We start from the raw sequence: 576,716 nt of genomic DNA, 5'->3' as shown, positions 1-576,716 counted from the left end.
TCCAAGTATCAGTTTTTCCAGCAGTTTATACAGAGGTAAATCACCTCCCTGTTCCTATACCTCACTACTCCCAAGGACCGCATTAGCCCTTCTCGCCATCACATCCCTCTGGGAGCTGTTGCCTGACCCTTTTTTAAGGTTAATAATGATTTGATGAATGGCCAATTGATCTCATTGTAAGACGGTTCTTCCCTCACACGACGGCTTTCAATAACTTGTGGGGTATCTCGGGGTCAATGAAAAGGACACTGACGCTGAGGGCAAAGTAAAACCTTAGATACTTGTGTTCCAATCATGAATAGAGCTAGCAGACACCCAACCCGCATAAGATACAGATAACACAGGATCATGGTAACCTGTGGTCTCATTCTATGCATAAGCTTTAAGAATTGCATACTTACACCCTTAGTTGAGGACTTGGTGGTGGGAACCCTGCTTCTGGCATGCCACAGTGTTTGATGGTTCAGGTCCCCCAGCGACTTGAAGGGTCAAGTAGAAAAGAAGCAGACAGCAATGGACAAGGCCCAGGAAAGAAAAGCCTCCATCCACATGGTGACTGCCCTAGTATAGGGCCTGAACATCATCTGCTCATGCTCAGCCCTCCCTGCCCATATTGAGCCTTTTCACCAATGCAATACTGAGGTGTACTAATTCAGCAGGTTAATATATTGCTATGTGGAACTACCATTTCAGAGTACAATCATACCATCACCCCTTGCTTATGCAGATTTGTGGTTTTTACTTCCATGTTCCTTGCAGTAGCACTTACTGGAACATTCTAACTCCTACCACAGAGCAAGATCTTCTTAGTTCCCAAAATCTGATGGTAACCATTGATGTGTGCCAAGGGTTACAACCTATTTAATCACACTTGTGCTCCAGTGAATATCTTACAGGATACAGGCCTGTAGGTTTCTTGCATTACAGCTGAATATAATAGAAGGCAAGTCAGTAAATATCATGGGGACAAACATATGGGCTACGGAGCTCATGTTCAGTTGTTTGTCCCGTATGACCCCTAAATCCAGTTGCTTGGGCTCTGAGTAGCGTAGATATTTCACTGTGAAGCAGTGTGTCTCTGGCCCTTGCTCGAGACAATCAGACCTGCTCTGTCCGTGTGACGGACTGAATTAATGAATCCCCATGTTAGGATCACAGAGCAGCCACACTGCTGTTATTGCTCCTCCTCCTCCCTAACTTATTTTCTGTGATCTAGGAGCAGGGCCATCCCCAGGCACCAGCCGACCAAGCACATGCTTGTGGCGGTACCTTGTAAGGGGCAGCCAATCTTGGGGTGGTGGGGGGCACTCAGGTTTTTGGGGGGGAGTTGGTTCAGCGGAGCGGTGCTCGAGGTTTTTTTTGTTGTTGTTTTTGTTTCAGCAGCGCGGCGCTCAGGGGGGTGTTATGGCGGTGAGGCACTCGGGGGGTGTTACGGCGGCGCGGCGCTCGGGGGGGTGTTACGGCGGCGCAGCGCTAGGGGAGGTGTGTTTCTAGGGCAAGTCTTTCAAGTCCCTGTTTAAGAATTTTCTTTTAAAAAACAATTGAGGAACCAATCAGCTTCAGTGACCTTCACTCTACTGTCTCAGACATTGCTAGACAGCTGCAAATTAGGAGATGACGGCAAGAGGGAAAAAAAAAATTTTGTAGGGCTGTCTGTTAATTTTAGTTAACTCACGTGATTAACTCAAAAAAAATTAATGGTGATTAATTTTTTAAATCACAATTAATCTCTGTTTTAATTTCACTTTTAAACAATAGAATACCTATTGAAATTTATTACATATTTTTGGATATTTTAGTACATTTTCAAATATATTTATTTCAGTTACAACAGAATACAAAGTGTACAGACTCATAGACTCCAGGACTGGAAGGAACCTCGAGAGGTCATCGAGTCCAGTCCCCTGCCCTCATGGCAGGACCAAATACTGTCTAGACCATCCCTGATAGACATTTATCTAACCTACTCTTAAATATCTCCAGAGATGGAGATTCCACAACTTCCCTAGGCAATCTATTCCAGTGTTTAACTGCCCTGACAGTTAGGAACTTTTTCCTAATGTCCAACCTAAATCTCCCTTGCTGCAGTTTAAGCCCATTGCTTCTTGTTCTATCATTAGAGGCTAAGGTGAACAAGTTTTCTCCCTCCTCCTGATGACACCCTTTTAGATACCTGAAAACTGCTATCAGGTCCCCTCTCAGTCTTCTCTTTTCCAAACTAAACATACCCAATTCCTTCAGCCTTTCGTCATAGGTCATGTTCTCAAGATCTTTAATCATTCTTGTTGCTCTTCTCTGGACCCTCTCCAATTTCTCCACATCTTTCTTGAAATGCGGTGCCCAGAACTGGACACAATACTCCAGCTAAGGCCTGACCAGCGCAGAGTAAAGCGGAAGAATGACTTCTCGTGTCTTGTGTGTTTACAACACACCTGTTAATGCATCCCAGAATCACGTTTGCTTTTTTTGCAACAGTATCACACTGTTGACTCATATTAAGCTTGTGGTCTACCATGACCCCTAGGTCTCTTTCTGCCATACTCCTTCCTAGACAGTCTCTTCCCATTCTGTATGTGTGAAACTGATTGTTCCTTCCTAAGTGGAGCACTTTGCATTTATCTTTATTGAACTTCATCCTGTTTACCTCAGACCATTTCTCCAATTTGTACAGTGCTCACTTAATATTTTTTGTATCACAGATTTTGCACTGAAAAATGATAAAACAGTATTTTTCAATTCATCTCATACAAGTACTATAGTGCAGTCTCTTTATCATGAAAATGCAACTTACAAACAGATATTTTTGGTTACATAATTGCGCTCAAAAACAAAAGAATATAAAACTTTAGAGCCTAAAAGTCCACCCAGTCCTACTTCTTGTTCAGTCAATCGCTGAATAAGTTTGTTTACATTTATGGGAGATAATGCTGCCCTCTTCTTATTTACAGTGTCACCAGAAAGTGAGAACAGGTGTTCAGATGGCACTTTCGTAGCTGGAAATGGAAGGCATTTACATGCCAAATATGCTAAACATTTGTATGCCCCTTCATGATTCAGCCACCATTCCAAAGGACATGCTTCCTTGCTGATGATGATCATTAAAAAATGCGTTAACTGAATTTGTGACTCAACTCCTTGGGGGAGAATTTTGTCTCCTGCTGTTTTACCCACATTCTTCCATATATTTCGTGTTATAGCAGTCTCAGATGATGACCCAGAACGTGTTGTTTATTTTAAGAACACTTGCACTGCAGATTTGACAAAATGCAAAGAAGGTACTAATGTGAGATTTCTAAAGATAGCTACAGCACTTAACCCAAGGTTTAAGAATCTGAAGTGCAGTCCAAAATCTGAGATGGACGAGGTGTGGAGCATGCTTTCAGAACTCACTCCAATGCAGAATCTACAGTACCCGAACCACCAAAAAATAAAATTAATCTTCTGCTGGTGGCATCTGACTCAGATGATGAAAGTGAACATACATCAGTCCACACTGCTTTGGATCGTAATCGAGCAGAACCCATCATCAGCATGGACGCATGTCCCCTGGAAAGGTGGATGAAGCACGAAGGGACATATGAATCTATGGCGCACGTAAATATCTTGCAACACCAACTACAAAAGTGCCGTGCAAACGCCTGTTCTCACATTCAGGTGATACTGTAAACAAGAAGCAAGCAGCATTATCACCTGCAAACATAAATAAACTTGTTTGTCTGAGCGATTGGCTGAACAAGGACTGAGTGAACTCATAGGCTCTAAAGTTTTACATTGTTTTGGTTTGGTTTGGTTTTTATTTTACATAATTCTACATTTGTAAGTTCAATTGTCACAATAAAGAGATTGCACTACAGTACTTATATTAGATGAATTGAAAAATACTATTTTTATTTTTACAGTGCAAATATTTATAATAAAAATAAATATAAAGTGACCACTGTACATTGTATATTTGGTGTTGTAACTGAAGTCAATATATCTGGAAATGTAGAAAACAACCAAAAATATTGAAATAGATGGTATTCTATTATTGCTTAACAGCACGATTAATCGCAATTAATTTTTTTTATCTCGACAGCCCTAATATTTTGTTTCATGGAAGATGGAGGTTCCAGTGAGGATAACCCTTTGATCTTGATGTCTGATTAGTCCACAGGGTCAGGGTTTGAGCTACAGTGGCCTACTGGGATGCTTTTCCAGCCCGATTCTGTCCCTCTATTCATTGTCGGAAAGAGAAATCCCACCTCACAATGAAAGGGAAGAACAGCCTGCCAGGAAGCCATAGGCAAGTCCCTAGATTGCCCAGAAGAGGGTGCTGTGAGACTGGAGCAGTTTATAACCCCCTCATCTCCCCAGACAGGTTCAGCTCAGCTCACCAATTTCAGACGTTGGGAAGATGATTCCCCAGACGAGTGGTTGCGTCCGGGCCTTGCTGCTCACCGTGCTGCAAAGCTGCTTTTACCACCTGGAGTGAATGGACAGAATGTAAACATCAGTTTGTTTTGCTGCTGTATTATGAGTAAGCAGTCTCCAGCTAAAACACTGATTAGAACATTGTGCTTCCTGACTTTGCTTATTTGCCATTGCCAGAGGGTGTATTTTAATTTTAATACCATTGCGTTTGGATCACAACGATGTTACTTTTCCCAAGGCTCCAAAGGAAACTATAAATAATGGCTTGCTCTCCTTGGCCAACAAGAAGGCAATTGATTCTCACAATTGCTCCAAGATTGATCCCTCTCCTATTTCATGTAGGGCTACGTGAGGGTCTAGTGTAATGAGCAATAAAAACTATACTTTTCAAAGCTTTAATGTCAATTTCCTTCCCATGTGTTTCTCAAGACACTTTCCTCATTTTAGTTTGCCTATAATGAATTGTGACACGATTCCAAACATCTATTCTCATGACCCAATGTTACATATATCACTATAGAGTATCTTTTTTGGCTGCAAAATCTTCTTAGGGAATTGAAAATTTTCCTCCTCTGTGGTACAAACTATGCTGGGAAGCAGCCTGCAAAACAGATGCAAAGAGGAATAACCTGGGGTGAGTCATTTAAACCCATTTGTGTTGAAGTTGACATTTGCCCAGATGCCGGCTCAGATCACATTACGTGCAACAGGCCATGTTAATCTGGATTTCATTCAGGGCTTGGAGCTGAGGGATTGAGAGAAAAGCTGCCCCGGTTGCTTTGCTTTCACCTCTTTATAAATGCATTGTGTCAGATTGGGATGGGAGGGTGCTAACCGCAACCAGGTGAGACATGGAGACATTTGCTTCTCGCCTGTGTTCTGCTCTCCCAAGATCTGAGCTGCTTGGATTCCATTCAAACCCAGCAGAAGCCAAAAGTAATAGCAGTCAGCCTGGGAGAAGACAGGAAGGAAGCGTATCTGGTGTCCAAATTGCAGGGGAGGTGCATTCCAGGGAAGTGACATGAGAGTAATCCAAGGGACCAACCAATTGGACCTAGAAATGCAGAAACAGACGTTGAAAAATGTTTCAGCTACACTCCTACCGTGACGGCTGCCGTGGCGGTTCTGGGCCATGACGAATGCCAAATGCTGCCAATGACAGGGGGACTTTCTCTAGCTACTGCTTCCCTGCTCTGCTTCTACCTCAGCCTGTATTAGTCAGGAAACATTCTTTGCACTCAGCCATTACTCACCCCCACTCCCCCCCCCCCCACACACACACAGAAGGTCTTTTTCTTCCTCCCCTTCCACCACTCCGTTCTTTTTGTTTAGGGAAGGCGAGCGGGAATCTCTTCTGCAAGGCTGGCACTGTCAGCAGGCTGCAGGTCAGTCAGCAGCAGACGTTTGCCAATGGAAAAAGCAGGGTACACAACACCCTGCTCCTGGGAGTCAAGAGTGATGTTCCTGCCACGTGCCTGCCCACCAGCTGTCTAGGGAACTAGAGTTCTGAGACAACCAGGACAACAGACAATACCCCACTCAAAACTTGTGAAAGGGGGAGTCTACTTCTGTCCTTCTCTCTCTTATTCCGTCCTTGAATTTCTGTGGTCGCTGCATTACCCTTATTTGTCTATACGGTAGCCCCAGTCACAACTGTGCCCAGGGGAACGCCACACAATGCAGGTGCTCTCTCCTAGTTTTATGAATACTGTAAAACCACCCCCCCTCCTGGAAAAACACAATTATGGATTGTGCTGCAAAACCTCAGGGTTTGCCTGTCCTCAGAAAGTGTTCTGGCTACGCCGCAGCCCATGCTTGCAAACTTCAGGGGGTACTTTCCTCTGGGAAGCATCAGATGTTCTGCCAATGTTGCTCTTTAAAGAGAAAGTGGGAACAACAGTGCGTTGTCGACAGCATCAGGGCTTAGGCTGAGTACAACCAGAGGTGAAAGTAAGCCAGTACCCCCCGCTATGGTCTACTGGCAAGAGCTGGTATGCCGGGCCGGACCGGACCGGATTCCCCAGGAGGCAATTTAAAGGTCTTGGGGCTCCTAGCAGCGGCTTTTGCCCTGGCCCTTTAAATCACTGCCTGAGCCCTGGGGTCCATCAACAATTTAAAGGGCCCAGGGCTCTGCTGTGGTAGCGGTGGCTGGGAGCCCTCCTCTCTGCTGCTACCCCGGGGCTCCAGCAGCAGGGCTCAGGCGGCGATTTAAAAGGCCCTGGACTCTGCTGTGGTAGCGGCAGCCGGAGCCCCGGGCCCTTTAAATCGCCCCTGAGTCCCCAGCCGCCTCTGCAGCTGGTAGCTCCGGCAGTGATTTAAAGGGCCACAGGCTCCGAGCCGCCACTACTCTAGCCAGAGCCCAGGGCCTGTTAAATCTCGGTGTAAAGGGCCCGGGGCATCTAAAGGCCCCGCCCCCTGCTCAGGACTCCGACGTACCTGTAAGTCCTTTAAGTTACTTTCACCCTGAGTACAACTGTATATATGAATCAGCAGCATTACATGGGCGTCAATCATCTGACTTCAGAGGCAGCCCAAGGCACTGATTCACCTCGAAAGCCGTGACAACAAGGGATTAGGAAAGAAGCTGGGGCTGGGGGGGAACTTCACACATTGCAACTCCCAATTCTGAAAACTTCAACTTGGTCCCAAGCTTTTAGAGCAGGACGTCAGCTTAGGAGGTGTTTGGTTTTATTTGTACTGGTATGTTTAATGGGGCTTCTTACCCTCTTGGAGCTTCTGCTGGTCTGCTGGAGGCCACGCAAACACATAGGCCACACTGTCAAGCGACAGCGTGCCCACCACTCCAACCCTACGCTGTGGCTGAAAGATGGGTCTTTCCTGTTCAGCGAGCTTTCTTCACATGAAATCTCTGTGGCACACTCATGGTTTAATTCAAGCAGTGTCACAGGCATTCAAGTTAAACGTGGTCTGAGAGTTCCCCCAGCAATGATGGAACCCAAATGGCTATCATGGGCAGGAGCACACCCGTCACTCCTAGTAAAGACCCCTGGGTGACAGAAAAATCACATCTCCTGCTCTTCTCCAGTTTCAGTGTAGGCCAGGCTGGTGGCAAATCATTCTTATATAATAACCGTTCAATGGCCTTCGTGGGCAGGAGCAAGTCCAGTCCCTAGTGTCCATGTCACATTTGATACCTCCTCCTCCAGGGAGGCCCAGGGCTGAATAATAACTGCAGAGTGTTAGACCTCCCCACTTCCTTGCCAGGAGGGCTGATGTGGGGAAGCTTATGGAACAACCCCTCATGTGGGTCACCTGTGGGGAGAGACCCCAGGACTGCTGGGTCTAAAGGCATGAATCTCTACCGCTTGAACTAAAGGACTAGGTCCACCAGCCGGGAGGCAGAGGCAGTCCAGAGACCTCTATCTATGACAAAGGCCCAGGGTGGCACCCATGCTGGTTTCACCTGCCTCGTCGCTGCCCATGCTGTACCTGTTATTTGGAGTGAGAACTTCAGTCTCCAGAGCTGAAAATCCAGCACCTTTCCCAAGAACAGTGTTCAGCTAAAAGACTTTGAATACATGATATATTCAAAGCACCCACAGACAAATTGCCAGCTCAGAAGAGCTAAAATGGAGAGAATATCATAAATCAAGGCAATTCATGTCACTGAAGTGAGATACAACATATCCTTTATAAATCGATATGGCATCTTAGCCAAATAAGACACTTACCTTTTATCTACCTAGCTAAAGCAATACATTCTGTGTTTACTATATATTTCACAGATCTTAAAAGGTATCTATTTGGCTTTTAAATAATGTTCCGTGTGATACATCACATGGAGAGGAATACCCAAGGAGTTCTTTCTTCCACTTTATAAAACAGAATTTGCTCCTCACTACAATCTGAATTCTACATAACCCTTAGATGTGATGGGCTATAGAAGGGGTAGTCAATAGGCAGAGCGTGGACTGCCAGCCACTTCTGACCAGACCCCAAAATCTTCTTATTTAGTTATTATGATTATAGTTATTTTGTTTTTTTAGAAAAAAATATTTTTTCTGGTGTTTGGACCTTGACTATACCTTGACCAAAAAAATTGGACCTTGAAAAAAATAATTGACTACCCTGGGCTATAGTGAGCAGCATACTGCTATAGCAGGAGCCACTAGATAGCGCAGTTACAATAGCTTTACAAACTCTTTATCTTAGCTTGCAAGCAGTAAGTCTCTGAAGAAGTGCTGTATTGTTGTTAGTTTTGAGATGTGAAGTCTTTGGCAGGAGCTGTGACAAACAGCAAAAGGCTGCTTTCTGCCCATCTCTCTCCACTTGGAGTCCATTCTAGGAGCAGAATTGCTCCCTGAGAACCTGGTATTGTTTTTTTTGTTTTTTGCCTGGCATCCCTGAAAGAGGGAATGCCCTGTGTTCTGTTTGCGACCATCTCTGTCCAAGGACATGTGTTTTATTTACACAATATACAACTTACACTAAGAAGATATCCTAACTCTGTCTGCTCCTGTGGAAATCCAACCTGCAAGGCCCCACTATTGCTCAGTAGGAGAGGGACAGTACGTTGCCCTAGCATTGTAGCTGATTCGCCTAGAGACATTCAGTTCATTTATTCTGGAGACACATCAGTGCTGCGATCAGCAAGTTTGTATATTGTGCTGCATCTGTTAACTAACCTAAAATGACAGTAGGTTTGGGCAATGGAGATTTACATGTAACAAACCAAAATGGCTGTATGGAGTAACAGTAATACTTTGCATGGCTGTAGCACCATCTCAACACACTGAATTCATTCTCAGGGCTTGTCCACTTAAAACGCTGCGCCGCTCTAGTGCTTCAGCGTAGATGCTACCCACACCAAAGGGAGGGATTCTTCTGTCAGTGTAGGTAATCCACTGTCCTTTAGAGGTGGTAGCCTGCCAATAGAAAAATTCTGCCATCGACCTACCATTGTCTACCATTGAACAACATAGCTGAAGTTGAGGTATTTAGATCTACTCACCATGGTGTCTTCACTGCAGTAAGTCGACGGCTGACGCTCTCCCATCGACTCCGCCTGCACCTCTCATCATGGTGGAGTACCAGAATCGATGGGAAAGCATTCAGCGGTCGATTTATCATGTCTAGATTAGATGTGATAAATTGACCCCCGTCCATCAATCCAGCGACCAAGTCCTAGGACAGCTTAACTATGCTGCTCGGGGGGCAGCAGAGAGGTGGATTTTTCCCATTCCTGACTGATGTAGTTAAACCAAACTAATTTTCTAGTATAAACCAAGCCTTGGAAACTTCCAGTATGGAAGGGAACAAATGGTTCTTCTTTCACAAAAGGGAAAAGAGAAGTTAAATAACTTGGCCAATGTTGCACTGGAGTCTGTGGTAGAATTGCCTTCCCCTCACGTTTGCTTACAGAGATATAGGATTCATTCTCTGTGTGAGACTCCTATATTATATATATTTAATATAGGAGTCTTACAGAATTTTATATACATATGCTCTCCAACAGATGATTATTCCTTATGAAAATTTTAAACAAAATCAGCAGCATTTGGTACCTTTTTATTCTGGTCACTTTCAACCTGAGGAACTCACACTAGTAAAGCCAGGCTTAGAAGGGTTTTTACTTGAGTTTTACGTGTTAAATTTTATATTTGGCATAACAACAATAATGGAACATAGGTTTGTACCTGAGTGGCAGTCCTACTGCTTCTAGAACAAAGATTTCTGCCTCAATATTTTTCTGTCCTCTGATACTCTCTGCTGCTCACATACTCAGATATACCTTAAAATTAGCACTGAAATAAAAAAACCCACTCAGAAGCCACACTTCTACTCTGCATCTATCTTGTCTGTTGAGATTAGAAGCTCTTTGAGGCTCGCTATTTGTTTGTACAGCCCCTAGCACGATGGGGCTCCAATCATTGTTGGTTATCTTTAAGCACTGCCCTAGGATGGACAGACAAAATAAGAATTATAAACAACAACAGAGACATACAGACAAACATTTTTGTGGCTCACTGACTGAGAGTTACCAAAATATTTTACAATAAAAATAAGTTTGATTTCTTTTGTGTGCAAAACTAATAAAAGCAAGTTTGGCCTGGTTCTTGAAAGCCCAAGCAAAGGTTCCCAATCAGCTTTAACTACACAGAGCTGTTTTTCAACCAATCAAGATAGATTGGTGCATGCAGTACTTTGAGCCCAAAGCAGGAAAATATCTTAAGAATGCCAGTAAATGCTTCTCTCTTTGAACTGGTAAATTGTTCATTAAAATCAATGAGAGGTGATTGATTCCTACTTGAGAGAAAAGTTTCAAATCAAACTGATTTCTGGCTGGGTAAAAATGAGTCTCCAGTCTCACAAGTGGTCTTGAGAGAAGAGAGGAATTCAAAATGTTCAGCTTCCAAAGTCTTAAGTGGAAAACAGAATCCATGGGAGGTATTTAGAACTGCTTAAGTAATCTCCCTTCCTAGGTTTTGTAAAACAGAACAAGAAGTTACTATCAGAGATTGGTATGGGCAAGGAAACAGAGCTTTCCTGCTGAAAAGCTGCATTTGCTTACATGGCACAAACTATGTTTACAACTTTGGAGTTGCATTGTCGCAATAAACAATCGTTCGCTCTTGAGCGGACTCTCTCAGTGTCTCAAGTTCACGTCTGAGTTTACATCTGATTCTTAACATTTCCCTATTCTTATCTCATGTGCCAATATCCATTTAGGTTTATAAAACAGGCGTGCAACACATTCGGAAGAAAAATTGCACTTGTCAAATACTATACTCTATGAAATACCTGTGCAATTTCACTTTTCACCTAGTAAATATCCAATCATTTTCCAGAATAGCCCTTTCCAGTATTCAAATCTGTTTCCATTAATATTAGAAGTTAGGAGGGCTTGGGAGAAAAGGAAGGAATTGATTAAAAGCAGATGGTGTTCATTATCTTGCTAATCACACTTCTGCCATTTGTGTGTGCGTATTTCTTTAAGAAAATGCAACATCAGGCAAAAGTCCCACCAGGGCTTTTCAAATAAAACATTCGCTAATAACACTTCCAATGTTTTATTCCCCTCTCATGAGAAAATCAGCTTGTTTCACATCACCGTTCAGCGGGGCTGGGAAAATGTCTTCGTGATCCAGGCATCAGTTTCACACTTGGAGCTACGACTGCGAGCTTTTGTGGAATGTTTGAGAAAAAGGCAGAAAGGGCCAATGGCAGAATTGCTGCCTTTTCCCCACCTCAGGCCTCTCTGACATTCCTTGAGGGAACCTGGTTAATATTATTGTACCCCAAGTGCATTTCCAATGGGAAATCAAAAAGGGACACTTTAATGGTCCAAGCTGCGCCTAGCAGGGAAGTATGAGGACATGTTAAGTTCAAGCCTCCTGGTCACAGTTGACTTTGAATTTCTTTCTAGTTAGGATTTTCACTATTAGGGTCTGACCCAGCTCTCATTAGGGTCAATAGGAGTTTTGCTATTAATTGCCTGTGGAGAAGAAGAAGAAGAAGAAGGAGAAGGGGAAGCACTGTTACATTTCAGGCCTTGACACTTTTGGTGTTGTTCAGAGGACCAAAACTATTTGCAAATTCAGGTCAAACTCAGCAGAGTTTCAGCCCCTTCCCCCTCTCAAAAAAAGCCGAACATTGTTTTGACATTTCCAAACATTTTGTTTCGAATCATTGATTCGAATCAACATCAAAGCCTTTCGTTCAACCCCAAATCAGGGTGGTGGGGTTTTTTTTGTTTTTTTTTTGTTTTTCTCTTCATTTTGGCAAGAAAAACAAAAAAACCCTCAGTTTTGGTTTGAAACAATATTTTTTTTGGCTGATTTTTTGATTCAGCCACCAAATCCAAAAATGAATTATTCACTCAACTACTTGGCAAATGAAGACAGAGAGCAAGAGAAGATGGTTTATAAAAAGAAATTAATTAGGCCATATTTAAATTTCAGGAATGAAAATGCCCTTTTCATTTATGGTGTTGGAGGCTCTGTGGCTCTTTCTAATTTACAAAATCCAGAAGTCTTTGGTAAAATCCAAGACGTTTCATTGATGCTGCTGTGCTCTGTTAAACAACGGCCAACAGGCAGCTGCACTTCAGTGGTAGAGGAAGCGATTGCTACGATTTTATAGGTCCCAGTCCTGCATTCACATATAAGCAGGTGGACTTGTACCTGCAGGGAGCTCCACTGCAGGATAAAGGCCACCTTTTGTAAAATCAATTTAGAAAATACTTCAGAGCTATTTGAATAATAGGGCCCATAAAAATGTCAATTGTCATTAAAATTGATTTTAAATGAGTCAAATGTGGATACTTTTTCTTTTAAATGATTTAGGAAAAGGTTTTATGGAATGTGGTCGACATTTTCTGCAAGTAGATTCAGTTCAACACAAGTCAAACCCCCCCCAAACCATCGATAGAGTCCCCAAGCATTCACCAGCACGACACTGTGGTGCTTGGGGTCAGGTTTCTAAGCAGCTATTTATGAGATAAATGTTTTGACCACAGTGACTCAAGACTAGAAGATTCATTGTTAACTGTCCTTCTGTGCCAATTTACATGGCACTCAGATAGCTCAGAAGCCATTCAGTTCCTAATATGCCTTTACACCAGAGCTAGAAGAGGACTCTATAGAACCGTAATGATCTAGCAGGCCTCCAAATTTGACTCCTTTCAGGCAACCCCCTCTCGATCCTGGATCCCCCTTGATTTCCGTTTGGAGTCATATTGTAGGATTGGGGGGACCTAAGCAAGAAAGCACTTGGTTTTGGCGTGGGGTTAAGGGTGAGTGTAAGGGAAGCAGAGGAGGAAAGTGTGTTTGTACCTTGTCTATAGGGGGGAATTTAGGGAAAAAAATCCTATTGATTCAGTTGTATGCATGAATAACGCAGTCCCTGGGCTGTACCACACATGCCAGAGGGCTTCAGAAATATACCCAGTGCACCACACACTCAATTCTATTTTAACTTGCTGTTTTATGTGGGGGAACTGAACAGCTTAGGCAATCGCTAACAGACTCGAGCCAGCCCGAATCAGGAAGGATTGGACATTGGTACCATTGCAGTTGGTCCTGTCCCATCTCCACAGTTGGCACTGATTTTATCCAGAGCTTTCAGGATCCCAGCCACATGCTGAAAGAGAAGCCGAAACAAACCAGGAGGGTAATGATGAGAAGGCTGTTGGGAAGAAAATATGCTCTGACTATGCAGATGTAGTCATGGGCCAGCTGCATACACGGTAATAAAAAAGCCCTCTAAAGGCACCTATTGACTAGCTCTGTTTTCCTGGGTGTTGCCATGTCAACAGAGAGACACAAATTAGTTGGATTTCATGGTATGGACACATTCATCTGGCTCCAGAGTGTTTAACAGGCTGGTTGCAGCATGGGCCATGGATTATTTGGGTTGGAAGGGACCTCAGGAGGTCATCTTGTCCAATCCCCTGCTCAAAGGGGGGCTAATATCCAAATGGCCCCCTCAAGGATTGAACTCACAACCCTGGGTTTAGCAGGCCAATGGTCAAACCACTGAGCTATCCCTCCCCCCTGGATTCCCCAGCCCGTTGACCTGAATGAAAGCAGCATGCACTTTGGCGGCAACAGGCTCTGGCATCCATGCCACTGTACGTATCCCTGAGGTGTGTGGTTCTTGTATTTGCATCAGTGGGCAAGTAAAATTAGATTGTCCTGAATACACGGTTGCAGGTCATGCCCGCTCCTTCTGCAGGAGTGCTTGCAACTGTAGGCCAGTCACTGGGTTTCAGTTCCCAGCCCTCTCATTTTGTGCAAGAGGGAAAACAAAAGGCCATTAAGCACTGTTTTTCCTTTCAAAGATTCTAAAAAGGGGAGAGAGAACGTGGTTGTGTGTGCGTTAATTACAGTGAAGGAGGATACATGACAGTTTGGAGTCGTCTCAGGCTGTGAAAGATGTAATTAAATGAAGAGCAGAGACTAAAGCTATCCCTCCACGACATGCAGTTGTGGTGGATACCCAATGCTGAGCTCACACAGAGATTCAGCCAGCATTTTTTCCTAGTCGGCAACCGCTCAGAGAATCTGGCCTCCATCACCCAAAACTCTCAGCCAGAAGCCTCTTGACTACTTTTTGGTAAAAATACATCACAAGACATTTTCCATTTAGTCAACATCTCATGCAGCTATGGAAGAGCACGGTGAAACACGTGCTTGTGGCTAGGAAATAAACAGCACTGCTGTGCATTTACATTATTCCACAGCCCTGTGCGGTAACTCACTAGTCAGTGAACATGTTATATTGTGACTATGCAAAACCAACCTGTCACTTACCATTTGGTACTTTGGAGAGGAGTTGCAAACAGGTTAGACTCCAGATGAGTTGTCATAGTTTCTCAAATGCAGACAAATCTGTTGCCCTGTCTCTAAAACACACAAGCCAGCTGTGCTGATCTGTTCAGTATCCATGCATCAGCAGCAAGATGGCAGGGAGATTGAAAACCAGAGCCAATTATGGGATGGAACCGGAGGAACTGTGGGAAATTCACCACACAATGTTCCCAGAATAGTGCTGGTATCCCACAATGCACTGCAAAAACCCTCCTAGAAGGCAGTGAGTCGAGACTCCAGATGAGAAAGACCCTTCCCTGGATAAAGTGAGCATGTAAATTCCAGGGGAGGTTGAGTTCTCTCTGGGCAGAAATGTCTTAGGCTGGGGTGTTCAAAGGAATTAGGTGCTCAAACACCACAAATGTAATGGGAGATGGGTGCCTAATTCACTTAGTCTCCTTTGAAAACTGAAGCCTACATTTTTATTTATTTTTTTTTACAGCAGAAACAGCATTTTTCTTTCTCCTTCACATCACTCACAGGGTTAGATTCTCATTCAACCTTTTTAAAATGAGACCGAACATGGAAAAGTTCAGCCAAAAAAAGACAACTTTTCACAGGAAAAAGCTCCTTCTCTCTGAGGGGTGTAGGTGTTTTTGCGGAAAGAGGCAGGACTCCAGCTGTTATTAACAATAGACAGAGGTGGTGATATTTATTACAGCTAATGTAAACACAGTTCATAGTGGACCACAAGCTTAATATGAGTCAACAGTGTGATACTGTTGCAAAAAAAGCAAACGTGATTCTGGGATGCATTAACAGGTGTGTTGTAAACAAGACACGAGATGTCATTCTTCCGCTGCACTCTGCGCTGGTTAGGCCTCAACTGGAGTATTGTGTCCAGTTCTGGGCACCGCATTTCAAGAAAGATGTGGAGAAATTGGAGAGGGTCCAGAGAAGAGCAACGAGAATGATTAAAGGTCTTGAGAACATGACCTATGAAGGAAGGCTGAAGGAATTGGGTTTGTTTAGTTTGGAAAAGAGAAGACTGAGAGGGGACCTGATAGCAGTTTTCAGGTATCTAAAAGGGTGTCATCAGGAGGAGGGAGAAAACTTGTTCACCTTCGCCTCCAATGATAGAACAAGAAGCAATGGGCTTAAACTGCAGCAAGGGAGATTTAGGTTGGACATTAGGAAAAAGTTCCTAACTGTCAGGGTAGTTAAACACTGGAATAGATTGCCTAGGGAAGTTGTGGAATCTCCATCTCTGGAGATATTCAAGAGTAGATTAGATAAATGTCTATTAGGGATGGTCTAGACAGTATTTGGTCCTGCCATGAGGGCAGGGGACTGGACTCGATGACCTCTCGAGGTCCCTTCCAGTCCTAGAGTCTATGAGTCTAACATCTACATTATGAGAAACAAGAAGTAACTACAGTCATGCAAGAATTAATATTTACTTATCAGGCACAGCTGAGCCATATAAACTTAGCCGGGGATTGCTTCTTAGGCTGGGAAGAAAAGAGTAACCAAACAAATGATTAAAAATAATAAGGGAAAATAAGTTTAACTTTGTTTCTTTTTTTCACCTCAAGTCATTTGGGTGTGGTGGTTTTTTTCCTATCTGAATCTCCTGGTGAGTTCAACACTGGGTGTCCACCACTAAAGCATTCTGCAGAATCTAAACTATTCCCTGTCATTGGGAGGGGTGTGTTCTATATACACACACACATAAAATGTTGTGGTGGACCAGTCACTGCTCTCCAACCCTCCTGAACTTGGGGGGAATCAGATCATTGGAAACTGGGGCCAAACCACCAGATGAGGTTTTCCACATCAAAACGTATTAGAGATGTTTCAGCCTCTGACTGTATTAGAGATATGCCAAAATGGGAAATGTTCCTTATGGAAAAAGTCTTAAGGAATTTAATAAGGATGAAATAACAGCATTCTATGGAAATTACTCTAAAACCAATAGAATTCAATAGAAAATAAGATATTTTCAACAGAGCTTTTTTAAAAAACCTGTCCTTAAGAAGTCAGTAGCAGGGATCGAATTCTCTATTAAATTCTAAAGGAAGGCTACAATAAAAAAAAATAGAAAGCTTATTATTTTGTATTCAGTTCTATAGGGCTCTTTCCTATGGGCTTCATTTGAAAATTTCATCCCGAACATCACAATGTGGGAATTCAGCTATAATTTAACAGATCAAGATACATTAAATAGATTTCATACATACAAATGTAATCTCTCAAGCACATACTAAAAATATGCATGTGTATTACATACATTCTGGAAGCATTATTCACAATTCCCTAGTTTAAGGCTGAGATGAATTTTTCACTCAAAGCAGGAATTCAACCCCTTTGTTACATGTGAAGAATACAGTATATATCCTCCTCCTTACCACCATGCACACTTCCTGAGGACTGAGGCAGTTCCTGAAAATTTACAAACAGTTCAGTTAGTTGATGTATTAATATGGATTTTTTAGGGAAAGAATCCTTTAAGAAGATTTGCATTCAGGGTCGGACTATTTTTTGACCCGAATGTTATCAGTAATGGAATAACATAGACCCTTCAAACTTCCTAGAGAGTTACAGCCCACTAAAATCCTGTTCTTAGGCTACATTTGAGGAATGTTCTTTATTAGGATTAATTGTCTCTCTCTTCTCCCACTCCTCCACCACCATCATTCTTCATAACAGAGAGTTTACTCTTCAACCTCTGCTGAAGGAAAATTCCATAGAGCAGCGGTTCTCCAACTGGGCTCCACAAGTCATGTCCAGGGCCGCCAGCCCCGCTGATCAACTCCTCCCACTCCTTTGCAGTGCCTCCTGCATGCTATGGAACAGCTGTTCAGCGGCGTGCAGGAGGTGCTGGGAGGGAGGAGGAGGAGAGGCAGCAGGCCGCGCTCAGGGGAGAGGGTGGAAAGAGGCAGGGAAGAGGAGGGGCAGGGACAAAGTGGGGGTGGGAAGAGGTGGAGTGGGGTGAGGCCCTGTGGGCAGGGGTGGAGTGGGGGACAGGGCCTGAGGCTGAGTGGGGATTGAGCACCCCCGGGAAAATTAGAAGCTGGCTTGGAGGTTCATGAAAATTTTTAAATCGAAATAGGGGTCCTCGGATTGTGGAATTTGAGAACCGCTGCCATAGAGAACTGTCCTCTTTCAAAATGGCTGCCATAGTCCATCCCAACACTATGAGAAGACAAAAAAAAAAATCTAATGCATCTTGAAAAATCAGTTTAACTTGGGACCACAAACGCCAGAATGCTGTATCTTGGTTAGTGCAGAGTGGCCACAGGGAAGAGCTAATGTTGTTCGGTTGCCCTGTGCATTTCCAGACTTTAACAAGTTTAGATTTACAACATTCCTGTACACGTGTTTTCCCTACATTACTAATATGGACACTAAATTCAATTTTAATCTGGGGGAAAAATTTGTGTCTACACACCGCTATCTACAAAACATCCAAGCAAATGTGTTTTTCTGCAGTTTCAAAGAACCACTCCATACTCTCAGTTTAGAGTCTCTTAGTAACTAATGATTCATGTAAGATGAGGCTATAAAAAATACATTTGCTTTTTTCCGTTTCCACACAGCCCCGAGCAATTCAGCCCTGAGATAACCCTCGAGCTAGTGTATTGCATAGATATGCAAGTCTCCACCTCTGGCTATAGGACTCAGCTTCAACTGCTGAATTAATATTTATCCTTGTATGGTTGTAGTTGCCTCTTGTCTGTCACCATAGATAGTATATGCGATCCGTTAAATTTCATAAATGTCACAAAATGTGTTTGCCAAAGTAATTGCATCCAGGCCTGGAAAATCAAAAATGGAACATGTGGATAAATTTAGATTGTTCAAAGGCAGTATATGCTGATGTTGCATTAAGACACTGACAGCATTGTAATCAGAAGTGCATGCAATGCATTTACAAATCGCTTAGCAGAGATTAAAAAAAGTGTAATTAAAGTGCATTTCAGAATTTATAATCACAGTGCACACTATTGGTTAATTATTCAAATTCTAATCACTAGCTTGTGGGTGAACAGACACCCTGATTAGGGTCTGCTATACTCCAAAGGCAAATGCTCATCTTCAGCCTAGCGCTGCTCCCATTGAAGTCAGTAGGAAAACTCCCATTGATTTCAGCAGGAACAGATCTGGGCCAACACTATGTGCTTTGAAATTCCCATCCTGGATGGACAGGCATAACTGCTATTGACAACAACAATGGGGGGATTGCATTGTTAATGCAAGGCTTCCAGACCCGGTGAATCAGGTTACCTCTGAAGTTCATGGAAAAACTTCAATTGCTTAACTGTCCTGATAGTTAGGCAGTTTTTTCAATCTTCTCTCATAGGTCTTTTTTTTAAAACAACCTTTAATCATTTTTGTTGCTCTTCTCTGGACTCTCTCCAATTTGTCCACATCTTTCCAGTCCTGGGCATCACAATTCTGGACACTATACTCCAATTGAGGCCTAATCAGCACAGAGTAGAGTGGAAGAATTACTTCTTTTGTCTTGCTCACAACACTCCTGCTACTACATCCCAGAATGATGTTCACCTTTTTTTTTTTTTTTTGAAGTGTTAACATTGACGACTCATATTTAGCTTGTGATCCGCTATGACCCCCAGATCCCTTTCTGCAGTATTCCTTCTTAGGCAGCATTTTGTGTGTGTGTAACTGATTGTCCCTTCTTAAAATGGAACTCTTTGCATTTGTCCTTATTGAATTTCATCCTATTTACTTCAGACCATTTCTCCAGTTTGTCCAGATCATTTTGAATTCTCCAAAGCTCTTGCAACCCCTCCCAGCTCAGTATCACCTGAAAACTTGACAAATGTACTCTCTATGCTATTAGCTAAATCATTGATGAAGATATTCTTCCTCATACCATGATGCACGATGTTGAATAAGGGGCAGTTCCCAGAACAGGTTGCACTGTGGGGTGCAGAACATTCATCAGACTGACACACATTTTCATACACACCATTTTGAGATGGACCATGCTGGGTATGTTTGTAAATGAATAGATGTAGATCCATCCACTGTGTCTTTATCACTCATACTCTCCCCTAAACTTTTACACAACAAGGAGAAACTACTGCAAATTCTGGTGTTCATCCAGAAAATCCTGCTCCTACCCACACACTCATGTTCAGCTGCAATTTTTAAATTGCTAACATCTCCCAACCCTCTTCCCATCTTCAATGCCTGACACCAAACTCATAACCAAGACCCACCAAATCATAGGTCTCCTGCTGTAGAAGACGGGAAGCATTCCCTGAGACGTGGTTGAACACCAGCAGGTTTGGGGAAACATAAGAATGGTCATACTGAGTCAGACCAATGGTCCACCTAGCCCAGCATCCTGTCTTCTGACAGTGGCCAATGCCAGGTGCTTCAGAGGGAATGAACAGAACAGGGCAATTATTGAGTGATCCATCCCCTGTTGTTCAGTCCCAGCATCTGGCAATTGAAGGTTTAGGGACACCTGCAACGTGAGGTTGAATCCCCAACTATTTTGAGCAATAGCCCTTGATGGACCTATCCTCCATGGATTTATCTAATTCTTCTTTGAAAGCAGTTATATTTTTGCTCTTCACATCGACTGGCAATGAGTTCCTCAGGTTAACTGTGCATTGTCTGAAGAAGTACTGCCTTTTGTTTCTTTTGAACCTACCGCCTATGAATTTCATGGGGTGTTCCCTGGTTCTTGTGTTATGTGAACAGGTAAATAACACTTCCTTATTCTGGGTTTTATTATCATTATCTATCACAGCATCCCCCTCTCCCCGCCCCACTTGTTGTCTCTTTTCTAAGATGAACAGTCCCAGTCATTTTAATCTCTCCGCTGATAGAAGCTATTCTATACACCTATTCATTTTTGTTGCACTTTTCTCAATTCTAAGAGATCTTTATTAAGATGTGGTGACCAGAACTGCATTGTATTCAAGGTGTGGGCATACCAGGGATTTATGTAGTGGTGTTACATTTTTGTCTTATTATCTATTCCTTTCCTAATGGTTCCCAACATTCTGTTAGGGTTTTTGTTTGTTTGTTTGTTTTTTGACTGCTGCTGCACATACAGTGTATGTTTTCAGGGAACAGGAGCACTGAGGTCAATCTTACTCTTCTGTCTCCCTCCCTGTAGAAATGAATTAGTTTTCCTATCAAAGCATGGCTTAGCTGTATTATATTGTTGCCCCTTCTTCTGACACTTCGCAGGGCCCTGAAGATCGGCTCCCTGGAGGAGGAGAAATCAGTGATGCAGAGTCCAGGTATATTGTAAGTGTAACTTATTTTATTTACATATCCACCAGTCCTGGAACAAAGGTAGCCAAACAGCATGTGCAACAATCACTTCTTCTAGGAATCTCAGACTAGCACCAATGCCCAGTTTCCAAACAGCAATTCTGCTTCATAAATTGAATGTAATCACAGACAAAGGCAGAGAACAAATTTTCCTGTTGGCTGCACAGCTCCCTCTCCAGAAACCTTGCAGAACAAAATTACCACCACATTATGTCTTCCCAAGACTGAACACTTTCTCACAAAGTTAAGAAAAGACTGTGTGTCACAGCTCCACCTGGTGACAACTACTACCATGTTTTTTTAAACAGACTATTGGAAGTTTGCAAGTTTATGAGGATTGCACCAGTATGGGCCATAGCTATGGATTTATGTAAATTTGCCAATGAATGTACAAGTGCATGGAGCAGGATGTTCCTTTCTCTGATCTATGTAAAGTATAGAATAGAGTAAATGCTTCCAAATTAAAAACAAACACATTCCAAAGGCCATAAATGGATGGGGCGGGGATGTTTTTCCATAGACCTGGCATGAGTGTAAAAGCTATCATAACCTTCTCCAAAATAAAATTGTGCATGTGTATATTGCACACGCCTCTTGCTGAACAGATTCTCTCAGTATCAGGGATACTGGCACAGCCTACATGCTGTTATTTGTCTAGAACAATATCCAAACTATAAGCAACGTACATAAAACTGGAAATATGTGAAATACGGTGACCTCAAAATACAGATCATTTGTTGCTCCACTCATCTAGTAGAAATGAATGCATACCACACGTGAGACGCAACATTATTCTCTGCCCCACACCAACACGTGAACAGCAACTGTGAGAGAAAGCAATGGAGTGTCATGTCACATGATTCACGGAGGGAGGAAAGAAATCAGTGCCAGATGTGCTGGTCAGCACAGGATGCTAACAACAAGACATGCAAGTTTGTTGTATTCACATGAAACTTCTGTTTCAAACTTCCCACTAGTTTTCCTCAAAAAGCAATTACTGAAGATCTAAGTAAACGGTGCCATCTAGCTTATCTGTACTCCCTCGCCGTTTGCCTTTGCACGTCTTCTCCTGTGTGCTGTTGGAAGTGTTTTCACAAGCGAGGCCAGTGACCAACTCCTCCTCACACCTCATCAGTTACTTTCCTCTGGAGAATTGTTACTTATAGTGAAACTCTTTTTGCTAGAGGCTCAGGGGGCTAATCCAAAGCCCATTGAGACAGAATAGTTCACGGGATGACTCCCATTAACGTCAGTGAACGTGAACTACTTCAGATGGGGTCAACTGGGAGCAATTAACTGTGGGGCTATTTCTAACAAAGGCCGAAACCAGCGTGTGTTTGTTTTTAAATGACATGTGGACCATGCCCCAAATTCTGCTTGCTTTACTCACACGATCAGTCATGCTGACCTCACTGGAGTAAAGTGAGCAGGATTTGAGTCATCATCCATCAGACAGGATCATTCAACTGCTGGTCTTAGCTTGTAGCCAATATAGGAGCACCAGACTCATGACTGTATATTCCTGGCTTTTAAATTTTGTGTCTATCATAAACCACAATCCTATTATTCTAGCATGGAAGACATCTATTCAGTAATGAAACTGCAGTTTGTTTCATTACTTCTTATGAATGCAATCCAGGAAAAATGAAGCCAAGATTCATTAACCTTCTACTACAGCAGCTTGGAATGTTTGGAGGCTGGGAGACGCTAGGCACTAACAATACAAAAAACAATATTAATATTGATAACCAGTGGACCTTTTAGCAAGCACAAGATGTTGCTCCCCAAGTGCACCTCAAATCAGATTTACATTCCAGCCTGAGAAAGGAAGCTTGAATAAAGAATCTATTTGATCCAGATTTGTACCTAACATTCAGAATCCATCATTAAAACGACATAAAAGTTTGTCCTTCTCAAAACATGCAATATTTGCAGTGGAATGTCTAGCACTTGTTGCTGGCCAGCTCCATTATATTGCTCAGTTTTAACCAAATTTCATTTTTGAGAAGAACTCTCTAAGCAGTGGTAGAAATTACAACACATTGGTCAGACTGAAGCTTCCTGTTTTTTTCAAAAAGGCATGAAGATCTTAAGAGCTGAATTCTTGCTAAGTTTCCAATGTCAAGTGCCGAAATTTATAGAACCACACATATGTATTTAAGCTTCTAATTCTATTCATGACAGATGTTTGGATTTCTGATAAACATTCAAACATTTAGATGTTATTCAGCCTCTTGGATCTCTGAAATTGGGCTGACACTCAGAAGAACAGGCTCTCAGGGGAAATTTCACATGGGGTTCTGTGCTGTTGAACGACAAATCCCACCCAAGAAAAGCTTTTCCTTCCAGGATTTCAGCCTCTTGTTTCCCCACTACACAAATGGATCTGGGAGGCACAGGAGCATGAGAAAATGTCAACAGTTAATGGGATGATTTTGAAGTAACCAAGAGGCTCAGAATCCAAATGAATCCATCTATATTGATAAAAATATATTCCTAGATAGTCAGCCATCCACTGCAGTAGTTTCCTTATTTCTTCTGCGTTACAATCACAATGTATGTCCAGCTCATGCTTTTCCTAAACTTGTTTTTAAAACTTGCTTGGTGAACCCAAACAGACCATCCTCGCCCCACCACTTTGCACCATACCCTGGTGTCTGGTCATTGACTACCATGACATATGTGAGCACTAGGAGAAAGAGGTTGGTATAAATTTCTCTCATGTGGTCCGGGGGTGGAGGGAGAAGAGGAGGAGGAGAAGGAGAGAGAAAGGAAATGGCTTGGCCTGGGGCTCAAATCATGCCTCTACCATGGATTGCTTGTGTGACTGGCTGAGGCCCCTCCTCTCTGTGCCTCAGTTCCCAGCTCTTAAAATAGGGATAATAAATACTCTCTCCACACACACTCCCACTTTTGTCTGGCTTGTCTCAGTCTCTTGCTACGTCTTTGTGCTTACTTATTTGTAACTATTGCTTAATTTATCGATCTAGTCTATATAAGTAGCAGCTTGGGAATTCATGCACATCTGTGCTCTGCCAGCAAATCTGCACCATTGCAAACTGTGGTGCTTGCTGTGTTTAACACATCACTTGTCTTCAAATTCTCTCCAGTAACAGGTGGTTTTAAAAAAAAACGCAGAAACACTCAGTGTTTAGGACTCTGGCCCTCAGTAATTATCCTTTTTTTGATGCTTGTCAAAGGTTACTCAGGAAGATATTCCCAAAGAGGATGTCAGCATTTAAAGGCTCCAGCATTCAGCCTGTCACAAAGCAGTTAACTGCTTCTAGCTCCTGCTTTGGATCAAGCTTTTTGAGACAGCAGCAGTTTTCAGCTTCTGTTCAAGATCTGATCTGAGACAACAGTGTTTTCTCTTTAACTAAATTGGCAATGCCACCTAGTGCACATCTGGGGAAACAGCAGATTATTAAATGAGTGACGAGCCCGTAAGAAATCAAATGTGGAATGCCAGGGTGTTCACAACACCGGGGGGGGGGGGGGCTCCTACACCTAACATGTTCAAGACCCCGCCTCAGATTCCTGCAGAGTTGTTAATTTTCACAAGAAATTATGTTCCTAGCTCTTTCTGCCAGTGGAAATATCCTTCTGAGTGTGACCCAATTTGAGTCTGCAGCTGAAACACACACCCCAGCTTCCCCACTGCTGGAGGATTTGGTGAATAAGCCTGTTGCATGAAGACAGATGCTAGATTTATTTGAAGGGACACCTTCATTAAATATGCAATAAATGTTACATAGATTGGATGTTTGTTTTACCTCAACAGAGGACTTTTTTCCCCCCCCACAGCCCGTCCCTAACTCTACTCCTTGAGATAGCACATCCTGGGTTACCAGGAAAATCCTGGATTTCTTGGGAGGAAGGGGAATGCCTTGCTTTCCCAAATGAATCTTCTGAAATGTAGGTCAGTTTAATTGGCTAGTAGCCTTCCTCTGCTCTGAGCTCCTTGGCATCAGTCCCCGCAGTGTGACTAGAGAGGGTAAAAATTCTCTCTTCTAAATATTTTTCTAACAGAATTTATTTTCAACAAACTGGCAATTTTCACAAAAAATTCCTTTTTTCTACAAAAACTGGAAAAGTCCTTACGAAACTAAATTTTGCACATACATGTATATGACTGACTATCTTTTACTAAAACCTCAGCTTTTAGTAAGTGTGGGTTTTGCAATCAAACTATTTCAATAGTAATTTACATTTAAACTGACATTTTGATTTAAATATATTGATAAAAATATTACAATTTTGTTTTGCAAAAACAAAAAAAATGGGTTCATTTTGACCTCTGCAAAGTGGACGCAGCTTTAAAATATCTCGGCAAGTCATTTTCTGACCCGTTTTAAAAACAATTAACTTTTTGCTGATTGTTTAAAAAATGACATTATAATCAGAATAAAACCCAAAGCCATTTACACAAACTGTGCTCAGTTCTCCAGTATAGCTCAGACAGTAACCAGCACCTTTTAGCTATTTCATAACTATAGGAAGCTGAGGGAACATTTAATGTATCTAGACATTAGTCTCACTTTCCTACAGAAATGGGTTTTAATTCATGGGCCTGTATCTGAACTGTGTTATACCTTTCCCTGCCGAAATCAATGGGTGTAACAGAGTGGGAGTATTAGGGCTGAAATGGTCATTATAGCAGGATTTATTAATTTGGGGACGGAACAGAGGAGATATTTTACTTTGGCACCAATGTGTTCATTAAGGGTTAAATTCACCCCAGCATGAAGAAATCACACAAGAGCCACATTTAATCCCTGCACTGAAGCTGCATGAAATGGGCCATGGTAAAGCCTTAATTCAGCTGTCATTGAAATCAGTGGGCGTCATTCCATTTACTTTAATTGGAGTTGGATCAGTCCCCAAATAGGAACTGGATGAACCTAAACTGGCAGGATCAGGTCCTAAACTAACAGCTCCTGACATGGCGCAGAGTTTTAAAACATTTAAATAACTAATATTGTTCCAGGGCCTGTACTTTAAAATAAATTAAAACTAATACTTTTTAATAGACATTAATTCACACCAATGGAATCACTGCTTCAAAAGCTAAAGTTAATAAGCCCAGCTGAAGCACTACATATTCTGTACATTAAAAGATCCAAATACACTAAAATATTGACCACATTCCTTTGAAATTAAATCATATTTCCTTTGAATTACTCACTGATCTTGGCTGAGCAGCGCTTGACATCTGGTGCAGTTAAACTGCAACCTGGATGGCCAAAGTCTGCCACTAATTTTGAAAGAAGAAAACCAATTTAAAGTGATGTGTTCTCATAAACACACTCAGACGTGTTATGCAAATATTGCCTGGCTTGGTCGAGGACAGAAATGAAACGACTGCCACAAATTAGAGGCTTAACTAGAACCTTGTCCTCGCTCAATGGATGAGCGCACCATCAAGGTTACACCTTAACAGGAGAGCAACTGTTTGCAGTTATTTGCTTGGGGAGCTATTTAGTAGAGGTTTCTGCTATTCATGTCTACACTCACCTGAGGAAACCTGCATACAGCAGGAGCCCCGCTTCTTACTCTCATTATGAAGATCCCAAGATCCATCCTAGTGGTCTTAATTGCATTCACTTAACACGTCTACATGAGGCCAAGTCTGCAGGAAAAAGGCCTCCCCATGGCCTCTCCTGCATCAGTGCCTCCTCGGTGACCTCAGTGGTGTTACCCAATAGCCTGTGTCTTTAGTGGGATTTCCCAGGCTCCCAAAGCCTCTGGACTTCCTTTACTGCTGCAGCAAAAGTGACATTAAACACATCAAAAGGGAAGAAAGTCCACAGAAGAGCCTTAACATGGTCTGGAGTCAGTTAGAGCAGGGGTTTGGGTTGGGTCGTTTGGTTTGTCATGACTTTGAAAATATACGGAAATTTATTTCGTGTCAATATTTTTCCCCCAAAAAAGAAACCGAGTCAGGGAAAGGACTAGAAGAGAACAGGCGCGCCAAGAGGTCACCTAACTGAAGCCAAGTGTAGCCAAGCAGGGTAGCTGAAGATAGTGCTTGTCCCAAAGTGTTCTGCTGATTTTCTGTAGTCTGACTTTTGCAGCATGTTTTACAGACTCCAAGATTTCTAACCTGAGATAAAAGAACAAGGACCAGCAGAAATATTAAGATGAGCATATCAATGACACGGAGAAGAATGCTGGTCTTTGAATGATTAGATCTCTTGTTGTTAGTGAGCAGGGAATTCCCAATCATCGCCTGTCTGTTCTGGGCCCCAAAGAAGCAAGTGCTCCCACTCTCATTCATCCCTGGGGAAATAAATGCTTTTGGAGAAATCAGCAGGAAAGGAAAAAATTAACAAGGCCCACGTGCAGGTTTTCAGGTTTACTCAGCCAGAATACCCACGGAACACTATCCTAGCCATGCAAATAGGGTTCGTTGCCTTATGGCTAATGAAATATACATCTTCTTAAGAGCACCAGAAATTAATCCCACCACATCATTTTTAATTCATTCTTGGACAGCTGGGTTTGAAGGTACTTCAATCTTCATAGCGTTTAAGGCAAGAAGTCTTACTTCCTGCACAACACAGGCCATAGATTCTCAGCCAATGATTCCTGTGCCAGACCAAAGCATAGCTTTTTAGCTCCTATCGTTTAATGTTTGTTAATGATTTGAAGGGCGGGAAATAGACAGCATTCAAAATCTGTTAGAGTTAATCCCGGGGGCAACATTTGGGTGAACATTTGTTATGACAGGGTGCCTCAAACCCACTTCAGTTCCTTGTATACTCATCTGACGCAGCCGGAAACCTTTCATGGACACCCAGGTTTATACCCCTGTGGCGCAGACTCCTCCCCCCCCCCGGTTTATTCTTAAAATCCAAACTGTGATTCAATGGCTCTCCCATTTTGGAATGATGATTGTCAGACCAGCTCAGAATGGGCACACGTCAGTAATGTGCTTTAGAGAAACATGCCAAGAAAAAACACCCTTGAAACAAAAAGCATAGTCCAAAAAGGATTGTAGCTATAACATTTGTGCTATTTACAAGGTCAGCATCCAGTAGAGGAAACATGAAATAAAATGGATGATGAAAAAAGGGGCATTACTGCAAAACTCACTAGTAGATTGACAACGCTAGAAGAAAACCTGCTGCTGTAATTGAAAATAAATGAGCTCAGCAAAATTTGCCAACGTCCATTCACAGAACAGGGAGGCTTTGGTCCTTTAAAACCATGTGCCTCCAACACAGCATGCATAAGTGGGCTAGAGAGAACCGCTAACTTTGTTCTCTGCTTCCTTGCATCTCTCTTGCTGAGAAGTCAGGAGATACCGGTCAGGATTTCAGTTCTGGTTAATTTAAAATGACATTGTCTTTGGATCCATGCCATGGGTGGAGTGCAGCAAGGGAGGATGGTCACACAGTAAGATTAAAGACTTTGCACAAGGAACAGGAGTTGAACATTCTCAGTGTGTTTTCCCTTCCTGGTCCTTATTTTTTGGTTTACTTCAACCCTCAATGTATGAAAACTACAGCATGCAATTGTATCAACTTCCCTTAGCCCATATAAGGGTATCACCTATTGAGCCTTTCAGAAAGTTGACCTAGGAGCAACAGTGTTTACTGGAAAAGAATAGTATATTTTTTTCATGTACAGACCGCAGGTCGGTCCACCGGACTCTTGGCCAACAGCAGCTGATCACTCTGCAGATTGTTCAGCTGCATCAGGCTTCTGCGGCAAAGCAAGACGAAGCATTTATGGGCTCCGAAGGAGAGCAAGCCAGCCCATCTCAGCAGAGGAGTTTCTCACACCAAATAAATACCTGCATATTTATTTCAAGGTCTGTTTCCACTGAACGGACCGAGAAGGTGGTGGCGGTAGTGAAAGGCAGTGTGTTGTAGTACACAGGGCAAATGTATCCTTGGACAAGTCACTTCCTCTCGGCATCTCTTTTTCACTTCCAACCTGTCTCTTTAGATGGAAACCCTTGCAGGCGGGGAACGGTCTCTTACTAGGGTTTGCACAGTGCTTCGCTGAATGAGCCTCCCCGTCTCAGCTGGGACGAGGTGCTGCCGACCACTTACCCACGTGCACAGCTTTACACTCAGCCACCTGCCCCAGAAGACAAGCTACTAGAAGATGCAAGAGCAGCACAGGCTTAGAGAGGTGAGGAAAACAGTGGCTGCATTGTCTAGCCACCTACCATATTCTTACAGCTGTAATACCCACTGTCCAACGTTACCTTTTTGCATCAGATTTTAGGGTGAGGGGAAAACTCATGCTGAAGTGTTTCTCTCTATTTGTATTAAATGAAAGCAGCACCATTAAGGCCAGGAAGTCACCAGTCCTATTTGTAATGAAAGAGCCCTTTTATATCGCCATGCACACCGTTGAAGTGAACCGCAGTTCCGGACACAGCCCCTTTAGCTGTTGATACAAAATCGGATTATATATTTCACGCTTGCAAAATGCTGACAATCTATGAAAGCTAGGAGGAAAATACCCCCATGTTTGTAGCATGGGAATATTTTACACTTCTGGGAACACTTATTTGAAGAACACCAAGTACTTTAAAAAACCCACCCGGGTGAAATAATCCTAGCCCCAATTAAGTCAATGGCAAAATTCCCATTGACCTCAATGGAGCCAGGATTTCTTCCCAAGTCTCAATGCAGCACTGATGTCAGTACTGGTCTTATTTTACAAGCGGGTAAACTGAGGCACAGAGCAGTGGGCTTACTTTCCCTAGGTCTCACACAGGAAAACAGCAGCGGAGTCCGTGAAGAGAACCCAAGCATCCCAGCCTTCAGTCCCCAACTCCAACAGTCACTGGAGGCAATGTACTGAGGTTGTGCAGTCCTAAGGCAGTGAAGAAAATGGCCAGTTGTTTCCAGTAACGTATGTCCCTCCTTACACAAACACATTTTCACTTTTGCCTCAAAGTCGTCTGAGAGGCTGAATGAGCCTCTGTCTACCCAGGAGCATAGTGCAGCACAAACGAATGACACCGGCTATCTACTTAGCCTGGTGGGGTCAGAGTGATGGCTTGGCCACCATCCACAGTTTTATGGACTTGCTGCAAGGTCTTTGGTGCCCAAACAGTATGATCTATCATGTCAGCACAGGACTAATTGTACTCTTCTCACCAGATAGCTTCTGTTGCCTGACCTCTGTAGGGATCAAGCATAGTACTCCCTAATTCTTACATAGCTGTTGTCTTTTCCTGTTTGTATACATAAGGTCTTTGCGATTCTGCTGAAGGAAAACTCCCATTGTCTGTTCTGTCCTCGTTGGAGCACTTGTATCCTTCCATCTGCTGGAAACATGAAATCAGTCTGTCCAGGGGAAGTTTACTGTATCTTGGCATTTAAAGAAAAGGTATAGCTTGTGTGCTAACAGTATCGCCTTCAACAGGAAGTCTAGAGTCAGAGTTTTGCTGTATGTAACATCCAGGGCATTTAATGCATCACATTTTTTTAATGGTAAAAAAACCCTTTCAGCTAACTAGAGCAGTGATACTTAGACTGAGGCTCCGAAGCCACAAGTGGCTCTTCAATGGGTCTCCTTTGCAGCACAGGGTATTAAATCACGCAGTGTTTTAATTATTAACCAATCTAAGCTATTAACCAATCAGGATGCTTTTATTCTGTTATTAACCAATTGCAGTTGATAAAATAATACTTGAGCAGTCATTTTGCTGTGAGAATGAGAGAGAAAATTAAACAATGAATTCACACTACTTTTGGGTAATGCTGATTGCTAATTTGGCTCCTAAACCACTGAGGTCTGAGTATCACTGAACTGGAACACGTAAGGTTTATCCAAAGACAATGCATTTTTGTAATACTTTCTTATCGCCTTGGCCTCTGGCTTAATACAACACTCCACATACTGACTAACCCTATCAAGGTTACGCTTGCATATCAGAGAATATAATCCACAATCGTTCAGAATCACATGCAATTCAGTGTTGTATCACCCAGTGATGAACTATATTCTCATTGAGCACTGTAGTTTAGTTTCATATTTTTGAAGTCTGCCAATGGGCCAAAATAAAAAAATATGTTTTGATATCACAGAAATGTAGGCCTGGAAGGGACGTCAAGATGTTATTTTAGTCCATATCCCATTCTGAAGTATTTCCCCCAAAGGCGGACAATTTAGCCAAATTTGGGCGTTTTATCACAGGAACACAAAAGGCTCATTCCTGAACACAAAGGCATCCCTTCAGCCAAATTTGAAGCCCCTGCTCCAAAGTAAGGAGGCACTAGAGTGTCTCAAAGAAATGTTTGGAAGATTTTTTTTTCTCAACATGGGCTAAAGAATGTATTCTCTCCCTAGGGAGGAATTTGAAACAAGCAGGAAGTTACTGAATACCCTGCGCTCAACCAGCCCACACAACCTCCGTGTTTGTTTTTAATTCCACGATAGCTGTGGTATCCCCACCTCCTACTACATTCTGGTTTCAGTTGCATCCTTCCTTGGCCTTTGGAGCTCATCAGCTGGTTGCTCTCTGTCTTCATGGAGGGCTACTGGGCAGGACTTATATACTCCATCCCATCTCTTCAGAGAACGGGGAGCAGGGAAACAGGCCAGTGGCCCTACCTCTTTTCCTTTAAATGGCTCTTGCTACACTTTTGGATCAGTAAGTATAAAAAGGAGTCTTGATTGATTTAATCCTGTTCAGTCATTTAAGCACAGGTGACCAAATGCTAAAGCATGCCCATAAAGAGTGACATTTATCTTTGCAAGTTACACATCCTTCAACCATCTATGCCAGAGATATTAGTTCAATATGCGGCACTGAAATTGCAGCTTGGAAACAGAATGGTTCCCTGTGTAACAGCGATGAAGAACATCACCGAAATCAAACACAGACATGGCATGAAAATCATTGCTGCCATTGTCTTATATGTATGTAGTCCTCACTGATGTCATCTCAGAATGATTTACAAATGATACACAAAGATCGTTTCAAATCACTGAAGTGCAGCCACTGCTGGGGTAGGACATGGCAGAGGTTCAACAGTGCAGGGCAACACTAACACAACAGCTTAGGGCAGAAAGTGGAAGATACCACACAACATTGAAACAGTAAGAATGGTTTTTGAAGTGAGGAGAATTACTTGAGTTTGGGCAGAACTCGGGGAGATTTATGGATACAGCTGGTCAAAGCTGCCCATATTTTGATGGGGAGAAATGGACATTTTTTAAGAATTCTGTTTTTCATGGAGCCATGCTTACAAAGAACACTGTGACTCATTAATAACCACAAGTCTTTTACTCCCCTTGACAGCTGATGGGAACAACAGAATTGTCTCTCGCTCCTTTTCCTAGGGTGACTAGGATCCAGAGGACTGAACCCAGGGTTAGAAATCTGCTGATTCTGAACCCTAATCCTCTATTTCTGGGTGATTGCTTCTGTATCCTTGGGAAAGCAAATCATATCTCAAGCACTTCAATACTAGAGTGCTGATTAGGGTATAAGAATCAGTACAGAATGAAGGCGGTATAAGAACCTGCACAGAATAGAATTCTTGGTGACTGACCCAGGACTTTAAAACTGCCCTCTGAAAAGGTGCAGGGATCTCACCAACATTAGCACATATTGCAAGACTCACCTTTTTGACACAGCTTTCCTCCTAGGAAATTTTTGGACATCCCTCAGAGGCACCCAGGCAGAGAAGATCACCAGGGGTAAGTCCTTTTGTCTGCTGTGTACCTTGGTCAGACCATGAAATGAGCACAGTACAGCACCCTATATGATTACATGCAGACGGACAAGCAGTCAGAACATCTGTTACTGAAGGCTCCTACGGTATGTTGGGCTCCTGGCCAGGCTGGTGTGAGATGGGACTTTCTCCCCCTGCAGGGGCCGCTCCCAGCGCTGGGTCAGACCCACCTCCAGAAACCTCCCCCAGCTGCTGGAAGCTATGGGGCTGCTGGCTGGGAGCCATTTGCAGCAGTAGTGCCACAATAAGGGTGTCATTGTATGGTATTGCCACTTTTACTTCCGTGCTGCTGCTGGCTGCAGTGCTGCCTTCAGAGCTGGGCGCCCAACCAGCAGCTGCTGGTCTCCAGCCAGGTAAAAGTACACAAGAGCAGACTTCATGGGGAAACCAAATTTCATGGCCCACAATGTGTTTTTCATGGCCACGGATTTGGTAGGGCTCTGTTTATTAGGCCTCAGGGCTGCAACTACCAACCTCAGGGTATGCCACTGCAGTTAACTTTAACTCATTACCTCTTTACCTCCCACACAGACTGCACCTCACTCCAGGAGGACAGCATAAGGCTTTGTCTACACTGGCAACTGAATGACAAAATTGTTGTCTTTCAGGGGTGTTAAAAACACCCCCCACCCCCCAAAAGTTTTGCCGACGATGAGCGCTGGTGTGAACCTGCCGACAAAGCACGGAGCACTGTCCTGCCAATAACGCGAACACCATTCATGGGGGGTGGAAGTTTTTGTCGGCAGGAGAGCTCTCTCCTGATGACAAACAGTTCCGTTTAGTGGCACAGCCGTGTCGCTAAAAGCCACATAGTGTAGACAGCCTAATAAAAGCTAAAGATGACAAATTCACATTGGTAATGAAACAGCCTGCTTTTCACATTCCCTTACAGGTCAGTGCTCTCTGCGGCACCTGGACGCAAATTACGGCTGCTAGATCTTTCGATAACAGCAATGTGCCACTGACGCAGAGCAGAACTCCATGACTATTTCCTTTAGATTTAAAAATTCAGGATTTTCCTGAACTCTGAATATGAATAATACAACCAGGACAATAGTCCCTGTGTTGTTCATTTGGACAACATTTCGTTTATTTACATTGCCAGCACACTGAATTTTCCATCTGCCAGAGATATTTATTTATTTAATAGACAGTGCATGACCGTAGAAGTGGTCAAGCAGAAAGCAGACAGCTTTGGCAGCTGGGTAGTGGAGACGTGAGGCAGCTTGGGACATGTTATAAATATCCAACTGATTGCAAGGGTATTTTTGCACCTTGTTCTGAAAACATCTGGTAGTGGTCACTGTCAGGGTCTCTCAGTCAATTAATCACTGGTCTTATCCGGTATGGCAATTCCCATGTTCCTGCTAAAACAATCATTTCAGAAAATGCTGACATTAAATATGGCATCTTCAGGTTTCAGAGTTAACAACCTATCAAGACAACTAGGGGCAGTTCACACCTCTCAGAGGTATTGTTCCAGATCGTCTGCAAACTCGGAAGGGCACACGCTGTACTAGTTTGCACTCATGTTTACAATTTTCAGGCTCTCTTTGCAACCACGAAAGCTAGAATTTTCAGTTTTTAAAAGAGAGCTTTGATTCTGGAGCACCAGAAGAGGTGTAAATTGCAACAAACCTTGCGGTCACTTTATCAAAGAATAGAGGGGACTCTATTAGCAGCTTTTGCTGTTTGTCACTAAATGACAGACTGGTCATCACAATACAAAATGATAAACTGATTGTTCTCAAATTAGCCAGTGATTTTGTCTTTTTCCATATTACTTTAATAAATGTAAAGATGGGAGCTGCCTTAAAAAGCCGAGAGAAACAAAGAGGATTCTGAATGCATGTTTCATTCAAAAGGATGCCACTTCACAGTATCACTTTTCCATTTCTCAAACATCTAAAGGCCAGAAGGGACTATTACGATCATCTAGTCTAACCTCCCGCATAACACGTCATAGAACCTCACCCGCCAATTTCGGCATCAAGCCCATAATTTCTGTTTGAGCTAAAACAGACCTTTTAGAAAACTATAGAAACTTGAGCCAAAGACTTTGAGTGATTGAGACTCTACCATATATCTAGATAAGTTGTTCCAATGGTTAAAATTTGAAGTTGATTATTGTGGAGGTGAGAATTTATTCTTAAAAACTCAAATTATGTTTTAAAGTCCCTAATGTTTACATAAAAATAATTGGGACAAATGGAAAACAAGTGTCTTCGGTTGCTAGCGGTCTCTCCATTTGTATATCTATACATTAAGAGGCCTTCCAAATTTGTACCTAGGGCTGTAAACCGATTCCACATGCAACACAAAATCAAAGCAGAAACACAACTTTCTATCATTCTACAGTTACGTTTACTCTGGTTTCTGTGGCTCCAGATGACAATTTGTCCTTTTATATAGTGGAGGTTTGTTAACAAAATCAGTCACTAGACAAGTTTAAAACTCATGTCAGTTATTTGCATTGTTCGCTTTTACAAAACTAATGAATAATAATTAGTAAGCAATTAGTTGTAAAATGATAAATATCAATTCAGAAACATTTTTTCTTTGTTAGGTACATAGTGGGCAAACTGTTCAAAAGCAGGAGAATTTACAAGTAACTTTCTTACATATGAACACTTGTATGCCAAAAACTGAGATCTTGGAAAAGTCAGCTGTTCTGAATACAAAGGCTTTTGTTCCATCTCATTCTCTGAAAGAATTTAATTTTTTTCTTAGTTTAATTTTCTGATCTGCCAGCTGGGTATAAGCCAGAAGGTTTATCCAGTCAGACCTTACTGTGATAGATTTACAATGGTAGTGTATCTCAGGTTTGTTTATTTCATAATTAAAATTCAAATGGATACGATCATTTAAATAATTAAAGGGCAACAGAAAATATGCCATGAAACCAAACAAATCAGTAGAAGTCATGGAAACCATCAGCAATATTTAATTCAGAAATTCTCTTTGTTCGGGAACTTAGCTGAAAGAAAACAGCTGGCCTTCGTTCAGTGCTCTAAATTAAAAACAATCTAACAAGGTCTACGGGGATAACTCTTTTAGCTACATATTGGAGACCAGATTCATTTCTACCAAGTACATGTAATAGCACTCAAAGTTAGAAAGGAAATTCCTCAGAACTGAGGTAGTTTCTAAGTATCAGCACATTTTCCAATTCCTCACAAGGCAACTTAGCTATTTACAATCCATTTTTTCCCACACATAAATTTATAACCTTTTCAATTTTATGCTTCCGTGATTTGTTTTCTAAAGAAAAAATATAGCCAGAATGTGCATATTTTACTAACATCATGTTTTAATAAATAACTGGCTACTTCTAGTAAAATTAAGCCTCCAGGATTATTCATATCAGCCAAGAATATTCGATCTTTGCAGAAGATTTTGGTGTGAAAATAAAGTTGAATAAAATGCTGACCCTGAGCTAACAAGTAGTTAATGTTTCAATATAAAAATAGAAAATTATCCTTGCAACACAAGGCTGGAATATAACAAAACCTTCTCTCTGTAGATTATTCTCATGGCTAGAAGCATCCAGACAGATTCTAATGGCTGTCCAAAAGCAGGAAGAGATTTGCAGAATAATTTTTAGTCTTTCTGCAGACTTTTAGTAACTTTTAAAGTGATTTCATTCCTTTTAAAAATATATATTTCTTTTATTTATGAGTTGTCACTTACCACAAAACCGTTCCAGCTGGGAACGTGGAAAGGCGGGACTTCCTGCACAGCCAACCCTATGGTCACTTGGTGCCTTGGCCAGCAGAATTGTGTGATCTCTGCCAATCCTCTGAAGTGACTGTATGGGACTCTCCTATCAGGTGGAATCTGCCAGGCCCACCCATCCAATTCCATTCCTAAACTCAGGCCTGTCAGATGCAATGTGCTACTGCCACACTACTTTGCCAGTCTTAACCCTTGACCTTCTGATCAGAGGGAAACGAACTCTCACATAAACGCACCTTATATAAAAAAAGATCCCTAAACACTCTCAACGTCCAACTAAACACATTTGCAGACAGAACACATGTTGGCATTGGCATCAGCAACAACATGAGTTGCATCCAACTGAACACTACCCTACTGAAGAGTGTGTGCACGGGGTTTACAGCTAATCGCCAGGGCCGTGGGGAACAACTGACAGCTCTTCTTAGCTTATGTGAAACTGGAACTCCCCGTAGTCCCTTCCAATTTAACCAAACACCCTGTAAAGGAAGTATAACCTGCTCCTGGTATTAATGCTTTATGCAAATAGGGCATATGGTTTATAGACCAATTATGCCTTCACATTCTGTTCTATTGAATAAAGACAAATTACCTCCACTTCTCTCCAGATAAGGCAACTAACATAACATGAATAAATGGGAAGTTAATTACATGAAACGTATCTTTTGCTTGATGGGTTATTAATTTTCCCCCATAATATAACATGATAAATAAAACTTGCTTTTGTACAGTTATTTCATATTTCAGAAACACATACTTGTTACATGCCGAGATAGGACCCTGTTTTTCTTGTAAGAAATGTGGTAAAATAAAAACTTTTTAAAAGGCAAGTGATGATAACACAAATGCATAGCTAACTACAGGTCTGTATATACACTTTGTTAGCCACCGTTAACATGGATTCTCGTGAACAGGACAAACTAACAGTCCACGTCAGCGTTATTTCCAGAACAGCAAGTGGGAAAAAAAAAATCAATACTTTAAACCCAGTGGCCACATAGTAAAAACTGTACACTGTTGTCCATTAACTTAAAAAGCAAAGTCACTAGATGGTATAAAAGTGAAAACAGGTGCCTTTTAATTCTGATGATAAAGTCTTTTCCCCCCTAAGTTGCACAGTTATCTCCATTGTCTTTGCATGGCCAAGAATAAGATGCTGAAGAACAAGGCTGCTTGTGACAGACCAATACTGGCAGCAGCAGAAGTGTTTGTGTTTTTATCAATCTTGTTAGTTTTCCCAGTAACTTCGGTTACATTGAACTCAAACTCGGGAGAACATTGCTGAAATTCACAGCCACTTCCACTTCCTTCCCCGCTGCTTTCATCACCTATAAGAAACAAACAGATTTTGCTTGTATTCCTCTCCAAGGCCCTGAACCAGAACTCCAACCTCAGAGAGCAGAAAAACCAAGTCCAGTGACTCCTTCCCCCATGTGTTTAATTTTAGGCACTTGCTTCAACTCTGAAATGCTCTAGTGCCTACGGAACATAAGCATGGGACTCCAGCCACTGAAACAAACACTCCCCAAAAGTTAAGCCTGTGCTTAAGCGCTGTCCTGGAGAGGGATGGATTCTAAGTATTAGGGAAGTTCATATTAAACTAGTATTACACGGGCTTCATTCCCCACCCCCATACACTTATATTCTCAGTAGCGCATCTGAAATGTAATCTGCTCCCTCTGCGGAAACAACTCGGTTAAAACCCACACGTACTTATATCAAGGAAGTCAACATCATTTCCATTGTAAGCATTCTTCATTTTATTGGTCATCACCCGAAGGGCCATGATTTGCTGACGAATCACCATATCCGGTTTTGTAATGTCAACTTCTACCTCAGGATTATTCACCTGATTGGCTAACCCATTTCCGGTCACTGCAAAGACATACCTAAAAAGGAAAACTTTCCATTATAAAGATGCACATTGTGTTATAAAGTGTTTTAAGATGTTCAGAGCCTTCTCTTCTTACACCCTTTGAATATAGGCCTGCGTTCACTCAGGATTTTGGAGAAACAGGATTTTCCTTCCTGTATGAAAAGAGAAAAAGACCAGGCCCCTCTGCAGTAAAATGGCTTGTGAGGACAGAAAAGGATTTTCCATCATTTTGGGCAATGAAGAGTCTCTCCATGATCATCTTCATGGCTATATATGACACATATAGCAAAGTTTGAGCTCAGTGTCAGCCTGAATCAAAGGCAAACTGTTACTCTGCTTTGCACCGGTGTAACTGAGATCAGAATTTGCCTGCGTGAGTGTTATTTCTCAGGATATGAAAGCAAAGACTTCGGTTTCCTCAATAAACAAAGTATTAGTGATTTATAGGGGAGATCGACAGAGATGTAGTGACTGAAGGACCGAACATCCAACTTACTCAACTCTAGCAGAAAGATGACGCATGTAATCAGATTTATAAGATCAGATGTCATGAAACAATATTACTTATTCATTTTAAAGGGCGAGATTGGAGAAGAATTTATATTAGTCTTTTCCAAGAACTGGGGTGGCCAGAATCAGTCTAACAAGTGGCTAGAGGGAACGTGCTGGTTGGGAGCATGACGATGTACAACGGAGATGCACTATAGATCTTTTGTTTTTAAAAGTGCAGAATTAGCATCAATAAAATTAGAATTTATGATTTGCATGAGAATCCTCACCTGAAGAGAAGGACAACTGTATAGCTTATTTAGGAGTCTAGAGCCAATGCTAAGAGAGACTGGTTACTTTTAATCAAAACAAAAGTGAAGAATTTGAGAAAAGTAACTTTTTAAACCTAATTTGGTTGATGATTGTTCATTCATGTTTGTAAGTATCACAAGTTAGATCCTGATTCAGGAAAGCATCCTTATTCAGGCACTTGCTTGACTGCCACTGAAGTAAATGTTCCATTGCCTATAGACTGTGAACATGGGAGGCCAGTCAATTCGACTTAACCACATGCCTAAAATTAAGCGCTGTACTTAAGTGCTGTTCTAAATCGGAATGGATTTTAAGTGTATGCTTAAGCACTGTCCTGAATTTGGGCCTTGATGTTCAGTGTTTACTATCATTGTTGTGGTTAGATGTTCTGAAAAAATTTGGAGGGAGATTTAAGTGAGAGAGTTTATGGATCGTTCCATCCTTTCAGAGCAGTGTCGTATAGGAGGGTAGTGATACAGGATTTGAAACATCCACATACTAAGGGTACAGAATACAGGGAGTGCAAACGGGGGCGAGGGGGATCTTCTACTCTCCGTAACAGGGGCGAGCAGTGCTCCCCCAACATGCCCCCTCCTCCTCAGCTGATGCAGCAAAAAAGCCATCTCTTTCAGATGCTACACTGACCTACTCACCAGTGACAAGTCAGAACAGGGGTGGGCAAACTTTTTGGCCCTAGGGCCACATCTGGGTATGGAAATTGTAAGGTGGGCCTTTGCTCTCGAAATTGGGGATTGGAGTGTGGGAGGGGGTGCAGGCTCTGGAGTGGGGCTAGAAATGAGGAGTTCAGGGTGCGGGAGGTGGCTCTGGGCTGGGGCAGGGGAGGACTCTGGCTCGGGTTCAAACTCTAGGGTGGGGCTGGGGATGAGGGTGCAGAAGGATGCTCCAGGCTGGGACCAAGGGTTTTGGAGGGGGATGAGGGTTGGGGAAGGGGGCTAGGGTGCAGGAAGGGAAGGGGTCATGGATACAGGCCCTGAGTGGCGCTTACCTCAAGCAGCTCCCAGAAGCAGCAGCATGTCCTTCCTCCGGCTCTTATGCAGAGGTGTGGCCAGGTGGCTCTGCGCGTTCCCCTGTCCACAGGCATCACTCCTTCAGCTCCCACTGGCCATGGTTCCCAGCCAATGGGAGTTGCGGGGGCACTGAGCAGAGCCCCTTGGCTGCCCCTATACATAGGAGCCAGAGGAGGGAACATGCCACTGTTTCTGGGAGCCACACAGAGCGAGGCAAACCCTGGACCCCACTCCCCGTCTGGAGCATGACAAGCCCCGGACTACACTTCCCGTCAGCAGCTCAAGGGCCGAACTAAAATGTCTGGAGGGCCAGATGCAGCCCCTGGGCTGTAGTTTGCCTACCCCTGAGTTAGAAGGTTTCCCTGGTGAGTAGAGGATCGATGGCATCAAATGCCTGGGATAAGCTACCAGCAGAGACAGATACTGACGCTGTTTATTGAGAAGACAACCCAAAACGCAGGGAAGCAGAGTTTTAGAGGTCCATAAAATTTAAATTATGCATAAAGGGCCTGTTCCTGCTTTCATAGAAGTAGATCACAAAACTCCCATTGGTTGGGGAAAAGCCAAAACAAACCCCGATAACCATTCCACAAACATTTCCAAGCTGTTTTCATTTCACAGGGTTCAAAACTGGTCCTTTTCCCACAAAACTGTCAACAACTTTTTCCTCTGTTTTTAAAAAAAGTTCTTCTTTTGCTTGGGGTTTCATAAACAAAATGCTTTGATACAGGATTTCAAAAAAGTCAATTACAAAATTGGGGAAAGTTCTGAGGGAAAAGATAAAACATTTCTACCACACTGATAATTTCCCAAAAAATTCTCTTCTCAAAAAGAGAGGTCATTTTAAAAAAAGTGTATGAAAAATTTCAGCTGGTTCTTCTGCTAACCTCAGGAGTGTAAGGTCAGACCTAAAACACTGCTAGCGCCATCCAGATTCACTTGTCTCTCTTTCCTGCCCTCTGATTTCTGTTCCTACAATAACCCTCAACTCATGAAGGTTCCCAACCCTAGAGGAGACATGTCACTTAAGAAAAACATGCTGGGCATCATCACGGGTTTCTGGCAGGTTTGATTCTCAACAGCAATCCCACCTTGGCCTACCTGCCAGAAGTGTTCCATGATCCCTGGAACAGACCCAACACCCCCGAACCTGGATGAACAGCAGGAAACTAGAGGTCAGCCAGATGTGAATCAGGGTGGTCCTGTGAGTAGGGCATCACCCTAAGACTTGAGACACCTGGGTTCAATTGCCATCTCTGCCACAGACTTTGCATGACCCTGGTCAAGTCATTTAGGTACAAAAAAGTTTTTTAAAGCAACTAGGGTGCTTAAATCTTATTGACTTTCAGTGAAACTAAGTTGCTAAGGAAATTTTGAAAACATTTCCCTCAGAGAGACTGTGCCTCAGTTGCCAGCTATAAAATGGCACCATCCTACCTCACAGGAGGTTGTGAAGATAAATACATTCAAGAGCGAGAGGCGCTCCAATATTCTGGCAACAGGCACCACATAAGACCCTGAGCTAGATAAATAGCCAACCCACAACCAGACAGGCTCTGAAGGTCTGAATTACAATGTCAGACACAAAGGAAGTTAGCTCAGTTAAGCTTATCCAGACCTGCTCTTGGCACTTCCGTTCCAACACTCATCCTCAATGACACGCCCGGCAGCCATCTTCTCATCATTACAGATGTTGCCAGGGAGAGATGACCAAAACTTTTTGGCTTGCTTCAGTTTTTCCTTCACATCAGTAACCTATATTAAAAAGGGAACACAGTATAGAATATCAACGTGAACCAAATTTATTTCTCAAAAGTAAAGCTGAAAATGGATTTGTATCACAAGAGACAGGTTTAGGCCAGATCCCGAGCTGGTGCAAATCAATGGTGTTTCATCAGAATCAATGACCTCTGGGGAGTTCTTAAATGCAAAATTAAAAACAGATTTTCAAACACTGCATTATTCATATGTGAAACCACTAAGAGAGGCACGTACCTGAAATACAAGTGCTGAGCTAGCTCATGTCTAGCGTGGTAAGTAGATTACACCCTTTAAAGAAAGTTGCAAGTTTCCTCAACTACTTTTAAAAAGACTATCAGGTTACGGACTGGCAAAGATTCAGACTGGGGTGCATGCACACACGCCCCTACCCTCAATTTACTTGCACCGCTCACCTACACAATCTGCCTTTTAAGCTTGCCAAATCTAGCTGCGAGGGTGACAAAGCACAATATGTTTATTATGAACAGCCTTGTTCTGTATCAGTGAGACAGGTCAATAGGCACTCACCAGTCTATCCAAACTCGTGCCAGCAGCTGTAGTTGGCCGCTCCTCTGGGTTGTAGGGTCTAAAGCGAGCACTGAAGCCACTTTCAGAGACTGAGCGAGAGGCCCGGCCCTGCGTCAGCGTTTTAGGCTGTCCGCATCCTTGGAAAACCTAGGTGATTTGATTAAGTCGCTTTAGAGGACGGATTTCACACCAGACATTTATCACCCCTCAGTGTTCCTATCCAAATATTCCTTCCCCAGACAGAGATGATAAAACCGCACTAAAATACATATGAATTGCAGCTAAGGCCTGGTCTACACTACAGTTAGATTGATGTAAGGCAGCTTACATTGACCTAACTCTGTAAACGTCTACACCAAAATGTAGCTCCCCCGATGTAACTCACCCACTACCCTGACGTAATAACTCCACCTCCATGAGAGGTGTGGATCTTAGGTCGACGTAGTTAGGTTGAGGCAGTGCCAGTGTAGACACTGTGTTGTTTACATCGACTGTTGCTGCCTTTCAGAAGCTGTCCCACAATGCCCCATGCTGACAGTTAATTCGGTACTAGCACTCCTGGGGAGGCCACGCACCCGCCAACACATGGAGCATAGCGTGGATATGCAAAAGCGATTTAATGACTGCAGTGGCTGTGCGCCAACGTAACTCAGGTCAACTTAATTCTGCAGTGTAGGCTTGCCTCAGACAGTTATTTTAATAGGAGTAGATAAATATAAATAGTGGAAGAATTAAAAAGAAAAAAGCTAAAAAGAAAGTTTTGTTTTTTAGTGATGATGATATACCTTTTGAGACACTTGCACGCTGTTCTCCTGCATGTTCATGATTGCATCTGAAATTTTCACATCGATTGGGTCCATGACTGACTCAATGTTAAAAGGACCCTCTAGCCTCTCAGCCACCATCAACATAGAATCTAATACAGAAAAAGAGATGTTAAGTGTATTAACATCTTGGAGGGACTTCAAATATGGCACAACTGCACAGAGCAGACTAGGTTTACTCTGCTTTAAGCAGCCCACTTAAATCCTACTCCAAAGTGAAGGAAAATCTCATACACCTTTCTCAGGTATCTTTAGTTTAACACTCTTAATAAATCAACTGCTAGTTGCATTTTGAAACTTCAAATGAATGTTTTGCTCTCTGTCACGGGATCTTTTATAACAGGTATCACTTGACTCAGTTTGTCAGTTGCTGTCAAGGATTAGAGACCCATCTTGTCTGACAAAGCGGAAGGCCTAGGCAAGGACAACAGACCACGCCACATAAGTGCAAAAATTAGCCATTGAAATTCTACCGCTGCATGGTAGGCATCTTTTTTTTAAAGATGTTCTACTTCTGGGTTTTAGTTATTCCAGCTAGAAAAGGGACTGAGATAGAAGCTTGTTGGACCAGTTACAATAAACCTGTATATGGCAAAAACTATGTTTAATGAGGGAGAATAAACACCACAATTTCCTTGAATTCAATCTGCAAATAGCCATTAGAACTAATCTCCACTTATAGAGAGGATATTACAAGTACTTCTATTTTAAACAGGCCTCCATTGTATCTTTTTAAAATATCTCCACAGTTAAGACAAAGAAAAATATCAGCTTCATTATATTTACTATGAATGAAGAAAGCAAAAGGAGATGGTGATTAAAATCTACAGCACTAAAGTTTGTATATTTTTTATATTAAAGAGAACTTTTCACATCTGAAAAAAATCAAAAGGTTGCACTCAATAGCATTATGCAGTCAGCACAAGTTGAACAGTGAAACTGCATGAGACCATCACTAAAGGCTTTAGACTAAAAATTAACTTTGACATTTCACTTACGAGTGAGGAGATGGAAGAGATCTGTGACAACCATCAACTCAGTTTTCCTCCCACTCTAGAATCATTCCCTGCTGTACATTTACTAGTCAAATGTAGCACTAACTGCGCCAAGCTATGGGGCTTCCACCACTTCCTTTGGGAATATTATTAGCAAGAAACTTTTGTGATGTTCAGTTTGAATGTTCTCTTTACTTCCCCCTGTAATGGGTATGCCCTATTATATTATTCTTAATTACTAATCTCCCTTCTTAGTGTTTACTCCATTCAAATATTTGAAGGATGTTACCGAACAGTTATATCCTAGCCAAATTATAGTTAACTCCCTCCTCATTTTGTCAGGATACAGCAACAAACTTGTAATTTTTCATTTGTTTTTGGTTTTTAATTCTCATAATCCTAAGGCCTGGGTCATGCAGGAGGTCAGACTACATGATAATCATAATGGTCCCTTCGGACCGTAAAAATCTGTGAATGGGTTCCCTCTTAATTCTGATGATTTGCCTGCTCAGCTTCAGGAAGAGGAAATGGGCGTTTCTCATTCAAAGAACTCAAATCTGCTGAATTCAAGTATTCTGCGTGATACTCAGTCCCCCGTCAGAAGCGGAATATTCCTGTGGATTTATACATGTTTATAAAGAGACTCCATTTAACAGATTTATTTTTGGCTTTGCCCTGACGCTCAATTAATTTTCAACTAAATTAAAATGTACCAATAAAAATGCAAACTACAATTAAGCTACCTGTACATTTAAAAACACCAGTGTACCGTATGCAGCAGCAGCATACTGATCAGATCAACCCACTTATTAAAAATGCAAATCAGTATTTAAAAGTATTTTCGGTGGGCTGGCTGGCTGATCAGACATTAGCAATCACATCTCAAAAATTATCGAAAAAAGACTATAATACTTGAGCGCATAATTAATTTAGACCACAATTAACACCAACCTTGAGAATCACGGCATCATTGAGTATATGCTTTCTCTCAATTAAGCCAAGATGCCAACATTTAAGAACCAAAACCTGATGAAAGCTACAATCCATAGGAACCATACTAGCACAAACAGCAGCAGCATTAATGACAGAGCTGCTGCAACGGTGTGGCTGGAATTTAACCGTCAGGGACTACAAACAGGTCTCCACTAAACGCATATATATAGTAGTAACAAATGAAATAAAGAGTCTTAGACTGTATTGTGGTGGCCTCCAATAAGTGATGCTTCAAATCTCTGAATAATGACTGCTAGCATGAATATACCATTGTGCCAGAGGAGAGAAAAATGCTTTTGATGTGCTAGCAAATAAAGACTTTTGTAAACAAGTGGAGCACAACTTAAATGTGTTCATCATTGTCAAAGCTTTTGGGGGTTTTCACGCACATAAAGAACATCCCATCATAGTTTGGAGGAAGCCGCTCATTTCAAATAAAAATATTATGAATAGACAGATAATAAACACACAAAATGTATAGTTTTTAACAAGAAAAATCTTCCATTTTGTAACTACTTAATACGCCAAATGGCCAGGAAAGGCCCCAGATCAATAAGGTGTTTGTGAAAGACTGAATGGAAACATAAACCCTAATTCTTCTGGCTGTTTGGCGTCTTTGTAAACTTTGAGCTGGGCTGGCCATACACAAGAGCATGGGAATGTAGAGCGAATTGGGGTCTTTGTTACTCATGGTGCCATGGTGTTACATGTATCACAGCTAAGGAATGCAGTCTCTGCTTTGACTGCTGATATAGAAAATGCATTTGGCCTCCAGCAGAGCTGCCAAAGCTGGCTAGAAAAGATAAGGAAAGTAATAACTGGCCTTGGAGAATATATTCAACTGTAGCTCTTCAGCAGCAGTGACGGCTGCTGACAAGAAGCACTAAATGAAAATAAACTTTCATTAAAAAAAAAAAAAAAGAAAAAAGTGCATCTAGGCCACAGTTTTTATTTGGGGGATATCCGACTGGCTCCTGCCTCCTGCCAGGAACTGGCTGGTGTACCCACCAGCAATCATAACTTAACAGTAAAGTCCCTCTGGCAGCAACAGTTGACATAAATAAGGTTGGCCATGATTCAAGCGAATGTTAGCACTGCTACACGATGTGATGGGGAGCAAGCTGCACCTAAGCATAATTTATGGTCCTATTGCAACATGCCTCCTGAAAAAGTTTTCCCCCGAAGTTTCAGGTTCAAAATAATTGATATTTGTACAAATGACTGCAAGGTGGTTCAGAGCGCCTGATCTGTCTCACAAAAAGTTTGGCATAATGCAAAATTTACTCCAGCTCTATTCATTTGTTACGAACACACCGGGGACAACAAAGAACTCTGGGAAGACAGAAGTGGGTTTGAAAAATATATAGTTCCGTCCCTTGAAGAGCATTTTCCTCCTGCATACATTTGTCCTCGCGTCTGGCATTGAGACGATCCTCAGCAACAAAGCAACTTGATCTCACTAAGGAAAGCAATTCTTGTGCATTGTGCCACCAATAATCAGAAACTCACATCTTCAGCTTCAGGGTCTAACTCGAAGAACAAAAAGGCAGTTTTCAGACTTAACCCCAAGATTTGATTTAAGGGCAGGGAAACCTTGACCATTCATTAACAGCAATCATTTAAAAAAGGAACAAATTCCTTTCACACACAATAATAGAGAGATGTATATGGAGACTGAATTCTACAATCTTAGAGTAGATTAAACCCCTGTGAAAAAAATCATGAAAAGGCGCTGGAGATTAACATTGTTCATTCATAGGGGGGTGTTCCAATAGCTCATTTGAAACAAAGCATACCCTGTATAACTGTGTCAAGAACACATTTCAAAACTGGTGACATGATTTATAGTTAATTAGCAGCGGGGATGACAATTAAAACATTATTGAACATGTTACAACTTTTGCATGGTGCTTTACAGTCATAAGAGAGAAAAATTCTCTGCCTTGAAGAGTTTACAAATCTCAGGCCCCATCCTGCACAGACTTACATACATGCTAGACTTAAGTCACTTCATCTCCTCTTGCACTTGAAGGGAAGAATGTGGAGGTTTTTTGTTTTTTTTTAGAAACTTCGACAGAAAGCACATCTTAATGTTTTCAATTCCTATATTCCAGGCAAAAATAAGCAAACAATGTAAAAAAGTAACTAGCACCCAGTGTGGCCAGCAAATATATATTTCCAAGTGTAGCACTGAATACCTAAGTAACGAGTGGGCAGGTGACATTCTGGGGAGAAAACATTTAGAGAATTATGTCATCTTTCCTCCTGGGAAATATTTACTTATTTTGTCTTGTTTAATAATCTTCATTTTTGTATGCAATTACTGAACATCACTGTGTAGATGGCTTTCCCCAAGTTTCATTTTCACTTGCATACAACCCGCAGCAATTAGCTGCTTACTCTTTTGTCTGCTTTCTAGCATTATGCCTTCCCTTTCATGGGATTCCTCTTTCCTACTTGGACTAGACCTCTGCACGTCTTCCACTCTTCAAGCCATTTCAGCTACGACTGGGGCTGAAATACTTAATATTCACATCTGTGTGAGCGCGTGCGAAAGTCACTATTCTAGAGGATCTCTTGAAAGCCTAATTTAGTGCTGCACTTTCAAACAGTGTTAAAGTGGTAATTAGCTCCCTCCATGGAATGAGCAGGCAAAATTTTCATCTGAAAATATTATGCACACGCACTGTTAATGTAGACAAGTAACATGTGCGTGTGTGTATCAAACTCTAGCTTAAAATATGGTAATTATCAGCAATTCCTTTTTTTAAACATGTGAAATTTAAAGAGTGGAAAACCTTTACAAGCCAAATACTTTTAAAAAATATGCTATTACTGCATGCAAATGCACCACTGTCTTGTCAATGGCACTCAAGCACCATTTGTGCGCATCAGCACACATTGCATGGAGAGGGCTGCACCTGAAGGATCCTTTTACAGACACAACAAGACTCCTTTAAAACATATTCTTCATCTTATTCTTAAGTATCATCACTTACTGAGCACCCCAAAACATGCCAGACACCTCACAAAGAGAGAATTTGGCCCACTCCAGACAGAAAATTAAAATGTCAAACTCAAGTTTGGTATCACTACTAGCAAGGGTCGATAAACAAGAGGGAGAAGCAAGGAACAGGAGGGACTGTGTAACAGTAATAACTTTGCATAGTTACCAAGTAAGGCATATGCACATTTTAATGGAAGATGTGGGTCTACGGGCCTAGTGTGAAGCTCCTGTAGTTAACAGAGACTCTAACGAACACCTCACCTCCACCAACCCACTATTCCTATAGACTTCATGGCAAAACTAAAGCTTTAGAAGGGATAATGGCTTGATGAACTGGTTTGAGGATGGTACCCCAAGTTAAAGGGACAGCATGGAGAAAGGCATATGCACCTATGCAGAGAGGAGATCAAGGGGCACTGAGGGTGCTGGGAAAACAGACTAGGTCAAACACAAGAGAGGCTGCATGGGAAAGGGCGCTGGAGGGAAATCAAAGGGCCAGTTTATTAGTGTCACTCCACTGACATGGCTAGTGTTAGACCAATTTACACCAGCTGAGGATCTGGCCCAAGCTGTTTTACTGTGACACACAACGTGACCGACAGCCAGAAAAATGACTCAAAATCCGGGGGAGGAGGATGATGACAAGGCTGTGACAACAGGCCACAGAGACTATTGTACCAGCAGCAACCTGAATGAAATGGAGAGGAAGCAGGTTTGAGTCAAAGATATCAGAGATGGGGAGGTTGCACAAGCTGGCTTGAGTTAGTGTGCGAATGGCTGATTTAGCAGCAAGGACAGATAGGAAGTGAGACGGGGCTTGGGCACACCATGTACACGGATTGTAGGACAAAAGGATGGCAGTGGCTCCTGGAGAAAGGCGTGATTGCCAGTATCCCAGACAGCAGAAGGTCAAGGGAGACGAGGATGGAACCAAGGGCTTGAGTCTGAGCCAGGAAAAGATCACTTGAGACTGATAAAGAATGGTTTCCATACAGCAGAGAGGGTGGAAGCCAGTCTGGTGTGGATCCAGTGGTGGGTATGAATCTTTATCTCCTCAAGGTTTCAATGGCACCCTTTGCTCTCAGGTTCTCATAGATTGATAGATTCTAAGACTGGAAGGAACCTCGAGAGGTCATCGAGTCCAGTCCCCTGACCTCATGGCAGGACTAAATACTGTCTAGACCATCCCACATAGACATTTATCTAACCTATTCTTTAATATCTCCAGAGATGGCGATTCCGCAACCTCCCTCAGCAATTTATTCCAGTATTTAATCACCCTGACAGTTAGGAACTTTTTCCTAATGTCCAACCTGAACCTCCCTTGTGGCAGTTTAAGCCCATTGCTTCTTGTTCTATCATTAGAGGCTAAGATGAACAAGTTTTCTCCCTGCTCCTGATGACACCCTTTCAGATACCTGAAAACTGCTATCATGTCCCCTCTCAGTCCTCTTTTTTCCAAACTAAATAAACTGAATTTTTTCAGCCTTCCTTCATAGGACATGTTCTCTAGACCTTTAATCACTCTTGCTGCTCTTCTCTGGACCCTCTCCAATTTTCTCCACATCTTTCTTGAAATACAGTGCCCAGAACTGGACACAATACTCCAGTTGATGTTTTAAGCGCCCTGTATATGCCTGACTAACAAAATGTCGAAGGCCTGGTCTATACCTAAAACTAGCTATGTTGCTCAGTGGAATGAAAAAACAGCTGCTAGGCTGGCAGAAGATTTCTTCCATTGATCCAGCTACTAGTTCTTGAGGGGGCAGATTAACTACAGTGACTTCAGAAGCTGTGAGATATTGTAGGACTGGTACCTCCCTCCACTGATCTGAGAGCAAATTCAAAGCGATGATCACAGAGTTACATTCTGCACAGACCCTACAATTCCTAACCACTTCCAAAGTGAATTAAGGTTCTGCACTTCAGACACATGAACGATTTCCATGCTCTCTATCACATCTGCATCCACTAGTGTGCATCTGTGACTTGCTGGCAACGCATTTGGCTGTAATGTGGGGATTCCCATGGTTAGAAGCTAACTTTGTCCTCTTGTTAAAGCTTTTCTTCCTAGTATTTAAAGAGCTTTGGTATATTCTTACTGACCTTATAGTATTTTTAAAAAAATCTGTTGCCTTTATTGTGTATATTGAGAAAGGAAATGCAGGTACAAAACACGCTATTACATAGGATGTTTAATGCCAGTTCCTGTCTAACCTGGTCATTCATTTATCCCAACCTCTACATATGTTATAAAAGCACAAGTATTATATCATTTTCTTGTGCCAGAGATAATTTAGGAGACATTGGAAAGGAGAGGAATAAATGGTCAGTTTTCACAATGGAGAGATGTATACAGCAGGGTCCCCCAAGGATCTGTGTTGGGACCAGTGCTGTTCTACATATTCATAAATAATCTGAAAAAGGGGTTAAGCAGCAAAGTGGCAAAATTTGCAGATGACACAATTACCCAAGATAGTTAAATCCAAAGCTGGCTGACAAGAGTCACAAAGGGATCTCACCAAACTGGATGACTGACCAACAAAATGGCAGATTTAATTTTAAGGTTGATATGTGCAAAGTAATGCACGTTGGGAAAAAAATCCCAACTATATAACCAATATGATGGGGTCTAAATTAGCTGTTACTACTCAAGAAAGAGAACTTGAAGAATTTACTATGGGTGGTTCTCTGAAAACATCCACTCAATGTGCAGCAGCAGTCAAAAAAGCAAACAGAATGTTAGGAACCATTAGGAAAGGGACAGAAAATATCCTAATGCCACTACATGAATCTATGGGACGCCCACACCTTGAACACTGCATGTGGTTCTGATGACCCCATCCCAAAAAAAGATACATTAGAATTGGGAAATGTACAGAGAAGGGCAATAAAAATTATTAGGGGTGTGGAACAGCTTCCATATGAGAAAGAAGTAAAAAGACTGAGAGATGACTAAGGGGGAATATGATACAGATCTATAAAATCATGACTGGTGTGGAGAAAGTCAAGGAGGAAGTATTACTCACTCCTCCACATAACACAAGAACCAAGGGTCACCCAATCAAATTAATGGGTAGCAGGCTTAAAAAAACAAAAGGAAGTATTTCTTCACACACAGACAGAGCAAATCTGTGGAACTCATTGCCAGGGGACGTTGTGAAGACCAAAAGTATAACTGGGATACAACCCTATGCTCCAGGTGTCCTAAGCCTCCAACTGTCAGAAGCTGGGACAGGACAACAGTGGATGGATCACTCAAAGTGCCCTGTTTTGTTCATTCCCTCTGAAGGATAGTGGGCTAGATGGACCACTGTGGCTGTTCTTTTGTTAAATAGATGAAAGAGCTGCAAGGTTGTAATAGCAGAGCAATGTGTGATACCAGTGAATGGTCAGCAGCATAAGATGTATGCGTTTTGGGGCAGAGAGTCTTAAGAGGTATCAAACCTCTATCACAGACAATCCCCATTACTGCAGTGGAGAATTCTCTGAGGCCATTAGACACGACTTTCACTTTCTTGGATACTGTGTTGGGTTCAGGCTACCCACCTACAAAGCAAATAGAAGAATGGGTAGAATTGTGATGGCCCAGAGATGAAGTGCTAGCCAGATGAAACGTGTGTGCCATATGTGCACCCTTTTTTTACCTTCCATTTTGAAAAAGGTTGGCCTATTTCAGTAACCTTCAAGAGACATAAAAGACACAACACACACAGTTTTGCTCTAAGGAGGTTACTTGTATGCTGTAGGTCAAATTTATTCTGAAAATTGTAGGAACTGGAGAATGATTTTGATACGGACACATGGAGGGTCATGAGATAAAAGTTCCATGTTGGCACCTAGCAGACCCACTGAGAGGAATATAAAGATTTCTGCACTTAGATAAGAAGCAAGAAGCATCTTCAGTACCACACAAATGCAGTGCAAATGGAAACACGCCATGCCAGACACATACTTACACGCACAGTTATAATCCACATTGTCTCACCTATAAAGTTATTCCACTCTGTGTCCAGATCCCCTTGATTGGCTAAACAGCCTCTCATGACATTAAAGCAGTAGTTGTAACACGGCCTCACAGTAACCAGGCCTCGACAATATGGACAATACATCATCTTCAGCAGTGCTCGCTCACCTTGAGGTGTTGGGTTTACCTTTAAAGAGAAGAAAATTACATGTCAGTCACAAAAGAAAACACACACACCCTCACCCACCCACACACACCTACAACAGCGCGGGAAAGAACAGCGATGAAAAGGAGTAGAAATACCAGTCGGCTGTGGCTCGTAGCTGTAGTTCAGCTGTTCGGTAGTTCTACCTGGAACACAGCATGATGGCAGACAATCGATTTATTCTCTCTCTCTCATACAAGCACACGCACCCTTACCCACCATGTTGGGTGTGCATGGCTCTTTGCAGGACAAGACAGAGTGATGGGTTGCTTCCCTGCATACCTTAATCTAAACTGGATATCACATCTAAATATGTTATTTAGGTTGCAAAGACAAACACTCTGAAGTGAGGAAATGCCAGATTTACAGTTGCTCAGGCAACCTTAATTCCGTCCCCTTGTGCCTCTCTCCTGTGCACTGAAGGAGGCAGGAGTTCTGTGGGAAAGATAGCATGTGACCATGTAAGTAAGGACTATCATAATGAATATGCACATACCTAACTTCAGCTACAAACTGTAAACAATGCAACCTCTGCTGAAAATTATGTCAGAGCTTTTTGGCTGCAGGAGTCTTTCAAAAAAATGGAAAGTAGTAGGCAACTTAAGTAGAGCTCCATGTTTTTCACAGAGGTCACAGATTCCATGATTTTCTGTGACTTGTGCGGCTGGCCCAGGAGCCGTCTGAGCAGCTCGGGCAGCCCCTGGGTCAGTCACACTGGCTGCTGCTGGGGCAGTCTCGGGCCCCCTCACCTCCCAGCAGCAGGAGTTTGGGTGTGGTGGGGGATCAGGGCTCGGGGCCGCTGTTTACCGGGAGGAGGGACTTCTCTCCCTCAGCTCCACATGCTGCCTCTGCCAACAGCCAGGCACCACCCCTGCAGCTCCCATTGGCTTGGGACGGAGCGGAGGCAGCACATGGAGCTAGGGCCGCTGCTTCGCAGGAGCTGGGTAAGGAGCCTGCACCAGCCCCACCACCTGTGCCCCCATCCCCAGCACCTGCGGTGCCCCCAAATCCCCCCTACACCCCCCTCCCCCAGTTTTAGTCAAGGAGGGGTATTTTTAGTAAAAGTCATGGACAGGTTGCGGGCCCGTGAATTTTTGTTTATTGTCCACAACTTGTACTACAAATACCCGTGACTAAAACGTAGCCTTACCTAGGATTAACCAGCAAGAAACACCACTAACACTGGCAGAAGGTTAAATCTGCTCCTTCCCTCCAGCCGGTGCTGTTTTCATTTCTACTTGTCCGCGAGCACCACTGGGCTTGGCTCTCTCTGGTAGCCTCACCCTTTTACCTCACAGCCCAACCTTCGAACACAACAACTCTATGACAGATACCTCAGGTTAGTCTAGATCTAGTACCTATCTGTGTTAAATAATAGCCTCTCTCTCCTGGAGCCATCCCTATTTGAATTAGGTTTGCAGCTACATGTTTTTCAATAATGCACAGCAGAGATAAGAGGGAATGAATCTTCAAACTGACTCATCCCAGGTTTTTCACTTATGTTCATCCAAAAGGAGCTCTCTGAAGTAGGCGATGGTAATCCTAGATATCCTTTATAGTTCTGTTTTCAAAAATGGCTCATGATCATTCACATTTTAGTCACTCCTCTTTGGCAAAGTTTCAGATCATTACATGACACAATTTTCATATATAAAGCAAGTCTTAAAAGCCATGATCAAGAGGTACATTACCATGATGCATTTATGCCAATGGAGTTGTATGGTTAAGTGCTACACACCAAACCGAAAATATCTCTCTCTAAGAATAAATAAGCATTGATTAACCACGTGAATTATGTAGATGGGAAAACAAAGCAAGATCAGATTAATACATTTGCACTAAAGGATCCTTCACTGCCTGTACAAATAACACTGACTGAGTATTATCCAGGAAAAGATTGGATTATTACTTTTTTCACCCAGGAGTGAACATGACATACACTGGAAGAGGAGTGTAATGGTTAGAAGTAGCATAACCAGTATCAGCTACTGGAGGACTGGGGTGGGGGGAGAGGGGGGCTCAGAAAACAGAACAGAGAAGAAATTGTTTATTGTTGTTTATTTAACATTGGAAATGACCAGTCTAAATCTCTATGCCTGAAATAGATACTACAACATGTAGGAACTGGAAAATTTATCTGTGCCTTACCTGAAATTTTTCCTTTCTGGAGTAATGAGGTGAATAGATTGATGACACTAGATTTCTGCTCTATGAAGCAGTGGATACAGGAGGAGAGTTTTGACTCCATGTCTGATGATAGCCTAGGAAACCTCTAAATACTCCATATTCGTAAGGAAAATTAAGCCTTAAGACTAAACAGAGCAAATCTCCTGCTGAGCAAGGAATTTGATGAACAACCAAACTGTCAGTGCCAATTAATAATCCCATAGCTTTTCCCAATTAGCAGCCCATTCAGGGTAGGCTGGGTCTGTGGATCTCATGACTCCAAGAAAGAAAATTTTCAGATAAGGCAGAGATAAATTTTCCTACTCTTATTCATAAGGTCTACAGAGCCGTGACATTGGGATTTACATAGGGGAGGAACGGGGGAACCAAACACAGTTACATACCGATGCAAAAAGGAGTTATCCTTTCCTAATAATTACTGGAATCCTACAGTAAGGAGCACCCCCTCTGGAAATCAGAAGCAAATGCCTGGACGTCCAACTTGGAGAATATGGAGAACATATGAACAGATGACCAGGTGACTGTTCTACACATTTGCTCATATGACGCATATGATCTTTCTACCCATGAAGTTGCCACAGCTCAAGGAGCGCCCCTTATTTTGGAAGATGGAGTTACACTTTCTGACTTCTATGCTATGAGGTACACTAGCTTAGCCACCTGGAAAATGGAAATTGTTGAAGCTTTCTTTCCTTTTGACACTGGAATAGAAAACACGAACAATGCATGAACCTTTCTGAACTGAGCAGTGCGGAGGATATTCTTTTGAGAGCTCTGTGCATGTCCAAAGTATGCCACAGTTTCAATATGGGGAGCGTCAGAACTGGGCAGAATGATAGAATGACAATTTCCAAGTCATTTCCTGTGCCCTATGAAGCCTGGGATTAATCTTTGCTATGAACATGGTGTCTGTTCTGAGTACCCACTTGATCTTTAAGAAAGGTGCAATACTGATTGAAATTCCAGGAAAAACAGCTTCAAGTCAGACACTATGTATGCTGACAGAACTGCTATCGAAAGGGCCATTTTAATGGTTAGAAAGTAATGAAACATCTTTGGGAGTGGTTCAAATGGAGAGTCTGTAATCGCATTGGGAACCAGGCAGGCTAAGATCCCAGGAAAGAACTCTGTGCACTTCAGGAGGATGTAGCAGAGATGCTGCTGGCAAAAAAACCAGCCAACCAAAAAATGCTTGACATCTGCGCAAGAGGTAATGCACTACTTTCCCACTGCATTCAGAATGCTGGACACAGCAGCAACTTGGCCTTTAAGTGTCTGAATTGCCAGGCCCAGCCTGAGTCCAATGTGTAGAAATTCAAGAATCCATGATACTGATGTAGACATAGGGTGAGACCTTTGTCCCGATACCAATGGGCCTTTGAATATACTCTTAACAGATTTATTTCTGGAAGCTAAAAGCACGCATATTCCCTCTTCTGAACACTCTCTTTGGATTAAGATGCTCCGTTCCAGAGCAAGGCTCAAAAGGACTGGATTCCGATACATGACTCTTAATGGGTTAGAAGGAGAAGACTGATATGATGCTGGTCAGGACCTGACTGTCTGTAGGACCTGTATGTGATAAACATCTCCTCTGGTTAGAAACACTGAGTCCCTGACCACCTGGAAAAAGTAGCCAAATTTATCTGTGGCAGGGATAAATGGGGCACACTGAGGATCTTTCTGGTCTTATAAATGGAGGTTGGGGAGCGTGGGGAGGGTTAGAAAGAAAGGGTGCACCACAAGGCCTCTTCTTCCATTAGGCAAACAATAACTTGGACATTAGGACATGGTGACTGACAATGAGATCCCGATACTTTCCTTGTCTTTTCAGCATGGTGGAAAACATCTATCCCACCACTTACACCTTCCCAGGGTGCATGAGGAGGGATACACATTATCCACATGCATGCATATATAGCTTGGCTAGAGCACATGTAGTCCTCATAACCCGTAAGCATAGTTTACAATACTCTGAATACTCTTGCCTGAAAGAGTCTATTTTCTGGGTAGATCTTTTAGTATATCTTACTATATGAGTCTCTGAGCACTGACCTCCTTCCCTCCCCTAAGAAGGACATATTTCCTCTGTGGGGTAGGAGTGGGAGGTGGTGTACGCATACCTACAGGAATCTGCACAGGTCTATAGCCATGTCTTCCATGCTGCAATCCAGACAAATGAGCTGGGGAACTCTGCGCTGATTATTATCCCCCAGGCTGCACTCCATGAAGATGAGCAGAGGAACCAGGCCCTGAGGGTTACACCTGCACTCCACAGATGCACCTGTCTCGAGCTAAACAGATTTAATCCTTTCTGCTTCTCAGAGGAATCTCCTGAATCAGAGTCTTCATAAGACAAAAGTAAGGATCTGTCAGAGAGCACGACTCAATATTGGCAAGTGTTAGATGCACAGCACAAACAGAGTTCTTCAGACGCCTCTTCTGCACTTATGGACAACTGGTGGTCTCCAGGGGACTGACTTGTATACAGTCTTCACCCAGAAGACTTCCTCCCTCCACCCCTGCGAAACTCTGATAAAGGCCAAGCTTTCACAAGGTATTTGGGGGGTTCTGCACTCAGCAGTGCAATGCCTAACTGATTCAGGAGCCTAAGTCATTTTCAAAAAGGATTTAGGCACTTCACAATCAAAATCCCATTGACTGTCAGTATGATTTTGGCTTCCAACTGCCTAAATCCCTTCTGAAAATAAACTTAAGACATTGTAATGCTAATGCAGAAACCCCAAATACCTTATAAAATCTGGGTCTTAGTCTAATTTGGCAGAGCACAATGCGAAGAGAGGATGGCAGAAAAACAAAAACTCGGTTCTGATGCTTCAAAATACCTAGCTGTAAAGTTTTAGCATGAGAAGACTATCTTCCACAAGAAAGCTTCTCTTGGGCAAGCAGCAGTGCCTCTATATACTGGGAAGTGGTAGAGCAACAGAGAAGAACCAGATCAGATGATTTATGGTAAGAAAACTAACAACAGGCAACAGTAAAGGTGTCATCTGCTAGTTAGATGGTTTCTACTTCCATAAAAAGTTATTCTGGGGAGAACTGAACTTCCCAAACCCAGAGAAGGGGAATTTAAACATGACTAAGTTCAGTTTTTCGTTTCGCAAAAAATTCCTTGTTTCATTCCGTTCAGGGGTAAGCACCAGTGCCATCTCACTGCCTGTCAAAGATCAGTCACAAGATACCATTAAGCCTCAAACCACTTACAAACCTCTTTCCTTCAAGACTGCATTTCATCTGTTTCAGTACCTACGCCTGAGAGTTCTTGCACTTCCCAATCAACCACTCGAGCACCATGTGGCTGTGATATGAATTTGACTGCCGTTCTCACACACACTTCACTTGATCTCATTTCTCTCTTGATGTTTCATGTGTTTGGTAAATTTTTGCATACAGCTTTCCACGTTTCAGCAGAAGACTCAGTAGGATAGACGTCAACATGCTTTTGCATCCTTCCTTCCTATCTTTGCAAACAGTAGGTCTTACTAATATAGAAGGGAGGAGATCTGTTTAATTTGTGAAAACCAGCACAAAAACAGTGCTATATTTAAACCTCAACCTGTAGTGATCTCTTTGGAAGTCATGACAAAATAGTTACTCACCTTCTGGTAACTGTTGTTCTTCGAGATGTGTTGTTCATGTCCACTCCAACCAGGTGAGTGCGCGCCGTGTGCACGCCAGCTGGAAGATTTTGCCCTTAGCAGTGTCCGTAGGGTTGGCCTGGGCGCCCCCTAGAGTCGCACCTTCATGGTGCCCAATATTGCACCCTGTTGACCCCCACCCCTTCAGTTCCTTCTTGCTGGCTGCTCCGACAGAGGGGTAAGGAGGGCAGGTAGGTATTGGAATGGACATGAACAACAGATCTCAAAGAACAACAGTTACGAGAAGGTGAGTAACTCTTTTCTTCTTCCAGTGCTTGTTCATGTCCATTCCAATCAGGTGAACCACAAGCCAAAGTTCAGAAGGTGGGATCGGAGTCATCTACTGATTGGAGCACATCTCATCCGCATCGTCTCTGGCCTGTTGTGTGATGTCACAGTGCATCATGAAAGTGTGTATCGAGGACCGCATTGCCATTCTGCAGATTTCCTGTGTCCAAAGCGCTTGCAGCTAAGAGCGAGGGATGTTCCAGCTAGCCGTCACCAGTCGTGTGAAGGAACTGAAGGGGTGGGGAGTCGGTAGGGCACTATATTGGGCGCCATGAAGAAGTGACTCCAGGGGGCGCCCATGCTGATCCTCTGGATGCAGCTAAGGGAAAAATCTTCTGGCAGGCATGCACACAAACAAGCATTCGAAAAAGAAGGTATTACAGAACTATCAGAAGAGAGATTGCTTTTAGAGTTGCCACTACAGGGGTGTGGATGGGGGTAGAATCTGTCTATCCAAATTATGGCATTTTGTTACCTTTTGAAAGTGTAAAGAAACAAGCAGGGATAATTTATAAGAGACTATTAGGATACAGATTTTAAATAATTACACCTCACTGCCACAACAACAAATGCTTAAGTGCTGGGTAGCGCTGCAAAGAAAAGCTTATCAAACTGCTGGCAAAAGGCCAGTACCAAGTCCAGCCCAACAGTCCAGTCTACAGGATGTGCCAAATGCCGTCACGGCAATTCTTCACAAGCTTTTAATGCTCACTCGGCAATGCCAGGTGCAAGCCCCGAAAACACAATTGTATGTAACTGTAAACCCAGATATTCCGTGCTGAGTCTGTGTTTATCTTGGAAAGAAACTCCAGTTCATTCAAACTCTGCTCCAGAGTGACCCTCAAAACCAAATAATCTCCTATCTAATAAAACTGAGTCCCAAAGAAAGCTTTATTTGCTGAAGACGATTTCTTTAGCCGATCTGAACTCAGGTGGTACATTGTGCTGCATACACTTCGTAAAAGCTGACAATGGGAGTCACTCCACTCCAAGCCCTTTCTTTAATCCCGTGAAATTTATTTACTCTCTTATGCTGTTTCAGGCCACAACAGCAACCCGTCGCACTGTGGGTTCAGCATGTAAATTACAATTTGGCCTGTCTCTACACTTCAAACGTGAGGATTTAAAAAGTTAACAACAGATGTGTCTTGTCACCGATCTAAGCATTGGTCACAAGCTTGCTTCTTGCGAACTGATTCTCTCTCACTCACACACACACTTGACAAGTAAACAATTCAATTACTCAAAAACATTTAATCTATTCTGTGTATCAACACTAAGGTGGATAAATTAATGTTTGTTGGGGGGGTGTTTAAACCAATGTCTTTTTAAGACAATTAAAAAAATTAAAACACTTATTTATACATTGCTAGTTTCTTTCTTTCCACTTTATAGTCTTAAATTGCTAAAGCAGGTATTTTATATTTGCTTCTTTAATTTATTGCCTAATTATTAGTGACATTTCTGATTTTACATGGAAATTTCTTCTGCTAAGAAGCTTCACATTAAAATGCTCACCTAGGTTGGAAAGAGACAAGCATTAACACCCTTACTGTGAGAACACCACAACTCAAACACAAAGCTGATAGGCAAATAGCCCATGCTATATTTGCAACCACCACCACCTTCTGATAGATTAGGCATCCACAAGTCAAGAAAGCTACAATTCTTCAACCAGGCTATACTACTCCATCAGGGCTTGCAGTCTGAAGTCTTTGGGACTTGTGATTTATCACTTAAATGCTTTTGAAAAATCCCACCTTTAGATGGCTAAATATGGGGTTAGCAACCTAACTTGATTGCCTGTGTATTTTTTAAAAAGGGGCCCAATTTACATCACCTTGCATTCTTAACACTGAAACAATTGTCTTTTGTACTGACCTTCGTCACAATAAAGATCCAGTTTTAGTCCTGATGTTGTAAACACTTATGCACATGCATCACTTTAACCCAAGTAATCCCATTAGAGTCAATCACGTATGTTGCTTTACTCACATAATCTGATTAAGCGTTTGCAGGATCAAGACCTTATTTTTCAATATTTTGTTTTTACCTATAGCAGTTTTGTCAAATTCATAAGACACCCTACCCATAGTAGCATTTTAAAAAAACCAAATGGCATTTATAATTCAGTTCCTTATAAATTCTAATCTGAAATATTAATTGCACAAATTTTCATATTGGCTTTAGACCACTTCAATCTGATTTAAGTCAACAATTTACCATCACTCCACTCTGTCACACTGAATAGCACTTTACTCAGCAAGTAGTCGCAATGCAACTAACTTGCAGAGTAAGATACTATTCAATAGGGAGTAAGGGTGGAAGAATCTGACACTACACCAATCTGTAAGAAAGTTAAAAAGGACAGTGTAATATGAAGCAGATTTTTAACAAATTCTCTTATCTGTTACTGACACCTCGTTTTATAAAAGTGACAGGACTTAAAAAACCTTTCCACATTAATGCTGATTGTTTCTTTTTGGATTTCATTTAAACCTGTGCAAGGAGAATAGATTTGTCAAGTTTCATCTTCAGTTGCTTCTCACAGAGCTGCCATTCTGGGGGTAGATACCGCAGGAGAATATTTAAAATCAAACATTTTAAAATAAATCCAATGAAAATATTGCACTTAATCTTCAGGGTTCCTCAACCAGCTCTTTTACAAAAACTAAATTTGGCCTCCCATTAAATTATGATCTACTCTGAGAAAAGCTAGGAAAGTGAAACACCTTTCTCTATGAAACGAATAACTGTTTTGTTTAAAAAAAAATCATGAAATTAAGTCATATAAACTCCAAACCCATTTTGTTTAAAGTAGAATCCAAAAGTCATTATTTATACAAGCAGGCAAAAAATAAGATGTTCTTCATTTTGTAGAAAGGAATGTGGTTTCACTTTTACAATTTTTCCTTGTCCCAGTGCGAGTATAGAACCACTGTCCTGTCAAACATTGGTTCCAAAGTTAAGTACATTAACAAAAGAGAAGATTGAGATGTTTCCATTTAAAAAAAAACAAAAAACATTCCAGTAAAAGTATTTTGGAATTAAACCTTCCTTTGCAATATTTAACTAACACTACTGCCCCTGTTAGTATAGGTGTAGTTACGAAGGAAACTGACTTCATTGCAGGATTCAGACCCCTGGGGTCTAGTGCAGCTATAGAAGTTTAAGGAATTACTTTGCATCTCCTCATCATTTTTTGCCTGTGATAAGGTTTTGTGTAGTTTTTTGAGGTTATATTCACTAACATGGAAGTGACAGTTCAATACTGCACATCAGGCCCAATTCCCTACCTATAGGATTCCATTTTCTATGCAGGCAGATGTCAAACTGACAGAGAAATAGCAAAACTCTTGGGATTCAACACATTATTTGTTCTACCCACCTAGTTTAGTATTATTTCATCCTATGTAAAGCAGCATGCTATCTTAATAGACAGTTAGCTTGATATGCCTCCATCGTCTTAGCCTGCCTCACATAAAACTATTAAAGTCAAGGCAAGGTATTTTTTTGTCTAATGGTAATCATGTGATGTGAGCAAGTGAGGCTAGAAAATTTGATAGTGTGCATCCCCTCCTCTCCCCGCTTTCATTTCTGGCAACTACTGATGGAACCCGAGAATCCATGTGAAAGCATATCAGAGCTCATAACTCAGATTCAGAATACGAAGCAGATGGCATTTCAGCAAAGGCTTCTGACCGGCTAGAAAAGGGAATCTCTCCACAGAGATGAAGTTATTTCATTAATGCTTTTGCAAACCTATAAGGAAAGCCAAAGCCTACTTCTTGCACCACTAAAATAGAATGTCACTGTTCTGGATCATGTTTTCTTCAACAACAACAAAGCATTCTTTTAAAAAAAACTCCCCCACGTCTAAGTACAGTGACTAGACAATATTCCCTTTTAATTTTATCATGAACAATTAGTGCTTTAAAATAGAATTCTGCTTTAGAGACCAAGCTTAACATTTGCCTTCCTTTTGCCCATTGGAGAGAGAAAACTTGGGTCTTCAAAATATCTCAGTACAAACATAAAAACGCAAACCAAAGCAAGCCACGTACATGCAGACTCACATGTAGCCTAGTAAATCCGCAATGACTACTGCTACAACATACTTTGAAAGTTATGCCTCGTATGGTCCCTGAGATGGTCAATAGGGCTGGTACAAGAGGCACAGATGCGACCACATTCTTGGCAGGACCAGTCAGGGTCATCTTTGATGTGGAGTCCTGGCTTGGTATTGTTTTCTACATTGATGTCTGCCCTTGGCACACAAATACAATGCCTTGTGCACGGCTGCCCTCCATTTCGCGCTGTTGCTTGCAACTTGCTCCAAGGATGACATGGCAATGCCCTTGTGTTGAGACCCTGCCCTTCACAACATCGGCAGATTTCTTCCAGTCCCTTCAGCTGGGTTTTCTGGAGCTCAGTTGCCCACGAAGTATCAGCTTTTGCTAGTCTCTTCTAAAAGCAGCCAAGTGACAAGGCCAGATTATTTAATTTCAATTGTGATTTTCACGGCGAACGTTTGCTCAGAGATCTCAATGTCCAGTGTATGGTTCTGTCTGTCAAGCTATCTGGGGCGAATACGTTTTGGACATACTCTCCATAATCCACAGCAGAATCCCAACCAAAGTTACTGGGAGGTCTGCACAAAGGAAGGTACAACCATTCAGTAATCGAGCTCTCAGTTCCTGTTTACTCAGCACCTTTTGATCACATTCAGCATCATGATTGGGAAATATGGTTGCCTTTAGCAGCACTTTTATTTCTGCCTTTTCCCACCCTCCTTTCATGTGCAAATACCTGGTCCACCTTCAGCTGTCAGGAGGGAGAGGGGGAAGTACAGCCAGCAAAATGGTTCTTTTGAGCCCTATTCATTCCAAACCCTGTGTCTGGGGAGCTCCAAGGAGCAGCTGTCTTTCCAAGTGTAACACGTCACCTCATGATTCACGGATACCTCATTAAAGATGCTGCAGTTTGTGACAGAGGAGTTTGGAGAAAGAATCCAGCAGATTGTCTACAATGAAAATAGCTAGCACTTTAACAACTATTTTAGATGGATGTTTTAAAGAAAATTTACTCCATGCTCCCCTACACACTTCATCAGTTATTGTTGCAAGTTACAAACCCATTCCACCAACAAAGCATTGTGGGAGTTTCTTCTTCACTTGTAATTTCCTTGTATGTATTAGCTGATGTCACAAGGTAGGCATGTCATTTAAAGAAACACTGTGCCCATTCCATACATCTCACCTGGACTTCAAATTCTAATGCAATTTCTGATATAAGATTTTGACGTAAAGTTCTCCATCTACAAATTCTAACTGCGATGTTTTTAAAATAAAACAAACACGATTTCCTAAGAGTTGAATAAGCCTGTTTCAAGAAAAAAAACTGCTTTTATTGACATATAACTCTTGCTGCTCCAAGAGCATGTACATGTGCAGCTGAAACGTTATATGAGCATGTATTCCATTTTCATAATTCACCACAAGCATTGGAAAGGTCAAATACCATGGCGGCGGACAAATGCTGAAAAACTGACTTATCAATGAAAAATTTCAGAGGGTTGCAGTAGCACGGCTCAGAAAAACAGTTTACTGCATGTGAACATTAATATAAAAGATACTAATGTACAACATTTAATCAGCCATTTCTCTTGTAAAACAAAAACTGAAAATCCAAACTAGCAAATTACTAAATTGCTTCTATGATTACCAAGAAAGAAGAAAAACATTTTTTCCACAGGTACAATGCAAAGAAGAGACTATAAATCAAAAACCTGCCTCAGGATACCATGTCTTTATTGAAGCAACTTCCTAACTCATTTTGAATTCATTGTTAAAAAAAATAATGGAGAGAGAGAGCTTGGATGAAACGTATGCAAGAGCATCCCTCAAGTATCTTTTAAAAGAAATTGCGACATATCCAACGGATCAGTTCTTTTAAACTCTTCAGCGTTATTTGTTTAAAGTTTATATCATATTTCTGAACGAGACACAGCTGTTGTTTCCCTATTTGTGAGACAGAGCAACTTTAAAACCGCACACTGTAGCGCCATAGAGAATTCAGCTCTTCGGAGCTCTGCAAACAATGATTTTGCTACCAACCGCTCATTTAGCTTTAGCCTCAGGTCTCTAATACACCCTCATTTCTGACTCTCAGGGTATGTCTTCACTACTTGCTGGATTGGCGGGTAGCGATCAATCCAGTGAGTATTGATTTATCGCGTCTAGTCTAGACGTGATTAAATCGACTCCCGAGCGTTATCCCATTGACTCCTGTACTCCAGCACTGCCAGAGGGGCAGGCAGAGTCTACGGGGGAGAGGCAGCAGTCGACTCACCATGGTGAAGACACCACGGTGAGTCGATCTAAGTATGTTGACTTCAGCTATGTTATTCACATAGCTGAAGCTGCGTAACTTAGACTGATTCCCTCCCCCCACCAGTGTAGACCAGGGCTCAGTCTCAAAACCATTTTTTGTTTTTCAGTCTTCGGGTTAAACTGACCCCTCATCATGCCAGCATGAACTCAAAACACATACACTGAATTCTCTCTGGTTAACTCTCTGTTCATTTGCACAGTGCATGTAACCACTAGAGAAGTGTTAAAATCCCTCTGTGCACTTTGCCCTTGAAGGCAACGTTGCACAAGCAAACTGATAAATAAGCAAAGTATCATGAACCATGCCAAGAAGAGTGGGATAACAGAAAGACATTTAGTACAGCACTGAGAGAGTGAGTGACTGAGTGAGTGTGTGTCTCAGTCATATGTTATTAATTAAGGGAACATTTCTTAAGTTTACAAATTGCAAAATATCAAGTTCTAGTCCTCCTTAGTCACACACTGCTCTGGCTTATATTTTTTTTCCCCCCTCTTCCCTTAAATAAAAAAAAAGACCTCATGGTTATGGCAGGAAATGTCAGTATTTGGCAGCAATTTAACCCTGTTGATTTCAATGTTTGTCAAGGGCTCAATAATAGGCACGCAATTGCATGATGGCAAGATTTTCCTCCCTCAGCTGTTAAGGGGGATTGAGGATAGAGAAGCACATTCCAGTCTTCAAGAGATGATCAAAAGATCAGAAGCCTAATTTAATAATTGTTAATAGCCAAACTGGTAAAAGTCAACTGCAGAGTAAAACAGCTGCCTATGCCTAGAAATGTTTTTTTCCCTCAGCTAATATTCTTTCTTGCTATTGTTCAGAGCCTATTTAGGGAATTTTGTACTTTAGGCCCAAAGGATGAAATCCTTTGACTCTACAGGAAGTATCAGCAGCATTTCCTACGTACGGTTTGGAGATTATTTTAAAGTTCCTCTCTAAATTACACATATTACAAACAGGAATGAAACATGCTCCTGTGAAAATGGACACAGTCACTATCATAGCTATATTAGAACAGCAGCAGCATGTGGCTTTTCAATGCATTCGGTTCAGGAAAAATGTTTTCACTAATTGTCTTCATTTGCAGAATTTTAGCTTCAAAAATTAATGTATTTTGCCCCTTCCAGTGTTACCTCTCTTTTCCCCCACCCAAGACAATCACATTCCAAATTCATGTTTCTTCCTTAGAAAAGATGTGAGAATATATAGAGTATTTAAACAGTAATCCAGTCCACACTACAGTAAAGGTCTCTCTGCTCTTGTCTACAGCACTATGCGGAAGCGAAAACAGCTGGGCTTCACAACAGTGATTCTCTCTCATCTGGAGAATTCTCAACTAAGCATTTTTCCAATGTATTGGTTACACAAAAAGAGCATAAAGACTGTATTAATTTTCACTACTCTGGCCATTTTTGTTCAGCAAAAATAGGAGATTTAACCCTCAGGTATCAAGTTAATTCACATTATGAACAAATGCCTCATCTTCTCTTGAGTTAGTAAAACACTAGGCAAACAACAAAAGTTAATGGAGCAATTACACAGAGCTCAGTAATGTTGAATTAAGCTGTAAATAACGTGGAAAACAAAAAAAAAAAACCCACCAAATGTTGTGAAAATATTTCACAAAAATATTTTATTTCATAGACTTTTCTACCACATATTGCAGAAACAAGTTATGTTTCCACTGAAAAAAGATCAAAATATTATAGAAAGGTATTACACCTTGAATCACTGCAAGTAACTATACGACTTTGGAGTTAACTGTAAGGCATTCATCAGCATGCACTGCTATCATTGCTTATGAAAGGAAATCTGCTGTACAATTTGCAATGGGAAATTCTAAAATGTAACCCAACGGTGATTCTCTGGAGAGAACTATTTTTGCAGCTGAATATTTTCCTGCTTAACCTTGTAAACTTAAGCAATTAATTCTAGAATCCAGTGCAATTCTATACTCAAGGAGCTTCAAAGGCAAAAATTCATGATGCCACCTCGAGTTCATGAGTTTGATTCACAACAGATGCAGGAACTGTAGCCGTGGTTAGAGTGTTGAGTCACAAGACATTCCAATCAATTCTGATCAGATAGAATATAAAAGGTAAACAACATCTCTCACTCAGACACATTTACTGTCAATCAAGTCAGGTTGTGATCCTGAACTCCTTATCCAGATATACTACACTGGTTAGCTCATAGGTTAATTCCAGTGAGACGTCTAAGTATGCAATGCCAATAGTCTTCATTACAGAACACGGAAATTGCTCTCCATCATTTCCCGCATACCTAAATAATATTCACAGTGAATTTAGTGACACTGAAAGATGCCAGCATGAAAGCAATTGAAACTTAAGCCCTTGGCCAACAAAGCACGCTCAGCAGACTTTGCAAGCTTCCCCATCCTACCTGGTCAAGTTCCCTTAACCTTGACCTGGAGTAGAGAAAGAACCTCAGTCTCCCTCCTACCACCACCCCCCCCATTCAGTCCTTGGACTTTCCACTTGAAGTTATGGGAGACCTTGAACAGGCCTTGAATATCATCATCTGAAGTGTCTACATATTGTAGAGTTATGTACAGCAAAGTATCACTCCATGAAAGAAAAGTATAAGCCATGGGGAAATTTCTATATAGTATTAATCTTGTTGTAAAAACAGACAGACACTTTCAAGATGTCCAAATAAGTAAAACTGCTTGTAATTTATTTATATCCTTCCTCTGAAACTTGGAAAACAAGATGTTCCCTTATTAACATTTTTTTTCTCTCTCTCTCTCTCTCTCTCTCTCACACAGGTTTATCAAAGGGTGGAATATATTTAAGGGAGTTTTGGTTGTTTAGTTTTTGCTTAAGAAAAATGAGAGTCTAGAAGCAAATTTTAGGGTTGCTGTATCTTAATATTGTCCTTGTAAGTAAAAGCAATTGGAATGATTACTTCCCTTACAGAATACTATTTGTGTTGCTTCCAATATTATATTTGCAGTTTTAAGTACGTCTACAGGATATTTCAAGAGGCTTTTAAACACTTCTGTCACTTGTAGCATCATTCAAACTTGTCTACCTTGCTTTATAGCTTAACTAGCTTTCAGTATGGTTTAGCAGACACTTTGTAACCAGGTAGATGGGAAGAGAATTCCCCTATGTGATTAAGTGTTGATATTAGATTTTCCAGTCTCTGGGAAATACATTTACATTTAACTTGAAATCACTGGTATTTGTTACTATACACGATCGCCTTACAAGGTTCCTCTAACAAGTCAGATTCAATAAAAAAGCATCCTTAACCATTTCCAAGTGTTTTATGTAAGGCAATGGAAGTAATCATTGAACTGTTTTAGTCATTTAACATTTGAAAGTAATGCACAAATCTAATTTAAAAATTCTTATACAAGATAAGATATTCAAATAAGAGATTGTTGAAGAATTTCTTCAGAGACTATACTCGAGGAGTTCGAAGTAACAAATACATTGTTTGCACAGCATCTACCATGGTGGGGTCCTGGCCCACCACTGGGACTCTTATGTGCTATCACAATATAAATAGCTAGTAGTGAAAGTCCGACTTTCACACAGTGAAGTCACACGGGTAAAAATGCTTAAAATGGCTGAAAGTTAAACACTGAACTGGAAAAGACTGCAAAACCCAGTGACAACTGAACTGGAGGCTAACTACACAAAAAAGTTCTCAGCCATGCTGGTAGCTGGTTCCATCACTTCAGACTGACTCAACAGACATTTTAGACTTCAGAGTAATGCAAGGAGTGGTAATTCGGAAATCATCTTATACAAATAATTTTGTTTCAATTAATCATTTTAATTGCCACTTGTGCCTGTTAAATGGAACCTAAGTCAGGAGTTCAGAAGAAATACAAGAAGTTGACTGAACATCATCAGTTATTTGAATTTGAATTACCAGGCAACGGACACTCTACTGCCATGCAGCCAATATCCTTATAATATGATACCGTTCAACTCAGACTCATTCAACCTCCACCTTCCATTTTCAGACATGTAGGACCTGAGCCAGCAAAGTATTTAAGCACGGGCTTAACCTGAAGTTCGTGCCTAAGTGCTCTGCCGAACTGTGGCCGTTGTGAGCAATGTCACTCCAACACCTGCCAACCAGGCTCCCCTTGGTAGGAGAGTAAGTATCAAACTTAGCTCACCGCAGACACTTTGGTAACGACATCTCTTGCCACTGCCAGGCCTTGTGCAAAAGTGCGGGCAGCCACAAATGCACGTGTCACTTGTAGTTTTAGTTTCCGCGGTACGTCTCCAAATGGCTTCAACTGCTCTGTGTACTTGCTCACGCATTCGAGGTATTCGTCGGTGAAATGGTACTGTGGGTTCACTAATCGAAACATACGTTCCAGGAGACGCGCCCAGAAGTCATTGAGCATCTCTTCCAGGTTTACGTTTCCACCCACATAGTAGCGCTTCAGCTCTATGAAGAGATCCTTAAAAAGTTCAGAGTTCTGCATGTATAAACGACCATATGTCCGCAAAAACATGTCATTCAAGGATTTCTCTGCATTTTCAAGCAGTTCTTTGAAGAATTCTGGAAAAAAGATAAATGAAAATATAAAGTAAACAATCTCAGGTTACTCATTTTCACAGTTCTACAAGCTTTTCAAATATTTCCTTCAATAATTCAACAACAGTAACTGCAAATGAAATTGAAAGCCAAGAACTCTTACTGGAACACCACTTAAGTGCTGAAAGTTCTCCCTTAGAGATGTTCTTATTTTTCATTTCTGTTCATATCTGATAAATGAAAAGGACATCCTAAGACATGGATGACTGAAATTCCTTTCTATGCACAACTGAATAGCAAGAGAAAAAAAAACTGGAAAAAGACTGCAGTTTCCTTTTAAAAAGTTATTTTGAAACATGGATCATCATGAAGCGTGCGCACACACACACACTTAAAATGGGTGTCCATAATATCTGGTTCTTACATTTCAGTATTGCTAACCCCAAATGTTTAAAAAAAAGTCACAAGTTAGGCTGCAAAAATAATGAGATTCTTTAAGTAAGGCTCTCTTAAACTAAATATATTTGGGGCTCTTTCATTGCCAGTTGATTCTGAGGCTGTACGCTCTTTAAGGTCCTGATTTTGATTGTGGCTTTTACATGCTACCGAAATGCAAAAATAATGCATTTACACAAGTTGGAATTGGCATAAGAGTTAACGGCTACACCCTCGACATTTACAAAGAGTGCCAGGGGATTTTTAACCGCAACAAATGGATAGGATCTTTTGTTTCATCTCATCCAAAAGCCAGCCTCTCCCACAGTTCAGTGTCTCTAGGCAGTATATAGATCTACTTGGCTGGGGGAGGGATAGCTCAGTGGTTTGCGCATTGGCCTGCTAAACCCAGAGTTGTGAGTTCAATCCCTGAGGGGCCATTTAGGGAACTGGGGTAAAAATCTGCCTGGGGATTGGTCCCGCTTTGAACAGGGGGTTGGACTAGATGACTTTATGAGGTCCCTTCCAACCCTGACGTTCTATGATTCTATGAAAAGAGCATGTCATCTACTGAATCACAATAATCACTTCCTAGGTGTTCTATACAGGCCTCTCATTCAAGTCTTGTTCAGGCCAATGCTGCTTAGCATGTGAGACGTACTGGGATGCCTGTACTGCTGAAACCGTTATCTACTCTTTGGAGAGCTTCAATTCTCCTCTTTTTTTATACCAAGCTCCGCACCAGAGTATCCGAGAACCTGTAATTTGCTGTAAGCCTTACAGCGTGTGTGTTCTCTTCCCAACTCTAACTTGGATTGAGTGGAGGGGTGCCCCTCACACTTGGTGACACTAACCTCAGAATGCATGTAGAAGCCTTCATTTCACTTGATTAAGAGTTACATAAAAATATATACAAATTATATCGTATGGTATATGGCACATGGCCTAATTACAACATTTAGCTATTGCAATCACCCAAAAGAAAATCTGTTCCTGCATAAGTGGCGAGACAGTTTGAAGCAAAGGAAAACATGGTATTTATTAGGTCTGACATCACTGCAAACTGTTTGCCTCCAAGGTCTGAACAGGATATGTGTGTGGGGGGGTGAACATCTATTGGTTTTTGGCCATTATGGGACAATATTGCATTTTACACGGAGTCTGATAATGATAATTTGATAAGGGTCAAAAATTTACTTTTCCTCTCCTTACTACAAGGACTGAGCATAATGAAGACTCAGTGATATTTTACTCATCTGCCAAAAATAATTTTATTCGCCCCAAGCAAATGGGTGAAGGAGTTTGCAAAGCTGATTAAAAGAACCTCAAATTTCTACTAAAAATAGCAAAATATGGGACAATGAGTTTGAGTCCTAACTTCAAGATGGACTCTGGCTGCACTGACTTTTGCCCTAAACTCAAACAGTATCAAAGAGCATGTCTTCTCTAGCAACATTAAAGCACTGCCTAGTCGCGCACCACAGCTCTCCCAGTGCTATTAAAACCACACACACACACACACACAGCCTTCCATGAGGGGAGTGGCTACTAGCGCTGGTGTACTGTCTACAGTGCCACTTTATAGCACTGAACCTTGAAGCGCTGGGGGGGGGGGTTCCACACCCCCAAGTGAGAAAGTTGCAGCGCTATAAAGTGCCAGTGCAGACAATGCCTTAGGCACCTTTGGAACTCTTGGGTGTGGTTCAACCAGTCTCCCTTAACATTGTATGTAAAAAGCACAAAGAAACTTATTCTGTAACACATGACACTAGATATTTGCAATACTGACCTCTGCTTTTTGGTGACTCACATTCAATAAATAATTTTAATAAAAACACGCCTCTGCGTTTTAATCCCCAAAGGAGTCATGTTTAGAGCCAGAAGTTGTTAGAAGGAGAAAAAAAATCTTGGGCCAGTTTGAATTTAAACGCTGTTAAAATGTATCAAGTATGTAGAAGTTCAAATTTTAGTCTTCAAAGTGCTCCAATACAAACAAAGACTAACACACAGAGAACATTTTCTGGGAAAACTGAAACATTCTTTGAGTTCCTTATTAGCAAAGTCATGGGGCTTGGTGGTTGACATAACTGTATGTAATGTAGCCTCTTAGGAGTACAAGAGAAATGATCCAGCAAAGAGGAGATTGATTTCAAAAACCCGACATGTCCTCTGTCCAATATCAGCAGGACTCTCTACTTTAATTCTCATGACTGGCATTTCCTGTCTAGGAAGATTTTTCAGTTGAGTTTATACTATAGAGATTAGCTTGGTGGTTTATATTAATTTCTAATTCACTTAATCATTCTGAAAGCTCACTTCCTCCTTTCCTTCAGATTTTTTCAGAGCCTTTAAAAAAACACCAGATAGGTTGTATATTCAAATGCACTTGAACTGTGCACATAGCTAACATTGATCAAGAAATACTTCGGGAGGGATTTGATTCTGAAATGACACTTCTGTTAGAAACCATTAAATGTTTCCAATTGTCAATCAAATGAGCATGTAGAGGATTGTTTGAGCCAGAAAAAAAAAAATCCTAAGTGATGAATTCATACCAACTTGGCCTACTTATTCTCCTGCTCAAACTCATTTTATTTCTCACACTCCAAATTGACACCAGGTTTCTTTAGAATTTTTTCACGTCTTGTTTTATCAGGGCATATGGCAGTTCGGCTCCCTAGAAACAGGCAATGATTTCCACTTGGGGGAGAACCTGAGAGATTTTGTTTCCAGCTATATCCATTAGAATGAGAAACATCACCACAGTTAGCAGCAAATGTCTGCATATTTGCAATCTTCCAAACAGTAACAGGCGAAGGAAGGAAATGAGAGCATCCCAACACTAAAAGTAGTAAATTTCCAAATACCAATCAGTCCCATCGCTCAATGGCTGCCTGAGTCTCTAGCAGATAACACAGAGGTACCATGGTCTATAGCACAAGACCATGGCCACGTTACTTCACCTGCCGAAAAAGTCCTCACAATTATCATCTTGGGATATACTCAGTGACCTTAAAACAAGATGACAACTCTGGAAAAAAATGGCCTTGAAATTTCAACAGATACTTGGGATGCTAAGTTGCCCATGTAAAGTTAATGGAGTCCCTCACAATTAAAAGGCATTAACAAGAAAAAAGATCAAAGCAACAGATGTCATATATTAAGATATGTGAATCCCTGATTAAGTGGCTAGTCCTGAAAAACAAAGGGCTCTGCAGCCAAAAATAATAAATCCCAGGCATGCTGTAGTATCTGGTTACATATATATTTAGAGTGCTGGTTGCACATTAGAAATTTGGGCAGCATAAGCTGGTTTAAGGGCATTGGGGCTCATACAAGCAGCTTTGATGACACTGGACTAGTTAGATATTAATCCTGCCTCTTGTAGAAACAAGCTATTCACTGATTAACAAACTACAACATAACCTAGAGTTAACCTTGCAACCCTGAGAAAAGAAATGGCAGGTTCCTCTCTTCAATCTTGACTGTTTGCTCGGGAAAATAAATTACCACCTTTCGTTTGGGTTAGAAATTGACTTGTTCTCAAACAAAACCTACATACAAAGGATTACTCTCTCATTTTACAGCATTGTAAACGCATGTTTTACAGTTGTGGTGCAAGCAATCTGTACTCATTAAATTATCACATTGACAGACTTCCTGTGAAATGCTGTCAAATGCAAACATTTTTCATGGACAACAAATCATTCTTTGCTGTTCTCTCAGAAGGTCTGCTATTCAGTGAGATCTTGGTCTCTCTACCCCCCAAAGGATCTCTCTTTTTTTTGTAAATTAAATAAAAGAGTTTATCCCTCTCCACCTATAAATTGGCAAAAATGGAGAATACAATATTGGTGGGAATTTTAGAAGTGAAGCGGCAACGTCCCCTGTTTCTACCCAAGCTCACTGCTTCAAGGGGAGAGGAAGAGTAGAATTTTACATTGCTAACTCTTACATTACTCTAACAGTCTTTTTAAGGAATAAACCCACATCCTATCTCAGCAATCCAGGAGCTAGTTTGCCGTCTCCCTGTGCAATGCTTTGAGAGATGGCTGCATTTCACTCTCTTTTCAGTTAAGGGAGTTACCACTTCCAACCTGCTCTTTTTATTCTTTACCCACTTCACTACAGTTCCGCTTCTCCTCCCTCAAGTCCTGTTGCGTGCACAGCTTGGGCATAGATCCTCTCTGGAATAGGGTATTAGCCACTGGAGTAGCTCCACCAGCGCAAACATCTAATGTAGATGCACTGCACTAGTGTGAACTGCGTCTTACACATGTGCAGCTCAGAACAGAGGTGAGTTGTTCTAGTGAAAACAAGTTACATCAATGCAATGCATCTACACTAGGGCTTAGCACCTGCACAGCTGTATCAGTCGCTACAATCCTACTGGAGACAAGACATTACTTTGAAACAGTTCTTTAGACGCAATGCCACGACACACCGAGGTTAGCCCAGGCAAGCGAAGTCCAGCCCAACCCCAAATTCCCAGAAGCTACAAAAGACATTCTGCATGTTCTCTTTGATTTAAAGGATGTCTACAGATTTAAGGACACATGGTGATTTGATTTCAATGTTACAACTCACTCCCTCTGGTAGCGAAACACAGTGCCAGAAAGTTTGCAGAACGTAATGCTGCATGAGGCTCAAATCCTGGTATAGCTAATAGTGCCTCAAGACGCTGCCTTGTTACCATGGCAATTGACCACACTGAAGAGGCTGAGGGAACCCCTGCTCAGTGAGGCCACGGCAGGATTGCAGCAGTTAAGCCCAAGCTGCGGGTGGCAGGAATGGGGCCTGCACCCTGTGCCTTCCAGGCCCCCTCCCTTGCTTGCCAGGCCCCCTGGAGTGTGCATCGGTAGCCACTGACGAGACCCGGGCCCAATTCAGACTCTATCCCGTGCTGGCCTGGGCAGCAGCAGCAGCGCTGGCAGTAGGGTCTCTAGCTCAAAGTCTACCTGCTGCGACTTCATTAATAAGAAGGTAATAGCTTTTTAATTAAACATTGGGCAGGGGTGGAAATAACTATTCTGCAATTTGTGCCTCACCTGTCAAAAAGGTCATGAGCTGCCATTGTTGCAAACCTACTAAAATATGAATGAACAGCAGTCCTGGTCACTATACACATATTCACTATGGCTTTTAAAACACTCACCTATAGATTTATTTCAGGCTCAATTCTTCTAGCTGCACAATTTACCTAACAAATCAATTTAGTTGTTGCCTCCTGATGCAAATACTGCTTTAAAAATTAAATAAGATAAGATAAGATAAGATAAGATAGTGAAGCGAAAGGGTATTTGGTTTGAAGGAACTGTAGCATCACGGCCAAGCAGGCACTGATATAATGCTACCCGAACCATTGTCTGACATACCGCAGCTGTGCTGGAGGCGGCCAGCGGGGATTTGTTTGTGATGGGCAAAAGGCTGTCTTCTTTAAAAAATAAATAAATAAAATCCTTTTGCTTTTAAATAAACCATTAGAAAAGTAAGACATCAATCCTGGATAACTAGAGAAATGGTGACATCTCAAAAGTCAATAGACTAAAAGTTTAGAAAGAGAATGGATTTACAGATTGTTTAGAACTCTGGCTTCTGTTTATTTTTGTTAGTCACAGAAATTTAAATAGATGCTAATTTCAGTGACTAACGTTTGGGGAAAGTTCTCCGAGACATCCTGAAGCAGCAGGAAAGACAAGACTTAACATTTCTGAAGTAAAAAATAAATTGTGTTTTTAAACCAGCCTTTCAAATCTGCCTTTATACACCATAAGGAAAATGTATCCATGTATTTGAAAATGTCTTTCTTCAACGAATAAGGTCCACAGATCCATGACAATGGGTATGGCAGCCCACTTGCAACTTGGGGGCAGAACCAGACCTGGCAGAAGAAAATGCCCCATCTCCTGAAGTTCCCTCCAAATGAGAACTTTCACTGCCAGGGTATTTCAAATCTACTTTCCTGAATTACAGATTGTGTTAAATATACTTGGGGCAGTGGGAACGGAGAAAACAGGATCTCCCACTGTGAGCATGCTAAATTCTACCTAAGCAATCAACTCAACTCCTTTGATGTCGTCAATTTCCACATCTATTTTTGGATGACCCATTTGTCTCCAAGATGGGCAGTATCTGTGGATCTCATTACTGAAAGAAAGGAAGTTTTTAGGTAAGCATGGATACATATTCTTAGATCCGTTACTATGGGATGGGATTTTCATTGTGATGTGCCTCCAGGGTGAGAAACAGGATTATCCTTAAAATTGGGACGTCCAAAACAAGGTAGATTATATATAAATATTAGTGCCCAGAGGAAGATGGAAGACAGACATAGAGAAGACTTCTGCCAAGCCAAAGAAAGCAGCATTGGCTAAAACTGGATGACCAGTATGCAGAATCTAGAACTAAAGACCATTGAGCAGATGCTCAATGCAGGAGAAAAGCTTGCTCTGCCTTACTCTCATCAGTTCAAAGGAAGAATATTCCAGTACAATAAATTCTATTTGTTGATCTGTCTTTTGGGGTCCATGGAAGCAACAATGACTTCACCCAATCTAGTGAGGTGCACACTGGGCCGCTCTGGTTTCGGCCTCTGTTGCCGTCTCCAATCAGTCAGGAACCCTTCAGCTTGATGCAACACTAGTGTTCTTTATTTACAGCTGTTTTCCCGCCACCACTTTCCACCTATATACAGGTTTCGCAGCCAACTTTCCCAAGTGCAGGCCTGGCCAGCAACAGCCCAGAAGGCTCCCACCTCCCTCTGTGCCTGGCCTCTCCCTTACCCCCTTCCTCTGGCTAGCTCCCAGCCTTTATAGCCCTGGCTAATGAGGCTCGCAGGTGCTGCCCATGACCAGGAGGACACAGGGCTAACGAATCAGCCCCAATCCATTCCCCTTGATTGGGGCCGGAGTGGCAGAGGCTAATTAAGTGCTGGGGGCTTCAGCCCCGTGATGTGCCAGAGCTCCTGGGAGATAGAAAATATTTACCAGAGCTCCACTCCAGTGAGCTCCAGCTGGATTTAAGCCCTGTGGCCTTCCTCCCCTGAGGAGGACTAAGCAAACCTAGGGTACATCTACATCTACAGCACCACGTAGAGTACAGACCTATTTACCACTGTAAATGCCCCTCTCTGTGTGTTATGTGGGCCACATGCACAAAATATATATACTACCTGTATGACTCTGAGGATGTCGTATGGGCCACAGCTGTGCGGTGACTGGGCCGCAAGCAGACCAGGGGTTGAGAACCACTGGTACAGACACTGCATGCCCAGCTAGCAGGGGTATAAAGAGCAGTGGAGCATGGCTTAGGCGAGTGCCCTATGCAGCTGAACCTCCAGGGTGTATACTCTACACATCCAAGCAGTCCTTCCCGTTTTTAGCCATGAAGCGTCCTACTGCTGGAGCCTTTCATCACAGCACATAGCTACACACTGCAGGGACAAGCGTGAACACAGCCTGCCTTTCACTGCGGCACGTAGCTACCCGTGTAGCGCCTGTCCGATATGCATAGCCCTAGGGCAGTGGTCCCCAACCTTTTCTGGGTGGCGGGTGCCGGACAACGAGCCACTGAGGACCATGGCTGGCGGACGAGCATCCGCCGAAATGCCACCGAGAAGCGGCAACAACAAGAGGTGTCACCGAAGTAGCGTCATCAAGAGGCGTCACCACTAAAATGCCGCCGAAAATCAGCAGCATTTCAGCGACGGCGCCTCTTGGTGATGCCTCTTGATGACACTGCTTTTCGGCAGCATTTTGGGGGATGCGTGGCCGCCGGCCAGTACACAGGCGCACACAGATGCCCCGCTGGCACCGTGTTGGGGACCACTGCCCTAGGGGAATCAGCACATCTACAGCCTGGTCTGTTCTCCATAGATCTGCCATGCTACACCCAGGGCTGGCCAAGGGAGCCAGAAAAAAAACTGGTAGGAAACTTCAGAAGGAAGGGTATTCCCCACCTCTAATGACCGACAGCTCTGGATCTGCACCGAAGCTGTTAGCAGGCCAAATTACTCATCATAATAGATTTGTGGATCTTAATATAAAAAAGAAACCCCCCATCTTATGGAAAATCCTTTGCAGGTCATTGTTAATTAGAATACTCCAAATTCTGATCATCCACTGCTTTGGAGTAGTTATGACGTATAAAAGCAATATTTTATTTAAGCAGTGTGTTCTGGGTCCACCTGCTACACTGGAATATTTTTTTTTAAGTTAGGCTTGATTTAACCACTTACAAGGAAAAGATGATTCAGTGGGATCTACTATCTGTCTAAAGCCATGTGGGAAAAAGTTGTGCTCTCAATGATCTTTCGGGCTGACAAATTACCCCACACCACTCCTCTATGTGACCAAGGCAGAATCCAGACTAAACCTGCATCTGAAGACACTTCACATTGCAACACTTCTGGCATGGGAAGTCACATACTGCTCTGTGGTTCTGTGAAAGAGCTGCTGACAGGTAAAATATACATGTTAAGGACCAATCTTCTGCTATGAATACTTAGTGGTTGTCACTTTCAGCTACTGCTAACTTTTAAACATCCTTTCCTTTCCGAAGGCCTGTTAAAGCCTATTTCTGAATCCAAGCACCAAAAACACAAGCAGCTCAGTTTTACACATTTCCTCATGAGAGTAATCCCCTTGACACCAAGGGGACTAACTCAATAGATTTGCAGAATTGACCCAAAGGAGAGAGAAATAGTGCTCAGAAGGGCTCACTCAAATGGACTGGTATATGATACAACAGTAGAAGAAAAACAGAAGAATTAACATCCTTCCAGTGAGAGTTTAAATGGGACAGATCCAGTTCCCCAGAAGAGGATTTTCTTCTTCTTAAAAAGCCCCATTTATAGCCTAGGAACTTAAGAGTGCAATACAGAATCAAACGTTTTGCCTCCAACGTTCTAATCATCAGGAATAAATCTGTTACGGAAACCACCCTCTATTTCAGTTGCAGGAGCCTACCTCTGCATGGCAGAGAGTAGTTCTTGCGTTTGAACCACACTTTCCAGGCAAGGATTTCAAATCACTTTAAAATCCATTAATGAATTAGATTTCACCACACCTGAGGAAGGTCTTACCTCCATTTTATGTAGGGGAAATTGAGGCACCAAAAGTGAAGTGTCTTGCCCAAGGTCACAGAGGGACTGATAAGCATCTGTGGGGAGGGTGTGGGCAAGTTCATTCATTGGTTGTGTGCTTTGTTCAACTTGTGTTACTCCAAAGAAGGACAAAAAGCCAACACACTGCACTTTTATATTTGCAAAGACCTTTGAACATGCTGAGTTTTATATACACCAGATACTATGGACTGTGTGTTTTAGGGCCATGTTTTCAACTGGCCTTCTCTGCATGTTCAAGAAATACAAGCAAGACATGTAATTAACCAATGCACATTAAAAAAATAGGGCTTGAGCATGCAAAGTGGATACACTCCATTTTTATGGGCACAATTAATGAATGCTTTAGACAATTGGGCACCGAGTGTATTTTTAACATGCTATACCAAGTACCATGAATTAAGGATGTAATGTCATCTCTAAACCCTTAATTTTCTGGCTTTTATGGATGATTATATTTTCTACTGTGTATAGAATAGCATTGCCACATTTTTTTAATATATATAGACAACCTATGCTCTTATTTTGAGTGCGTGCATGTGTGTGTGTCTCTCTCTCTCTCTCTTTAAGATGAAGCATGGATTTTCAAATGCACTCTCTTAGCCTAACTGCTCCCATGAAAGTCACCCTTACGTTCTATTTTACTGCTAAAAGTTTTTATTATTTTATTTTTTAACCACACGATGTCTTTGTGCTGTTCTCAAAAGGTGCATTTGCGGGATCAGGCTCCACCCTGCAGCTGGTTCTACAATATGAAATAACGATGTGGAGTTTGAGCCGGACAGATAAAAGGAATTTGGAGAAAAGACACAAACCCTCCACAGCTCTGGTTTCATCTCTCACGCAAACAATCCACAGCTATGCAACATTCTCACCTTCCTCCAAAAAAAAAAAAAAAAAAAAAAAAAAAAAAAAAAAAAAAAAAAAAAAAGCCTCATTACTTCTAATATGCATTCACTTCCTTTATTGCATCTACCACATTTGTAATTTCCACCAGGGACAAAACAAACTGTAGTTTAATGACCTTTTGCCAAAAGTGTTGAGAATGTGATGAATACACAGTGTTAACACATGTACTGAATATGAAGTCAGGAAGGGAGGGCAAGGCAGAGAGCTGTTTCTCTGTCCCGTTTTCAAACATGTGTTAGCACTTACCAACAGGGGAAGAGCTCTTCCACAGAGTTCGAAGAAATTTAGGCTTAAATCATACAGTATCACAGCAACAACCCTCGTGATGTGAAAACCTCAAAGACCAGGGAGGCGGAGTTTAGAAAAGCACCCAGAAGTTCACTTCATTATCAAAAGGTCACAGGGCAATGAAAATTGTGCCAGAAACCTCGTAAGGAAAGGCCCTCATGAGATTTCTGGCACTTCCTGTTTCTGGTGGGTCCAGCGTTTGGGTACATCTGCCTCCAGCTGAAACCCAAGCGAGCACAGAAGAGCCGTTCACTTTTACAAGGGTCAAGCAAGACCCAGCTCGTTGAAGGTTTGGTGGAAAAGGAGGAGAAAGCACAGAGCTGAGTTACATGGGGCTGCTGTCTACGGCAACATTCTGATCTGAGGAGCAATTGTGACGCAGCAGTTGCTGGGATGAAAACATGATGGGATTAAACATTAGGCCTTAAAGTTATGAGACAAGTACCAGTGAAAGTGCTGCGGTGGGGGGAAGGAGGTTAACTCCACTCTAGATCTGTCTCCTTTTGTACAAACAACAATCTAAACCTGCCTCTCCAGTCAGCTTCAGGGCAACGCAGCTGAAACAGAGCTCTTAACACCCACTTCCCACCAACCATCCTCTCTTAATCACTGTGGGCAACATCAACCCTGAGCTTCTCGCTCAGGCCAGTAACCCGGGCCGCCTCTTCAATTCTGACCTCTCTTCTCTAGCTCCTCCCATCCCCGCTGTAGCTAAATCTTTCAGATTCTTTCCACACAATCTCTCTGGATATGGCCTTTTCTACCTAGTCACACAGCTAACATTCAGCCAAGTTCTCCTCTTGCAACTCCATCACTTCAACACCCTTTTCTCCAGCCTTGACAAATGCCAGCCTTTCCCACTCTCAGCCATTCAGAATGCTGCTGCAAAGATCCTTCTTCTGGCCCGTTGTCTGACTCCTCTCTTTTCCTCTCTCCATTGGCTCTATCACATCAAATGTAAGCTCCATGTCTGCACTTCTGCCACCCTTCAAAGCCTATCCCTCACCCTACTGATCATCTCTCATTCAGTATCGAGACGAGGACTCCGGCCTTCAATTGACCAGTGAGGCCAGCTTCCATCATCCACTTGTTATAGTTTCAAACAAGCCCCTTTGTACTTTCTCCCTGGATACCCCATACTTGGCAGGAACTCCCCGTACTCATCCACAAAGCGAACTCATTATCCACCTTCAAATCTGTCCTCAAAACTGTCCTTTGCTAGGACTCCTACAGAAAATTAGACAATGGTTAGGCAGCTGGTATGCAGGCACCATGCTGCCAGTCATGCTGACCAATATGGCTTCCTTATACTCCCCCACCAACTGGCAGTCTAGCCATCTTCCTGCCTCTTGTGTTGTACTTAGATCGTTAGCAATTTGGGCACAGATCTTCATTTAGTTGTGTTTACACAGTACCTTACACAATAGAGTCCTGGTTCCTGCCTGGGGCTTCCAGGAGTTAATAAGGGATGGATTATTAAACCATTGAGTTCACAAGCTCTATGTGGGATTTGTTCAACCAACATGCAGGGATGCTGATTCCAGTATAGACAACATACTTGTGTGCATAAATATTACCAAATTCTAGCCTTGTTTCTTCTGAGAAAAGGAGGGGTGGGGGGCAGCAGAGAGAAAGGAAAGTTAATTTTAAACAGACAAACAATGACTCATTGACTGGCTTGTATCAATCAGTAACTAAAAAACCTCACATTTCCCAGTGTGTGTAAGATTGCCGCCCACATGTTTCAAACAACAAAAATAGGTAACAGCTATGTGATGTGAAGAGCAGGTAATTCTATTACTTGGAGGGAAATAAAGGCAGTGTGAGATTGTTCAAAGCCCTACACGGAAGTTAGCTGTGGCTAAATCCCCAGCATGATATGAAATTCACAACCATATTTTTCTCCCTGTGGATAGGACATTCATTTTGCCCTTGGAGATGATACTGTGCAGCGACTATCTCAGTCCCTAACACCACAGAGTCAGGATCCCTTTTACTCTCAGAAAGGATTCACTCACCGCAGGGAATGATTTGGCACCAAACAAATTCAGAAAAGACCACAATGTGCCTCTAAAGCACAAATGTTTTGGTTCTTTTTAAATAACCTCAGATGGGGAGAAGATAGTGAGAAATGTATTGAGAATAAATATAAGCTCGACTTAGAAACAGGGAAAACAAAAAAGGAAAACAATTTTCATTCATGAAACATGTAAATGTAGGAGAAAAGCATCTCTCTCAGGTATGTAGGAACCTTAGCTAAGAGACGCTTTTGAAAAATTCCACTTAGTCTAAGCAATTTTGGAGTCCTATGAACTCCTATGTGACTGTGAAAATCCCACCCTAAATACGTACAGGTCCAAACTGAAGTCCTAAAGACAATTCCACAGTAGGAGACGGCTGCCTAGGTTAATGAAAGTCTGAGGGATCTAGGCCTTTTTCTATCCTGGTTGCTAGGGCATGAGATGCCACCTTCTTTTTAAAAGAGAAGAAAGATGGAAACCTGCCTTCATCAGGACAAAACAGAAGGCAGGGCTACATGTGTTCAGGGTTTGAAGAGAAACAAGCCACATACTTCATTTTCTAATGCTCTATTATTAGAACACTCACATACCCTTTCTATTCCCTTAGACATGTAACCGAGTGGTAAAAGTAGCACTCTCCCCAAAGAAACAATTACCGCAAAGACCTACAGTAGCCTGTTCTTATACACTGAGGACTAATGATCCATTTTTTTTTTCTACTTCTGGGATTTAGTGTTCTCTAGCTCCTGAGACTTGCTATAGAGAAAGGAGTCCAGTTAGACTTATCCTTATTTTGGGGGGGCCTGAGAAGCAACTTTTCTTTCCCTATCTCCTCCTAACTAAGAACAGTTTCTCATACAATGATGCACAGGGACAGACACAGGATTTCTAGGAGCTGATTGTTTTGGAAACCTTCTTAACTGGCATTAGTTAAAAAGCCAGTTGAGAGAGACTGGAACTAAAGCTAGCATACTGCTGCTAGTTTAGCAGATCCTGCACCTCTTGCTTGTGCCATTAGACCCACTGACACTTATGGGGGTCACACGTACAAGTATGGATTTGCAGGATTCAGCCTTGGATCTCTGATACTGCAGCCAGAGCTGTCGATCAAAGTTCAATTGTCTGATACGACATTCATGTCCCAAAAGGAGAATTACTTTGGCAAGGGAAAGAGGCCTGATTGGTATGCACACTCTCTGGTTACTCCTAGGAAGGGGGGCTGGAACATAGCTGGAATAGTGGCAAAGGAATCTGCCTCATTTTACTTTAGTGGACGGAGAGTTAATAATTAGGGGCTGCAGTCCCCAAAAGGAATTTTTACTTCTTGGTTCAGATTCTGCTCACGGAAGAGGTCCTATAAACTCCAGCTGATGATTAATGGGTTGTAGTTCTCCAGCCTGAAAGCAAGAGCTTAACAGCTTGCTCCTGAAACTCTCCATTTTGCAGAGATTTTCTCTCAGAAAATTTGCAATTTGAGAATCTCTGACAACAGAGGCATATGCTCCCCCTTCCTTTGGGGTCCTGTTTCCAGTTTACCCAGGAGAACTACCATGGAACCCCAGCCCTCGTTTGGCTTGTGTTTCTTTGCCTTCCCGGAGTAGCCTGAGGGTCAGGAATAACCCTCAGCATTCTCTGGCCTAATACGGAATGCACAACCGACATGGCCCACTCCTTCTATCTCCCAGTGGATAATGAGCTATGCCCTGTACTATCACTTATTATAGGTACTAGATCCTTAAAATTACCAAAGGAGCTGAAATAACTGTGCACCACCATAGAAACTCCCATCTTCTGCAGAAATCCTCAACTGACTCCCCTCAGATACTGCAATTCTGCCCTTGGCAGTGGGGTTCTCTCCCTTATGGCCAGTTTGGCTACCAGAGAACGCAGTCTGCAATTTTTCCAGGGGGCTTCAAGACAGAAAAATATGCCTCCAAGTCACTAAATAGCTTGAATGACCTTTAGCAAGAAGAAAAGAAATAATCCTCAGTAAAATAAATCTATCTAGCCAAGAGACTTGAAAAATAAGGCTGTAATGACTGTTAGATTGCTGGATCCCCCTGGCTCCCAGCTGGCGCTCTTCCCGCCAAGTCTTCGAACTTGAAAGGGGCGTGAGGCACCTGAGAATTCTCAGCTGCGAGCCGACATCTCCGCTTGCACTTTAGAGCTAGCGTTACTGTGACCACTGGGAGGAGTCCATTTGCTTGGCTTCACCCCTCAAAAGCTTTCGTTTTACTCTTTTCATATTTGTTTTATCTTAAATGTTAATGGAAAGCTTGGAGTGGGGGCGGCCGGAAGGAGAGCTTCTCAACATTTAATAGTTTTCCAGATGCCAGCTTGTGCTGGGCAGTTCTACAGAAATTATTTTATCTCTTGGGCACTGGACTCACCCAATCTACTGCCAGTCCAGCCTGTGAATGGATCATTTCATGTTTGCCCTGATGTACGTATTATCTGAATACAGCATCTGAAGCTCCGTAGAGATTTGAGTCTTGATTTCCCATTATATATCATGGCGAAGGCTAAGTCAAGAGGCAATCATTTAACGGCACTAAAAACACTTGTAAGGGAAATCATTAGCTGCCTAATTGAACTCACTATCTTTAATACGATTTACTTGTATTGTTGCAGCACCCAGACACCCCAAACATGATCAGGGCCCCATTGTGCTCAGCTAGATCTCTGCCCTGAGCATCTTACAAATGACAAACAGACCAAGAAATCTTTCTATCAGGACAGTTCAGAACTGGACTAGGCTTCCAAGGGAGGTTGTAGAATCCTCATCACGGGAGGTTTTTAAGAACAGGTTGGACAAACATTTGTCAGGGACGGTCTAAGTCTCCTCCAAGAAACGTATGTAGTAAAACAAGCCTCATCTAAGGAGCAACAGAACAGCAGAGGAAGAATAATTTACGTGAGCCCACCTTCCCATATAAGTATTTCCCACCCCATCCTCATTCTCACAAAAGACTGGACCATTTTTGCTCCAGTCCTGTCTTCATCCCCCTCAAATATTTATCTTTGAGAAGAGACCAAAACATGGAAAATTTCAGCCTGAAAGATGGAAACTTATGAAAGCTGTAAGCAACTGAAAACAAGGTTAAATGCTTTATGCAACCTCAAATCACAGCAATTACTGTTGCTGGTGCTATGATTCATAACTTTAAGGCCAGAAGGGACCACTAATCATCTAGTCTGACTTCCAGCATAACAGAATCTCACCCAATAATTTCTGGATCAAGCTGGTAAAGCTTGTCTGAGGTACAGCATATATTTTAGCAAGGCATCCAGTCTTGACTGTACAGACTTCCAAAGATAAGGAATCCATTGCCCCACTAGATTAAGTTGTTCCGGTGGTTAATTATCCCCACTTTTCAAAATATGTACCTTATTTCTATGTTTTATTACATGCAGAAGTGTTGTTAAAGTGATTTATATTACAAAAGAAATGGTCTGTGGGGAACATAGATAGTCACGCTGTCATGTTATACGAGCATGTTTAAATAGGAGATAAAGATATTCGGTTACAAGATCTCCATGTTCTTCCTCCCCCCGCCCCCCCCGTGAACATTCAGAATTTACACAGCTTGATCCCAATTTATAATGTAGATTACAAGGAGCTGAAGTAAGTTCTGGTTGGTCATTTACAGATATTAGACATCAGAAGTTTGTTTTGTTTTCCTGACTAAGAAAGATACAGATAGAGTATGAAACCACCCCCTGACGTGTGTCACTCTGGAGCCAGATCAATGCAATTCCGATGATCAGACTGTCATTCCAACCACGTATAGTATCAGAGTGTCAGTTTAACAGAAAAATTCCAACAGCCACCATACATTTCATCCTCCATCTCAAGGACAACGCTGCTTCTTGCTACTTACATTTCATTATGGCAACTGTTACAAAGGTCAAAAACACGGCAGTACTTTACATTCGTTGGTCTCTTTTTTCAAATTTGAATGTCAAGGCTAACAGATTAGCAGCTTGACCCACAATGGTTTTTCCAAAGACCCAAAAGGGTTTGAGTCAAGGACACAGGCAGCCGTTCAAAACAAGAAAGCTTCTGCTCATTACTACGAGCCCTTCGGCATGGCTGACTGGAAATGCTTGTTCCACAGATGTGACCTGGGAGCTAGTTTTGTTATGGGAATCTAGATTCTTTGCAGTAACCCATTTGCCTCCTCAGTCAACACAACTGTTGTTATCCGGAATATTTTACATTAGGCACAGAAAAATGCAAGGTTTGTTTTCTGTCAACCTTATTTTCATTTGAATTAGTTGACCTCTACCAATTTCTATGAGGCAGCCTAAAGGAATTCCTGCATAATCAAAATAAGAGCAAGGACCAATGGCAAGAAAACCAAACTTTGGCAAGGGAGACCCTGCTTTTCAAATCTTACCCTACACCACAGACAGTACATATCTTTGGGCCAGGATTTGTTCATTTTGTGTTCTGGGCCGATTACGTCACATCTGAGAACATGGGAATGCCAACCAAGTCTGAATGACAAGAAACGTTCAGTTTTCCTTTTTAAATGGACTTTATTGATTTTACTTATTTAGGCCAACATCTGTTAAAAAGGGCACTAAAGTTAAGCATTACAAGGTCATAATTCAGGCAAGTAAGTGGTTGCAAGATGCTGGCTGCTCAGCAAATTTTGAAAAATCAATCTATTCAGTTAGGCCAGGGGCGGGCAAACTTTTTCATCTGAGGGCTGCACTGGGTTTCCAAAATTGTATGGAGGGCTGGTTAATGGAGGCTGTATCTCCCCAAACAGCCAGGTGTGGCCCAGCCCCGCCACCTATCCGACCCCTCCTGCTTCTCGCCCCTTGACGGCCCCCCCGGGACTCCTGCCCCATCCAATCCCCCCCTGTTCCCTGACTGCCCCCCCACCTCATCCAACCCCTCCTCTCATTCCTGACTGCCCCCCAGGAACCCTGCCCACATTCAACCCCCTGTTCCCCACCCTCTGACTGCCCCAAACCCTATCCACATCCCCTGACCACCGCCCTGAACTCCCCTACTCTCTATCCAACCCCCCCTGCTCCTGCCCCATTACCGCGCTGCCTGGAGCACTGGTGGTGCTACAGCCACGCCGCCCAGAGCACCAGGACAGGCGGCCGGAGCCAGCCAGGCCACCGCGCCGCCCAGAGCACCGGGTCAGGCCACAGATCTGCAGCTGCGCCGCCCCAGGAGCTCACAGCCCCACCGCCCAGAGCATTGCGCCAGCACTGGGGCGATCTGAGGGTGTGGGGGAGGGGAGACAGCAGGGGAGGGGCTGGGGCGAGCCTCCCGGGGCAGGAGCTCAGGGACCAGCCAGGAGAGTCCCGTGGGCTGGATGTGGCCTGCAGGCCGTAGTTTGCCCACCTCTGAGTTAGGCCCTTAAGTATGGGCTATGGGGCTCCTCTTTAGTCAGCCAGGTTTGAGAGACTTGGCCTTAGGAAACTGTGCTAAAACCTATCATTTACTGTACAGCAAATGTTTCTTCATCCATCACTGAAAGAGTTAAGGATGATCTGTGTCTCCTACAACAGTTCTTCCCTTGCTTTATCATCAGCTCAAGTTCACATAGTTAAGGATGATTCTTCTTCTTAGACTCCTAATTATCCTGAAGGTTAAAACTTCAGTGGGCATAAAATAAGGACTCTTGTTTAAGCACATTCTCTTGTACTAAAGTTCGTACTTTGAAGATTCCAACTATATTAATTTTTTCCAAAGAGCACTGCAGCACCTCACATCATAAAAACAGGCAGATACACCTAACTGTGCTCATGACAATAGGTGTGCCTGCACCAGATTATATGATAAATTGAATATGCACATATGTTTTCAGCTACAACACTGTTTTACAAAAAGTCTCATCAGTCATCTGAGGTGAAGCTGATGCTATTCCTCTGGTCCCCTTTTAGGGGCTTATCTATGGATTGGATTCTGTTTCATGTCTGGTCCTGCATTTAGTAAGTCTAAGTCTAGACACTTCGGTTGAGTGTTTATCACTCCCTCTGTGCGGCATCAGGTAGACAGAGAAGACAGTGGAAACCTCAAATGAGGTTATATGAGGGAAATGTTTAGCTGGAGCCCGTTTGTGCAATTTTACTTCAACTTTCTGACAATTTTAACACCCCTTAACTTTTTTTAATCATCCAAGTTCTGGTGTATTTTGAAAGCAAGGTGCTCCTGCCTCTTTAGTGTTTTAGAAGTACACACAGTAACTCCCTTATATCTTTAATAAGTAGAAATATGTAAGTTAAAAAAAATTGTACCCATTCCAAGTTCTGAGCAGACATACAAGATATTCATAGAAAAATCCATGTACACTGGAACAGTGATTGAATGAAAGTTCTGAAAAAAAGTTCTGAGGAACTTCAAAATAAGTGGAATCAGCATTTAGGGATACCCTGCTCTAACGAATAAACAAAACCAGTGGAATAAAATTTGATATTATAAAACAAAAACACTCAACAGACCTCTGTCTAACCCATCAGAAGATTATTGTTTTCATGATTTGGGCTCCAGCTCGTGTGTCCAAAGCAGACATTTGAGATAAGTGTCGGAGCCAGAGGATCCCCCAGCTGCATTATCCAAATATCCTGGGAGAGGCCCAAGGGGCTTCTCCTGGGCTCCAACCAGAGTGGGGCTCACCAATGTAGAGCTCTCACAAGAAAGCTGGCTCCTAATGAGCCTGACAAGTAGAAAGCTCTTATATTACAAAACCGGTTCAGTAGATTAACTGGCACGGCAGCTAGCAGCAAATTCCACACATTTCAGGCTATTTGGACCTCTTCTGTGGATTGTTTAAATCAACAGAAGACAACGGAACAGCGACGCACCCAGGAACTCTATTGGTGAGCCTCAGTGAAGTGGGGCTGGGACAGGTGTACATTGATTTCTTTGATGTACAAGAGTTTTCTGGCTCTGGATGGTATTTCCTCCATTTGACACACAATACCTGAAGTGATGTCTTTCTTTTGTGTCCTGTGACTTTTATCTGCCCCTACTTAGATCAGTCGGAAGAGACACTACACCGCATTTCATGCGGTCTATAATACAAATGACATCTTCCACACAGGAACACTTATTATCGAGCACTTCCATTTAGTGTCAGTTTGGCAGCAATTTCAGTTCTTCCCCAGCTTCCTTATCAACTCAAGTTCACATAGCTAAGATGGGTAATTATTCTTAGATCCTTAATTATCCTGAAGGTTAAATGATCAGTGGGCACAAAATAAGGACCCAATTCATTTCACCTGTGACCCACCTCATACCTGAATCCAGGTCTCCATATGTAGGAGTAGTGTATTTTACTCACTGCTCTGCTTAGCCCTGATGACTAAGTTCAATGAATACAAATCCTTTTAGCTCTTACCACACTGGGCGAGTGCCAGCATTCACGTAGATCAATGCTGAGATATATGCATATTGCGATGATACATTTTGCAGAGAGACAGAAACAAAACTGGCTGTGGTCTACATTTATAGCACATTGGATTTTATAAAAATGAATCAGACAAAGATATATTGCTATGGGAAACTAACAGCCATAATCAGCAAATACTTCTATTACACTGGACTGCAAAACAAGCAATGTTCTAACCTCACCACCACCAGTCATGAGTCATGATCTTCCCAAGTCAATAGTGAAAGACACAATGCAAGCAGACTGCATATAAAGGAACATGGATATTATTTTAAGTTTCATCAATATGACAGCAAATTCCAAATTCCAGTACTTACCATCAAACTTTTTGTAACGGGAACTAAACGTTGTCTGTAAGTGATTGCTAAATTCTACAACAGCATTTCTGAAGTCGTGTTTACTCTGCTGACTGTACTTCTCTTCCATTTCTTGAGAACAACACGTGTAACCTTGTGGACATACTTTCAAATGGTCACCTGAAAAATTAAGAGTAAATAATTTAAAGTTACATAAAGAATATTTAAAAAAAAAACACACACGAAATTTGCTCTGTAACAGGTTATAATGTGCATGCCCTCCTCCCCACACACGCCCAGCCTAGACTCCTTATTCTGGCAATACCACTTAATTCTGGCAATACCACTTAAAACTAATGGGATTTTGAATCAATTAAGCACGCAGGATCAAGTCCTCACCCATGAAAACACACTTTGGAGAAACTCAGCAGTACCCATGTAAAGACTCTAATTTTGTCCATTGCTGAGAATGATACAAAGCCTGTCCTCAGTTTTTATTTATTCAGCACATAAATTGAGTTAATACGCAGAAATTCATTTTAGACAGAAATTTACACCAAAATGGCCTCCCTACACACACACACACACACACACACACACACACACACACACACTTACTTCTTGGTATGCACTTCAATTGCTACTTTCAGTTCATTCAGTTAAAAAAAAAAAAAGGTGTGGATGCAGCACTGACCACCAATGTCTTTTTTGTATACTGGAACCCCACATTCTCAGAATTAAGACTGCCCAGGGTTTTAAAATGCAGAGTAGTTTGATTACATGCTTTGGCCAACTCATTAAGTTTCCCACCCCTCTGATTTTACACAATTTGCTAGTATCATCATAGGTAAGGTCATGACAACACTGTGACTGAGTAAACTTCTAGCTGTGACTTCTGCCTTCAGAGCCATACAGCAACCTGTATCTCCCTTCAACTCTTTCTAAAATTTAAATAGCTTTTTCTTGTTTCATTTTGTTTGTTCAGAACTAATTCAATAATAGAAGGCAATTGATACCTCCCTCTCTCCAGCAACACAGTTTTGAAAGCCTATTGCAACCTTTGATATTCACCCCTGTGACCAGCTCATGTGTTTTTCCAGTAATTTAAATAGCCAGCTAACACTTTTTTTCAATTATTACAGGCACAAGATACTTAATACTTAAAACATTATTGCTTGCAGTAGGGAAGCTGTTTAAAAGGTCTGCAGAACTTCAGGGACAGACTAAGCTGGCCAGATGTTTTCCCATGTGATCAGCAAGTTGAGCGCCTGAAATGTCAACTAACAGCCAAATGTTGTTCTCAGTTAATTTCAGCCAAGTGACTCCAGTTTTTCAAGTGTATCTGAGCACTGAATCTGGCCCTGCATAATTAGCGGTTAACGATGACATCCTCACACTTCGCAAGATTTCATACAATTTTAGTGATTTTAGTAAATTGCTTCTTTTCTATAGTTTCATGGACCCAGGTACCAGCTTCATATTGTGCTCTGTCACTCCACCTTACTCAAATGATGAGTTTGAAGCAACCTCGGATGTGGCATCCAGGAATACTGAAGTGTGGGAATCTCTATAAAGGGTTGCAGAGGTGATCAGATGAACCCGTCACCATGGGAAATTCAGACATCTAAATCCATTAAGTCACCTTCTCTCTTTATTTGAGAATTCTGATTGCACACTGAAGAGCAGCGCTGTACCTCTCCTGTCCGGGTGCTGCAGGCGTGAACTAAAGGAAATTTTAGTTCGCAGCACTTTGGTGGACATTGCTATTCACACCCCATTAGTCTGAACATCAGGGCAGTGTAGACACAGCCTTAGGGTCGGTCTCCCCTGATTTTTGGCTTAAGGCATCATATGGAAAAGAAAGGAAGACAACTTTCTAGCATCAGACTGCAAGTCGGAACGTGGTACAGGCAGACAGCAACCTTAAATCAAGGATTATTAGAGAGGTTTATAAAGTTATCTTAATCATGGCTGTCATGTTTGCATGATTGTCTGTACGTGGCCTCTAAAATAGGCCTTGGATTATAAGCATTGCGTTTTCTGTGATCATAACCATTTACAGCGGGGAAAACGGCTCATCAGTTACAGCATTAAAAAATGTAAAAAAATAAGTTACGTATGTTCAACGCAAAATGGAGCTGGCACATCCTTGGCTGACACAAACTCTTCTTCATTTTATGTTCCTTCTGCCAGTGTCTGACAATGTTTATATACAATTTATCTAACTGTGGGCAATTTGGGTCATCTTTCCTGCCAGCCTAAGTGTGTTAACGTCTCTCTTTCAGACAGTTATAAAAGGCCTTTTTAAATAAATATCATCCTTAGGGATCTCTTTTCCAACATCTATTTTTCTTTTGCACTGCAGGGTTTGTTTGTTTGTTTTCTTTGGCATTATAGCAGTCCTTGGCCAACAGATAATTCTGCAGCAAATGATCTATTGCACAATGCTGCCTACCAAGCTTGAATTATGGAACGCTCAGGGTCTTGTTAGTACAGTACTCTTAGTTACTAAGAGTCAGTTTTCGGGAAACAAACATCACCAGCCTTATTCAGGAATATTTCCTCTACGTGCTGCAATATACAACTTTCACTGATTTGACACGGCCAAGGGTACCTTCCATGGTAAACATTCCATTAAAAAAGTAAATGGTGAATGCTGAACTACAGTGAAAGAAGAGTAGAGTATGAGCGAACAGTCTTTATTTACTTGCTCCCCCATTTGCAGCTCTCTCTCTCTCTCTCTCTCTCAACGTACAGGAACTGAATTTAAAGGCACTGCATGTCAGTTACTTTTCCAAAAATGGTGGATTTTCAGACTCCGGCCCCGCTCTTCCCCCCATGCCTCTTCATAATTTAGGAACATACTTAATTTCCAAACAAAGTATAATTCGCCGAAGCATTTCACAGTTAGACCGGTCTTGAAAAGTGCTGATATAGCTATATAAACAAATATCAGCTTGAGTGTTGCACTGTATTGAGGTGTTAAACTCCGGCTAACCATACAATATATTGGCACGAAAAACATTTAACAAGTTAAAACAGCAATACAGTGATGGGACAGAACATAATGCTAAAAGATGTGACTAGGAACTTCTAAATATATCTGTCTTATTAATATACAAAGAACAAAGTAATGATAGGGGTTGTGTTTTACAACAGACGCTGCTGTTATGGCACTTAAGAGCTAGTGAAAAAAATGAAAATCAGTTTTTGTGAGATGTTCTGCAATTTAAATGTTTCATTTCAAAGTGTTCAAAATAGTCCCATTTTTCATTTATTTTAATTTTTTATTATTTAAAAACAATTCAGAAGCAGTATTGAAAAAGTCTATCAACATTTTCCTTACTGAATTATAGTAAGCAAAAAATGTCAATACATTTCCAAGATATTTTCAACTTTAATTGGGGGAAAAAAGGAGCACCAATTTTTTCGTTTAAAAATTTTCATTTAAAAAAAAGCAATTTTACAAGTAAACTGGCAAATGCTGATCAGTTCTAATATTCACTCAGTGACGCAGTTTTGGATCCTTTTATGAAATTAGAAGTATTATAATGCTACTTTTTAAAATGTCCATTTCCATTATCTTATTCTATTTTGCATTTTAGAATATTTTATCAGAAATACTATTCTCTTCAGCACCAGGTATAATATGAAAATACTTTTCTGTGATCGCTTTTGTCTCAGACTTGCAAATGGTGTCACAACAGCACATGTGAAAATTTAAATAATAACAACTTCTTTGTTATGGTTCATAGAGTTTTGATTTATTACTTGGTTCATTGTTACCAAATCATGCTCCCAACCTAAACTCAGTCAAAAATGACCGACCAGCAATCTAATTATGGAAGATATTTCTCAGCCATGTCAGCACTATGCAATCTTGGCTTATGACCAGATATCAGGTCTGTCTGGAGCTTGGGAGATTCCAAAATTAAGTGTTAATGCAGGGGAGGATACAGCCTCTTACTCCATGGTATAGAAAAATACTTTAAGATTGGGTGCTGTTTTTCCAAATAAAAGTATTCTGTCAAAGGGAAAGTGAGACTCATTAAAACATTTTGAGCCATTGTTGTAATGTTGAAAGTCTATGCTTAGCGTCTCCATGTTCCAAATTCAAGTACATTTTCACATTCTTGCTTCCTGCTGTTTTAAGAAGGGCATCCAGATCTAAAGCATTCGGGAGGAATTTCATTCCAACACATTTTGGATAAATCAGCCATTAAAGCATGGGGCATGCCTTACTTCTGGAAACAAATGATTACAAATACAGTTTCTGTTAGGCATTCGCCTGTGATTTATGTTCACACAAATTAATTTCTGGGAAAAGAAACCAAGGGGGGGTGGAGACAAAATGCACACAAACAAAACATGGGAATACTACACCTCTACCTCAATATAACGTTGTCCTCGGGAGCAAAAAAAATCGTACTGCATTATAGGTGAAACCGCGTGATATTGAACTTGCTTTGATCCACTAGAGTGCGCTGCCCCGCCCCCACAGAGCGCTGCTTTATCGCGTTATATTCGAATTCGTGTTATATCGAGGTAGAGGTGTATACAGTTTTCCTAGGAGTCCATAAAATTTTTAGTTATACTTCTCACACCAATCAGGGCTAAAAAGCCATATTTATAGCTACTAAACAACTCTTTTGTAGATGGGACACTGAAAACAATGTATTGGTAAACAAAAGGTGTCACGTGGAACTGTATTAAAATTGTTGTTGCATGCAACGTAATTAAAATACGAAGCTCGGAAAAGCTATAGGCAGAGGTAATACATAATGTGGACGAGTCAGAGCTGTCTACAGGAGATTTAAGTACAGATCAGATGAGGGATCACTTGTGATATGGGAAATTAAAATGGTTACTTCATGAAAGTAAAATTAATGAACCATACCAGCTTTTCGATGCACTTATATCTAGAAAAAATGGACAAATTATGTACCTTGCCTGTTTAGACCCAAATTAATAAAGATGAGTAGTGATTTCATACATTATGGCTGAAGCACTTCTGCAGTAACCCCTTCTAAGTTAACACTCAGCAAACAAGACCTAGGTAAGAGAATACTTCATGTTGTATGTGGGTTTAAGTTAAACCTCTTTGCGTTTTTTATTATTATTATTTTTACTATCCTACAATACTTTCCCTGCAGTCACACAGTTCCGCAGTGGCTTCCATTCCATTCCATACCAAGCAATACAACAAAATGCATTACAATAACCACTTTGGTTAATTGCATTGCAAAATCAATTTAAGAAAAAAGTTACAACTATAGCTATTGTCACATGGAATTTTTATATATATTTTTTCCATTGGAATTGCTTGCATCCTATATATCTGTCTATATGATGGACTGGAATGGCTAACAAAGCCTTCCTTGGGGCTAATTAGCAACATCTCTCTTCAAAACATGTATTTTTATATTACTCAAGTTAAAGAAGTCAAGTGGCAGAGTTTAGAATATTGCCTATTCTTACACCCAAGAGAAAGCTCAGAAAATGAAAGTCAAATGAACTTAGGCTTTAAACAATTACAAGAGTACTACCTTTAGATAATGGTATAATGGTGCCACAAACTACACAGATTTTTGCCGTGTGTTGGAAAACTTGTTCCTTCAATTTAATTAACTTGCTACTGAAACCCAAAAAAGGGCCCAGTTATCCTAAAAACAGCTCCCTTCACCAAAATCTGGATTGACAGGCTAGCCTGCCATCCAAACTATCCTGCCTTTTACTTCCAGTCCGGTTTTTGTTTCTGATCAGTGGGAAAGTTGCTTTGGCACACTCAACTGAGACCATACTTTTCAGCAAAAGAACCAAAAAACTGCCAGGCTATCTAAGTTTTCAGGGTCTGGTTAATTAGGCTCTTCGACTGGACACAATTTCCATTTGAAATAGCTGTTCCACTGTAATAGGTTAGCTAAGTATCCAGGAGACAATATTGTTCCAGGACCAGGCAAGCAGAGCCAGTATTTCAGACCCATAATATTGTTCGTCTCTCTCCTCTAATACAGTGGTTTTCAAACATCTTGGGCTGCGTACCCCTTTCCAAATCACCTAATCTACTGCGTACCCCCAATTAGCAGAGGTGACGTGTGGGGGGCACGTGGGGTCACCTTCCCTCCCCAGATTTCTGTCAGGGTTTATCTGAGAGGTTCCCACACTATGGGGTGCGTTAAGGTTATCGGGGGACATGAGGACCTGATGAGTCCCCCCTGTATGGCAGGAAAAGCAGTCAGGGCTCAGCGCAGGTAGTCTCGGCTGCCAGGATCAGGCTCCCTGCCCGCCTTGCACCCCCACTGCTGCAGCTACAGTGCACCCTAACCAGCAGACACGCTCCTCCGTGGGGGATGTTGGCAGAGACTCTGTGAGCGGGGAATGGGGGCTACACCCCAGGAGTACTGACCCTGGCCCTTCAGCACAGCTCCAGGGCATGCAGCCCTGTCCACTTGCCATGCCAGACAGAGCCTGCACAGGGAACGCAGACAGGGCCACCCTCAAGGGCTGGAATCAGCAACAGGCCTTGTCCAGTACTCACTGGTGCATCTTTTCACTCCTCTCCCACCCCTGGCCCTTCAGCACCCACTCAGGGCCGGCCTTTGGGAAAATGGCACCCTGGGCAAACTTGTATTTTGGCACCCCCCAGGCTCCCGCTGCTTCCACGGGCTCCTTCCATCACCCCCAGGCCCTGCTGCCTCCCCAGGCGCCTCCGCCATCACCTCCGGGCCCCGTTACCTCCCCGCCGGTGCTTAAGTTCTAACGAAAGAGGTGCCAGGGCTCAAGGTATACACATACCAGGCCACCCTTACTTCTGTGTTGCTGCTGGTGGCGGCGCTGCCTTCAGAGCTGGGCGGCCAGCACCTCTAGGGTCCCAGCCAGCAGCCGCTGCTCTCCAGCCACCCTGGAACACAAATTTAAGCACTGCCTCCCCCTGCCCCCATTGCCCCAAGCTCCCTTTCGTGTCCTCACAACCCAGGCATCACACCTCTGCTTCTTACCTCTTGACTACAGCACCTTAGGCAGTCACCCATCTGCTCCACCCATAAGGCCAGCCCTGTATCCTCTTGTCCTGCCTGACAGAGCCAGCACTAGCATGGATCTTTCCACTCCCCTGCCAACCCTGGCCTGTCAGTCGTTAAAGGATTTTTCTCCCATACCCCATTGTGGAGAGTGGAGGTACCCCACAGGTACCCGTACCCTAGTATGAAAACCACAGCTCTACACAGAGCAGCTTGTATCACTGCTCAGAGTTTTATCACTTCCTCTAAAATCAACTATCAAAAGAATCCAGGACTGTCATACTGGATTCTAATCCAATTTCACACTAAGCTTGTATTCAAATTATCACCAAATATTAGGCTTCCACTCATCACAGATAATGGACATACTACAAATCTGAAGATGGCAAAACACATTAGAAAGACAATACCTTTCTTCTCTTTCTCACCCTACAATGACAGGAATGAGAGGAATCAAGAAAACCTGGGATCGTACAATACTTGCTCTGACACTGATCTGCTGAGAGACTTTGGACACATCACTAAAGCCAGACATGTTAGTGTCCCCTGAATTTTATCGATGCCAATTTTGGTGGACTGGCCTTGAAGGATTTGGGGTCTTTGAAGTGCCGAGCATCTTCCCTGGATTTGGAATACCATGTCTGATTTGACCCACAACCTCACTACCATGATAATTTGGATAGTTTAACCTAGTGAAACTTACCTGAAGCAGCATCTTCAATAGGCAACACCCCTTCCTCCCCTTGTCCCGAGAGGTCACATTTCAGACTGACCCCAAAGCTTCCAGTACAAGCTGTTCATCTGTTCAAGGACACCTTTACCAAGCCACTGATTTCTATCCATTGAATGATGACTGTCATTCATTTCTTCAACACAGATACATCATTCTCCCTTTCTTTATACAAAAAATATTTAGTTTTTAATAGTGCATATAAATCCAAACACAAAGGTGCCAAAAGATACACCTCAGCAGATACCTAAGCTGCTTATCCTTAGCTTTTCTGCTCTGTGAGGCCCCAAGTCAGCAAATTATTTATGCATGTGCGGAACCTTAAGCTACTGACTTTAATGGGACTAATTTCCATGGTTAAAAGTAGACCTCTGTTTAAAAACCTTGTTGCATCGGGGCTCAGTTCTCTGCTCTCCCTATGACTGTGCTCTTGTTCAGTTATTTGCACATGCCAACTGGCTTAGTAAGTACATACAAACAGTCAGCTTGCAAAGCTAAACCAGACCTGTTATTAGATCGGATTTGAAAAAGAGATGCAATCCCCACTTCTCTCAGGAACTCAGAAGAAGCAATTCCCAAGCAGTCCACACATGCTGAGGTCTAATTACGTTGGCATGATATGCTAATAAGCTCACTGACAGAAGGGCCACCACAAGCTTAAGAGGGCAGTCAGATTGTCCCCTCTTTGGGAGACAAATTAGCGACCTGACAAAGAAACAAACTGCTCTGATTATCTTCCTAGCCCCTTCTCGTTCTTCCTCTCTGTGAGCATCCCCTTTGTTCCCTCCCTCACCATCCCCCCCCCTTCTCTTAGCCATATTCCATGCTGTCCTTTAAGAGAAGAGTCCCCCTTTTGTGCATCAAATGATCACCACGTCATCAAATTCCTCTTTTGCACACAGGTCATTGGTGCTCCCCCACCCCGCGCGGAGGTGCATTGCTAACAGCATTGCTGGTATTTCAGTCCAACACCAACACGCTTTCCTCCCGCCCCCGTTCAGAATGCTTTGCGGCCACTTGAGAATGGCAAGAGACCACTTGCATGTAAGTGGCAGCTCACTGCTATTTCTTCCCTACCTGATCTCTTTCAATGCACCATTGTTACGCAGAGACTCCACAAGCATGTTCAACTGAAAGCTGTGCTGAATACACAGGGGATGCGGCTCCACTGCACAACATGACAGACCTCACTCAGAGCCAGATCCTCTGCTGCTATGAATCAGCTCCAATGAGGGTCAGTTCACACCAGCTGATAATCTAGCCCTTCAATTCCAGGGTTCTGTGATTTTACTGTGGGCTAATTCTTCTCTTCTCGCTTTCCTAGCTAACCAGTTGTTTTTAAGACAAAAGACATCCCATGCAATTCATTCAGGAAGTTTATCATTAGGGCTGTTCATCAAATCATTGGTTTACTCGGGCTTTCCCCCCAAACACACTTCTTTGTTTAAAAATAAATACATAAAACAAAATGCAGCCTATAAAGTGTCCCATTCAATTAGCATCGTCTGTGTATTTGTTTGTTTGCTTTATTAATGTGTAGGCTGCTGGTTTGTACCATTTTTTATTTTGGTTATTAATCAAAATACTTTTCATTTATTTTTGCCGATTACCCAGATGGCACATGACAATTCCCCAGACACATTAAAGCCAGTAATATTGCAATGACTTTCTGCAGACATGCCAAGCAGTTAAAAACATACCCTTTGATGCCAAAACCAAAGGCCTTTCTGCCTTGCTTAACAATGGTGACTATGGTCAGTCATGCTTTACTGCAACTGTTAACACAGCTGCTAATGTACCTTGCAGTCCTGGAGAACTGCAGTGCATACAATGCTCCAGTGACATATCTCCCTTCAACACAACAAGCAATCCTAATTATTTCCGTAGTGTGTACCTACAGCTACTAAAAATACCCTACACAACCAAGGTCTGTCTGGTTTTTATTTTTCTATTTTGCTTTGTCGACAGCTTTGGGTCCAGGAATTTACTGCCAGGAGGGTTAGAGAACAAGAGAGATTTATATCCATGTGTATGTTAAGCCAAATGCACATTAGGAACCTAAATTCTGTTCTGGGAAGAACAATTTAGGATGAAGAGAAAAATCCTTCCTGCTCACTCACTGAAGGCCAAAATCCCATGGCAAAGTTCATTTTATAGCCCCTTAGCCCTGCCAATGCAAACAGCATGTACCCATGCCAGCAGGCCCCATTAAAGTCAACGCTACCCACTTGAGCAGGGTGAAGTTATGTCTACAGATCAGGCCCTCGGTCAGAGACAAACCAGCAGGGAATTTACTCTAGTCTGCAGCCCAGCTCACCAGGTCACAAAAAACAAGGAAACATTGGCCTCTGCATCACCTCAGCTTTCATTAGCATCGACAATTAATACTGGACTGGCTTTCTCTGCTACAAATGTTCCATAGCAGGAACTATTCTAAAGCGGACTATAAGAACTACAGTTCTCAGCCTCACTTTGAGACTTACGCCAAAAGCTGCCCCAGGCAACCTGCATAAGGCACTACACGCAGCTTAAGCCCCAGCTACGCTAGGAATGTGAATTGGCAGCTAGCTAATGTAATACTGACTTTTTAAAAAGGCTCCAGAGGCCATTCTGGCAATTACAGGCCAGCAAATCTACCTTCAGTGCCAGGCAAATCAGTTGAAACTATAGTAAAGAATATAATTATCTGACACACAGAAGAACACAATTTGTTGGGGGAGAGTAAACACGTCTTTCGTAAAGGGAACTCGTGCCTCACCAATCTATTGGAATTCTTTGAGGGGGTCAACAATCATGTGAACAAGGGTGATCCAGGAGATACAGTGCCCTCGGAGTTTCAGAAAGCCTTTGACAAAGTCCCTCATCAAAGGCTCTTAAGCAAAAGTAGGCAATCGTGGGATAAGAGGGAAGGTTCTCTCACGGATCAGTAACTGGTTAAAAGATAGGAAACAAAAGGGTAGGAATAAATGGTCAGTTTTCAGAATGGAAAGAGGTAACGAGCAGGGTCCCCAAAAGATCTGTACTGGGACCAGGGCTGTTCAACAATCAAATGATCTGGGAAAACGGGTAAACAGCGAGGTGGCAAAATGTGCAAATGAAACAAAATTACTCAAGATCGCTGAGTCCAAACCAGACTGCAAAAAGTTACAAAATGGATCTCACAGAACTGGGTGGCTAGGCAACAAAATGGCAGATGAAATTCAGTGCTGATAAATGCAAAGTAATGCACACTGGAAAGCATGATCCCAACTATACATATAAAATGATGGGTCTAAATTAGCCGTTGCCACTCAAGAAAGAGCCATCGTGGATAGTTCTCTGAAAACACCTGCTTAATGTGCAGCACAGTCAAAAACTGTTAACAATTTTAGGAACCATTAGGAAAGGGACAGAAAATATCCTAATGCCACTATATAAATCCATGGTACACTCACACCTTGAATACCGCATGCGGCTCTGATCATCTCATCTCAAAAATGGTATATTAGAATTGGGACAAGTATAGAGAAGGGCAAGAAAAATGATCAGATTAGGGACCAGTTCCATATGAGGAGAGATTAAAAAATACTGGGGCTGTTCAGATTAGAAAAGAGACAGCTAAGGGGGGATAGGACAGAGGTCCATATTATCATGAATGTTACATAGAAAGCGGTAAATAAGTGTTACTTAACCCTTCACATAACACAAAAGCCGAGGTCACCTGATGAAATGAATAGGCAGTAGGTTTTAAACTAACATGAGAAAGTACTTTTTCACACAACACAGTAACCTGTGTTGCCAGGGGTGCTGTGATGGCCAAAAGTATAAGTGTGTGCAAAAAAGAATTAGATAACTTCAGGTGAGGATAGGTCCAACAATGGCTATTAGCTCAAATGGTCAGGGAGGCAACCTCATGCTCTGCATGTCCCTAAACCTCTGATTGCCAGATGCTGGAACTGGAGACTGAGGATGGATCATTCAATAAATTGCCCTGTTGTGTTCATTCCCAGGCATCTGGCACGGGTCACAGTCAGAGGCTAATGAACCATCAGTCTGACCCAGTATGGCCATTCCTATGTCCTAAACTTACACTGGTTAAAAGTATTAACACCTATGTTTGGGGGAAACTCAAATTAAAGAAATTACATCCATCTCCCTGCACTTTCAGCTGGAAACAACAATCTCCTCTACCCTCCTTTACTTAGAGGGCGTGAGGGTGGGTGTTATCCTGCTGCCCATCACTGGAGTCTCTGAGCACCTTCCAGGTAAAATAGCAATAGCAAAGAGTCTAGTGGATTTCATGCAGTCTCTGGCCATCCTCACTTTTTGGGGTGAAACTTCAGGGGGTATTTTGTTTGTTACAGGTTTTGTTAATTTATTTTTCTTTATCTAAGATGTCATGCAAGTATTCCACCAATACACCAAAAAGCAACAGGCAGAGACTTTCCCATTGACTTTAGTAGGGCCAGGATTTCACCCCAAAGCAAGGAAAGATTTTGGAAAGTTCCGACTGTGAAGTCAGGAAAGGGAGAATCGAAATGGTTTTGCAATCAGAGATTAAGATAAATGCCTTTTTTGGTTTGTTCTTACAAATCCAAACCATCGATCTGTCCCTACCGGACAATGTTCCACTGATCCCCCGGAGATATTCTTATAAGTAAAACTGCTGCTGAATGAAATTTGCCACTGACTTAGGGAGCCTTCCACAGAAGAGGTACAAACAGAAAGAAGACACATAATATCGAGGTTAATTTAGGTTCCTTTCCCAACACAACCAAGTTAGTGTTGGGTAGGAAAAACATAAGTGTTTAGTTTAACACATTAGTAATGACTGAGAAAAGTGGAAAAAATACTGAAAGCTGGTATTTAAAGATCTGTTTAAGCAAAGCTAAAGGAGAATTCAAGTAAAACTGTCACTGCAATCCAACACATTTAACCAAAGCGCTTGGACTGAGAAAATTACAGGCTAGTACTACCTTGGCTTTGCAGAACTCACCATCCATCATGGTCAAAACGAGTTAGCTTCGCACTTCCCTGTGAGAATAGATATGACTGGCTATATGGTTTGACAGTTTGAAATCAAAGACCCAATATGCTGTGCACTTTATTCTTCAACTCAGTAAGAACTTGCATCTCAAAGGTTGTTAGAGAGTATTAGTAAAAACAGAAACCTATTTTCAAAAGCCATATCTGATTTCAGATTCAAGTGTATATATTTCTATCTAATCTCCTGCATTTTATTTTTATACTTATTGTTCTGTTCCCATATGAAACTATAAATGAAAATCTAAGACGGGATAGAGAGCTCTCATTATCTTTTGCAAGTTTTTAAAAGATCTTGCATAGTTAAAAGCTACATTCCTGGGAAACATACTGTCAGTTTTGTATTTTCTCAGTACAACAATCATTTCTTTTGCAATGGGGGCAAAATCCTATAAGATCTTACACCCTTGATAAATATGTTACAATAAGGTGTTCTTTCATTTCAAGACAGATGATATTGACTCAGTTAGTGGAACACCAAATGTAAACCAGAGATGAGATTAAAGTAGTTCATTCCTGATAACATCAAGAGAGATAACCAGGACAAGAAGAAATGGACATACAAACAGAACAATAGAAGAGTGAATTCTAGGTGATTAGAACTTCTGAACATTCTCCATCTGTTACGGTAGCTGCGATACTAAACCAACGTTCTGCATTGTGTAACTAACAGCGCCTTCCTTATCCTAGTTATGGCTTGATCAGAATATTGCTAACTGCCCCTGAAACCCGCTAAGTAAAATCTGCACTGTCAAGTGAACACACACAGAAGGAAGGTTTTGTCCTTGTCACTGCTGAATTTGAAAGATATCCAAGAGCTTTCATAACATACCTCTGAATACATATCTAACCTGGCATGTGTTACGGAATGGATAATTCACATAAAAAAAATTGTATGTTGGATTTCACTCATCTCCCATGTACAGTGGATGGAGACAGACAGGGCTCACAACAAAAGTCACATACCCAGGATTATTTTGGGAGGCAGGAGTGTTTCCGTTCTTCTCCCATGAGCCACTCAGTGGCAGAAGTTCAGTGTGAAAATCGAAGACAAACTGTTGGTCAGTAAATCTGGCAACATGTGAAAGAATGTCTCCAAAATACCCAAGAGCATATATAATGGCATGTCCACACTTGGAGTTATTATAGAAACACTATTCTAGAAGAGCTGTTCCTGAGTAACTCCATATAGGGAAAAACGAGGAGTATGGCACCTTAGAGACTAACAAATTTATTTGGACATAAGCTTTTGTGGGCTAAAACACACTTTTCAGTCCACGAAAGCTTATGCCCAAATAAATGTGTTAGTCTCTACGGTGCCACAAGGACTCCTCGTTGTTTTTGCTCATACAGACTAACATGGCTACCGCTCTGAAACCTGTCTCCATATACAGGTTCCTGATTGGCTTAACCTTCTTTGAAAGTGGAGTAAGCTAAACAGAAACAAGGCGCTCATTCCATAATAAGCAGTGTCCACACAAGGAGTTATTGAGGAATAGCTATCACACTTTCATTTGATCTGAATTCATTTTCCAAGTGTAGACAAGGACTCTAAATCAGATAAAGATAGACTCTTTACAGGTGTGTGCTATCAGTGACCAGACATTCGAATTTTAAAAAGATAGTCTTTGCCCTGAGGTACTGTAAAGGGAGTCCAAGATAGCATGCAAATAGAGGAGTCAGTAGATGTTGATGGGGAGAGAGAAGACAGAATAATTCAAGTCACCATTTGAAAGACAGTTAGGAAATTAGAGCTGGTCAAAAAATTCCTCATTTTTTCAAAATTCCCCACAAAACAATAAAACTAGAACCTGAAATTTAATTACAAATTTTCTTTTTGTCCAAAAAAACCCCAGAAACACTGATCTACAAATGAAAGTTTGGCATGAAAATTTTCATTTTGATAAAAAACCCATTTTTCAATTAAAAAAAAAAGGATTGACCAATTCTATTTCCTCGGAACATAATTTCAGTCTCCTTATTTTTGTCATCTTTAAAATCCATCTACAATGAACATACCTGTAATTTTCTGAGATAAAGTGACAGATCAGAACACACACCACACGAAGTGTGGGCAGAAAAAACAGGAACTAGCTTGTCTAACTTTTTTACATGGCTGATTCTGAAGTACCTGGGTCCTAGTTGTTGGTTTGCTTTTAGACTGAATGGCCAGTAGCCAAGATCTTTATTTCATATTGAAAATAGGAATAACAGACGTCAAAGGATGGTGTAGAGAGCGTGTCTGCAGCAGCTAGGAGTGTACTCTCCTGTGCAAGCAGGTCAGTGGTTCTCAACCTATATACCACTGTGGGCTGCATATGCAGCTCTCTGTGAACTATGTGGGCCGCATCCACCCAATATATATATATTATATATATATACACATATATACACACACACACACACACCCTGTATGGCCCTGAGGCCGTCACACGAGCCGCAGCTGTGTGCTGATTGGGCCGCAAGTGGCCCACGGGCTGCAGGTTGAGAACCACTGGAGTAGACAGATACACACCAGCTCGAGCAGAACTAGTGTGCTAAAAACGGCAGCGTAGCTGCGGCCACCCAGGCTAGCCACTTGCGTACATAACCGGGTGCTTTGTAAGGATTCTATCTTTGTGACTAGCCCGATTTTTAGCACTATTTCTGGCAGAGCTGGTGCCGGTGCATCTACCTGGACCAGGAAGCCCCAACCCAGTGGCTGTGGAAACATACCCTCAGTCCATCTGACCTACTCCTCTCTTTTCTCAAGCAGTTCAGCTCTTGGCCTAACGCACCCTAACGCCGTGACATTCCCGGAAGAGGACAACAGTGACTGTAAAGGAGGTAAAGGAGCAAATGAAGAAGGCAAGACTGAACAGAGGAACAAATAAGCAGGGCCAAGCCTTCAAGGGTAAGAGGGACAAACCACAGAGGTGGAATCTGGGAGAAATCTGGAGCAGAAGTGGGCAGAGCAGATCAAGTAGAGTCACAGAATCCTGTATTTTGTTCTTAAAAACCATCCCCCTAGCTGTGGTGCACCCTATGCACTACCAACTATATAGAGACCCACATGAGCTCGGCCAGAAGGGTCAACATAGATTTCAATATTCACGTTGGTCAGTTTAGGAAAACGCACTCTGTTCCCCAAATAATTTTTGGTGCACAGCTACATGTTTTTCTATTACAGGGCTTAGTTTCTTCTGAAACACTGCTCCCATTCGACTCACACAGAGTCCACTGAATTCACTGGCCTGTGTCAGAAGACTAAAAGCTATCGACTGAACTAAAACTAAACACTCCTGCAGTGAAGAGAACGTCAAAGATTCACAGCCACTGCCAAAATCCGATTCCAGCCTACCACAGTCTCGGAGATCTGCTTCATGCTCACAGAATCCACAGATTTCATACAGATGTATGAATACAATGTATGGATACAAGTTTGCTTTTGCAGTTAATGCTTTTATAAAGACATTCTTTCTGGTGAATATTTTTCTAGTTTAGATCTCAACAGTTTCATTTATTTCAAGCACTCATAACGGAGTAACCAGTAAACTTCAGTAAAAGGACTGAAGAATTGAAAATACATACAAATCAAATGTCACCATATGCTACTCTGCCTACTTTCTGGATGTACAGCATTGAAGGCAAGTTAAGATGGAGCTTTTCTATTTGTAAAAGCAAAGTGGGCACAAGCTATTTCACCTAATGAAGCAAACGTTTCCTTGCATTAAAACCACAAAAATTTGATGGCTTTTAAGTTGGGAGTGATGACCCAAATGATGACAAAAAAATCCCAAAGATGTTTTGAATTCCTTAAATAGGAAACAAAGCACACAAAAATTAGCCACAATTTCCTGTTTTCAACTAAACATAATAAAATAATAATAATAATAAAAGATAATCTGGACTTTACACAAGAACCAAATCTATTCTATAAACTGGAATGCAAAAGAAATGAAAGAAGTTAATTAACTTTCACAGAGAATAATTCTCTGTTTAATAAAGCACATAAATGGCAAGCATAGAGCATGCTGGAAAACTAAGGAAATTGATTCACTGAAAAAATATATAGACTTATAGATTTTAAAGTCAGAAGGGACCATTATGATCATCTAGTCTGATCTCCTGCACAATGCAGGCCACAGAATCTCACCCACCCACTCCCGTAACAAACCCCTAACCTATGTCTGAGTTACTGAAGTCCTCAAATCGAGGTTTGAAGACCTCAAGCTGCAGAGAATCCTCTAGCAAGTGACCCGTGCCTCACGCTGCAGAGGAAGGTGAAAAACCTCCCAGGCCTCTGCCAATCTGCCCTGGAGTAAAATTCTTTCCCGACCCCAAATATGGTGATCAGTTAAACCCTGAGCATGTGGGCAAGACTCACCAACCAGCACCCAGGAAAGAATTCTCTGCAGTAACTCAGATCCCAACCCATCTAACATCCCATCACAGACCATTGGGCATATTTACCTGCTAATAATCAAAGATAAATTAATTGCCAAAATTAGGCTATCCCATCATACCATCCCCTCCATAAACTTATCAAGCTTAGTCTTGAAGCCAGATTTGTCTTTTGCCCCCACTACTCCCCTTGGAAGGCTGTTCCAGAACTTCATTCCTCTGATGGTTAGAAACTTTCACCTAATTTCAAGTCTAAACTTCCTAATGTCCAATATATATCCATTTGTTCTTGTGTCCACATTGGTACTAGGCTTAAATAATTCCTCTCCCTCCCTGATATTTATCCCTCTGATATATTTATAAAGAGCAATCATATCTCCCCTCAGCCTTCTTTTGGTTAGGCTAAACAAGTCAAGTTCTTTGAGTCTCCTTTCATAAGACAGGTTTTCCATTCCTCAGATCATCCTAGTAGCCCTTCTCTGTACCTGTTCCAGTTTGAATTCATCCTTCTTACACATGGGAGACCAGAATTGCACACAATATTCCAGATGAGGTCCCACCAGTGCCTTGTATAACGGTACTAAGACCTCCTTATCTTTACTGGAAATACCTCGCCTGCTGCATCCCAAAACCACATTAGCTTTTTTAACAGCCATATCACATTGGCAGCTCATAGTCATCATGTGATCAACCAGTACTCTGAGGTCCTTCTCCTCCTCTGTTACTTCCAACTGATGTGTCCCCAATTTATAACTAAAATTCTTGTTATTAATCCCTAAATGCATGACTGTGCACTTTTCACGATTAAATTTCATCCTATTACTATTACTCCTGTTTACAAGGTCATCCAGGTCTTCCTGTATGACATTCCAGTTCTTCTCTGTGTTAGCAATACCTCCCAGCTTTGCGTCATCCACAAACTTTATTAGCACATTCCCACTTTTTGTGCCAAGGTCAGTAATAAAAAGATTGGTCCCCAAAAACCGATCCCTGAGGAACTCCACTAGTAACCTCCTTCCAGCCTGACAGTTCACCTTCAGTATGACCCGTTGTAGTCTCCCCTTTAACCGGTTCCTTATCCACCTTTCAATTTTCATATTGATCCCCATCTTCTCCAATTTAACTAATAATTCCTCATGTGGAACCGTATCAAATGCCTTACTGAAATCGAGGTAAATTAGGTCCACTGTGTTTCCTTTGTCTAAAAAAAATCTGCTACCTTCTCAAAGAAGGAGATCAGGTTAGTTTGGAATGATCTACCTTTTGTAAAACCATGTTGTATTTTGTCCCAATTACCATTGACTTCAATGTCCTTGACTACCTTCTCCCTCAAAAATATTTTCCAAGACCTTACATACTACAGACGTCAAACTAACAGCCCTATAGTTACTCGGATCACTTTTTTTGCTTCTCTTAAAAATAGGAACTATGTTAGCAATTCTTCAGTCATACAGTACAACCCCTGAGTTTATATGCAACAAGCTATACTAAAAAATGTATAAGCACACAGGAACCAGGACATTTAAAAGGTGAATATTAATTCACCCACGCTGAACCTACATTTTTATTAGGCTTAAAATGGACTTGTAAATATAGACACATACCGGCGGTGAAAGGCATGCAAGTTAGCATTACTGAGACTCTTTGCTTCTTTCTTGACTTAGGTGTTTACATTTTCATATTAGATTAAAACAAGATTTTTGCATTTAATTTCTGTGTGGATTGTATTTATTTATTTATTTGGGGGTTCCTCAGAGAGAAACGTAGATTGCCTGTGTTAACATTAACTTGGTCCCAAGGAACAAGTCCCGGGCATTCCTTGCCTGACAGTTTTCATTTTGGAATGGAGACCATGCAAACTGAGGAGACAGTATGGCTCTTGCCACTGTATGGAAGCACTTTACAAATCCTAAGCATCCAAGAGTTTTCTGTCAATAGTTGCCTGGGCTGAGCCCTTCCATCTTTGATCAGATTTGTAAGCCCGGCTTCATGGAAAACAGATAATCACAATTAGCAGCATGATCCTACATAACCATCTTTAAGTCTAGAAGGCGCAGAGTGTAGATCTATGTTGATTTCTCCTGATCCAGCAGCTGTGGCTCGTATCCTGCCATTCTCAGGGGGCACACGGCTCAGGTCTCAGCACATTCAGAAGTCAGCGTTCAATACAACGGCCCCTAAATAAGGCAAAACATGCTTTCCACCTGGCTATTGTTCTGCATCTCATGGGCAGTTAATTCAGGAAACATTTAGGCTCTAGAACAGTGCACTGCTTCTCCCCAACACACCTATCCACACAACTCTGAGTGCACCACACAACATCTGTGACCCAACTGCACTTCATCACCAAGATCAATGCATTCCTAGAGGGTTGGGGGGGGTTGGTTTTGGTTTTTTAAAACAAAGTGCCAATCTGACAAACTGGGGAGATGAACTACTTCTGATCAGCACAAAAACTGTTCATTTTATTTAGGTTTGTTTAATAAGGAAAAGATTCTCTGCCATATTTAAGAGCATATACATATTATGCAAACCCCAGAGTGTCACCCTTAACAAAAAATCCAGTGATAATCTAAACAATCCACTCATCCCATCAGACTAATACTCGACTCCACCTCGAACCCTGCCTCTCCACACTCCCACCCCCTCTCCAAGGGCTCCAGATAAACAAGACAGACCTCGTAGCACATGATGTGACACATCAAAGGTGACAAGATTTGGGCTACTTTGGTGAAATCTAGAGGCCAGGGAAGAATTGATTCACTACTCCCAGAAATAGCCACAGGTTAGTCAGCAACACCTTCTAATCTCCAGTAGTGAAGACAGCAGACTGATCTCGTCAATGAATCACCTCAATTGCTAGAGGCTCACTGAACAAAGTGACGGGGAGTTTCTACATCATCACCAGGCCTGCAACCAGACTGATAAGGGTCAAGGAGAACTGAGGCGGCTAGAAATTCTCTAACCACAACTATGGCAATCCCCCACCTCCAAAAAACACAGAAGAGATTAGAAACCAACTATTAATTGGCCAGGTTGTCAATTTAAAGAGCTGATTTCTTGAGCAAAGGGTGCATGCAAACCTCTCTTAGGACCCATAGCATCTAACCCTCTCCAACAGACACAATGATCACCTCCACCTATAGAGACCTGCACCTTCCCATTGGACTCCACCAGCCAGAAGGAACATAAGCCTCAACATACTGGTTGTTGGCCAAGGATTACCCAGCACCATATGCCGAAACTTGAGTACAGAAGCCGCTGCCTTTGTCCCCTTAGGATATTGCTCCACTTCCACAGCTGCAGATATCAGTAGCTGGGGCAAGTTAAGTGCTGACCTTTAACTGGACACAATCATATACCGTTATTTTTGAGCCCTGATTTGGAAAAAAGATCAATTTCCACTCTGCTTTCAGACAGTCATTCACAAAATTCTGAGTTGCCTCCCATCCCGTTTTTGGAAGGCATCTTGACTGTACTAAGGAAATGCAAAGAAGATCCACATTCCTTCAGTTCAGTTCACTTAATGTCCCTCCCTTACATAGGAGGCAAATCTTGAAAGACAAGGTGGGTGAGGGAATACCTTCCATCTGACCAACTTCTGGAGGCGAAAGAGCTTTTGAGCTTACACAGAGCTCTTCTCTAGGTCAGGGGAAGAAGACTTCTGTTGGTGACAAAGACAAGCTTCTGAGCTTAAACAGAAGTTGGTCCAACAGAAGATATTACTTCACCCACTTTTCTCTCTAATATCCTGGGACCAACCTGGCTACAACACTGTAAACAAGCCTTGAAAGAACCCTCAAATCGAATAGTAAATTGGATTGTGGCATCTTAACATGTCTTACTCAGTTTTCACTAGCTGTATAACTGGAACTTATAGCCTTGGGGTGTCAAGCAAAGTGACTTAAACAAGAAGAATTCCATTTATCTTGACGTTTTGTTTTACTGTTGTTCCCAGAATCTCATTTTATTCATTAACCTAATGGATCATTGCCTTCAACAGCATCTTGTACATTCATTTCATAGGTATAGTTCCATTCATCCTTTTCCAGCTGCACCATTTTCTGCATGCATCCTGCAGACTTGTCTATAGCAAGCTCTACACAATAAATAAAGCCTAAATGTTTACAAGTAAACCAGTGATTCTAGGAACCTCAGTTCTGGCCAATTTGAGGCTCTTTACAAAGAGCCCCCATTTTCAGCAGGTGATTGGTCAGCCCTTTCTGGAAGCACTTGGAAGGATGTCATAGCTCAAATCTTTGTGTCTTTGGGGCAACAGAAAACAAGGCTATTTTACTGATTTTTGTGCAGCTGATCACCTCTTCTGCATTAGTGAAATTTGCTGTATAAGCGTTGCAAGTCCACAGAAGTCATTTAGACTGTAAGGACGAGATTTTCAAAAGGAACAAAGGGCAGGTAGGCACCTAACTTGTCTTTGTAATTCTAAGATGCTGACTTAGAGAGGGGCTTTGTTTTCCCACCCTGACATGGGAAGTGGGCCTCAGATGGATTAGTCTAATACATTCCTAAACTGATTTCTAGCTAAATTTTTTTTAAAGGAAAATAAAATATTGGATTTTTTAAAAGAGAAAAACAGCTCAACTACAGTGCACACTTGTAATTTGATTCAGAATCTTCACAGTTCAAATAAAATTTGCAGTCAAACAGAGAATTTGCTTAACAAGTTTCAAATCTGTAGATAAAATAATTCTTAAAGTATGGTTATTTGGCGATGAAATGCTACATTCCACATAACATAAAATCAGTCCCAAACTACATTATCCAATGTGAAAAGACTTAAATACTTTATTTGCCCTTTCACAAAGTGGAATAATTCCATACATATCCACATCCTGACATTTCTCCTCGAATCAGGGCAAACAATTAGCCTTAATCCTTGTTAGTGCTGTATGTTTCCTTTAAATCCTGTTACCACATTCCTTCATGCAATCAACTGCCTTTTAAAAAACCAGTATCGGTTAAGTCTGCCTCTTCCAAGAAAGGTCATGACCTCCCTTTGCCCCCAGGCTCCTGACCTCTAGTTCCTGTCTGTGCTGTATCATTCTGTAAAGTTACAACTCTCACAAACTAATCTATTTCAGCTGATAATTAATTCATCCGAAAGTCAGATGTGAACTCAAAGTCTGTCCCAACACATGGGAAAAAAGAAGAGGAAAAAGCAAAACAAATATTACCCTCTTCTGCTTTAGGAAATATCTATGAACATTTTGTCCAGAGCACAGAAAGTTTCAAATTGAGCTACTTGAATATTTATAATATTTGAGCCACTCCAGAAAATCTTTTTAAAAAAAACAGAGTTGAACTGATGCATTCATTTATTTTGGAAGTTTACCCAAGTCTTTGGCTGGAGATAAACAATCCCTTTTGAACGCAATATGAACATTCAAACCGGGATGCTTGAGCAGTTGGAAACTCCCAGAGGCCTTTGATGTCAATAACTGGCTAGATAATATCAGCAACATGCACAGTATGCGCTGTTTATTCCAAAACGGGAGAGGAAAAACCTTGAGGAATTCAAGTTTTCCCTTAAGAGATGTTCTTGCAACATGTGAATGTTACACAAAATATTTGGATTAGAAATTCCAGAATACAGTCAGCATGTTAAAGCCCAAATAAATTAGAGGGAGACAGACAGTTGTCAGTTATAGCTGAAATTCTGGCCCCGTAAAAATCCAGGCCGGTTTTGGCATTGACTCTAAAGGGATTCGAAAGGGTCTGTCTTTCACCCAACCTTGGGGAACATATTGATGTTTTATTGTGAGGGGGGAAACTCCATGTAAAATCATCTCTGAGTTTGCAATACCTTCAAGACATTCCCAGACCTCAATATAAAAAAAGATTTTGTTTTAAGCACCTGTAAGATCTCTGGATGTACTTAATGGAACCAAAAAATATATGTATTGAAACATATTTCAAGTCCATCTCCAAGAGAGGATCGTGGAAGAAACATTTCAACAGCAGCAAAACTCGATGGCTCTCTTGGAGCACTCTATTCCTGTTAAAATTCAGCAAAAGCAGCAACATCACTAGGTGCATAGTCTTTCAGAGACCAGTACATGCAATTGGAGAATGCAAATCCAGCCTTGCAGGGCGTCCTTTACCATGCTCTTCTGAGTTGGCGGCATGGGGGTGGGGGGGACAGAAACCAAATACTCTTACAATATTCTTTTGGTTACTGATTATCTAGAATAGTCACAAACAATTAACACATCACCAAAACTGAGAAACACCAAATCACATGGCTCTGTTGGTTTCTGGTAGCCTATTTTAAACAAAATTGAGCTGATCGATCTGGAAAATCTGATCCATGCTTCTCATTGTTGCTGCTTTTATGTTTGCTTTCAATTTTCTAGCCCCTCCTCACTCTGTCACCTCTAAATCCAAGCTGCCATGTTTAACAGGAAGAAAATTACTTAACGATGCCCAACAGTCACACTATTAGCAGATTACATTCTAAAGACTGCCTGTGGTAAACACAAGTCAAATGCCTTTCCCAGTGTTCAGCCACTTAACTAAGGCTATATCTGCACTGGCAATTAAATGACAAAACTTGTGTCTTCTAGACACCCCCGCTGCCCCGAACGACAAATGTTTTGCCAGCGACAAGCGCAGGGGTGAACAGCGCTTTGTCGGCAGGAGCACTCCCCTCCAATAAGGGTTGGGGGTGAAACTTTTTTGTTGGCAGGTGAGCCGACAAAGAGCAGCTATACTGCCTGACTTTTAGCGGCACGGCTGTAGAAAGACAGCCACGTTGCTAAAAGCTATGTAGTGTAGACACCGCCTGGGGCTGTAAGCTTGTTTATTTACGGTCCAACGCGACAATGTCTGGTTTTGTCCACTAATCAGAAATAGTCATCTTAGTCTTCAATATGCATTAGATGCTCATTTGTGAGCAGAGTGCTTGATTTCTCTAGGCCCTTGATCAAATACTGTACTGGCTAACCCCCACTGAACTCAGCGCAGTTCAGAATCCAGCACCTCGCTCCTCAGAAAGGGAATTATTTGTCCATTTCACAGCACACCGGGATGTAGCAAGCAAAGTTTACCAGACGTGGTTTTAATCTCCTCAACTTGAACTACTATTTATTTTATAGGAACCCTTTTCTTTTAAAAAAAGGTTATCAGATCCCAGTGATTACAAGAGCTTCACTTACATGCCCAAGAGTCCCTATAAAACCTCGCATTCAGGGCTTATTAAATCTAAATGTTTTTCAACTTAGAGAAACAAGTGGCAGATGTAACTAATTTTCCCTGTAAAGCTCTGACTGACCACTTACCTGGTAAACTCATTTTGGAACTCTCTCTGCATTTTGAACCAAGTTCCACAAACCCACTGACCAAAAGATATTCTTTTAAGAACAGTTCATTTGGGGAAGGGGGGGAGGGAGGAACTTGCAGCAAAAAGGAAGTTTCAATTACTTTGCGAAGTGAAGCAGAACGATTAAGATCCAAGCAAACGTTATTAGCTATGACATGCATGCTGATGCTTTTGTTTCCTGTGTGCAAAAATCTTTTATAGGATTTTTTCACCCCAACAAAATATTTTCCCTTTGTACAAAACCCTGTACTCCACTTGGTTTTACTAAAGAAGTTTATATAAGTATCAACAAATTTACTCAAAACTCCCTCACATTTTGTCTTTTACACAAGAACTAGGAATAATTTAATATAAGAACGGCCATATTGGTTCAGACCAAAGGTCCATCTGGCCCAGTATCCTGTCTGCCAACAGTGGCCAATGCCAGGTGTCCCAGAGGGAATGAACCTAACAGGTAATGATCAAGTGATCTCTCTCCTGCCATCCATCTCCACCCGCTGACAAACAGAGGCTAGAGAAACGATTCCTTACCCATCCTGGCTAACAGCCATTAATGGACTTAACCTCCATGAATTTATCTAGTTCTCTTTTAAACCGTGGTATAGTCCTAGCCTTCACAACCTCAATTTACGTTCAGTTACTGCTTGCTGTTCTACCAATATCCACAGATAATATTATTAGTATACACTAATTCTACTGTATTTGTTTATGAGAAAAAAATTAAACCATGAGCTGCCTTCATAGCTTGTGATGGAGGAAGCTACAGCAAGTCAAGAAATACCAGCAACAAGCATATACAAAGTGCTAGATTTTCAGAAATGTTTAACACACACAACTAGGGGACAGATTTTCAAAAAGGCCTGCTCCCATTGGGCACCGAGATAAAGTAACCTAATTTTCAAAAGTTCTCATCACACTACAGTTTCATTAAAAAAAATCTTTCCCTACATGCCTTGCCTCATTGTAATGTAGTGACCTCCAAAGAATCCAATGAGACAACTTCAGAACAGAGTTAACAATCTACAAGTACATTGAGTAGCTGTTTGCTTATAAAACAAATTACAGTTTAAATAAGAGTTCTGTCCTCAAGCAGGGGAGGGTAAGAAATAGACACAGGATTACAAGAAAGTAGATAACTTTCTACAAAACATTTTTGTAGCAATAAGGAACAATGTAAGCATTAATGAGAAGAATGTAGTGATCAGTGTCTCTTTCACAGCTGTAGCTCCCCAGTTGTTTCACCTATGTACCAGGCTAAGTTTAGCTCAATAGAAGAGCCGTTTCAACCTTGAGATTGGCAAAAGCCCTCTCAAAAGGAAGCAAGTTCCTCTTTTTAGTCTGAGTTTAGACTTGGTGTCTGTGGCCAGGGTGATAATGCGATGTTTTCTGTTGCAGATGGGGGTAACGTTTTCAAAAGTACCTAACTGGTGGTGTATTAATTTAGACAGAATAAATTTGCCGAAGGTGTTAACGTCACCCGTTTAACACTGTTTAATGTCGGACATTGACATTTGGATTTGGCATACAGAGACCTCAGTGGCAAAAGACACTATTAATCCTTTTATTAAAGGAAAACCAGTTAAAGCATTAACATATTAAATGAGGATTTCATTTTAACCACATCCCTTGTTGGCTGGAGAGCGTTTTTAGAAGGAAAAAACCCATCTAATAGTCTCTGAGATGGTATCAAAGATGATGATTTTCCTTTTTGGTGAAGTTAGTTAAATGGGCTGGAGCTGTCAGTGATGCGGAAGCCTGATCTCACTTCATCTTAGATGCATTTGGAATTCAGCTGTAGCTAACAAAGTTGGCGATGGCGTCTGAGTGCCTTTCTCTGTGCCCACTGGGTCAGGACAGCTCCCAGGATTAGTACAAATAAGGCCCGAGATTGCAGGAGATGGCGGAAGGGGAACCATGATTGTGAAGCTCACTCCAGCCGCCTCCAGCTGTTCTTCCCTATTTCCCCCTCCAAAGTCTCTCTTTTCAAAGGAACCAAAAAAGGAGTGAGGGGTGGAACAGCCTTTCCCCTCATTATTTTGTGACTCAATTAGGCCTCGTTTCCAAAACACCAATTTTGGTTCACTGATTTCCAGACCCCCATTCTCTTATTTACCAAGCAGGAGCTAGACCTGGAGGCCTTTTCGTTAGACTAATGCAATCTGTCTCCTTTTAGTACCTTTTCCCCATTAACAAATGTTATTGCAGATTACTGTGACATCTTCTGAACTTCCATGTACTTTTTCCAACTGAGCTCACAATTAGAGTAAATGTGTAGGCCTGATTATCACAAGTGACATAGGAATCCATAGGAATCCACTGTCACTAGCATTTACCCCAGAAAGGGACAGAATTACAACTCTTGCACTTCTAGGGTCTGCCACTGGAGCGTCTAGAGGATATTTTGTCGTCTTCTTCAATACGTATCTGATCTCTTCAGCACCTAATGCCCCAATTCAGCAAAACTTTTAAGCACAGGAATAACTTTAAGCATGAGTGGCGCCATTCAAAGAGACTTTTCACATCCTTAAATTCTTTCCTGGTTTACCAGCAAACTAAGTCAGCCAGCCTTAAGTTAGTGGCACACTTGATTTTCCATGCTGTACTCTCAGGCTTTATGGGCTGAATAAAGTAACACAATCAACTTGTTATTTTTGTTTAAAATACAAGTCCATTAGCAGTAACTGACTCTCCACAGAGCCCACCTAGTTTGCTGACTTCTTAACCTGAGACATTACTTGGTAGCATTTTGCATCCACAGATGATGCCATTTCTTCCAGAACTCTTCCAGCGGAACTTCTGGACTCCATGGGGCAAGGCATAGTGCTCAGAGCTCACCGGCAAGCTTGAAGGCATTGCCACTGGAGCTGGAACACTTTTTACAGTAGGGGGGTGCTGAAAGCCAGTTGTCTCCAACACTTTTTACTTCACACCCCCCTTACCCCTCTCTAGGTCCCCTTTCCCCAGAGCTGGGGCCAGGATCAGGCTGTGGCTTCAGGAGGGTGGGGGGACACAGACAGAGGTAAGGGGGCTGAGGCTGGGACCACAACTGGGGCAGTCGCAGAGCCCCAGGGCCAATGGCAGCTGGGACCCTGAGCACAGGGCCAGGAGAGGAGCTCCGAGAGCACTGGGACCCTGGGCATGGAGTCGGCAGCTGGGACTCCCCACAAAACCCTGGGGGTGCTACAACACCATACGCACCCCTAGTTCCCACACTGCTGGGCTTTGCTGCTGCATCTGTTTTTACCAACCTTAAAATATGTCAAACCGCTAATGTTTGATCCTAGAATTTGGCAAACCTCACACAGTGGGAGGAGACTAGCAAGACAGTGAATGTCTAAATCTATTTGAAAGAGGATATTAATCCAAAAGAATATGGTTTCCGTGAGCAACCAGCAGCCCCATCAGATACTCAGCTACGCTATGTTGGGAGGACCCACACCCCAAATTAGTTCAATTACACACAACTACCTGCTAGGAAGTCTCACATATACTGTTAATTCCAGAAGGAAACAGAGGATCATATGCAGTTTTCTTCCTGTCCATCTTAGGAACGATGGAATAAATCAGCAAACTGACCTTTTGACTTCCTAGCTTTCCCGAAAAACAACTTAAACCACCAACAGAATTCTTTATACGAGTTCCCTCAACGTCTAACCTCAGAACCACAACTACACTGCCCCTTTGCAAACACAGTTTGCCACAACCATTGAGAGAAATGGGATAGGCAATCTGTGTTCTGTAATGTTCTGAGGAAACGCATATGCCTCTTTTCAAATCATAACACCATAATTTAAAATCGCTTTCCAATTTCAAAGCTATGAACTCATGCAAATTATTACTGCAAGACGGGGGGGAAGGGGCGGGGAGGGAGCAGATTGTTTTCCTTTTGCAAAAATCGGCAACAAAAAATGTTGAAATACATAAGATATGAATCTAACCGGGGTCATCATAAATTTGCCCCAAAGCCATTGTTTATAAATAAAGGCAGGCAACTTTATATACAAAGCTTGTAGGTTAATGGTGACTAATTTTTCTGGAGGAAAAAGTGTTCTTTTAAGCTGAGCTTTCTGAGACTGTTAGTGTAAATATGACAACCCTTTGAGAAGGCGTATGTCTGAACCTGAAATTTCAGACGGGAAAAGGCAAATAAGCAGTGGAATAAGAGACATGGGAAAGAGGGGAACAAAAATTAAGCTGCTACATTCCCAGGACCTTTGAAACACTGGCCTGAAATTGAGTCATTTCACATAACTAGAGGTAGAAGGAAAGGAATTGCCAGCTTCATCCTCGGTCGCAACAAACAAAATTATGCCCAGCCAGAGTAACACAACACAACTTCTTCATTCATACTAGTACCTGTGAGACCCCTAGCAAACTACCGAGTTTTGCATGTTCCTGAGTAAGGGAATAACCACCAAAGAACCACTGAGCAGGCATCACAAACTGCAGTTTGATTCTCAAGTGCAGTTCAGTGCTTTATAAAATAGACTTGCAATGAATATCTCTTGCAAGAATTATTAATATTACAACAATGCATAGAGCCCCCAGCTGAAGTCAAGGCCTCGTGGTGTAATAGCCTGGACAAATGCAGAGCAAGATCCAGTCCCTGCCCTGACAGTCTTAACAGACAAGACAAAGGAAGAATTTGTCCACTGTACAGATGCGGACCTAAGGCACAGAGATATTAAGATACTGTTCCAGCAAAGCACGTAAAAGCTTGTGCTTGACTCTAAGGATGTGACTATATCTATTGTATCTCAGATCACATTCGTTAAGAGCCATTTGAGCGTTCTGTATACCACCATGTCAAGATGTATAGAGCACCCGGAACAGCAGTAGCTTGGGGAGTCCAAAGTAACACACAGTCGCCTTTATTCTCCTCTCATTTCTTAAAAGGAGCCTTAAAGTTCCGGCTGGCAACAAATTAACCAAGCAAGTCTCGAGGGGGCGTTCGCCTCTGCCCACTGCCTGTTTCTTTGGAGGATCACATTGTGCTGCGCAGTGAGCTGGCTCCTTCCCAAGTGTCCAGCATGGAACCAGACAGCAGATGTCTCCACAAATAGGCCTCTGCTGTTTTGTGTCGTCTTTTTCTTGCTGTTAGCGTCTGCCCTGATGACCTCCGGGTTCCTCACAGTTTTTTTTTTTTTTTTTTTTTAAAAGGGCAGTTAGCATCCAAGACCACACTGGGACTCTCAGAATCCGCTGTGGAGGTCCCCCGCTGCGTAACTTCCTTACCAAGGCCAGCACTCAAAACTGACTAAAATGCAGGCCAAGCTGTACTTCCAAGGCCTCCCTTCAGCCCAGATCCATCCATAAAATCTACAGGAGTAGGCTCAGGAGGCAGCCGATTCCCCTCTACATTTTCTGACCAGGATCAAGGTCCACACACGCACACTAAATTAGGGGGGTTAAACATCAGTGTGAAACATTCTAGCTTTGTCTACACACAGAGTTGCTCACTTAAAAACCATTTTAAAGGCCAATTTAGTGAAAGGACTGCAAGCCCCTGCGTGGACACACTTATATTTATTTCATAGAATCATAAACTTTAAGGTCAGAAGGGACCATTATGATCATCTAGTCTGACCTCCTGCACAATGCAGGCCACAGAATCTCACCCACCCTCTCCGTAACAAACCTATGTCTGAGCCATTGAAGTCCTCAAATCACAGTTTAAAGACTTCAAGGTGCAGAGAATCTTCCAGCAAGTGACCCATGCCCCACGCTGCAGAGGAAGGCGAAAAACCTCCAGGACCTCTGCTAATCTGCCCTGGAGGAAAATTCCTTCCGGACGCCAAATACGGAGATCACTTAGACCCTGAGCATGTGGGCAAGACTCACCAGCCAGCACCCAGGAAAGAATTCTCTGTAGTAACTCAGATCCCACCCCATCTAACATCCCATCATAGACCATTGGGCATATTTACCTGCTAAAAATCAAAGATCTATTAATTGCCAAAACTAGGCTATCCCATCATACCATCCCCTCCATTAACTTATCAAGCTTAGTCTTCAAGCCAGATATGTCTTTTGCCCCCACTACTGCCCTTGGGAGGCTGTTCCAGAACTTCACTCCTCTGTCTTAAACGTCATTGAGTAAGGACTAGACAAGGCACTTGTAGCCACATGCTCAGCAGCTCTGAGGCATTCCAGCACATTGTCCTCACCCATGCGAGGCAAGAGACACCCAACTCCAGTTCACACGCACCACCACCATGCACAGTTGCCAACTTTCACGCGGTAAATAAGCACCCTGACTTTCACAATAAGCCAATCATCAGGCTAATCCCATTGCAAAACAAGCCAATCCCTAAGAACCCCAACAATCTATGCGACTAGATCCCCTCAGTGTGCAGTCCAGGACTGTGGTGGGCCCGCTGTGTACCTGACTCTCCCCCCTCCTTGCCCCTGCTTGCCCCCACCCTTTCCGGGAGCCGATCAAAAAGGAACAAGCTACAAGCCAAACAAGCAACAAGCCAAAAACTAGCCAACAAACAACTCACAAGCCATTAAGCCAAAAACAAGCCCAATTTCTGCATTTGTTCATGGGTTTTGCATGTCTGCCACCAAGTGTCCTCAGCATACCAGCACATAAACTGCACCATAGCTAAACCTCAACATCTACTGGGAGAAAGGGAATATTTGCGGGTTGTTTCACTTTTTTCGTTTCTAGAGAACTACAATGTTCTCTTAAGGCCTTTCCCCACAGGTAATAGCCTGTGCAGCTAGAGTTAAAGGTTTTTTACCTAGGAAATGTGCTCAAATTCCTGCCAGTTACTCCCAGCAGGCATTGCTTCTCTAACTGCCGGGGCATCAATTATATAAGCAATCCAACTTTTACACAAGTAGTTTACTGTACTTACCAGGATAACGTAACCTATGTCAGAAAAACCAACTTTCCTTTGGGACAGGCCTGTAATATTCTCTGCTGCTAATCTAAAAGGATTACAGTATTTCTAGTCAAACATAAGGCAGTGTTGCTTAATCTAATTTAGGGAAGAGGGAAAAAAAGAAAAAACTGACTAAAATATTGTAAAATTAACCTTTCTGCTGAGTCTAAGCAGTCTGTGCCTTACCCTCAAGAGCTCTATCAGGCATTCTATTACTGCACTGCCTCTTGCTCCAGGCTGGAGCTGTCTGTTAGGTTAGCATGCACCATGAATATTCCTTGTCATATCAGCACACAAATTGTGGCAGAGAAATCTCAACATCTTTACAACAATTAAGAAGTCATTTCTCAGCCCCAAAATTTGCTTTAAAAGTTTTCCCAAGGGCAGACACTGCAGTGCTCAAGCAAAGCATTTGACTGTATATGGATAGTTCTTCCCTTCACATAAACTAAAACTGACCAGCCCTACAGAGCGGACTAAGAGTGTGAGTCCAAGGTTCAGTCCTCACCTCAAAGCTGGTAGGCACTGGTGCTCTTCAGAACCAGAATGGAAGTCATTTTTGCCTCACCCCACTCATCTGACTTGGGAGTGCCACTGACAGGCCAAACAAAAAGAACAGATCAGGCAAATAGGGAGGAGAAGAATACTGAAAATCAGTCTGATTGCATCTGCTGCAGGTATAGAGGACGAGATGGCATTTTCCCCACCATTGCTCCCATTATTAATTAAAAGCAGATTTGTTATATGAAGGATAGCAGCAGGGCAGCTCGGAGGGCGCGCACACGCTTTCTGATCAGTCACTATTCAACATGGGACAATCACCGCAACATCTTTTGGCCCACATAGGAACAGCTGTGGAGTATCTGTTTAAGATAAAGAGTCTTCTCATCTCTTCTCCCACCTCCCTCCCAAATGTGTGTTACTGCACACTTACCGAATGAAAAGCCTAGGGTTTAATTTTTGGGGGGAGAGAAGAGAAAATCACAGCTGTTGCTCTGCGACTACCCAGAAGAGGAAATATTTCTTCTTGGCAACCACAGTTCAAGGTGGCTTTATAGCGTTCACATGCTAAGTGGATCACGCAACAAACCCCAAGCCTCACAGGCCCATACAGTTGCAGGACAGCATGAAAACACTTCCCCTTACTATGAGAAACAGAGAGTCAAAGATTACATCTGCCTTTCAACCACAGAAAAGCCACAAACCCTGTAGTCCTGGAACTCCATCTTCTTGGCAACCTTTGAAAGAATAAACCTGGGAGAGCCTAATACAAGAAGGTAGCTTTCAAAAAGCAGGCACACAGATGGGGCAGTATTCATGACTGCTTCCTACACATCTGCAAACCCATACTTTGGCCTTGTCTACACTTAAAACAGTGCCTCTAAGTATGCCTGCATAGTTAAAGCAGTAAACCTACATGACAGTAGGTGCAGTAAGACACCATGCTCTTGCAAAGAGCACTAAATGCCCAGTACAAAGGTTAACAGCCTTTGCTGCACTGCAGCCCACCTTTGCAGGGTTGAACGCTTCAGTACGTCTATTTCTACCCCAGAAAGGTGGAGCTACAATTGGACAATGCTGCCTTCCCAGCAATAAAAGGGGACTGGGATTCTAACCTGCCTGTTACATGGCACTGTGGGAACAGTATATGAATTTATTATGACTCAGACCTTTACCACTAATTCGCTTAATCTCACCCTAGTCCTGAATCACACATGGATCCACTGAGCTGCCACAAGGAGTAAACCCAAACACCCACAGCCAGTCTGAATTACAAAAAAATCGTTTGGTTTTTTTTAGGCCGAGTCTACACTGGGGGATGGGCGGTGTCGGGGGGGGTGTCGATGTAAGATACGCAACTTCAGCTATGGGAATAGTGTAGATAAAGTCGCTCTACCTTATTTTGACTTACCTCCCATCCTCATGGAGCGGGATTGACGGCCGCGGCTCCCCCATCGACTCCACTACCGCCACTCGCCCTGGTGGAGCTCTGGAGTCGACGGGGGCATGTTCGGGGATCGATATATCGCATCTAGACGAGACGCGATATATCGATCCCCGATAGGTTGATCGCAACCGGCCGATCTGGCGGGTAGTCTGGACGTACCCTTAGTCTCAAGTTAAAGGAAACACAGTAAGAATGAGCTCATCTCTACGTCTTTCAGGACACAAATGCTCGAAGATCAGTTACACAAGAGGTCTATGCACTCCAAGGCCTCCCACTGCACCAGAACAGAATTCAACGGGGCTCCATGCCAGTCCAACAGTAAAATCCTTCAGACAGGGTCACATCTTCCTATACATCTATACAGCACCTAGCCATCATCCTGATCTGAGCACATGGGAACGGCCACAATACAAACTAATCGCAAACAATGCTGAAAGGCACCTGAGGACACGGAGAAATAGGACACCCAAAAAAGAAAGTCACTGATCATCTTCTGGGTTTTTGTTTTTTTAAACTGCGAGTTGAGCCTCACCCCACTTCTACCCCCAAAACACAAGCCCTTTTCCTTTTCCTAATCCGTGACCTGCTCAACATACAGTCTGTCTCGGGATCAGCCCTGAATTTCAGTTTCCAAGGCCTTGCTACTCAGCTGGAGTTGGAAACTCAGGAAGGAGGCAAAAAATGTGTGCGCGCGCGCAGGGGGTGGGGGAGTCTGCTCCTTTCACAGGGCACTGTGAAGGGGAGGCTGTCTAAAAGGTCAATTGCTGGTAGCACTTACAGTACTGTATTTATCGCTAGTCCTGGCCAATAGGCAGAGGAGGACCACCCAGCATGCTAGTATCTGTGCTCCTACACACTAGTGCTTTTGTAATGTTGCCAGTGCTACCATTCCAATTGCCACCGAGGAGGGTGACCCTAATCACTTTCATGGTGCTGGTGGGGTTCCATTGAACGCAGGGTCGGAGGAGATCTGCAGGACTGACCAGCTTGAATGACTGACCGTAAGCACCATATTTTCGACTTTTACAACATGTTTCCATTTAGAAGGGGGGGGGGAAGGTTTATATACAATATAGTCTCTCCAAATCACTTTGCTCTCCCTACAATGCCTCTGCCCACTTGGGAAGACACAGATTATCATCACACAAAAGTGGGCTCCTCATTAACACAAGAACTCTATCTGGGCAGTGCTGGGTCTAACCATGGTAAATACTGATAGTTAATGGGAGCGTGTTTACTTAAATGAGGCAGAGAGTATGACAGTCCAGCTACACAGTTCCTGTGAAACAGTTATACACCTGCTAAAATCAATTTTTTCCACTTATTAAGTAAAGCCAATGCCAAGTTTCAGCCCAGTGAGTTTTTATAGCAGAGTTATAAACCCTGGACAACAGAGGCTTATAATGGAAATTCTACTGCTGTGGCATTACCAGTCACTGCAACAACTTTTCCTTCTTTTGTCTGAATGACAGAAGTTGTTCTTGCCATTTGCTGTTGCAGTCAAAAGCCTGAAACAGTTACTACTTCTTAATTATCTTACAGTGTCACTGGAGCAAGCCAAACAATTGGGAGGAGAGGGGGGCAAGGAGCTCTCAATTTCATTTCATGTGAATCCAAATGCTGACCACTAGTACATTTGGGGAGGGATAAAACATGAAATTGCTGTGAGAAGTGAACAGAAAATTCATTTTTATCAGTTTCTCCATTCCCCTACCCAGCAGGGGGAAGAGTATGATTTCTTGGCCCTGACACTTTATGACAAGAAGCGTGTATATTTGCAGTAAGAATACAGAAGAGTTGAAGCACAGATAAGAACTGACCCGGACCCTTCAGGTAAGCAATTTAAGCTCATTCCTGCTACTAGTACATAACAGGAGACCCAAAGTTGTTCCACACTGTTTTCACACCTCAATATTTTCCAGCACACAAAGCATCATCCAATTCCTAAACAGACATACTTTAAAAAAAGAAAAAGAAAAGAAAAAAGGTGCAGTTCTCCTCAGTCAGTCATGAAGCATAATAACCAAAATAACCACCAGCACAAGACAACACAGTCACTTACACCACTATTTATGGGCTCCTTAAAAGGAGAGACTAGAACCTCTCCATTGCCTCAAGTTCTGGATTACTACAGAGCAAAATTTGCACGTCCAGTAACAGTTACTCAGTGAGAATTTTGGAAATTCACTGAAGCTACAGAGTTCACCCTTGAACATTACCAGCTTGAGGGTAAGTGATACTTAGCTTGATTTGGGTCTACCAGACCTATCTCCTTCAATTCACTGATCCATAACAGTGAATCTATTTCTCTATTTAACTTTAAAAAGAAAGGTTCTCATGTTTCATCTGTTTTTCTATATGTGACTAGCTCACAATATCAGAACAGAATCTCAATTTAAAAAAAAAAAGTACAGCAGAGCTTAGCATGTGTTTTCTGTGATTAAACTGTTCTGCATTAGACAGTATAAGATGCTCCAATTATTTAAAAGAAATCCAGTTGTTTCTAGGTACTACTAAAAGCAAAAAAACAGGCCTATGTCAAAATGTAACTGAAGTCAATAAACCATTCTGCTCGGGTGGGGGGGGAGAGGGAAGGGGAGGGAGTAATGAATGTGAATCAAAGCGCAGGGAAGTTGATTTCATACCACAAAACTCCTATTTTAAACTGCCCAGCAGCCTCCCTAACCACCAGTCCAAAGGCAACATGCAGCAAAATTTACATTGTGTGGCTGTACACCCAGACATCTGGAGCAAATACTTGCTCTTTAAAATATAAACCCTTAAAATGGTTCTGGAAGGGACACACACACACACCCCACACACACGCCAAACCACTGTCTGAGGCAGAACAGCTGAATCACAGAAAACACATTAAACTCTGCTGTACAGGCCTATTAACAGTATTTGCGGACAGCACGAAGGGTTGTTGCATGCATATATAGCTAGAGAATGAAGGGCCTATATAAAAAGAATCAGAATGAGGAATTTTGTCAGGTTTTGCCCCTGATAAATCTGCATTCCAGTCTGTCAGCTATCTTGTTATCCCCAGAGCTGCTGAAGTGTCTCTGGCTGTAACTAAGCATGACTCCTACTTTGGGTAATGGAAATAAAATGTGTGTACTGAGCCTATTCAGTGTTCCTGGTCTCAGACTTAAAAACCACAGTAGAAAAATATCCCAGGGTAGCACAAGGGAGCTCATACAATACAAGGCAGAAGCCAGCTCCATGTATTTCACTCAGGTAGTTAACGATTCATGGCAAAGTACAGGAAAGGATAACTTGGAGCAGTCGACAAAAGGCTGTCCAGTGCAAAGTGTTGGACACTAAAAACTGCTGTTAGGCTACACAAAATAATGTCTCGAATTCACAGGCCCAATTTACTTGACAGCCCCTCACCAGCACACATTTTGAAGCGGCGTTATAAAATTAAACAAAGCTATCATTCACAAGAAACACGGCCTCCAGTACAAATTATAGTGTTATTACGTTTATCTGGCAATGCCTGGCTTTTAAGTGCTGTATAATTATTTCTAAATCTTTCAGGAAATAATGTGAATATTTTAAAGTTATAACTCACTAACAAGGAGGAAATCTCATTTAGCCTTTGGTGCATATTTTGTTCTTCAGAAATTAAACTTTACTCATCAGAACTATTTTTTTCAGTTTCCTGTTAGGTTTTCACTCTTGCAAAAACACTATAAAGACAAGGAATTAATGATCATACTCACGTCTAAAATGCTTTGAACACTGGACACTCAGTTTCTAGTCACACAAGACAGCCTGAGCTACTTACATACTGCATTATAGGAACTGATCCGAGAATAGATAAAGTATAAAAGCAGTTCCACCTCCTCTGAGGTATTACTGGCAGCTCTTCTGGTAGCTACCTTGAGTTTCAGACCTCTGAAAAGGCTGGCTGTTCTCATAAGCCAGGATGTGTGTGTGATGACGTCTGCCTTATAATGGAAAAGGAGCCTTTAAAGAAGTAGAGGAATGAGTTCAACTAATTTTATTAGCTATATCCCTGCAAGATCACTGCATGTATCCATTCAGTCGGGCTCTGTGACAAAGCATTAGGACTTCAGTGGGGGCTCCCTCATGGGAAACAGCCTGCAGGATCAGGGCCTGTATTAGGAGGGAATATTCTCCTTGTTTGGCAGCTTCAAGTCCTGTGCAGGGTTCTCACCACCCACCCCATGAAGGATTTCACAAATCACTCCTAATATTCACCAATAAGCTTGTTTTAGGCTCAGGGTATGAGCGACCAAAGAGACAATTACTGCTCTCCATTACCCTGTTTATATGCAGAGTCACTGGACTGGAGTGACTCCGGATGCGCCCAGTGGGGAGGCTTGCAATTTCCCCTGGGGCAACAAAGCAGATTTTGGGCCAAAGATTCTATATAACTGTTAAATTCTCCTTCCCTGCCAGTGGATTTCTGCCGTCCCTTATGTTTGCAGTTCCTTTCCTTATTGATCAGCATTTTCAAGAATGGGCAGATGGCCAGTCAGCAGCAGAACAAGACACCACACCATACTCCATAGGATCTCGGTGCTTCTCAGATTTCAACTGTCATTATTAGATTGTTCGGAACCAAATGGGGCTCTGCTTAAAGTAATCAACCCAGAGAGAAAAATGGAACATGCATGTGAGGCCCCAAACTTGCACTGTGCTCTGTAGAAGCAGGGTTTTTTTGCGGGCTTGGGACCTGGGTTACTAATTTTTTATTAAACATTAACAGAACTGTGGACAGTAAGTTACTTACATAAGTAAGAAGAGAGACTGTGGCAGACACAAGAGATAAGACAAGAGAGTAGAGTTGAAGCAACAGATGAGGTACATTATAGATATACAAAGTGTTCAAAAGAAAAAAAAAAAGCCCCATTCATCCCAGTTGGCCCATCTTCCCTTTAGTAGTTGAGCTGTTAATCTGCCATGGGCAGCAAGTTGTTCCAAATATATTTATAAAAGATAATTTGATGCCAAAGGGAGGAAGATGCATGGCTGCTGTGATTCAGGCCAGCAATAATTTAAAAACTGACATTTAAGTACTTCCAGTATTGCATCTGCTTTTCCAACAACATGCATTATGTTAGCAGCCTTCACCACCCCACAAGTGATTCATGCCACCCCAAGGCACAGTACAGAGCACCTTGATAAGACTCCCACTCATTGATACTAGTTTACTGGCATTTTGAGAACCTTGCAAGAGAAAGAAATAAAACTGGAGTTAAAAATCTCATTTTCCCAACCCCCTGCAACTCTGCACTTCTATTAGCTTCACATCATAAAGGCCTTTTATGATTTAAACCAGTAGGTAGGGGGGAAAAGCCAGTGTTTGAACGGTTTTCACTTACCATCATTTTGTTGCTGTTCTTAGGTTTCTTCATACCGAATGTTTAGAGGCTATCTTTCCACAGTATCACTCCAGATACCGGAAAGTGAGTGAGTTATTAGATAAAATAATAAATGAGCTATTTTAGGTTTTTACCCAAACCCTGTCTGTCTAAGTGCTATTATTGTTTACACTTACTGGCTGCAGGTCACCAATCGTAACCTATAGTGTAATACCTCCACCATTCAGAATTCTTCAGATACAGCAAGCATCCAAGTATTAGATCAAGGCCAAGCTGTAAAAGCTAATCCAGCAGTCATGCTGTACTGTCAAAGATTAGTGTTTCTGGAATTGTGGATCTCAGAGATAATGTTACCAGACTATCCTCCTACGTGCTGATGAAATTTGTCAGTGGATTTCCTCTCGACTGACAGGAGCTAAAACCAAGTTTATTATAAAGGGATTAGAACTGTACTGAAAAATTACGCAAACTGGATTTAACACTAAACTCACTATTATTCTCTGCAATTATAGAAATTGCTTAAAGTTGTGCTTCCCGACCTTTCCAGCCTACTGTAACCCTTTCAGCAGTCTAAGGCCCAAGCCCTGCCACCCAGGGCTGAAGCATGCAATTTAGTTTTATGGGGCACCCTTGCTTGCCACCGTCGAATGCCAGCCCTGCACTTGCAACCCCCCTAAACCCATCCCATTACCCCCAGGTTGAAAAACACTGATCTAGATGAGGTGACCTATCCTCTGGAAGACCTCTGCATACCCCAGGGTTCGCATACCACTGGTGGAGAACCACTGGCTTAAAACAATATCAAACTCATTTCCTCTCCTGCAGTTAAAAGTTTTGAGCTTTTAGCCAGGGTCTTTTGGAAGTTAGGGAGGGAGGTTAAGACTCAAAAGCACTTACAGATTGTCTGACCAGCAAGCAAAAAGTAACGTCCTTTCACTTGAGACACCAAAGTTTCAGAGCAGAGAGGCGATGGGAGTATGCAGAACTGAATCAACAAATGACTGTGCTAAGGGAAAGTGATCTTATTATGAGAGCTACTGTAAGTAAACCAGAATTGTAATGTAAATAGAACTGAATCTGGAACTGGATCAGTACTGAAAACGCTGCCGGAGCATTTCTTTTTCCACTGGGCAAAAAAAGAAGAAAAATGTAGGGTCTTACGGTGCCAACAATTTTATATTGGAACCACACACTAAACAGTGGGGAGTTTAGATTAAAGAAAAATAAATAAATAAAAATCAGTGGCATACAGCACTTACTCCTCACGTGTACGCTGGTTTCTGCCCGTTTCATACACCATGTGTTTCTTCTCTCTTCCCTTCCTAACATGGATCCCCCCTTAGGATTCCACTGTTGGACCCCTACTGTAGTTTAACAGCTTTTAGTTGGTTGAGGTGAACTTGAAGTGGTGCCCAGGGTTCACGCCCAACTAACCCTACAATTCGCCCTGTCTCCAATAGGATTTTAAAACCCAACAGCCACTACATTTTAAAAGCACACCTTTCACCCGAGTGTGGACAGGTCCTTGGCTGCTCTAGCCCTGCCCCATTCAATCATTACCTTCTTTCAGGCAAACAGCTATGAAACAAGTAATAAATTAAGGACAGTCATCTCCCACAAAATAAACCCAAAGGGAGAAAACCCTTGGAGATCTGTAATGGTGGCTCCAGTTACCCAACCCCCTGGATTAAGTTGCTGGATAGGAAGAAGCCCAGAGTAGGACTGTGGAGACCTTGGTTGCTGGTTACAGGATCCCTGGGCTTGAACTCAAAGATACAGCTGTTTCCTCTCCTGCAGTTATAAATGCAAATGCAGTTATAAATGGAGTTATAAATGCAGGAGGCTTTATGCCACTTTGCCACCCGGACCCTCCCTCTACACTAGAGGGAGGGTCCGGGTGGCAAAGTGGCATAAAGCCTCCTGATCAAAGGGGACAAGGACATGCCAAGAGGGTGCCTAGATCATGGGTCCCAGAGTTGATGCTAAAGACCTGTTGTAAGGGCATTAGATTATTTGTCAAACTTTGTTACCCCAACAGGGGAAGACAAATACTGCAACCTGGCCAGAGGGCCGAGTTATGGGAGAGAGACCTGGCCACAACAAGACGCTGTCACAGTGAATAAACCCCTTTTTACACAAGTTTTTTCTGATCTCACAGTCTCTCCCCTGCAATGAACTTCCCATAGCTGTCTTGCACAGTGACAATTCCCCTAAAGATGGCCTGAGTTTGTAGACTGGAACAATTGGCTTAAAACAAATTCAGTGTTCTTCTTGTATGAAGTTTAGGCTTAACCTCATACAGACCTTTCGAGGAGCGAGGGGGGAGCGCAAATCTCTGTGGTAGCCGAAATACACACTAAGACAAAAGGCACTGTTGTTGTAACCACTTGACTGTACAATTTAGTGTGTGTTTGCACAGTTTATGAAGAGTCCAACTTATACTTTCGTAAAGTTAGATTCCTCTGCTAGCATATCCCTTGAACTCCTAGGGTACATGGAGCTGGGGGGATTGCTGCCTTTCTAGGAGAACATTAAATCAATTCCATTCAAACACACACACTAAAGACAAGTAATTGACATTTGAAACTAGGAGAAGTAGAGCGGTGCCTTTAGCTGTCTTTGGACCTTTGCTTTAGATGCCTTTTTGGTTTTGGCTCCATAAAAAATCCTGTCTTCTTATCCCCCTTCTAAAACGCTGCCATCAATTCAAGTTCTCACCCACACTAAATGTGTGTGCACGATGTTCTACAGCAGCTAGTCGAGTTCCATTCCAGAAGGGAAGAAGCGTAGGTAGTCACTACAGTGAGCTCTCACAAGCAAAGTATCTGGGGGCGTCAGTTACGTGGAGGACAAGCAGCACTACTCTTCTCTACTGTTCATATTTAATCATCACTCACCTCCGTTCTTGTTCTTCCAAGAGTGGAACAATAACCCACCCTTGGGCGTGCCTACCTTCAGAACACCTCCAGCATATGTCAGGTCCTTAAGGTGTACTCAGTGGGACACCACTAATTCTCCCACACAAAAAACACGCAGATATCATATTTTGGAGGCTTAAAGAAAACCAGACATACCACTGTTCCTACAGAACCAGACACACAGAGACGTCACAGAACTGTGCGAAGACAATACTGGCAGGGCACAAAGGTGTTTTGATGGGGTAAGTCAGCGTAGTGGAACAAGTAGACATTTGATTTCACCTCCATTCAAAAGAATTGGTAAAGCCTTTATGGACCAACTTTTCATGAGTAGGTGCATCAATTTTTGAGGGCACAGACACACCAGGAAGAGCCTGGTTTTTATAAAATGTGACTCAGTGCTTTCTGCAAAATCAGGTCCCTTTCAGGTTCATTCGTCACTTTTGAAAATTTAGGCCAACATTTCTGGAAGAGCAATACAAACTATGAGGAGTTAAATACAGTACTTAATATATTCACTAACCCAACAGTGACCTTTAGAAGAAAATAGCTATTGGTTACTGTGGTTCTTTACAAATTCAATTTCCTATGAATATGCGAAAAACCAACAGCATTAAAATGAACACGCAATGTTGACAATGTGGAAGTCTCACAGAATTTTTGCTTTCTGAATACTTCAGGATATTCTCTATAAAAAGAACCCTTAGTCCCACAAACTGCTAGAAAACATTTTACACATTTTGTCATTGTTTGCACCCATCTGCATTTGCTTAAAAAAAACAGACAATTCTCATTTTCTAAACTGGTCAATGTGAAGAGAAATACTTGCTCAAAATGTTTCATTCTGGAGCAACTTCTTTTGTCTGAATGCATTCCCTTATCTAAAGTGACAAAGCGCACATTCAAGAAAGTCAAAGTCAGTTATTATGAACACAAATACGATTTATTCTTTCTGGTTTGCAAATTCAACAGTAGATAAAATTTCTATCAAGGTTGAAGGGACATATTTTGCACACCTTAACCAAAAAAAAAAAGCCAAAGTATTTCATTTCCTACAACCTTCCTGAGTCCAGAAAAAATTGATTTTACTTTGAAAAGTTAGTTAGGTACCAAAATATTGTTTTTATAGTAAAATCAGTATTGGGGAATCCTAAAAAAATACATTACATACACGCTCACAATATATATTTAAAGAGATGCATGCATGCTGCCATCTCCACAATTACACAGTACTGGGACAGTGCATTCCTTCTCACTTCTTTTAAACGTAGAGATGGAGAAGTCCTTTGAGGGCATCTGGTCCATTCCAAAGCCAGTGCAGGATTGTTCCCTAATTTACTCTCATACTTTGCTTTTTCCAGTCTGGCTTTAAGATTCTCAGGACCTGGAATTTTCCCATTTCTCTTTGCTGACTCCATTTGCATAGATCTCACTGTGCAGCCTTGCTAGTTAGCCTAATTTCACCCCTCCCTCCTTGTTATACTCCATCCTGCTTGGGGTCTTTTGTGGCCAGTGCTTATGCTGCCATGCAGGCACAACCCCCCCTCCCACCCAGCTGTGCAAAGGCTGCTCACAATACAAACATACACACGTCGATTACAGTGAACTGCACATTGTCGTCTCCCAGGCAATGGGCTGAACGCCGCAAGGGAACCTGGCAAAGTACAATGGATATTTTAGGGATTTGGGTAAGAAAAAAAAAAAAAAAACAGTTACCTTCATAATCCCAAGAGAAAAGCACAAAGAATGTGAAAAATGTTGAGAGAGATTACTGACTAACATTAACAAAATCAAAGTCCTCATAAAAGAAGTTCTCTACCCAACTGTACCTAGTTGAGTTCTTTTCTCTGCACCCAAGGAAGTAGGACCCATTAACATAGCTGTCATCCTTTTTGCTCAAGCAAATGTCATTGCTTGTGAAAGGTGCTGGGTTAACAAATGTTAGACAGAGAAGTTATGTATTAAAAAAAGTCACAGAAGTTGTTAGATGTTAAGGTTCAAGGCCCTTGTGATGATCTAGATGGACTTCCTGCGTAACACAAGTCAGAGAACGTCACCCTGAGATTCCTGCCTCCAACCCAACAACTTGCAACTGAACTAGTGTCTCTCTTTTAGAAAGCCATCCAAGCTCTATCTGAAGACATCAAGTGATGGAGAATGTAACGCATCCCTCCATAATCCGTTCCACTGGTCAGTTACCTGACTGTGCAAAGGGTGTACTTAGTTTCCATTTGCACTGTATTGGGAACAGGCTTCCCTAAGTTACTCTGCCCTCAAGGAATGAGAAGGCAGCTTAGCCGCACATCTCTTCAAACCTGGCTTCTCTACCCATCCTACTGCTGACCAAGATATCAACTGTTAAAGGCCGTTTTTCCCTGCATGTGAACTCCAGTGTGCTATGGAAACCAACAACTCACTTTACATGAACTGGGTTCCAGAAAATTTACCAAACACCTGCTAGCCACAGGTGGAGATGTACATCCAACCAGAGCTCTATTAGGGCAATGCCAGGTGCACTCAATATTGCTGGGAAGGAGAAAGGCCCTGGGATTCCTACCAGGCTGTGCATCTGGGCTCTGCTATGGGATGCTCTTTTTTGTATTAGTCTCTTGTTCAGATGTGACTGATAACCTTGAAGCCCCTTCCCAGATCTAGCTGCAGGAAGGGAGGAGAACCTCTCACCTACCATTCTGAACCCTAAAACCTACTGGCCGCTGTGACTGGTACAGTAGAAGGAAATGGGTCTCCCACGACTAACACTTGGCTGCTGTGTCGGATGGAGGTCTCTGCTATTCTTCCACCCACCCCCAGCCTCTTTTGGTGAGAAAGAGAGGGTGCTTCTCCCAAAGGTATTTCCAGCACTGCCATCGGCTGCTGCTCATGCACTGACAGTCTTGTGTTGACTTCATTTCCCTCTTCAGTTATAACGGATAAGCCACCAAAAATGCAAAACCGTTTCACGTGCAGCCACCGTGGGTCTGAAATTTCAATGGAAAGCACTACTTCTGTCCTCCACTGCCCAAGAAGTACCCCTTCCTTCCACTGGCGCATGCAAGTGGAATCCCAAGGCTGCGTGCAAACCTGCTTCTGCAGTAATATGCCCAGTGCTTAGCCACTGCCCTGGTCTTGTTGTAGTTCACTTTCACTGGAAAATAAAAAAGCCTCTCGACATATGAAAGCCACAGAAAGTCTCCCGGAAATTACAAGACAATATTAAAACACACTGTTTGTGTAGATGAGGCCTCATGCACACGGTCATTCAGTCTTAATCAAGGTTACATACCTAAGGACACATCTGATCATTTCAGGCACTTTTAACAATAGATAATAATTTGACTATAAATTGCATGGAATGTAATAACTGCTTATTCTGGCACAAGAAACAGTACTTTCTACAAAGTGCCTGCCAAGGAAAATGATACTCCCACTCAGACCGGACCATTGCAAGCAGTCCCTGTGAACCACATGCTTAACACTGCAGTTTGCGAAGGCACACACTGCTGCAGTCTAACAAAACACTGCTCCAAAAACTTGAATTGGAGAAAGTACAGTTCAGTGCAAACAACAGTCAGAGAAATTAGTCGTGTTATATCAGTGACTTCCTAAAATTAAAAAGATTAAGGGCAGAAAAGTTTTACATCCTGACCTGACAACTCGGGGCAGAGTGAATAGAACTCTTATAACAAAAAACAAAAACAAAAAAAAAAAAAGTAATTTTCCATCACAGTCACTAACACGCATCTTGGGACAAGTCTTATCACCCCTATCCCAACCCCGAGCAGTGACTCACTCTGGGAGCAAGAAGAACCTCTCCTTACTCTAAAGCGATGCCATGCTAACCAGTTTAAAGTAGCAATGGCATCATCTTGAAGGTAGGGGTCTGGGCAGAGACAGATGCATCGTGGAGGTGAATGCCTGGCTGCGAAGATGGTGTCGCCAGGAGGGATTTGGCTTCCTCGACCACAGGATGCTATTCGAGGAAGGACTGCTAGGAACAGATGGCGTTCACCTTTCGAAGAGAGGAAAGGCCTTATTTGCGCACAGACTGGCTAACCTAGTAAGGAGGGCTTTAAACTAGGTTCGACGGGGACAGGTGAGCAAAGCCCACAGGTAAGTGGGGAACAAGACCTGGGAGATGGGTTGGAAACAGGAGGGAGCACGGGCTATAATGGCAGAGAGGAAGGAGGGTCAGGGCGAAGCTGGGAGGCAAGATCAAACCAGTATCTTAGATGCCTATATACAAATGCAAGAAGTATGGGTAATAAGCAGGAAGAACTGGAAGTGCTAATAAATAAATACAACTATGACATTATTGGCATTACTGAAACTTGGTGGGATAATACACACGACTGGAATGTTGGTGTGGATGGGTATAGTTTGCTCAGGAAGGATAGACAGGGGAAAAAGGGAGGAGGTGTTGCCTTATATATTAAAAATGTACACACTTGGACTGAGGTGGAGATGGACATAGGAGATGGAAGTGTGGAGAGTCTCTGGGTTAGGCTAAAAGGGGTAAAAAAACACAGGTGATGTCGTGCTGGGAGTCTACTACAGGCCACCTAATCAGGCGGAAGAGGTGGATGAGGCTTTTTTCAAACAACTAACAAAATCATCCAAAGCCCAAGATTTGGTGGTGATGGGGGACTTCAACTATCCAGATATATGTTGGGAAAATAACACCGCGGGGCACAGACTATCCAATAAGTTCCTGGACTGCATTGCAGACAACTTTTTATTTCAGAAAGTTGAAAAAGCTACTAGGGGGGAAGCTGTTCTAGACTTGATTTTAACAAATAGGGAGGAACTTGTTGAGAATTTGAAAGCAGAAGGAAGCTTGGGTGAAAGTGATCATGAAATCATAGAATTTGCAATTCTAAGGAAGGGTAGAAGGGAGTACAGCAGAATAGAGACAATGGATTTCAGGAAGGCGGATTTTGGTAAGCTCAGAGAGCTGATAGGTAAGGTCCCATGGGAATCAAGACTGAGGGGAAAAACAACTGAGGAAAGTTGGCAGGTTTTCAAAGGGACGCTATTAAGGGCCCAAAAGCAAGTTATTCCGATGGTTAGGAAAGATAGAAAATGTGGCAAAAGACCACCTTGGCTTACCCTTGAGATCTTGCGTGACCTACAAAATAAAAAGGCGTCATATAAAAAATGGAAATTAGGTCAGATCACGAAGGATGAATATAGGCAAATAACACAGGAATGCAGAGACAAGATTAGAAAAGCAAAGGCACAAAATGAACTCAAACTAGCTATGGGAATAAAGGGAAACAAGAAGACTTTTTATCAATACATTAGAAGCAAGAGGAAGACTAAGGACAGGGTAGGCCCACTGCTCAATGAGGAGGGGGTAACAGTAACGGGAGACTTGGAAATGGCAGAGATGCTTAATGACTTCTTTGTTTCGGTCTTCACTGAGAAGTCTGAAGGAATGTCTAACATAGTGAATGCTTACGGGAAGAGGGTAGGTTTAGAAGAGAAAATAAGAAAAGAGCAAGTAAAAAATCACTTAGAAAAGTTGGATGCCTGCAAGTCACCAGGGCCTGATGAAATGCATCCTAGAATACTCAAGGAGTTAATAGAAGAGGTATCTAAGGGCTTGTCTACATCAGAAAGTTGCAGCGCTGGTGAGGGGGTTACAGCGCTGCAACTTAGGAGGTGTACACATCTGCAGGGCATCACCAGCGCTGCAACTCCCTGTTTGCAGCGCTGGCCGTACTCCCGTTTTGTCTCGGGTGTAGAGGATCCAGCGCTGGTGATCCAGCGCTGGTAATCCAATGTAAACACTTACCAGCGCTTTTCTTGACCTCCGTGGAAGGAGGAAGCCTCTGGTAATCAAGCTGGTCTCCTTCCCCAGCTTGCTCTCGCGTTCCCGGAACCCCGAGCAAGCAGGTCTCCTTCCCTGCGGTTTGCAGGGGGGTTCGGGAACGCGAGAGCAAACCGGGAAAGGAGACCAGCTTCGCTGCGGTTTGCTCTCGCGTTCCCCGAGCAAGCAGGTCTCCTTCCCTGCGGTTTGCAGGGGGGTTCGGGAACGCGAGAGCAAACTGGGAAAGGAGACCAGCTTCGCTGCGGTTTGCTCTCGCGTTCCCCGAGCAAGCAGGTCTCCTTCCCTGCGGTTTGCAGGGGGGTTCGGGAACGCGAGAGCAAACCGCGGCGAAGCTGGTCTCCTTCCCCGGTTTGCTCTCGCGTTCCCCGAACCCTGAGCAAGCAGGTCTCCTTCCCTGCGGTTTGCAGAGGGGTTCGGGGAACGCGAGAGCAAACCGCGGCGAAGCTGGTCTCCTTTCCCGGTTTGCTCTCGCGTTCCCCGAACCCCCCCTTGAAGCCCCCCAACAGCGCTGCAGTGTGGCCACATCTAACACCACTTGCAGCGCTGGTTGCTGTAAGTGTGGCCACTCTGCAGCGCTGGCCCTATACAGCTGTACTAATACAGCTGTAACAACCAGCGCTGCAAAATTTTAGATGTAGACATGGCCTGAGCCTCTAGCTATTATCTTTGGGAAATCATGGGAGCGGGGGAGATTCCAGAAGACTGGAAGGGGGCAAATATAGTGCCCATCTATAAAAAGGGAAATAAAAACAACCCAGGAAACTACAGACCAATTAGTTTAACTTCTGTGCCAGGGAAGATAATGGAGCAGGTAATAAAAGAAATCATCTGCAAACACTTGGAAGGTGGTAAGGTGATAGGGAATAGCCAGCATGGATTTGTAAAGAACAAATCGTGTCAAACTAATCTGATAGCGTTCTTTGATAGGATAATGAGCCTTGTGGATAAGGGAGAAGCGGTGGATGTGGTATACCTAGACTTTAGTAAGGCATTTGATACAGTCTCGCATGATATTCTTATAGATAAACTAGGAAAGTACAATTTAAATGCGGCTACTATAAGGTGGGTGCATAACTGGCTGGATAACCGTACTCAGAGAGTAGTTGTTAATGGCTCCCAATCCTGCTGGAAAGGTATAACAAGTGGGGTTCCGCAGGGGTCTGTTTTGGGACCGGTTCTGTTCAATATCTTCATCAACGATTTAGATGTTGGCATAGAAAGTACGCTTATTAAGTTTGCGGACGATACCAAACTGGGAGGGATTGCAACTGCTTTGGAGGACAGGGTCAAAATTCAAAATGATCTGGACCAATTGGAGAAATGGTCTGAGGTAAACAGGATGAAGTTCAATAAAGATAAATGCAAAGTGCTCCACTTAGGAAGGAACAATCAGTTTCACACATACAGAATGGGAGGAGACTGTCTAGGAAGGAGTATGGCAGAAAGAGATCTAGGGGTCATAGTAGACCACAAGCTTAATATGAGTCAACAGTGTGATACTGTTGCAAAAAAAAGCAAACATGATTCTGGGATGCATTAACAGGTGTGTTGTAAACAAGACACGAGAAGTCATTCTTCCGCTTTACTCTGCGCTGGTTAGGCCTCAACTGGAGTATTGTGTCCAGTTCTGGGCACCGCATTTCAAGAAAGATGTGGAGAAATTGGAGAGGGTCCAGAGAAGAGTAACAAGAATGATTAAAGGTCTTGAGAACATGACCTATGAAGGAAGGCTGAAGGAATTGGGTTTGTTTAGTTTGGAAAAGAGAAGACTGAGAGGGGACCTGATAGCAGTTTTCAGGTATCTAAAAGGGTGTCATCAGGAGGAGGGAGAAAACTTGTTCACCTTAGCCTCTAATGATAGAACAAGAAGCAATGGGCTTAAACTGCAGCAAGGGAGATTTAGGCTGGACATTAGGAAAAAGTTCCTAACTGTCAGGGTAGTTAAACACTGGAATAGATTGCCTAGGGAGGTTGTGGAATCTCCATCTCTGGAGATATTTAAGAGTAGGTTAGATAAATGTCTATTAGGGATGGTCTAGACAGTATTTGGTCCTGCCATGAGGGCAGGGGACTGGACTCGATGACCTCTCGAGGTCCCTTCCAGTCCTAGAGTCTATGAGTCTATAATCTAGAACCACACGGATTCAATACTGAATGATACTTTCAGTGTCTGAACTTGGAGATTTGCAACGTGCTATGGGAACAGAATCGTTACAAAGTATCCTTTCTTAAGGAAACAAAGAAAAATATATATCATCATTTGGTCAAATAGAAAAAAAAAGACATCGTACTTCAACAGCATTTTATGAGCCATGTACAGGAAAGGTGGCATCCCTGCCAGAGTCGATTTAGTAATAATCACAGGAGGTAAAAACTACAACCAGAAGCTGGAAAATCCCACTCGTGGATTCACAGACTGCTTCTGAGAGAGGAGAAGGTCTTTAGAGCACGAGACTCAGAACCCGTCCCAGGGACATGTTACAAGAATTCTATCCCTGACAACCTTCAGGCCATGGCTTTACATTTTCAGAAATGGATCATTGTCGGACTGCACCGCCAACAAAATACAAGCCAGAACTGATTTGTGCAGAGTGTCCCTAGACCTGACATCGCCATAAGCCTCAAAACATGCATCCATCATTCCTGTTTCTCACACTGAACATTACATAATGAACCACCTTCAGCAGTTTCTCTGTGAACCAGAAAATACAGTGGTGGCCATTAGTAGCAGTATAAAAAGGAAAAGGCAAAGCTAAGAATATGTATGGGAATTTTAGGGTTTTTGGTTTGTTTAATATATGAAAAGGTACATATTATAAACACATGCCCGCAGGCTGTGCACTGGGCTGCATTGGCTCTCAGGGCGCCCCATCGACTCCCAATATACTCGAACTGCACTCTTGTGATATGTGCATCAGTAGAGCCACGAGTGAATTACAGCCTGTGTTCTCTCCCAGCCACCTATTATTTTATATGTAAAGAACAAGTCTGTCAGTTTCTGAATCTGTCAGTATCAAAGGGAGACTCCTAATCCCACAATTCCTGGGATGTCCAGTAACAGACTAGATGCGTTACATATTACTCCTATCATAAGCTTCAAGACAGCAACAACATTGTTGGGGCTACAGGTGGGATCTGGAATAGGGTGTATCTCATTAATACAATTCCACAGAGCAAAGCCATCTGCAGAGGGAATTATAGAATGCCTCCATACATATTTGTATGTCGCATTTTGTTACATCTGAAGGAGGCACTTAGCATAAAAAGAAAAGTTTCATATATTCTACTCTACAAGTAAATGTATCAGACAACTTTTACTGATCACTAAGCAAATATGAATTGGTCAGCAGCACAGCTGTTCTAAGTAATACTTCATATTACCTACTGAAAGGAAATGACCATTTACATTAGCAAGAAAGATTACAGCATGTTCATAGATAATAACCTGCCATTTATGGATACTGTAATTAGGTTCTAAACTTGGTCTAAACCAATTTTAGATCTGACTCCTAGGTGACTATGAACAGGCAATCCGCAGTGAATATTAATATTGTGGAGAATAAAATACTGCGAATATTTTTTTAAAATTGTCTGGTAGAATTTGACTGTTTTAGTTAGAAGAAGTGAAGAAAAAGAAGAGTTATGCATACCTAGTTCTCCTATGGGAAATAAATATGGTAATAATATATACATCAGGTATGGAGATATACCTGTCTCACAGAGCTGGAAGGGACCCTGAAAGGTCATTGAGTCCAGCCCCCTGCCTTTACTAGACTAGCAGGACCAAGTACTGATTTTTGCCTCAGATCCCTAAGTGGCCCCCTCAGGGATTGAACTCACAACCCTGGGTTTAGCAGGCCAATGCTCAAACCACTGAGCTATGCCCCCCACTAAGTTAGAGAGTCATTTTATATGCACTTCTATTAAGAATGTGAGTTTCATGTGCTTAATTAGACAGAATTATATTAATTTAATAACTGCTAACTGTTCATCCTTAATTTTAACAATTGCTGAAAGTGCAAATTAGGTGCTCAGCCAGATGAGCTGAGAAGAATATCAAACCACCAAAACAAACTTAGACAAGCTTCATAATCCAATCTCTGTTTCCTTCCTCCAAGGCACCCATCTACCTAAGGCAGTGGTGGGCAACCTGCAGCCCATCAGGTTAATCTGATGGCGGGCCAGGAGACATTTTGCTGACATTGACCGCCTGCAGGCACAGCCCCCCACAGCTCCCAGTGGTGGCAGTTCACTGTTGTGACTGTAGAGATGGCACGACCGGGGGGGGGACCCCACAACCAACACACACGCCACAACTTTCAGGAAACACTTCAGAGGCTTAGTCTATACTACTACAGCAAGAAGTTTACAAGCGACTGAAGAATCAAGCAAAATCTGATTGTCAAACTGGCAAAAATAACCTAACTGATTTCAATAATAAAAATTCAGTGTGGCAATAAACTGCCCTATTTCCACCACAACATTACAATTGCCCCCTGAAGCATCCCCTTTTAAATCCCTTCCTCCATGTACATGTTTTAGTGAGTTGTTAAATTCAGGCAGACAACACTCTTAGTAGTTTGCATAAATGCCCCAATGGGATACAGGTTAAAAGATTTATATATAAAAATTACCGTGTTGCTGAAACTTGGTTCTTGCCACGCAGCCAAGATTTTGCATATGGTGTTTTCAATTCCCTTTGCTTACTACACTTATGAGTGGACGAAAATATGACCTTGCACATTCTAAAGCAAGCAAATTAATATCAGGGGCTTGGCAAAGTGACTTACTCTTAAAGAGTTACAAAAAACTAAAACAACTTGCCCCCATCTGAAAACGTAACAAGTAGTATCTAAGATTACTGCAACCTCTATTTTTATCCACTGTATTCATATGAGAACGCTTTGCGTCACATTCACTATTTTCCATGTAATTATCACCTGGGGCCAATCCTACATCAGATCCACGCAGACAGATGCTTAACCAGCATGGAGACCCAGTGACGACGATAGTGGATAGAGCTCCAAGGGGTCATATAAAGATATGTTTGTGTGGCTCTGACTGCAAGATCGGGACCTCAGTTTCCCCTGTTCATGTGGGATGCTGAAACAGCAACAGGGGAGACAAAATTGGTGAGGGGGGTTAAATACGAAGATTAGGCAAGTGTAGTATCTAAAACTAGTTTTAACTTTAAAACTAACTGGATTTTAACATGAACTTTCCCTTTAAGGCAATACAGTATTCACAGACCACTCAATTTTTTTATTTTTATTTTTTTTAAAGATTCTTGGTTGCCTCTTCTAAATAGGCTTAAACCATAGATGTCATCTTAATGCTAAGTTTCCAAGACTTGTCACTTTGCGAATAAGGCCTGATGCCACGATTTCATTTATCCCTGGGGAGACAAGGACATAACCTAATTAACACTTTCGATGAGCAAGTTGAACAAGGGAACCCTCTTTTTGTTAAATAATCTCTTGCGATTATCACATTTCTCTGACGTCTTATTTCAAAAGCACAGGGTCAAGCTGACAGCCCCGTTAGGACCTCAAATGGAAGTCCTGTCAGCATGATGTACTCCTGACACCCTCCAAAGCACATCAAATCATCTTAATGATGATACAGAAATGAAGACGAGGTCAAATCCTCAAGATATAGTGGCTTCTGGGAAGCCTGCGCAAACCCTTAGAGTTACACTGACCCAAGTGCTGATCTTAAATCAACACAACCATTTTAAAAAGCACAGGGGGTGGGGCGGTAGCAGAGTATTTTAGCTCAAAGCATTCGGGTGTTTCTCATTAAAACATTTCTTGAAGAAGCAAAAAGACCCATGCTTTGATTCCAACAGCTGTATGCTAAATGCATCTCATGACAACATAAAAGTACAACTGACTGAAATCATTTCAGTTTGTGTCAGTGAAGGGGATAATATATGCATATTTGGAGGGCACAGCAATGGTAAAGATTACCCCTGCTTCTCTATTAGCAGTCTAAAGGTATTTACTTGGGTCTGTCTGTGTTGTGACAGTGTCCTAGACGCAGATGAATGCCTCTAACACTCCACATTTTTGAGCCATTCAGTCATGCATTTTTGTTATTGTTGAAAGTAGTGCCAAATTGCAGAGCATGAGCTGGAGTCTTTGGTGGTCTCCCAAGGATTCCAGCTAAAAAAGCACTTCCTTTGTTCCTCAGGAGAATGCAGTCCAGTAGGTCATTCAAAAGGGGAAATAAAAGCAGCAGCCCTGGGAGGGAGATGAAGGATGAAACAAAAAGAATAAAATGTTTTGGGTGTGAGCACATTAACTACCATTTCCTACTGCTGGCTACTAATAACACTCCTGTCCCTTCAATGGGCAAATATTTGTGGACCAATGTGCAAAATTGTTTCTCGAGACGTCATTTTGCCAAAAAAAGGGCAGTTTGATTTCATATGATGTCACTGAAATCTTAGTCTATATAGTCAAAAGAGCCATTTCTTGCATATTGATTTGTTTTAAGGACTCCTGCCTAGACAAAACACCACAGATAGATTCACCACCAGCAGCTGAGCAACAATTCACATTTTTCTCATGAATAACAGTCAAGGATTCAAAACCCACTCTGCTGACATCAAGCAACTCTAACAGAATCGCCTCTTTGAAGTATGACAATGAGACACAAACTTAAAGACAATACTGTTCATAAATGCATCAAGGGTAAAAATGCATTCCCTATTTTCCAGGGTGAATCTTGGCTAACTCCATTTTTGCCAGGGGAGGGCTGAAAACGGCCTTCAGGACTACGTAATTTTTTCACATCTTAGTACTAAATTGTTGCAACATCAGCATCTATCTGAGATTGCTAAAAGAAAGACAGCTTAAGGGCAAACAGTGCCTAATCGGTTATGTACAAATCATTTGGTAACTGCAAAGGTAGAGCAAAGTGACATAATTTGGGGAAAAGAGGCCTGGGTCACTCACATTTTAAAAAGTCATCCTGTTGTCTAATAAATAGACAGCTAGCTCAGTGGTTTGCACATTGGCCTGCTAAACCCAGGGTTGTGAGTTAAATCCTTGAGGGGGGGCCACTTAGGGATCTGGGGCAAAAATCTGTCAGGGATGATACTTAGTCCTGGGACTGGACTCAATTCAATAAATAGACAGCTAGTCCAAGTCACCAAAGAACTTCATTAAGTAGAGGAAACTGTGACTGCTAAGTAAAAATGGTGGAATTTAGCATTCTGAAGGCACAAAATTCCCCTCCATTATTTGCTTTCTGAAACCACTCCAGGAACTCTTCATTTCTTTTCTCTCCTCCGTCCTCCCCACTTTAACCAGGAAAGGCTCTTACTAACTGTAAGGAAGGGTAGTTCTCAAAACTCCTGAGATGTTTCTTAAACCTGTTACTCTGTCAGAACCAAGATTAAGGATTTTCTGGAGCTCCTCAGAGTCAAGAACCCAAACCCAGTGGGGAGTGGACACGGTTTTATGACATCAGTTATCGCGGATTCCATCCTAAATTCATTCTCACAGTTTGCTTTAGATCATGCAGTAAGCTGGGAGGAGATTTGGGAATTCCTCACAAAATATCCCTGTGCAAAAAAAGTCATCGCAAATACCCACCAGCAAAAAGGTTCTCTCTAAACACCTCAAGTGCAAAAACGTGAGCAGGACTAGCCTTTCCTCATTTGCATGACCATCTCCAAACAAAACTTATGTCTACATCTACAATTTTGCTGCGCTGGTTGTTACAGCTGTATTAGTACAGTTGTATAGGGCCAGCGCTGCAGAGTGGCCACACTTACAGCAACCAGCGCTGCAAGTGGTATTAGATGTGGCCACGCTGCAGCGCTGTTGCACACCGCAGGGAAGGAGACCTGCTTGGAGGGGGGGGTCGGGGAACGCCAGAGCACACCGCGGGGAAGGAGACCTGCTTGGAGGGGGGGTCGGGGAACGCCAGAGCACACCGCGGGGCTGGATACCTGCTTGGAGGGGGGGTCGGGGAACGCCAGAGCACACCGCGGGGAAGGAGACCTGCTTGGAGGGGGGGGTCGGGGAACGCCAGAGCACACCGCGGGGAAGGAGACCTGCTGGGAGGGGGGGTCGGGGAACGCCAGAGCACACCGCGGGGAAGGAGACCTGCTTGGAGGGGGGGTCGGGGAACGCCAGAGCACACCGCGGGGAAGGAGACCTGCTTGGAGGGGGGGTCGGGGAACGCCAGAGCACACCGCGGGGAAGGAGACCTGCTTGGAGGGCAGTGGAGTTTGCTTAATTACCAGAGAGGCTTCCTCAGGTATGCTGGGATACCTGCTTATTCCACGGAGGTCAACAAAAACGCTGGTGAGTGTCTACACCTGATGACCAGCGCTGGATCCTCTACACCCAAGGCACAACCGGGTGTACGGCCAGCGCTGCAAACAGGGAGTTGCAGCGCTGGTAATGCCCTGCAGGTGCGTACACATCCTAAGTTGCAGCGCTGTAACCCCCTCACCAGCGCTGCAACTTTGTAGTGTAGACAAGGCCATAGATTAAGATTTCCTGCAATCCGTCTTTTCAAATGCCCGTAATTGCATGTGCAATTAACCCGAAGGTCAGGAGAAAAATCTTTCAAAATACCTTCCTGAATTCTGTCCACATTCTTCAAGCTTTTTCCACTGGCTGGTTTTGACTCAGCTTTCAAACCACTCTGCAGGCAGAGAAGCCCCCCCGCTTTTTTTCCCCTCCCCTGGCGTGGGTGTCCCTGCCTTTGCAGAGGGGAATTATAACCACACATTTTAGAGCTACAAACTCATTTGCCACCGCCGAGTATTCCCTGAATGCAAAGAGCTGGCGCCTGATTACGCCCCTTGGACAAAAACACACCCCGCCACTTAAGAACATGGTAAAACTTAAAAGGGAAGGGGGATGGGGGGGCCTACATTCCCAAGGAACTTTCTTCCTGCCCGGCTCTCCTGGAGGAGCAGGGTGCGGGGGGAGGCAACGTCTGCCCGGGAGCCTCCCCCCGTCGCTCGGCGGCTGGCTGGGATCGCTCCTGAGCCAGGGCAGAGGAATCCCAAGCCCAAAGGATCCCAGCCCGGACTGACAAAGGGAAGGAGCCCGGAGCCACGGAAACGCCACCCGCCCGGACCCCTGCCCCAGCCTGCGGGTCCCACAACGCGTATCGCCCTGCGCCCTCCTGCAAACCCCCCCGCCGCAAACCAGCCCTGCGCCCCCCTGCAAACCCCCCCGCCGCAAACCAGCCCTGCGCCCCCCTGCAAACCCCCGTCCCATGCAACCCCCTCCCGCAAACCCGTCCTGAGCCCCCCTGCCGCAAACCAGCCCTGCGCCCCCCTGCAAACCCCCGTCCCGTGCAACCCCCTCCCGCAAACCCGTCCTGAGCCCCCCTGCCGCAAACCCGTCCTGAGCCTCCATGCAACCCCCCCGCAAACCAGCTCTGCGCCCCCTGCAAACCCCCCCGCCGCAAATCAGCCCTGCGCCCTCCTGCAAACCCCCGTCCCATGCAACCCCCCTGCAAACCAGCCCCGCGCCACCCTGCAAACCCCCGTCCCGTGCAACCCCCTCCCGCAAACCCGTCCTGAGCCCCCATGTAACCCCCCTGCCGCAAACCAGCCCTGCGCCCCCCCGCAACCAGCCCCGCGCCCCCACGCGCCCCGCGCCTCACCGCTGATCTCGTGGCTGGGCGCATCGCCCTGGCTGAAGCCCTTGGCGACGTAGAGCCGCCGGACTTCGGAGCAGTTCTGGGGCGCGGGCTCGGCGGCCAGCAGCAGCGGCAGGCTGCAGGCGGCTAAAGTGCACAGCAGCGGGGGCAGGCAGGCGCTCCGCCGGGGCATGGTGGCGCGGGGGCGGCAGCGGGGCGCGCTCGGGGCTCTCTGAGCGGCGCCGCGGGCTGGGCGCACTTGGGGCCGGGCGGGCGGCAGGCGGGTGGGGAGAGGGGAGGGCGCGCAGGGCCGGGACCGGCCCCCAGGAAAATCAGGAGCCGGGATCGCCCGCCTCGCAGGGCGGAGCGGGAGCCGGAGCCGGAGCCGGCCCCTCCCACTGCCCGGGGAAGGCGGCTCCCTGCGGGAGAGGAGCCCGCCCGCGGCGTGACTCCGGAGTAGCCCGGGGGGCAGAGAAGGGGCCGCTAAGGGGGTGGGCGCCCCCCGGGACGTGGGCAGCTGGCCCTGCTCTGCACGGGGCTCCCTCCTGAGGCGGGGGCAGGACCAGACCCAAAGCAAAATCCCTTATTGCTGGAGGAGGGGCAGATCCACAGGGGAACCTGCAGCTGGGCCCAGCCCCCGGCAGCTCTGGCTCTGGATCAGACTTTCTCAGCTCTCACCTGGCTCTAGGCAAGATGGAGTTAGCCCAGCCCCCTGGCTCCAAGCTCCCTCAAGCTTGCGGGAGGTTCACACCCCGCTGGGAACTCCCTGCTCATCCTAAAACAAAGCAAAGTCACAAGGTTTAAGGTGGAAAATGCTGGTTTTCTACCTCCAACTATAAATTGGCTCAGCCCTGCTTCTAGGCTGGACCAGGAGCACTGCCAGATGGTGAGCCTCAGTACGCCCAGTTGCATGCTTGCACTGAAATTTTTTTGTTCAGGACTGATCAAAACTGACTTTATTTATAGGGACCCTCCTCTGTTTGGGAGGTGGAAGTGGGCTCTGAACATTGACACCCCTCTGCTTTGATACTCCCCAGCTCCCCTCCTAACCACTGGCAGTTTATATCCATGTATTTGCTGCTTGCTTTGATTTACTAAAAGAAACATAAATCACGTCATGCTACTGCAAAGATCATGTGAAGTATAAGGGTCTCAACCTAAAAAAAGCATTTACACGCTGGTGTTATTCAAAAGGTAATGCTCTGGTTAGAGCAAAGGCTAAAATAGTCTAGTAACGAAGAGAAATCCTAACAGGACCAAAAAACCAATTATCTTACAATAATACCCAGCCTCATAGAAATTTTGCATTCCTCTGGTGAAAGGTACAATATATGCAAAACATTTCCACCAACATGATATTTATGACAATACATACAGACAAGGGGGTACAAGGCCATAGGCTTGTGCTGGGTCCAGTTCACAGCTCTGCCAGGGTCTTTCTGTGTGACCTTGGGCAAGTCACTTAGTCTTTGAACTCCTCAATGTCTCATCTGTAAAATGGCAATAAGGTGCCTTCCTTCCTCCCACCCTTTATTTGTCTTATCTAGATGGCAGGTGCTTCAGGGCAGTGCCTGTTCCTTACTATAAGTCTGTACAATGCCTAGCACATCCAGGCTTTGCTCACTGAACCTATCAACCCAGGCTAGGAGGCTGGTTACTGCAGGCTGTGTAAATACAGCCTTAGTGCTACAGCATTACATAATAATAGATTGGCATACAGGCAAGTAACACCTTTCTTCACCCCACCGTACAGTTGGAAGCTGCGTATTTCAGTATGACCAGGAGTGAATTTCCTGCCCCATTAAGATGCAATGGCTCACGGGTGTCATTTGTTAAACAAGTGTAGTGTTTTGTACAACATACATAACAGTATGGCTCTAACTCACATACATCAGGGATTTCCTTTTCTTCTCCCTGCCTCTTTTTCTCTGTCCTTCTCACTCTAACATCTTTTTACACTGGAAACCGCGCACAGGCTGAAAAACAACAGAAAAAAAAAAAAGTTCTCTTTTGTTAGGTGAAATGTAATGCCCGTGAAAGGTTAAGAGACTGTCAGAATTGGAAGATGAAGTCCTCTATTCATTTCCCTGCCTGGGGCCACTCGTACAGTAAAGGCACTGCCTTTTTGCCCTATCAGTGACCCCCTAATGGGAACAAGATACTTGTTCAGCTCCAAGCTTTTCATGCGCGCAGAGTGCACATCCCACAAACGTATGTGGGGCACGGTGTGTAACGCGGACTATTGTAAACTAGGAATTAAAGCCAAAGCAGCAGAAAGCCCTTCTACCCCCACCAGCTTCTACTGGGATAACAGGGGTAAGGAGACCCCTTCTTTTGTCATCCAAGGCCTGGCATTCTGTTTGGAATGGACCAGGTATGCTGAGCTGCCCCCAACCTGCTGCACTGTTCGCATAGTAAAGAATAAAGATTCTTCAGCTGGCTAGCGTGTGTTAATGGCCTGAGCAACTCCGCCCCAGCCCTCCAGGGACGCGATGCTTTATTTTTAGTGCGGATGAAGTTTCTTCAAACATTTGGGGCAAATCCTCCAGTCCTCACAGTCACCAAGGCCTTCAGGTTGCCATGAGCAGTTCAAGGGATCTCATTGGAGGCCCAGGCCCCAAGTCCTCACTCAGCCCAGGCTTCCCTTTCAATCAGTTGAAATCTGCATTGCAGGTGGATGGCATCTCACCCTTATTTGCATGGAAGTTGCTCTCTCACATGTGGGCTGACAAACTGGGCCACAAATTCTCCTGAAGTTAGTCTTGTAAGAGTATAATCCTCTAGCATCTGCTCCTTGCAAAGTATGAGCAAGTTCTGTTTTTCATAGCTTTACCTCATCACCATTCCAGCCTTCCTTTGGAGAGACAATGCAAGTTTTAAAGAGAACTCAAAAGGGAGCTGTGTACTTTTTATCCCAAAGTGAGAGAGAAAATGAGGGTGAGAGTCTGCAGGATCCGAGCCAGTTTGCCATTTGCTGCTTCCTAAATCTGGGAGAGAGGGGCACAGTATTACAAGAAACTGCCTGAAAAACAGGGGAGTGAAACAAGTTCCTATGTCAAAGGTAGAAGTGAAACAATAAAGCTGAACAACATTTTTTATTCAAAACTGTTTTTTTCTGAAATTTGTCTTTTTTTTCCCAAAAAAATTTTCTGATTTCTTAAAAAAAACACTCCCCAAACTCCCAAAATGTCCACCTTTCTGTTCTGGGTTTTCCTTGATCCCCAACCCAATCCTCCCTTTTTCAGTGTCAAAAGGGCAGAGGACACAAAAATTGGGGTTTGGGTTTTAAAAAAATAATAATAATTGGAGATGTATGAATCTCCTAGAATATTGGAAGGGACCTTGCAAGGTCATTGAGTCCAGCCCCCTGCCTTCACTAGCAGGACCAAGTACTGATTTTGTCCCAGATCCCTAAGTGGCCCCCTCAAGGATTGAACTCACAACCCTGGGTTTAAGCAGGCCAATGCTCAAACCACTGAGCTATCCCTCCCCCACCACTGAATAACAATGGCTTTTTTTTTCAGCTTGAAATTTTCTGATTTTAATATGGGGAAAGCTCCTCAACATTTGTCCACAAGCCAGACCTTCCCACTGCTCAACCAGCTCTATGAAACATATCCTGGACATGGAGGGCCTGAGTGTCAGAGATTCTGAGTACCAACAGTTCCCAATGATTTCAGTTAGTTGTGGATGCTCTGCACATTAAAAAAAATAAGTGATTAGCGATTACTAATGCTCCTGTCATGAGGAGGACTGGACTAGATGACCTCTTGAGGTCCCTTCCAGTCCTATGATTAGAGGATGATACCCCAGACCAATACACACTTGGACCTTTTGAAAGTTTGGATACAGCTCCAGATCTGCTGGCTCAAGCCTATCTTTAGTTATGGTGCCAGAAAGTGTAGACAAGGTGACATCATTCACATGGCACCTACAAGGAACCTCTTCCAGCAGATGCCATGCACTTTGCACAACCTGGCATTTCAAATGTCCATTGTCTGAGTGGGCTGATTCTGCAATTTTTCCTTTCTTCCTACTGAAATGCTGGTGAAAAGATGAGAAGCAAGGTTCCCCACCACTCTTTTTATTCATGTTTTCCCATCCTGGCTTGCATCCCAACGACCTGCTTTCTTCTCACTCATCCGCTTATGTCTTCTCCTCTCCTCTCCCTCCCCTGCATTTAATGATTCCACTGGATTTAAAAAGCCTAATCACTGCTGCCACCAGTAAGCCAATGGTCCCTACTGTTCTGTAACAAAGACCTTGTCTATATTAGAAAGTTGCAACAGTTTAGTTAAAAAATAATCTAGATGAACTGGTGCACACCCCTCATGTAGATCCTCCTAAATTGGTGGAAATCTTGTTGATACCAATTTAGTTTGCATGGGAAATGCATCAGATTAAGCTGAAATTGATAACAGATTTGTGTGTCTATATGAGACATTTGCATGGGGAAACCGCAGCAATTTTCTAATATAGACAGTGTGTTTACAGCAGGGACCAAACCAACAGAAGAGCAACAGTACCAGTTGGGCCAAGTACATACTTAGGCATCCATCCCACACACCCCTTCTACCAGGTGTTTTGCTGGGCTCAACCTCAAATTTCAAAGTTCTTTCTTGCTCTGATTTCAGAGCACAGCCTGCCAGGATTCCCCCTGGCTCAAGCCTCCCCATAGTTCTGGCTCCAAGCCTCCTAGGCATCTCTCAGCCTTTAGCCCAAGACAGGAAGTTCTTATCTACCTTCCTCCTCCTACTGCTCTGTGCTCCTTTCTTTATGAAGCTCCAGCTCCTCCACAGTTGGGTTTGATCATCAGCTAGCCCTAACATCCCTCCAGGTGCCAGTCAGGAGCCTAATTTGCTCAGGCTCCTGCTTAACCCACAGTTAACCGGTGTGGGGTTTGTATGTCCCATCGCTAGCCCCAGTGTTTGGGGGTGAGAAGATCTGGAGGTGTTGAACTAATTAATTTCTATTGCAGTACTGAGTGTTAGATTGTGAATCCTTTAGCCCCACGGTGAGCAGAAGCATCATGCAAGTAACTACTCCTCACTCGGGTAAGGGGTGTACTATCCGGCCCTTATTCATTATTTGCTTTGAACACCCACCTGCTCATAATTGAAGCCCCACTGCGCTAGGTGCTGTACAAACACATAGGAAGGCAGAGCCCCTTTCCCAAAAAAGTTTTGCCATCTAAAATGAGACAAGATGCAACAAGCGAGGAGGACAAACCAGAGCAGGAGAGAGCAAGGCTGGGTGAGGCTTGTAATAATAAGATTACACGGTTATGTTGGTTACACCCAGCTTGCTGGGCCCAAATTATCTTTTATTTTACGTTAATGAATGAGGGTAACTTGGTTTGCTGCCATGGATGCAGACTCCCTCTGTCCATTTTAGGAAATGCTCTGACTCGTCTCCCCACCAAGTTGCATTAGTCTGCAGACCCAATGCAGCAGAGACCCAGGGATGTACTTCTTTTTAGCAGGTACAAAAATGTATTCATTTTCCCAAATTTCCATTCCTGTGCTCACCAGCTCTCACAAAATGATGGTGGCAGATGGTTTTGACAGGCGTTGTGCTTACACCCAGCAGACAGGAAGCTGATTGAACAGATCCTCTGCCAGCTAATGTCAGCCAGTGCAACTTCATAACCAACTGCTTCTCTCCCTGCTCCCCTACCCAGCCAGCTTTCTGAGGGCTGCTGGCAAAAACAACAGATGAAACCCCCAAGAATCCCTGTTCCCCAGAGTGCTCCTCCCCAGCGTTAGCAGCACACCTCACTAGTTCTAAGAGGATGGCTGCGCCCCCCTCTGATGGGGTTCAGAGAACGTGCAGCGGGAAATAACGCTGACTCAGTCAGCAGGAACCTCCATGGCCACTTACAGCACCATTTTGTCAGGGGATTATGCCACGCACAGCAGCTGCTCAAGGGCCTCCTCCCCATTCTGGGTGGCCTTGTGTCTCTTGGCTGTATGATCTTCCCGACGCATCCAGCTGATGCACAGGAGGCCAGGTGGGCTGCATGCTGCATGTGCCCTGGAAAGCCCACCCAGGCCTTTCTCTATAGGAATTACAGCTGGGAATGTTGATTCTCCATCCAAATTCATAGAAGAGCACAAGGTGTGTGGGGGGAACGGTTTATACGGCATGAGTTAAGATTTGTTGCATAGCTCAGGGACGACTGGGAAAAGCAGACCCACAAGTCATTTCTGCATTTTCCTCCCTTCAATTGCAATTCTTTGTTTAAGCCTCCCCCTTGTTTTCTGTGGTTTATTTATAGCAGGTGCCACCACCTTTTCCTTCTTAAGTGAACGCTTGCACTGCTTTCCTAGCTGCAGAAAGCAAAGTTCTGCAGTCAGAACAGGCACAGCACAAGGAGAGCAGGGCAAGTTTCCCCTCATGCCGCCACCTGCCCTTTGGAAGGACCTTTGTGTTGGGTAAAAGGCACTTTGGACTCCATGGTGCATTCCAGCTTTGGACTCTGGACTACAAATGCCAGCTTAGTACCAGCTATTAATTTATGGGGTGTTTGTCTTATATATAATATTTTAATGCACACAGAATAAACAGAAGCCTGGAGAAGAGCACGAAAGTTGGAAATAGTAGCCAAATCCCTGTCAGAGGAATCCATGCAAATGCAAACTCCAGAGAAGAGCTGGTGTACAGCTGTTAGCTCATCATGCTAGGGGTGAGGAGCATCAACCTTGCAGAAGGCCAACCCTTAGCATGGCTGGGACTAGCCCAATAATAGGGCCATCAAAGCTCCACATTTTCTTAGTTTGTTTCTTCTCTAAAATGCAGGATTTCTTCCGTAAAAGCCGAGTGAGACCCGTCATCGTTTGCTCATGAACATGTCAGGCAAGCAGCATACCTCTCTAGTGCTAGACAAGGCCTCACTTCAGCCTGAAAGAAGGAGGAGAATGGATGACTGGGTTGTATGCAGCCATGGGGATGGAATACAGAAGATGTCGTCGGGGGTACGTGTTCCTTTTCAGAGATGTAGACATGGGTGTCCAATGTGAGACCATCACAATATATTTCAAGTGAACCCCAATAACTAAACCGTAATGACTTTTAATCACTGCTGAGCTAGGCTGTACAAGAACTTACCACTTGGAAGTGAAAAATTCCATACAACAGCGGTGAGCGGTAGATAAGAAACTGCTGAGGTGGCTAGACAGATTAGATACATTAATATGCAGGACGAGAGATAGATTAAATAGATATGTATGGTGATAGCAAAATGGATTGGGTAAGGTAAGACCTCCTTGTTAATCACTGATCTCCCCCATGCCATAATGTAGAGAGCCACTCTGCAGAGGCTGGGAATAAAGTCGGAAGATTGTGGCTCTGCAGACACAGCCAGCAGTTGCTAGAATGACAATCTCAAGGAAGCAGTTGGGGAAATCAGGGGTCTCTTAGGCACAACCTCCCGGTCATCACTTACACAGATTGATGCAGTCACCCTGTTGTCACATTTCAATGGCACTTTTCTTCCTTCTTGCTGGAACGTGCCAATTCTAAAGGGGTGGATGCAGTTTGTAAAGCTGCCATTTTGATTTATTATCCACACCAGATGAAACCGTTTGAAATTGATTCTGGTTTTCCTTGCCCAGCGATGGAGCGACATTCAGAAGAGAAGTAGAAATTTGTTTATGACCTGAAAAATCAATAAAATGAAAAGTACTGAGACTCTAGTTACCTCAGACGCTTATATAATCTCCCTTCAAAGTGTTTTACAAGCTCAGACCCCAATGCAGCAATAAGAACCTCATATATGGACCCCTGGAACTTGTGGGTGCATAGAACTGTCTTGAGGTTTTCTCTGCAGTTGGGGAAACTGAGGCAGAAGGCTAAACAACTTAGTCAAGGTCACAGAGGGAATTTCTGGCAGAGAATATAGAAGTTACTGGTACTCAGTTCTGTGCATTACGTTTGAAAAAATCTCTTAAGCATGAATAGTCTGCTCAGCACTTTCCTCACACTTGGTATGATGATTCTTTCAGACAATATCCTCGGACTGATTGGTTTAAAGGTTATTTCAAAGGAATTTGTAACCATCAAGTGAAAAGTCCTAGTGCCAGTAAAGCTGTCAGAAAAAAAATCCACATAAAATGGTGACCATTTTAAGCATCACATATTTTCAATGCCATGCACCTATTGTGAGTCACCTCAGGCTGCTTGGGTTTGTGGAAAGAGCTCAGAGAAAGCACAAGTATGGGCCTTTTTGTGATTTTTGCCGTATTCTCTCTCTCTACTGTGAGCTCATTTGGAATATTTTAAGAGCTAGATCTAGCCTGATGCCATGATACTCCGGGGGTGCAGGGATATTGCAGAAAGACTGCAAGAGGCAGATGCTGTCATCAGCTGTCAAGAGCAGCACTGAAAGATGTGGAACACAGAGAGTGTTTATCTTAGCTAAACTCTTGTGTACACTGAGGTTTTTTGCACCCTGTACCCGCACAAACCACTAAGGTGCAGGCGATGCTCTGGGACCTGGCACTGATCCATCTCATCTCAGTTTCAAAGCGAGGTTAGCTGCATGTGTGGAAGTTGTATTTTACCCCAGGGCAGCACAACTATGTGACACTCTCTGAGGCACCTCACCACTACCTGCCCTCAGCATGAAGGAGTCTTGCCTGTGCCTGCTGAGGATCAACTCTCTGAAACTGCCAGCCCCAGGCTGCACTAGCCCTGCCTTCCAGGCTCTCATAGGCCTCACTCTCCCTGGACAGGTAGTGACAGGCACACACCCACTCCCCCTAGCCCTCAGAGGGTTCCCTGCAGTGTCCACCCCTCCTGACTGCATTGAGAATTACCAGCCCTGCTGTTCCCAAAGGAGAAGGATGCCAGCTTGCAAGAGTCAACTCCAGACCAGCATTCAGCTTAGCACCACAGCACTGAGATACATTTATAGTGAAAAACAGAATAAGTTTATTCTTAAACAACAGAGATTCAAATGACAGTGAATAAGGGTATTGGAAACAAATGGCTACATGTAAAACAAAACCATAACTCATTTTCTCAAGACTAAAAATAACTAACGGGTTAACCTTTGGCGTAAAGAAGCTTCTCACCCAAAGATCTTGCCAGTGTTTTCTGCCAAGCCTGGCTGAGACCCCTGCTTTCATGAAGCAAAACTGCTGTCCTATTACATCCTCAGTGAAGGGTGCCAGGGCATGTGCGTGCATACACACGCACACACACTCGTACACGCGCACATGCAGACACACACATATGCACGCACACAGTTTTTCCTTTCCTGTTAGTTTATTTCTGAAGTCCCATAATCCTTCATTTGCATTCAGTTCAGACTGGGCGTGGGAGACCCACAGTGAATGAGACAATACTCAGTTTACATGTAAATAGATACACATTTCCTGAAGATAGGAAACCTGCTTTTCACCTTTCCTAGTGACCTAGACACAGACTTTAAGAAGTGTCAGTATACACACACTGAAATTCCTTACACAGTATCTGTACAGATATTTCACAAGGATATTGATGATCAGAGCGGCACAGGTGTTTATTCAAGACCTCATGTGACACACTTTGTGGGAGCTAAAATGTAAATCCCAGAATCAGAATAAGGAGGGATATTTCCCAGGGAATCCCTTACTGCTAAACGATGGACTAGCACTTGGCTGAGCACTCAAGGGTTAACACATTGTTGTTAATGTAGCCTCACACTCTACAAGGCAGCACGAATGGAGGGAGGGGAGACAGCATGGCAGTCAGAGACAGAGACACACACCCCGTGTATGTGTGTGTGAGAGAGAGAGAGAGAGAGAGACGTGCATTGCCCCTTTAAGTATGCTGACCCCACTCTAAGTACATTGCCTTTTTAAGTAGATCAGCAAGTTGAGAGAGCAGCTGCTGCCAGCAAGCTCCCTCCGTCCTGAGCCCTGTCACGTCCCCCCTCCCCTGCTCTGTGGAGATGGGGTACAGGAGTGAGGAGCATGAGCTGGGGGAGGGGTCACCCTGACATTAGCACCTCTCTTCCCTTGCACAGCAAGCAGGAGGCTCCCGGGAGCAGCTCCAAGGCAGAAGACAGGAGCAGCGCACGGCAGTGGTGGGAGGGACACCTGAACTGCCTGGCAATTGATAGCCTGCTGGGTAGCTGCCGCACAGGGAACTTAGGGGTGTGGGGAGCCGGTAGGGGGGCTTCCAGCCCACCCTGGTTCCAAGCCCCCACCAGCTAGCTCCAATGGGCTGCTCTTCCTGCAAGCAGTGGACAAAGCAGGCGGCTGCCAAACAACTTTATAAGGGAGCATTGCGCAACTTTAAACAAGCATGTTCCCTAATTGATCAGCAACGTAACACCAAAACAATGTTAACCGGGACAACGTTAAGTGAGGAGTTACTGCAATTTATTTATGTAGGGTTGTTTTTTTCCAGACTCAATAACAAAGATAATGCTGTGAAAAGTGATATTTGTATGTTTAATATCACTTTTCTCAGCACACTTGTTAGCTAGCTGTGATAAGTGATATTAACAAACATACATCATTTACAGCAGACTTACTAGCTAGTTGGGAGGCTGTGATGAATAATGATACTTGCAAGTTTGTTAATATCACTTTTCTCAGCAAGCGGGTTGGAGTGGGAGGTAGCAGGGGCCAGGGGTGAGGGAGCGGTGGCAGTGAGCCCCAGTGCCGTGCGTTTGGACTCAGGGGTCAGTGCCTGGTGCCGTGTGGTCAGGGCCAGCTCCTGCCAGCTGAAGTTGGCACCCACTGCTGCGCAGCTAGGACTGAGCGTTTGTACCCGGGGCTGCAGCCCTGGACCAAAGTGGCTGGAGCTGGGGGCCAGAGCCTGAATCCCTGCAGCTGGATGCCAGAGCCACATGGTCAGAGCTGGGGTCAGCACCCACTGCCATGCAGCTGGAGTCAGGAGTTGGTGCCCGAAGCCCCGTGGCCAGGCTCCTGAAGTCCTGCTGCTGTAGTCTGCCCCCTGCAACCACCTCTGGGCTCAAGTCCAAGCCCCACTGCTCCTCTCCTCCCCCCCACAAGGTGGGTCGAGAGCTCATTTTGCTGCTGCAGCGTTGTGCCCCAGCTGTCTGCAGAGGTGGTGCAGAGCAGCTCATCCAGGAGAAACAGGGAGGGAGGGGGCAGGACCTACCTTGAAAACCTGTAGCACTTGAACCTGCATCAAAATGTTTCTCGGGTGGTTTATTATTTTCATACACCCATGGGCTTCCCCCGGGCCACTGCCCTGGAGCCTCACACAGGATGGGGGTTCACCATACGGCAGTGTGATGCGGTGCTCTACTCACTGCAGGTAGAGCGCCTCCTCCTGGCCATTCTGGGGAATAGCTCACCAGGTCAACACCTCTCCCTGTGCTTGTCTCTTTGTCTGCAGCCTCTCTCATGCTCCAGGAGCTGCTGCAGCCTCTTCATGACTCAGCCCTCGGGCTAGGTCATTATCCCCCCTTTGAGGGGAGAGGAAAGTGTCTCCTCCCAAACAGACTCAGGCAGTCTGCCTATGCACTGCCCTGCCAGTGCCACTTCCCTGGTGGCTGGTTGGGGAACCTGGACATGGGCACTGACTCCGTGGGTGCTCCAGGGCTAGAGCACCCCTGGGGAAAAATTGGTGGGTGCTCAGCACCCAAGCTCTCCGCCCCAGCTCACCTCACCTCCGCCTCCTTCTCACTTCTCCTCCCAGCGCTTGCAGCTGCAAAATAGCTATTTTGCATCGTAACAAGCTGTGGGAGGGAGGGGGGAGTAGGGGAATGTGGCGTGCTCAGGGGAGGAGGCAGGGAAGAGGCAGGGATTTGGGGGAAGGAATCCAATAGGGGCAGGGAGGGGGCAGAGTTGGGACAGGATCTTTGGGGAAGGGGTTGGAATGGGGGCAGGATGGGTGGACTCAGGGTGGGGGGGTGGAGCCTACGAACCTGGGCTCACTCTCTCCTCTGGGTTCTGGCTCGGGGACAATCTAGTCAACAGCCAAGACCCTTTCCCTCCCAGACCTTGATTCAGTTCCCTGAATCCTGTCCCAGCCTTCTGGCTCTCCCTCCCTTCTCTGCACTCCTCCATCTTTCCAAGGAGGGACTGCAGCCTTTCCCAGCAGCCCCTTCAGTTGCCAGTTTCCTGGCCTATATAGGCTCCACCTGTTCCGCAGAGGTGAGCTTCCTCTAATTAAGGCTTCTCTCTGTTTTAATTCCTCCCAGCTTGCCGCCTAATAGGTTAATTGGCCCCACTGGCCTGCCTTAAGCCCTTCAGGGCAAGTGTGGGGAAGACACCCCCTCGCAAGCAGCCACATTCCTGGCACTGTGTTACACTATGTTGCCCTGAGTGGGTTTGGGGATGAGAAGAGGCACAGATTCCCTTCCCAACCTCGCCTGGACCAGCCCTTCCAGAAACCCCCTGGAGCTCCGGGGAATCTCTGCAGTGTGAGGGAAAGTGGGTGGAGAAGTGTACCCCTGTCTCCAGCCCCCCAGAGTGAAGGGGTGCTGGATCGGACTCCCCAGCCCAGGGGCAGAAGCAGAGGGGACTCCACAGCTTACAGAATTCAACAGCAATTGTACTGTCGCTACAAATCTTTTTTTGTTGTTTTTAACCTTGTTTTCATTTCTCCCAGTGGTTTCAAGGTTTTCAGAGAAAAGTCTGCAAGTCTTGACTTGTGGGTAACCAGTTAGGGCTTGTAGGGAAAGCAAGAGGGGAGGAGAGGAAGAGAGAGATCTGCTAGACGTGCCAACAATTGCTTTTATCCCTTCCAGATGAAGGGGAAGATCATGTTATTTGTACAGCACAAAGTTCCAGATTTTCAGGAATGAAATCTGAGAGCAACATGTCGACATACTGCTTGAACTGTCTTGAAATCTACAGTAGACGTTGTTCTTTGTGCCAGGAAACATTCGAGAGGCCAGTACACTCAGCTAAGAAAAAGGCCTCATTCGCACACTCCCAAGTGCTGGCATTAGATATCCCGCCGATAATAGGCTCCATGGCTGCCCCGAATTCTCTTTCCCACAGACTGCCCCAGGGTGCACGACTCTGATGTGCTCACTCACTTGTTCTTTATTTTCACGGATAATGCTTTTTACCCAATATTCTGGTTTGGGCAGAGCGGAAGGGAGGAAGAGGGAGAAAACAAAACAGCCATTTACGGCAACTGATGATGAAAAAAGTCAGTGGCTTGTTACCCAGTGGCTTCCGAGGCTGCAGAAGTCACAGGAAATACCCCAGTCCTGGGAATTATTTGTGAGTGCTAAACATCTGCAGGCTGAACATTGTAGAAATGGTGAAGTCTGTATCATTAGTGGTGTTGCAGAAGCTCCTACAGGGCACAACAGAGATCAGGGCTCTGGTGTGCTAGGTACTGTACATACATTGTAGTACCAGATAGTCCCTGCTCTGAAAAGTTTACAATCCAATGTGAGGAACCAGAGGCACATGCCCACAGTCAGCCAATGGCAGGGCTCAGATTGGACCTTGGTCTCTGTAGTCCTAGCCCACTAAACCACACCTTAGCAGCCCTCTCCAAGAGAGGACATGCCGGGGCCTAGCAGATGTGCCTCTCAGTGCAGGTTTCACCAGATGTGGAAAGGAGCAAGCCAGAGAACCAAACAAACGAAGCTGGCAGGCGCTTGAAGAAGGCGCCTGCCGGTCTTCACAGCCACAGCCTGGAATCTGCTTCGGTGCTTCTGAAATCCATGCCAGGTGTAAGAGAAACCAACCCCTCCAAAAACATCCAGGAGAGGAGGGAACCCCCTCCCCTAATCGCCTCCTTCAGCTTTGCAGGCAGAGCCCCACTGAAGAGAGTGCACCTGGGAATAGCCCTCAGCAGCCCATGCACCTCGGCAGGGAGCATTTGCCCAAGTTCCCTTTTGTTCCATCTCTGCCCAGCCTGCAGCTGCGGAAGGAGAAGGAAAAAGTCTCTCAGACACTGGCCACATAGACCCCGTAGGGATGGAGTCAATGCTGGGAGGAGGGTGGGTGAGGGAAAGAAGATGCCCCTATGCCAAGCTGGGCAGAGGCCTCTCCGGCTGCTCTGCCACCACATGGTTACGAGTGCTTTCAGGACTATGGCAGTCTGGACAAGCAAGACTTCAACTGTCTCTGTGAAACACAGAACAAAATCCCTCACTGGGTGGGGGAAGAGATTGAATCCTCAAATCGGCAACAAGCGACTAAGAGGAGTTCTTTCAGCTCGACCACGAGGAGTTCTGTCAGCCCCTCCAAGTCTCGTTCGGTAGGATCAACAGCTGATGTTCATCTTCGAGGGATCGTCCTCCGGATTCTATTGGGGAGGCCCCACACCCCTGAAGCGTATTCACAAGCCTCAAAGTCGTCTTTGGCGCACGTGGAATATATCAGCATCTGTCGCAATGAGAGGGCAGCTTGACCCATGTCGCAGGATGAGAACAATCAAGTTTGCCCCTTATTCAGAATGTGGAAGCTCTAGGAGCAACTCCCTCAGTTTGAATTAGCATCCAGGCAGATTCCAAAGTGTCTCGTTATTCTTCCTTGCTGTTTTCTTGAGCTGTTGCAATTTTCATTCCTCATTGTTTTGGAATATGGCCCATTAAAACCATCACAGCTTGACAGCCTTTCTCCACCCAACAGCCGCACACAGTTTTGTTGGATATTGTTCACACAGAGTTTCTTGGACATCATTCATCTGCTGTTGAATGTTGAGTGTGAAAGTACCAGAAAGAAAATTCTTATCCAATAGCTTTTAGTCTGAACAATTGGGTAAAGGTTATCGATGGATATTTTTTTTAGTGACACACCAACATGTTTATTTGTTGAAATGCACCCAGCACTGGTAAAGCATCATATCCTTCTTCTATACATCTTGCTTTCTCATGACAGAGGTCTAAAAGTTGCAGTCATTGTTGCCAACTCTCACAATTTTATTACAAGCCTCCTGATATTTAATGTTTTCCTTGAAGTCCCAGCTCATAAAGTTACACGAGAATCTCAGCTATTCCTGATTGCAGAGAAAAGCTTGAGAACATGAACCCTAAAGGTGAAAAAAACCAAAAAGCAAAAGTGAAATTGCCCAGTGAATGAGTTTTGAAAATGTCATGATTGTTATCCTAGTCTCATGATGTGTTGGGGCCTAACTCATGCTTTGAGAATGTGCCGGGGTGACAACACTGAGACATTTATTTGCAACACCGAGTGCAATAAGTACTTAGGAGCATGAATTCCAGTGACTTGCAGTGTGCTTCTAAGTCACTCCATGAGCTTTTGCAAATGCCAGTTTTGATTACAGATAGGAAAGCCCTTTCATTTTAACCCTTTTTCCTGTGGTTTGTAATTTCCTCATATGCTCCTGTTGGGCTGAAAGAAACACAGCAGAATTCACACTTCACTGAATCCTCATTTCTCTTTGCAGACTTGCGTTCCTCCAGCCTCTCAGGGAAGATGCAATAGCAGATGCTGCCATGAGGCCCCCCGTTACCTAACAGTTATTCTGTTCCCCAAATAGACTGCAGTTGAATGACTATAATTCTATGAACCGTGACCATAGGTAAACTAAGCCAGCGTTTCTCAATGATCAGTCCATGGACCAGCGCCAGTCCTGGAGATCTCTCTGACCCAGTTTAGGAAGGCAGCAAGCCAGTCCCTGCTATCAAAAAGGTTGAGAAAAATGGAACTAAGCTACAATTAAAATGTACAAACAAAGTACATTTTGTGATCCTCACTTTATTGCTTTGCACTCACTTGTTTGCCAATTTGCACCATTTGGTGATTCACACAGGTCCCTCGCTCACTGGTGGGATGCAGAGATGATCCTGCATTACTGAAGTCACTGGGAGCTTTGCCATTGACTTGAATAGGTGCAGAATTGATCCCTGAGTAGGTTCTGCTCCTTGGCTAGCAAATTCTCTCTGCATTGTTGTGCACTTTCTGATGGTCTATGAGCTTTTGAACATAAGAAACACGGAGGTAAGAAAGTGAGGTTTTAATAAGCCTCTTTATACATACAAAAATGCAAGGATAGGACAGCCAGTGTTGCCAATGCTTGCAATTTTACTGTGAGCCTTGCACTACTTAATGCTTTTCTTAAAACTCCATCTCCCAGAGTCCTGCAATCACATGACAATCTCGGCTTTCTTTAAAAAAAAAAATTCCTACCTCTCATGGTTGCAGAGAAAAGGTTGAAAACATGGCCAGATTTTGGCTCAGAAACCAAAAGGCAAATAAAAAGCTCCCCCCCCCTTATTTTTTAAAACACTGCAGGATTTTTAAATCAATCTCATGATATTTCGAGGCCTGACTCATGATTTTTGAGCACTTGGGTTTGAAATTCATCCCTGTGCACCTTGACTGATACAGGATCCTTCACAAGAGAAAAGCTGGGTTTTGGCTGGTACTTTTGAGCATTATTCTTTGTGAAAGTTGTAATCAAGTCTTTCTAGCTATGTTACTCGATACCCACATTGTGCTGAACCATCAGCTCCCGCCCGGTTCGCCTGAATCTTCCTCTTTACTAGCTTTTGCCAATTATTGAGTCTTGTAAGGGTTTCTTCTTCCGATCCCTAATGAAGCTGATATTGAGCTCTGCAGCACAGCTGTTTAAACTGAGCAGGAGCGGATGGAACTCTCTGCAAAGTCAATCAGTGCCACTTCTTCATCAGTTGGGGATTCACTCCTTGTTGCATAAGAATGTAAGGCTCTAACATGGCTGCTGCTAGGCTGGGGGATAAGAAAATTGGATTGAAAGTAAGTCATCTACACAGCTGCAGAGCACAATTAAGCCATAAGGAATAGACTAGGAGTTCAGTCATAGAGCTGAGTGCTAGCGACTCCTGAGATCTGATATTGATGCCCACTGTGGCGTTGGTCACACCACCTTTACCTCTCTGCCTCAGTGTCTTTATCTGTTAAAAGTACTAAGCTGTTCAACAGATTATTTTCTTGCTGCAGCAATAATTCCCCAGACATGGGAGTATTTGCTCGATCCCCAAAACATACGAAAACATTTTAAAAAGAGAAGCATCCGGGATATTTGTGTTGATCTCCAACTAAACCTTTCAAAAGATGCTCTAGAAAATGTAAAAACCAAAGTTCAAATTAGCTTGGAAAAAAGTCCTGGTACATATTTGCACTGGGTTAATCCATCCCCATGGAAGGACAGAACATTGATTACCAAGCAAGAACTGAAAAACAACAGGGGGAGAGGAGAGAAACCTTTGCAATTCCTGCAAAGGCTTAGAACCGCAGAGCTAATTGCACCCAGGGATGCTTAACAAATTAACTTTTGATTAGCACTTAGTATAATTAAAATACATAGCAGAAATGGAAAAGGAATGCTGCTTATCATACAGATCCTTTTGCTAAACATCACATTTATCTGAGTAACCTTTGCTTCATTTATCAAGGTAATTAGCACCCTGGGCTCTGGTGAGCAGAACGAAGAGGCCCTGGCAGGAGTGATTGTTCGACTGCTGTGCTGGACTAGCAGAGATATAAGGAAGTAGCTCTCATGTAAACACACAACACCGGTTGAAAAAGCTCAGGGCCTCATTTCTCTCTCCCTTACACTGGAAGGCATTGCAGTCCATGCAGTTATAACAGTGCAAAGAGCAGAAGAAGTGAGGTCAAAAGCAACCTGTAAATATTTACCCTAGATTTCCTGATCTACCTTGAAAACCTGTAGCACCTGAACCTGCATCAAAATGTTTCTCGAGTGGTTTATTATTTTGTGTAGTATATTTAGGCCTGAAGTGATTCGCTCACAGCAGAAGATTTTTAAGTAACTTCTCACTGTCAATGATTTTTTTTCCCAACTAGAATCAATCAATTTCTTAGCTCTCAGAAAAAAAAAATACCCAACAACAACAGGGCTTAGGGAAGAGTTTTCCAACCCAGCTATGATGGGCTTCTTTAACTACAATGGAGTTGTGCCAGTTTGTACCAGCTGAGGATCTGGCCCCCAGGTTTCATGATACTATTAAGAAGCAGCTTTAGAGAGATTTTTTAACAGAAGCAAACCTCTTCCTAATGGACTGTACCCAGGTGTGATTGCCAGGCAATTTTGCCAGCCCTAGAAAACATGGTAGCTACGTTTTTATCTCACACTATCAAAATAAGGTCAAGACCAAACTGCAAAAAGTTCAACAAAATATCAAGCGAAACAATGTAAAAGACCTCATTAAAATGCACTCAGATCCATTTGAACAGAGTCTGGGGAATGTACCTATCTCTCACAATCAGACACTAGAGTCACAGAAAGGCGTTAAATTGGATTAGTAGATTGAAATCACAATAAGCAGATGCTTCTATCAAATATTTGCCAACTGTTAATTCTGGTAGCCCATCCTGCCATATGCCGTTAGGGTAAATCACAGTCTCTATAAGACACTCGCCATTTAAAAAAAAATTTAAATGATCATTTTTAAAGTTTTGGAGGAGCGTCAGCAAACAAGAACATTTCAGTCTGGCAGCTGTGGGGGCTGCATTTGCCAGATCATGCAGAGGATATGAGAGATGGTATATACAATAGTACATAGTCGTATTATAATGCCACGTATGTTTCTCATCAGAAGTGCCCCTCACCCCAATCTTCAAGGCTGGAACATGGATTTGGCTGGATGACAACATGATACGTTTCACAAATGGCCCTCATGGGGGGAAAAATCCTGCCCTTCTTCAGAGTTGTAGCCAGGGACACTGGAGAGGCCAAACTGCTGGCACTGGAGGAGTCAGAACTCCAAGGGCTCATAATTCAGATGAGACCTGTTTGCACTGACTTCAATAGGAGCTGAATCAGGTCCCAAGTGAACATGCAGGGCTAGAGTTGAGGTTAACCCCCTACAAATGGCACAGGCTCAAAAAGCCCTACTTGCAGGTAGGGAGTATACAGAGACCTAACTGTCCCATTTAGAGCCGCTTGTCTCCATGCAACCACAGGGTTAAATCCTGCCTGGGCTGACTCAGCCTTCGGAGGTAGAAACACTGAGAAGCACTGAGATGTAGCATCACCTCCCCCGGAAGCATCTGCCAAAAATCTCTGTCCTGTACAGAAGAGACATTGTGTTCGGGACCCAATCCTGCCGTTTGCTGGTCCTCAGCCATTGGGAGTAGAAGGTGCTTAGTTATTCTTCAGCTTTGGGGCCCTTCCTTTCTTTCCAGGAATTCAATCACAAACCACACGTTGTGGTGCCTGGCGGCCATTGGTGCTACTGGTTGTTGGCCTACACAGATCGTTAGCATACAAACCTCAGCCTCATGATTCAGCAACAGTGATAGAGGAAGTGAGCCTTAGACAATAGCTTCCCCTTGGCCATCACCGCGGATGCTGGGGCAGGTGAACTGCTGGCTAGAGGAAGTCCCTGCTTTAGTTCCTTCCTTTGCAGTCAGGCGTTTGTTGTTTGCCGGGCAACTTCAGTAAAGGTGCCACAGCTTATATAACACTAAACAGCACAGCGAGCCAATGCCAGACCACACTTCACCGTTCTGCGGCGTGTGAGGTTTCACAGGTGACACATCTTGTGCTCACGTTTATTTCTTTGACGACCGCAATGTGGTTGCTTCAACTTCAGCTGCCAGCTGAACCCATAACCCAGGCTGAGTTATTTTCCCAATCGATCCTTCTGTAGGTCTACGGGAAAAGTCTAGGATGCTCGTGCATTTTTTTCCCTTTGATCGGATCCTTTCATGGTGGGCCACTTAAAGTAACTGGTGAGAGCACAAACCCTTTTATATTCAAATGGAAATGACCAGTGCTCCGGCAAGATCCAGCTAAGCATGTGGTCAAGGTTCTCAAGCTGGCTGCATCCCCAGTCTAGGTATTTGCCTTTCACTGGTTCATTATAAAGCTTAAATCGAAAAGGGGAAGGTGGGAGGCAACGTTCAGTTATCCCTCTGCTCGGCACTAGAACTGATCAAAGGCCTGGCAGCCTTTTCTCTGCAGCCACATAGCAGATGGCTCCATTGGTAACGTGGGATATAACATGCAAGAAGGCACCATTGTTAAGGTGACATCCACAGAACTGGTTGTAAGACCTTAGGTCTGACTCTGTGCTTTACGCCTCCCCCTCAGATTCTGGGCTGCTCTAAAACAGCCCCTGGTGTAAGTTAGAGGAGTGCTTCTGGCAGCACATGCTACAGGCCAGGCCCATCCCACCACAGTCGGATCTGACATACACCGTACCATGGCGGTGCTTGCAGGGAGAGGCAGAAAAGGGCCACTTGCAGTGGTTCTAGGCTCAGAGTTCATGGCCAGAAAGAACCACCAGATCATCTAGCCTGGCCTCCTGTGTATCACAGGCCACCGACACCATGCAGCCCCCCTCTCCCCCCCACACTAAACCCAACTACCAAAATCAGACCATAGTATCACAGCTCACAGGAGACCAGCCAGTCAGGGCCACAGGCAGAGCCCTGGGGGGACCAAGGTGCACCTGCACCCAAGGCCCCAGCAATAGAAGCGAAACGATTAAGTGAGACACACCCAGAGAATCCTGGCAAGTGACCCGCACCCACATGCTGCAAAGGAAGGTGAAACCCCCACCAAAGCTTTACCCCGTGCCCGCCCCACAGGCGTTCTCCCCTGGCTTGTCGTGGTGCGCTAATGGCCCCTTACTCTGCCAGCTAGGAGAATCCCCAGTTGGCATAAGAGCAGCACAGTGGCTCCCAGGAGCACCACCCCCGGGCACAGGAGGCAATGCCAGCATCTGGCTGCTCTCCATCTGCTGGAGCCAGCCCCAGGGCACACAGGCAGCTAGGGACTGGACAGATTCCTGGGTGGCCCCGGGAACTGGGAGGGCATACAGGTGACTGACAGCCGCTTTTGTCCATCACCTCTCAAAGGGCTCTGCCAAGCCCAGCTCTCGACGCTTTGAAGTGCACAAAATTGATTTATTTTAGACTGCAGACAATATAGTTAACCAAGGAGGGGCACTCTGATGGGTCACACAAATCAAGGCTGGTTCAGAACCACAGCTTTGCTCGCACATCCAAGAGCCTGCATGTTAAAAATGCACCTGGCTTGGTTTTAGATCTAGACGCTAGGTATGAGCCATATGCCTCCTAGCTGAGCGTTACGCCGCACGGACAACCTGATCCACTGCTACTAAGGATACTACAGAGGAAAAAGCTCACACCCCACACCAATCCCATCACGCTGCTTAACGTGGAGATTAGGCACAGTCTCTGTGGCGGCCGCAGAATGTGCTCCTAGTGCTGAAATCGAGAGCTGGTCTGTAACAAAGGCAGCTGTCAACTTAAGTATTCTGGAGGCACAAGTTGCTACATTTTACATTGCCCTAAATCACTCAGTGGCTGGTCTCTGCCTTTAGACAGTGGATGCAGGGAAGTTATAAATTAATCTGTACTCCCCCCTCAACTCCCACGTTTGACCTTAAAGAATGATTCCCGTCTTGTTTTTAACGGGATGGCAAATTTGCTTCATCCTCTTTCTGATGGTTCCCTCAGGATTCCTGCAGCTCAATAGTCTGAAATAATGAATCCCAGCCATGCTCCTAGTGCAGTCATGACACACAGCGTTGACATTTACATGTTGTGCTGAAGATGTTTCCACAAACCGGAGGACTCCAAGAGAGAGCATCCGTACACTGCTCCATGAACAGCATATCTCACGATCTTCGGCCCGGAGCGGTAAGGTTATTTAGTTGGTGCTCTGCTCAGTCTTGCAAAGCCTCAAAGGTATTTAAGCACTTGAATACCTCTGAGGCTTGGGTCCCAAGTGACTAAGGAACCTATGCTTAGGAACCTATATTCCATAGACTCTTAGTGAGACATGGGTACTTAAGTGCCCTTTGGAATTAAGACCTTGGTCTTGCAGCATTAAATGAATCAATGCTTAAATACTGTAACAGATCCAGACCAGTGGCGTACAGGGGTCTGGTAGAGGGCAAATATACTGGTCACTGGATGAGTAGCTTTCTGTTCCCTGAGTGACCAGAGCAGGGGCTGCACTAGAGTAATCAGGAACCTGCTAGAACCCATTAAGACAGGCTGGATAATTAAGACACCTGGAGCCAATTAAGAAACTGCTAGAATCAGTTAGGACAGGCTAGCTAATCAGGGCGCCTAAGTTTAAAAAGGACCTCACTTCAGTTTGTGGTGTGCATGCGAGGAGCTGGGAGCAAGAGGCACGAGGAGCTGAGAGTGAGAAGACATATTGCTGGAAGACTGAGGAGTACAAGCGTTATCAGGCACCAGGAGAAAGGTCTGGTGGTGAGGACAAAAAAGGTGTTGGGAGGAGGCCACGGGGAAGTAACCCAGGAAGTTGTAGCTGTCGCACGGCTGTACCAGGAGGCACTCTAGACAGCTGCAGTTCACAGGGCCCAGGGCGGGCCAGGTTCCCCCCAAACCTCTCAACTCCTGATCAGACACAGGAGGAATTGACCTGGACTGTGGGTTCCACCAGAGGGGAAGGTCTCTGGGCTGTTTCCCAACCCACATGGTGAATCTGTGAGGCGAGCAAATCCAATAAGTGCAGGACCCACCAAGGAGGAGGAACTTTGTCACAATACATGTAAAATCTGGGCCTTGGTCTCTGAGGACTGGGGTCTGTCAGGGATCTGCCAATACAGCGCCTAGGGGAACAGGTCGGAAAATTTCTGTCAAAACAAAATTTTGGCAAAAAAAAAAAAAGAAAAAAAATCATGATTATTTTAGCCAAAGCTGCTTTCTGTGCTCCCACAAGCTCTAGTCCCTGCACGTGTGACAGCACCATGCAGTGTAGACTAGCATAGTGGGCTCTAGCCAGTCTCCAAAGCGTCACCTGAGACACCTGGACGTGACACGTTGGTGGCAGTGCAAGGAGCTGCTTTGCATTCATAGCTGAGTGTCCCCAGACTTCCAGCTTTGACACAGTTTCTGAAGCTGCGGCACCCTCCCTTCCGGAGCTTTGCGAGTAGTGGCCCTGGTTTTCAATGTCAAAACACTTTTTATGGCAACAAGGCCACAAGATACTGATGCACTTTGCATCCCAACTCCTTTCCTCGATCTGGAGCAGCAGAACAGAGAGCTCTGCCTCCGGTCCCCTCTTCCTCCCCTCCTCTGGTGACCAAATCTACCCACCCCAATGGCTGTGTGCTGACTAGGCCAGCAATCAGACTCATACTGAGCTGCTGTCTCCCGCCACATGAGGACAAGCTTTCGCCTTAAACAAGGACTGGCTACTTGGTGAGCATGAAACAGGGGCATTCAAAACATTTCATCCCGGAACAGCAATACGTGTGGAACATCATGTCGTTATAACACCCCAGCATTCTGACTGTTGACACAAAAAGTGGGGTCATTCTAGGCATCCTGAGGACTTAAAAGCTAGTGCATTGATGACCAGACCCACCCCTCTGAAGTGCTCTGTCACAAGGCCTACCACCAAATCAACACAGGTACATACCAGATGGAGAAGCCGATGATAAGCCTGCCAAAACTCAGTGTACTTCTTCCAGCGCAATAACTTGATAACTACCAACAATCAGGGGAAGTGCGGCATGCTCTTTGCCATCATCTGCGAGGAAATTAGCCTTCATAAATGGCTTCTGGCCAGCCCTTTAAATATGTTGTGCAGGTACAGTAGCGTGATTGCTCAGCAGTGAGCTACTTCCTTTCTGATCCTCTGTGCCACGCTGAAGCTGGGTCTTAGCACAACGAACATCAGCTGGAAACTACTGCCCAAGGTTAGGCAGGGCTTCCGGTTTGGTGTTCAGACACATGCTAAATCTGCCTGTGCCCATCTTCTTCTTTTGCATACTGTGAGTTATAAGGGATTGGATCTCCGTTGGCGGGAAGCATATCCTGATAGCGCTGGAGTCCCCTCTCGAACGGTCACTGTCATGCTTCATAACAAAGGCGATTAACGGCTGCTGATAGCCATGCAGCGACCCACTGGAGGGCACGATATTCAGCACAGTGGTTAAAGCAAGGGGATCTTTACAAGGATTAGAATGAAGTGAGAAGTCCCAAGCTTCGATGCACTAGACACGCCGTCCGTCTCAGTATTATGCAGCCTTGGTAGCTGTTATGTGCTAGGGCTGGTCCTGTGGCTCTGTGTGAGAGCAGCGTAGATCTCGACAGCGCTTGCAGCTCTCAGGGCCCCGTGGCTGCTCGCCCTGGCGCTGCTCGCCCGCGCCTGGGGAAAACGGCATCGAGAGCCAATTGGCAGTGATGAAACGGTACCATGGAGGCTGCTCGGGGGGGGAGGGCACATCCTACTGTCCTATTGCAGTCTTGTAGGCAATAGGTTCCTGATCCAAAGCCCACTAAAGTCCATAGCAGCCTCAGGGATGTGCTGGTAGCAACCCCAAGACCATTATGCCAGCCCAGGGTAAAGGGGCTGCAGCAGCCTCAGGCATACACATTCCCAGACGCCCCCTGCACCAGGGGAGGGGAGCCCTGCTAGGGCAGTTCCATAGCCCCTATGTACTGCTGCAGCAGAGCCGAGCAATGGCCCCCACCTGGCGTTTCATGCAATGCCAGCAGAAAGCACATGAAGCGGGACGGGCCTGAGTCAAAGCCCATTATCATTCATTGACTCCAGTGGGCCTTGGTCAGGCACTATACCACTGCATAGTCACAGAGCTGAAGGCCAGAAGGGGCCAACAGAGCATCTGGCCCGACCTCCTGTATAGAACAGGCCACCAACACCCCCCAGTGCCCGCACACTAACCCAGCCACCAAAGCTAGACCTAAGTCTCAGCTCTCAGGAGACTAGCCTGCTCCGTGCCACAGGCAGAGCACTGGAGCGGCCGAGGGCCCCCAGTGCCTGAGGCCTCTTGCAGTGGCAGGAAATCATGAAGTGAGATGTACCCAGAGAATCTTGGCAAGTGACCCCCTCCCCCCGCTGCAGAGCACAGCAGAAATCCAGCGAGGTCCTGCCAGTCTGACCTGGGGGAAAAACTCCTCCTCAGCCCCACACAGGGCCATCAGTTAGACCCTGAGCAAGAACCAGCCCGAAGCAGCACCTGAGAGAGAGAATGCTCAGTACCACCTCAGAGCCCTGGCCCTCCCCATCCAATGGCCCAGCACTGTCCTTTAGCTTAACTACCTCTTCATCCTTCTGGTGTTTACCTCCGGAGCAATCAGCCCCTCTTAACCCATTTTTTGATTAGGGCTACACAAGCCAAGATCTTCCAGTCTCATCTCATAAGGTAGGCCTTCCATTCCCCTGATCATCCCAGTAACTCTTCTCTGCACCTGTTCCAGTTTGAATTCGCCTTTCTTGACCATGGGTGACCAGAATTGAACACACTGTTCCAGCTGAGGTCTTATCAGAGCTTTGCACAATGGCATGAATACTTCTCTCTCTCTCCTGGAAATGCTCGGCTTGATACAGCCTAGGATCGCATTTGCCTTTTTTGCAGCCACATCACAGTAGAGGCTCATCACCCTCTGTGATCAACCCACACACAATGCTTGTAATCACCCTCATCTGCTGCAATTTAACTAATTATTTCCCATGTGGTATCATGTCAAATGCTTTACTGAAGTCCAAGACTATTAGATCTGCTGCATTTCCTTTATCTAACAAAATCAGTTATTTTCTCAAAGAAGAAAATTGGGTTGGTTGGGAACAATCTATTTTTGGCAAACCCCTGTTGCATTATGTCCCCTTTTCCACTTACCTCCATTATTTTAATTATTCTTCCTTCATAATTTGTTCTAAAGCCTTGCATACTACTCCGGTCAGACAAATAGGTTTGTAATTGTTTGGATCACGTTTTTTCCCTTGCTTACATACAAGTCTGACATTAGCTATTCTCCAGTACTATCCCCACATAGATTGACTAAAAGTCCTTGCTACTCAACTAACAATCTCTCTCATGTGCCCCTTCTTTCAGTGTTCTGGGATGGAAATTATCCAGTTCCCCGATTTGAATGCATTAAGATCTTAAATTTGTCTTCCATCGGATGTGGTAATTTCCATTTCTGTACAGTCATTTCCATCATGCCCATGTTCCATATTATCATCCATACTGAAAACTGACACAAAGCTTTCATTTAGTTTTGGGGCCAGACCTGGATTATCTTTAAGCTCCTTCCCATCCATACTGCATAGCAGCTCAACCACATCCTTTCTTATTTCTTCCTTATTTATATATATCTAAAAAAATCTCTTTCAAGTTCCTTGACATGAGCTAATTCAACTTGACTTTTAGCAATTTTCACTTTATTCCTACATTTTCTAAACACCAAGATGTAGCTTATCCATCCCTTTCCCCATTCACTTTGGCTTTGCTTACTCCTAAGAATAGAGAAGCTGGGTCTGGAGACTTTCTCTTCAAGCTTTTTGCTTGGGATGCAAATTGCAGGTAGTAGTTTTTGTGTAGATGAGTTAAAGAAATTCAAGTCTCCTCCACATTTAAGTCTTTGAGCTCTCCAGTCCAGCTGACTTCTTTAACTAATTCCCTTCATTTCCCACTCTCAGCCCTTTTGAAATCAAAATCACAGTTGATGACCTGGTTTTAATGATTCAGTTTAAATTAAATGGAAGAATCAGTTTGTGATCACTCGATCCACGGTTATTTCCCGCAACCAGCTTTTCTGTGATGGACTCACTACGTTCCAAAGCCACATCTAAAATTGCATTTCCCCTTGTTGGTTCAGTGATGATTTGACAAAGAAACTATCCAGGAATAACTTGGCCTTCCTAATATCCGTAGCATTTATTCTCCGATCTATAGCTGGGAAGTTAAAGGCTCCCATTACGACACAATTCCCAATAGTATTCCTCTCACTAATAGTATAAAAGAGACCTCTATTCATAGCCAAGTCCAAGGGGAGGGAGGTTCTGTAGCAAACCCTTAACACTACTCCAGTAGAACCTCACTTACCATCCCCCCCAAAAGTGGTTTTGGCCCAAACATTCAGTTTTGCCCATACTGCTCCATCTTATTTCTTTCAGGTTAGAGCATCACTGATCTACAAGGCTACCCCACCACCTCTCTCCTAACCAGCACATCCACTCCAGCGTCTGTATTCCAGCACTGAGTGCTATTCCCTCATGGCTCTGGGATCCCTATAACAGCCAGTTTGACCTCCTGTACCCATAGCTCCTGCACTATGTTTTTGGCTTCACTCAACCTTATTTGAAACCCAAGGGCAGCCTGGAGAGTTTCTGCACACCAAGAAAAACAGCAATTTGTGAGCCAGGTGGTTAGCAGCAATCAGTCAATGATCATATCAAGAGGAGCAGCATTGTCTACGGATAGAGCACTGGTTTGGGAGTCAAAGACCTGAGTGAGTTACGTTCCCAGCTCTGCCACTGACATAGGATGGCCTGGGGCACGTCCTTGCCCTGCTCCCTGCCTCAGTTTCCCCTCCACCTATATATGACTCTTCATTTTCATTTGGAGCCTTGAGGACCTATTATACTAATGCAGATTAATAATGACATGTCAGATCTACATACATGTGACATGTCTACACATCTGTCTCTGCTCTAGCTACAGTGGCAATTAGCTACTTGTCGTAAAAGCCCTGACACGTCTGGTATTGCACTACAAAAAAAATAATAAATCAACATTCTGAGTCATTTATGCTGCTCCTTTCATTTTTTTCCAGCTGTCCTTCCCACTGGAACAAACACCCCAAATGGTGAGAACTACAGGCCAGGAATGGCAAGTTTATCAGATAAAGTCCAGATGAGGCTTGCTCAGAAAACAGCCTCGGCCATTAAGATTTAGCTTCCACAGACATCATCCAATATTAAACATAAACATTGGAGGCAACAAAATGTCTGGCAGATCTTGACCTGACATGGCTGTCTGCACCGCACAACAAACTCGTTTCACAGCGAGTGAAAGGTCACGGCTTTAATCCACTTCCTTGTGGAATGTACACAGATGTCACTCTGCTTAACATATGTAATTAAACAGCCCCTCTGTTTGGTATTCATTCCATGTTTATTTTCCCATTTGGTAACAAAGTGGATTTTAATATAATATGACACTGAAAGAATACAGGCTGCTGCCGACAGTCTAGATGTTTCAGTAATTCACAAAACCTGTGGCCTATAAGGCTGCGGACTCTAAGTCTGTCGTGGTTCAGTTCAAATCCATCAATTCTTTCTTTCTAGGGGGTGACAAAGAGAGGAGAGGTGGGGTGCGGTGGCGTGAGGGGTCTTAAATACCCAAATAACTGGGAAATGACCTTGGAAAACGCAAACCAGTCCCAGAGTTATTAAATGTGTTGGAGATACTATGAAAATAATCAGTCCCCGAGGCCCCTATTGTAATGGTAATTGCCACAAACCTGAAGGTCTGTGGGAGATTTGGATCAGTACTTCTGCTACAAAAGGCTCTGTTTCTGGGCGCTGCGAATGCAGTGCAGTGTAAAGGCCGGATAGTCCTTCTGGCTTCTAACGGAGCTACTGTAACTCTGAGAGAGCAAGAAGCTGGTGGGCAAACGTGTTGAAAAGATAGCAGCTATTCAACAGTGAAAGAAACGCAGCTGCAGACAGGGCTCCGCTTGAAGAAAGACAGAGGGTACAGATAGGGGCTGGTCAAAAAAGCCTCTTGAAACTGAAAGGCCTGTGGTTTTAGGCTGACAGGAAACATCAGTGCGTGAAGTCTGACAGAGCCTTCACCACTGCCACAGAAGCCACTCTGCAAGCGGCAGTCTGAAAATCTCTGCTCCAAAATGACACTGAAGTTATCTGAGGCACTAAGCTGATTGTGTTCCTCAGACATTTGTTTTCATTAACATTAAAACTGGTTTATAATTTGACCATGACCTCTAAATAACCCAGTTTCCCATCACATTCTGCCATATCTTATTTCTCTTTGACTCATAAAATGCTCACAAGCCAAGAATCGCTTAAAGGAGTCCTCTCAGCTTAAAACAAAACCCAAAAGCTAAAAGGATTTTCTGATAATGCACCTGCCAATAGTTGTGATTTCACAGTCACGTCCTCCAATTTTCACATTTTCCCTCACTTGTTGTGTAAAACAGAGAAGAAAGTGACTGGCTGACCATACAGAAGAAACTGGAAATTGACACTACACGAAGTGTACAAAGGGAACAAACCGAAAAAGACAATGGAAAATGTTTTTTAACTCTGATCTCTTTAAGTTACAGCCATCTTAGGAGTTACTTGTAAGAAACATAGATAACAATCTTTCAAAGAGAATGTCAAGTATTTTTAAAGGTGAGAACAACACACATTTTTTCAAGGGATGTTTTTAAAATTGTAATGAACAATGTGTGACATGGCACCTGGCGGCCTAAAACGCATAACTGTGTCCCTAGGGCTCCAGCAAACATAGAGCAAAACAACATCAAGAGGTTTATTTTCAAAGGGACCCAATGTTTAACAAAATAAACCACGTTTGATTCACACAGACTATTTTATTTAAACATAGTAAAATCACTAGCTATATAAACACACCACGAGCTTTTCGTCTGCTAAGAGCAAAATCTCAATGACCTCATCTTTGGGGAATGTCCTCATTGTCACAGGCTGGTCAGAATTTGCTTATTGAGTCAATTTTTGCTTTTACTTATTAATCATTTTTGCCACAATGAAGAATAAGTCTCAGTCTTCAGTGTAAAATAAGGATCATGGAGCCAACATACTAACCGTACAAAACCAACTATCCCTCCTAAACCATAGAGCCTGAATATTTTGTTAGGTGCCATATTTGCTTTATGCCAGTTGGCTTCCTAATAGTCTAATGTTTGTGAACAAAAAAACCAAAGCAGACCAAAAAACCCAGTGTCCTTCCTTGGACTTTATGGTTCAAAATTTCTAATGGCTTCAGTCCAGCTTCTGATTTTGCCCCATGAAAAATCCTTGCATTGGTGTTTTTGCCAATGCACTGGCACAAGAGTCAGTACGTTTGTGCAAAATGGATACACACACCAGACTTCACCCCTTGCACTTGCCATTTTATGAGCAAAATGGGAGTTTACAGTTGAAGATTTGGACCAAATTTTCTACGCTGCCAGTGCTTTTCTCCCTCCTCTTTGAACAACTATGCTTGAAATTTCTGCTTCTTTCTCTCAGTTTTATTTCTTGTTCTTTCAGGAATCTATCCCACAAATACAGAGAGATTTTGTGTCCCTAAACATTCCAGGCAACCTCATCCACTCATCCCAACCGCACCCCACCCACAGGAGAACGGCTCAGGCCTGTTATTACTAGCTAAAACAACAAACAAAACACAAGTATGATTTTTACTTACATTGGCAGTGCACATAGATACTTTAAGGATCGATCACAGCTTGCATTACAAAGCACCGGTTTTCAGGCTTACAATTTGGTACTTGACCATTCCGCACATATTAGGCTGCAATTTGGTAACACTTTTGTCAATCACTAAGCTGCAGTTTAACGCTAAGGCCAAAGAAATGGTTTTCTGTAAATGGAGGTACTTTGGGAACAAACTTTTATGTTTAAAAAAATAACTTAGCCTAGATGTTAAGCTCCTTGAAGCGCGGATTGTGCATTGTGTCCTGCGCATAATATGAATTAATCACCGAACTGGAAGTGGCAGAGGAAAGACTGAGAAAACGACATTACTCTAAGGAAAAGGCTGATGCAGCCCACACAGTTTGAGAACAGCTGAGCAAGGCAGGGGTTATTCATAGGTTCATAGACTCTAGGACTGGAAGGGACCTTGAGAGGTCATCGAGTCCATTCCCCTGCCCTCATGGCAGGACCAAATACTGTCTAGACCATCCCTGATAGACATTTATCTAACCTACTCTTAAATATCTCCAGAGATGGAGATTCCACAACCTCCCTAGGCAATTTATTGATGCAACAGACCCTTTTGTACTAGAATGGAACGGGAGGAGACCAGGAGGAGCTTAGTTGAGGATGTTACTCTGCAACCCTGAAGAATTGACTAGGGGATGAGTAGAATTGTCTATTCAGTGCTCTTGGCAGGTGCAAAAATCATCTTGCCAGTCTGTTCTGGGGGTCTTTTCTGTAAGGGTAGGTGCGTTAGTTTATTTCAGCACATGTTGGGCTGGACTGGAGTCAATGAGAGCAAACCTGGCCCCTTAGTGCTAGTGTCCAGTCGAATGGAGCAAGAGGAAGAAGAATGGGCTTGCTGAACACAGGCTCTGGCAAGCAGGGAGGATGGGCTTTGGCGAGGTTCGAAATGGGCACAAGGCACAGTGGGGGCAAACACTGACTATTCCCCCTCTTGGAGCAAATGACAATTACACTGGAAAGAAATCAGCTCCTTCCATTGTGCAGCAGTTTTAAATTGCATGAAAAACAACCCACCTGCGACGGAGTGGCCGACTCTGCGCCCCTAGCTGGGCAATGCAGGACTCCCTCGCCGAACAGTCTGTCAGGACGCAGGGTAATTATACCACATCAGAGTGGAATGAGCATCTTTTTAACTCCAATCAGGTTACACGAAGGGCTGTCACAGCCTCTCTGTAGGCAGAGGTGGTTTAGAAGGGGATCAGGCAAGCCTGTGGCAACAGTCGAGCTGAGGGCTGTTTTGCTGAGTTAGCCATAAAGCCCAGCAAGGGGTAAGGTGGGGAATATGTAGGGCAGGATTTTCAGAAGCACTTACACCCAGAGCCACAAAGAACATAAGTGTCTAACTCCAAGAGAGGTGGGGCGTAGGCCACACCCCCTCATTGGCATCTGCTATTGACTCACTTAAGCAGCTCCACCCCCTCCCACCCCCCAGCGTGCTGGTTTTTGTGAATCCCATTCATAGGAGCCTAGGCACCTAACTCAGAGCCTATGGATTTCACCTGGGTGGCACTGCAACGCTGCAGTCCCTTGGCAGATCTGGGCCTTAGCGTTGGGCCAGTACTGAGTGCTTCTGAAAATCCTAGGTCCTGTTCAGAGCAGGCCTCCGCCTGCCTCCATTGCTCCATTAGGCAACGAACAGCAACTCTGGTCGTGTTCCTCTCCCTGGGCCCTGAGCCCCTGGGCCATCTCGTGGTTGGTCACAGTGGTGATGTGGCTGCTTTGTTTGTAACATTTGAACAGGATCTCTGAATTTCTCACATTGGGCATGTTGGCAGCATTACTCTGGGGACAGGCTTTAAAGGACGTACCTGACCCAAGGCAGTAAGAAAGCCCATTGGTCTATTTGAAGCAAGTCTGGTACTGTAAAGTTTCGTCTGTGTGCGCGTTGGGAACTGGTGACAGCCCGTGTTCACTCGCCATCCTCTTCTCTCCCAAATGTCATTCTGCCTTCTCCAGGCTGCCCTATCTGCATGGAACAGTCCTTCCAAACTCTGTGGGGCCGGCCAGCTGCACCTGCTGAAACATTCCTCAGATCTCATGGTGTTTGCACACTTTTTTCTTTCCCCTCCTTTTCTTCAAAGCAAGAAAGAAACCAAGTCAGTCTCCCGGGGTGTGGGCCTAAACTGAGTACCCAGAGTCAGGCAGGGCTGCCCGGAGGATTCAGGGGACCTGGGGCAAAGCGGGGGAGCTGCGGCACTTGTACTCACCTGACGGTGATCCAGGTCTTCAGCGGCATTTTGGCGGCAGGGGGCCCTTCGGTTGCTCCATGTCTTCGGCAGCACTGAAGGGCCCCCCGCCGCCAAAATGCTGCCGAAGATCCGGATCACCGCTGAGCCAGGGCTTGCAGGGCCTCTGCAGGGCCCAGGCCCTGGGGCAAATTGCCTCACTTGCCCCTCTCCCCCCGCCCGGGCAGTCCTGGAGTCAGGTCTGCACCTGGTCACCTTCCCATAGGTTGGGACATTCGCTCACATCTGGCAAGTCCATCACTAAAGACCCCATCCTACAAACATCTCAGCACATGCCTCGTGGCCGTATGAGGAGTCCTATTGAGCAGTATAACAGAGCAGGATTTGGCCTGTAATTTCACTTTATCCTTAGATTTAATGAGGCCATCGGCTATAATGTGATTGCTGTTTCTAATCAGATTTCAAAGACAGTTACTTTCAGCAATTTGAAAAATGCCTGTCGGATCAAAAGGAAACAGAACAACTAACACTGGCTTGTATTGTGCAGGATAATAATGACCATTTCTGGGCTTAAAATCGACAAATGCCTTCTGTATACCTCTTCTGCTCTGGCTACTCTGGGCCACTCCAGCGACACAAAGCAGCCGTGCCACGTTACACCACTGCAGTGGTGCAAACCAACTAGTGCACACTAGTGAATTTAGCTTTACATGTCATCGCCCTTTTAAACCTACTAAGACACTGGATGCTGCTTGATTTGGTCCTTTCAGCGTGTGAAGCCCTTAGCAAGGCACAATAAACACAACTTTTGAAAAACAGAACAGAAGCATTGAGATTTTAAATCTCAAAAACAAGAGCTGTATGCACCAGCTGTTTCAAGCAGCTGTTAAATTTGTTAGATTAGGAAGTCTCTAGCATTAGAAAATTAGCCAATTGATTAATGGACTAGGATTTCCCTTCCAACAAAAATGTTTTGTTTTTAAATTCTAATTGATGCCTGCTAGTACATAGACAGCTTGCACCTTTGGTTCAAATAACGACCATCAGGTGGAAAAGATGCTGGATCCTTCAACTTTTTTTAAGGAAGCTTGCAAACCTGCGTGGAGAAATGATGCATGTGCATAGGGTGCTTTGCTATTTATTTATGGCCCTTTACATCAAATGCAGATATTGGGCCAGATGCTCAGCTGGTGTACACTGACGTAGCTCCATTGGCTGCCATTAAACTGCTACACCCATTTACCTCAGCCAAGGTTCTGGCTCACTGTAGTTTAACAAGAACTAAACAGGGCACCATCATTTAAATAGACAACGAAGCCATGCTGGGTGGCTCTGGGATGCTGCAATATGGAATAGAGCCCTTTTCAGCAAGGTCAGCAGTTCAATAACCAGATGTTAGATCGAATGCCAGTTCTGCAGCATGTCCCCTTAGATAAGGACCAATCAGAAAGCAGGAAATGGGATGTGACTAACTGGTGGAGGCTCTGGAAATGGAGAATTAAGAGGTAAGAATCAACTCTGCTTTTTTGCAGGAGATGAGAACATTGACATTAGCTTTCATTCTAGATCTGGCACTTATTTAAGGTAAAATGTTCAAAAAGCACCTAAGTCCCATTGACTTCCATTGAGACTGAGGCTCGTAGGTGACTTAGGCACTTTTAAAAACAGGATTTAGGCTGCTAGCCACCTGGGTGCTTTGAAAATTTTACACAATCTTTAAGAAATAGGGTCCAAACTTATCCCAAACACAACCCCACTCCAGAGAATCTCTGTTGCATGCCGTTGTGGATGAATTTGGCACCTGGAGTCCGTTCATCAGTGGGAGCACAGAAGATATTTGTACCTCAACCCCAGTGACATTAGAAAGAGTTGAAAGAATAATTCCTGCGAACTAATAGGAGAGTGGGGCCCTATATACACACAAGCAGGCAAAGATGTAACACAGTTCAGATGGGAAGGAATACACTTTAAAGAGTGAGGGGAGTTAACTATTGGAACAACCTACCAAAGGTCCTGGTGGCTTCTCCATCACTGACTGTTTTAAAATCAGGATTGGATGCTTTTCTACAAGCTCTGCTCTGGGAATTATTTTGAGAAAGGTCTCTGGCCTGTGCTGTACAGAAGTTCAGACTAGATGATCACAACAGTCCCTTCTGGCCTTGGAATCTATGAATGTTTCTTAGAGGCCAGGCTTTTTGGGGCAGTTGGCTGTTACTCAGTGATCTGTAGCTGGGACGTTATTTGGATGTATTCTCCAAGGAAGCCCTGCTTCACTTACTCCCATCTACTTGATTTTATCTCCCTGTAGATTTGTGTGTCTGCTGTAATAACGCAGTTGCTGCTCAGTGAAAGGAGAGGGGTGGTTACTTAGAAAAACAATTTTCTTCCTTCTTACCGTAGCTTTTGCAGAAGCTGTAATTGTAACGCCTAGGAACTGGGTTATACATGAGTTCATAACTTTTAAAGAAAGAAAAACAAACCCAACAGAGATTATCTTCTGCTTACTAAATTTGTGAGCTCTGGGGCAGGGAATGGGTCTTTGTGTTTACGTGTGTGTGAGACAAATACCAGCACAATGGGGCCCAGATCCAGCGTGGTGCCTGTGTGCTCTATTGTTAAAGACGTAACAATAATCAGCGAATTCCAACCAGGTTGCTAGTAACCAAACATGACCCACTGCTGGCTATTCAATAGCTTTATTGCACTATTATTTATATTACACGGTGCTGGGTGCTGATGAAATCTTGGTGGTCTCAAGGCAGTTCTTACTGGATAAAAAGTACTATCATAAACCATCCCATTTGCACCTTTCTTGGGAATCTTTAGCAACAAGAGCAAAGACTGAAAGGGCACGACAATTATGCTCAACGTTAGAGTTTGCCCATTCAAAGTCAGGATAGCAACACATTCACAGGGCAGAAGGGAGAGACTGCGTAACTCAGCCCAATATGGCCCCTGCCACCAGCACGACATTCACTGCAAAAATGTAACAAAATCAAAAAAGCCCCAACGCGTCTGTTTTCTGACTTCCTCTCAATGGCTAGGCATTGCAAAGAGCCAATGGAGCAGGAAGGGGGTTGTACTGCAGAGTCGGTGAGCGGGAAGTTTAGAGGGTAATATGAAGGAGTGTTATAATGGTTCCAGAGACTATTTTTGACAATAGCAAGAAGTTTTTGTCAAAAAGAAAAATCCACGAGAAACATTCCAAAATCACTGTTAACAGACACACACACAAACACCACAGGGGAGAATTCAACAGGCTTTCTAAGGTTATAATGTGTTGTTTTAGAACCTTGGCAGATACAGGATTCAAGGACTGGGTTTTGTGATCTATTATCATAACAAGGTTTCAGAAAAGATGGCTTTGCTTAACAGCATGTCCGTACAAAGGGAAAACAGGATCAGCATGCTACAGAAGAGACTGTCAACAAGTATTACTATCACATTGCAGCTTGGGATGACTAGCCAGGTGTTACGGAATACAGAGAAAGGTACAGTAGGTATCATTTTATCAAGTGATATATTACATTAGAGTCTCATCAGTGAAAAGCTGACATCACACACCATACTGCCTCACTACTTAGCTACAGAACATTTCAGTCAGGACAGAAAAGCCCGGGACAATCCCCTGCTTTGGTACACACCATCATTATTCGGCAGCCGGCAGGTTCCAACACACAGTGTCCAACCCAAGAGAATGGTCCATTTCCAGGCTCCAAACCCCCAAAGCCAAAAGGAGCGCTCGGAGACGGACGAACAGAGGGAGAATTGGATTGCCCACTGGTAGCCTGAAGGCTCTGGCAGCCAACCCCCTTGAGAGAGGCAGGGCTGTGCGCCACAAGGCACGCCCTTCGCACGGGGTCTGTTTCGGTGTCAGTTCCAGGTGAGAAAGAGCAGGGGGCAGCAAGAGGGTTAGAAAAAAATCTGTTTAAAAATATGGCTGAACATGGCTGGTTCCCTCCCGGCCCCACCTCCTGCCACTGCTGAAGCCAACGGGAGCTCTGCTGAAAAGTGGACTAGATTGTGGTTTGCCCTTATGTGGCTTTGTGCCTAGGGTGTGGGAAGGGAATAAGAACTCCCCTCCCATCACCCCCATTGCAAAGCTCAAGTAAGGGCCGGACAGAACCGCAGGCCCTGCTACCCAACCGCTCCCCCCTGGGATCAGCTCAGCAGAAGGGGGGCAGGGAAAAGGGAGGGGTAGTTGCTGCACTCTTTACAAAGGCCATAGCAAATTAACCCCTCATGCAACCACGGAGCTCTGGCTGTCACTGGCCCTGAGACACACCCTGGCTCCCAGTGCTCTCCCTGTGGCAAGGGCCGTTGTGTGGCCCTTCCTACAGGCTGTGCTTAGCAACACAGCTGAGTCCAGCATTGGTGCTTAGCTCTGCTCCTGCACGTCAAAACCCAGGGCTGGGGCTCCTCAGCCCTCACAATGCTCCGCTGACCTGGGCGGGCTCTTGCTGCCACTGGGGCCTGTCCATGCAGAGTGACATGCAGGGTTGGGGCCTTTATAAGAGCGGCCTTGGAAACCGGGGAAGAAATTTGCGCTCTGGAGTGAGCCTTAGGGGTATGGTTTAAAAAACAAGCAAGCAGGAGGAGGCTGACTGGAAAAGGCAATCCTCTTTCTTGTGCCTAGAACTATCTGCGCTTCTTAAACAGCTGTGAGAAATAAAGACCAACCAGTATTTGATGTGTGTTTAAGGCAGAGTCCGGCATCCTTGCTTCCTCCCCAGGCCAGTTAATCTGAATAGGAACCCAAGACCACCAGTAAAATGAGATGAGAAAGAAGCTTCAGGGTCAGAAAATGAGTCAGAACACTGCTGTTGGAAGGGTTATCTCTGGATTGTTTGATATTATGGAATTTGTCTTCCACCTGGAAGATGTAAATACTGAGGGATAGATGCTGTCATCCACTCTCACACTGAGCAGCTGAGTCCTATTGATTTGGATGTTTAAGAAGAGTAGGGGGTGGCAGCATCAGACCCTCACTCATAAGACATTGCTTGCACCACAAAACCTCAGTTTTGAAAGTCCTTAACGTTCTGGAGGTGAACCGCAAAGATGTTGCTGATAATTAAAAGCTTTGTAAAAATTAAAAGCTGCTTTGTAATAGTTCCAAAATGGGGGAGGACAGACTGGGACCAAGAGAATGATTTGAAAAGGTCACCTTTAAACAAATGTTTATGTGCAATGAATTTCTGTGCAAGCATCCCCAAAGTTCACTTGAGCATGCTAAGGGGAATTTTTTGGGAAAGTTCTGCAGGAGGGAACCTGCCAGTTCAGGACAGAATGGATCTTCTATAGCACAAACACCATAACCATGGGCTGACACACCCAGGCAGAGAAACCATGAGATTGATGCTAACAACCTGATGCTCCTATCCCCCTGGTACAAATATGGAATAATTCCATTGCAGTCAGTGAGTTTTAGTCAGGCCCATCAGTTTAAAATAACAGCTGGATATTTTTCACCTTTTGAAGTTATCCTTTTAAAAAACCTTTGCAGTTCACTTTTCAGACAGATATTTACTTAGTAGCTTTTTAAAGCATTTAAGCTCTGAGACACAAAGTATTTAAAGCACACATACAATACAGCGCTAGGGCTACCAACACCTTCAGCTGAAATATACAGCTGTTTTGGCCAGGAACCAAGACAAACTTTCCTTGCCCCAACCCAAAAATGACATTAGGTTCTAGTCCAAAAGCATATGCTGTCCACTGTGCTCTGAAGACCACCAGTCTGTGTTGCTGATGGCCTTCTCCAAGGCAGTCAGTTTCAGTTTCCAATTTAAAACTTTCCTATGCTTTAAATGTGTGAAAGAGGGATTTTGATATGTTGTCCACCAAGAAAATCATTATTTTAACAAAAATAACATACACGAGAATGTTCAAATAAACGTCTTATTGTGCTGTGTGTGTGTCTCCTGCCAATCCTTGCTTTTAACCTATGCACTGGATTGGAGGCATGTTATTCAGCCCTGCAAAAGTATGGCACAGCATCACCCTCTGTCCTTTGTCAGGAGCTGTGCATGCACATTTCTTAAGGAAGAAGAGGGTCTGTTCCTGCAGTGTGCCAAGACACACGCACCAGGTCCAGCTGACCCACAATTCGGAGACAGACTGGCTGACTGCCTCAGAAGGGGCTTCCCAGGAACTGTTCGGATTCATGGGAAGTGAGCAGCAGAACTGCCTGAAACACAATGTGCTGATGTTGTGCCCTCTAATGCCAGAAGTACTGCTCTCCTCATGTACTGCCATTGCCAATACATCCTCCTTGGAGACAGGACAGTGGCACGTTCTGAGTGTTCCCATGCTACCATGAGAATAATCAAAGAGACCATGTCCCAGAACAAACTGCTGTCAGCAGGGCTGCTTTGATTTAGCCATTTTTTATTCCAGGGTAATTTCGTCTTTAGGCTCAGCCCAGGAATAGCTTAAGCCCAGGATTAGCCCCAGGAGGCAATGTGCCACCTCTCAGACACAGCTCTGCCTGGCGCCACCAGTCGCTGTCTTCCTGTTTTCCCTGTGCTCCCTGGTATGTTAGTTCCATTTCCTGCCCACCTGCTCTGGTGGGTGGGAGATAAATAAGCACCTACTCTGAGCCCCCAGACTCAAGATACAGTAGTCTTGCAAGACGGAAGGTTGGTTCTTACTCCCTTGTGTAAGTGCGTAGTCATAGTCTAGCCCTAAATGTTTAGGGTGCACCCTTGCTCCCTATGAAGTCAATGGGAGTTTTCCTACTGACTTCACAGGTAGCAGAATCTGGATCAGGGAGAGGAGAATTTCTGAAATTTGATCATTTGGGCCAGTGGTTCCCTTCTCTTCCTTGATCTCCTTCCCCATTTTGGACTTGCCCTCTGTTTCTCATGCCACTCCATGGTCTCACCATTATGTGCCTGGCAAGTTTCCCAGGGATGAGTATTAAATTTGGAGTTGGTGCCAATGCTATTTAAACTATAGATAAAACCTGGGTTAAGTCAGACAAGAATGCGGGGGGGGGGGTCTGATCTTTGATGATAATATTCACTAAACCTTAGATGCTACTCTAGTCCATGCATGGTAAATGAACTCAAGACAAAATATGGATTTCTGTTTAACAGGAATGAAAATTCAGCCTTAGTAAACTGACATGAACATAACGTAGTATCACCCTTCCGAATTATTTTTAAAAGCACTACATGGATTTACTAACACTAAAATACACCATGAACCAGCCCCTGGTGGTACAGATACCGTTTTATTTTACAAAACAAATGTAAGTCATTCACTTAATCTTTGGAAGTGTGCCTATATTGCAGGAGGAGCGCGGTTCAGAATGTTTTCTTCAGAAAGAAATAAGGAGAGAAATTGATCCCCAGGGAAATCTGGTGTGGCTACTGTACAGCGTCAATGGGCCCACAGAAGGAAGACTGCCATGAAAATAGCAGTGACGGGAACATGCTTCCATGTGGTATTTCCTGATCCCATGTTGTGAACCGCGGTATCACCTTTGCTTTGCTGATTCAAAAGTTGTTTGTTTGAGGGAACGTCATCCATATCCAAATCATAAGCCAGCTCTGAAAAGGAGAAAGAGAGAGATCGTTACTGAGCACAGTGTACCAACATCTGGCCTGACTCTCTGTATGGATTCTATATTATTATGGGACGGCCTAGGGTCCTCACTGGGACTGAGGCCCCATTGTGCTGGTGCTGTACAAATACCCAGTGAAAGAAAACATATTAACTCCATTTTTCAGATAAGTAAGAAGTGCAGAGAGATTAAGTGATGTGCCCAAGGTCATGCAGAAATTGAACACACATGTGCTGAGCCCTATGCCAGTTTGCCAACCACAAAGCCATCCTTCCCCTATGGAAAACTCCCTGTCATTAGGGATACCACCGGATGCTCCCAATGGGTGAAATCCACCTCTGTGCACAAGGCCAACACAGATTTATGCTCTGCTCAAGTCTCAAGACCAGGCGTAAGGGAGATCTAAGTGGCAGCTAGGCCCTGAACTAGTTCTCAGCTCGATGGCAGAGGTGACCCATTGAAAACCTGCATAATAGATGTAAATCTCATACCGGGCCCAGCCTAGCAGAGTTTTGGCAGCATATTTGGTAACATTAACATAACATCTGCCACAGCGGCAGGGACTCAGCGGGTGGGGTCTACAAAACCACTCAGCGCTGGCTTCGTTTTGTTCCCATTGGATTTTTTCTCAGCAGGGTGGGAGGAAGGCTACCACAGATATGAATGGGGGAAGAGCTGGGCCAATGCTGGGCACACTTGAAAATACCACCCAATGTGAGCTTCTCACATACGAGAGCGTTAATATCCTTGGTTCTTCCCACCACGGGGCGTTAGAAGCATTGATCCCTCCATGTTTGCCCAGTGCTTCCTGAACGTCTGTCCCTGTGGGAGTCGGGGGCTGCAGAGGGGGAGGGGTGTCACTGGAGAGCTATTGCCAAAGAAAATCAGCTGGGCTTTGTTTAAAACAAAAATTGTGTCTGCTTCCACACCGCCCAAGTTTGCAGCAGCAGTGAAGAAATCCCTGTCACACTAGTTCAAAGCAAACATCCAGCATACGGCCGATGCACCACTTACGTCCTATTAGGAGAGTTTAGGCAGGATGGAAGTGGTGCACTGCTCAGGCCTTGCCTAGGGGTGAATTTCACCCCCTTTTTCTTTTTTAGCTTTAAAATACGCGCTCTCTGACACCTGTTACATTGTCTGTGCACATTTTCAAACTGCAGGGCAGTTAGAGCAAGGATACTGTCACCGACCAGATGCAAAGCAGGACCTAGTGTTGTAATACAGGAACCTCCAGACTAACAGCCTCCCGCTCAAAGGATGGGGAAGAATTCTTCTCAAGCCAATGTCCCATGTAAAAGAAAACCCTCTTCAAATCTCGGAGACACCTGCGCAGCTCCAGCTGCTGCCTGGTAAAAGCGCCTGTCCCCTGACAATAGTTGCAAAGTCCCATCGAACAGTAAATCCTAGATGCCAGAAGGGACAGAGGGAAAGAACAACAACAAAGCCAGACAGAACAACCTGAACGGGGACCATTTCCCAATATTTGGCTGGAGAAGAAAAAGCAAAGGCAGCCTTTGGCCAGCATCGACAAAAGCCTCCCAGACCTAGAGCCGATTTGCAGCAGTGGAGAATCAGGCCCTCAGTGTGAAGGGGATGTGGAGTTTTCTATGCTATGCGGATGGGAGGGAGTGCAAAGTTTCCCCAGTTTGTTTTTCTTTCTGCTTTGCATTTTTGTTCTTGCTTTTTCCCTCCATCTCTGCACTTGGGGCCAAGCCTCCCACGATCTACTGTCCACTGCGAGCCAATTAACCCATTGCTAGGGAACACTGATTTGCATTGTCCTATTTCATGTCACTAGAGGCGGAGTCCCGCTGATTTACACTGGCTGAGACTCTCGCCCTCAATCCATTCAGTGGCTTGGCTCAGTCCCCTAAGACAGAGTCAGTCTGGATCCCCACTTGGGCAGACCTAGGCACTTACTGGCTAGTGTCAAAACACTCACCCACCCTTGAGAGAGAATCCAAGAGAATCCAAGAGACTAAAGCAAAAAACCCAACCCCATAAGCCTAATAAACATCACTGCCAAAGCAAAGACACAGACAATATGTCTTAACCAACGTACCCACACACACAGCAAAGCAAAGCAGAAAGACATTAGCACGGCAAGAGAGTCAGTCATCAAAGGAAATAATAATTGACAATTATTGAAAGGACACACACGTGCGCACACACACAAATGCCAAGTGTCAGTCTCTCTAACTCATCCAAGAGATTCCCACTGATTGCCCCCAAATTGTCTTCTCCCACAGTCCTCTTTTGTATACGTTCTCTTGCTCCAGAGAGCTGAGTGCAGATCCAGCAGCGTGTGAGGCAAGCAGAGTTGTGATCCTGAAACTGGTATGCAGATATAGCTCATCTGTGCCCTGCAAGAATAAAACTTCCATCGGCCTTGCAGCTTTAAGGATTCAGGCCCTCGGGAGACAGAGAAATGGGAGATAGCATCTTTCACCTTTAACAGCTCAAATTTATCCCAGGTCAGTAGTGACCAAAAATTGTTACTATAGCATGACTCTTTGGTGACCTGTATTGAACGAAATGGTCTCAGTTCAGATCTCAGTGGAAAGGGATCTGCATGATAAAATCCAGAAGAACACTGGCAGTCTCAGCAGACAGGCCAAATATATTTATTTGTACTGTCACAGTGCCTAGGAGCCTTGCTCATGGACCCGGTCCCCACTGTGCGGGTGCTGTACGAACACAGAGCAAGAAGATACTCTCTGCTCCAAACGACTTATGATCTACGTATAATGCAAGAGGCAACTGCTGTAAAGGCAGACGGACTGATGGGGGAGTACGAGTACGGTCTCAGTGAGAGACAGGAACCTCAACACACGAGCGGCCTAACTTGTCCAGTTTTTTGTAGGCTTCAGGCAAAGGAGAATTTTAAGGAGGAATTTGAAGGAGGACAAGGAGGTAGCTTGGTGGATGTTTATGGGAATCACCTCCCTGTCAGGAGCAGCAGCAGGGGAGAAAGCATAAAGGGGCTTGTTTGAAGCTCTAACAAGTTGGCGATGGAAGCCAGCATCGTGGGTCGACGGGAGGCGGCACTGACATCTCAGTACTGAAGGAGAGACGATAGGTAGAGTGGGGATTGACCATGAAGGCCTTTGAAAGTGAAGAAAAGTAGCTTATTGCCCTTGGACACCAAGAGGTGGTCCCGTCAGTCAGGTTTGAGTCACAACAGTAAGATAGCACAACTGCTGCCTCTGCCATACCTAATCTGCGGAGAAATAAGCATTTTAGGCTCCAGAACTGACCATTTGGTACCTTTCACATGGACCCTGGCCTGAGAGAACAATGAGAGATCCTGTTCCTCATGGCAAATTCCTCCTTGGGATCCATGACTGAAGCAGTTCTAGAATCATATGGAAATACAGACTTCCTACCCAGAATGTTATGCGCAGGCACAAGTGTGAGTGAGGTTAGGATGATTTCATGAGCTCTGCTCATGGGTAAGGCTAAGATCGTGTCACGGATATTTTTAGTAAAAGTGAGGGACAGGTCACAGGCAATAATGAAAAATTCACGGAAGCCGTGACCTGTCCCTCACTTTTACTAAAAATATCCATGATAAAATGAGAAGGCTGGGCAGCTGCGGGTGTTCTGGGAGCTCCAGGTCCCCCTCTGCTGGGGGCTCTGAACTCGGGAGCTCTGGGGGTCCAGCGGACAGCTGCGGTGCTTTCCGGGCCACCTGGAGCTGCAAGGAGTGGCGGAGGCCCATGGCAGCAGGGAGCTCAGGGAATGTTCTTGCCGCCCATGGCAGCGAGGAGTGTTAGGGATCTCCCCGCTGCCCGCGGTGACTGGGAGTGGCAGGAGGTCTGCCTGACACTGGTGGCAGCAGGGGACCCTGCAGCTCCCAGCCAGGGCTGGCTGAAGTCATGGGGGTCGTTGGAAGTCATGGACTCCGTGACCTCCGTGACTAAATCGCAGCTTTACACGTGAGCCACTCTTCTAAGACAGGGCCCCTCAAGCAGTTTGCAGGAGGGCAGAGGATACTCAGGTAGCTGTCCAGGAGGACTGCCAAAAACAGAAGGGGGAAATGAGCTGGAAAGCAGGGGGTTCTCCAGGAAGACCTCACTTGGGTAAAGGAGGTGTCTGGGGGTGAGTCAGGAGGGAGGTCTGTGAGGTCCTGCTGGGAAGGCAGCGAGGATGCAGGCTCAGGCTGTAGGGGAAAGGTTTACTGTTGCACAAGAGGATGGTGAATGCTGGGAAGGGGCAGTATAGATTGCAGCATCCTGGTGAGACTGGGAGGAGAAGAAACACTAGCTTGTCCCTGTTACAGAAATAGCTGAGGAAGCAAAACGTTAAGCTAGCAAACAAGACAAAAATCTCTGAAAGCTGTGCCTGTAAATTTGGTAAAGGGATATCTCACCATGAATGATGATCTCTGTCACATCAGCGGCAACGGTTATGGTCGGCTTTCAGTCATGAAATACCACTCTGGCATAAACAATCATCATATTTCAATGCAGTTTAATAGACATATGGCTGAATCTGCTTAAACACCAGCAACTTACATCTTCACTTGCAACCTATTTTCAGAGGAATGATTACATGGTTTGATTTAATAAATTGGCAATTAGACTACTTTGCAGTTAGCCTTTTATGGAATAATCAAATGACACCACTGCTGGTACATTATTCCACTAGAGTAATGAAAATCTAGCTAAGAAGAACGGAAAATATTTACCAGTAATTGCTGTTTTCTGAAGATTGTTCTCATGTACACCCATACTCCCACCACTGGTGCTTCTGTATATATAAATATTCCATTGCACAGTTTTCTAAAAAACATTGAAGTGCCTCTCCAGACGGTGGTGCATGCCTCTCTACTGCTGTGGCAGAGTCCTTACTAGAGCCAGTCAACATTTTTTCCAGTGGAATGTTTTTCTGTCAGAATTGAAAGTGTCCACATACGTGTGTTGATTTTGACAGAATTTCATTCAATTTTTTTTAAAAAAGATTTAATAAAGTCCTTCTCGGAGCAAAACATGTTGATTTTTTGTTTGAAATGATTGTTTTTAAATTGATTTTTCACATTATAATTAATATAAAAAGTTAAAGGTCCAAATCAAAACATTTTGATTAACCTTAAAAATGTATTAAAATTTTATTTCATGGGAAATTTTGAAATTTGATAGTTTTGTTCCAATTTGGACAGAATCAATTTTGAATTGGTGGAATTTCCTGCAAAATGGAAATTCTGCTTGCTGCATAGCGGTTGTCTTTACCAAATGTCATGGCTCCTCTTTGGCCAAATTAAAAGGAAAAAACAGACTTTAAAAAAGCACAGTAAGAAATTCAGAGAACTGGTAGGTAAGGTGCCATGGGAAGAAATCTAAGGAAAATGGAGATCAGGTGAGCAGGCAGTTTCTCAAAGAGATAATATTAAACACACAACAGCAAACTATCCTGATGCTAAGAAAAGATAGGAAGAATTGTAAGATGCCAATCTGGCTCAGTCAGGAACTCTTTAATGCCTAAAAATCAAAAACAAATTCTACAAAAAGTGGAAACATGAACAAATTGCTAAGGATGCACAGAAAAGTATGTAGGAACAAAATCAGAAAGGCTAAAGCACAAAACCATTTACTTCTAGCAAGGGACATAAAAGACAATAAAAAGAGGTGCTATAAATATATTAGGAACAAGAAAAAGACGAAAGAAAATGGAGGTCCACTACTTAGTGGGGAAGGAATGACATCAAGAAGGCTGAGGTGTTTAATGTCTATTTTGCCTCAGTCTTCACTAAAAAGGTTAATTGTGGCCAGATGCTTGACACAATTAATATTAACAACAAAGGAGGAGGAACAAAAGTCAGAATAGGAAAGAACAGGTTAAAAATATTTAGATACGTTAGATATATTCAAGTCAGCAGGGCATGATGAAATTCACCTGCGGGTACTTAAGGAATGAAGCAATCTCAAAACCATTAGCGATTATCTTCAGGATCTCATGGAGGATGGCAGTACAACTGTGTGAAGCGGCTTGTGTAGCAAATTTCTACCACTGCCCAGCTACCTTTGAACTTCTGTGTCTGGGTAGAGCTTTGTTTTAAAAAGACTCTGTGTTGCTTCCTTCTCTAGGTATATTTATGGCTGATTGAGTGTTTTTAGGCAGATTGATTTTGTTGTTGACTTTTGTCCCTATTTTATTGCCCGATTTTCATGACACAGGACATTATAGCTAATTTTTGTACGAATAAATAGTATTTTTGTAAATGTATATCTGCTGTTCTGAGTCCATTCTGCTTAACTTCCAATAAGCACATGGTGTTATAAAATCTACTTCGCTACCCTAGTCAAACAATCAGGAGGGTGTCCCTGGGGTTACCAGATAACCTATTTCGGGCATAACTCTGTTAAAAAGAAGCTTAACAAATGAAATCAAAGTTCTAAAACACAGAACCCAGAGTAACTATTTTCCCAAATCAGATCAATTCCTGAAATGGCCCCCGAGAGAGGCAAAAAAAAGGATATTGTATTGATCAGAATTGTTGCCCTTATATTAGTACAGACATATACAGTGCCACCTATGGTATATTATCCTAAGCAAACCTGTGACAGAGACTTACAGTATCTAAAAAATGTCTCCTCCAAGGAAAGAGGGGCGCGGGGAACCAACTACATACTTGAAATAATTTTAAGAATAATCCGTCTGTGTTCACTACAGTAAAATAACCAAATAGGCTTCTTATTCACTTTCCTACTTTTACATCTGCACTTTCTAGCTATCCCCATCTTCACACTTGTAAACTGTCGGAGTTGTTATGCACCCTGTAAAATGCAACAGTTTCTGCTACAAAGCAGCCTTTTGGTTTTGCAAAAGAGATTTTTTCGTTTATACTCCAAAAATCTCTGTCTGCTTATAATCAGTCCAACGCTGTCCAGAGGGTATTTCCAACAATCTGTACTAATTACACACTCAGTCTTCATTTGTTTTTTGCCCTTCTTGTCCTCTGTGCTGCAGATTAGATAATCTGCTTAAAATAATAGTCAATCATTAGCACTGCTGGTGTTTCTGAGGGAGGCTTGGGGGGTTTTTTTACATGCAAACAGGGCATACTATGCAGAGTCATCTACAGTCCTTACCTAGTTTATGAAACTTCGCCAGCTGAGCACAAATGACTCCCCGTATCTTTTGCAACAAAAGCTACTTCTAACACAGAGCTGCTGTGTGTTTGCTCCTAGCACATCAAAAGCTGCAATCATCATTCTTGCTGCAACATGCAGTATGGATGACACCCAGGAACGACGTAAACTTTAAAATATGGGCTTTCCAGGTCTATCGAATGAGGCGTGACATTCTGCCACGGATTAGTATTAGAATTATGTGTGTTATCTCTGCATGAGTTTATCAGGTACCAATCATTATAACACCCTCCTTCCTGAACAGCAGTAATTTTGGAAGCATCTTCAAAGTCAGTTAAAGCAGAGTAGATGGTTTTCGAGTTGGCATAATAAGTTCCATTGCAGCTGGCATAAAAAAGCCAGGAGGATAAGTATTGGCATGTAGGCAGCATTATAGCAGGCATGCACACTCATGAAGAAACCATATTTATGCCTGGTGAAACACCATAAATGGGTAATGTATTTTTAAGCAAATAACTGGAAGCAAATGCCTTGCAAGCAAAGGAAAATGACATCAAAGAGGACAATGCGTTGCTACAGCAGGCTCCCCGAGACCGATAGCCAGATCGCCTAGCAAAGCTGGGAAAGAAGAGCGATCTCTAGATGCCAAAGCTAGAGAATGTCATTCCACAGCCAAGCATCTGGGCCTTTGGCTGCCAAGTTTGCACCAGCAGATGGCTTCAATGTTGGACCTAATATAGTAACATCCAATAACTGATGTCCAGGCATGAAAACTGCTCAAAGTGAGGCACTTAATAAATCTATCAGTGCTCTGTCACTGTGCTGGGTGTAGCGTGAGCTCTCTCTGCTGAAACAAAATTATTTTTGTCTAACACCCTGGCTCCTAGAATGCGGTCTGTGGAGCACTAGTGTGGAGCACGAAGCGCTTGCTGGGGACACGGTGTCAGCTCTCTTTGCAGATGAGAGAAACTCAGCCGACACCAGGGCAAGAGGGAATGGAGAGCAACAGTGTGGCGAAATGTTCTCAGAGAGGACACAACGTGTATGACATCAACAGTAGCCAGAAATAGCGAGAGGGTCAGCCCGGAAAAGTCGGCCCCATGCACTCTGCCACCATTACTGCTCCACATAAACACTTGCTGTCATTGTCAGATGGATGTTATGAGATTTTGGCATGGAGGGGCTGGAGCTTCCCAGGTGACCCCAACCAAGATAGGATGGCCTACAAGATACTTTCTCTATTCATAGAATCAGAAGACTGGAAGGGACCTCAAGAGTCCCCTGTACTCAAGCCAGGACTAAGTATTATCTAGACCATCCCTGACAGGTGTTTGTCCAACTTGCTCTTAAAAATCTCCAATGATGGAGATTCCACAACGTCCATAGGCAAGATTAAGATGTGGTCTGCACTTAGGAAAAGTTTGGTAAAGACTGGAGCACAAATGTTCAAGTCCTATTAAAGATGAGCACATATTCTAGTACCATAACAAAAAAATATGATAAGTGATGGACAGGGTAGTAAGTACCTATGGCCTGACAGTCGAGTGGTGGAACAAATGAATAGGTTCCCTTACTCAGGGAATCTAATTACATTGGATAGAAGATGTGACAAAGAAATTCAGAGAAGAATGCAGTTTGCAAAAACTGTATTCAGCAACTTCCAAAGACTTCTATGTTGTCGAAAGTTAAAACTGCATATCCACACTAGACTGCTTAAGTGCTACACAGGGTCAACTCTCCCGTACAGTTTTGAGAGCTGGACACATAAAAAGGACACTGAGAGACGACTCAGAACATTCGAGTTTTGGTGTTATAGAAGAATGCTAAAAATTAGCTGGATAACCAAAACTACAAAGTGATGACAAGAAGGATGAATTTAATAAGAGCACAATTACTTGACACCTCTCAGTAAAAGAATAACATCTTTTTGTTGACATGTAGCTCACCAATCGTACAGTGCTTTGCTTCCATATTCATACTATCCAGTAAGATTGCAGGCAGACCAGGAAGAGGAAGAAGAGAGTCAGAAACATCGGAAATATGGTCAGATGAACTGGTATCCAAAGGAGAGTGGACGTTTTACAACTCTGTTGAGACTGTGAAAGATTGAAGATGGTGGCCGACAACCTCCACAGTGAAGAAGAAGAAAGAAAAGTCAAACCACTGTAGATAACTGCATTCATGCCAATAGCTCTGCCCTTATCTCCTCCTACACCCCTGCAGTCCTATCTGGGCCCTTCGTTTCCTTTGTACCTCTATCCACAGCATTACTTGGATCTAGAACATCAGCCCAAAGAATGTATGTAATGCTTTCCCCACTCTGCTCCTTCAAGGAGCTGAAATACCACCTGTTTCTTAAGGCACTAACGTTACACTGACCATCAGCCAGTTGTTTTGGTGATTGTATGGATCTGCATTTTACCAGTTTGTGGTCTTACATGACTAGTCTTTGGGAGCAGGGAACCTGTTACCCGTCACAGCTCTCTATCTGGACACTATGCAGTACCCTGAGTCTCCTTACAGGAAGAGACCTAAAGAGCTCATTGTGTTGACCAAAAAGAAGATCAAGAGATGGCTGGATTACAGTGTACAGGTATCTTCCTGGGGGTGGAAATACTGACACTATATGGCTTTTTACCCTAGCAGAGAAAGGCAGAACAAGGACCAAGGGTTGTTAGCAGAAGCCAGACGAATTCAAATTAGAAAAAAGGCACACATTTTTAACAGCATGGGAACAAACTACTCAGGGAAGTGGTGAATTCTCCATCTCAGGATGTCTCCAAATGAAGACTGTGCCTTTTGGGAAGACATGCTTTAGCCAAATACAAGTTACTGGGTTCAATACAGGGTGAAATTTAATGGCCCATGAGATGCAGGAGGTCAGACTAGATGACCATCTGGCCTGAAGACGTAGGATTCTATATGACCCTATTTGCTGGAAGGTATCAGTGTATGTACATCTCACGTACATGCACACATCCACAATTTATAAAGATAGACAATTTCATTAAACTCCACTTCTTACATTAAACAGATGTAAGTACTGTTGAGAACATCAACATTTCTGCTCACTCCTACCCCAAAATTACAACACCGTGGCTTTCCAGTACAAACAGATACTTAAGCAGGAGTATGTATTTGCATGTTTGGCTTATAAAACTGATGTCAAGTAGGCTCCTTGTGCATTCTTTACACACACACACACAATTATCCAGAGGTGCTGTACCATGATACAGTAGGATACCACTGCACATCTGCTCCTCCAGGAGACCCTGAATGTTCGTAAATAGACAAGAATGATTGTATTTTACCGGGGAGAGTTTACCCCGCAGGCTGTCAGTTATAATGCACTAACTAGGGCATGGCATATGCTGTGCCAGTCCTGATTCTTGTGCATGTCTAGTCATATTTTGAATGAGCATCCAGATTGTCACAGAGCATCTATGTGGTTTTGTGGTTGTGTCTCTCCACCTCCTCAGCACCAATTTATGGGGCGTTCCTCTTGGTTAATGGTGAAAAAATAAAAATTCATCTAGCCACTACAGGAGGAGAGGGAATGAAGAAACCAACAAAGAACTCCACGAGCTAAACACCACTCATCCATCATCTGTGATCTGGCCAGAGAAACTCCTGCTCAGAGGTGAGGTGAGAAATAAAACTGCCTTCCTGGTAAGAAACCCATGTGAACTGGTCTCAGATTGACTGATCTGAAAACCAAAAGCCCCTTCTGACATGTACAGCTCATGAGTTTCTGATTGGTCCATGGCATGTGCAAACTGCCCATCAGAACATGCTTTTACGGACTACCCAAAGGACACATGTATTATTCCAAGGACACGACTGATTCTGGGTGAAGATCACCAAGGACAAATACAATGCCATAGCAACACCTCTGCCCTACGTTGCAGTTGCACAAGACAGCTACAGGTGGAGACACCACACAGTGGGTCTCCACCTCGCTCATGTGCCATGGAACAGGTATCCACCCAGCCCCTCGAGCCAGCTCTGGGGTGGGGGAGGGATGGCACCCATGGGCCCAAGATTCCATGATTCAAGTGGGGCAGAAGGCCTGCAGCTGTTACGCCGTAAGTGCTACATATAAGTATTATTACTGCTCCCCCTCCCCATCAAGTAAAGGCTGTTGGGGAGGGGATGCCATACTGCAGTCCTGTCCTGACCAGGGGTGGGGGGGGGCATATGCATTTTACCTACATAAAGCTTTACTATTCTGACCTTACGCAGGTTAAGTGCATTTCACCCTAAGCGACCAACCAATTATTTAAGCAATGTCCGTGCATTCTTTGGTTGGACCTCCATTATATATGCATCACACAGCGACCTCCATTCCTTCCGATATCACACTATCCCATTTTCCAAAACCACTCTGGTCTCCAGAGCATCCATTATGAGCCGCTCCCTTGTTTACTTTGCAAGGAGCACTCGTTACATTGTTTTTCAGACCTCAGTGTTTTTCTGGGTTTACCCTAAAGATAATCTGGCACCTGCATTTGCATTAATGATTTTTCTCTGGCAGTGAGTGAAAGAGCTCCTGAGTTGCTCCACAGAGTGGATTAAGGAAAACAGGTTTAGCAAAAGGAGTTGGTGTAATCTATTAAAAATTAACACATGCCATTTGCATTAACTGGAAGCTCTGGAGTCCTTGTTTTGTAACAACATAGGCCAGCAGTCTACAGGTGCACTGTCGGTGCAAGTGCTGCTTCCTGATCTGCACATGTTAAAGATTAAAGGGGGAGGAGAGAAGCAGAAGAGGGAGGCACATGGGCAAGAGCAAAAACTAAGAAGTAGGGGAGAGAGAACACAATAGTACACACGGAAAGCAGAAGACAAAGGAGGGGAGAGGGGAAGAGAGATTAAGAGAAAGGGCAGGAAAAGGTAAGATAAATGACAGGAAAACAAGATGGAGATGTGACGACCACACCACCTTACTGTGCATGGAAGAGATGGGGAGCATGCAGGGGGTGGATCAGTCCCAAGATCCATCTAGCCCAGTATCCTGTCTCCCGACAGCGGCCAGCACCAGATGTACCAGAGAAGGCTGTAAGAATCCTGCTGTACCAGCTGTGGAGTAATCTGCCCCTGACATTCAACCTCGTCCTGATCTCTAACAGAGAGCAGCTTATGTCCTGAAGCTGATCTCTTCATATCTCTTCGAATAATGCTGTTATTCATTATGATCACTCTGGCTATTCTTGTTATCCATATAAATGTCTATTTTGAGTCTTACTGAGTTCTTGGCCTCAATGTCATCCTGTGGCAATGAGTTCCACAGTCTAATTGCATATCATGTGAAAAACTATTTCCTTTCATCCGTTCTGAAATGAACATATGTGCTAAACTTCCAGCGGAATGAATCCTAATTGGAAGAGTCTTACGGAGAGCCAGGTGTCATCCCTTGAGACCACCCGCTCCAAGCAAAGGAAAGTTTTTCAGCTCCTGGTCAAGAAACTCACTATGGTTCCACTGAACCTATGAACATTTGACATTTTTCTTTGTGACTCGTTATACATGGAAACTAGACTTGAGCCTTGTCCAGGAGTTGGCAATTTTGGTTCTTAGAGCTATTATGTATAACATATGGGTACCAGAACCACGTCCTTTTGATGAGAGAAGGCCCGTTTTAATAATTGGGCCTACATATTTACCCTAATTGTGCACTCAACTGTGAAAAATAACGGAAAGTTCATAAAATGTCACAATAACTTAGAACAACAAACACTGATGGGAAAGGGTGCAAAAAGAGACAGTGAGAGACTGAATTCCTCCACACCAAAAGGCCTATTGATCTAGTTCAAGGATTGTGTCAAGGTCGTGCCTGCTAAACAAGAACAGCGTAAGAATGAAAAGCAATGAGCCAAATGGGGTATGTCGGAAATTAGGCCTCATCGTTGGACAGAATGGTGAGAAGATGGGCCATTCCCCACCCATCACTGCCTTTTCAAGTCCTTAAGAAAGGGGGAAAAGCCGGCTTCTGTGGCAGGGGTTGACTGAAAGACAAGAGAAGAGGAAAGAGCAAGATTCACCATCACGGCTTCCACCCCGACCATCTACTGGGACCCTGGACCTTCTTCATCTTAATCCTGAGAGATGTCCTGAATAGACCTGGCCAGAGAGAGGGAGTCATGTGAAATCGCCTTGTCCACTGGCTCTGACTAAAGCCCGAACACGGCCCGGAAGATGAGATTCTGTCATGCGCACACACAACCTGTGCATCCTTTCCCCACCCCACCCTATTTCCTTTCTTTCCTAGCCCTCTTCTTTTCCCTTTTGTTTAACCAGAGTCTGGTTTACTTGGCCAAGACTGTATATTCTGCAACACTGATGTAAGCTCACGACCAGAAAGACGGCTAAATGCAATGCCTTTCCCAGTTCGAGGCGGGTGCAAGGTTCCCAGATATCAGAGTGACTGATAAGACCGTGGGCTGGGCCTACATTTTTCCAGCAGTGAGGCTGCAAGTGAGAGGCAACACCAGAGGCAGAAGCTGCATTTTCTAGCTGTTCTTTTCACTCCCCTTCCTCTTACATTTGTGTGCATCTTGTTTTATCTCAAAGCAAGCAGGATCAGACTTGAACTACAGCTCCAGCCCATCTCAACTAACTTCTTCTCTGTTCTCCCAAAGGACAGTTGTTATCATCTTTCCCATCAAACAAGGGGGGGGATTCTTTCCAAAGGCACTCTCCAGAGAAAAGGATAGGGAACAGGGATGTGGTTAAAAGGAAAGCTTTATCTAATACCTCACATTTCAATGCTTTAACCTTCTCTCCAGCCTTCTTTCCTGTGCTTTTAATAAACAGTCCAAAAGATTTTTAATGGTGTGTTTGCTGTGGTACTAAGCAGGCTCAGGTGTCTGTATATCAAACCTTGATTAAAACTGTTTAACGTTAGACAGTCACCGGGCCATGTCAACACCTTTTGGGCCCTGTATTCCATCCTAATTAATACAACAGGACCCAAGACTTTATGCAATGTATTGATTTCATCAGAAACCCATAAACACCCATCATCCCCGTATACTTGCAAGGTAAAAAACCTATAAGTGCTGCCTTTTCATAGCTACATGTTGGAACATGCACGTAAATCAACTTCCTAAAATGCATAATTAGCATTGGCAATCTGTCAGTCAGATTCCAAGGGGCAAGAATGCTCAATGCCAAGGAAAATATCTATGTTAAGTATTCGGACTATGACCCAGGTATGTAGGATGGTAAACAATCAGCTGGGTAAGGACATACCTGCTCAGCCCACGTACCCTGCCGGCAGGTAACCTCATGCATAGCGGTATGCAAACATCTGCTAAAGGCGTTAGCTTTGTCTCAGCTATTGAAACATTCCAGGAGTTCTTGGTATTCTTAACCCCACCGGATCAACTGAGTGGATGAAGATAAAGCTGGTTCCTATTCACTTTTGGAAAGCCAGGCTAACCAGGAGGTATGTTTTCAAAGCTCTGTGCAGGGTAGAAGCAGCAGGTGGCCCATTAAAGGCAGTGGGAGTTGCAAGGCTAAAATAATGTACAACTTTTTAAACAGTATTAAGCTATTAAAAATCCCCACCCTGTATTCAAAGAATGTTAAAGCAGCTGACTTCAATCTATAAACACACAGAAATGCCGAATGCAGCATAAAACCCTTTCTTTACCTGACTTCCCTTTATTATATAGAAGAGGAGGGTTCAGAGAAATCTTCCCTTTAAAAATAAATGGTACCAAATGGTGTAAAGTAAGAGCTATGTGGAACTCAGCAAACTCTGTAGGCTGCTCACTGGAACCTTTCCCCAGTTTCAATTTGCAGACTTTGTCTGGGGTTTGAAAGAAATCCATGGGAATGGACCCCCAGCTGAGGCCTGGTTTCAGAGCAGAACCAGGTAGCTTTGCATGGTTTCAGTGACAGACAGACCCAAGTTAAAACCACGTGCTCCTCAGAGTCTTGGAAAGTTCTGACCCAGAACCAGAGCTGAGCTTTGCAGGGGCTTTCAACTTTTGCAACAGGCTGAGCTAAAACCCTGGTTCTGAACCTCCCTTCACCTCCGAGCGATGGAAGTGTTGCAACCCAGAACTGAACTCTGTGGCTGGGGCCCATTCCTATTTCTAGTTTTGACCAGAGACTGTCACTCACAGCAGGTTAACAAAACTGCTCTGGCTGAGAGGCAGTAAATGAACCCAAGATGGGCTGAGTTTCACCTGGCTTTGCAGAGCTCAGCCTGCTGCGCCAGTGTGCAGTGCCCATGCTGTCTATGACCCACTAAACATTCAAAACTTCTCAATGGGTGACCCATGGGCCTGTTTTATTTTGTGGCAGATGCTTCATCTTAGACGCCCAGTCCCACTCTGTGTGTCCATGTGTGCAGCTATTTTCTAGTGTAACCCACACTCCTCCTGGGTGTGGTGCTCTGTCCCATCTAGTGGCACCAAGACCACTTAGCGAGAGATTAACGAGTCTGCTCTACAGCCTTAGCTAAAGGCTGTGCGGCTTTTGGCTCCTGCAGTAGAGGCTCCTGCATTAAGCTCCAGAGGTCCCAGGTTCGATCCCGCCCATGGATGACCCAGGTCTGTCAGTGTGACATTAGCACATCTTGATCCCATGCCTGACCACAAGAACATTACTATACTCACACGCTGCCTCGGATGCCTGTGGGCAGGCTAGCCAGTCACCAGTTGAAGGCAGAAGTGCTGCTAGTTTGTCTCAGGGGTGCGGTACCCTGGAATTAGGGGACACTGGATGCCAACAAAGCTTAGGAACTGCCAGGTGCTGGGGAGGCTCCTTTTCGTTTGGTGGGTGTTTGTTTTAAAAGTGCCCTTGCTTTTCCTATACAGAACAGCTGCTTGCAAGATTCTTTCTTCCTCTGTATCCCCCACTCACACCTCTCTCGTTTCCTTCAGCCTCCTCTGTGCTAGAGCTGCTAGAATAATGGCTATTTCAATTTCTTCTGGTTAATTATTTAATTGAGGCTTCAGTGGCTCATTTCCACCAGCCCCCCTGCCCCGGCAAATACCAGACACTCTTCTGCTTTTTGGGTCTGTCCTCTTTTACTCACCTTCTATGCTCCCATCTCAACTTCCTGGGCTGACCCTGTAGCTTCTCCTCTCTGCATTACTGGGGTCAGGGCGAATGGGCTGCTCTGTCGGTCTTTTTTCTTCCTGGCAACCCTGCAGCATTGAGACTACGCTCTCCCTCTTTTCTCAGCTTCAGAGTCAGCGCAAGGGATAGTTCCTCTAAAACTTCTCCTCCCCTCCCTATTTAAGCACCTGACTGCTAGGAAGGCCAGACAGGAGCAATCTGATGGAGAAGGGAGCTAACCCAGTGCAGGTTGGGCTCAGTCTCTGCTTCCAAGCAGCCCCAAAGTGCCTGTATTTTCAGTTCCCAAAAGAAACCAAAAAGAGAACAGAAGAAGCGGAACAAAGAGAGAGAATCAGTCAGCTCCCAAACTCTATGGGTCTGATCCAGTGCCTATTGAAGTCAATGGGAATATTTTAATGGACTCCACTGAGCACGGGATCAAACTCTATATTTCTATACATCTGGGGATAAACTGGGAAGGGGGTTATCGGATTCTGAAATGAACAAATTGGGGAGTTCTAAAGAGCCTGACAGTGTCCCATCTGTGACCAGCTTGTGAACAATATCTTCTCTAAAAATCCTGGCACAAAACAATATGAACTTTTGATTGTTCTTATGAAAATAATGTGGTATCAGGAATTCTGAAAAGCCACAAAGGCTCTTTACTCAAAGTTCTTACACTCAAAAATGGAGAAAGATGAAAGAAAGAGGTGACAGCAGAGCAGTGAGAATTTGCAAAGCAATGTGCTTACAATATTGATTGGTTGAAAGGTGCGAATAAAATAAATGAACCACGCTCTCCAGCTCATGTCCATAATGATGCTCCGGGGTCAGTCTTTGGCATGCAGAGATAGGTGAAGTTCCACAATCTCAGTGGAAAATCAAAATAAAGAATCTGTGTAAACTAGTTTGTAAATCCTTTACAACAGTCTAAAATCCTTTATAAAATGGATTACAGAGATTAAAGATAAAGTTTCCTCAAAAGCAAGCCCGTGCCCAAGATCTCACTGCAGCGTAAGCATTGCAGCTAGCCAGCGCATTCTGTTCCTGGTGGACGGTCACCTTCTAGCATCCCTACCATGGAGACAGAGCAGTCTGGAATGCTGGGCCAGAGTAAGGCTCTGGACAGCTGACTTCTTCCAGGATGAGGATTCAGAGCCCCTTCCCAGCTAACAACAGATACTCTGTTTATTGTTTGGAATTAGCACAGCTTTTCCCTTGCTGTTTTCTCCTGGTAACTGATCTAACTGCAGGAACTGCCTCTATTAGAATATTCACGTAGAAAGGACTACTTCATACTGACGTGCCCTTTGGCTTTTCCACTTGGATTTTACTGTAGGGTTCCCCCAAGTGAACTGAGCTCTGAGCACAGAGGAGGACATTATCTGGAATGCTTCCTTTGTTTGAGCCTTTGAACAGATTGCATTTGGTTCGTACTCAAGTCTCCTTACACTTGGAAGAGCTCTTTAATGCCTGCCAGTTTTCTAAACTTACTCTGGCATGTTTTTGGTGCTGCCTTCCTCGTATCTAAACGTTTAACCCCATTTCAAGTGAAGGAGCAATGAGGCACTTTTGTTTTGTGAACACAGAGATAGTGCATGCTAACAGAGCTGGTCAAAACATGTTCAATCAGTTTTCCATTAAAAAAAGCTATTGCAATAAAACTGAAACAGTTCACAGGAGCATGCTGATTTCAACAAAATTTTGAGCTAGAAAAAGTGAACATGTTTCATTTCAGCTTTAGATTCATATTAAATATTAATTTTATTAATATCATTATAATATAAAAGTTAAACAAAATGTCTCGATGGTTCAGAATAAATTTTGGGGTGGAATTTTCATTTCACAGGATATTTCAACTTTTCATTCCATTTGGAATCAAAATTTGTTGAAGTGTCAGAATTTCCCATGCAATGGAAACTCTAGTAACAGTAATTATGCAGCCATCTATGTGTGTTCTATGGAGGGGTTAGATTACCTTGCGTACTGCTCCCAGAATAAGAATTATAATACTCAGATGTAGATTCAAATGGATATTTTTATGAATCTTTCAGCTGGAGTTATGTTTGATACAAAATCCTAATTCCTAAATTACCTAGTCTACTATTCTAATAAAATTAATACCCTTTCAAATAAAGTATATAACTTTCCTATCGGTTGATAAAAGTTGTGTGAACACCTCCCATATGTTGTTGAAAATTTACTCTGCAGATTCCTCCAACATGCCGTGAATTTCCAGCCCTATAAAACACTCCTTTTTCTTTTTCTTGGGCTTTGCACTGCTTTTCATTGTCACACCACCAGCTCTTCCACTAATTTATCCATCAAAGAATGTTTCTTGCCCATGAAAAAGCCCCCAAAATCATTACCTAAAAGTGCACAATTAAAAAGTGAACCCAAAAAACACCAACAAAAGCAGAATCAATGTCCTGCTGAAAGAATAAATATGACCAAAAAAACCCAAGACAGTGAAAAATTTTGTCTCGTGTTCTAGCACCTACATGTTACAGGAAAAATGAATTAGCAGCCTGCTATAGGAAATGTCTTATTGATGTAGTACAGCCATGTAACTGCTCTGTAGAGATACTAATCTCAAAAGGCAGAACAGAGAGTGTATTTTTTCATTTTTTTTTTTGTATCAACTCACCTTAGCTGAAAAGCACATTCAGATTGTAATTATGTGAATGTCTCATCTGGTAGATTTGTAAACTCAGCTATCAGCTTGAATTACTGAAATTAGCAAGGCTAATTTAATGTCACTATTCAAAATTGTACAGATTTGGAATTTCTTAATGGCCGTAGGAAAAGGAGTCTTTATGCATACTGCAATCTAGGCTTCATTCTTACCCTAAATTCCTTCTCATAGATTTGGTGAATGCCCTGTTTTGTAGCCAACACAAACTCTGTCCAGTAAAATAATGTAAGGACTCAGAATGAAAAGAGATTAGCTGTTCCCTGCGCCTGTTATTTTAAAGCAGAAATAACTTTGGCTTCTACTGATTCATAGACAAAGCTTGAAATGCAAAGCATGCTCAACTCTAGATTCAGCATGAAAAGGGCCTTAAAATATTCCCGAGTGCAAGTAATGGACTTATTAAAGGGATGAAAAGAGGCACTTTTCACAGAATCCCAAGCTCTTTAGTCCCGTCATATCAATAATCTTGCTTAAGAATTTCATTCTATTTACATTTCTTCCCCTTCAAAATATCCTCACTGACTCATGTGGAATAAAACATTTATACTTGTAAAACATTAATTTATTTCTGTTACTGCTCCGTGGCAAGCATTGCCAAATGTTCGTGGATCACACCAAAGTGACAAAATGTGTAGCTTGTATAACGATCTGTATATTGTGTGTCATATAAAGATTCTGTCTAACATTTAATTTTAAACCTCAGAACTTATGAACAAGAGACCACATGTAAAAGGCTTTGTTAAAAGTATCACCTTTACATAATGTCAGTTGATTGCATTAGAACTTTAAGTACATGCAATCTGTTGTCTTCTCCTCGATGTTTAACACCCACAAAAATGATTATCTTTATGAAGTCTAGCAAAGGGAAAGCTGTACAGACAACTGAAAAAAATCAGACAATAAATTCTTTCTGGCTGCACTTAAACCTATCAGTAAAATCTCAGAGTGTACAATATTTTTTCCAGTTTACTTAACCTTTGAGGAACAATATACTATCAGGCCAGTGCAGAAGGGCTATTGGTAATTATGTACCTTTGTTTGAATGGATGGATGCAAAATAAATACATTTGGGGACCACATTACAAAATGCTGCAGAGAAATAACTGGAAAGCAGATGGAGTTGTTCCCTACTCACTCCTTCCTGGGCAGCAAGGGAGATTGCTCTGGACTAGGCTCAAAGTCCCAACTACAATTTGCCAGGCTAGCCACCAGAATGGTAATAATGGTTGCAAGGGATAACTAGACCAGGCCCTCACTGGACAAATAATATATGGGGAGTCCTTACGAAGGGGGAGAAATGACAGACTCAAAGAGAGGCTCCTAGAGAAGTTGTCTACAGCCTTGCCGACCCTCTAGTAGATATTCTGAAGACCATGGTGCAGTACAGACCCACTCGCCATGACAAACTTCACTGTTCCAGCAGACAGGCTAGGGACCTTAGGGAGAACGGTTAGAATTTGTCATCAAGGGATGCCTTGCGCATTTCTCCTCTCTGGGGATAGGGTGGGGGGACATCTGCAGTGGCTGTGTTTGGAAGCACCTTGCCAGCACAGCACCTCAGGAGGTCGCCAGGGAGCACGCTGAGCGTGAATTCCTCCACGCACCCTGCGTTGCCCAGTGGAGGAGGATGTGGCCCCAGAGATGGCAGGCCCCCTGTCTGTGTGTGGGAGCAGCGGTGGGGAGCCACATCGAGGGGGTTCCCTCCACGCAGGGATCTTGGAGCACACGTGCGCATAGTTAACTGCCTCTCTCTATGACACTCACCAGCTCCTTTGTTCAGACCCCCATCTCAGTATAGGCTAGGGAATACTTGCAGCCACTGAACTCAATGGACAAAACTCCCAGGCACAGGATCGGCCCAGTTGTGTCTTAAGCCTGCTCAGGTGAAACTTGGGCCCTGATCCTGCAAGCTGGTCCGTACAGGGAATCCCTGGGCCAGTGTGGAGCAGCCTGCCGGATTGGGAGAGCGGAGGGGTGACAGGAAGAATCTTCAAGTGATGGGCACAGAGACAGCCAGGGAAGCTGCAGGGAGCACTTTCCTGTGGTGAGGAAGCAGAGTCTGACTTGCTGCGTTATACCAAGCTTCTATTCGGAAATGCCACATGGCAGCTTTTGAAACATAAAACATCTGGGCCCAATCCTGCGCCCAGCATTTTACTATTGACTTCCATGCCCACAGGATCGGGCCCTCTCTTTGCAGCCCTATTACAAGGCGTGGCAGAAAGAAGAAAACCAAGGAAAGGAAGGTTTTTGCAGGAGCCAGGTCTCTGTAATGTGGCGGCAGCCCCATTTACTTAGCAATGCAGCGTTGTTCGTGCACGGGGTCCCCTGAGTTTTACTCCAGTAGCCGTTCACACTCAGACCCATGCGTCAATGAGCACTTATTCCAGCAGACTCAACGCCTTTACACTACTCCAAGATCTACTGACAGACACGCCACCGCCGGGTTATCCTGCTTCCAGGTCATACAGCTGCTGGACACCAGGCAGCCCAAATGGGAGAAGATTCTGAAATAACTGGCCTAAACCCTACCATGGTCTAGTGCTTTTCATCAACAGATTCCTAAGAGCCTTATAAAGGGAAGAATCCTCATCACCATTTTACAGATGGGAAACTGAGGCACGGAGGGATGTAATTTGCTCAGGTTTACACAGAGATTAAGGTGGGAGTAGATTCCAGGCCTCCTGACTCCCAGGCCAGCATTCTAGCTACTGGACAATACTGCCGCTTTATGCCCGTATCCCCTAAAAAGCATGATTACTTCCAGTGTGAGGGGTACAGCGCTTGGCTTACAATTCATTCCAGGCCGGAATAAGGCAGGTTGATTTTGCATGTCACTTGTGTCTTCTTATATCCTTCATCTGTCTTCAAAGTGCTTTGCTGTTTTATTTCATCCTTTACCCTCAATATTTATCTGAGTTCTTTTACAAATAAATACAATGCTCCTTCCTTAATTGTACCTTCGGCACTTGTGGTAAACTTTGACCTTTGATACGTGCTACAACAAACTGCACCACACCGTATTACAGGCATGGCCAGTGTGCACTGGTTGTGCAGACTGTTCTCCGAGATGCAGCTGTCACCCAATTATAACGATTTTCATAGACAACTATCTACATTGTGGCTTTGAAACATAATAATAATATTGCTTTGCCTTTACAATACTGCCTTTCAGCCGACCATCTCAAAGCCCTCTGCAAACATTAAGTAACGGCCCTTCACAAAAAAGAACAGTGGATGGGGTCCTTTGGCTAGTCACATCCCTCTCTGTGCCTGTTTCCTTAATGACACTAACCTCCAATGTGAAGACTTTGAGATCTATGGATGAAAAGTGCTGGATAAGAGGTAGGTGCCATCCACTGCTCTCCAGCTACAACTGGTTTAAAGGGAGGCAGGAAGAGATTGCAATAAGTGATTTGCCCATAGCAGAACTGGGAATAGTACGCAGGAGTCCTGCGAATTGTTTTCCAAAGGAGGCATCTCTTCCTTGATTTCTTTCAACTCCTTTGCACAAGCCTGTGTAGCCATGTGTCTGAAAAGCCTGTTTACCCAACATTTTGTGCAAAAAAGTCCTCCTGAAAACAAAGGAAAAACCAACACACACAAGGGAATGACTCAGAAGCATAATTCCCACTTCCCAGATTCCTCTTTCTTGGCCGGCGCACTTCATCCTCTGCACCAGCACTTACACAGACCAACCCAAAAAGCTGCTGACAACGTATGGGAGAGTTTAGGGGATCATCACGGTGAACATTAAAGGGCTGATTAAAAAACCTGCTTCCGTGTTGGCCAAGGGTGGCACCAGGAGGCCCACAGAAGCCCTTCAAATCAGCCTCTGTCTTCCCTACTCCTCAATGCACTGGGTCCTGACAGCCACATTGTGGCTGGTGACTGTTTCTTTGTTCATGCCAGAAAAGCCACAGGCCAAGAGAAAGGAACAGGCAGAGGTTTTCTGCCCCATTTCAGGATCTGTTCCAAATCCATAGAGGTCACTCCACAGGACTCCAGAACAGGCACCACGGAGAAGCATCCTGAGGTGGGAGGCAGGTCTCAAATCATGCACATACACCTGGCAGTGCCACCTCTCTCCTGCAGATTAACCCTGTCCTGGGCTGTCACAATCTGCATGGAGGGGAATCCGCACAGCTGCATGTGGCCAAGCCCGTGTGCTTCTGCAATGGCAGTGGTCTCCGAGGGCACGTCCCACATGGAATTTAATCCTGAAGTGGGATGGAGAACCAGTGGCTGAGATATTCAGCACCAAGGCTGTTTTGTTACCGAAGATCAGCAAACAAGGGTTAAGTGCGTGGTGGCAGCTCCCATTCGAGTCAGCTCAGGATAGCCAGCCTCCTGCCTGAGCCCCCTCTCCCCGTAATGCTCATTTATGGGTTGTTGGCTGCCCACCCTTATTTCCACCTGTTTGGATGACTTTGGGTCTTCTCCGAGCCACGTGCCTGCAGCACAGGTGCAAAGCAATGATGGATTTAGATGGGCAGCCTGCTCGATTCTACAAATAACTGGCTCCTCAGCTGACAAGAGATTAGGTTCACACGTGTGTGCCCCAATTAATACCCGTGCAATGGAGAAACGGAAGGCCAGGGGCTTGCTAGCTTTTGTGGCTACCAAAACCACTACTCGTACGGCAGCTGTAGCCTGGGAAACCTGGAAAGGCCAACGAGGGTGTCAAGATGTATGTAACATGAATGTCGAGCTTGCAGGCACTGGGTGTAAACAGACACTGGAAGCAGGGCATAAGGTGGACCCAAATGCCATGGATATGACGAGGCTTCTAAACCCAGTGGCGCACTTGGTCTCGAGCTGTGAGGAGAAAAGGTGAATGGGCATCACCACAGAACAAGGCAGGGGAAATACAAAGGTGAGGCAGGCTGGCTGAATGCCCATACCAGGGCTGGGGACCAGGTCACGGGAAAGGCAGAATGAGACGGACGGAGGAATGGTCTCATAGTCCCAGTTATGCGATGGCTAAAAGCAGATTCGCGTGGGGGAGGGATCACAGCTGTTCTGAGGAATGCCCTGCACATGTCTGCTCGCACTGTGCAGGTCACTCTCTGAGCTAGGTCTGCTGGCTTCACTTTAAGAGTGAACTGCCCCAGCAGTGAGTGCGGTCTCCCAGGGAGATCCCCCCTTCTATCTGCGATGGGGAAGAACATGGGAAGGACTGGGGGAGCTGATGCTATGCACTGTGGGGAAAGAGAGGAATTGCATGTGCTGTGGAGGCTACTTTAGCTCTGAGACTGGAGAGGCAGCGATGAATTCCTCCCTCAGGAGACCCTCAGCACACATGTGGGATGTGCCCCCGGGGAGAGGAAATGGGGCTAAATGCCAAACCCATCAGATTAACAGAACAGCTAAACCCAAGGTCACAAGGATGATACCTAGACCCCTCACACACAAGTCTCAACTTATTTACCAAGCCCGAATGAATCACCATACACCGCATGCCAGCCCGTGGAGGCAGGGAAGTCCTGCTGTCCCTGTTTCACAGACCGGGAAGCTGAGACACAGAGAGATGAACCAAAATGCCTGCGGCACAACTAGGATTGGAATCTAGCTCTCCTCACTCCCTGGTCTTGTGACATAGAGGGGAGCATTCCATCATCTAAAAAATAATATATGGAGATATACCTATCTCACAGAACTGGAAGGGACCCCGAAAGGTCATTGAGTCCAGCCCTCTGCCTTTACTAGCAGGACCAAGTGCTGATTTTGCCCAGATCCCCAGGTGGCCCCCTCAAGGACTGAATTCACAACCCTGGGTTTAGCAGGCCAACGCTCAAACCACTGAGCTATCCCACCCCCGTACTCTGACCACTAGGCAGTTTAGCCACCAGACTCGCCTCCCCCCAGTATATCAGTGTAATGCCAAAGGCCTTCTGGAATGCAAAGGGTTGTAACCCGGCTTTATAAAAAGCTAATGGGGAATCTCAGGTCCAAAGGAAGGCCCACTCCATTCCTTCTGCCCCCAAGACACCCCCAGGCTCCAAGCAGCCCGCGCAGGGTGGGGCTGGGTACAAGGAGCAAGGTGCCCAGGAAGGAATCTCAGTTGATTACCCCTACTGGCTGTTTAAATGCATGGGCAATGAAACTCTCCAGGGTTCATTTTCATGTAAGATCAGTTTGAGATAGTACAGCGGGGCCCAGATGCGGGCTGCCATTAGCCACAACTGAATTGGTAAGGGGCCTGAAATCATGTGGAAATTCAATAGAGTAAATTAAACGTTTTAGAAACCGGGGGTAGAATTCTCAAAAGTGTGTAAGTGACTTCGAAAATCCCACGCTGCCTTTCTGTGATTGCCCTGAAAAACAGAAGCTGGTTCAGCATTTTTACATTAAGATTTGGGCTACTGAATGCGTATAATTTGTGGGTATTTGCCTTATGTTTATTCACACTTGCAGGATAGTTGTCTTTAAATAGGCTTCCATAAATCATTCTCAAACCACTTATTCTCTCTCAGCGTTCCTCAAAGTGCTGGAGCTATTTTCACCCAACATGTGGAAATGCATTCTCGGGATGTATTTTATTTTTAGATTTTTTTAATTTTCTTTTTTTTTTGGTATGCAGAACCCCCACCCACCTCCCATTTTCTAATAAGTTTTGGCAGCAGGAAGTTGTTTGTAAATTACACAAATATTTGTTTTACTGGAAACATCTGCTTTAACACATTTGTCTCAAAATAACATTTTAAAACAAAGGTACTAAGCTGTAATGTAAATTGGGCACATCTGCTATGAGTCAGAGCCCAGGCAACCACATTCCCCCTTAGTGCATCAGATCCCACGGCTCTCAGGGGGTCTGATCCAGCAGAAATTGGGCACCTTTCATGCTCTCTCTGCTCTCTTTTCTGGTACTACTTTTCCTAGAATATTGCTGACAGATTTAATAAATTCAGGCCACTAAATAACCTATTTAGCATCTGCTAACAGCGTTATAACTTTGGCTCCAGTTCAGCAAGGTATTTAAGCATGTGCTAAACTTCATAAGCACCTCAATATTGTCCTTCAGTGGGACTGCTCATGTTTTAAGGAAGGAATGCTAGGCCCATATATATGTTGCTGAATCAGGACCGTTATTCAGCCTCCAATGCCTTTGTTCTGCAGCCGCTTATATCCTACCTGGTCTGTCTGTTAAGTATTTAGAAAGAAAACCAGAAGGTAAGTTATGATCCCCACCATCCAGATCTATCCATCTCTAGACAATGTGTGTTCTGTGGGACTGGGCCAGCATTTTAATTTTATTGTTTAGTTACAAGGCACTCAGCAAAGCACTTGTTTCTGCACAGCTTGAAGGCAAACAGACCGGTACGTATCTTCAAATATATCAGATTGATTATTTTGCATTGTACAACGCACTCTTAGGCAATCCATTCAAGTCAGTACCATTCATCAAGAGCGAGATTAGTATGATTAATGACAGACCCCAGGCATTGCCATCACTGGGAGCAACACATTTCAATTAAATACTAGGCCTACGGTGCCTTGGGTACACATTGTATCCTAAAACGCTTTAGAAAGTTAAATAAAGTGATACCATGTCACGGCAGAGGGAAAGGGAATTCAGAGGCGAGGGCAAAGGAGAAAATGCTACTTTCAGCCAAGATTGGAAACGTGATGGAGAAAGACAGGATACGGGAAGGCTGTTCCAGATAGCAGGTAGGTTTCCCCGGTCCAGACATCCTGCATTCCCCTCTGCTTGTGCACACACAAATAACATCAGCATAAAAGGACTTGGTTACTGCTGATGGGTACCAGCCAAGGAAACATGGCAGCTCCCTCCTCCTTCATTCCATCAGTCAGATCTCAGGCTAAACAAACTTGATGCCTCAGAGTTAACCAGGTGCCCACCGTAGTTTTCATCAGCTCAAGGCCAATGACAAACATTAGCAGATGGACGAACAAGGTGACTTCATACGTCTTTTCCAGCCCTAATTTCTACAAGTCTAATTCAAAAAAACCCAGTGTGATGCCCAGAGCTGTGGCTGTCTCAAATACAGGTAACCAAATGACAGCACACCCAGCTGTACCAGGGTGACACACTGTCACTCTCCCCACAAACAGCCTGTACGTTGCCAGCTACATCCTCAGTCAGTTCATGTTCCCAGGCACTAGAAGCTGAGGACTTCAACTACACAGGCACACAAGATACAAAGCAGAATGTGAGGGGGTGAACACCAGCCCTGAAGGGGTTAAGTTGCGCAGGTAGCGGATAGTCTGGCTTGACTGACATGGAGAACAGGAAAATATTTGGTAGGGATGCACGTCATTTGATTCTGTACAATGATTGCTGTAATGCAAGATTTATGAGGGCAACTAAACATGAAGAGATATCTCAGAATGCAACCTAGAGCAGCTAAAACCATGAGCTCAAAAATGGCTCTTTTTTTAAAATAAATTATTTTGATTGGCATTGTCAATAAAGAACAGAGCAATGCAATTATTGCACCAAATTAGCATCACAGAAAAAGGAGGTATCAATGGAGGCAAAGGATATTACTCAAAGCATGATGATAGTCAGTAGTTCCCACCTGACAACTACAGCCCATATAAAGACCCAAAGTTCAAAAACATGCTGCAAGCAACAGATGTGTGAGAGGCTGCGTCCCAGGGCAGGAAATATCTCCGGGATCCAGGGGACACAGTCCTTTCAAAAATAGCTTCAACTCCAGCAACAGTATACAGGCCTCAAAATACATTTGACCTAAAACAGGAGGAAGGAGGGGGGAAAAAAAGATGTGTATCATGTTGCAGTTGCAATTTACATTTTATGAGTCCTGCTGGGACTCCCTGACTGGACAAAAGATGATGACATTTGCCCTTTCAGTCCGGCTACCTGCCAAGCCAGCTACAACTCAGATGAAATGAGTTCCCAAAGCAGCAATGTGTAACCGTCGTTCCATGGGGTGTGCACCAATGAGTAACCTGAACACCAAACAATAGTGTAAGATGCACATGCACGCAAGAGGACTGGCTAATGAGCACAGCAGCTTCCCAGGCAACCAGCAAAGTGAGGATTTTTCTACTGCACAGTGAACAGGTAGGTCACTGTTAGCTGAAAGAAAAACACACAACCTCTTCCCCATTGGACTTGTTCTGTTCCCTTCTTCAGCCTAGAATTCTGGGCCCGTCCCTGACTGTGCTGAGGACATAGGAGATTTTGATCCACACGAAGGAGCCTTTGCGAAAAAAAAATTCTGGGAAAGGAAATGCACGGCTGCCAATCGGCTTCCTTTGGCTGGGTTTGTATTTCAGGTTTCAGCAGGGTCCAGGCCCAGGACCAGCTCCTTCCTGTGGGTGCAATTAGGGCATGAAAAATTCACACCCACAAAAAGCAACAGCTCTTCATTATCTTGAGGATCCAAAGAGACAGCCAGGGTAGAGTTCTGATGGGCAGGAAGGGCCTTCTCTCGGTGCAGCCCATGCATTGCTCCTTATGGACCATGGACAGATAATCAAGTGATCCATCCCCTGTCGTCCATTCCCAGCTTCTGGTCAAAAACTTAAAGGGTAGCTTGGTGATTTCTGCCTAGTGATCGGGAAGCACAGTCACTACATTTTACCTCCATGTTTCCCCTGACCTATTTCCCCTTCCACATTCCCCCTGCTGCATTAGTAGTGACCACATCGTGAACTGAAGCCAATGGACAGTGCAAGCTTTCATCTCAGAGCCGAGCTTCAGCTCCACTTCAGCTTCAGCTCTCTTCCAATGAGACCATGTTAGAGGAAGCAAAAAGCAACACGTTGCTCTGGCCTTTGGCAAAACTCATCAAACTGCCTCAAGAACAAAAATAATAATAATAATACAAAACAATGGAAGAGGCAAAATATTTCTGACAGTTCTAACTGCCAAGGCAATGACAGCTAATGAAAACTTGGAATTTCTGTTGTGTGAGAAATTCAGAGGTTTTAAAATGTGTTTTTGTTCTGAATTGGAACAGAACCAAACATATTTAGAATTTCCTGAAAAAGGAAATTTTAGATCTTTTTTCAGGTCAACGGAAATGTTCCGTTTCCATAAAATCTGAATCTTTCAGTCTGATTTTGACTTTTTTCAGTGCTATATCTGTAATATAATAAAAACAAAACATTTCTCAACAAAGCCATTTTGAAATGCAAAATTGAAACATCTCATTCCAATAAGGCTGCAGTGGAATGTTTCAACCTTATCACAATGCCCCCACGTGAGACATGCCAAACGCCTAAAAGTTCCAGCAGGGCCTTGTAAATTTGACTCCTGCAGTTCATTAGTACTTGACTGTACGCGATTTATTTATCCAGGTGAAACCTTGCTGGTGCCCTCCTCTGTGGGCTCCAAAAGCCCTGATAACAGAGGAAGCTGTGCAGCTCGGATGTGGGAGGCTGGAGCACTCAGGGTGTCCAACACCTGCACACCCCTCATGTGAAGAGCTGCATCTCCCCACAGCTCACAGCCCACTTGTCTGGGCCAGGTGAGGGGTCGAGGATTGGCTCCTTGTGGTGGAGATTCCTAGGGGAATTATCTGAGCCAGCATTTGGGCTTCACCTGGTTCAGTTCACATTACTACTGGTGTTAGCTTCAGCAAGGGTGACAGATGTTTGTGCAGCAGGTCACAGCTAATTCAGAACAGTTGAGGAGAGCTTCTTCCTGACAAATGATGAATTCCCCAGTTTCTGAAGCACGTTGAAAGTGAACAGAAAGATGTTGACTCAGTAACTGATCGTGTCCAGGACCGATGAGTGATTTGTAGAGCATACCCCAAGATGTATTATTTTTTAATCACACCTACAGTTTATCCAGGAAGCTGACAGAGAAATCTGGATCCAAAACTACGTTCCCAGAGATTTCGTTGCTGGAACGTTTCTCTTCCTCTCACCTGTAGTTTTGACAATGGCTGGAAAGGAAGGGTTCCCTCAGCAGAAGTCTGCCGGTGGCTGTGGTGGAGCCCAGTGATCACAAGAGAGTGAGCTTTAAATGTCAATCTAATATACGACATACAGGTTAATATACTATCTAAGAGGAGGGTCTCTTCACGGAGCCTACTCCAAAGCCCACTGAAATCAACGAGAGTCTTTCCAGTCAGGAACGGAATCAATCTCATGGACTAAGCCCCACCCGCTACTCAGGAGTCAGAAACCTTCAGCACACGGCCCAGGAGACTGTTTCTTTATGTTGCCCATCTGCAGGCATGACCTCCCGGCAGCAACCAGTGGCTGTGGTTCACCGTTCCCGGCCAATGGGGGCTGTGGAAGCGGCGGCCAGCACATCTCTACAGCCCGCATCACTTCCTGCAGCTCCCATTGGCCTAGGGAGGTTGTGGAATCTCCATCACTGGGGATTTTTAAGAGCAGGTTAGTCAAACACCTGTCAGGGATGATCTAGATAATTAGTCCTGCCATGAGTGCAGGGAGCTGCATTAGATGACCTCTCTAGGTCCCTTCCAGTCCTACGATTCAATGTTTGGCAACCAGCACTCACTCATTCATCTCTGTACAGTAACAGAGCTGCAGATGATGCAGTGAGGTGCAGCAAATCCTGCATCTTGGCAGGGGTTTAGATGAGGTGACCCTTGCGGTCCTGTCTCACCCTATGATTCTATACACAGTCCCGCCCAGGAGGGAAGGAAGTTGGCAGGATTAGCTTCTGCTACCTGGCCAAGGAGCACCAACTCCGACTCCTTGAGAGAACCAAGCCCTCTCGGCTGAAGAGGGAACTCCTAGAGAGCGAGAAGCAGGTTTTAGCTGCAGAGAGACCCCTGGGAAGCATTCTGCCACTAACAGAGAAGTGCTGCTACCTCTGACACCAAACCCTGCTTCCTTATTCCACATGCAGGAGGCATTGCCTATTTTCGGATTCAGGGAAAGGCTGCCCAATCCCAGATAGCGTCACCCCCTGAGAGGTGAGCATAAGGTCAGGAGAGCCCCTGACTGATCCTGCCCCCGGGGAGTCAGGGGGAGCATTACCATTGACTTTAGTTGGTGCAGGATGGAGCCCTGGGACTGGACAAGCAAGAGTCTAGCAATGGCAAGCAGAGCTATAGCAAGTAAACTCCCTTGCAATTCAAAGTGCCACGGACACAGAAAGGTTTCTCGCTGGGGCTCTCGGCACTAGGAAATCGCTGGACTGTTTTTCAGCAGTGGTGCAGTGGTACAGACACTGCCAGTGGTGCCAACTCGAGTGCTGACCAGGCAAGGCCGTTCCCCAGGGGGCAAGGTGCACACAAATGCCTGTGTGCACTACACTTGTGCTTACACTGATGGCACTAGCAGTGCAGCTGCATCATTGCCTAAAAGTAGGGTGACCAGACAGCAAGTGTGAAACATCAGGATGGGGGTAGGGGGTAATAGGAGCCTATATAAGAAAAAGACCCCAAAATTGGGACTGTCCCTATAAAATCGGACCATCTGGTCACCCTATTTAAAAGTGGGTTCAAAACTCTGCTTCATGCAGGCAGGACCTGTGTGTGCCACAACCCCTTTTGTTAAACTCCTTCAATCGCTCCTATCCGTCAGTTTACCTGCAAGACGGCATTAGTAAAAGGCAAGTTATGCATGAAAGGGAGGCCCTATCCAGTATGCATGGAGTCAATCAGTGGGCTGTATTGTTATCAAGCTCGCATACAGACTCCTCTTTGTACCTCAGCCTGAAACAAGCACAATGCACCAAGCTATCTATGTCAGGTTGTCTTGTCAGCCCACTAGCAAGCAGCACCTGGCTCGCATCTGTTCGGAATGCTCCTTTAGCATTGTCTTAACCAAAAGACTGTTCCATTCGTTTGTCCTCCAAAAGAAAATGGCCTGAAGTAAAATGCCGGGGTTCCAGCTGAGCTTGGGAGAAAACTGACTAGTGTGAGGAGGTTTGGTTATTTTCAGCCAGAGAACAAGATATTTGCGATTCCTTCAAAATGCAGGTGGACTTCAAATGTTGCAACTATGTGGACATCTGCAAAACAGAGGGACATTTTTGAAATTGTTTTGAAACCTTCCGTCATGCAAAACACTCTGTTCTGATAACAAGTTAGAGAGACACATCAGACCCAAAATTTCACCGTTGAAAAGCATCTCTGAAAACATGTGGGTAATATACAGGCTATTACTAAAGTTAACAAGCTGTGTTCAAACAGAAAGGAAGGTGAAGTGTTTCGCAGCAGCAAAGTGGTATTACAAACATTTATACATCTCGGGTGGATGAGCCATTTCAGGGAGCCGTTTTCAAAGCCTTCATGGGACATCAAAACTCTTCCTTTTGTGTCATAGGCTACGTCTACACTACAGGATAAATTTGAATTAGCTTAAACCGATTTTATAAAACAGATATTATAAAGTCGATTGTGTGCTTCCACACTAGGCACATTAATTCGGTGGTATGCGTCCAAGGCCAGCGTCGATTTCTGGAGTGGTGCACTGTGGGTAGCTACTGTAAAATAATGAGGCTAATAATGTTGATTTGCATCCACACTAACCCTAATCCGATATAGTAATATCGATTTTAGCGTTACTCCTCTCATTTTGTAGGAGTACAGAAATCGATTTAAAGAGCCCTTTAAATCGATATAAAGACCAGTGTAGTGTGGACGGGTGCAGCGTTAAATCGATTTAACGCTGTTAAAATCGGTTTAACAGCGTAGTGTGGACCAGGCCATAGTTTCACTGAGTTTAAGGGCAGAAGAGACCTTTAGATCATGTAGTCTGACCTCCTTTATATTATAGGCAGCGTTTCTTAAACTGGGGTCCAGGGCATTGAAGGGGTTTTTAAAAATGACCAACAGAAACAAAAAGAACATAAAATTGAACCGAATAGCAGATTTGCTTGTTAATATAACTGATGCTTCTGTGTAAATATGACTTTCTCTGTCTAATCTGCAAGAGTATTATAACAGACGCCTCACCTGTCCAGTTTGGTGAATTATGGATTCAACGTTTTTCTAAAGAGTCTGGCAACGTAGGAGTTACAACAAACCTGTCAAACACGTTACACTTAGTGTATGGGCCTGATAGTATTATTGCACTGAACACGCTTCACTGAAGTGGAAGCTAATAGCGACCCTGTCTCTGAAAGCCACTGCTAATTGTATCAATCTGTCAATAAATGGATTCTTTTTTGCTGACAGCACTAAAATTCATTGTTATGTGTCTTATATCCTTCAATTAAAAAAGCAAAACAAAAGTGAATTCATGAATTTGCCATTCGATACAATTAGGAATTCAATAAATTACATGCGACTCCTCCTCCATCTTCCATAATGACACAAAATTCTTGACTTCCAACCAAATCCTCATTCAGAGGAAAACAGAAATCCCAGCAAACACAAACACTTGCATTAGAACAGTGGTAATAGTGCCACTGCTCTGTGTAACTGGCCTGGATTCAGGTCTCATGTCAGAATAATCTAGCTGGCATTTGGACCATTTTTTCCCTCACTAGGACAGAATTAATGTCTTGTAGAACAGCATATCTGTATTATTATGGCTTCACTCAAATATTAAGCCATTCATAGACAAAAAACAATTAATTTACAATTAAAATTGCAGCTAGGTAGATTATGGTTAACCCGCCCCCCCAAAGTAGTCAATAGTGTGGAAAGGGAGAAAAAAGAGAATGTAGATACTCCAATCTGAACAGTTCATCTGCTTTGGTAATACATGTATACCTATAAAATGTCACATTGCATCTCCAGATACCGGTCAGTTACATAGTATTGGAAAGGCTCTTCCTAAGCAAACATCCAAGGGATTTATTTTTTTTAAACAGAAGATCTGGATTCATTCCCAAATCAAGCAGAAATGGCTCTTTAAAAGTCTTCAGGTATAAATATCTCAGAACACAAAAGATATGGCCAAGCAGGGAGGCAGTCACAGAAGAACAATCAAAATTATAAAGCACCTGACAAGATTATCTTATAAAAATTAAGAAGAGTGTAGGCCCTTCTTCCAGCGTAACAACCCCCAGTCTAAAACCCTCCGCTGAACAGAACGAGGTGTCTACGGCCTTACAAGCCGGCTTTCCAGTGGAGAAGAGATTGGTGACATGGAATCTGGGTACATTCTATGTGAAACTTGTTTCACTGGTGCACATATCAGTCTTGGAGCAGAGAGGGCCGAACAGCATGCAGAGCAATCACTGCTTTCAGGGAATTTCAGCTTAGTGCCAATGCCCAATTTCCAGGGGCAACTCTGCCTCAGAAATTGGCTCCAATCACAGACACAGGCAGAGAGCACACTGCCCTGCTTCTCACACAGTTTCCCATTCAAGAGCCACTGCCTCCACACACAACCATGAACAACAAAAACTAACACCACCGCAGCATGACTTCCCAAGCCGGAAAATCCTCTCATGTGCTCAGAAAAAGAAGTTAGAAGACCACATGTGCCATCTACTGGCCCCTGCTGCAACAGTGAATATAGAGAGCTTGGATCAATGACACCTAAGGGAGACATTTAGGGGTTGAGGATTTAATGAGATGAAAGTAACCAAAGGAAAAATCTGTGCTGAGTATCACGAATGAAGTCTTAACAGTCTCATGGAAGACCCATCATTAGAGACATTTAGAAGTGAACTGGGAAAATAATTATGCATAATCTATTTAAGTTTTGAAGAAGCTTTTAAAAAGAAGATGCCTAGAGGAAGAATAGCTCAGGTGTGTTTGTTTACTTCTGCCATGATACAAGACAAAGCATATGCCCTATCATTGAGCACAAGTACTGGCTTGTTGGCTGGGAATCTAACAAGACACAGCTGCTTTTATTATTTAACACATCTCATTGGATGTAACATTCAATCTGCAGTCCTGTTTCAGGGATTCCTCAAATAAACAGCTTTAATACGTGACCATACTCGGCAAGTGCAATAGGGTAATTTTTAAGCCTGCAGCCTTGAAAGTGTCCCTCTAAGCATTCCCATCCAAGGGCTAAGCCATTGGCAGAGCAAGTAGTAGGAATTACAGAGATGAGGCATGGGCGGGCTTGGCACAATTCAAGTTTTATTTGTTTTATCATTTTGATGGATTATATCAATGCTTATTTTTAAGCATTTTTTTATTTTTATCAGTTGAAATGTTCACAGTTGCAGAACATTATGGGGGTTTTATGATTTTTCCTTGATCTTTATCAATTTCAGTTTTCGCAGTGGAAGGGAATTATGGCGAGAGCAGACAACTATTTAATGACAGTAGATGCTGAGTTTCAAAAAGTTACAGCTTTATAACCTTTAAAACATGAATTGTCAACGTCACGTCAAAATATACAGAAAGTGTCCTTAAGTCAAACTCTGATAATTCTCAAGTAGCATTTTTCTTGCTTTGCCTATCCGTAAATTTAAATTAATACTGATAGAAGTGGTTTTTTGTCAGTTTGGGTGGCTTACTGTGAAGTCAACATTTACCGATAAAATGCTGATCAACCCAAGCCCTGTTATGGGCCACTCTGGTACAAACAAGGGAGGCTCCATAGACGTCTCTAGGCTTGGGTACCAAGTGCATCTCTAGTAAATAACAAAAACACAAGATAGGCCCAGACAAGGTGGCTGGGCGTTGCCTGGTGCTCAGGATCCTCTCAGAGCCAGTTCTGCTCCCCTCCCACCATAAGCACTGATTTATCCCTCTGTAGGGGGCTGAATGTGCAAGAGGGGGCACATATCTCCAACCCAAGCCAAGGGAACTGTGCCACCGGCTACACTGCTCCTTTGATAATGCAGGGAGACTTATGGCTGGCAGCTCAGCAGAGCTTGCTGGAGCAGAAGAATCCATGGTGCAGCAGTGAAGAGGTGGATGGACACTTCGGACCCTCAGCTGTGGATTCTTTTTCCCTACCAGGAACAACCAAGGGGCAGGGAGCATGATCAAAGGGGATTAATTAGCTCCATGGTGCAGCAGGAGCAGCCAGCAGGTGGTGCTGTTATACACAGGCTGCATATACCTTTATCACACACATCTATGTCAATATCTGTTCACACCCACCCCTACTGCTGTCTGAACTGCAGATGGGATGCAGCAGATTTCCATGCCCAGGACAGGCTTCACTTCTACTCCATATTGCTCAGCTTCTCCCTTCCAGGGACAACTTATGCTACCTCTGAACCTTCCCTTCCCCCATCCCCCTTGGAATCCGCCAGATTGCTCCAAATGGCAGGTATTTTCCTAAGTGTCCCCAGGAGATGGGTCCTAAAAGGGATTTATTTATCCCTCTTGGGGGCTATTGCTATTTTGGGGGTGCTGCGACATTGTTGTCCAGGCAGCCTGCAATTGCCAAGTCACCCCTGGGCAAGCGAAGTGTGCTAGGCCGCCATCCTCAGTAAACACAGCAAAAGGCGATCTTCACACTCCACTTACGTCAAAGCCACTCGCCGTAGCGTGTCGTCTCCAGTGCTCGCTGTTTTATTTTCAGGCTTCCTGGCAGCAGGCTGGCTGGTTATAAGTAGCATCTTGACAGAGAATTCCAGAGGTGAGTTAATTAGTGGGTGACTATTTGGAATGTCAGCAATTTGCCAGCTAGCAATTAGCCTGCCTGCTTTGGGTACAAGTGCAGAATGATTGATTTCAGAAGTGGATGAATACACGACTCTGGAACACATTTGCGGTACCCACAATTTGCAGGGGAATACTATAATTTATTCATAGACATAATTTGCCATTGATGTGGAGTAAGTGTGTGTGTGTGTGTGTGTGTGTGTGTCTGTACAGATCTATTTTAGGGTTTACGTAGACATGGTGCAGATTCCAGGGCTTTCCCATTGAAAAACAGGAAGTGCTGCTCATTGATCTAGAAGCTTTTCAATCCTTCTCCTATTGTAAACATTATCTGCCTTCAAAATCTTGAATGTGTTGCAGATGTGACAAAGGATAAAAGGTCCATCATAAAACCCCTCTATCTCGGTGCTTTTTCCAGTGGGGCAACATAATAATGAATTTATTAGCATATAGAGCCTGCCAACATATGCTTAAAGTCACTCACAAACTTTTGACTTGACAGTTTACAAGTATGTTTAAATCATTAAGGTTTCAGTTGACAATGCCGCTATTATAGGGTCATTATAAATAAGAAACAAAGGTTGCACTTTAGAGAACAGGAGATAAATCAAAACTAGTATATTGGAAATAATATGTGTTTTTCTCTGTTTGTTTTTATTTCTCCTGATTTTCAAAACGATTCAGGGTGACAGCTGGTAGGGAAAGGGGTGGCTAGCAGCTGTTAGTAGTTAAACTGGTAGAACCAGAGGTACCCCTCATATGAGTAACAGGTGAGCAGGAAGAGGTTTAGATCACCAATATCTACATACGATCAAACCAAGCTCCTTGAAAGGTCTTTCAGGGAGCGTCTCCTAGCTGGCAAACTTTGATCATATTTTGTGTTAACTTCTGATCAGGATTCTGCCTTTTATCACCAGCCACTGTGTCTTCCCAGGCTTTTAACCATCTACTGCCACAATGGGACGCTGGTGCCTCATCTCTCCTTTTGCAATTTAATTAATTAGGGAGAAGCCACCATGCTATTTAAGGTCCTTATGCTTCTTGGGAGCATTGTGACTTTCTGCATGTTGACCCTACAGCAAATTAGACGTCAGGGTCAAGGAAAGAGAATATCCACTGAACTGAACATGGCCTTGGAGAACAATTTAAAAAAGGAAGAAAAACAACTCGACAAACTGTCACTTGCTGATTTTGAACCAGAAAAGGGTCAAACAAGACCTCAAAAATCCACTTTAAGCTATTTGACTTGTTTGATCACTAACCTAACAATACTCCACAATGCAAAGGAATAATGGCACGCTCCGCCACCCAAAAGCTTCCCCTGTCTTCAACAATATAAAAGTGTCCAGTAATTAGAAAAGGGGAGCCATCAATAATTTGAGAAAGCAACTCTCCTTGTGCCTCTTTACCCTCCTCGGTAGGCAGGGAGATAAACCCACACAAGCCTGCAGGCCTGGCTGTATGCACATATTTGCAGAGCTGTGCCGAGGATGGAAGAGTTTGAGATTTCCGAATCTGGCTCTGTTTCAACAGTTCAAAATTCATATCGGAAAGTTCGGAAAACATTTCAACGAGGGTCAATCAAAAGGTTTGGTTTCAATTTTGACTTTTTAAATTTCCTACTAGATTATAATGTGTAATAAATATCACATAATACCAAATAAAAAATTCAAAAGTCATTAAAAATAATCTAAATGTTTAATTCTGAAAATGTCAAAACGAGATGTCAAAACATTTTTTTCTGGTTTTCAGCCCAAATCACAAAGCATTTCACATCTTTCCACAGAAATTTCTCCAACCAGTCTGCATGAATGCTCTAAAGTTATATTACATCCAAAAAGCTACATTAAAAGAACATTAAAGTTGCAAAGTCAAGAACTCAAAAGTTAGGAAATGCCAGAACAGCCCTATTCATTTCAATGGGACTGCTCGTGTGCTCAACTGCTTTGCTGGATCCTGTGTTGCAGGGTGAAGCCTGAAGAGATCATAATGCCAAGAACATCTCGCTCAGACTTCACTCTTTACCAGAGATATTTTGCTATTGCGGGGAAGGAAGCTGCAATGTTCCTGGCATACAGAGAAGTTAGATAAAAACATTAAATATTCTTGCTGTAAGGTTGCAACATAACACTCATTTATTTTTGTTAAAAGCAGCAAAGAATCCTGTGGCACCTTATAGACTAACAGACGTTTTGAAGCATGAGCTTTCGTGGGTGAATACCCACTTTGACGGATCCAGAACCGTAACATACAAGAACCAAAAACAGAGAGAGACAATGCAGGCTGCTCCCTAAGGCAGAGGGGCCCAACTCACCTCCATCTTGCTCTAGGCTGGCTCTTTGCAGATTTACTCAGTTTGCATGCCTCCCTACAGAGCCCCCTATCCTGCACACAAGACCAGAAAACCCTTTACAAATTAAAGCGATAGCTTGTCATCGTAACAGTTTTCCATACACCACAGAAGTAAGCAACAAATACCCCTTCCACCAGATAAAATGAGAGGGGGAATCCTTCTGTTCCTTTTTTCATTTAATGTGTTCACATACCAGGGTGACAAGAAAGATATAAACACCAAGACAGATAGGGTATCTGGGAGATCAATACAGTGATTAGACCAGCCTAGAGAGACAGAAAAAGGTAGCGAAGGATTATGCATGTCTTCCGAGATCAGTGATACTATTAGGCTAAAGGAAATTTAAAATGCACTGAAATAACATGAAGCTGTGACACAAAGATTTAATATAGGATGAAACCTGCATCTCCAGGCTTAGCTTGATACAACGGGGCATAGCTGGATCAACTGTATTTCCCTTACATATGTCTTGATGTTTAAGTATTTGATGAAAGAAAGTGCATTTCATCCTTATCTGAATTAGATTTTTATTTCGTTGTCTAACATCAATTAGGGTTGGACTAGAGGACTTAAAAGGTCTTTTCTGTCTCAACTGATATTTGAATATAAATATTTTATTTACACATTTATGTAAAAAACACAATCTTAGATCGGAGGCTGCTATTAAATCTCTCAGTCCTCACTCCGTAAGGGATATTTTAATTGTCCCAGATCAGTGGAAGGGAATTTATAAACATCTGGGCTTAGTTTAAGCGTCTAAATTTGCCTCTTAAACTTCAAAGCCGCAGGGCTGATTTTATCCAGGTTCAGTTGTCTGGTCTTCAGGAAGAGACGCGTACAGCCCTCAAAACGGAATTAAATTGGCGTAAGCCGGTGTAGCTCCACCAAAGGTCAATTTTCATTGGCCACAGATCAGGCCTAGGTGGATATTCTGGTCTGAGTATATCAGGGAAGTGGCTGGAGTTCCTGCTTTCAGTGGAGCTGTACCAGTCTGGGTTGAAATAGAAACGGTCTGGTTTGCTTTAGAGCGGTGGTTCTCAAACTTCTTTGCATCGTGACCCCCTTCTGAGAACAAAAATTACTACACGGGCCCTGGAGGGGGAACCGAAGGCTAAGCTCCGCCGCCCCGGGTGGTGGGCGGGGGGGAAGGGGAGCAAAGCTGAAGTCCAAAGGCCACTGCCCTGGGCAGAGGGCATGTAACCTTAGCCCTGAGCAGTGGGGCTTGGGCTTCAGACTTACTGGGACCCAGGGCCAACATCAGCTTCAGCAACCCCATAAAAATGGAGTCGCAACCCACTCTGGGGTCCTCCTCCTTTTCAATACTTTTACCAGACAGAAAACAGACTCCCCAGAGTCCCGCGCTCCACAGGGTGTTGGGAGCACAAGGGGTTAGGGGTAGGGTAGAGAACTGGATTTTGGTCACCACCTGTGCATAACAACATTTAAAATCTCCCGCTGAACCTGACTCATACACACGGGCCTTGAAAAAGGAGGCGCACCACTTCAAGGCACTGGCCTCTTTCCCCATTTACACTGAGGCCATCCTACACCTCCCAGGCTGTGTAAATGGCCTTGGGGGAGCAGTAGGGGGACAAAGTACATAATACTGACATCTACTTGGTCCCTTTACACTGTCAGAGCAGTGTACACGGGCCTTAGTGCGAATGAGAATTAGCCCCAAGCCCGCTTTCCCTTCACTAAGTGGCTATGGCACCTTTCCATGCTGTGGAACACACCACACACCTGCAGGGCAATGAAATCAGCTACGCGTGGGTGTAATGGAGCCCCTCAGAGGGGCCATGCAAACCACCTCCCAGTTACAGACAGCTGAGGGGCAGCCAACTTCCCCACAAAGCTTGGCGTATAAGAAAGCACACAGCTCCCGTCCTCTCCTCTCAAATCGCTGGCGAGTTATTCTAGCCACCCTCACTAGCGTCAGTGAGGCTAACTTACAAAATCTGCCATGTGAAGAAAAGACTCACGGGGGCTGATTCATCCCTAGCATCATTCCATTAATTCAGCGTTAATGGACCCTTGTGCCCAAGTACTAGGTAACGTTCAGAGCGGGCATGAAAACTCAAGTCATTATTCTCGTCACCTGCTAAGAACCGGAGCTGATTCTTAACCCTTAGTTCCCCATTTCCGGAGCCGCCGCTGCAGTCATCTTCATCATCGCAGTCTCCGCTTTCTGACCCATCCTCATCTGTGGTTTTGTCTGGAGCTTTTCGCCGGGATATTGACATTCCTTTCAACAGCTGAAAGACACAACGTGGCACAGAACAATGGGAAAGCTCCCATTTCACAGGGCTTCCCCCATCTCAGGTGTTGATTCATTCTTAACAGCAGAAATCAGACTTTAATAATCTCAACTCCTTCCAGACCCTTTGCTTGAGACATGCATGATGGAGGAATGGGCCAGGCAGGAGGGAAAGTTAATTACTCATCAAGCCCAAGTGTCACCTCGTTAAAGAGCTCGGGGATGTTCCTGTACACAATTGAGATGAGACAAATGGCAAAAAAAGTTGCATTGAAGAATTTTGCCCTGAGGTTGCCCCCAACATGCCCCCTACACAGAGGAATTGGCCTAAGCCTGGCTATGTGCCACAAAGAGCATTCCCACACAGGCTTTCTAAACGAGCTACATATGGCCCCTTTGCTTTGTCAGAATGGGGCTCAGGATGCAGCCCTCAGAGTGGGATTTCCTGAAGAGCATCCAGTACTGGTCCAATTCCTACCGAAATCAGTCAGACTCCCACTGACTTCAGTGGCAGCAGAGCTAGTGGGTTGGAACCCCAAGTTAACACCTGAAGAAGTCGATGGAGGTTGTGCATGCAAAGCCTTGCGAGACTGGACTCTCAGTCTTCTCAATCTAACAAAAATCTCTATGAAAATGACAAAATGCTGCTTGGAGAGAGAACTGCCCCACTTGAAGTATCAAGTATGAAAAGAAAGGATAGATCTTGCAGGATTTTTATCCTTGTGTATCACCAGGCTGGAGACACATGGTGCCCCCCATATGCTATACCAGGGGTTGGCAACCTCTGGCATGCAGCTTGCCAGGGTAAACACCCTGGCAGGCTGGGCTAGTTTGTTTACCTGCCACATCGGCAGGTTCAGCCGATCGCAGCTCCCACTGGCCACGGTTCACCATCCCAGGCCAATGGGGGCGGCAGAAAGCCATGGCCAGCACATCCCTCGGCCCACACCGCTTCCCACCACCCCCATTGACCTGGGACAGTGAACCGTGGCCAGTGGGAACCGCGGTCGGCTGAACCTGCCAATGCGGCAGGTAAAAAACTGGCCAGGCCCGCCATGGTGCTTACTCTGGCAAGCTGCATGCCAGAGGCTGCCAATCCCTGTGCTATATAAATAAGCAAAAATAATAGCCCAGATTTGCAAAAGTGCTGAGAAGTCCAATCAAAGTCCAGGGGATCAGCCCTTCAGAAAATCTGGCCCAGCAACAGTACTGTTATAGCTAGGGAGAACTGTTTTAAGGATAACCTGGATGTCAGAATTCAACTGTCCAATAGAAGGCAGCCATCCTACTTTAGAACCAAATCTCATTTTCAAACAGGTCAGCAACAAAAGTCCTATCACCCCAGGGTCAGAGTCATGCAAAGTTCACAGTGTGCACTGCTCCTGGCGTGCAGTACAGGCGACATGGGCCAGAGAAGGAACACAGCAAATCAGCAGGCCGGATGGGCAAATCAGCCAGCTCTTTGCAAGGAAAAGGGGGCTGGAGCTTTAGGCTGGCTGTTCTGGTCATTCAGTGCACCCAGCATTGTTAAGGGCAAGTGAGAAGCTTTTGGCCCTGCATAATTTCACTTGTCCAGAGTGGGGTTTTGGCTATCCTGGGATACTAGAAAACAGCAATGACTTTAGCCTGGTTAAATGGCAGATCCTAGCACATACAGGTGAGATTTTCAGAGGCACGCAGCTTTGTGCTAAATCCCATCAAGAGAGCACGTTTTGTAAAAGTGACTGATCAAGACAGAACCTGACATATATGGTAGAAATAATGCAGCAAAAGAACTTTTAATTCATCCAAAGTAACTGAAAGCATCTTCAAGCAGTAAAATTGCCTAGATATCTTTGTGTAAAGCCTTAACCAGTGCTTAATTTGTAATGAAAGAGGTGCCAGGGCTCAAGCTATTTTTTTTACATTCATAATTAATGTAGCAAACCCAGAGGAGCCAGTACTATGAACTGACAAGCCCAGAGGGGCTGGGGCTTGGCCCTGACAAGCCCTGGTGCAAATTAAGCACTGGCCTTAGCTAATCAGGATACGCGCCACAGCTAAAAACTCTGAGTAAAATCAAATGTCTCCAATGAATGTAAGACTAAGATCACTATCAAAAACACTCTTGGAAATTCTTGACCCTGCCACGTTAGTTAGGGTGGAAGGAAACGGGCACATTTTGGGTTACTGGTTTCCTGCTGCTGATCTTTCCCATTTACTGTTTCTAAAATAACCAGACAATTCCATCATAAACAGATTTGTTTTGAAAAGTTTGAGTCGGCCCGTTCATATATGCTGAAAAATTCCATCTCTATCACTACATAGCTAAAAGCTTGAATTTAAACTCCTGACATTAAAAAAAAAGAAAGAAAGAAAAGTAACAGAAAAGATATTGCAAAATAGAAACTTTTTGCATTCTTTAGTGGTTTCGTTCGTTTCATCTGTTGCAGTGATGTGCATACTTTTCAAGGCATTTTTAATATCTGGAATCCGGGTTATACTTTTAAACTATTAAACTGGCGCTGGAAAACAGCTCCCAAAATATTTAGTTGCTGGAGTTTATACAATCTTAGAGGAATGTTTTCAGCGTCTGGCTTCACATGTCCACAGTAATGTAAACACATATGTTACTGTTTCTATTAGACTTGCATAACCTAATAAAAAGCAAATGGTTTGGACTCAAATCCACTTCATTTTTGCATTTCATGCCACCATATTTACATGTTGCACACATTTAATAACCACCAATATAAAACATGTTTGCTTCAGATATTTATAAATATAATGTATGGAAAATAGCTGTGAAATATTTTAGATATGTAGGAGCTGGAACAAAAAATTAAGGTGGACATTTTTGAACAATTAAATAGGCTGTTTTGCTGGGGGCGTTGAGACTGCATTCTGAATGCCTAATAGAAAAAGCACCTACAGATGGAATCCTGTGAAGTTCATAAACCTATTTGCATTTATAGAAAGACGATCACCTGTCACAGCTGATGTCTGCGTGGCTCTCTATTAAAATACCAGCTATCTGCGTACACTCCCATATGGTAACACCACAGAGAACTCCCACATCACAGATATACTTCCATCTGCTCCTTGGTTTCACACCATTGCTCTTCTTTCACAACAAACTCTCCTTCTCTTTTCACTTTTTTTCCTTTCTAATTTATACAGCTTTCAAAAGACTTCTACAAAAAGAACTCAAAGTGAATTAATAAATTATTGTGGAAAACGGAGAAGCCTGAGTTGTCGGAATGGTATGACTTCATACACCCTTTCAACAGCACCTACAGATCATCTTGTCACATACTTGGAGCCTGATTCAAAACACACTGAAGTCAAGGGGAGTGGGGAGAGGGGGTTGTTTCCATTCACTTTAACAGACTTTGACTTGGGCCTTCTATGGGCGTTCCTGAAGAACTTATTTTTCAGACGTTTGAACTCTTTCCCCAGAAAACTGCACGACCACTAAAATAATAGCCGTTGTGGCTGTGGGCATAGCAGAGGGAAGATTTCACACAGGAGAGTACACTGTGCTCATTTAAGGCCCTTACACCTTTATTTTGATTAATAGATTTTCCCCTCCAAACCAAGTCAAAAATGGTCATGGAAACGACTTAGAAGAAATCACGTTAAAAAGTAAACCATGTAATAGCTCCTAATATTGGTCTCATCGGTATATCACTGACCTAGAGTATTCTCAGAGTGGCATGTTAATTTGTTGTGTACAGTCCATTCTCGGATGTGGGTGAAATAAGTTCATTTTGCAAGAGCAGAATTAGTATATTTATTATCAGGAGTTGGTGGGTGAGGTTCTGGGGCCTGCAATATGCAGGAGGTCAGACCAGATGATCATGATGGTCCCTTCTGGCCTTAAAGTCTATGTGTCTGTGTAGGGGGGGGGGGGGCATGGCCTCCCTCCGAGACTGAGAAGAAAAATCTGGCTCCACCCCTTGGTGGGTGGAGCCAGCAAGCCAAACCCCTTCCAGAAGCAGAGGAGCAGGACAAGCCCTCAACCCGAGACGGAGCTCTGCTGTGCCGAGGACCCAAAGGAGGTGCCAGGACTTCCGACCAACCAGTATCCGGAGGAGCTACTGGGATTGCCACTGGCAGTGTACCCCAGGGAGATGGAGACACACTCAGATGGGGTCACAGAAAGTAGCCCAGGGATACTAGATATTATTCTGGCTGTGTTGCCAGAGTCTAGGTCAGCATGTTTCAGTGGGATCCCCATTGTTGGGGCCCTGGGCTGGGGCCCGCGGAGTAGGGTGCACTCAGGTCCTCTTACCCCCTGCTGCCAGCCCCACCCTGGGGCTGGCAGCCAGACGGCCCACCTCAGAGCCTTGAGACTGCTTATTGCTCTATCCCCCCCGAGGATCAGAGCCTTTACACCGCCTATTGCTCTGCCCTGCCCAGAGGACCAGAATCCCTAGTCTGCTAATTCCAGTGTTGAGCATTGCATCCATAGGCACAACACAGTGAGGGGGTGTGGCCTCTGCCCAAGACTGATGGAGAGGAATGGCCACGGACCACTACACTATTGGGTTAAAAACCCGCGGCACCAAGTCTGAGAGCCTGGGTCAGCTGGCTTTTGGGTTTGTGGAGTTAAAAATAGCAGTGTAGGTGTTTGAGCTCACAATGGAGCCTGAGGTTTGAGACCCCCACCCCTCTTGTGGGTCAGAACCAGAACTCCAGCATGAGCCCAAACATCTACAATGCTATTCACAGTCCCACAGAACAAGCCCTGCAAGTCCAAGTCAGCTGACCCAGGCCAGACGCTGTGCCGTGGGTCTTCGACTGCAGTGTAAACATACCTTATGAGTCTAAGAGCTAGAAATTGGTGCAATGAGTAGCAACCATGAAGACACACACCCAGTGCATCCCACAACCTCACAGATGATTAAATGAAATTAAGGAGGTAACTTTATAGCCAAATTCTGCAGCTGATATTTGGAGGGAGGGGAAACTACACAAAACGCAAACCATGTGACGTAATCTCACCTCTCCATGGGCAAGAGAGTTCTCACCCCATAAATCCAGCAGACCATGGAAGTTCGGCTGAGCAGGGAAGGAGCTCAGGCTGCAGAGAGGCTGCACCGGGGGAATCTTTGCACCCCCTGAAGCAGATTTCCCCCAGTGCAGCATGGTTGGAGGCTTAGGCGGAGTATGGCCATGTGGTCCAAGACAATTTCGATCAACTACACTCCATGGAGAGGGCGCACAGGCCAGCAAATCCTACTGAGGGCACAGAGCAACACTGCTGGTGCTCCATTCTGGGGCAGGGAGGACGACTCCATCCTTCCTGACCTCCCCAGAGAACCTGTGAGCAAAGCTTGTTCCCTCATCCGTGCACAGGAGCCAGAAGTCTGTCCCCGCGGAAGGACGGCAGGATCAGGCCCATGACGCAGTCACTAATGGGCCCGTACTCTCAAAACAGGGTACTATGGGGGGGTGTCTTTCATTTGCGACACATAATGCTGCAAGGACGAAGTGAGGTACTCATCCTGCAGCTGCTCCAGACACCTATGCAACCACTCAGCTCCACTCACATGGAGCAGCCTGCAGAGTCAGAGCCTAGATGGAGTTTGCCATGGCCCACTCCCAGGTAAAATGTTCTCCACGGGCACTCCTTTAGACTGGAGAAATACCAAAGCCTGGAGGGTAACACCAGAGACATTTCTTTCATTACTGACTTGAAACGGTAAACGTCTGGGAAACTTTAAGGCAGAGAATTAAGCCCTTGGAGATGTTCAGTGTTAATAAGCTGTCCTAGAGAAGGAATGTAAAGATGAGACGGTCTCCAGTGTGTGTTTTCAAATATTAAATTATGGAGGACTTCCTAAATAGCTGTCTTTTGCGGAGGGAGGAGGAAGTCTGCAGGAAACTAATAGCTTAATCTCTCTGGATTTACAGAGATAACGTAACAGGAACTTTGCCAGAAATGCTGAGAGAGTCCTGATTTTGAATGCTGACATTCAAGAGGCCGTAAGTGTAGGCACTCGGGGCTCCAAATAATGAGGACGTATATCTCGTCTGCTCTTTGCACAATGTGGAGTCTGAAGGGGTGACAGGGTGGAGGGGAAAGAATGTGAAATGTGAGCACAGTACTGGATTCCTAGCAAGGTGGATGAAATCAGAGCCCTAGCCTAGAGAAAGGGTTTGGGGTTACCATTTGCAAGGCTCACCTTAAATGCTGTCAGTTAACTCGGCTTAGCCATTCTTGCCTGAGAGGAACAAGTAGAGGATGCATTACAGTTTAACCACGAGGATGTAAAGATCTTAGTGCACCCAACCAGTGCTAATTTGTACGCTTGATGGGCTAGATCCTGATGTGAGGCCGTCAAATGGACACAGCATGGGCACGATCCTGCCGAGTTCAGGCAAAACTTCTATTTCACTTCATGGGAATAATTCAAGAGCAAGCCCTCTGAGATGCAGCTATGCTGATGGAAGTTCCCACGGTAGACCAGCCCTTAGTCTGCAGCAAACTGGGGCATAAATCTATCTTGTGCTAGCCTGCCGCACGCCGAAGGCCCGGGTGGGCCTCATTGCCACTCACTGGAAGTTCCCTGGTGCACTTTAATCACCTCTTGTTACCAAGCAGGGTAGATCAAAGCACGCTCCGGGACATATAGCATGCAGCACCAGGCTCCTCGGGGACACAGCACACGGCAGCCTAGCACCTCTTTGACACAAACTGTTTGTGGAGACACGCTCTTAGGCAGCACTTGATTTAGTGGTTTTCAATTCAAGCTACGTTTTATTACATAGGAGCCAGGGTCACAGACCAGACCCTGGGCTGCCGGGTGCTGTAAGGCACAGAACAAAAAGTGCTCCCTGGTAGACGTCATGCCATTGAAGAGTATGGGTGGGGCTTGCACAAGCATTCAGTGTTCACCTACCTCTGCTCACACTGAAGTCAGTGGTAAAACACAAACCGACTTCTCTAGGAGCAGTGTGAGGCCAGCACTGAAAATCCCTTTGATAACGTACCGCTCCCATGTCAATACTGTTAGGTGCTCTGACTTCTCCAAAAGTAACATCCACAAGTCATTAAGTAACAATTACTACAGTCTATATGCCTTGTGAAGTTATATCTGGTGGACTGAACATAGTTTCTTCCTCTTTAAATAGCAACTAAACCTAAATGTTACCCGGCCATTAAAGCTAGTTCACATCTTGTGGTTTCAAGTCTACGGTAAGAGGCAGAAAAATATACAGTGTAATGATCAGAAAAATGGTATGTAACATTGAGCAAGTTTCAACTTAAGCACAATTTATCCAGCTGTAAGAGTTTACAGCCATGTCTGATCGCCTCTCTGCCAAACCATAATGACAAAAATACACCACAGCCCTATAATGCACCCAGTCCAAAATACAGAATAATTTGTGTGTGTGTCTGTGTCTGTGTGTGTGTGTGTGAGGTATTTTTAAGGCACTTATCCCTTTGGTATTTAAACACTGAATATATATAATATCACAGAATCATAGAAATGTAGGGTTCAAAGGGACATCTAAAAGTCACGTCCAGAGCCCTGCACTGAGGCAGGAAGAAGTAAACCTAGACCAGCCCTGACAGGTGTTTGCTCAACCTGTTCTTAAAAACCTCTAGTGATGGGGATTCCTTAGGGTATGTCTACACTACCCGCTAGATTGGCAGGTAGCGATCCATCTATTGGGGATCGATTTATTGCGTGTAGTGTAGACACAATAAATCGATCCCCGATCGCTCTCCCATCGACTGCTGAACTCCAGTTCGATGAGAGGTGGAAGCAAAGTTGATGGGGGAGCAGCGGCAGCCGTCAATCCCGCGCCGCGAGGACGCAAAGTAAGTGATTCTAAGTCGATCTAAGATACGTCAACTTCAGCTACACTATTTCTCGTAGCCAAAGTTGCGTGTCTTAGATCGATCCCCCCCTTCCCTCAGTGTAGACCAGAGTCAGAACGTTTTTCCTAACATCTAACCTGAATCTCCCTTGCTGCAGATTAAGCCCATTGTTTCTTGTCTTGTCTTCAGTGGGAATAGAGAACAATTGATTCCTGAGCCCTTTATAACAGCCCCTAATATATGTGAAGGCTGTTATCAGATCCCCCTCAGTCTCCTTTTCTCAAGCGTAGCCGTGCCCAGTTATTTTAACCTTCCCTCACAGGTCAGGTTTTCTAAACCTTTTATCATTTTTGTTGCTGTCGTCTAGACTCTCTCCAATTTGTCCACATCTTTCCTCAAGTGTGGTATCCAGAATTGGACACTCCAGCTGAGGCCTCATCTGTGCTGAGCAGCATGGGACAATTACCTCCTGTGTCCTATACAACGCTCCTGTTAATGCACCCCAGAATGATACTGCATTAGCCTTTTTCACAACTACATTGCCCTGTTGACGCCTATTTAATTTGTGATCCACTATAGGCTCTGGATCCATTTCAGCAGTACTACTGCCTCGCCAGTTATTCTCCATTTTGTAGTTATGCATTTGATTTTTCCTTCCTATGTGTAGTACTTTGCACTTCTCTTCACTGAATTTCATTGTGTCGATTTCAGACCAATTCTCCAATTTGTCAAGGTCATTTTGAATATTAATCCTGTCCTCCAAAGTGCGTGCCACCCTTGGAGTTTGCTGTCATTGACAAATTATATAAGCATACTATACTCTCTCACACACACACACACACACACACACACACACACACACACACACACACACACACACACACACACACACACACACACACAGAGTAACTAACAAATGGGACACATCCTCACCTGGTGAAAATCAACACAGCTCCATTACATTCAAAGGACCAATGCCAGTTTGCGCTCAGCTGAGAACATGTCCCACTTGTACCTTTCTCAGGAGGGGATAGGACACACATGAAGAAAATAATCCAGTAGCTTTAAAGTTTGAACCTCTAAGGTCGACATGGCTGAGAATGTTGGCCCACCTCAATTTGGATGCCATCCCAAAGAGGAGATTTAAATATAAACAACCCTGTTTATGGCAATGTTCATAATGTGGCTTGTTTTGTGGCTCTGATGGAGGTTTAAAAAACTCAAGCCAATTCTGAACCGTTGATACGGTAACTTACTGTAAGGAAAGCTGTCTAAGGCAGTGGTTCTCAGACTTCACTGCATTGCAACCCCCTTCTAACAACAAAAACTACACGACTCCAGGAGGGGGGACAAAAGACTGAGCCCACCTAACCCCCACCACCCTGGATGTAGGGAGCAAAGCTGAAGCTCAAGGGCTTCAGTCTCAGATAGGGGGTCTATAACCTGAGCCCTGCTGCCCTGGGCGCAGGGGCTTGGGATTCAGCCCCAGGCAGAGGGACTCCAGCTTCAGTCCCAGGCCACAGCAAGTGTAACGCCAACCCTGGCGACCCCATTAAAACAGGGTCACGACAGTTTGAGAAGTGTTGTTCTAAGGCATTCCCATTTGTTGTACATTATATACAGGTTTAATTGACAGATAATTCATAACTGCATCGTGACCAGGTTTACAGACAAAAACAGAAGGTGCAAATACGCAACCAGAGTTATGACCCAGCTGGATTTGAACTGGCCACTGGTGAAAAGGTTCTATTGCTCAGCCTTCTTAATGCGTGCTTTGTACAGAACCTTCCACCCTACTAACCACCTACCCAAGACACCCTGCCCTGGCTGTTTTCTCTTCTAAATATAAGCACAGTAACAGTCACGACACATTTTTAATCATATCTTTATAGCCCTTAAACAGAAATCTGCATTTCACTCCTTAAACTGTAGCCTAATTTTGCATTCTTATCTTAAACTGGAAATTCGCAGCACTGCACACCACCCACTTCAGTTTACGATAACAAACACTGAAATCATGCCCACAAACCCAGATGACAAACCAAAACTGAGCCAGAATTACCCTGCCCTTTTAAGCCAAAAATATTCATTGCAATATAATTTTACAAAATAAAATATAAAACAAACTCAGCAGTGAAATGAATTGTTTATTAGAATACAGATGATTTCTTTCAAACAAACAATTCCCTAAGGAGCCGAGGGAAGTTTGAATTCATATTTTTAGTCTTCTGGCGAACATATCTGTCCTTTAATTTAGTTTGCATGACTGCAAGAATTTAATAAAAATGTTCCAAGAGTTTTGCTGAAATTCTTAGCATATCTGTAGTAAGCCTTTGGAATATGATCAAACGCATACTGGAAAAGACAAAGACTGAGCTTGCAGCTAAAATAATATTCAGAATTCTCATGGAAATTTAATAACCAAATCTACACAAATACAGGAAAATGTAATGCAGAAACTGTCCTCGTTTTGGATGCTCACTTCTGCTTCTGATGCTGTCGCTGTGTCTCAAGGAAGGGCATACTAAGGATAAGTCACAGCATTGGGGTTCAGGAGATATAAGCACCCAAATGGTCAGTAGCATCCACTAATTTTGGGTGGCTTCTTCTAGGCGACTCAAGGGTACTTTAAATTGATGAAACTAGGATTCCTTTTGCACCTCTCACAAACAAGCCTACACCCACTCACTACTGGAGATATAATGCAATTGGCGGAATTCAGAAAACACTCCTGAAATGCTAAGTTTGGGTATTTAAGAGAAAAACCCCAGCTTCTGAAAACATTACTTTGATCTAAAAAAAAAAAATTTAAAAAAAAATCATGAGTAGAATCCTGACCTTTAAACCTGCAAGATTTAACAATTTATGGGGCTATTTAAATCATGGCTGAATCATGGGAAAGTTGCCGATTTTAATGTGATGCTTTCCCCTTTTACAGGCTCAGTCTATCATCCAGGAGTATATATGAAACACAGCTGTGGCTGTTCTGCTTACAGAGATCATTATCTGGTCACAAGACTGGAGAGAAGTGACCCATTTCAAAAGGTGCAGTTGTTTTTCAAACTCATGTGTTTTGAGCATTGTGGCCTGATCATATACAAGCATGTAACAAAAAGAACCAATCCTTCCACCCCCACCCCCACACCTACTAGTCCTAGAAATAGCAAGAACCATATTTAGTTCTTTTATTCACAAGTACCAGTTAGCATTATATAGTCCACCAGCTCCAGCCAGAGGAGTGAGGGATATCCTTCACTCCATTCCTTTCCCATTCACTGGCTCCACTCAGATCATCCCCCCTGCAGATGGAGGCCCCAGTCCTGCAAGTGACGGCACATGGGGAGAATTCTGCACCCATGCGAGGCCCCATCGATGGCATTTTTGTGCTGATGTGGCGCAATGTATGTAATGCAGCAGGACTTATTAAACCAGAGACATTGCTCAGTCTTGATGGCAGTAAATTATCGATTCTGTTAAACTCAACGTCCATTGCCAGCATGCGCTAAACAAAAAAGCAGGGGGTGGGTCATTATAAAGAAAACAACAAGGAGCTCATTTTTGTTGGGAGAGGTCTGAATTGTGCTTGACTTGGGAGAGTCTGACTTTGCTGTACCTTGGCAGTATATAAGAGGCAGAGAAGAAACCTGCTCTTAGTTGTACTCCTAGTTCAAACTCAGCACAGTAAGGAGTAATTGCTAATCAAATGTTAATAAAATGGATACAGACAATGGGTCTGGAAAAGTCATTTTCAGCAGTTAGGAAAACAACCAGGAATGTCAGCTGTTTTTTCACCTGCTCTAAAAGGAAATACTTGGCTGTTACCCACGACACCCGCATTTAGCCCACTGTACAGAAATCTGCTAGCAATCTCCAGGTTTGAATTATACACAGACAGTTAAAGCATCTTTCTGCTAAGCTAGAGATCACTGTTTCACTTGCCACTTATTTCTCAAAATTCAAGATTTATCTCCCTGCATGCCCAAAGGGTATCATGAAATGGCATATCACACAAATGGAAATTTTTCCCTGAAGGAATTTCACATTTCAATAGACTCCAGTCACAATAACAAGATTCCCCTATAAATACCCTCCACAAAGGATTATACTCTGCCCAGTAGCAGTTTAGTATTTACGTTGTGTTCCTAGACAAAAGTAATTGTAAGGGTAATTTTAGCTGCCCTCATCCCAAAAGAAAAACATTGCCTAACGAGGCCTTCACTAATGAACCAGCAGAAGTTTTTATTCAGGGTTTGGTGGTCTCTTCCACAATACCAGTTTGTTCTTTGACGAATGCTTAGCAATGAGTCTCTGTATACGATTTCACTGGTTAACAGAATACCCTTTTTTAATGTTTGCATTCTCCAATGAAAAACAGACTCTCGGTGAATCATGACCTGTAGCATCTTTGCCATCCACTTGTGTTCCTTGGAGTAGGAATGTGACACCTGCCAGGCTGGCACCAAGCAGTGACACATTTCATCCAGTACCTGGTCTCATACCAGATGTTTCAGAGTAAGGTGCAAGAAACCTCACACTGGACTATTACAGAATAACCTGCCCCTACCCAGAGTTTCTTTTTAACACCTTCAATCAGAGGTTGGCTTATACCCTGAAGCACAAAGGTTTATAGCCCATATAACAGTGGCTGTTCCCATTACATGTATTGATGGAGAATCCCTTCTCAAATCTGACTGACTGCTTGGCCTCAGCGCTATCCAGTGGCAATGAGTTCCATGGGGTACTGATGTGTTTGGAGGGGAGGGATAGCTCATTGGTTTGAGCATTGGTCTGCCAAACCCAAAGTTGTGAGCTCAATCCTTGAGGGGGCCATATAGGGATCGGGGGAAGTGTCAGGGATAGTACTTGGTCCTGCTGGGAAGGCAGGGGACTGGACTCGATGACATTTCAAGGTCCCTTCCAGCTCTATGAGATAGGTATAGCTCCATATTAAATGTGTTCTGTAAAAACAAGTATTTTCTCATGTCAGTTTTAAATTTATCTTTCAGCTTCTTTGACTGACCCATTGTTCTTCTATTATAAAACAGAGTAAACAGAAGTGGCCAATTTAGCCTTTTTACACCCTGCGTTATTTCACCCCCTCCTAAACATCCCATTCTTCCAACGCAAGCTCACCCCTGTACATCCAGCGCCTGTCTCTCAAACTCCCTTTATTTGAGAGAAGGTCACTGGTCCAATTCCATACACCCCACACACCAGCATGGGCTCTGCTCTCTGCTGCTAGCCCAGCAGGAGAGGCATGCGAGGGTGAGGTGCTACTGTCATAATGCTTCTATTTCTTTGCCATCTCGCCAAGCCGTGGGGCAGGGTAACCACCGACCACTGATAAACTGATTTTTCTGGCTCTCCTGATAGCATGAAGATGCCGATAATAGTGTTGATTTATGGGCCAAATGGACACATGGTTTTTATGAGTCCTTGGCTTAATTTGAGCTTAGCTCTTGAAACTGACAACATCCCCCCAGGTCAAGGAAAATGGATACAGATCCCTAACCACATACTAATTAAATCCGGTCCGTATTGGTTGTTTAAATCGATCTCAGCAGGAGGAGTAGCTGACAAGCCATTCTCAATTCCTCCTCGATGAAATCCAGTGTCTCTCACCGGCAAGTGATGGAGGGGACTGGACATGATTACTGCTCTCCGAGGAAGCGATGGTTAGTTAACTTTTACTGGCACCTTTACAAACAGGATGATTTAATCCTGGCTGCCCTTGCACTCAGATAGGGAAGGTGTTACTTCCCCAGCACATACACACAGTGATACATCATGGGACACATGAGAAAAATAGATTACCTGGGATTTACGACCAGCTCATTTGCTTTCTCTTGGCCATTATTCCGAATCAGCAGTCCCTTGCCATCTCTCTTCCCACGTCTGTGAATAAGGTCTATTTATGGTTTGTTTTGGGGTTAAGATAGGAAGGAAGAGGAGAACATTAAGGGTAAGCAAAGAGGCCATATGGCCCGAGCAGGCCTGCTACAAAACCAGGAAGTAAAAATCTATTCATGACTCATCATCTGGACCTCAGCTCTAGTCCAAGGTGTTAGCTGCAGCAGTAACCTCTCTCCCTATGAACAGTTCAATGCTCTCGCTCCCTCTCTCATTTATTTCTCCCACAGTATTTGATTTTAATGCTCCACTTGGCATTTTGTTCCATCTCATGTCTGCCTTATTTATGTATGTGTCTCCTCCTCCTTACCTGGAGCCTGACCCTGATTCAAAGCCCACAGAACTCAATGGCAAGACCATTAATGGGCTTTGGATCAGGCCCTACGTGCATTTTTCCTCTTCAAATGAGCTACTAATGCAAGCCGCTTATCAGAATCACACTGGCGCCTTAATATAGTCCAGTCCCTTGCATACAAGGCAGAACTAAGTCATCTCTTTAAGGCATGGACTTGTCATTTGTTACTTACTTGGACAGTTCCCAGCACAATGGGGCTCAGCCTGGTTGTGGCCTGCTGGTATTATCGCAATATAAGTGTTAACTAATAATAGCTACTACTAACAGATCCATGCACTCCTTACCCGATCAGGTTTGTACCAGCGATCCTAAACTTCTGCTCTCTCCTATGCTCCCCAGTCTCACCACTAGGAACGCCACAACCCAATCTCCCTTCTGTTCCACTGGTAATTCTCTTCCCCAAAAGAAGGGCTTCCATTCTAAGCCTTCTATCTTTCATGCACCTCACTGCCCTGGCCGACAGCCATGCCTCTCTTCTCCAGGATTATGTGAGCGGCACTATCCCAGGGCAAGGTTAGCTTTAAAAGTAGCTCTTCAACTAGTACAGTAGCTGGGTTGCAGGAAGGGGATAAAAAGATTGTATATTATATATCTGTAACGGGGGTCGGCAACCTACGGCACGCGTGCCAAAGGTGATATACGTGCTGATTTTTGATGGCACGTGGGGCGGGCTGAGCCACTCCAGGGTTCCCGCTGCTAGCCCCTTGCCAGCTGAGGTCCCCCCTGCCGCAGCCCCACTCGGCACCCGCTGCTGGCCTAGGGGAAGGAACCACAGGCTGGCAGGAGGCTGAGACCCCAGCTGGCAGGAACCAGTGGTGGAAACCCCAGAGCAGTGGCGGGCTGAGCCACTCAGCCTGCCGCCGCTCTGGGGTTCCCGCTGAGGGCCCCTTGCCACCTGGGGTCCCTGCCTCAGCCTCACTCATGTTGCACGGGCCCCCTTCCAGACAGAGTCCAAGCCTCCGGCCCTACTCAGCCCTACCAGCTCTACTCACCTCAGCTGCCAATCTGGGGTTCCAGCCGCTGACCTCCTGCCAGCCAGAGTCTGGATCTCCAGCCTTGCTCAGCCTGCCTTCTGGCCAGGAGTCCCTGCAGGCCACTCTGGGCTCTGCTCCTGGCCTTGGATCACTGCTCTGCAGCCTCCCTGCTGTGGCGCGCTGTCCCCAGCCTGGGACAGTGAGGGTTGCACACCAGGCAAGAGGGGGTGCAGCTCAGCATCCCCATCTTAAAATTGCTTATCTCAGACCACACTGCATTTGACCTTGTGCCTGCCTTCTATCGCCATTTTTTTCCCCACTGAAAGTTGAAGGGAACATTTGACAAAATGGCAGCTCCTAAGAAAGCGAAGCTAGATGTCCGATCATTTCAGCCTGCTTGGACAGACGCATTTGGATTTATTGAAAAGAAGGACAGTGCTATTTGAGCTTTCTGTTATGAAAGTGTTGTTTGTCGCACATCAAGTGTTCGACAACATTTTGAAACGAAGCATGAGAAAACCTTTCTTGACAAAACAGACAAGACTGAATCAATCAAAAAGGCAGTAGCAGCCTATGAGAAGCAAAGCAGTGTTTTTAAAAGCTTAAGTGTAAGTAAAAATCAAGCTACAGAAGGAAGTTACAGGATTGCACAGTGCATTGCAAAAAACAGAAAGCCATTTACAGATGGGGAATATATAAAAAGAGTTTTTCTCAGCAGTTCAGAGATTTTGTTCAATGATTTGCCAAATAAAGATACAATCATATCTAGAATAAAAGAACTGCCCATCTCTGCCTGAACAGTTCAGAGATGCATAAGTGAAATGGCAGAGAACATTAAGGAAAAGCAGATGACTGCATTGAAAGACACAGCAATGTTTAGTGTTGCAGCTGATGAGAGCATGGATATAAACAACGTTCCACGTTTGGCAGTTGTTGCAAGATATTGTGCTTCCGATGAAATCCAAGAGGAACTTTGTTGCCTAAAACCCCTGCATGACACAACAAAGGGGGAAGATATACTGGAAAGTTTTGTAAACCATTTTGAAGTACAAGGAGTTGACATCAGAAAAATATTTTGTGTGACAACAGATGGTGCTCCTGCCATGGTCGGAAAACAGAAGAGATTTGTGAAGTTACTTGAAGATCAAATTGGCCGTCCGACAGTCAAATTTCACTGTATCATCCATCAAGAAAACCTGTGTGCTAAAATTTCTAATTCAGAGCTTAATAATGTGATGAATACAGTGGTGTGAATTGTGAATTTCCTTGTTGCTCGATCTGCTTTGACTCACAGACAATTTCAAGCACTGCTAGAAGAGATGGACAGTGCTTATAACGACATCCCACTTCACAGCAACATTCGGTGGCTAAGTCGTGGCAAGGTTTTGGTGTGCTTTGTAAACTGTTTTGATGCAGTCAAGGCCTTTTTGTCGGAAAAAGAACAAAACTACCCCGAACTGGATGGCGACAGATGGCTGTGTAAGCTCATGTTTCTAACTGATATCACTGCTCATCTAAACTAACTCAACCTCTGTCTCCAGGGTGCAGCGCAAACAGTTCTGGATCTTTGGGTTTGTACAGTTGCACAGCGCTGGGAGTTACAGCTGTCTTCGTACAGCTGTGTAGGGAAAGCGCTGCAGTGTGGCCACATTTGCAGCATTTGCAGCGCTGTTGGGAGTGGTGCATTGTGGGCAGCTATCCCAGCGTGCAAGTGGCTGCAACATGCTTTTCAAAAGAGGGGCATGAGGGGGAACGTGGGGGAGAGAGAGAGAGAGTGGATTTTTGGAGCTGTCAGCTCCCTGCCTTGCAAGTTCTAAGGACTGGAACATACACATCACCAACCTGCAATCAATTTAAAAGTTTTGAGTCCTTCCCCCACCCCTCTCTTATTCACTGAATGCAAATTATGCACTCCTAAATAGCCTTCAGACCACATAAGCAGCTGCTCAACACAGACCCCCCCCCCGCCGTGCGACTTCTCTCCTCAAGCAAACAGCTGTGAACATTCCAAAGCAATTCCCCTGCCTGCCTCCGCTCGCTCACTCGAGCAAACAGGAGCTGTGTTTGGTTTTTAGATAAGCAGCTTGGGGGAGCTCGGAGTTCAGCCATTCTTCCGGTTTGTTATGAACAGGCATTCTGGGATACCTCCTAATACCCTGGAGGCCAATTACAGCGCTTTTGGTGGCCACACTTGATGAGCAGCGCTGCATCACCAGCGCTGCAATCGTTACACCCCAAGCAGACCAGGTGTACAGCCAGCACTGCAGCCAGGGAGTTGCAGCGCTGGATGTGCCTTGCAGGTGTGGACAGTTACTACGTTGCAGCGCTGTAAACCCACCACCAGCGCTGCAACTCTCCAGTGTAGCCAAGCCCTTTATGAAGCCTGAAAAGCATTTGTTGTGAAACTAGCAGTTTTTTCCAGGGATATTCAAACTTCTACTTTCTGCTATTTCCAACTCATAAAAGAGATATGGACACGTTGCACTGTCAATGTCGATGAGATTGGAAAGTACATGCAAGAACTGGAATCAGAATTTTCTGAGAGATTTCAAGATTTCCAGCAATTTGGCCCAATACTTTCTTTTCTAATTAAACCTGAAAAGTTCAGTGAAAGCGACTTGGATTTGTCTGTATTTCAGTGGATGGGTGTTGAAGATTTCGAAATGCAGCTCATTCAGTTAAAAATCTCAAAATTGTGGACATCAAAGTTTGTGGATCTGCGGAGTGCACTTGAAGCTACCGAGGGAGATCTTGGGGCCTCTATTCTGACCTGCTGGACGTCCCTGCCAGTGAAATTTAACTGTTTGAAGAAAATTGCATTTGCAATGCTTTCAGCATTTGGATCCACATACCTGTGTGAACAGGTATTTTCACACATGAAATCTGTCCTCTGTCCCTCTTGGAGCCAGTTAACAACTGATCACTCAGAAGCCTGTGTGCAGCTTAAAGTATCCAAATACATGCCAGATATTGGAAAACTCAGCAAGGAAAAGCAAGGGCAAGGATCACACTAAACTGACAAGATTTGCATTTTAATTTAATTTTGAAAAAAGCTTCTGAACGTATTGAAAACCTTGTTTACTTCACATACAATAGTAGTTTGGTTATATATTATAGACTTATAGAGAAATGTTAAAACATATTAGCGACATGCGAAGCCTTAAATTAGAGTGAAGACTTGGCACACCACTGCCGAAAGGTTGCCGACCCCTGATCTATAAACAGATCTAGAATTCAGTGAGTGGGTAAAATGTATCCATTTATCTTTCTGATCTGAACTGTTAAGAGGGCTGATGTATAAGCTTGTCTGTTTAGTGGACCGGATCACTCAGTCTTCTTTCACAGCCTAGGGGACTGTTTTTTATAAACAGTTTGTCTCTTTATAGACGCAGCATCTCAGGTGCAAATGCTAGCACCAGGCTACCTGGATGGATCCACAAATCAATGCACTAACAAAGGCACTTAAAGAGCAACGCCCTGTACCCAGCCCTAGAGAATTAATCTGCTGATGCACAAGGTTAGTAAAACCTCCTGGGCGCACACAGGAGCTGGCCAAGAAGAAATTTATATGAAAAAGTTCCTGCTAATCATCAGATCTCTTGGCTACTTTAAGGAGCATCTTCTATAATCCCCCGGGGCAATTTTATCCCACAGACAGAGAGATCTCTGTGTTTCACACACAACCTTTTTATACATGTTCTCAGAAAGAACAACCAATAAAAACACAATTAGTCATTTAAATATTGTACAATAACAATAATCCTCAAGGCATGGGCGTTGTCATAAACAGATAAGTAAGAGTTAATAGAACAGAAGTGCTTCATATCTCTTTTGCCTGGAAAGGGTTAACAAGATCTGTGAGCCTGGCTGTCACCTGACCAGAGGAGCAATCAGAGGACAGGATACTTTCAAATCTTGAGGCAGGGAAGTTTTTGTGTGTGCTGTTAGATTTTGGTGGTTGTTCACTTTCTTTCCAATCTCTCTGATACAGGCTCTTATAAGTTTAGAATAGTGAGTACTAGGTAGATAAAGCGAGTTAAGCTTATGTTTGGGTTTTTTTATTTGCAAATGTGGATTTGGCTGGGAGGAGTTTAAATGTGTATTTGGTTGGAAGGAGTTCAAATTTATACTTTGCTGAAAGGATTTAAATTTGTACTTGTATCCTTAGGCTGGGAGGGTATTCCCAGTGTCTATAGCTGAAAGACCCTGTACATATTCCATTTTAAATTTACAAAGATAATTTTTATTGCTTTTTCTTTCTTTAATTAAAAGCTTTTCCTGTTTAAGAACCTGATTGTTTTTTTTATTCTGGTGAGACCCCAGGGGACGGGGTCTGGATTCACCAGAGAATTGGTGGGGAGAAAGGAGGGACGGGGGAGAGAAAGGTTAATTTCTCTCTGTGTTAGGATTACTTTCTCTCTCAGGGAGAGTCTGGGAGGGGGAGAGAAAAGGAGGGGGGAAGGTGAATTTTCCTCTCTGTTTAAGATTCAAGGAGTTTGAATCACAGTGATCTTCCAGGGTAACCCAGGGAGGGGAAGCCTGGGAGAGGCAATGGTGAGGGAAGGGGTTTTCTTTCCTTCTGTTAAGATCCAGAGGGTCTGGGTCTTGGGATTCCCTGGGCAAGGTTTTGGGGGGACCAGAGTGTACCAGGCACTGGAATTCCTGGTTGGTGGCAGCGCTACAGGTCCTAAGCTGGTAATCAAGCTTAGAGGAATTCATGCTGGTACCCCATCTCTTGGACGCTAAGGTTCAGAGTGGGGAATTAGACCATGACAGGCGTATACAGGCAATAAGTGCTCTTGCAGTTTAAACTCCTTAGCTTGGTCTCAACATTTAATCAACTGCAAAAGCCATTTACTGCTACATACATCACAAAACCGTGGGCACTGGAGCATCACAAATGGCTTTTGCACTTGGTTAAAAGTTGAAACCAAGCTGAAGAGTTTAAAATGCAAAAATTGTTATGGGTAGTATACACCAATGCCTTAAAAAGAGAGAGAGAGAGAGAGAGAGAGAGAGAGAGAGAGAGTGTGTGTGTGTGTGTGTGTGTGTGTGTGTGTGTGTGTGTGTGTGTGTGTGTGTGTGTGTGAGAGAGAGAGATACACATGCACACAAGGAAAATGTGTAATATATAAATACTAAAGCCCAAAGTTACAGTGGACTTACTGAGTAGCCAGTGTGTCAGTTATGATTCAAAACACCTGCTTTAATGTAAATACCTAGGATTTCTGCAGGTGTCACAGTAAGAACATGAACACTGTCAATCATTACTAGACACTGAAAAAGCTTCCATCCATTCTCTGGTACAATATGGATTGGCTGGAAACTTAAGTGGCTGATGTCATTCCACCTCAAGCTGTGATCTGATCAGGTCTGGTCTCACAAACTAACCAGAGTCAGGTCTGATCAGTATGTAGAGATGATACCTAAAAGAGAAACCTCCATGCTATAGAAAGTGGCCTCCGTTCTTTAATGGGTGTCACACTTTCTTCAACACTCAGCATCAGGCTAAGGAGCAGAAGGTTTTTGGATGAGATGCTAAACTGAGTTCTCGACCACGTATGGTCATTAAAGAGACCATGACACCTTTTGCAAGAGCGCAGTTGTTGAGTCCTGGCCTCCCTACAATTTCCTGGAAGCTTAAAGTAGATTCATAGATTCTATGGCCAGAGGGGACCATTGTGATCATCTAGACTGACCTCCTGCACAGCACAGGCCATAGGACTTCCCCAGAATAATTCCTATTTGAACTACAGCAGATCTTTTAGAAAAACGTCCAATCCTGATTTACCCTATTCTTCATTTCATCTCCTAAACTGTGCGTAGCCCTACCATGCATGGTTTAAACCCTAAAGATGGCTGGATTTCTTTAAAGTGAAGTGAATACTGCAAACATACATTGCTAGTAAAGCACTTTCAGATCATTCAAGATGAAAGGCGCCATATAAATGTAAATAATAAATAGCTACAACAAATTAATACCAGGTTGTGTTATTAGACAGAATCCAGAAGGTGGATTCATCTCTTTGACATTCCCTACTAGCATCTGGAAAGGACATGTGAATATGTACCAAACAAGGATACATACTAATGTTTCTGGGACAGGAAAGACATGAATTTGCCTCATTCTTTTCCCCAGCTGACCAGAGAATAAATCAGAGGAATGGACACATCACATTCATGAGATTTACAGCTCAATCATTCAAGATTTGTGAATGAACCCTCTAGAGGAGGGAACAGGTCTGGCCTATTCTAGTGTTTCAGTTTGGGATTGTCACACCAGCCACTAGAACAGAAACTATAAATGCTGGAACCTGCCAGATCTAGTGGAAGGTGTAGCAGAAGGCTCTTTTGAAGCAGGAGCTCACTGGTTTTACCCCCAAGGCCACAAGTATGAACCTAGCTGACAGCTGGGCTGTGTGTGTTTGGGGGCGGGGGGTAGACAGGGTTTACAGATCATTATGTACACTCTCCCTCTCAGATTTGCCAGAAAACCAACCACATTTAAAAATGAAAACATACAGCTCCGTCCTCTAACCCATTCTGTGTTTTAAGCAGCTATTAGCATCAATCTTCCTGTCTCAATGCACAATTAGGGTTCCCTCCCAACCCCAGAACTTAAGCTATCGCTCGTCTTCGGGGGCTAGCTTTGCAATGTGACCCTCCTAGTTTTGGGTTGTTGTTCCCCAGATCCATTCCCCATGGTGGTTCCTCGGTTATGCCAGAAGCTGGGAATGGGCGATGGGGATGGATCACTTGGTGGTTACCTGTTCTGTTCATTCCTCCTGGGGCACCTGGCATTGGCCACTGTGGGAAGACGGGATACTGGGCTAGATGGCCATTGATCTGACCCAGTCTGGCAGTTTTTATGTTCTTAAATGTGGCAGTCTCCCAGTGAAAGACTCAGAGGCAGCAATAGCAAGGATTAAGAAACTTTGCTGGTGAATCCTGGCCAGCCTGCTGAGAAGAGAGCCGACATCCCTGCTTTTTTCCTCACTCTGCCTACTGCAGCTGTCGTGAGGCTAGTTGTTAGAGTAACAGATTGCAATAACTGGCTAATATGCAATCAACTTCATTTAAAAAATATTACTCCTCTTACTGGTTCCTTTTCTTTAAAACGTAAGAAATCAGATTGACCTTCAGGTCAGACAGCAACACAGGCCCACGCTGGGCCATGGGCAATAACACACAGCCATGCAGTCACACTCTACACAGAAATATTACGTCGCCAGAGATGATCAACACTTACACATTTTTACACAATTTAAATTTGGAAAATTTTCAGCAAATCTCCATTTTTAACCAACTCTAGAACTAGCTGAAATTTTGATAATTTTGATTACATTTTCATGTTCACAAAAAGTGGTTAAAACATTTCCACAACATTTGTTTGTGACAGTTTTCCCCAGCCATCTCTAGCCGATACCATTTCTACTGGAAAGTCAAAATTAACCGAAGCAACAGCCTGTTTAGGGACAAAAATACAATGAAACCCCCATGCTCAAGGCAGCACCAAATATGGCTGCTTATTGGATCTGGTTTTTCAAGTAAGTATTTATCATTTGAGAGGCTATCTATCGCACGAACGATCTTCTACAGTATCAATAAGAACTTTCTTCTAAATTATGAGGACTAGACACAGAGCAAGAAGCTATTCGATATGATGAATTGGGCCCCCAGTAACTAATGTAGTCTCTTAATTGGACATCTATGCATCCAGTTGTTGGTGGAATTTGTGATTTAACAACAATTCCAAGTTTATTTCCTTCATAACAGGATAAAGTCCAGCTACATTTACAGGATATCTGGTGTTTGTTTTCCAGCGCCATTGTGCATCAGCTGCATGTTTTGATGCAAAGAAAATTAATCCAGTTTAAAAGGTGTTTTTTCAAATGATTTCCACTGTATTGTTTCAAGCACACAGTCTGCAGGACACACCTGACCCTCTTTGTATGAGCAGCAATTAAGCACTACAGCTGATATTAGAATTGAAAACACAAAAATGGAGTTCTGCACCTTTTCTCATGCTATTATCTAGTTACAGAGCAATATAGATTAGAGGCCATTGTAAGGTGAAATGGCTTAACTAGTAATATGTTAACACGTCAAACTTAACAACATGGGGTGAAATCCTGGTCCCATGGAAGTCAATGGCAAAACACTGACTGACTTCCATGAGGCCTGGATTTCTCCCCTGGTGTCTACAGCCTGAAACCCTACAAACGCTAGTTTTATTATATCCCAAAACCCAGCCCTTGTTGATTCCCGCTGAGCACACCTCCTTAGTAAAATATTGGTTTTGCCATGAAAAAGAAATAAGATTGACTGATTTGTCGTCCACTAAGAAGTCATTGATCCAAATGTTTGATTTGATCCTAGGCTACAGGCAAATAATCCTCACTGAATCAAATGATCCGTGGAAGGGAATGAGTGATTAGCAAGAAGAGGTGTGATGGAGCATCCACCTCACACAAAGTCTGTTAACCTCCTAGGCTGCACCTGAAGGAAAGCCATGGACTGATGAGGCCTAAATGGCTGAAGAAGCCCAGCTGGGGGAGGAGTTGAGCTAGAGGTATAAAGACAGGAAGTTGGTGGTAAGACAAGGCTGCGAGGAGGAATGCTGCTGTCACTCCCTAGAGAGGAGGGGAGTTGGTTAGGTGCAAAGAGGAGATCTGGGGGGGAATGAGTAAGTCCTGGGGCCCTGCCTTGGACTACAGACTCTGGCAAGAACCCAAGAGGGGGTGAGGAAGCTCCAGTGGTAACTTTGGGATGAGCCAGAAGATAGGGAAGACTGGTAGGAAAGAGCCAAGAGAAACAGCGACACAACTGGCACTTGAGCAGACTGTGGTTGCTAGGCACAGGGTCTCTGGGTTGGAACCCGTAGTAGTGAGTGGGCCCGGATTCTCCTGCTGGGCACTGAGAAAGTGGCACAGAGTGGGAAGAGGATTGGAAGACTGTCTGAGACTGCAGAGAGATCGTTTGGGTGGTGGGCTTGGAAGGAGAGGACTATAGTGACCTGGCCAGCGGGCTGAGTCACGAAGGGGGAGCAGCCGGAGTCCAGAGAGATAGAAGTGAAAGGCTGAACTACCCAAGGAGGGGAGAGTCAGACCAGCTGAGAGCTAATCCACAGATAAGCCACAAGGAGACACCCCAACAGTGAGCGGTTAACCCCGTGACAAGGCGAGATTGAAAATTTGGGGGGAAAATTTGAGATTTTTCTTTTTTTCCCTTTAGTTTTTTTTAAACACAGGATTGTCCCTTTTCTGGTCCTCTCCCATCCCTATCTGAAGTTCATTCTGAGGGGAAGTATCAGGGGGTAGCTGTGTTAGTCTGAATCTACAAAAACAATAAGGAGTCCGGTAGCACCTTAAAGACTCACAGATTTATTTGGACATAAGGTTTCATGGATAAAAAACGTCACTTCTTCAGATGTGCTCTCGGTAGATGCAACCAAAGAGGATACTTCCTTCACCTATTAAAAACCACCTCTCCATTCTCATTATGTAAAAAACTCTGGGTGTGACAAAGGCTCAAAGTGCTTTGGGGTTTTATGGTATAATCCAACATGTTTATGTCTTTCCAAAACCCATGACCAATCTGTGTAGGAAATAAACTATCCATGGCCGGATCCTATTCTTAGTGAAGTCGATGGGTGTTTTGCTGTAGATTTTAATGATAGCAGGAGTGGTTTCTTCTACCTCTCACTATCATAGGGTTAATTTCACATGTGTATAGAGGGCCAGTGTGAGGAATACGCACCACTAAAATCCTGTTTTGTGTGCTAAATAGGATTTACATGGTGCATAGGACCTAGACCAGTCCTCTGCACGGGGTGAATTTCACCCTTAGTGAACAATGTTAGACTGTTCGCTGCACCACGGCATAGTATTACGTTTACCATGGCATTTGTACTGTCCCGTAGACTTAAAATGGGAAATACCTCAAATTCCAGAGACCATTTAACTGCTGCAGCTCTCTATGATTCTATATGTGTAAGGGAAGATTGTCAGTACAACAGTCAAGAAACCTAAGTTTCAGTAAATTGACTAGAAAGTCAGATAGAGGCAGATTATTCCTTAGCCAATAATAGTTTAAAAATCAATTCAATTAACTCAAGGCTGATTTAGAAAAAAAAAACCCACTCTGGGTGACCTATTCTTAGACTGTTCTCACACTAAACCCAGTAAAGCGGGATGTTTGTAGACGGAGTCCTGACATGCGGCAATAGTTTGTAAAAGCCAGGGTTATGAAAACGTCCAAGGAAAGAACATTATTTTTGGAATTAAAATGAGATCTAGTCAAACCTAATTGTGTTTTAATTCACGCATGTCACATTGTCCCCTAATTTAACTGGCCTAGCAGATCTCTTGTAATTGATGCTTGCACATGCAGTCAGACTCGGTGAGCGAATATTTACAATGGTGCCTTAATGAGAGCCAATGAATGGCTGCTGGGTCACAAAAGGACAATGTAGTTAGCCTTTAAAGACCAGACCTAGACTTGATGGAGCTATAGATTATTTCATTTAGTAGAAAAAGGAATTAGCTGATACATCCCAAAACACATTTATCATTTAAAAAAATCTTCTGTCATTTTATTAGTCTTAAATATAAATAATTGTGAAGTCTGGTTGCTTTCAACTGCATGTGGTTTTAATATTTTAATTGCTACAAACACTTCCATAATGCTGCCCAAAAAGGCATACCCAAGTAATTATTTTGTTTATTACATTTCTTGTGAGGATTTGATCAATTATATTCTGTATATGCAGCAATTTGAGTAATGTAGTACTAATACATTCATTTCAAAACTGGAAAATTAGCCAGCCAGGACTCATTTTGTTATACGCTGTTAAATACTGTATGATCACTGATAAATATTGGGTATTATTTTATTTTAAAATCAGGCAATTTACACATTTTGCTAATTATTATGCTATCATATGGTTACCAGATTAAAATGCAATGTTAGCGGGAGATATGGCAATGTCTAATACAATGCATCAGGAGGGGATTTCATCAAATCTGTCTCTAGCTTTCCAAAGTGGAAAACACATTTCTGAAAGACTTGTGAAATCCTCAGGGTCTCCCATAACACATTTAGATGCCCACTTGAAACCATCTCCTGATATTATCCAGGAAAGTCGTTTTTACAATACCCACACTGCTCCCTTTTGAATATCACCATCGGCGTGTACACTGCCACAAGTAACATCAGGCACCTGGCACCAACACTGATCATTGCCAGAATGCTGTGATGACTTTACATGGAAGAGCTACAGTTACTGCAGGAAACGATAGTCTCCCTAAGTCCACCTCACCCTTTCCCCTGAGTAGCATCATGGCACCTGCCAGCCCTTGTAAGGAGAGCAGCAATCTCAACACCGTTTGGGCATCATACTGGCTTTCTATCTGTTAAAGGTGAGGCAGACAGACTGACTTCCTTTGCCTGCAGATGTGCCAATTGCTCAGCAAATGCGCCAATTGCTCAGCAAATGCATGGCTGTCATTACTCTGCGTCCACAGTATATGCCAGGGATGTATTCCCAGCCACTACGTCAGGATGGTCATGCTTTACCGAGGGCGGGATTGGAGGGAAGCTAACAACCCCACCTTGGTAGGTCCCTTGAGACTCAGGCATTCCAGCAGGGGATAGAAGGACACTTGGGCATAAGAGTGTGATAGTTTCCAGGCCTGTTTTGTTTCTATTAGATTCCGTAACATCCTAGTCTTTTGCCCACTTTCCAGATGACTCCGTGCGAGCACGGCCTCCATCGTGACCGCTCTCAGCAAGTACTGAATACATAATGTTTGTCAATCCAACTACCTTTAAACACGCCTGTTGAAGCTTTGATTCCCATTCTGCAAACCCTCTGTGTGTGTTGTGCCGCTGGGCGGCCTTTCATCTTTACGGGCCTACTTGTCCCCTTCTAAAATGCTGAGTTTCACTGCCTCTTGCACTTCCAAATTTTGACTCTGATCCTACCTTGAGACTCAGGCAGGGAGCTCCCCCTGCAGAACCCCAGAAGCAGAGGTGAAAGTAAACCGGTCCGGTCCAGTATGGCATACCAGCAAGAGCCAGTATCCTGTACTGGACCACACCGGCTTCCACAGCAGAGATTGAAAGGGCTCAGAGCTCCCCATGGCTGCGGGCAGCCCAGAGCCCTTTGAATCCCGGCCACGGCTCCGGCAGCCGGGCTGGGGTTGGGATTTATAGGGCTCAGAGCTCCCCACCGCTGCGGGCAGCCCAGAGCCCTTTGAATCCCAGCCTTGGTTCTGGCGGCTGGGCTGGGGCCAGGATTTAAAGGGCTCGGGGCTCCCCTCAGCGGCAGGAGCTCTGGGCCCTTTAAATCCCTACCCCAGCCCCTCAAAGCTTGAGATTCCCCCTATGGCCAGAGCCCCGGGCCCTTGAATTTGCCCCTGAGCCCCAGGGGGCTCCCAGCCACCTCTTCAGCTGGAAACCTTTACTTGATTTAAAGGCTCTGGGTCTCCCAGCCACAGCTGGTGCCCCAGGGCCTTTAAATCTTGACAGGCCACACCTCTTCCATATGAGGCCACGCCCCCCTCAGGACTCCAGCAGTACCGGTAAGTACTGTAAGTTACTTTCACTCCCGTCCAGAAGGCCCAATACCTGGACCTGACTGGAGAATCAGGGCCTTAAACTGGACATGAGAAAAAAGACACGAAGGTTTCACCCTGTAAAAGAAGCATATCCTAGAAATCACACAGTCTCTTTATATCATAGGGAATCAATCAAAGTTAATTTCCCAGGGTTTGTGAAAGCCTATTGCCTGGACTGTGATTCCCAAATGGGTTTTTTCAAGAGCTTAGATGGCTGTTATATTTCTGGCTAAAGAATATGCAATATGATAAAAACACAGTCCCTACACAGTGTAATAAATTACAGATCGTTTGATGTGCAAACCAAAGATCTGTCAACCTACAATATATTTTAAATATTTTAAATGAGTCCTGCACTCCAGTGTCTGGAAATTTAAAATATGTTTCGAGGCCTCTCAATTTTCTAAAGACAGATCTTGCCTACTTATTTTCCTTTTGGAGGTTTTGTTCCAATTTTCACCAAGTATTGGTTCAAAATAATGCTCCTCTTCCTGGAGATAGTCCCACCAGAAAGGGGGCTTATGACTGGTCCAGTGGTTAAGACGCTAACCTAGGACTTGGGATGCCTGCATTCAAGTTCCTATTCTGCCAGAGACTCTCTGAGGGTCCCAGCCTCTCTATGCTGCTGTTCCCCAACTGCAAAATGGGAACAGTAGCAGTGCTCCACTTCAGAGGGGTGCTCTGAGAAATAAATATTGAGATCAATTAAAACTCACTTCCGTAAAAGAGATCCCTGACTTCCTAAATGTGATAACGCTAATGTTTATGTATGAGCCATCCATGCTTCTGGGCACAGAATGAAAGCAACTCAAATCACAAGTAGTCTAAAGGCAAAGGAATCTAAAAAATCCCAGTACCAACATGATGATGATAGGATACCAGCTCGCCCACCAACCCACAATACACAGAGCCACCCACAAATCACACATTAAAAAGAAACATAAAACAGCTTGGCGTGTCAATCTTATTATCAGGAATCATGCTGCAGAAAATGCACTCACTCCAAAAAGATCTGACCTGAGACATTAAACTTACGCAGACTCTGTGTGTTTTATTTTTTAAAGACCATTAAACCAAACCTAGTAAATTCAGACAGAGCTTTTCATTTCCCCTTCTGTATGGTTTTATATAGTTTCCCCTTCTGCTGCTTTCCTTCCAACCTCTGGGTATTCCATTTTAGCGTACGAATGAAGTCCACATGATTGCTTGAAAAGCATGCAAGTTCTACAACTCGGAACACAACCTAGGGGTAGGGGAGAGGTGCTTTATTGGCTATGAATGCATGTATTTAGATTCAGATGAAGACTGATTGGTTAATGAGTGACAAAACTATACAATTTATTCACCAAACCTGAACAAGCTCCAGAGAATTCTGAAACTTTGTCATGCTTTTGGAAAAGTATGCATTTTTATAGCATGAACAGCCTATAATAAATACAGGCTAAAACATCATAAAACATAAATTACATCTATTAGCAACATCCAAGAGTTAAAGAAAATGTTTTGGAACTCAACTAACTGGAAACAGAATGTACATATGTCTCTGGGCTCAGAGCTGCATCTCCTCTGATCAAACCAATAGACTGGGAGCCATTTGATAGATGCTGTTGCTATCTACTGGATCCCTACAGAGAATGCATTTCAGAAACCTCAGCGTGAAGAGCTGATAGCTGAAAAGTAGTTCTCATTGCCCCTCTTCTCCAACAGACACTGAAAGCCTGAAGAAACCTCCTTTAAAAGATGCTCTCCAGATGAGCTACTTTTTGTCTCTCTTCCAGTTTGGGAGTCCACACTGCATTCTACAACATGACTGTTGACTCAACCAGAATTGCTGCTTTTCACATCTCCTCTTTGGAAACCCATTGTCAGGACAGGCATGAACGAGATAGAGAAACTTTCCTGGGCCAAGGAACTAAGCACAATGGTGAGATTCAATCCCCAAAATCTCAAGTCTAGAAAGATCCAAATTTCCTTTACCAGGATCCACGCCATTTACCTTGGCGTAATGTATTTGGCATGAATAGCTAGTTCATAAGCAGCTCTCAGGTATTATCTTCTGCCTTCAAAATGTTTTCTTCTGAACTCTTTTCCAGTGACAAATGGCCTTTCCCAAAAAGTAAACGTTTTCACAAAGGCCTTTGATTGTTCAAAATGTTCCCACTCTGTGTATTTACATGTGTTAAAAAAAAGCAGTTGAACTGAAGTGGATAGTGGTAAAGCTGCAGACTTTGGTTGCCATCTACTGGCCTGGTTTTAGCACTGATAAGTGGCTGCCCTGTGGTCTTTCCACAACCTTTTTCTCAATTTCTTTTTTTCAGTTTCAAAACTGAAACATTTGGGAGTTATTTTATTTGGTTTGGGTCTTTTAAACTATCTATATTGTGGCTTTACCATGACACTGTTCAGTTCAACTGACTAATTGACCCTTTGTCTCCTAGTCCATGAATCTTAGCCTCCCTGCAACCTGAACTGACCAGCAAAAGACCTGACTTGACTCAATCTGGCAGCCAGCATTTCCCAACCATTTTATGTCAGACGTTTCAAGTACGCTAATGAGCATGTTTTGTTCAGTGTGGCTTTCTCACTGTGAATAGCGAAATACCACCACCAGCAGCAGCAGGCTGAAACCTGCCTTCTTCCTTCCAAGTTTAATAGGGAGCTGATTATGCCTTTTTCTCCTTTTAATAAGCCAGACCTGTTACCCTGTATTGTAAAGTACTGCAAGCTGGCATGCATGAATGTAAAGGAAAGCTGGGTCTGTGCCCCAACAGGAGTTCTGCTACTCTGTGTCATGGTGCATATGGCTCGCCTTCACATGAGCACAGAAAGAGTTAATTCCTATGCAAAACTGCCTGCTACTTACACCCACACAGGAGGTAACAGAGGTGTGTCTCGGGGACATAAAGCCTCAAGCCAGGGAATGCTAGGAACACAGTTCCCTGGTGTTCACTGGAGCAGAAAAGAAGAGGTCATCAACAAACCAACTCAGCAAGGACCTTCCGACAGAGGAAGGCCAGCCTTGAAAGTGTGGTTTTGTTTTAGCCTCACTGAGCCTTTTATAAACCTGTTTGTGTTTGAAAGCTTATGAAGAAAGCTCACAAGAAAGCTCTCCCTGTGTAGACTCTGCTCACAGGCTAATTTGGGAACAGCCATATTACAGGGCCCATTATTATTACTTGGATAGTTCAACCCACAAGGCCCAAAAACACTCGGTGCCCAGAAATGGCAAAGGCTTAAGCCCCCAAGGGCTGCATTTAAAAGCACCCACATGTCGCTCCACACTAGTGTCACAGGAATGAGAGCAGAGTTCATGGGTGGACAGGAGCTCTGCTGGTCTGGGGAAGGCAAGAAGCCAAGAAACCACACCACCAGGAAAGAGAACCCAGGGAAGTTAAGTGGTCATTTTAAAGAAAGCCAGCCTAGGTTCTAATCCTGAGCTGCTGGGCCAGGGACTTGTGGTGGTGGTGCTCAGGCTGCGTGTTTCTCATCCCGCTAACTCAGTGTTTCTCAAACTGGGGTTGTCGCTTGTGTAGGGAAAGCCCCTGCCGGGCCGGGCTGGTTTGTTTACCTGCCCATCCCCAGGTCCAGCCGATCGCAGCTGCCAGTGGCCATGGATCATTGCTCCGGGCCAATGGGAGCTGCTGGAAGCGGCACGGGCTGAGGGACTTAGTGGCCGCCCTTCCGACAGCCCCCATTGACCCAGAGCAGCGAACCGCGGCCAGTAGGAGCCGCAATCGGCTGGACCTGCAGACGGGGCAGGTAAACAAACCGGCCTGGCCTGCCAGGCGCTTTCCCTACACAAGCAGCGACCCATTTGAGAAACACCTGCACTAACCTCAAGGCAGAGCAAATGGAAGCAAGGGGGAAGACAATCATATTTCTTCTATCAGTGCAATCCTGATTTAAATAGTCACATGAAGAATATCTAGATTGGAAACATCAGCTCAGACTGGGGCCCGTCATGACTGGTAAACTGCCTCCATCAAGGCCAATACCCAACATTCCAGGTGCACATGAAAACTTCCCATAATGCACCAGGAAAATTGGGCAAGGCAAGAAAATTTCTTTCTGGCCCTTGCAGTAATCAGTCTGTGACATGAAGCTTGAGATCTGATGACTGTTTTGCTACTCCAGTCTTAGAATGGTCCTTATGTTGATGTGTCAATCATCACATCAACATCAGAGATGCAGCTGCAGTGTTTGACAGCATGCTTCTATGCAGGAACAGATTCTGCAGACTGGCTCCCCTGGACAAACGATAACAATCATCTTCACAAGCCTCATCCGTACAACACAGAACAGCTGCCAAATGTGCGGAGCATGGCGGGGTTTGCTCCAGAGAACTGACACCAGCCTAGTAGGAGAAACAGAGACATAGGGCCAGATCCACGGGGGGCATTCTGGTCCCTGCATGTCCCCACTGAGGAGCGGGAGCTAGACGGCTATGAGTTTCACCCAGCATGGGGTCGCTCTCAGCTGATGTCAGCTCCTGTGCCGTTTTCTCTGTCAGACCCAGCATATGAGGCGGGAAGGGGCATAGCCCGAGTACGCTGTACACCGGCTATGCCCAGTTGGTGGCCACTGCCTGCTGGTAAAGGTGAGTGCAGCCCAGGCTACTGTACCTTACGTGGGAGCCAGCACAGACCTGTCCCGAGAGGGGTGATGGATGCAGCCTCCCCATTCAATGGGCACACACCACTGCTATCTGCCTCATCCTTGCCCTGCTGAGGGGGCACCAACCACCCTCCGTCCAGCACCCCAATCTTTATCCCAGCCCACCATGTCATCACGGAAGGGTGGCCGGGTCAACCCCGAGCAGCGCTGCAACTCCATGTGCCAGGCCCGGAGCAGGGAGCTGGGCCCAGCCCTATGGCACAGGAAATGGGGGCAGCTCGCTCCCAAACCCCACCCCTCACCTGGCCCTCCCTCTCCACTGGGCTTGGATTAGGGTTGTGGTGCTGCTGTGGGTGGTCAGTGTCCCCAGGTTGCAGTGCCTGGCGCGGGGAGCTGGGCCGAGTCCCCTGGGACAAGAGACAGTGCTCAGGGGTCTCTGTGGGTGCACCCCTCCTCGAGACTGCACCGAATTCCAGTCAGGACCATAAGGGGTACTGGTGGAACTGGGCACACACCTGTGTCATGGCCCTGGGTCCCATACTCACCACTGACATCATGGGACTCCTTCGCTGTCATTTGACTGAAACATGACAATAAAATCCAAGGAATGTATCTAACTGAGCAAAGCAGGGCGGATTTGGGAACCCCCCTTCGGAGCAATTCCCACTCCTGCCCTCACACCCACCTGGTTGATGTGTTTCAGTTTGTCGATGAGCTGGCTGATCACTGGCTCTGGACCCTTAGTTTTCATCTCGTGGGTGCCAGCTTGAGCTTTCCCCCCGTTCCTCGCTGCCTGGTGACTGTACCTGCGCGAGTGAACACAGAAGACAGCATGGGGCAATGGACTGGACTCAGCAATCAGAATTATTTATTGCTTAGACCACAGCATGCTAGCGGCCTTCCCGTCACAGAGGAAGACACGGTCCCTGCTCTGAGAAGCACAGGATGTTATTATTTCTCCAACACAGCACCTACGACCACAGTCTGGACCCCACGGCGCCAGGTGCTACATAAACACAGAACAAAAAGGTGAGGAAAAACAGCCCAAGGTGGGGGAAGATACGACACACAAGGCAGGCGAGCTGCATGACAACCGCTAGGTGTCTAATGTAAGTCCAAGTCTGCTATGGTGCTGGGCTAAGTTAAACGTGAAAAAGATTCCCACTCTACAATTCATCCCCTTGTGGCCCATCTGCTCCCAGAGTCCACCCCAGTGACCCAGCCCCCTCCCTCCACAGCAATGGTTCCCTGGCTAACAGGTTCCCAGGGGCAAATGGAGGAGTCAGCTCACGTCTCGTAGACTTTGCAGTGGAAGTGGGTACTTCAGGGGGATTTAAAGGAGGCTAGGTGGGGCCAGGGTGTAAGAAAGCCAGGAGACAGCTGCAGGAGAAGCAAACACCCACTCCCAGGAGGCTGGCAGCCCTGGCAGGGCACAGCGGGTGGGAAGGGGATGTGAGGCCAGCCCGGGGCAGAGAAGGGTGGCATTCGGTAGGACCTGCAAGGCAATCACAAGAAGCTCAGATGCAGTGGAGAGGGGGAGCCAGGCAGTGGAGAATTCATAGCAGGGGTGGCAGCAGGTGCAGGGTGGTGGTCAGAGCAGCTGCATGCTATGCAGGTTGCAGAGGGCAATGTGGGTGTCGGGAGCCCAGGGAGAAGGATGCTGCAGCAGTCAGGATGGGAGGCGGGGAAGGCCTGGGAAGTTCAGCTGTGTGGATGGAGAGGAAAGGTCAGGGGTTGGGAATAGTATGGAGGAAGTAGCAGCAAGATTTGGACACCAGCCCAATGTGAAGGGAATGGCATCCAAGATGTCACCAGGTTCACAGGCCTTCATGACAGGGAGCGTGTGGGATGTTCAGCAGTGAGTGACAGGAGGAAGAGGGGAGGCGGCTTCAGAAAATGGACCCGGAATTTGGGTTTGGCCAAGTTAACAGCATGACATCCACAATCTGTGCTCAGTTCTCCCCAGGGCCGCTGGCGTTCCTGCAGATTTACACCAGTGCACTAGGAAACGGGCCCCAAAGCCTGAAATATTAGCAGCTTTTCAAATACAACCGGGGCCAGGTTTCAGGGCAAGTGCTGTTCAGAACTGCCTGCGTTTGATTTACATGAGATCTGTTACACCGTAGTGTTACGTGACAGTCCCCAGCTGAGATCAGGGCCCCACGATGGCAGCGGTTGTGCAGAGACATAGCGAGAGTCAGTCAGCGGATGTCTACACTGCAGCAGGCAGTGTTTCTTCATGCCGGGCAGACAGGCACGCTCTAGCTCTACTTGAGCTAAAAACAGAAGTGCGGAGGTTGTGGCACAGGCTGGCTGCTGCCCACCCAGCCCCGCAGGGGGCACAGCCACACTGCTATTTCTAAGCACATTAGCTGGAGCAGAGCCAGTGCGTGTCTGGATACCCGGGCTGGGAGGCTCGCCCCCAGCTGCAGTGTCGACGTACCCCGAAGCGCTGTCACGCCGAACAGCTCAGAGCCTAAACAGACAAGGCAGAAAAAGGCCAGGCAAACAAGACAACTGTTTCCATTTTACAGATGGGGAACAGAGGCAGAGAGAGCAAGGTCACAATTCAAGAACGTACTTCCACCCTATTTTAAAATCGATCACCATTCTGGAAATCACTTAATCACCGCTTGCCTTGAAGCTCGTGCTAACAGCGAAGCACGTTGTTAAGTGGCCTTCAATCAGGCCCTATGTAACTTGGCCAAAGGCATCTGTAAAGAGCCAGAGCAGATCTCCTGAGTCGCAGTCGAGTGCCTTCACCTCAAGGCTACCCTGCCTACACATTTAATCTCTCTTGCAGCACTCCGAATTGCCACATTTGTACCGGGGTGTTACCCAAAGTACAATTAAAACATCGTGCGTCTTTCTTGAACAGCTTTTATTCAAAAATTAACTTGTGCATGATTCATGTGGGAATCAACATTTAACGTTAAACATACAAACCTCCATTTATATTTTGAAAAATCTTGTAGTAGGATAATGACCATGAGCTTTGGTGGAAAGTACCAAACACAGATACTTACACAAAATAATAGGCACTGCTGCAGCGCAGCACAGCACTTAAGCACATGATCAGGGGCTACTTGCCTGCTGAAAGTTAAGCATGTGCTGAAATGCTTTGTTGGACTGAGCTCATGATTTCCACTGAGGTTGAAATAACCAACGTTTCTAAATAATTAGCTGGCTTTCAACAAACACACACTACATCAGAATCAATATTCTCAGAGCACCATCCTGTGGAAAGACACATTACTACATGCATAAAACCATTTAATTATTACACTCAAACATTTGTTTCTGCAAGATCTACACCTAACTTTACACACATGCATAAATGTCTGCAGGACTGAGGTGCCAGAACTGTTATTTTTTCACACAATCACAGAACACAACTCAACCAAGCCAACACTTCTATAAAACTATCGACTACGTTAGCAACATGAACATGTAAAGGCCGGACTTTCTAGATGCCTACGAAATTGCCACCTTTGCTATCATTATGTTAAGCTAATTTTAAAATGCAGAGACAGAACATCAAAATACGTTGCTGAAAAGTGTTGTGGAGTTTCAGTGAGATTTAACTCCTGGGTTCTTAGACTTCAACAAGAGCAGAACTGAGCCCCCGTTTGGAGCATACCTAAATCAAAGGAACCCATGCAAATAAACAGCTCTTGTAATCCCTGAGCAGGCAAAACTCACGCTGAAGTCAATGGGAGTTTTGTCTGGGCAAGGACTGGAAGACCAGAATCTCTGCACTCTAGTACATCATAGATGACGGAGAACTGTAGATGTGGTAGGGCCAGGGGACATAATGTCCAGTGGCGAATGTTCAGTGAATGGGGAGAACATGGAAGGCACAGTGAGTGGCCCTGGTTAACTCCATCAGAGACAGGGTTGGAGTCAAAGGCTACCAGTGAGACAGAGACTATGTCTTCACTGCACACTAAGGATTGAGCCCAAGCACCCCTTCCATCCACACACAAATCAGTCTGACGTGGGTCAGTGAGCGCTCAGGATCCAGGTCCTAGGACCCTGCTGAAGGGGAAAGTCATAGCCCGAGTCGCACGGAGACTCAGATCCAAGCCCTATATTTTGCAGTGTGGACCCAGCTCAAACCGCAGACCCAAGTCAGATGGTCTGCGCAGTATCCCACAGAATGGACGTTAGCACAGTTGTGGGTCCCACAATTGTAAAACCTGAGTTTTGCAATGCAGTGAGGATGCTCAAACATGGGCTTGGGAACACAGAGTCCACAAGCCAAGGTCCCACAGACCCAGGTTTACAATGCAATGTAGACAAACCCTAATGGCCACGCTACCCTCCCGCACAGGAAAACCCATGAGAGAGGACCTGAATGTTGGGTGGAAACTCCGGGAGGTTCCCCTTTGGGGGTTCTCCCTAGAACTGTCTTGCTATCTGGGCTGTACCCAGATGCACAAGGCTTTCAATCCATGGGTAGGCAATGCAGCCCTTCCTTCTCCCAAGCAATGAATTCACGGGCACAGAACTAAACCTAAAGAGAGCTGGTTTGCTCACGAGCATACAGACCTGCCCTGCTATTGCACTCCAGCTCACGAGACTTCAGCCTGTGAAAAGGGAACACACCTTGTCAGGGGACAAACGCCCAGCTTTTATGCAAAAGGACGTGGCGACAGGAAAGCAAAGGAGGAAAGGCAGAAGGACAGAGGCTGAGTCACCTCTTCACTCACAATTATTGGGCTCAATACAGAGGCCGGTGGAGACAGGAGGTCAGAGTAGATAATCGAATGGTCCCTTCTGACCTTAACCTATGAATCCAGGAATCATTTATAAAGCCCACGTATCCCATCGGATGCAAGGCCTGATTTTCAGGGAGCCCAATCTCTGCCTTTGGAGCTGACGGGAATTGTGGTCTCTGACAATCAGAGCTGTGAGGCTCAAAGTGCATCTCCTGCTATTCTGAAGCTGACAGTATCATTAACACAAAGAAACAGACATCCCAAATGCATTTCCTTGGCCTAGGGATGGAGTCAGGTCCCTCAGGCAGACACTGACACAGATGCTGTAAGAGCATTTAAGCATGTTTCACTCCATCCCTATTCAGCAAAGCACTTAAATGCATGCTTAACTTTAAGCACCTCTGGGAAAATTTCCAAAAGTCCCACTGACTTTCAGTGATCCTCAGGGAGAGATTTTCAAAGGCACAAATGGTGGTTAAGTGCCAAACTCCTATGTCACTTTTGAAAATGACAGTTTGGTTCTTAACTCACTCGGTGCTTTTGAAAATCTTACCCAGGATGATTACCATGCTTTGCTGAACAGGGCTGGATTGCGGAGCTAGGGCTTTCAATCTCTCAGTTCAGCTGGAGGGAAGGTCAATGGCAGAGCCCCATCAGTGTCACAGCATAGGGGTCATGGCTTTCCGGAAGCCCGGCTGCACCTAAGGAGTGGCAGGACTGTATGAAGGGAGCCTGGGCATCTTTTCTGAGCACACTCAAAGATCGTGTGTGAGCTGAAAGAGTTTGAAACTTAGCTTCAGTAAGGGAAGGAGGAAAAAACAGTTTCTGAAATCCCTGCTTGCCTGGAAAGGGCAGCGGGCACCATTCCTGCAGCCTGGTCTCCCAAGATTGACAGCCATCAACTGCTAGAGGGCTTACTGGGTCCTAAAGCCAGCCCCACACCCATACTCACTGAAAACAAAAGTATAGGCAAACCAACAGCAAACACACCCTACTTTTCCCAGTGTTCTGGGACTTAGGAGAATCCTGCCAGTAACTTCCTTTTTTGTCTTTCCATTCAACTCAGCAAGTGAGTGTATTGAGCGTTAATTAGCATGACAGTGGCCATGGTACTGCACAAGCAGGGACTGCATGACCTCACCTTATAGATTTACAGCAAATTTACTGTCTAAGAATAAAGTGTTTTGCGGAGCAGGGACAGCATTTGGCATGTGCTTAGGTGCCTTTCCGAACTAGGGCCAAAGAGGGCCAGGTTGTTCCTGCACTGCCTGGAGTGAGAGCAATGGGAAGTCTCCAGGCCAAACTGACCAATGGATGAAGGCAAGACAGACGCAGAAAGGCACCTAGTGACGGATGCAAAACATTTCCAAATTAGCTTTGCAGAGTGTAGGCATCGTCACTGAACCTGAGCTGTTTTGCAGATACGTCTGTTCCATACACGAGCACTAACAATCCCTGATTCAGATCCTGTGCTCTAAGAACGCTGTCGGCACAGACTATCATACTGCTATCTGGCATAAATTATTAAAGTCCTCCGAGCTCCGACTGGGGCCCTGCCTTTTGAGGCACCGATGCTATAACAGAAGCATGTGCTCAGCCTCCACTTCATAGGCAGCACAAAACCAAAGATCCCTCCTTTTTTGATCTGGTACCCTGTAGTAGGATGTCATTCAGCAAAGTAACCCGGGTTTCCCTCCCATAGTTCCCAGGTAGGAGCTACTGTTTGTCATGAAATAATCTCAAAAGGAGAAATGTCATATTGTTGTAAAGCGTGTTGATACATGGCTGTCACTAAAGATAATTAAAGATAATCACGTGATGAAAACATTACCAAGCTAAAGCCTTGCAAGGGTTACATATCGAGCTTTCATTCATAAGTCATAAATATTTGGTGTTAAACTCAAATAAGGGTTCGCCCCAACCCCCGCATCCACCCAAACTCTCACCTTTGAAAACGCTTTCCCACTCCAGCTCCATTAGCTTTAACCAGTGGGGTCCCAGCAAGTTTTACCTCCAGGTTTTCATTTCATGGGAGTCCAGACAACAAAATGTTTTTTAAACGTATGACAATAATGTAGTGGCATGTTTTTTCTTCCCCACCGAATCTGCTTTAGCATTGAAATGCAGAGAGATAGCTGGAGCCAACTCGGCTGTGCTCAGTGTGGAGCTAAATTACTGAAGTGCAATGTATGATTTACAGAAAATAATCCTGCAAGTCAAACGTAAAGTATTATATATGAAAGAGGAAAGAAACGGTTTCATTCAAACACCAATTAATTTATGCCTGCCTCCTGGCTACAAAGTATTTATTCTAATGCAGCCACACATTTTAAGCTGGCTAGAAGGGAGCAGAATGTCCTGTCTGGTATATTTGATTTCTTCACTTTGATGCTCCTCAATGAACCTTCGTTTCTTGGTAGTGCCGGGGGACACCAAATGCAACAGAATCCGACTGCCCCACGTGTAGGCAAGGCTTTTAAGGAAAGAGGACCCAAAGGAATGGATCCTGAGACATCAGTTCTGCAATATCAAAAGGTGCTCTGCATTGCAGGACCTCTTCTAGCCAATGGAACGCTGTCGATTTATACCAGCTGGGGGCCTGGCCCGGAATCTTTGAAGTGTTCACCTTCTCCTGTGGGATACAGTATTGCCAGACCTCAAGCAAAACTGGAAGGGGGGTCGTTTCTATTTTGCTTGGTAACATTAACTGCCCTGAGTCCCAATCAGCCACACCAACAGCATCTTGCAGGGACCTGGGCCACCGAACGAACGCCCTCCTTTCAGACGTACAGCCCCATTGACTGACTGTGGCAACAGGACAACCAAGGGGTGTGCATCGCCCCTGCCAGGCACTGCCATTCAATCATGTCGGGCTGGTAAGCACTCCTGACACTGTTTTAAATAGGAGCTGAGATTCTCAGGTAATAGCCTGACTCCAGGCACGGGGGCCTTAAACAAAACACTCCCACCAAATACGGCAAGAGTCACAATAAAATCATGAGAGTTGGCAACATTGGGGATGGTACAAACTCCTTATCACTTCATTTAATTTTAGTTCAACAACGTTAGAGACAAACTAATGATGGAAGTTTTGGTCGGCCTTTGGATCAACAGGTATGTTTAGTGTATCTAGAGAGAGACCTATGATCTCCATTCTGGGAACAACCACTGAACAACCCACTACATTTGCCTAATTAAAGCTTACATATGCTAGGAAACTTTGTTTTATGTATCTAAAAAGTTATAAAATCCCCTTCCTTTATGGGACTCCACTGTGCCTGATATTCTGTAACATTGCCAGAAATAACTGTCCTTTTCATGAGTTGAAGGTTCATTACTGGCATGGAGTCATCCTTGTTACAATACACATGTTTTCTCTCTGGCATCCTGCTGTGCTTTTATTGTTTATTATTTGTACAATTAAAAAACCCTGAATATACTGGTAATACAAAGGAAATCTGAAACTTTTCCCTGCAGGAAGTGAAATCAGGATAGTTTAGCGGGGTGCTAGGAATATGTTAATATGGATATGGTATAAAAGGAGTGAGGATTAAGAGACACATAGATAACTTAGGTTAATGTAGAATTTGTCTTGTACATCTTTGAAATGATAATACTTGCATAATTTGCTTAAAAGTTTTGCAAAGGATAAATGTGTCTGACATGCTATTCAGAGGAGCTTTAAAGGAATATATATACCAGTATAAGCATATTATTAAACTTTAAGAATCTGAACTTTTAATAGGCTTTAAAAATTAAATGCTGTGAAATCTCGACACTCTGTATAAAAACCTTAAATTAGAAAGTTATTCTATAAAACACAGCAACACTTCTCACAGGCTGGCAAGTGTGCAGTGAAAGGGCTTTTTCTGCAAAGGTTGTGCTTCCCATCAGTGTCTAAGACATTTTAATATACCTTAAAGGAGTGTTTTGTTCCACATTTCTTTTTTGTTAATACTTTCAGCATATTTTCCCCTACTGTGTAGCAACTGTACAGTTGAAGACACTCATGCCCAGGGCATCTGATTAGAAAATCAACTTCTTTCGAAGACTGCACATCTTTGCAACATGCATGTACTTCCTGATAGCGCTGCATCAGCTGACGTTACTAAAATAAGACAAGGAAAGGGGCCATCAGGATGACAACCCGCTAATCAAATTCATATGATACCAAGTTAGAAAGGAGAACAAATTATTTTCGGATCTGGACAGTACGATCTTGATAAATAAGAGAAATAGACTGAAGTCTATAAAATCAGATTCAATAAAGGGAAATACAAAGTGGGTCACAATGGAAAGAATAATCCAATATGCAAAATGGGATGAGTCAGTCAATAGGAACACTAAATTCTCATCATCAACAACGCTTGTCATCTACACAGCAATTTATTAATCCTAAAAGCATTCCTGTGAGTAGGTAAACGTTGGGTCAGCTCCTCGGCTGATGTAAATAAGCACAGCAACTTTGACTTCAGTAGTCGTATGACTTACAGCAGAGATGAGTTTTCATCCACTGTATTTATTATCTCATTTTAGGCAATAGCCAGTAGAGCTAGTGTGCGAGCCGGGGTTAGAACTCAGGGGTTCCTGGCTCCCCATCCTGCAATCATCCCTCTCTCTGCCATTCCCAGGGATCTACGGTAGCAATGAATATGGAGTCAACCACGTGATGTACTTGTGAAAAGCACAAAAGTGATGTCACATTGCACTAATGGGAGCACCAGAGGGAAAAGCAAGACAAACAGTCCACCCTGCTAAGCCATAATTAGGCCAAAAAGGGAGTGTCGTGTTCAATCAAACTGGAGGAAGTTAAGAGGAGAGAAATGGAAAATTTGATAAATGATTTGGGAAATGAGAGCCATTGGGAAGAATAAAAGGCACTGGGCACATGTAGCCTGTGAAAAGAGGGACATGACAGTGGTCTGCAAATACATAAAGCAATATTATAAATAGGACAGAGCTAGTACTAACCAAGAGGACAAGAAGTGAAGAGGTTTAAGGAGCAGAAGGGCCAGTTTAGGTTAGATTGTAGGATAAATGTTATCCTCAGGAGCAAGGCACTTGAACAAGCTCACATGCTGTTCGTTGCTGGACTAGATACACTTACATTAAAATGGGTTAAGAATAATCAATACATCCTGCCACAATGCAGAGGGTTACACTGGACAAACGCCTAGAGGCCCCTTCTGCTAAGATACCCTGTTAGAGGCGTGGCTACTACAGCAGCCTCAAATCCTATAGAAATTATCTATAACCACAGACAAATGTGCTCACACATACCAAATACATGGATGTGATAAATAAACGCATCACACCCCAGGAACTGAATCACCTGCCCACAGCTCCCCAGCACTCCGCAATCCCCTTGGCGGCTTTGAACGGCCACCTTTTTAAATACCACATTGATTAGAACAGCTTTGAGCAGCTTTAACTGGCATGGAATTAAAAACGTGCCCAGGCAGAGAAACTTTATCTATATAAAGTGTTGCATCCAGTGTTAGCAACAGGGGTCAGCACCATGGCCCTGGGAAAGATTTTGAGGTCCACGATAATTTTTTCAAAAAATAGAATGACTGAATGACATAATCCCCCAACAATATCCGTCACTAAGTATGGTAATTCTGTCAAGCGTCCATCACACAACATGCTGGTGCCAACCCCTGGTTAGCAAGGGTAGGACTCTTGTAACGGATCGTCCCTAACGTGGATAAGGCTCAAGTAATCGGAAAATCTGAACCCAGACAATTTTCTCCATAGTATCAGGACTCTTTTAGCTATGTAGCAGTTATGAATGTCTCTCTGCTGGCTCCAGTCCAACTCTGGTACATGGAGCAGGTTAACTACAAGGAAGAAGGAAAGTCTATTCTTGTCCAGCCTGCTGTACACTTCACTCATGAGTATCTGAGCAGGCAAACATTGCATCTAGGTTGCAGCATCAAAGAGCCAGGAAAACAGAGAGAAATATAAATCTGAGGTGACAGAATTTTTGCATTCTAAGTACGTGGACACTCCAGGTCAGGACTTTCTTTTCTCAGCTCTCCCAGTAGTTAGCTGCTTAGGATGGCTACTAGCTGATAAATGACTAATATCTGGAAGATGACTCCAAGGTTCAGTATTTCTTGTAAAAAGCTGAAAGCCAGGTTTGGGGGAAAATTACAAACGAGTATCAGCCTAGCACACCGACAAGTGAAGTTATGCCAGAAGAATTAGCGTGTACAGCTGATGTTTTTTAGGTTTCACCCCATTTGGGGAAAATAAAGTCCAAGACTGTTTAAAGTGACTAGTGATTCTGGGAGCCCAACTAGACACACCTTGAAGGGGCCTCATTTTCAGACAGGGCTGAGCACTCATGTTCTGAAAACAGGGCCCTTTAAGGGATCCCAATTTGGGTACCCCCAAAATTGAGGCAGCAAAAAAAAAATCACTAGTCACCCCAGTAATTAACCAATCAGATCATTCTTATTTCAATTTAAAACTCATTCTGTAAAAGGGAATGAGGAGAGAAGAGTCATTTATTTTCATCAGTGTGACTTTATTCAGATTAGTTTCTATTTCTAATTCCAATAAGGGAAACACCTTTGTGTACTGCTCACACTCCCAACCCAAGGAGAAGTCAGACAGTCATTCCGAGACATGTTCGGGTTGTATAGGCTTAAAACATGAGGCGGGAAGAAGGTAAATCAATCTAAGACACAGCGTTGATGACCTATTTTCTGATTGTGTATGTGAGTCCCATGAAACCTTGGTCCTTTCTGAGGTTTTCTGCAGCTCGGTACTGCCCCTCCAGCAGGACAGATGCAAAGCAGCCCCTGAGCAAGCAGCCATCTACACCAATTCCTGACTAGTTAGCAAGTGGTTTGCTACACAGAGCAGCTGGTCTTTCCTCCAGAGGACACCACTGACATCTCTGCCAGGGGATCCAATTTTTCACACTCGTCTGCCATTGCTCCCACTTGGCTTGGAGTGAAATATTTAAACTTGGGCTCTCAAGAGGATAGTTGTTAATATTTCAGATCAGCTGGCAGAGGAGGTGATGTGTGTTTGACAAGAGAGAGTGGGAGGAAGAAGCCGACAGAGAGCAGCGTGTTCACTTGAGGAGGGGCAGTGCAGGAGATAACTTTCCTCATGGCACTGCAAAGTTGTTCATTTCATCATTAATTCAGTGGCAGGCAAGTGGGAAGAGAAACTTCTGGTTTTCTGCTTAACTCTGTTCACATTACTGTTACCTCCATCCTTCCAACCCCTCTCCCCATCCTGTCTGTCCTTTTCAGCCACCTGTCATGTCCCACACCAAAACTGTAAGCTCTCTGGGGCACAAATGGGCTTTTTTGTATTTTGTCTATACAACACCTAACACAATGGAGCCCTGATCCTTGATTGGGGTTCCCAGGTACTGCCATAATAGAATTTTCTTACAGGTTCCAAAGTCAAGCATTCAAGCAAATGTCAGAATTAAGGTTGCCTTTTCACCCTTAATTTGGCCCCTTTGTCCATACCCATATGATACAGCTGTACCCAACATCACATCACAAATCTGTGGCAGAGCCTGGAATAGTCAGCACTAGAACCCAGCTCTTCTCTTGGCAGGCTGACGCCTTACCCACAAAATGCACCCCTTTTCCTCTTGCAACCCTCCGTCTCATTCATTGTTCATCCTGTGCCCTGACTAAGGCAGGTGTCTTGTAGAACAAACACTATGTGAGCCTGTACTTGAAGACTGCATCATGATGCATATGCACAAGGAGGCCAAATTAGGATTGCACAGGCAACCTTCGTTCAGGGATTTCCTAACTTCTAAGTGAGTGACTCTGCAGCTTGGGTGACCTTTTAACATTATTTTTTTTAAATGTACATGTCTGGGTATTTTAAGCTGAAAAAGAAATTCCATCATAAGGAGCCATATTGATTCTGCCAACATGGGTAATCATCTGAGTCTGAAACCAGGACCCACACTGATAGCACAGTCCTCCACCACGGGCTTCACTGGGACTCTGTGTGGTCTAAGTTAGGACAGTAGAACCAAGAATATAGAATTTCTTTCTTGATCTGCAAAGACCTCATCATACTTAAACATTTCACATTCTCCAGGCTACAGTGTTTAACAGCATGATTTCATGTGCTTTTTAATTAAGAAGCAGAGAAATATTTTTTTTCAAATCCTTTTTGAATTGTTCTTTTCATTAGGCATGGAGACGAAAGTTTTTCCAAAAGAAGGTACAGACAGAGGGCACATTTTTCCTGGGGCAAAGTGACTTCATATTATTAAATGCATAATCGGCAATGCTTGAGTAATCTTTTAAAAAATAGTTTGATGTCATTTTCTGGTCCCTTCAGTGTTCTGGGTCAGTACTGCAAGTACAAGTTAATTATTTCCTGAGGTTGCCAACCAAGAAGAAGCCACACTTTACACTGCATTATTTTTGCCATGTCTTGATATTATTTCTATTATTTTCCTTATGTAAACTACTTTAATAGTAAAGGACATTTTGCAAAGTAGGGTTATTAGAAGAGCAGTCTGGTGATATTATTTGTAATTATAATAAGCATTACTATGCTGAGTTCATACATTCTTGAACATTTCTCGGGATCAGTGTTTTGCAAAAAAGGTTTTTTCATTATCACAGCATTTTCCTTTCTAATATTAGCCCTGCATTTGTCATTCACCATCAGTCTCACAGATAGTTGTCACAACACCCAGGGAAGCAATGAATGTACTTAATATATTACATATGGAAGCAGGAGGAAACAGAATGGGGAAGAACCACTCTGCTGACATCCCAGAGACACCAAGGGTGAATTTGGCCCAGTGCTTAAGACTTTTTATTTAAAGAACCATCAGCAGAAACCTCCTACTGGTCACAGTGCAAGTAGATCATGCAAAGGAAAACAACTGCACGCTTTGGACCGAATTCCACACACACATATGCATGTATGCAGTTCACACTGAAGTGCACCTGAGGACAGAATTGAGTGTTTTTCAGATACTACCACGTCCACAGGGAACCTACTTAGCATTTGTCTATTTCCTAATGTTAATGGTTCATTCTAGAATGAAGGTCAGATGTTCAAGCTGAAAGAAAGTCAGCACAAACCCAGAAGATGTATTACCAAATCTCAGTAGCTCAGATAACCATCAGTGTGAAACCACACCAAAGGTAAAAAGGTAACTGCAACCTCATTGATACCTAACTTGTCACTGAATTAAGCCCTTTCCAAAGAGAGTGTTGCTTAGTAAAGCAGTTGTTCCTCATCCTTGTTCCTGACTGGTCAATACCCACCTACCCTATTCTCCACTGGGTCACAGCAGCATGTGTTTCACACCAAGTGGCTTCCACAGCTCAATAATGCATGAAGAGTAACGTTCTGCTCCTCCCACACGTAGTTTTGGGCCCCTCTCTGCTCCATCGCTCTGCTAAACATCACGCAGAAGACTCAGCTTCTGGCCTGATCGTTTTTAAGTTTTGTATAAATAACGAAGATTGCCAGCGAAGCTATTTGAGAAACCTCAGACATCAGTGAATTCAGTAAGCCCCAGTCCGACAAACACTTACATGCTCATTTAACTGCTTATGAGAAGCACTGAGGAGAAAAAAAAGAATTGTTCACCTCTCCACAATTTCTTGTCCATTCCAGCAAAGGGTGTCATTCTGAACAGCAGAACCATGGCTGCAGATGTACTCCGGCAAGCTGCTATAAAAACTGCTGTGAGATTTTAGTTTCATAATGAGCTCCCTGAAAAGAAAGCAAAAAGGTATAAGTTAAAGAGGAACAGATGATCATCAGTTCAGCATGTTTTACCTGCAGGCCTCACACGGCTCTTATAGCAACCATCAGCCTTGTTTATGGAGACTTCTGCCACTCTGCATCACACTCTCTCTGTCATTTAGTCATTTCATGTCAGCTACTCTCAGACGGTAGATCCAAGCAGTCCTTAGTCAGGCAAAATTCCTCCTGGTTTCAAAGGCTGCAAGAAGCAGTCGGCTCGATGGCCCTGATCCTGCAAACACTTAGGTGACAGTCATCCCCTTGGCTGGACTACATCAGGGACCTCCAGAGCTAAAAGCATGAGCTGCTACAGTCTGAGCTGAAGAGCTACGGCTCAGTAGCTGGGACCTGTAACACACTCACCGGTAGATTACATTTACACACGTGCTTCACTTTACACACAAGTAGCCTCACAAGTCAATGGGACTACTCACCTGTGTAAAGTTAAGCGCTTGTGTCTGCAAGGTGACGGCCCGAATTTGTAACTACTGTAGTACAACACGGCCAAGTTGATAACACAGGCAGTTACTGTCCATGCACAGTGCATGCTACATAATATGTAACAATGAGCCAAATTCAGTACTGGACACATTTCCCAAAGCAGGGTGTATTCAGTTCTGGGGCTTTATATGAGCCCATTCTTGCTCTCGCCCTATAGATTGCTCCGGCAGATTTAAGAATCCAAATGAGCTGCTTTACAGGAGAACATCAAGATTAAAGGCCCAAATTTCCATCAAGACAGATGACTCCAGACTCAGGGCAGCTGGCCAGCCTCGCTCTGCTGCTGCACACAGGGTAACAAGACATACAGCTACATGATTTTGCAAAAGCCTGTTGGCCTCTGCACGTGTATGACTGTGAGGGATTTGCAGACACAGGTCTGAATCCCATCTGCTTCCTGCAGTCGAAGAGGCCAGCAGCATATACATTTTTCTCCAGGAGGGAAGAGGGAGACCAGCTGTCGCCAGAGATGCAGAAGTGGGGTGGACGTGAACTGGGCAGAGCCCCTGTTCATGCCCCTGGCTCTAGCACAAAGGATCATCAGGTCACTTGATCCAGGCAGCTAGCCTACAATAGAGCAACGTGGAGCAGGAGCCCCAGCACCACCACTCCTCGAGAAGGGGCCTGAACCCCAGAAGACTCTGGCAGCTGCTGGACATGCAGCCAAGGCAGACCGAACAGGATGTTCAGCTGTTCTCAGCTTAGGGATGTCTCCTTTATGGGGAAAAAATAGGGACACCAAGCAGCTGTCGTGCAAAACTCTTCTGTGCTTTAATCAACGAGAGCTGCGACGGGCACAAGAATATTACTTGGACTCAAGGCCTCTTGGCTCCCAGAGCAGCGCACCTTCCCTTAGGCTCTGGGGTACTTTGTGACCATCTCTGTCGCCTCCCTCCTCCCCCAGAACTGAGACTCCTCCTCCATTTAAGTCCTGCGGTGGTAATAAGCTCTCCCGCTTGCTCCCTAGGGCATCATCCACAAAGTGCACCTTCGACTCTGCACTGAAGGCTGGGACCGAGGGGTCGTCACCGGGTGGGGGGAGAACAGGGGTCGAGCAGTGAGTGTGTTTAACTCAGGGCCGGGGGGGAGGGGGAAACCAAATGGAAAATAACGAAAATAAATCAAGGCAAAATGCATGAAAGGAACCAGAGTGTAGCCTATAAAGCAATGGGGTTTGGGGCTGCAGGAGCACTTTGTTAATGGGTCGGGGGAGGGGGTGGAGATCTAAGCTCCATAAGGAAGGGGGGATGCTGGGATTTGCTCGATACCTGACATCGATATTGTTGAACCACAGGCTGTGTGCATCAGACCAGATGGTGCCTTTCCTCCCACCCTTTCCCTCCTCCCTAGTATTTTGGCCGTCTCCTGATCTGTAAGCATGTCGTCGACCTGGGACCAGGGACTATCTTCTTGTGCGTGTCTGTACGGCACCTAGCGCCTCTGAACCCGCCTGGAGCCTGTGGGCACTCGTGCAATGTCAATCATCCCTGGACTGGTAGAGTCTGCCTTTGGGCACGTACCACTCCTTATTTTGAAAGCAGTGAATCCACTTCAGACTGAAGTAAGCTGTTACAGAGATTAGCTGTGAGCTACAAACCACCCAGCTGGGGGCAGACAAAACAAAGAGAAAGATGTCTGGATGCTATCAAAAAGAGCCTTCATTTTTTATTTCTTTATTTTTAATAAGGCATACAGCTTTTCACCCATAATCAGATTCACACAGCCTCTATTGCTAACAGAGAGAGAGCGAAAGACGATTCCTTTTCTTCCCCTACAGTATTGATGAGGAGTAACATAATGCAGCTTTTCTGGCTATTGAAAGATGTCAGTGCTGCTATTTATCTCCTCATCTCCACCAATATACAAGCTTTAGTTAAAGAGAAAAGCCTTGCTAATGTCATTAAAAACACATCACACAGCCTGAGCATCTTCCCCTGCAAAAATACACAGGATGATTTATGTCTTCACTTTTGGCAGGCACTAGAATATTTTGTGGTCGCCATTTAGGGTGACCAGATGCTAAGGGGAAAATATCGGGACTGCTGCCGGGGGGGGGGGGGGGGGTGTTTTGGTTTTTTTACACTCACTTGTCCGGGAGTTCGGCAGCAATTCAGCGGACAGCCCTTCAGTTGCGGATGGTCTTTGTTGGTATTTCGGCAGTGGGTAACAAACCTTGCCGCCAAAGGCAGAAGCACCTGCCACTGAAATACCGCTGAAGACCGTCCGCGACTGAAGGACTCTCCGCCGAATTGCCGCCGAAGACCTGGAAACAAAATATTGGGACAAATGGCGTCCTGACTGTACTCTGGTCAGGATGCAGGACAAACTCCTCAAAATTGGGACAGTCTTGATTTTATTGGGATGTCTGGTCACCCTATTGCCATTTGTTAATATATAGAGAGAGAGATATACCTGTCTCATAGAACTGGAAGGGACCTTGAAAGGTCATTGAGTCCAATCCCCTGCCTTCACTAGCAGAACCAAGTACTGTCTCTGATAGATTTTTGCCCCAGATCCCTAAACAGCCCCCTCAAGGACTGAACTTACAACCCTGAGTTTAGTGGGCCAATGCTCAAACCACCAAACTATCCCACCCCCCAGGCATTTCTTAATGCATTTCTTGGAGGGCTTTATTTCTTCATGGGGCCATCCGGGAGGCCGAAATAAGTCAAGATTCTTCTCATGGCATTTCTGTGCTGAATTGCTACTCCTTAAGAAGAACAGCCCTCACCTTACATTGCACTTACATGGCTCCCTATGGCATGACTAATGCGGAGCTCTCACCTTCTGAATACAAGACCCATTTAAGGTGCATGAAGGTGGGAACCCAAAAAATTGAGGGACTCAGATCACTACTCACTTTGGAAACCTTCGACCAAGGTCCATGGCACGGTGCAGGGCACTCCAGTGCATCTAACCCCCATGCCAACCCAGCCTCCCCATTGATTCTACTCGACCCCCCCCAATTTTCATTTTGTTCCTTTCTCCTCCCCATCCCCAATTTTTCTAACTCTGGTCAGGTGGTTTAGTCTCTGTTACATCCCTAGCTCTAGACTTACCCTTCTGGAGACAGAGACGGACCAAAGACTTGCACCATTTCCAGCAGGATGGATTTTCTTACCTACTTGGGTTTCCCTCAATCTTTTCTCCTTTTCTGTCTCCCCTTTCTTTTCACTTCTTTCCCCCACTATTCAGTTCCACAGAACCATAGAAATGTAGGGCTGGAAGGGACCTAAAAATTTCATCTAGTCCAGCCCCTTGTGCTGAGACAGGACCAAGTAAACCTAGACCATCCCCGACACCCTTGGAAGCCTATTCCAGAATCTATCCCTTATAGCCAGAAAGCTTTTCCCTCAATATCTATTCTATATCTCCCTTCCTGCAGATTAAGCAAGGGATACCAGAACAGGGGGCCCCGTGACTCCATCACATTTTACCTGCCTTAAGGGTGAACAATGAGGGAGGGGTGAAGAAGAGCGAGAGGGGGGTGGGGTTCGAGGGGAAGGAGTGGAACAGGGGGCAGGGACACAATTTAGGCATCAGTGGCCCCCCCACTTCTAGGGAGCTTCCAGCGCTCCTGGATTAAACCCATAATTCTCATACTACCTTCAGTGGATATGGAGAACAATTGATCACCCTCCTCTTTATGAGGGCTGTTAGCATGTTTGAAGACACTTCTCACATTTCTTCTCGGTTTTATTTTCTCAAAATTAAACATGCCTCACAGGTCAGGTTTGCTAAAACTTTTATCAGGTTTGTTGCTCTTCTTTGGTACATAATAGTCTAATGTCCTGGGGGCTGGAATACTTTGTTTTATGATGGCTGTTACACAGAAGGTCTAACGAGATCATCTGGTGGTCCTTTCTGGCCTTAAATTATATGACTCTCACTAATTTGTCCACATCTTTCATAAATCATGGCACCAGAACAGGATGCAGTATCCCAGCCAAGGCCTCACCAGTACTGAGCAGGATGGGATAATTACATCCCATGTCTTACATATGATGTTCCTTTTAATACACCTCAGAATGATATTAGCCTTCTTCAGAATTGCCTCATATTGTTGTCTTATATTCAATTTGAAATCCACTATAATCCTCAGTTCCTTTTCTGTAATACTACTGCTCAGCCACTTACTCCACATTTTGTAGTTGTTCATTTGATTTTTCCATCCTAAGTGAAGTACATTAAACTAGTCTTTATTGAATTTCATCTTGTTGATTTCAGACCAATTCTCCAATTTGTCAAGGTTGTCTTGAATTCTTATCTTGTCCTCCAAAGTGTTTACAATCCCTCCCAGCTTGGTGTAATCTGGAAATTTTATAAGCATACTCTCCACTCCATTATCTAAGTCATTATTTAAAATATTGAGTAGTACTGGACCAAAGAGAGATCCCTGCAGGACCCCACTACTTACATCCTTCCAGTTTGACAGCGAACCATTGATAATTATTCTTTGAGTATGGTTTTCAACCAGTTGTGCACTGACCTTATAATAATTTAATCTAGACCTCATTTCCCTAGGTTGCCTGTGAGCCTGTCTCATGGGATTCTGTCAAAAGCCTTACTAAAATCAAGATATCTCACATCTACTGTTTCCTCCAACCCACTAGGCCAGTAATCCTGTCAAAGAAGGAATTAGGTTGGTCTGACATGATTTGTTCTGACAGATCCATGTTGGCTACTCCTTATCACCTGGTTATCCTCTAGGTGCTTATAGACTGAGTTTGTGACTTGTTCCAGAATCTTTCATCCCTCCTTCCTTTTCATTTCCCCTCTTGTGCAATCAGGACAATTTCTCGTCTTGTAGCCGTCAATATCCTACCAGGTCCCGTCCTGAAAGCAGCTCCCACCGTGTTACTGTAAACTGAGGGAGCGTTAGGTATCAGATCCAGCAGGAAGAGTACTGGAAGGAATGACGTTTTATGTCGGCTGAAGCTGCAAGTGATCCTCTCCTCACAGCAGGAGGATGGGAAACATCAGTGGAAAGTGGAGGAGAGAAACACTTCCAATGTCAGTATGTACAGGCTCTCTTAAATCCCTAAGTACGTTGCAGTGGGTTTCACCAAATCCCATACTCTTCAAATGACAATAATGTATCACTTCCAGAGCCTGTGTAGTCTGCTGACACGGGAACAGAGATGCTTATAACACACTTACAAGCAGTCTCCTCTCAGTCCACCCTGGTGAGGCCCGACTGAAAGCACAATGAGAATTAGGCCCCATAAATATTGACAGGTGACTTTGTCCATGTCACCTTTGAGCGTTTCCATGTTTACAAAAAAATCAAATTTTCTCATTTCATTTCTGCAGCTGTTCTTTTATTTAAATAAGTAAGTGCGCAGGCACGCTCCTAGTCTGCTTTAAAAAGCAATGAGAGAGAAAACAGTTTTTCCCCTTCATACCAGTATGATCCCACTAAATTACAGCTTCTATTTACCGAGTTAAACCTCGCTGGAATAACTGCTGGGTGCCATGCTATGAACACAGACGCCTGCTCCAATTTTCAAACGCTTAGAAACTGCTGTGAACATTCCTAGATGTTTTAAAGGTGTTAGATAAAAAAAATCCTTCCATACAACAAGGTTGGAAACTTTGTGTGCCGTGCTTCAGGCTAAGGTTAACATCTGCCTTGGCAACCTTTAAAAACAGCGTTTCATACAGCCCCCTGGAATATCAAAGACGGGAATCAGGAGACAATTTTATGCTTAAAAGAAAAACACATTGACATTTATAGAATTGCCGTGAAAACATGTAACCCTCACCCACATGGGTATATTTCAGAGTTTTAAGTCAGAGTAGTTTCCTGACTCATAAACACAGCAGCCATGTATACTCAGAGTCAAAACAGTCTCACCTTCTCCGGCTGGACAGGGTTTCCTCCTGTCCTGTGTAAGCCACCTTCCGTACTTTCTTGTCAATGAAAAGGTCTTCAGGGTCATAAGCTGATCTATACTGTCTCTGGTGAGAATGGCCACAGAATTTGCTAATCTGAAAAAGCAACACAAAAGCATGATGGACTAATGTGCAGCATGCAACACGCTAAAACCAAAAGGCTAAGAGATGGACTTTCCACCACACAGATACTTTTTTGAAAAATAGCATAATAAAGATACAGGGTAAAATTTTCAATAGTACCTTAGTGACTTGGGAGCCAAATTCACATTTACAAAGTGACTTGGGAGTCAATAAGGAGTTAAGTGCCTAAATACCTTTAAAAATCTGGGCCTGTCTCACACTTCTGAAAATCAGATGTAGGCTCCCAAGTCACGTGTTTTTGAAATTTTCACCTATTGCATCACCCCAGAGGAATTTGTGGGGGCAACCTGGACAGCAAAAGAACTTGGAGCAGAATAACTCAAATATGTCAACCAATTTCTTCCACTGGGGAGGCTGGACTCAACCTATTTCTGGTTCTCACACAGTATCAAAGGCTTTTTCTCAAACGATGAATGAGCTTGAAGGGAAAAGTCGAAGGATTGTGTGTTTTGTGCGTCTCTACAGAAGTTCCTGGTCAGAAATATAAAGCTCTGTCTTCCAAGAGCAAGGTGTTTTACTGACCTTTCCTGGCCAGATCCTCAGCCGGTATAACTCAGTATTAAAGCCAACAGAGGTATGCTGAGGAGTGAGGGCTAGTTTTTTTTAAACTAGTTCATCTGGACAGTGCTCCAATCTGGCAAATATGTTTTGCTCCAAGACTGAAACAAGCTCATAAAAGAGAATTGTGAAGATCACAGAGTGCTCTTGTAAGGATACCAGCCTTGTGGGATCGAAGGCAACGCACAGAGAGCAATCACCTGACAAAACCCTGAGCTGTAAGCTTTTTCTGGCAGAATTCCACACTGACAGGTTAAATATTCTCTGTGTTATCAGCCGTGGTGCTTCAGAAGTTCCTCTGCACTTTCTTTTTTGAAAGTCAGAGCAAAAAAAGATATAGATATCAGGGTAGAGTTAAAGAAGAATTAAATATTTCTGGTTGTCAACCCCTTTAAAAAGAAGATCATTTTGTTTTCCTGTCACAATCGGTAGCCACGTATGTTCCCTTTGATCACTTCACCTCTTTGTGGAAGGACTGTGCTTCCCTGAAAGCTTACTTATGCCCTCAAAGCAGAGTTTGAGTGGGATCTGAGAGGGAAAGGGTGGATGCTCTGGAGAGCCCTGGCCAGATGAGGGCATGTATGAGCCAACGGGCTTGTTACCAGAGCTGAGGGAACATGGCAGTTTCCCCACAAACATTCACTCCACTTGAAGAAATGGATTCATTGTGGCTGTGCTCGCTTGTTACTCACATGAACACCCCTGGAAAGCACACTTACAGCTTGTGCTCTTAGGCATTTACACCAGAAATCCTCTGTTTTATATGGGATCAGTGCAGCAGAGGGGGAAGGGCCCCCGGCATCCACCCTGGCTCACGCAATGGACGTTACAGTATTGTCAATCTGAAGCACTCAACAATCACAAGTCAGGCTCCAAATAAGACATGAGATTGGCTTAAAAAACCTGAGATTAAAAAAATACTTTTCAGCTTCTGTTTACTAGTCTTCTGGTTTGAGAGCCTTTAGGATTCATGCTTTTAAGCAATCCCCTTCAGAAATTAGGGACAGAAACTTTCATTTATTAACAAATAAAAAATAAGCAGAAATTGGCATGTAATCACTAGACTCCGGGAGGTGGGACTTTTAAGTACAGCACCAAATAGTGCAAGACTCATGACAAACCAATGAGTTATCTGACTCATTTAGTCACAGTGTTGTTAATAATCTGCCTGCAGCTTTTGCAAGTAGTACAGATTTCACGCTAACTTTGCGGGGATGCGACAATGGAAAGTTTTAACTTAAAACTATTCTACAGCCAACCAGTGAATCTGAGGAACCACAGAGCCACAATGCCTAATTTTAGCCTATTGCTGCCTATGGGACAGAATTATGTATGGAAGATGTGACCAGAGATAACTAGAGATGAAAACCACAGAACAGCATTTGCTGCTCTTTGACTGCTTGGTTTCCAGGCGGCCATAAGCTTGACTTGTTTGATAATGAAGACCTGTCCACCAATGCAAGAAGACACTAGCTAAAGACAATAAATCTGAAGAGATAATGGGTTTCACGTGTGACAGATTGACTGCAGCAGTTTGGACTGGGTTGAATACTTTAAAAAATATTTCGTAAAAGATAAAGAGAGAGACAAGCAAATTACATAGACTAGAAGAGTTTATGACAGGTACATGTGCTGGTTCTTTGAATTTGTCAGCCTCTGGTGATAGAAATTTCTGTAGCATGATCAGCAGTAAAACTCTACAGTACCACCGCAGACTAAAAGGTGAGGCATCTCCACTTCCCTGATGTAACTGCTGTGGCAAAGTACCTGTCTCTCCTCTCCTAGCTCAGTCCTCCTCAGCCTTGGAGACACAGGCTTGGGCAAAGTAAAAGCCCTTCACAGTCACGCAGGGTCTGGCTGATCCCTTCTCAGTCAGGCCCTTGTTCTGTTTTCCTCTCCTTCTGGGGAGAGTGCAACCTGCCTTGCCAGGAAAGTTTTTAGAGTTCAGCTGCCTCTACTCGCTGGCAGCTACTCTACTTCTCTTCTCCCCCACTGCTTTCCTGCAAGGGAGGGTTTAAAAAGGTCTCCAGCCATTGGGGCCAGCTGAAACTAATTACCTCCCTGGTAACCCCTGTTCCAGCTGAACCTTATTCCTCCAGGGTTAAGCCTTCTGGGACTAATTACTACCCCACGCTTGGTAGCTAAGTGTCCTGAGTTTGCCACACTGCATATACATCAACTTCCCAGTGTCTGAAGTAGCCACTGAGTGAGGGTTTTCCTCACATCAACATACAACCTGAAGCCCTGATTCTGCAACCTGATTCCCCTGCACCTCTGCAGAGCCACACCAGATTCCATGGAACAGGGGTCTGAGATCAGAGCTCAGTTTGTATCTCATATGCTGACCAATATAAAGAGTTGGTATCATAAATACATTAAACAATGCAGCTGCAGCCATATAATACCGCATAAACTTTTATGTTAACATCACAAATCAGCTCATCAGACACTGATTTGGTAACTGAGCAAGTAGCAAGAAAAGAAAGTCAGGTGCCTCACATGGTCTCAAGTAGAGCTGGGAGGGCATGATTTTCCCATCCCACGAAAGGTTGAGATTTTGAATTTTTTTTTCCCCCAATCGGACCCAGGATGAAAAGTTGAAATCTCAAAGATTTACATGAACTGATCATTCGGAAAAAAATTCCAATCAGGTTGATTAAAACGTCTTTTCAACATTTTGCTTCCATTTTGATTTTTTACCTTTTTTAGTATAAATTAATTAAATTTCAAAATGAAAAGTCATTTAAAATTGAAAAATGAACTTTGGTTTGAAAACGTCTATACAGGATGTTTGGACAATTAGAAACTTTTTCCCCCACCCCAAACATTTTTCTAATCAGGAGATGACTCGAAACTGACCCTTTCTTAGGAACCATTTCGGTTTCCACAAATCAACAACCCTCCCCAGTTCTGCCCTCAAGCAAGCAGCTACTCTCGTTGCTCAGTAAGCACAGAACAAGCTGCCAGGCAACTATGTGCATTCTGCGGTATAGATCCTCCCGTCAGAGCACAGACTGCTGTAAAACAGCACCTACGGAGATCTGTTCCTCATCCCTCTGTGGGAGAATGACAGGACAGTAATAGATTGCTTTCCTATTCCAACTTCATTTAGCCCTGACCCTGTGTTTTCCTTCTTTACATCAGCGGACTTGCCTCTCAATCATAACGTGTTATTTATTGTGCAAGAGTTCCCCAGGTTCATTCATGGAGACAACATGCTGACTTCATTGATTTTGTGACCCCCGTTCTCCAGGCCTTCCCTAGCCAGCAGCTCCGGAGAGGGTGACACTGGGTGAATGTCACTCAAGTTCAGATTGTGTTAGCACTTAAACTATTAGCAAATCCAGTTTCCTAGGGCAGCTGGGGGCCTGCAGTTAGGCTCTTATATCTATAGTCTTAGGACTGCCTAATTTATCTTCACACTGCAGTGAACTAAGCAAGCCTGCGAAACTACCAGTTAGCAACAAGCTTCAGGCTAAAAGCACACCCACTGCCTGGTGCTCCTGCCATCTGATGAGTAAGGTGGAGAAGAGATTAATTCCATCCTATTACATCCTACTTTTCCTTTGGTAAATAAATTAGTAACGTCACCTCTTTCATTATCAAGAGCAGCACAGTTTGTTTGCCCAGGCTGCAGTACAATAACGAGCAAGAGATAAACCGCCTAGGAACCGTCATGAGCCTGGATTCTTAACTGTTGGTTTAAGAAATACTGGGATGACATGCTGCCGCAGGTGCCTTTTTTGCAGCTCTTGCTCCCATTTCTGATGTCGTTCTTTCCACAGCTGCTGTTGCTTTTGGGGCATTGCTTCTTCGGTCCTTAACTTTTTCCTGTTTTCACTTCATTGCTCTCCAAGCTACTTCCTTTCCAGCCTTGCAAAGTCCCACGTGCTCAAAAATAATGTGTCAGCCCCCCAGGAAATCATGAGACTGGCTTAAAAAGCATGGTGGGTTTTTTTTTAAGTAATGCATTTGGGGCCTTTTTATTTGTCTTCTGGATTTTGAGCCTTTTGGGTTCACATTTTCAAGTTTTTCTCTACAAGCATGAAGGCTAAAAACAATTTTTAAAAAGCTGAGATTGTAACAATCACATGACACCAGGAGATGGGGCTTTATGAAAGCAATCGAATATTAGAAGACTTACAATAAAATAGCAAGTTAGCCATTCTGGCAGCACTCCCTCTCGTCTCTTTTATGCGCTGTGTATATTTCCCTGCAAATCCACATGCAGAACAAGCATTTAAAAAAAACAGTTATTTTGCTCAACAGCAGCAAGCAGAAAAGTGGAAGAATGGGACAACACGGATATACCGTCATACCAGTGCCCATGTAATGCACTGTGGTACATAATTTAACAAAATACGGAAGATCCCTGCATCAACAGTAAGGGATTTAAAGCAAAGAGGAGGAGCAGGTAAAGGTCAGGTATTTTAAGCAGTCATTTGTGAGGACTTAACTTTGATTTTTTCACTGACACTGTGCAATTCCCTCTCCTTTTGCAGCTCTGTTCTTTAAGTCTGTGAACATTGTTGATCCTGACATGAGTAAGGCTGGATCAAGGACTTGATAAAAACACGCTGAAGCATAATGAAGGGGGGTGGTGCCAATGGCATCATCCAGGAAGGCACTTCAAAGAAAGAAGGGCCAGGCACCTGCAGGTCTCTTAGGCTTTATCTACATTGGGGTTTTTCGGCATGATAACTGCACTGCGGCAAACCTCTAGTGTACATGTGCTGCACTGGGGTGAAACCTATTATGGGGCAGCTTGTGCATAGGAGTACTAGTGCAAACCCTAGCTAGAAAGTGAGGTAAACTACATCAGTGCAGTGGGTTTACAGTAGAGGTTTGCACAGCAGCAGATACATCAGAGCACGGGGATAGTGGGGAATCAAATCCTAAACCCCAGTGTAGACAAAGCCTGAGTACAGCTGCATTCCTTCTTAGGGCTTCTCTACCCAGAAACACTGAGCATGTGAACCTATAGCTCATTAGCTTGCCACGTGCTAACCAGCCGGGTGGACCCTGCTACCACACACTAAAAGTTCCCTAGTGCACTTTGGACTTTGACATACTGCTGTCTGGCACTTTCAGCGTATAGAAGCAGGATCCACACGGCCAGTAAAAGTGTAGCAGGTTAGTGCACTATAGATTCACTCCCCAGTTTGCTATGCACTAACCTGGGGAAGAGCCAACATGGCTTTTGTAAAGGGAAATCATGCCTCACCAATCTGTTGGAGGGTGTCAGTAAGCATGTGGACAAGGGTGATCCAGTTGATTTAGTGTACTTGGACTTTCAGATAAGGTTCCATACCAAAGGCTCTTGGGCAAATTGGGATAAGAGGGAAGGTTCTCTCATGGATCGGTTACTCATTAAGAGACAAAACAGAAAAGGGTAGTGTCACGGAGTCCCTGGGCAATTGTCATAGTATAATTCCCAAATCTGGACCTTAGCATCCAAAATATGGGTACTAGCATGAATGATCTGGAAAAGGGAGTAAACAGTGAGATGGCAGAGTTTGAAGACGAAAAAAATTACTCAAGATAGTTAAATCTGAAGCTGACTGTGAAGATTTACAAAGGGGTCTCACTAAACTGCGTAACTGGGCAACAAAATGGCAGATTAAATTTAGTGTTGATACATATCAGGTAAGACATGCTGGGAAAAAATATCCCAACTCTATATACAAAATGATGAGGTCTAAATGAGCTGATACTACTCAAGAAAGAGATCCTGGAGTCACTGTGGATAGTTCTCTGAAAACATCCACATCTACATAAATCCGTGGTATGCCCACATCTTGAATACTGCATGCAGTTCTGGTCACCTCATCTCAAAAAGATGTATTAGAATTGGAAAACATACTGGGAAGGTCACCAAAAATGATCACAGGTTTGGAACAGCTTCCACATGAGGAGAGATTATAAACACAGGGCCTGTTCACTTAGAAAAGAGACAGACTCGGGGACGGAAGTCTATAAAATTGTGAGTGATGGGGAGAAAGTAAATAGGGAAGTGTTATTTACCCCTTCACATAACACAAGAACCAGGGGCCGTGCAATGAAATTAATAGGCAGCAGGTTTAAAATAAACATATGGAAGTATTTCTTCATATAACACACAGTCAACCTGTGCAACTCATTGCCAGGGGATGCTGTGAAGGCCAAAAGCATAAGTGAGTTCAAAAAAGAATTAGATAAGTTCATGGAGGATAAGGTCATCAATGGCTATTAGCTAAGATGGTCAGAAACACAACCCCACGCTCAAGGTCTCCTTAAGCCCCTGACTGCCAGGAGCCAAGACTGAATCACTCAATAATTGCGCTGTTCTGTTCATTCCCTCGGAAGGGTCTGGCACTGGCCACTGTCAGAAAACAGAATACTTGGCTACATGGACCATTGGTCTGGCACCAAACATCCGTTCTTATGTTCTCAAGTATCCCTGTAGACAAGCTCTACGAACAAGTGGCAGAGCAAGCTGAATGTGAATGTTCTGTTCCTCTCCTGTCGACATTAAGGAAAATGCAAACTAGTACAGCAGAAAACTTCTTTACAAATATTTGCAGAGAGAGGGGCCACTTTTTGTGAAACCTGAGTAAAGGAGGATGGTGCCAGTCATGGCTGCATACGAATAGGGTTTTTTTTGGAAAACTAGCTCTACCATGGACTGTGAACCTCACTGGATCTGGTCACTTCCCAAACATTCTCGTCCCTTGTCTTCACTGCTGTGCAGTATGCTGGGTACCCATCAGCTACTACAGGGGTCGGCAACCTTTCAGAAGTGGTGCGTGGGCAGTGTGAGTGCCACTGAAAATCAGCTCGCGTGCTGCCTGCGGCTCCTGTACCATAAGTTGCCTACCCCCAAGCTACTGACTTCCCCCTCTGAGGAAACCCTGCACTTCCCTGGCTGCAATGCTTTGGGGTTCATCTCAGAACAGCAAGCGGTTGTGTCGCCATGCACCCTGAGAGCCACTGTGCTATGCAGCTTTGGCGGAGAGCCTGACGCCAACAGCCTGCTTCACAGCACCCTGGCTTCACCCTGGCTTCCACCAGCCTGGTTACACTTTGCAGGGTAACACCAGCATCCTCCGAGTCCTGAGTTCTTCCCCAAAACGTGTTTCTCTGCAGTGGTCAAGCCCCTCTTACCATAGTACTCACAAAAACTTACCAAGTTTGCTGTTCCTTTCAATAGACATTACACAGCAGTTTATTAACTCAACTGAGATGAAACAACCCTGACCTTCAATCAAAGCAATGAGCTGGTTTGTGGTAAAATTAAAACACATTTATTAACAAAGGGATACAGGTATTCATGATACCAAGTAAAAGGAATATGGACAGAAATGATTACAAACAAACAAAAGTAAAAACACTCCTCTAAAGGCTGATCTACAATGAAAATTTACCTCAGCATTGCTACGTCTCACAGGGGTGTGAAAAATCCACCTAGCCACACTGTTGGCAGCACTAGGTTGATGGAAGATTTTCCACAGACCAAGCTATTGCCTCTCAGGGAGAGAGATTAACTACAGTGATGGAACAACCTCTCCCATTGGTGTGGTGAGTGTCCACACTGACACTGTGTGGCTCTATAGCTTTTCCAGCGCAGACGTAGCCTCAGACTCAAACTCAACTTACCAAACTACATTCTTTTGTTCAGAGACGTTTCTCTCACCTGTATTCAGTTTCCAGAGACTTTCAACCCTCTTTGTTGAAAGGTTCCAGATTTCTCAGATGTACAAGAGCTCTGCTGGCCTCTTGTATCTGCCCAGAAATGCATTGTGTTCTGGATCCAGGCATCATCAATGGATTGTTGACTAACTTCCAGGGGCAGAATCTTTGTTTCTGCTGATAGGGCTTGATCCAAAGTACACTGAATTCAGTGGAAAGACTCCCATTGACTTCAATCAGCTCTGGATTGGTCCCATAGTGCATGACCACAGAGAACCCAGCTTGACTTTCAGATCACAGGACATGTCAAGAGCTGGTAGTTTAGGGAGGCGAAGGGGGGAGTCTTCTTATTCATAAACCAAGCACATTTTATAAGGAAATCATTGCAAAACAATGCACGTGTAACTCCTAAAGCCATTGAGAGATTCGCTTTAGAGACTATAAGTGCATTTTAAAAGTAATTTTCTAGAAGCTATTTTTAAAAAAAATTATCAACTTTCCCCTGGAATTGAAATGAGTGGATTGTTAGATGTTTTACCTTTTTATTCAGACCACGAGTTTCACTTTGCTCTAAAGAATAACTTGCAACATTTGACCTTTGCTTAAACTTTACATGGAGTTTCCATTTGTCTTCTGTATGAATTTCTGTTGCTTATAAATTCTTTTCCATGAAGGTACAGGGTTTTATTCCTCAAGGGAATGGCCTCATTTTTAAAGATTACCTCTTGCAATCTTCTCTGTTCTCAAGTTCACATATGTCATTTTATACCTATTTCTGAGTTTCTTCTGGGAGAAACTGCATATTAAAATGAAAAGCAATTAATCATTGTAACTGATCTGAATACAGTATCTTGAAGGATGATTTGATAGAGAATTCTGCTACACGCATAACTGGCTAGCACAAACCTCAAGAAAAACGTGCTGTATTTATAGAACTGGATTCATTGCCCTCAGACTACTGTTTATTTTCTTGCTGTTAGAAATCCAATTTTGTCAGAAGTCCAAAGGATTTCAATAAAACAAGAGCTCTTCCCTTGCCTCCCCCCAGTTTTAGCGATCAACTTTATTAAGTGTTAGATGTATTATTAGCATTATAAACACAAAACAAGTATGTTCCTTGTGTTTAAAGTTACCATCAAAGTGAACCTGAAGTCTGTTACTCAAATGCTGCTATAGAAATCAGATTAATTAAACTCCAAATGTCTTAAAACAAAATATAACATTGAAATTACGTGGCATAGAACATAAACTTTTTAATAGTAGCAACCAACCACATTTAACATTTCTACAGGTATAATAAAAATGCTAATATATGTTAATGTTTAGTCTGTGGTTAATGTTTTGTCTTGTTAATTTCCCCAGAGCTTTTATTACTGATTTAAATCTACCATACTACTCGAGTGATTGCAGTGCTCTCCACAAACTGCATGGCACGCTCTCAAACGAATACTGATTAACAGAAGTGAATAAACACTAGGGCTAACGTTCATATTATATGCTTGTAATCATTATATATATTTTGTCATGAAGATGAGGTAGGCAGATGTTCCCCCGTCTTCCCCCCTTGACAGACAATATGATTGTGGGTATAAAAATGAAAGTATAATACTTTATTTTAAGAAGCACATCATTATTAACTAATCATTGCTCTTCTCGCACTGAGCACTAGAGGAGAAGGAACAAACTGAGGGGGATAATCCAAATGTCGTCTTCTACAAAAGCATCACTGGAATTCCCCATTAATTGACTCTCAAATGTTACTAACAAACTTCAGTGCACTGCAATTGCAGCGATTCAGACGTCACTGCACAGATTACATAAGAGACAGTAGCCTAAACACTGGACACAGAATCAGGAATCAGAGGAAGTGACCTTGTCTTCACGCCTAGGAATAAATATTCAATAATACATTGGGCTTAATAATGCAACACTAACCATGTCAAATGCATGGAAACACAAATGCTTAGAATAACACAGCTTTTGTCACCCCACCTCACAGAGTGACTCCTCATACATGCTACCAACCGTGCTACAGCAAGTCAGTGGCGATCACAGAGATGGGACTAGATTACCCTGTAGATCATCAACACAGCTTTAAAACCTCCTACACACTGAAGTGGGACTAGACGGGTACTTAATGGGAGGAAATATTACCATGCAATTCATGTGTATATAGCACCCTTCATGCAAAGTAGACACTTTGCAGCCAGCCAGAGAAAAGGGGAGGGGGGAATAGAAAGCAAAGAGGTTTTAAGAGAGGAGGGACTCAGCAGGAGAAGAAAATATGTTCTTCCCAAATGGAGCAGCTTGAAGGCAATCATATTTTTATTGCATTTATTAAGGTAGTGCCTAGGGACCCCCAACAAAGAACAGAGCCCCACTGTACCACATACTGTACAAAAAAAGGCCTCTTCTGATGGTACATCTTTTCCCTGGCAAAGTCGGACTATCCTGCAAACAGCATGGGAAGCTTTCGGATTTACCCTTCTCCTTCTAGAGGAGATCTCATAGGCAGCTCCAGGGAAGCAGTTCAGGGAGTTTCTAGGTTAGTTTTCCCCTTCTACCACAGGCTATGCTACAAAAATGTGACCCTTCTCCTTTGAAGCTATTTTATTAGTGATTTCAGTGGGTGCCGGATCAGTCCCTGAGCATGCAGTATCTAGTCCAGGGGTGGGCAAACTTTTGGCCTGAGGGCCACATCGGGTTTCTGAAATTCTATAGACAGTCAGTTAGGGGAGGCTGTGCCTCCCCAAACAGCCAGGTAAGGCCTGACCCCCCATCCTACACCCCCCTACTTCTTGCTCCATGATAGCCCCCCCCAGACTCCTGCCCCTCCACACACACCCCGCTCCACGCACACACACCCCTGCACTCTGTCTCCTGACCACCCCCGGACCTCCTGCCCTTGACTGCCTCCCTTGCCCCATCCAACCCTTCCTCTCATTCCTGACTATTGCCCCCCCCCGGACCCCTGCCTCCATTCAATCCTCCTGTTCCCCACCCTCTGACTGCCCCGACCCCATCCACACCTCTGCCCCCTGACCACCACCCTGAACTCCCCTGTCCTCTATCCAAGCCCCCCTGCCCCCTTACCGTGCTGCCTGGAACACCGGTGGCTAACAGCACTACAGCCTCGCTGCCCAGAGCACCAGGACAGGCGGCTGCACCGCCCGGCTGGAACCAGCCATGCCCCCCACAGCACAGAGCACCAGGACAGGCAGCTGCACCGCCCGGCTGGAACCAGCCATGCCACCCACAGCACAGAGCACCAGGACAGGCAGCTGCACCGCCCGGCTGGAACCAGCCATGCCACCCACAGCACAGAGCACCGGGTCAGGCAGCTGCACCGCCCGGCTGGAACCAGCCATGCCACCCACAGCACAGAGCACCAGGACAGGCGGCTGCACCGCCCGGCTGGAACCAGCCATGCCCCCCACAGCACAGAGCACCGGGACAGGCGGCTGCACCGCCCGGCTGGAACCAGCCATGCCACGCACAGCACAGAGCACCAGGACAGGCAGCTGCACCGCCCGGCTGGAACCAGCCATGCCCCCCACAGCACAGAGCACCAGGACAGGCAGCTGCACCGCCCGGCTGGAACCAGCCATGACCCCCACAGCACAGAGCACCAGGACAGGCAGCTGCACCGCCCGGCTGGAACCAGCCATGCCACCCACAGCACAGAGCACCAGGACAGGCAGCTGCACCGCCCGGCTGGAACCAGCCATGCCACCCGCAGCACAGAGCACCAGGACAGGCAGCTGCACCGCCCGGCTGGAACCAGCCATGCCACCCACAGCACAGAGCACCAGGACAGGCAGCTGCACCGCCCGGCTGGAACCAGCCATGCCCCCCACAGCACAGAGCACCAGGACAGGCAGCTGCACCACCCGGCTGGAACCAGCCATGCCACCCACAGCACAGAGCACCAGGACAGGCGGCTGCACCGCCCGGCTGGAACCAGCCATGCCCCCCACAGCACAGAGCACCAGACAGGCAGCTGCACCGCCCGGCTGGAACCAGCCATGCCACCCACAGCACAGAGCACCAGGACAGCAGCTGCACCGCCCGGCTGGAACCAGCCATGCCACCCACAGCACAGAGCACCAGGACAGGCAGCTGCACCGCCCGGCTGGAACCAGCCATGCCACCCACAGCACAGAGCACCACGACAGGCGGCTGCACCGCCCGGCTGGAACCAGCCATGCCCCCCACAGCACAGAGCACCAGGACAGGCGGCTGCACCGCCCGGCTGGAACCAGCCATGCCACCCACAGCACAGAGCACCAGGACAGGCAGCTGCACCGCCCGGCTGGAACCAGCCATGCCACCCACAGCACAGAGCACCAGGACAGGCGGCCGCACCGCCCGGCTGGAACCAGCCATGCCCCCCACAGCACAGAGCACCAGGACAGCAGCTGCACCGCCCGGCTGGAACCAGCCATGCCACCCACAGCACAGAGCACCAGGACAGCAGCTGCACCGCCCGGCTGGAACCAGCCATGCCCCCCACAGCACAGAGCACCACGACAGGCGGCTGCACCGCCCGGCTGGAACCAGCCATGCCACCCACAGCACAGAGCACCAGGACAGGCAGCTGCACCGCCCGGCTGGAACCAGCCATGCCCCCCACAGCACAGAGCACCACGACAGGCGGCTGCACCGCCCGGCTGGAACCAGCCATGCCCCCCACAGCACAGAGCACCAGGACAGGCGGCTGCACCTCCCGGCTGGAACCAGCCATGCCACCCACAGCACAGAGCACCAGGACAGGCGGCTGCACCGCCCGGCTGGAACCAGCCATGCCACGCACAGCACAGAGCACCAGGACAGGCAGCTGCACCGCCCGGCTGGAACCAGCCATGCCCCCCACAGCACAGAGCACCAGGACAGCAGCTGCACCGCCCGGCTGGAACCAGCCATGCCACCCACAGCACAGAGCACCAGGACAGGCAGCAGCACCGCCCGGCTGGAACCAGCCATGCCCCCCACAGCACAGAGCACCAGGACAGGCGGCTGCACCGCCCGGCTGGAAACAGCCATGCCACCCACAGCACAGAGCACCAGACAGGCAGCTGCACTGCCCGGCTGGAACCAGCCATGCCACCCACAGCACAGAGCACCGGGTCAGGCCAGGCTCTGCAGCTGGGCTGCCCAGCAAGAGCTTGCAGCCCCACCGCCCAGAGCATTGCGCTGGCGGCGCAGTGAGCTAAGGCTAGGGGGAGGGGGAACAGAAGAGGAGGGCCCGGGGGCGAGTCTCCTGGGCCAGGAGCTCAGTGGCCGGGCAGAAGGGTCCCACAGGCGGATGTGGGGCCAGATACACTGTTATGAGCCTGCACTCTCTTACTTCATCGTGGATGTCATGGCACAGGCAGTGGCACGGACTAGCCAGTAAATACAAACCTGCCCAGTCTACTGAGGCCCTACTTGGGTGGCTAGCCCGCAGCATCGCTCATGCCACAATGTCCCCATGGCTATTTTCAGCACGCTAGCTCAAGCAGAGGCACACTCCCAGCTGCAGTGTTGACATACCCTAGTTTCAGAGCGGGAGCCGTGTTAGTCTGCAACAGCAAAAACGAGGCGCTCCAACGTGAAGCTGCAGAACTGGAATTAACTTTCAAACTGGACACCATCAGATTAGGCCTGAATAAAGACTTGCAGCAAGGAGTGGTTGGGTCATTACAAAACCTAAACTTAATTTCCCCTATACTAATTTCTCCCTGCTGTTACTCACACCTTCTTGTCAACTGTCTGTAATGGGTCACTCTCTATCACTTCAAAGGTTATCTTTCCTCCCTTGGTATCCTGCTGTTAATTGATTTATCTCGTTAGACTGATCTCACACTTGGTAAGGCAACTCCCATCCTTTCATGTATTTATACCTACTCCTGTATTTTCCACTTCATGCATCTGATGAAGTGGGTTCTAGCCCACAAACACTTATGCCAAAATAAATAAGTTTGTTGGTCTCTAAGGAGCCACAAGGACACCTCAGAGTCTTCTCTGGCTCCCTTACATTGGACTGTATGCTCAGGGGTGGCAAGTTATATGGGCTTGTGGTGCCTGTGCTCCAGCAATATTCAGGGCCCGGCTCCACCAACGTCTCTCCCCCAGGCCACACGTCTCCCGAGAGCGTCTCTGCCTGGGCAGTGGGCAGTTGCGCTGCCACTCTGCGCTGCGCTCCCTCACCAGCCGCTGCTGGCTACAAAAGGGAGTGGCTGAGGGTTTGGGTGGAGGTTCAGCGTGTGAGTGACTGACTGCAGCAGCTCCAGGAGCCCCAGGTGGCTGCTCAGCCTGCTTCGGACTTTTTCTTCTGCCCTCTTCTTTTGCTAGTTTCTGTCCTTTGTGGCTGTAGCCAGGGCATTCCACCCCCATGCCCCTGCTTTCTCCTCCCCATCTCCACTTTGGGGGGAGAACTCAGGCTGTTTTCCTGTCTCCTTGCTGCAAACAACTTCACCACTTCTCCTCCGCACACCCGGCACACACACATTGAGCCAGCTTCTCTCCCCTCCGTCTCCGTTGGTGCAATGTAGCCTCCTGCTGCCCCATGGTCAGCCCAGCAGGACTGCTCGCTGCACTGCCTGCATGTGGGCAGCTCCTTTCAGGGCTTCTCCCGGGGGGCAGCGTGAAGTCTCTCTCCCCCATTTCACACCCACCAATAATCTCTCTCTAAAGTTGAGGGTGGTGAAAAGTTTGTTGATTGCGGGTTTTCCCTCTGAGCTCTTGTCACCCTTGTTTTTGAATGAGGATTTCTTGCTCTGGGGAAGTGTAACCCCCGGACCTGAGAGGGTCCCTAGGAGCACATGCAGTGACAGTGGTGCGGGGTGAGTGTGCTGCCAGTGGGGAGAGGGCTGGGGGGAGTCCTCTCTGGTCCCACCCCAGAGAGGCAGCCTGGCCCCAGGACAGCCTGTCTGCACCCCAAACGCCTTATCCCTGGCCTCACCCCAGAGCCCACACCCCCAACCAGAGCCCTCACCTCCCGTCACCTCAACCCTCTGCCCCAGCCCTGACCCCACCCCCAAACTCCTCCTCTCTGGCCCCACCCCACATCCAACCCTCTGCCCTAGCCCTGAGCCCCAGCCAAGCCCTTCATCCCTGGCCCCACTCCAGAGCCTTTGTGCCCCCAGCCAGAGCCCTCATCCTCCCTGCACTCCAACCCTCTGCCCCAGCACTGAGCCCCCTCCTGAACCCCTCATCCCCACACCCCAACCCTCTGCCCTAGCCCTGAGCCCCCTCCCACACCCCAAACCCCTCATCCCCAGCCCCACCTCGCAGCCCTCACCCCTCCCCCACATTGTGCAATATAGAGAATCTGTTAATCACTTACTGTTTCCAGTCCATTTTTACATCATATATATATATATAATCGGCTTACAAGGGGGGGAGGGAGGGAGACTTGGACCCTGTTCTAGGCACCACCAAACATTATACAAACCTGTCACCCCTGTGTACGCGGTTAGCAGAGCAAGCAAGGGCACGGGTTGGGTAACACTCAGTCCCTGTTAATTTGACAGCTAATGAGAAAGGCTTTAGTTCCTCAAGCGTAAGAAATGGGCCGCTCTGCACTTATCCTGCCACGCTGCCCAGATTCGACTGCTCATTAAGGCTACTGCATATATTTGCATGACAATAGCACTGACATCAGAGAAAGAAATAAAAGGTTAACTGCATTAAGCATATGACAGAATCACTCTATTCCGCTGCCTATTTAAGGAAGCAAATTCAGTGAGTCAAAAAAGCAGCGGAGCACACAAGGGACTTCTTAGGGGTTTGAAAACCTGTGCTAGCCTGTTGAAGCCAGATGTCTTTGCTTCCACTGAATCAGGTCTTGAATAACTACGGTAGGTGTATAAAGAGATTCCCCTTCCATCTCCACTCCTGCTGGAGTTGTGCTTCTCCTTAAGAGAAACTACAGCTCCCCTGAGAGATTCTCAAATCCTTACTTTCAGCTCTGCCACCCCATCAAGACTGAAACCCCTAAACTCCCCTTGATTTCTGTGACCCATGTCTACACCGAGCTTAGATTCTAACGGACTCCTAGACTGACCTGATTCTCCTACTGCAGTCAGAGGATGGACTATTGTTCCCAAGGACTGTGACCTCATTTTGAGTCAAACTTTTTTTTTTTTAAATGTCTTTGATGGAAACAAGATTCTTCTTCTTTTTCATGTCTGCAGCATTCAGGGTTTAATGAAGGGAGAAAGCTACTGTGTGTTTTAAGAAAAGGCCAGCTGAGACTTCTGCTTATTATGCTAAACTCTGCTTATTTAATTGCTGTCTTCTCTTCCCAACCACTTCCCAAGAAGGTGCGACCTAGGGCAGGGGTCTCAACCTTTTACTCTCTGAGGTCCCCCCGATGGGCTATAAAAACTCCAGGGCCAAGCAGGGGTGGGGGCTCAGGGCAGGGGCCTTGGACACAGATGTAATTTGACTTCTATTGGGGGGCAGTCCCTGTGGTCCAGGGAGGGAGCATCACCTCCAGCCCCTGACTCACTTCAGCAGGCCACCCACCTGCCTGCACCCAAAAATTATAACTCAAAGGTTAGGTGAGAATTTCAAAAAGTTTGAAGACAGCTTAGGGCACAGGGCCGGAGTAACTAGGCGCTGTGTGCAGGGAGGGGGTAGCTTAGGGTTCAGGGAAGGGATAGCTGGGGCTGTGGGTGGGCAGGGGGTGGCTGTGGGTGCAAGGGGGTGGCTAGGGGCTGTGTGTGGGCAGGGGGTAGCTCAGGGTGCAGGGAGCAGGGTAGCTGGGGCTTTGTGCAGACAGGGGGTTGCTCAGGGTGCAGGGAGGGCATTGCTCAGGATGTACGGAGAGAGGTATGAGGGGCTGTGTGCTGGGAGGGCCCCCCTGCGGTCCCTGTTCCGGAGGGGTCTGCCAGGCTTGGAGCCAGGTCTACCCACCCGGGCGGCTCTTACCAGCTGCCTCTGTGGGAGCAAAAAGGGGCTAGGACTCGGGAACTAAGTACTACAATGACACAAATACATAATAATAACGGTGAAGAGCAACTCAGAGTGTGAACGAGATCTCACCATTTCTCCAGGGCTCCATGTCGCTGCTGGCCTGATTACAAGGAGAGCTTGCCTCTAAGAGACTTTTAATTCCTGGGGTTTTCTTGTCCTGTGGAGTTTACATATTTAAGCAACAGCTGGTCAGGACAGAAGGCAGTGAGAGATTGCCTCCCTCTCTATTATATCTTTGTAAGTCTTTTCCTTTGGGGGTGGGGGGAAGAGAGGCACCTTTTCAGTGTTTTAGATCCATTATGGATGCTCCTACACCGTTTTATGGTTGAATTCTATGTAGAGAGACTATGATACAACTGAAGTGGTTGATGGGCTTGAAGATACCTCACCCCTAGCCAGCTCTTACAATGGCATTGCTAGCCTTACCATAGCTGATGTTTAAAACCCCAGCTCCTGGAGTCAGGTTATGTGAGAATTTCTGCTTTCACATAAAAAATAAATAAATTCCTAGTCTTCCTGGTAGCAGAGAAAGGCATAAAACCAAGATCCAAGTGCACCCTGAAGGCTCAACAAGCAGCAGGCAAAGAATAAGAGTCAACTTTATTCTAATTTTTTTTTTAAATCTTATTTTAAGCCAATCTCATAGTTTTTGGGAGCCTGACTCCTCGTTTTTGAGCATTTGGAGCTAGGAAACCTGGTGCCTATCCAGATGACTCCTGTTTGCCTAATAAATCATCCTCCTACTTAGTACTATACAGCATTTTCCATCTGTGGATCTCATACAACTTTACAAAGGGAGAGGAGCAGCTTGGTTCTTATTTTACAGTTGAGGAAACAGACACAGAAGCAGAATGATTTGTTCATGGTCATTCAATAACTGCCAGTTTAATTTCCTGCCGTCTATTCCACGTTTTGTCCACGTACTCAGGCACACTAGTTTAAATTTATGCTCATTGCCTCTCCTCTGCTAATATGATAAAAAAATTCTTCACAATAAGTAATTTCATTCCAGTCCAGTCTGTTTTTTCCTGTTATGTAGGTTGAAAAATAATATTTCCACTATCGCATCATAGTTTATTGCAGGACAAATCCATGCATTTCATCTTGGCCTGACAAACCAGTTGTTCAGAGGAGATCTGCTTGCAGGAACAAAAGTTCACAGCACTGATAATCATTGCAAACAATATATTATGCTGTAAATGCAATTAAAAGTGAGACATTTGAAGTCACGGTCTATTTCCTATAGTGCTTTTACATTTTGTCACTGCCCGCTTTAATATCAAAATGTTGATATTTCATTTCTCATGGCTGGGAGCACTCGACAAATTATGCAGCCAGTGACCCACCTGGTTATTCCTGTATTTATCACAGGCAGCTCCTGAAATTAGTATTTTAGGCCTGCATTCAGGACAGGACTTGAGTATGTGCGTAACTTTAAGCACGTGCTTAAATATCCTTTTGAAATAGGAACATTTTTCTGAACGGGGTCTCCTTATTACAATATTCCCATTTTACCATTTTATTGTACACTGACCGTATACAAGATTTAAGCCAATCAAAATGATGATATTTTGTGTCTTACCTTTTTTCACTTTTGCCTGACAGATTGAAACAGAATGAAGACAAGATGTGGGATTATGAGGCAGATGTGGAAAAAGAAGAACATGGGGATTTACTGTAACTGGGTGGAAAGATGGCAGATTTATATTTACACAGATTTCAAAGATGGGTAGGGGGTGTAGTCAGGTGTCTAAAGCTGCAAAACCCCTAGTTTTGAACATCTCAGCCTATGTTCTTAAAATTATCAGTAAAATAATCCACTTGTTCTGAAATGTGGACATGGAGTAATGAAATCAATCTCCTGCGGGGACGTTAAAATGTTTTAGATAGGTGTACTGCTAGTTACAGTAAGAAAAGCACCCCTTTGGAAGAAGGTATACCTTCCCCTATCTCAACAGACAGAGAAGCATAGCAGGAAATTCACCTAAGAGATTACTGGAGAAGTATCCCAAAATAACCTTCTGCTTTTCCACTTGCTGCTGGTACTAAATTAGAGCATACAAAGCAAACACGACCAGACAATTATCCCTTTGCCCATGGTAATTCAGCACATGTTGCAAGTACAGCCCCGTTAGACATGGCTGTGGAGCAACATATTTCAGACATCAGAGGGACAGAACACTAGGTCTCCAAACCTTTCAGCCCAGGTCCACTAAAGTATTTAGGCTCCTCATTTCCATTTAAATCAATGGAATTTAAGGACTTCAAAACCTTTGAGGATCTGGGCCTTCTTGACTTCTGTCTCACAGCAGGAAAAAGAAAGGCGAAGAAGCTTGTCACAGTAGCTGAGGGCAGACCACCTCCATGCAGAGAAGATAGCTAGGGTGGGAGGCAAAGAGGTAGGATGAGAAGGCTGCAGTCTCACATAGGGGCAGGGGTGTCTCGCAGTGGTTCTGAGGACTTCGGAGCAGGAGGGTCTGCTCCTCCTGGTGGGAGAAAGAACAAGGAAAGAGACACAGGTGGGTGAGTTTGTTACCAGTGATGGTTTCCTTTGCACATCTTTTGTGCATTTCTAGTATTGTATCATCTAGGTGCCGAAGGCATTACGGGAGCAGTTTATAAATTAAATCAGCTGTATTTCCGCACTAAAGACGAGTATATTCCTAGCAGTTTAAATTAAAGAGGAAAAGAAGATCTCTGTCATCTCATTCCATTCTGAAAGGGGAGCCAGACATCTGGAAATGGGGTATGAGTGGTCATTAAACAGCAGTGTCAACACAGTCACACAATCTGCTCTAGCCGGTCTGTGTTCATTAGCTCCAACACTTCCTCTCTGCTCCTCCATACAACGAGTATGGGAGATTTAATGATTCCAGAAGAAATACACTTTTAAACAACTAAATTACTTCATGGCTTTTTTCTTTTAAAACCAGATGCATGAGGCCACTCTAACAACGTAGCTAACAGTTATCTTTTGCACACTCTTTATTATTGAATATAATTTTCAGGTAGAAGGGAAATATTCTTGGAATCACAGCATTAACTTGTTCACCAAAGACTTTAATAAGGCTCTTTTCAAATTACTGCTCATAAAACCACAGTGAAAGAAAGCTACTGATGATACCTCATCTTCTTAATTAGTTCTCTCTCTTTCTGTCAATTATCAACTTAATAGCAAGTGTACATATTTATATAAAACAGCTCAAGTGTGGCTTACCAGCTAAACTCTATCATAGCTGGCCATTTCATTACAGGCAAGTAAAAAGAGATCTCAGTTTTATATTGTGTATCTGCACCCTCAGATGTATGTATGAGAAGAGATGGGGTCCACCTGATCAAGGGGAAGAACTTCTTTGCGCACCAAGAGGGGAGGTTCCATGGGGGCAGGTGACAAAACCCCACAGGTAAGCATAAAAAAAGGTGACCTTAACAAAGGGTTAGGTGTGGGGGAGGGGGAACCTGGAAAATTGCAGTTGAGTCAAGGAATGTTGTAAGCAAGACATGAGTAGTAATTCTTCAGCTGTAGTCTGCGCTGATAAGCTCTCATCTGGAGTATTGTGTCCAGTTCTGAGCACCACATTTCAGGAAGGATGTGGACAAATTAGTGAAAGTCCAGTGAAGAGCAAAAAAAGTGATTAAAGGTCTAAAAAAGATGCCCTCGGTGGAAAGATTGAAAAAATTGGGTTTGTTTAGTCTGAAGAAGAAAAGACTGAGGGGGGACAAGATAAGAGTTTTCAAATACATAAAAGGTTGTTACAAGGAGGAGGGTGAAAATTGTTCTCATTAATCACTAAGGATAGGACAAGAAGCAATGGGCTTAAATTACAGCAAGGGAGGTTTAGGTTGAACATTAGGAAAATCTTCCTACTGTCCGGGTAATTAAGCACTAGAACAAATTGCCTACAGAGGTTGTGGAATCGCCACCATTGGAGGTTTTTAAGACCAGGTTAGGCAAACACCTGTCAGGAATGGTCTAGTTATTACGTTGTCCTGCCTTGTGTGCAGGGGACTGAACTAGATGACCGTTTGAAGACCTTATCAGTCCTACACTTCTCTGAAAAGCAAACTGTGAAAGTGATCATGAAATGAAAGATTTCATGATTCTAAGGAAAGGAAGAAGTGAGAGCAGCAGAATAAGGATAATGGACTTCGAAAAAGCAGACTTCAACAAACTCAGAGAACTGAAAGGTAAGTCCCCTGGGAAGAAAATCTAAGGGGAAAAGAAGTTCAGGAGAAATGGTAGTTCCTCGAGGAGACAAAATTAAAGGCACATACTGCAAACTATTCCAATGCAAAGGAAAGATGGGAAAAATAGTAAGAAGCCAATATGGTTCCATCAGGAGTGCTTTAATGACCTGAAAATCCAAAAGGAATCCGACAAACAGTGGAAACATGGTCAAATTGATGAGAAGTACAAAAGAACAGCACAAGTACGTAGGAAAAAAATCAGAAGGACTAAGACATAAAACGAATTACACCTGGCAAGGGATATAAAAGGCAATAAAAAGAGGTTCTTTAAATACTTTAGGAGCAAGAGGCAGATGAAGGAAAGTGTAGAACCCCTTCTTACCAGGGAAGAGAGCTTATAAGTGATGACATCAAGTAAGATGAGGTGTTTACTTCCTATTTTGCTTCAGTCTTCACTAAAAGGTTAATGACCCCCAGTTACTCAATACAATTATTCTTAACAATTGGGGGAAGGAATACAAGTTAAAATAGGGAAAGAACAGGTTAAGGCAGTGTTTCTCAAACGGGCCCCACTGATCAACTCCTCCCCCTCCCTCCCAGTGCCTCCTGCACACCACTGTTTCCCAGCGTGCCGGAGGTGCTGGGAGGAGGAAGAGGAGCGGGGATGGGGCAGCTTGGGAGATGGGAGCAGAAAGAGGTGGGGAAGAGAAGGGGCAGGGGTGGAGCAAGGGCAGGAAGAGGTGGGGCAGGATGGGGCCTTGGGGAAAGGGTGGAATGGGGGTGTGGCCTAGGGCTGAGCGGGGGGCTTAAGGCTTAAATTAACAGTTAAAGAGTACCTAGATAAATTAGATGTATTCAAGGCAGCAGGGCCTGATTAAATTCATCCCAGAGTACTTAAAAACAGGCTGAAGCAATCACAGAGCCCTTAGCAATTATCTCTGAGAGCTCCCGGAGGATGGGAGAGGTCCGAGAACGCAGGAGAAGGGCAAACATAATATCTATCTTTATAAAGGAGAGCAAGGAGGACCTAGGAAGTTATAGACCAGTCAGCCTAACCTCAATTACTTGAAAAGATATTGGGGCAAATTATTAACCAATCACTTTGTAAGCACCTGGAGGATAACAGGCTATAAGGAATAGTCAACATGGATTTGTCAAGAACAAATCATGTCAAAGCAGCTTCATTTCCTTCTTTGACAGGGTTATTGATCTAGTCGATATGGGGAAACAATGGATGTGATGTACTTTGATTTTAGTAAAGCTTCTGACACAGTTACGCATGGTATTTTCATAAGCAAATTATGGAAATGTGGTCTAGATGAAATTACTATAAGGTGGATGCAAACTGGTTGAAAGACCATACTCAAAGAGAAATGATCAATTATTTCTGTCAAACTGGAAGGGCATATGTATCTAGCGGGATCCCACAAGGGTCAGTCCTGGGTCCTGTACTGTTCAATATTTTCATTAATGACTTGAATAATGGACTGGAGAGTATGCTTATAAAATTTACAGACAACACCAAGCTAGGAGGGGTTGCAAGCACTTTGGAGGACAGGATTAGAATTCAAAATGACCTTGACAAATTGGAGAATTTGTGTGAATTCAGTAAGTGAAATTCAATAAAGAGAAGTGCAAAGTATTTCACTTAGGAAGGAAAAATTAATTGCAAAACTTCAAAACTGGGAATAACTGCCAAGGTGACAGAACTGCAGAAAAGGATCTAGGGGTTATAGTGGACCACAAAAAAGACTAATATGATTCCGGGATATGTTAACAGGTGTAAGACACAGTAGGTGCTGACTGGAGCCGCCAGGATCCCTTTTCAATCGGGTGTTCCAGTTGAAAACCGGACACTTAGTCACCCTATTTGGGGTGCTGGTTCCCCTCATTATATTGAGGTATGCTTCCCAAATAAAGCCTAAAATAGAAGTGTCACAATTGTGAATAATGCAAAATAATAAAAATCTCTGTACTGAGATTAGCTGCTGGTAAAATTAATCCATTCAGGGCCAAGGAAGGTCTTATCAAAGCCCTACATTCAACAGAAAAAAAAGAAAGAACCTATGGAAAAAGATTTCTCTTATGTTTGAAGCTACCAGATCTATATAAAAATGTTTTTTCTTAAAATTGGTTCCAGTCTAATCCAATTAAAGGTCAGTACAGAGATAATGTACTGAAAATGTGGCACGCAAGGTACAAAAGACTCATTAGATTTTTCACGATAAAGGGATTAATTCTTTTTTCAAAGACAAATCCAGTTTATTGAAAATGTAAATAATTATTTTATACAAATGTTTCTCTCTTAGGGACTTTTTCCAGACTTTGTTGTCACACACTTGTTTTCATGTGTAGCGTAGTTAGTACAACTGAATTACAGAATGACATACAACATCAGATTAGGTTCTGCTTGATTGAACATATCTTTAAAGTGGAAAGCTGTGCACACTTTTAACCTTGTTATGGTGCTGTCTTGCATAGGAGATTAAGACATAAAAAGTGACTCACACCTACCAGCACGCTATTTGCATGCAACTGTTTTGGAAGATGGATTTGACTTTCTTACAGCACCTTTATTAACTTTGTCAACCTGTAAGTAATAAACCCGATTGGCAACAGTGAATTCCAGTAAATCAGTATTAGTGACATGATTCAGGATTGAGAGGAAAGACCTCAGTGATCAACTGAACATTTTAAACCTGTGTGTATCTTTTTAGCTACTTAGTTCACACGTTGCCCATGACATTTCTCACTTGTAAATTATTGAGGAAAATTTATTGCAGATTTGTTTGGATTGAAAACATGCACACTTATTTTCTACAGCTGCCACGCCAGCAAGCCACTTTTATGGAGGGCTTTCCCCCCACCCATCTCTTTCAGGGTGATTGGCAGGCTGACCAGCTGGAAAATAGCCCTGTGCACAGATAGCACTTTCCATCTGAAGCTATCCAAGGGCTTTACATTCCTGAATTAATTAAAGCTACACAACCTACCTCTGGCCATTCTGGCCTTTTTGAGGAGTGACCTAATACCACACATAGCAGTCATTGCTTAGGCAGCCTGCCACCCCAGGGGCACTGACAGAGGGCAGAGAGCCAGCAGAGCAATGGCTCCACTCCCTCCATGCGGGCCAGCAGTGCTGAGGGGATGATGACGCAGGGTTCTGGGCCATGCTCCCCTTCCCAGACACCAGGGGAATTCTAGGCAGCGTTGTGTCTCTCTGAGGGAGAAGGCCTCCCGCGCTCTCCCTAGCGTGGGGCAGCTCTGCAGGCTAGGCCACAGCAGACAGATACTGAATGGGTTCATATTGAGGTTACTAATCAGAGCTGCCACAGCCTCCTCTATTATAACTCCAGGTGGGATTCTAGACTCCTGTCCAGCAACAACGGGCTGGGTGGAGGAGGGGAAATCCAGCCTAGAGACAGGGCACCAGCACAAGCTAGTGCTGCCACTCACCAGTGTATCACCACAGCTCACAGACCCGCTGGCCAGAGACTGCTGCTCCCCCTTCTTGTAGAGAACACCAACCATGGAGCTCTTCAGAGGGAGGGATAGCTCAGTGGTTTGAGCATTGGCCTGCTAAACCCAGGGTTGTGAGTTCAAGCCTTGAGGGGGCCATTTAGGGATCTGGGGCAAAAATTGGTCTGGGTATTGGTCCTGGTTTAAGCAGGGGGTTAGACTAGATGACCTCCTGAGGTCCCTTCCAACCCTGATATTCTATGATTCACCGAGGGCTGAGTTCCCCTGCACGACTTACCCCACTTCCCTGTGGAACAGAGCCACTTACACTGCATTTTGACCCCACTCAAGCTGCAGTGGGACCTGGACCATCAGGCCTTTCAAACTTGACTCATCTTGACAAAGCTTCTTGTTAGGTATGGGCCAGTTTCTGCCACGAATGCAGGTGTCTGGCTTCCACTGACCTCCATGGGCCCTTGTGACAATTCCACTTTGTCCCCATGCATCTGTCCTTGAGCATCCCCTTGTGGTGGGCGCAATACATGCAAGAACCTGGTCTCTGGGTCAATTTTCCCACAACCATCTTCGGCCTGCTCCAGCCACAGGGGTGACTGGGCACTCCGGTCAGGTCATTTTAACGCATTCAACTCGACCCAGGGTAACAGAGGATACAGCTACACTGTTAAAAAAAAAAAACATGACAGCTAATCTCAGAGCCTGGGTCAACTGACTTGGGATTGCGCTAGAGAGCTAAAAATAGCAGCATAGGAATGCCTGCGCAGACTGGAGCCTGGGCTCCGAAAACCAGCCAGGGGGCGAGGGAGGTGGGTCTCACAGCACAGGTTCCAGCCCAAGCTACTCTTAAACCCATAGCGTGAGGCTAAGTCAATCGGCCAGGGCTCTGAGACTCGCTGCTGTGGGGTTTTGTAGCAATGTAGACAGACCCTAAGTCACTTGGTTCAAATCCCAAAAACACACTAAACCAAAGTCCAGCCGGGCTCAGCGTGAGCCCCTTTCATGCAGGCGAACACTCTGCTCCAGTAGCTTGTCTTGCAATTCGGTGACCGGCTCCCATGGCTCTTCTCCAGCTAAATAGTCTGGGCCAGCCCAACCTGCTCCCGAGGGTAACAATCCGCCCATAGCTCCTGGTCTGAGCCAGGACCCGTATCCCACACAAACACAGCCTGTCTGCTTTCCTTCACCAACAGCCCTCGTCTGCTGGGTTCCTCCTCTTATGTCAAACACACAGCACGGCTATAGCAGGGCCTAGCTAAATGAGCCCAGGGCTGCTCTTTAACCCCCTTCCTAGCAAGTGCAGGGATTGTCTATCCCTTCACAGAGCTCCGGTCACAGCAGCTGAGCTCAAGGTGCACATTCACCATCAAGATTTGCTCCTTCACTGTTAAAACAGAACAAGAATCAAATGAGACCTTAGCCATGCCTGTGCCATGCCACTGATTTACATAGGGCTGAGCAGCACTACAGGGGGAACACAGTATGGCTCAACCTGCTTCAAGGGAGATGTGTTGAGCTAAATACTAAACCCAGCTTGTAACCTTATAAACAGGTTTTTTCTTTTCATACAGGATCACACGAGTGACACAGAAGCACCCAGTCAAGGGCTGTTATTGTCTTTACATAAGGAACATTAGGTCAGGTTCATCCCTGCTGTGACTCCCCTGATTGCAACGGATACAATGATATTACCATCTCGAACATCAGTTTTTTATGCTATGCTGGTTATTTCTACCCCAGAGATTCCTGAATTATTTCTGCCTACGCTGGGTTGAAAAGCTCAAATAAGATGGGACACAGCCTTTTCAGGGGCTTGGCACTGGGCCAGACTAGTGCTTGATTATTTTATTTTAGCCAGAGTTTCTCTTTCGTTCTGAAAGGCATAAGAAAGCTATTGCAATTGGACACCTTCGCATGCGGTTGCTTAGAACCTCAGTAGTGTTTAGCTTTGACAGCCAAACTAAACAGGCACCGTTTTCCCCTTGCTATCTCATATAAAAACCAGAAAGTGGTGGGATGTAATATGAGAATAGCAAACTAGCAATCCATAGCCACCATCAGAAAAAGCTGCTGAAGAATTCAGGGCCAGATCCTATAAGATGTTCCATCACCACTGCAAGATAATAGCAGTGGAGGACACCCAGCACCTCACAGGATTAGGCAGACCCCTTAAAGCCTACCATAGCCTACTGGTAAGTTAGTTACGAAAGAAAAACAAAGGCATCACTTTCACAGAGCATTCAATTTTCAGATCAATATCTCACCAACATGCAGTCAGAGTAAACAAACTCAACAAAGAAGTAATGCCAAAAATTTAAATTATGCCTTGCATTACTGTCCCTAACCACAAGGCTCTGGGCTCACGCATTGCACACTACCTCTCCAGGTCAGTGCTTAAAAAGCATTATTTCTACTAGGGAAGCTAGAGTGCTAGAGAAATAGGAATGAAAACTGATTAGGTTAGAAGGATGCACCTGCACAAATAATTGCTGAATTCAGCGGCTGCTCTTTTTAAAATGGAAATAGCTCTGCCAAAATAGCTGTAGGCTATAGACCCAGCTTCCTGAAGTCACGTCTCAACCAAATGATCCCGTCAAAGAATAATGCAGTTAGAGGCAAACTTTGCCCTCCTGCACACATCTGAGGGGAGACTTTGCACCCCTGGGGGTTTATTAGTGGGCAAAAACAGGTTAGAGATGAAAAATGGCACCAAAGAAACTCAGAGCTCATTTAGCACTAGTCAAGAGAGATTATTCTGGAGTTCTGTTAGCAGTGAATCTGTGCACTCACTGCTGTGGATAACTGGAAAGTCAACCTTTATCATCTTCCCATCGTTTATTTCAATTTATTTGTATGTAGTGTCTTTTGTGCACAGTTTCTTGAACCACTTTACAATCAGAGTGGAAAGTGAGAGAACATTTTACAGTGCTGAACGCAAGCCACTCCTACAGATAATTTTAATTTAATGGAAAATTCATTGCTACCCAGAACTTCATTTTCTAGAGACTAAAAAAGAAAAAATAACTGTACCACTCAGAGTATATGCTTTTTGCATTGCTGAGGGCCACTTTTACATTTCTGTTTTATTTTCAGCACATTTGGCAGCATTGCTAATGGAAGAGTTAGTTATATTTTAAGATAGCAGCACTCCTGGGGATTACTGTAATTGGAAGTAAACTCAGAGCAGCTAACACGAGAGAAGCCCTGTGATTGACCTCAGACAGAGTTCTTAGTGGAAATTACAGTCATAGATAATGAGGCCAAAAGAGGTTTTAGTGTAAAAAGCATAAATAGATGGATATTCATGAACATGAGTCTAGCTTTCCAAAGCAGCAGATCTTAGCATGGATAAAATCTTCACAAAAGGGAAGTAGAATTTTTTTTAATTATTATTATATTTTTAATAGGCAATGTGCATTAATAGAGGTTTGCGGAGGTCACTGCTATTAGGATGAGAGCCATAAAAATGTTGTTTGGACAGCTATATTAGCATTTTCTACATCCTTTTTTGAAAAAAGTATATGTGGGCAATTAAGAAACATAAGCCAGCATAGTCCCACCAGTCCCAGGAGAAAGGATAAAAAGTTGACCGACTGCATTCATTGTAACACACAGCTAGGGTTTGTTTCGAGCTCCAAGCTGTGCAGCTGGTGCGAAAGGGAAGGGATGGGCACCACACAATGCTGCCTCAAGAATCCCTGGCTCTAAACTTACTTCCTCCCTTCAAGCCCCCCGAACCCAAATTGGTCAACTGAGACCACAGGTGAGCACTTGGGGGTAGGGTGGCCAAGGGTGCTTGTTCATGTGTAGGGCAACTGAGTGGGAGAAGCTGAGGAGTTGGTTATTCAGGATCGCCCCTAGGATCAAATACAGGACCTGATTAGCTGATCTTGACAGCTCCTCTTGGCTTCAGTGAGGTTGTGCATGCTCAACACCCTTGAAAATCAGACTAGGTACTTAAGTGTCTCACTATGGCCTCATGGGCCTAATATTAGACATCCAAAGCTGAACATTTTGACCCTTTCCCACTGCGGTCCTCCACTCCCCTGCAGAGTCTGATTCACAGCCCTAATCGTTTTTTTCTCCAGTTGTTTAACTCTACTTTTCCCCGATCTCTTTCTGCTGCTTCTTTCTCCCAAAAGAAGAATGAAAAAGTCTCTTTGACTTGCTTTCATGTTCCCTGAATTAATCAGCTGGTATCCAAAGCTCACGATGTCTTAGAGCAACTGTGACTGTTCTGGTCCCATACAGTGAATGGGGTGGATTCCCAAAATGTTGGCGTTGATTTGACAACATAACTGAATCTTTCAAAATGATAAAGCTTCTCAAATGCTGCAGAAGTATTGAAACAAGCCGTTAAATATGTCATTCTAGTCAACCCTGGGGGTTACTAGTCCAGTACTACAGGAGACTTCAGTTCAGGGAAGTCCCTGGGACAGAACGGTACCAGGTAAGTCACTGGAGTCCTGTGCCAGGGCTACAGGAGCCCTTCCTCCGTGGGATCATTGAGTGGGAACGGAGGAATGCCTGTCCCACCTGGGCAATAGGAGGAATGCACAAGTTACATCACATTATAAGAGGGAGGGAGATTGGGGTGGTAAAACCAAAATTGTCTCCATCTATAAAATACAACTATGAGACGCGGGGGGGGGAGGGGGAATTGTTTATGTGGTGAAAGCAGTTGGCGAGCGTACAAAAAGTTATGCAATAAAACCACATTCATTTCTGATATTTTTATTTGCTTTATATCACAGTCACCTTCTCTAGCACGTGCTACAGCTGTGCAAGCTAACATCATATCACGAAGTGGGAGCACGTTAGAACAAAAGAGCTTCTGAAATGCTCAGGATCTCAGCATAAAGCAGCGGTGGCAATATACTCTGACTCTCCTCTGCCACTGGAAAGGGCACGACCTCACAGATGCAAAACACAGGCATTAACTAAAGTGGATCCATAGGCTCCTTCTGACATTGGCTGGGAATGTTTGCAAGGCATCCTGCTGCTTATAACTTACATGCACCTTGCACTTACTGCCCATAATGCCTGCTTTACAAAGTGAAATCAAACCGTAAGATACACTCTCCCTTAAAATACAGTAGCCTCTGGAAGCTCTTTTTACTCTTACAGCATAAACTGGCAGAGAGCTGCACATCATCGAGGACCTGATCCAACTCCTCCTGAAGTTAATGGAAAGATTGCTATTGGCTTCAATGGTTATTGGATTGGGCACCAGCTGAGTTCAACAAAGGAACTTTTATGCACTGGCCATGATGTGTGTTCAAGACACTTCTAAAAGCTACTGATAAAAAAAGAAATAAACTTTTTTTTTTTTAAAGTGGCTGCCACTGCCAACTCCATTCAAGCGGAACAAGGTCTCAGAGGACAGAACTCTTCTATTCAAAAGGATAGGGACATTTACAATTCTAGTATATGAAGCAAAAAAATTAAGATGGAAATTTACAAATAACATCTGTCATCAGCGAACTCAATCCATTTGTTTTTATGCTGACAGGTTTAATCATCATTTAGCAGTGGTATCCCGCAAAAACAATTTAACATTCTATTGTACAATGCACAACCCAAACAAAGGAGTCATAAACACAGCTTGACTCCTCTCTTTTTTCTTCCCAACTATGTTAGCACTAACAGGAACAAAAGATAAGTCAAGTCCAATCGGACCCACAGGAAATTCAGATGCACTGCACCATCTCTGCAGCTCAGTTCCAAAGAGCCAGACACTTTTAGTGTTCTCTAAATGGTGAGGGTATAACAAGGATAATTTGAATTGAGTGTATTTTGTCAGGAACCAGGAAAGAGGTAATGGGAGGGGGTATTTGAATGATGGTGTTATCAGAGCTTTTGGACAGGGGATCCTAGAATTAACCACAACTAACACTCACGTGTTAAAAGGAGTTAACTTTGTGTACACTTGGGACAAAGTCATGGTTGATGGACAACGGTGGATGAACAATGACCTCTTTCCTCAGTCAAGACATGAGGTAAAGCCAGGGCCGGTGCAACCATTTAGGCGACCTAGGCGGTCACCTAAGGCATTAGGATTTGGGGGGCGCCATTTTCTTCAGCAGCGACCACAGCGGCCGGATCTTCAACCACCCCAGTAGCCACTGGCATTTAGGCGGAGGGAGCTGGGGCAGGAGAGCGTGGGGAGTACCGCCTGCAGCAAGTAAGGGGGTGGGAGGTAGCATGCAGGGGAACTCCCTGCCCCAGCTCACTCCTGCCCCACCTCCTCCCCGAGCACACCGTGGCCACTTCACTTCTCCGGCTTCCCAGGCTTGCGGTGCCTAAGCTGATTGGCACCACAAGCCTGGGAGGTGGTAGAAGTGAAGCGGCCACGGCGTGCTTGGGGAGGAGGCGGAGCAGGGGTGAGCTGCTTCACATCTCCCACCTCCCAGGCTTGCAGCGCCAATCAGCTTAGGCACTGCAAGCCTGGGAGATGGGAGAAGTGAAGCGGCCATGGCGTGCTCGGGATGGAGGCGGGGCAGGGGTGAGCTGGGGCGGGGGGAGTGCCTCAAGGCAGAGAGTGGGGGGTGGCAGCTGCCACGGGGGGGCACCTCAGGGCGGAGGGGGGCAGCTGCCGTGGGGGGGGCGCCTCAGGGCGGAGGGGGGCAGCTGCTGCAGGGGGGGCGCCTCAGGGCGCAGGTGCTCAGGGGGCAAAGGCGCAAGGTAGAAATTTCGCCTAGGGCGCGAAACATACTTGCACCGGCCCTGGGTAAAGCTTTCAAGAGCATATAAGTGACTTAGGAGCCCAAGTCCCAATTTTGAAGGTGACTTAGGAGCTAATGATGTTTAAGATAGATCCCATTTTCAAAAGTGACATATGCACTGCTGTTCCTAAGTCACCGAGAGGCTTTTAAAATTTTTATTCAAGATTTAAGTGCCAAAAAGGTTATACCAACATGCTGGATTGCACAAAAGTATTCATGAATAATTTTCCACTCATTATTCTCTCAGCTCCAGCCAGGGCCCAAACAAAGCAGGAATGTATAGGTTGAAATGCCTATACAGTTCAATATGTTTGCAAGGTGCCATCATACTTATTTAAGAAAATCATTAAGATCAAAACTTCTTTAACTAAATAATTTTAACACTTCCAAGATATTTTTGAAGCAACAGGAATTTTACTGAGATGGTCTTTGAAGACCAGGTTTCTTTTTCATGTTGCAGAGTTGACAGACATTGCTTTAATATCTTACCTGTTACATCAGTCATGTTACAATATATACCACAAAGTGACCAACAAACCCAGCCATGAAAAACCCACCTGGGAATTGCAGTGAATGCGTGCTGGTATACTGAACACTGAAACTTCCCACATTTTTCTAATGTATTTGCAGTGAACAGAACTAGATGCCTGAATTAATAACAGAGCAGTTTGAAGATTAAACCTTTCCGATAATGAAACGGAAAATATTGCAGCAGTATGGCCAACTGACAATTCCGAGAGCTAATGTAACACAAAGAAACCTGCACTAGCAATGGTACATAGAAACTGATTTTAGAAGCCCTAATGGAAAAAAGACTACTTGAACGATGCCATAATTTCAAAGCAGTTACTGGAGCTTTCCTTAGACATTTCTCACAAAGTCCAGTGTAGAAAAATCTCACTATTAGCAGAGAGGGAAACTCGTAAGAGCCCCTGCTGTGTCGCTGATCACACCTAGCACTGTGATCCTACTCCTAGAAGAGATGCAACTTCTAGCAGGTCACCAGGAGAGCCATGTCAAAAGGAAGATTAGTCAAACAGAAGTTTAAAAAGGCGCAATCAGCATCTAACGAATGCTGGTAAAAATTACATCACTACCATTGTGTGAACAGTAGGCCTCCAAAAATACCTTTGAATCACCATATGCGATGACAGAAGACATTTTCATCCTTTTCTGCAGAAGTCCGTTTAATTTAGTATTTCTGAAGTTAGTTTTCATGCAACATTCCCAACCAACTGAGGCCAGCTTTAAGCACGTTTCAGTGGTGTCATTGACACCAAAACAGTAACTCTCATTTCTGCACTTTCATGAGCTTCCCATCAGGATTCTAAGGAAACCGCCTCCCACGCCGAGTAATTGCAGCTCGGTCGATTAAATTCTGAGTACCTGAAATTCCCCCCCTGCAGTTCCATTTGATTAAGGCCATATATAGGCTTGTACCAAATCTTTCAGCTTGCACCCACCAACACTAACACTTCCAAATCTGTATCCAAACTTTGCCCCATCTGCAATTCAGGTTGGCTTCATTTCCTATCCTAAACTGCGGCGTAGCATTGCCACACGCTGTTGCATTTTACCCCACAAGTGGCTGCTTTTTTACATGGTGGCTGAGGTGGTGCAGATGATTTGGAATCTATCAATCAAAAAAGCTCCTAAAATTGATAAGCATATTTAGGAGAAAAAGTTGATATTTCCATGTGGACTCTGTATACCTTTTCTAGAGTATATGCTTGCTTCGCTTCCTGATGGTATCTGCAATAGACATAACAGATTCTGCTATATTTATCCATCTGGATTTTTGTTTACCTTGATGTTCCAGCAATTCATCCATGAGTTAATCCCAGTGCAGAACAAGTCTCCTGCTCTTTTTTGTTCTAGATGATGCTTCGCAATTAGAGAGCTATTGTAAGGCACGAGTATTCATCACACTTTATCCCTGCTCCAAAGTATATTATATTTACAATGTGAATGGAAATGCCCACACATTCTCACCCCACATTTAAGCAGCACATCCTTGTTGCAAGGCCCTGCACAACTTAGCTCCACCTCCTTCTTCATCTCTTTTCATTTCCTCCTTGCACTTTTCAGTCTGCCCAAAGAGACCAAGATTTGGCCCTCAAGGATCATCACAAATCTATTCCTGGATGAGATGGACACGATGGTGGCATTGCCAACTCTTCAATTTCATCATGAAACTTTGCTATTTTACAAGAAGTACCAGCTCCTGGAGTCATGTTATTTACATGAGAATCTCAGCTTTCCTTTTCAAAAATTAACTTTCTGGGTTTCCTGGCTAAGAAGAAAAGTTTGAAAATGTGAACCCCATAGACTCAAAAATCATCAGGCAAATAAAAAGAACCTCACATTATGATTGTTTTGAAGTCACCTAGCTTGTAGGAGAGCTGACTCAGGATTTGTGAATGCTTAGATTTGGCAGTATTGACTAGCCAAATATGGCTGTCTAAGGGCACCAGAATGAGTGGCCTAATTTTCAAAGATGCTGACCACCTTCAGCTCCCAGCATCTGCCACAGACTTCAACAGGAGCTGCCTAGTTCTCAACATCTCTGAAAAAATCAGGCCATTGATATAGGTCCCAAAAATGAAGATTTAGGTGCCTAACTTAAGGCACACACGTATCACAGTTGTGGATGAACTGAAGTTTCCTTCATGCATCTGCAGGGTTTGGTTGATTGGTTGTTGGGGTTTTGGTTTGTTTTGTTTTAGAATATTCTGTTTGATTTATTAGTACTGTAATCAGAAATATCCTATGTTTCTTTATAGTCTGCTACCATCCCTTGATTTCATCAAATTAGTGAATGTGTCAAGCCACTGGTATTATTTATTATTAATATGATACTAGCAACTACAGGCTCCAATCGAGATCAGGACCCTATCATGGCAGGCACCATACATAGACATAGGAGTCATTCCCTGCTTACAAAAATCCAGATAGACAATAGGGTGGGCGAAAGTGTTATACCCATTTCAAAGATGGGTAACCGAGGCTCAGAGAGATGAAGTGACTTGTCCAAGGTCATATGATGAGTATGTGGCAGAGTCAGGAATTGATACCATTCCTCCTAAGCCCCAGTCCTGTATTTTAACCACAAAACCATCTTCTTAACAGCGGTATAGAATCATAGAAGATTAGGGTTGGAAGAAACCTCAGGAGGTCACCTAGTCCAACCCCCTGCTCAAAGCAGGACCAACCCCAACTAAATCATTCCAGCCAGGCCTTTGTCAAGCTGAGCTTTAAAAACTTCTATGGATGGAGATTCCACCACCTCCCTAGGTAACTCATCCAGTGCTTCACCACCCTCCTAGTGAAACAGTGTTTCCTAATATCCAACCTAGACCACCTGCACTGCAACTTGAGACCATTGCTCCTTGTTCTGTCATCTGCCACCACCGAGAACAGCTGAGCTCCATCCTCTCTGGAACCCCCGTTCAGGTAGTTGAAGGCTGCTATCAAATTCTCCCTCACTCTTCTTTTCTGCAGACTAAATAAGCCCAGTTCCCTCAGCCTCTCCCCACAAATCATGTGCCCCAGCCCCTAATCATTTTTGTTGCCCTCCACTGGACTCCCTCAAATTTGTCCACTTCCTTTCTGTAGTGGGGGGGCCCAAAAAACTGGATGCAATACTCCAGATGTGGCCTCACTAGTGCCGAATAGCGGAGAATAATCACTTCCCTTGATCTGCTGGCAACACTCCTACTAATGCAGCCCAAAATGCCGTTAGCCTTCTTGGCAACAAGGGCATACTGCTGACTCATATCCAGCTTCTCATCCACTGTAGGCCCCAGGCCCTTTTCTGCAGAACTGCCGCTTAGCCAGTCAGCCTCCAAGCCTGTACTTCCTTCCTAAGTACAGGACTCTGCACTTATCCTTGTTGAACCTCACCAGATTTCTTTTGGCCCAATCCTCCAATTTGTCTAGGTCACTCTGGACTCTATCCCTACCCTCCAGCGTATCTACCTCTCCCCCCAGCTTAGTGTCATCTGCGAACTTGCTGAGGGTGCAGTTCATCCCATCATCCAGAACATTAATGAAGATGTTGAACAAAACTGGCCTCAGGGCCGACCCCCGGGGCACTCCACTTGGTACCGACTGCCAACTAGACATGGAGCCGTTGATCACTACCTGCTGAGCCCAATGATCTAGCCAGCTTTCTATCCACCTTATAGTCCATTCAGCTTTTTCCCTGTTTCTAGGTCCCAAGACATTAATCCCCTATGATTACACTGCACGTTTTGTGATTTGTTTGTTGCTTTCTGTTCTCCTGGGGTGGTTTTGAAAATTTAGAGAGTTAAGAAAAATTACAAAATAGATATTTAGGTTGACTAATTAACTTTTATCAAATCAACCTTTTCCCCTCCAACTAGACTTCATCTGCTTTAATGCTAAAAATAACTTACAGTGCAAGTAAGGTAGGAAATCACAGAGAAGACCAACTATTAGCTGTATAAGAATACCCAGACCTATTTCCTCTTTTGTGCTTTCAACAGCAGATAGTACATAAACTTTAAGCAGTGTTTGGGCTGCATATTTATAGGTTTATTTGTACTGAAAATCTTTGATGGTCTTTATTTGCGGCAGGAAATCCAGACATACACTGATTATGATCATCCTTTCCTATATTCATGAACAAAATTAACGATCTGCAAGGGGCAGAAACACTTTTAACCAGGAAAAGGCAATAAATAGGAGAAAAATATATGTACATACATACACACACACACACACACACACACACACACACACATAATGACAATGTGTTTTCCTGACAAAGCAACAATAAATAATTTTTTAAGAGCATATTAGAGGGGTGACATTTTTAGGCTCAAATTCTGGCAAAAATTAAAAAAGCGAACACTAATATTATTGGAAAACCATCAACCATTTAAGTAAGGACATCAAAGCACTCAAAGTAAGCTAGTACGGCAACTGCACAGTATTCAGCACTCAACTTCCCTGTAAAAATCACCTTTCTGCCACTAAAGCAAATGTATGATTAGTTATGGCAATTTATATGCTTGCCTCATTGTGGCCCCGATTAAGGATGGTAATTAAGCACAGGCTTAACTTTAAGCATGTGCTTAGGAAAGCAACATTTGCAACTGCTCCTAAGTCACTTAGGAGCCTAAAATCCATTTTCAAAAGCAGCTAAGTCCCTTAGAAAGTCATTCTGGCTTGGCCTCCTAAGTGACTGAAGATTAAATTTTCAAAGCTCCTAACTGACCTTGGTGGGACTGAAGCATGTGCTTCACTTCCTGAACGTGCAATTCCTGAATCATTCTCGAATCGGGGCCTGAGTGTTGTCAAGGAGAGTTCTAGAATCTTCTATCACAGTTCTAGTGCAGATGAGATAGCAAGAAGGGGGAAAAGCAGCGAAGAAGATGGCAATTCTGAGCACTGCTCTATAAGGAGTTCAAGAAGCAAGAGGCAGAAAAAAGCTAGGGGAAGAAGAGAGAATGTGGGAGAGCTGTTATTCAGGGTAAGTTCTGTGGCCTGGATTCTGAAAGGTATTTAGCCACTGTGGCACTGAGTTTTGCAATGCTTAACGTTCAGTTGCCTAGAAAAATCCCAGGACAACTTTGCAATCCATAAAGCCTGAGTTAAGCACTGAGGTTCAATATGTAATGCATGGGGACAGAGAGGCACCTGAGAATGGGAGTCACAAAAGCCAGCATGCTAGGCAGGGAGCTGATGAGAGGAAGGGGGTTTTAAGCCCAACCCCCTCACAGAGATAGGCTCCTAAATCCAGACTGCAGGGAAGTGCTTACCACCACTAGCTATGCACAAACGGGAACCAATCTCCTGGAATCTGGCAGCTTAGGCGCCTGGGGCGTTTCTTGTGATGATCACAATGGCCAGAGGAGGGGATAGTGGTGGTGCCAGGTGATTAGAACATTTACCTGGGATGTGCTTCAGGGGGAGAAAGGATCTGAACAGGGATCTGCCCCCTCTGAGGCAGGTGCTCCAAGGACTGAGTTCTGGGAGATGCTGACGGGGACTGGCCCTGGGTCCCCCCTACTCACCTCTCTCTCCTGCCCAGTGCCTCTGAATGTTTATACGCAGTGGACAGCTTCAAATACCTAGAGTGTTGGGGCCAGAGAGGGAGCTCTTTAAGCACCTCTGTGAGTCCAGGCCTATGTGCATGGGAGATGAAATTAGCTGAAATCATGGAGAACTCAATGACAATTAAATAAAAACTGCTGTCATTATCCTCAGTAACCTCAACAATGGCTACAAAAATATTTATGGCCACAGCGAATAATGAAGGATACCAAGATGAACAATCAGCATTTAAACAGAGCCCCGCACTTTCAGGGAGTACCCCTGTGGCATTATATAATTCGATATGACAACAGTGTCTAAAAACCAATCAGACGTATAGGATATGGTAAATATTACTGCTTGCTTCTAGGTATATTCTTTGAAATTCAATGTGTGCTGATAAATGTAACAGAGAAACTTTCATTTAAACATTGTTAAATCACTTAAGGGCAAGAGATATTTATCTCAGATGCAGATAGAGTATCAAAGCTGAGCAATTTGCAATGGTACAGTTAAGATTTGGCAGCACTTCCATTATAAACCTGTTGAACAGCGGATACCTCTATTTGCGAATGTTTGCTCTGGGCTCCGGTTTGACAGAAAAAAGTCTTAGCTGAGCAGCAGCAACATTTTCTAAATAAACTTGAAAAAAAAAACCAACCTTCACTAGCCATTCTCTTTTCAGTGACAATTGCAAGGCAATGGGCTTGCAGGATTTGATTATTTCTTTTGTGTTCCTATCATTCAAACATCTTCACTGAATAAAAAAATCACTCAAGTATTAAGAAAAATAGCATTTCACAGAAGTGCCCAACTACGTATGGAGCTGAAGAATTGGCATGCTATTCACTGGCGAGTGGAGGGCGGGTTGTAATACTCCATGGTTTTTAATTTAGAAAAGGAAATTTTGGCCCTAAACCTTCAATTGATAGTGCACAAAAGGACTATCATACTGCTGCCCTCATCCACCAGTGACTTCAGTGGGACCAGGGGCGGCTCTACACATTTCGTCGCCCCAAGCATGGCGTCATGCTGCGTGGGGCGCTCTGCCACTCGCTGGTCCCGCAGCTCCGGTGGACCTCCGGCAGGCGTGCTTCGGTGGAGCCGCGGGACCAGCGGACCCTCTGCAGGCATGCCTGCGAGAGGTCCACCGAAGCTGCGGGACCAGCAGACCTTCCGCAGGCATGCCACCGAAGGCACCCTGCCTGCTGCCCTCCCAGAGACCGGCAGAGCACCCTCCGCGGCATGCCGCCCCAAGCACACGCTTGGCGTGCTGGGGCCTGGAGCCGCCCCGGAGTGGGACTCTGCACTCACGCAGTCACCCAAGCAGGCACGTGCTATCAGTCGAAGGACAAGATCCAAATATTTAACAGTATTACTGGGAGCCATGTTCTGCCACTGGATATGCATATTCTGCGGCAGAACTGGATACGTCATGGAATTAATTCACAGAAGCCCTCAGACCTGTGTTAGGCAGGGAATCAGACTAGATGAGCCCAGTCATCCCTTCTGGCCTTAAAATTTATAGATCTCTGCTGTGGCAAAAAAAACAACCAAAATTAGGAGGCAAAACCCCAGATCATTAGGTGCTTAAGTTATCAAGGCCACGAATTTCCACACACATTGCTCATGCTTGAAAACCCCAGCTGGCCTTCACACAGGGAGAGCTGTTCTGATAGTTTCCCGTGAGCACATCCTGGTTTGCAGGTCAAAGGGTGTGCAATGCTCTTAAAGGAACACATGTGCCCCCAGCTGAAATTCTGGTCTTTAAGAATGTGCTCCCACTATGACAGGGTCGGCAACCTTCGGCACGAGGCCCATCAGAGCAATCCACTGGCGGGCCATGAGACATTTGGTTTACATTGACCATCCACAGGTACATCCTCCCACAGCTCCCAGTGGCCACGGTTCACCGTTCCTGGCCAATGAGAGCTGCGGGACACGGCAGCCAGCACATCCCTGCGGCAGTCGACCCCTGCACTATGAAAAACCGACTTGTGGGGTTCTATGGTTTTGTCTCCATTATTTCCAGGTCAAATGAGCTCAGTTTACAAGGACAAATAAGTTTTTCCTCTAACTTCAAGCCATGAAAACTCAAACTGGGCTCCAAGAGGAAAGATGGAGTCTTTCCTTGTGTATCACCACCTATAATAAAGGTTCTGCGCATCTCACATGCCTTCAAGCGTGGAAAAATTAGGTCACTCCAGGGTGTGAAAAAGCCACACCCCTGAACAATACAGTAAAACTGACCTAACCCCCCTGGTGCAGACAGCACTAGGTCAATGGGAGAATTCTCCCACTCGCCTAGCTACTGCCTCTTGGGGAGCTGGACTATCTTCGCTGACAGAAGCCTGGCCTTTGGCGTAGGTAGCATCTTCACTGAAGCGCTACAGCGACACAACTACAGCGGTGCCACCGTGCCCCTGCAGTGGTTTATGTGTGGACAAGCCCTTAGCAATCGCATGGCTTTCAGAGGGGCTGCAAAGATTAAAACTCATTGGTACTTAGTTAAAATTCTGTTTATGGTGAAGAAAGAGGAACCAAATTTTGCAGAAGAAAGAGGCACTGAAGAATCAAGGCCAACACTTTTGAATTTGATTTATACAGTTGTTTCTTCTAGCCAAACACTAGCGATTAAGAACCTAAGTATCCAGCCTAACTCGGAATTTCAGGCTTTGGCAGGTTAGATTTACTGTCATTTAACGAAGCTGTTCGGCAGGGTGTTATTTACATTTGCGGTACAGTAGTAGGATTTCCCATTTTATCGTCAGTAATAAGGCACTGACCCAAGGCAAGGACATGCCTAGCCCAAATCTGCTGTTATATACAACACACTGTAGCACAGTTGGGGGGCACATGAGAGTTCTTCCGGCTGTCAGGAGTGAGGTCCTTGGGCACAATAGAGCAGTGACAATTACAACAAACTTTAAACAAGATACACTGAACATTGTTCCCGGGACATCGCGGGGGGAGGCAGGTGCCATCGGCCCTAGAACCACTGGTAATAGCAGCTTCTACCTTCCTCATCAAACTTGTCACACATCCACATGTAAGCACGTTCTAGAGCACAGTTAGTACCAAGAGACTTCACCATACCACTGTGCTACTAAGAAAGACTAATCCTATACTGGTTTCTATGGGCTTTAGGTCAGACCCTTGCATCTTGGCTGAGAAAGGGAAAGAGCCCATACCTTATTTGCGCCAACTACCAAAGGGGGCAGGGTTGGCACGGTCCTACCACGCAGTTTCACAAACAGAATTAGCACCGTGTCATGTTTCGTGCTTGGGGGAATTTGATAAGGGCTCGGCCATTATTGAGCAAACGTGGCACATAACGCAGCTTAAATGAGTAAAAATGGCACAATGCCAAGCACAGCTCAAAATCCATTTTCATGGCCCCAAAACAGACAAGAATTACTTCCAGTGAGAGCACTACAACGACCTATATAAATACAGCTCTTTTGTAAACAGCAGTCAAAAATGACAGGAACAAGCAGCTAACAGCAGCCTTCTTATAACCGGCTTTAAGCAAACGATACGATTCTCACAATCTTCTCACATGCTCTACAATACCTGTGCTGAGCAATTCAGTCTTGTCTTTACAACTTTCCTTTGCAAAACAAGTCTCATATTACTGTGTTCCATTTGTCCCGGGAGTTTAAAAAAAGCCATGGTATTTTCTGAACAAGAAAGCCTCACAGTTTCCAGAGAGGTTCAGAAATTCACACAGTATAATTTAAGAGTCAGGACACGCCTAATAAATAATACCACACTCCCACATCTGAGCCCTGGTCTACACTACGAGTTTATGTCAAATTTGGTAGTGTTAGATTGATTTAACCCGGCACCCGTCCACACAACGAAGCCATTTTTGTCGACTTAAAGGGCTCTTAAAATCGATTTCTGTACTCCTCCCTGACGAGGGGTTTAGTGCCGAAATCGACCCTGCTGGGTCAAATTTAGGGTAGCATGGACTCAATTAGATGGTATTGGCCTCCAGGAGCTATCCCAGAGTGCTCCATTGTGACTGCTCTGGACAGCACTCTCAACTCAGATGCACTGGCCAGGTAGACAGGAAAAGCCCCGTGAACTTTTGAATTTCATTTCCTGTTTGGCCAGTGTAGCGAGCTGATCAGCACAGATGACCATGCGGAGCTCATCAGCACAAGTGACCATGGAGTCCTAGAATCGCAAAAGAGCTCCAGCATGGACCGAACGGGAGGTACTGGATCTGATTGCTGTATGGGGAGATAAATCCGTGCTATCCGAACTCTGTTCTAAAAGACAAAATGCCGGAATATTTGAAAAAATCTCCAAGGGCATAAAGGACAGAGGTTATAACAGGGACCCGCAGCAGTGCCACGTGAAGCCTACCAAAGAACCAGAGATGCAAACGGCCGCTCCAGGTCAGAGCCCCAGACATACCGTTTCTATGATGAGCTGCATGCCATTCTAGAGGGTGCCCCTACAACTACCCCAACCCTGTGCTTCCCTCCTCCCCCACCCCTCCCAGGCTACCTTAGCAGTTATCCCCCCATTTGTGTGACGAATTAATAATGAATGCATTAATTTGAAACAACAATTACTTTATTGCCTTTGCAAGCGGAGATCAAAGGGGGAAGAGGAGGGTAGTTGGCTTACAGGGAAGTAGAGTGAACCAAGGGGGTGAGTTTTAATCAAGAAGAAACACATAGAACTTTCACACTGTAGCCTGGCCAGTCAAGAAACTGGTTTTCAAAGCTTCTCTGATGCACAGCATGCCCTGCTGTGCTCTTCTAACCACCCTGGTGTCTCGCTGCATGTAATCAGTGGCCAGGCAATTTGCCTCAAATTCCCACCCTGACATAAACATCTACCCCTTACTCTCACAGATATTGTAGAGCACACAGCAGGCAGTAATAACGATGGGAATACTGGTTTCGCTGAGGTCTAACCAAGTCAGTAAGCTGCGCCAGCGAGCTTTTAAATGTCCAAAGGCACATTCTACCACCATTCTGCACTTGCTCAGCCTATAGTTGAACTGCTCCTTACTACTGTCCAGTCTTCATGAGCCATGGTAGCAAGGGGTAGGCTGGGGTAGGTGCAACCGCGCTGTACTGCCGACTAGGAGAGCAGCCTGAGGCAGAAGCCTCCAGCTGGCATGATATTCCAGGCAGGACTGAATTTCCATTAGACAAAACTTAAAGAATAGAATGACCTGGAGTCACTCCCATTTATGTCCAGGTGCCCCTGACTGACCTCACTAAGGTCGGCCAGGAGCACCCATGTCTGCCCAGACGCCCCGACCGACGTCAGCCAGGAGCACCCAGGAGACGACGACGACGGCTAGCAGTCCTACTGCACCATCTGCTGCCGCAAAGGCACGGAGCTGCTGCTGTGTAGCAGTGCAGTACCGCATCTGCCAGCAGCACCCAGGAGATGTATAGTGACAGTGAGCTGAGCGGGCTCCATGCTTGCCATGGTATGTCATCTGCATGGGTAACCCAGGAAAAAAGGCGAGAAACAATTGTTTGCCATTGCTTTCAGGGAGAGAAGGAAGAAGGGAGGGAAGAAGAGGGTCCTGATGACATGTTTGCAAAACCACCCACAACAATGTTTTTGCCCCATCAGGCATTGGGAGCTCAACCCAGAATTCCAATGGGGGGTGGAGACTGTGGGAACTGTGGGATAGCTACCACAGTGCAATACTCCGAAATTCGACATTAGCCTCGGTACTGTGGACGCACACCGCTGACTTAATGCGCTTGGTGGAGACACATACAATCGACTGTATCAAATCCATTTCTAAAAAAATCGACTTCTATTAAATCAACCTAATTTCATAGTGTAGACATACCCTGAGATATGTAACCAAGACTGAGAATGCGTTAGCAGGAGAGAGGACCCCTTACCTACTGTAGTAATGCAGAACACAGAGTGGATTGATTTAAATCTTCTATTGTAATCCACTTTTCTATTTGTAATTCAGTTATTTTCTACTTAGAGGTGCATTCTCATTGGTTGATATAACCATTAAAACATGTTGACTTACAATTAAGTAGATCTTTTACACTAGATTGGGTACTTTGCGGGGGGACTACCTCGCAGGGTGCACTATAACTATATATATTTATGAAGCAATTATATAGCTTAATATGTTCAGATTCTTATTGATTGTACATATTTAGTATGCTAGGAAATGGTGAATGATTTATTGCTTCTTTACTAAATCATTGGTTCCCAAACTGGGGGGTGCACCCCCCTTGGGGGGCATGAAGAAATTCCAAGGGGAAGCGTGAGGCTGCCCGGCCCTTGAGCTCCTGACCCGGGAGGCTACCCCCGGCCCCTCCCCTCCTGTCCCTCCCTCCCCCGCAGCCACGCAGCTTGCGCCCGCCCACCTCCCAGGCTTTCCAATAAGCGCCCTGGGCAGGGGGCAGGGAGAGGGGAGGGGAGGTTGGAAAAGGAGCAGGAGGTCCTGGGGGACAGTCAGGGTTCAGCGGTGTAACTTGCTTTAAAACAGCATCAGCAAACGTGTCCTGCCCGAATGGTCCCCTCCCATCCTGAAAGCTGTTATGGCTGGCACAAGCGGCTGGTGATTATTAGATGCCCAGGTCTTAGCAGCATCTTCTTCAGCAGCTCAGCATCTACCCTGGTACTTTGCTTGATCCAGCCGCCTCTTTCCTGCCAGCACCTCTCTTTTGTCAAGGTCCCTCGAAGTCCTTTCCAAATTTCAGCAGCATCGGCAACCTAGCAGCAATCTTCCTGCCATTTGTGGAAGGCTCTGGAAGCAGGTTTCGGCGTATTCAGCCCATCTTCTATATTGCTCTCCAGTCCAGTGCTGAGTACTTTGGCTGTGGTAGTTCCATCTGTTTGGTCACAATTTTCTTCACAACCTGTCATCAGAATAGGCCAGTTCTGAACACATAGTTCAGAACAGTCAACCACTGAATTCCACTGTACATCCTGGGGGAGAATTCATCTGGCTTCGCCTCCTCTCTTCAGTGAGGCTGAAGCAGAGTGGTTGTCATGAAAGTATTCTGCAATGTCAGCACAAGACACTAGCTAAAAGATGCATCAAATGAGCACTGCACCCATGCGTTACAAGTTTCAGGTTCCCTTTGTTACCTTCTTCTCGATTTCTTCTCATCTTTGCTACATTTGCTGCAGTGCCTGTGACAAAGCTACACAACTGACACTTGAATTTCTGTTCAGTCTGTGACAGCTTTCATTGCTACTTCTTTTAAGTACTCTGCGGTATGGGCATTTCCTGAGGTATCAGTTGTTTCTGTAAGACAGACACTCCACTTTCTGTTGTCACACCAGCATGTATTGCTGGATCATTGTGTACATTGCTCCACCCATCAAGACTCAGGCCAGGTCTACACTACAAACTTACATCAATATAACTACACCGCTCACCACACCCCAGAGCGAAGTGGTTATACCGACCTATCTCCTGGTGTAAACAGCACAATGTCAACAGGAGAGCTTCTTCCATTGAAATAGCTACTGCCTCTCAGGGAGGTGGATTAACTACGCCAACGGGAGAAGCTCTCCTGTCAGCATTATAGTATCTTCACTGAAGTGCTTCACTGCACCGGTGCAGTTGCTATGCTGCAGTATATTACGTGTAGGCCTGCCTTCAGCTTAACGAAGTTCCTGTCGATGTTTTTTGCACACTGTTCAGTTTCCCTTTCATACCCTGTATCCAGCAACCTTCCTGTAATGTCTGCTCTGCCGGGTGGAGTGTAGCTGGTCATAATGATTCAACCACGTCAATGAAAAGTTGGTTCTGAACAAGAGGAAAAGGAGAATTTATTGCATAAATGAACCCAGCCATCTTTTCATCTAAGAGGTCTGCCTGGAATTTGATGGTCCTGGTTACGAACTTACTGGATGATGAAGAAAGTATTTTTTTTCGATCCAGGTAATTTACTGTTTGACACCTGTTTAGTTGCAGCAGATGATTCTGAACTTGCAGACGTTGCAGATGATGGACGTTCACAACCTCTTATATCTAAGCTGGGCACTGAAACAAAATCATAAAAACGGGTCACTCTCACTCACTGAGCATTACTCTGCACTGCTTTAAAAAATGGGACTGTAAATGGAGGATTCCTCCTACTGCAACTGTTAGTACCACTGTTTAAATGATTTAATTTATTCTAAACCTCGTTAATAAATCATAAGGATTTTCAAAATCTATTTAAACCCTTATCTGTAGCAACCTACCAAACAACTTGGAAATTTTTTTTCAAAAGATTTAAATTCATAAACGCCTAATAAAACTTTATGTTTAAACAGGTTATCTTCACCTAAGATGTTTGATTATACTGAGCAACAAAAAATCATGTCAGAAGTCCAGCAGTAATAGTTCAAATGGTAAATACTCCCATAACAAAATAACATACCAATTCTATTCTGAACACTAACATTTTGAAATTCAGAAATAATCAAACAATCCACTCAAAACACTAACTTATGACCATAATCTAAGTTATCATCATAGCACAGTAAGGATGTGGTAGGCAGGCCATAAGAATGGTATAAAAGTAAGTTTACTAACCAGTTCATCCAGGTTGTTCAGATACATCCACATCATCATCTTCGAAGTCACTGCCATCTGAGGAGCATTTTCCATAATGGTGTTTCATTCCGACAGCCAGGCCTTGTCGCACCATTTAAATTTTACATTACGCCTGTTCATTTTTCACCCAGAACTACAGGAATTTCTTGAATATGTTTCCAGAGAAGGTCTCTTTATTACCTGCAGCCATGACAGATTTTTTCTCCAGTTCCCAGGTGTTGCAATCAATCCCAGAGGCTGCGCCCTGAAGAATATTGTCCCTTCTTCCCACAGCTTTCACATCAGTGTTGCTCCTTTCCAGTTGCACGCTCTGCCCCCTCTCCCTTGTTCCGTAACTCCCGCACCCCCCAGGAAAACAAAAGAAATAACAACAATCCAAGACTTTTGCTCACGTAGCCCATAAGCCTTTTGCGCTGCAGTTTTGTGTGTGTTTAGAGACAGAGAGGGAGGTGTTCAGAAATCAATGGATTTCTGATTGCATCTCTCTTCGTGTACACATGCAAGGAGATAGAGCAAGGCCACTTACCTGACGTGCCCAGAACCATCTACCCTAGTCATTTATGGGCAGCTCGGTGTTTTCCCATGGACTACAGAGGAAGTTTCCATGGTGGGTGCAGTCATAAATATTCATAATTTGAGAACTGAGCCAATCAAAGCTCAGGTAGGGAGAAGCTATAGAATAGGAGTATGAGACCACCCAGGTGGGCTCAGTGGAGGACGCCAATGAGAGACATGATGGTGTCTCCTGGGGTCAGAGGCCAGGTTTCAATGCCTGCGTGGACTTTGCCAGTCTTCTGTACCGAATAGCACGGACCCTGGGGCCCTCAGAGGATCAATTCCTTAGTACAATATATGACTTACTCTGACATATTTATCAAGCTAGATGTTCCCCCTACCCCTGCACCCTCTCTTTCTGTAGAAGAGCAACCTTACACTCAAAGGTTTTGACAGAGGCTCATGGATTCAGCATATTTATTTTTATGTAAATGTTGTAAAATATTATAAGTAGTTTAGGCTTTGACATATTTTGTATTGAATTCAGATTTCATTTTAAACAGGGTTAGTTTTTAAAAGAAAAATTTTTATAATTTAAACACGAGCATCAAAAAATCCAATTTAAATAAAAGAAATTTTAAATTTTAAAAAAATCATGGATTTTTACCTGCCCTGGACTGTACAATACAGGATGCACTGCTCTCGCTGTTTGGAGCAACCATACACCAGACAGCTAATGTTAAACTAGGAAGGAATGTGGTCCCTCCTCCACCATCTGCAGTGCTTCACACCCCAGCTGAAATCCTGTGGATCCCCCACTGATTTCACAACTCATACTGACACAGACGGAATGAGGCTCCTTTGTCTTCGTGTCTCCTATAACCCCTGAAATCAGCTGGTTGGATCGCTCAGCAGCAGTTTCTAAGAGAAACTCAGTCACCACTGCACATTCCCAGCGCCTGACAACCTAGACTGCAGGTCCAAGAGCCTGAGCTGGGAATTAACCCCCGTTCTGCAATACGGCAGTTTCAGGTAAGTCAGAGAAGTCAGAATGAATCGGGGGAGGGAGCCGGGGGGAAAGAGTTGTTTGTTTTAATGGAAGTTTTTCTAAAATACGCGAGGCTCCCATGTTCAATGGATAGCCTGATCACATGGAAAAAGACAGCTGTAAGAACCAGTACATAGAAATATTTAAAAGAACTCACTGTGGCAGACAGCTTCCCTCCATTCTTCTGAGCATACATGACCGAGTCTCGTATCAACAAGAAGAGACTGAGCAGGACATGCTCCATGTCATAGATTCCATACATGCCTTTGGTCAGCCCTTCCAGGGACCAAATATATTCTCTCCAGTAGTTATCTATCTCCACAACGCTGGCCAGGCACCCTTGCATGACAACACTGCAGTATCCGGCACAAGGCTTCGCCATTAGTAGCCCTTGGCAATGAGAACAGTACCACATCCTCAGCAGCGCACGTCCACATTCCTTGCTGAATTTTAAGTGGTCGGTAGTATTTATTACTTCAATCCCCAGGTTGAGTGCTTGTAGGAAGGCTCGCGTGGCCTGTAATGACTTTGACACCTGGGTCATCATAATTTTGGGGTAGTTACCAAACACCCTGTGGTCTCGTCTTGCTGCCCGCAGGCATTCTATCATTTCTCCGGAGGGGTCAGGGAAGCCTGGGTTCATCAAGTGTGAGTAGACTAAAGGGAACAAGCTGTCAAAAAATTCATTTACCATGTCATTCACATTGATGTCAGAGCCCAGTATGTACAGCGAGATATCTGTAAAAAGTTCTCCGACAAACTTAAGAGCTCTGGACCCCATGTTCTGGTAGTGGTTCCTAAACATGGTGTTGGTGTAGTTTCTTGCATGCCGTATTACAATTTCGAAGGCTTCTGAAAATAAAAACAAAACAAAACAAAGAATTAAAAGAAACTCTGAGATGGGACAACAAGTACTATAATATGTTTGTCACTAAGACTGAGGTCCTATTCACACTGCTGTTCATTCATTGACATATCCACATCTGTAGCTGTCACTGCTAGAACTATATCATATCAGAGGCAGTGTATAAGATCTGAGGAGTTTATAAACTCTTTAAACACAAGTGACATTTCAAACAACAAAAGCTATGATCTAGTTGAATTTCAACTTTTAAAGAAAATATTGATTACAAAAATGAGCTAGTATTGCAAGACCTCTCTCTCTCTCTCTCTCTCTCTCTCATATATTGATTTGAAATTAACCGGAATTCTATATCAAGTCTCTTAATTTAAGATGGATACAAACTTGACACCAAACTGTATAGGATGTCAAATCAGGAAATATTAAACTCTGACATTCTACCATGGAAAGGAAAATATTTATAGGTTCATAGAGGTTATCGGGATTTAGCTTTCTGCACTGATTCTTCTTTTGACATTTTTTTTAGTCACTTTAATTCTTGTGAAAGGTATTGGAGACTAGGTTCTCTGCTAGAGTACATTGGCACAACTCCATTAACTTCACTGGATTCATACCATTTAAGTATCCAGTTCCACCTCCTCCCCATTGGAAAATGAGTTTATCCATGGAAGAGCCCAAAGAAGGAGCATTTCTAAAAAGAAGGCAGCTAAGTATCCATCGCTGATCCCTCCACGGAAACAACCAGCAACGGTGCCAAACATGAGGGTGAATTTTTGTGAGGCTCACCATTAGGTTCTGGACGGAGACCACCGATTAGTTCAGACAGACCAGAAAAGGCTACCCAATACCACTGAATTTCACTGTAGCTCCCTAAACCACATTAATGTCACATTAAGCAGAAGTAAATATTAAACAAAATTCCATATGCTCATGAAAACATAAGAATGGCCAGACCAATCATCCATCTAGCCCAGTATCCTCTCTAGGATTTTGAGTGATCCGCCCCCTGTTGTCCAGCCCCAGCTTCTGCAATTGGAGGTTTAGGGTCACCCTCACCAATCAGTGAAGTGTTGCTGAGACTATAACAGGGGGCTGGCCTCAAAAAAAACCTTTCCATGTGAGAAATCCTCTGGGGAAAATACTCTTCCTTCCCTTCCTCTTGAAATCCACTCCACGCCTTGCCCACCTCACCCCTAGCCAGCTGCCCAGGTTTTGGTGGCTCCACACATGACATTTCTCAACTGAGAGAAAATCTGTGATTCTTCTGCTCCCATGGTCCCCTCAGCAGCGGAACAGGCATGGAGGAGGTGTTGGGAGCCAGTCCCTTCTGCAAGCCCCAGAAAGACGTGGTGAGAGACAATGCCTGTGCACAAACACCCTGCATCTCTAGGGATGGCGGGGGGGCAGCTGGAGGCTGCTGCAGTGGTAGTGGAAAGTACCAGGGCTTAGTTGCAGGCTGGGTGGGAAGGACAGGAGTTACCTGGCAGATCTGGGTGTGAGGGGGAATTGCCAAGGGCAGCTAGCTGAGGGGTGGGGGTTATGAGAGAGGAATCTGGGGAGTTGGCAGTCTGGCTGGGCAACTTGGAGGTCACTGAGTGGGGAATGGGCAGAATAGGGGAGGGGATGGGGTAGTGGAAAGGGCCCCTGGTGTCAGTGGGGCCAGTGGTTTTTCCCAGGCCATGGTGGTGCAAATTCTGCCTCCTCCCCGTTCTCAGTGCTACTCATGTGGCCAGGCACCCGCGGGATGAGGGCAGAGGTCAGCCAGAGGGAAGGTAGAGAGGTTACCTGACAGTCTGGAGAGCAAGTACGACAGCTGCCCCAACTGCAGCACAATCCCCAGGTGGTCTCTCAGCAGGGAGGGGAGATAGGGCTGCCCCAGGTACACCCCCACCTGCTGGCAGCCCTGTCTCAGCACCTCACAAAGATAGCACGAGGGTGACCCCGAGGCCTTTGCCTGCTGGGTGATTGGTTGGGTGGGGAGCAGGTTACGCTAGCCGGTCAGTTGTGATGGCTGTTGCTGTGGGAGGGGGACAAGTCTCGGGAAGGCAGCATCACCCCCTAGCGATTGAGGGGTGGGGTTCAGGGAACCCTGCCTGGTGCATGTGGAAGGGGTGGAGGGAGAACTACTTGCAGAATGAGGCTTCACTCAGCATAAAGAATCTAGAATCTCCCATGCTTTCCCTGCACTCTGGATTTTACCTGCTTTCCACCAGGCAAGTTCCTTAGGAACCTTCCAGCCCCAGGCAGACACCTACGGCCAGGTGAAGTGTGAAACCCCAGCCCTTGTGAATGAAGGCAACAGACTGAGCCCTCAGGAATTATGTTGCAAAATGGGATGTCCGTCTCGAATGCCTGGCAATATTAAAGCAACAAGGGCGTATGACAAGAGGAGCTCACCGAAATATTAATGTTTCTTTGCTTGAAAAGACAAGCTCCCTCTCCCCGCTTTTGTTCCTTTCAAGTTTTTCCATGTGGTTTTATCGTTCAGATGAAGTTATCTGGAGAGGATTCAATATAGTACTTAGACATCTGTATTCAGGGCCAAACTACCTTCAGATATACACACACACACACACACAACTCCCATTGACTTCATGAAGGCTGCATATGTATTTCTGGAGTCAGAATTTCACATTTTCCCAATCCTCTCTCCAGGACCCAGGGGCATTCTGCATGTATCTCCTTCACACCATGAACAGGACTAATTAAAAGCACCCCCAGCGATGGGCTCACTTAGCAGTTGTGGCCTAATTGTATACCGATCAGTATTTTCCTGCGCAAATGGTATCAAGCTGATATACCCCCAGTTCCTCTCTCTAGATATGCACGTGAACAAGTTAAAGAGCAGCAGATATCCCAGCAGACAGAAATGCAAGTCTTTTTTATGCTAAACAGCTACACTGTTCTAGATCCCTCATCCTCCAGGGTACTACTAATAAAATGATAAAAATAACGAACAGCCTCTTGGTTCACAGGTTGCTGACACTTCGCAGCATAACAGCTTTGATCTGTGTCTGTCTGGAAACACGAATCCAGGCTCGATTTGCATGACAATTATTCATGTTTAATAATTGAAGGAAATGTTTAATTTTTAATCCATAGTGTTCTTTTCCCATTTGTTACGTCTGTACTGGAGCAGAATGGAAACCGATGAGCATCGGCTCTCGATACCAGCGGGATCACAAGTTACGTCACTTTTCCACAAGATGGCTGCCGTCAGCAGGGCCGGCTCTACTGTTTTCGCCACCCCAAGCAGCGCGCCAAACTGCCGCCGCTGACGGCGGGGGCAGTCCGTGTGCCATTAGGGCGGCATACGCATTTCCGTGGCGGCGGCAATTCGGCAGCAGCTTCTATCTTCAGCCGGAAGACAGAAGCTACGCCACCACGGACAGCTGAACATAGAAGCTGCCGCCGAATTGCCGCCGCCATGGGAACGCGCGTGCCACCCTAATGGCATATGGACTGCCCCTGCCATCCACAGTGGCAATTCGGCATGCTGCTTGGGGCAAAAACACTGGGATTGCCACCCCTTGCAGACTGCCACCCCAAACACCTGCTTGGAATGTTGGTGCCTGGAGCCAGCCCTGGCCATCAGCTAGATCAGCGACCAGCCCTCTGCCAGGAGATGGGCCCACCTGGGGAAGGGGCACTAGCCTATATTACAGAGATCGTTTCTTAGACTGTAAGGGCCTCAGGGCACGGATTGTGTCTTGATCTGTGTACGCACAACACTTAGCATGCTCGGGTCCTCATCTTGATTGGGATCTGTAGACGCGACTATGATATAAATCTTCAATTCTATGCAAAAAGCTACATTATGAGAATGTTAAAGCTGAAAATTCAGGTACCCCAAAGGTTGAGAAATGCCCAAGTTAGGACTGCGTATGCAACTTCAACCCAACCCCACATTAATCCATTGTAATAGTTCTACCCAGCCTCATGGAAGATGTCCGCAGCACAGCCAGGAAGAGAACCTGCTCTGCTTGGTGTCCCTCTCGTTACGCAACCTGTGGCAGGGGCCCTACGGAGCCCATAGCACGTGTATTATAATGTTTCTGCACAAGGAGGACAAGTTAAGCTTGTGCCAGCAGAAACCCCTGAAAACAAGAGTTTCTTTAAATAGGGCACGGCAATGAAGAAACTTTTCTTCTTTATTCTCAAGAGCACGGCGAACAGCTTCTGCCTTGACACAAACTACAAGTACCTTTTGGGCCAATGTGTTTGAGCGCCTTGTATAACCTGTAGCAGGTTCTTCATGCTGTCTCACCCCGTTCACTTTTAACCTCTTCTCAGTTGGTTGCCTCAGAAACTTCATCCTTTTTCCGTTTTCCCATACCTCTGTGCCTTGCAAGCTAGCATCAGAGCTAGGGGAATCTTCACTGATTAGAAAATATTCCAAACTCCTATGCAAACGGCCTACAGCTAGGGATGCTTCAGAGAGGACTCAGGGGCAGTGGTGTAACAGAAGAGCAAGCACTCAGAGTCCCGTTGCTTTAAGGGTCAAAAGACTTACTTAATGTTTTTCAGAACAACTGGCAAAGAGTCTCTGTTTTTTGTTTCTTGGAACCTTTGTCTTCACCCCTTTGAGAATGTAATAGGGAAGCAGAGGACACATGTCAGTGCCTTGATTGGCATCCTGCTGCCACGGTAGGAAATTTTAAAAGTTACCCAGTGAAGGCTCACAGATCCAAATTATCCTTCCCCAGCTCCTCACTAAAAAAAACACCACCACATTTTTGGTTTTAAAATATTCCTCCAAAGCCACAGATAGTTTTAAAACTGATGCCAGCAAGTGACCCACAGTCAAATTCCAAGTACTTCAAAGAGGAGAAAACTTTTGAGCTTCAATCCCCTGCAAGTTCACAAGAATGGATCGGTAGGGAGAGTGGAAGGGAGATGTAATGCTGCAGATCCCCGGACTTCTCATTCCCAGCAAATTCAGTGGCCTGGGTTTGCTGATGGTAAAAGTAGTCCTGCCTAGGACATGGGGTGGTTGAAACTCTTGCAACTTTAGTTGGAGGAAGGTAGCTTTAGAAAGTTAAATAAAACTGCTTGAAAGACATTTTCTAAGAGGCCAACTCAGGGTGACTTGCAGGTCTAGCTACAGCACAATGTTCTGTAAACAGAACAGTGACAAAAATCCCTGACATCTGACAGCAGTGACACAAATTCTGTGTTTGGAGATGCACTCAGAACTTCCAATGGACGTGGGTATCAAAGGACAAACTATGGCCCACCAACTCTTTAAGGGGGAAGTTCTATTTCAGGTATCACCATAAATTCCGAAAGGCACAGACAATACACCTTGATCATGCTGTGCAATTTTTAATCGCCTTTTAAGCTATTTCTCTTACAAGAAATAACTGTATCAAACACCAGGCATTAAATATGGCCATGGATCCATCTTTCTGGTGTCAGCGGATCACAGTTATAACCTAATGACCAGACCATAGGCTACGATTGAGGAACGTAACCCTATTCAGGGCAGTAGTTATGTATATGCTTAATGTAAAAGTATCCAAAAGTGCTTTAAAAATAGATATGCAAATTTTACACTGAGGTCACTTTCATCCAGCACTTCATCCAGCTCTGGGGTCAAACATGGGCGTTGTTTAACAATGAAGTGAAGAACACTGCTGTACCCAATTGGAATATGGAGGGAATTCAGACAGAATGTTAGCAGCTGTGTTATCAGCTGAGGACCAAGCCCTCAGCATCACATTTGATGCACTTATGCTGTATGATCCTTTGACTATGGTAATACTAATATAAAGGGCAATTTATTATGGATGGCAGAGTACATGCTTATAAAAATGGCTGACCCCTTACTCTAGAGTGCAGGGAGCTGGCACTGAATGGATATACTAGTTATGCAATCACACTTCCATCCAGCAATTTTAGGAGAGTTACGACAAGGTTCAGGTAGACTGTGAGGCATGACGCCAAAGTCTGAATGACTTCAGCTACTTAAGTGCAATAACTCCCCAGATCTGCAGTGCACTGAGTGTCCTATTGCCATTACGAAATGGAAATGATAAAAAAGAAAATAAGTAAAAAAGGTCATAACAGTCCATTGAGTGGGGAGTATTGACATAAGCATGAAATCACTCTGCTCTCAGCTCAGCTCATAAAAATATGTTGCTTAATTGAAAAGCCAGCTTTTCTGAAAAGGGTAGGTGCTCCCTTGAGCTGCAGCTACTGAAAACGGCTGCGGCAGGAGGTAGAATGGCTCAGGATTAAACTGGCAGGATCTTGACAGCTTCTACAGGCTGCAGGCTCAAGCAGAGTTCAGAAGCACACACAGGCTGAAATCTTGTTGAGGATATAGGGCATGGGATGGAGGAAGAGAGACAGGAGAAACTGGCCTTCCCTAGTCAAGGGTTTGGAAGTAGAGTAGGTCCCAAAATGGGATTCACCAAGAAAGGCTCAGAAGCAAAAGACAGGACCTGTCAATCTTTCTACAGCTGACTGAGAACAGTATGGCTGCTGGGAATGCTGAAGAGTTGCCAAGGAATGATGATACATTTGTTAAAATCAGAGAGACAATAAATCGCATCCAGAATTATACTGTTCCCAATTTTCAATATCCTCACCTCAGATCATTATTTCCGCCACTTTATAGTCTCAGCACAGAATCCATTGAAGTTTCCCTGTATAAACCTTAAACCTGCACAAGAAAGCATTAAGGTGACACAGCTAATTGCGCAAAAGTCAAGAAATGCCAAAGTTAAAGGTGCACTTGTAACTTTAATCCTGCCGCTTGTGCAGATTTATTACAATGCTCTTGATTATATGGTCCAAGATAATGTCTCCACTACCTTAGATTCACATGTACAGCACTTCCTACCCGGTATATACCAAACAGAATCCACTGAAGCTGTTTATTTACAAGGTGCACAGACAATGAGGAAACAACTCTAGCAGACCCTGCTGCACGAGCAATCCACCAAACATGGTGCATCTTGCAAATCTGCAGAAAAAAATTGCATGCAAGTGTGCAATCATGCAGAGATGGAGACTATTCTAGTGTATGAACACAAAGGGACAGAGTGAAGGCTGCATGTGCAACCTCCAAGTGGCACTGAGACCACTTAGAGAGGGATTAATGAGTTTGCTCTGCAGCCTTAGCTCATGCAGTTAGCACCAAGGGTCTGTCAGTGTCACTCACACAACTGTAACTATAGCTCTCACTATTATGCCTGCTGCGCAAACACAACTAAACCCTTAGGCTGTCAGATTCCATCAGCCTTTTAAGTAAAGCGACTCCAAATCAGCTAGATCTCTGTCCATGGTTTTCACATGGTTAACTTGCTTTGCACCCTGTTTAGTCAGAATGCTTTTCAGAAATGTATTAACCCCTGGTAAAAGACCAATCCTGCAGTCCTTATTTAGACCAAATTTTCTCTGAAGTCACTCCTCGAGACCTGGTCCTCTGAACACACAGATAAGTAACTTTACTGACATAAGTAAAGTTACTTACGTGTATAAACATTTCAATAAATGGGGCATTCATGAGCAGCTTTCGGTTAGGCATTGCAAGAACAAACAGATTTTGTGTTTTTCTTTACAAGTGTATTTACTTTCCTGGCTCTGATGCATAAAATGTTACTAAACACAAAACAGATTTTGGATGCCTTATCGGTGACATTGCCCCCACACAACAACGTATCATGAATATATATCGCATGTTAACAACAGGAAACATTTCCCAGCGTATGACATTTTTTCATTTAGCTTTGGTTATAATGTGCAATTTAACTTCTAAGGAATTATTTTTGCTTCACAACAGCATTTTTGCCTCTGACTTCTATCCTCTTTTTGAAGCATGAAAATAAATACAATAAATACATACATAAATACAGGCCAAAGGATGGCTAATTTACACACACTGGTTCGAGAGTACCCAGCAGCCTCACTAGAATTAGGGCATCCTCCTTCCACGGGTTTCTGTCTTGGCTGTTTCAGACTGCATCAGAAACTCAAGCTGGGATTTTCCAAGGAGACTATAAGAGTTAGAAGCCAAACTCTTTTGCCTTTTTGAAAAACCTGGCCCCAGTGAATAAGTAATAAAACCAGTGGCAAATTTTAACATTTTTAGGACCTTTCTGCTTTACCTTACGCACCCTCATTAGTAGCTTTCACTGCTGATCCCCACTCTGTCACCTCGACATGTACGTTTACACTCATTTTGATCACCCAGGGAATGCCAAATCAATTCACATTTCTCTACCCTGTCACTGACGCTGCAGTTTCCGTCATCACAGAACCAGGCCCTGGGAATTTCTTAGCCCATGGAAGAGACCATTCATGACAACTAGAGATTTTGCTTCAGGGTTAGAAAGTTGGAGAAAAATTCACCAGTGAAATTAATTTACTCCTAACACAGCACTTAGACCCCGGCCCCGTGCTTTCCGCAGCCATGTTTCTGAAACCTTTCAAGGCCACATATACTTTTTCTAGTGAATTTTCAGTTGAAGCAAAATTTATTCACCAGGGGAAACTTGACTATTCATCATGAAAATGCCCAAACGTTATGCTTTCTGTCAATTTGCCAAAAAATATAACTTCTGGACTGGGAATATTTTTGCACTGTTCTAGTCTAGAGCATGTAACCAAAGCAAAAATCATCTGGGACGAGTGACAAAGCAGGAAATACTTCTTCAATATATCTGATGAACTAGACAACTTCAGACTTATTGCTCAGGATTGTATTACAGAAGCACACGGACAAAATCCTACTGAGAGAGCAACAATGGTTGGCAAGAAAAGCCAGGCTGTTAGAGGAACAATTTGTATGATCCAGTGCTAGTCATTTTTCAAACTGCTCAAAATATTTTGTTACAAACTTGGAAAAGGTTTGCAATATATTGAGCAGAAAGGAAATAAAGCCCAAGAATGTTTCCCTTGGCAGTAATAAAAGAAAATTCAACAGACTTGTTCCATTCTGATTTACACTCTACTGCAAGTTTTTAAAAAGGACACCAACCAGATAGACAAGGCTAAAGTTATGCCTCTCACACGTGGCATAAGTCACCAGATGGTACTATTGCATATCGTCATTTCAATTTAGTTTCTCTTAATGCACTGGGTGATAGATCTTAGAAAAATGCTTTTTGTCAGCTGTGGTGCAGTTCTTTTTCCATTACTGACAATCCCAAAGATTTTTTTTTTTTTGAGTCAGGTCCCAAAAAATCATGAGATTGGCTAACAATCATGAGAAATTAAAAAGCAACAACTTTTGGGTTGTTTGATTTGCTTTCTGGTGTCTGAGCAGATACATGATTGTAGTGCTTTTCTCTACAGTTCTCAAGATAATTCTGATGGATGGATAGTAGTAGAGTGGTTGCCATTAAAAAGTTAATCCAGCTACCGTACAGCAATACTGCCTGCGTTTCCCTATGGCTAGAAGCGGGAACCGGTTGTGTAGTAACTGCGGTAAATACAGACTTTTTTCAGTGGCAACTGCTATATATTAAAATGTACAAGAATCCCGTTTCTTGTTCTCAGAATAGCCTCACAGTGAACAAAGGATCGACCTGGTGCCCACTTGCTATGACAGAAGAACGCACTATTTGCATGCATGTTAATTCCCATGATTAAAGACAGATGCTCCCAGTCAGGATTCCCTTTTCTCACATGTGTCATCACACAGGTTGTAATTATCTGGTTTCACATGTATGGCAAAAACAGTTTTTAAATCACTGTTGAATTCCTTGGATCAGTTTTATTTCATTAATGGACACAAATACAGAAAGTTTAAAAAGATACATTCTTGTGGCATAAAACTTTAGGTAGCTTTTCTCTGGTCTAATTAACATCCAGTGTTACAATGAACAGAAAAAGTCCTAATTAATTTTTACAGTTTTCTGTAGGAGGAAATTTCTTGTCATAATTTAGCACATTAACATGGAAGGAAACAAACGGAGTCATGTCGCCAGTCAGTTCTTAAAAGGCTGAAAAACAAGTTAGCAAAACTGAAAACCTAATTAAAACTAGTTAAGAGCTCCAGCAGCTTTCACTGCTCTGTTAAAAAACTAAGGCCTCAGTTTAGCAAATATATAAACTTTAGACTCCGACTTTAAGGTGATTATCTAGTCTGACGTCCTGCACATCGCAGGCCACAGAACCTCACTCACCCACCCCTGTAACAGAGCCCTAGCCTCTGAGTTACTGACGCCCTCAAATCACGGTTTAAAGATTTCAAGTTACAGAGAATCCACCATTTATACTAGTTTAAACCGCAAGTGATCCATGCCCTATGCTGCAGAGGGGGGCGAAAAAATCCCAGAGTCTCTGGCCATCTGATCTGGGGGAAAATTCCTTCCTGACCCCAAATTTGGTGATCAGTTAGAGACTGAGCACATGGGCAAGACCCACCAGCAATGCACTTGGGAAAGAATTCTCTGTAGTAACTCAGAGCCCACCCCATCTAGCCTTCCATCACCAGGTGACTGGGATATTTGCTGCTAGCAGTCGCAGATCGGCTTCATGCCATTGTAGGCAGTCGCATCCTACCATCCCCTCCATAAACTTATCAAGCTCAATTTTAAAGCCAGTTAGGTTTTTTGCTCCCATTGCTCCCCTTGGAAGGCTGCTCCAGAACTTCACTCCTCTGATGGTTACAAACCTTTGGCTAATCTCAAGCCTAAACTTATTGATGGCCAGTTTATATCCATTTGTTCTTGTGTTAACATTGGTGCTTAATTTAAATAACTCCTGTCCCTCCCTGGTATTTAACCCTCTATTGTATGCTCTGAGAGCAATCAGATCTCCCTTAAGGTTTCATTAAACAAACCAAGCTCTTTGAGCCTCCTCTCATAAGGCAGGTTTTCCATTTCTCTGATCATCCTAGTAGCCCTTCTCTGTACCTGTTCCAGTTTGAATTCATCTTTCTTCAACATGGGAGACCAGAACTGCACACAGTATTCTAGATGAGGTCTCACCAGTGCCTTGTACAATGGTATCAAGTATCAGGAGGTAGCCATGTTAGTCTGTATCTACGAAAACAACAAGGAGTCTGGTGGCACCTTAAAAATTAACAGATTTATTTGGGCATAAGCTTTCATGTGTAAAAAACCTCACTTCTTGCATCTGAAGAAGTGGATTTTTTACCCATGAAAGCTTATGCCCAAATAAATCTGTCAGTCTTTAAGGTGCCACCAGACTTCTTCTTGTTTTTTCATAATGGTCCTAACACTTCCCTGTCTCTACAGAAAATATACAGCTTTAATCACATTAGTAGGTCTAGCCCCATTTACTTCAATGGCACTAATCCAGCCCTAAAGTTACACATGTGCTTAGGCACCTTGCCGAATCAGGGCTGAACTGAAAGCTTGCAAGACCGAAACCTACTCCAACATACGCAAAAATGTGTATTGGGAATTCATGGTTGCTCTTGTTCCTTCAGATCTAAAAGCTGTAATCCCTGCATTTTCTGAGCATAATATGGTGTAATCCAAAACAAGATCTAATCTCTACCAGTGTTTTAAAAGCAGCACTGGATAATTCTAAGAATTTTAGTTTGTGACAGATCACTCCATCCACTATTAATCCTGAAATGCTGCTTCACTTAGTGTTTACAATTTGTATGCAGTTTTCTGCTGCCTTGCTGATGTTTATAAGAGTCTTCTCTGCAGGGTAGAATGGGCAGATGGGCACCAGACGTGCCCTGACTCATTCCTTCTCCCCACTCCTCCTGTATGTGGCCTCTTCAGCAGTTGTACACAGGAAAGATACTTATTAAACTTCTCCCTGACCAGAGACGTGGGCTGTGAAGAACACCTGCCCTCCCCAGACTCCCACTTGGTCCATGCAGGAATCTGGAAAGGGAGGAATGGGGCTCCCCCTGGAATTGTTCCTTCACCAGTTACAGTCGTTCCCTGGCCCCATGCAAGAGCCCACAGAGCTGAGAAGCTCCCCACCTGCTCCCCCACCTTCCCCAGTTCCCAATAATCCCCAGACCATTGCAAGGGAATAGCAAAGAAGGAGTTCCTACAGCTGCTCCCAAGCTCACCCCATAACTCCTGTTGCATCCCAGCTCAACACAGGGGCTCTGGCAAAGGGACACATTTTCTAGCAAGCTGCCGAACTCATGTATCCGGGTATTTGTGCACTTCTTTGAGAAGGCATGTTACAGGGAGGAACAGGAATAGGTATAAAAGATAGAGCTTATGGTGGAAACGTACTGAAGGGGATAAAGAGGACAGAGAAGATGGAGGCCAAGAGGTATGAGAGAGGGGTATCAGCAGAGATGGAAGACGACAAGCCTGTGAAGCCAGAGCAAAGCCTATACTCACCAAGGTGAAAGTCACCACGTATAGAGGTACTGCACAAGGCCTACACACCTGTGTGGCTGGCGAGGCTTAGGACAGGAAAGACACGCCTGAAGGGGTCTCCTACAGGGCTCCCTTCTCGCCCAAGCCATGGCTCCCTGCCTATCCTGCTATCTTCAGTCTCCCGCTGCCAGAGTATTTCACTGATACATGTAGCTACCCGCCACAGCATGGACGCAGCCTGCTTTTCACTGTGGTGTATAGCTACACACACCCTACACGCCATCGACACTGGCGCATTGTGCAGACGTAGCTATTGGGTTCCAAGTAGCTGAAACAGAAGGCAGGGTGAGTACAATATGTTGGTTGTTCTTGCTTCACTTTTGCAAAAGTGTGGCCAGTCCCTCCCTGACGTCCCTCCTAGTGACACCCAGACACTACCAGGCTGGTCTACAACCATGAACCTCCAAGAGCCCTCAGCCTAAGTTCTGTCTGCTCCCCATGCCGGTGCACGAGGTAGGGAGAAGGGCTCTCTGTATCTTCTCCTCACTAGCTCATCGGCACTGGAGCAGCCATGCTCTGGTTCAACATCTTTTCACTAAGAGCTACGCAAAAAGTTTTAAAGCAAGTAAGTGCCTCTTACAGCTGCAGCCAACTTTTGCTCTGATCATTATTATTCTCCTGTCAGAAATGTTCTTCCCCTAATTATTCTGCCCAACTGCACGGCAGGCTCAGAATCCATTTATTTTTAATTGTTCAGTTCGTACGGTGCCCCACATTTTGAAATACAGTCCCTGAAATTTCTAATAAAAAGACTGTGTGTTAACATCTCATTAGGCCCACTCCGAACACTGAAAATGTGTTTCCATTATAGTCCAGGCAACCGACTGACTGCTAGGCAATTAACCCCACTGTAGTTCATCCATTTATTATTGATATCCCACGCACAGAAACTTTGTTACATTGAGTTAAGGTCACTAAACTTCTCCAGCCCATAACACAAGTTAGTAAGAGCCAGGAAGTAAGCAGCTGAGGGCTTGTCTACATCAGAAAGTTGCAGCGCTGGTGAGGGAGTTACAGCGCTGCAACTTTGAAGGTGTACACATCTGCAGGGCACCACCAGCGCTGCAACTCCCTGTTTGCAGCGCTGGCCGTACTCCCGTTTTGTCTCGGGTGTAGAGGATCCAGCGCTGGTGATCCAGCGCTGGTAATCCAATGTAGACAGTTACCAGCGCTTTTCTTGACCTCCGTGGAAGGAGGAAGCCTCTGGTAATCAAGCTGGTTTCCTTTCCCGGTTTGCTCTCTCGGTCCCGGAGCCAGCCAGCAAACAGCAGGGAAGGAGACCTGCTTGCTCGGGGTTCCGGGACCGAGAGAGCAAACCGGGAACGCCGCGGTTTGCTCTCTCGGTCCTGGAGCCACCCAGCAAACCGCAGGGAAGGAGACCTGCTTGCTCGGGGTTCCGGGACCGAGAGAGCAAACCGGGAAAGGAAACCAGCTTCGCCGCGGTTTGCTCTCTCGGTACCGGAACCCCGAGCAAGCAGGTCTACTTCCCAGCGGTTTGGTGGCTGGCTCCGGGACCGAGAGAGCAAACCGCGGCGTTCCCGGTTTGCTCTCTCGGTCCCGGAACCCCGAGCAAGCAGGTCTCCTTCCCTGCGGTTTGCTGGCTGGCTCCGGGACCGAGAGAGCAAACCGCGGCGTTCCCGGTTTGCTCTCTCGGTCCCGGAACCCCGAGCAAGCAGGTCTCCTTCCCTGCGGTTTGCTGGCTGGCTCCGGGACCGAGAGAGCAAACCGCGGCGTTCCCGGTTTGCTCTCTCGGTCCCGGAACCCCGAGCAAGCAGGTCTCCTTCCCTGCGGTTTGCTGGCTGGCTCCGGGACCGAGAGAGCAAACCGCGGCGTTCCCGGTTTGCTCTCTCGGTCCCGGAACCCCGAGCAAGCAGGTCTCCTTCCCTGCGGTTTGCTGGCTGGCTCCGGGACCGAGAGAGCAAACCGCGGGGAAGCTGGTTTCCTTTCCCGGTTTGCTCTCTCCTCCCGGAACCCCCCTTGAAGCCGCCCAACAGCGCTGCAGTGTGGCCACATCTAACACCACTTGCAGCGCTGGTTGCTGTAAGTGTGGCCACTCTGCAGCGCTGGCCCTATACAGCTGTACTAATACAGCTGTAACAACCAGCGCTGCAAAATTTTAGATGTAGACATGGCCTGAGTCAGCTTCCTAACATTCCCATCTCAAACTCTGCAAACTCCCCTTCCACCAACGACAGCCTATGTGTCTCTGACCTCACCTGGAGCAGCCAGTGGGGAACCTTAGCTTCAGCCATGTTTATTGCTATGGGCCACATTCTGCGCTGGTATAAATCAGTGTACTTCCACCCCTGGAGACAGGGAGTCTTATTATTCCTGTTTTACGGGTGGCGAACAAACACAGAACATGGTGAAGTAGCTTCCTCAAGGTCAGATAGGAAGCCAGTAGGAATGCTGGGAACTGACCCAGATCTCCTCAGCCCCAGTCCACTGTTTTAACCACAAGAGCATCCCACCATCAACACTCACATAATTTCCAAGGCATCCAAATTTCACTCTCAACACACTACGGTTAAACCAGAGCAGGTACACTGATTTCACTCTGGATTCACCTCAGTACAACCGGGAGCAGATTTTGGCCCAGTGGATGCTGGACGGTACAGGAGCCGCCAAGGGCAGCTTCTGGCCTTTGGTTGTTGGTTAAGTAAAATCAGTATCAGCTACGTCAACACCGCCACTGAGATCAGCCAGCCGCCGGTTTTCAGCTGCGTTCATCTCCTCGAAAGGACGCTGCCTGGGCAGAAGCTGCGTCACTGTGGCTGAGTGCTCTCACAGAGCCGAGCTTTCAGGAGTTATCAGAGGTTATTTTAGTCAACACAAGCACTTAAGGGAAAGGATTTAACTCTTTCTATGAACCAACTGTCACATGCACAGAGAAGCTGGCTGCTGAGATCACAGAGAGGGGGGAATAAAATCTCCTCCCTGGAGAACACGACTTAGGCTCAGCACATATTATCTGCAGACACTCTAAATAAAGCCAAATGCCAGGAAAGTAAACAGGGCGCTATCAATAATAACAGCAGCAACCCGCCTTTCTCCGAGCCTTTCCGTGCGGGGATCTCAGAGCACTTCGCAAACATTAATTAGGCCTCAGCTTGTCTTGTCTGTATTTGCCTTATACAAGGGAACCTATGGTGCACCAGCTGGATCTGCGGCTTTACACCTAAATCCTGGGCACATGTTTAACACTAGAGGGCCTGATTCTGCAATCCTGACTCAAGCGTGCAGTCTCACTACAGTTAATGGGACTATTCCCATGAGTAAGGGTTGCATGGCTGGGCCTCTCCCGTTACGTTCTCTTTTACAGGTGATTACACTGCTTCTTCTTATGCCTGGGACTGTGAAGGTTTGAGGAAGCTGACAGGACACCAGCAAATTCCTGTTCCAGCCCTCCCACTAACTAGGAAAGCAATAACGCTCTTGCTGGCACACTGTGACGTGTTTTGTCACAGTGGTGGTCGGACACAGACTGCCCACTGGTGGGAAGGGGCATTTCCTCCTAGGATCCTGAGACATAGCAGCCCCAGCCTCCTCTCATCCTTACATCCACTGTCTCTTCACGTGGCCTACGAGAGGGGCACCAAGCACGAGGAACGTATGCTAGGCTTATCTCATTTTTCAGTTTCTTACTATTTTGGAGACACACCACTTAGAGACCAGTTTTCAGCAGTGCTGCACCCTAGCAGCTCCCACGGACATCAGCTGGAACTGTGGGTGCTCTCAGCAATTCCACAACCAGAATAGCTTATGCACACGATGAAGGGGGAAACAGCTGGAGAAGGACACATTTCAGTTTTAAGCTTCTGAAAGACTAGAAAGTGATTTTAAAATTGTTAACAAAAGTCTTGATAGTAACAGGCTTTACAATACTGGCACAGCCCCATGGTCTGCCTCGTCTAGCATCCTGTCTGTGCCAGCAGCTAGCTCCAGATGTTTTCGTTTAGAGTAAGGTACAAGCAAACCTTCGAGGTCAGTTATGGAATAACCTGCCCATGAGAGAATTTTCTTCCTGGCCTCATCAGTAAAAGCTAGATTTGTGCCGTAACATCGGAGGGTTTATATCCTATCTAATATATATGTTCTCAATTTCCATCCAACATCTAATCCTCTTTCGACTCCTGTGAGCATAATTTTTGGCAGTGAATTCTTGTGACACACCGTACCTCAAAATAACACTCTGTATCCACACATTCACCACTGTTCTAGGATGATATGTTTTGTACAATGCATGCCTTGTGAGGTATCATTTGAAAAGTCATGATCTGTTGAGCATTGCTGTCCTGTTGCATTGTATGTATTACCGTTGTATGTGAAGTTATGAAGTTTTGCTGTGTGTGGTGCTGAAAAATGGGGTGAGTTTGGAAAACACCCACAGCTAGCCTGTCCTTGGCAACAAAGAAGCAACTGAGACCCACAAGACAAATTTACATCAGGACTAGCCAGCCATGTGTTGATGGCCCATTAAGGACAATCTACTCTCCGAGTGGGCCCCTCCCAAAGACTCCTCCATGAGCACCTAAGCAGTGGAGGCCCAGTGACTCAGCAGGGTACACACAACATGTGACTCTGACTTCATGTTTGAGACAATATCTTTCCATGCACATGGATTGGAGGAATCAATTGAAGATGGTGCCATCAACCCAGGGCCTCTCTCCTCCCCAGCTCAACACCTAAAAGTAAGAATAGTGGGAAAACAAAGGGATGCCTCCTTGAAGTGGGGAGAAGGGATGGTGCTAACTAGGCATTCAAGTTAGTATGAACTGTGAAATGAATTCTGCCTGCAAGATCCAGCAGGGTGAGAAAAACTGCTTGATTCAAATTTTGCTTAGTCTGATAAAGTTTCAGATTTAGACTGCGTCTTTGTGTTTTATTTCTTATGCAACCAACTCTGACTTCTATGCCTAGCACTTATAATCACTTCAAATCCATCTTTCTGTAGTTAAAGATAAAACATTAAAATAAGGTTAACAGTTAGTCTAAAGTGGGGAATCTGCTCAGATTACAGAGCTAGGGCATGTCCACTACCCTATGAAGGAGTGGCAAACTAATTAATGAATTTACACTGATCAAGAAGGTTTTGAGCAGTGCAAGGCTGGGGCTGGGGGGATTTGCTGGTGTCTGCCTGTGTATAGTTCCTGAGTGGCTGTGAAAGCCTGCATACACTTTGGGTGCGTGAGCGTGAAGCCTGAAGGGGCTCATGGTCACTAGCAGAGCAGTGTCAGAGGTACCCTGGTCCAGAGTGTTCCCACAGTCCAGCTTGTATCCCGGAGGGTGTCACAATTCCACAGATTAATTACACATGGAGTAGTTAAAAAAAAACAACCTCGTTTTGAATGTGTCACTTTTTAATGTCATTGAGTGTCCCCTTATTCTTTTATTACGAGACCTGTTAAAAAAGGAGGCACCTAAGTGACTTCTCTAGAGCATTCACTAACATTTAGGTGCTTTCCCCAGGCCCCATCTCTAAACGAAGTTGGCCCAATCTTTTCTCTCTCCTCTTGTACAGCAGTCTCTCCATGGCGCTAATTATTCTTGTAGGCTCCTTTTTTTTTTTTAATTCACTCTCTCTCTTGAGACAAAGCGACAACCCATATTCCAGATGAGGGCAGAGTATTGATGATTTCTTGCTTGGAAAAAGGGGATGTATTTGATATCCCCTTCTCAGATGTTCCTGAGTAAAACTTTTAATATTCTAACACCACAACAGTTACAGTCAAAAGCTTTCTGATGAAAGGCTCCAATACCAAACATATTTTCTGTGGTTTTATTCCTCAATATTTGGCCATTTTGAATGACTGTGGGTTCCGACATGCATCCGACAAAGTGGGTATTCACCCACGAAAGCTCATGCTCCAAAACGTCTATTAGTCTATAAGGTGCCACAGGACTCTTTGCTGCTCTGTGGGTTATGTGTCTCTTGTGGAACCTGTTCTTTCTAATGACAAACAATATTCTGCTCTGTATCTGACAGATGGGGGGATGCTTAAGAGAGTGTTGAAAATGTAATAAATGGTAAGTTAAAAATGCAAGGAGTCAGTGCTGGAGTAAATGGCAAAAGAACACAAGTCTCTTGAAAAAAATCACGGGGACAGGGGTGAATGATTGCACCAAAAAGAGAGGTGTCCAGGACCCAGTGTTACCCCGGGGTGCCTGAGATACTACAAGGGAAATGACACACACATACCAGGAGAGATGGAGGCATGCGTAGCTCTCCTGCAGCTACCAGGGAGCTCTACGTTACACGCATGGTGAATTAACAGTGAGACGTTAGTTACCACTCTCAGGTAGAGTGGCCAACTTTCTAATCACACAAAACCGAACACCCCTGCCCCGAGCTCCACCGCCCACTCACTCCGTCTCCCTCCCTCTGGAATGGGGCCAGAAATGAGGGGTTCAGGGTGTAGGAGGGGGCTCAGGGCTGGGAGAGGGGATTGGGTGTGGAGGGGGGTGAGGATTCCAGCTAGGGGTGCAGGCTCTGAGGTGGGGCCAGGGATGAGGGGTTCAGGGTGTAGGAGGGGGCTCAGGGCTGGGAGAGGGGATTGGGTGTGGGGGGATGAGGATTCCGGCTGGGGGTGCAGGCTCTGAGATGGGGCCAGGGATGAGGGGTTCAGGGTGTAGGAGGGGGCTCAGGGCTGGGAGAGGGGATTGGGTGTGGAGGGGGGTGAGGATTCCGGCTGGGGGTGCAGGCTCTGAGATGGGGCCAGGGATGAGGGGCTCAGGGTGTAGGAGGGGGCTCAGGGCTGGGAGAGGGGATTGGGTGTGGAGGGGGGTGAGGATTCCAGCTAGGGGTGCAGGCTCTGAGGTGGGGCTGGGGATGAGGGGTTCAGGGTGTAGGAGGGGGCTCTGGGCTAGAAGAGGGGATTGGGTGTGGGGGGATGAGGATTCTGGCTGGGGGTGCAGGCTCTGAGGTGGGGCCAAGGATGAGGGGTTCAGGGTGTAGGAGGGGGCTCCACTGAGGCTAAGGGGTTTGGAATGTGGGAGAGGGTTTGGGCTCCAGGAAGAAGTTTGGGTGTGGGAGTGGGCTCAGGGCTGGGGCAGGGGTGCGAGCTTGAGGGAGTTTGGGTATGGGAGGGGACTCAGACAGTTGGGTTATGCGGGGGGTGGGTGGCATGTGCAGTTCCCAGCCAATGGGAGCTGTGGAGCTGGTGCTCAGGTGGGGGCACCATGCAGAGCCCTTCCCCCCCGGCCATCCCTGTGCCTTGGACCCAGAGGGACATGTTGCTGCTTCTCGGCAGCCACACGGAGCCAGGCAGGGAGCCTGCCAGCCCTGCGCCAACTGGACTTTTAACAGCCTGGTCAGTGGCACTAACAGGAGCCGCCAGGGTCCCTTTCCAAGCAAGCGTTCTGGTTGAAAATCGGACACCTGGCAACCCTACGCTCAGGCACTGTGTAACACGCCACTTGCAGAATGTAACCACAAGCCAGAGTGGCCAGCAAACTGCTTAAATAAGGAAGGAAGGAGGCAAGAGCTGCTGCTCCCCAGAGAACAAGGGATGAAATCTTGGCCCCGCTGAAGTCAATGGCAAAACTTCACAATAGCCAGGACTCCACCTGGGAAGCGAGCTGAGAGAGCAGCTAAGCCAACATGAAGGGAACCTACAAATTCATGCGCATATTCAACATTGTGTCCAGTAGAGGACAGTGGCGTACATACACAGTCTGGGATGGGTCTGCAGGGGAAATGCACAGAATATGATACACCTCCCCCACAATGGTGTAAAGACAGATTTATCCCTGAGGCCCTCAGGGTGACTCTCACTTCCTGTGTCCCAAGTTAAGTGGGGCCTTTGTCTCAACTGCCTGGGGGAAGAGCCTTGTCCTCCGCTCACTCATGTGACTGCGAATCTCATTCCCATGAGGATGGAGGAAGAATCTGTTATTTTACCTTCTCTCTCTAATGCGCAATTAGGGAACTAAGTGATGGAGCCTGGCCCAGCCAGCCAGCGATTTGCAATAAAGAGCATTTCTGAGAGATATTTCTGAAGGATTTTGAATAGTTTTTCTACCTGAGTAAACCTGTTCCAGCAATGCCATGGCCTCAGTCCTGGTACCAAAGCCTAAAATGAGGATCTAAGAGTAGTTTTAAAACTCTGCGTTGCTATAACATGCTATGGTGACATGCTGCCCAATTTGTCCACATGATTTGGCTTTGCTAGACAGTAATCCAGGTAAGCAACAAGGAGCACAACAGCTGGAAAGAGAAGCAGACAGAGCTTGTGAGAATACATTAGTGTGTGTCTGTGGGGGCGCGAAGACGCTGTTAGTGGTCTGCCTCATGCAACAGCACAAGACATGTGGAAACACAGCTTGGTTTAGGAAAATGGTTTTTGTCCATGTCATCCCAACAACCCAGACCCAGCTGACATGGAATATACCGGATTTATGGAGCAAGGATTCATTCCAAATGCAAAAGCTTTTAATCCTTGTTCAAGGCTCCTGGGATCCTCAGGAATTTGTACAACAGAAAGTAGGAGGAAGGCTGCTGATCTCCACACAAAGGAGTCTGGGTTCAAAGTGACCTACCTGAAGCAGACCCCACGAGAAAACCCGAATGGTTAAACGGCAGCACAGAATGGTGTGCAGGCAACGCCGAATCAACAGAACAAGATTTCACTTTTGGAGACTCACATGCAAAAAAAAAACCAACCTAATGTTTCCTCTTTCCCTCTGAGAAAAATTAGTTAAAACAACTCAGCAGGATAGAAAATAAATAGCAGTCAATGGCACCAAAGAGTTTCCATTCTCTCATAATTATTTCAATAGCATTCTCAGAAAGAATGGTAGCTCATCAGGGAACTTTTGCCTTCATACTGTTTTATTCCAGGTATTTACTTGATTCCTTTCAGATCTCTCCCTGATTCACTGGCAAAGATTTCACAGTATTTACAACACGCTAAGGTTTTATTTCCTTTGCACACTTGAGGCCAGATCCTCAGTGAGGGCAAAAGGAATGGTTGGAGTTCACCATGCCACAGCAATCACAGAAACGTAGGACTGGAAGGGACCTTAATAGGTCATCTAGTCCAGTCCCCTGCACCAGGGCAGGACTAAGGCCTGGTCTACATTACGCGTTTAAACCAAATTTAGCAGCGTTAAACCAATTTAACCGTGCACCTGTCCACACAACGAGGCCCTTAATATCAATATAAAGGGCTCTTTAAACCAGTTTCTGTACTCCTCCCCGACAAGAGGAGTAGCGCTGAAATCGGTATTGCCATGTCGGTTTAGGGTTAGTGTGGCTGCAAATCGATGGTATTGGCCTCCGGGCAGTATCCCACAGTGCACCATTGTGACCGCTCTGGACAGCTATCTGAACTCAGATGCACTGGCCAGGTAGACAGGAAAAGCCCCGCAAACTTGAATTTCATTTCCTGTTTGGCCAGCGTGGAGAGCTCACCAGAACAGGTGACCACGCAGAGCTCATCAGCACAGGTAACAATGCAGTCTCCTGAGAATAGAAAAAGAGCTCCAGCATGGACCGCACGGGAGGTACTGGATGTGATCGCTATATGGGGAGAGGATTCTGTGCTAATAGAATTCCATTCCAAAAGATGAAATGAAAAAACTTTTGAAAAAATTTCCAAGGCCATGATGGGAAAAGGCCACACCAGGGCCTCAGTGCAGTGCAGAGTGAAAGTGAAGGAGCTCAGACAAGCCTACCAGAAAACCAAAGAGGCAAACGGAAGGTCTGGGGCAGGGCTGAAAACATGCCGCTTCTATGCTGAGCTGCATGCAATTTTAGGGGGGTCCACCACCACTACCCCCACTCCCCGTCCGTGGATTCCGAGGTGGGGGCTGTAATCTCAGCCATGCCTGAGCATTCTGCGGACAGGGAAGATTAGGAAGAGGAAGAGAAGGATGAGCTTGCAGAGAGCACACAGCACACCATTCTCCCCAACAGCCAGGAGCTTTTTCTCACCCAGATGGAATTACTCTCCCAGCCCTCCCAAGCCACTAGCCCAGACAGTGAAGCCATGGAAACGACCTCTGGTGAGTGTACCTTTGTAAATACAAAACATGGTTTAAAAGCAAGCGTTTTTTAATGATTGATTTGCCCTGAGGACTTGGGATGCATTCGTGGCCAGAACAGTTATTGGAAAAGTTTGTTAACATGTCTGGGGATGGAGTGGAAATCCTCCAGGGACATCTCCATGAAGCGCTCCTGGAGGTACTCTAAAAGCCTTTGCAGAAGGTTTCTGGGCAGGGCAACCTTATTCCCTCCTCCATGGTAGGACACTTGACCATGCCATGCATGTAGCAAGTAATCTGGCATCATTGCATGACAAAGCCTAGCTGCATATGGTCCCAGTGATTGCTGGCATCCAAGTAACATCCGTTCTTTATCTCGCTGTGTTATCCTTAGGAGAGTGATATTGTTCATGGTAACCTGGTTGAAATTCAGGAATTTAATTAAGAGGACAGAGATGGCCATTCCTACTGGCCTGTGTGCCTGTTGCTTAAAAGAAATCCTTCCTTGCAGGTAGCCAAGCAGGGGGAGGGGAGTAGGGGGGAATAGCGCTCAGCTTTTTCACGTTTGGCTAGCAGGGATCTTCCCTGCTACCAGCCACGCAGTGGGGCGGAAAGGGGGGTGATTAGCAGTGATCTTCCATGATACCAGCCACGCAGTGGGGGGAGGGGTAAAGCGATCATCCCAGAGAATTGGATGGGGAGGTGGTTTCTGCTGCTGCATGTTAATAGGAAAGAAGCAGCACTGAACGGGCTTTGCTTGGTATTTGGGAAAGGAGGGCACTGTGTATACGAAGGCTGCAGAAGCCAAAAGACAATGGCTTACCATGGCTGCATGCAAGCTGAATTCTGCTGCCCGGACCTGCGCCTGTGAGATCTGTAACACCAGAGCCGCAGGCACTCAATATTAAGATGCAAAATGTGACCTTGCAGTGAAATGACATGTGCTATGTAAGGTGAATAGTGTTGTTCACCATGAAAGAGTATAACCATTGTTCTGTAAAATGTATCTTTTTAAATAAATACTTCTCTCCCTTTTTTCCCTCCTTCATGCAGCTGCACATTTTTCAAGCCTCCCTACTCCATCCCGAAGGCTAGCTCAGATAAGGCGGCGGAAAAAAAAGACATGAGACAAAATGTTCTCAGAAATCATGGAAGTGACCCGCAATGAAAGAGCTCATCTGAATGAGTGGAAGGACGTGGTATCAAATTACAGGAAAGATGGCAGTGAACGTGAGGACAGGAGGGATCAACGTGAGGATAGGAGAGATGCTCGAGATGAGAGGTGGCGGCAGGAAGATCAGAGGTGCAGGCAGGAAGATCAGCGGTGGCGGGATGCAAGGCTGGGCTGCTGCGTGATCAAACTGATATCCTCCGACATCTGGTGGAGCTTCAGGAACAGCAGCAGGGTCACAGAGTGCCGCTGCAGCCCCTGTGTAACCACCCTCACCCCTCACCATGTTCCATACCTTCCTCACCCAGACGTGTAAGAACGCGTGGGGGGAGGCTCCGTGCGCCCGTCCACTCCATCACCGTGGACAGCCCAACCAAAAGGCTGTCATTACTTTGAAATTTTTTTAGTGGCTTTTTCCTTCCCTCCTATCCTCCTCCCAAACCACACCCAGCCTACCATGTCAGTTCTCTCCCTCTTTTTATAATGATTTAATAAAGAATACATGATTTTTAAACAATAGCGACTATTTCCTAAAGCAAGCTGTAATTGAAGGGGCAGGGTGGGTTGCTTACAGGGAATCAGTCAATCAAGGGGGGGTGCATCAAGGGGAAACAAACACAGCAGTCACACCGTACCCTGGCCCATGATGAAACTCATTTTCAAAGCTTCTCTGATGTGCACTGCTTCCTGGTGTGCTCTTCTAATCGCCCTGGTGTCTGGCTGTGCTAAATCAGCGGCCAGGTGATTTGCCTCAGCCTCCCACCCCGCCAGAAAGGTCTCCCCCTTACTCTCACACAGATTGTGGAGCACACAGCAAGCAGCAATAACAAAGGGGACATTGGTTTGGCTGAGGTCTGAGCGAGTCAGTAATGTGCGCCAGCATCCCTTTAAACGGCCAAATGCACATTCTACCACCATTCTGCACTTGCTCAGCCTGTAGTTGAACAGCTCCTGACGACTGTCCAAGCTGCCTGTGTATGGCTTCATGAGCCATGGCATCAAGGGGTAGACTGGGTCACCCAGGATAATAACAGGCATTTCAACATCCCCAACTGTTATTTTCTGGTCTGGGAAGTAATTCCCTTGCTGCAACCGTTTAAACAGAGTAGTGTTCCTGAAGACACAAACATCATGAACCCTTCCCGGCCAACCCACGTGGATATTGGTGAAACGTCCCTTGCAGCACCATTGAAAAGTACCCCTTGCGGTTTACGTACTGGGTGCCCTGGTGCTCCAGTGCCAAGATAGGGATATGGGGTCCATCTATTGCCCCCCCCCCCCCCCCCCAGTTAGGGAATCCCACTGCAGCAAAGCCATCCACTATGACCTGCACATTTCCCAGAGTCACAACCTTTCGTAGCAGCAGCTTAATGATTGCTTTGGCTACTTGCATCACAGCAGCCCCCACAGTAGATTTACCCACTCCAAATTGATTCCCGACTGACCGGTAGCTGTCTGGCGTTGCAAGCTTCCACAGGGCTATTGCTACTCGCTTCTCAACTGTGAGGGCTGCTCTCATCTTGGTATTCTGGCGTTTCAGGGCAGGGGAAAGCAAGTCACAAAGTTCCATGAAAGTGCCCTTACACGTGCGAAAGTTTCGCAGCCACTGGGAATCGTACCACGCTTGCAAAACTATGCGGTCCCACCAGTCTGTGCTTGTTTCCCAGGCCCAAAATCGGCGTGCAATGGCTAGAACCTGCCCCATTACCAGCAGGATCTCCAAAGTGCCGGGGCCCGTGGTTTGAGAGAATTCTGTGTCCATGTCCTCATCACTCTCGTTGCCGCGCTGCCGTAGCCGCCTCCTCCTCGTCTGGCTTTGCAGGTCCTGGTTCAGCACAGACTGCACGAGAATGCACGAGGTGTTTACAACGTCCACGATTGTGGTCTTGATCTGACCAGGGTCCATGCTTGCTGTGCTATGGCGTCTGCACAGTTCACCCAGAGAAAAAGGTGCAAAACAGTTGTCTGCTGCTTTCACAGAGGGAGGGGTGAGGCTGTACCCAGAACCACCCGTGACAATGTTTTTTGCCCCATCAGGCACTGGGATCTCAACCCATAATTCCAAGGGGCGGGGGAGACTACAAGAACTATGGGATAGCTACGGGATAGCTACCCACAGTGCAACGCTCCAGAAATCGACGCTAGCTTCAGTACATGGACGCACACCGCCGAATTAATGTGCTTTGCGTGGCCGCGTGCACTCGACTTTATACAATCTGTTTTACAAAACGGGTTTATGTAAAATCGGAATAATCCTGTAGTGTAGACATACCCTAAGTATTATCTAGACCACGCCTGACAGGTGTTTGTCTAACCTGTTCATAAAAACCTCCCTAGGTAATTTGTTCCAATGCTTAACTACCCTTACAGTTAGGAAGTTTTTCCTAATGTTCAACCTAAATCTCCCTTGCTGCAATTTAAGCCCATTGTTTCTTGTCCTATCCTCAGTGAATAAGGAGAACAATTTACCTCTCTCTGCTTTAGAGCAACCTTTTATGTTCTTGAAGATTGTTATCAGGTCCCCCTCAGTCTCTTCTTCAGACTAAACAAACCCAGTGCTTTCAGTCTTCCCTCACAGGTCATGTTTTCTAGACCTTTAATCATTTTTGTTGCTCTTCTCTGGACCTTCTCCAATTTGTTCACATCTTTCCCCAAAGCATGGTGTCTAGAACTGGCCGCAGTGCTCCAGCTGAGGCCTTATCAGTGCTGAGTAGAGTGGGACAATTACTTCTCGTACCTTGCTTACAACACTCCTGCTAATAATACAGCTAAAAACGAGGATCACTTTTTTTTTGCAACACTATTACTTTGTTGACTCTTATTTAGTGTGTGAGCCACTTTGACCCCTAGATACTTTTCTGCAGTTCTCCTTCCTATGCAGTCATTTCCCATTTTGTATTTGTGCAATTGATTATTCTTTCCTTAGTACTCTGCATTTGTCCTTACTGAATTTCACTCCATTTATTTCAGACCATTTTTCCAGTTTGTCCAGATCATTTCAAATTCTAATCCTGTCCTCCAAAGCACTTGCAACCCCTCCCTAGTCAGTACCATCTGCAAACTTTGTAAGTGCACTCTCTATGCCATTACCCAAATCATTTATGAAGATCCTCACAAGCATAATGGCCTTCCATTCCTTCTAGCAGGAATAACTTATAAAATAGCTGAAAGTTTAACCTGCTTTTGCCCAGCACAGCCAGAGCACTCTGGGCCTGTTTGTCTCATCACTTAGTATCCACTGTATCTGTATTTTGCAAGCATGATGTGTTTCTGAACTGAAAAGAGAGCATGCACAAAAGCCATGGAAACCAGCAGCAGCACCAGCCTCGTTGTGCCAATTAATTATATCTGTAAGGTCAAATCCTGTAGCAATATTTTAGTCATTGGAAATGGCAATATCCACAGTTCTTCCACATAATAGCGTTATAAAGATAATATTGAGAAAGAAAACTGTCTCTTAAATGATGAACTAATTTTCAGCAATTGGAAGGAAAGCGATTCCTTACATACCCTTCCCAAATGTACGGCAAGCGTGATTTAGCATTCCTAAATAGACAAGCATTTTTAAAAAGTTAGGCATATCCATTTGTATAGCTTTTTAATTTATTTTGAGGTAAAATTTATTAGCACTTTCTGAAAAATGCATGTGCAGCAAATTGCTTTGCTCATCAAGATAAATCAAGTCACTTAGTCAAGTTTAGCTTATATTCAAAATCTTTTGTTCTAAGAAAACCACTGGCCTCAATAAAGCTGGGCACGGACGTGAAACTGGCTTTTCAAGCCTCACTTTCATTTAAGTACGGAGTCCTCTTTCAAGCTGTTAAGTGTGATACAATGGAGAGAAGCAGATTCTTCTCTCTTATCTCTCCAGGCCAAATTCTCTTTTAAAGTTAGCTCATAACAGTCCAATGAACAGCAAAGAGCAGCAGTTCAAATTCTTGACCCCAGCAGTAATATGAAGGAGACACTCTAATATTAACAGCACCTATTGACCGTTTTTAAGTGTCCTTGGTCGAGGGCCCATAATTTCTGAATTCCAGCTTCTTTCCTTCTCGCTCATCTGAAATTGACATCAAGTGAGATGACTTCCTCTCGTGCTTACCAGTTTTGCTAACAGTAATTATGCCCTTCCACCCCTAGCAGGCCCCTCCCCAACTGTTTGTTAAGGTTTCGCTCATTCCGGTTCGATACAGGAGTTATTCTTTGCAGAATCTTAAAGGAAAACATGTTTTTTTACTGACTCTTCCCCTCCACTGCCCACTGACCGGATGCAGCTTTTACACATTACATTGAGCCTAACATTACATTTCACTTTTAAAATTAAGGCGCACTCACGCACCTGCCCAGAAGGTGCTTTGATGTAAGTAAGCCCTGATTCAGCGAGGCTCTTAAGCACATGCCTAATTTTAAAAGTATAAATATTCCCCTTGAAATTAATGGTGTTACTCATGCGCTTAAAGTTATACACAGGCTTAAGTCCCTTACTGCATTGGGAGTTTGCATGTTCAGCCAAGTTCTTAGTAAATTAAAATTTAGCTGAGTCTTTCTCTAAAGAAAAGTGCAGTGTATATCAATCGATATATTTTACCGGGATTATATGGCTGCCAGCTTTCCCAGTAATACAGCAATTGCTGTTCATGCATGGTTGAATGTATAATCTCCAGATCAATACAACTTTTGATTTATAAATAATTCTGACCAAAAGACCAAGGACAAAAAAGGGTGGGAAAAGTAAATGCCTTCTCCAAAAGGCTACTTTAAAATGTAATCCTGTCAACATAAAGAATGCATATTTCATAAAGTAGGTTTGTGGAAACCAACAGAATATATTATTGAACAGAGTTAAATATTCATCTCCATCATTAAGACGTTCAGACTCAGGTATTTTGCTACTGTGGAGACAAAATGGTTGATATATGCACAGCAACCCAAACAAATATTATTTACTGACTGACAACACAGATATTTTAAACAGAGAGAGACACTCAGAGACTGAGACACAGACACGTATGATGAGTTATGGGGGGTTTACTGGTATGAGTTTGGATGACCGTAGGTGGAGAAGTGAAAGATACAGAATAAATTCCGTTTCTCTCTTGAATAATCACCATCCCACATGTGATACATACACACAGTACTGGAACCCAGCTTGGCTTCAGAAGCTGGAGGGTTGGAAAAAGTTGGCATGGAAGTCTCCCTCCACGTGGAGAAGTGCCTCTGAGCATTCCGCAGAAAAGGGCTTGGATTCCATCGAGTTACAACACTTTTAAGAACAGCCTATTGCAATCATTTTCCTCTGAGCTTGTACAGTGCTGAGCATGCTGGCCCTGATCCAGCAAAGCTCTTAAGCACCTGCTTAACTTTAAGCCCCTTAAACACACAGAGATAATGCAATGGGACCTCATACATGCTTAAAAATAAGCATGTGCTTAAACATTTTGCTGGGTCAGGGCAAGAGTGCTCAGCACCTTGCAGGACTGAGCCCAGAAAGAGCATCTAACAAAGCCAGACTTAGTTCTATTCCTTTCTCGGTATCTTTCTTTCCTTCTAACTACATCACCCCCTTCTTTCTCTCTTTCCGTTCTCTTGTCACACCCCCTCCAGTGATCTACAGCCGCTTTCTGTCTCCTCACATCTCCAGTGCTGTTCCCCCACCTAAGCTTCCCATTGCTCTCCAGTTCTTAGAGAGAAGAGAACTCAGAGTTATACTAGCTGACTGTGACAGTGAAACTGAAACATAAAAGAGCCCAGGTGCTTCATGTTTGTATCTGAAGCTGTAGTAAATGATCACACAGCTCTTCCCAGTTGAGAAACGGCTGGCAGGGATGCAATCGAGGACTATACCATCACAAACACGGTCAGAGTTAAGGGGTCAGAGTTAAGGTTGCACTTCCTGATTTTTGAGAACATCACGATTCATCCTTGACATCCCGTCACCATTGTTTTGCACGTATTACAGTCCACTGCTGGGATGTTTTCTTCACTGCACACTACAGCTGTCTCATTGCACTGCACATTTTACTCAGTCATCACTATCCACCTCAAATCACTTACAAATTGTCTCTTCCACTGACTAAAACTGTTCCAGGATTGCAGTCTCTCTCTTTTCAGTGGGGGCTGCTATTTAGAAGCACCACTGCACTGAATACTTTGATATTATGCATTCCCTTATTCTGAAAATATGCTCATTATTAAAGCTTTTCCTCAGCTCGGCATAAAAAATACACAATTTTTTCAATTACTGTGCACTTTAAAATGATGCTACTACAAACAGATTGCAAGGGAGCTGCTGAAAAAAGTATTAACTTACTGTAGATCTATTTATGTTGGAAATTCACACTCTGCAGAATTTTCCTGTGAATTCTAAGAATTATTTTATTGCTGGGCAGAACTGGCACGCCAGTCCATGAGGGTCCTTTCAAAGACATGGCTGCACAGTAGCTGAAACACCCCAGGTAAAAGAAGGCCCTGATTCAGGAAAACACGTAAATGCGTGTTTAACTTCATGCTTAAGTCTCAGTGATTTCAATGGAACTTCGGTATGTGCTTTCGACTTTTCGGAATAGGGATGTTCTCCTGAACTGGGGCTGTAATGAGCAAGGGGCTTCTTCGCATTTTCACTCTCTCTTTCAACATTGTTTTCATCCCTCTTCTCACCCTCCAAAGGTCTCAGGAACACTCCCTCCAGCAGGGAAGACTTGGGTAACAAGGCAGGCAAGTCTCAGAAGGGTAAGTGCACACATGCAAGTATTGGAAAACACAGATCAGGGGATGCAACAGTGGATTTTTAAGTCCAAAGAAATGGAGAGAAGCAATGGGGAGAAGACACAAACTTGGGTTTAAATCCTCTGTGTCTCGGAGACCTGGACAGGGCAACTGAGCTAGAAACAGCCAGAAGAAGGGTGTTGCAATTACCAGACAAGCCGTTTTGTGAAGCTGTTTAGAAAGTTTCCATTAAAGGCAAGCAGTCCTGCAGGCCCCAGGCATATTTACAGTCTGAGAGTTGAGCGAATCAGAGCTCACTGCAGAGGAGTCAAGGCAGCCTCAGCAGCTGATTGAAACAGGACCAAATGATGTGTTGTTCTCAGGCTTGGGCTCCAGTTAGAGCTAGATTTGTACCTAGGTTTCCCAGCCATCAGACTGTCAAGTCAGTCTCTCTCTCCAACAGAGATTGAGAGGAAGTCCGGTGTTTGGGACACTCAGCTGGGATGTGGGAGACTCAGGTTTAAGTCCCCACGCCAAATGAGTGCAGTAATAGCGCCAACTCCGTGGGTGCTCCCGGGCTGGAGTACCTTCAGGGAAAAATTAGTGGGTGCTCTACACCCACCAGCAGCCAAGCTCCCCCCGAGCATGCAGTGTCCCCGTTCCTTCGCCTACCTCCCAGCGCTTCCTGCCTAGCCGCCACCAAACAGCTGTTTGGCAGCATTAGCACACTCTGCTGGGGGGGGAGGAGAGGGAACATGGCACACTCTGGGGAGGAGGCGGGGCCGGGGGTGGGGATTTGGGGAAGTAGTCGGAATAGGGAGAGGGAGGGGTCGGAGTTGGGGCAGGGACTTTGGGGAAGGGGTTGGGACAGGGGCGGGATGGGGTGGGGCAGGGGCAGGGCCTCATGGAAGGAGTGGAGTCGGGGTGGGGCTGGGGGCAGAGGGGGCATCAAGCACCTACCAGGGGAAGCAGAAGTCGGTGCCTATGAGTCCAGTAATCACTGGGCCATTGGCAATTCTGGGATCTCTCCACCACATACAGACCCCAACTCTTTTTTTGTGAAATCTTTTAAAGGTCTTGGCTTATCCCACTGAGGAACAGGAAAGATTATAAATCTCAAATTTCATGGGATTGGAAAACCACTTCCCCGCCAAATCCTTTGCAGTATCTGTGCCGCTTTGGACATAGGTTCCCTGTCACACCAGACACTGAGGAGACCAGACAACTGTTCACCCCAGGGCTAGAGTGCCGCACAGGGATGCCAAGATTTTTATTTACTGACAAGACTCCTGGAGGAGGTGCTGGGAAACAGAACAGAGATGCTTTCGTTCTTCTCAAGCCTCAAAGAGAATCCAGATGACACGCACTCCAGTTTGAGGCCCCCCTTACAGAAACTGAGATCCCCTCTCTGAACAAAGCTGAGAGAGGAACGTGAGCGTGTGTGTTTGTGTGTGCACACTGAAGTGTAAATATGACACTGAAACCGTACCGTGTAATACCTGCAACAGCAGCAGGGTGGAGGAAGTCTAAGGGATGTCAGTGAATTTATTACTTAACAGTTCATGTTTAAAAGCTTTTCAGAAGTATTCCAAATACTGTTGTTTACAGGGTCTGTGTGTGTACTGAATGCTTCTGTCATAGGCACTTATATGGCCCCCATGACTTCAGTATCATCAACTTGAACGTACTTATCCTCACACCGCCCCCGTGTGGGAGGGCAGTGCAGTTATCCCCATTATACAGTTGGGGAGCCAAGGCACAGAAAGTGACTTGCCCAGGGCACAAAAAAAAACTGTGGCAGAGAAGGGAATTGCACTTAGCACTCTCCTAAGTCCCAGGTTAGTGCCCTAACTGTTGCACTCTCTCTTTGATCCTGACTGGGAGCAGTTATTAAAACCTCCATTCAGCATTTTGCACACAACAGCCCTGAGGTTTACCTCCAAGGAATGCTCCCTGAAAAGGCCGAACTCTGGGCTGTGGCTCAGCACAGATACACTCCCCTTTCCTGCACCTCGGTGTAGCAGAGTCCGACATGATATTACCTTCAGCAGCACCAGTTGCACATGCACACTTAGACACATGTGCTCTTGAAAGTCTGGCCCAGATAATTTGCCCAAGGCAGGCCCATATCAGCTCAGTATGAGAACCAAGAGTGGGAAGTAGAGGTCAGCGCTCTCACCTCTCCACCTTCTGTTTGCGTTTCAGACCTCAAGCACAGTCTTGCTCCTGCAAGGATGTTTTAAAGCTCCGTTTCCTAGGAACCCGCAAAGCTGTTCTTTGTCGACTCGCTGTCAAGAATTTAAAATTTCATATCCACTGAGAGGTCTGAGCTTAATGGACTAGCTCCGGCAAGCCGGAGATGGCTTTTTCCTGGTAACAGCGATGAGAGATTTTACAGCCTTTGGAGGTAAAAAGAAGAACTGGCCCATTTTGCGCTACTTGAGCTGATCATTCTCTCTCTGTCTCCTAATAGTGCTGGCAAAAGGAAACTTGTGTATCACTGTCAGCATCAGTCACCCAGGAGATGCTACTGAGTGTCTGACCCAAAGCGTATGAAGAAGAAAAGCGAAAATGAAAGCAATTAACAAGCAGAGATCAGAAGTTATCTGGACATTCCTACCAAGACTTTGAGAATCTGTGCAAGACTTCATTATTTCAGCCTGACTTATGGGATTGTAGAAAGTGAAGCACCTTAATTCGGATCCCCAGAGCCTGGAGCTGTAGCAAAGTCTGTTCAGCTGAGAAGACAGAGTCAATAAGACAGCCCAGTCGAAGGTTTTAGGGTTATTTTAGAAAGGACAAATGATTGTAGATAGGGAGGTTTGCAGCCAAAATAGTATCAATGCAAACCATCCCAGTCTATGACCACATTCCCGTCACGCAGTTGCACTCCTTACAACTCCAAAACAAACCATAAACGCTAAAGGAAATTAAGAGGGCTGCTCTCCCATTTCTAAATGGCCCTATGCAACAGTGACAGGAATTAACAATTCACTTTTCACAAATAAATGGGAAAACATAGAATCACAGGACTGGAAGGGACCTCGAAAGGTCATCTAGTCCAGTCCCCTGCACTCATGGCAGGACTAAGCATTATCAGACCATCCCTGACAGGTGTTTGTCTAACCTGCCCTTAAAAATATCCAGAGATGGAGATTCCACAACATTCCTAGGCAATTTATTCCAGTGCTTAACCACTCTGACAGTTGGGAAGTCTTTCCTACTGTCCAACCTAAACCTCCCTTGCTGCAGTTTAAGCCCATTGCTTCTTGTCCTGTCCCCAGAGGTTAAGAACAACAATTTTTCTTCCTCCTCCTTGTAGCAACCTTTTAGGTACCTGAAGACTGTTATCATGGCCCCTCTCAGTCGTCTCTCTTCCAGACTAAACAAACCCAGTTTTTTCAATCTTCCCTCACAAGTCATGTTTTCTAGACCTTGAATCATTTTTGTCGCTCTTCTCGGGACGTGCTCCAATTTGTCCACATCCTTCCTAAAATGCGATACCCAGAACTGGACACCATACTCCAGTTGATACCTAATCAGCGTGGAGTAGAGCAGAAGAATACCCAGTGCTGGGACTGGTATCTGCTCTCAGTAACTGTTGTGCTTGTCATACTGATTTGCAAAGCAGAATGGTTCTTAATTAACATCCCAAACATCCACTGGTGTTTAAAGAGACTCAGGGTATGTCTACATCTACAATTTTGCAGCGCTGGTTGTTACAGCTGTATTAGTACAGCTGTATAGGGCCAGCGCTGCAGAGTGGCCACACTTACAGCAACCAGTGCTGCAAGTGGTGTTAGATGTGGCCACACTGCAGCGCTGTTGGGCGGCTTCAAGGGGGGTTCGGGGAACGCGAGAGCAAACCGGGGAAGGAGACCAGCTTCGCCGCGGTTTGCTCTCGCGTTCCCCGAACCCCCCTGCAAACCGCAGGGAAGGAGACCTGCTTGCACGGGGGTTCGGGGAACGCGAGAGCAAACCGCAGGGAAGGAGACCTGCTTGCTCGGGGATTCGGGGAACGCGAGAGCAAACCGCAGGGAAGGAGACCTGCTTGCTCGGGGATTCGGGGAACGCGAGAGCAAACTGGGGAAGGAGACCAGCTTCGCCGCGGTTTGCTCTCGCGTTCCCCGAACCCCCCTGCAAACCGCAGGGAAGGAGACCTGCTTGCACGGGGGTTCGGGGAACGCGAGAGCAAACCGGGGAAGGAGACCAGCTTCGCCGCGGTTTGCTCTCGCGTTCCCCGAACCCCCCTGCAAACCGCAGGGAAGGAGACCTGCTTGCACGGGGGTTCGGGGAACGCGAGAGCAAACCGGGGAAGGAGACCAGCTTCGCCGCAGTTTGCTCTCGCGTTCCCCGAACCCCCCTGCAAACCGCAGGGAAGGAGACCTGCTTGCTCCGGGATTCGGGGAACGCCAGAGCAAACCGGGGAAGGAGACCTGCTTGATTACCAGAGGCTTCCTCAGGTATGCTGGGATACCTGCTTATTCCACGGAGGTCAAGAAAAGCGCTGGTAAGTGTCTACACTTGATTACCAGCGCTGGATCCCCAGCGCTGGATCCTCTACACCCGAGACAAAACGGGAGTACGGCCAGCGCTGCAAACAGGGAGTTGCAGCGCTGGTGATGCCCTGCAGATGTGTACACCTCCTAAGTTGCAGCGCTGTAACCCCCTCACCAGCGCTGCAACTTTGTGATGTAGACAAGCCCTCAGAAGCAAGAGAGGAAAGGAAACCAAATTATGCAAAACCTAGTGAATAAAAAAGTGTTTTCCTCAAAATCCTTTATATTATTAGTTATTGCTCTTAAGGTAGTACCTAAAAGATCCCAACCACAGGGCCTTACAATCCAAAAGTGTCAAGACAAAGTGTGAGAGTGTGGGACAGAGGCACAGAGAAGTGATGCGACGGGTTCAAGGTCACACAACAGGTCTGTGGCAGAATTGAATCTCAGTCTTTTCCATTGGATCACACTGCCCTTCAAATAATTCTGTGCAAAAATAGCCATGCTGTGTAATGTTATTTACTTCAAATATAAATGTTATGCACCATTTTCAGAGAATGGCCATTTTCACAGCAAAAATTTAAATTTTTTGCATTTTGATACTAAAACCCATCTTCCTTAAAGGGTCCTGGCTTTGCTTCAAAGTTTAACATTTAAAAGCTGTTAATTCCTTTTTCAATTTTCCTCCAAATAAGGTCTCTCTTAATTTGTAAGGAAATGGGAAAAAGTTCGATTTTGATGTAATTTTGCATTACACTGAGGATTCATCATATGCAATATGTAGGGCCTTTCATTTTCAGTTTTTATTTTATTTAATTTTTCTCATGAAAATTATCAGTGTTTATTACCACCACAACAAAAACAATTGAAAATCAGTGCAAAAAACTATTAATTTTTCTGGGTAAATATCAGGGTTGATTTTGGTGGATGGAAAGACAGTGGGCGGGGGGGGTTGCGGAGTATTCGGTAGATTAATGTTTTGAATTCCGTTCAGCAATGTCGTTTGCCCCAGAACTAAAACAATACTCAAGGCCATCTCTGACTTTAAGAAAACACGATGTCTCTAGCCCCTAAATAGAACTTTTTATTTGAATAAGCAGTTACTGGTGTAGACTTAGAACTATTAGCCTATAAATATTTACAGTTAGTAATTGGGCCACACCATTGGCAGCGTGTACACAACTTCATCCTTTTCTCCTGTTTTTCTTTTTTAAAAAACACTTTCAAATACTTCTGTGTGTTCTGGAATGTATTCTGAGACAGATTTTCGTTTTCTTCCCATTTTTGTGTCTCAGATCTTTAAACCGTTATCTGCCAACAGTTTGAAGTGTGTATATGGTGGGCTGGACAGAAGATTCATCAGTACATTCAGAGGAACATGCACTCCAGAGCTTGCGCGTGGGCCTGTTCGTTTATTGTGTACGTCTTCTAGACTAACATGTAACCTTACTTCAACAGGCAGCTTTGCATATACACACAGACTAATGTATTATCGTACTACCTCTCTCTCATGCAATGTGTTGTATTTTCCTAATATAACAAGTTAATTTTTAATATATTTTAATGATACAAAAGAAGGGTGAAAATCAGAAAAAAATGAATAATACTTTTTGCAAAACCCAAGAATTTGTCAGTAAAAATCAGTTTAAACTGAAAACAAAGGGGCTTAGAAATGTGTCATACTAGACAATTCTGTAATGTAAACACCCTTTAGCGTATACCCCATCAATCCCGGAGGGCTGGCTGGGCACATCTGAAAGCTGACAAGGAAACCAGACAGTGAAACACACAGATAAATGCATATTCAGAACCACAGCTGCTAAAGATCACACTGTAACTGACCCAAAAACAGAGCAAGCGATGCCTCTCCTCTACCCAAAGAAGCTAGTGCTGACATTCTATTCAACTTCAGCCCATATGCCGCATCGTTTGTAGGTACTTTTCAAAACCATGTACATTAGTTTATCCAGAGGTAAGTATATAGTACATAGCTACATGGGAATACTGCCACCGACAATGATTTACCCAATCCCTATAGTCAGGGACAACGAAGACAGATAATGGTCACTAAAGTCCACTGGAGTCGAAAGAAAAGCTTGACTTCAGTGGACTTTGGATCAGGCCCTTTGTGGATTGCAAGGGTCCATCGTCTTTGTGAAAATGAATCCTCTCCCTCTAAATACAACCAAATGGTGACTTTCAGCGCCTGTTTGTGTTGTGTATATTTTGCCCTGGTTTGCCATCGTTATGTTTATTATTTGTGTATACCTTTCTTCCTTTGCTGCTGCTGATTTAACGGCACTTTATATGCTTCAGCAATATAAACTACAATAAAAAGCACAACGACCACACATACAAAAGAACTACAGAAAAAGCTTTTTTTTTTTTTGCCTATGTGGAGAGTTTGTTTAAAATCCCACTGCAGTGAGTGTCATTAAAGTCAGTAAACATGCAACGCTGTGATAAATCCAAATACCAGCCAGATCCCACAGTCCTTGTTCCGATAAGGAGCCCATGGACGTTAGGATTGCAGGATCTGCTCATAAAAGCTTTCAGTTTAAGTGATTTTAATTGAGAAGATCAAGGCCAGTAAAAGGGCACAACATGTATTAGTGGCTATCTGTTAAACAGAACACTCAGAGACACACTGGTTAAAGCTGTAAAAATGCTCTGTACCTCAGGCACACAGATGAACCTTGCTAATAGGTCTCCTAAGCTTTGTATTTTATGTGCTGTCTCCATGCAGTCTGCATTCTTCGTTTAATTGTGTATGAATGAATTAACCATCAAGGTAAAGAGAGGGTGCAACTGAGAAAAAAAAGCAGCAGCAATTTAAAATAAAAAAAGAAGTGCTGACATCTACATCTCTGTTGTCCAAAGCAACTGTTGCCTCTATCATGAACTTCACTTTAATTGTCTCCTGGTTTGTGCATCCATTGGGCAGATTCTCTGTTTCCCCACTGCAGGCTCAAACACAAATAGAGGTGAAATATATCGTTAATGAGCAAACTTCTTCTTTGTATCTTAAAATGCTTTTAGTGCTGTTTTACTGTGAGAAATGCCCTACTTAAAGCGGGCTAGAATTAAAACCAGAAGTATGAATTGCTCCATCTCGTCCTTACTCCAGTCACAGCAGCAGATACATAGAAGTTTCACTGCTGGTAAAACAGTGTTGCCAACTCTCACAATTTTGTGATGAGTTCTGTGATATTTGTTCTTTCTGAAAGCCCCACCTCCTGGAATCAGGTGATTACATTAAAATCTCAGTGGACTATTAAAAAGATTTAAAATGTGACCTCTAATGCTTGAGAAGCACGAGGTCAAATAAAAAGAACCCACAATATATTATTTTTCAAGTGCTATGACTTAAGCCAATTTCATAGTTTTTTGGGCCTGAAATCATGACTTTTGATCCTTGGGGTTGTCAATAACGAAACCCACGTTCTTAGAGTTTAACAAGATAGCACAACATTTTGCAGGTTCACCTTTAATTTTAAGATTGGTTTTCGCCATGATCTCTGCCCCATTAGGACAAAAATCTGCACAAGTCCCACAATTAAATCGACAAACTTGAGCTAGAGAAAACATGGGGAAAAAATCCCACAGAGGCCCTTCCCTTTCTGGAGCCTTTTGGGTTGAAGGGGCATCCTACTGCTTTGAATGGTTCAGCCCTATTTTGTATAATGCCACACCACAGATCAGAGCAGTGCGATTACCCACTCTGCTTTTCATGACAGATTTTTTGTAGGGCTGTTGATTAATCGCAGTTAACTCAAAAAATTAAATCGCAATTAAAACAATTATTTGCAGCTTTAATCGCACTATTAAACAATACCAACTGAAATTTATTAAATATTTCAGATGTTTTCTACATTTTCAAATATACTGATTTGAATTACAACGCGGAATACGAGGTGTACAGTGCTCACATATTTTTATTACAAATATTTGCACAGTAAAAACGATTTTTTCAGTTCACCTCATACAAATACTGTACTGCAATCTCTGTTGTGAAAGTGCAACTTACAAATGTAGATTTTTTTTTGCTAAATAACCGCGCTCAAAACAATGTAAAACTTCAGAGCCTACAAGTCCACTTAGTCCTACTTCTTGTGCAGCCAATTGCTAAGACAAACAAGCACATTTACATTTACAGGAGATAATGCATTTATTTAAAATATCATCTGAAAGTGAGAACAGACATTCGCATGGCACTTTTGTAGCTGGCATTGCAAGGTATTACGTGCCAGATATGCTAAACATTCAGATGCCCCTTCACGCTTTGGCCACCATTCCAGAGGACATGCTTCCATGCTGATGACGCTCATTAAAAAAATAATGTGTTAATTAAATTTGTGACTGAACTCCTTGGGGCAGAGTTGTATGTCTCCTGCTCTGTGTTTTACCCACATTCTGCCATATATTTCATGTTATAGCAGTCTCGGATGATGACCCAGCACGTGTTTGTTTTAAGAACACTTTCACTGCAGATCTGACAAAACGCAAAGAAGGTACCAATGTGAGATTTCTAAAGAGAGCTACAGCACTCAACCCAAGGTTTAAGAATCTGAAGTGCCTTCCAAAATCTGAGAGGGACAAGGTGTGGAGCATGCTTTCAGAAGTCTTAAAAGAGCAACACTCCGAGGCGGAAATTACAGAACCCGAACCACCAAAAGAGAAAATCAACTTTCGGCTGGTGGCATCTGACTCAGGTGATCAAAATGAACATGAGTCGGTCTGCACTGCTTTGGATCGTTATTGAGCAGAACCCATCATCAGCATGGACGCATGTCCCCTGGAATAGTGGTTGAAGCATGAAGGGACATATGAATCATTAGGACATCTGGCACATAAATACCTTGCAACACCAGCTACAACAGTACCATGTGAACGCCTGTTCTCACTTTCAGGTGACATTGTAAACAAAAAGCGGGCAGAATTATCGCCTGCAAATGTAAACAAGCTTGCTTGACTGAGCAATTGGCTGAACAAGAAATAGGACGGAGTAGATTTGTAGGCTCTAAAGTTTTACATTATTAAAAATAAAACACAGTTATTTTTTGTACATAATTCTACATTTGTAAGTTCAACCTTCATGATAAAGAGATTGCACTACAGTACTTGCATTAAGTGAATTGAAAAATATTTTTATTTTTACAGGGCAAATATTTAGAATAAAAAATATAAAGTGACCACTGTACACTATGTATTCTGTGTTGTAACTGAAAATCAATATATTTGAAAATGTAGAAAACATCCAAAATATTTATATAAATGGTGTTCTATTATTGTCTAACTGTGCAATTAATCACATAATTAATCATGATTAATTTTTTTAATTGCTTGACAGATCTAATTTTTGGGGTTCTGAATTTGTATGTTACTTTCTAAATTGGTTTGTTTTTAAAAATTTACTTTTCTCTGCTTCCCAGGCTGAAATGTCATTGCTAACACACATCTCACTAGTGACATTCAAGCACAACGAAGCCATTCATTATAATATATGGCCATCAATAAAAGGCCCGATCCTGCCAACACTGCCTACAGGATGTAGCACTTCTTACTGTGAGTAATTTCAGGAGTGCAAGGTTCATACATGTTTTCATCAAGTGCTGATCAAAGCAAGAATCCAAGGATACATGGTTCTAAAAAGTGTATGTGCAGGAAGTTTGCTAATTTTGCACAGATTTAAGAATTTCGCATTTGCTGAAACAGACAAATTTCAACACTCACATACAAATCTGTAAAGAGAAAAATCAAGTGGAAACGCTAATTCTCCTTACTCCCAAGTGAATTACTATCTACAACTACTTTCCCTCCCAAAACATTTCTGATCACCCAAGCGATGTTAAGACAATACAAACCAGACAGAAAAAGAGAAAGGGTTAGCAAATGACAGAAACAATGGAAGGTCTGTGTTTAGTCATGCCAGTACATTACAAGGATTGTCTTCGGGTTTGCTGCCACACAAAAGTTGTACCACTTTAATTACAGCCAGTACCAACACCCTAACGCGGATGCAGTTATGCTGGTAAAAAGGTGCTTGTACAGAACTAGCCTAGCCTATTCCCAAAAGGCAGCTTTATACTAGTATAACTTCAGCAACAGTAGCGCTTGTACCAATATAACAAATTCACACTCCTACCCAAAATAGTTACACCAGAACAAAATCCATGTGCAGACCAGGTCTTTTGAAAATACAGTTCAGAGCATTTACGCATCAAAATCCTCTCTCCCAAGAATGATAGGGGGATTTATGTAGAGATTTACCTTAAATAAGCCTCCGAAATGGCACCCAAGTCACTCAGCTGGAGCCCACCTACAAGCGGATGAGCTCCCTCAACTCCCAGGACTTGACAGCATTAAAGCTGAACGACAACAGACTTTTTAAAGATTGTGCTTGCTCTGCGAGTTTCTTTCTTTGTGCTGGATAAAATGCATGCGCGGTTGGGGGGAGGATGCTTTGGGAGTATTTGTAATTTTTACTCATGTATTTATTTGGGGGGGCGGGGCTGTGGTAGGGGTCAGTCTAAACAATGCCTCCTTGTGGCCTGCTGTGGCACTGCTCACCAAGTCTCAGGTCTCCCTCCCCACTCCAGGAAACTCCTCCGGCTCTACTCTCTCCACACCAGCCAGTTAGATGCTGGTAACGAACTAGACAACAGCCCCAAGTGCAACATAAACTAGAGGGTCTTCCCCCCAACCCCGAGATTCAGCTCTCAGAGCTTTCCTGCTCTCCTCCAGAGCGTTGACTCTTAGGGCTTTTCCCCTCTGGAACTCTCCCTTCTACCAGGGCTGGTCACAGGAGCCAGCCTCCTTCGTCCTCTTCTGGGCTATGTGCTTGTTTATAGACAAAAATTGCACTGGATTTTCTTACATCACTACAAATGCCTCAGGTGGACGCACTTGACATCAGTTGAAGAATACTTAATCGGTTTAGGGTTAATTTAAATTGGTGTAGCTGGTGTGTGTAGATACGGCCCAATGTAAAACAAAACACAAAAATCTTCCCTGCCCCAGTTTGTTTTGGCCGCCTGCTGCACCCTGTCTGTCATGTAGACTGGGAGTCTCTGAGGCAGGGACTGTCTTTGTTCTATGTCTGTGCAGGACCAGGCACAATGGGGTTCTGCTCTATGATTGGCCTTTCTAGGCACTACTATAATATAAATAAAATCAGGGCAGGCTTACTTTACGCAGCATAAAGCAGTAAAAATAAAATAAAAGAAAATAAATAAGGGCAGGTCACTTCTAATGGTGCACCACATTTCCTAAGGCATCTCCAGCACTTTGCTTGATTAGATCTTCAAAATTTGACCATCAGGAACTCTAGTGTATGAACCACTGGCACCAGACAAGAAACAGGGTGAAAGCACCTCTCCCTTTAGCCGTAGCAAGAACTTAGGAGCTGGACTAACCTAACATGGTTTGTGGTTCTCAAGAGATTGTCTTTCCCCCAGTGCATTTTCTCCAGCCCTTGCCCTATCTTTCAGAACCGTTTCTCCTACCCACAAAAGAAAACCTCCTGGACTGGTACAGCTTTGCGCGCTGATATTACATCAATAACAATAGCAAGAGAGGAAGGAAGGATGGGAGGCACGAGTGAGCATTAAAGAAAAGTAAACAGCAGGATGCCATGCACCCCGCTGAGAGCTACACTCCGGGAATGAGAGAGGCCTGTTAGCAATGCTGCACACACATCTCATAGGGAACTGGGGGCTGTTTATTCAGAAGGCTAGAGGCCGTCTGTAATTTTCTTCCTCTGCCTCATCTGCCCAGTAGAGCAGCCTGACGTCACACCCAGAGCTCTCCCCTCCACTGCGCAAAGCTCAATGAGTGTGAGGGATAAATAGCGCTGAGGCGCTGCGGTACCAGAGTGCTGTAATTTAGCCTGGTGAGCTATCCTGTGCTCGCAGTTACGCAAACCCACTTGTGTCAGTGTTACCGTGCCTTTCCTCCCCCAGCTCCTGGAGCTTGCACTTCACCAAGACTGTAAGCTCCTTGGGGGAGGAACCAACTTTTTACTGCGTTTATGTCCAGCAGAAAAGGAGAAAGAGTCTGCACATGTTCCAGGTAGAGATTTCTGCAAGCACGAGGGAAGATATTACTTCACTACTTCAGGCTCAACAGCCTGCATAGAGCTAACGAACAAAAGACTAAGGGACTCAGGTGAATCAACCTAAGCTTTTGGAACTGCTGAGTCACTTCTTATTGTGTGACCTGTTTAGATTTAATTTGTTCCTTTTGTTTATGTATAACTGTGAAGATAACGTATGTGGCTTAAGAAGTAGCTTTGTTACGTAGTAGAAATTAAGCTATTATTGGTATAGATCTATCTATCTATCTATCATTCAGTTCATTCCTTCTGTTCCCTTTGGACTTGATTGGGGGGAGGCTGACCCTGTAATCCTTGCTGAAAATCCTCAGTGACTGAATTCTGGGTCTCCAGGTGCTCTTCTGAAGGAGTTGTGTTGAAGGACTAGGAGAAAGGCAGGGTAGTAATCTCTTGCCCATCCAAGCGTTACACAGATACACAAGGGGGCCTCAATCCCCAGTTGTGGTTTTCTAGGAGCTAATGTACACGAATAATACAAGTGAATAAAGCTGCTGCAGCATTTAAGGTAGGTAATGACAAACAAGGTGAATAGTTTATGGGAAAGGTCTGTTGAACCATGTGTCAACACAGTACACTGGGGTATCTGGGTCTGCTGTACCTTGGTGCAGTATAAAAATAACTGGTATAGCTTGTCGATGGATGGGTCAGGTCAACAAGTGTAAGTGAAACGTTAAACTAAATTTTCTATTAATACAAGTTGTTGCTTTTGGGCAATATGGGTTGGTGTGTTTTAAATGAAAACTCCTTATGGTAGAGGTCTCTGACCCAACAAGAAAACTGGCATTAATGGGTGAATTCTTACATATTAAATAAACCAGCTCAGATTGTGCTGATACCGCAGAACAGACCATCCACTGACGATTCCTCTATCCTGGGTCTTGCCACAGAAATTCTTCACTCCTCTTCCTGTTGCAACAACGGTATCTTGCTGTAATTGTCTCCCTCCCCATCATGTTCTCTTCCCAAGCAATCATGCTGTCTACGACAGCTCTCCCTTCTCTTCCTCATGGCACATAATGTGTCAATACTCCCCTACATTAGGTCTTCATCCTATGTACTAAATCAGTGATTCTCAATCAGGGGTATGTGTACTCCTGAGGATACACAGGGCTCTTCCAGGGGTACCTCAACTCAGCTAGGTATCTGTCCAGTTTTACAACAGGCTACACAAAAGCACTAGCCGAGTCAGTACAAACTAAAATTCCATAGAGAATGATTTGTTTATACTGCTCTGTGTACTATGCACTGAAATGTATGTACAATATTTATATGACAATTGATTTATTTTATAATGATATGGTAAAAATGAGAAAATCAGCAATTTTTCAGTAATAGTGTGCTGTGACCCTTGTGTATGTTTATGTCTGATTTTCTAAGTGGGTTGAAATTTGGGGTTCACAAGGCAAATCGGATTCTTAAGAGGGGTACAGTCATCTGGAAAGGTTGAGAGCCGCTGTACTAGATGAAAAGAACAGCAATGGTGCAGACCAGCCCTGCTCATGTGCTGCACCAACAGGGTGTACCCCCCACCCCCACCAGATAGGTATGGCTCTGACATCACATCTTGAAATTAAGAATAAGATCAAGCTCCAAAAATGAGAATCCAGGCTTTGGTATGGGCCAATCTCCAACCATCTATATAGTGTCTGAACATCTCACAGTGTTTAATGTATTTATCCTCACAAACACACCAGTAAGGGAGGGAAGTGCTATTATCCCCATTGTACAGATGGGGGACTGAGAGGCTCAGTGACTTGCCCAGCAACACACAGAAAATCCGTGGCAGAGCAGGGATTTAAATCCAGATCTCCTAAGTCCAAGCCCTAACCACTGGACTATGTCTCCTCTCGGATGGGACAGCGTTTGCAATGCGTGTGAGAATTAACAGCACTTATTAAATGATTGGCCTGTTATGCATGCAAACATACCACACACTTGGAGATGCAGAACATATTGTCAGTGGTTAGTATCAAGGATACACTGGAGTGTCACAGTGTGGAGATGCTGTATATATAAATTCTGGGGTTTTAATCAGTCACACAGACATATAGGCTAATAGTTTCCTAGTTTCCTTTTGTAAGAGCTACATATCGTTATCCACATTTTAATGATTGGGAAAACCCAGTGCATAATTTGTACCAGGGCCTGGCAGTTCAGAGTCCCGGCACCTCTGGGCCTGACAGTTCAGAGCCCCGGCACCGCTGAGCCTGGCAGTTCAGAGCCCCGGCATCGCTGGGCTTGCTGCATCAGTTATAAAGATAAAAAACTTGCTTGACCCCCAGCACCCAATTGCTTGAGCCGTGGTACCTCTTTCATTACCAATTAAGCACTGGGAAAACCCCGGCACCGAGAGGGGGTTCTTGCCCAAGTTATACTTCGGCAGTGACCCAAGAGTATGCATTCTTACATTTGAAGCATTTTGATTGTCCTGATTACAGAAAATGATCTTAAAAATAAAACATTAAGAATATTTTCTTCCAGGAGCTGCAGAAAGAGAGGGTCCGGTCCTGCACACGCTCAGGTGGCTTCAAGGGGACAAAGATAGTATGTGTGAAAGCATTTGCAGTATCCAATCAGCAGTTTATAGGATCCCCTTAAAACCTCAACCTCACTATATTCCGCCATATGTTCAGCATAAAAAACATGAGACTGAGTCCAAGGACTTCACAAACTATAAGCATCTCTGCCTCACCAGGAGTGCAGTTCTGAAGCTTGGAAATTTACATTTTCTGGCTTTTGCTGTGCATTTCAATATGCTTGGCGAGGCCCAGATTCCACCAGTGCTCTGTTGCGTCACATTTCACTGATGAGCTGTCAGAGCGGCCTACCTACCATTTTTGTTGCTTCCGCCCTTGATTTTTCCCCACGTCCAGGAGAGACACAGGTCCTATACAAAGTATTAGAGCTAGATCCTCAGCTGGTGCAAGTCAGCATACGTCCACTGAAGTCACATTACACTAGCTACGGATCTGCCCCAAGCTGACTTCAGAACACAGAGCTCAACTCTTGTTTGCCATAAACAAGAGCATTTCCCAGCCCAGACAACAATTCATGGCAGAATCTGATCTCATTTTCCCTGAGACAGTAAATGAAACTAGAATCAGGCTCTTTTTAGCAAGTGTTTCCTTTAAATCCCACACATTCCTGTAATGCCCACTTTGTGAACGAACAGTAAAACTGAACCTTGGGCCTCTCCTACAGCGTAGTAGCAATTGTATTAGCCCCTACCAGATTCCCAGAGAAAGCCATCTGCATCTCATGGACTCTGAACAATTATACTTGAAAACAAATTATAATGCAAGGTTTTCTTTTCCTTCGCTCTCTCTCCAGCTCCAAGAGTGTCCAAATATTTTTGCTTTGGAAATTATAACACAGCAGCCTGGCTTATTGGTTTACTTTGTATCAAACTTAGTGGGGGCTTCCAGGCATTTACACTGTCAACTCTCCTTCCCTTACTGTAAAATCTTTCTTTATTGACAATTCAATCATGTCAGGTCTGCAACAGTAGAAGCCCTGATTTGATCAGCTATCATTGGATTTACAATATATAAATGACAGCACCATATCTAGCCTGCATCTGAAGCAGATGCCTTTAATCGATTTATATTCCACTAGCAGGGAAGAAAAATTGCAGCACAATGTAGTGGGATAGTCTAAGATCAATACCAATTTTTTTCTTAATGATGTGAAGGCCAAGATAAGGACAGCATAAGTCAAAGCTAGACAGATCAAATTTACCCAATATCCCTTTCAATTACCGAAGTACATATACAGGGATGTGTAACATTAAAGCTATGGGGAACACTACCAAAATGGTTTAAAATTACAACAGACATTGGCAAGGTTGCCTTGTGTCCTCACTGGCATACTTAGCATTGTAATGGACTGACAAATAGCCAGGATCTGGACTGGAAAAAACCTTGGGATTCCTGCGCCTAACCAACCAATGTACTGGTTGGGAATTGCCGACATTTCAGCGTAAATAGTGGATACTGGCCATCTGAGAGCCCTCACAGAACAGATTTGCAGACACCAGAACTCTGCCCTCAGAAGTCTACGGTTTTGCTCTTGATCCTAATGATGTCAGTGGCAGTTTAATTATTGTTAATAACAACATTTGCATGACGGTAGCCTAATCATGGATCAAGACCCTACTGTGTTAGGCACTGTCCGAACATGGAAGCAAAAGGTGATTCCTACATGAGGCGCTTTCAATGTACCTTTGCCACTGACTTCAGTCAGAGCAGGATTGGGCTCTAAAGCAGCAAAACAAAAACTGAACGGAACAATGTGAGGGTTAAAAATGCTCAGGACTGAGCCACTCCTAATTCCTATTTCTCCTCAAGAAAAATATTACTTTGTCTACTGACAGACGGTGGAAATCTGAGGCTGCAAACTCTCTCTGAAAGCTGGACAAACACAAACAGATGATACCATCTCTGCCTGTTCCCTTGCCAACCCCCATCACTTCTGCCTTACTGGTTTGAGTCACACAACCGCCTTCTTTAATCCAGATCCCTGTCATAGACAGGTACTGGCAGACAAATGAGAGAGGAGAATCTGAGTTTAACGAAACAGACACGGAGTCGCTGATTGCTGCAAGCCAAACCATTTCATGAGCTCCTTTCCAGCATTAACCGGGAAATTAGACAAATCAGAACCCTACAGACCCCAACAAGTGAGGGTTTTAGCACAGCCCCACCATCCAGAGTCTCACCAAATAAACCACTGAAAGACAACTCTCTCCACACACATCTCCCTGCCCTGAAAAATTTACCGTCCAGCCTGGAAGAAGATGCAACAAACAATACCAGGAAAGGAGGAAGAGAAAGACAACACAGCAGTAATAGGTAGCGCCTGCCAGTGGTGGTACATGGAGGAATCACCACGTAAGATGATGAGTGTGCACATAAATGGGTCTGTACGTACACAGGAAAGCAGTGGATGCTAGAATAGAATGTCACCTGTTACAGCATCTGTGACATTGCGGTTCTGGCGGGACCCAACTGAGAGTGCCAATTCAGGACCAATTGCTCAAACAGGGCAGTCACAGCCCAAGGCTGGGGTTTTTCCACCTCTAAGGTAAACCAAACCAGCCAGACAAAAAGGACTTCGGTTTTACCCCACTGGCTAACCACAAGTCACACAAGCAATTTCCTTAGACACACCAGTCTCCCAGTATCACCACCAGTGCCACCCGTCCTGGGATGAATGGTTATGAAAACCAAACACCCCAGTAAAAGAAAAAGGTTCTCTCGATCCCAAAGGACCAAGCCCCAGACCCAGGTCAATATACACATTAGATCTTACCCACAAATCACGCTGTTGCCAATCCTTTAGAATCTAAAATCTAAAGGTTTATTCATAAAGGGAAAAAGGTAGAGATGAGAGCTAGAATTGGTTAAATGGAATCAATTACATACAGTAATGGCAAAGTTCTTAGTTCAGGCTTGTAGCAGTGATGGAGTAAACTGCAGGTTCAAATCAAGTCTCTGGAGAACATCCCCCGCTGGGATGGGTCATTCAGTCCTTTGTGCAGAGCTTCTCTTTGTAGCAAAGTCCCTCCAGAGGTAAGAAGCAGGATTGAAGACAAAATGGAGATGAGGCCTCCGCCTTATATAGGCTTTCCAAGTGTAAGAACACTCTTTTGTTCCTGCTGTGGAAAGTTACAGCAAAATGGAGTTTGCAGTCACATGGGCCAGTTTCTGCACACCCTGCTGAGTCACAGGGCGTAACTGCCTTCTCTCGATGGGACAATTGTGTAGGTGATGGTCCTTAATGGGCCATCAAGCAGGCTAAACAGAGCTGACACCAACTTGTCTGGGGTCTTTTCCAGTAACACAGCACAAGTTTGAAATATAGACAGCATACTGCCAATATTCATAACTTCAACTACCAAAATGATACAGACATACAGACAGCATAATCATAACCAGTAACTCATAACTTGGTCTTAGACACCTTATATGACCCCCTTTACCTAGGATTTGGTGCCACTACAGGACCTTGGTTGCAACCCATGTTCTATATGGTCCCAGTTTATATCAATAACGTCACAGCATCTTATACAGACCTTCGGTGCTAAAGGAGATCTTTCCGCCAATATCTGAAATTGCCCACAAGTCGGCATTCAACTAGGCCCCAGTTCAGCAAGTCTTTTAATCAAGAGTTCCTAACCCAATGCTCAATTGAGCTTGCAGCAAAAGGTATCCTGCTACTCGGTATTTTTCGTTTTTAAGTTCTACCTTACATTCACCATAAATGGCACGATACCCCTCCAGTATACATGAAATTGATGGGTCAAATCCTGAAGGCCTTACTCAGGCAAAACAAAAATATTGTGACAGTCCCACAGAAATAATGCATTGGGCCAGTTCTCTCTTTTAAGTTTTCACTCAGCAACAACAAACAGGCAAACCTAATTTTTTAGATTAGATTAATTGGAGATATACCTATTTCCTAGAACTGGAAGGGACCTTGAAAGGCCATTGAGTCCAGCCCCCTGCCTTCACTAGCAGGACCAAGTACTGATTTTGTCCCAGATCCCTAAGTGGCCCCCTCAAGGACTGAACTCACAACTCTGGGTTTAGCAGGCCAATGCTCAAACCACTGAGCTATCCCTCCTCCATTATTCCAGTAATGCCAAGGTTTCACAGATCCAGTGATGGCCTAACAAGAATTGATGAGCAAACCGTCTCTTCATTAATAGCATTTCTGTGACACTTATTAACTGAAATTTTCTAGACAAAACCCTGAACACTGAGACAGCTTAAATTCACATACTTAATTAGTTGCTAAAAACCAGAACAAGTCATGATTTATACATCATCCATTTTCTAAGTACTGATAATGACAAGTTCTGTGTGGTTCATGATTAATCTATTTGTACTGTATGAAATACAAATCCAGACACATTTGGAAGTGAAAACTCACATGCTAGCTCAAAACAGAGGCAACACGACAGTGAAATACAAAGTACAGAGTAAACACTGCAGCAAAAACAGTTGGGGTAGAAAGCTAGTTCTGGAGACTTATCTGCATTTTGTTTGAAGTTTTTTCTGGAGGCAGTTAGAGGAAAGGCACTCAGAAAATTATTAATTTATATGACCTTCATTTTTGCATGCTCACTGGGTCTCCTTAACACTTGGAACAGCTAGTGAAAAAGCAGTTGGGCTAAAACATTTAACGAAAGTGAAAAATATATATATATTTAAAGGGGAAAACGGAAAGAAAGTCTAATGACTTGTGTTGATTATTCCTGTAAAAATAAATTACCCATCACTATTAATTGGGGCTTCGTGTACAACGCTGACCAGGGCAGCAAAGTGAAATTTTAACCAAAGGTTGGCTTTGGAACATTAATACAAACAGGATTATGTAACTCCAGCTGGCTTGCACCATCTTTGAATGTACTGTGTGTTTAAGAAGCCTGCTCGCTTTGTAATGCAAGGAGGAAGATTCAGGCCCAATCCTGTTTATGCAAGTGCTTAACTTTTTACACATGAATAGTTGCACTGAATTCACAGGGCTTGCATGTGTAAATAGGTGCAAGGGTTGGGCCTAAGTTTAGGAATTTACATTTGGGCTGGTCCTGATTTTAAATTAAAAGGTAAGCAAAGCTGACAGTTATTTTCTTCTCTCTCAGATACTGCAGTGATGGGGCTCCATAAGTATCTAAACGTCTCACAACCTTAGAACAGTAGGGCTGGAAGGGACTTCGAGAGGTCATCTAGTCCAGTTCCCTGCACTCCTCACAGGACTAATTATCTAGACCACTGGCCGCGGTTCGCTGCTCCAGGCCAATGGGGGCTGTGGGAAGCAGTGCAGGCCGAGGGATGTGCTGGCCGCACTTCCCGCAGCCCCCATTGGCCTGGACTGGCAAACCGTGGCCAGTGGGAGCCGTGATCGGCCGAACCTGCGGACACGGCAGGTAAACAAACCAGCCCGGCCCGCCAGGGGCTTTCCCTGAACAAGTGGCAGCCCAAGTTTGAGAACCACTGATCTAGACTATTCCTGACAGGTGTTTGTCTAACCTGCTCTTAAAAATCCCCAATGATGGAGATCCTACAACCTCCCTAGGCAATTTATTCCAGTGCTTAACCACTCCGACAGTTAAGAAGTTTTTTCTAATGTCCAACCTAAATTGCTCTTGCTGCAATTTAAGCCCATTGCTTCTTGTCCTATCCTCAGAGGTTAAGAAAAACAATTTTTCTTCCTCCTCTGTGTAACAACCTTTTGCATACTTGAAAACTGTTATGTCCCCTCTCAGTTGTCTCTCTTCTAGACTAAACAAACCCAATTTTTTTCAATCTTCCCTCATAGGTCATGTTTTCTAGACCTTGAATCATTTTGATTCTCTCCAATTTGTCCACATCCTTCCTGAAATGTGGCACCCAGACCTAGACAATACTTCAGCTGAGGCCTAATCAGTACGGCATAGAGCAAAAGAATTACTTCTTGGGTCTTGTTTACAACACTCCTGCTAATATATCTGAGAATGATGTTCACTTTTTTTGCAACAGCATTTCACTGTTGACTCATACTTAGTTTATGGTCCACTATGACCCCCCCCCCCCCGATCCCTTTCTGCTGTTCTCCTTCTAGGCCAGGGGTCGGCAACCTTTCAGAAGTGCTGTGCCGAGTCTTCATTTATTCACTCTAATTTAAGGTTTTGCGTGCCAGTAATACATTTTAACGTTTTTATAAGGTCTCTTTCTATAAGTCTATAATATATAACTAAACTATTGTTGTATGTAAAGTAAATAAGGTTTTTAAAATGTTTAAGAAGCTTCATTTAAAATTAAATTAAAAGACAGAGCCCCCCGGACCGGTGGCCAGGACCGGGGCAGTGTGAGTGCCACTGAAAATCAGCTCGTGTGCCAACTTCAGCATACATGCCATAGGTTGCCTACCCGTTCAAGGCAGTCATTTCCCATTTTGTATTTGTGCAACTGATTGTTCCTTCCTAAGGGGAGTACTTTGCATTTGTCCTTACTGAATTTAATCCTATTTACTTCAGACCATTTTTCCAGTTTGTCCAAATCATTTTGAATTTCAATTCTATCCTCCAAAGCATTTGCAACCCCTCCCAGCTTGGTATCGTCTGCAAACTTTGTAAGAGTACTTTGTATGCCTTTATCTAAATCGTTGATTAAGTTATTGAACAGAACCGGACTCAGAACTGATCCCTGCTGGATCCCACTCGTTATGCCCTTCCAGAAGGACTGTGAACCACTGATGATTACTCTCTGGGAACAGTTTTCCAACCCATTATGCACCCACCTTATAGTAGCTCCATTTAGGTTGCATTTCCCTAGTTTGCATTTCTTTACTGTATTCGTCTTCACCCTACCTCTGTTATCATCTGTACTGTACGGATAGGAAACTGAGGCAGAGAGAAAGAGTTGCCCAAGGACACACAGGGAGTCTGTGGGAGAGCAGGGAATTGAACCCAGGTTGCCCAAGCCCCAAATTAATGCCTTAACCAGTGGACCATTCTTCCCATCTTATACCAATAGGGTGTGTCAAAAACACAGATTCACCTGGGGGTCACAGCCAGCCCAAGCCCCTTTGCCCCATTTACACTCCAGGGTAGTGATTGGTGGGAGGTACAGGAATGCCAGGTGGAACAGTAAAGCAGGATCCTGCTGGTTAGTAGGGGTATCCATGACAATCCCATATAAGCCAATGGCAAGGCTCACCATGGGCAGGGGCGGCTCCAGGCCCCAGCACACCAAGCGTGTACTTGGGGCAGCATGCCGCGGGGGGCACTCTGCTGGTCGCCGGGAGGGTGGTAGGCAGGGTGCCTTAGGCGGCATGCCCGCGGAGGGTCCACTGGTCCCGCGGCTTCAGTGGACCTCCCACAGGCGTGCCTGTAGAGGCTCCGTTGGTCCATGCCTGCGGGAGGTCCACCAGAACTGTGGGACCGGCGAGTGACAGTGCGCCCCCCGCGGCATGACACCATGCTTAGGGCAGCGAAATGTCTAGAGCCGCCCCTGACCATGGGGAGGGACAATGGCTTCGAATCGACCCACACATGGATCCAGTGTCCCTAACAACACCCCCCCATACAAACTGCGGGGAAGGGGCTGCAGACATCATGCCTGCCCTTCAAGGATGAAGTAGCTGCTGCGGGGGGGGGGGGGGGCTGTGTGGCCGTCCCACACCTTGTCCCTGGGTTGGGGGCTTTATCCCTTTCTCTTCACCTGCACTAATTCCAACTGTTTGAGCATTAGGCAGATGTAATGAATTTCATGCTAGCAGAAACTCAGAGGAGTGGAGGCGACATGGAGAGAGGGAGTCACAGTTCACAGTCTGGGATTTTCAGAGGCCACATCTACACTTGAAAATGATGTTGACCTAACTTACGTCAGTACAGCCACCGCAGTTATTAAATCACTTGTGTATATGCCTACTCGCTCCTTGTGTCAGCGCTGTGTGTCCTCACCAGAGTGCTTGTATCAACTGTGCTGTCAGAGTGGGGCATTCTGGGACAGCTCCTGAAAGCCAATAACAGTCGACATACGCAATGCAGTGTCAACACTGACACAGGGTCAACCTAATTACATTGACCATGGCTCTACGCTGCTCAGAGAGGTGGCGTTACTGAGCCGATGTAGAGAGGCACTTACATCAGCCGGAGCCAAATTTAAATGAAGACGCTCCCAGAGCCAGGTTGATGCAAGGCAGCTTACATCAACCTAACCCTGTAGTGCAGACGGGGCCAGAATTACCATCAGGGGGCTGATTTTCCAAAGAAGCCCCCAGAGGTAGGAGAGCAATGGCTCTGCAGCAGGCTCCCTCCAGACACAGAAAAGGCCCTTCAGCTCCATTTTCAGGCTGTATCTGTTCTTGGGGTAAGACCCCTCCAGGGCTGTCAGCCTGGTGCTGTCATAAAACCCCACCAAAGTGAAATGATACAGAGGTTTGGACTTAGGAAGGACACGATACTCAAGAGTCAGGCTCCCCATGCACCCTGCACCCTTAACTCGCTGTTCTCCACAGGTGTTCCGGGCAAGCGAGGAAAGTGAGCAGCAGCATGTGGGAGGAGTGGGGAGGCCGAGCAGTGTGCAGCTCTGCTTATGCCAGCTGAAATCAGCCTGGAGCATTCAGCAGGGTTGAGAGAGCACCTACGTGCACGCAGCCCATTGCAGATGGTACAGGTCCCTGCTCCAAGGAGCTGACAATCCAACACACAGACAGCACAGGAGACGTCAGGGAGAACAACCCAGACACACAGAATCGCAGCCGGCCGGGGAGGTGGGATGGCAGAGCGGCTGAATGGCGATGGCTTGTGTGTTATTCAGGGAAGGTGAAGAAGACTGCAAAAGGAACAGAGGGCGGAGACAAAATGAGCAGGGCAGGGAGGAAAATGAGAGCACAGAGGGGCAGAAACTCAACTGTGCAGAGCTCGGAAAGAACAGAGAGGGAGCAGAAACTTAAAGAAGAAAAAGCACAAGCCACAGAGACACTTAGAGGGAGCTGCTGTGGTCAGGAGAGGCAATCGAGCTCGGACAGATGGAGAGAGGAGCCAGGAGGCTGGAGCGGTATCATGGTTTCCCTCTCCTATTTCGACTTAAAGAGGGAACAAGAAGAAAGGCCAAGAACAGTTTAGGAAAGAAGCGGTTATTTCAAGAGAGGTTTTGGGTTTCCTCTCAAAACAGCTCAGCATCACTGCCTGCAAAAGTCCCCTCATGGTAGCTGCAAGCATGCCAGGCAAATTGCCAGGGGCACCAAGTCTGCCACAAACAAGAGTCAAACCCCAGCACTCCAGCCTCCATTCACTGCAGCGTTAAGCTACAGAGCACCATAGCAGAGTCACTACAGATGGAGGACTGGAATCAGCCCTGGTGCAACTCCTGTGACTTCAGCAGGGCTACACCAACAGTGACTGTGACCCCCATGGGCCAAATCAGCCTCAACTTTAAATCTACTTGTTCTTGTCTTTGGGTTTGAGCCTTCTCCCGCACATGTTAATGGTTACCACCGATTTCAAGGACCCTTTGTCAGAACTGGAATAGCTTTCCAATTTATTTTTTTTTAAATGGGAAATTCAGCAATAGAAAACAAAGCACTACAGACAGAGCATGTAGTGCTGCCCACACTTAATGTTGGCTGCCATTTCCCATTGTAAGACCCTGTTTTCAGCTGCTTGTCATTTTGGCCAAACTTGCATTTTCCATGATGAAATTTTTAGGGGGAGAGGGGTGTCTTCCCAAGTCTGAATGGTTCTGGAAAATTTCAGGAAAAAGGGCTCAGCTGTTCCTGAGAAGATGACTAAGGAAACATACATTATTTGCTCATGTTAAAAAAAAAAATCTTACAATTACTTTGTTGAGAAGCTCTTGCACCTCCATGCTGTGGAGCAGAGACTTGAAACGTGGCAGACCATGTCCAGACTGTCTCTTTTGCTGTTCCCATGAAAGACTGCCTAACTTTGATCAAGTCATAACCCTCTGAAAACAACCTTATTTCAGGCATGCACAGTAGAGACTTTTTCAAGTTCAGCAGATAAATTCTCTGAAGATTCCATCTGCACTGAGCATGCTCCATCCTGACACTGCACAGGACTCGCTTGCAATTACTCCTGCCATTTCCTGGAGGCTACTGTAGCACTAAGCTATTGATGCTTCCCCTGCTGGTGCCCAGATGGCACAGAATAAGAACTAGATGCTAACGGACTTGAATGCAGAGGAGATGAGGTCTGGACTCTGTGGGAGAGAAAGGCAGGGGGATTGGGACAGAGTTGGCCAGCATGGAATGGGGGACGGGAACTGTGACAGGACTGGCTGGGGGGAGAGGGGAAAGAGAGGGAAGTGTGAGATCATGCAACTAAAAAGACTACCACAATGCATACCCCCCAAGAAGGATGAACTGAGCAACCTTAATTCTACCAAATGCTAACTTGTGTGTGCTTGAGTTTGTAACCCTGATGTTCTTCAATGCCGTTTTAGTTTAAGGCTGAAATTTAAGGAAGTTAGGTGTCCACCTCCCAAAGAATTTCAATGACTAATTCCTTCAGCCTTCTTTGAACATCACAGCCAGAAGTAGGGGTGGGAGGACCCAAACTTTCAGATAAGATTCATCCTCTAAATCTGACCATTTACAGAGAACACTCCCACCCAACCAATGTTATTATAATAAACTATCCCCATTACAGATCATTGGATCCCTGATTCCAAATTTTCTTTTCAGGGAAAAGAGAATCATAAATCCATTGTTGGGGCCTTAGGGGAGGTTTTCCCCCCTTTTTGCTTCAAGCTCGCTATGTCACAGCGTGTCCTTTTAGTGCCATTACACTGAAGAAATACAATGCGCCATTTCAACTTCTTATTGGGCAATGGCCTTGTTCCAAAACACGTTACTTCCACTCTGAAAAACAAACAAATTTTAAATTGCCTAAAAGTCAGAGATAATTTTATTTAAAATCTGTTGGTAGATTGTTTCTTTGGTATTAAAGTTTTACAAATAGCCACACCACACTTTTCTGAGTTTCTTTTTAAAATACGCATGTCTTTCTATGGGATATGTGTTCCCCATCATAAAAAATGCAAGCTGCATTTCTCATTCATGAAGGTCTCATTTTTAATCTGCTGTCTCAGAGTTCTTGGTTTGTATTTGGGGAGATAACAGGAAAATAAAACTCTTTCTTTTCAAAAGAAAATGATTTTAAAAAGAAAAAAAAACGCCAGGCTCCCGCTGCCTTTGCCCGAAAGGATCCCAAATGTACTTGTGAAAGCAGATGTAATGTGATGCTCACACTGGGTCCTTGAATCTCATTACTCCCACAGCACGTTAACTTGACATTTAGAAACATTGTTTTTGAAAGCTATTATAACACTTAAAAGTTCCTGACAATTTCTGATCTGCAGGGCATCAATGGAAACAATGGTGTGTAATTAGTTTTCACAAAAAAACCCTCAAACCCTACTCCACACTTCTGCTAGAAGATGGCAAAAGCAAGCACTCCCGGCAGCTACAGAGATATACTGACTCTTTATCCATCACGCCAAGCTGTCTGGCGTGAGTGCTGGGGAAAAAAGCTCTTTTCCCTGCCCTGCTTTTCCAGTGCTCTTATTGAATGTACATTGGGGCAGCAGAGAAACGGGTCCGTGGCTCACACCCACCACACCACAATAAGGAGTGCAATGGGAGTTCTGCACATCAGACCCAATTCTCAGTTACATTAAGGCCCACTTACATCACTCAGCCAGCATAAAGGAACTGGAAAGCAGGCAGAAACAGCACTCTGAGAATATGTCCAGCACATACCTTCCTGCATGGTGGAGAGTTTCCTACAGCAATTAAACCACCACAGCTGGCCAAGACCAGCTGACTTGGGCTTGCAAGGGTTTTCGGTTTTGTGCTAGTGGAAAGCTGGCAACCCTAGGCTGCAGGGGCAAAGGGAAGCAGAGCATAAAATTAGAGCAGCTACGAGGCTGCTGCAACTTACACCAGAGGCCAGATAGGACCCTGCAAGGCCCCCGAATGTGGCATGTGCAAAAGTTAGTTGAAGCAACCTTCACCCCCACGCATCAAGTCAGGAAATGGACAGAGAATCAGGACCCTCATGTGCTCTGGAACAAGCCTGCCCTACTGCTTTCCTGGAGAAGGGCCTTTTCACCCCTTCTCCTACTTCAAGCCCAAAACAGAATACAGCCTTTGCTACTACCCCAGGCAATGCACGACTCCACATGCAACAGACAAAATTGAACCTTTATACTAATAGCATTAAAAATTTCACATTCCAACTTGTAGATGGATAAAGACGAAATCATGCGCTGGAAAAATTATGTATCTGTATTTAAAATATATCCCAGGACACATATCTGTGGTATTTATTTATCAAAGTGAACTTTCTGCAGCTGGAGGACTAAGACTATCCCCATACTGTATGGGTAGAAAAAGTCCATACTGTGTTTTCTGTCCACTTTTCCTGCGTTCTTTCACCTGTGCCAGACAGGTTTGCTTTATTATCATCCACTCATGAATGTGTTACATTAAAACCTGGCCTGGATTAAGACGAGTACAATAATGCACCTTGCTTTCCAAAAATCACCTTCTTTCAGCAGAGATTCAGATAACCGAGTCCTCTGTTTGCTTCACGTTGCTCTTCCATCTCCCAGCATGTGGAACGGAGTTCTGGTCTTTCCCTATTTTTTTAAACAGCAGTTCATCCATCCGAAACAAACAACACATGCTGTATTACATTTGTGCGTGAGTTACAGATAATGGATTCTTTCTGCACTGTTTCTACACTTGAGACTTGAGATCACATTTTAAAACCAAGACTTCAGAACAAAAGCAGAGACTTTACTCTCAACATTCCTTCTGTGTGTTCCATTATCAGATTCAGACATGCTCCCCCCCTAACTGGGCTTAATGACTGACAGGCTTATATCTGCCTCTCTTTACCTAAAACAACCAACACCCAGATCACATTCCAAAGGAACATCCCAGGATCTTTGCTTCAAACCAAAGAGAATGTGAAACTAAAATACTACTTAAAATCCTGGTTGTTTAGGGGAGGAGGAATGACAACCAGCCAGCTATGTAAACGCATAAAACTTATCAAGATGAAATGGTGTAATTGCAAACGATACCACATAGGGGCATTTCACTGCAGTTGGCCATCTGCAGTAGAGTAATTTTTTCTCTCTCATCAAAATGGTAATTTATAATCTCTTCCTCCAAGTTTGGTCTTCTACACCTATTTATAACACTTGAAAAGGAGCTGATTCCTGCTTTTATTCAAAGGCTTTCTTCTTATAATTTACATTATTCAAGTAAAGTGCTTCTAAAAGGAGATTCTTGACCAGCTAGAAACAAAACTGCATTTAGCACACAACAAAAAGAAGACAGGATATGGGAAGGATGAGGAGAATCACAAACCAAAAGAAAAGGAAAAAAAAAAAAAAAGGAAAAGTTTTGGGCAGGGGATTTTAAAATGAGGAGAAATGGGCTAAGTTCTGCACTGAGCTGAACTGTGGTAAATCTAGAGAAATTCCCTTGATCTCAGTGGTGTGGCTTCAGATTTATAAAAAAAGCAGTAGGTTTATGTATACTTAAGAGCAGAATTTGACCCAATATGTTAGAGTAGTTGTCCTTTGTTCTGACACTGAAGATGTTAGTTTAAATATAAATTCCAGGTTACGGGCCAAATTCTGCCCGACATAACTGATTGAAATTGACATAACTGATCTTTCGGGGTGTAATTTGACACAAATTTGACACAAATTTTCCATCGGTTCTTCTACTCAATAAAATAACCTTTAAACTTGAGTTTGGAAAGCATCAGTCTTCTCTAGTATCAGAAGGGTAGCCGTGTTAGTCTGGATCTGTAAAAGCAGCAAAGAATCCTGTGGCACCTTATAGACTAACAGACGTTTTGGAGCATGAGCTTTCGTGGGTGAATACCCACTTCCTCAGATGCATGTCATCAGACATGCATCTGAGGAAGTGGGTATTCACCCACGAAAGCTCATGCTCCAAAACGTCTGTTAGTCTATAAGGTGCCACAGGATTCTTTGCTGCTTTTAGTCTTCTCTGTGGTTCCAACACTAGTAACCATTTAAAGGCTGAGAGACTCCAAACGAATGTACAGAATTCCTTATGCCTTTATACAGGAGAGACCTACTCATCTGTTAGTGTTACTGCAGTGAGCTTTTTGGTGCACTAGACACACCCAACTCCATATCCTGTAGCCACAAATGTCAAATGCAGACTTGAGGGGGGAAAAGTTTCAATGATGCTCTATTCTAGGGAAGCATGACTTTAAAAACCCCTATTTATTGCTTAAGGAACTAGTAACAGGTTTACAAATCCTTGCCATATAAGTATCGGAACCAAAATAATTATTACAAGTGAGCTTTGCATAAAAAGACATTATACAGAAATATAGTTATCAGCTCACTCTGCTTAAGGGGATGTTACCACATTACTGAGCATGCATCACCTCTGACATGTTTCAGGTGATTTTATGAAATTGTGTGACATCTCATTATACATATTTAACAGACCCGGCACAGCTTTCATATGTTAATATATTTTTTAATGGACAGGTGTGATGAGGTGGTTTTTTGGTTTTTTTTTTTTTTTGCAGGCAAGTGTACCTTGTCTGAGTACTAAATAAAAGGTAACCAAATCTCTATTTTCCTCTGCCTATTTTGCTGGCTATATAATTGATGTGTTAATTTTTCCCATCGCAACAACCTCCCATATTTTTTGAACCGTTTCTCTGCGGTTCCGCTATTTCTCTTTCCAGTGAGGAGTTACCAGGAGCTGAGCAGCTAGTAGCAGATGAGAGATAAATTCTTCATTTCTTTTTCTATGACCATTTCCGCTAGAAAGCCGCAGGAAGATTGCCAAAGGATCACTAGGTAACAAATATCCAACTATGTGTGGTATTTGGGTACAGATGGGAAGCGTGACTTTTCCAGAAGCAGCACTTTAGGGAGAGTGCCTCTGAGCATTGCTAAATTTTAGTGACAGAATGGACCTAAATGAAGGATGAAGTTCAGGAATGGTGGCTGATGTCCTTAACGTGGATTTTTTCTCCTTACACCAGTACTCTGTTACCTTGGCAGGCTGTGATATTGTTCATATTTGTTTTGGGGTTTTTTTACTCCAGTTGAGCATTCTCAATAGAAGTAACCGCAATGAATCTTCCTAGTGCTTGAAGTGCAGCATCTGTCAAAGTGACAACAGTAGCTGTGCAACTCCCTTTGGTCTTAATAAACCAAATGATGTTACTGTGCCTCCAGTGCATCTAGGATTACTGTCCACTTTCAACCAGTACATGAAGAGCCAGAGCTGACAGAGGGTGGTGCTGGGGTTCACTTTTGAAAGAGGAAGTCAAGGGGTGCATACACAACATGTAGTAAATTCCACTCCTAGAAAGATTTCACAGCATCTCTCCACTGGCATTCGCTTACGTTGTAGCATTACTCTTACAAGTATAATTTTCAGAGGTACCTCGACCTGTAATTTTAAAAACATAGATGTAGCAGTATGTGATGGGGTGTCCACCCCACACAGGAGTGGAAGGGGTTAATGGAAGCCAGATGGGCCAATTAACCTAGTAGACTGAATGCTGAGAGGAAAGCCCTGGTTAGGGGAACAGGCTCACCTAGGCAGGACCAAGTGGGGCCTGTGTAAAGCCAGGTAGCTGGCTACAAACATGGGGGCTGCTGCTGGGAAAGGGAAGTAGGCTGCAGTCACTCCCTGAGTGGAAGGAGTTGATGGCTGGCAAACCCAGAGAGGTGGGGAAGCCAGAGAGGTAGGAAGAAACCAAGGAAAGAGCAGCAAGAGGCAGGACATTACAGAGACCTTGGCTGCTTGTTATAGGGTTCCCCTACCAGCCACTGGGAAGTAGCCAGGGCCTTGCAGACACCAGCCCGACAGCAGGTCTGGAAAGACCAAAATTCCCAGGAAGAGGGAGACTTCAGTGAAGCTGGGAGCTGGGGCTTGCAGGCACACGTGAAATATCGTGAGATATGTGATAAAAGCAGAGCATGGTCAGCACTGTTTACATCTGCACTGTTCAAACTGAATTACAGTTCTCTCCAATGGCCCGATTCTGCCTTTATTCACACTTGCAGGACTGAGCTCTAGGAGTGGCCCCACTGATCTGCAGAGTAAAAGTCTACTCCGTTTTTACAGCTAGGAGAAAGTTTTAAGGTTATTAGGTCAACTTGAATTACTTTTGCAACTTGTATTTCAAATGACAGAATTCAGGAACCCTAACACGTTTCCCTCTAACTTATAACCAACCAGACTGCACAGGATGGATTAATCTCAATGTCATGTATCGTTCCCCAACAAATGTACTGTTCTACTGGATCCAGATAGTTGACCATGTTTGCCAGTAGAGCATGGCTGAGATTCTCTCTCTTACTGAACCAACTTCTGTCGATGGAAGAGACAGAGGCAAGTTCCAAGCTCAGTCTGGCATGTGGAGTAGTTTGCTGTGTGACCAAGTCAACATACACGTAAAATTTAGTAATAATATAAAAACTAATATAGAGATATAGGTATAAACATATATAAAAACAAACCTTCAAGCCAGATCCCGTCACACTGCCACAGTACATCCCCAGTGCGGTACAAACAATAGGACCTACCAGAAATGTTAAGTCTTATTGTTACTCTTCGTAAGCCTTGCGCAGTTTTCTGCCAAGTCCCCCAAAGAGACTCATTGCATCTTAGACACAACATTTTTTACACTTGCCCAAATTCACACGTTTTTGCTAAAACCTCTGGATTCCTGGTGGGAAAAAATGGAAAGTGAAAACTTCCCAATTCTGTACAAGCCCAAGGTATTTACAAGGAGAAGGAGGAGCTCTATCTCTGCATGTCAGATTGCTACAGAACATGAAGTGCACAAATCTAGTACTATGATGGTCAGTACTGTCTTCTTGCACCTCGCTGTAATTTAGAACAGCTGCCTCATTCAGACACAAAATGATTTACACAGAGACCCAAGAAATGCTGATGCTGCTGTAATAGCTGGAAGAGAAGCTACATCAAACAATGGTAACCATGACAGAAATTGCCACATAGTGGAAATCTGTTTTGGGGGTCTACCACTTACTCCAGCCAACACCAAGTGATCAGATATACAGGTGTTTAAAAACAGAGATACTTTTGGGGTCCATCTTGTCCAGTCCATGGCCACTTAGCAGCAAAACCTTACTTTTGAGCAGCTACGGAACTATCCATGGTATTGAGCACCATGCCTGCTACTGTTTGTTGGATGCAGTGCAAACCTTCATTCTAGGGCCATGTCTACATCTAAAATTTTGCAGCGCTGGTTGTTACAGCTGTATTAGTACAGCTGTATAGGGCCAGCGCTGCAGAGTGGCCACACTTACAGCAACCAGCGCTGCAAGTGGTGTTAGATGTGGCCACACTGCAGCGCTGTTGGGCGGCTTCAAGGGGGGTTCCGGGAACGCGAGAGCAAACCGGGGAAGGAGACCAGCTTCGCCGCGGTTTGCTCTCGCGTTCCCCGAACCCCCCTGCAAACCGCAGGGAAGGAGACCTGCTTGCTCGGGGTTCCAGGAACGAGAGAGCAAACCGCGGCGAAGCTGGTCTCCTTTCCCGGTTTGCTCTCGCGTTCCCGGAACCGCCGAGCAAGCGGTTCTCCTTCCCTGCGGTTTGCAGGGTGGCTCCGGGAACGAGAGAGCAAACCGGGAAAGGAGACCAGCTTCGCCGCGGTTTGCTCTCGCGTTCCCGGAGCCACCCTGCAAACCGCAGGGAAGGAGAACCGCTTGCTCGGCGGTTCGGGGAACAAGAGAGCAAACCGGGAAAGGAGACCAGCTTCGCCGCGGTTTGCTCTCGCGTTCCCGGAGCCACCCAGCAAACAGCAGGGAAGGAGACCTGCTTGCTCGGGGTTCGGGGAACGCGAGAGCAAACCGCGGCGAAGCTGGTCTCCTTTCCCGGTTTGCTCTCTCGTTCCCCGAACCGCCGAGCAAGCGGTTCTCCTTCCCTGCGGTTTGCAGGGTGGCTCCGGGAACGAGAGAGCAAACCGGGAAAGGAGACCAGCTTCGCCGCGGTTTGCTCTCGCGTTCCCGGAGCCACCCTGCAAACCGCAGGGAAGGAGAACCGCTTGCTCGGCGGTTCGGGGAACAAGAGAGCAAACCGGGAAAGGAGACCAGCTTCGCCGTGGTTTGCTCTCGCGTTCCCGGAGCCACCCAGCAAACAGCAGGGAAGGAGACCTGCTTGCTCGGGGTTCCGGGAACGCGAGAGCAAACCGCGGCGAAGCTGGTCTCCTTTCCCGGTTTGCTCTCTCGTTCCCCGAACCGCCGAGCAAGCGGTTCTCCTTCCCTGCGGTTTGCAGGGTGGCTCCGGGAACAAGAGAGCAAACCGGGAAAGGAGACCAGCTTCGCCGCGGTTTGCTCTCGCGTTCCCGGAGCCACCCTGCAAACCGCAGGGAAGGAGACCTGCTTGCTCGGGGTTCCGGGAACGAGAGAGCAAACCGGGAAAGGAGACCAGCTTGATTACCAGAGGCTTCCTCCTTCCACGGAGGTCAAGAAAAGCGCTGGTAAGTGTCTACATTGGATTACCAGCGCTGGATCACCAGCGCTGGATCCTCTACACCCGAGACAAAACGGGAGTACGGCCAGCGCTGCAAACAGGGAGTTGCAGCGCTGGTGATGCCCTGCAGATGTGTACACCTTCAAAGTTGCAGCGCTGTAACTCCCTCACCAGCGCTGCAACTTTCTGATGTAGACAAGCCCCTAGGACTGATACCGGACACCACCTGGGTGCACAAAGGGAGATATATTTGAAGACATTCTGTTAGATATTCCTTGTTAAACAATTGTTTGAGTGATCCAAGTTTAGCTATTAAGTAACATTAGTTTGCCATTTTCCCGTTACAGAACAAAATTCAAACCTTTCCAAGAAAGAACGCAGTCAAGCTATTAGCACTGGGTTACAGCCAGACTGCGAGTGATTATCTGGTTCCAGTTGACTTGGTCACTGAATGCAGATAAAGATCAAGCAATTTCTTTTTTTCTAGTATTACTTACAAGTTTCTTCATCTTGGGAAGTAATAAAAATCACTTATGAATTTTGTGCTGATATGAATATTATTATAATATTTGGCTAATAAATTAAGTAGAAAAGAAAAAAATCCTGGTCAGGAAGGGATGCTGCAGGAAAGTAAATAATGAGGAGGGTAGCCAGAAAGAAAAAGAGTTAGATTAAATAAAGGTTTACAGATTAAACAGAAGTTGAGCACAGATAAATATATCGTAATGATGACTTTGATGAGTCTTTATCACACACACCTCTGTGCATCACCAATGAAGGATGAGAAACAGAAGGGATGGAGTGAAAACAAATCTCAGTGCATGGAATGAGAATGGGAGACTTCAAAGAGATTTTATGTTTGGAGATCTCTATGTAGGGGGAGTGGGGAGAGCAGTCCTGAGAAAGAAAGTGTTATCAGACACAGAGGTGAGCTAGAGCCGGTTCCCACAGGTTCCCAAGAACCGGTGGCTAAAATTAGACCTCCATGGAGAACCGGTTGTTAAAGGGCCAGGGGGTGGGCAAAACTCCGGTACGCAGGCCGGACCATCTTGTTGCTCCCAGAGGTCCCAGCTGAGGAGACTGAGGCTCTCCCGGCCCTTCCCCAGCTTCCCCCCAGTTGCAGCGTGGCCAGCCGCCGGCACCAGCTGCGCTGCTTAGCTGAGCTCGAGAGTCATCCTGCAAGAAGGGGGGGAGGGTCCTGCTGCAAGCTCCAGGGCTGGCCAGAGGGGAGGGGGCAAGTGGGGCAATTGGCCCGGGCCCTGCAGAGGCCCCTGGCCCCATGAAGATGTCTCCCCCAAGCTCTCCCCAGCTTCCCCCACCTTGCAGAACTGCAGCATGGCCAGCAGCTGGGCAGCTCAGCTGAGCTCTGGACCGCCGGCAAGCTAAAGGGGCTGCAAGCTCCAGGGCCACAGGGGAGCAAGTGGGGCAATTTTCCCCAGACCCCTGGCTCCACAAGGATGTCTCCCTCCAGGCCCCCATGCAGAGCTGCAGCATGGCCAGCACCTGGGCAGGTCAGCTGAGCTCCTGAGTCGTCCTGCTGCTTTGAGCTGCCAGCAAGGTACGAGGGAAGGGGGCTGCAAGCTCTAGGGTTGCCGTTGGGGGCAAGTGGGGCAATTTTCCCCAGGCTCTGCAGGGGCCCCCGGCCCCACAGGTATGTCTCCTCCCTGCCCCTCCCCCAGTCCCCCCCCTTTTTATAGGGAACCGGTTGTTAAGATTTTGGCAGCTCATCACTGCGGCCATTCCATCCAAAATCTTCAGGTTTCCCCCCAAAGTCCTTTACAAAATTGCCCTAGCAACGCCATGTGTGCTTAAGGCATTGCTCACTGGAATCAGGGATTAGATCAGTTGAAGCTTAAAACCAGCTCCAAACAAACCTCTGCTTAGCTTCAGACAGACTAGTTTAAACTGAAACAAGGGAGTGTCCACAACACCCTTGGCTTTAGTTTAACTGCAAGTGTGATTTTAAATTGGAGCAACTTTGCCCTGTTCAGAAGCCCTGACTTTTCAGCCACGGGCTAATGGTGTTTACTGCACAGTCACATCTTCCCAGTCTTTTATCATTTGTACAAAAGCTGTATGAACATGGGGTCCAATACCACGGGGGCTCAACTTCCTTAGCCCACACTGACCTCAAGGAAGGTAGATTCTCCCCATCTTCCCATGTGATCAGATCACCCATCCAACAGAGCTTAAATTTCAAATATCAACGCTCACCACAAACTACTAGCAAATTATCTATGGGCTCGGAATTGTTCGAAATCATTCAAATAATTTAAACAAATATATTTGAGGGACACCACAATCTGATCCATGTCAGTTCCCAAAGAGACAAAATTCACCAAATAAACTACTGGATATGAATTATTTCCCTTCTCTAGTCATTTCCTTTTGGAAAAGCAGCAGGTGAGTGATTACATGTGCTTCTGCCCTCAGCTAGATGGCACCAGAACTATTCAACTGACTTCCATGCCTGGCATTCTCCTTTAAGGGAAGAGGTGGGGCATCTGCTTTTGGAGTTTGTGAAGCAGGGTTCTACCCCTTCTGTTGCCAAGAAGTTTCAAGAGGCCATGGTGCACAGCACCGTGAAATGACTAGAGGACCTTGGATATTACAATACGTCATCCTTAATATGGAGCACCACCTCTAAAATCAATAGTCTCTATTCTTATGTAAATCATGCACCCTTCCTCCTCACCTATAACAAAATGAAATTAGGGACTAAAAGCTACAGAGGGTCACAAAGCCTGCAAGGGAGAGGATTATTAACATGGATTCTTTTTTGTGGTCACTTTTTTTTTTCCCTATTTCCGTAAAAAGCAAGCAAACAAGATGGCAGTTGCAGAGACAGCATCCAAAAGTCTAGCTAAGATGGTTACAATATTAAAGTAACTCTCACACACCACACAATTAGGAGTATTATGCAATTTATTTCCCGGCATCAACCACCTCCCTTCATCCCACTCTCTAACACAAGTAGGAGGTTAGGCATGACGCGCCTCATTGGTTTTACTACCTTTCTAGTGGAAAATGTTGTTACATGAATGTCTGGAGGAGGTTTTTAGAGCAATATAAGTAGTTCTCTAAAGTAATTGTTACTTGTCATGCAAATTTTAGCTAAGCAATAGCAGACTGGAGTGTGTGTGTGTCTCACACACACAATATAATAGGCTGTCACCTATGAAGAAATAACTATCTGGGCTACTTATCCACACTTATATGCAAATGTTTACACCTTTGTTAAGTGTGACGAATAAAGAGGAGAAAGCAGCTATCTAAACTGGACAAACTAAAAAAAATAGAATGACCTCATGTTACATAAATTTATCTATTTCATACATAGCAAATGCAACTGTCGGTGTGTCCGCATGCAGATTTTAAATATAAAACAGAGTCCTCATTAGTGCACAATCTGGCATTAGTTATCTATTTTAATGACGAGGTTTTCAGTAAATTGCACATTTAAATCTCACTGTTATGGGAAGCGGTCTCCTTTAGCTCTTCAAACTGTTACCTACTGCTGCTATTAATGACCACTAGCAATGCAGTGACCCTTAGAATGTGTGATTTCACAGTGAATATTTAATTTCGGAAGGTGAAAAGTGAGATGCTCCCCTGTAACACCTGTCTTTATGGCTCTCTTAATTCTTTAAAATTTACAGTCTCCACTAAAAGTACACAACATAATTGAAATAGATTTTCCAAGATATATTTCTGGATTATTATAACCTACAGATTTTTAGCCATTCATATTTTACACTAACACAGAAAACAATATTTTCAAACAGCTGAACTAAGGGCATTTTTTAAAATTCTCTAGATAATCTTAAATGAGTTTTTTGTTGGCTTTTGCAGAGGTGGTTTCAGAAATCAGGACATCCAAAAACAAAACATTTGGAGCTAACTCTACACGGATTGAAAGAGTACATCAGCGACCACAGTATCATACTTCTCTCCAGCCTGCAAAAAAGACTGATTTTGACTTGGACTAGCTTGTCCTGAATTTCATGTTTATCAAAGGCTGAGCTAGAGTAGCACTGATCTATTCCAATTTTTCCATCTTTGAAACATGTCCTTCGTGACGTCTCCTCATGTCTTAAGTATCCACAGATATCTAAAGGCAGGGTTGCACCTCTGAACTATAGTGGATTAAAAGTGCCACAAGATGCGTTAGACAAAACCTTCTACTCCTAAGTGTTTGTCACTGTTCCCTCAGAACATAATCGCTTCAGTCAATTATGATGTCTTATGGGCTACTGTCTACTCACAGAGAGAAGCGTGTGACCCAAAGTGTGCAGTCAGGGCCCTGATTCCAAGCTCTTCACACAAGGTGCAGGGAGAATTTGACTTCCTCAATTGCAATCAGGCTTCATGGTAATCGCTGTGAAGTTTGGCATTTTCACTGACGAGAGATGCATGTTGTCAGTGTTTTTTAATCCAAATACGAGGCTATTGGACTTTGGTAGCAGAAACTCATGGGTCTCCAACTTAAAAAGTTACTGACAGTGTGAAGCAATGCCTGAAGCCTCAGGCTGAAGGCCTCATTACTCACTGGAGGTCACTAACCCAGAGACATAATTGTTCTCTCTCTCTAAACTAAAATTCCCAGTCTGTCTCTCCGGTGATGTTCGCCAAGTCATCCAGCACAATTCTATCCAGGTACAGTCTACTTACAGCAGGTCAAATGCATTCCTGGTGTAACGCCGCAGGACTCAATGTAGTACGGCCAGAGAGAATGCTGGCCCATTATTTGCTTTTAAAAATGCTCTGACCTTATTTGTATTCCAGTTTCATATAGCTTGTGTTGAGGCATCTGGTTTTTGTTCATAGTGTCATGTGACTCAGCAAAGCTCCAGTTGTCGGAGAAGAAGTCATCTTGCCTTCACGTAAGACAATTTCTGTCTCTTCCAGAGATTTTTTTTTTTTTACATAGTAAGAGTATTTTAAAGTAATATTATGTTCGTAGTGATTCACATTATCGCTGCTTCATCTTCCCCCCATGACTGGTTTTCTGCAGAGTTGAGGGGAAACCTAGCACAGCAGGAGGAGGAAATGCATCCCCAAAAATAGTACTAAGTGCCAATTTCATATAATACCAGGACTGACCAGTCACAGCACTGACCAACATGTCTTGTAGCCCCAATACACCCATCATTGATGGAACATTTTCTCAGCCAATGCATAACCACTCAAGACTTTTAATGTCAAAAACAGAGGATGGATTGAGGCAGTTTGTGGCAATAGACCAAACTGGCATTCTCTTAATGGCCCCACAAAAATTAAACTTTTAAAAATTAAACTTTTACATTGCTTTTAAAGTGAAAGTTTCTAGCCATTACACAGCAAGATGACTTTTCAGATGTGAATACGTGCAGTGTGGAATCTGCAACTTGAGAGATTATATTAGTCCAGCTTTCCAAGCGGGATCAACGGTCTCCATTCATCTCAATGGGTCATCAACTCTGAACCCTAATGATGGCAATGGAACAAATCAGCGGTGTTTACTATTTTTGCTGTGTATTTCAACAGAAATACCCAGATATTCTGGAATGTTGAGTAGAGTTTCACCATTCTTTTCACCCTCCGAACACTTGTCAAAAGATGTTGCCTAAATAGGTCACCACTGCAAAAAACTTATTTTGCATCACATGATCCTTTTCAGCCCACTGGATTAAAAAAAAAAAAGAACCAAAACCATTTTGAAAAATGAATGCTTTCTGTGACAGAGAGCTGAGAGAACCCGCAAATATTGTTAGCTTTATGTCATTGCATTTTCCCACAAGCTAAAATTCCAAATAATTCATTTTGGGTCCACAGAACTGTTTCATTTTGAGAAAAACATTGTTTTGATTCTGACTTTTAAAAAAAATATATTTTATCATGTAAAATTTGCAAAATTGAAACAAAGTCAGTTCTAAAGGGCAAATCTCACTGCAGCAATAGCAACATATGGGAACTCAACAAGAGCTCAGGTCTGATTTATGTCTTATCTTTAGTTTAACTGAGTCACGCAAGAAAACTCTGTTTTCATTATTGAGAAAGAGACCTCCCATCATGTACCAATTGCACAAACCAAATCAAACGCTCAAAATCTACCTCATTTAGCAATGACACTTCTGGAATGAACAATGGCTTTATGTATAAATTTGTTTGTTTGGCTGCCAAAAGGTATAAATAGAATTGTCAGAACATTTTAGAATAAAAAAAATGACATGACAACGTAAATCTATAGTCGAGCTAATCAAAACGCCATCTTTTAAGCACCAAAGATGTTTACACGATGGATTTAAAAGAAGAGCATTTATTAGCAAGCATGTAAATTGACAGCAAATATATGATACAACTAGAATGCTGGCAAAACAGGAATCTAGGTAAATATAAGAAATAATTTCTCTGAGCCCATTTATCAGGGCGGGAGAGATCTCTCTAATTCATGATAGCGTAAGCAACACACACAAAAACCCACCTAAAACAATGCTTGTTTAACATATTAGACTGCTTATAAAATTCTGGTATCAGTCACTATCACTATCGTATATTGGAATAATATTACTATAATTTTCTTTGAAGTGGAGGAGCTTTTCCCCAGCTTTTCATTAAGTTTTACTAGGGTACTGGTGTTCAATCTGCAGAGCACACATTTGTATCATTAGGAACAAAACTGAAGTTTGCAGCACATTCCGATTTATGCTCTTTCAACAGACTGGAGTTCTGATTTTCTGAGGGTAGTGTGTTCCTGCTACAAAAGCAGCAAGTAAAATTGTATTTCTTCTAGATTATAAATATAACAATAAAGAAGTGGTCTAGAGGGAAAATATACAGGGCACCTAATGAGCATTCGTTTACCTTCATCAGGTAGCACCGGGGCTGAGAGCCAGAAGAGCAGTGTTTGATGTTTGTAACATGCCTAGATCAGCATTGTTTACCTGCTAGAGGTGAATCTCTAGCCATGATCTAAGGCTAAATGCTCACAAAATACAGAAATACTCAATGAAATACGAATAAAAACGTATTCAGATATATGTATCAGTAAACCAGAGAAGGCTCATTCCAGTACATTAAACTCTCCAGTGGAGTCGCTCTGGATTTTCCATGCTCCAGACACAGGTTAAATGGGCTGCCACAGTTCAGTTCCACAGACACAAAGCCTGGTCAAGGAATCGTATTCCTGTATCTAGGTCAAGGGGTCTCGAACTGGGGGTCAGGACCCCACAGGGGATTGCGAGGTTATTACATGGGGGGCCGCAAGCCGTCAGCCTCCACCCCAAACCCTGCTTTGCCTCCAGCATTTATAATGGTGTTAAATATATTAAAAAGTGTGTTTAATTTATAAGGGGGGGTCGCACTCAGAGGCTTGCTGTGTGAAAGGGGGCACCAGTACAAAAGTTTGAGACCTCCTGGGTTCCCCTGATCTGCATTTCCCCCTGTGCACAGCTGGAAGACACACAGCATGCATCAAGATAACAGCGGGGATGAAGGTGGGGGCAGGGTGGTGCAACAATACTGACCACAGCAGCCCCCTCCATGATGAGATTTGTTCCTGGTTAGCTGCTGGTTAAAAACCAAACGTGCAGCAGGAATGAATGTCGGTGCCCAGCACCAGCACGCTGACCAGGCTAGAATACTTCGGTGCCATGAAGGGTCCCTGGTCAGCAGCAGCTCTGCACAACAGGAGCAACACTGAGCCAGAAGCAAGGCACTTGCAGAAGCTGGTCAGGGAGACTTGTAGCCTGTGCTCTAGCCAATGCTATTCCTCACCCTCATCCAAGGGCACCAGAAACCTAAGCAAGGAAGCGTGACATCCTTGTATAGGGTGAGCAGACGGGCCTTGATGGGCTGAATCAAATGCAGCGACGTTGCCAATGAACAGCTATGCCAACAGGCATTTTCAGGGTACAGAAACCCCTGCATTGCCTGACTGGGACTCTTCCCCACCATAAAGAGAGGAGCCCATCCAGTACCATTAGGAACAAAGCACCCGTTCCGACTCTGCCCACATGAAAGGACGTCAACTGCCAGCCAGGGAGTGGGAGGTAACAGCGACACTGGGTAACTACAGCTCTACCCACTTTGGCTCAGATACGGATTTCAATTTGAATGCAAGGGGCATTCGGGAAAAGTTGATTCTTCGTTTTTAAAGAGGATAGTGTCTCCTTAACTGCACGTGGGTGGTCCCTGAGGCCACTGTCTGACCAAGCACGGAACATGTGTAGGTGTAACAAACATTTCATCACTCCAGATAAGCTTAAAAGTTTTCCAAGGCTCCTGAGGGAACACAACCCATCGATATTTCTGGGGCTAGGACTCCCAAAACTCGTGTCTTTCCTTCTCCTACTCTTCCAGTTTCCCAAGCTGGTATTTAAGTGTCAAGGCGTAGACATGATAAACTACTGCCACAGAGCAGACGCCTCTTGCTGATCAGAACCCAGAATTGGGAAAGCTACATCCACCTTTAAGCAAAGGCCCGGAATAACCAAGTCCTATGCCAAAGACTTATGGAACTTCAATGGGATCTGCACAAATCAACCGACTTTTACACCCACAGAGACACTCACTGGGGTACATGGAAGTCAGCCTGGGAAGAGAGAGTCCAGCCTCCAGGACCTTACCGCAGTATCAGAGCCCTAGCGAAACTGGCTGACAGTCTCAGACAGCTGGTTAGTGTGTCAGTTATTGCAGTGAGCTTGTCAATTCGGTCCCAGCTCCAAGCCTCTGCTCTCAATCAAGCTGCACTTGGTAACGCTGTTCATCTTGCTTGGTTTGATTTAAGATTTCACACATTTCTCTCCTACTTGCTTTGCTTCCTTCGCTTTCCAAATAGTTTTGCGCCTATTTCTACCTGCTTTTGCCTTTCTGTTGTTTCCCCCAGCTTTTCTGTTCTTCGCTACTGCCATGCACTTTAACTCAGCTTTGCTCATCTACATCTGTCACTAGTTAATCTTCTGGTCCTTGCACTCGGTTCCTTTTTCCGTTTACTTGTTTCTTATATTCTCCTGTTCTCTTCCACCCTTGTCTTGTCATAGTCACTGCTGCTCTGCACAGCTCACTCCCCCCTGCCACCTCCTCTAGTTTATGTCATCGATCAGGCATTTTAGCATCCTCCAGTTACTGCTTTAATGGAAAAGTTTCACAGGATGTTTCTCAGCCCATTCATTTGTTCCCCTCTCACTACAGGACTTCTGCTGTTTTCAGTCAGGTTCCTCTCCCTCCCTGCAAACATCCGCTGTTGGGGTTTGCCTCTCTCTGGGGCGGCTGCGAGCCGGGCCACCTCACTACACGAGTCCAGTGCACCGGCGAATTAGCCTGGTGGGGTAGGGAACAGCCAGGAGCTCAGGCCCTCAGGCAGGGGCTGAGCAAACAGTTCAGTATATTAAGCCAAGGCTCCTGGGCCTGAGCGTCGGGGCGAGGGGGAGACTGCCACCCGTGAGTGGGGTGACAGGGGGGACACAGGCCCTCCCACTCCTCTGCGTCCCAGCCTGGGGCCCTAACAGCGGCAGGCAGCCTGCTGCTGTGTCAGTGGGGATCCTGGCCACATCACACTGACATTGGCTCTGGGTGTGCTGCAGCCAGACTAGGGTCGGCTGCCCCCAGGCTACTTCCGACCTCCCCCTCTACCAGTACCTGCGTCTCTGCGGCGTCTTCCGCAGCGTCCCACCCCATGGGCTCCTCGGGATACTGAGCCAGGGGTAAACTGGGCAGCTCCTCGGGGTCCCTTTGTACCGGCCGGCCTAGGGGCTCTTCCACCGCCTGGTCGGCGTTCAGGCTCCGCAGGTACGGCCAGTCCTTGGGTTGGTCGCAGGCAGCAGGAGTCTCCCCAGTAGGAGCTAGGGCACCAGCGTCTGGCCTCTCTGGCGGCCAGGCGGCTTCTGAGCCCTGGGGCTGGGCTTTTATACTTCCTGTCCTGTGCCTTGACCTCTGGGGGGCGGGCACAGGCTCCTGTGGCTCCGCCCACTTTGGTCCCGTAGGGACTCGTCGGTCTCTGGGCTGGCTGGGAGCCAGGTTGCCTCACTACACTCCCCCATCTCAGTTTTCATTGGTCTCAAGTCTCCTCTCGCTGTCTCTGCAAGTCCTTGGAGGGAAGAGTAAAATCCCACTCTGCTCTGCTGTCTGGCCCTACTTCCCTTCCCTCCTCTAGACTGTTACAGAGTTACCACATAAAAACAGAGAGACCAGAGAATTCAGTTTAACACAGACCTCACTGGAAAAGGGAGTGGCAAACATCTTGTAACTGTACCAGGAAAATAAAACACGTGCCAGTAACTGAGGGTTTGTATAAACAGGGATCTGCGGGGCACTGCTGCCCAGCAGATACACACACTTTGTAAGACAACGGTTTCAGAATTTAGAAGCTCCAGATAAGGAAACAGTTTGCCTGCAGAGGTTATAAACTCTTCAGGCTTAAGTCTCTAGAGTCTCCAGCACAGTTTTCTACTTAAAAGAGTGAACAGTGTGCACTCAAATCCAGCTGTGGGCTATCAAGACACAATACATGGTGGGCTACCTGTGTGGTGAGCAAACTTTCTGCTACCTGAAGTTTGAATATTTGAGGGTCCAGAGGACCTCCATTCTATTGATATTTGTCACTGCATCTAGGACAGAGTTCAACTGAACATGTCTGTCTGTATGATAAACAGATACATATATATGTGCATATTAGGGTGACCAGATAGCAAGTGTAAAAAATCAGGACGGGGTGGAGGATAGTAGTCACCCATATAAAACAAAGCCCCAGATATCGGGACTGACCCTATAAATTGGGACATCTGGTCACGCTAGTGTACATGTTGTGAGAAAGTTCCGCCTCTATCTTGGTGGGTCCTGCGCTTATTGGTGGATTTGCTCGCCTCACAGATTCACCCTCTGGGTCGAGAAACAGCCCAGAGACCTTCCCCTCTGGTAGAAGCCACAGTCCAGGTCAATTCCTCCTGTGTCTGATCAGGAGTTGGGAGGTTTTGGAGGAACCTGGGCCCACCCTCTACTCCAAGTTCCAGCCCAGGGCCCTGTGGACTGCAGCTGTCTAGAGTGCCTCCTGGTACAGTTGTGCGACAGCTACAACTCCCTGGGCTACTTCCCTATGGCCTCCTTCCAACACCTTCTTTGTCCTTACCACCAGACCTTCTTCCTGATATCTGATAACGCTTGTACTACTCAGGCCTCCAGCAGTATGTCCTCACTCTCAGTTTCCTGCACACCTCTTGCTCCCAGCTCCTCACATGCACTTCCTCTCCTCTGGCTCCCCCTGACCTAGCTGGAGTGAGCCCTTTTCTAGCATCAGAGGGGCCTTAATTAGAATCAGGTGCTTAACAGCCTCACCTGACTCTTGGAAGGTTAATTGGAGTCAGGTGTTCTCATTAGCTTGGAGCAGCCGCTGCTCTGGTCACTCAAGGAACAGAAAACTGCTTATCCAGTGGCCAGTATATCTCCCTTCTCCTACCCTGCTGTTCCCAACTGGCCTGGGTCTATCACAATACACACACCCACTCCTCAAAATATAGATTCATAGATTCATAGACTCTAGGACTGGAAGGAACCTCGAGAGGTCATCGAATCCAGTCCCCTGCCCTCATGGCAGGACCAAATATTGTCTAGACCATCCCTAATAGACATTTATCTAACCTACTCTTAAATATCTCCAGAGATGGAGATTCCACAACTTCCCTAGGCAATCTATTCCAGTGTTTAACTACCCTGACAGTTAGGAACTTTTTCCTAATGTCCAACCTAAATCTCCCTTGCTGCAGTTTAAGCCCATTGCTTCTTGTTCTATCATTGGAGGCTAAGGTGAACAAGTTTTCTCCCTCCTCCTGATGACACCCTTTTAGATACCTGAAAACTGCTATCAGGTCCCCTCTCAGTCTTCTCTTTTCCAAACTAAACAACCCAATTCCTTCAGCCTTCCTTCATAGGTCATGTTCTCAAGACCTTTAATCATTCTTGTTGCTCTTCTCTGGACCCTCTCCAATTTCTCCACATCTTTCTTGAAATGCGGTGCCCAGAACTGGACACAATACTCCAGCTGAGGCCTGACCAGCGCAGAGTAAAACGGAAGAATGACTTCTCGTGTCTTGTTTACAACACACCTGTTAATGCATCCCAGAATCATGTTTGCTTTTTTTGCAACAGTATCACACTGTTGACTCATATTAAGCTTGTGGTCTACTATGACCCCTAGATCTCTTTCTGCCATACTCCTTCCTAGACAGTCTCTTCCCATTCTGTATGTGTGAAACTGATTGTTCCTTCCTAAGTGGAGCACTTTGCATTTATCTTTATTGAACTTCATCTGGTTTACCTCAGACCATTTCTCCAATTTGTCCAGATCATTTTGAATTTTGACCCTGTCCTCCAAAGCAGTTGCAATCCCTCCCAGTTTGGTATCGTCCGCAAACTTAATAAGCGTACTTTCTATGCCAACATCTAAATCGTTGATGAAGATATTGAACAGAACCGGTCCCAAAACAGACCCCTGCGGAACCCCACGTGTTATACCTTTCCAGCAGGATTGGGAGCCATTAACAACTACTTTCTGAGTATGGTTATCCAGCCAGTTATGCACCCACCTTATAGTAGCCCCATCTAAATTGTACTTTCCTAGTTTATCTATAAGAATATCATGCGAGACTGTATCAAATGCCTTACTAAGTCTAGGTATATCACATCCACTGCTTCTCCCTTATCCACAAGGCTCGTTATCCTATCAAAGAACGCTATCAGATTAGTTTGACACGATTAGTTCGTTACAAATCCATGCTGGCTATTCCCTATCACCTTACCACCTTCCAAGTGTTTGCAGATGATTTCTTTAATTACCTGCTCCATTATCTTCTCTGGCACAGAAGTTAAACTAACTGGTCTGTAGTTTCCTGGGTTGTTTTTATTTCCCCTTTTTATAGATGGGCACTATATTTGCCCCCTTCCAGTCTTCTGGAATATCCCCCGTCTCCCATGATTTCCCAAAGATAATAGTTAGAGGCTCAGATACCTCTTCTATTAACTCCTTGAGTATTCTAGGATGCATTTCATCAGCATTAGAAATGCCAGCGTTCAAGTCCTTCGTTGGGCAGACCAATTGGCATTGCTAAAATAGATTTTTAAAGTGTTATGTTTACCTTGCACAATGATGATTTAAAAAACCGGCACTATTGCATTGCTATGGCTATGCTATAGTGTCAGTTTGATTAGGATATGCTAGCGGCAGTTACTTGCTAGATACTCATCATTAGCAAACTTGTCATTCAGTGAACTGGAAAACCCAATAGTTCCAAATGACTGGATACTTTTCACTCTCCACATAGAACAGCTGAAAATAACATTAGTCACTTTCCGGGCTTTGCCTTAAGGATAGCTTCAGGATAACAATTTGTTACTTCTTAAAATCTTGTATTGCAGCTATCAGGCAAAGATATTGTCAAAAAGAGTTTAATCAGCAAAAAGCAAGACAATAAATCAGGGGCTTAACCACTGTTTCACACACAGAGGCAAAAAAAATGGCTGGACTGCAGAGATAACACATTCATGTTCTTAAACCATATGGAATTCTTCCAGATGAGCATTTCAGATCGCTCTGTTCATCATTAACCTACACATTCCAGTCCTGCAGACAGCTTTAAGGGTTAATTTGGTAATGAAAAGGAAAGTCTGAGCATAGCTCACATCACCCACTGCAGATCCTCTGCTGATGTCAATCAACACAATGTCCTTTCTCTTTTAACTATCAGCTGAGGATCATACCCCCAGAGGACACTGCCCCAGCGGAAGAATGGTGCATGCCATTTAACACAATACATACAAAGCAACTTTTTAATATGAAGACCCCTTCTCCCCCTCCATCCACTGCCACGCCAGCATCAGATTAGAAGTAAAGAAACGAAATGGAAATGAAGAGGGAAGAGAAAGAACATGGAGATGCAGCTCAACTGCCCCATTCCGGGCCAGCATTTTGCTCTTTCACTCCTCTCATCCCAGGTTATGCCACTTCTTTTGTGGCACAACAGATCCAGAAGAGTTACAGAACTTAGGCCCACCAGAGACCCTTGTGATCACTTAGTCTGATTGCCTGAACAACTGGCAGTGAATCGTCACCCAACAATTCCTCTATGAAGCCCGTGTCACACTGAACGAGAGCATCTCTTTTAGAAAGACACCCAATCTTGATTGAAAGTTCGACTTTTATAAGCTCCATATGGAATGCACAGTCCATTCCTTTGGGGCTGTTTCTTTAGTAAGCGCCCAGCAGGGCAGGGCGAGAGGGACAGCCACCCAGGGCTCAGAGCTGGCAGGGAGACAAAAATGGGGCAGTGGTAGCCGCTGGGGCTCCTCCATTAAATCAGCCATCTCCCCATCCCCTGCAGCACTTGGCAGCCCACCTCCAGTGGGTTCCCTGCCACAGGTACCCCCTCCAGCACCTCCCAAATACTCCCTCCAACACTCCCCAAAATACCCCTGCCAGCTCCTCCTTCTCTAGTGTTGCCAACCCTCCAGGATTGTCCTAGAGTCTCCAGGAATTAAAGATTAATCTTTGACTAAAGATAATGTTGTGTGATGAAACCTCCAGGAATTTATCCAACCAAGCTTGGCAACCCTATCCCTCTCCTCCCCCAAGCTGTGTCCTCTATTTTGGAACTCAACCCTAAAAGGTGTCGTTGGGTCTGGAGGACGTATGGCTAGTATTCAAACTAGACAACATCGAAAAGTTGTACTCATGAGATTTTGGCCCTTAAGATGGTAGAAATTCCATGAGATCCGCTGTCCTTGTGAAGTTCTGATCACATCTAAATTAAAATCCCAAAAGGGCCCTCTTCTCATCTGGGAGCCAGACAAGCACCCAGAGATCCACCAGGCAGGTTCTGGGTTGTGCCCATTTCTTTGTGCCACATAGCTCAGGCTCTGACATCAAATCAACGGGAGTTAGACCCACAACCATGGATCTCCCATTCACAACTCTCTCCCTTTCCCCTCCCTCAGCACCTCCACCCAGTTCTCAAGTGTTCCACTCAGTACACCTTCACCTGGAACACCGTGGCAGTTGCACGGGTGCTCAGATAGGTGGTAAAAGCTGATCTGGGTAGCAGTTAGATCAGTGGTTCTCAAACTTTTGGACTGGTGCCCCCTTTTACATAGCAAGCCTCTGAGAGCAACCCCCCCTTATAAATTAAAAACATTTTTTAGTATATTTAACACCATTATAAGTGCTGGAGGCAAAGCAGGGTTTGGGGTGGAGGCTGACGGCTCGTGACCCCAAAGGGTCCCGACCTCCAGTTTGAGAACTCCTGAGTTAGACTGATTCCTATTCCTGCTTTCATGGGAAACTATATTTTCAAAAATAAAACGTAGTTTTCAACTAGAGAGAGAAAATCTGTGTCTTTCATGACTGACATTAAACTGCTTCATCATTTGCATTAGATATACTGCATAAGTGGCTCCGTTCTCAAATAAGTCCCCACTGCAGCTCTGATCCTTCTGTATAAAACGAATATTGGTGATTCTACTCAATGATCTTGACACGGTTTTGTATTACTATATGCTATGCCAATTGATTTTTGAATTTTGAACCAGCATTTTGTAAAAGCAGTTAAATAATCAATGCTTTCATTATAATAAAACCACTTTACAGCTAAACTGTTGTCACTTACGTTCAATTGTTTGGATTTTTGGTTTTTTGATGAAAAATTGTCATCTCCTAAAACAATGCGATTCTGCCACATTTGGAAACATTAGGCTATTTACATCTTTATTACTAAAACCACTGAGATGTACAGTCTACAGAAAAGGCTGTTCAATCAACAAGGAGCAAGTGAAGTGAAAAAGCATTAATGTTACATTTCAGGCAATTATTGAAAAATGATCAAAATTCCTATGCATCTTAAATTCTTTGCAAACAACACAGAATTTATATTACATAGATCCCAGTTTCATTAAGATAATACGATTTGTAATAATACGGGGAAAGTGAAATGGAATCCAGTCTCCTAGGCACTGCTCTCCCTAAAGGCGTATCGGTGCACAAACTGGAGTTTCCAGCACAGCACTTGTAATCTCAGAAGCCACTGCACCTATTAAACACTTAGCAGGGCTCCAGGAGTAAGACAACACCAGAGACAACACAGTCCCCAGCGAGATAAAAATCAGATCCCTGCTTTCAGGATTTGAACGCTGTTTTAGTTCCATTGAATGTTTTATCTCTCTGGAAATCCAAACAGGCAAGAATGTGTTATCAAACCGATCCTCTAAGGAACAGAGCAGTGAGTCTCTGTACTAAGCTTGATACACAGGCAGTCTGGAATTTGTGATTGGTCTGGCATAAGGAAAACTGATAGCCTGGTGCCACTTATGCTGCTAAATGTCTTGGCGAGAAAGTTGTTGCATCCCGTACATGTTCACAGAGGATGTATCCAAACTGAAAAAGGTGGCTTGAGCTGAGAAGCAGAACTTAACTTTAAGGGCGCCATCAAATTCACTTGCCAGAAGAGTGGACTGGAGAGTTGTTTGTTTAACAAGAAAACAAATGAAAAGCTTTAAATCAAGTGGACTGCTGTAAATGGAAAAATCTATTTGGCTGTTAATTGTTGCTTAAATGAGAGATGTGCTCTTATCTAAATGCAGGAAACCTTTGTTATCCTCCCAATGGAATACCAGCTAAAGTACTGATGAAGATTTAAAAACACATCATTTAACCAATCAGTTGCAAAACTTCTGACACAAAAGAAAAGTCCTTTTAAAAATGTATTAGATTTTCAACTGCAAAAAATGCAGTGGACCACAAACCTGATGAAAGTTGCACAAAGCAGACTGCAGAAACAGAAAACCATGGTGCTAATTTTAAACCTTTTTTTAAACTCGTATTCATATTTAAGGGGCCTTTACAAAAATCTAAAATTTTCCCATTATGTTCAAATCATTAATTAAAAAGTATAATAAAACAGGAAATAAATATATGTATATGAGCTGATTAGAATTAAAAAACTACATTAGGAAGAAAAACAATGGGAACTGCAGAGTAATATTCAAAGATGATACAAAAATGGTGATAGACAGTCACAGCTTTTCTGCTGATTTCTGTGTACGTGTTTTCCCCTCAGTCATTCATCTCCATTTTGTTTTCCCACCTCTTTCGTAAGAGGTCCATCTATCTCACCGCCTGTTACTAGCTATCAAGCAAGTAGCAATAGGCTATGATTCAGGAGGGCCCTTAAGCACATGTTTATCTTTAAGGATGGCCCTACCCGAATTGAGGCCTGGAGGAATTAATAAAGTGCCTCCGGAATGGATTATTTATGGAGCAGTGGCTGGGAGGGCTATATTGCGCACACCCACAAGGCGTAAGACAACACTGTCCCGTCTCCCTTCCCCAAGGAACTTGCAAACTAAACAACTGACCCTGCAAGTTCTCCAAGAAGAGCAGCCATTGACTTCAATGAGAGTCTGATATATGGAGAGCTTTATGGATTAGGCCCTAATTTGGGCCATACCAATATATGCAACACCCCAGACCACACCTCCAATTGGCAAGGGAGCAGATATCATAGAGAGGGTTTACGTCTCCATCATACACCTTACAAAGCTGTCTAGTTAGACCGACTACAAAAAGAGGATCCCCTCTGCTGCAAACAGTTCTCCTTGGGAGTCAAAGTAAAGGCATAGAGGATCTGCCTGATGTCCCTCCCCTAATGCCCCAGGTGAAAGCCTGTACTTAATTTTATTAACAACATACATTTAATATTAAGGGCATGAATTCCATTTACACTGCTCCTGATGTGTAAAAGTGCCTCCAAGTGGGTACCAATGTAAATGGTCCCCAAATTAAGACCCCTTTCACACTACCAGAACAAAGAGGACTTAAAGTAAATAAGAATCAGGCCATATATTTTCATGTTGGCTTTTTTGTTCAAATGTAACTAGTTCTCCAGGAATTTGGATGAATTATCTGGACTGAATCACTGCAAAAGAACACAACAATGTTGAGTTTTGATCAGCAGGGTAAAGACTGAAACATGCATACAGCATGTATGGTTTCCAGTAATGCAAGGGGCCAAATCTTTCCATCCTTGCTCTGGGAATTGAGAGAAGACTGCAGGATTTTGTCCATCACTTGCAAGTTAAAATGTTTCCTTTAGAAAAAAGAGTGTTTAAAACAACAAACAAACAAACAAACAACAAAAGCCAAAGGTTTGCATTTCTGACTCGTTTCACTGTCTTGGCTTCATTTCCATTTGTTAGCTGTAATGTCAAGGAAAATTATATTATATGATGATGTAATCCCCAGTAGTAACACATACACCTAACCCTTCCCGGACATGGTGGTAATGATACACACTGGCATTTAGTAAGGCATAAATGCCCCAGGGAACCTTGGGGGAGCATATTGAGCAGAGCCATTGTCACACATCTACAAGTCTGGGAGCAGGTTCTCCACACCATGCTAGCTGGGGGCTAGCACTCCCTCTCCGAACATGGTCCTTTAGGTGCAGCATGCAGACCCACCTTTACATTCAGGTAGCACAACTGACTTTGTCCTGTGCACACGAATCGGGTGCTGCCTCTCTGGCTTCACATGTAGACAGAGCTGTGATTCTACCCTAAAATCTTATTCATCTCGAACACTCCAGTTGGGTCTCCCGTTTCAGGTCTCAGAGAACAGCATTAAAGGACCATTTTATTACAAAAAAATAGATTAAAAAAAACCACTTTCATTTTGCATTCGTCTCAAAGCGGCTTTGTCTCACATACAATCTTCTGAAGTAAAACATACTGAAAACACATTTAGCTGCCATGTCCAATTAACCATGTGTAATCAGATCACAAGCCTGTAGGCCTGCCAGTTTCTTGCTGAGCTTCCCCACAACTCGAGAGGTTCTGGTCTCCCTTGATGTGCACGCATAATTCTCTTTAGCCTTAAACAGGCGCTACCGAGACAACCAGGGGAGGAGGGAAGACGAAAGAGAGGAAAGGGAGAGAATTAAAAAGTTATTTCTGGGCTAATAGAGCTAGCAGAGGAAATCTGCAACAAGACTTCTGGGTGTTCTACACACACGTAGCCACAGGAATATTGTCGTCTGTGGAATAGACGCGTAGAGGTGAGAAGAACTAACTGGAGTTCCTGAGCCCACCAAAAAATTACCACACACACTAGCCCCCTCTCCAGTGGACATTTATTCAGGCTGGAATTTGCCAAGATTTTTACGGAAGCCACCCCACTCCCACAGAATTTCAATGGGGGTTGAGCACTCAACTCCCTTACGCTCTTTGGAAAATCCCCAATTTATTTAAATAGATTCATAAAACACGCTCTCTCCCCTCCTTCCCCCTCCCCCACGTCCCATGCTCTGGGCGGATTGAACATAATTTATGTCCACAATAATAACTGGTAACAACTGTTAAAAAAACAGAAGAAAAATAACTAAAAACTTGAGAGAAAAAGCTATAAAAAATATGAGGTACGGCAAGCCCCATGGCTCAACTAGCAGACACGGCGATGCTCTAGCTCAGGCTGCAGGTATTTGAGAAGGAACTGCTACTGTGCTATTCTTAGCACATTAGCCTGATCAGAGCTAACACAGGTATGTCCCCTCGAGCTGGAAGTTACACCTTCAATTCCAGTGTAGAGACACCCTAAAACAGTTGCCTGACCCTTTCTATACGAGACCTTATACAATCACTTCACACAATGACTGGATTACAGGCTAGGGAAAAAGACACACCCACATACACACCCACAATGGGCCAATCCTCCAAGTGCTTCATATATAGGAAGTCAGTGTCTAATACTGAGCATTTACAAGATTGGGCCCAACATGGCATTTTCACTTATGAATACAAGTGGCTTGATATTTTAGTTCAATAGCACCAAATAACTAGAGCTGAGCAGCTTTGTCCTCATCCTGCATTGACAAGAAGGGCCTGCTACCTGTGGTTTAGCGCTCAATGGGTTGCATCTCACTCTCAAGCCAGTGTGGGCGATCCAGCAACAGGATCTTTCAACACACAACACCGCTGGGCATTAGCACTAGAGTTGGTAACGTTATTTTCCCAGTATTCCAGGGTTAAACAGAGGGTCAGATCTTCAACATGACTATAACTTTATTTATAAAGAGATGGTGAACACCTGACTTGAGCTCAGACCCTCCAGCCAGCCCCTTTCACAGTGTTCTAACCACCTCTCCTGACCCGTGCCCCATGGTTCTGATTTGCTTTACTAAGTTTTGGCCCAATCCTCATTCAATATGATACTTGTCATGCTACAAGACACCAGTTTCTGGGCAGTTCTTGCTCCTGTTTCCCTGGTCTCTTATCCAAATGAACAGCCCCCTTCGTTTCACATTGTCAGTCAATTTCACATCTGAACACTTGGCTGCATCCTCCAGATCACTGATGTACAACATAAGCGTACTGCTCCCCTTGGCCCTCCATCTCTCTCCCACCAGGTGCCTAGCGATCACTTCCTGGCTTCTATTACTAAGCTAGTCTCTTAATCCAATTGAATACTTCATCAATACTGCACTTCCTAACTCCCCTACATCTACTACATTGTGGTACTTGTTAAATTGCCATTAAGTGATTAAAACAAGACTCTCTGGGCAGTATGTCAAAGAGATGTTAAATTGCCTTTTTTAAATGTTAATTATTTAGCTCCTGCAATCATATTACACAACCCTGATCGTAATCATTCATTAACCTGTAGTTTTAAATGGTGATTAGCAGGACTTTACAATGCTAATAATGTTCCTTCCAGTCACATTTTAAAAGTTTATTAAATAGTACAAAGCAAATCAAATATGCACACCCAATCCCAGGATATCCAACCAGCAACGAGAACAGGAAGGGGAGGATTTTAACTCACGGGGGAGGTGTACATTTTGCTATCAGGCTTTTACAGGAGGTGTCCGTCACAATAAATTGGCTGCAAAACAGTCAAGTATCAGTTGAACAGAAACACTTCTTCCCCAGTGTGGCATCAGATCTGTAGCACATAGAGGACCCCCTACTTCTAATTAGCTGTATTCCCTTGCATGCAAGTCAACCCACAAGTTTCTCTAGAGGCAACTCTTTTTGCCGGTGTTCTCTGACAAGGACTGCATTAGTCATCTTATGCTCCAAATAAACTGTGCAAACTGATCCACACTAGAGAAACTATGCTGCTTATATTACTTGTAAAACATTTAGTGTTCACACACAAAGGCCTGAAATCCTCTATATCTGGTTAGCACAGACAAACATTTAGTAATTATAGTTAAATCCTAACCAAGTCAATCTGGACCAGCATGGACAGAGACAAAAATGAAACAGTTCAGCTAGCTTTCCATTCCCGTTCTACATCATGAACCTGGGGCTTGTCACATCCAGAGCACAATGCTGGGGAGGCCCTGTGCAGGGAATTGTGGGATACGTACCCAGAGGACATAGCAACTGCAAGAGTTCGGAACAGGTCTTACGTGGACCTGGGGCGAACTTGCAACAGTGCTGAAGTAGATTCCATGTGGCTAGAGAGGAGGCTTAAATTGGTTTAGTTCACTTCTCGAATGTAAACAAAGCTAAGGTTGTCTCAATATATCTACCTGTGGGCACCTTCTCCCATGAAAGTTCCTCCCACAACTGGTGGGCAGTTAGGGATGCTGCTATGAACCAGCTCTGGGGGATTAGTGCTTAAAAGACTCCACCCATATCGAAGCAGCAGAAGAAAGTTAATAGGCTGAGGGCCAAACAAACCCACTAAATTCAGAAAACAAACTGCTACTTTGATCTGAACTCATCCTGTTATTCTGTATAATGGCTCATACTTCTTCAAGGTTACTTCTCAACAGGGGACCATTTTAAAAATATGTAGAATATATAGGATAATATCTAATTGTATACTTTGTGTGCATGTTTGTATTCTAAAACTACAGTCCTCAAGAGGACAAGTAATACCTAACCCCTGCATTTGAACAAGAGCCTACCTTATTATTTTGGTACTTAGTGTTCATATAAACCTAAAAATAGTTATAATGGGCTGACACCCTCTGGTGAAGTTTTTCTTTTTAAGGAAAGACAACTGAGCATAAAAAAGGGTCAAAATGGATCACCAGAGCACTCCTATATTTCTACCTCTACTTGAATTTTTTACTAAATTAGATCTCTGGAGACTTTAAAACAGCTGCTTTTCCATCACTATCACTCAAAATAGTAAGTCAAGCATGCCCAAAAGGAGTAATACATGCTTCCATACGGCCATGTACACTTGATGGGTAAAGAGGCCAGGAAGAATATAGAAAGATATCACTGGAGAATACGAGAACTATACCCTGTTAACTGGAATTAGAGAAAAGACTAGTTTATGATCCAAATGAAACTCTAGGATATAAATTTGCTCAATACGATAATTGCAAGGAATGCAACCCTTTCCAAAAGTGTTTACATTATGCAGCACCATGCTGATAATCAATGCTTAATTAGATCCTTTTACCCTGATGCAGACCTTTTTAATGTTACTGTCATCCTGTTACCATCTAATCTTTTTCCCTCTCTTGAATGGTTTTGTCCTCTTACAAAAACCCATCATGAGGAGGCAAGTGCCAAGATAATTAATTTTTCAGTAAAAGCCAAGTTGTTGTTTTCTCTGAACATCTAACACTTCAGGAAATGTCAGAAATGTCAGAACATATGAGTGGAAATAAATTCAGTGTTCTGCTTTCCTATTAATACTGCATGACCTCTTCAACTGCTTCACTTAGTGAAAGAAAACTGGACACTCCCACGGAGAGAGGGGGTGAGGAAGGGACAACCACTGGAAGAGGGGGAAGAAAGGAAAGCATGGCAAGATGAATTGACTACTCCCTACCAAAATATTGGCCACAGGCTGGTTTTAAAAGCAACTCATTTGCAAAAACTTAAAATCAAGAGGGTCAAATCAAATATTTACACTTAGCAAACTAAAAACGGTGTGCAAAAAAATTGCTTTGTCTTTAAATATTATCACCAATTATTTATATTACAGCAGCACCCCAGAGAGATCCAGACCCCACTGCGCTAGGTGCTGTACATACATATAGTGTAAGGTACACCCCCGGCCCTTAGAAATTAAAGTCTTAACTGACAACTGTGGGAGAAAGGAAGTGCTATTACTATCCTCATTTACAGAGGGAAACTGAGGCATGGAAAGGGTAAGACCCCAGTTCAGCACTTAAGCACAAAATAAAGTCTATCCCTTTTCAGCACACCACTTCAGTGCTCTGCTGAAACCAGGGCCAAGATCACACAGGGGGTCTGTGGCTGACTTGGGAACTGAGCCAGGATCTCCTGCATCATAGCCCTCAGCTTTTACCTTCCTCTCTGACTCCTGGTATATTGAGCTGCAGCAACAGGAAATAATATTGGTATATAAAGAACATAAGAGCTGCCATACTGAGTCAGACCAATGGTCCATCTTGCCCAGTATCCTGCCTCTGAATTGGCATGAAGTGCCACTGGCTGGCACCACACCCACCATTTCCAGATCGCCCCCATTTTTAGGAAGTGCCTCAGAATGTACCGTTAGGGATGAACAGCTCCTTTTCAGGGTGGCATGGGACCAGACACACCTAGCCAAAAAGCACACAGAACCCGTGTTGAGGTTTTGCTCCCTCCCCAGAATGCTTCAAAGTGACACAGTCCCTTTTCAATGACGAGTTTCACCTTGGCCAAATCTCTTAGCTGCTGGATGGCATGAAGCTTCCTATTACAAACAACATGCAGAAGCTTAGACTAGAACTCAGCGCTAGCTCCCCACAAAGAGGAACAGCCTCTGAAAACTATTAGTGAATTAAATCAATGTGACTAGTCTGCTGTCCAAAAGACACACACACACACACACACACACACACACACACACACACACACACACAAGAAAGAAAAAGGCACTTAGCTCTGTTCACTTAGACCTCTGCTCACCGTTTCAGCACATAACTAAATCAGTCCGATGATAGGGAGCACAGTGTTTATGTGAGGAACCTATAGATATATGAAACCATCATTTGGAGTTTTCCAGCTCCTGGAGTGCCAGATAGAGCCTCTAGAGGGGCCAACCCTATAGACTACAACAGTAATGGCTACCAGCACCCTCTGACAATTTCCTAGCATGCATGGAATCCCTAGGGGGGACAGAACGGACAAGGTGGGAACAGAACCAAAGAGGGAGGCTTCTCTATGGGGTGATCAGGACAAGTAGTTTTCTGGAACAATGCTGAGCCCAGGTGGCTCTGCCCTATGTGGGAGGGGCAGCCTGACTCAGAGACAAAGAGATGAGTTTAGTGTCAGTGTGGGGCTGTTTGGGTTTGGAGCCGAGCAAGAATCAGAACAGCTCAGGGAGTCTCAGATTAATCTCCCTCCCGCACCCATCAAAGGGAGACACTGAACTATAGAGAGATTTAGTGCAGGGTCAGGCAGTTCCAGCTCCGGATAGATCAGCATCCAGAGAGGCAGAAATCCCAGTGCCAGCTATCAAGAGCCAGCCGAGACTCACGCAGGACTCCAGGCCAGGGAGCCAGAAGAGGACCCTGCTGCACCCAATGGTGAAGACACCATAAGAGAAACTCTTTGTTTAAGCTAGCCAACGTTCACAGCACTGCTGCACTTGTCTCTGAAGTCATCCTCAGTACAGTACCTTCCTGGGCAGGTGCCAGGGAAGGAACTGGGGGATTGGGAAGAGTCTGAGTGTTGGGAAGTGGAGAACTTGTTGCATTGTTAATGTTTAGTACTTATTAGTGAATCCTACCCTTTCCAGCCCAAATCCTATTTTCCTGCAAGTCCACCAATGTTATATGGATTTTGGTGTGTCATTTCTCCACTGGGGTTTGTGTTGATGTGTTTTGCTGTTTCCTGTGTACTGGGTTTTATACTCCCAGCCCGCCGTGTTACCATTATTCATTTTCCCAAGGGACAGCATTTCTGCGTGTCTCTGGCACAGCGAGGAGTCACACTGGGGGGAAGCACCAGGCATCACAGAAAAGAAACCCAGGATGCAATTCATGTAAGGAGAGGGGAGAAGTCATGCCAAGTAGCAAGAACCACAGTGGAGCCTCCAACCCGGGGGAACATGCAGGTTTACAGCTGCGACACATACACATAACATCAGAGGTAACACCACTGGCTCGGAACGTAGCACTCCAACTAGTGCAGAGAGTAACCACTGCCGTTAGCAATCAGTAACAGAATTAGGGTTGTTACCTTTGGTGATTCTGCCTCCATGGGGCAGCGATACACAGTGTAGATGACAGAGACGGTGGCATTTCCAACCAGAACTCAGGACTCCTAAATGTATTTGCATACTGCTTTATACTAATCTCAGCTCTAGCATGGGCACAGTCATTCCTGCTCTGTGCCTCAAAATGAATCATAATGAATTATACACATTTTCAGGCTGCAATGAAAACGTTGGTTTGCAAGGAAGAGAGGATATATTCATACAGGCACACAAAAAGCTAAGCTGCAGAGCAACTGGCACGGATTACTCATCGGTCTCCACAAGAGATCATCAGTCCCATTTTTACAGGGAACAAGGACACTTTTTGGCACTGGAGAACAGAGCGTTCATTCCACTGCTTGGGTTCTTATTGGGTGCAGCTAATCGTTGGTTTTATGACCAAAAGCCTGTGTTACTGCTACTAAAATGGCAGATGAGCTCAAGTCTATTCACTGTTCTCCCCACTCCCAACCAACAGCAAACTTCGTGAAATGTGGTTCCTTGTTTTCAATGCATCTCACAGATTTGCTCCAACTTGCCTGACAGCCATTCCGTTCTTTTTGGGCCCAGTTCTGCAATCCTTACTCACCCTGAATAGTATCTGACTCCACGAACAGAACTTCTACTCACGCTGTCAAGCACTGCTCCACAATGACAAGGGCGGCAGCTAGGACTTCAGCCCATTTAGCCTACCATACATCTTCGTCACTGCTTGCAGAAGAGCTTCTCGAACACCTCCTGCTATTGGAAACAGGCATGGCTACCTCTGCCCTTTTCTTCTGACAACACACTCAGTTTCTCTCCTTACTCCACTTTGTTTCTCTCTTAAAAAATATATTGTAAATGCATTATTTCACTCAAAGCATTTTGAGTTACAATATGTCGATTTTATGGTCTAATCCTATAACTCCCAACATAAGTAATCTTTCCTTGACTTTGAAGTGACTTCTCACATAGGTTTTCTCCCTTCAGTATGACAGTGCAGCACTGGACTCTAGGGCCAGTGCCCTGCAAAAAAAAGTACATATATACTTAACTTTACTCAGGTTGATTAGACTGGCTCTACTCCTGTGAGTGAAAAAATGCATGCTTAAGTGTTCGCAGGATCAAAGCCGACATTTGAATTGAATCTGCTTCTGGTGTAGCTGAATAATTGAAAGGAGATTAAAATTTCGTAATCTAAATCCAGTCCATTGCACAGGACAGTTACAGGGAGAAAAGCAACAAAATAAATAACCTGAAAAGATTTGTGATGCACAGCAATACTGTTTTAACTAAGTCTAGTTGTTATGAAATAATGTGCTATTAATATTCCATATACTAAGGATAAAAATCCACCTAGGATTTGCAAAGAATCTCAGTTTAACAACCACATGCATGTCTCTGAGACAAACCTCAAAATGAATAATCATGTTTGTGGCTCAATACCATGATTGTACTGCAACGGCTAATAGAACAGCTTTCTACAACGGATGTTTAGATTGAATTTTAGAATAACAATAATTATTATTTTAGGTGGAGCTGGCAGCAGCATCTGCCTAATGTTTGTGATCATAAGACCCTGTTTTCAACTGCTCGTAAGTTTGACAAAACTTTAGCCATTTGTGTTTAAATTTTACATGCCAGGTATCTGCCTCAGGCAGTTTATTAGTTTATTTTTGTGAGCTCCGTGACCACTCTCACTGGGCAGCATGGAGCAGGAAGCCATCTGATTTGAATGCAGAAAGGACAAGAGTTGGATGGAGGGAGGGCAAGTAGCAGATTGGCACAAGGAGTCTGGTGAGTTTGGGACTGGAGGCACAGGGGGAGGGGGTGTAAGAGAAACTGGGCCTGGAACTAGGGTTGCCAATTTTGGTTGGATGTACTCCTGGAGATTTCATCACATGACAATCTTTAATTCAAGATTAATCTTTAATTCCTGGGGACTCCAGGCCAATCCTGGATAGTTGGCAACTCGACAGGGAGCTCGAGGGAAACAGGAGATGGATGAGGCAGGGGTGACACTGAGCTCAAAGGAAGAGCTGGGAGAAGGGGACTCAGACTGGGGCTGTGGAAGACACAAGGTGGAGAGTAGGGGCTGAGTAAGGATGCTGAGATTGCACAAGGAGCTGTGGGAGACGGCCGGGCTGGACAAGGAGACTGGGACTAGGAACCAGGGAGAGGGGAGACTGTTGCAGGAGGAGCCCAGAGGTGGAGACAAGGACTGGGATGAGAAGCCTGAGGAACGCAGACCGGGACGGCAAGGAGGATGGGGCTTGAACAAGAAGCCAGAGGTAGGGCAGAGAAAGGATCTGTCTCTGTCCCAGTCAAGAGCCAGGTTGCAGGGGACAGGGCAGAAGAGGTCAAAGGGAAATACATAAGAGTCTGTGCCCACTAGAACCTGGAAAGGAACGCAAGATTCTTGAGTCTCACCATTCCTCTGCTGTGAGCAACCACCTGTGAAACCTACTGGTGAAGTGTGTGTCACATTCTCTGCTAGTCCACATAGAGGACGACAACCTACTACTGCTACCACCTACTCCAATAGCTCAAGTAGCAAGGGTCAGTGCAGTGGATCTACAGGTTCCAACCCTGCTGACGAACAAAGGGGGAGTCAAATATGACCTCACGTGATGGAATTTGTTTTTACAATTTGCTTTTCTAAAACCTAGGGAATTACACACCAAACACTGCACTAAAGGAACACGATTGAAGGTTACAAATTCAACCACTCAGAAAGGTAGGAGATGGCCTGGTTAAAGGTTGCCTGTGCAACATTATTTTGGCCTCCTTGTGTGTGTGTGTGTGTATAGAGTACGATATAGCATTTAATTACTTGTTTGTTCCACAACATCCCTGCCTGACTCACTGCACACAACAAACCTGCCTTGGAAATGAATCAGGATTGTGTTGTGAAGGATGCCGTTGGCTGTAGAAACAGTGCTTCACTTTTGGCAAAAGTTGGAAGGTGGCAGGGGATGGCAGGAAGAGAAAGGACTAACTCATAGTGAGGGCAGTTGAATGCTGCCCTGGAGAGCTGGATTCTAGCTCTGTTCCTATGTGATGCTTGGCAAGTCACTTCAACCAAAAACTTTTCACACAGGGGTCACGAATTGTGCGTCCTCATTTTCTGGGTGACAACTTGATACCCTGGGCTCTGATTTGCAGAAGTGTTGAGCACACGCGGCTGCCATGAAGTTAATGGGAGCTGAGCTGGAACATACAAAGTGCTATATAATGCTAACACTCCGAAAACTCAGGTCTAAGCTTCTCAGAATAGGTACTGAAAATTAGTGGATACTTTTGACCTTATTCTCTCTACACCTCTGCTCCCCACCTGTAAAATGGTGTAGTACCACCCCTGCACCTCACAGCGGTGTTGTGAAGTTAAATTTGTTAAAGTTTGTGAAGCACTGGGATGCTGTAATGATGAGCGCCATAGAAAAGCCAATGAAGAGTCTAATAATTCTGCCTTCAGAGCAGGATTTGATTAGTGTGCAGTAGGGCCCCACTTTGAACAATGAGGAGAAAACAAAATATTGAATAGCTGCTCATTCTGTGAGCTACCTCCATTCTGTGCACTGAATGAGGCAGGGAAAAAATAGTATGTGATGGTGTAATTAAGGACTGTATCACAACGCATGCACACAAGGTGGCAAACTAAGATTGCACAAGCAATCTTAATCATGGCGTTTCCTAGCTTCCAAATGGCTGACTTCTCATCCTTCATAATGTTCTTCTAACATAGCGTTATATGTAAACTCAGGGCTTGTCTACATTACCCACTGGATCGAGAGGTAGCTATCGATCCAGCAGAGGTCGATTTATCGTGTCTAATCAACTGCCGAGTGCTCTCCAGTTGACTCGGGTACTACAGCAGAGCGAGAGGCGCAGGCAGAGTCAACAGGGGAGTATCAGCTGTCGACTCACTGCAGTGAAGACACCACAGTGAGTATATCTAAGTACGTCAACTTCAGCTACGTTATTCACGTAGCTGAAGTTGCATAACTTAGATCGATCCCCTCCCCGGCAGTGTAGACTGGACCTCAGAATCAGGTCATTTCTACAGAATTTTGCAGTGTAACAGAATTCAAAGAGAACCATCATGTGTCTGGACATATTAACTTCTTCCAGGTCCGATTCTTCATCAAGATCAATTTCAAGATCCATATTTACTTCATAGCCTCAGTTAATTTTTTGTTGGCAAACTTATGTCACAGATAATCACCACAAGGTGAAAAATATAAGTGGATTTCAGTTTCTCGCCGGTTCAAAAACTTCATTGCCATTAGATGTTAAACATCTGCTTTTACTTAATCCTAGTCATGCACAGCACTTCATATTGTGTCTTTAAAATAAAAAATTGCATGTAACCTAGCAGAAAAAATTGGTTATACTGCCCATCAGTTCAAGTCTCTCAGTCTGAGCGGTGTCTCTTTTTTGGGGGGGTCGGGGGGAGGCGAAGGGGCAGGGGAGAAGTTACCTGAGAATGTCAATTAACTACTTACTCTTTGCTTGCGGCAGAATTTGATCTACATAGTCACAAATATAATTTCCAGATAGATTATTTAGATAATCTAGAAAATAGAAAAAGAAAAGCCTGTCACCTCCAACTTTAAAGCTGCTGCACATTGAAAAGCACAGTAGGGGCTGTCTCTCAACAAAATATGTCAGCCCTTCACATCTACAGCACATGCTGCTTTTTAGACGATGTTAAAAACTATTCAAGAAATAACCTTTTTTTAAAGCCAGCTCAGAAGTGACAGCCAACATTGAAACAGGTCTTTGAACTAGGCAGAGAACACGTGAAGCTGCATCACAAACGAGCAGCAGATGTTCCCCCACTTTGGCAATCCATTTAAATGCACGTGCTGTCCGTTTTTCTTACTATATTGCTTCTTACAAGTAAAGCAACTGGCTTTCAGTGGGAAGTGTTTGACCCACTAGTCAACGTGTTCTGTGCCCAACTTGTAAAGGAGTGTGTCCCAGCCCCTACAAAGGATGAGGTTTGTACAGATCTTCACTTGAGTCTGGCTCTTAAGCGAATGATCAGAGATTCCTAAAAAGCATCTGTAACAGACTTGCATCCCTAGCCTCTGTTTGCCAGAAGCTGGGAATGGGCAACAGGGGAAGGATCACTTGGTGATTCCTTGTTCTGTTCATTCCCTCTGCAGCACCTGCCATTGGCCACTGTGGGAATACAGGATACTGGGCTAGATGGACCTTTGGTCTGACCCAGTATGACCGTGCTTATGTTCACTATGGATCAGACTCAGAGGGAGATGCAAAACACTCACTGCCCAGGGAATTACACGTGTGTGTGCGCGCATGTACAGACATACCCCCATCCTTCCTTTCCCAGTCCTACATGCTGACCCCAATTTTCAAACATGGCACTTCCCAACTGCCCCTCCCCACATCTTAAATGGGCATTTTACCAGCCTAGGTGCCCATTCAAGGGCTAGATTCGTTCCTGTGTCAAGCTATGTTTGGTGCTGGAAAGTGGAGGCGCCCGTCGGAGCTCCCTGGTCCTCAAGCTGTGCCAATGCCAGCTAGAGCAGCCTAGAGACTGCTCTACTTTCAAACAGTTCACTATGATCCCTAGGGCACCATACAACAAGTGGAAATTAACACAGGAGAGTGGGGAACGGTGCTGTGCCCTCACTGTAGATATGGTGGAGGTCTGAGCAGGAACCAGCTGTGGTTAGATGTTCGGCTCCATGTGTGTTCTCTCTGTTCTCCCTGTGCGCTGCCCCAGCTCTGCGCAGACAGACAGCACAACAGATATCAAGCAAACCACCCAATGATCACAAGATCCATCAAGGTACGAAGGCACCAGGCCAGATTTATTGTTAACGAAGCACGGTACTAGTATCCCGCAGACTCTACCTGACCGCTAATAATGGACCGGCTCAGTGAACGGAGGGACTTTCCGTTCCTCCCTAGGCTAGACAAAAGACACTCCCTCTGAGATACATCTTTATACCCCGATACAAACAAGTTACATACTGCCCCTCTGACATAGCTTCTCACTGCCCCCAATGTGGCTAATCATCACCCATCACCTTGTACATGTTGGCTCGATTAAAACATCTCTATCACGTACTGGCATCCTGACCTTATGTTCTAGGAGGGGGTCAGTGTGTTCCTTTATCCTTAGGGAACGTTTTTGTACCATCCTGGATATCAGGATGTTCTGGTACCACTTGATATCAGGATGTGCTTGCGTGAGCACTCTGTGCCTAGCAGTTCTTAGGAATGCGTACTTCTGCAATATCAGCCCTGTTCTTGCCAGATTCTGCATGGGTTTAGTAAGCAATTTAATTTCCTTTCCCTAAAAAGGAAAATCATTTTTCACTATAAGAAGATGAAGAAGTTGACTGACTACAGCAGTACAAATATGCTGCATTATTATAATCAGTTACTTACCAATTTCCTTTAAAATGGGTATCCAATCTATGAGCTGAGGTCCTACCTGCTGCTTTACTGCTCTCCACCACTTTTAAATTACTTCTTTATGACACTTAGTCATAGATTTTCTGACTTGGGAGATGATACATTTTGGAAGGACTAATCAGCAGCAGCACCATTTTACAATGGATCAATGTTTTCCTTCTATAGCTGTATTTTGCCTTTTTAAAATCCTTGCTTTTTGGGCATTAGATTAATAGAGTTTTTCAGGCATATTCAGACACCTTAAGATTACAAAAATGCCTAACAACTTTAAATAAAAATCTTACACATTAATACTTACTGCTGCCTACATTTCAGCAATAGCTATCATAAAAGATTAATTTGATGTGCGTGTCTATTAGATATCTACATTTTGCACAGATCTAAAATCATTTGCTATGTAATTACAGTAAAGATTTTGAGAAGCAGCTAGTGCTTCTGGGTGTCCCCGTTTTGGAGTGCCCCACTGATGACTTAATGGGGTCTGATTTTCCAGGGTTGATTAATCAACACTTTCTGAAAAATCAGGCTCCTTAAGAGTAAACAGTTTTTCACCCAAAAACAGATGCACCCAGAATTACTCGTAGGGATGAAGTGGGGGAGGGTCTATGGCAGAGTGGGGAGCTAAGCATCCCCTGGCAAATCACGAAGTAGGTGCTTCTGCTACACCACTTCTGCTGTCACACACAGTCCCTTCAAACACACAACTGACCCACCGACCAAGTTACAGACGAGGCCCTAAACTTCTTGCATTAGAAAGTGTCCTGCAAAGACAGAGCCCTGAGTGCAGGCAGGATGATCAGATGTCCCGATTTTTGGGTCTTTTTCTTATATAGGCTCCTATTACCCTCCATCCCTGTCCCGATTTTTCACACTTGCTGTGTGGTCATCCTAAGTGCAAGTAAAAGTGAGCATGACATTCAAACCAACCATTGCTGTGGCTAGTGCAGAACAGTAGTTACCCTTTTATGACCATAGACAAGGAATATTTTCCTGTCAACATTTGAAATTTAAGATTTGGCCCAACCAAAATGTTACAGTCCAGCTAACATCACTTCTGAGCACTATAGCATGGCGGGGGAGGAGGAGGAGATGCTTACACTTTGGCACACAAGTAACTCGTCTCCATTTTGTAGCAGTTGTGAATTGATTTGCAATGCAAAACTAAGAAGAAGATATTCTCAAGCGAGCCTTTAATTCACTGTAGGCTGATTGGAATTGATTTCAAGGCCTCCGCCCATGCCACATCATTAGCACACAACACACATAAGACCCGGGATAGGCTGTACTATCCTTGAAACTCATCAGGATTTTGTACCCAGAAGTTTTGTGATGGGGAAGGGAGTACCAGAAGCCCATCTTGTATAATTGGCTAAGAAAACATAATAATCAGAACCAGAGAATGAATTTCACTATTGCTGTTTGTAGCTTGGAACTCTATGACCAATCCCAAGCATTCAAAAATGAGTCAGGCCTGCAAACCATGAGGTTGTTTGGTTTGGTTTTAATAAATAGTTGGGGATCTTTACATTGACCTTCAGGGTACTCCTGTGTCACATTTTTTTCTCTGCAGCCACGAGAACTAGGAACTTGCAATTTTCAATTAAAGATGTAACTGATGTTCTCTCTTTTCGCCAGCAGCTGGAACTCTAAGACGACACTAAACATGGAGAGACTCGCTATACTATGGCAAGAGATGGCAACACCGTACTGGCGGGGAAACTGGGAGAGATCTGAGGATGCTACAGATGAAACATCTGTAGTGCGTTGGGACTAAGTATTCACAGCAGGAAACATTCACCTTTGTACAGAGAGCTAGCACAGGCCTATGCATCCCTATACCCACACTGGCACCTTCCTTCCCAAAAGCTGGAGTGAAACAAGTGGGCCTTGCAGCACAGCTCAGACTCCCCACTGAACAGCATGTCCCACATTCCCGCAGGGCATTCTTCCTATCGGAGGCCTTCTGGGTCCCTTGAGCTACAGCACTGATGTAATCACTGGATGTACACAAAAGGCTTCCTTTTCCCCAGGGGCGGTTCTAGGCACCAGCAAAGCAAGCAGGTGCTTGGGCCAGCCCATTTGCAGGGGCGGCAGCTGGCAGGGATCCAGCCTGGGAGATGAGATCCAACAGGAGGCCCTGAGAGCTGTAGTTCCTTGGTTAGCTCCCTGCCTATAAAGCCAGCCGTGGAGCAAGGAAAGAACTACATTTCTCAGCATTCCCTTGGCTGCTATCAACAGGAAAGCGGGGGGAGTGTGGTTGCTGAAACCCCATGCTGCAGCTTGCTGTGAATGAAGCACTCACTGCTAGAGCAGGGTGGCACTGGGACTGGGGAACAAGTGTGTCCAAGGAGTAGAAGGCTTTGGCCCAGATATCCCCTTCAGAAGACTTCCCCAGAATGCATTAGGGATACGGGTGTGACCTCACCTTGCAGCCCCCAAAGAAGGAATTGAGTGGACAAAATGGATAGAACCTCTCTCTGTTTGAAGCCTCGCAAGGGAGGTACGTGGATCCCACTAGAATTTAAAATGAAAAGTAAGGGAGGGGAGGTTCTGGACTTGGGCAGCTTTAGATACAATACCAGGCACGTAGGAGGATTTCCACTTCTGAGCCACGGAAGCAGAAATTGACTTTTCCTTTCCAGATGTAGCTAATATTCAGAAAGGGAATCTAGCACCTGCCTTCCAGATCTGAACACCTCAAAATTCAGGAGTGCTCAGGCTCAATTTGAGCAGCTGTTACTTCATTTCTCCCAAATCAAATATACTGATCCACTGTAACTTGCTGTAGAAAAAGTAGGATAAAACTGAGCAAGAAATGCTTCCCAGTGGTTTTTAGGACTGGAATTGCTATTTTCAACAGCCATTGCCTTTTTTTTTTTAAGTTGTATTTGTTTAAAAGGAAGACAGTAATATTGCATTGGCAAATTCCCCATAGAAACAAAGAGTGGAACAAAAGAATAATAAAGGCACCTCAACTTCTCCTCATTTCTGGAGGACAGTCTTATAATATGCATCCAGATATCCTCCAATCACACAAGCTGAAAATTGTTCCACTTTACTGCAGTTCTGTAACCATATGGGAGCCAATCCTGTCTGTGTTCCGTGCACATCCAAAATTCCTGCTGAATGACCCGCCCTGGGAGCAAGTTACCAGTGACCAGGGCTGGGGCGGAAGGAGGGTGCAGGTGTGGGGGGGAGAGCCCAGGGTTGGAACAACAGGGGGCATGGGTGGAGGGGGCAGAGCCCAGGGGTGGTGCGGCAGGGGGTGCAGGGCGGGGGGGAGGCCCAGAGCTGGGGCAGCAGAAGGTGCGGGGGGGTTCTGGGGGGCAGGGGGACAGCCAAAAATTTTTTTGCTTGGGGCGGCAAAAAACCTAGAGCCGGCCCTGCTTTTCCGTCAGGATACAGCAGATTTGCTCTGATGAAGCAGACCCATTCAAACCACTACATACGTTAAAAGCCAGGCTGGGGAGAATCTTTCAATGACTCCTACAGGCCTAACAACTTTACAAGGCGCTAGCAGAACTCAGGGTTGCCCTGCTAGGGTTATCGCCTCGATATCCTGCTAACACAGAGCTCTAACTACAACAATGTTGGCACTTAACATGGCCCTCCTTCCATCGCTGTAGAATTCCTGAAACCTGCAAGTAGGCCCTAAAAGGGAGGCCCAGACACGATGCAGATCATATTCCCAAGTCAGTCTACAGAACCACAGGTCTCCCTCTCAGGAAAGGCTACTTCTCTGTCTGGCATCTCTAAGTGACTCCACAGACGATAAACAGGGCCTCAAGTTCCCTTAGGGCACACGTGTTCATTTTCAGGGAATCCATAAAGCTGTCAAAGCTTGTCATTTATTCATGGAGCAGCAAATGTCATGGGGGCCGGGGTAGAGAAGGAGCTTCAGAAAAACAGCATCGTTTCCAAAGTTCTCTCCCAACACGTATTACCAAAACACAATAGAAAACCAGAAAAGTGGCCGTTATGGTGCCCAAGGTAGGAATTAAGAGGTGTTTCTCCAAGTCAGACAAATGGCCCAGATGCCCACACTTCACTGGACAAGTCGTCAACTTATTCAAAATGATGGTGCTGCACAGGGGCGCCAGAACAGGAGGGACCGGGGGGCCATGGCCCTTCCACTTTTTACAGGCTGTAAGGGCAAGTGATGGGGGAAGGGGACGGAGAGCAGCAAGCGGGGAGCAGGGGCTCAGGGGAAGAGGCAGGGCGAGGGTGGGACCTCAGGAAAGGGGCAGGACCTCTGTACAGTAGGACTGCCAATTTTGCTTGGACATATTCCTGGATGTTTCATCATATGACATAATCTTTAATGAAAAATTAATCTTTAATTCCTGGAGACTTCAGGACAATCCTGGAGACTTGGAAACCCTAGGCCTCAGGGAGAATAGGCAGGGCGGTGGCAGGACCATGACTGGGCCACCAGTGACCCACACAAACTTTTAAGGACCTTGCTCTTTTTAAAGTATTTAGGTGTTGCTGCACTCAACATTGCAAACCCTAACTGATTTAGGAGTCTACGGGTATGTGTCTATACTAAAAATGCTACAGCGGTGCGGCTGCAGTGTAGACACTTGCTACAGCAATGGGAAGGGGGTGTTCCATCGCAGTAATAAATCCACCCCCTTGAGAACCGGCTGTTTCCATCAACCTAGCAGTATGTACAATGGAGGTAGGTCAACCTAACTATATCACACAGGTGCACATTTTTTCACAGCCCTGAGCAACCTAGGTTAGGTAAACCCAAGTTTTAAGCATAGACCAGGCCTATGTCTCATTTTCAAAAGGGACTTAACCACTTCAGAGCCTAAACCCCATTGACTATCGATGGGATTAAAGCTCCTAAATGCTTAAATTCCTTTTAAAAATGAGATTTAGGCTCCTAAATCAGTTAATTGTTGCCACACAGCGTAGCAAAGCCTAAATACCTTTACAAATCTGGGCCACAGCATCCGGATGCTGCATCCAGAAACAACAAACATGGAGCCAAAAACCCCACTCCATCAGTACTGCTCTAATGCTAATGATACACAGATCTGGTGAGAGCAGGTTTCTCTCCTATAGCCCTAACAAGCTTTGCGTATTGAGAATCTGTCATATATGTTTCTTTATTCCTCTTCAATACAAGAGAAAAGGTGCTTGTTAGGGGTGGAATGAGTAATTTTAAAAGCTTAAAATTAGCTTTAAATGACAGATCAGAGTAAAATGCTTCTATTATTAAATAGTTATTAAGGACCCGGTTTAAACCTACCAAAGAGTAAAGATTCAGCTCTAAAATTTAATTCCACCATGGCCCCTTCCACTGTGCCTAAGAATTACGGTGACCTACAAAGATTGGCTAATTGCATCACTTTTATGCTACAGACCGCAATGCCTCAGCACGCCACAGTGGGAGGGGGTCCCATCTGCCCATGTTTTATTTCAATGTCTCTTTTTACAAATTAATCTACTTTCATAATGAAATGTAAGATTATAAATTGCTAAATTGATTTTGCATCAGCGGTAAAAGTCACGTAAGTGAGTAACAGACCTGTGGCGACCCAGTTTGTTAGAAAGAATCTGAAACCATAGCATATTGACAGTTTAATTGGCTCGGCAAGAGTTCATATCACTTGGATGAAATGCATCATTGGCCTTTTTATTGCTACATCTTATTGCAGCTTGAAAAGTGAAGTAGATGACAATGTAGTGGGATGTTTCCTTTCCACATGCTGCCTCCTGTCCTTGACTTTATTGCTGGGTCTAGGGGTTTTTTCCTCCTCTTTCTCCCCCGCTGCTTCCAAAGCAATGTTTACACACTGGCTCCTCTTTGCATTTTGAATACTTAGTGCAGTGGGAGAATTTATCTCCTTCCTTAATCCTTTCAGGCCAGGCAATGAAGAACTCTTGCACATCCATTTTTGTATTGGGAATACCAAAAATTACAGCCCCGTGGATTTCCATAAATACCATGCTGGATGGTAGCATGACATTTACAGCTGCCTAGTGCAAACTGGAAGACATAATTTGACTATTTTATAGCATTATGGGGGGGAATTAGATGTGTTAATACTTGAACTATGGACGATAACTCCTGACTCAAGACGTAATTACAGAAAACAAGACAGTTCACTGAGTTTGTAAATGCTCCAAAAGCAGAAAGCTCAAACGAATGTACAATGCTCCCTCTCTCTGGTTATATTGCAATCACCACCCAGCAATTCGTTTTCTGATGGAGGAGCATGTCCAGAAGGCATTTTGCCAGAAAACTGCTTGACGCAGCACATTATCCAGGGAGTGATATGCCTGCCTCACACCCCAACAGAACACAAGAGAAGTGGAGATGTAGAAGGCAGGGGCTCTGTCTAGGAGATTTGAATTACACCTCTACCCTGCTATAACGCGACCCGATATAACACGGGTTCGCGCATAGCGTCGTAGCAGTGGGGCTCCAGCGGTACTTTAAAGGGTCCAGGGCTCTGATTGCTGCGGGGACCCCCGGGCCCTTTAAATCCCGCTGGAGCCCTGCCACTGTTACCCTGGGGCTGCAGCAGCGGGGCTCACCAGCAATTTAAAGGACCTGGGCTCCCTGCATCGGCTGGAGCCCAGAGCACTTTAAATCACTGCCAGAGCCCTGCCGCCCCTACTCCAATATAACGGGGTTTCAGCTATAACACAGTAGGGATTTTTGGCTCCCCATAACTGCATTATAGTGGGGTAGAGGTGTACTGCCCTCAGCCAGCATTATGCTCCCTTCCATTGCTGACTGTCCCACAGAACACGAAAACCTTCTCATAGAAAAACACTCAAAGTTTTTGGCAAATTTGTTTCACATGATTTCACTCCCTTCCAAATTCAGGCTGCCCCCAGTGCTGGGAATTATTTGCAGCAATGCATGCAAAATAAATGCTCACAGCAGCATTTTCACAGGAAACACTTCATTTATGAAGTCTGCAAGTGCCACCCAGGGCTTGTCTGCACTATGGAGACCACACCAGCCTAGCTTCCTCGACATAACTGTGGTGACCTAACCCCCTAGTGTAGACGCAGCCTACAGTGACAGAAGTGGCTTTTCTGTCACTGTAAGAAAACGGCCGTCCTGAGCAAAAATACCTCCCTCAATGGAAGCACCTTCCACCACCTAGCCTACAGTGAGGGTTAGTTTGTAGGGTTGCCAACCCTCCGGGTTTGGCCTGGAGTCTCCCAGAACTGGCATTGATCTCCCTGTGACTACTGAAAGCAATCCATGAGATTTTAAGAGGATATTTTAAGAAAATTACATTACATCGTGTTGGGCGGGGGGAACTCCTGGACTAGCTTCAGTCAGAGTTGGCAACCTAAATAGCTGTCACTCCAGGGGGTGGATTTTTCACACCCCTGAGCACGGCAGCTATGTCAAGCAAACCTTTAAGTATAGGCCATGCCTTAGCCAAGAGGATTAAGTCCAGGGATGGGAGCCAGGCCTGTCTCCACCTCAACCACTGATAGGCCTCAATGCCAAACTCCGGCTAGGTCTTGCCATGTCCCTCTGGATTCTCTCTCTTTAACTCTAGTCCTTTCTTAGCTAAGTTCTTCCTTTAACTGCTGTATTATTTCACCACTGGAATCTTTATTTCTTTGCTCTAATTCTAGGGACAGCTTTTGAGCCTCCCAGGAAGAGGCTATAGCTAAGGTGAAGGCAGATGCTTGGTGAGATCTTTGAGATGATCTGGTAAACACTCAACAAGAGACCACAGGTCACTAGGACTGAACTCTTGCTATGATTTCATCCATTCGTATACTTCTGCCTCCTTACCATGCAGGCCTTGGTGCAGCAGGCTAAGGACCTGTCTTTCTTGGCAGGGAGGCTCATTTTCTTGCAATCCATGGAAGACAAGGTTTCCCAGCAAGGAAAGCAGCAGCACACGAGAGACAGCGGACATGCTCAAGGTGGCAGCAAGTCAGCGACAGAAACATGAGCAGAACCCAGGCGCTTGTTTAGTCCACTCTCTGTCCAGCCAAGTAGGTGAACCTCAAAGTCTCAGTCTCTCCAGCTGTGAAATGGAGTCAGCGATATTTAACCTCAGGGGAAATCCAGAGATGCAGAAGATTTAAAGGGGCAGTACTCTGCCATTAGTCTATGCAGGACTCCACTGTGACTGCAACAGAGAGTTGAGCTGTACATGTTATCCCTTGTCTGAGAAGCCAGGCTCATTTTGTCCTTCTCCCTGCGTTGCCTTGGGACCCCTCCAATATCAGGGGTAACCTCTTAAGCTAATTTTTCACCCTCTGGATATTCATATTCCCTTTTCCAATATCCCTACCCTCCTCCTCCAGGACTGGCCTTTAGAGGCCACAAAACCCATGGCAAGAGGCCCCTGGGGGGAGCATTGGAGAGTGTCCCAGACTGATTTGGGTCAGTGGGGGCAGAGCATTCTAATCTGTTTGTGATTAGCAGGGAATCTGTAGGAGCCCAGCCCAGTCAGCTATCTCCCCTGCTAAGCACCCAGTGCGGCCTCCAGTCACAGGAGTCATGTCTACAAGGGAAACGTAAAGAGCTAAACACATTCGGTTCCCCTCCCCACAGAAGAGAACAGCAGCAGCAGAGGACGACGTGTTGGAAGCTATGGAAAGTGGGAGCCTTTCCACCCTATCTGCAGAGTACCAAAGAGGAAACCCCTCCAAAACAATGACATTAGGGCCCTGACTTTTCGGCCCTCATGGATCTTACCATATCCAGTTTTGCAGAAAGACTCCCAGGACATGCGTCAGTCGTGTTCGACTGCCCATACCTTTGCTATCTGTGCAGCAATGGAGAGCTGCAATTTAAACTCCAGGCAGAGAAAATGCTAAACAAATACCTTTAAAATCTACTTTGCTAGTAGTGAACATTGTCATGCAATACATCCAATATTAAGTTTTATGTGACTCAGGAGGGCAATTACACAGCCTTAACTCCTCAATGATGGATTTTACAATTTGTTAAAGAAGCTCATCAGTTCTCAGCAGTCATTTCTTAAAACCCAAGGCTTCAACAAAGTTCTGCATTTTGCTGAGCCCCAAAATTTCAAATCATTTGACACTGCTGTTACAATTCCGGCTCTGCTTCTAAAGCAAAGCATTAGGGTGCTTTTCAGACTCTACTAGACTTGTAAAAAACAGGTTACCTTTGATTTATGAACAAAGAGTTCCGGTTACTGGAAGGAATGGTGACATTTCCCCCCAATGAATCTTATAACTAGAGTTATATATATTTATACAAACAAATCTACACCTATACATATATATCTTTTTAAACACAATCATCAATCTGTGGAACCCATCACCATAGTTAACCACTACCAAGTTTCTTGCACCTTTTCCTGAAGCATCTGGAACAAGACATTGTCAGAATACTGGCCTGGATGGCCCAATGATCTGATCAAATCTAGCCATTCCTATGCTTTTATATGCACATCACACATCCCCCAAACAGAAGGGTTTCAGAGACGTACATCAAAACTGATGAGATGAGGAGATACTGAGGCATCGAGAGTTTAAATTCCTTTCTAAACTAATAAGAGGGGCTACGGCAAAGGTATACAAATCAGTGGATGACCTAGAGGATGAAATCACAATGCTTATATATTTGTATGCACAAGTTTGAGACTTAAAACACTCATCTAAAAAAAATAAACTTCCTTCGGTTTCTCCCCTCTCCACCTGAAGATGACCTGAATCACTATTTGACTGTACATAAGTGAGAATTTGCTATTTTCTACAGAAGCCGGACATGCTCTGTAAAGACTCAAGAGGGATAGCGGTTAGACAGCCCTCTCACCATTCACAACACAGCTGTGTTTCTGACCCCTACAGACCCACCCCTGCTATTGTTTGACTATAACGAAGAGCTTTTTTTTTTTTTTAGGTTAGTGCTTATCCTTTAACAATCCCCTACTCTTCTGACTACAGACCTTATATTATATTTACATAGCAGCCAGGTCTGCTAATCAATTACAACCTTCTCAGTCTTCTCAGGGGTAACAAAGTTTTGCAACATTTGTGTTAGGTATTGATGTTCTCTTGCCCTGGGCAGAGGCAATGCCGTGGTGAGATCCAGGTGGAAAAGGAAATAGCATTTGACGGTAACTGTTTCCATTCTATGACCAATTCTTTCCCTTGTTCACCATTGTTAAAATCAGAACCACCATCCTCTTCGCTGAGAATGAAATTCAGCCCTCCCTACACACTGGAAACCAACGTGGAGGAGACCAGAGAGTGAGACAGGGGCATAATCCACACCCAACAGCAGCCATTGCATGGGGTTGCATAGCCTCTCCCTGGCTGATGTTCCAGCAGAGACTGGAGCAACGGCCCCAGGCCCACCACAACCCAGGACTGTTGATTACGATACTATATATGTACAGCATATAGCACAGAGGGACCGCAACTTCAGTTGGGGCCACTAGGTGCTGCTGTAATACAAATAATCAATTCCCACCGACTCCTCCTCCTCAGCTCTGTATCCACATGGCTGGAGAAGCCAACAGGTTCTCAAAGCATTTGTAGACGAAGCATCTTGAGCACAGCTTTCCCAAATGGCTTCAAACAGCAGTGCGGCCAGGTGAAATATTTCAGCGGAAAAACTCTTTTAGAGAAAAAAAATGCAGAGATGGCAACACTATAAGGTTTGTGCATTTGTACTGGTTTCATCACATTGTTCATTGGGGGAGGGGAGGGAGAAAAAAGACCCCTAAAAAAGTTAGGTATTTCAATTTCAACTTTTTGAAAACCAAATGTTTCTTTCATTGTTGTCTGAAGTGTCTTTTTGTTTCAAATTTTTAAAAATTCATACACATTTCAAAGTGGTCAAAGCTGAAACAAAGCCCCAGACTGATTCTATTGCTGCAAAATGTTTCCTTTGACCTGAAATTATTTACATATTTGACTTTTCAGAAGTGCCAACCAATCAAAAATTCTGTGGGATGCTCAACTCCAGCTGTCAGCATCTCACAAACCGCTCAAGAGACAGGGATCTCCTAAGCACAAAGGTCCCGTCTACACCACAGGACACTCCCTTGCAGCATGGTAAATGCAGTCACTTTGTAACATCAGCTCAGGATTAAACAAAGACTGTGAATGGCTAGCCAACTGCAAAAGCAGTTTTGCCTCCCTTGGTGTTCACACCTCAACTGCTAGAAGAGGGCCTCACCCTCCCTGATTGAACTAACCTCGTTATCTCCAGACTGATTCTTGCCTGCATATTTATATCTGCGTCTGGAAATGTCCACTACATGCATCTGACGAAGTGGGTATTCACCCACGAAAGCTTATGCTCCAATACATCTGTTAGGCTATAAGGTGCCATAGGTCTCTTTGTCGCTTTTTACAGATCCAGGCTAATGGCTACCCCTCTAACATAGGTTAGTTTTGCATGGCTATCAGAGTTTGGTCCCAATCGTAAAAGAACCAGACTACAACCTTGATCTTCCTAGTTCAGGACTAATTCAGATTCCTGGTCTTTCACATTCTCTGGGATTGTCACCTCTGTTATGTTTCACTTTAAATTCTTCTTCTCTTGTTCCATGTTTTCAGGCAATGCCTCCCCCCACCACACTTTCCCCTTTCAACCTCAACAATCTTGAAAAGTTTCAACATTTAAGTATAGTAAATATGGTGCTAAAGCACACACGAGTCTTCCTACTGCCAAAACCTGAAACACCCTCCTGTATTGTCAAACTTAATTGGTTTTAAAGTGTTGGAGTATTAAATTATACCAAATCATGAGCTGTGACTTCTACATAGCAGCCCTGATACCAATGATTTCATTCTGCAGTGATTGACTAGAGTACTTAAAACAACTCCCTAAAGCACATCCAGCCTGATCGCTTCTTACCTAATTGATGCTGCAGATATCTTAGATTTACCAGTAAAAGGCATAATTAGTAAAGATAAGAGTTTTTCGTATAGTTAATGTGTTTTTTTTTAATTCTAGAGGCTTAACTCTCTCACCTTGACTTTAAAGTAGCAACAGCAGCTTGTGACAAATTAAATGCCTTGGAGGAGACAGAAGAAGAATCTTGGAGAGACAATCACTGATCTTTTATCTTCCAGACTTCAGGCAGAATCAACTTCTTCAAAGAAAACCCAATAAAGCCCAGACATTTTCATCATAACAAAATAAATAATTCAGTCATACTTGAGAGGGCTCCGACAATAGGATTGGCTATTTGATATGTGTGTGTGTCTTAGGCGCTGCTAAACCGATAAAAGATAACCTGATAGAAGCTCGCAATGTCAAAGCTGCTTTCAGCCCTGACAGATACGAATGGTTATAGCGTAAATAACTATAAGTAACCAAAATATCTGCATTTATGTCTAATGGAAGATTTACAGCCCTCCGGGCCGCCTGATAGGGCTAAGAATTACAGCTCTCTGATATCCTACTGCAGTGCAAAGAGGTATAAGTCTGATCCCTCTTTACATCAGCTGTTCAGCCACAATCTAGAGAGATTACAGGTCTGGGAGTGAGAAAATATTCTTCTTCCTTTATTATAAATCCTGGATTATCTGGGTTGAGTCAGTTGTCGTTTTAAAGAGAGACTAGAGACCCAAGTACACTCAAACATCCCCAAAGCCTGCAGTCCTTACTCAGGCAAAATCCCCTTTGAAATCAGTTGGAGGGGGGTCTGAGTCTAGGCCAGCAGTTCTGTTACGACTAAGGATAGTGAGGTTATTGCTGCTGACTTTAATGGGAGCCGGGCGAGGCCGCACGTCAAGACTGACGGATTTGGCCTAAAAGAAGTTAACTGCAGCACCCTGGCCAGGTTCCAATTCAGATAATTGCGTTCTGCATCCCTGTGCCTCCGCTGCCGTTCCAGTTGAATGCCACATTCGATACTCGCTGTCCTCTCAGCCGTGCGGTGTTGCGACGTGTGACTGAACAGCTGCCACATCTCACCATCGGGCGGTTGTATTTCGGGAGCGGGTTGAAGGGAAGCAGAGCTGTATATCAGTTTACATTTGTAAAGTGGTTTCAGCTTCTGCAAGATAAAGGGAGCTGAGGAAACACAAGCTAACCTTGCTTGTTAATCTTTCTGCGTGGAAGTCTGTGCTCTGGAAGACAAATTCCTCCCCTGCTCTGGGCCTGAATTTTCAGAAGCCAGCTCTTGCAAGAAACTGCAGTATCCACGCACAGCCAGGTCCACCACATTGCAGGGAGCCAGACAGGGCCTGGGTGGCGACCACCAGCTAATAATCCCCACCCACCCAGACACAGAGCACACAGAAAAACACAAGAAATGCACTGGTGCTTGGATGGGCATGGCCAACCCCTGACACAGACAGCGGTTGCTCCAAGAACTTGTCAATGTCCCAGCCGAGAGGCCAGCCCTTCAGCCACACCCCAGCCTTCTACCCTGGGAGCACCCAGCACCCAAACCTCTTAGGGACCTGGATATGACTGACCATTTGCTCAGAAAATTCTCTCAACATCCAAACACACTCCATACGTGGTCCACCAGAGCTCAATGGAGCAGGCCACTCATGCCAGCGTGGGAAACATTCTGGTCCAAGCATTTACAGAAAGATAGACCGCATAATGTTTTTACCATGGATACAGAGATCCCAATCCATGTGGACCTCTCTAGAGCCAAACGTACAAGCCCATCAGGAAGCTAATATCTGGTGCATGAGAATGTGCAGAAATGGAACCGTTTGCCATGCCCAGGTGTTCAAAAGCCACAACCCAGCTTTCCCAAAAATCATGAGATGGTCTTAAAAATTGTGTGACTTTTTTGAATAACAAATGTTGGGTTCTTTGTCATTGACTTCAGGTTTATGAGCCCTTTGGGTGCATTCAGGTCACATTTTCAAACTTTTCTTGGCAACCATGATGGCTAGGAACTCTCTTTTAAAAACAAATAAAAGCACACTAAGAGTCTCATGTAATCACATGATTCCAGGAGCTGGAGCTTTAAGGAAGATATCAAATATCCCAAGAGTAGACAATATGGCAAGAAGAAGCGTCTAGGACAGTATTATCATTACTGCCTCTCGCATCCAGATTTGGATTCCCACCTTGGCTGCCTGGCTGGATTGGCTGGCATTCCACACAGGCTGCACGGCGGTCTCTTCCCCACACATTTGGCAAGATGCCTACTGGATTGAAGATTTTCTGTTTCTTTGGCTGGAGCATGATAGGGAGATAAGAGTTTCCATAGCAGGATGGGACCCTTCATGTTGGTTACTAGGCTACTGATGTAAGAACTCTAGAGCACAGGATGAGGCGCCTTGTCATAAACAGATCGTTAAGGGTTAATGTCTTTTCTACCTGTAAAGGGTTAACAAGCTCAGGGAACCTCGCTGACACCTGACCAAAGGACCAATCGGCGGACAAGATACTTTTAAATCCTGGTGGAGGGAAGTCTTTCTTTGTGCTGTTGTTTGTTCGCTCCTGGCGGTAAGAGGGACCAGACGTGCAACCAGCTTTCTCCAATCTTTCTGAAACAGTCTCTCATGTTCAAAATAGTAAGTACTAGCTAGAAGGTGGATTAGTCTTTTGTTTGTTTTCTTTATTTATTTTGCTGGAAGGATATTTTACCTCTGTTTGCTGTAACTTGTAACTTAGGCTATGGGGGAGGGAGTCCCTCTAGTCTATGTATAGCTGAAGATCCTGTAAATGTTTTCCATCTTGATTTTACAGAGATAGCTTTTAATTAAAGAAAGAAAAAGTAAAAATTCTCTTTTTTAAGAACCTGATTGATGTTTTTCCTTGTTTAAGACCCAAGGGGACTGGGTCTGAACCCACCAGGGGATTGGTGGGGGGAAAGGAGGTGGGGGGAAGGTTAATTCCTCTCAGTTTTCGGATGCAAGGAGTTTGGATCACAGTGATCTCTCAGAGAAAGTCTGGGAGGGGGAAAGGAGGGGGAATGGTTTATTTCTCTTTGTTTTAAGACCCAATGGGTTTGGGTCTTGGGTCCCCCAGGAAACGGTTTGGGGGACAGGAAGTGTACCAAAACGCTATATTTTTGGTTGGTGGCAGCGCTATCAGATCTAAGCTAGGAATTAAGCTTAGAAGGGTACATGCAGGTCCCCACTTTCTGGACGCTAAAGTTCAAAGTGGGAATAATACCTTGACACGCCTGTTGGTGGCATCTTATAAATCTAAATTAAAATAATGGTGTGAGTGATCATTTCTGTCAAAAAAATTTAAAATGCCACTTATAGCTATAGCTTTAAGAACTGTGTGCAACCATATAATGCAGCAGGTATATACACTACATTAGTGTAAGAATTAAAGGGTAAATAAACTAGAAATGAGAATATGGAGGTTAGAGAAGATGGAATCCCAACCCCATTCAAGCCAATGAGCCATTCATCTTACCGGGGACAAAATTTCATCCCGAGCGAAAAATCCAAATTTCAATTCAGATTGATTAAAAAGTGTAGGGAACATCCTAGGATGCATCGGTTCGCGGTAAACAAGCTAGAGCAGGTCATCATCACGACTGTCTCCAAGAGGAGACTGTGGCCCAGCAACTGGCATGTGGTTACAACCGACCTTTTACGCTGCTTCACTGGCATAGAGCAAGACCTGAACATGACCCTCTGCTCTCTGACTAGTATTAGCTGAGGGGGGTGGAGAATGAGCAGTCATTTCAAACAACGAAAGCAACTTTTTCCACAAGTGCACCGCATTAGCAGTCCTCTCTGCTGCTACCCACAGCACTGTGGGGAGAGCAGCCCTGCAGCAGTTAGAACTGCCAGCCCCACTTATGCCATAGGACCTGCTGGGGGCCAAGATTTCTAGCAAGACTCATGGAGCAAGGAGGAGGGGGGGGTCTACCCTGCCTAAAGGTCACTGCAAGAAAAGAAAGACCCTTTGTGCATCTACAGAGTATTTTAAAAACCCCAAAAGATATTTCACGTTCAAAAGACTACATTAGAAATCTGAGGTTTTCCCTCACCTGATTTTTTTTATTATTATTATTTTTTTTTTTTTTGCTGGAAAACTCATGGGAGTACTTCACAAGAGACTGATATGGGAGCACTTGAGTTAGGGTGACCAGATGTCCCTATTTTATAGGGACAGTCAAAATATTTGGGGCTCTCTCTTATATAGGCTCCTATTACCCCCCCACACCCTCTGTCCCGATTTTTCATACTTGCTGTCTGATCACCCTAACTTGAGTGGCTATGACATTTCTAGTTAGTTTTTGTTCACTCCTGTGTAACTCAGACTCCTAGCCAACATCTGGGAGAAAAGTTTTCTTTGTGCAAAGCCTAAATCACCTGCCTCTGCTTTTAGAGAATGATGTCACTCCCACCTCTAAACAAAAACAGGGCAGATAACACCAGGGGTTACTAATGTAAAAAAAATCAGCATGAAGTTGTTCACAGCTTTTGTTTGTTTGTTTATTTATAATGTGTTTAAAACAAACAAAAAAAGACACCGTTCTTTGCCTTGCCGTTCACCTTTAAGGACGCTTTTAAAATTATATTTATATTTTGTTATTTAGAGGATGGGAGGGTTTTAAGAAAGGTCTGGGTAGGGTTGTCAGGATTGACCTGGACTCTCCCGGAATTGAAGACTCACGTTTAATTAAGATTACATCATGTGATGAAACCTCCAGAAATACATCCAACCAAAACTGGCAACCTTAGACTCTGCGGGGAACCTGAAACCCCAAGGCAGGGATCGGATCCAGAAGCCAGAGGAGAGGGGAAGCACCAAGCATCATAGGACCATCGTGGCATTAGCCATCAGAGCTAGGATATGGAGGTCATTGTGCAACAAGAAAAGCAGCCTGAAACACCCTTGCCCAGCGCTGAGCTAGTGCGTGTTAGCACTGCTCCCTTCACTATAGTGGAGCAACAATGATTTGCACCAGCTGAGGACCTGAACCACAGGGTCTACATGTGCTTGGTAACAGGTAACACAGCACAATCCTGCTATGTACGTAACCCGCCATTACAAATCCTAGAGCACAAATATACCACAGTGGATGCGAGCTCCGTTCCATTTTAAAACAGTCAAATTCAGCAAGTTTCTAAGGTAACAAATACTATTTAAACCACCTCCATAATTTTAAAAAATGCCTGTAAGACAAGACCAGGGCCTAAATGTACCACTTTAATTTTGTGAAGATTGTTTTTTTGCTGTGTTTTCTTAAACCTGCAATAAAGGAAGAGCTCAAGGGTCTAAAACTCGAATAATCTAATAACCCTTGCTAAGTGAACACTGTAACAGATATGCCTGGATGAGATTTTTGTGAATGCCAGACAATTTCCCCTGATCTTTATCAGCAGAGAGGCCGCTAGAGCTTGGGCAGGAAGAAATTACATTTAGTGAAAAAAACAACATCTGGGCTAGATACTGGTCGTCAGGCTAATGGTCCCTTCAGGTGTCAGGCTGCAAATATTAAAATGAACTCTGAAGGGTTTCTTCTTTTTTGTGAGTGGGCAGGATATGTTCCCACACCAACATATTACACCCCTTCAGGCAGCAGCACAATTATTTCCTCCCAGCAAACCACTCCCAGGAGACACGCAGGTCAGACCCATGGAATCGGTGACATTTTGTCAAAGTAACTGATAAGGACAAGGGACAGTTTTTCAGAATAACTTTTAAAAAAAAACCCATCTCTACACATTACTTGAGCTTTTTCTTTTAACTGTGTTGCCAACTCTCACAACTGTATTGCAAAGCTCACAATGTTGGTTTTTTTCTTGAAGCCCCCAGCTTGTAGAGTCATGGAACCCTCTGCTTCCCAAGCATCGAGTCAATTTAGGACAAAGCAGATACAAAGGGATTGTAGATACAGATTTTAAAGAGGTATTTAGATGCCTAAAGATGCAGAGAGGCACCTCATGGATTTTACAGAGCCCCTAAAGACATATCTGCATCTTCAGGTGCCTAAACACCATCAATAAATGAGGCCCAAAGCCCTCTGCTAGTAGAGTAACCAACACCAGGAGCAGGACAACCCATCTCTGTTCTTTCACACCCATCCCATGGCAGATTCTCCAGAGTCTGTAAGACACATTGCACAGCTGTAACTGGGAATCAGAAGGTGAGAAGGGTTAAGAAATCTCTTGCACTAAGCACTACAACTCTAGAAAAGACTCTCCCCCATCACCTCGACAGCTTCCTGCCTATGAGAGAGTCGGCCTTTCTGTGGCTTCTTTGGCCTTCATCATCTCTTCCCAAGTCCATACGTGGGGTCAAGGCCCACTTTTTGCAGCTCTCACAGCCTTTGGTGTGTCACCAGCCAAAATATTTTTAAAAGAATGGAGACCCATGTTCTACTTTAAAAAAATAAATAAATAAAATATACACCAGCTTTTAATTCCAAAGATAAGTAAAGAACCCAATTTTGAACATTTGTAATCAGTCTTCTTTGAGTCCAAAATAATTTATACAGAGCTAATTGAACTGAGTTGCTCTTGGACTCCAGCTAGAAATACACCCTTTGATAATGGTATCACCAGAGCTCTGCTCTAGCAGTGATTAGTTTCATTAGTCGAGCTAGTTGGGAATTTTTCAGCAAAACATTTTCTCATCAGGAAATGTTGATTCATTGAAATTAAAACTTTTTATGGATCCATGTCAATTTCAGCTGAACCTTCTTCATGACTGTTTTGCAGGTCCAGGATGAAATTTCTGGTCCAGATTAAAGAGAGACACTTCCCTCAACAGCCAATAGCACAGCGGTTAAGGAAGTAACCTAGAACCCGGGTCTCGCACTCCCAAGTCCCTACTCTGCCTGATCCAGAGGTGGACCTTCCACATGACCAAATGAACCCCCTGGCTGCTGGCCTGTTGCCTTTTCTTGGAGGAGGTGAGGAGAAGGAAGATTAGTCAGTCTCTCTCTCTCTCGCTTGCTCTTTTTCTCTCTGTGCAAACTGTTTTGAAAGATCTTGGTTCCATTCCAACCTGGAATGAAAGCAGATTCTAAAATCTCAAAATTTTTCACAAGAGGAAATTCTTGTTTTCCAGCCAGTCCTATTCATTAGCTACGCACCATTTCTGACTATGCCTCGCGTTCCTCCTGTACACATCATCTCATTCTCCCAGGAGGTTTACCTTATTCTGTTTAGCACTCATAAAATACATTCTCATTTAAAAGGCTCCAAAAACCTTCGATCCATTTATTTTTTTCAGAGAAATAAAATGTGCAGTACACGTGCCGACAAGCTGAGTACTGGACCAGAGCAGGGCTTTTGTTAGGGTCTGATCAGAAGTTCATTACAGACTCTCATTGACTTCAGTAAGCTTTGTATCTGGCCCTTAGCAAGACGTGGTCAAAAATAAATGAGATGCCTGTCCTTAGCAGGTTACTCTGCAAAGAATACTAGCATGCTGGGAAAATGCTTGATTGCTCATGCCTTTTTTCTTTTTTTTTTAAAACAGAGTACAAAAGTTATTCAGTTAGAATGACTGAATCCCAGTACTATGCTGGTCAACATTCACGCAATCATTTCATCTCACATTAGCTGTGGAAGAAAAGATTTTGCTTGAGGACAGTCCAAGAAGAGCAATTGCAAGCACAAATGACTATACCAATTGCTATACTCTAGCAATGAAATGTGTTTATCAAAAGGTCAGTTTTGCTGAGAAAACAACATATCATCAAATTAAAGAGGGGGGAAAACCACGGGTAACTGAACAGAGCAACATGCTACTCCCATGGGCAGAGACAGTATTTAGCTACCTCAGTGAGACTTTCATTCTGGACTGCAGCCTGCAGTAGGTATCACCAAAATTATTACACATACACATTTAATGGTGGGTTTATGAAGTCTGATACTGAAGGAATTTACAAGAATCAGCTTAGTTAATTCTAAACAGAGGGATTTTTAACGTATTTGCACATCACAAAAAATGTTTGGTCTTAGAATTTATATGCACTGTTTCTATTAGAGGGATGCTCAAATCTCTCTTTACTCCTTTGAAATGACTGTTTGTTAGTGGTTCAGTCCAGAGACTGTGCATCAGGAATAACAGCCTTGCTACTGACTTGCTTTGTGATCTTGGGAAAATCGTGTCTGCTCTGTGCACCTCAGTTTACCCATCTGTCAGGTCAGAATAATACAGTACTTATTTGCATAGGGTCAGAGGAGCATTGTTCAGTGTTAGCAGTTAAAGCTGTTGAAGTACGCTGGGACCCTCAGAGGAAAGCTATTATGAAAGTGTCAAACGGAGCCATTCTGGTTGATGCACCTCCAGCATCATCCAAACACAGTTTTAGAAACAAACCTGGTTAGGGGGCTTGTGCACAGGTCAGAAATCCTTGCCACAAGAGCCACAGGCACTAGGAGAACCAAAGAAACACCTGGGATAGTCTCCTCCCATCAGCTTGGTCCGGGGCAGCTTCTATATTAGCCACAGAAGAGCCCTTATGCTTTTCAAACTAGAGGCTATTTATAATTTTACCAAGGTTCGGAAGCGAAAACCGGATCTAGTACAGAGCAGCCTCTTTGGATTGGAAAGTGGAGATGATGTGCCTTAGAGAAGCAGTTTCTAGCCATTCTTCCTAACCCCCTCTCCACATCCAACAGGGATTAGCAGCAAAGAAAACTTCCATCACTCTTCCGTAATGCCCCAGGACACCGAGAACGACCTCACAGAGGTATCTCCTCGGGCCACTCACACCCAGGTTTAACCAGCTCTTTCTCTTTTCCAGCTGGTCCACAGTGCTCCCCACCCCATCTCCCACCAAAATCTGCTCCGACACCGCCCAGTTCTTCCTCCAGCACCAGCGGGCGGGTGGGGAGGCTCGGCTGCTTGCCCCTCTAACTCTATCCTGCCTACAGATCAGAAGTGCATTGAGTCGCCTGTCCTATGGAAGGGGCAGGAACCAGGGGGCGTAAAGCATCTGACAAAGGGGATTTCAAACAAAATTCAGACACACTGGCAAGGAAGCCCCATTCACAGCTTTTTGGGGCTCAAAATGCTATTCATCCGCAAGCTACAGAACACTTCCTCCATTAAGCCAACAGCAACAGAGCACAGAAACCTGTAGCTCTTTCAGATATCAGCTACTTTCAGATATCAGCTACTTGTCATTTCTTACTGGCAACGGTGAATTATTCCACATGTGGTAACTGTCACATCTGGGGCCTGAGCCGCTTGATCGTTAGATACCTCACGCCATGAAAGTTCAGAAAGAAACTAAGTGCTTCCACAGCAGATTGTCACAATGAATTAATTAGCCACCCATTGAGAACCTACAGTGCCGCGAGCACGTAGCTACTGCAGCTCAGCAACAAGGCATGGCCCAGACCGAGCCGCGTGAGCATTTATTTAATGCTTCAGTCGCTATCAAAGAGAGACCCCTGAACACAGCCGCAAAGCCTCAGAAGCCCTACCCGCTTCACCACAAATCTTTCCCTAGTACCATTGAGAGGAACTATATCCGTAAGGTCCGCTAATTAGGCAAGAGTTACACGGCTTGTCCTCCATTGGCACTAAAGGGGGGTGGGAAAGAGAGGGAGGCACGAGGACCCCCTTCTCTCAGCCCACACCCCCAGCAGAATGCTGCAGCTAGCACGCCCCAAGCTGCAGGAAGGGGCCAGGGCCGGCTCTACAGTTTTCGTCACCCCAAGCAGCGCGCCGAATTGCCGCCCTGCGCAGCGGGGGCAGTCCATGTGCCCTTAGGGTGGCAGGCATGTTTCCGCGGCAGCGGCAATTCGGCTGCAGCTTCTGTGTTTAGCTGAAGCCACCCCGGACAGCTAAACATAGAAGCTGCCGCCGAATTGCCGACGCCGCGGAAACACTCCTGCCGCCCTAAGGGCACACAGACTGCCCGCCCTCCCCACCCGCGGCAGCAATTCAGCGCGCTGCTTGGGGGCAAAACAAGGGGGATTGCCACCCCTTGCAGAATGCCGCCCCAACCAGCTTGGAATGCTGGTGCCTGGAGCCGGCCCTGGCAGGGGCAGTCCCAGGTCAGGGGAGTGGCTAGTGCCCCCCTGAAGGAGGATGCAGGGGATAAGACACTACACTTTCCTGGTGTAGCAAGGGCTGCTGCTAGCAAAGCTCAGAGGGGAAAAGTCCCATTCAGCCTTAATCCTTATTCCTGAAGCCGAGCATCCGGGACACCATAACGCTCCCTGATGGCCGTGCAAGGGAAAGTCGTTCCAAACGCTTACCTTGGAAGACGGCGGCGTTTTGAATTATGAGGAACTTCAGCTCTAAGCTGGCAGACTGCAGGAGCTGCTCCATGGTCAAACGGGCCGTTGCTTGATACTTCTCCTCCATTTTCCGCGAGCAGCAGGTTGAGCCCTTCGGGACACACACTTGCAGATCTGCCCCTGCATATAGAGATGAGCGTGTTAGAAGCTGACTTTAGCATATAGAAGAAAAAAGCAGCTCCAGAGTCTCGTACCATCGCAATAATTGCGTCAGGCAGATCCATTCAGTCTCCTGATTTAACTGCAAGACTCCAGATTTCGTGCATCCCCTACTGTGCTTCCAAGCAGATGCAGAGCTGAGGGAAGAGGCATTCTAGGCAACATGGATACGGGAGGGGAACCATCCCGACCCCACCATCTGAGGATAGTAGTCACCAAAACCCTGCTTAAAGCACAGGCCCCCATCCTGCTTTGACCTAGAGACATAGCTAAGCTGTGTTGGGCAAAGTGATGTTAGAGCATCATTCTGCTCACATCTCTATGGCTGTGGGCACACTGGGAGCATGCAGCAGGCAGGAGAGGGCCAGAGATAGGAGAGAACCAGATCGGGGTCGAGGATGTGGGGAAAATGAGGGGTTTGACAGGAAAGAGGAGCAAAGATTTGATGGAGAGGAGTTTGTGACACTGGGGTAATGCGTGCCACTGAATATACAATTCACAGCATTACCGTATTTGCATATGCTCTCCAGCCTTCCAAAATCACAGCCTTAACTGGAATGGGCTTAGGACAAACCAATTAATTTTCAGTTTTCAATGTTAGCTAAGAGAAGTCTATTCAAATACACAGGGCAGGCTCCAGGCACCAGCTTATCAAGCAGGTGTTTGGGGTGGCCACTCCGGAGGAGGGCGGCACGTTCAGGTATTCGGTGGCAATTCGGCGGAGGGTCCCTCACTCCTGCTTGGAGCGAAGGACCTCCCGCTGAATTGCCATAGATGGCGAACGCTTTTTTTTTTTCTTTTGGGCGGGGGGGGGCGCTGCTTGGGGAGGCAAAACCCCTGGAGCCGGCCCTGCAAATACAGTGTTTCTCCTACTGTGTGAGCATTACTACAAGCCAAATCCTGTTATCTTCATGGGACCGGCATGAGCGAGGCAAGCAGGATGTGTGTGGATGGACCCTTACACCTACATGGAGCACCATAAGAGTTAGTGGGCTTCACATACCCAACTGCAGGATCAGGGACTATTTGCAGAAGTCTGGGCGGAACTGCACATACAACACAGTCTATGAAAAACAGTACTCACACACTGGGCAGCCTTGTACTGAAATGTCCAGAGCAGAAAAACATGTAATAGGTTTTCCAAACAATAAGTTATTTTAGCTACCTCACTTTTTAGGTGCCTGATTTTTAGAAAACGCTGAGCTCCTGCTCTCTAGAAATAAGGCCCCTTACAGTATTGCCAACTGAATATTCAGAACACTAGTCTTTGGTGTTGCCAAGTCTCCTGGTTTAATTGTGAGTCTCATGTGATTTGGGCATTCTGGAAAAGCCCCAGCTCCTAGAGGCATGCGATGAGCTGAGATCCTGAACTTTCACATTAAAAAAAAAAAAAAAAACTGAAATAAGTTTGTAGCCCTCATGGTTTCAAATAAAAACTGGAAAACACGAATCCTGATAGCTCAAACACCAAACGGCAAACAAAAAGAACCCAACATATTTTAGGGTATTAAATCATTGCGGGGGAGGGAGAGAGGTTAAGTCTCATGATCTTATGACTGTTTGACATGGCAAAACCAAGTCACTTTTGCAGGTCTTGGACTCATTTTTTTTTAATATAAAGTATGTGTGTGTGTGCGCGCGCGCATGTACGTTAATATGTACATGCGCGTGCACACACACACACCTCAACTATGTTCCAATAGCAAATTGTAGGCACACAAGATCAAACAGAATAAACAGCTCATATCAGAATCAAAAGCCTTGATCATAAAAATAATCTAATCCACTGCTGCGGTTTATAATACTGGGTGGATACATAGTACTTAATGGTCCATTAAAAAGCAACTTGAGGTGCAGAGACCCAAATCCAACCACCACTGAAGTCAATGAGAACCCTTGACTTCATCTCCCAGAACTGTCTTACTTATTAATTACTTGTACTGCAGTAGTGTCCAGAGGCTGTCAAGCAAGGATTAGATTCCCATTGTGCTACGCACTTGACCAACAAAGTACCAAGATGCAGTCCGTGGCCCAAAAATTGTGCAATCTTAACAAAGTCATACATAGCAGTTCCACTAGTTTCGCAAGAGTGGTTTCAAGTTTAGTCTGTAGAACGTGTTTTTAAATGGAAATGAAGCAAGTTCTGACTGATTTTGACATTACTCCAGTAAATTATCACTCTGATCTGAGGATTAATCATCCTTATATTTGTTGGGTTCTTCCTTTAATATCTCTACTAAATTCACTTTTCAACTAATCACGAACAAGTGTCAAAAATCACTTTTGAAAAAAAATGAACATTAAAGAACAAAATAAATAATGTAAACCTTGATCTTCCACTTTCCTAAGAGGAGATTAAAAAAAAGATTCAAATTGTCAGGGCTCAGGAAAAACGAAAATTGAAACATTTTCCCCCACTATAAAAGGTGATCTGACACATTTCATTGCCAACGCATGTTTTATGCACAGGGAAAATTTTTTACTAACACAGATATTACATGTTATATTAAAACTGAGGCTGATTAAAGTGGTAAAGTGTATTAATGACATGTAGGATCGATTACTTCATAGAAGCATAGTGACACCGTATGCGCGAAAAACTAACAGAGGCTGTAAAATTGCCTAAATCACTAAAATATTAAGAAATAAAATATTTTAATGAAATATGAAAAGATATACGACTAACACAAGCTGTTACATAAAGGCACTTTTATAAAGGTGGTTTAGAATTAAATCCCAGTCAATCTGCAACCCAAGGTACATAGCACAATATGTTTAACTCTACTGCATAGCTTTCAATGTCCTGCTACTCTAGGGTGCTAGTCAGTGCTCTAATTTCAAACAAAATACAGAGTTGATACCGATACAGAAAAATTTCTCAAATCTAGCAGTGAAGAGAATTGTGTGAGAGAGAGAGAGAGAGAGAGAAATGAATGGAAAACAGCAATGTCATCTAGGCACCTCCCTCCCTCACTGTGATCATCTGAGCTATTTCATATAGCAAATTGGTTTTTTACTTTTAAGCAAATGACACACATGTATCCCACATGAGAGCAAACACAAAAGGGGAAAAGCTAGGAGTTACTTTGAATGGCCCAAAAATTTGTATGGTGGTAGCCATCAACATTAACTATCCTGGAGGTCAATAAGGGCAGGCCAGAAATTTCAGAGTGAGATGCTGAAGGTTTAAGGCGTTGCTATTTACAGCCCAAAGGGTGGGGGTACAGTTCAGTGGCTACAGTACAGGACAGAGTCAGGCACTCTAGGGTACTGTTCTTGACTGGTACAGTCTTGCTGTGTAACATGGAACAAGTCAACTGGGGGAAGGGGCGTTAGACTCTGAGTCAATGGAAAGTGAGCAGTTAACTGCTTTCTGTGCCATTGAAAACTCTTCTGTCGACTTTCTTATTATCCCCATTTTCTAGGTGAACAAACTGCTTTTCTACCCCCCTCCCCAGCTGTTAAGGCTTGTTTGTGAAGAGCTTGGAGAGCCTCTCTTATTTGTATCGCCATTGACCAGGGTTCCATTGTGGGAGGTGCTGTACAAATCGTGTGTGCTATGGAAGACCAATGTATTATTGATGTTGCATAAAATGCTGTATATACAAGTCCGGATTGTGACAGATCCAGACCAGTGGCGGACAGGGGTCTGGTAGAGGGCAAATATACTGGTCACTGGATGAGTAGTTTTCTGTTCCCTGAGTGACCAGAGCAGGAGCTGCACTACAGTAATCAGGAACCTGCTAGAACCAATTAAGGAAGACAGGCTGATTAGAACACCTGCAGCCAATCAAGGCAGGCTAATCAGGACCCCTGGGTTTAAAAAGGAGCTCACTCCAGTCAGGGAGGGGGGAGCCAGAGGAGAGGAAGTGCGTGTGAGGAGATGGGAGTAAGAGACACAAGGAGCTGGGAGTGAGAGGCTGTGCTGCTGGAGGACTGAGGAGTACAAGCGTTATCAGACACCAGGAGGAAGGTCCTGTGGTGAGGAGAAAGAAGGTGTTTGGAGGAGGCCATGGGGAAGTAGCCCAGGGAGTTGTAGCTGTCATGCAGCTGTTACAAGAGGCACTATAGACAGCTGCGATCCACAGGGCCCTGGGCTGGAACCCAGAGTAGAGGGCGGGCCCGGGTTCCCCCCAAACCTCCCAACTCCTGATCAGACACAGGAGGAGTTGACCCAGACTGTGGGGAAGATCACTGAGGTGAGCAAATCTGCCAGTAAGCGCAGGACCCACCAAGGTAGAGGAGGAACTTTGTCACAGGATCAAGAACCGCTCATCCAGCAATGTACTGATGTGAGGGGACAGGGCGACCAGATAGCAACTGTGAAAAACCAGGATGGGGCGAGGGGGATGCAATAATCGCCTAGATAAGAAAAAGTCCCAAAAAATAGGACTGTCCCTTTAAAAACTGGACATCTGGTCACCCTTGAGGGGATGAACATCTGGCAACATATGACAAGCGTAAGGTCGACCCAGATAGGCATTTAATATATTACTGCATATTCTTGGAGTCCTACATTAGAGGGACTACAAAGTCCCATGGGTCATCCAACCCAACCCCCTACAGATGTGCTACTGTGAGTATTTTATCTAACCCTTAAATATCTCCAGTGATGGCTCCTGACTGGGGAGATAGTTCAGATCATTCCATTGCTTAATGGTCCTTACTGTTCGGATTGTTTTATCTTCCAACCAACATTTTTCCTTTTTTTAGTTTCAGACCACTGCACCTTGTAATGCTATTCTCAGCCCTGCAAATGAGCTCTTCCCTTCGTTATAGATCATCATAATTTCGTTGTGGAGAGAAAAATCTCTAGGAAGTTACCCTGACAGGTTTATTTAAAAACACATTTAGATGTTCAAGTATTGATCTTCTTTTCGTCTTTTTCCATTTCTAGCTGGACAATATTAGGCGTGCGCACCTGACCTTGCAGAACACTATTCCTGCGGCTAAGGGGCTGCAGGATCTGGCCCCGTAGGTAGATGTGTACAGATGAAGGAATGTTACAGTGCTGTGGCATTTATGCCATCTTGGGGAATAGGAGTGTAAATGCTCCAGTAATTTTGCACACATTCACGGCAAACAGAACTACGGCATTTCTAGAACTGCAGCCATCTCCACTACTAGTTTTCACCACTTTGACACTGGAATTTTAAACTTCATTCTTCAATCAACTGCTACTCAGCACGTCATTCAAATTCTCGCTGAGAGAGAACTGCGGCCATGAAGGAGCGTTTAGTAGATCAGGGGCTACCGCAACCACATCGTCTCCATGCAGTTGATGTCAAATTCTTACCAAGGGCTTAAGGACCAAATTCTGATCTCGGTCACACCAGAGCATGACCCCAATCCTGCCATCAGAGACAGGCAGATAGCCACTAATTTCAGCAGGGCCCTCCAGGGGCACCAACGTCCATCTGTCCATCCACATCGAATTGCACATGGTGGCCTAGAGTTACAGTAAGCACACTGATGTTACTCCAGGTTTACGCACAGGCTACAAGATGAGCATCTAGCTCTAGAAGTTGAGCAACGTCACATTGCAACCGCCTTCACAGACAACAGGTCAAGGAGGGTTCTTTGGACAGAGATTCAGGGGCACTGCACCAAGTCCTGCTGCTCAGGCATTCCTTCATGGGTCTTGTTTTTACTACCAACACCGCACAAAAGGAGAGCATTCTTCTTCTGAATACTTTAGGGTGACTAGTCAGAGAGACAAACCTGGCTCACACTTTTAACAACTTAGGTTTGGATATTTTTTCCCTTGCCAGTGCAATATTTTATGTTTAATAAAAAGTTATTTAAACCGCATGAGAAAGGGATTCAGCATCTGTCACTGAATATTAATGCTTGACATTGTGAGAAGGGAAATGCAGCTGTTCAGAAAACAGGTCAAGTGCCCATTTACCTGGTTTTTTTTTTTAAACCTAATTAAAAAGATATAAATTATAAACCAATCTCACTGAACAGGTGATTAAAGTCAGAACAGTATGGGTACCACATGGGATATTTATTATCCCTTACTCTCTGCACCATCTCCTCTTTCGCAGGACTGTCTGATGCTGGATTCTTATTCAAGTCTTGCAAAGTTGGGCACACAATTGCCACAACAATATGACAGTGCTATAAAAAGCATTTTAATGAGAGGTTATAAAGAAGACACAAGTACATTGATTTTATTTTTCTCTACTCAACAGTAGCCCATGCTCATTTAAATTACACCTTCAGAACATGGAGTTTGACTTACAGACGTGTGTACACAACATATGTATTTTAATTACACACAGTGTCCTAGAGGCATCAGAAAGTCCCAGAACAACAATATTCAGGATGTTGTTAAAATTAACCCCGGGGGGGAAATGATTTCACTATAAAATTATTGCCTTAGGAGGTTACTAAATTCTAGGGTTCTCCTCCTGCTCTTTACTATCTAGAGAGCAACTTGCAGGCCTGAAATAATTAAGAACAGAAACTCAATTCTCCAGTAAACTAAGATCTTAAACGATTGTGCTAGGTTAAATGGAAAAGTAGCCTGGATGAAAGCATCATTAGTCCTACTCAGATTTTTTTAAAAAAAGAGACACAAGGTACAAAGCAAGCACCCCCTTGAGCGATGGTGCGGGAGGCCAACAGGAAATGTTTGTTTAAAGTTGTTCCCCGGCTCCGTTCCAGTGCCCACAAACCCAGGCTTTCCACTCAGTGGGCCACTTTTAATACCTTACTCCGGGAAGCCAGGTGTTAATCTCCTCTGAGCTCCTCTGTGCTTGCCTCTCTCAAAGGGAAGGACCTAGGAGCACTGGAAACTGAATTCCATGAAGGGAGGGGAAGACAATGTAATCACTCGTGAATATTTCTAGCCAGACAGATATTCCTCAGCCTTTACATGGAACAAGGCAGAGACTCTCCCACTCCCTCACTCTTGGAAGGGTGGAATCAGCACCTTCCCATCCCACTTCACAGCATACTGAGGAGGAAAGGGAAGTTGAGCAAAAATCCCACTCTTATGGCACTAAAACCACCAGAGGAACGGGAGGGGGCCCAATGCGACTTCATCCCCTTCCCACAAGCTCAAAGGTCTCCCTAACATCCGCGCTCTGTTGCTTTAGGGGGATGCCTAAGGAGAGCGCCTCCATGGGACAACCATTGTTAAAGCTACAAGAGAACACCCAATGGAGTTACTGCTGACTCCATCACAGGGGACTTGATGGAGAGGTCAGGGGCTGGCCAAGGCCCACTAGGGGATGCAATGGCAGCATGGCTTGTGCCAGGATGGTCAAGGCAAAGAGTTCCCAAGAAAGAGGACCCATTCCCCTGCACAATTTTGAGAAGCTGTGCCCCTGAGATACATATGGCTGAAAGTTCCCCCCCCTTCCACTGAGCACCCACCAGGGTTGATAACTAGGAAAGTTCACAAGCTGCATCAGAACTGGGATAAGATCTGGACCAATACATTTTAGGAAGCCACATTCTGTTTTCTAACTAACAGGCTTAACCTCCCACATCCTGTGTCTGTGCTAAGATTGCCAGCAGCACTCAAGGAAAGACAAGATTCCCAAGCAAATTTCACAGGAGTCAGAAAAGGTTATTTCTACAAGAGGGAGGAAGCAGACCTCTCTCTGCCTGGAAAGATCAAATGAGTTCTGTGGTTTTTCAGAAAGTGAGTCTAAACCAGGGGCGGCTCCAGGCACCAGCGCACCAAGCATGTGCCTGGGGTGGCAAGCCGCGGGGGGCAGTCTGCCGGTCGCAGTGAGGGTGGTAGTCAGGCTGCCTTTGGTGGTTTGCCTGCGGGAGGTCCACCAGTAATTCGGCACGGGTACGCTGAAGGCGCAGGACTGGCTGACCTCCCACAGGCACACTGCCGAAGGCAGCCTGACTGCCGTGCTTGGGGCAGCAAAATACATAAAGCCATCCCTGGTCTAAACACTCAGACCCAACTGGGTGAAACATGCAGATTCAGCCATTTACGTCATTTATTAAGCAGGCACAGCTCCTGTGGGTGGCTACAGGATGATGTTCTAATACGGCATTAGTTACCAAAGGCAAGCTTTCTAACCTGGGGACCCACAGCTAAAGGCATATTTAGGCACCTATATAAAAATGGTTTGACTGAGGCACCTACAAATCCCAGTGATTTAACTAGGAGCTATGGGTGCTTAGCACTTCGGAAAAAAAAATCAGACCACTTCTATTTAGGTGCCTGCATATAGCTTTAGGAGTCTAACTTCAGACACCCACATTGGAAACTTATGCCAAAGTTTACCAATCTACCAACCTATCCACAAACTGACCTGAAAGGTTAAAAAACAAAAAAAGCCAACACCTGCAAAAAACAGAATCCAAGTAGCTACTGGAAGAGAGAGAGATAAAATCGACACAAAAATGACAAAGGAAGAGATAAATAAAGATAGTAGAGAAAATACAGGACAGACAATTAATTTACTTATTACTGTTTTATGTAGTGATGTAAGTTATCCCAGCACAGAATTCCACATCAGCTCATGCTTTTGCATTCAATGTTCGTTTCAAAAAGATCTTTAAAAATATCTATACATCAGAGAAAAACTCATTTGGCATCTTAAGATCTTCCTGAAGAGGCCCCAGTGTTCAGTGTTTACCCCTCACTCCCCAATACGTAAAAAGAATTTCTTCTCTAAATCAATCTAAATTCTAGCATAAATTACTCCATGCTGCTCCCTTGAGTAATAAACTCTCTTTGATGGTAGCTAGGTCAGGAGGTCTCTAAGTGCTATCAAATATGCCATCACATGCTCTGGTGTCACAGAAAACATAATGCCATTCGGAAGCTTAATCCACCTTTCTGCTCTCTAATGGATTCCTTCAATTAATATTGTTTCTGTTTCCTGAGACGTATTAAAGTTACAATGGGTAACTTACTTACATTTCCAGAGTGTGATCCTGGAACCAGAGCTACGTGCATGGATACCTGTACCTTTAGGGCACTCCACCAAAGTGACAATGGATCCAGAGACCCCGGGTCTGTAACCCTGAAGTACTAACACCACACTATTTCTTCTGTCTGCCATGAGATACAACTGCACATAAAGCAAAGCGAAGTTCCTAGAAATCATTGTGTCTGGTTTGCTTTAAAAATGTGTTTAGGTAAGTTATTTAAATACTCAATTTCTCTAAGTTGATATTAAATGTAAATTGACAGTTTCTGGTGACTTGTGACAGGGAATTTCAGAACTTGTGTTGTTGGTTTTTATTTGACAGATGTACGAAGGGGAAAAAAGCAATAAACAGAAGGTTAGAAAATACTACTGAGTGATGTTTCTCCTATTACAGAGATTTATGCAGCTGGCACTAGAAGCAGAGGATGCTCTGAAGTGTCATTACTCTTACAGAGGCATCCAATATGGGTCAGATCCAAAGTCTAAGCAAATAGTCATTACTTGAATTATGATCCAGTTTCTGTACTTTGGCATACAAAAAATCCATTTTACAGCTGATAAGTTGTAACTTTGTGATTGTTAGAAGTGGGCAGTGTTTCAGGTAAACACCCACTCTGTTAGGAGTTACTGGTACAGCTAGTAAAGAGTTAAGAAGATTCTACAGACTCGCCAAGATAAATGGCTTCTAACTCTGCCTGAAAATAAGGGAGGTGGAAAGGGCTCTTAGGGGAAAGAGGATCTAGTGTCAGGGCTGAGCAGTCTGCAGTGAGGAACTCTAGGAGCAGCCAAGCCTCAGGAGCATGAAAGACCTGAACTTACTTTATTGATTGATTTCATCATTAATAATTCAGCCTCCAGAAAAGGGGCAAGTTTTAGACTCTATAAGCATGTAAACTGTGTTTGCAGAGCAGGCAGGGAGAATGCCTGCTCACCGAGCAGTATATATAGGGAAGAACTTTATGAACCAATTTTGCATCTGTATCTGTGGCTTAAGGCTTCAAAGTCATGGCTACCAGTATATGAAAGCCAACTTGTCCAGGGAAAGTTCATCCTGCTGCAGAAGAACAAAATACAAACCAGTTCTGCAATGGGAAGTGAGGGAACTGCAGGGGATAGTAAACATCCATCTCCTGGCATTCAACCACTTCTGAGACTGGATTTGGGTCCTTTTCTCTTCCCACACCACTAGGGTCACAAAGCTGATTGGAATCCCATGCAACACAACATCCCAGTGGAAGGAGGGCCAGGTGGAGTCCTCTCTCATCTCCTGCTAGAAAGGGGAGGTTTCAATCAGGCTGCTGAAAGCTCCCCAGGAGATTTGCCTGCAATGAGTTTTCCTTTGGGAAGCTCCTATGCAGTTGCCAGATTTTTATAGCACCAGGCAGTAATCTTTGGGGCCACATAACTTATCTCCCTGACGGAGACCATTTGGAGCTACAACTTATCACTCCCTTCAACATTTCTTTCCTGGCTGACTGGTCTTTTGCTTGCCAAGGGGCGGGGGAATAAATCCACCCACTGCATGACAATGTCAGGCTGGACAGTGTGGGAGGGAAGGGGGAACCCTCAGCCCTCCCCATCAATTCCCAAGCATCTGATTGGTTTAAAGACCGCAGCCTAACACCTAAGAGCCAAATTCCACAACGAAACTGCCACCGACATCAAACGCAAACTTTGGGGTAGAGTTTCCTCTTTAACAGACTTTGTTTCTCTGCCCAGTCTTAGCTGCTGCAGCCTGTTCTATGTTATCTCTATAAACTCACTTAGCACACTTCAGAGAGTTCGCTGGATATGCAAAGCCTGCCTGTCAGCCAGATTACACTTACTGATGCAGATAATTAACTTTAAGTACTTGGAGGAAGTGACATTCAAACAAATATGGTTTCTGACTAGAAATATAAAAAGAGTCCTAAATGTATTTATAGTCATGCATGGCACATAATACACTCCCTCAAAAGGTGCAACTGCATGAAAAAGCTAGGAGGGCAGGCAGCTGTTCTGAAGGGAACATAACTGGATAGCACAAAAATCTGGGAAAGGGGGAAGTAGGAGTGGGGGACAGGAGAGAAGAACATGTCCTGACCCCACCAGTATTTGGGTCTATGTTCTCTCCAACGACTATCACTCATTTAAGACATTGCTGAAAAATGACAAAGTTCTGTCTAGCTAAGGACTCAGAACTCACAGAGGTTAAGACCAATACTCTGAAGTCTCAAACTAGACACATACGTATTCTTCTCCACTTCCTGTCCCAAATGCTTGAAGTATTCTGCATCTCAGAGATGGGTGAGCCATTCTTGTATCTATAGTATGGCCAGTGCCATGAGACTCTCAATGAAAGGTGCTATGGAAACTAAGACAAGCATTTTTACTTGTGACCACTGCTTATCATGCTGCTCATGATCACCCCATTGTTCCTTTGCCCTCCCCTAGCTGATAACTGTTTGCACCTGGAGTCTCTTGTCTTTTATGCTTAGACTGTAAACTCTTCAGGGCAGGGACTGTCTCTTTGCCGTATGTTTGTATGCGGCCTAGCACAAGAGCGCTACTGTAATACAATAATGTTTTAGCTCCAATGTTTTATGGTCCACTATTATACGGTTCCCCAAAGCACAGCAGCAAACCTTATGGCGGACAGGTAGAGAACTAGACTGGTTTTGAGAGAGAAAGTGGGACTTTAAAGAGTGTGAATTTCAGTTTTTTTCCCCCATGTACATTTTTTTAAAAGGTAAAAAAATTGGAGAGAGACTTCTCACAGTGCAAGAGTTGAGAGGAAGGGTAACATGCCCTCTGCAGCCATTAATCTGTAACTAATACCCAGGCGATTTGCAAATGTACAACCTATGGGTTTTAACAGCTCTTCGTATGTATAAACGTCTATCACATACTAATACAACATGTTCGACAAAGGTATGCTACAGCCCTTCTACTTTAGGCCAGAACTGATCCGATTGTGTAGATCTGTATGTAAGCACTAAAAATGCATCTGTAGCTGCTCCTCGTGTGCAGCTTCACATGCTTACAATTTCCCTTGCCGGCCCTGGCCTGCAACTGCACAGCAAGAGTCCATAGGAAGTGCTTTGAGAAGGAGTTCCCCATGCATTCATAGTAGCCACCTCGAAGATGTAAAAGTTCTGGGTTTAGGCCCCTCTTGTGGGTGCCTCTAACTTAAGGGCCCACTGACCTCAGTGGTACAATTCACACCTTCAATGTCAGGCATGTACGTAAGCATGTCACTGAACTGCGGCCTGAATCCTGATGCTAACTGAAGCCAGCGGCGAAACTCTTGCTGCTTTCACAAGCCCCGGATCAGAGGCCCCCTTCTCCATTAGCTCTTCTTATCCATTTGAGTATCAGAAATCATTAGGTCACATTATAACCTGACCATTTGCTAAGTCTCATTTTTCAAAACTGAGCTCTGCCTACAGCTTAAAGAAGGGATGACGGGGCTAATCTTACTGATGCTTTGCAGATAACGATTTCCTCTCCGGTGCTGACTGTATGTCCCAAGCTGCCACCTAGCAAACATTCTGATAGACAAAGCATGACGACAGGTTCCATACCCCTGGAGATGTGACTGGGTACTGCTAAGATACAGGGTGCCCTAGGGCACCACAAGGAAACCAGACCTTGTGACTTATAAGTGTTCTGTTCGCTCGTGTTGGAGCCCAGTCTCGCTTTCTGGTTGCAGCGAGTTACTCTTCCAGGGGACTAATTTCACACCTGGTTTTTATGCTGTTCAGTGTTTGTATAAAGGACATCAAATAGATTTGGGTAAAGAAGACATGAATAGCCATCCTTAACAGTTAATCTAAATCTTTCCTAAATAAAAGAGCTTTAAAAAAAAAAAGCTCATCACTAATTCCGTTTTATGACAATTATTGAAAAAGTCTTTCTTTTGACCCAGTTCAGCATAATTAAGAATGCATTTTTAGTGTGCTGTTGCATATGAACCGTAAGAGCCAAGTGGGCACTGCTGTTTAAAAACTAGCATGCAACTGCAGCTATGGTTTTCTGCTATTAAATAACAGCAACAAACTATACACTAGTTATTCCATTTGAAGTTACACAAGAGAATTCACTACACCTTGGCTGGGATATAAATTTGCATGATCACTGAACTCGGAAATACTGATGAACCCTTACTGCAGGTTTTCCTTCTTTTTCTCCTCTTCCTGTCTCTTACCAACACACTTGACACTGGCTTTTCCTCCGGTGCTGGTCAAAAAGGGATGCTGTATAAATTGTAGGTACAGTGAAGAGTCTGTTTTTCCCCGCAGAGTTTGTGAACCGCAGCAGGGGAATCAAAGCGATCTCTTCTCCATCCCAATACGCTGGATGTCGCAGAAGAGGCAGGACACTGCAGAAGGCCACAGACAATGAACGCAATTCTTCCCTGTCACGGCCCGGTAAGAACGTGGGGAGCTGGGTGTCCCCGTTTTCTGTAAGTGTCAGAGATCGGCTGTTGGAGGCGCATTCACGCTACAAAAGCGGCAGCGGCGGCGGCCCACGTGAAGTGAACTGGCAATTCCTCAGCTCCGGCTTCTCGTGTACTTGTACCCGAGACATTCCTAGAGCGGGGCGCCCGTTTTCCGCTCCCCGCGCGCTCTAGTCAACCCCAAGAGTGGAAAGCAAAAGCTCGGCTGGCAAACGGCCTGGAGACCCCGGTGCCACCGAAGTGTCTGAGCCGCTCAGGGATGGGCTCGGGTGGGAGTGAGCGTGGCAGGTTCCCCACACTGAAGCCGGGGCTGGAGGGCTGCAAGGTGCCGGGGGAGCTCGGGGCACGCTGCGCCGCTCCGGGTCAGGTCCGTCCCCAGGTCGCTCTTCCAGCGGGAGCGCTCCGCCTGCCCGAGCCCCCGGCGCGGTGTGACTCCGGGGTAAGCAGCTCGCCAGGGCAGGGGCACCGGGCTGCGGTGCGGGGCTGAGCGCACGCGGGAAAACCTTTCTCCTTCCGCCTCCCCCCGCACCGAATTCACTCCCGCAGCGACGCGACGCGTTTTCCCTCCGAGCAGCCCAGCGCCGGCCGGGACCAGCAGCGCCTTGGCCACCGCCCGTGCGGGAGCTGGGAGCGGGACCGGTCCCCGCACAGGGACCAGCGGCCGGAGAGCCACGCACCCGGCCCGAGAGCCAACCCCGAGCCCCCGGCTCCAGGAACCCAAAGCGTCCTGCCCCCAGTCGGAGAGCCCTGAGCCGAGCCGGGAACGCGGGCACTGGCCCGACCCAGCAGCGCTGCGAGCCCGCGGGAGGGGATCGGAGACTTCCACCAACTTTCCCAGCAGCCGGGGAAGCGCCCGCAGGCCCGAGAGGACGTGGATGGCCAGGCTGCTCCCGAGCTCTCCCGGGCCGCTACCGCCGCCCCCCTGGGGCCGCTTCTCTCCTTCCACAGCCCCCTGCGGGGCGAACCAGGCACCCGCCTGCCCCCGTCGGGGCTCGCTGGCTGCAGCCGCCTCTGGGGGCTCCGGGGCCGCTCGCACCTGTCACCCCCCCCTCTCCGGCTGGCTCCGGCTCACCTGTCCACCGGGCTCTCGGGCACCCCCTTGGCTCCCGGCTGCAGCAGCTGGAAGGCGGCGCGGACGCGCTGGCAGGTGGCGTCGGGCTGGCCCCAGCCCCGCAGGCAGAGCGCGGCCAGCAGGACCAGGCGCAGGGCGCCCCCGGCCATCCTCTCTACAGCCGCCCGCGGGCGCTCATCGCCGCCCGGGCCCAGCTCCTCCCAGCCAGCGCTCGGCGGCTGCCCGGCTCCCCCGGCTGGCGCAGGCAGGCGGCCCGGTCCCGGGCGCTCCCAGCCGGGCTGCCCCGCTCTGATTGGCCCGGCCGGCTGGCGCCGCCACTGGCTCCCGGCAAACTTTTCCCGGCCCGCCCCCTCCGCCAAGCTCATTGGCCGCCGCGTCGGGGACTTCGCCAGCTTGCAGCCGCCCTGGCCCCGGCACCACCCCCAGGGCTCCCGGCTCGCTCCGAGCCCCTACGGGCAGCGCAGCCCCGGCCAGGTGCAGGCGGGGCCGGGGCTGGGGCTGGGGCTGGGGCTGGCCCTGGGGGTATGACCTGCCTCCCCTTCCCAGCCCCTGCCTGCCGCGGCCAGGTGGGGGGCGCCTGCGAGCCGCAGAGGGTTCCCGCAGCCCAGCGGGACGGGGAACGGCAGAGACCTTGCCCCGTCCCCCGCCCTCCGCTCCTTTGCGATAAAAACTCCGCGGCCGGGCTAGAGCAGAGGCGGTGGGGGCGCTGCTTGCAGCCGGGGGGAATCTGCGTTTGGAAAGATGGAGTCGGGGCAGGGGGAAGGCCTGAAATCTGTACTCTAAAAATCCCCGGGACCCCAGCCAGCGTCTCCCCTTCGCTCAGCTCCGCGATGGCCAGGAAAATCAAGCCCCGTCGTATGGGCAGAACGGAGTACAACTGACCCAAGGGGAGCGAAAAGCAGCGCCGATCACCTTATTTCCAGCCAGGCAGGGCTGGCCAGGGGGGTAGGCAAGTGGGGCAATTTGCCCCAGGCCCCACAGGGTCCCCCACAAGAATATAGTATTCTATAGTATTGCCGCTTTTTTTTTAATGGAAGGTGTCCCCAAAATTGTTTTGCCCCAGGGTCCCTGAATCCTCTGGGCGGCCCTGCAGCCAGGCAGTGGTGGCTTTCTGCTCTGGCCAGCAGGAGGGAGTGGGGGGCAGGAGAGGACTGGGGACTGTGAGGGGAGCAGGGTGACAGACACAGTAGCCTGCGGGACCAGGGTAAGCCTTCCAAAAACAAAGGAGTGTTGGGAACAAAAAGGGTGGTTTGAAAATGTCCAGTGAATGTGAGAGTGACCCTTCCCTAAAGGCTGGCTGCTGTCATTGGACGGGTGTGCAACAAATCCTCCGACAGAATAATTTTGAACAATAACCTCTCTCACCATCTTTATCAAGGAGTCTGTCAATTCTTTGCTTTGTCATTAGCCACTCCTTAGCTTATTACAGCCGAGCTTTTCAAATCCAACCTCCTCTGCAGCATTGAGAGACTGTTAACTTGGTTCACATTTCACTCTCCGGTCAAACAATGACATGGGGCAATTTTGCTTTTGATGGTAGTGACTTTCTAGTCAGTTTTTCCTTCTGGCCCTAGTATAATGGTGGTGTTCCTGTTCACACCATTTCAGAAGGACATGGTAAATCCAAACAGAACCGTTTCCTTTGCCATTTAAAAGATACATGCAAACATCCCTATTCATATTAAGTAGGTTTGCATAAATATATAAAGTTCACATAAATATACACCTCTACCTCGATATAACGCTGTCCTCGGGAGCCAAAAAATCTTACTGCATTATAGGTGAAACCGCATTATATCCAACTTGCTTTGATCCACCAGAGTGCGCAGCCTGCCCCCTCGCCCCCCCCCCCCCCAGCACTGATTTACCACGTTATATCCACATATGTGTTATATCAGGTCGAGTTATATCGAGGTAGAGGTGTATAATAAATAGGTCCTAACAGTCATTTCTGTTCTCTGTACTCTGTGTACAGACTGTCCTACATGATGCACTATAGGGAATAACCAGTTCTTATCAAAAATACATTGATAGCTCTTAAACAGTTCATTTATTATTTTTAAATCTATTTAAAATTCTACCATTGGGAAATGATCCTGAAATAGGTATTGATATTAGAATCCAATTCCCACAAAAGTGAGTAATTTGCACAGGTAAATGACCAGCTGCATTGTTTCTGCACTACTGAATTGTGTATGTAAATGTACTAGTTGCGCACACAACTTAGGTACACACACATTTAAAAATCTGGATCCAGAACTTTAGAGCTAACAATGTAGAATAGAATGTAAATGAGGAGCCATCACAGACTGAACAGCCAGCTGAGACAGGATGAGAGGGAGGTTTTTCTGTAACCTGCGAAACTGAGAACAGAGTTTGAAGAATAATATTTTCTTGTTTGCACTTACACACACATCTCGCCAATCAAGCCTTTGCCTTCTTGTGTCCTTCATTTCAGAAACATTTTTTCTCCTTGCTTCTGCATCTCCTTCTGAGCCCTCAGGCGCTCCTTGTTTACTGTCTCCTGTTTGATTTGCATATAGAAACTTTCTACGCACCCACACACTGCTCCTTTGGCCAGTAATCTTTTTATCTTCAGACTTAAGTGAGATTTGTGACATCCACTGGCACTTTTATGGACTTACTAACATTAACTATTCTGTAAAGTAGGCAAGGATCCTTGTATTATCAGTGAGGGAACTGAAGCAGAGAAGTTTAATGACTTGCCCAGGCTACCAAGGAATCTATATCAAAGCCAGGGCTGAAACCCCAGGAGTTCCTCATTCTTGGCCTATTTATCATTATTTATATTATAATAGCATAGAGGCCCCAGCTGACCTCAGGGCCCTTTTGTGCTAGCCCCGTACAAACAATATGAGACAGACTCTGCTCTGAAGAACTTACAGTCTAAATAGACAAGAGAGAAACAACGGTAGGAGAGGAAACAGAGAGAGGTGACTCGTCCCCAAGTCACACAGCAGGTCAAGGAGGAACCAAGAATAGAATCCAGACCCCCTAACCAATCTAACACCACATCACCTAGAAGACCATAGCTCTTATCATTCTAGGGACCACTAACCAGCATCCGTCTCATCGTAGATGAGTCTTTGAGAGCATTCAACAGTATTAGAGAAATTTAGAACTGCAGTCAACTGAGGGGGCTGGGGTTCCTTGTAAAAATGATCATTACAAATTTGCACAGACAGCCTCTGAGTAAGGTCTCAGAAACATATCCAGCTAGTTATATAAAGCTGTGGGTTTCAACCTTCTTTTGATTTGTGGACCCCCTAAAACTTTTCAAAGGTAGGTGAGGACCTCTTTGGAAATCTGAGACATACAGGTTTGTAGACCGCAGGTTGAAAATCATTGATGTAAAGTATGAACATATTGGATCAAGCCCTTTTGGAGAGAGAATCGACACAAGAAATATATGGTAGATTTGGGAACAAGCAAACAAAACCTTATCCCAGCAACATATTGAAAGGAGAGGTGGGGAAGTCAATTAGTACCCAGAAGCCAGCTGGTGTGGAGCAGTCAGCCCTGAAATTTTCACCTTATGGGCATGCTGGTAGCCCTTCCTAAAGGAAGCAAATGCAGGAGATTGACGTGTCCTCCCAGACCCCTAAACCCTTGTTATGAACGAACAGAATTCCATCCTTAGGCAGTGTCAGACATGACCCTGCTCTAGCTGTGCTTACAGTTTGTTAAAGGGTGCTTGAGAAAAGGTGTCAGTCAACGCTCCTCTTTGCCAAGCTTCTCAGCTGATGGTGGAGAAGCTTGAGTGCACTCAACACCTGGGCTAGCAAACCATGGTGGAATGAGGTTTCTGGGACACTGTTTCACCAGTTGAGGAATTACCAGAGGTGTCGGAGGGCACTTTAAGAGAATGTTTTCACTGCAGATAAAAGGTGTGCTCTTAAGTCAGGTTAGCTGACCTTTATTAGCTAACTGAGGTTACAACAGCAGACCTCAAAGTCACAATACTCCAATAAAAAAACTTCAAAAACAGACTAAGAGAAACTGCAGAAATTGGAATTAATTTGCAAACTTGACACCATTAAAGTAGTCTTGAATAAAGCCTGGGAGTGGATGGATCATTGCACAAAGTAAAACCTATTTCCCCATGCTAATTTTTTCCCTACTGTTACTCACACCTTCTTGTCACTGTTGGAAATGGGCCATCCTGATTATTACTACAAAGATTTTTTTTTCCTCCTGCTGATAATAGCCCACCTTAACTGATTACCCTCCTTATAGTCAGTATGGCAACATCATTTTTTCATGTCCTCTGTGTATATATAACTTTCTACTGTATCTTCCACTGCATGCATCTAATGAAGTGGGTTTTAGCCCATGAAACCTTATGCCCAAATAAATTTGTCAGTCTCTAAAGTGCCACAAGTACTCCTGTTCTAATAGCAGCAAAGACATTATGAGTCTGGCTTTAATGGAGGTGAGCAGCTCAAGTTCAAATCCAGGCACCCCTCCTGGCTTTAACTCAAGATGCTAACCCCACTTAAAAGGCAGTTGCCATGTCTCACTACTGTTTTAACCTCATTAGCTAACATGAGTTAGATAACCCCTGCTAAGATCATACCTCTTTTGCAGCAAAGACATACCTTGAGTCACGCAGCTGAAAGTCCAATTACTGAGAGAAACTGGTTCTGAGGCCATTTTAAAGCCTGAAGTTTGAGTTACTTGCTTTCATGACTGACAGATCAGACTTTCTGGTGCTCTGTTAGGCTCCTGTGGGCCAGGATCAGGACTCAAACTGGGGGCACACCGGGAAACAGCGTTTGCAATATGTCTATGGGCAGGAAAACCTATTTTGAGCACCTCGGGTTTTTGTTCACTTTTTGCAAAAATTCATATGGGCAAAGGTTTGTTCCTGTGAAAGTTCAAATAAGTGATGGTTGGGCCCATTGCTGAAATTAGTAGGGTGCTGAAGCTAAATTTGTTTTGGGCAGAAGAAGTTTGAAAAGCTAGGTTTACCCACTCAGTGATCCCAACCAATCCTGCAATGCCTTGAGTGATCCGCCACACAGCTCAAGTAGCAAATTCCAAATGGCAGATCATCAAATGTAACTCGACAGAAACAGTACACGTGCACTCCCCGGACTGACATGTGGTCGTATCAAATAGTCAACAATTGGAATAAATCGCACGTTTGTAAAAATCATAATCTGTGTGTGGACAATTTGCAATCAGTCGAAGTGCAGATTTCACCACATGCATTTTTTTTACAACAAGTAGTCTGACTGGCTTTGTCTGTGACATTCCTGAACTTGCAAAATCCTAAAGAGCTTTTCTGCAGGGTGTTGTGTTCCTTTCCAGTTAACGAAGATTCCATTGTAAAACAGAAGTGTGCACATTAAGGAACGTACAAATTGAGATTGGATTTTTTTTCACCTCCGTAGTGGGACTTCCGCCAAGATCTCCTCCTCATGTGAGCAAACTCACCCCAATCCCTAACCCTGCTGCTATTAAGCAGAGAGAAGAACAATTAGGGTCTGAACGTAAGTGGGTGAACAGAGAAAATCCATTTAAAATTTTCCACTGCAGATATAGAATCAAATTATTGCTAGTGGCTCTCCAGCAGCTTTTATTTTTACTCCCAGATTTTCAAAAGAAATGAAAAATGAAAGTCAGCTCTGCACGTTTGTTTTTGGGAAATGCCTGGTTAGGGAGAGGTTGGTTAAATGTTTATGGATATAAGACTAATAAACCAGAATGAGCTGCTTCTTTCATTGGTTAATGGATTGTCTCTCTCTGCCTCTGTTCTAGAGACTGCACTCTTTTCTGTACATTCACTGCATCTACTAAACATGCCTAACAAGACCTGTTAGTCATGCAGGTAAAATACAACACTAGCAGGATCTTAGAGCAGTTTGGGAACTTCATTTAAAGTCTGAATGTAAATTAACACAGCTCCATCGACTTCAACTGGCAACATCAGATGAGAATCAGCTCCATCCTCATTCTCAGGCAAGAGCAAATCTAATACAGTATATGCCTTGGTTTGCATGAGGCTGTACTGATTTAGATGCCTAAGATATTTACTCTACTTCTAGCACAATGATATGTTGTTTGAGATTAATATTATGTTTACATCATATATTGCTTTTCAGAATATCCCCCGGCTTTTGGTTTGATGAGGAACCAGCTAGACTGAAATGTAAAATGCAAAAATGCAAAGATTGGTATTTAAAGGATTGCTTAATATGCAATATTGCAATCCATATCATATTTATGGTGTGAATTACAGTTGTCTATAATGTGTTCAGGCATATCAAGTATTTATTTTCATGCCTGATGCGTACATTTAATATAGCCTGCTTATGCTGGTTCATATAAGTAAATTGCTATTGTGAAGCATGCTATTATAATAAGGGATTATATATAGTACACAATATACAGTATTTAGGTAGCTATTGAGAGTCTCTAGTGCTGTAATATTTCAAACCAAGCAGAATAAAGATTATTATTGTTCTTTACAGAATCTGACTTTATAGACTCAGACTTTCAGGCCCGAAGGGACCATCATGATCATCTAGTCTGACCTCCTGCACGTTGCAGGACACAAAACCTTACTTATCCACTCCTGTAATAGACCCCTAAACTCTGGCTGAGTTACTGAAGTCCTCAAATCATGGTTTAAAGAGTTTCAAGTTACAGAGAATCCACCGTTATGCTAATTCAAACCAGCAAGTGACCCATACCCCACACTGCAGAGGAAGACAAAAAAACAAAAAACAAACAAAAAACCCTGGATCTCTGCCAGTCTGACGTGGGGACAATTTCTCCCCGCCACTCTATATGGCAATGTTAGACCCTGCGCATTTGGGGGAGACCCCAACCCCCCCTCCCCAGCCAGACCCCTGGGAAAGAATTCTCCATCGTAACTCAGAGCTCTCCTCATCCAGTGTCCCATCACTGGCCATTGGGGATATTTGCAGACCCCTGGGGAACACCACTATTTACCTCTCTCTATCAACAAGCATACCTCCCTTGGCCTTTGTTAGGTTCAGCTAAACAAGCCAAGCTCTTAAATCTCATCTCCTCAGATCATCCTAGTAGCCCTTCTCTGCACATGCTCCAGTTTGCATTCATCTTTCTTAAACACAGAGAACCAGAACTGCACACAGAATTCCAGATGAGGTCTCATCAGTCATAACTTCTGTAATGGTACTAAGACTTCCCTAAATCTCCTGGAAATGCTTCACCTGATGCATCCAAGGATTGTGTTAATCTTTTCCATGGCCGCATCACATTGGTGGCTGATAATCATCCTGTGATCAACCAATACACCCCAGTCTTTTTCTTAGCCTCTGTCACTTCCACCTTATAGTGAAAATTCTTCTTCTTAGTTCCTAAGTGTATGACCTTGCACTTTACACTATTAAATTTCATCCCATTTCTATTACTCCAGTTTTCAAGGTTGTCTAGATCCTCTTGTATGATATTCCAGTCCTTCTTCATTCTGGCAATACCTCTAAACTTTGGGTCATATGCAAATTATATTAGCATATACCCGCTTTTTGTGCCAAGGTCATGAATAAAAAGTGTTAAATAAGATCAGTCCCAACACTGATCCCTGAGGAACACCACCAGTAACCTCCCTCCAGCCTGACAGGTCACCTTTCAGTATGATCCACTGTAGCCTCTCCTTTAACCCGTTCCTTGTCCACCTTTCAATTCTCATTAATCCCCATCTTCTCCAATTTAACTCCATGTGGAACTGTATCAAATGCCTTATTAAAAGCCACGTAGATAAGATCTACTGCATTTCCTTTGTCTGCAAAAATGAGTAATCTTCTCAAAGAAATCAGGTTGGTCCGGCATGATCTACCTTTCATAAAACCATGCTGATTTTATCCCAATTACCATTTACCTCCATGTCTTCGACTACTTTCTCTTTCAAAATTTGTTCTAAAACCTTGCCTACAATTGAGTAAAGTAACAGGCCTGTAGTTTCCTGGATATTGTCTTGACAATGGAACTTTCTCCACAAAAATAAAGCTTATTTATCAACAAAAATTCATGTTAGAAATGAGTTAAATAAAACGGATGAAAACATACAATGAAACCTCTGGTAAAGAGCACTCCCTAAAGGCAACTTCTTATCTGAGCAATTATTTTTCAGTATCTCCAAAGTTTGTTATAAAAATTTTGTTCAACTTTTAGCTAAAAGTTCCTTCTTAGGCAACTGATTTTTGCTCATTACTTCAGACATTTTTTCACCATCATGTTATTGACTTATCCTTGGAGTAGTAAGATCAATAGGCTGATTGTAGGGGATTGTTTGTTTGGAGCTTCTCATGACTTATCCTGGGCACTTCCTTGCCCATCCATTCTTAATCTAGGCAGATTAATAGTGCTATATATTTTAGCCCATCAATGACACAATGACTCAAATAGATAGTAGTATGCTTTAGGCCCCAAAGTAGTCAGTCACACATGCCCTTGTATTCAGTGTCCTTTTGCCATCTCCAGGTACCAGCCCACTCTTTTATTATCTATATTGCAATAGCACATAGACACCCCAAAGATTGGGACCCCATTGTGACAGGTTCCTCATCGCACATACTCATAATGAGAGACAGTTCCTGCCCTGACGACTTATCAATCTAACTAGACAAGACAGACAAAGGAGGTATTATTATTATTATCCTCATGTTGTAACTGGAGAATTGAAGCACAGAGACATTTTAAAGGCTGTGATGCAAAGTCTACTCATAAGGGAATCTCTCCACTGACTTCAGTGGACTTTGGATCAAACCTGAAGTGATTCGCCCAAGGGGTAGATATCAGAGCGAGATGAACCCAAATCTCTGGAGTTCCCATCCCGCGCCTTAGCCACAAAACCAACTTGCTTTCCAAAAAGCGTGTCTTTCTTTTCACTCGTCATTGTGGGGAGTGCAAGTTTATCCTGATGAAAAAGGTAGATAATTTCCTCCAAGATCAGAGAAAAAGTCAGGCTGTCAAATGCCTGCCGGTGGTTGCTATAAGAGCAATTCTTTATCTCACATCTGGGATGGTAATTTTCCTTGTCATAACTGCTCGCATGATAAGAATTTCCTTTAATCGTCTACCTGCCGCCAGAATCCTGCTAACAAGAGGCAGGATCGTGTGTAGCTGATCTGATCTTACTGAGGTCTCCGTTGGGAAAACATTAGAGAAAATTCAAGAGCAAAATGAAGAATGGAAAGGAGGCATTCATGGTGCCACAGAGTGTTTCACCAAAACATTCCATTTCTCTTTCATTTCTACAAGGACTGACTAGCTCTGGCCCCCGAGGTGCAGAAAGCACCTGCAACGGCTGCCTTCCACAAAGGAAGTCCTTTTGTGCTCATGCTGGGAGAAGAGCTTGTGAAAGTTGTTAAGAGCTATGGTTCTCACCGTTGTGACAGCTGGACAGCAGACAATCCCTGCGCTATATTTTTACTATTGTGTTCCAAAAGTGCTGATGCTTCTAAGAGGTGGGAGTGTTTTGTTTTGGCTTTCTCACCCCTATAATAATCTTGTTGCATTAACTGTGGCCTTGATGCCAAGTGTTGCTGAGCTCCTGCTGAAATCAGCGCATTGTTCTCAGGGTCAGGTTTTATGCCAAAATGTCAGTCTATTTTAAATCCTTTGGAAAGTGGGAGTTGCGGTGGTCATAGACGCTCATGACCCCTACTGTAGCTGTGGGGGAGAAAAACAACAGATCTTCAGTATAAAACACAGCGTACAACACACAATGATGTAAACACAACTATCCTAGGGCACTGGGAGAAATAATCGATTGATACGCAGCAAACATTCCCTCCTCATTTTGGCAGGTCAGTATACATGTTAGCCTGGGGTAACTGACAGATCCATATAACAGTAGCTGCTACTTCACTCAGAAAAAGCTCCTGGTGAACCAAGGAATCATTAGCTTTCACAGGGTGTAATGGGGATAAGTTCACATGTAGCAGAGACACCTTCAGGATGGGACATAGCATGAAGGGACAGTTGCTTTTCATGATCACACTGAAGATGTGGATAAGACACCATGAAATTGACAAAGGGGGGATGTGCAATCGGAAAGCCCCTCACCCACACTCAAAACTAAAATCAGTTCCGCAGAGAAGGAAAGCCAGAGTTATGGCCAAATGTACAGAAGTCTGTGTAGTTTTATGATCTATCCTTTGCAAATTAAAAAAAGCCCACCAACTACAGCAGTACTAGTTAGAAAAGCTCTTTTCCTGTTCACTTCATGTTTGTGTAGGAATCTAAAGTGCAGCAGTGACGCTGTTTTCTCTAATCTAAAGAGCCTACTCTCAGACACCTACTTAATGAAATTTGTGCTGGCAGCTGTGGGGTTGGACAGACTACACAGCAGCTCTTATTAGTGCTAAGTAAAAGGTTGGAGGAGTTACAGGGGTAGGAGAGGAATGGGGCTTGGCACACGTACACTGGGAACCTAGACTTTGACCGGGAGGGAAGTGGGGAAGACAACCTACCTCGTATACTATGGATGTACACTACCGACTCTGCTGGGAATGCAGAGCGGAAACTCATCAAGCTGCTATTCTTCATTTGTCACCTACCAGTGATTATTCCAGAGATGAGACTTCATTGCTGGGTCGTTCCAAGAGTGATACACAGAGCAGCCACTGCCAGATCAAGCATCTCCAGAATCACAAGGTGAGTGAGGCCAATCCACGTGGACTCAACTCTCAGCAGCTTAGTGCAAAACAACGGCTAGGCAAAGAGCTAAGAAGGGATCTTTACACATCATGGGACTGTGTGAATGCAGAAAAAAGTGATACGAGAAATGCCTGTCTGAGTGAGAAGTCTTGTCTGGAGGTTTTTTGGACAACATGGAAGTTTTGAGATAGGACTTGCAAGTGACTGAAAAACAATGGAAATTGTTCTCATTCCAAATGGTGCCAGCATTGTGCTAGTTCAGGAATGTCTTTTTCCTCTGCAGAGATACCACACTAAGTCCTGATTACATGCTTACTTAGTGATTTGAATACTTATTATATCTCCCCAGAGTATATGCATACATTACAGAGGTTTTTCTGAGGCAAGGTGGGGGAGATAATATCTTTTATTGGACCAGCTTCTGTTGAGAGAGATGCTTTCAAGCCCCACAGAGCTTGTAGCCCATCTCCAACTGGTTAGTAATGAAGTTTATCATATTTATGCTTGTGGAATGATCAGCCGGCTAATGAGACTTTGTGAAAAGTTCCCAGCATATCCCACTGCTCTTTGATGAAGAGGATTTGTCTGACATGCAGAAAACCCAGGGTTGCATAGATCCTTAAGAACCTGATTTTCCTCTCACCTTTCAGGGTAAATCAAGAATACTTCCACCGAAGCCACCGAAAGTGACTTTACACCAATGTAAAATTAGTGTCAGTGAGTGCAAAATTATCAGGCTCTGACACATGAAAAGAGAATAGAATGTGGCACAAAGCAAAGTGGCATAGGAGAGGACAGCAGTTTGAGAAGTCCGCTAACCTAATCAAGGTTCTGTTCCTCGTGAAGGGCAAACAGCAGCTAGCACAAAATATACGCAGAGTTCTTGCAGTGGTGTTGGTCCCAGGATATTAGAGAGACGAGGTGGGTACATTTCCCAGGCCTGGAGAAGAGCTCCGTGTAAGCCTGAAAGCTTGTCACTCTCACGAACAGAAGTTGGTCTATAAAAGATAGCACCTTGCCTCTCAGCTAGCACAAACCCAGGACAGTGGGTCTTGGACCTGCTATAGACCGACCTTGCTGCGCCAATCGATTTCCTATAGTGATACTGCAGTGAGGGGTATGTGAGATGTGTTTCGAGAGGGTCAGGACCAAGAGGTAATGTATGTTGCACCTGCTGGTGACAGTTATGGGGGAGAGGGCAGGGCTATTGACTCCCAGCATCACTTAAGCAACATGAGTATGCAAGAGGCTGGTAACTACAAACAAGGAGAGGTATAAAAGCAGGTGCTCACCTCAGTAGCCACACTGGTTCTCTGGTGCCACATTATCAAAGTTGCTGAGGGGTCACTTTCTGCATATCGTCAAGTTATCAACAGAAAGGAGGGAGAGAAATTCCATTGTGCCAGATCAATAACACAACATTGGATGGGCATCCCCGCGGGCCACTTGCTGTGAGGCAAAGAAGTTCAGCTACATGAAGCAGATAAAAAAATAAATCCATACCAGGTTTCAAACATTTGCCATGAACTGGTGTTAACAGCCCTCTGGCTGGGAGATTCTACTAGCCCCAGAGCAGAGAGGACAATTGAGGGGCCAGTGCCTGGGTTAGCTCTGCGTGACACACCCACATAGAATTAAAACCGATTAGTTGTTTCGGAGCCTGTGTGGATGTTTTTTCTGAAATGAGAGTTCGGACACAGAGAGATTGGCACTGCTATAACTAAACTGGTGTCAGTTTGTGTGTCAACCAGCACTGACACGAATATGAGAAACTGGGGAAAGAAGAATTGCAGTGATTTACAGAAGTGATTACAGCAGGTGGAAAAGGATAGAATTTGGGCTGGATTTTTTTTTTAATTCCCGCCAAGCTGCCATGCAAAACAGCTTCATTTTTTAAATCAAATGGGGGGATTGTTCTCATCAAACACTTTTTTTGCCGAAAAAATGTTGGTTTGGTTTTTAATCAAACCAAAAATTTTAGTGGAAATTTTCAGGGTGGTCAAAGTTTTTCATTTTTTGTTTCCTGTGCCCTCCTTTCTCCCCCCAAAAAAATTTTTTTAAAGGAAGGTGGGGAGAAATGGCAAGCAAAAAATATTTAAAAATTCAGTGAATTTGTTGTAACAAAATAAAGTTTATTTAAAAATGTCTGCAAAAGATACTTCCTGTTTTGAGACCTATTGTTAAGGCGGCCCTGCCAGAGACAAAAAATCTTTGGTGCATATACAAATATTTTTACAATGGGAGCTGCAGGCTCAGCACCAGTGGAAATCAGGCCCCTGAAAGATGCACTTACCACTATTAGAATGGCCCAGATGCACCGTGTGGCAAATATTTTCAAGACGCTTTCCCGGGGAGAAAACTCCTGCACATCAACATTTGCCAGCAGGTAACAGTGTAATTAAAGAAGAAAGGGAAGGATAGCTGCTGGCCAATCACCGGAGATAGTGCAGCCAGCCGGTGTGTAACAGGACAGGTGTATTGCTTGCTCAGGTACTCAGCAAAAAAACATGAAAAATGCATGACTGCAAACCCTCTGAATGGTAGAGCCAAAGAAGAACTGTAGTGTAAACTCATCACCAACCCAGCACGGTCAGTACTTGGCTAAAACTCCCGTTTAATATGAAGGAGTGCAGGCTTGAGTCTTCCACAGGAGTTGAGGGAAATAACTATTTCTGTCCTTTAGAGATGCCAGCTCAACCTCCTGTGCAGAATCTGCTCCCTACCTTTTTCTCAGCAGCAATGGAGAAGTCACACATCAGATGCCCGAAGAGACAGGGCCGCATTCTCATTCTGGCACCTGGAAGAGAACTGCTTTTACCAAGCGCACTCTCGCTGCTGCTTTGGCTCCCGGTCTTCGTGCAGCTGACCCCTCTCCGAACGTTCAAGAGGCACCCTTAGAATCGGAACATGCCACAGCACGAGGAGGAAGTTTAATTGCCACGACAAAGACCCAGAATGGTTCTTCGGCACACAGTAGCCGTAAAAGGGAAGCCTGCACAAAGGATTTCCCCAGCACTAGGGGATAAACATAACCATTAATTGTCTGTGGGGCCTGAGTGTGGGGCCTGACATGTCCCAGAGCCTGTGCTGGAGGGTTTCTGAGTGAATATAGCCAAGTGCCAGTGTCTGGCAGTGTCCTGTAGGGGGATGATGATCAATTTCTATTGTATCTGTTTCTCCATACAGGCTGTCTGCCTCTTTCCCATGTGCTGTTCAAAATCCCCAGCAACAAGTGTTACTGTTAGTTCTACTTAGCTGCTGACAGCTGGGCCATGACACATATCTCACAGCAGAGCTGGTTAGTTTCATTCCAGTATTCAATCCCAGATGCTGTGTCTGATAGACAAAAACACACAAGGATAGTTTACTTTAAAAAACACCCAACACTTGGGAGTGTATCTGCTATGGATCCCACTTTATCTGAGCTCCCCAGAGTCAGTCTGGGCAGCCACGAGCAGATCAGCGCTTCCTCTTTTAGGCCAGGCTGATGACAGTTATTGGCTGCTTTATTTTTATTACATAGAATCATAGGACAAGACAGGACCTCAAGAGGTCTTCTAGTCCCATCTCCCGCACTCAAGGCAGACTAAGTATTATCTAGACATATTCAGAGCATTAGCCATGTAGTCTGTATCAGTAAAAACAATGAGGAGTCCTTGTGGGCACCTTAGAGACTAACACATTTATTTGAGCATAAGTTTTTGTGGGCTAGAACCCACTTCATCAGATGCCTGAGTGAAAAATACGGTAAGCAGGATAGATAGATAGATAGATAGATAGATAGATAGATAGATAGATAGATAGATAGATAGATAGATCTTTTCATGTGCTGTATATATATTCTGCTTACTGTATTTTTCACTTCATGCATCTGATGAAGTGGGTTTTAGCCCATGAAAGCTTATGCTCAAATAAATGTGTTAGTCTCTAAGGTGCCACAAGGACTCCTCCGTGGTTTGATCTTGATGTACGTAGCTTATTTTGTTGGCAAAGCAGCATTATCCACTCCTAACCAGTTTCACCTTGCTTTAAATCTACTCATCCCATGTATGAACTCAGGCTCAGCTGCTGAGAGACGCTGGCTTGAGTGGGAGTCCAAGGCATTCAGCACTGGGCCCTGGAAATGTGGGTCAAGATTCAGGAAGAGGGAGAGAATCAAATGCTGCTGCAGGGTAATTAGCTTTTCTCCCTGTAAGGCAGTTCACTATCAGGGAGGATGCTCTCCTGCCTGGGGACTTTGGCTAGTGAAGATTCACTGATTGATAGATCAATTACTTGTGGAAGTGCTAATGGGGCAATTCAGCAGCAGGGAGCACAGGGGCCCCCAGATCCTCTCCCCTGCTTCAGAGAGAGTAGAGGGAGCTACCCCATCCTTTCTGACCTTCTCCCAAGCTATCAGTCCCCAGCCCACCAGCTAGAAGATTCAATTGGCCAGCACAGCCCTTGCCTGAGTTTGGATGAGGCCTCACATAAATCTGAGTGTGCAGCCTCTTCCAGGATATCAGTGATGAGAGGAATGAAAACAAACAGAGACAGCAGGCTAGAGTGAACCGAAACCCTGCAGAGCATTTCCATCGGAGCATGTTAGTGTCTTGCCGTAGGCTGCTGGCCGGCTCCTCAGCACATCACAAAGTCTGCTCAGGCCCTCGCTTCAAAATTCAAAGTTATTCCTGTAATCATGGTAGGTTGCTGGGCCCCGGAGGCCTGTCCCTTTGCATCTCCCCCTCACCTTCCAGGACAGCTGCAGAAGCCAACCATCCTCCTGCAGCTTCCTCCAACTGAGCTCTCCCAGTCCTTTGTAGCCACCTCTGATCATTGATCAGGGCTGGCCTCAGAGTGCTCTGGCCTTAAAGGGGCAAACCACCCTGTTACAGGTGGCTGTGATTGGCATCTGGTCTCCCCAACAATGGCAATAATTGCCTTAAAATGGAATCATTTGGGAGTTCCAACTCTGTGAGCTGGAACTATCTGAATTCTAGTGTTAATCAAACCTCCCCGGGACATTGCACTGAAATAGCAGCAGCAGTGCAGCTGCATTTACTGACGTTCTCCATGGGAATCCACTCTCTCTCAGGTTTCATGGGCATGGCTCGAAGGGGCTGTCACCACTAAGAATTAGCCTAGATCTTCTCTTGGCTGCTCAAGGCATGTGAAAACATCCTGAGGGGTCATCTAGTTACACATGCCTGTAGCATTGGCCGGCTAAACCCAGGGTTGTGAGTTCAATCCCTGAGGGAGCCATTTAGGGATCTGGGGCAAAAATATGTCTGGGGATTGGTCCTGCTTTGAACAGAGGGCTGGACCAGATGACCTTCTGAGGTCCCTTCCAACCCTGACCTTCTATGATTCTAATTACCATCCTTATCCCAGCAGCCAGGCTGGTTGACATTAGACTAAACCATCTGGCAAGTAACAACGATGAATCAGATGAAAAAACTGTTTCATCACACAACGCACTAAAATTACCAAGACAAACTTTTGCCCTGTCCCTATGGACTCACCAGTTACTCTTCAGGAGGTTCTCACTCCAGCTAGTCTATGTCTCCCATGCACAGAGGTAGGGCTGCTCTGATGTGTGTTATGTCCTAGGCAAAGATGGGATTTGGTCCCCCAGAATGGCTCTCTCCCACTCACCCAGCCCAACTTTAACGCCTCAATTCCTGCTCCAGAGGGCTGGCCCTGGTTCTGCTCAGTAATAAGGACAGGACAGGGAGCAGGAGGGCACAGGCTGCTTCTGGTCTGCTGGTAAGTGTCACAGCTGTCACTGTTCAGCATGATGCTCATTAGCTGTTGAGTCCCTAGCAGCAGCATCCCTAGCCTGTGCTTAAAAGTGCCCTACTGCAGCGATCTCTTGAAAACAATCTAGCCCTGCACGTCTGTATATGCGTGTTCTCCAACTGTACACACGCCCTTACAGGAGGATTGAAGTGCTCATAAAAACCAATCTGATTGGGGTCTCCATTAATTAGGGCCAAATCCTGATCTCCTGGCACTCAGTGGCCAAGATTCCCATTTACTTCAGTAGGGACTGGGTTTGGTACCCCAAAGAATATATCCATAGATTCAAAATTCATTTAAAAAAAACCCTAACCTGAAAATCCGAGTCTTCCTTCACTTCATGGGCAAGTGCCAAGTCAGAACACTGTAGGTTCCCTGCCAAGAGGATAACATCACAGCCCTGGATTAACTCCATCTTCAGACAACTTTCAACAGACCTTTTAGGATGTCATCCCTCGTTGGCATGAGACTGTCACCTGGGGCCCGATGCAGGGCCTGGCCAGCAGTCAGTCCCAAGGTGGGTTTGTTTCCATACTGGCGCTAGGCCTTATTTACTGCTCCCTACTGGCCCACTGCAGAATATCCAAAAGTGACAACAGAAGCTGAAGGGCTCATGCCGAGAGCGCTACCTGCATTCACTGAATGTCCCAGGAAGCCTGAAATGCATTGTGTCTCTCACGGTCTCTCTCAGGAACCCCACAATCAGGATGGTTATCCACAGTTTCCAGCTAAGCCAAGTGGAGCCCAGCACGTGTGCGCACAAGGGGAGAATTTGGCCCTATGGTCTCAATCAAATTGACAAGGAAGGGTATTTTTATAGCCAGGATGTTCTCTGTGTGACAAGGCTGTTTTTGAAATGCAAGTTCCCTTGCTCCCCTTTATTTGTCAGGTCAACCTCCAGCCTTTTCATGTATGCCCAGCAGCCCCTGCCTTCAGAGGACAGCACCTGGTTTATGTTTTCTCCAGTGCTGGCATGCCAGGCTTTGTTGACACTGGTAAATTGCACTCTCCAGATCCTGCTTTTGAAATACAAAGGCTGGCTATGCGACAGCTGATCAGTCATCCCTGAGCACCTACTTTGGGCCTACTGAAGTCAGCAGCTCTGGCACTAGTCCTCAGAAGTAGCTTTGAGTTTTGAACAGTCCTCTTGCTCCAGTTATTACCGATTATTTATATCACAGTAGTACCCAATAGCCCAGTCAAACCCATTGTACTAAGCTCTCTACAAACGCACAGGAACACAGCCATCACTCTGACCAGGTGGATTAGAGCATATTAAAACCTTACCTTCCCAATGGCCTCTATCCCTCCGAATAGCACATTTAGACAATGCTTTGAAAAGCCGAGCATAGCTTAGCCATCGGGGGGTCTGCGTCCCCACTGCCTCATTTACATCGGTGCTAAGTGCTTCCAGATCACCCTGGCTGTTTTACACCCATTTTGCAGGGGTGTAAATGGTAGTGCAAGATGCAAGGTAGGGGGGAAAATCAGGTCTGGAGAATCTTGAGTTTTTCAAATGTAGATTTGAGTGAGCCAAGCTTGCAAGTAGTAACCAGTGGACAATGCTGCAGCAATTCACAGAATTGGCGTCTGCCCTCAGTGGAGACCCAGTAACTCATTGGTGCCCTGACACAATCTGCGTCCCGTCACGTTCTAAAGCCATGACCTTCGACTTCTGAATTTTTTTTAGTAGCAAGTAAGTCCTATCAAGCTGCAGTTATGGCCTGACCTTTCTCCAAGGTGATCTGAGTGCCAGCTAAGTAATGAGCTGCTACAGTATCTTCCTCATGGCCAGTCAGATCACATATGCTGAAAGTTGTCTTTGGAGTGCCTGTTATTAGTATCCTGCTTTTATCTGGAGGGCCACTAACAGATCTCAAAGGGTTTGGTTAAGATTATTTGGTTTGGGTGAAAAGAAAACAAGCTCATAAGATAAACAATAAGATTTAGCACGTGTGCTTTTCTGAAAGTGCTTTCCAAACATACAATAATTACTGTGGTATCCTATTAGCTACAATTTCAGAGGCATGTCTGAGCTTTATCCCCCAATGGAGGAGGACAACCTATCACCACAAGGGGAGTTTTAAAAGGAACCTCATTAAACTCGCAGACGAGTCTCATCTTTACACAGCGACATCAACGGAGAACACACAAAGGTTTAGGTGGTTTTTGAATACTGCAGTTTTTCAATCCACCACCCACAAATGTTGGGTTTGGCAAACAGAAGGCATTTAAAAATAATTCCAAGTTTAGCCCAGATTGGGAAGCAGATGAGAGTCTGAAGCAGAAACCATTCCTCTCCCCACCCCTCGCCTCCCTCAAAAGCGATTTTGAAAAGGTTTGGCGCCAAACCTAGATCCAGGTTCCACAGCCAAGCCCATCCTGACAGCCGACGCGTGTCTGGGATGTGTGCTTGCAGAAGAATCCTTCTGCACTATCAGCTTCATCACAGACTTCCCGCAAGTCACAGACCATAGATCAGTGCTGTGTTTATTTGAATCCCCTTCGAGATGGAGGTTTTTGGCTATTGACAGTGGTCCTAGTAAGATAAAAAGACTAATTCACATGCTGGCAAGCTCATATATTGAATTCACTTCCAAACATGCTCTGTGCTGACTGCCAATCCCACATGATAAGAACTTCCAGATTATATATATATTATTCTTTTCACCTACCAAGATCTCAAAGCACTTTACAAGAGAGGTAAAATATCATTATTCCCCTTTTGCCAATGAGGAACAGAATCACAGAGAGAAGTGACTTACCCTATTTCACACAGTAGGTTATTGGCAGAGCTGGGAACAGAATCTACATCTCCGGATTCCTAGGCCAGCGCTCCATCCATTAGACAGCTTGTTTTCTTTGTTCGGTGCTTGCCTGGCGCAGCTGGCAGGAAAGGAATGGGTGCAGGTAGCAGAGACTTTGAGGACAGTGGCTATCAAATGGATACGGTGTGTGAAACACCTGCACGAGTTGCCCTGCCTTAAAGGGGGTTCACACACCAGATCTCGCTCACCAGACAGGAAATTCAGCAGGAAAAGACCATAGGGCAGGTATCAATGGGGGTTGGGCACCTCCTGGTGCCCAGCACCTCACAGTAACTGGCCCAGACAGAGCAACAAGTCTGAACTGCATTGGCAGGGAGGGGGATGGATCGTCTGTCAGGGCTTTTCCATCTCCAGAGCCTATGGGCTTAGAGGAGTTACTCCTGCGTGCCAGCAGCGTGAGAGGTGACCAGGCCCCGGATTCCAACAGAGAAATGGTCTCTGGGTATTTTTGTTGTCCTGTCCAGTGCTTCTGTCCTGCCCATCTTCCTCCTGTTCCCTTCACTGCATCCTGTGTAGAGACATGCTCACTACACACAGATATTTCTTCCAAGAGGCTTCTTGCAGCAGATTCTCCCACGTGGCCAACCTGCTTCCCTCGATCAACATCTTCCCTACACACAGAGCAGATTGCGCTGCTCCTGCCGTCTTTGGATCAGGAGAGACAAACATCTCATGCCAGGGACATTCTTCCCCCAGCAGACTACTTCTCATTCGTAAATAGCACACGGGAACTTGCACCGACTCAAGCCAACCTGCCTTGGTGCTGGTGCCACCCAGGGCTTGAGGGGTCTTTGTTCTTCAGCCAAAGTTTGTTCCTTCTGCAAAGGGACACCTGCCCCTCACTCTCCTGGGGTGAACCTGTGGCCTCAGTGAAGACAATGACCAAACTCCCATTAATGTAAATGGAACCGGGATTACGGTGTTGAGCTTGCTTTCCTGCAACATCTTTGGCTGGCAGGCACCAAGGACTGGATCTGTACACCACTAAAGTCAATCGGAATCTTTCTAACGGTCTTCCACGGGCTTTGGATCAGGCTCCATGCCATCCCGTGTGTTACTGTAGCCCAAATCAGAGGGTTCCACATCCACCCCGCACTGATGTGAATGAATAGACATGGTGCAGGGCAACAGAGGCCTCTATAAACCTAAATACCTTCCTCAATAGAGAGATACCCAGGATCTGATCTGGCATCGTGCTGAATGCCTCCTTCAAGGAGCCAAGTGCCCTCTGCTGCCATGGCCTTCGTCAGGAGCAGAGAGCTCTGCACATTTCAGGATGGGGCTCTTAGTGTAACGAAGGGCCTCTTTACACTGCAATGGGAGGCGTGAATACAGCTCGGGTAGGCGTACCCACACTAGCTTTAATCTAGCTAGCGTTGCTAAAAAAAGCAGTAAAGACCCAGGATCACAGGCGTCAGTGCAGGCTCCAATACCCTCGCAGAACCCAGGGCCACATTCCTGGTCCACTGCGCGGCCTGCACAGCCATGTCTTCGCCGCTCCTTTTAGCTGTGCTAACTCGAGTCAAGCCAGCATGAGCAGCAGCCGCAGCTCTGACTGCTGTGTAAATGCACCCAACAGCCCTGTGTGACCAGTCTACATTACAGCTGCCCCACCCCCCCGAGCCTCAGCGCTGCCCAGAATCCCATGGCATGCCCTCGGACATGCCCCTCTGCCCCCACGGCTTGCAAAGGGGGTCCTATGAGGGCAGCCTTATGGCTGTCATCTGCAGCTGCTGTGCCCAGACCATCCTCCCTGGGCCAGATCCAGGCCTTTTAGAGCTTCTTTACTCCATCCAGCCTTTACATCCAGCACAGAGAGAGCGGGGGTAGGGGAAGGACTGGTGGAGCTTCTGTGGCCAGAACCACGGTCTTGCCACCTCTTGCAATTTTATTCCAAGTTGCATGACATTTGGTGTTTTATTAAAGCCCCAGAGCCATGTGATTATGGTGAACGTCCTAGCTTTTATTGAACACAGAAGTGTTTCTAGCCGTCCTAGCTGAAAGCAGGATTCCTGACAGCTCAAGCACCAGAAGGCAACTATCAAACACCACATTTTGGATTCTTTTCATCTCATGATTTTGGGAGGGGATCAGCTCATGACTTTTGAACACTTGGGGTTGGCAACCCAAAACATGTTTAAAATCTATAGCCTTAAAATGCGTGCGGGGTTTTTTGGTTTGTTTGCGGCTGAGAGGGGTAGTTGCTTAGATCAGGGAAGTACTGGGCACATCCTTAAAGGCAGTACCACAAATGAGTAGCACCCTAAATGAGTGGCCCCAGCTTTTTTTGCAATTTCAGTTTAACTGCAAGCATTTGGACTGAAAGGAAATACAATGCATTATTCAAGAGGTTGTTTTAACAGAAGTCTGAATAATTTAAGCCACACACGCTTAAAATCAAAGTGAACTTTTTTCCTCCGCTGCCTTATCGGTCCCACTCCTCTTGAGGTCAGCGGCAAAACTCCCACTAACTTCAGCAGAGCAGGCCCAGCCATGCAAGTCCTCACACAGGGCAGGCTTATTTATACAAGTCGTCTCATTGGCTTCAGTCGGACAACTCACCTGAGTACGTGTCACAGGCCTGGCCTCCCACAGCGCCCCATGGGGGGGTGACCAGGCTCTGTGCTCACCCATCTGCAGTCCCCGGGCAGTCGGCAGCATAGGTCTGGGGACGGGAGACTCAGCCCTCTGAGACAGGAGGATTGAAGGTCTGTTCTGCTAGCCTGGCCACTAATTGATCTGGGTTTCCCCTCTCATAGGCCATTCTTCCAGGTGCGGCAGGCCATGGCTTCTTGAACCCATCATGGTTTCTTAAGCCTCACCAGGCTGGTGCAGGGTTTGTACAGCCCATTACTGTAAGGATTGAAACATTACAGGGAAATATGTTTTGCTGTAGTAAAAGCTGCTCTCACAAAGAAAATTGCTGGATACTGCATGACAAGGAAGCCCTTGTTACTGTCCTGCTGCGGACAATTACGAATATTTAGTAGTGGCTGGGAGAACGCTGATTATTCTGATCTGTCCTCCACCAGAAAGTAAGTGTCAGGGTCTTGCTTTATCATGGCTAAGAAACAGGCAGTTACTTTTTGCTGTCAGAGTGCATGACACTGGCTTATGGAAGGCGCATTACTGGAGCCTTTATTCTAGTGAGTTGAATGCTAACAGCCTTATTGGGACTGTAATGTCACCAGGAAACATTTTAGCAAGGAAATAGATTATCACTCCATCTTAACGGGAAAATAATGGCTAGTAGGAAATATCTAGTTACTTTCTCAACACAAACCATTTATCTGGAGTGAAAAACCCGTTCAGGATCAGTCCTTGGAAATTCTCCAGACTGTCTCCCCAACCCTAGCAGATTGACAATTTGTGTGACTCACAACAACAGGGATGCTGAAAGCGGAGGGAGCACGGCACAGCTCTCGCTTGCCATGTAAGGCGGTGAACAGAAATCAATGCATTCACGCTCCACAGAGATGTCAACAGCTTCCTCTCTCTTCCCCCCCGACAGAGCACAGGACCCAGCACTGACGTCAGTCATTCTGAGCAGTGGAACGCAAATGGCCCTGAGTGTCCCACTCTGAGGCCCCAGTGCAGCAAGGGACTTAAGCATGTGCTTAACTCCAAGCAGGTGAATAATCCTATTAAAGTTAGGCATGCGTATAAGGGTGTTGCTGAACTAAAACCTGATTCCTGAAGGTCCTGCACTGTAGCAAGATCATCCTTCACTGTCCTCCCCTCCCCGCCCCAACCACAGGAATGCACATAACCTGCTTTGCCCACTGAAGGCCCTAGTGTTCTCAACAAGATCAGCCATTTCCCCACTGACTCTTCCAGTTCCAATCTCCAATAACTACAGTAAAGAGGGTGAGAGAATTACCTACATCAGTGACAACCCAACTGCAACATACCAGTTATGTCCCTTCAACTTACTAACGCAGAGAAATCAGATCATCATTTAGCAGCAGTCTGACAATTGAGAGTCAGATTCTGATACATTAAAAAGGTTTAGCTAAAGCTATGAACACGCCAGCTAACACTGCAGATTCACTCAGAAGAGAGGATATTCTGTTTGGGTGCATTCAGGTTGCAACTGGAAGCCAGGAAAAATTGCTTGGGGTTTTGAAAACAGTAAGCAGACGGCCCTTGTTTCCAAAATGGCTTTCTAAATGTATTAAGTATTCCTGATAGAAATACGTGCCAGATATGACCAGAGTAACACAGATCAAACCAGTGTACCTATTGCCTGGCATTATGAAATGGGGCCCGGCTAGCGGAGCATCAGTGTAGTGGGAGAAAGCGCCCCCATCAAACTGAAAATGTAATTTAGCAATTTCAGATGAAATGGACAAATCCTCTGAGAAAACTCTAGCTTTCTCCAGGAACTGAAGACTTGACTCCCCACAGAAAACATATGAAGTGAGCCAGGCTACCTGATTACCCTCGGGTATTGTAGTAATTTCAAGGATACCCAGCAGGAGCTTCACGCTGGTGTCAGCTTCGTAGGGACAGAAGGAATAGTGAGATGTTAAGATGAGGCTGATATTGTATCAAGAGGAAGCATTTGTCATGCAAAGTTTTACTGCCCAAGGAACTGATGCTTCACCCTGCTGGGATAAGTGATCCCAGCGGAGCATGCCACCTCCTCAAAGCCAATTCCTGCCATTACATCCCAGAGGGGCGTTCCCCCAAGACAACGGCTCTGGCAGCATGCCTCTTTTAAATAGGGTGACCAGATATCCCAATTTTATAGGGGCAGCCCCAATATTTGGGGCTTTTTTTAATATGGGCTTCTATTACCCTCCACCCACGTCCTGATTTTTCACACTTGCTATCTGGTCACCTTATGTTTAAAGGAATCAGACGTCCCAGCACAGAAAAACTGGGAAAGCAAAGCAGATGGATTTCCCCAGGCACCGCCTCCAAAGAGCGGTAGCTTCTGAGCTCCCATCACACGCCCCCAGCAGGGGGCAGGACTAAACCTGCAGCCTTATTTGAATCCCCAGAGTGGCACTTTGGTGATGCACGTCTGAGAACGGTGGTAGCGTCCCTGGTAACACATGGTGCATGAGGCAACGTTCTGTATCTGGGACCTGGACTAGGAATCAGCGCCCTGCATCAATGGCTTCCCCTCTTCTCCTTCCAATCACTGCCCAACACCTCCCTCTTCCCGGTGAATTTCACTCTGTATTCCAAGAGTGGCCAAACAGGAGCTTGTGAGCCACATGCAGCTATTTTATAGTTAAAGTGCGACTCCCACTCCCCCCCCCTTCTCCACCTGTCACACTAGAGGGGCAGGGAGCTCAGGAGGTGGGGTGGGTGGTGGGGTGGTGGGGCTATGGGGCTTCTGCCAGAAGCAACTGGTGCCTACTGAAAGTGGGTAAGCACAATTTAAAGGTTCGGGACTCCCAGGGCACACACCTCGTCTTACCTTATGTGGCCCCTCCCTGCAGCTCCCAGGGGGTAGCTCCACTGGAGAGACAGCTGCTAAACAGCTGGGAGCTGTAGGGAGGGCTGCTGCTTTAGCTGCATGGGAAGAGGCAGAAGCAAAAGCAGCAGCTCTCCTTGCAGCTCCCAGGTGTTTGCTGCTGCCTCTCCCCAGGGCGCAGCTCCTACTTGCCGGCTCCAGCAGCTGTCGTGCAGGGAGGTGGGCCTGGTAGCATCATATGACTGAGTGGGGCCAGCAAACCCTGGCAACAATCTGGGGGGGGCTCATCCCCCCATTTCTCCCCATGCGTTGCCTCTGGCTTCTGCCCAGCAGGGAGGGGGAGTCCAGGGCAGTCAGCCCCACAGGGCATGCCCACTGGGGCTCAGAGCTTCAGCAGGAGTGGGGCTGAACCTCTAGGCCAGGGCAGGCACTTCCTACGGGGCTGATGCTTTGAAATCCCGCTCCCCACAGGGCTGAAAGCCCCAAGCCCTGGCAGGTGCTCTCAGACTTCTGAAGATTCAAATGTGACTCAGAGGGTCAGTAAGTTTGCTCTGCTCTCTCTCCTTACCCAAACCCTCACTGACATTTTCTCCACTGCCAAGGAAAAGGATGAAGTCTCCTGAAAAGTTCCAGCTGGGAGCAAAGAGCATGTGTCTGACACCATGTGCCATGGTGACTGAGCGGGCCCAAGCACAACCCTGGGAAAGCTTCACCATTTGCAGCAGTAAGGCGTTTCTGTGGCACAGTGAATGCTGAGTACATTACATTTCCACCTGCCAGATGAGCCATCGAGCTATTTACCTGATCTCTCAACTGGAAGTAAGTGCTGCAATAGCAGTACAGGGCACAGAAACGTTTCAGAGAAATCGCTGGAGATTAAAATAATCTAAGGAGTGAAAAGAAGAAACAAAATTAAAAGCCTGTGCCAGGTGTTTTTGAATTGCATTTGGAAAGAACTATAACTTGCCTCAAATTAATCATGGACATGTATCGTTTAGATCTTTAAACTCTCCACTACCAGCTTTTCCTTCCTACACTTCGCTTTCTCACTGTGTGAAGGAAGCCTCCCATGGCACGGAATCCATAGGTCTCAGTGCATCCGAGAGCAGTGGTAGGCAGAAAACCAAACTTGATCCCAGAATGCATGTAATTACTGATTTCAAAGAAAACATTGCCCTCCAGCTGGCCTACTTGTGTAGGTTATAATGTCTAGAAATGGAATTAATTAACCGAGGCAGGTCTCTAATGCATGTATAACCCACTGCAACCCATTTACAAACCTGCTTAGCAATGCTGTTTTTGCAAACAGCCAGTCAACTCTAAATACAGCTGCAGATGGCTCTTTGAAAATTTAAATGGTAGATTTTGGATGGGAAGTAACTGACATTTAATTCTGGAACAATAGCAAAATGTCAACATCTGTTGTTGCACTATAGAATATGATTAATGCCATTGAGTTTATTAAACTGCAGGAGCATGAGAATTTACTGGGCAACAACATTCTGCACTTTGAGAAACTGAGCATTTAATTAACTTAAATTACAGAGACCAGTGACTTGATTTGAAGTTCTGCAAACTGCAACCCCAGTTCTGCAAGCGACAATGCACGGGCAGAGCCCAGTGGGCTGCTGGATCAGGGCTTTGAACTGTACTGATATCAAATATTAAAATAGATTATTCACAACCTTTACAGCAGCAAAAGTCAATAACTATCCTGACTTGGTCTGCTTCTTATGACCTGTAGCAGTCGGACTGTGATACATCCAAACAAACCTAGGCTGTGTACACATTTACTATTACCTTTTATAGACCTAAATGCCTTTAAAAATTACTCAGAAGGTTCTGCTTCCATTTTCTCTCTCTTTCAAGTTTGCTGAATTGCCTGACCTAAAATGTGGTGGTGATCCCTGAGTGATGACTTATCAGTGGAATATCTGCCCATGTTACGATGGAGATTCAGGGAAACCACATTGAAGTGGGTGGGTGAGACAGCTGCCCTTAGTTCAGGATAAATGTAAGAAGCAGTTAAGCTCCTTTCTGGAGCAAGTTTTGTGAGTATTGTTGGATAGAGGGGTGTGTCCTGTCTGTGAGAAGCAGCAGCCAAAGAACAGGCAGAGAAAAGCAGCCAAAAAAGCCAAGCAGATAGCAAAAGAAGCACTGGAAATGCAGCCCTAAGAGAAAGTGAAAGAGGAAGTTTTAGGGCAGAGTACTGGCTGGAAAGAGGCTTGGAACTGGAAAGAAAAGTACTGCCTCTTTATGGTTCCTTTGAGTTCAGGAAAACAGGACTTTGCACATTCAATGTAAACAAAGCAGATTGCATCAATGATAAATTGATGTTGGAGTCAAGGGTATCTTCTTAACAGAAACAACCTGCAAGACCCAAAGTATTGGCTAACCGGAATGGTCCAGCCGGTTACACTAAGGTAGTCAATAGGCAGACCGCAAAGCCAAATCCGGACCACCAAGGACTTTTGAATGGACCCCAAAATCTTTTCATTACTTTTTTATTATTATTATTTGCTCTGCAGTCTGGACCATGACTATACCTTGACCAAGAAATTTGAACCTTGATAAAAAGTAATTGACTACTCCTGGGTTACACCAACAGTAAGATATTAAATGACTTTGTAACAACACTTATTTGCATTGGATACAATAAATCACATAGATGATGTTGGATTTTAACACTGAACCTGAGGCCTTGACCTACATTTTATCAATCAATTCTGTGTGAAGGGCAAAAGTATATACCATACTCAGTTAAAAATTCCTCATTGATTCCATATCAGTTCCATGGATATTCTGTCTGAGTGAAGACTACACACAGGCAAACACTACACAATTAAGAATATTTCCACATTTTACCTCTTATAGGTTTTTGTTTTCTGAAGTCAACGAAGTACAGCCTGAGTAGGGTCAGAACATTAGCAGTGCTATTGTGTTTGGCTAGCAATCTCTGCATAGAGTGCATTGAAAATTCAACCCCCACAGTTTTTACCTCAGGTAACAGTAAATCCAGGAAAACCCACAGCATCTAAACCATGGATTTCTTTTTAGACTTTGTATAGTTCCCATTTCCCTGCCGATTTTAGTAAATGTGGAGAAAAAGCACAACTGGTCACTCATAGTTCTGTAAGCCACAGAAACAAGGGGAAAATAAACTTGAATTTACGTTCTGTCCCAGGCTAAAATCCTCCCCTTGGAAAAGAGCCTGTGTGCCATGCACATCCCATGTGGGTTGTAGGTTGGGGACTAACACAGCATAGACATTTTGCTAGGGGAAGATTTCACCATTTAAGGATTGTTATTAAGAACTTGGCCATAATTTAAGTAATAACATTTACAGCGGTGAAAACACACACACACTGACATAGTCTTTATTTCCTTTAATCTTCCACAGAGGACACTGTTAACTCTTTCCCTGCCCTTTTCTTTAACCTCCAAAATATTTACATCTGACAAATGTGTTTATAAGCCACAGCCATATTCAAGACCACTCCTCTTCCCGTTTTGCTTATGCAGCCAGTTGTTTATATGGAGTGCTTCTGCTTGGAAGGAGAGAAGTGCATCTGTCAAGTCAGAAGGTGCTGTCCCTTTTTTAACTCTGATCAAAAATGAAGTAGCTGCTATATGAGGATGGGTGAGTTTGTCTCCCTAGAATCTTTTCCCCTGTTCTTTACTCCATATAAATAGCTAGTCTTTTTCTAACTCATGCCAAGCTCTTGGCTACAATAATACTTGTTGCAATGAGTTCCATAGGCTATAGCCATATTGCGTCCACTTAGATTTGCATACTCACACCTCTAAAAAATGTGTGATGATCCTCTATCCTTGCATAGGAGAGTGGTACTTATTTGCCTGCCTAGATTTGGTTTTCAGGCACATGTCAGTTTCTTAGCATTTTGAGGATCTTGTTTTTTATATCCAACCTATTCCTACCCGAGGGAGGGCCTCAGCTGAGCACACACAGCTCTCGTTGAATTCAGTAGGAGCTGCATGTGGAGAATAGATCTTAAATTAGGTTTAAACTCTTAAAAGCTTTTGTACATTGCCTGGAAGGTATTCACATACCGCGGCGCTGGGAGCAGCATTAGAGCCTACATAGAAGAGAAGAGTCAGATTTAATGTGGCTAAATCTGGTTTTATTTCTTGCAATTGAGCATCAGTTCTGAGGAGTTCAGATCTGAGTATCAACGGGCTCAGCTGGCTTCTGACTCAAGAGTTTAAATCCACTCGGCTGAACACAGCTTTACCCTAGATGAAATCCTGGCCCTGGTGAAGTCAATGGAAATTATGTCATTGGTGTCAGGGAGGCCAGAATTTCCCCCAGAGCAATCCATGGAAAGTATTCCTCCACTTGTATAGAGGTCACTCAGCTATGTTTGAGTTCCTACTTAATTTTGTTCTTATTACTTCTTTAGATTGTAAATCTTAGCTATCAGGCTCAAAAGACCTTAACAATGTATCGGACCAATGGGAAAGTCAGTATATCAAACTATTAACAAAAACCAGCGCACATATAGCTATTATACTGTAAGCCCCAGGAAGAGTCACCTTTAGCAACAGTGATTGCAACGCAGGTGTTCACACCAAGCAGTCCCACTTGTTTATTGCAATATGAATAACGTCATTTCCACACACACTGTTATATGATTATATATTTTACAGAAGTTTGTTTGTTGTAATAATGGTGCTTCTTTTAAAATTACTATTGGAAATTTCAAATTACTATTGCTCTTTATTTGTTAGTAGACCCAGTGTATTTGCAGGGGGGCTTTCCTTGGAAGAGTTATTTGAAGAAGTTATTAATATTGATGGGGGGGGAGGAAAACAAAAAGTTTTAACAGTTTCAGTCTGTTAATGGTAAAGCAGAGCATACTGTGGAGTTCCACATGCTGAATAACACTCAGTGGCGTGGGACTCCAGTGAGGAAAAGCTACAGTTGTGTTACAACCTGTCACTTCCAGCTGTCACTGCTGCTAACATGCGTGTTCAGAAGAGTGACAGGCCGCGGTGAAATTAAAAATAAAATCTTGACTCTCAAAAGCAAACATTCAGCATAACTTAGCCTTTTCCCCTCTGCCACTCTTCTGATAAGATTGTAACTGAATTTTTCAGATGTAGTTCTTAAACTCTAGCAAGATAAGACAACTGTTTACCACCATAAATCTATAGGAGCGATTAAATTGAGGGAGAGACTAATTACCTTTAAAAAAAAAATTCTCCTACCCCTGCTGGGGGGACTGTATCCTGTCCTGGTAGAGGGATGAAATTGACTAGCTGAGCATTTCAGTTCTGAACGTCTATTATCCTACTGAACTGATTGCACACAAAGTAGAGAGCTAAAGTGGTCAGTGAAACCTCTGAGTTCCACAGGGGTAGTGACAGCACATCAGTCCCAAGACAAAGGAGAAGATACTTCAAAATATTAGCAGTTGAGGAGCATTATTGTTCAGAATAGCCGGGGGGGGAGGGGGGGCATTTTAAAAAACTGAAATGCTTCAGAGAGGACGTGATGGCCAGAGTGGAGAAACTGGCACAGCTAAAGAGAAAGAGTCAGATTCTCCTCTCACTCCCACCAGTATCAGCTCACTGGCTTCAGTGAAATAAAACCTACTTTACACCAGCGTGAGGATTTACTCCGCTGTAGCCAGGGGAGTCACTTCAGTGTAAATGAGAAGAGAAAGACCAAGCTAACTAGTGCGAGACAAAACAACACTGGAATTACGAGTTAAATGTGTCAGGCGATGATTCACACATCCCATTATTTCTCCCATAATAAAGTATACGGGACATCTCCATGGTACTCGTTCTTCACCCTGGATGCCATGATGTTCTGGTCCCACAGACGTGATTGCAAACATTCCATTGACTTCAATGGGGCTGGGACTTCCCCACAAGTGGTTAGCACAGTGGAATCTGGGAAAGAGGTCATTTCTTTTCAGAGAGTAAATTTCTTGCCATCAAATCTAGGTTTAATGGATTATGGTAATCTACTTTGATTTACCAAATTAAACCCCAGCAGATCCTTCAGATGCAGTCAGGTTTAGACTAGAAGTTGGATTTTAAACTGCAAAACACCCAATTCAAGCTTCCACAGCCAGACTGATGTCAAAGTATTAAAGTCCAAGGGCTTCTCCTTCCAACAGATCCCAGTTACTTCCTCCAAACAGCTCAGGTTAGAGTTTTCTTTTACTCATAGCTCCAATTCTGTGTTTGAAACAGCCCACCCCAAAACACAATTCAAAGCCAGATGGGTTCTGCACATAAGAATTAAGGTCTTGTAACAGAGTTGTAAGGAAAGACTAACCAAGTAAACTTTATAAGACACATGTAGTTCTGAGGCCAGAAATGGATAAACTCCTGATCATAATATTTGCCTGCCTAGAACTGAAATTGAGGTTTATCATTTTCCTTTTCTGTTCACAGTAAGGCCTGGTCCACACTACAGCGTTAAATCGATTTAAACAGCGTTAAATTGATTTAACGCTGTACCCGTCCACACTACAAGGCACTTTAAATCGATTTTAAGGGCTCTTAAAATCGATTTCTGTACTCCTCCCCAACGAGAGGAGTAACCCTAAAATCGATATTACTATATCGATTTAGGGTTAGTGTGGACGGAATTGAAGTTATTGGTCTCATTCTTTTACTGAGCTACCCAGAGTGCACTGCTCTGGAAATCGATGGTAGCCTAGGACCATGGACGCACACCACCGAATTAATGTGCCCTAGTGTGGACACGTAAAATTGATTTTATAAAACCAATTTTATAAAACCGGTTTTAATAGTTTTGATTTTATGCTGTAGTGTAGACATGGCCTAAGTATCAGGAATGCCTGTTCTCATGCATTTGAAGATGGAGACGATGGAGAGGGAAGGAGAAATCACATGTATAATTTTTTTTTACCAACACAGTGAATATAGAGGGACAAGAATAAGCATTTAAAGAAGTCATTGTCTACAGCAGTCGCAGACGAAACCATTAGCTTAAACAACACAATAACCTTAGAGCAATCTAAAAATTGTAAAAAATTATATGTAATCTATTTCATTGCAAGCAGGATACATCACCATATGTATCATCAGAAAGGGTGCATAACTGTGTACCTGATGTGAATCTTCACTCCACTGTGGCTATGTCTACACTACAGCATAAAATCGAAATTACTAAAACCGGTTTTATAAAACCGATATTATAAAATCGATTTTATGCGTCCACACTAGGGCACATTAATTCGGTGGTGTGCCTCCATGGTCCTAGGCTACCATCGATTTCCGGAGTGGTGCACTCTGGGTAGCCACAGTAAAAGAATGAGACCAATAACTTCGATTTCCGTCCACACTAACCCTAAATCGATATAGTAATATCGATTTTAGGGTTACTCCTCTCGTTGGGGAGGAGTACAGAAATCGAATTTAAGAGCCCTTAAAATTGATTTAAAGTGCCTTGTAGTGTGGATGGGTACAGCGTTAAATCGATTTAACTGTGTAGTGTGGACCAGGCCTGAATGACACTCTCCTTCTACCATCTGTGACTGGCAGGGTATAAACACTGCAAATCCAAAAACTATACATATTCCCATAAGCCCTTTACATGTATAACCCCGATTGCAAACAACATCCTATCTTACTACAAAGCAATCTTGGAGACTCTTACCAACTACCACAGTATGTGTCTCCATACTTAACTAGAGAGACTCCAGAGCTTTACAGAAATCACCAAGGCAATGACTGTTTCTATTAGAGTTTCGTAGACTCCAAGGCCAGGAGGGTCTTTTGTGATCATCTAATCGGACCTCTTGTATAACACATGCCAGAGAACTTCCCCAAAACAATCCCAATATTCCTTAGCAAAACAGGGCACTGAAGGGCTCACTTCTGATACAGGCCAGACTGTGAATTCTCAGCTTAGAACAGACAGCATTTGACTCGAGTCGTCACATTGAGTCCACAGTCACCTGTTTAACTAAGGATTTTATAGCCTGTCCCTTTGGTATAGGGCTCCCCAAAGACGGCCTGCTAAGTTGTCCCCGTGATTAGTTACCCTCCCATGGACTTCGGTGGACTTTAGCTCAAACCCCTCCGGAGGGAGTCAGTGCAAGAGAAGATAAATTAACCCTTGGTGGAGGTAGGAGGAAAAGTTACCATGCCGTGTGCTATTGGACACAAAAGCTGCTTAAGAGGCAAAAATTAAATGCTGCCTAATTGCACCTTGTATCTAAATATACTGAGGAGAATTGCTGACTGCATTTGATTTGTCAGGGTCTCCTCTCACCCTTTGCAGAGGGTATGCCTACACTGCAATAAAAGACATGTGGCACAGCCGTGGCTGGCCTGGATCAGCTGGCTGAGGCTCACAGGGCTTTGGCTGCAGAACTATAAAACTGCAGTATAGACCTGCAGGCTTGGCCTGGAACCCGGGCTCTGAGACCCTGCAAGAGGAGCAGGGAAAGAGTCCCAGAGCCCAGGCTCCAGCCTGAATCCAAACATCTTCATTGCTGTCTTAAGCCCCCAAAAGCCTGGGCCCTGAGACTCGGTGCCCCTGGTTCATTATTGCAGTGTAGACATACCCTAGAGGATTTACATCAGGAAAATGCCATTAGCATCACATCCCCCACATCCCAGCTGGAAAGAGAGATCCTAGCATAACTGGACATGTTTACTGTAATTCCTATCAGGCCTGATAGGCACACTATCCCCAACATACTGTTCTAATATGTGCCCAAGGGGGACCTTGTAAGGTATCGTATGTAAACTAGTGACCTGCTGGTCAGGAATATCACTGGGTGATGTATGTACAGGTTGTGTATAAAGAATTATGTATGGATGCTGGAAATATGTTTGTAAAATGCTGTTTGAAGGCAGTGTGTGAATCAAGCCCACCCTAGGCAAAGGAATGTGGATATCTGGGTCTGACTGGGTTGATTACAGACAGCAGACAATAACAGTACATTTACATATAAGGTAAGCAAAGCCATCAAGCTAACAAATGGTGGAGAAACCAGTTTAGTAAGCAGCACACCAGTGGACAGAGTTCACACCTGCAGGAGTCTTCCTGGTTCTGGAGGCAAAGACAATGGACTTTGGGAAATCTAAGGGGAGCAAAAAGACACTCTAGGGAACAATACTCTCTGAGTCTGTGAAAAGTGGATCCTCCGACCTGAACGCCTGGAATTTCTGGTAACTTGATGCAAGTAAAAAACGTGCTTAGGCAAAGATTGTAAGCTGCTAACATTAAGTTTTAGTCACTGGAAAGCCTGTATTGTTTTGTTTGTAACCAAGCTGTTGCTTTTTCTCTTAATTAATATCACTTAAATCTGTTCTTTATTACTAAACTTTTTATTGTTTTATTGCAAAACCATCTCAGTGCTGAATTGTAGTCAAGTGTGAGTCCTCAGCTAAATTCACAAGGAGGGTACTAGTGTTGCTTTGGCACCGGCGACTAATTTGAGTGTCCAATGAGGGGGTCTAGACACCGGGTTCACTGACTGTTACTTACAAGGCCAGACTAAAGCTAGCAGAGTCTTCAGCAGTTTGCTGGGGAGGTGGACAGACTGCTGTGGCAGGAAGCAGAGACAAAGTATAAGTTCCAGCAAAGCTCTCTCTTGTTAAGGCAGAAAGGTAACACAGTGGCTTACAGTTCCGAGTGTTCTTAGGAGGGTGTCACAGTGATCCCTTGGTCAAATTTACGGAAGTGTTCTAAAGAAGAGAGGTGCCTGTATATACGCGTAAACAGTGAGTTAATACCTAGGGTGGGTGTAGAAAGCACTCAAGAATATGCAGCATTGTTCTTGAGTTTTGTAGGAGCAACAGAACTACTTCTTGTGCATCACAAATGTCGTCTTCTGAGTTACTTTTTACACACATGCTACCGCCAACTGTCGTGATTCCGTTGCAAGTTTTGTGATATTTGAGTTTTTGTTTCTGCTAGCTCCAGTAACTGGAGTCAAGTGATTACATGAGAATCTAAGATTTCTTTTCTTCCCATTCCCCCTCCCCCATTTTTTTTTGTTAAACAGTAAGTTTCTAGCCCTCAATTGTGGAGCAAAGTTTGAAAATGTGACCTACAGGCTCAGAAACTAAGAAAAAGAATTCCAGCTTTATTATTTTTATTTTCATTATTTTTATCTAATCTCATGGGTTCCTTGAGGCCTGATTCATGATTTTTAAACTCCTGTGGTCAACAATACTGCACCCAGCACGAAACAGTCATGAACAGAAAATGTTACTATGGATTTTTTAAAAAAAGTCACACACAATAAGCCATCTCATATTTTGAATAAAAAAGTGAATAAAGATTTTCCCAGGGACTTGCACTCAGTTCTATCAGAGACGTGTTGCAGAGACAGGACTAAGAGTATCCCCATTTTTTGACTGTCCTGTAGCAACTTGCCTAGTGCATGCATGCCAGCTGTCATGAATCTAACCTTTGGAAAGATTATTTAAACAAATTGAATGCATGGGATACCTTCAGTCCTCCCTGCTTGTAATCATTGTCGCTAAAAACCACAGAACTTTTCCTTACGGAAGATAAGGATCAAATGTGAACAGTTTCTATAGTTATACAAAAACTACTCTGCTCCTAGAGACTTTACAGTGTGATAGTATTGAAATTATATTCCGTTTTTAAAGTGTTTTAGAGATTTCAAGAGAACTCTGCTACCAGTTTCAACTTTACCAGACCACACGACAGACACTTAGAACTGGCTTTGCTTCTTTCCATGAAACAGCTCATAAGCGTCTCCAGTTTCAGTTTTCAGCAAGGAGATAGACAATCAGCTACAGCTAAAAGAGATTCATAATTCATCCGGAATGAAGTGTACACAACCAAAATGTACCCAAGAGTAAATGTTTCTTTTATATATATATATATATAGGGTGAGGCGACTCTTGGAAAAACTCTAAGATGCTATCCAGTGTTTATGATACTCCTATGTTCCATTTGCTTGTCTTTAACAAGTTTCTCAGCTCTGTTGCTGTTTTTCGAAATAGACTCTAATTCTAAGCAAAGCCATGTGTCTGCTTACCCCATGGAGCCCCCGCCCCCAAACACACTGAAGCTTCCTACAATTACAAAACTACACATGACTGAACCCCAGGAATGCGAGTGTAGAGCCCAATTTTGTTCAGCTCTTATCCTTTGGCCAAACCCTCAATTGTGGCCAAAATAATCTCAGGACAGCTGATGTTTGTAGTGGATACTGTAAGCCACCTTTCCTTTCCCCTGATTCTGGGGCCAGTCCAATCCCCAACATAGTAAAGGGCCTGATCCAAAGCCCATTGAAGTCAATAGAAAGGCTCCTCTTTACTTCAATGGGCTTTAGATCAGGCCTTTAGAGCAGCTGCTGGGCTCAACACTAGCTGCCAACTCAAAGGGAGCATCCCAGTCTCCAGACCTTCCTCCCTTTGCAGCAGGCCAAGCTCCAGATCTGCTTCCCAGCAGAAGTAGCCTTTGGGCGTGGGAGAGTGGCCGGGGTCGGGTAGGTTTATGGATGGAGTCAGGATTTTGAGTCTTTGATCTGTCTTCAAGAGGAAGAAACAAAACACCTATCTTCTGCTGTGGTGACTCCCTCCCCAGATGCGAGGGGATAGAGTTGGCCAGCTAGTGTCCTCTGGATTGCAGACAGCCATCCAGCTCCTTCTACCAGTGGGAGATGCCGTAGTTGGCAACAGCTTTCTAAGGCTCATGAGCACTAGCCTCTGCCAGGGTACACACATCTGGGTGGCACTATAGTCCTGCTGCATGGGCCCATGCTCTGTCCTGTAAACATGACAGGGACATCTTATGCAAAACCAGTGGTTTTCTATTACAAAATACCTGCTACATTGAACACAGCTAATCTACAGGGAACACTTACCCCTGGCCTCCCGCCTTAAATTTGCTACAACACTTTCAGCTGAGGACTGCAACTCCCATGAGCCCGCACTTCAGGGAACTGCACCAGGACTTGCAGGATTCGCACTTCAGAGGACCCACAATGCACTGGTATAGTAGAAGGGAATGGTGAGTGTAGATGGACTGAACCTGTTCATAGGCGGCAGGCTGGATAGCGGGAGACTTTGAGCCTCCATTTCAGAGGCAAACCGCCCAGTAACCAGCTATCAAACCATTTTGATTTGACTTGAGGCTCCCAGCACAGAGCATCCTTCAGCAGAGGAACAGCCAGGGTCTAACTGTAGTGATGTGACTAGTTTTAAAACAGTGATTCCTTCACCCTGAGGGGAAGCTTTGGGATAGTTAATTAGTACTAGAACTGCAGCACTGAACATTCCCTGTGCATAGGATGCCTATTAACCAAGTGGCAGGATGTCTGTTCTCAAGGATGCCACTGATCTCGGATCACTTGCCATGGAGAATTATTTTCCTTTACAGATGATTAAGCAGCAGCAGCAGCACTCAGACAAAGTCAGGTTTAAAGCACAGATGTGCAGAAAGGAAAAGGCCGTTCCAGCAGCAAAACCCTAACGGTGAGAGAGCTGGTGGGTTTTGTAAAAACCTGCACTACTCTGAGACTAGACAATCGTCATCACTTTGTGCCTCCATGCATGGCCCACTTCTGATCGGACACTAGTTCTGAGGCCAATGGAATCACAGTGGGACCAGTTCCCCACTGCATCACCCTTGGAAATTGTCATGTACTTTGATTCAAAGTGAATGTAAAATGCAGCCATTTTGATTGGTTCAGCTCAGAATCCAGCCCAGAGTATGTGTGTGAGTTTGATTGCAATTCCTTTGAGGCAGGGTCCACGGCTTCCTGTTTTCATAGCACCCTGATAAGACGGTTACTCACCTTTGTAACTGTTGTTCTTCGAGATGTGTTGCTCATATCCATTCCAGTTAGGTGTACGCGCCGCGCGTGCACATTCGTCGGAAAACTTTTACCCTAGCAACTCAGTGGGCCGGCAGGTCGCCCCCTAGAGTGGCGCCACCATGGCACTCCATATATACTCCTGCCGGCCCACCCGCTCCTCAGTTCCTTCTTGCCGGCTACTCCGACAGTGGGGAAGGAGGGCGGGTGCGGAATGGATATGAGCAACACATCTCGAAGAACAACAGTTACAAAGGTGAGTAACCGTCTTTTCTTCTTCGAGTGATTGCTCATATCCATTCCAGTTAGGTGAATCCCAAGCCTTACAAAGGCGGTGGGGTCGGAGTGAAATGTGGCAGAATAAAACTGCCGAGCCAGAGGCTACAGCCTCTCTTGACTGCTGAACCAGGGCATACTGCGAAGCAAAGGTAAGGACCGAGGACCAATGGAGCTTCGCGACAGGTCTCGTGGGTAGAAACACGAGCCAGCAAGGCGGCAGATGAAGCCTGAGCCCTGGTAGAATGCACGGTGATGTGGCTTGGGGAAATATGAGCCAAATCATAACAAGTGGGGATGTCCGCCATCACCCAAGATGAGATCCTCTGAGAGGAAAACAAGCAAGCCCTCCCTTTGGCCCGCTACCGGGGCAGAGCTGGGGCACCTTAGGAAATGATTCTGTCAGCACAATATAATGCGAGCACTCCACAGATGTCCAAGGAGTGCAACGGTTATGCCCATTGCGTTGAGCTGTGGGTAACATGAAAGGCCAAAACACCTTAGGGAGGAAAGCCGGGTGCGGTCATAACTGCACCTTGTCTTTGTGGAACCTTCGTAAGAGCTCTGATCTCAGAGACCCGTCTGGCCAAGACTAGGTTGAGGTCCCAGGGCGGGGCTGGGCGGCGCACCCGAGGGTGCAAGCGCTCCAAGCCCTTGAGGGACCTCGAACCCATAGAGCGTGGGACACTGAACGTCCATCTTAGCCTGCTGGAAGGTAGGGATGGCTGCTGAGAGTATCCTCAGCGATGATACCGCCAGATCCTGCCGCTGAAGGCCAGAGGCAGGCCAAATAGAGGGGATCGAGACCTCAGCAGGAGCAAGATCGAGCGTACTGCAGCTGTAAAGGAAACGCTTCCACCTGGCTCGGTACGTTGACCAGGTGGAAGGCTGCCTGTCACCCCGACTCAGGTACGCAGGAGCCACCGTGAGGCGAAGAGGCTGCAGGTCCGAGTGACGAAGCCTGTCATTGCCCTGAGTGATGAGGTCTGGGCTGACAGGCCGAGCAACGTGGTATGTCAGTGCTGCCTGGACCACTCTGGAGTGATCATGATGATGCACGCTCTGCCCCTGCGGAGTTTGAGCAGGACGTAACGAACCAATGGGAACAGTGGGAGGGCATAATGCAGTTGGCCGTTCCATGGCATCAGGAATGCGTCCAAGATCGATTCCGAGGAGAGACCTTGGAAGGAGCAGAACACCTGGCATTTCCTGCTCTCGCGGTGAGCGAACAGGTCTGTGTGAGGAACCATCTCCACTTCCGGAAAGCGGGACGCCTCACATGGGGCAGAGTGATCACTCGTAAGACAGGAAAAACCTGCTGAGTCAAAGAGGTAAGACGTTCCAAACGCCTGGGAGAAAGGACGTTGCCAGCTCCATCGAGTGGGCCATGCAAAAGACCCGGAAATGGATGGCCTCCTGACAAAAAAGGGGGAAGGACTATGTCCCCCCTGAATACTTATGAAGCACCTGGCCATTGTGTTGGCTGTAAACACCGAGATACAACGGCCTCGCAGCTGCCGCTGGAACCCCTGGCATGCCAGGCGGACTACTCTCATTTTTGGGGCATTAATGAGGAATGCCAGCTCCCTAGAATACCGAAGGCCTTAAGCTCGGAGGTGACCATGAGCACTCGAGCAGAGAGATGATGCGTCCGCCGTCAGGGGCAGTGAGGGCTGGGGCGGATGAAACCGCATCCCTGTCCACACCAAGGAGGGAGTTAGCCACCACTCTAGGGAGCCTAAGGCGTTCGAGGGAACGGTGACTACCATGACCACTGGCTCCCTGTCCAAGCGGTACGCCGAGGTGGGCCGGACTTGGAGAGGACGGAGGCGGAGCTTGGCGTGTTTGGTTACAAACTTGCGGGCAACCATGGACCCAGGAGACTGAGACAAGAACGAGCTGAGGTCGTTGGGAAAGCCTTCAGACCTCAGATGATTGTTGCCATCGCCTAAAACCGCAGTTGTGATAAGCAGGCTCCGGCTAGGTAGGAGACCAAGATAGCCCCTAGGAAGCCCAACCTCTGCGTGGGAACCAGAGTGGATTGCTCTATAGTAATCATCAGGCCTTGATCTGTGAATAAGACCGTGACGATGCCCATGGGCTGAGTGGTTTGTGTCTCAGAGTCTCCTCGGATAAGCGAATCGTCCCAATACGGAAAAACGCATATCCGACATAGCTACGGTAGGCGGCGACTATGGCCGTAAACCGGGAGTATTGACCGCTGGCTATAAAGCGGAGGCATCTCCCGTGCGGAGGGAAGATGGCATTGCGAAAGTACGCGTCCTTCCTATCCAGGGCGGCATAGTAGCCCCCAGGAGGCAAGGATGGAATAATGGTTCCCAGGGATACCATGCAGAACTTCAACCTTATCCCAAACCGGTTGAGTCCATGCAGGACCAGGGAGGTCTGAGACCTGTGTTCGAGTGGGGGACTAGGGCATAACGGGAGTAAAACCCCTAGCCCCTTTCGTCCGCTGAAGGGGGACAGGGCTGGAGCAATTTAAAGGTGGTACCTACGCTCCATCGTGCGCAGGACCCAGCGATCTAAAAGTAACTGGGGCCATGCCAGGAGAAAGCGGGATCAGGATCCCGTCCTGCGACTGGTACACCGCCCTCCGGCGAACCTTGGAAGGTCCGTCTTTGGTCCCAGTGGTAATTGCGAGGGACCTTGACTTTGGCTTTTTAGGGGGCCTGACGTTTGTCTGCGACCACCTTGGCCTTGCCATTTTCCAGAGTTCTGCCTCTGGCTAGGCACAGAGTATGGCGGCTGGGGCCAGAAAGGCCTGCGTTTGGTCACTGGCGTATACATGCTGAGACGCATTAGGACCCTATTGTCCAGCAGGCTTCGCAGTCTGGGGCTGTCTCTGCCGCGAAGATGCCTTTACCAACAAAGGGTAAATTCTTTCCCCCGTCCTCCAAGACGGCAGCGAACTCCAGGTGGGAGGTTCGAGGGAGAAACTCCTCCACCCAGGTGCTATAATTATCGCAGCTAAGCAAGGCTTGTTGCTTTGCTACCCAGAGGTGCAGGGCCCCTGCAGAGTACACCTTGCATTCGCCAAGGCTCTTTCTGCTTCGGGGCTGGCGCCCGCTGGCCATCATATCAGGATCGTGGTCCTGAGCATAAAATCTGCGCATATGGGATGACACGGATGCGTGTCCGGACGGCCATGGAGGTACTAAAAGAAGGCACGGGCCGAGTCTCTGACTCACTCGGACCTTGCCCAACTCGGCACCGGGGACCGGCATCGGGAGGCGTATCGGTACCTGGAACGAGATCCAGACCCCCAACCAGAACAGTGTCGGGAGGTCGACCGAGATCTCGAGGCTCGGAGAAGAGCTACAGGAGTCAAGGTACCTGCCCCGGTGCCAGATGTCGGAACGGTGCCGATAGCGGGTCGGCGAACGGGATACCGACCGGTGCAGCGAGTGTGACCAGTACCGAGGAAAACAGCACCGGGACTGCCAGTGGTGTCCGGCGTGCCGACAGGACTTGGAGTGTCTGCGGGACCGTGATCATGAACGGTGCCGCTCTGCTGTACTGACAGGGGACAGTCCCTTGAAGAGACTGTATTACCCGTACCGGCGGTGCCCGGGTCAGGCAGCACAGACTCTGTCATGGCACTGAGAGCCCTCGCCGTTGGTAACATCTCCGGCGTGCAGGGAACAGCAGGCTCAACCACAGTGCGTACTGGGGAGCTGTCAGGCACCGGATTCGACGGCCCTCGTGGGGCCGGGATCCACGGTACCGAGGTCATCAGAGCTTCGGTAGGTGCCGGTGCCGGGCGAACCGAGTTAGATAAGCTGTCTGGCTGCGGTGCCGTCAGCACTGAAGCAGCGGGAGTAATACGCTCAACCACGGCGCGTGCCGGGGAGCCGTCGGGCACCGGATTCGATAGCCCTTGTGGGACTGGAATCGACGGTGCCGATGTTGTCGGTGCCTCAGAGGCTTCGGTTGGCATGGAAGCAGCCGGAGCAGGAGCTCAACCACGGCGCGTGCCAGGGAGCCGTCAGGCACCGGATTCTACGGCCCTTGCGGGACCGGGATCGACGGTGCCGACGTCATCGGTGCCGCAGCAGGTGTCGGTGCCGGGCGATCCGACTTAGACTAGCCCTCTGGCCGCGGTGCCGTTGGCACGGAAGCAGCCGGAGCATTAGCTCGACCACGGCGCGTGCCGGGGAGCCGTCAGGCACCGGATACTACGGCCCTTGCGGGACCGGAATCAACGGTGCCGACGTCATCGGTGCCGCAGCAGGTGTCGGTGCCGGGCGATCCGACGTAGACGAGCTCTCTGGCTGCGGTGCCGTTGGCACGGAAGCAGGAGCAATACGCTCAACCACGGCGCGTGCCGGGGAGCCGTCAGGCACCGGATTCTACGGCCCTTGCGGGACCGGGATCGACGGTGCCGACGTCATCGGTGCCGCAGCAGGTGTCGGTGCCGGGTGATCCGACGTAGACGAGCCCTCTGGCTGCGGTGCCGCTGGCACGGAAGCAGCAGGAGCAATACGCTCAACCACGGCGCGTGCCGGGGAGCCGTCAGGCACCGGATTCTACGGCCCTTGTGGGACCGGGATCGACGGTGCCGACGCCATCGGTGCCGCAGCAGGTGTCGGTGCCGGGCGATCCGACGTAGACGAGCCCTCTAGCTGCGGTGCCGCTGGCACGGAAGCAGCAGGAGCAATACGCTCAACCACGGCGCGTGCCGGGGAGCCGTCAGGCACCGGATTCTACGGCCCTTGTGGGACCGGGATCGACGGTGACGACGTCATCGGTGCCGTAGCAGGTGTCGGCGCCGGGCGATCCGACTTAGACGAGCTCTCTGGCTGCGGTGCCGCTGGCACGGAAGCAGCAGGAGCAATACGCTCAACCACGGCGCGTGCCGGGGAGCCGTCAGGCACCGGATTCTACGGCCCTCGTGGGACCGGGATCGACGGTGCCGACGTCGTCGGTGCCGGGCGAGCCATCTTAGACGAGCTGTCTAGCTGTGGTGCAGCTGGCACAGAAGCAGCAGGAGCAGTAAGCTCTACCACGGCGCGAGCCGGGGAGCTGCCAGGCACCGGATTCCATGGTCCTGGGGGACTGGAATCGACGGAGCCGAAGTCATCGGTGCCTCTGCAGGTGACGGTGCCGGATAACGCAACTTAGGCGAGCTCTCTGGCTGCGATGCAGGTGGCACGGAAGTAGCGGGAGCAGGGGGCTCAACCACGGCGCGTGCCGGGGAGCCGCCAGGCACCAGCAGGAATCGTAGGCTCTCTCGACCTCGGAAGAAGGGAGCGGTGCCGAGTCGACATCGGTGCCGGCGACGGTCGGTGCCGAAAGGCCTTGGTGGTACCGGCGGGGTCCGGTGCCGAGGAGGCGCTTCTGCCCGACGCTTGAACATCGCTCGGCGCCCAAGGTGGAGGGGTAAGTGAAAGTCCCGCACCTTTTTGTTCTCGGCTTAAAGGCCTTGCAAATGGGGCACTTATCTGTCAAGTGTGATTCCCTGAGGCACTTCAAACAGGAGTCATGTAGATCTCTCTTCGGCCGCGGCTTCTGGCAAGCCGGGCCCCTTTTAAAACCCGGTGAGCCATGCATGGCTCCGGCACTGGGCTCATGGAAGGGGCTACTTCCTGAACCCCGCTAACTAAACTAACCATGTTAGCAAAGAAAACACGTATAACCATACAAATATATATATAAAAGGGTTATAACTGCATAATTATATACGAGAAAACGAGTAGCTAGGGAAGTGGAGGTCAGCTAAGCCGCGCTCCACTGTTCCAACGACCGACACGGGCGGTAAGAAGGAACTGAGGAGCGGGTGGGCCGGCAGGAGTATATATGGAGCGCCATGGTGGCGCCACTCTAGGGGGCGACCTGCCGGCCCACTGAGTTGCTAGGGTAAAAGTTTTCCGACGAATGTGCACGCGCGGCGCGTACACCTAACTGGAATGGATATGAGCAATCACTCGAAGAAGAACACACTTTACAGACACTAGGGAATAATTTTAACAACTAAACATGAGAGACACTTCGCCTTGACCTGAACCTACTCTCTGATAAGTCGCCACACTGGCAAAGCTACACTTTCTTTCGGTAATGGCAAAAATCTTTTGAATTAATGGTAATAAGAATGATAAAAACTTGATGAAGAGCTGCTTGTTACACCAGTGGAAACTCCTAATGTTGACACACTTAAACCAGTTTAGCATGGTCTGGTATTGTACCCGTTTTATGTATTCAAAGCAAAACCAGTTTAAGCACATCTAACATTAGGGGTTTTATTTTATTTACATCAGTTCAAGTATTCCAGTGCAAACAAGGCCTCGAGCTCAGCTGCCAAGTTGGGAGCTGTGACTTCTTACCTCTGTTTAAAACAGGTGGGGACCTGGCTGACTCCAGGATCTGAACTATTGGGGGAACAGGGAAGATTACTAAGCATTTGAAACACAGAATCCAAATGAAACACTGAGTAAATGAACCCACCTGCATTTTCCTTGGTCAAAACAGCAGACTATGTACGTTGGCCAGAGTAGAGCTTAATGGCCATTTTATTTTGGCCTCTTTCCCAGCACTCCACTGAGGTCAGAGAAAGGAGGACAAAAACAACACAGGACATAGCAGTGATATTAACAGGATGCCCCCAAGCTTGGTGGCTAATTCTGTGGAGGAATGTGGATCCCAGCACTGCTCTCCTGAGTCAGGAAGAGCTCCCACTGAAGTCAATGAATGATGCCAATGAAAGTTTTGGCTAAGTGAGGATGGCAGGATGGGGGCCATCCTGAAGTTGAATTATTGAGTCCTTAGGAGCAAGATTTTCAAAGATCACTAATGATTCAGAGGACCCCAATTTTTAGGTGCCCAGCACGTCCTGAAAAGTCAGCCATTGCAGGTGTCAAGTGGGGCCCTCAGAATCAGTGTCCTCGTTGGAAAATCTTGGCCTACACATCCACTGACTGAAGAAAAAGGCTGTGATACAACCTAGTCCTATAACTCCAGCTTAGCGAGGCGTAGGAGCCAAGAGGTAAATCCTTTTGTGATGAGTTGTTTACAAAGGGATGAATATTTCATCTGTCTCCTCTGAAGTGACATTACAAAATTGTAAAAGGCAAAAGATTTATCCATGCTCTTGGAGAGCTGGACAAGCCAGTGGTGTTTGGGATTCCCATCTGTATCTGTTGACTGCATCATGCTCAAAGTAATTGATTGAGGCTTTTGTTTTATTCCAGCCACTATGTTGTGCATGCCATTTTTTCAAGCATAAAGCTATTTGCTAAACTTTTCTCCACGGGTTATAACATCACCCAGCCCTTGGGGTTTGGATTTGATCTTGATTTCTTGTTGGTCTATTGCTGTCATTTCTGCTCAAATGTTATCAGATCCCTGTCACCATATCATCCGATTGTGAGTTGAGGGATTTCCTATGCACTATAAGTTGTACCCTGTCCCATCACAAAGTTCTTGCAGGGCTAAACATTTTGTCAGAGACCTAAGGAGGATTTTGGAGAGCTGCAAACAAATTCTTATTCAGCAGTTTATTACATTTGCACCCAGAGGACCCACCCAAGATCAGGGGCCATTGTGCTAGGTGCTGCATAAACACAGAGGAAGAGGACAGTCTTTATCATGAGGAGCATATGCAGTGATCACCCTTTGGGTTGAACCAGAAGCTCCAGAGCTAAGAGCTGGAGCTGCTACAGCATGAATTAAAGAGCCAAGGCTCTGTAACTGGGGCATGTAACTACTCACATCCCCTGTGGATCGTCACAGAGGGGGAGCTGTAACACACACTCACCAGTGGGTTACAGTGATGGTCTGAATGGACAAGACAGACAGCAGACGGTGGGGAAAAGGAATTACTATCTCCCTTTTACAGACTGGGAATTAAGGCATAGCAAGATTAAGTGACTTGTTCTAAGTCACAGAGTGTGTCTGTGGAAGAGGCAGGACCTGAAACCACATCCCCCAGTTCCAGTCCAGTGCATCATCCTTCCAGTCCCTTTTTACCTGAAGGTTTTGGCTTTTTTCAGCCTCCTAGCCTGTCGGCTGTTGTTCACTGCTCTAATAAGGCAGCACAGTTTCTCTAAGGCTACATTTACACTGGAACTGGAGGATAAAAATTCCCGCTTGCAGAGACATGCCCGTGCTAGCTGTGCTTGGGCTAGCGTACTAAAAATAGAACTGTAGCCAAGGTGGTGCAAGTGGCAAGAGGACCTAGCTGCACCAAGTACGTACCTAGGGTCTAGGGTTGCCAGGTGTCTGGTTTTCAACTGAAACCACGCAATCGAAAAGGGACCCTGGGGGCTCCAGTCAGCACAGCCGACTGGGCAGTTAAAAGTCCGGGCGGCAGCACAGCGGGGCTAAGGCAGGCTGCCTGTCTGCCATGGCTCCGCCAGCAGCAGCATTTCCTCCCTCTGGCTCCTACATGAAGGGGCAGCCACGGGCCTCCACATGCAGCCCCTGCCCCAAGCACCGGCTCCGCAGTTTCCATTGGCCAGGAAACACAGCCAATGGGAGCTGCGGGAGTGGCACCTGCGGATAGGGCAGCGCATAGAGCCACCTGCCCATGCCTCCGCATAGGAGTCGGAGGGTGGACATGCCGCTGCTTCCAGGAGCTGTTTGAGGTAAGCACTGCCCAGAGCCTGCATGCCCAACCATATCCCTCACCCTCTTCCCACACCCCAACCACCTGCCCCAGCCCTGATCCCACTCCAGCCCTCTGAACCCCTCGGTCCCAACCCAGAGCACCCTCCTATACCCCAAATCCCTCATCCTCGGCCTGCACCCCCAGCCAGAGCGCTCACCCCTCCCACCCCCCCGCCCCAGCCTGGAGCCCCCTCCTGCACCCTAAACCCCTCATTTCTGACCCCACCCTGGAGCCTGCAACCCCAGAGCCCTCACCCCAACTCCCTGAGCCAGCCCAGTGAAAATGAGGGAGGGTAGGGAGAGCAAGCCGCAGAAGGAGGGGTGATGGAGTGAGCAGGGGCGAAGCCTCAGAAGGGGTAGGGCCTCAGAGAAGGGGTGGGCGGGGTCTTCCAGGAGGGGCATGGCAAGGGTGTTTGGTTTTGTGCAAATAAAAAGTTGGTAATCCTACTAGGGTCTCACATGGGATTGTGCTCAGGGCAGCTAACCCCTCCCATCACTCCCATCGCTGTGGCAACACTTCTATTTTTAGCATGCTAGCTCCATGAGAGCTAACAGGGGTATGTCTCCCTGAGCTGGAATTTACCTCTTCCAGCTCCAGTGTCAATAAACCCTCAGTGACATATTCCCACCTGTAGGTTTACTGTTATTGCCCACAAGCTATGTTTCCACCCAAAAAGTACGAGATTACTTAAGAAAGGAAGAAAAAGACTCAAGTCAGGTGCAGAATATTTCTACAGTTGTCTTAACTTTTTGTACCAAATTTATCTGTGGCATAAAAAGACCCAACTATTATTAACAGTATCAACCTTCCCCTTAAAAATCAAAGGAAGTTGTGTCTGCTTATACTAGGGCAGAATTTGGCTTACGTGTACCAAATGTCAAACAAGTAAATCTATAGCTATCCACAGATGGAAAAGCTGCAGGCACGAGCTGGGAAGGAATCAATAGTCTTGGTTCATGCCAGAACCAAAGCCAAGACGAAAGGAGATTACAGACCCTGCAAACCATATTGTACAATGAGCAGGATGTAGAACCTATACAGTATAAAAGATTGTCCTGTAAGCAGGAAGTACGCTTAAACAGAAGGACTTTAGGGCTGTATTAAAAATTTATGCCACCCTATAGGCTAGACTAATTATACACCAATTAGAAACCTAAATGCACAAGTAAAATTCAGGTGCAAATATAGGATGGTTTGTAGGTTTAGGAACATTGAGGCTGTTTTTGGAACAGATGGCTGGGCAGCTACAGAACAAAGGGGAATCAATACTTGGGCTAAAGGGAAAGGCAGCTGTGATGCAAAGTTTACATTAGCAGAAAGGGGGAAGGGAAACATGCAGGAAGCAGCCTATAGGGCACCAGCAGGATGGAAAACGCAAGCAATGGCAATAGACAAATGGGGAGGCAAAGAAACCTTTGTGCTAGGATACATTGTATAACAAACTATTATTCCCTTAACAGAAAGAAGGAAGGAGAAAATAATGTCAAGAATAGAGACAAATGTGGAGTCCGAGAAGAAATTTCTAAGGTGCAGTGATAAATATTCAGTTATTTAGGAAGGACTTCTCCCACAATTGCCCTATGAGATTCCACTAGGATCCAGGTTATTCAGAGGAAGGCCTGGCTGGAGGCTACCTCCTCTCGCCCAACCTGCCTGCTACTCCTCCCAGTATTCCTGGCTGAATTCCATCCCCAGGGTCGATGTAGCTATGAAACCGCCATGCTAGGATTTCTAAGTGCGCTGCACCTTGGCATTTCTGAGAAATCAGCCTGTGGGCACAGCCAGCAGCCGTTTTGCCTTCCCAATTGCCAGAGCCTAAGCAGAACACGGACACGGGCTGTGCCCTTCTGGAGACTTTAACTTCAGAAAAACAAGAAGGACAAAAGTAAACTGAATGTCTCCCTGACTGAAAGCACGGAGTCCCACTGACCTTGTGGTCTTCCAGCCAAACCCATGAAAGGTTCTTTCGGAGTTCTGCAATTTCACACTCTAGAGCAGGTGAGCGTTTTGCCAGTCAACTGGGTGCTGCAGTGCACCTCTGTGAAGGGAAAGCAGGGGCTCAGCATTATATCAGGAAGTGACCCATCCTCAGCTGAAAGGAAGTTGAGCCAATTAACCCAGAGACTTACTGATCAGAATCAGGAATGCCCTGGGCAATGGTGAGTCTAACTAAATTCAGTGACCACAAGTGCTAATCATTTACAGCTGGCAAGCAGGACATGGGGCTGAATGGAGAGGAAGCTTTCCTAGATGTTTATTTTGAAGAGGGACCATTTAATGGGGTGATTCAAGGTCACCCCACTCCCAAATTCTCCTAGCTGAGATAACCTCAAAAAGATGCATGTGATGGAAGCCTGGTTAGCCAATGCCGTGGGAAGGAAAAACCAGAGATCTTCTAGAAGCTGTACATTTTTATCACTCAACTGCCAGGTAAGGTAATGGAGCTGAAACGCTCGTAAATTCTGTGCCAGGAAAGACAGTGATGAAATTGCATACAGATCTGCCCTATAAAGCGTGTTGGATACAGCTTGCACTCCCCTTCCCGCACAAGCTAGTCCTTGTTTTTGGGCTTCTTACTTCATAAAAGGGCCATAAATACTTTCTAAACCATCTGGCAGTCTTCACCTTGCCCTCACACGGAATGGCTCAGACTCACCCATCACTCTTGTTCTGTAATGTCTGTTTGTAGCCAAGTGAGGGGGGAAATAAAGAACCAGAAGTAATTCCGGAGGGTTAGACTGTGCCTAACTTTGTGCGAAAGTAGGTGGAGAGGGTACAAAGAGTCTACACACACACACACACACCCCTACACACCTGCAAGGGGCAGGCCTAGTCTCAGTCCTCACACTACTGACATGCAAGCTCTAGTGGTCTCTAATGCCAGCAGCGGCGCTAGAAATGCAAGGGAGCAAGGACAAGCAGCGTGAGGCATTCAGGCCTCTAGCACTCCCCAGGATCCTGTTTGCAGAAGCCGAGCCCACTGAAACTAATGGAAATCTCTCACCCATCGGCTTCAACAGGCTTTGGATCCGGCCCAGCAGAACCGTTTTAAGAGGAAAACTGCACCACTCAGTGTCCTTTTGTCATATGCCCTTTTGTTTTAATTACTGTCACTCATTCTGCAAGAGGGTTATGAAAATTAAATCCTCCTATGACACTAAGTCCTCACTGTGAAATGGAGTGACATCGCTTTGGGAGAATTGCTGGGCTAGTCGCTTTACAAGAGGAGAATTGGGAAGGGTCTGCTGGTCGTCTGAAAAAGCAGTTAAAGGGAAGAGAGTGCCATTGATGGTTCTGGTCTACACCACTAGCCTACAGTCTGCGAATACAATACGTTATTATTTAAGTAGTGGCTAAATGAATGCATAGAACCTGTGCTGCAACGTGATGCGAAAATTCATTTATTCCGCATAATTAATACTATTAAAACATTTGCCCAGAGGAACAATTTAGCAGTATGACATTTACTAACAAAATCCTTGAGTGTTTTTCTTTTTGGGCCTTTCTGCCATTTATCTAACACTTTATACAAACATTTAATCGGCAGCAGCACTGCAGCCACGATTCGCCAGCATGCTACACCCCAGCTTGACCTGTGTAGGCCCGCTGCTGGAATCCTGAGGGAGTACTCCAATTCATTTCAGCAGGGCTTTGCCCTGAGTCAGGGTAGGTTGCGGCTTCACAGCTTTTCTTATACAAAATAGACAGGCTTTTTCGTGTATTTTATTTAGAAACAGCCTGCCCTCATGTGGTGGGAAAAAACAAGAGCATGAGAAGAAACTGATGGCTTTTTATCCAGAGGAAATGTTGTACATCAAATGTGTTACAGCGTAAGGCATTCTGCATAAACTATAGGCTAGGCATCTGAATGCATGTTTGGGCACAGTAATGGTCTGCAGTAGAAAGAAATCACCTGAGTCCATCTAATATTTGTATCTTGTGCCCTTTCCTTGGTTCCAAGGGCTTCCCTAATTATTTTATAATACGCATTTGTTGTAGCATCTATTGCAGTCTTTGAGCCATATTGTATCATAGCAATTTTTAAGCAGAATGCCCAGTTGAAATCAGTGAAAGGTTCTGCCTAAAAATGTGTAAGCCTCTGGAGGAACATAAGCTGGTACTAACCCTGCCATCTCTATTTAGGCCAAATTCCCACTGTCCTCACTGGGAATTCCCCGTGTCAAGATCAGGTCCCTCTGCACACAGAAAATTCTCTTTTAAGTCATGGGATGCCTAATGTTTGTAGGAGCATTAGCTTCTGCCCTCATGTTTTTGAGCCTATTCCCCTTCCCAAATGGGTTTCTGGCACCTACCTTTCCTATATGCCTCTGAGTGACAGTCAAGTACCCTCTTTTGGACAATGAAGATAAGCCTGGGGGTTTTTTAAACGTCTTAGAGGATCCCTACTTCTTGGCATGGATTCCCAAGCACTCAGGTTTGGAGTTCCGCCTTCACACAGTGGTGAGCAGAGCAAAAGGCTGTCCCCTTTCTATGCGCTTCTCAAAATTGGGTGCAGACATGCTGTCTTCTTCCTTCAAAGGGCCTGACGGAGCTCTGGTTTGCCCAAGCTGCCGGCTCTTGGGCAGACATCAATTACCCATAACTGACTGTTAAAATAATGGGCCAGATCCTCAGTTGAGGTAAATGGGCATAGCTCCATTGACATGTGTGTCTATGGTCATAATACACTGCGTTCATGTACGTAAAGGAAACAGGCCTTGTCCAGCACCATTTTAGTTTAGATTATGAGTGGGTTAAGAAGAACTCTAATAGATTAGTAAAACACAATTTCCCTTTCCAGAAACCATGTTGACTTTTGCCCAACAATTAATGTTCTTCTATGTGTCTGACAACTGTATTCTTTACTATTGTTTCAACTAATTTGCCTGGTGTTGACGTTAGACTTACCGGTCTGTAATTGCTGGCCACACTTACAGAACTGCACAGCAGTCAGTGTGGTGTCTTACCATCCAACATGCAAAATGGAGCCAGACTGGATTTCTGGTCTTACTCTTAGGCAAGTCTACATTCAAAATGTTGCAGTGGCAAAGCTGCACTAATGCTGCTGGCTGCACTGTGTTGATGAAGATGCTCTCCACCACCTCCATTGGCTTAATCACCTAGGGAGGTGGTGGAATCTCCTTCCATAGAGGTTTTTAAGGTCAGGCTGACAAAGCCCTAGCTGGGATGATTTAGTTGGGAATTGGTCCTGCTTTGAGCAGGGGGTTGGACTAAATGACCTCCTAAGATCCCTTCTAACCCTGAGATTCCATGATTCTAAGGTAACTGTGTTGATGTAGTTTCACTTACATAGGACGTTTGACTTAGTCTCACATGACATTCTGATAAAAACAATGTAGTCCATATTAAATAGATTAAAAACTGGTTAAATGATAGATCTCACTGAGTAATTGTAAATGAGGCACAATCTTCCTAGGGGGGTATTTCTAGCAGGGTTCTGCAGGGACCTGGTTTTGGCCCAATGTGATTCAACGTCTTTATCAACAATCCAGAAGAAAATATAAAATCATTGCTGGTAAAATTTGCAGATCACAATAATTAGTGGATTGGTAAATAATAGTGGATCCAGGACTGTAATGCAGCCTGAGCTGGAGCACTTGGTAAGACGGCTCTTTGTACAACCTACATTTTCATACAGCCATGTGCAAAGTCATGCATCTAGGAACAAAAACGTAGTTCACATGCACAAGATGGAAGACAGTATTCTGGAAGGAAGTGAAAAGAACTTGCAGTAATGGTAAAAAGCCAATCTGAAGCTGCGTATGAGCTCCCAGAGCAATGCTCTAGCTAAGAGGGTGAATGCTACCCTTGGAGGTATAAGCAGGGGAATATTGACTAGGAGTAGGGAGGTGGTATTAGCTCTATAAATGGCATTAGTGAGACCAATACTGGGATGCTGTGTCCAGTTCTAGGGTCCACACTTTTCAATGGATTTTGGTTATTCAAGAAAAGATTAAGAAGTGATTTGATCACAATCCACAAGTACCCACACGGGGAAGAGATTTCTGACAGCGAATGGCTCTTTAATCTAGCAGGAAAAGTCATAACAAGAGCCAGTGGCTGGAAGCTGAAGCTAAACAGGTTTAGACTGAAAAGGTGCAAATGTTTTAGCAGTGAGGGTGAGTAACCACAGAACAGCTTACTTATGGGTATGTTCTTTCTGTGTTCAGAGACTCAGGACTCGGTACATTCCTTCTAAATAAGACTGCATTAAAAATACCAGACATCATCAATTTCTGCTTCCAGCTGGAGCATTCCCAGGGTCCCACACTCTGACTAGCTGCTCAGATCGAAAAGGGGCAACATTACAATCTAAAAAAAGGCAAGACAGAGATAGGGCGGGAAGGGAATGTATGGAGAGGCGAAGCAACTTGACCAGGGGCAGCCAGCATTTCAGTAGCAGAGCCAAGAATAGACCCCAGGTTTCCAGAGTCCCAGTCCAACGCTCTACCCACTAGAGCACACCACCTCCCAGATCAATACCTTGAGGTAAAATCCTTTTGCCATTTCTCTCCTCTAACACCTTTTTGCTGTATTAAATTGTTTAAGCTACTCGTCAGCCCATGACTGCTGTCTGCCCAGATCCCTTTGCATTTAGTCTCTCTCAGCTGGCTGGCACTTGGAGTTTTTGTCTTTCCTCCAGTGTGAGCAAAACCAGGATCAGCCCCAATCCCTGTAGCCCTCCCGTTGTCAACACCTCCCTCACTACTTCCCGGATCTGTACTCATTTACCACCTCTACTCCACCAGCCTCTCCAGTGTAGCCAATTTTGTTGTAGTCAGTTGAATGTGCCACCAATATCAAGTCACTGGCAGCTTGCAGAGTAGAGCTGATTGGTGCAGAAGAGATTCCATTCCAAGATTCCTTTATTTGTTTCTCTCGCTAATGTTTTCAAAATAGTATGACCAGAGTTGTGCCCAAGCTGTCCTACTGACACACATGCTGATGTTAGATGCACCAGATTAGGACACCAGACTCCTTACACTCAGGTGCGGGCTACACTATAAACTTATTTCAATATAGAATCATAGAATATCAGGGTTGGAATAATCACATCTCTCAGGGGTGTGAAAAATCCACAACTCTGAGCGATGCAGTTATACCAAGCTAACCCCTGGTGCAGACACCACTCTGTTGACAGGTGTGCTTCTCCCCCCCGACAGCTACTGCCTCCTGGGGAGGTGGAGCACCTATACTGACAGGAGAAGCTCTCCCATCAGCGTCGCAGCGTCTTCACTGAAGCATTACAGTGGTGCCTCTGCAGCGTTTTAAGTGCAGACCTGCCCTTAGACAAAATTCTCTGGGCCAAATTAGTCTCAGTTACACCTGGGTGAATTCAAAGGAACTCCACTGAAGCTGGTGCAGCTATTCTGGGCATATACAGATGTAACTCAAGACTGAGCGTAGCCCACCATTTGGTTTGTCCAACAACCATTCATAAGCAGAAACTTGTAAAAGAAGAAAAATTGCTATTATGCAATTTAGGACCAAATTCTGCCCTCGGATGCAGGCAGAGGGGCTCTCAGTGACTTCACATGGAACATGCCTGGCAGATATACAGGCAGAATTGGCCCCTAAGACTGAAGTCTGTCCCCCTGCAATCCCATCTTTGTAGCATAGGAGCAATATACACCAAGATACTAATTAATAGTAATGCCTTCAAAAACACACTGAACATACCATAAACAGCGTTTGTCAAGATTAATGAAGATTGTAAGTATTATTACAAACGGCAAAGAACCATAGCCCAGGGTCTGGTTGCAACAGTCTCCTTCCTACTATTCTATTCTCTCCATGTTCTTCTACCGCCCTCATCACCATATATCAGCTGGATAAAGCTTACTCTCAGAATTCCCTGACAACCTCCGACAGACCAGGGTCTGCTTTGAGAGTTGCTCTGTTGAGGAATGTGTGTTGAGGTCCAAATCCATGTTTGTGGAGTTCAAAGGCCAACCAGTGCTTCTCTCTGTCTGACAACCTTCCAGCAGCAGGAACGTGAGCATTGGGGATCTCTGCAACACAAACTACATTTGTGAGCCACCATAAAACCCCTTGCAATAAACCTGCCCTCCCAGGAGCATGGGCTCCAATTCCATTTTATCGACTTGTCACCACTCTTTTAAAACAAACCAGGCACATGTTTTATTTGGAGAGGAAAGTTGAACTGGCGTAAACAGAGTTTGGGTACATAAAAATATGTTGAATGGGTCTGCTTACTGTGTCAGTCTCTGGGAATTGTCTTATCAGAGAAGCTATGTCTCAAAGCACTAAATGAAGGGTGATCTTTTGTTTATTATTGTGTTAGCAAACTTGTACGTAGGCCATATCTATCAATCCAGCACCGCAGCAGCACAGCTGTACTGATATAGCTGCAACACGTCTGGTGAAGATGCTCTCTGAAGATGGGAAAAAAGCTCCCCCGTTGGCATAAAAAAATCCACCTCCATAAGCAGCAGAAGCTACATCGACAGGAGAAGCTTTCCCGCCGACATAGCGCTGTGCACATAAGCACTTAGGTTGGTGTAACTTATATCGCTATGGTGGTGAGGGGGGTATTCACATCTACCTGGTTACAAGAGACTATGAGTCAGCCCAGCTATACTTTGATACAGGCTTGGAGCCCAGGAAAACATTTTTAGAGAACTTTGACCTATTTGGTTGAGATCTGAGACTTTTTCTTCGAGGGGAGAAAAAAGACCCACTTGCACATTTTTGCAAGAAATAAGCATTCAATACAAGCTTGTAGCATTTAAGGAAAACAAGAATATTCAGAGTTATAATTTAAACATCAATAACTATTTTGGAAAGGGTATAAGCCCTCCTGCTTCAGGATGTAAACCAAACTCTAACTTAGAGCTCAGGGGGGAACTTTTCCTAGGGCCAGGTTATCCCACAAATGTCAGGTTTTGTGCATCTTCCTCTGAAACATCTAGTCCTGGCCAGTCAAAAGCAGGATACTGCACTAGATGTACTGCTGCTTGATGGTCTGAAAATGATATGTCTTCCTTGGAGAAGCTGGCTGGTTTTCTATAAAACTCAGGGCAACTGGGTGGATAAAATCCTGGCTCCCTAAAGTAACTGAGGCCAGGATTTCACCCTCAATATTAGAATGCCCAGTTTTTTTAAGGTTTCAGGTACGGTGCCCCCTGACGCATCCCCAGAATACTGGACATTTGCACACAATCATTATACCAGCAGGGATGAAGCAACACACTCTTCAAAATGGCGTCCTGAATACGTGACACTAGACAAAACCACGTCCGGTCTTACATCAGTACCGAACAGAGGACAAACCACACAAAAAATTGGATGCATGGCCAGCCTAGTCTCAGGTGTGCCCAGAGTCCTTTGCGAATTGGAGAGTCTGTAATGTATTAATCTACTTAATCCCTCACAGAGTGCTTTACAAACATTAACTATTTAATATACACCTCTACCTTAATATAGCGCTGTCCTGGGGAGTCAAAAAAATCTTACCTTGTTATAGGTGAAACCATATTATATCGAACTTGCTTTGATCCACGGAGTGCACAGCCCCGCCTCCCCTGAGCACTGCTTTACTGCATTATATCCAAATTCGTGTTATATCGGGTCAAGTTATATTGGGGTAGAGGTGTACATGGGAACAGCTGGAGTGTGGCGTCTTGATGCGTTGTTACACAATTCATTAAAAGATCTGCTCACTCTTTTCATATACGCATAACTTCATTAGTTTTAAAATAACTTTCTTCAAACATGGCAAAAGCTCTAACTGAAGATTAACTATTTGCCAAGATTTTTAAGCTATTTTGAGCTGAATGTTAAGAAGCCTTAAGTTTTTTCCCCATATATGTGTTTCTCAAATTCAGCAGTTTAGCTTTCAACAAAAAGAAAATGTACTTCCAGGATATTAATTACCATAAGGATTTTTTTTTTTAGGGGTGGGGGGGGGAGATGGAATGTCCTGAAAATAGAGATTTTTCATGATGCTGCCTTTTCAGAATCGCCGCTATATCTCTGCCACTCATACCATCATAACAAATGAGAACATAAAAATGGCCCTACTGGTTCAGACAAAGGTCCATCTAGCCCAGTATCCTGTCTTCCGACAGTGACCAATGCCAGGTGCCCCAGAGGGAACGAACAGAACAGGGAATCATCAAGTGACCCATCCCCTGTCGCCCATTCCCAGCTTCTGGCAAATAAAGAAAACATTTTTGAATCCGCAAATCAAGTTCCTGCTGGTTGGAATGAAAGACGTGGTTAAGATTCAGATATTCTATAAGGCTGCTCCAAAAAATGGACAAAAAAAAATTGTACACTTTTTCAATTAAATGAGAAGTTTTTGTTTTGTTTGAAATTTCCCCAAAAATTTTCCAATTTTTCAAAAAAACAGGCAAAATAAAATGTTTTTGCCTGAAACCAAATTAAAGTGAATGAAGACAAATTTCTTGTGAGTGGAGTTTTTTCCTGTTCTGTCCTTCCCTTCCTCTCCAAATCAAATCATTCCAAACTAAATTTCATTTAGGCAAAAATTGGAAAATTTAAAATGATACAAAAGTTTTCATGACATATATTGTATTGTTCAAAGAGGAATGTTTGCCAAGAAAACCTTTTCAACCAGCTCTGCCATTATCTGCCAAAGTAACAGAAGCCAAATCCATAGAAACAGCAACAGCAGACGCCCAGAAAGTGCAAGCCAGACTCAAGCATGTCTCTTATTTCTGAGGATAGCATTCTAGCACAAGTCCTCCTCATGTCTTCGGCTGCCGACTGAAAGCTCGTTAAGACTAGTGACCTTTGAAATCGTAGGTAGCAACAGATTTGTTAGAATAGTTTTCTTTCAAGTTTTGGAATTGATCTTAGAAATATCTGCCACCGTTTCATAACACTCATTGGGTTGCCTCTACCAACGGAGACTGGCATCATGCTTTGCACTTACTTTTGCACCAAATAGGGCCCCTGCCGCAATCAGCATTTCTATACACAAGCCAGTCACTTTACTAATGCTTTAAATCATCAGATTAATAAAACATTCATTTCCTGTTTCATGGGAGGGGAGGGATTAAATTATACATAAAACCATTTCCTTAGTGACTGACCTTTTCATGATTCAGGATAATGATTCCCCATCGTGTGTATTATACAGGCACTTCCCTTTCAAAGGGGGTCAGATGAGATGATCACAGTGGTTTCTTGTCAGTAGCATCCCTTGGGAGCTTTGACAGGGTTGTACGCTCACCCGCAGTCTGGTTGCTCGGTAGCGCTCTGCCAGGGACAGGTTCTCAGCCCTCTGACCTTCCAGCATCCCAGAGAACAAACTGAGGAGCAGGAAAATTCAAAACAAGAAAATACCATCAGTCCCAGCTGGGCCCTCTCCCTCCAGAGGGGCCTTGGCCCACTCCAAGTCAGGCTCAAAGTCCAGTAGAATACGGCACAGCCCTTTCGCCTCAGAGAATTTGGGCCTTCTTAAAGGCAAGGGAGTGGGCTCTGCCCCGCCAGCCAGGCCTCTCCCTGGGAGCTGGGAAGCTCAGTAATGTACTCTGCTCACCTCCCAGAGCTGCCCACCCCTCAGCTGACCTTCTCCCTTCTCAAACTCTTCCTGCACTCTGGACATGACTTGCACATCTGGCAGGTGCAGGGTTTATATCTTCACATCCTTTCTGGCCTGAAAAGCTGCCACTTTACAAAAAGGGTGAGAAGCAGACCTAACAATCAATGGCCCCCACTGGGAGAGATACCAGGCAAACTGGTGGTCAATATGCAACAGACAAACTGAAAAGCTTCACTACAGAACAGCAAAAGCACAAAGAACAGTAATTTAAAACAACAGGTAGCTGTACAAAGCCCAAAAGGACTAAAAGTATATGGATGTTATCACTGCAGGTGATTATAAATTCGTAAGTACCATGAAACTTTGGAGAAAAAAGGCACAAAAGAGTTAGTAATGATAGCCATAATACATAGTTACTGCCTGAACCTATGGGTCTCCAAAGCTACTGGGCTCAGAGCTGGTTTTGATCCGGACAATATTTGATTCAGTGACCAAGACAATATGAGCATATTAGAAAGGCTTACACCTTTATGTCCAGTGATGACAGTCTGATTAAAGGTAATCTAATCTGAAAATCAAAACCAATTATTACAGAAACACATTGTAATTACTTTGGACAGGGCAACTTGGAAACAATGCAACATGAACTGTGGCAAGTATACTGGATATAAATTCTAAAAGATGCTTCAGCTGGAGAGGGAAAAAAAAGTTTACCCAGGATTAACCCACTGATTTAGGCAGGATTATATAGACCAGCAACAGACATTTTAAAAACAAAGGTAGTCAGGAAATATTAAGAGTAATTTGAAGAGTTTATTTTAATAGAAAAAAATATATTTAGCGAATGGCCTTGATAGACAAAATGTAGCCTAGGGTAGGGAAATAACTGTATATTATGTCAAGGTTTTGTTTTGTGGCACCATTTCAAAGAAAGGAGATTGAAAATAATAATATAGAAGCCTTCCCAGCCTGTAATAATAGGCTTGCAGGTTGCATTTTAGATGCTATTTGAGATTCCCAAAACAAGAATAGTTTCTGTCCAAGTAGCCTTTACTTCTCAAACAATATGTAACCTTTTTCAATTTATTCTCCCCAAAATGTCCTAGTGCCTGCCTTTCTTCCAATGTCCTGTCCTCTATAATAGGAAATATATATTTTTAAAAATTTAAAATCCAGCCTACAGTCTAGCATTGGCAATGTTAAATAGCCCCATATCTGCAATACCTCAAATGGAGAACTATAGATTTGAAATATTTTTGTTTACAAGCAAATATAAATATCTTAACAATCCAGACAGCAAAATAATTTACAAGAATAAGAACACTAGAAATACAAAGATTTCTTCCTCCTCTGCTGAGCCAAAGCATTAGTGCTAGGCCCAATTATCCATTCCTATGCCCTTGCTATCAAGAAATCCATCTAGGTACCCATCTGGCTCCCGGCACCATAGCACTTCACAAATATTGATGAAATTATCCTCAGAACCCCCCTGGGAGGCAGGGAAGTAGCATTATCACCATTCTATAGAAGGGGAACTGAGGTAAAGCAAAATGGGATGACTTCACAGGCACACAGGGAGCCTGTAATAGAGACAGGGGTTGAACCTAGCCTCTTGAGCCCAGGCCAGTATCTTAGGCCTGGTCTAATGTTTGTACCAGCAAAGCCATTTTGGTTACAGGTGTATTTTTTTTTAAATCATTTTTTACTTATTTTAACCACAGTAGTTCCATGGGCCCAGTTATACCAGTGTAAAGGGGTAGGTAGCATACCAGTATAAAAGCACCTTTAAAGCAACGTAACAGCATTAACAAAATGTTGGTTGAACTGTCCCTAAACTTCTAACTCCCAGCTGCTGGACTCAGACATTAAGGAGAAAAGGGGCCATTGTGATCATAGAGTCTGACCTCCTGCACATTGCAGGCCAGATGGGACAAGAAGGGATGGATCACTTGATAATTGGCCTGTTCTGTTCATTCCCTCTGAAGCATCTGGTACTGGCCACTGTCAGACTGAGGATACTGGGCTGATGGACCAATGGTCCGACGCGGCACAGCCATTCTTATGTTCTTTAACTATAAAGTGGTCCAACTTTTGTGTTCAGACAAGTCCTGAAGCACAAGTTTGTCTTTCCTCCACATAACGTATAGTTTAGTAGTATACTTAGATTTAGGCTTTTTGGACAGGGAAGAGCTTTGAAGAAAAATACCCATATCTAAGTTTCCTATTTAGATACACAGGAACTTCAGTCTTTTGGGTAGTTTCACTACAATCAGGACTTTTGGGGTTCTATTATTTTCACTTTTTAAAAATTATGTAAGATTGAGGACCTCTATAGCTCCCCATGATAAACTCCCACTAAGCATGAAAGACGCATAGGGCCCAACTGCTTCCAATACCACAAAACTGGCAGATTTCAGATAACTTGAATGCGTGTTTAACTCCTGAATGTTTGGTCCCACTGGGGTTACATCAAATTAAACACAAAAGCTAAAATCCCAGATATCTGCATAAAAATAAAGCCATCTTTTAAAGATCTTTAACACATTGGATGTAAGGCACCTCTGTAGAGTACAAAGGTTGATCTATTGCTTTAAAACAAAAAAAGCAGCCAGTTTGCACACCTCCAAATATTGCCAATGGCAATAAATTTCAAGATATATTTTGATTGGAGTAAAATAGCATATTTAAATTTGAAAAACTGTGCTGAGCAAGCCAGTGTTGGTTGGCTACTGTTAAATAGAGATTTTTGTAATTGGAGCACACCATTAAACTTGCCATATTTTAAGAGCTGAATCAGGGCTGTGACAAAACAAGACAAGTCTATGTATAGCTGGAGTGTATGAAATAAACAAGTGTTTAGGATAATCTAATGTGGAAGCTTACAGCTTCTGAATAAAAATGTTCTTGCCCACTGACCTTTAAAGATTTTTAAAGGATGACAGCAGAGTGTGTGTGCGCGCGCGCGCTTAATGTCAAAATCTTTTTTCCTGCTGCCAGGTATTCCAATACCCTGCAATTCTGGCCTAACATTACCATTTGGTAACTGACACCATTGATAAATGCAACCACTAACAAAATACAAGTCCTGGAAACACAGGGACAGAAAAACACTCTGCCTTGCCTTAGCTTGCTTTGAATGGTGTAATCCAACAATAAAAACTTATTATATTGTGTAAATGGTACAGAGGCAAGTAGTTTGCAGAAGCCTCTTGCAATATAGCCTTGGATTCTTCAATTGTGCTCATCAGTGTGTGGACCTTCATGCCTGATGTAGTTTAGGATTAGAGAAACTCGACATTTGAGACTTTAATAGTGCAAAGACAGTGAGCTTCCCACACACCAAAACTGCAGAAACATGGACATGTCATTTAGAACCAATTGTGTGATTTATCAGCAAGCCAAACACCTAGTAGATCACTAGCCCAGTTATCACACCCTCGTCAGTAGCTCCAACTGTCGGTTGCTGGACACATATTTCAACTTTGTTATGTGAATGCAGCAGCTTTAGTATCTCGCCCATACTTTAAACTTTGTCAGCAGAGCAATGTATAGGACAGTGACACATTAGGGAAATTTAGGAAAAAAGCTCAACAGACATGGTGTGTTCTTGCAGCAGCTACAGGGGAAAATTGTTCCATTTAACGTCAGGTGCCGGGCACTGGTCTCCTGCATTTGCCACTGGGCTTGATGCTCTCCATTAAGCGTGTTGGTATCAAGATTTTTCTGCTATACTAAACAATGGTGAGATTGGCATGTCCATTTTTATTTAAGCATGACCACCTCCCAGTGCCTTGTAATTTAATGGGGAGCCTAGCAGTCACCTGAGTTTGAGATTTATGACATTGCAATTTTTCCACACTACAAAAAAGGTCATGATTTGTGAATACTGTAGCCAGTTCTTCTAGCATCAACAAGCCTCGAGCAACTATGCTCTAAAGTTAGTGAGGAACGTGGTCTAGTATTTGTGCAGTGGATTGAAAGTTGCAGACAAGTGCTCAATTTACACAAAGATTAGAAATTAAACCTACAATTAGAGTCCAGGTTGTGTAAGCAAATTCTGAAGACCCTCCCCACGAATTTCTATTGTCCCAGTAAGGACAATACCAAAACTGCCATATATAGTCAAGCTAAAATTAAGCAAACTATTTCAAACCACCACAGTGAAGAGTCTTTTTCAAGGCTGTTTTTGAAATGCCTGATCATGCCAGGAGTTTGGGTAAGCTCAAATCCTGGACACTGACTTCAAAGTTCCTCTGTGTAACATGAACAAAAAGCCTGGGGGATTCCAGACCACCTTAAATTCCACATACACTCAAGACACCTTTGTAGGAAACAGTGTTTTAGACCGAAGTGTCTCCCAACCAGGCATTATATGGGGAAGTAAACACCTTCCTTGTACCTACTCTGATGTCTTAAGCAGGGGGGGAAGGTGCCTGTGCCTCTTAAAAATCTGGTATCCATATTAAACACTGGAAGAGGGGATTGGAAAAGCCACCACTATTTCTGTGACTCTCCTCTCAAGGACAGCACAAAGTGGATTAGAGGCCAGTATTGAGAAAGCCAGCTTTGTGGTGTACCAATATCTGCCCTGCAGCTCCCCCGCAAGCTTTTACTTTTTTGGGGGGGAGGGGGGGTGTTGAGGGAGGGGGGGCACCAGAACTTCTCTTCTCCCATCTTGGAACTGCAGCTTGAAGTAACAGCAGTGGCTCAGTCTTCAGAACATTGCGTCCCTCCTGCTTTCCCAGGAGGCTCTTCCTCCAGACAAGGGAGCATCTAGTTTGCTGGGGAGGTGAAACAGAAGGAGGTGCTGCAAGACTGAAATTTAAAGGCCGATCAAGGGGGACTCCCTCATTTTCCTCGCTGTGTGCTGCAGTAGAACCACTTGAATGAGATTTGTTATAAAGACAAGACTTGTTTAAATCCACTTTATTGACAAGTCCACTACACGGCTTTTTACATTCAGTATTCATACAAACTTTCTTCACACACAAGTTCCACCCTGGACAGTCCTAACTGCATCTGATTTTCTATAGTGGATTAGTGATAGAATTTTGAGACAACTGTCCCTCCACCTTACCCCTTCATAAAGCCTCAATTTTCAAAATAAAACCAAAACCACTTAAGACAAAATTACTACAATTTTCACACCATTACATCCGAGTACTGACAAAAACTACATTGTCAGCGATGAAGGTCCTGCGGTTTACAGATGGATACCGTGCAATTTTTCTCCTGCTAAACTAATCAAAATTGCATCGTGATCCACCCGACAACAGCAAAACAAAGCTTAGCATACAGGCAGCTTTTAAACAGCAGAATTGGCGACAAGTCCTCCTTTCCTCCACAGGCCGGGACAAGTGCAATACTCTACACATAGCTACAAGTAATGCAACAAATCCCCACCCATGGAGAAACCAGTGCAAAAGCCTTCTTCAAAAAAAGTGTTCAGAAACCTATACCTCACAACCGAATGAATGCAACCACAGTCAGTTTTGCATGGATTTGCACAGCGTTTGAAATAAGCTGGAATGCAATCCTGCAAAACTGACTGTAGTCAGCACTATCTTTTCATGACAGCCACTGGCCAAGATGCATTTTATCTGGCAGTACTATAAGTGCCCACATTACAGTAGATCCAATTCAAAAACTACCTGCACTATGAGCACTTTGATACTGCTAGGACAAAAATCAGTTTTATTTCTTTTGTAAGAACCTTAAAGAAAAAAAAAGGACACCCTGGGTTTTAATTACAGACTATTTTAATGGTTAATTTAATATATGGAGTACGACCAAACCTTTTCAAGATGTACAGTAGGCAGCTTGTGCCAGAAGGAGCATTTAGGGCAGTAGATTCTAAGCTACTTCACTAACTGCACTAGATGCACCTTAACACAAGGAACACTAGTAACGCAGATATAAAGCAGCAAAGCAGGCTCCATTGTGGTGACACATCTACAATCCTACAAGAACGTGGGACTGAATTGCCATTGTAATGCCAGAAGTGCTTCCACTGCAGTAGATACCAAAATGCTACCTGCACTGTAAGCACTTTTGCACAACTCAAGGCCCTTCCAGCAGGATGAAGCTCCTCAGACTTGGGTCTTTTCTCCAGCACAGTGAAGATTAGGTAGAAACCTGTTCCAGTATTAACGCTGCATTCAGGGGACACCTGCCAAGAGAAAAAAAAAACACACACAGAACATTACCACCAGGCACAGAAAATACAGCAATTAAGAATGTACACTAAGAAGATCTTGAGGGGAACTTATTGCCGAATTTTGGATTCAGTGCGATCTTTTCCCCACTCTTCATTCAAGTATAGGTTTTGAGTAAAAAAGTCAAGGTACCCAGTAAAGTTGAAGCAGGTTGTTTAACAGGAATTTAGTGAATCCGATTCCAAAATTAAGCTAAAATAAAAAGCCCAGCATATGGCTTGCTTTGATTTATTTTTTTTTTATTCAGGGGTTTAAAAAACAGGTGATGTTATTTTAAGTCTTCTGGCCCATTTACTTAGGTGTCTCCCAATAAGAAACCCAATACTTAGCATGTATTTTCCTTTAATTTGACCAAGTGCCTCCAGTACTAAATATTAGCTCCCTTTTACTCACCCTGACCAATGTGCTCAAAGTTAACCAGTTTCCCCAGCAGCTTGAACAAAATTCTGTCATGTCATTTCATTCATTGTTTCATCATTGTCAGAATTTACAGGACTACATCTGTAGCTAGTTACAATAGATTAGAAATTCAAAGACGATCCCTCAGATATTCTGTTATTTAAAATTAATCCAAAAGCCATGCTCTCAATACAAGAGAGACTCACAGGTAAAGTTACTGTTGTGTACCTTACATTATCACCCTACAAGTGGGAAGGGGAAGACAAGATGCCCTCAGATCTGGGTTATTTAGGATCTAGATACAGCATATGGCAAATGTGTTCAGTTTTTAGTAGATTTTTCCATTAAGAACCATAATAGAGGGAGTCTTACCAGAGGTTTAATAGCAGTCTAACCATGTATTGGTCAGTGTCCTCCATTATGCTGAAGGGGCAGAATACCTATCCCATCCCCCAACAGGGCATTATCTCCCCCTTAGCCATTCTGCCTCTCCCATTTCCAAAGGCTCTGAGGCACTCCTATCTTGCCATAAGTGTTATCTCATGGCAGACTGACCATCTGCTTGGCTGGGGGAGGGGGGAAGAGAGATTATTCAGCATTATTCTGTGTTCATGCAGACCACTCAACTGAGCTGGGTGCACCCACATTAAGACAACACAACCCTAAATAAAATAAATGCTTTATAAGTACATCTGAGCTTATTTCATAGCAAACACCCCCCCCCAGCTAGCTATTTCAGCTAAAGGTTATAAAGTACACAGTGTAGTGTTGCACACAAGTGACAATGAAAAGTTGATTCTGATTAATATGGAATAAAATGAACACATTATAGTGGCTGTGGATTCAGTTTACGAATCGAGGCACATTTCTCGCACTTAATGCCTTATACAACCACATGCCACCTCAGCTAGGTAGTGCTGGTAATGAAACGAATGCCTGAATAACATAAGATAAGAGAGACCACACTAGATCACTTATGCAAAACAGATCTACTCACCACAATCCAGTGCCAACATTAAAAGAAAACTTAAACTCTAATCCAGAGTTGATTTGATCTCTAAAAAGTTGCCTGCAGATTAATTTTACCCTATTGTTTTTTTAAAAGTTTCACTAGCTGCAAAGTTGTAGTTGCTATTTGTTACCGTAAGAGCTGTACACTGCATGCAGAGCTTCAGACACACTAGACAGGTTAACCCTCATGCCAAAGGAAAGATAACATTATTCAAAAGTGCCTCGTTCAAATCTCTGCGAAACACCCATATAGGGCAACCCAGAAGTTCGGTTTGCAAACCCTGCTGCCTCTTGAATTAGAGATACCCCCACCCCGGGGAAAAAAAAGTTGCAGAAGGACAACTTTAAAAAAAAAAAACCTACAAAAAAAATCCTCCCCGCACCCCGGCCAGATTTGCGCCCCTTCCCCCCCCCCACACACAAAAAAGCCCGCCTGTTCTCTGCAGAACGCCCCGGGCCGGCGATCGGACCCGCACCTGCCCCCAACTTCCACCGGTCCCGCCTCCGACGGGCGAAAGGCGCGGGGGCAAGGCCGAGAGCTGCGACCCGGGGGGCTGGAGCCCCCCCGTTTCCTTGGGCTCGCTAATAGCCGCACCCCGGCTGCCCCCTCGCCTTCCCGCCGTCCCACGCTCCCCGGGGTCCCGGCCGCTGCACCCGGCCCGGCAGCCCCCCACCACGTGCACGGGGGCGGGGAGCGCGGGGCGGCCCGCTCCGGCCCTCGTGCTGCGGCCGCGGCGATTAAAGAGAAAGGGGCAGGGCATGGTGGGAAATGGAGTCCTCCATTCAAAGTCCCAAAAACGCGCCAAGCAGCGCCCCGCCCCCGCGGCCGGCGTGCAGCCCCCCACCCCGCTGCAGGGCCCCCCTCGCCCCGCTGGAGCCGCGTGGCCGCAGCTCGGCCCCCTCCCCCCCCGTTTGTGGCGCGGGGACCCTGCCGCCCGCCCCCGGGGGAGAGCTGCGTGTCCCAGCAATGCCCCAGGCACGGGGGGAGGGGAGGGGCAGGTCAGCCCCCCCCGCCCCGGAGCTAGGAACCCCCCCGGGAAAGCTCTGCAGCGGGGAGAGGTTCGAGCCCGGCGGCACACGGGGGGGGGGGTCAGCAGGAGCCCCCCGGGGCCCTTTGTCTCCGTGAGTTACACAGGCTGGGTCCCCTTCTCCAACCCCGTTTCCACGGCAGCGCTCACTCCGATTTGCCCGCAGCCCGCGCCGGGTGTCCCGCGTGGATCGGCGAGCCGTGGCCGCAGCCCGAGGAGCCCCGCGCGCCGCCTCTCCCGGCGTAGCACATGGCCTGCCCCCCCGCCCCGTGGCGCCGCTGCCCTGCGCGCGGGAGGCCGGGACTACAAGCCCCACAGTGCCCCGCGGCGCGGGGCTGCCCCCGCCCATGCGCAGTGAGCGGCTCCGAGAGCGACACGAGCCCTTGCCGAGGGCCTGAACAGGCTTTAACCCCTGGCGCCATGTGCTCGCCTCGCCCCCCCGCCCCGGGGCCCGTCCCCACGCGGGGCACGCACAGGGGCCGCGCCGCGTGACCGGGCGCCCCGGCCCGACGGCTCCGCGCGCCGCGGAGAGGCCGAGACAAAAGAAGCGGGTTTAACGCGGAGTCACCCCGCGCCCGCGGCGGGCCGGCTTGCTGGGTGAACAGGCACGACAAAGGGGCTGCCCGGGCCGGCGGCTCCCAGGAGGAGCCCAGAGCGGGCACACGAGCACATCCCGCCAGCGGGACTTTGAAGACCCGGGCGCGCCCCCCCCCCCGTTAGCAGCGTGCATGCACCCCCCCCCCATTGTTACTGCGGTTGCTCGTTGCACCAGGAGCCACCATCAGCAGCAGCCATAGGCGCTGTGTGAGTTTCAAAGACTCCAGCCTGCAGGGAGCCGAAGGCAGTGCCCTGCCAAGGACAACACAACACACGCACACACCTACACCGGGGGGCACGTTGAGGAGCGGATCGGGCTAGTATATCACCCCCTGCCGCGGCAGGGAGGCGAGCAACGAGGACCGAGCCAAGCCCACTCCCACACGTGGGTCTGCAACGATCCGCGCCAAACACATACAGAGGCGCTGCTTCCAAGACACCCGTTCGCTACCGCCTCCCCTGCTTTTTATTTACACCATTCAATCTCTGCCACCCGACACCCTGCAGGGCTGCACAGATTGCAAGGCAGCCCAGCCGCTCACGGGGAAGAAAGGAGCCGCGACAGAGAGAGGCGCCTCTTTTTTCTTTAAAACAACCAGAAAGATAAACACGGTACCTTTCAGCTCGAGCAGAAACCTGGAATAAAAGGGGTTTACGAAAGTGGCGCGAAGACAATATCATGTGATCCCAACCCAGGGCGGCTCCTTCCCCTTTACCAACCAGCCAAAAAGAAGAGAGAGGAATAAAGAGGGGGAGTACATCCGCTCCCCCCCATACACAATTAGCATAATTAATTGTGTCCTGCAGCTGCAGCCAAAACTACCAGGCCAATGGGAGGAAACAGAACCTCCTCCTCCTCCTCCTTCAGTTTTCTCCCTCCTTACATTTTTTTTTTAAAAGACACATTACTCTGATTTGCAAATTTTTCAAATATTGCTTCTCTCACAATAAATAAAGTAAATAAAAAAATGCACCGAGCTTCTGAGCAATTTAATTATTCAGCGGGGGTGTATGATTTGTTTGGGAGGGGAAGTGTTTTACCAGGATTAATTATTATGTTTCCCTTTTGAAAATAGTTTGCATTTATATAAACTTAATGCCTTCCTGGGCAATGCGTATAGGGGAAAGGGGTTTCACTTACTGCTCGAGTTTGGAATGATCTGAAGAATAGGCATTATTTGTTAGGCTCAGCACTTCCCTCCCACAACGAATTGGAACAATACCCAGCACACATACACACACGCAGCTCCTTCATTTTATCTAGAAAGGCTGGAGAAATGCATGCATTTGCTAACACATTGCATAACTTAATCAGATCCCGTGCCAATGGCTTTATACCCCCATGGATTTCAGCGTAGTCCAGATAAATAATCAGAATAAAAATGTGGGATGAAGGGAGGCACTTTTTAGAACATTCAGTTTAGAGAAAATGATAGGCTGGGGCTTTTTGTCTTTCACTTTGAAATATATGAAACATCAGTAAAGGATGAGCCAAATATTTTGAGAATCAAAAAATATAGAGAACAAAGCAATTCTCCAAAAAAATGTGTTCAGAATAACTAACAGCCCAAAGCAAAGCACGTGATCTCCTCATGCTTTAAAAAACTTGTGGTCATGCTGAGGCTAAAAGCTAAGAGCTTATGACCCCTCAACCCTTCTCCCCTCCCCCAGACCACAGCCCAGAGCTCCCACCAGGCTCCAGCCAGCTCCTTGGATTGTTGCAGGGACAATACTTTTTAGGCACTTAGAGAAATAAAGGAGCACCAACTGCCAGCCCCATGTCACATCACACAGGTCTAAAACAGGTTGTACACAATCAAAATATATTTGTGTTTGTGAGCACTTGATCCCATAGAGCCCCAGATGTTATATAAGTCATAAAAGAGGTATTAACATTTTATCTTTGCTGATAATTACTTTCCAAATTATTAATACCTGAAATTCCTGTAAAAATCTGATTAATGGAATCGGTAACCTTTTATGTAATAAGGACTGTTAAACTTTGAATGCTTCAGAGAGTACAAGAATCCCTTTTATCCTTTGTCATAAGGTATTTCTAAATCTGACAGCAAAGTATCTGAAGTGCAGATTCTGTAAACTTTTATCTAAATTTGTTTCTAACTTTATAAGAATGATCAAGAATGTGCTAATTGTGCCTTGCTAGAGGGAGCAATTTAAAGAGGATTAGATGTAATCACCTTTAAAAATATCAATAAATAATTAACAATTTCACCCAGTTGGAGAACCATTCCATTTGATTCAGAAATAATATTAGGTGCTTCATTTAACCCTAATCATTGGTATCTTAACTTACAACAAAAAAGTCCCCATGGAAACGAGAGAGTAATTTATCAGTGTTATGTTGGTTACACAATTAGAAAAGAGCTTTTGTTCAGGTTGTATTTACTACTGTTTAATTTCTTTTTTAAATTCTAGAGCCAAGTTCTTTTACATTTTAACTGAGTTTTGCAGAGCTTCACTACTTTTCAGTGTGTGTGTGAGGCCTAAAACAAAGCAACCATATCAAAGCACTCCCTGAACAAGATGGGAGGGATCTCTACAAGCAAAAATATTTCAGATGCTATTTTGTTATTTGATCCAGGAACAGCAATTTGTGTCTTCATTACAAGTGGAAGTGCTCTTTAAAATCGTTCACTCTAAAACATAGCTCATGTAGATACTAAAAATTAATTATCCACTCATTTTGAACTGCAAACATATTTATACAACTCAGAGTAGCATTCTGAATTTTTTTTATAAAAAGCTAAAAATAAATTTATGAAAACCCAGGCCAACAATGGTAAAGAAAATTAACTAATTAAATTAAAGTCAGTCATGTAACACATACCCATGGGCATATTTATTTGTTATTTTATGAGTACATCAACATAAATAGAGTAATATATAAATACAATAATGCAAAATATGAATATATCACAAAAGTTCATGAATTAACGAGTATGTTTAACCAATTTATTCTAGAAATCATCTACAAATTAAATATAGATTAAGTATAACTAGGTCATCATTGTAACTAGGTCAAATATCATTTTTTAAAACTTGTAGCAGGTAAATATTGTTAAGAAGGACACACATCACAGAGAAAGTATCCAACAAAAGTATTTATTTTTTTACATAATACGTACAAATAGCATGTAGCATATGCTCTGCATTAATATCTGAAATTATTTTCTATGGAACATTTGCTCTCATAATGTTATTCTTCTTCCAAGTGACACACAAAGAAGAAAATATATAAGAACAACATGCTTTGCATAATACTGAAAAAGGATTATGCATCTCTGTTTTCTGTCAGTTCAAAAATAAGTTATACTGTCAACAAACACAGACTGGAGACAGTGAAATAAATCCATATGAAAATGTTGCACAGATAAGGTTAAATGGTATTAACATTATTTTTACACTCTTTTACTAAATTTTAACTTTTCTTTTTGGAATGGAATCTACTAGTATTGCAAATATATCACATACCACAAAAATGTAATAATCAAAGAAAATGTCTGTGAAGACTATTTAATATAAAGCTTTCTCCACTGATAGTATTCAGGCTGTGTAAATTAGTTGAGAAGAAAGTTATTCATTTTGTGGACAGCGTTTTCAAAAGCACATATGATTTATAGATTATTGCACACAAAAGTGACATTAGTAAAACACATTATTTACCATAGCAATATTTTGTCCTAAATTAAGAAAACAATTGTAAAGATTAAGTGAGGCATTTAATTGTATACATGGTGGTAATGTTTACTTACATATTATATTCAGAATTTATTGTGAATATATTAGGTTTAATTATTTTCCTTGTATCAGATATACAGAAACTTGGCATTTTGTATAATTTAGCTATATACCTACACACAAGCAGAGAAGATAGGGCAATATTACTTTTTTTCAGTGCTCTTTTTTCTTTTCAGTGTTAGTTTCCTGTGTTCTGTCTCAGCTTGGTTACTGATTCATAGCCTAACTGCTAGGTTCAAGATTCCCTTGGACTGTCTCCTCCACTTCTCTTTCCTTCAAGAATTAATACTATTTTCTGACCTTCTGAGAAATGCTCACTGCAATGTGTTGAACTATCCAGATGCACAAAAGAAAAGAAGTGAAAACTAGAAACAATTTAAATAGCTGAGATTAATATCTGTGAATAAGCAAATCATCTTTCAAATCAAACTACACTTAGATACATATTTGTTCTGATAACAAGAGACTACGTTTTTGTCAAGTGACTGGAATCTACTTTGCTTCTTAAAACTAAGAATATTTACAAGTTAAACAAAGGACTTCTTCAAAAGTTGTAAGACTAACACATAAGAGCAATGCATAGAAAACCAGATTATTTTATAGTCATGTCGGCAGTCTTTCAGATTTAACTCTACTTTTGGAAAGGAGGATTCAACAAGGGGCATCTTATCACAAAACACAAAATTAAAAAACTGTTGGAATTACTACTTTAACCATTCTCCCCAAAACGTGATCAAACATATCTAAAACATGACCCTGATCCTGTGAAGATTTACAATGCTTAAATTTTACAAACTGGGAGTAGTCACATTGAAGTCAGAAGGGCCAGGATTTCACCCACAGTGCTTAATAAAGTTAAGTGTGTGCGTAAACCTTTGCAGGATCGGGGCCCAGGGGAGTAACATCATATTTGGACTCTTGCACCTTCTATACAGTATGAATTATTCTTGTAAACTATGACTGAGGTATCATGTCCTGCTGAATTTACCTTGTTTTAAAACAATATTCAGTTGCAACTGATTAAGAATCAAATAACTTTTCCCTTTGCAAGGACAGGGTAAAAACAAATATTTTGGGATTATAATTCAAAATTTTCGTAAGTGTCAATTAAAAATGAAATGCATTAAATCATGTTTAGACTTCTGAGCAATTTAATATAGTAACATACATTTTGTACAAATCTCTATGAAATACTGAATGAAGTTACCTTTTAATTTTTGTATTACACGTTTTAAATTTGTATTTGTCTTTTAATTGTTAATTTATTATTTTTATTTTGCTATTTCATCTACTCTAGCTTACTCTGTTTGTAGACCAAGCTATTTAAAATAGCAACTATTAAGGATAAAATTATATACTACTAACATACAAATTACCTGGAATTTTGTACAAAATGAATTATTATCTTTCTAAGGAACAATACAATCTTTATTCTACTAAATAAAATTAATCTAAATGCAAAGGATGTTCTTTATTTTAATTGAAAAACAAACTAAATGTATACATAGTAATGTGGAGTTCATTTCTAGTTTTAGACTGAATTTTTATACTATTGATGGCTACAATATGTAATATAACACTTGATACATATCTGATATGCCTTAAAGCATTTTCACATATTAATTTTTAGCCATTATTTTTAGCCATTATCTTTGGTAAGTTTACTATATGTATGTTTATGAAAGCAAAATTGAAATGGTTGGCATGAAAACACTATTTTTTCCTGTATTTATTTTCCTAGTTTGGCAGAATGTACCTCAGCAGAGTTAGAAATCTGCATGCAGCTCTCTGTAATCCTGACTTCTATTCTGTATTCTATATTCTTTTCTAGGGGTTTCTGTACTGCTCTTTCATGGAAATGTGGTTGCTATAGGGGCTGATTCTGCAAGGCTCTGAGCGCACTTAATTCTCACTGACTTTGGGAGGTGCAGGGGTCGAGGGACCTCAGACCCACACAGGATTAAGATGTGGGGATACAGACTGTCATGGGTTAAATCTTGCAAATGGGTATGTGAATGGCCCCAGTTAAGATACTACTATGCTCATGACTAAATTACTCATGTTGCCTTTGCAGGACAGGACTCTGTTGAATTTCTATGCTTGGAAATACATCCCATGTAGAGCAGGTCCTGAATTCCTCGCAGATTCAAATTATCCCGCTGAAGCCAGTTAGAGTTTTGGATGCACAAGGAATGCAGCATCAAGCCCTGTGTTTTCTCTTTTGGATTCTCAATAGATAAGCTAATGTCTCCATTTTAAATATATTTTCATCTGTGTTATTTCTTTTTTCTACTTCATTGACTATGCCTCTCTAAATTACAAACCATAGTCTTTCATGCATTTGTATAGCATCTCATGGTTTGAGAATTATTTTTCTTATCAAAAGGTTTCTTGTTTGTTTTTTCGTCCTGACCTGAAGAAGAGCTCTGTGTGAGCTCCAAAGCTTGTCTCTGACCAGCAGAAGTAGCTCCAATAAAAGATATTACCTCACCTACCTTGTCTCTCTAGTATCCTGGGACCGACATGGCTACAACAATGCTGCATATAATAACTAATAGTCTATTACAGGGGTAGGCAACCTATGGCACACATGCCAAAGGCAGCACGCGAGCTGATTTTCAGTGGCACTCACACTGCCCGGGTCCTGGCCACTGGTTCGGGGCGCTCTGCATTTTAATTTAATTTTAAATGAAGCTTCTTAAACATTTTTAAAACCTTAGTTACTTTAGACACAATAATAGTTTAGTTATATATTATAGACTTATAGAAAGAGACCTTCCAAAAACGTTAAAATGTATTACTGGCACATGAAACCTTAAATTAGAGTGAATAAATGAAGACTCAGCACAGCACTTCTGAAAGGTTGCTGACCCCTGGTCTATTATATGTATATTTCCCTCAAGTATTACTTCTGAATTATATATTTTGTAATAATATATAATATTTACTCAGCTGCAAAAAGCTAATTGTGGTATTTAATGGTGTATGTTCTGATTTTTCTTTCGGTTTTGTATAAATGTGTAAATATAGATATATACATTCTGTAAGAATGTATTTTGGTATTAAAAATAGAAAATATTCCAAATGATGATCAAAACTTCTAAATGAATGAGGCACTCTGGCTTTTAAAACTGCAATTTACTTAAATGAGGGCTATATAATGTAGTAAAACTCTTTTCTCTTGGGTAGCAATAATGCTTTCCATAAAAGCAAACTGCAATACAAAGGCAGGCTCTGGTAGAGCCTTGATCCTGCAAACACTTAAACACATGATTAACTTTACATCCGTGAGTAGCCCCACTGACTACTCAGCACATTGGGTGTTTGCAACCTCAGGAAGGCTAGGTTGGTCCCAGTTCAGCACAGATTTACACATGTGCTTAACTTTAAATTGATGTCAGTGGAACTAAACGGGAAGACTCACAGTGTGTAAAGTTAAGCATATGCGCAAGCATTCGCAGAATCAGGTTTTTATATGCAAAATGTTAGGCTATCTTTCATAAGGAGTGACATGTGAAAGGTTAATCAATAAGCACCTACTTTACTATAGATCACAAGTATGTACTTGTAGATGGATCATATGGCATATGGAGCATTTCTGGGACCTTATTTCTGTCAAACATCAGAGCTCATTCTCTAAGAGCACTGACAATCTCAAGGACAGAGAAGTCACATCTCCTAGAAGGAGACCTGCAAGGTAGCCACATAGCCATCTACATACATTCACCAGATTCTACAGATTGGTCATCTAGAACAAGATCTTCACCTCCACTTTGGCCCCTTTACACCAGGTCAGAGGGCAGAGCAGTGTAAAGCAGCCCTAAAAGCCCCATATCTGGCCAGCAGAGCATTGCCTTGGTGCAGATATTAAAAGACAGTCATGAGGCTGCCCTCCAATGGTCCCACTTGCAAGCCCCAGCACAGGGGGCATGTTGGGGGCCTGAGGGGGATGTTGGATGAGGGGGCAAGCATCCAATGCTCATAGATTTTGATCAGTGCTTGGTTCATAGGGCAGCCATAACAAATAGACACACCCTCCCGAGGGCTATCAGAATTTCACCAAGAGCTTCTCCAGGCCTCAGAGCAGCAGAGGATCAGGACAGGAGGGCACAAAAATGGCTTGAGGCTACCTTATGCCCTCCCTTTGAGCTTAGAGGCATAGCACAGAATCTCAACCTTAGTGTTCAACAACACTATTTGTCAGTAGAAGCGTTGTCTATACTCCAGTACGGAGAAGATGACGTGTATACATTTTGCCACATTTCTGGATGTCCACAATTAAAGGATAAGCCTGTTTTCCACCCTGGAGCAATGCTGCTGTAAGAATACAACAATAACAAATCTGTGGACCTTAGTTGTCAGGATACTGGTCTGGAACCCAGGCCCAAAGGCAGCAGCCTTAGCCGCTGCACCGGACTGGTGCCTCTGACCAACAGCCTTAGCGCTAAAGGCCTCTGATTGGATGGACAGGCAGCACTCTCGTTGAGTACCTGGACAATACAAAGGTCTCAGTAGGAAGAGGATGCTCTCTGAGTTACTGACCCAAACCTGCTGGTTGCTCTCCAGAATGCCTGGCACTGCTGTCTTGCCTCCCCAATCCTTGACCTGGCCCCTTGGATTGGATTTTCTGGCTACTGAGCCCTATGAGAACTCAGACCATTGCCTTAAGCTGCCTCTGAAATGGATTGACTTGCCAGCTACCCAACCACCTGAGTGCACTTGGCTACTTGTTCTAGACTGTGCCCTAATCCGCCTCGGCCACATTAGCTCAATGAAAAATAGGAACATTTTATCTGAGCCTACTGAAAAATTTCCTTTCTTTATATAATAAGGTCCACAGTTTTAGCCCAGTCTGGCCACAGAGATGGAAATTGACTTCCAAAGATTCAGATTTATTTTGTTAGTGGAAATTATCACCTTCCTCTGCAACAGGAGAGGCTCTTTTGGTTTTCTAGGTAAAGTGACACAATCTCTAATTTAGGAAAGTAGGATGAAATTGTCCTGCTGCCCGTAGAAGTTGTCTTAATAGATGGGAACTTCAGCGGGTGGGCTTCAAAGTCTTGTTCTGAGCCATGCTACAAGCAGGGTGAAGAGCATGATTAAGAAAAAAGTGCAAAGCATTCCAATCGTTAAGTGACATTCAGCTTTTTTTCTCTTAGTAAATACATCAGGAGAAAATATTTTGGATATGAGCTCTTGGTGCCGAAAGGATTCCCCACAAAGCTGGGGTACATGGAATTCCATGAGCAATGTGGGCGTTGGAGTTCAACCTCCAAACTGTGAACATGCTGCAGGGCTGCAGAGTACAGCACCTCTGCAGCAGATAGTTACAACTATTGTCTGGAATAGAGGCTACCACTCCTCTGCCTCTCCTTGGGTAGGGGTCCCCAGCCACTGAGCCCATATAAGTTCAGATACAGTGCATTCCTGTAGTCTGAGCTGATCTGTTCAGGGTTGGTGCAGAGTCGCACTGCTCAACATTCAGAAGGTAAAGAACTGCCTCTATCAGATGGAGAGATTGGCATCCAATCACTCCCCGCCAGCCCTATCCCGAGACTTTAGTTGTGAAGATGGTCTTGGGCAGCCCCTCAGTGCTTGTATGAATTTCATCCATTTTGTATTAATAAACCTGCCTATCTTATTTTAAAACTAATAAAAACTTGTACATGATAATCTTGTTAACCCAAATAGGACTGGAGTGATGGGCTTTATTTGCATAAAAAGGTAGCTTTTAATTTAAGTGGTATACAAAAAAGACAATGTGAATTCCAGGGATTGTTAAAGATGGGTTCTACTTACAATATACTAAATTCGTTTCTGTTGATAGTTAAAAATCAGCTGGATGCGGCTAGCCAAAGCTAAGCTGCAAGTAGCGTATGAAAGTTATGAAACTTTGCAAAAATGGTTTAAAAAAACATTTGATTATTACATTTCAACCACTGAAACAAACGCAGATACATAGCATAAAATTATTTTTTTTAAATATAAGATTTTGCCCTTTTATACTTCAGTGGATAAAATAGTGGATAACGATTATTCCAAATGTATGAGTTCCTTAGAAGCAGTAATGTTACCTAGTGAGAGTTACTGCTTAATAGAATTAATAAATCAACTCACTCGCAAGTCTTATGATTATGTATTTCTCTTAAGTAATGTAGTTAATGAAGAAAAGTCATATGAGAATAGTTTTTCCTTAGAATCTCATGGACACTCTGGACCAGTCCTGCAAACACTTAAACACATAAGTAACTTTATGTAAGTGAATAAAGATGGGACTCATCATATGAGTAAAGTTAATATTCCAGCAACTACAGATTAATTCTTGGCAGTACCGAGTCTCAAAAACATGATACTCAATAGCTGCAATGTTTGCATGCCTTATAAAAATAAAGGGAAGGATTTGTTGACTTCTGCCTTCTACACGATTCAGACAGAAGAATGTTAGGTTAGTATTAGTGGGGTGACCCAAACTGAAAATGTCATACATTCTGCAAAATACTCAATTATAACCATCAAACTTTATACTTAGAAAATATGCCATGTTCTAATATTTCAGTTGATTGGCAAAATTTTGTTTTCTTCCAAGAATCATTAGAAGGAGCTTAAAAGAATTAAGAAAAAATAATTTAAAATGAAATATTCATTATTAAATTTAGCAAATTACAGTTACTGATGATCTTGAATGTCTCATAAAACATTTTAACACTACTTAAAGATAATTGCAGCAGCAATTATTAGCAATGAAATCATACTTAGCATAGTTGTGAATAAGTTTATAGCAAATCATAAGATTTTATGGATCCTGCACAGGAATGAAACTCTAGCTGAAATATATATTATACAAAACAAACTCCTCACTGTTTCAGTAAAGAAATGCTTTTGAGGTATCTTGTGGCTAGGCACTGGGTCATGACCTAGGTCTTGAGAAGCTTGAGTTAGTAGTTGTTAGGTTTTCGTTTACCATGGACTTAGACATTTTGTATTATTAAGAATCTGTGGCTTATGAGGACATTCTATTTATCTTACCAGCCTTTTTTGATGGAAATGCCTGAATTTTCTTGGAAACAGGGATTTTATTGTGGATTCTTGGTGCCCCTTGGAGAGGCTTATTTTTCTGGACAATAGTTTTCCTTAGTGTCACCACCCTTTTTATTTCCCAATGGTCAAAGGCTCCCAAGGTCATGCAGAGTGCATCCTTTTGTTATAATGAACCCTAGAATTCTATATAAAAGGCACCAAAAATTTTTCATTAGTAATTTAAATATATTTACAGTCATGTATCTCTGTATTAGAATTTTGCTGGTCTGACTAAAAACCTGAAAAAAAGGAAAGGTGTGAGATGTAAAGGCAAATTGCAAGAATACAATTAATATAGCCATATCTTAAAAATCACCATATATGCTCTCGTATGTAACTGAAATGAGAATTCTGAAATAAGACTTTCCAAATAAACTTTTGTACCATTTAAAAGTTCTGTGTAATCAGTGATACTGTTTCTTAAACATATTTGCAATGTAAATATTAAACAATATGCCTTTCTTTTTTTTTTTCTTTTGATTGTTCCCCCCCCACCCAAAAATGTGGTCATTTAAATGATGCTGCTTCTTTTAAATCTTTGTTGTTGGTTGTCTGTAGTAGAAAGTGTTGATCATTGTTATGGCTCACTGCATTTTATTAAGATGCTTAACTTGCCTAGAAGATTAATGGCTTCTCTTAGCACTGATCGGAAAGAGCAGAACTCTATGAAGGTTGAACACTCTGTGAGATTAATAAGAATTTTAACTTGAAAATTTCCCTTAAGATTTGCCTGTGTTTGCAATTTCCTTTTGACCTCAGTAGCATCAACTCTTGATTAAACGTGAGAAAACTGTGTCATCCTTCAGGAGTATTTCCATTCTTTATCTTTTCCTTACCTTTTCTAGCAAGATTACATGGAATTCTCTATAAACTTTTTCTCTGCTTAGATGGGAAGTATATTAAATCTACTAAAACACTATCTGAAAAGATGGCTAGCAAAAGGTATAAGCACAGTTCTTCTTTAATACATTTTTTGCCTGCCAAACCAGAATAAATTGTCCAGTTGCTTAATAAGTCATTTATGGGTATTATTACTAAGTTTCCATTAATCATGGTAGACTGTACTTTCATGTTATTTCTTCTGTTTTCCATAATCAATTCAACCAGTTTTGTATACTGTCAAATGGATTGCCAAATAAATATAATGCCATTCCATAATCTGCAACAGAAGAATTAGCGCCATCAGAAATACAAAGATTTCCTGTTTCCAGAACAGAGGTATGGATTTTGCCTTTAAACTAGTGGTTTTACTTGTTTCCACAGAGATGATCAAAAATTACAGCAGAATTTATGTGTTTTTTGCAATGTCTTTTGCTTGGCATTGTTCCTCAGAAATAAAATTAAAATGGCCATACATTATTTTGTATATTCTTTTTAATTTTTATGATTACATCTATGTTGTTTAAAGGGAAACTGTCAGGTTTTAAATCATGTGTTTCAAAAAATATTTTTCCATGTCATCCTATTATGTAAATCTAAAATATTTTATAACTACTTTCCACCAAATATACTTTTGTTTACTTTTTTGCTATTACTTCACTAGGCTTTGAAACTGTGAAGAGACTAGTCAGTTTCACTTTTGCTTACAGCATGCCATAATTTTCACTCCCTACAGCTAGTGAACTAGCTGATAAAGCTGTAGGGGAATGTTTATATCCAAATAAAACTGCTTTAATTTAACATTTTTAGCTGTAAACATTTCCAGTAATAGATTTTTGCTTAATTTAAATAGAAACCTAAATTTGATGCATAAACTATCTGGCAATGTCCCTTTAAGCATATGGTGTCTGATCCAAAGCCCACTGAAATCAATAGGAGTGTGAGTATTTCCTTCCATTGACTTCAACAGAATTTGGATAAGACCCTTGAGAAACAATTTTGGCAGATTACACTGTAAGATTTGCAAAATGATAACACCCACTAACATATTTTGCAACTACACAAAACGGTGGCTTATTCTATGAAAATGTAGGGTGGGGTCCAGTTGTGCAGTCCTCTATGAAAAAAATGCCATTGGCTTCAGTGGCAGCTTTGCCTGATCAAGATTTTCAGGGCTGGTCTCTCTTTTTGTATTTGAAATGTTTTCAGGTCAAAGAAGAATTCATTCAGTAATTAAGCTCCTAGGGTACTAGTAAGGATGGAGATACTAGACGATGAATTCTGTATATCCTCTATTCTTGACAAACCAAGTTATTCCCATCTGCTCCTATTTGCTAGAAGCACTCATTTAATCTACCTCTGTGATTCCCACAGAGTAGCAATTAGGATTTTATTTACTTTGGATTTACACATTTCATATGTTAAGAGACAGTGGCTTCTGAAAACATTCTCTTTAATTTAGTTGGTTTTGAGGAAATGCTGAATTTTCTTGGAAACCAAGATTTCTTTTCAGTTTCGAGCCTTTGTTGAGCTTTTTGATGATCCAACACATAGCCATAAACAGCCACACAAAGGCAACAGGGATTTTATTGTGCATTCCTGGTGCCCCTTGAAGAGCTTATTTTTCTAAACAATAGTTTTCCTTAGTGTCATCAACCTTTTGATTTCCCAATGGTCACAGGGTTCCAAGGTCATGAAAAGTGCATCCTTTTGTTCCTCCTAACCTAAAATTTTGTATAAAAAGGCAGCTAAAGGACCCTAAAGTTGGTTAAGACCTGGAAGAGTGCGTCTTGTATTACAAAATTTTGTATGAAGAAATGTTTAAACAATTCCATGCAGTTAAATGTAAAGTTAATATTTTCCAAATATGCAACTGCTGATGGAAGAGTCTTTCTATGTTATCTCTTGCAGCACTTCTAAATATCTGATTTGCTTTAAGTGCAAGAACGTGCATGGCTTGAAGAAAAGCTTTCATTATATGTTTGGTTTTAATGACACTTTTTTTTTGTTAAAATACAGTTAAGGTTGCAATTAAAGAAAAGATGTCCTTAAATATGTCCTTTAAAAAACCCAAATGTTTAACTCCCTGAGCAGCACCTAAGCAACTTTAGCTATAATTATTTTTAAAATTGTTATTCAGTTTTCTAGCATTATTTTAGAAGTTTTATGATGTTGCATTTTAAATTCTATTAAGATGTGTTAAAGCGATGGGAAGTTATATCCATGGCTGACGAGAGGGAAAGAAAAGAGGGACAATTGTATCAGCCACAAAACGCGAGTAACATCTGTATAAATAAAATGAAATGGGAGGGGGAGGGCCCCAGAGAGCATGATGTACTAGGCCCCCAACTTTCTCCCAACAGCCTTGGTTATGTCTGTTCTTTAACCATTTAGGGTGGTAGCTCTTAGGGTACGTCTACACTACAGGATAAATTTGATTTAACATAAACCGGATTTATAAAACAGATATTATAAAGTCGATTGCGCGCGGCCACACTAGGTACATTAATTCGGCGGTGTACGTCCATGGTCCGAGGCTAGCGTTGATTTCTGGAGCATTGCACTGTGGGTAGCTATCCCATAGCTATCCCATAGTTCCCACAGTCTCCCCCGCCCCTTGGAATTCTGGTTAGAGAGCCCAGTGCCTGATGGGGCAAAAAACATTGTCGCGGGTGGTTCTGGGTACAGCCTCACCCCTCCCTCCGTGAAAGCAGCAGACAACCGTTTCGCGCCTTTTTTCCTGGGTGAACTGTGCAGACACCATAGCACTGCAAGCATGGACCCTGCTCAGATCAACACCGCGATCATGAACGTTGTAAACATCTCACGCATTCTTGTGCAGTCTATGGTGAACCATGAACTGCAGAGCTAGGCGAGGAGGAGGAGGCGGCTACGGCAGCGCGGCAACGAGAGTGAGGAAGACATGGAAACTGAATTCTCCTTAACCGCGGGCCCCTGTGCTTTGGAGCTCCTGCTGGTAATGGGGCAGGTTCTACCCATTGAATGCCAATTTTGGGCCCGAGAAACAAGCGCAGACTGGTGGGACCGCATAGTTTTGCAGGTGTGGGATGATTCTCAGTGGCTGCGAAACTTTCGCATGTGTAAAGGCACTTTCATGGAACTTTGTGACTTGCTTTCCCCTGCCCTGAAACGCCATAATACCAAGATGAGAGCAGCCCTCACAGTGGAGAAGTGAGTGGCAATAGCCCTGTGGAAGCTTGCAACGCCAGACAGCTACCGGTCAGTCAGGAATCAATTTGGAGTGGGAAAATCTACTGTGGGGGCTGCTGTGATGCAAGTAGCCAAAGCAATCACTAAGCTGCTGCTACAAAAGGTTATGACTCCAGGAAACGTGCAGGCCATAGTGGATGGCTTTGCTGCAATGGGATTCCCTAACTGGGGGGGGGGGGCGATAGATGGAACCCATATCCCTATCTTGGTACCGGCACACCAGGCCACCCAGTACATAAACCGCAAGGGGTACTTTTCAATGGTGCTGCAAGCAATGGTGGATCACAAGGGATATTTCACCAACATCCACGTGGGATGGCCAGGAAGGGTTCATGACGCTCGCATCTTCAGAAGCACTGCTCTGTTTAAAATGCTGCAGCAAGGAATTTACTTCCCAGACCAGAAAATAACTGTTGGGGATGTTGAAATCCCTGTAGTTATCTTGGGGGACCCAGTCTACCCCTTGATGCCATGGCTCATGAAGCCATACACAGGCAGCCTGGACAGTGGTCAGGAGCTGTTCAACTACAGGCTGAGCAAGTGCAGAATGGTGGTAGAATGTGCATTTGGCTGTTTAAAGGCGCGCTGGCGCACATTACTCACTAGCTCAGACCTCAGCCAAAGCAATGTCCCCTTTGTTATTGCTGCTTGCTGTGCTCCACAGTTTCTGTGAGAGTAAGGGGGAGACCTTTATGGCGGGGTGGGAGGCTAAGGCAAATCACCTGGCCGCTGATTACGCGCAGCCAGCCTCTAGGACGATTAGAAGAGAACACCGAGAAGCGGTGCGCATCAGAGAAGCTTTGAAAATGAGTTTCATCACGGGCCAGGGTACGGAGTGACTGCTGTGTTTGTTTCCCCTTGATGAACCCCACCCCCTTGATGGACTCATTCCCTGTAAGCAATCCACCTCCCCCTTCGATTACAGCTTGCTTAAGAAAATAAAGTCACTATCGTTTAAAAATCATGTATTCTTTATTAAAAAGCTCATTATAAAAAGAGGGAGAGAACTGGCAAGGGTGCGGTTTGGGAAGAGGATAGGAGGGAAGGAAAAAATCATGTATTCTGTATTAAAAAGCTCATTATAAAAAGAGGGAGAGAACTGGCAAGGGTGCGGTTTGGGAGGAGGATAGGAGGGAAGGAAAAGGCCACTAAAATCATTTCAATGTAATGACAGCCTTTTGGTTGGGCTGTCCACGGGGGTGGAGTGGGTGGGTGCACAAAGCCTTCCCCCATGCGTTCTTACACGTCTGGGTGAGGAAGATATGGAACATGGTGAGTACTGAGGGTGGTGACACAGGGGCTGCAGCGGCACTCTGTGACCTCGCTGCTCTTCCTGAAGCTCCACCAGACATCAGAGGATGTCAGTTTGATCACGCAGCAGCCCCAGCGTTTCATTCCGCCACTGCTGATCTTCCTGCCGCCACCTCTCATCTCGAGCGTCTCTCCTCTCCTCACGTTGATCCCTCCTGTCCTCACGTTCACTGGCATCTCTCCTGTAATTTGATACCACGTCCTTCCACTCATTCAGATGAGCTCTTTCATTGCGGGTTACTTCCATGATTTCAGAGAACATTTCATCTCGCGTCCTCTTCTTCCTCCGCCTTATCTGAGCTAGCCTTTGGGATGGAGTAGGGAGGCTTGAAAAATGTGCAGCTGCATGAGGGAGGGAAAAAAGGGAGAGAAGTATTTTAAAAGATACATTTTACAGAACAATGGTTATACTCTTTCACAGTGAACAACACTATTCACCTTACACAGCACATGTGATTTCACTACAAGGTCGCATTTTGCATCTTAACTTTGAGTGCCTGGGCTCTGGTGTTACAGATCTCACAGACGCAGGTCCGGGCATCAGAATTCAGCTTGCATGTGGCCATGGTAAGCCATTGTCTTTCGGCTTCAGCAGCCTTCACTTCCATTCACAGAAGCCACCCCCCCCCCTCCAATTCTCTAGGATGATCGCTTTACCCCCTCCCCCCACCGCATGGCTGGTATCATGGAAGATCACTGCTAATCACCCCCCTTCCCCCCCACCGCGTGGCTGGTAGCTGGGAAGATTCCTGCTAGCCAAACGTGAGAAAGCTCAGCGCTATCCTTCCTCCCCTCCCCCTGCTTGGCTACATGCAAGGAACGATTTCTTGTAAGCAACAGCCCAGTAGGAAAAAGACCATCTCTGTCCCCTTAATTAAATTCCTGAATTTCAACCAGGTTACAATGAACGATATCACTTTGCTGAGGATAACAGAGCAAGATAAAGAACGGATGTTTCTTGAATGCCTGCAATCACTGGGACCATACGCAGCTATGTTTTGTCATGCAGTGATACCCGATTACTTGCTACATGCATGGCGTGGTAAAGTGTCCTACCATGGTGGACGGAACAAGGCTGCCTTGCCAAGAAACCTTCTGCAAAGGCTTTTGGAGGACCTCCAGGAGCGCTTCATGGAGATGTCCCTGGAGGATTTCCGCTCCATCCCCAGACATGTTAACAAACTTTTCCAGTAACTTTACTGCCCGTGAATGCATCCCAGGCCCTGAGGGCAAATCAATCATTAAAAAAAGCTTGCTTTTAAACCATGTTTTATATTTACAAAGGTACACTCACCAGAGGTACACTCACCAGAGGTCGCTTCCATGGCTTCACTGTCTGGGCTAGTGGCTTGGAAGGGCTGGGACGGTAATTCCGTCTGGGTAAGAAAAAGCTCCTGGCTGTTGGGGAGAACGGAGTGCTGTGTGCTCTCTTCAAGCTCGTCCTCTTCCTCCTCCTCACCTTCCCTGTCCGCAGAATCCTCAGGCATGGCTGAGATTACAGCCCCCACCACGGAATCCAAGGACCGGGGTGGGGGGGGGTAGTGGTGGTGCAGCCTCCTAAAATTGCATGCAGCTCAGCGTAGAAGCGGCACGTTTTCAGCCCTGCCCCAGATCTTCCGTTTGCCTCTTTGGTTTTCTGGTAGGCTTGTCTGAGCTCCTTCACTTTCACTCTGCACTGCACTGAGGCCCTGGTTTGGTCTCTCTCCTTCATGGCCTTGGAAATTTTTTCAAAAGTTTTTTCATTTCGTCTTATTGAACGGAGATCTGTTAGCACTGAATCCTCTCCCCATATAGCGATCAGATCCAGTACCTCCCGTGTGGTCCATGCTAGAGCTCTTTTCTATTCTCAGGAGACTGCATTGTTACCTGTGCTGATGAGCCAGAGCCATGGTCACCTGTGCTGATCAGAGCTCCACGCTGGCCAAACAGGAAATGAAATTCAAAAGTTCACGGGGCTTTTCCTGTCTACCTGGCCAGTGCATCCGAGTTCAGATAGCTGTCCAGAGCGGTCAGTGGTGCACTGTGAGATACGGCCCGGAGGCCAATACCATCGATTTGCGGCCACACTAACCCTAATCCGATATAATACCGATTTTAGCGCTACTCCTCTCGTTGAGGAGGAGTACAGAAACCGATTTAAAGAGTCCTTTATATCGATTTAAAGGGCATCGTAGTGTGGACGGGTGCGGCGTTAAATCGGTTTAACGCTGCTAAAATCGGTATAAACATGTAGTGTAGACCAGGCCTTAGAAGCCCTTCTGTTGTTTCAAAAAGAAAATGGTGATCCTTATAGGAGTTTCAGCAGCCCATTATGGAGATTTTCTAAAAAGACATCAGTGCCTTTTCTTACTGAGGTGTACCCCATGTTGGGAATAGAACCAATTGTTCTGATTTTGAATATTTCTGTGCCTAATATTACCGTATCCCTCTAAAAGGGATACCAATCTCTCTTTAATAGTTCAACAACACTGTTCTGTAGCATAAGTCAGTGGCATCTCCTTAATACCATCTCTCTATGAGTGACAGGCCTTTCCATGGGTGGCCATTTCAGGGAGAGGGTACAGGCCTAGTGGAGACTGTTCTAATTTCAGCCCAGAACATCGGAATTCTAGGGAATGTAATTCTCAGAACTCATGGAAGTTGAAGGGTTAGCAGCAATGCATTTTGAGAAAGGGGGAGGGTTATCAAATAGCTCCTTCCCCCTTGCACCCTGAGAGAGAGAGAAAGAGAGAGAGAGCTGGACAGATGAGAAAAACAGGACTGACTATTGTTTCCCTCCAGCCAAAAGGCCTGGGAGGGGCTTTTAAAGAGCTTCAAAGAGACCTGGAGAGAGCAACAGCTGCTGGTGGGGACTCTCCTGTGAAGAGACCAGAATGGCCATGGAGAGTTATGTGGATAAGTCTGGAATGGCTATGCAGAGAAGCGAGGGAAGGTCTGGGGAGAAGGCCTAAGAGACAGGGAAGTAAAACAAACCTAGGGAATAGCACAGAAACTTGGAGAATGGGGAGAGAGTGAAACAAGGATGCTTGAAGCGGGAGTGGACAGCTGCTTCATTGTTTAGGGTTTCAGGACTGGAGTTTGCAGTACAGGAAGGACATGGGCTCTCCCTTATGCTTCAGTAATAGTGCTGGTCACAAATTTATCATCAAAATTGGTTTTTAATGGAAAACTCTTTTTTTGACCACATGAAATGTTTAATGAAAAGTATCTGCTTTTTGTGGAAAATCTCCATCTCCATACCAGCCCGGCCATGGTAAGAGCTACATCACGGGCAGCTGTGAGGAGCCACGGATCTTCCACCTGCCCTGGGTGAGGGTCCCGGGGGGCAGGGACACAGGCTGGGTGCTGCTCTCAGGCCCCTCCCCAAGGGCAGGTGGAGCTTCCACTGCGGTTCCCCACAGCTGCCCGTGCAGCTCTTATCATGGCTGGGCTGCAGCTGTGAGGCCCCATCCCTGGCCAGAGCCAGGTCAGAGAGAGCCATGTGGACAGCTGTGGGGATCCTGGGTCCCTCCACCTACCCTGGGTGGGCAGGATGTTGCTTTCAGCTCCCCGGCCTCACTCCAGCTTCTGGCTTGGCCAGGAAGGGGGCTTTGGGAGTTTGGGAGGGAGGCAGGCCCTTGGGGGGCGGGTAGTGGCTCCCGGCCCTTCCACTTTGGGAAGGCTCCAGTGCCCCTGCCCACCAGGGAGGCCAGCCTGTAGAGGGATAATGGAAGCATGAGGCACCAAAACTACAATTTCCATCAGACAGTACGGCAGCATTTCCAAATTGAAATATTTCAGTTTACAGGTGAAATATTTCAGTATTTTCATTTATGTCAAAAACAATCAAACATTTCCATGGAAAATTTATTTTTTTAAATTTTCATCAAAATTTTCCATGGGGAAGAAATACTATTTTTTAAACAGTTCTATTCAGCAGTGCCACCTTGAAGTGATATATGCTGATCCACCTGTACCAAGAGGAGGGCATCCCTGAAATCAAGAATCAAAGGCTGCATGGTCTCTGGGAAAAGGGCTTTGTCCAAAGGACTCTTGCTTTGGCCAGACTTTTTGTTACCCTGCAAAGGGAGGAGATTTCCTAATGTAGTTGGAGGGCTAATTTAAACCAACCAGGCCAGACTGGGACTAGTTTGGTAACCAGAGAAGCGCTGGATTGGGCCTCCCCATTGCTGGAACAGGACTGCCTGGTGTTAATCAATAGGAATGCCTTCCTGCAAGCATTTTCCACAATTATTGATGACCTTCATCATCAGGGATTAAATTAATTTAGAATATTTCCCGGATCCCCTCACTTCCCCCCCCATTCTCTGCCTATCAGACAAACAAAAAGCTACTCAAGGAAACTCCTCAACTGTATCATGTTGTTTTCATACATTTTTTCTTCCCTGACCTTGCTCCTGATATCAGCTGCAGTGTATCTTCCCTTCCCGATCCAGGATCTCACATATGGCTCAGCACTGAACTTTGTGAGAGGTGGTCCTACCAAACTAATGAAAAGTAGCACTGATATGGTCTGCACTTTCAGAGATGATCACAAAAGGGGTCACGACGCACTTTACAAGAGATTTTACAGGAGCTGGCATTGCCTTCTGGTCATTGTACTTTCTGAACCCACACACTACCTCACTCTCATCCAATTTCTATCTACAGCAGAGAGCCTGGACTTCACATTCTCCTTGGAGTATGTCGGCATCCTGTGGCCAGTTCTAGGATATAGGTTTGACAGCAGCAGCAAGTTGCTCACCTGTTTCGTCTACGAGCTTATGCTGTAGCTGGTTTGCCAAACTTACGTAGAATTGGGATTGGTCGATTGATGTGACGCCCCTTGTGTTTGTGTTCAGCGCGATGCCCTGAAATTCCATCACAGCTTTGGCTTCTTGCACAAGCCTCTCTTGCTCCCCTGGTCCTTGCATTCTCTGCTCAAAAACACAAATCTGCCTCAGAATTTTGACTTGTGCACTTTGGATATTGATTTCCCTGGACTATAGCTCAAATGACAGTTCCGTTAACTCTTGTAGAGTATCAGAAAAGTATGCCCAGGTTGAGTACATATGATGTATAGGTCACGTGTTCTGGAGTCTATTGAACATGTCTTTTTCTTTACCTTGTATTTCTGCAAACTGCTGGAAGTGAAGAAGAGAGCAGCACGGTAATTCTTCCAGACTGCTGTCACTGCATGGCTACTTGATGCAATCCATCATGTTCCCAAAATGTGCCCAATTTTCAAGATTTCTACATGCAAAGTTGCCACACATTCTTGACGTTCCCCTGCACTTTTAGGGGAGACATTTGACAGAGAGTACAGTTTGTTTGTCCATAAACACTTTAAAGTGGTTGACTGCATGAACATCCTGCACAATGTCGTGAACAAAGAGTTCTAATCAATGGACAGAGCAGTGCCAATTACCTTTGGAAAATACAACTGTATCAGAGTAGCCTCTCTGCTTTTCTGACTTAGCATGACTGCAGCTCCATCACAAGCAAGAGCCACCAAGTGCTCCTTCAAGTAAGCCTCTGTGAACCCCACTGCAGCCAACTTTAGCAGCAAGATTCTGGCAGTGGTTGAGGCATCAGTGGCTGGAAGTTCAGTTAGGTCAACAAACATGTTTACAGGCTGCTCCAGCTCCTCTGTCGCAAATGGTATGTAGGTGGTAAGAGTGGAAGCCTGGCTCAAACTAGTTGACTCATCAATTGTTATTGTGATTTTGCACTTACAAAATATTATATTTCAAGATATTTTTTCTTCATTTCCTCCGCAATGTGCTGCTGTATGCTACGGCAGGGAACGTTTCAGTGCAAAATTTGCCCCATATTTAGTCCCTTTAACTTCAGATCAATTTCTGTTTCAAAATCATAGGATAAATAATTTTGTTTTGCCAGTTTGTAACAGAGTACAGAATACTCTGCACATAGCTTCAATATGCTGTGACTGCCCTTGCACTTAACATGCTATCAATTTATCTTTCTCTGCCTCACTCTGAATATTTTCTGCAGCTTTGTGACTCTCTGAAACTTTGTGCTCATATATCTTTTCCCTCAGACACTTCATTTGTTTTAATTTGCTATCCCCATAGCTTGAAATATCAGAATTAGCCCAGGCTTTAACAATCCTCAAGCCATGATCTCTGCTCATATCTCCAAGAGACAGTACTTTTGAGCAGATGCTGCAACCCAGCTTACCTTTTCTAACATTTAGCCACATTTTTTTTTTTCGCAAAAATATTTTTTTTGGGGGGTGGGGTGGGGGGAATGTTCTGGTTCATCATCATGTACTTCTTGCTCGTCAGGGATGCTGTGCACTGCTTCTTCATCCTTCAACCTAACGCACGTTTGAACCCGCTATAGGTGCCTTTTGAACCCGCTATAGGTGTTTTGAATATTTGGTAATGCCATTTTGTTGGACCAACGCTCCCACAACCTTTCAACTTCTTGGACCAGTACGTAGTCATTTATCTCAATAACATATTTTGTTTTCAAATAACTCTGAGCAGCATTGTTACCACATTTGTTCAATCCTGGAAAGAATATGGGTATGGCTACACTTGAAACTTCAAAGCGCTGCCGTGTGGTTGCAGGGCCAGCACTGGGAGAGAGCTCTCCCAGCGCTGCACGTACTCCACATCCTGATGGGGTTTAGCTTGCATCGCTGGGAGCCGCACTCCCAGTGCTGCAGCACTGTTTACACTGGCGCTTTGCAGCGCTGTATCTTGCAGCGCTCAGGGGGGTGTTTTTTTCACACCCCTGTGCAAGAAAGTTGCAGCACTGTAAAGCGCCAGTGTAGCCAAGGCCTATGGAAGCAAAGTCTGTACATGAAATTGGAAAAATGTACCTTTGACCAATTCTTCACAGAATATTTGGGTTATATCCTTTCCCCAAAGGGCATTAAGATGGATCCCCCAGAAGGGGGAGGTCATCCATAGCTGAGCAGTGCCCAGGTCCCATTGGGAATTACAGCGCTTTCTGGGCTTTGCAAATTTTTACCAGCAATTAATTCCTGGCTTCTCAAGGCAAACAACCTGCATGACAAATCTTCTCTGTAAGGCTGTCAAATTTGTTTGGATGCCTGAAACTCACCATGCCTATGACCAGCTCAAAGCCACTTTCACCATCACTTCCATTCTAGCACATCTGGACCCGGCCCAAGCATTCACACTGGATGCCAATGCATACAAGTAGCATCAGGGCCCCCATTCTCCTCTTCAGGCAGGCTCCCCTGCCAGCCTTCCATGGCGCACCATGGTCAGAAGCTCTCATGATGTACCATCTGGAGGATGATAGGGTTATAAGGAATTGCAAGCATAGATTTGTCAAGAATAAATCACACCAAACCAACCTAATTTTCTTTTTTGACAGGGTTGGCCTAGTCGATGGGGTGAAGCAGAAGTAGTGATATATCTTGATTTCAGTAAGGCTTTTGACACATTCTCACAGGACATTCTCATAAGCAAACTAGGGAAGTGTGATCAAGATGTTAATATAAGGTGAGTGCACAACCGGTCGAAAGACTGTATTCAAAGAGTAGTTATCAAGGGATTTCTGTCAAACTGGAAGGGTATGTCTAGTGGGGTCTTGCAGAGGTCAGTCTTGGGTCTGGAACTATTCAATATTTTCATTAATGACTTGGATAATGGCATGGAGAGTGTGCTTGCAAAATCTGCAGAGGACACCAAACTGGGAGGGGTTGCAAGCATTCTGGAGGAACACGATTAGAATTCAAAACAACCTTGGCAAATTGGAGAACTGGTCTGAATTTAACAAGATGAAATTCAGTAAAATGCAAAGTACTTCATTTAGGAAGGAAAACTCACATACACAACTACAAAATAGGGAACAACTGGCTAGGCAGTGATGGATTCTCCCATCACTTCAAAAGAAAAGCGTTCAGCTAGTACTGACTTAAGTTTTGGATTTATTTGTTTTTATAGCTTCTCACATGGGAAACGAGTCCAGTCCTGTATTTGCAAATGCAGCTGCATGTCTTGCAAATGTAGTCATCATTGAGGGGAGGGTTTGAGGAGCTGACCTTACGACATGCTCTCTTCTCCTGCAAAGACGTCATGCACCACTCCTCAAAAGAGGACAAGGCCTCATGGCACAGACCTCTTCATCTATGTCTGTCCAGTGCAATGTGTTTCCAGGTTTTGATGTCATCTTTCATGCTTTGAGGTTGGCCTTTAAGGTGTCTTTATATCTGAGGTTGACTTGACTTTAGAGCAGGTTTATGTGCTCAGCTAACTGTAGAACACTGCTTTTGGTATACAAGAAACGTCCATGCAGACTATGTGACCAACCCAGTGAAGTTGAGCCCTGATGAGCATATTCTCAATACCAGGACATCTGTGTTGGAGATCAGACTCTGAGTCACTGTAGATAGAATAGACCCCCCATCCAATCTAAACTGAATGTGTATGCTTCTATCAGAGTCCTACAATGTGAACAAGAGTAAGGCTGAGAAGACAATGGCAAAGAGGACTGGAGCCATTATGCTTCCTCGTTTGGAGCAGTTGGTTACAAGGAAGACTTCTGATGAGTCACCCCACTCCATCACCTTGGCCATCATGCCATCATGAAATGAGCAGATGACAGCAATCATCTTCTCTGGACAACCACACTTATGAAGACGTTTCCATGGGCCCTCACAATCCAGTGTTGAAGGCCTTGGTCAACAAACAAAATGTACAGGTCCTTGTTCTGTTCACTAGCCTTCTCTTGTATTTGTCGGGCTGCAGAAATCTCCATAGTGCCACGGCCAACATGAAAGCCACAGTCTGACTCTGGATGCATCAAGTCCACAAGGCGTAGGGTGACCAGATGTCCTGATTTCATAGGGATAGTCCCGATATTCAGGGCTTTTTCTTATATAGGCATCTATAACCTCCCATCCCAATCCTGATTTTTCACACTTTCACCCTAATGAGGCGAGAGATGAGCCTGTTGAGGACAAGTAGTGCAAGGAACTTTCCTGCTATAGACAGCAGTGAGATTCCACAGGGTTGTCACAGCTCCCTTCCTCTTGTATAGATGGACTATAAAGGCATCTGTATACTTCTGGGGCACAATACTGTGTTCCCATACAGTCTTGAAAAGATTGGTGAGTTTCCTGACCAGGTGGGCCTCAGTAACCTTATCTACAGAAGGATCCATGGACAGCTCCTCCAGGACAGGATGCTGTGGGAGTGAGCTGATGGCTTCATAGAACATAATGGATTGACAGTTCAGGAGACTATCAAAGTGCTTTGCTCAGTGACAGAAAATATAACTTTTTGTCTGTGAGTAGCCGATTACAATCTGCTGTGAGGATAGGGACTGTACCACTGGATTTTGGGCCATACGCAGCGCAGAGACCTTCGTAGAGGGCCTTCATGCCATGTTTGTCAACCACTTTCTGCAGCCTTCTGCTCCTACCTGTGACTCTTCATTAGTCTTAATTGGGTTTGTAGTATATGTTTGCCCTGATATATCTGGCCTTCTTCATTACTGATTTCTTGTCCAAGATGTAGTTTTCTGGTGCTTCTGTCTTACAAAGCCAAGAACCATGGATGCCGCATTATATGTGACATCTCTGAGCTTCTGCCAGGTTGCCTCAACATCTGTGGAGTTCTCTGAGACATCAGCTAACACAATCTCCAACTCTGTTTCAATTCATTTGTTTGCTGGGGTCTTTCATGGCAGCCACACTGATCTTCTAGGATGGTTTGAGGAATCTTTGGAATGCTTTGGTGAGAAATGTAGCGACATGATGCTTTTCACACGAGCCAATGGTCTGACCAGCATTCAGCATTTCTCAAAGAGTGACTGATGTACACATCTTTAATGTCTTTAGACCATACAATTACATAGTCCAACACGTGTCACTGTTTTGACCTCAGATGCATCCATCTTGTCTTATATTTGCTTGCTTGTTGGAAGACTGGGTTGGTAACAGTGAGATTGAACTTGGCACTCTTGGAAGAAGAAGCTGGCCATTGGAATTTGACCTTCCAATGCCATGATGGTCTTGTGCCCTGCTCCATGTATCAGAGTCAACTCCCACACAAGCAGTAAAGTCTCCAAGCACAAGTTTGTCCTGGTGTGGCACCCCTCTGATGACCCGCCTGAGATTTTCATAAAATACCTCCTTGATTTTGTCTGCATGAATCATTGTCGATGGGTAGGCGCTGATGAATGGTGGCATACTGATCTCTGGGTAAGTTGATGCAGAGTACCATTAAGTTAGTCATCTCCCTTGGGGAGCGAGTCAAACTTGCGGGCAATGTCAGACCATATGCTGAACCCTAGCCCCAATGGTCGTGGCTCATCCTTGGCCTTGCCAATCCAGTAGTAGGTGTAGCCTGCTTCCACTTTCTCAAGGTGGGACTCATCAGCAAGTCTGGTTTCACTGAGCCTAGGCACTGGTACTACTGAAAATGATCTGGGAGTTATAAGTGGACCACAAATTGAATATGAGTCAACAATATGATACAGATGCAAAAAAGGCTAACATCATTCTGGGGTGTATTAACAGGAGGGTTGCATGTAAGACAGGGGAAGTAACTGTTCCACTCTATTCAACACTGGTGAGGCCTCAGCTGTAATACTGTGTCTAACTCTGGGGACCACACTTTAGGAAAGATGCGGACGAATTGGAAAGAGTCCAGAGGCAAGCAACAAAAATGGTAAAAGGTTTAGAAAACCTGATCTATAAGAAAGGTTAAAAAAATGGGAATATTTAGTCTTGGGAAAAGAAGACTGAGGAGGCACCCAATAACACTCTTCAGATACATTAAGGGCTATAAAGAGGGCAGTGCTCAATTGTTCTCCATGTCCACTGAAGGTTGGACAAGAACTAATGGGCTTAATCTGAAGCAAGGGAGATTTAAATTAGATATTAGGAAAAACTTTCTAACTACAAGGGTAATTAAGCTCTGGAATAGGCATACAAAGGAGGTTGTGGAATCCTGTCATTGAAGATTTTTAAAAACAGGCTGGACAAACACCTGTTAACAATAGTCTAGGTTTACTTGGTCCTGCCACAACACAGGGACTGGACTTGATGACTTATCAAGGTCCCTTCCAGACTACATTTTTATGATTAATTTGTCCTTGAAAAGGCAAGAAAGGGTCCTGAATGGGCTATTTGAAGCCATTAGTGTTTTCTTCAGAGGGCTTATATGTTGTAAATCAGATTTGCTACATATTGTTGACCTCTACTCATTTATGTGTATCGTTATAATGATACTTGATTGGTAGTCCATTGCTCATCTTGCGTGAACTCCAAGACAACCAGTGCAAGCAGCTGCAGCCATAGTTGGTACACAGCTAAAGCATGTAATAAATCTTTAAAATCCCACAGTTGTTCCAAAAGGCTGCAAAATTATAAACAGGGTACTTATTCTCTAAAAAAAAAAAGAAGACAGGGGCAATTCTTGGTTTTATATACTGGTGAGCCTTACCTTGGTACTTGGAATCTAAGGATAAAATAGTCCAATACTTGGATAAGCCTTACTTGATAAGATCACACCAATACTGATTTTCAAAGGCAAAATTATGCCTTCCTGACTTGATTCAAGTTAATAAAATAGTAAGTACTGGAGACCTAGGGAATAAAACATACTTGGATTTTCAAAAAACTTTTACTAAGGGCTCTCATAAAAGATTTAGAGAAGATAAACTGATGACAAAGTAAAGGGCAAAGTATTGTCGTGGATCAAAAAGCTGGTTAGTGATAGGAAACAGTCATACAGAATGGCTGCTCCTCACAATGGAGAGTAATCGCTTTGCCTCCATTGGTATTGGGGCTGGTGCTGTTTACATATATTTGGAGGAGAATGTGAACAGCAAGATAGTGATGTTTTCTGATTTCACAAAGTTGTTTACACTAAATGGATTGTAGAAAATATAGAAGTGAGAAGTTCCATATGTAGATGTGTGGATAGGGCACCAAGATGGTACAAGAATTCTACTGGGAGTTTGTCCCTGTTATAACCATCAGTGCCCAGCCACCAGTATAGTTGCACCCCTTGTGTAAACAAGATAAACTGCTAAAAGCAATTTGCATCAATGCTGTTTATTTCTGTTTGAAACTGGGCTAAAATGCACTGATGCAAATCATGATTTATAGCAGTCTTCTCTGCTTACACTGGAATTTGCACTGGGGAAGCTACCTCAGTGGATGGCCACTGATGGTTGAGACCTCGTGTAGACACGGCTTAATATTCAATCTGGATATTGTGTTACACTGTCTTGTACTGTATGTTTCAAAAAACTGCTTGCAGAGCTAAATAAGCAGAGTGAAAGGGAAATTAGAAATGACAGGAAAAAAATGGGTTCTTGGAAATAAGATGGAGAATCACTGAGGCCAAGGTACAAGAAGGCTGTAAAAGAGGAGGCCTCTCCAGTTCAAACAGAACCTAGTGAGGTGGAACCGAGATTACCAGGACCTGATGAGTAGATGAGATGAGTAGATGAGAAGGGCTGAGCAAATCCATGTAGAAATTTTTAGGAAACGGCTATTACTTACTAATCTTCAAATGAACGTGGGAGCCAGTTGAGCTGTCTGAGCATGGCAGTAGTGTGGCTGCATTTCTCTGTAAACAGGGCCCTGGACAACTTTATAGATTAGGGTTGGAAGAGATCTCAGGGGTTCTCAAACTGGGGGGTCGGGACCCCTCAGGGGGTCATGAGGTTATTACATGGGGGGTTGCAAGCTGTCAACCTCCACCTCAAATCCTGCTTTGCCGCCACCATGTATAATGGTGTTAAATACATAAAAAAGTGTTTTTAATTTATAAGGGGGGGTCACACTCAGAGGCTTGCTATGTGAAAGGGGGCACCAGTAAAAAAGTTTGAGAGCCACTGATCTAGTTCAACCCGCTGCTCAGCACAGGCTGTGCCTGTCGTCACTCGTGGGCCCCCAATTCCACACAAAGGCGTCAGTCCACGTGCCCTGGAGCGTTGCTTGGAGCCGTCGGCATCACCCCCTGCAGCAACGCGCCAGCCCCGAGCATTCAGAAGTCATGAGGGGAGCCGGGGAGGCAGCGCCAGACCCCTGGGAAAGGATGAGGAGGTTAATTAAAAAAAAAAAAAAAAAGCGCCCTGTTGGGTTCTTTGTCTTCTGGGTGCGGAGCCCTTGGTGGGAGGCTAGAAACAAGCGCTGGGTTTCTCCTCTGCCCAGGCCCCAGCCGCTGGCTTCACACCTCCCCCACGGTGGCCAGGCCCCTGGCTAGGCCCGGGATCCTGCACGTGAGGGAACAGCGGGGCAGCCGGTGCCTGCACTCGGGGCCCCTCTGGGCACGGACGGGGGCCGGACGAGGGTCCCGGGGCGGCAGCCCCTCCTCTCCGGCCCGGCCCGGGGCACGCCCGCCATGTCCCTGCCCCGGTTAGTGTGAGGGGAGCCGCTTCCCCTGCCCGCCCCCCGGGGCGGAGCCGGCCGCGAGCCGAGGCCTGGCGGCCCCGCTTTTCTAGGCCGCGTTGCCAGGGGGACTCGCGCGGGGCCGCTTGGCTCGCACCAGCCGCCGCTGCTGCCCCGCGGGAAGGAGTCCGCCCTCCGGCACCAGGTAGGGCTGGGCTGGCGCTGCCGCTACCCGCAGCTGCCGGCGGTGCCTGGCGTGGGCAGAGCCCCACAGTGCGCGCGCAACAGTGCCGGTGTCCGCTCAGCGCTGGGTGCCCGCACCCTAAGGGGTTACACAGCCCCCTGGGGTGCTGGGTGCCCGCACCCTAAGGAGTTACACAGCCCCCTGGGGTGCTGGGTGTCCCCACCCTAAGGGGTTACAGCCTGGGGTGCTGGGTGTCCCCACCCTAAGGAGTTACACAGCCCCCTGGGGTGCTGGGTGCCCGCACCCTAAGGGGTTACAGCCTGGGGTGCTGGGTGTCCCCACCCTAAGGAGTTACACAGTCCCCTGGGGTGCTGGGTGCCCGCACTCTAAGGGGTTACAGCCTGGGGTGCTGGGTGTCCCCACCCTAAGGAGTTACACAGCCCCCTGGGGTGCTGGGTGCCCGCACTCTAAGGGGTTACAGCCTGGGGTGCTCGGGTCCCTTCCAAGGTGTTATACAGCCTGGGGTACTGGGTCCCTCCACCCTAAGGGGTTACAGCCTGGGGTGCCTGCACCCTAAGGAGTTACACAGCCCGCTGGGGTGCTGGGTACCCACACCCTAAAGGGTTACAGCTTGGGGTGCTCAGGTCCCTTCCAAGGTGTTATACAGCCTGGGGTACTGGGTCCCTCCACCCTAAGGGGTTACAGCCTGAGGTGCCTGCACCCTAAGGAGTTACACAGCCCCCTGGGGTGCTGGGTGCCCACACCCTAAAGGGTTACAGCTTGGGGTGATCGGGTCCCTTCCAAGGTGTTATACCGCCTGAGGTGCTGGGTGCCTCCACCCTAAGGAATTACACAGCTTGGGTTGCTGGGTGCCCCCACCCTAAGGTGTTACAGCCTGGAGTGCTGGGTGCCCCCATTCTAAGGGGTTACAGCCTTGGGTCCCCCTGCAAGAAGTTGCAGCCTAGGGTGCTGGGTGCCCCCTCCTTTATAGCCTAGGGTGCTGGAGGATGCCTCAATCTTATCAAGTTAGCTTCTCCTACAGCTTGGGGCACTGGGTAGCACTCTGTACCTTTGATGTTCCTACCATTATTATGGCTCTGTTAACTCTGAGTCCTAGTCATGTGGGGTGCTGGGTAGCCCTTCTGCAGCAGTAGTCCCCCTGTCCTGCTGTGGTTACAGCCTTTGATGCTGGATGGGGCTGCAGTGACATTGGGTATCCCCTGAACTTGGGTCATTTATCACCCTCAAACTCATGATGGGTAACCACAGGGTGAGGACAGACCCAGTTACCTGCAGGAGGCATTTGTTCCCCCACTGAACCTCTTCAACAAACAGTTTCTGTTTATCTTTTAAAGGGAATAAAAATATGAGCAAACATTATGGCTGTGCAAACTCAGTTTAGTTTTAAAATGGACTGGAATGCCTGAGCCCTCTGGCTTCTCAAAAACTGCTAATATGGGTCTCTGTCCTAAAGATTCCTATATTGTTGGAGAAAGGAATGCCAGGAAAATTCACCTCTCTCAGCTCCAGGTAAAACTCCCCACTTTCTCTTTCTTCATAGTTTATATGATTATCATCAGGGTTTTGGAGCTGTGCTCCTGCTCTGCTCCAGCTCCAGGCAAAAACCTGCAGCTCCACTGCTCTGGAGCTGCTCCACGTTCCAGCTCTGGGATCCGCTCCGAAGTCCTGGTTCTCATGATCCCTTGCTAAATATGACCTGATCCTCTGAGCAGCCACATGAGCAGACTTCTATTGACTTCAAAGGGGCTTCATATGTGCATGAATGGAGCAGTTTGGAGCATTGGGGCCTTAATGATGGCCTGTGATTTACCTTTGTCTGCAGCTTCAGTACATCTGTATGGCTTACCCAGTTTTTTCCCCAATTTCAAAAATCACTGCATCGAGTCCAACAATATTATTTTGTGTCCCCTTTGTCGTTCCTCCCCGCATCTGGCCTACGCACTCATTCAGTTTGTAAATAATAATTACTCTTCAGGCGTGTGCTGCATTGATTCTCAGTGGTGCTAAACATGGGACGATTTAACACAGGAGTTAAAAAAAGAGAGATTTAAAATATCACACAAATATGCATGAAATTCTTCATCCTCAGTGTAGGATACAGTATTGTTTCAAAGATCTGAAATTCCCAATTATCCAAAACAGGTTTATGTCCCCCAGCATTCATTACATAAGAACATAAGAATGGACATACTGGGTCAGACCAAAGATCTATATAGCCCCCTATCCTGTCTTCCGACAGTGGCCAATGCCAGGTGCTCTAGAGGGAATGAACAGAACAGGTAATCAAGTGGTCCATTCCCTGTCGCCCATTTCCCATGCTGCCAATCCTAGAGATTGATGACTTCTATCTACAGAATGGATAGTAAGTCTACCCAAACTGCCCTGCCACTGTACCTCAAACTGATAAGGGACAACCTTAAATGAGAGGGTAACTGGCTCTATGATTATAAAGTTGCTGGCCTCTTTGTGTCAATCCCTGTCCCCTCTCTCCAGGTTATTTTAGTCACTGGCAACAGCTGTAGCGATCATCTCGCTGTGACATGGACATCTGTCCACAAGGAACTAGACGGAGGCCACCAAGCTCATTTCACATAGGTCATCAAATAGCCATTAGATCATGAATGTCATACTTATTTGGAGAGGGCCTGATTCCATGTTATGGATCTTGAGCCAAGATAAAAAATTACAACTTCATACTTGCCTCAATCTATGGCACATCGCGGCCTAATGTCAGTGGGAGGTTGTACAAAGTGCAGAATACAGCCTTCATGTAGTAAGTAAGCTTCAATTTATTATGTATTCAGTACCTTATTGTCATATTCAGTGTGACTCCATGAGAAAATCCTTGAGACATGAGACACTTTGAATTAGGGGGATCTTTCAGTCATCGCTGAGCTGTTCTGAATTTGAATCAGTGAAATATTAGTACTTTTACTATTCTAGTATCATTATTACCCCTCTTACTTCACAAATTATCCCTTGTGCCTGAGACGTAGCTTGTCCGTATTAAATTTATATTCCTTCTTGGTTTTATAAAACTCTTCAATATTTTTAAACAGTCAAATCATTAGAGAAGCTAACTGACGTAACCTCTTTTCAATATATTTTGCGTCATGTTATTGTTCTTGGATTTAAATGTAAATCCAAATAAAAATGGTAACTGTCTTAAATATTCCTAGCACCATGCGTAACCCTTGACTCATCTTCTTAGTTCAGTGATGATAGTGCAGGGAAACATGGAGTAAATAGCACAGTGGATTAATCCATAAATCTTTCACCTCTGGCGATGTTGAGTCAAATTCTGATTTAATCTCTAGTGAAAAGTATTTGGGAATCTTATTGTTGTCCTAAAACATTGATTTTCATAGCAAAACTAACCATTGCTACACAATTGATAGTCTGTGCTCAGAGAGGATGAGGACTGGAATATCAGAAATTTTGCAGGGCAATTGTCAGAGTTACAGGAGGAAGTCTTATGTATAGTCTCTCCATATTATGTGTAGTTTTTCAGTAATTTATTTTAATAAGCACTGACATCTCCACAATTTTTAAACACTTAACATTTACATACTGTGGTGTGTCACATATTCAGATCCTTGTCTAGATGTTAACTGAATAAGCACCTTTAAAGAGTTTTAGTGATAGAGTTTTAAAAAAAAATTTACAAAGAAAATATCCATATCCTTCAATCCACATTCAGGCAAATCTCTTATTACAGGCAATAGAAAATTTACCTGGTTTAAAAACTAGGATTTGCCCCATATAAGAACAGTATAAGCTTTTCTTTAACAGGATCAATCTCTAAACTGTTTCCTCAAAGCAATCTACCAGTAGTTTAATTTCATATAGACAGTTAAAACAGAGCAGGGCTTCCATATAGTTAGTATGTTCTGACACTAGTAACTTTGGACCAGTTTCTGATACCCTTATTCATGTTGAAAAGCACCTTACTCCACAAGTAGGCCCACTGAAGTCGTGAATAAGGTGCTAAAGGTACCTGAAGCTTGCCCTCTAAATTTTTACAAATTATAATTATTAATAATTTTAGTTTCTTTCAGATGAAACTTCACATCAAAGTTTAAATGTGTTCCTTCGGCTATTGATTTTATTTTTCTGCTAACAGGCAATGGAAACCTTAGAAATGGAGAACAAAGGTAAACATTGGGTGGAGAAGTTATTTTCTCCTCATTTTAGTGCACAAGATTTTTTTAGTCAAGTCTATCAGCCTGAATCGCTGATGTTTGAAAAATTGGCTTTAGCGAGAGCAAAGAGAGTGGAAGAAATCTACAATAGAGCAATTAAAAATTTTCAAGAAGAAAAAAGGCTCAAAAGGAAAGAATGTTTTTCCAAACTCATTGTACGAGAATATGAACCAAACATAGTAAGTGCAAAGATAAACATTTCAAAGAAGGAAAGAGAAGGGGATTCTGCCTGCTGTGGAGCTGGTAATTTAGATGTTGGGACTGAAGAAAGCTTAAAGAAAACAGAGGGTCATTGTATCTGGAATGCAAAGGAATTAGCAGATTTGCGACAAGAAATGCACAAGAACCATGTGGAAGGAGTTTCTCTGAAACTTCAGCTGTCCACCTTGAATGCAGAGTTAGTGGAACTGAAAGCTAAATGCAAAAAAATACAAGTGGACTTTGAAAATGCTGAACAAGAACTTCTAAACTCCAAAAAAGAGGTTCGCTGCAAAAATACCCAATTACAGCAGATTCAAAAGGACAGCTTAAAAAAAGATTTTGAGCTTCAAACCTTAAAACAACATTTACATGAAAAATCAGCAAACATAAGAAGCTTAAATCAAGAGCTGCTTCAGGCAAGAAAAGAGATTCAGAGTTTGGATCTAAAGAACAAGGATTTACAACAAGAAGTTAAGAAGTTAAAACAGCAACATGATCTTGGATATAAGGCCTGCATAGAAAAGGTGAAACTGCATTATGATTTAAAAATAAGAAACATACAAAAAGAACTGGAGGATGTTAAAAGTGAGCTGAGTGATGAAAAGCTTTTGCATGCTAAGAATGTTAAGGCTTTGGAAATACTTAGGAAACATTTTTCAGCCCAACCATTATCTAATATATTTGACAATCTGAGAGTAGATTTTCTTTAAAATAAAGCAAGGAGAGAGAATCCTTGCTAGTTGCAGTCAAAAAGCCCTAGTAACTATATTTGCAGTTGTACTTGACTGTACTTTTCAAATGCTTCTTGGTTTAATGTTGGACTTTTATTGTTAAGTTTTAAGGCAGTCAAGTGAGACAGTAAAACACTATCTAGTTTTAAAATAGCTTTCTTCAGAGTTTTGTTTGAGTGAAATTGTAGGTTGATTCTTTGACAAGAGTGTCCCTGTGAGTCTTCATGCCACTGACCTCCATTATACCCTTCCTGCAGTAATATGCATCTCCTTTCCCCTGGAGAACGGCTTTGTAGAGAGGAAACACTAGTTTGTATTGAGTTAAATCATGGCTTTGATACTTAATTTGAATGTCGGGTTCTATATCCCTCACTCTTTAGATGTATGAATTGACATATGCTGAATAAACAAATTCTGACATGTTCCAGTCATCTTAAATGCTAAAAGAAATAACGTAATATAATAGTCTTGACTTGTATCTCTGATTTTCTTTCTGTTTGGTCTGCTTGTGATAGTTCATGTCTGAACGGGTGTATCCATTGCCACAGTACCAATCCTTTAGTTTAGACAATACCACATGCAGGTCCTTTGATTACCCAGCAGGGTGTACTGTCTACACAGCTCTGAAGCATAATCCCACTAGAACCTTTAAATTCTGCTGTACCCAGATTTTACTTTCTTACAGTTTGCTAAAAATCATGTTGCTGTTGCTGTAGCATTTAGTTTGCAGTTTATATTGTTGCTCATAACTGTTGTAACAAAGATTTTTCTCTTTAAAATCTCTTGGAAATTCATGTTAAAATTATGTGTTGATTTTTGGAGAAGGTTGTAAATCTATACCTTAATTTGAAATAATATTACTACTAAACGTGTAATTATTAAATAGTGCGCCTGCATGTGAGAGGAGCTAGTGATTTTTTTCTAAACAGTCTGTGTGTTATAACTACGGTCTTTCTCTACTGAAGGTATGAATATAAATGATTTATTTAATACAGTATTATTAATAAATTGATTATTGATGTATATGTTATACACAGTGGCTTAAATTCTCATTTTAATTTTAGTTCAAAACGATTCCTCTCAAAAACTGAAAAAACTAAATTCCAGAAACTATCCTGAGAGCAGAAGTGTAGAAATCTAGAATGGTGTAGGATAATTCCTATAGTTTCTTACCTCTTCATTGTAACATTTTTCTTGAATTTTAATTGGGTAAATAAATGAATCATGCAGGTCTATTCACTCCAAATGATGAAATGACTATTAACTAATTGTTGCCTTATGTGTTTTTAGAATGTCAAATATTGAGGTATTGCTACATCTAAAATCTAATTTATTATAGCATTTTACCTGTTTTGGCTAGGAGTTTCTATAAATCTAAATATATTTACTCTCCCTGAAAAGTGTCATGCTTTGTCTAGTTATAAATGTAACTTATATCAGTCAAGCAAGTGGTATGTAATTTGAACTCAGCTAATTTAAACCTTCAACCAAGCAATAAGTATTACTTGTTTAAATATTGTAACACCCCAAAAGTTAGAACATAAGAACGGCCATGCTGGGTCAGACCAAAGGTCCATCTAGCCCAGTATCCTGTCTTCTGACACTGGCCAAAGCCGCATGCCCCAAAGGGAATGAACAGAGCAGGTAATCTTCAAGTGATCCATCCCTTGTTCCCCATTCCCAGCTTCTGGCAAACAGAGGCTGGGGACACCATCCCTGTCCATCCTGAGTAATAGCCATTGATGGACCTATCCTCCATAAACTTATCTAATTATTTTTTGAACCCTGTTATAGTCTTGGTCTTCACAACATCCTCTGGCAAGGAGTTCCACAGGTTGACTGTGCATTGTGTGAAAAAATACTTCCTTTAACTCTGACCTTTGTTTCTCAAGTATATCTGCAACCCAAAGTATGTAGCTGGAATGTATAATAATGCACATTATAATAAAGTGTGAAGTACTTTATATTATGCATCTCCAACACTTATTATTTTGTGATAAGTAGGTTTGTTTCCTAGTGGGGAATGGGATTGTTTGCGGGGACTGCAGAATTCTTGCCATTTTGTGTGTCCTATCATCGGTAGAGGCAGACCTTGATTGTGGAGACAAATGCCTTCTTACATCAACCAATTAAGTTCTTTTTCACTCTACTCTCTCTAATTTTGTAACTTCTGTCCTCTTTGTATGGAAGTTATCACCAGTGATACCTGCGAGAATCTCTTGAAGGCTGTGTTCTATTGACCGTCCTTCAAAGGGGGAGAACTCAGAAGCTGATTGACAGACTGCTTCTAGTCTGCTGCAGAGATAAGCACTAAAACTAAGTTTTGTTTACACGATTCATATTAATCAAGAACCTAAAGCACATGGTTGAGAAGAACCCCCCCTCCCCCGACTATGTGTGGAGATGAGTGATTTTAAAGGCTATTGGGCTTCTGTTCCATGATTGATATTTATATGGGGGGATACATTTAAAAATAACCCATTTCAAAGGTATTGGCCAGGTTTTGCCTGTTTCTCTGTTCTAAGAGTACATTTTGACTGAGGAATTTAATGGAAATTAAATCTCTACTGGAATTGTCCATTCAACTCCCAAAGTTTCAACACAGTTTTGTACCTTGGATGAATAGCTTAGAGAGGGTGCAGAAAGCCACCTTAAGTAAATTAGCAGAAACATTCCCTAGTTTAAGTACTAGAATAATTAGTTAAAATAAATAAATTGTAAAAATATAGAAGCAACTCATTCTAAGGGTAGACGCTATGTCTTTGTAAATGGGGGCTGAGTGGTTTTCCCAGACTTCCAAAGCAGGCTGGGAAGAACCCTGCTGTCCAGCAGATTGAGAGAATCAAAAACCTGGTCCAGGAAAGTGGCATTTAATCATGTAGATTCTGGTGGCTGTCCTGAATAGTCAAGTTGGAGATGGGTTGGTATCTTGGAAGTGGGAGGGAGACTGCGGAGTGAATGTAGATATGTTCCATGGGCTTCTGTACTCTGTCCCACGTCCAGGGCTGGCCCACAACATTTTGGCACCTGAGGCAGGGAGCTCAAATGACGCCCCCATACTCCCTTGCTTGGGCCAAAACTTTGAAAGGTCTCAATTCTGCCTTCTTCCTGTTCGTCTCCTCTCATGGTACTGCTCTGCTACCTACCCCAATAAAGGAGAACTAACAGCTTAAAATGCCTTGTTCAAAAATTTTAAGTAACACTTGGCTTTCAAATGCCTGAACAGCAAATTTTATTTTTCTTGTCTGCATAGTAAACACTGGCATTTTTATCTGTTTAAATTATCAAAGTGGTGCTTTCCAGCCTTCTTGGTTGCAAAGATTTTAACTGCTTCCTGCTGAAGATCCACAGTCTTGGCCAGCTCATGCTCTGTTGAGATGGTTGCAAGGCCTACCAGCCTCTCCTGTGTCATTGTGGAGCATAGATGTATTTTTATTAACTTCAGCTTGGAGAAGCTGCGTTCTCCACTGGCAACTGTTACAGGAAGTGTTACAAGTATGCACAGAGCAAAAAAGCATTTGGAAAGAGGGTGGTCATCTTATTTGTGCACATATATTCCAGAACAGCCTTTGGAGTTGATCCTGCTGAAATGTATCTTGAAAGGGCTTTCAGTTCATCACCTAAATCACTCGCATCAATATCACAGATATCATCATATGTCAACACTGTCTCTAGTGCCCTGTATTGCTGGTGTAGGTCTTCTTCAGGTACAATGAGGAGTTTTGGAATATCATACAACATCCCAAATATACTGCTGTGTTCCTTGAGCTGCATGAAACATTCTTCAACTGACTGTATTGCACAATCTAGCACCTGGTTAAATTATTCAACTTTGAATTGTTGTTTGGGGTCTCTTATGGGATTATCTTGTGCCTCACAATCAAAATGTCATCTTCTTCTTCTTCTGCGGTATTGTAGACTCTTGTATTTTTGAATGGGTGGGAAAATAGATTGTTTGAAGTTCCTCTGCCAACTTCTGTGCATTCTTCAGAACGTTTTGAAATCCTCATCTGACTGTTAATATAGTAGGTATGACTGCTTTGTCCAGTTGTTCCATTGCTCCAGATATATCAAGGTCAATACCTTGGAGTCTCTTGCTTACAACATTTATTTCAAACAGTATGTCATGCCACAACACTAAGCCACACAGAAATTTGAAGTTATGTATGTTTCTGGTGATTCCATTTCCCTCTGCCACTGTTCTCCCCTGAACAGTTCCTGTCATAGCATTATCCTCCATAATGGCAACTATGGCATCATCTATCTTCCCAATTTGGTGTTTGATAGGCTTTATCGCCTCCACTCGACTTTCCCATCGTGTGGCACTCAGTGGTTTCAGTGTCAGAGAGGATGTTCCCAGATGTTGCTTCAAAATTTGCCATCGATGAGTTGATGCAGAGAAAAATACAGAGATGCTTTGAATTACATTAAAAAATTGAGCAGCCTCACAAGAAGCTGATGCTGCATCACTGACCACCAAGTTCAATGACTGAGAACTGCATGGGACAAAACGAGCTCGAGGGTTTAACTCTCAGATCCGTGTCTGCACTCCTCTGTTCTTTCCTCTCATGTTGGCACTATTATCATAGCCCTGACCTCTCATGTCAGCTATCTCAATTCCTGTATCTTCCAAAGAGCCTCAGGACACAGCAGGCTCAGTAGCTGCTTGGAGGTTGAGGAGGGAGGATTGTGTCTGGAGTAAGCTGCAGCCCTGTCGCATCTTGGATAGGCAGGAACCTGGGGAGAAGAGAAGGAGCTCCGGATGGTCTGCTTGGACTGAGGAGGGTGCTGTGCCCATAGGGAAGTGGCCGAGGGAAATGCAGTGATAGCAGAAGCAAAGGAATGCAGTGAGTGACTGTGATTTGGAGAGTACCTGGTCTGGGACTTGGAATAGTGGGTGGGCCTGGGTCCCCCCCTACTCACCACTGGGGAAGTGGCAAGATAATTGACTACACTTGTTACTGGGGAAGTGGCTGGACTAGGAGCTAAACTCCCCCGGTCAGGGGAACATTGATAGGGACATGGCTGGAGGGCTGAGTCACGAAGAGGATGCTGTGAGAGGGGCTGCAGGCAGACTGCAGAGAAGAAGTGATAATGTGCAGACTGCACATGTGGGTGTCAATCTTGAGCTAATTCCCAGAGTGAACAGGAGAAAGTGCCAGTCTGGCAGTGATTGATGTGCCCCATGACAGAGAGTAAATATTTTAATGCCAAATGCCCCAAATTTTGCTTAGCTTAATAATCTGAAGTCTTTCTGTGGCCGTGCCGGAGAGGGGCAGCTACTCTGCTGAAGTCAGCAGAGCTGTGACAGTTTATACCAGCTGAAGATCTGCCCTCCACTCTTTAAACCACTATCAATCCTTTATTAGTATTGGTTTAACAATTGAAAAATTAATGTTAACATTTATTCAAAATGCTTCACTTTTGAAAACCTTATTTATAGTCTTACTATATAGGCCTTTAGTATCCTAACGTTCCTTACAGGCCTCAGGCTAGAGTATATTGAGCTTGAATATTGTCAGAGTCCCAAATGCCATATTTTTAGCATGATCTTTATTGCTAGAAGTAGGCTTATAAATGTCATTTGTAACTAGTACATTGTCTTTCATATGTATTTCACAGTTTATTTGCATTGAAATTACTTTTTTTTTTTAATCCTTTGTCTACTGGGCTGCCTAAACTATAATGTTCTTATAGTATGTTGGAGAACTCACTGAATTATTTGACATGATGTATATGATACTGCGTGTAAATATCAGTGAGATTTAGCCCACAGACTGTTATTTTGCTGTTTATGGAGTTTTATCAGAGATGACTAAAATCACTTTAGATGCACCTTTTATCAAAGGACTGGCTGCTTGCCAGACAGTAGTTCTTGATGATATCCACTTCTGAATCTTTCTACATAAACAGAAGATTGAAGGCTGCCCCTTATTTTTAGCTTTTTGCCATTCTGCTCAAGTGCCCTTCAAAGTGGGGAAATGTTTCGGACAAAGATTGGAAACAACAGCATTGTATTTCACAGTAAAATATAAAGCTATACAATAGTATTGGTGCAACACATTAGAAAGTCCAGTGCTACAGTTATGAAACCCATACATTTTACATACTAACTACAAAAGTAAAGACCTGTGCCAGAAAGTGTTTAAAATGTTATGAAAATACTCCATGACGTTAAGGTGAATAAATAAAGGTATAATACATTCTTTCTAGGTTTAGTGTAAACAGAAGGAAAAGATACAGTGAGGTTAAAACCACAGCTCAACAGCTCTGATTCTCCAAGAGGATCCCGTGTTGCTGAATTACATAGCTGCTGAATATTAAATGGCTTTAGAACTCAAATCTTCAGTGATATACTTCACACTCTTACAGCACTTGCACCAATCAAGGCACTTCTGAAGCACCTACCACTGTCCAATCCAGGGGAAATATCTGCAGCTGGAGGTATGACAGTTTATACTAATTGAAGATCTAGGTGGTAGCAGAGAACAATATTACAGAACTAGATCCTCAACTGCTGTCAAATGCACAACTACACTGAAGTCAGTGGGGCTACAGCAGCTGAGAATCTGGCCCAATGAATTTTGGCCCAGAGCATTCCTATAAGTTAAGTATTACATCCGTACCAGAAGTGGGGAAACTGAGGCACAGAATTTAAGTGCCCTATACAAGGACACTTGGCAAGTCTATGGGAAAGCCTAGAAAATAAATGGGACTCCATTGCTCTACCTGCTGGACATGGCCCTTTTGTGTGGGTGAAGGGTCTAGTCCTGTACTAGTATACAGTAACTCTTAGGGTTAGTGTGCAGGACTGAGAGTTAGGACATGTGGGAGCAGATCTTCAACTGGTGAAAGTGATCATAGCATGGAGCTATGATCATTTACACCAATTGAGGATCTGCCCTAGGGATTCTAGTCCCAGATCTGTGACCTTGGTCAAGGTGCTTAGACCAAAAATTTCAGAGGTGTCCACTGACATTTGGATGCTTAACTTGAGACACTTTGGGTCTGATTTTAATTTTTTACATCAATGTTGCTGTCATAATAATCTGTCTAAAATATATACCTTACAATGAGGACAATAAAACCATTTTCTTAGTACTTTTAAACACAGGGCCCTGTGTATTCCACAAATTCACAGCGGTGGAATCCATCCCTTACTGCAGATATGGTCTCCAGAATCTAAGCGTTAATTAAATAATTTTCCCAGCCCTTATGTTTGTGAACATAATCCTAACAATATGTACCACCCATAAAATGATGCAATGGTGTCCTTTTGAGGCCATAGATAGCTTGGAGAAGTAAGAACCACCCAATTAATTTCACTGGATTGTTAACTCAAACAATTTTGTTAAATATTGTTAGGTTTAAATTAGTTAATTGCTGATCATTTTAGCAATGAGGAGGTTAGGATGCAGGAGGGGGCTCTGGGCTGGTCCGGGGGAGTGGGGTGCAGGCTCTGGGGTGGGGCTGAGAATGCGGAGTTTGGGGTGTAGGAGGGTGTTCTGAGCTGGGACTCATAGGCTCATAGACTCTAGGACCGGAAGGGACCTTGAGAGGTCATCAAGTCCAGTCCCCTGCCCTCATGGCAGGACCAAATACTGTCTAGACCATCCCTGATAGACATTTATCGAACCTACTCTTAAATATCTCCAGCGATGGAGATTCCACAACCTCCCTAGGCAATTTATTCCAGGGTTTAACTACCCTGACAGTTAGGAACTTTTTCCTAATGTCCAACCTAATCTCCCATGCTGCATTTTAAGCCCATTGCTTCTTGTTCTATGATTAGAGGCTAAGGTGAACAAGTTTTCTCTCTCCTCCTGATGACACCCTTTTAGATACCTGAAAACTGCTATCATGTCCCCTCTCAGTCTTCTCTTTTCCAAACTAAATAAACCCAATTCTTTCAGCCTTCCTTCATAGGTCATGTTCTCAAGACCTTTAATCATTCTTGTTGCTCTTCTCTGGACCCTCTCCAATTTCTCCACATCTTTCTTGAAATGCGGTGCCCAGAACTGGACACAATACTCCAGTTGAGGCCTAACCAGCGCAGAGTAGAGCGGAAGAATGACTTCTCGTGTCTTGTTTACAACACTCCTGTTAATGCATCCCAGAATCACGTTTGCTTTTTTTGCAACAGTATCACACTGTTGACTCATATTTAGCTTGTGGTCCACTATGATCCCTAGGTCTCTTTCTGCCATACTCCTTCCTAGACAGTCTCTTCCCATTCTGTATGTGTGAAACTGATTGTTCCTTCCTAAGTGGAGCACCTTGCATTTGTCTTTATTGAACTTCATCCGGTTTACCTCAGACCATTTCTCCAATTTGTCCAGATCATTTTGAATTTTGACCCTGTCCTCCAAAGCAGTTGCAATCCCTCCCAGTTTGGTATCGTCTGCAAACTTAATAAGCGTACTTTCTATGCCAACATGTAAGTCATTGATGAAGATATTGAACAGATCCGGTCCCAAAACAGATCCCTGCGGAACCCCACTTGTTATACCTTTCCAGCAGGATTGGGAGCCATTAATAACTACTCTCTGAGTACAGTTATCCAGCCAGTTATGCACACCTTATAGTAGCCCCATCTAAATTGTATTTGCCTAGTTTATCGATAAGGATATCATGTGAGACCGTATCAAATGCTTTACTAAAGTCTAGGTATACCACATCCACCGCTTCTCCCTTATCCACAAGACTCGTTATCCTATCAAAGAAAGCTATCAGATTGGTTTGACACGATTTGTTCTTTACAAATCCATGCTGGCTATTCCCTATCACCTTACCACCTTCCAAGTGTTTGCAGATGATTTCTTTAATTACTTGCTCCATTATCTTCCCTGGCACAGAGTTAAACTAACTGGTCTGTAGTTTCCTGGGTTGTTTTTATTTCCCTTTTTATAGATGGGCACTATATTTGCCCTTTTCCAGTCTTCTGAAATCTCTCCCGTCTCCCATGACTTTCCAAAGATAATAGCTAGAGGCTCAGATACCTCCTCTATTAACTCCTTGAGTATTCTAGTATGCATTTCATCAGGCCCTGGTGACTTGCAGGCATCTAACTTTTCTAAGTGATTTTTAACTTGCTCTTTTTTTATTTTATCTTCTAAACCTACCTCCTTCCCATAAGCATTCACTATGTTAGACATTCCTTCAGACTTCTCAGTGAAGACCGAAACAAAGAAGTCATTAAGCATCTCTTCCATTTCCAAGTTTCCTGTTACTGTTTTTCCCTCCTCACTGAGCAATGGGCCTACCCTGTCCTTGGTCTTCCTCTTGTTTCTAATGTATTGATAAAAAATCTTCTTGTTTCCCTTTATTCCCATAGCTAGTTTGAGCTCATTTTGTGCCTTTGCCTTTCTAATCTTGCCCCTGCATTCCTGTGTTGTTTGCCTATATTCATCCTTTGTAATCTGACCTAGTTTCCATTTTTTATATGACTACTTTTTATTTTGTAGGTCATACAAGATCTACAAAAGACCCCTCCGAGGGGTTCGGAGGGCGGGAGGGGGATCAAGGCTGGGGCAGAGGGTTGAGGTCCGGGAAGGCATGCAGGCTTTGGCTGGGGGTATGGGCTCTGGGGTGGGGCTGGGGAGGAGGGGTTTGGGGTGAAGGAGGGTGCTCCGGGCTGGGATCGAGGGGTTCAGAGGACGGAAGGGGGATCAGGGCTGGGGCAAGAAGTTGGGGCATGGGGAGAGGCTCAGGGGTGCAGGTTCCGAGCGGCGCTTACCTCAAGCAGCTCCTGGAAGCAGCGGCATGTCCCTTCTCTGGCTCCTGTGCAGAGGCGTGGCCAGGCAGTTCTGCACCCTGCCCTGTCCACAGGCACTATCTTTCCAGCTCCCATTGGAGTGCTGGAGGGGGCCATTGGAGCGGGGTCATTGGAGCACATAGGAGCTAGAGGTGGGCCATGTGGCAACTTCCGGGAGCCATGTGGAGTGGCAGCTGACCCTGCTCCTTGGCTGGAGCACCAGAGGGGGGACATGCCGTGGCTTCAAGGACTCGCATGCAGCCAACCCCAACCCTGTGCCCCGGCTGGAGCGCCAGAGGGAGGCTATGCCATGGCTTCCTGGAGCCTCAAGGAGCTGCCCCTGACTCTGCACCCTGGCTGGAGCACCGGAGCAGGGCCATGCGGCTGCTTCTGGGAGCCGTGTGGAGCGACCCCCGAGCCTGTGCCCCAGCTGGAGCACCAGAGCAGGATAAACCCCATATTCCACTCCCCAGCAGGAGCTCAAGGGCTGGCTTAAAACAGCTGGCAGGCCGGATGTGGCCCGCGGGCCGTAGTTTGCCCACTCCTGCCATATGACTTCACCCACCCACTCCCGTAATAGGCCCATAACCTCTGGCTGAGTTACAAATATCAATTTAAAGACTTCACATTACAGAGAATCCACCATTTATGCTAGTTCAAACCAGCAAGTGACCCATATCCCACGATGCAGAGAAAGGCAAAAAAAAACAAACCAAACCCTGGGTTTCTGCCAGTCTGACCTGGAAGAAATTCCTTTCTGACTCCAAATATAGCAATCAATTAGATCCTGAGCATGTGAGTGAAACCCCTCCCCCTGCATAGCCACATGCCTGGAAAGAATTCTCTGTAGTAACTCAGTCCTCCCCAACTACAGTCCCATCTCCAGCAGCTGGAGATATTTGCTAATACCAGTCACAGATGGGCCATATGCCTTTATAGGCAACCTCATCATACCATTCCCTCCATAAACTTATCAAGCTCAGTCTTGAAACAAGTTAGATTTTTTGCCCCCACTACTCTACTAGAGGCTATTCCAAAACTACACTCCTCTGATGGTTAGAAACCATTGTCTCGTTTCAAGCCTAAACTTATTAATGTCCAGTTTATATCCAGCTGATCCTGTGCCAACATTGACCCTTAACTTCAATAACTCCTCTCTCTCCCTGGTGTTTATCCCATTGATGTGTTTACAGAGAGCAATCCTATCTTCTTTCAACCTTTATTTGGTTAGGTTAAACAAGCCAAACTCTTTGAGCCTCCTCTTGTAAAGCAGATTTTCCACAGCTGTAGTGTAGACGTACCCTAAGCAAAGTCACTATCCCTTGTTTTTGGTGCTTCCTGCGTTTGGTGAAGCAAGACTTTGTACATTCCTTGTAAATAAATGGGACTCTATAAAAGAAAATACTAGACTCAGGGAAATTTAGTGAGGGTGCTTGTCTTTAACTTGACCTCCTAATTCATTTGCAAACTACAAACTGGCTTGTCTTTACAAGGATTTTATCCTGAGTTAGTTAAGTAGGCTTGTTAACTAGAGTTAGCTCACTTGAGTTAAGAACACACCTTTTCTGGCAGGAAAATGATAAGTGAGGTTTGCTGACTTGTTGTTGCATGTCTGTTGATACTCATACAAAGGATGTAGAAGTGCTTTATAATGAGGATCTAGGTTATGGGACAAGCAGTTTTTGAGAAGGAGCCTAGGGAGCTGCCAGCCTTGGAGAGAAGGCTTGGCTGGATTTGATGTTTCATTTCAAGTCCCTCTTGTAAAAAAGCCAAATCCCAGATGGGGATATGATTTGATCCACTGACATTTATGTGTACTGTATTTGAAACATGGTGGGGAAGCCAGCTGCTCAGTTTTATTTCAGTTAAGTAGATCTATACTTGTAACTGTTTCAGGCTGATTGAACCTCTAAGATTATCTTTTAACAGCTCTTCTGGTATATTCTGAAGGAACTTGTGTAAGGGAGTTTTCTTTAAATCGACCATTACTCTGAAGAAAATAAAGTGTGCTTTCTTTCCCATTGTTTTAATCAAAAGTTACATATACACACTGGATTTCTTGTAAAATGTATTCCCCTACAGCTGGCCTATAGAAAATCCAAAGAAACTGATCATCTCTTTGATGGAAGATGAATGTTGTTTATACAAATCTGTGGTGTATACAGCAACTGGATTAATGCTATGTCTGTGAGCAAATGACAAGCTCTGCCTTATAATTTAACTCCTTTTAGATGCTTGATTATGACATTTGTTCTTCTGCTGAAATGGGAGAGAGTAAATAAATGAGTTTGTGTGATGAGCTTGTCAGATACACTGAGAAGTTCTAGAAGATCCAATTGTTGTTAATGCTCACTGGGCTCCTGGCCAGTGCAGTCAATATATGATAACATAAAGTTAGAATCTCCTTGTGTTGTCATGTAGTTATTATGATCAGTCAGTCAGCCATAGTCTGGTAGCCTTAGCAACTTAAAAATTTACCTTTGTTAACACTATTTCACATGACCATCACTCTCAAAATCTCTGGCTCTGAAAATGTAGATTATAAAATATTAAGCCACCTGGATATGTTATTTCCAAAACTCATTCATTCATTCTCCTTGCTGAGTTTCTCAAAGAAGCTGTCAGAATTTGCTACTTGTGGAAGGCTCAAGTGTCCAAAGAGAGCTCTTAAATGCTGCAGAATAAGAAAGTAAAGCAAATGGCTATATTAATTTCAAGTTCCTTTAGTAACAGAGGTAGAGACACTAGTGTTTGCAAAATTTAAAATAAAATGGGCCAAATAACAGCCTGAGATCAGCACATAAAATGTCCCCTCCACCTTTGAATCTCATCTTTTGTACTGGAACGAGAAATTA

At 44.6% G+C, this 576,716-nt stretch overlaps 3 protein-coding genes across 9 annotated transcripts; 1 reads left to right on the top strand and 2 right to left on the bottom strand.

Moving 5' to 3' along the window:
- Positions 1–37,503: 37,503 nt before the first annotated feature.
- Positions 37,504–147,223, bottom strand: GPC4 (glypican 4). Of its 2 annotated transcripts, none has more exons than XM_030576101.1 (9): positions 147,051–147,223; positions 89,997–90,155; positions 69,120–69,511; positions 52,250–52,415; positions 43,228–43,358; positions 42,443–42,589; positions 41,772–41,908; positions 38,162–38,337; positions 37,504–37,776 (listed from the first exon to the last, which is right to left on the bottom strand). In XM_030576101.1, the coding sequence occupies exons 1-9, from the start codon at positions 147,217–147,219 to the stop codon at positions 37,568–37,570; spliced, it is 1,686 nt and encodes a 561-aa protein (XP_030431961.1). In that variant the 5' UTR covers positions 147,220–147,223; the 3' UTR covers positions 37,504–37,567. The 2 variants fall into 2 exon arrangements, with proteins under 2 accessions (XP_030431961.1, XP_030431962.1); XM_030576102.1 differs by lacking the exon at positions 147,051–147,223 and adding an exon at positions 146,006–146,177.
- Positions 147,224–186,577: 39,354 nt separating this feature from the next.
- Positions 186,578–462,107, bottom strand: GPC3 (glypican 3). The gene is made up of 8 exons (XM_030576108.1): positions 461,965–462,107; positions 447,336–447,502; positions 329,069–329,763; positions 280,987–281,120; positions 274,470–274,595; positions 260,828–260,948; positions 227,698–227,854; positions 186,578–186,915 (listed from the first exon to the last, which is right to left on the bottom strand). The coding sequence occupies exons 1-8, from the start codon at positions 462,105–462,107 to the stop codon at positions 186,746–186,748; spliced, it is 1,713 nt and encodes a 570-aa protein (XP_030431968.1). The 3' UTR covers positions 186,578–186,745.
- Positions 462,108–558,843: 96,736 nt separating this feature from the next.
- Positions 558,844–565,714, top strand: CCDC160 (coiled-coil domain containing 160). 6 transcript variants are annotated; one of them, XM_030576035.1, is made up of 3 exons: positions 558,845–558,973; positions 560,427–560,482; positions 563,097–565,714. In XM_030576035.1, exon 3 carries the CDS (start codon positions 563,100–563,102, stop codon positions 564,084–564,086), a length of 987 nt encoding a protein of 328 aa, XP_030431895.1. In that variant the 5' UTR covers positions 558,845–558,973; positions 560,427–560,482; positions 563,097–563,099; the 3' UTR covers positions 564,087–565,714. The 6 variants fall into 6 exon arrangements, with proteins under 6 accessions (XP_030431897.1, XP_030431895.1, XP_030431894.1 ...); XM_030576034.1 differs by having other exon boundaries at positions 563,022–565,714; XM_030576032.1 differs by having other exon boundaries at positions 560,308–560,482.
- The last annotated feature ends 11,002 nt before the right edge of the window (positions 565,715–576,716 follow it).

Source organism: Gopherus evgoodei, chromosome 9 (genome assembly GCF_007399415.2).
Source record: "Gopherus evgoodei ecotype Sinaloan lineage chromosome 9, rGopEvg1_v1.p, whole genome shotgun sequence".
In the NCBI taxonomy this organism is placed as follows: Eukaryota; Metazoa; Chordata; order Testudines; family Testudinidae; genus Gopherus; species Gopherus evgoodei.
The sequence above is the reverse complement of the archived record's forward strand: the minus strand, read 5'-3'. Positions and strand labels throughout refer to the sequence as shown.

Excerpts from the sequence above, each read along its gene's own strand:
- GPC4 (XM_030576101.1), bottom strand. The coding sequence starts at position 147,219 with ATGCCCCGGCGGAGCGCCTGCCTGCCCCCGCTGCTGTGCACTTTAGCC. Across the intron at positions 90,156-147,050 it reads GCCCAGCCACGAGATCAGCG|GTGACCATTTGAAAGTATGT; the intron begins GTGAGGCGCGGG and ends TTAATTTTTCAG. Across the intron at positions 37,777-38,161 it reads TGTTGACTTCCTTGATATAA|GTGATGAAAGCAGCGGGGAA; the intron begins GTACGTGTGGGT and ends TGTTTCTTATAG.
- GPC3 (XM_030576108.1), bottom strand. The coding sequence starts at position 462,107 with ATGGCCGGGGGCGCCCTGCGCCTGGTCCTGCTGGCCGCGCTCTGCCTG. Across the intron at positions 329,764-447,335 it reads AAACGCCGCCGTCTTCCAAG|AAGCCTTCGAAATTGTAATA; the intron begins GTAAGCGTTTGG and ends TTTTATTTTCAG. Across the intron at positions 260,949-274,469 it reads GGACAAGAAATTGTGGAGAG|GTACAGTCACCAGGCAGCGA; the intron begins GTGAACAATTCT and ends TCACTCGCGCAG.
- CCDC160 (XM_030576032.1), top strand. The coding sequence starts at position 560,372 with ATGCCTGAGCCCTCTGGCTTCTCAAAAACTGCTAATATGGGTCTCTGT. Across the intron at positions 560,483-563,096 it reads TTCACCTCTCTCAGCTCCAG|GCAATGGAAACCTTAGAAAT; the intron begins GTAAAACTCCCC and ends TTCTGCTAACAG.